The 529,439-nt window shown below is 30.2% G+C and overlaps 39 protein-coding genes and 2 non-coding genes across 72 annotated transcripts; 22 read left to right on the top strand and 19 right to left on the bottom strand.

Annotated features, from left to right (window-relative positions):
* Nucleotides 1–23,364: 23,364 nt before the first annotated feature.
* On the top strand, nucleotides 23,365–29,059 carry LOC126833757 (inner nuclear membrane protein Man1). Its single transcript, XM_050565271.1, has 11 exons — nucleotides 23,365–23,537; nucleotides 23,676–24,179; nucleotides 24,403–24,597; nucleotides 24,986–25,061; nucleotides 25,129–25,280; nucleotides 25,391–25,774; nucleotides 25,844–26,041; nucleotides 26,102–26,237; nucleotides 26,946–27,056; nucleotides 27,871–28,052; nucleotides 28,482–29,059. The coding sequence occupies exons 2-11, from the start codon at nucleotides 23,681–23,683 to the stop codon at nucleotides 28,598–28,600; spliced, it is 2,052 nt and encodes a 683-aa protein (XP_050421228.1). The 5' UTR covers nucleotides 23,365–23,537; nucleotides 23,676–23,680; the 3' UTR covers nucleotides 28,601–29,059.
* An 8,466-nt stretch (nucleotides 29,060–37,525) lies between these two features.
* On the top strand, nucleotides 37,526–49,422 carry LOC126833448 (failed axon connections). The gene is made up of 6 exons (XM_050564795.1): nucleotides 37,526–38,068; nucleotides 47,969–48,171; nucleotides 48,241–48,376; nucleotides 48,454–48,591; nucleotides 48,661–48,954; nucleotides 49,031–49,422. The coding sequence occupies exons 1-6, from the start codon at nucleotides 37,754–37,756 to the stop codon at nucleotides 49,073–49,075; spliced, it is 1,131 nt and encodes a 376-aa protein (XP_050420752.1). The 5' UTR covers nucleotides 37,526–37,753; the 3' UTR covers nucleotides 49,076–49,422.
* Nucleotides 49,423–51,214: 1,792 nt separating this feature from the next.
* LOC126833551 (zinc finger protein on ecdysone puffs-like) lies at nucleotides 51,215–58,836 on the bottom strand. Its single transcript, XM_050564966.1, has 9 exons — nucleotides 58,647–58,836; nucleotides 57,441–57,755; nucleotides 57,019–57,087; nucleotides 56,494–56,597; nucleotides 54,814–54,856; nucleotides 53,983–54,060; nucleotides 53,632–53,883; nucleotides 52,625–53,194; nucleotides 51,215–52,165 (listed from the first exon to the last, which is right to left on the bottom strand). Exons 2-9 carry the CDS (start codon nucleotides 57,750–57,752, stop codon nucleotides 51,734–51,736), a joined length of 1,860 nt encoding a protein of 619 aa, XP_050420923.1. The 5' UTR covers nucleotides 57,753–57,755; nucleotides 58,647–58,836; the 3' UTR covers nucleotides 51,215–51,733.
* Nucleotides 58,837–62,119: 3,283 nt separating this feature from the next.
* On the bottom strand, nucleotides 62,120–76,826 carry LOC126833880 (TATA-binding protein-associated factor 172). 3 transcript variants are annotated; one of them, XM_050565446.1, is made up of 33 exons: nucleotides 76,639–76,826; nucleotides 74,335–74,408; nucleotides 73,850–74,094; nucleotides 73,644–73,787; nucleotides 73,332–73,468; nucleotides 72,831–73,016; nucleotides 72,331–72,489; nucleotides 72,126–72,261; nucleotides 71,917–72,053; nucleotides 71,592–71,857; nucleotides 71,281–71,509; nucleotides 71,038–71,193; nucleotides 70,616–70,742; nucleotides 70,206–70,549; nucleotides 69,024–69,187; nucleotides 68,849–68,966; nucleotides 68,654–68,782; nucleotides 67,957–68,013; nucleotides 67,015–67,119; nucleotides 66,778–66,937; nucleotides 65,344–65,450; nucleotides 64,975–65,242; nucleotides 64,541–64,914; nucleotides 64,315–64,460; nucleotides 63,896–64,245; nucleotides 63,733–63,833; nucleotides 63,496–63,627; nucleotides 63,267–63,415; nucleotides 63,079–63,204; nucleotides 62,837–62,999; nucleotides 62,635–62,771; nucleotides 62,491–62,572; nucleotides 62,120–62,396 (listed from the first exon to the last, which is right to left on the bottom strand). In XM_050565446.1, the coding sequence occupies exons 2-33, from the start codon at nucleotides 74,343–74,345 to the stop codon at nucleotides 62,226–62,228; spliced, it is 5,316 nt and encodes a 1,771-aa protein (XP_050421403.1). In that variant the 5' UTR covers nucleotides 74,346–74,408; nucleotides 76,639–76,826; the 3' UTR covers nucleotides 62,120–62,225. The 3 variants fall into 3 exon arrangements, with proteins under 3 accessions (XP_050421403.1, XP_050421404.1, XP_050421405.1); XM_050565447.1 differs by having other exon boundaries at nucleotides 76,757–76,775; XM_050565448.1 differs by lacking the exon at nucleotides 76,639–76,826 and adding an exon at nucleotides 76,376–76,394.
* An 838-nt stretch (nucleotides 76,827–77,664) lies between these two features.
* Nucleotides 77,665–90,193, top strand: LOC126833881 (uncharacterized). Of its 4 annotated transcripts, none has more exons than XM_050565453.1 (13): nucleotides 77,665–77,749; nucleotides 79,260–79,421; nucleotides 81,097–81,726; nucleotides 81,835–82,067; nucleotides 82,139–82,421; nucleotides 82,824–82,880; nucleotides 83,069–83,146; nucleotides 84,045–84,315; nucleotides 86,021–86,362; nucleotides 86,673–86,821; nucleotides 86,963–87,124; nucleotides 87,234–87,373; nucleotides 87,513–90,193. In XM_050565453.1, exons 2-13 carry the CDS (start codon nucleotides 79,266–79,268, stop codon nucleotides 89,992–89,994), a joined length of 4,983 nt encoding a protein of 1,660 aa, XP_050421410.1. In that variant the 5' UTR covers nucleotides 77,665–77,749; nucleotides 79,260–79,265; the 3' UTR covers nucleotides 89,995–90,193. The 4 variants fall into 4 exon arrangements, with proteins under 4 accessions (XP_050421410.1, XP_050421409.1, XP_050421406.1 ...); XM_050565452.1 differs by lacking the exon at nucleotides 77,665–77,749 and adding an exon at nucleotides 77,774–78,363; XM_050565449.1 differs by lacking the exon at nucleotides 77,665–77,749 and adding an exon at nucleotides 77,774–78,501.
* A 1,141-nt stretch (nucleotides 90,194–91,334) lies between these two features.
* On the bottom strand, nucleotides 91,335–91,406 carry Trnap-ugg (transfer RNA proline (anticodon UGG)). The gene has a single exon. It is a non-coding gene; the product is annotated as a tRNA-Pro (tRNA).
* Nucleotides 91,407–93,783: 2,377 nt separating this feature from the next.
* Nucleotides 93,784–97,964, bottom strand: LOC126833882 (uncharacterized). The gene is made up of 3 exons (XM_050565454.1): nucleotides 97,559–97,964; nucleotides 95,772–96,160; nucleotides 93,784–94,686 (listed from the first exon to the last, which is right to left on the bottom strand). Exons 1-3 carry the CDS (start codon nucleotides 97,745–97,747, stop codon nucleotides 94,590–94,592), a joined length of 675 nt encoding a protein of 224 aa, XP_050421411.1. The 5' UTR covers nucleotides 97,748–97,964; the 3' UTR covers nucleotides 93,784–94,589.
* Nucleotides 97,965–106,174: 8,210 nt separating this feature from the next.
* Nucleotides 106,175–108,246, top strand: LOC126833777 (enolase-phosphatase E1-like). The gene has a single exon (XM_050565305.1). The coding sequence runs from the start codon at nucleotides 106,254–106,256 to the stop codon at nucleotides 108,057–108,059; it is 1,806 nt and encodes a 601-aa protein (XP_050421262.1). The 5' UTR covers nucleotides 106,175–106,253; the 3' UTR covers nucleotides 108,060–108,246.
* A 6,392-nt stretch (nucleotides 108,247–114,638) lies between these two features.
* Nucleotides 114,639–117,420, top strand: LOC126833599 (short-chain dehydrogenase/reductase family 16C member 6-like). Its single transcript, XM_050565024.1, has 6 exons — nucleotides 114,639–114,884; nucleotides 115,193–115,525; nucleotides 115,974–116,103; nucleotides 116,172–116,289; nucleotides 116,360–116,473; nucleotides 117,144–117,420. Exons 1-6 carry the CDS (start codon nucleotides 114,720–114,722, stop codon nucleotides 117,262–117,264), a joined length of 981 nt encoding a protein of 326 aa, XP_050420981.1. The 5' UTR covers nucleotides 114,639–114,719; the 3' UTR covers nucleotides 117,265–117,420.
* A 1,217-nt stretch (nucleotides 117,421–118,637) lies between these two features.
* Nucleotides 118,638–120,423, top strand: LOC126833502 (uncharacterized). The gene is made up of 5 exons (XM_050564886.1): nucleotides 118,638–118,777; nucleotides 119,352–119,491; nucleotides 119,559–119,708; nucleotides 119,764–119,944; nucleotides 120,022–120,423. Coding segments are annotated over exons 1-5 (801 nt in total). The 5' UTR covers nucleotides 118,638–118,776; the 3' UTR covers nucleotides 120,351–120,423.
* LOC126833503 (39S ribosomal protein L34, mitochondrial) lies at nucleotides 118,709–119,290 on the top strand. The gene is made up of 2 exons (XM_050564887.1): nucleotides 118,709–118,873; nucleotides 118,948–119,290. Exons 1-2 carry the CDS (start codon nucleotides 118,839–118,841, stop codon nucleotides 119,180–119,182), a joined length of 270 nt encoding a protein of 89 aa, XP_050420844.1. The 5' UTR covers nucleotides 118,709–118,838; the 3' UTR covers nucleotides 119,183–119,290.
* A 153-nt stretch (nucleotides 120,424–120,576) lies between the features above and the next one.
* On the bottom strand, nucleotides 120,577–124,423 carry LOC126833576 (zinc finger protein 431-like). The gene is made up of 8 exons (XM_050564998.1): nucleotides 124,271–124,423; nucleotides 122,826–122,954; nucleotides 122,615–122,755; nucleotides 122,399–122,530; nucleotides 122,097–122,261; nucleotides 121,857–121,916; nucleotides 121,375–121,525; nucleotides 120,577–121,302 (listed from the first exon to the last, which is right to left on the bottom strand). Exons 2-8 carry the CDS (start codon nucleotides 122,952–122,954, stop codon nucleotides 120,608–120,610), a joined length of 1,473 nt encoding a protein of 490 aa, XP_050420955.1. The 5' UTR covers nucleotides 124,271–124,423; the 3' UTR covers nucleotides 120,577–120,607.
* A 1,674-nt stretch (nucleotides 124,424–126,097) lies between these two features.
* On the bottom strand, nucleotides 126,098–136,674 carry LOC126833461 (zinc finger protein 570). 3 transcript variants are annotated; one of them, XM_050564814.1, is made up of 6 exons: nucleotides 136,243–136,674; nucleotides 132,407–132,514; nucleotides 130,277–130,498; nucleotides 129,587–130,204; nucleotides 127,700–127,852; nucleotides 126,098–127,634 (listed from the first exon to the last, which is right to left on the bottom strand). In XM_050564814.1, exons 2-6 carry the CDS (start codon nucleotides 132,492–132,494, stop codon nucleotides 126,805–126,807), a joined length of 1,911 nt encoding a protein of 636 aa, XP_050420771.1. In that variant the 5' UTR covers nucleotides 132,495–132,514; nucleotides 136,243–136,674; the 3' UTR covers nucleotides 126,098–126,804. The 3 variants fall into 3 exon arrangements, with proteins under 3 accessions (XP_050420771.1, XP_050420773.1, XP_050420772.1); XM_050564816.1 differs by having other exon boundaries at nucleotides 126,099–127,634; nucleotides 129,671–130,204; XM_050564815.1 differs by lacking the exons at nucleotides 132,407–132,514; nucleotides 136,243–136,674 and adding an exon at nucleotides 130,612–130,815 and having other exon boundaries at nucleotides 126,099–127,634.
* On the bottom strand, nucleotides 133,622–136,194 carry LOC126833462 (wee1-like protein kinase). Its single transcript, XM_050564817.1, has one exon. It carries the CDS (start codon nucleotides 135,723–135,725, stop codon nucleotides 134,172–134,174), a length of 1,554 nt encoding a protein of 517 aa, XP_050420774.1. The 5' UTR covers nucleotides 135,726–136,194; the 3' UTR covers nucleotides 133,622–134,171.
* Nucleotides 136,675–151,636: 14,962 nt separating the features above from the next.
* On the top strand, nucleotides 151,637–163,944 carry LOC126833225 (activating transcription factor of chaperone). The gene is made up of 3 exons (XM_050564423.1): nucleotides 151,637–151,936; nucleotides 154,344–154,643; nucleotides 162,604–163,944. Exons 2-3 carry the CDS (start codon nucleotides 154,370–154,372, stop codon nucleotides 163,281–163,283), a joined length of 954 nt encoding a protein of 317 aa, XP_050420380.1. The 5' UTR covers nucleotides 151,637–151,936; nucleotides 154,344–154,369; the 3' UTR covers nucleotides 163,284–163,944.
* Nucleotides 163,945–166,242: 2,298 nt separating this feature from the next.
* LOC126833851 (barrier-to-autointegration factor-like) lies at nucleotides 166,243–167,561 on the top strand. The gene is made up of 3 exons (XM_050565411.1): nucleotides 166,243–166,697; nucleotides 167,059–167,235; nucleotides 167,299–167,561. The coding sequence occupies exons 1-3, from the start codon at nucleotides 166,575–166,577 to the stop codon at nucleotides 167,416–167,418; spliced, it is 420 nt and encodes a 139-aa protein (XP_050421368.1). The 5' UTR covers nucleotides 166,243–166,574; the 3' UTR covers nucleotides 167,419–167,561.
* A 593-nt stretch (nucleotides 167,562–168,154) lies between these two features.
* Nucleotides 168,155–182,375, top strand: LOC126833445 (protein N-terminal asparagine amidohydrolase). Of its 4 annotated transcripts, none has more exons than XM_050564789.1 (10): nucleotides 168,155–168,282; nucleotides 168,435–168,532; nucleotides 169,594–169,677; nucleotides 180,599–180,786; nucleotides 180,871–180,936; nucleotides 181,010–181,192; nucleotides 181,261–181,368; nucleotides 181,443–181,543; nucleotides 181,611–181,772; nucleotides 181,852–182,375. In XM_050564789.1, the coding sequence occupies exons 4-10, from the start codon at nucleotides 180,600–180,602 to the stop codon at nucleotides 181,975–181,977; spliced, it is 933 nt and encodes a 310-aa protein (XP_050420746.1). In that variant the 5' UTR covers nucleotides 168,155–168,282; nucleotides 168,435–168,532; nucleotides 169,594–169,677; nucleotide 180,599; the 3' UTR covers nucleotides 181,978–182,375. The 4 variants fall into 4 exon arrangements, with proteins under 4 accessions (XP_050420746.1, XP_050420745.1, XP_050420748.1 ...); XM_050564788.1 differs by having other exon boundaries at nucleotides 168,435–168,528; nucleotides 181,852–182,374; XM_050564791.1 differs by lacking the exons at nucleotides 168,155–168,282; nucleotides 168,435–168,532; nucleotides 169,594–169,677 and adding an exon at nucleotides 175,755–175,887.
* A 14,260-nt stretch (nucleotides 182,376–196,635) lies between these two features.
* LOC126833752 (lutropin-choriogonadotropic hormone receptor-like) lies at nucleotides 196,636–279,534 on the top strand. The gene is made up of 15 exons (XM_050565263.1): nucleotides 196,636–196,899; nucleotides 242,996–243,229; nucleotides 243,297–243,371; nucleotides 245,813–245,887; nucleotides 250,658–250,735; nucleotides 260,651–260,725; nucleotides 261,023–261,088; nucleotides 271,763–271,831; nucleotides 272,126–272,200; nucleotides 272,393–272,510; nucleotides 273,764–273,856; nucleotides 274,916–275,036; nucleotides 275,124–275,471; nucleotides 277,192–277,420; nucleotides 278,239–279,534. Exons 2-15 carry the CDS (start codon nucleotides 243,012–243,014, stop codon nucleotides 278,933–278,935), a joined length of 2,337 nt encoding a protein of 778 aa, XP_050421220.1. The 5' UTR covers nucleotides 196,636–196,899; nucleotides 242,996–243,011; the 3' UTR covers nucleotides 278,936–279,534.
* Nucleotides 279,535–285,449: 5,915 nt separating this feature from the next.
* On the top strand, nucleotides 285,450–303,661 carry LOC126833212 (BTB/POZ domain-containing protein 6-B). Of its 3 annotated transcripts, none has more exons than XM_050564398.1 (5): nucleotides 285,450–285,749; nucleotides 300,700–300,972; nucleotides 301,037–301,184; nucleotides 301,250–301,466; nucleotides 301,534–303,661. In XM_050564398.1, exons 1-5 carry the CDS (start codon nucleotides 285,713–285,715, stop codon nucleotides 302,380–302,382), a joined length of 1,524 nt encoding a protein of 507 aa, XP_050420355.1. In that variant the 5' UTR covers nucleotides 285,450–285,712; the 3' UTR covers nucleotides 302,383–303,661. The 3 variants fall into 3 exon arrangements, with proteins under 3 accessions (XP_050420355.1, XP_050420353.1, XP_050420354.1); XM_050564396.1 differs by lacking the exon at nucleotides 285,450–285,749 and adding an exon at nucleotides 291,609–292,033; XM_050564397.1 differs by lacking the exon at nucleotides 285,450–285,749 and adding an exon at nucleotides 300,118–300,543.
* LOC126834019 (U6 spliceosomal RNA) lies at nucleotides 289,036–289,147 on the top strand. Its single transcript, XR_007685027.1, has one exon. It is a non-coding gene; the product is annotated as a U6 spliceosomal RNA (small nuclear RNA).
* A 1,827-nt stretch (nucleotides 303,662–305,488) lies between the features above and the next one.
* Nucleotides 305,489–307,297, bottom strand: LOC126833213 (V-type proton ATPase subunit e 2). Of its 2 annotated transcripts, none has more exons than XM_050564399.1 (5): nucleotides 307,151–307,297; nucleotides 306,861–306,985; nucleotides 306,433–306,480; nucleotides 305,933–306,020; nucleotides 305,489–305,848 (listed from the first exon to the last, which is right to left on the bottom strand). In XM_050564399.1, the coding sequence occupies exons 2-5, from the start codon at nucleotides 306,956–306,958 to the stop codon at nucleotides 305,828–305,830; spliced, it is 255 nt and encodes an 84-aa protein (XP_050420356.1). In that variant the 5' UTR covers nucleotides 306,959–306,985; nucleotides 307,151–307,297; the 3' UTR covers nucleotides 305,489–305,827. The 2 variants fall into 2 exon arrangements, with proteins under 2 accessions (XP_050420356.1, XP_050420358.1); XM_050564401.1 differs by having other exon boundaries at nucleotides 306,861–306,971; nucleotides 307,151–307,271.
* A 2,454-nt stretch (nucleotides 307,298–309,751) lies between these two features.
* Nucleotides 309,752–338,729, bottom strand: LOC126833635 (fatty acid 2-hydroxylase). The gene is made up of 6 exons (XM_050565077.1): nucleotides 337,711–338,729; nucleotides 328,442–328,700; nucleotides 320,039–320,205; nucleotides 312,146–312,278; nucleotides 310,858–310,977; nucleotides 309,752–310,191 (listed from the first exon to the last, which is right to left on the bottom strand). The coding sequence occupies exons 1-6, from the start codon at nucleotides 337,939–337,941 to the stop codon at nucleotides 310,103–310,105; spliced, it is 999 nt and encodes a 332-aa protein (XP_050421034.1). The 5' UTR covers nucleotides 337,942–338,729; the 3' UTR covers nucleotides 309,752–310,102.
* Nucleotides 338,730–349,901: 11,172 nt separating this feature from the next.
* LOC126833849 (protein asteroid homolog 1-like) lies at nucleotides 349,902–351,804 on the bottom strand. Its single transcript, XM_050565410.1, has 2 exons — nucleotides 350,008–351,804; nucleotides 349,902–349,925 (listed from the first exon to the last, which is right to left on the bottom strand). The coding sequence occupies exons 1-2, from the start codon at nucleotides 351,802–351,804 to the stop codon at nucleotides 349,902–349,904; spliced, it is 1,821 nt and encodes a 606-aa protein (XP_050421367.1).
* A 5,019-nt stretch (nucleotides 351,805–356,823) lies between these two features.
* On the top strand, nucleotides 356,824–358,867 carry LOC126833545 (small nuclear ribonucleoprotein Sm D2). Its single transcript, XM_050564958.1, has 3 exons — nucleotides 356,824–356,966; nucleotides 358,114–358,372; nucleotides 358,622–358,867. Coding segments are annotated over exons 1-3 (375 nt in total). The 5' UTR covers nucleotides 356,824–356,964; the 3' UTR covers nucleotides 358,736–358,867.
* A 1,207-nt stretch (nucleotides 358,868–360,074) lies between these two features.
* Nucleotides 360,075–366,503, top strand: LOC126833788 (centrosomal protein of 89 kDa-like). The gene is made up of 11 exons (XM_050565331.1): nucleotides 360,075–360,263; nucleotides 360,359–360,442; nucleotides 360,515–360,629; nucleotides 360,703–360,892; nucleotides 360,957–361,042; nucleotides 361,110–361,309; nucleotides 361,472–361,610; nucleotides 365,160–365,340; nucleotides 365,465–365,632; nucleotides 365,719–365,950; nucleotides 366,056–366,503. The coding sequence occupies exons 2-11, from the start codon at nucleotides 360,368–360,370 to the stop codon at nucleotides 366,197–366,199; spliced, it is 1,530 nt and encodes a 509-aa protein (XP_050421288.1). The 5' UTR covers nucleotides 360,075–360,263; nucleotides 360,359–360,367; the 3' UTR covers nucleotides 366,200–366,503.
* Nucleotides 362,151–364,720, bottom strand: LOC126833786 (protein asteroid homolog 1-like). 2 transcript variants are annotated; one of them, XM_050565329.1, is made up of 2 exons: nucleotides 364,523–364,720; nucleotides 362,151–364,345 (listed from the first exon to the last, which is right to left on the bottom strand). In XM_050565329.1, coding segments are annotated over exons 1-2 (1,962 nt in total). In that variant the 5' UTR covers nucleotides 364,525–364,720; the 3' UTR covers nucleotides 362,151–362,385. The 2 variants fall into 2 exon arrangements, with proteins under 2 accessions (XP_050421286.1, XP_050421287.1); XM_050565330.1 differs by having other exon boundaries at nucleotides 364,527–364,720.
* LOC126833785 (uncharacterized) lies at nucleotides 366,478–397,317 on the bottom strand. The gene is made up of 7 exons (XM_050565328.1): nucleotides 397,016–397,317; nucleotides 379,551–379,667; nucleotides 376,121–376,384; nucleotides 374,395–375,623; nucleotides 368,886–368,981; nucleotides 368,529–368,793; nucleotides 366,478–367,732 (listed from the first exon to the last, which is right to left on the bottom strand). The coding sequence occupies exons 1-7, from the start codon at nucleotides 397,032–397,034 to the stop codon at nucleotides 367,269–367,271; spliced, it is 2,454 nt and encodes an 817-aa protein (XP_050421285.1). The 5' UTR covers nucleotides 397,035–397,317; the 3' UTR covers nucleotides 366,478–367,268.
* Nucleotides 383,730–423,199, top strand: LOC126833784 (protein EFR3 homolog cmp44E). Of its 5 annotated transcripts, XM_050565323.1 has the most exons (17): nucleotides 383,730–383,842; nucleotides 387,012–387,130; nucleotides 387,202–387,315; nucleotides 412,290–412,344; nucleotides 418,728–418,795; nucleotides 418,868–418,995; nucleotides 419,061–419,211; nucleotides 419,275–419,427; nucleotides 419,505–419,611; nucleotides 420,185–420,334; nucleotides 420,410–420,902; nucleotides 421,124–421,296; nucleotides 421,640–422,000; nucleotides 422,067–422,223; nucleotides 422,295–422,425; nucleotides 422,636–422,797; nucleotides 422,889–423,199. In XM_050565323.1, the coding sequence occupies exons 2-17, from the start codon at nucleotides 387,092–387,094 to the stop codon at nucleotides 423,021–423,023; spliced, it is 2,577 nt and encodes an 858-aa protein (XP_050421280.1). In that variant the 5' UTR covers nucleotides 383,730–383,842; nucleotides 387,012–387,091; the 3' UTR covers nucleotides 423,024–423,199. The 5 variants fall into 5 exon arrangements, with proteins under 5 accessions (XP_050421280.1, XP_050421281.1, XP_050421282.1 ...); XM_050565324.1 differs by lacking the exons at nucleotides 383,730–383,842; nucleotides 387,012–387,130; nucleotides 387,202–387,315 and adding an exon at nucleotides 409,440–409,487 and having other exon boundaries at nucleotides 422,889–423,198; XM_050565325.1 differs by lacking the exons at nucleotides 383,730–383,842; nucleotides 387,012–387,130; nucleotides 387,202–387,315 and adding an exon at nucleotides 410,545–410,596 and having other exon boundaries at nucleotides 422,889–423,198.
* An 829-nt stretch (nucleotides 423,200–424,028) lies between these two features.
* LOC126833789 (cytochrome c oxidase subunit 4 isoform 2, mitochondrial-like) lies at nucleotides 424,029–425,145 on the bottom strand. The gene is made up of 4 exons (XM_050565332.1): nucleotides 425,003–425,145; nucleotides 424,682–424,939; nucleotides 424,403–424,595; nucleotides 424,029–424,327 (listed from the first exon to the last, which is right to left on the bottom strand). The coding sequence occupies exons 2-4, from the start codon at nucleotides 424,937–424,939 to the stop codon at nucleotides 424,188–424,190; spliced, it is 591 nt and encodes a 196-aa protein (XP_050421289.1). The 5' UTR covers nucleotides 425,003–425,145; the 3' UTR covers nucleotides 424,029–424,187.
* Nucleotides 425,146–426,800: 1,655 nt separating this feature from the next.
* LOC126833465 (uncharacterized) lies at nucleotides 426,801–469,858 on the bottom strand. Of its 5 annotated transcripts, XM_050564820.1 has the most exons (10): nucleotides 469,650–469,858; nucleotides 458,139–458,200; nucleotides 447,567–447,622; nucleotides 435,958–436,144; nucleotides 434,616–434,801; nucleotides 434,378–434,535; nucleotides 433,372–433,631; nucleotides 432,132–432,258; nucleotides 429,812–430,221; nucleotides 426,801–427,964 (listed from the first exon to the last, which is right to left on the bottom strand). In XM_050564820.1, exons 4-10 carry the CDS (start codon nucleotides 436,091–436,093, stop codon nucleotides 427,703–427,705), a joined length of 1,539 nt encoding a protein of 512 aa, XP_050420777.1. In that variant the 5' UTR covers nucleotides 436,094–436,144; nucleotides 447,567–447,622; nucleotides 458,139–458,200; nucleotides 469,650–469,858; the 3' UTR covers nucleotides 426,801–427,702. The 5 variants fall into 5 exon arrangements, with proteins under 5 accessions (XP_050420777.1, XP_050420779.1, XP_050420778.1 ...); XM_050564822.1 differs by lacking the exons at nucleotides 458,139–458,200; nucleotides 469,650–469,858 and adding an exon at nucleotides 447,833–448,145; XM_050564819.1 differs by lacking the exon at nucleotides 447,567–447,622 and having other exon boundaries at nucleotides 426,802–427,964.
* Nucleotides 469,859–470,065: 207 nt separating this feature from the next.
* On the top strand, nucleotides 470,066–471,879 carry LOC126833466 (AN1-type zinc finger protein 2A-like). 3 transcript variants are annotated; one of them, XM_050564826.1, is made up of 6 exons: nucleotides 470,066–470,283; nucleotides 470,500–470,577; nucleotides 470,871–470,913; nucleotides 470,994–471,168; nucleotides 471,230–471,457; nucleotides 471,529–471,877. In XM_050564826.1, exons 4-6 carry the CDS (start codon nucleotides 471,004–471,006, stop codon nucleotides 471,622–471,624), a joined length of 489 nt encoding a protein of 162 aa, XP_050420783.1. In that variant the 5' UTR covers nucleotides 470,066–470,283; nucleotides 470,500–470,577; nucleotides 470,871–470,913; nucleotides 470,994–471,003; the 3' UTR covers nucleotides 471,625–471,877. The 3 variants fall into 3 exon arrangements, with proteins under 3 accessions (XP_050420783.1, XP_050420782.1, XP_050420784.1); XM_050564825.1 differs by lacking the exon at nucleotides 470,500–470,577 and having other exon boundaries at nucleotides 471,529–471,876; XM_050564827.1 differs by lacking the exons at nucleotides 470,500–470,577; nucleotides 470,871–470,913 and having other exon boundaries at nucleotides 471,529–471,879.
* A 2,925-nt stretch (nucleotides 471,880–474,804) lies between these two features.
* Nucleotides 474,805–477,578, bottom strand: LOC126833406 (longitudinals lacking protein-like). The gene is made up of 4 exons (XM_050564726.1): nucleotides 477,200–477,578; nucleotides 476,878–477,070; nucleotides 475,819–475,965; nucleotides 474,805–475,358 (listed from the first exon to the last, which is right to left on the bottom strand). Exons 2-4 carry the CDS (start codon nucleotides 477,061–477,063, stop codon nucleotides 475,314–475,316), a joined length of 378 nt encoding a protein of 125 aa, XP_050420683.1. The 5' UTR covers nucleotides 477,064–477,070; nucleotides 477,200–477,578; the 3' UTR covers nucleotides 474,805–475,313.
* A 2,598-nt stretch (nucleotides 477,579–480,176) lies between these two features.
* On the top strand, nucleotides 480,177–482,412 carry LOC126833195 (replication protein A 70 kDa DNA-binding subunit). The gene is made up of 2 exons (XM_050564356.1): nucleotides 480,177–480,398; nucleotides 480,467–482,412. The coding sequence occupies exon 2, from the start codon at nucleotides 480,483–480,485 to the stop codon at nucleotides 482,328–482,330; it is 1,848 nt and encodes a 615-aa protein (XP_050420313.1). The 5' UTR covers nucleotides 480,177–480,398; nucleotides 480,467–480,482; the 3' UTR covers nucleotides 482,331–482,412.
* LOC126833198 (programmed cell death protein 6-like) lies at nucleotides 482,403–485,082 on the bottom strand. The gene is made up of 4 exons (XM_050564365.1): nucleotides 484,825–485,082; nucleotides 484,030–484,136; nucleotides 483,215–483,483; nucleotides 482,403–482,691 (listed from the first exon to the last, which is right to left on the bottom strand). The coding sequence occupies exons 1-4, from the start codon at nucleotides 484,890–484,892 to the stop codon at nucleotides 482,590–482,592; spliced, it is 546 nt and encodes a 181-aa protein (XP_050420322.1). The 5' UTR covers nucleotides 484,893–485,082; the 3' UTR covers nucleotides 482,403–482,589.
* Nucleotides 485,083–485,435: 353 nt separating this feature from the next.
* On the top strand, nucleotides 485,436–491,037 carry LOC126833196 (serine/threonine-protein kinase Sgk2-like). 7 transcript variants are annotated; one of them, XM_050564362.1, is made up of 10 exons: nucleotides 485,436–485,579; nucleotides 485,811–485,970; nucleotides 486,040–486,135; nucleotides 486,199–486,335; nucleotides 487,096–487,206; nucleotides 487,328–487,601; nucleotides 487,667–487,933; nucleotides 489,378–489,551; nucleotides 489,643–489,783; nucleotides 489,855–491,037. In XM_050564362.1, exons 2-10 carry the CDS (start codon nucleotides 485,827–485,829, stop codon nucleotides 490,014–490,016), a joined length of 1,506 nt encoding a protein of 501 aa, XP_050420319.1. In that variant the 5' UTR covers nucleotides 485,436–485,579; nucleotides 485,811–485,826; the 3' UTR covers nucleotides 490,017–491,037. The 7 variants fall into 7 exon arrangements, with proteins under 7 accessions (XP_050420319.1, XP_050420320.1, XP_050420315.1 ...); XM_050564363.1 differs by having other exon boundaries at nucleotides 485,436–485,584; XM_050564358.1 differs by having other exon boundaries at nucleotides 485,437–485,579; nucleotides 485,771–485,970.
* A 4,320-nt stretch (nucleotides 491,038–495,357) lies between these two features.
* On the bottom strand, nucleotides 495,358–500,470 carry LOC126833219 (ADP-ribosylation factor-like protein 4A). The gene is made up of 3 exons (XM_050564413.1): nucleotides 500,007–500,470; nucleotides 498,011–498,313; nucleotides 495,358–497,179 (listed from the first exon to the last, which is right to left on the bottom strand). Exons 2-3 carry the CDS (start codon nucleotides 498,286–498,288, stop codon nucleotides 496,852–496,854), a joined length of 606 nt encoding a protein of 201 aa, XP_050420370.1. The 5' UTR covers nucleotides 498,289–498,313; nucleotides 500,007–500,470; the 3' UTR covers nucleotides 495,358–496,851.
* Nucleotides 500,471–500,746: 276 nt separating this feature from the next.
* LOC126833218 (28S ribosomal protein S5, mitochondrial) lies at nucleotides 500,747–503,573 on the top strand. Its single transcript, XM_050564412.1, has 7 exons — nucleotides 500,747–501,016; nucleotides 501,097–501,219; nucleotides 501,461–501,586; nucleotides 502,270–502,497; nucleotides 502,570–503,000; nucleotides 503,070–503,327; nucleotides 503,392–503,573. The coding sequence occupies exons 1-7, from the start codon at nucleotides 500,923–500,925 to the stop codon at nucleotides 503,512–503,514; spliced, it is 1,383 nt and encodes a 460-aa protein (XP_050420369.1). The 5' UTR covers nucleotides 500,747–500,922; the 3' UTR covers nucleotides 503,515–503,573.
* LOC126833217 (peroxidase-like) lies at nucleotides 503,501–511,751 on the bottom strand. Its single transcript, XM_050564411.1, has 12 exons — nucleotides 511,122–511,751; nucleotides 508,580–508,865; nucleotides 508,169–508,377; nucleotides 507,720–508,087; nucleotides 507,278–507,464; nucleotides 505,559–505,756; nucleotides 505,317–505,464; nucleotides 504,556–504,712; nucleotides 504,272–504,442; nucleotides 504,012–504,210; nucleotides 503,796–503,901; nucleotides 503,501–503,727 (listed from the first exon to the last, which is right to left on the bottom strand). The coding sequence occupies exons 1-12, from the start codon at nucleotides 511,726–511,728 to the stop codon at nucleotides 503,643–503,645; spliced, it is 2,721 nt and encodes a 906-aa protein (XP_050420368.1). The 5' UTR covers nucleotides 511,729–511,751; the 3' UTR covers nucleotides 503,501–503,642.
* Nucleotides 511,752–518,322: 6,571 nt separating this feature from the next.
* Nucleotides 518,323–519,741, top strand: LOC126833555 (uncharacterized). The gene has a single exon (XM_050564972.1). The coding sequence runs from the start codon at nucleotides 518,465–518,467 to the stop codon at nucleotides 519,620–519,622; it is 1,158 nt and encodes a 385-aa protein (XP_050420929.1). The 5' UTR covers nucleotides 518,323–518,464; the 3' UTR covers nucleotides 519,623–519,741.
* A 426-nt stretch (nucleotides 519,742–520,167) lies between these two features.
* LOC126833528 (lanC-like protein 3 homolog) lies at nucleotides 520,168–522,581 on the bottom strand. The gene is made up of 4 exons (XM_050564928.1): nucleotides 521,540–522,581; nucleotides 521,259–521,477; nucleotides 520,955–521,071; nucleotides 520,168–520,865 (listed from the first exon to the last, which is right to left on the bottom strand). Exons 1-4 carry the CDS (start codon nucleotides 522,174–522,176, stop codon nucleotides 520,618–520,620), a joined length of 1,221 nt encoding a protein of 406 aa, XP_050420885.1. The 5' UTR covers nucleotides 522,177–522,581; the 3' UTR covers nucleotides 520,168–520,617.
* Nucleotides 522,478–528,984, top strand: LOC126833524 (regulator of telomere elongation helicase 1 homolog). Of its 2 annotated transcripts, none has more exons than XM_050564920.1 (16): nucleotides 522,478–522,761; nucleotides 522,962–523,102; nucleotides 523,166–523,355; nucleotides 523,862–524,292; nucleotides 524,368–524,481; nucleotides 524,549–524,761; nucleotides 524,836–525,027; nucleotides 525,529–525,641; nucleotides 525,765–525,906; nucleotides 526,020–526,084; nucleotides 526,142–526,304; nucleotides 526,552–526,803; nucleotides 526,865–527,104; nucleotides 527,199–527,576; nucleotides 527,694–527,844; nucleotides 528,714–528,984. In XM_050564920.1, exons 2-16 carry the CDS (start codon nucleotides 523,001–523,003, stop codon nucleotides 528,788–528,790), a joined length of 2,823 nt encoding a protein of 940 aa, XP_050420877.1. In that variant the 5' UTR covers nucleotides 522,478–522,761; nucleotides 522,962–523,000; the 3' UTR covers nucleotides 528,791–528,984. The 2 variants fall into 2 exon arrangements, with proteins under 2 accessions (XP_050420877.1, XP_050420876.1); XM_050564919.1 differs by lacking the exon at nucleotides 528,714–528,984 and adding an exon at nucleotides 528,448–528,631.
* The last annotated feature ends 455 nt before the right edge of the window (nucleotides 528,985–529,439 follow it).

Here is a 529,439-nt window from a genome sequence, read left to right as displayed (position 1 = left end):
TAACTACCAAAAAAGAGTCCTAACTACTGAACTAATAATTACACATAACACATCACAGTTTAACCTTTGAGTTAAGATTTTGCAAAAATTTTGCCTATACTTTACTCCGTAAAAATGGGCGGTGAGGCGTCCTCGTAACACCCTACAGTAGTTCTGAAAAAACATCTTACTTACAATTATTTTTAGAAAGAAAACTACAAAATATAATTTATATTTAGAGAAAACAGGTGTATGGCTCTAAAAGAACTTGTATAATTCGATACTTATACGAATAAAATATCTAATAAATAATTATTACCTGATGGATAATAAATAATATACCAATTAATATAATTATAAATCTCGCCACATGAAACAAATCCTGAAATTAAATTCAATATATTATAAACCAGATCCAAATACTGGAGAAATTAATGAATAGTATTTGCACAATCTCAAATTGACTTTCGCGGTTTACCAAACATGTATCGAAAATAAACACTGAATTACTTTTTAAAAGAAAATGACTTAAAACATCAACAAAAATATATATACATTAATACTTGGTTAGAAAAATTGCTAATTCATGACAAAATACAAATTAAGAACATTAGTAGCAATCGCTACCTACCAAAAAGAAAAGATTTCATGCAAAATACAAATTAACAATTATACAAGTTTTGAAATCCATCTTGAATTATACCAACATACTAAATGTTTAAGCCGTTTTTAAAAACAGCATTATGGATAAAACATTAATATAATATAGTAAAAAATGATAAGGGAAATAATGCACAAGTCAGTGTTACAATCGCAGCTACACCAAATATAATTTGTAACTTCATTTTTTATACGTGTTTTAATCGTAATTTTTTTTGTATTTAATTTTTGAAAAACAGAAAAGTAATCTGAAGTTGATAAATTGGCATAACTAGGATAGAATAATAAAATCTAAAATTTCTAAAAAACATAGATAATTAATATTATTTACAAGCAATGTGTTTGGTATGATTAGGTTGGGATTCTCCTCTATGGATACAACGAACAATCGGCTAAAACAAGGAAATTATAAAATGTTGAAACCAACATAATAATATAATAACTATTTTGTAATCCTTGGTTACTAATTGACTGTTTGTTGCTATACAAAATACATACTTTTTATAAACAATTATTTATGTTTTATAAATAATACAGTTTTTATTTTATTTTTTTAAGTACCAAATATTTAATATTTCAATTAAAAAGAATTACGAAAATGTCTTACTATAGAAATTAAGTTCAAGCTATAATCGTGACCACTATCAATTTGTTACAGGTGATTGATTTTGCAATTATTTTATTATTAAGTACACATAATAAAATATTTAGTCTATGATTATAACTTTTATGTATCCACTACAGAATGATCAGCTAGCGTAATGTATGAAAACTGTACTAACTTAAAAAAAATGTCAAATTTGTAGTTATTTTTTGTGAACAAATTTTAGTTTATGTTACTTTAGATTAATAGTTTGATTAAGAATTAGTAGCGAAGTTCAAGCAGTGCTCGGTTTAAAAATTACGTTTCAATATATAATAGTAATATTTCACCAGTACAAAATATAAAGCATGATAAACTCAAACACAAACATATAAATATCATAAAAATTAAAATTTTAAATAAACGAACAAATAGTTCTGTTTTAAACTATATTACAAAAATTACAAGATTGCAACTAATGTCCAATAGTTACTCGTTATATAGATGATTTTATAAATATATTGCCAAATACATAAATTACTATAATATTAGAAATATAGTTAACTAACTTATGAATTAGGTCAATCACTAAAATAGCGTGCTAACTAAGTATTCTTAAACTGTATAATTTTTTATAAATTTATAAAATATCGGGATATAAGTTAAAAAACTTAAATATGAAAAAAATAAGTTTTTCTAAATTTTTAACATTAATGATTGCCGAATTTTTCTATTTAGCTAGAAAATATACTGGCAAAGAAAAATTATTACAATTTTAATGCTGATATTAAAAAAACTATGTCTTTTCTAATATAAAACAAATATAAAGAAGGAAAATTTATATTTGGACCTATTTAAAAATAAGGTAATCTCGTTGGAGCAAAATTTAATAATACATTTTAAGTATGTTATAAAATAAGTTTTGCAAACTTTTTAACATTAATGATTGCCGAATTTTTCTATATAGCTAGAAAATATACTGTCAAAGAAAAATTATTACAATCTTCATGCTGATGTATAAAGAACTATGACTTTTCTAATAAAAAACTTATTTGGTGAAGAAAATATGTATATTTGGACCAATTTAAAAATAAGGTAATCTCGTTGCAGCAATATTCAGTTTTATTGTATGTAGAAGACTAGTGTGCCAGTTCCACTGATTCACGGATTAACGTCAGGATATTTGAAAAAATGCGGCAACAATATAGTTTAAGTATGTTATAAAATAAGTTTTGCTAACTTTTTAACATTAATGATTGCCGAATTTTTTATATAGCTAGAAAATATACTGTCAAAAAAAATTATTACAATTTTAATGCTGATATTAACAGAACTATGTCTTTTCTAATATAAAACTTATTTGGTGATGAAAAAAATATATATGGACCAATTTAAAAATAAGGTAATCTCGTTGCAGCAATATTCAGTTTTATTGTATGTAGAAGACTAGTGTGCCAGTTCCACTGATTCACGGATTAACGTCAGGATATTTGAAAAAATGCGGCAACAATATAGTTTAAGTATGTTATAAAATAAGTTTTGCTAACTTTTTAACATAAATGATTGCCGAATTTTTCTATATAGCTAGAAAATCAACTGTCAAAGAAAAATTATTGCAATCTTCATGCTGATGTATAAAGAACTATGACTTTTCTAATATAAAACTTATTTGGTGATAAAAATATGTATATTTGGACCTATTTAAAAATAAGGTAATCTCGTTGGAGCAAAATTTAACTTTATTGTATGTAGAAGACTAGTGTGCCAGTTCCACTGATTCACGGATTAACGTCAGGATATTTGAAAAAATGCGGCAAAATACATTTTAAGTATGTATAAAATAAGTTTTTGCTACATTTTTTAACATTAATGATTGCCGAATCTTTCATTTAGCTAGAAAATATACTGTCAAAGAAAATTATTACAACCTTCAAGCTAATATTAAAGAACTATAACTTTTCTAATATAAGAATTATGTGGTGAAAAAAAAATTTATATTTGGACCAATTAAAAATAAGGTAATCTCGTTTTAGCGAAATTCAACTTTATTGTATGTAGAAGACTAGTGTGCCAGTTCCACTGATTCACGGATTAACGTCAGGATATTTGAAAAAATGCGGCAACAATACATTTTAAGTATGTTATAAAATAAGTTTTGCTAATTTTTTTAACATTAATGATTGCCAAATCTTTCTTATAGCTAGAAAATATACTGTCAAAGAAGAATTATTACAATTTGAATGCTAATATATAAAGAACTTTGTCTTTTCTAATATAAAACTAATATGGTGATGAAAAATATATATTTGGACCAATTTAAAAATAAGGTAATCTCGTTGGAGCAAAATTTAACTTTATTGTATGTAGAAGACTAGTGTGCCAGTTCCACTGATTCACGGATTAACGTCAGGATATTTGAAAAAATGCGGCAACAATACATTTTAAGTATGTTATAAAATAAGTTTTGCTAATTTTTTTAACATTAATGATTGCCAAATCTTTCTATATAGCTAGAAAATATACTGTCAAAGAAGAATTATTACAATCTTCATGCTGATGTATAAAGAACTATGACTTTTCTAATATAAAACTTATTTGGTGATGAAAATATGTATATTTGGACCTATTTAAAAATAAGGTAATCTCGTTGGAGCAAAATTTAACTTTATTGTATGTAGAAGACTAGTGTGCCAGTTCCACTGATTCACGGATTAACGTCAGGATATTTGAAAAAATGCGGCAACAATACATTTTAAGTATGTTATAAAATAAGTTTTGCTAATTTTTTTAACATTAATGATTGCCGAATTTTTTATATAGCTAGAAAATATACTGTCAAAAAAAATTATTACAATTTAATGCTGATATTAACAGAACTATGTCTTTTCTAATATAAAACTAATATGGTGATGAAAAATTTATATATGGACCAATTTAAAAATAAGGTAATCTCGTTGCAGCAAAATTCAACTTTATTGCATGTAGAAGACTAGTGTGCCAGTTCCACTGATTCACGGATTAACGTCAGGATATTTGAAAAAATGCGGCAATAATACTGTTTAAGTATGAAAAAAGGGTATTTTACTACATTTTTAACATTAATGATTACCGATATTTTCAGTTTAGCCTAAAAAAATACTGACCAAGGAAAATTATTACAACCTTCAAGCTGATATATAAAGAACTATAACTTTTCTAATATAAGAATTATGTAGTAAAAACAAAATTTATATTTGGACCAATTAAAAATAAGGTAATCTCGTTTTTAGCGAAATTCAACTTTATTGTATGTAGAAGACTAGTGTGCCAGTTCCACTGATTCACGGATTAACGTCAGGGTATTTGAAAAAATGCGGCAATAATACATTTTAAGTATGTTATAAAATAAGTTTTGCTAATTTTTTTAACATTAATGATTGCCAAATCTTTCTTATAGCTAGAAAATATACTGTCAAAGAAGAATTATTACAATTTGAATGCTAATATTAAACGAACTTTGTCTTTTCTAATATAAAACTAATATGGTGATGAAAAAAATATATATGGACCAATTTAAAAATAAGGTAATCTCGTTGGAGCAAAATTCAGTTTTATTGTATGTAGAAGACTAGTGTGCCAGTTCCACTGATTCACGGATTAACGTCAGGATATTTGAAAAAATGCGGCAACAATATAGTTTAAGTATGTTATAAAATAAGTTTTGCTAACTTTTTAACATAAATGATTGCCGAATTTTTCTATATAGCTAGAAAATATACTGTCAAAGAAAAATTATTGCAATCTTCATGCTGATGTATAAAGAACAATGTCTTTTCTAATATAAAACTTATTTGGTGATAAAAATATGTATATTTGGACCTATTTAAAAATAAGGTAATCTCGTTGGAGCAAAATTTAACTTTATTGTATGTAGAAGACTAGTGTGCCAGTTCCACTGATTCACGGATTAACGTCAGGATATTTGAAAAAATGCGGCAAAAGTACTGTTAAAGTATGAAAAAAAGGGTATTTTACTACATTTTTAACATTAATGATTACCGATATTTTCAGTTTAGCCTAAAAAAATACTGACCAAGGAAAATTATTACAACCTTCAAGCTGATATATAAAGAACTATAACTTTTCTAATATAAGAATTATGTAGTAAAAACAAAATTTATATTTGGACCAATTAAAAATAAGGTAATCTCGTTTTTAGCGAAATTCAACTTTATTGTATGTAGAAGACTAGTGTGCCAGTTCCACTGATTCACGGATTAACGTCAGGGTATTTGAAAAAATGCGGCAATAATACATTTTAAGTATGTTATAAAATAAGTTTTGCTAATTTTTTTAACATTAATGATTGCCAAATCTTTCTTATAGCTAGAAAATATACTGTCAAAGAAGAATTATTACAATTTGAATGCTAATATTAAACAAACTTTGTCTTTTCTAATATAAAACTAATATGGTGATGAAAAAAATATATATGGACCAATTTAAAAATAAGGTAATCTCGTTGGAGCAAAATTCAACTTTATTGTATGTAGAAGACTAGTGTGCCAGTTCCACTGATTCACGGATTAACGTCAGGATATTTGAAAAAATGCGGCAACAATACATTTTAAGTATGTTATAAAATAAGTTTTGCTAATTTTTTAACATTAATGATTGCCAAATCTTTCTATATAGCTAGAAAATATACTGTCAAAGAAAATTATTACAATTTCAATGCTGATATATAAAGAACTATGTCTTTTCTAATATAAAACTTATATGGTGATGAAAAATTTATATTTGGACCAATTTAAAAATAAGGTAATCTCGTTGGAGCAAAATTTAACTTTATTGTATGTAGAAGACTAGTGTGCCAGTTCCACTGATTCACGGATTAACGTCAGGATATTTAAAAAAATGCGGCAACAATACATTTTAAGTATGTTATAAAATAAGTTTTGCTAATTTTTTTAACATTAATGATTGCCAAATCTTTCTTATAGCTAGAAAATATACTGTCAAAGAAGAATTATTACAATTTGAATGCTAATATTAAACGAACTTTGTCTTTTCTAATATAAAACTAATATGGTGATGAAAAATTTATATATGGACCAATTTAAAAATAAGGTAATCTCGTTGGAGCAAAATTCAACTTTATTGTATGTAGAAGACTAGTGTGCCAGTTCCACTGATTCACGGATTAACGTCAGGATATTTGAAAAAATGCGGCAAAAATACTGTTTAAGTATGTAAAAAAGGGTATTTTACTACATTTTTAACATTAATGATTACCGATATTTTCAGTTTAGCTAAAAAAATACTGACCAAGGAAAATTATTACAACCTTCAAGCTGATATATAAAGAACTATAACTTTTCTAATATAAGAATTATGTAGTAAAAACAAAATTTATATTTGGACCAATTAAAAATAAGGTAATCTCGTTTTTAGCGAAATTCAACTTTATTGTATGTAGAAGACTAGTGTGCCAGTTCCACTGATTCACGGATTAACGTCAGGATATTTGAAAAAATGCGGCAACAATACATTTTAAGTATGTTATAAAATAAGTTTTGCTAATTTTTTTAACATTAATGATTGCCAAATCTTTCTATATAGCTAGAAAATATACTGTCAAAGAAGAATTATTACAATTTCAATGCTGATATTAAAGAACTATGTCTTTTCTAATATAAAACTAATATGGTGATGAAAAAAATATATATGGACCAATTTAAAAATAAGGTAATCTCGTTGGAGCAAAATTCAACTTTATTGTATGTAGAAGACTAGTGTGCCAGTTCCACTGATTCACGGATTAACGTCAGGATATTTGAAAAATGCGGCAACAATATAGTTTAAGTATGTTATAAAATAAGTTTTGCTAACTTTTTAACATTAATGATTGCCGAATTTTTCTATATAGCTAGAAAATATACTGTCAAAGAAAAATTATTACAATTTAATGCTGATATTAAAGAACAATGTCTTTTCTAATATAAAACTTATTGGTGAAGAAAATATGTATATTTGGACCAATTTAAAAATAAGGTAATCTCGTTGCAGCAATATTCAGTTTTATTGTATGTAGAAGACTAGTGTGCCAGTTCCACTGATTCACGGATTAACGTCAGGATATTTGAAAAAATGCGGCAACAATACTGTTTAAGTATGTTAAAAATAAGTTTTGCTAACTTTTTAACATTAATGATTGCCGATATTTTCATTTAGCTAGAAAATATACTGTCAAAGAAAATTATTACAATCTTCAAGCTGATATATAAAGAACTATGACTTTTCTAATATAAAATTATGTAGTGAAAAAAAATTTATATTTGGACCAATTTAAAAATAAGGTAATCTCGTTTGGAGCGAAGATTCAACTTTATTGTATGTAGAAGACTAGTGTGCCAGTTCCACTGATTCACGGATTAACGTCAGGATATTTGAAAAAATGCGGCAACAATACATTTTAAGTATGTTATAAAATAAGTTTTGCTAATTTTTTTAACATTAATGATTGCCAAATCTTTCTTATAGCTAGAAAATATACTGTCAAAGAAGAATTATTACAATTTGAATGCTAATATTAAACGAACTTTGTCTTTTCTAATATAAAACTAATATGGTGATGAAAAATTTATATATGGACCAATTTAAAAATAAGGTAATCTCGTTGGAGCAAAATTTAACTTTATTGTATGTAGAAGACTAGTGTGCCAGTTCCACTGATTCACGGATTAACGTCAGGATATTTGAAAAAATGCGGCAAAAATACTGTTTAAGTATGTAAAAAAGGTATTTTACTACATTTTTAACATTAATGATTACCGATATTTTCAGTTTAGCCTAAAAAAATACTGACCAAGGAAAATTATTACAACCTTCAAGCTGATATATAAAGAACTATAACTTTTCTAATATAAGAATTATGTAGTAAAAACAAAATTTATATTTGGACTAATTAAAAATAAGGTAATCTCGTTTTTAGCGAAATTCAACTTTATTGTATGTAGAAGACTAGTGTGCCAGTTCCACTGATTCACGGATTAACGTCAGGGTATTTGAAAAAATGCGGCAATAATACATTTTAAGTATGTTATAAAATAAGTTTTGCTAATTTTTTTAACATTAATGATTGCCAAATCTTTCTTATAGCTAGAAAATATACTGTCAAAGAAGAATTATTACAATTTCAATGCTAATATTAAACGAACTTTGTCTTTTCTAATATAAAACTAATATGGTGATGAAAAAAATATATATGGACCAATTTAAAAATAAGGTAATCTCGTTGCAGCAAAATTCAGTTTTATTGTATGTAGAAGACTAGTGTGCCAGTTCCACTGATTCACGGATTAACGTCAGGATATATGAAAAAATGCGGCAACAATATAGTTTAAGTATGTTATAAAATAAGTTTTGCTAACTTTTTAACATTAATGATTGCCGAATTTTTTATATAGCTAGAAAATATACTGTCAATGAAAAAATATTACAATCTTCATGCTGATGTATAAAGAACTATGACTTTTCTAATATAAAACTTATTCGGTGAAGAAAATATGTATATTTGGACCAATTTAAAAATAAGGTAATCTCGTTGCAGCAATATTCAGTTTTATTGTATGTAGAAGACTAGTGTGCCAGTTCCACTGATTCACGGATTAACGTCAGGATATTTGAAAAAATGCGGCAATAATACTGTTTAAGTATGTAAAAAAGGGTATTTTACTACATTTTTAACATTAATGATTACCGATATTTTCAGTTTAGCCTAAAAAAATACTGACCAAGGAAAATTATTACAACCTTCAAGCTGATATATAAAGAACTATAACTTTTCTAATATAAGAATTATGTAGTGAAAACAAAATTTATATTTGGACCAATTAAAAATAAGGTAATCTCGTTTTTAGCGAAATTCAACTTTATTGTATGTAGAAGACTAGTGTGCCAGTTCCACTGATTCACGGATTAACGTCAGGATATTTGAAAAAATGCGGCAACAATACATTTTAAGTATGTTATAAAATAAGTTTTGCTAATTTTTTAACATTAATGATTGCCGAATCTTTCTATATAGCTAGAAAATATACTGTCAAAGAAAAATTATTACAATTTTAATGCTGATATTAAAGAACTATGTCTTTTCTAATATAAAACTAATATGGTGATGAAAAAATTATATATGGACCAATTTAAAAATAAGGTAATCTCGTTGGAGCAAAATTCAACTTTATTGTATGTAGAAGACTAGTGTGCCAGTTCCACTGATTCACGGATTAACGTCAGGATATTTGAAAAAATGCGGCAACAATACAGTTTAAGTATGTTATAAAATAAGTTTTGCTATTTTTTAACATTAATGATTGCCAAATTTTTCTATATAGCTAGAAAATATACTGTCAAAGAAAAATTATTACAATTTAATGCTGATATTAAAAGAACTATGTCTTTTCTAATATAAAACTAATATGGTGAAGAAAATATTATACTTGGACCTATTTAAAAATAAGGTAATCTCGTTGGAGCAAAATTTAACTTTATTGTATGTAGAAGACTAGTGTGCCAGTTCCACTGATTCACGGATTAACGTCAGGATATTTGAAAAAATGCGGCAACAATACATTTTAAGTATGTTATAAAATAAGTTTTGCTAGTTTTTTTAACATTAATGATTGCCAAATCTTTCTTATAGCTAGAAAATATACTGTCAAAGAAGAATTATTACAATTTCAATGCTAATATTAAACGAACTTTGTCTTTTCTAATATAAAACTAATATGGTAATGAAAAAAATATATATGCACCAATTAAAAAATAAGGTAATCTCGTTGGAGCAAAATTCAGTTTTATTGTATGTAGAAGACTAGTGTGCCAGTTCCACTGATTCACGGATTAACGTCAGGATATTTGAAAAAATGCGGCAACAATACATTTTAAGTATGTTATAAAATAAGTTTTGCTAACTTTTTAACATTAATGATTGCCAAATCTTTCTATATAGCTAGAAAATATACTGTCAAAGAAAAATTATTACAATTTTAATGCTGATATTAAAGAACTATGTCTTTTCTAATATAAAACTAATATGGTGATGAAAAAAATATATATGGACCAATTTAAAAATAAGGTAATCTCGTTGGAGCAAAATTCAACTTTATTGTATGTAGAAGACTAGTGTGCCAGTTCCACTGATTCACGGATTAACGTCAGGATATTTGAAAAAATGCGGCAACAATATAGTTTAAGTATGTTATAAAATAAGTTTTGCTAATTTTTTAACATTAATGATTGCCGAATTTTTCTATATAGCTAGAAAATATACTGCCAAAGAAAAATTATTACAATTTTAATGCTGATATTAAAAGAACAATGTCTTTTCTAATATAAAACTAATATGGTGATGAAAAATTTATATATGGACCAATTTAAAAATAAGGTAATCTCGTTGGAGCAAAATTCAACTTTATTGTATGTAGAAGACTAGTGTGCCAGTTCCACTGATTCACGGATTAACGTCAGGATATTTGAAAAAATGCGGCAAAAATACTGTTTAAGTATGTAAAAAAGGGTATTTTACTACATTTTTAACATTAATGATTACCGATATTTTCAGTTTAGCCTAAAAAAATACTGACCAAGGAAAATTATTACAACCTTCAAGCTGATATATAAAGAACTATAACTTTTCTAATATAAGAATTATGTAGTGAAAACAAAATTTATATTTGGACCAATTAAAAATAAGGTAATCTCGTTTTTAGCGAAATTCAACTTTATTGTATGTAGAAGACTAGTGTGCCAGTTCCACTGATTCACGGATTAACGTCAGGGTATTTGAAAAAATGCGGCAATAATACATTTTAAGTATGTTATAAAATAAGTTTTGCTAATTTTTTTAACATTAATGATTGCCAAATCTTTCTTATAGCTAGAAAATATACTGTCAAAGAAGAATTATTACAATTTCAATGCTAATATTAAACGAACTTTGTCTTTTCTAATATAAAACTAATATGGTGATGAAAAAAATATATATGGACCAATTTAAAAATAAGGTAATCTCGTTGGAGCAAAATTCAGTTTTATTGTATGTAGAAGACTAGTGTGCCAGTTCCACTGATTCACGGATTAACGTCAGGATATATGAAAAAATGCGGCAACAATATAGTTGTAGTATGTTATAAAATAAGTTTTGCTAACTTTTTAACATTAATGATTGCCGAATTTTTTAATATAGCTAGAAAATATACTGTCAAAGAAAAATTATTACAATCTTCATGCTGATGTATAAAGAACTATGTCTTTTCTAATATAAAACTTATATGGTGATGAAAAAATGTATATTTGGACCAATTTAAAAATAAGGTAATCTCGTTGCAGCAATATTCAGTTTTATTGTATGTAGAAGACTAGTGTGCCAGTTCCACTGATTCACGGATTAACGTCAGGATATTTGAAAAAATGCGGCAACAATACATTTTAAGTATGTTATAAAATAAGTTTTGCTAATTTTTTTAACATTAATGATTGCCAAATCTTTCTTATAGCTAGAAAATATACTGTCAAAGAAGAATTATTACAATTTGAATGCTAATATTAAACGAACTTTGTCTTTTCTAATATAAAACTAATATGGTGATGAAAAATTTATATATGGACCAATTTAAAAATAAGGTAATCTCGTTGGAGCAAAATTTAACTTTATTGTATGTAGAAGACTAGTGTGCCAGTTCCACTGATTCACGGATTAACGTCAGGATATTTGAAAAAATGCGGCAAAAATACTGTTTAAGTATGTAAAAAAAGGGTATTTTACTACATTTTTAACATTAATGATTACCGATATTTTCAGTTTAGCCTAAAAAAATACTGACCAAGGAAAATTATTACAACCTTCAAGCTGATATATAAAGAACTATAACTTTTCTAATATAAGAATTATGTAGTGAAAACAAAATTTATATTTGGACCAATTAAAAATAAGGTAATCTCGTTTTTAGCGAAATTCAACTTTATTGTATGTAGAAGACTAGTGTGCCAGTTCCACTGATTCACGGATTAACGTCAGGATATTTGAAAAAATGCGGCAACAATACATTTTAAGTATGTTATAAAATAAGTTTTGCTAATTTTTTTAACATTAATGATTGCCAAATCTTTCTTATAGCTAGAAAATATACTGTCAAAGAAGAATTATTACAATTTCAATGCTAATATTAAACGAACTTTGTCTTTTCTAATATAAAACTAATATGGTGATGAAAAAAATATATATGGACCAATTTAAAAATAAGGTAATCTCGTTGCAGCAAAATTCAGTTTTATTGTATGTAGAAGACTAGTGTGCCAGTTCCACTGATTCACGGATTAACGTCAGGATATATGAAAAAATGCGGCAACAATATAGTTGTAGTATGTTATAAAATAAGTTTTGCTAACTTTTTAACATTAATGATTGCCGAATTTTTTAATATAGCTAGAAAATATACTGTCAAAGAAAAAATATTGCAATCTTCATGCTGATGTATAAAGAACTATGACTTTTCTAATATAAAACTTATTCGGTGAAGAAAATATGTATATTTGGACCAATTTAAAAATAAGGTAATCTCGTTGGAGCAAATTCAACTTTATTGTATGTAGAAGACTAGTGTGCCAGTTCCACTGATTCACGGATTAACGTCAGGATATTTGAAAAAATGCGGCAATAATACTGTTTAAGTATGAAAAAAAGGTATTTTACTACATTTTTAACATTAATGATTGCCGATATTTTCAGTTTAGCTAGAAAAAATACTGACCGAAGAAAATTATTACAACTTCAATGCTGATATTAAAGAACTATGTCTTTTCTAATATAAAACTAATGTAGTGAAAACAAAATTATATTTGGACCAATTTAAAAATAAGGTAATCTCGTTTTAGCGAAATTCAACTTTATTGTATGTAGAAGACTAGTGTGCCAGTTCCACTGATTCACGGATTAACGTCAGGATATATGAAAAAATGCGGCAACAATATAGTTTAAGTATGTTATAAAATAAGTTTTGCTAACTTTTTAACATTAATGATTGCCGAATTTTTCTATATAGCTAGAAAATATACTGTCAAAGAAAAATTATTACAATTTTAATGCTGATATTAAAAGAACAATGTCTTTTCTAATATAAAACTAATATGGTGATGAAAATTTATATATGGACCAATTTAAAAATAAGGTAATCTCGTTGGAGCAAAATTAACTTTATTGTATGTAGAAGACTAGTGTGCCAGTTCCACTGATTCACGGATTAACGTCAGGATATTTGAAAAAATGCGGCAATAATACTGTTTAAGTATGTAAAAAAAGGGTATTTTACTACATTTTTAACATTAATGATTACCGATATTTTCAGTTTAGCCTAAAAAAATACTGACCAAGGAAAATTATTACAACCTTCAAGCTGATATATAAAGAACTATAACTTTTCTAATATAAGAATTATGTAGTGAAAACAAAATTTATATTTGGACCAATTAAAAATAAGGTAATCTCGTTTTTAGCGAAATTCAACTTTATTGTATGTAGAAGACTAGTGTGCCAGTTCCACTGATTCACGGATTAACGTCAGGGTATTTGAAAAAATGCGGCAATAATACATTTTAAGTATGTTATAAAATAAGTTTTGCTAGTTTTTTTAACATTAATGATTGCCAAATCTTTCTTATAGCTAGAAAATATACTGTCAAAGAAGAATTATTACAATTTCAATGCTAATATTAAACGAACTTTGTCTTTTCTAATATAAAACTAATATGGTAATGAAAAAAATATATATGCACCAATTAAAAAATAAGGTAATCTCGTTGGAGCAAAATTCAGTTTTATTGTATGTAGAAGACTAGTGTGCCAGTTCCACTGATTCACGGATTAACGTCAGGATATATGAAAAAATGCGGCAACAATATAGTTGTAAGTATGTTATAAAATAAGTTTTGCTAACTTTTTAACATTAATGATTGCCGAATTTTTCTAATATAGCTAGAAAATATACTGTCAAAAAAAATTATTACAATTTTAATGCTGATATTAACAGAACAATGTCTTTTCTAATATAAAACTAATATGGTGATGAAAAAATATATATATGGACCAATTTAAAAATAAGGTAATCTCGTTGCAGCAATATTCAGTTTTATTGTATGTAGAAGACTAGTGTGCCAGTTCCACTGATTCACGGATTAACGTCAGGATATTTGAAAAAATGCGGCAATAATACTGTTTAAGTATGAAAAAAAGGGTATTTTACTACATTTTTAACATTAATGATTACCGATATTTTCAGTTTAGCCTAAAAAAATACTGACCGAAGAAAATTATTACAACCTTCAAGCTGATATATAAAGAACTATAACTTTTCTAATATAAGAATTATGTAGTGAAAACAAAATTTATATTTGGACCAATTAAAAATAAAGTAATCTCGTTTTTAGCGAAGTTCAACTTTATTGTATGTAGAAGACTAGTGTGCCAGTTCCACTGATTCACGGATTAACGTCAGGATATTTGAAAAAATGCGGCAACAATATAGTTTAAGTATGTTATAAAATAAGTTTTGCTATTTTTTAACATTAATGATTGCCGAATTTTTCTATATAGCTAGAAAATATACTGCCAAAGAAAAATTATTACAATTTTAATGCTGATATTAAAAGAACAATGTCTTTTCTAATATAAAACTAATATGAAGAAGGAAATATTATACTTGAACCTATTTAAAAATAAGGTAATCTCGTTGGAGCAAAATTTAACTTTATTGTATGTAGAAGACTAGTGTGCCAGTTCCACTGATTCACGGATTAACGTCAGGATATATGAAAAAATGCGGCAACAATATAGTTTAAGTATGTTATAAAATAAGTTTTGCTAACTTTTTAACATTAATGATTGCCGAATTTTTCTATATAGCTAGAAAATATACTGTCAAAGAAAATTATTACAATCTTCATGCTGATGTATAAAGAACTATGACTTTTCTAATATAAAACTTATTTGGTGATGAAAATATGTATATTTGGACCTATTTAAAAATAAGGTAATCTCGTTGGAGCAATATTTAACTTTATTGTATGTAGAAGACTAGTGTGCCAGTTCCACTGATTCACGGATTAACGTCAGGATATTTGAAAAAATGCGGCAACAATACATTTTAAGTATGTTATAAAATAAGTTTTGCTAGTTTTTTTAACATTAATGATTGCCAAATCTTTCTTATAGCTAGAAAATATACTGTCAAAGAAGAATTATTACAATTTGAATGCTAATATTAAACGAACTTTGTCTTTTCTAATATAAAACTAATATGGTGATGAAAAAAATATATATGCACCAATTTAAAAATAAGGTAATCTCGTTGGAGCAAAATTCAGTTTTATTGTATGTAGAAGACTAGTGTGCCAGTTCCACTGATTCACGGATTAACGTCAGGATATTTGAAAAAATGCGGCAACAATATAGTTTAAGTATGTTATAAAATAAGTTTTGCTAACTTTTTAACATTAATGATTGCCGAATTTTTTAATATAGCTAGAAAATATACTGTCAAAAAAAATTATTACAATTTTAATGCTGATATTAACAGAACAATGTCTTTTCTAATATAAAACAAATATGAAGAAGGAAATATTATACTTGGACCTATTTAAAAATAAGGTAATCTCGTTGGAGCAAAATTCAACTTTATTGTATGTAGAAGACTAGTGTGCCAGTTCCACTGATTCACGGATTAACGTCAGGATATTTGAAAAAATGCGGCAACAATACATTTTAAGTATGTTATAAAATAAGTTTTGCTAGTTTTTTTAACATTAATGATTGCCAAATCTTTCTTATAGCTAGAAAATATACTGTCAAAGAAGAATTATTACAATTTCAATGCTAATATTAAACGAACTTTGTCTTTTCTAATATAAAACTAATATGGTGATGAAAAAAATATATATGGACCAATTTAAAAATAAGGTAATCTCGTTGGAGCAAAATTCAGCTTTATTGTATGTAGAAGACTAGTGTGCCAGTTCCACTGATTCACGGATTAACGTCAGGATATTTGAAAAAATGCGGCAACAATATAGTTTAAGTATGTTATAAAATAAGTTTTGCTAACTTTTTAACATTAATGATTGCCGAATTTTTTATATAGCTAGAAAATATACTGTCAAAAAAAATTATTACAATTTTAATGCTGATATTAACAGAACAATGTCTTTTCTAATATAAAACTAATATGGTGATGAAAAAAATATATATGGACCAATTTAAAAATAAGGTAATCTCGTTTTAGCGAAATTCAACTTTATTGTATGTAGAAGACTAGTGTGCCAGTTCCACTGATTCACGGATTAACGTCAGGATATTTGAAAAAATGCGGCAACAATATAGTTTAAGTATGTTATAAAATAAGTTTTGCTATTTTTTAACATTAATGATTGCCGAATTTTTCTATATAGCTAGAAAATATACTGCCAAAGAAAAATTATTACAATTTTAATGCTGATATTAAAGAACAATGTCTTTTCTAATATAAAACAAATATGAAGAAGGAAATATTATACTTGAACCTATTTAAAAATAAGGTAATCTCGTTGGAGCAAAATTTAACTTTATTGTATGTAGAAGACTAGTGTGCCAGTTCCACTGATTCACGGATTAACGTCAGGATATATGAAAAAATGCGGCAACAATATAGTTTAAGTATGTTATAAAATAAGTTTTGCTAACTTTTTAACATTAATGATTGCCGAATTTTTCTATATAGCTAGAAAATATACTGTCAAAGAAAAATTATTACAATCTTCATGCTGATGTATAAAGAACTATGACTTTTCTAATATAAAACTTATTTGGTGATGAAAATATGTATATTTGGACCTATTTAAAAATAAGGTAATCTCGTTGGAGCAATATTTAACTTTATTGTATGTAGAAGACTAGTGTGCCAGTTCCACTGATTCACGGATTAACGTCAGGATATTTGAAAAAATGCGGCAACAATACATTTTAAGTATGTTATAAAATAAGTTTTGCTAGTTTTTTTAACATTAATGATTGCCAAATCTTTCTTATAGCTAGAAAATATACTGTCAAAGAAGAATTATTACAATTTGAATGCTAATATTAAACGAACTTTGTCTTTTCTAATATAAAACTAATATGGTGATGAAAAAATTATATATGGACCAATTTAAAAATAAGGTAATCTCGTTGGAGCAAAATTCAACTTTATTGTATGTAGAAGACTAGTGTGCCAGTTCCACTGATTCACGGATTAACGTCAGGATATTTGAAAAAATGCGGCAACAATATAGTTTAAGTATGTTATAAAATAAGTTTTGCTAACTTTTTAACATTAATGATTGCCGAATTTTTTAATATAGCTAGAAAATATACTGTCAAAGAAAAATTATTACAATTTTAATGCTGATATATAACAGAACAATGTCTTTTCTAATATAAAACAAATATGAAGAAGGAAATATTATACTTGGACCTATTTAAAAATAAGGTAATCTCGTTGGAGCAAAATTTAACTTTATTGTATGTAGAAGACTAGTGTGCCAGTTCCACTGATTCACGGATTAACGTCAGGGTATTTGAAAAAATGCGGCAATAATACATTTTAAGTATGTTATAAAATAAGTTTTGCTAGTTTTTTTAACATTAATGATTGCCAAATCTTTCTTATAGCTAGAAAATATACTGTCAAAGAAGAATTATTACAATTTCAATGCTAATATTAAACGAACTTTGTCTTTTCTAATATAAAACTAATATGGTGATGAAAAAAATATATATGGACCAATTTAAAAATAAGGTAATCTCGTTGGAGCAAAATTCAGTTTTATTGTATGTAGAAGACTAGTGTGCCAGTTCCACTGATTCACGGATTAACGTCAGGATATATGAAAAAATGCGGCAACAATATAGTTTAAGTATGTTATAAAATAAGTTTTGCTAACTTTTTAACATTAATGATTGCCGAATTTTTCTATATAGCTAGAAAATATACTGTCAAAGAAAAATTATTACAATTTCAATGCTGATATTAAAGAACTATGTCTTTTCTAATATAAAACTAATATGGTGATGAAAAAAATATATATGGACCAATTTAAAAATAAGGTAATCTCGTTGAGCAAAATTCAGTTTTATTGTATGTAGAAGACTAGTGTGCCAGTTCCACTGATTCACGGATTAACGTCAGGATATTTGAAAAAATGCGGCAATAATATAGTTTAAGTATGTTATAAAATAAGTTTTGCTATTTTTTAACATTAATGATTGCCGAATTTTTCTATATAGCTAGAAAATATACTGTCAAAGAAAAATTATTACAATTTTAATGCTGATATTAAAAGAACAATGTCTTTTCTAATATAAAACTAATATGGTGATGAAAAATTTATATATGGACCAATTTAAAAATAAGGTAATCTCGTTGGAGCAAAATTTAACTTTATTGTATGTAGAAGACTAGTGTGCCAGTTCCACTGATTCACGGATTAACGTCAGGATATTTGAAAAAATGCGGCAATAATACTGTTTAAGTATGTAAAAAAGGGTATTTTACTACATTTTTAACATTAATGATTACCGATATTTTCAGTTTAGCCTAAAAAAATACTGACCAAGGAAAATTATTACAACCTTCAAGCTGATATATAAAGAACTATAACTTTTCTAATATAAGAATTATGTAGTGAAAACAAAATTTATATTTGGACCAATTAAAAATAAGGTAATCTCGTTTTTAGCGAAGTTAAACTTTATTGTATGTAGAAGACTAGTGTGCCAGTTCCACTGATTCACGGATTAACGTCAGGGTATTTGAAAAAATGCGGCAATAATACATTTTAAGTATGTTATAAAATAAGTTTTGCTAGTTTTTTTAACATTAATGATTGCCAAATCTTTCTTATAGCTAGAAAATATACTGTCAAAGAAGAATTATTACAATTTCAATGCTAATATTAAACGAACTTTGTCTTTTCTAATATAAAACTAATATGGTAATGAAAAAAATATATATGCACCAATTTAAAAATAAGGTAATCTCGTTGGAGCAAAATTCAGTTTTATTGTATGTAGAAGACTAGTGTGCCAGTTCCACTGATTCACGGATTAACGTCAGGATATATGAAAAAATGCGGCAACAATACATTTTAAGTATGTTATAAAATAAGTTTTGCTAGTTTTTTAACATTAATGATTGCCAAATTTTTCTATATAGCTAGAAAATATACTGTCAAAGAAAAATTATTACAATTTCAATGCTAATATTAAACGAACTTTGTCTTTTCTAATATAAAACTAATATGGTAATGAAAAAATATATATATGCACCAATTTAAAAATAAGGTAATCTCGTTGGAGCAAAATTCAGTTTTATTGTATGTAGAAGACTAGTGTGCCAGTTCCACTGATTCACGGATTAACGTCAGGATATTTGAAAAAATGCGGCAACAATATAGTTTAAGTATGTTATAAAATAAGTTTTGCTAACTTTTTAACATTAATGATTGCCGAATTTTCTATATAGCTAGAAAATATACTGTCAAAGAAAAATTATTACAATTTTAATGCTGATATTAACAGAACAATGTCTTTTCTAATATAAAACTAATATGGTGATGAAAAAAATATATATGGACCAATTTAAAAATAAGGTAATCTCGTTGGAGCAATATTTAACTTTATTGTATGTAGAAGACTAGTGTGCCAGTTCCACTGATTCACGGATTAACGTCAGGATATTTGAAAAAATGCGGCAACAATACTGTTTAAGTATGTTATAAAATAAGTTTTGCTACATTTTTAACATTAATGATTGCCGATATTTTCATATAGCTAGAAAATATACTGTCAAAGAAAATTATTACAATTTCAATGCTGATATTAAAGAACTATGTCTTTTCTAATATAAGAATTATGTAGTGAAAACAAAATTTATATTTGGACCAATTAAAAATAAGGTAATCTCGTTTGAGCGAAATTAAACTTTATTGTATGTAGAAGACTAGTGTGCCAGTTCCACTGATTCACGGATTAACGTCAGGGTATTTGAAAAAATGCGGCAATAATACATTTTAAGTATGTTATAAAATAAGTTTTGCTAGTTTTTTTAACATTAATGATTGCCAAATCTTTCTTATAGCTAGAAAATATACTGTCAAAGAAGAATTATTACAATTTCAATGCTAATATTAAACGAACTTTGTCTTTTCTAATATAAAACAAATATGAAGAAGGAAAAATTATATTTGAACCTATTTAAAAATAAGGTAATCTCGTTGGAGCAAAATTCAACTTTATTGTATGTAGAAGACTAGTGTGCCAGTTCCACTGATTCACGGATTAACGTCAGGATATTTGAAAAAATGCGGCAACAATATAGTTTAAGTATGTTATAAAATAAGTTTTGCTAACTTTTTAACATTAATGATTGCCGAATTTTTTAATATAGCTAGAAAATATACTGTCAAAAAAAATTATTACAATTTTAATGCTGATATTAACAGAACAATGTCTTTTCTAATATAAAACTAATATGGTGATGAAAAAAATATATATGGACCAATTTAAAAATAAGGTAATCTCGTTTTTAGCGAAATTCAACTTTATTGTATGTAGAAGACTAGTGTGCCAGTTCCACTGATTCACGGATTAACGTCAGGATATTTGAAAAAATGCGGCAACAATATAGTTTAAGTATGTTATAAAATAAGTTTTGCTATTTTTTAACATTAATGATTGCCGAATTTTTCTATATAGCTAGAAAATATACTGCCAAAGAAAAATTATTACAATTTTAATGCTGATATTAAAAGAACAATGTCTTTTCTAATATAAAACAAATATGAAGAAGAAAATATTATATTTGAACCTATTTAAAAATAAGGTAATCTCGTTGGAGCAAAATTTAACTTTATTGTATGTAGAAGACTAGTGTGCCAGTTCCACTGATTCACGGATTAACGTCAGGATATATGAAAAAATGCGGCAACAATATAGTTTAAGTATGTTATAAAATAAGTTTTGCTAACTTTTTAACATTAATGATTGCCGAAATTTTCTATATAGCTAGAAAATATACTGTCAAAGAAAATTATTACAATTTCAATGCTGATATTAAAAGAACTATGACTTTTCTAATATAAAACTTATTTGGTGATGAAAAAATGTATATTTGGACCTTTTTAAAAATAAGGTAATCTCGTTGGAGCAAAATTTAACTTTATTGTATGTAGAAGACTAGTGTGCCAGTTCCACTGATTCACGGATTAACGTCAGGATATATGAAAAAATGCGGCAACAATATAGTTTAAGTATGTTATAAAATAAGTTTTGCTAACTTTTTAACATTAATGATTGCCGAATTTTTTAATATAGCTAGAAAATATACTGTCAAAAAAAATTATTACAATTTTAATGCTGATATTAACAGAACAATGTCTTTTCTAATATAAAACTAATATGGTGATGAAAAAAATATATATGGACCAATTTAAAAATAAGGTAATCTCGTTTGTAGCGAAATTCAACTTTATTGTATGTAGAAGACTAGTGTGCCAGTTCCACTGATTCACGGATTAACGTCAGGATATTTGAAAAAATGCGGCAACAATACATTTTAAGTATGTTATAAAATAAGTTTTGCTAGTTTTTTTAACATTAATGATTGCCGAATCTTTCTTATAGCTAGAAAATATACTGTCAAAGAAGAATTATTACAATTTCAATGCTAATATTAAACGAACTTTGTCTTTTCTAATATAAAACTAATATGGTGATGAAAAAAATATATATGCACCAATTAAAAAATAAGGTAATCTCGTTGGAGCAAAATTCAGTTTTATTGTATGTAGAAGACTAGTGTGCCAGTTCCACTGATTCACGGATTAACGTCAGGATATATGAAAAAATGCGGCAACAATATAGTTGTAGTATGTTATAAAATAAGTTTTGCTAACTTTTTAACATTAATGATTGCCGAATTTTTTATATAGCTAGAAAATATACTGTCAAAAAAAATTATTACAATTTTAATGCTGATATTAACAGAACAATGTCTTTTCTAATATAAAACAAATATGAAGAAGGAAAATATTATATTTGAACCTATTTAAAAATAAGGTAATCTCGTTGCAGCAAAATTCAACTTTATTGTATGTAGAAGACTAGTGTGCCAGTTCCACTGATTCACGGATTAACGTCAGGATATTTGAAAAAATGCGGCAACAATATAATTTAAGTATGTTATTAAATAAGTTTTGCTAACTTTTTAACATTAATGATTGCCGAATTTTTTAATATAGCTAGAAAATATACTGTCAAAAAAAAATTATTACAATTTTAATGCTGATATTAACAGAACAATGTCTTTTCTATTATAAAACTAATATGGTGATGAAAAAAATATATATGCACCAATTTAAAAATAAGGTAATCTCGTTGGAGCAAAATTCAGTTTTATTGTATGTAGAAGACTAGTGTGCCAGTTCCACTGATTCACGGATTAACGTCAGGATATATGAAAAAATGCGGCAACAATATAGTTTATGTATGTTATAAAATAAGTTTTGCTAATTTTTTTAACATTAATGATTGGCAAATCTTTCTATATAGCTAGAAAATATACTGTCAAAGAAAAAATATTACAATTTGAATGCTAATATTAAAAGAACTTTGTCTTTTCTAATATAAAACAAATATGGTGATGATAAGTTTATATATGGACCAATTTAAAAATAAGGTAATCTCGTTGCAGCAACATTCAACTTTATTGTATGTAGAAGACTAGTGTGCCAGTTCCACTGATTCACGGATTAACGTCAGGATATTTGAAAAAATGCGGCAATAATACTGTTTAAGTTTGAAAAAAAATTTTCTTTGCTAGTTTTTTAACTTTTATGATTGCTGAAAGTAGTAATAAAATCATTCCATTTCAAATAGTATTAAAAGATGATTAACATTTAATTCAAATTATTGAAGGACTGCCTACACTGTGAATCGGCTTTTCTCCGCCGACCGTCCAGTAACCGCGGTTAGGCATACTTTCTATCAAAGACCACGGTTGGTTGTATAAATAACGGAATTTTCACCAAAAATTAATCTTGTAGGTTAAACAAAATGACAAATTATTATGTTTGCTAGTTTTGATTGGAATTCTAACTATAGGTTTGTTATGGTTACGTTATTTACGATAAATAATATCTGCGGCTGCAATCCTAGAAAATTGATTACATTTTCATCTTATAACCCATAATTATTGCTATCACAATTCACGTAAGTATGCGGTGCATATTAATTTAAACATTATTGATAATGTAACAACGATTTTCAAATTTATAATTTGTTTTGACATTACTATTTTTAATCTTAATTTTTTTTAAGTTTCTGTACCTTTTGCCTTTTGGGTCACAGATATCATGGCGGATTCAATATCGGATCAGGAGTTGCGACGACGTTTATCATCGTTCAATGCTGTAGTTCCACCAGTAACAAATTCAACTAGAAAATTATTGCTAAAAAAACTCTCCGATCTTGAAAGTAGCATAACTAGTAACACTGCTGAAACAAGAAGCATGCCACCTCCTAAACAAAAGGCCAAAACAACAAATGGCACTAATGATTCTATAATAATATCATCTTCTGGAGTTGCTGGTCGACCATCACAGTATACTACATTTGATAACACCGACAGTCCAAAGAAAAGTCCTCGACGTCGTCGTCAATACCGTGCTCCAGATCCTTTTGATACAGGCTCGGATTCTGATATTGATAATGGCTCCCTTGGACGTTCAACTCTATCAGCTAGTCCAAATTTAGCAAGTTCTTCACCTAAATCACATGAAGCCTCACTGATGAATGTTTCTAACTGGGATGCTGTTAGTAGAGATGAAGATCAGACTTTATATTCATCACCAGGTATTATAAAATAACCATTAATTATTACTCTTATATATTCTATCTATAAATTATACAGACACGCTTATAAATAACTTGTGCGAAGTAATAAGGATTACCTCTATAGAGCGATAGACATTATACATATAATATGATCACTCAAGGTCTAGAACTGAGAAAATTATAAATTAATCAATTTTATCACATAATTTTGATCATAAATCATTGTTTTTAATTTTTTCAGATGTTAAAAAAGTTGTCAGTCGACCTAACGAAATAAAAACGGACAAAAAAATCAGTGGAATTTTTGATACTGGTGTGAATATAACTCCAAGAGAACCGGTAATAAGAAGACCACGTTCAGGTCCTGTTACTGAAACACCACATGCTGATCAAGCAATACAACGATGGAAAGAAAAGATGATGAATCAGTCTTACAGTATGTTTTGTTATATTATAAATATCTTGATTTCTAGTTTCTTATTTTAGATTAACTTAAATCAAGCAATAAAAATTAAGACTGTATTATCTATACCCTGTCTGCTGAGAGAACATGCCGGGTTTGCGCATTTAGACTGAAGACCGAGGACAGGCAGGGCGGTCTGATGGGGAGAACGCTAGACACTGGGTGCTACGTGGGAATACGCAGAACAGCTAATTTTCGTCGGGTCGTGGCATGTTTTCTCAGCGGACAGGGTATATATAATATTTGACACGACTTAATTTTGATTTAAGTTATCAGGCTATCAGTACCATTATCAAATAAATCCAATATTCTATTGTTTCTGTGAGCTTTATTATTTTATAATGAAAAAATGATTTTACAGATAGAACTGACGTATCTAGTACTTCTCAATTTGATTTGCCATCTCCAGTCTCACCAATTTATTCTCAAAATTCAAGGTTTGTATTCTTATTGTCATTTTATTTAATTTAATAATTAAACTTGTGTTGTTTTTTTTTCTTATAGGAGGTATATTCAGCCAACTCATCAGAGGCCTCAAGGAAATGGTTATACAAGGAATACACAATATATTATTTTACTGTTTGTAGCATTCTTTGTAGTTATTTTTGGACTTTATTTTACTTCAATACAATCTAGTACAATCGTATTACCTTCAGGTAAGCAAAATAGACATCTCAAAAGCTGTTACATTATAATATAATTTATTTATTATGCTTAAGTTATTTGTTTTAATATTTTGTAATTATTAATCTAAAATAATTTTTAGGTATTCTAAATTCATATTGTGCCAAGAAAAATCTACAAGGTTATGAATGTGATGCAGAACAAGAGAGAATCAGATCTTTGTATGGTTCATTAGTGTCTCAAGTTACAGATAAATATATAAAGAACAAATGTGAAAATTCAGATATAGAACCAACTGTGGACACACAGTCCGCCTATGAACATATCTTGACTTATGAAAATATACCATCGCGAGAAGTCGAAGAATTAGTAGAACTTTTTAAGAGCATTGCAAAAACCTATTCTGATTCCCCAATTGGATTTGACACTAAATTTAAAATAAATGTTCAACCAAACGTTCCAGTTGTCTGTGCTATCAAAAACATATTTGCTAATATGTTTTATCTTATTGTTTGGTTAGGAATAGGTATAATTTTATTTTATTTTATTATATATTTTTTTAACTATTTAAACTATCTTAATTAACTGATTTCAGTGGGAATTTCTATACTTGGCATTTACTTTGGTGTATGTTACATATCTGCAAAAAGTGAAAAACACAAACAAGAAGTTCACAATTTAATTGAAAATGTCATTAATCAATTAAAACTAAGAGCTCAACACTATCCTAATGAACCTTTTTTGGCTATTATTCATATTCGAGACCAATTAATTTCAATAAATGAGAGACAAGGTAAATGAATACATCAAAATAATTTTGTAACAGATATTTATTCTATGACATCTATTTTAGCTAAATCAAAAATTTGGGCTGACGTTGAACAGTATTTTACTGAATCCGAATCAAGAGTAAGGACCGAAATTCAACAAATCAATGGTGAAGACTTTAAAATTTGGAGATGGGTTCAACCTGTGTCACCTGGCACAGCGTAAGTATTAAAGACTAATACTCAGCATTAATTTAAAGTAACATTTTATTCAATTTATGTATTATATATATTTACATATATGTATGGTTAACAATACAAATAATTTGTTGCAATAACAATTTACATGGTAAGTTTTTTTCGTTTTATATAACTTATGTAAGGCAATTCAATTTTTTTTTATTTCAAATTAGTATACACAGTAGTTTTTTAAAAGACAAAATGTTAAAATTTTAAGCTAAAAATATATTCATTATTATAATTTTAAACTAACATAAGACATTTCAATTGTATAATAAAATTAATTTTTCATTTGTTGTATTATTAATCTCTTGTACATTATGTTGTAAGTTTTATAATACGATAGTTTTGTGTTGTAACATTAATAATTTCTTTAAAATATAAAATTTATAACCAATTATTAATTTATTAATTTTGTTGAGACTAGAATGAATTGTGAAAATACTCAACCTAGCTATTTAACTAAAAATTAAATGTACAGTTAATATAAAAAAATATTGATGAAGAAAATTATTGGTTTTATGTGTGTGTATATATATATATATATATATATATATATATATATATATATATATATATGTATAATAACTAAATATCCCTTTATTGATACATTTTTTTTAATGATATTATATGAAAACTCAACTTATCATCTTACAGCTGTTGAGATTTATATTTATTTTATGTTAATAGGAAAAAAGTTTGGCAGGGTCAAGCATTTGAAACTAACGAGGGTAGCATGAATTCTCCTCAACCGAGTCCTACATCATGTTTAAAGATACGTCATATGTTTGGACCAGATTCGTAAGCTCGACTATATTTTATTATAATAATGTAAATTTAATTCTTATTAGTGTGACAAAAATACACCTTCTAAACCTCGACACCATAATTGAGCGAATTGATTTGTATTGGTTTAAAAGTTAAGGGGCATTAGTATAGCTATTTATCAAGGAATAAAAATAGGTAATAATTGAAAATTTTCTTAAGGGTATTTGGATATTTGTTTGCACGTTTTAGTTTTTCCTTTAGCTATAGCAAAATTTCAATAAAATATGACCACAGGAAAAACTGTCACAGTTTTAATATTACATTTTTTTATATGTAAAGTGTTATAAGGATTCTACAATCTCTTATTTTTTTTAATTATATAAATAAATAAAAAACATTTATCATTAAAATATCATATTTTAGTACGATATTACAGATAACCTGGCAAATAAATTTAATTTTTAGAGATTGTAATGCTCTTTAGAAACAACATTTATAATATAGAAATAAAGTGATTAGGTATAATTGTATGGCATACTCATAATCCTTTAAAACTCTTGTAAAAAATCAAAAGCAGTACATTTTGGTGAAAAGGACATACTTTTAGTATAGTTGATTAAAAAAAGTAAAAACTTACTTTTTAGTTATTTCTGTATCAAATATTATATCATGCACTATCTCGGGAGACGGGGTATAATATTGATTGTAAACAAGATTTATAAACTAATTTCAGTTTAGGTAGTTATGTTTTAAAATGAGCTTGTAGTGAATAGTGTAAGTAATTCACGTAAGCTCGTCAAAGACAATTTTTATAGATTTATAATAATTATTTTTAAACAATTTACAGTATGACTGGTGATGATTGTGAGACACGTGTTAAAGATGCTATTTTAGAAAAATGTGAAGGTGTTGAATTGTTACATCTTTCTGTTGATCGCAGTAGCCAAGAAGGATGTGTTTACGTTAAATGTGTTTCGCCAACAGAAGCTGGAAAAGCTTATAGACAACTACATGGTTTTTGGTATGATGGTAAGTAGGAAAACAATTTTTAACCAAATTTTAGTAGTATTTTGAATGGGTTTTAAATATATAATAGCCATTCCCTCCAACTTAAAGCTTAATTCTAAATAAGTCATTGGATATTGTGAGGTATAACCCTTTTTTAATGTAGTTTTTCATGGCCAACCTAAAAAGTGTGATTATTTTAATATTGTTCTTTGTATTTAACCTTCGAGCTGTGTACTATAATCTGCCATATACTAAATAACAGGTAATAAATTGTAGATAACCAGATGGTGGAATGCCCTTTTGATGGGGGTAAAATTGAATTAAATTAGTCGATGTATGCATAGCACTGCTTATCTGTAGTTTATACATTTAAAAATCAATGCTTCCATTAATTTAACATATAAATTAATTTTTAAAAGTCAAAAATGTTATAAAGTTCTTTTTTTTTAGGAAAATTGGTGACTGTTAAATTTTTGCGTTTGGAACGTTATCATCAAAGATTTCCTGATGCTAACAACAAAACTGTACCGTTGAGACCATCTAATAATGAAATGCGTTCTTTACAATAAATTGTTTAATTATTTTACAACTGCTTCATACCACTAACACGGTTGTTCAAATTATTACAAATACCATAAAAAAAAGGTTTAATTATGAATAGTAAATACTGCTAGTACTCCAATTTGTTTTATTATTATTATTTTTTTTTTTTTTAATTTCTACAAATAACACTATCTTATGACTTGCTATTATGTAATGTTATTTTTTAACTTTTTTTATTATTTTAATTTCATATTATTATTTATTAATTTTTTTTTTATTCTTGCAACTCTTATCCAATAGTGTTAAGTTAGTAAGGAACGTTTTGTATCTATAATGATGTATTAAGTTTGATATAAAAAGTGAAGAATGTTAAAATATTAATTGAATTAGCTAAAAAATTTTCCTTGTAAATTATTAGTTATTAAATATATTAATTATGAATACTACATGCTAGTATGTTACTTAAAGTGGAATTTGTCTGTGTACTATGAGGGTTATAAACAACTTTTATAACTAATAGTATAATAGTTAACTTATATACTGTTTTATTTTAACTCTATGATACTATGTATATTATTAATATCATATTGGACAATAAAAATAAACGTTTTAAACACAAAATCTTTTGGTTAAGAATTAGTATCATATTTAGTAGTTATATCATAAGTCGTATTCGTTATCTAATCCTTTCATTTTTATAAATATAATATATACTGTTATAGTTCTATTTTAAACACTTTAAACTGTATTTGTTTTGATTTTAGTTAAGTAACGAGGAGTACTGTTTAAGTATGCCGGCAGTGCATTAGCACTGTTGCTGGTGTGCTGGGCAGAAAATTAGCCGCCATCCCTCTTTACAGTGATTGACTAACCACTTTTGGGACGAACTTATCCCAAAAGCAAATTTATCGAGAAACCGACTTATTGGTAGCTTTAGGCCTTCGCCTGTTAAGCTACATGATGATATTATTTTCTTAAAATCGGTAGCAACTTCTAACCCATTTATTATTTAAATTTCATAGGTGTAAAACGTCAATTTAGTTTTCATTAAAATATTCATAAAACATTTGGGTTTGATGCTAACCATAATCTAACATCATAATATAAAATTTACATTATTAAATTAAATAATAATATATTTTAATTTTGCTGAACAATGACCAATTAGCAATTACCAATTAATAGTATTTAAGAACATAATAATGGTTCTTGTTCCTAAAAATAATTTTTCTATTTTCCAAATATTTTATTTCAAAAACCACATAAATTTTTTTTAATTTTACCAATTGAAATTTTACAGTAATCAATAGCTCAAAGTTGAGTTGTTTGGAAAATTATGAAATTATTAACTATTCTTATAAAAGTTAATACATATTTTTTATTAGATATTATGAAAACAAATATATAAAATATAAATACAATATAGATCCAATTTTTTAGTTTTTAATTACATAATATTGAACAAAGAAATTACACAGCGGAATATTTAAAAGTTAGGCAATGAACAATAGTCTGAAAATAGATGAAAAAAACTTACAAAAGAGTGTTGAAGGCAATCCCCCCTCATCACGAGCATGCATGAAAGTTATGACGTATAGCCTCCTCACATATTTTTTTCTAACTTCACAACATCTGGAATTTAGAATTCCATATCGACTGTCTAGAATCTAGATCAAAACTATCTCGAAACACTTTTTCAGGAATCTCGAGAAATGTATAGTCATGAGCGTTATGAGTTTTTTATAATGTTGAATATTTCCGATTTCTGATAGTTGTTATTGTGAATAGGTAGTTATTTATAATTTATTGTGTATAAAGGCATAGAGCTAGAACTTGGGAGTACTGTAACTAGGTTAATGCTTGATATACTTGATTATAAATTATACATATTATTTTTTTCTTACCTACATAGTTGACATTTGGCAACATATAAGAAACGTATTGGTTAGGTTAGGTTAACGGTAAAGTATTTTTCAAAATATTTACTGTGCAAAATTTTTAATTTACAACAATTTTTTCGAGACACATTGGTTTTGATTCGTACAAAACTAGGTATTTTGATATAAAAAAAAAATTGTAATTTTTTCTATATAAATGACTGTGATAGCCTGAAAAAAAATAACCAGTAAAGAACCCTCATTTCTGGATTAATAGGTATACACTATATTTTAAACTTTAAGCTCTAAATTAAGATTTTTCGAAACTGCCTATACTTAATAAATGTGTGGGTGGGTCTTTAGTTATGTAAGTTATGCTTAACATTTCCGGCGTTTCCGACCATACTGGTAATTTTCGTTGTTTTTGAACACACCCAATAACCCTTGGAACATTTAATTTTTATTTATGTCACCCCTACCCGAAATCCAATCCCAAAATTAAGAAGGTATAGATAAACATCTAATCTTTCTGTTGTAGTAGGTGAAGTCACTTTGCCCTGTCTGTTACTCGCAATCCTTAATCTTGGCTCCAGTTTTGTGTTTACATAGCGTACAGCGCACTTGTTCTTTGCCCTTGGTTGGCCATGCCCTTTTGACCAGCCTGCTAACCAAATATTTAATAACCCTTGATTAAATTGTCTTTATACACCATAAATCTACATACTATGTCCAAAATCCAAATAAAAATAGGAGTTGGAAACATTCTAGAATGTTAACGGATTTAGAAAAAAAATTTCCAATTTGTAAAAAAATGTCACCTTAGGCAACATACCAATGTTGCCTAAACCTTGTACCGGCTCTATATAGATTAAGTAAAATATGAAACTGCAAATTATGGTTGAGTACCTACACACAATTTATCATCGCGTCTACATTAAAATACTTTTTTAAATACTTACTACTTTAATAAGTACTTAACAACTCATAATATATTGCGTAACAAACAATTCAGATTAATGGAAGTAAACTGTTTGTCGCAATTAAATAAAAATAATAAAAATATACTATTGATTCGAAAAATTATTGTTGTAATGTAAAATGTATATTTAGATGTCTTTTCGTTTTTATAATAAAATAGATACCCGTATCCATACTGTCGCCAATGCTGACTTTGTAATAATTAAAATAATTAAATTTAAGTTAATATTGATTAATTTAAACTACATGATTTTGTAATTAACTCGTATACAGTTAAGATTTGAGGAATGCAACGAATCTTTTATATTTTTAAATATGATATGGTAACTGGTGATATTTATTCATTCAACCCTTGATGGATATAATAAGGCATTTGAAAGCGAGGTAGATAATATTATATTAAGATAGGTATTATTTTAAATGATTTTTCAAATCTAAACAACAACAGTGTTAATTAAAAAAATATCATTAATATCAATACATGGCGCATTGTATTATTATTATAATTTATAACGAAGTACATATACTCGTAAGTACACTTATGACTTGTAGAGCCAAGAATGCACTTATTTGCATTGGAATTTTGTTTCGAAAACAGCACGTGGCTTATTTATTAATCGTCGTATTATTTCAAGCGTTTTCAGCGCACTTATTAAAAATTTTCAAGGTTGTAGAATTGACCAATATTTAATTATGTCCGTATAATATATATTATTTAGCAAGGAAGTTGTGTGCTTCCCAATATTATTAATTAAAACATAGTTAACCCATTAAGAACTTAATTACTAACATGGGTTATTTTTTATTTTACCTATACACTTGAGTAAACACACTTTGTTGTCTTAAAAGTTTACTTTATTTTTTACTGATACGGAGGCTCTAACTTAAGAAATGACACATACATAGGATGTATAGGATAACATAAAACTAAATTATACTATCTTGTCTAATTGCACTATTAATATAATACTTATATTATTGAATTTTTTAAAGTAAGTTAATAAATGTATTAAAAAAATATATTTACAATATAAGAAGATATATTGTAACTAAAACTATCTAACTCTCTTGGAAATGGCTATATTTCTATGCATACTAAAAGTGTTACCACAAAGAAGTTACGTGATATTTTATTATAAAGAGGAAAATACATCATGAACGAAATACTTTATAACCCCTATAAAATATTTTCCCGTATATTTTGGAATACGATGTCTAACTATAGGAGTAGACCTAAAGTAAATAACAAATATAAAAAAATGTACCCATAACTCATTTGTAAATATTTGAAAACGTCTGGATTAAAACATTGCATATAATTCGTTTACTATAATAAAGTTAGGTTTTGTTTTTGGATATCAATTTTTAGACTATTTTGATAGAATTCGTGGACGTATGTCGTATAATATATTTATTTATTAATTGTAAAAAGGAAGTACGCTATTTACGGTATAAATATATTATAATTTCATTATTGATAAAACAATTACAATATGGAAGGAAACCGGGAAAGAGTTATCAGTAATCGTTAGGGTAGATGTCATTGGGTATTAGATTCACATTAAATGTTATTTCTCTTTTATTTACATACATTAAGCAAAACATCAAACAAAATATGGTTTTATTTATATGATTAAGATTTTTTACTGTTTACTACTACATGTTACTACTAGTGAGGTTACGCCCGGTTATATTATTATAATTTATACAATTTTTAATCAGATATAAATAGATTATAGAACGATTTATTGCGTATTGTATAATAACAGTATCAAAACGATTAACGGGAAATGAATGTTCTTTTAAAACGCGACTGAACCGACAATTATTGTTTAACAATTGACAACACGATGACACATCGAGTGCCCAGTGTGTTCCCATAGTAACAATTCTTTCAAAACACCTGTTCTTTTTCACCGCCCAAATTTAAAATGCAACCCAATACGCACGTTTAAATAATTATTAAAGTGTTAAATACTGAACATTTTTTTGGCGCATTTTCATCCAAGTCAACTAACATACTTATTTGCCTATTTCACTGGTCGTTAAAAAAAACTAAGTTACTATAAATTATTTTTAGTTAATTTAAAATTTAACAAACTGGTTGTCAATTAAAAATATCGTTAACAGTGTTTTTTTAAGTATTTACATAACAACAATATATTAATTTAACTACAGAAAATTAATGAAAAATACAAATAAAAAGAGTATTCTACATTTTAAGTTTTTAATAATTTACCCCCTTCCCTTCCTAACATCCCTCAGATAACTGGATACCTTACTAATACAATGGTACTGCCTACATTATATATTTAACCATGAAAACAAAATTTAAATTGTTTGTACAACGCATTATAATAATAACGTATATTATGTTCAGGTAATCGTATTACATATAATGATCATAATGCGTATTATTGTCAACCGTAAAAATATTCTTTACAGACAAAAGTTTACAAAAAAATAATATAATTCTTGTTTTGAGCGTACATTGTACAATCTTGTACCAAAATAGTGTAGTCAGTAATACAATGTTATTATGCATTCATATCTCAATTTTTTTCCTCATAGCACGTTTTATATGTTATTTTGTTTTTATAACGTTTCACGTAGAAAAAGATAGCTTAGCGTAAACAATTTTTTTGCGAAATCACATATTGATAACGACATTCCAAAAATGCCGTCAATTAATAATCATATTGCTCTTTACTGCGCATGTTGATCGGATAGCCCGAGATGATAATAAAATATTAATGTTCGAGTACTATTATAGTATAATATAATATTATAATATCACTTCATAGATAATAGGCATCTACATCTGCCTATTTTTTTTTATCGAAAAACAACTCAATTCTAGTTTTAGCCGTTCTCTGAAACGCGTAATACGACAATAATTTTGAAAACACTATCAAAAGCGCTCAACAATCTTCGCTATAATACTGTTAATACCAATCAAATTGATTCGGACATGACCATTTTCTGTGAAAACCTTACCTTTTCTTTTTCCGTAAAAAAAAAGTTACAACTCAAATTAGTCGACGAATTGCCTAATAAATAGATATCACATCAGTAGAACAAGATTTGAATGAGTCATATAGTCTATAGAAGTTATTAATATTCAGGCCAAATAAAGAAACAAACAAAATAGAAAAGACAAATTTGATCAGCTACATTTTAGCTGCCTAAATAAACGTCATGTAAATCATATTACATCTCAGTCACACGCATCAATTGATAATTTTATAATTCGAGAAAAATTAGTCGAAATAAAATGCAAAAAGCTTAGATTCGCGGCCGGGGATTGAACCGTAAAACCGTCGCACTAAACATACCAGACACGATCATTGTACGTCGTAACATTGTACACAAAAAAGAATTGTGCATCTAGCCTAAAAAACATATCCCTATAAAATTGGTGATCTGGCTTTTCATCTATTGTTAATGACTTTTATCATAAGATAATTGGATATGGTTTATACTTCATTAAAAAAAAAGTGTCTGGCTTAAGTACATAATAAAGTCCATATATGATCTAGGTTCAAACCTATACCACTGAATTTGTATATTTTATTGTTTAAACTTTTATATTCTTTTATCAAATAAATATTATTAAATTCTATACATATTATTACATTCTATCATCTATGTATAAAAATATAAATTTCACCTTTTAAACTAATTGGAAAAACATTTCGTACCTACACGAGTTTATTTAATTTGTCTAAAAATTAAGTCCTGTATGATTCATTTAAATCTTGAATCTACTAATGTGACATTTTATTAATTTGAATTGTAATTTTTTTTTTTTTTCCAAAAAAGGATCTCACCTTATTGATTTAGTTACGTCATTGGTAATAGAATTTGTTGGCTTTTATAAAAAAAATAATAACATTTAATTAGACCAAAATCTAATGTTTAATTACTTAAACGTTATAATTTTAAAAAATGTCAAATGTTATATGCTACGTACTTAATGGTCTTGATAAAAAAAATAATAATGTGATAAGAACTGAAAAAAAAGAATTCTGTGTGTCCTATATACACTACGGTCTACACTAATTTATTTATTTATTTAATTGTAATAATTAGTTTTTAAACGTCATTACTTCAAATATGTAGTTAAAAAAAGATTTATACAAAAAAAGTTGTACAAAAAGATTATTAATAGTATATTTATACAAATCAAGGCTCTGGGGGTGAATATCGCCCTGATCATCCCCTGTAAATACGCCACTGCTCATTAAACGCTTTAAACTCTTAGTATGTTTTAAACTTGGCTTGTTGATTATAGTTTTCGCAAGTTATAATTTTCATTAAGTGAATAGTAGTATTCTGCATTAATTCATTGAATCAAAAACAAATATCATGTTCCTGACTTTTGGCATGTTAGCGTACTAATATAAAATTTAAAAACCTTTAAATTTTAAATGTTTAAATTAGTTCTTACAATCGACTGACACTCCCCCAAACACTGTTTATGATTTCACAGGTCTAACTTTTTACCATGCTTGTTTGTTGTGTGATTTATTATGCCGGGTTAACACAATGATATTTTTTTGTTATAGGTACACCGTACATCGCGAAAGGTGCTTTCTTGAGAGTTTAATTGCTTATATTTCTATTATTATTTATTAATGGCTTTATAAAAACAAATATAAATTATTTCAACAACAAGACTGCCTACTTTAAAATGATTTACTGACTGTTGCAGTTGCCTACCAGCCTACATGTAGTGTATGTCAAATCAAATTATTTATTACTTATTCAATATGCATCCTTATAACTCCAGCGCCCGTATATTAGAATTCAGAAACGTCTAGCGATGATTAGTCTTGTATAAGGGTCAATCACCTACGGCTATTAAGTACGACAGCAGGACACATCAATTTGCTAGATTTAGCACATAAGGATTTTCAATTTCCGACTTCTCGTATTTTATTTTATATTAAACTAATCATGTAACTACCATGTACGTTAGTCGATCAAACGTAATCCATACTAATGCATTTAGAAGTCGGACGTGTTAAATACTAAATCGATCTGTGTACCTACAATGGTTAATAATCATTAGGAGGACAGGACATTGTACCCTTTGGCCTTTATTTTTGGCAACATTTGTACATTTATGAAATTCTCAACGTAGGTACCGTTTGCGATCCTACACAATTTAAGGAACTAAATTATAGGTAGTACATATTTCTCTACTTGTCATAATTAAAATGATACATATAATTATTACGCAACTTCTTTTAAAATTAATAATTCCCAATGCCCCAAATTATATAGATGATTAGATGAAAAATTGTTCACATATATTATTACAAATTTATGATAATAAATTATTATTCACTACGAACAGAAATTAATATTTTATGTTTTTAGTCTTTCTTCAAATTATAATGAATGTACGATAGAGGATCAGGATCAATTATTCTTTTTATAATGATTTTATTTGTTCGTGTCTGCGTTAACTATAAATTTTGAACCGCGCGGTCATCTGAGTTCTGGCGTAATAATATTAAATTATATTATAATTTAAAGTAATATTAATTAAATATCCAGAGGATAATAAATATAAGATAATTTTTGTGTGCTCGGCATAGATGTAGTTTAAAATATATATATCAATAGATTATATTTCATAGTGAAAAAGGAATATACTAAAAAAAAAAAAAATAAAATAAACAAAAATAAGGGCGTGAGAAAACATATGTTAGCAGAATGGAGAAAAATCACGTCCGTTCATACACGTTGAGTGTGTGTGACCGCGATGCTGTCGATATTTGAATTATTATCATTTATCTTATATCACCCTAAAAATATAATTTATACGTTTGGCATGTATGTATGTGTATATAATAATAATAATGATAACAACGACAACGTGATACGTAATAAGTAATAAAAAAAAAAACATAATAATTCTACGTAATAATCCCTGTGGCGGAACCACACTGTATGCACGCCGCACAGTGTACCGGGCGTGGCTGCACATGACGCGTTGGTCAAAAGGCACGAGTTGTACGCATGCGCGCAGTTAGCGTCACTTTTGACCAACACGATACCCGGCTGCATCGACGCTTCCCGTGCTCCGACCGCTTGTCATTCGTGCATTTGAAGTCGCGTTCTTTCTATCGGTACTTGGTGGATTTTTTTTTAAATTTAAATATTTAAAACGATTGTGTACAGGAGTTTTATTTATTATTTTTTTATTCGTTTATATTAATTTAAGAACTCATTAATTGTATCGACTTGTGTTCGTTTTCATATTTTTTTACCGTATTTTGGTATCTACACACGCCCACTTAGTATTTATTAACAATGACCACAGCGACGGAAGAGACTAAGAACGTCCCACAAGACGCCAAAGAGCCGGTAAAGGAGGCGGCTGACGGTGCCGTGACGGAGACTAACAACAAACAAGAAGCCAACGACAAGAAGCCGGCTGACAAAGATGAAGCGGCCCCGGCCGCTCCGGCGGAACCGCCTCAACCGAAGTTCTCGGTGAAAAAACAGAATTTCGAAAAAGACGTCGTCTATTTGTATCAGTTCTCTCGCACACCAGTCATTCCGTCCATGTCCCCTTACTGCCTTAAGGTGGAAACATGGCTCAGGCTAGCTGGACTCAAATACGAGGCAAGTATTTCAAGATTGTTGTTGTTTTAACTCTTGCAAAGACAATCTCCAAACTGTTCGATCTTGTTGCTTTAGGACAATCGTGTAATCTTTGCATATAATTTTAATATTTGACTCCTTTTTAATGCTAAATAATTATTTACAAATTTTTTGTTAGGTTGTATTGTTAAATGTTAATGATACATTTCAATGACTCATTCTACATTGTTATTTGTTGGTTGAAAAATTTTAAATATTGACCCTTAGATACTTCCATTGGTATTGTGGTATACCTAACTATAGATTAAATATTTAGATATTTATTTTATTTTAATATTTAATGTCCATGAGTAGAAAGAGGTACATATTTGCTATATCTCCTAAGCGTATTATTTATCTTAACCATTGGCTGACTTAAATTACTTTCTGCTCTAGTAAAATAATATTTGCTGCCTTTTCACCATCATTAATTTTTTTATCTAAAGGTTGTCAAAGAAAAAAAAAAATTCACTGTTCTAGGTAGTTTTCTATGTTGCCTACCCATAAATTTGCCGCTGCTAAATTTGAGTAAAAAACATATATTTTACTTATTGGCACATAAGCTGTAAATGTTATATACTTAATATATATTACTCTTTAAGCGGCCATCCCTTAAATTATTCAGCAGAGGAGTAGTTTGATAAACTGCCTAAAATAACTGTCATTTACTTTGTTATGTTACTTAGCGTTGTTGAGACATTATTCATATATTAGATATCTATTTCTGTTTAAATCTTATCTATTTACTACCAACTTCTATATTACTGCTTACAAGTATTTCTCCTAGACTTGCAAAACTTATAATTGATCTTCTCTTTAATACTTGTAATAAAAGTTCTTAATTTTACATTTTATTGAACTTTCTAAGTATTCATTTTAATGAATAACGATAAATTATTTGAGTAGTAAAAATGTTTATTATTAGTGCTAAATGTATTGTTGCTCTCAATTAAGGTAACTGATTATACATGATCAGTTTGTAATTATATGTATTGTTCTTATATGTTATATGCACATTTTATATATTGTGAGACCATTTAATTTTATACTTAAAAAATTATTATAATTGTGTTTGCGCTGTTATCTGAAAAATATTCATCAAAATATTCAGGAAAACGCTATAAGAAGTTAGATTTACTAAATTAGGTATTCAAAGTGTAAGATTGGTGACATTTTAGGACTTAATATTATATTGATAATGAATAGCCTTTTGATGAAATCTATTTATACTTAATATATATCATCTTTGAAGTGGTCTTTAAAACAAGAAATTAATAAATCATTAAATTATTAAATCAATTGAATTATAGGGCATAATGTAAAATTAACATAAACAAGATTAATACATTATGTTAAACATGACAAATTTTAACAAACATGTATATCTAATGCATCATTTAAATCAGTTTAAATATTATTTTAATTTTAAAGAATTTCTTCATTATTAATCGAGTTATTTGTTTTTATTCTTATTATATTTTATATCTTCTATAATGATGTTATTATTATACAATTATTATCAATCATTTACTCAAGTCACAAATTAATTATAACATTCATTATTTGAAATTATGATAGGTACACTGTTTAAACTTTACAGAAATTTATATATAAAACCTTTAATCATAAATATAATACAGTGTGCAGAGAGTGTATTATTTTTATGGTTATGGGTTTTAAATATTAATTTATTTTTTATTACCATAAGTTGCTAATTTTTTTCTATTTTAAAGAAATGGTTAACATTGCTTACAGGTTTTTGAAATTAGAATAAAATGGTTACATTTTTTGTGCTGGCATTTATTTATACTTGTGAGTTATAGTCTAGTAAATTCTTATTGAGACTTCCCGCTGTTACTTTGGATTTCATACCAATTTAAGGTTATTTGGACAACAGTTATTGAGTGAATACAGTTTCTGTTTTGCCGTCTAACAGAACGTATTACTTTTTATACAATTATTTTTCATTTTACTTGATTTTGGTAATCTCTATCACTACGATATTAAATATTTTACTTATAACTATCATAATTTGAATTATTTAGATAAACAATTTGTATACAAGTTGTTGAGTGGTAAATGGAGGAATATGCAAAATGTTTTTATTTGATGAGATTTTTAATCCAGAAATTACTCTTAGATTATTTTTAATATAGTGTCAGCAATTAAATATACTTACATTTAAATGACAGATGTAATTACTTTTTAATTGCTCTGTAACAATTTATCAAATATCCAAAGAGAAATAACTACCCTAGCGCACACCCACACGTGTTATTTCATTGTAGCGTGTTATTATTAAGTTGTCATATGGCCTATGAGTCATGACTTTGGTCGTTATCTCTTACTTTTCTATACATCATATTGTAACGCTATGAAATAAGTGGGTTATCTCTGAAATGGGGACTGTTAGGTAGTATCCTAAATTAATCGATGATGGTGCGTGCCATATTTAAATTGTTGAGCAAACACTATAACACAGATAAGGTTTTATGGACTCGGGGTTATTAAATTGTGTCAATACAAGTTCTTTTGTTTTTTTTTTTCACTATTCCATTTTGTAACGACCTTTTTTTCGGGTGTGTACCACACTGACCATCGCATGTATTGATTTTTTTGTCAAAATTAAACCTATTATATACTACATACTTGGTAATGGATGATAAGTGCAGATAACAAATTCTAAAAATGTATCATTAAATGTCAATTTTCACTGACCCCCATCAACCCGTTACGTTCGAAAGATGTTCGCTTTGCTCGTAAACTTCCTTGGCGTTAATATTTTATTATTTATAATATTTTTGAAATGTGCGTCTACTATGGATAATTTGGTAGTGCGTTATCGTACGCATTCTATTATTAGCGACTATTATTTATGTTATGTAAAATCGTTAAAACGTTAAGCAACTTTGAGTGCTTGGTTTTCTGCTGTATTATTATATTATTATTGCCAGTTTCTAATAGACCGAATTCCTGAGTAAGGTCGCGTCTGCCATAAGATTGTTGGAGAATAATAAAATTATGTTAACCGCATATAACGGCTTTGATGTACTTATTTGTCGACTAGTTTCACGTAGTGTGTAGAGCAATAATCATACCGAACGCTGAAAAATATTATTACTAGTATATAATTTTCAACCCTGTCTCGTTTAAAGTTAATCATAGTCAACCGATCAACCGGTACGTAATATTGTAAGAGTCAATTTTTATCTTCTATTCTGTATAATTTCCTCAAGCTAGTCGACAAACTCATTTGTGCAAAACACGACATTTGTGCAATGTAATCGACGACGGGTTTTCCTAGTCTAAAAAAAAATTCTATGTAATGTATTATTATACTCGGGTCGTTGGCGGTGGTAGCAGGCAGTGTATATTAAGTATATTAGTATTACACGCTTTCACTTATTGCCCCGAACTCTAGGAAATGTATTTATTTTTTTTATAATTTTTTTAACTAGTAGAAATCCGGTGAAACCGTCTCCGTTGCATTGGACGTTTTCCGCGAAGAATGCACGAATAAAAATCTTTGTTGGCGGCGTCTGTGGAAAATTGCTGAGTCGTTAAGAAAACAAAAAAAACTGCTTGTAGAAAAATTGAGTGAAATCCTGCTGTTTCTTAATTATTATTATTATTTCATTTACCGACCATTAATCCCGTTTCCCGTGTCCGTCGTGTGCTAGTTCTAATACAGTTCATATCATATGATGATTTTTATAATATTCTCTGGACCGCCGTCGTACATATTATATTAACGCATTCCTTTGGTCGTAAACATTCTTGCATCGCTCATAATATAAAAAAAAATATTTTAACACGCGTACGGCGTACTATTTTATTTTAAATAATTAAGATTTTTATTGCATTGCTCTTCTTATTTTGTCATTTTTTCCGTGTCCTCGGTACCCTCTTGTTGTCATCTCTTGGCGCAATCATCATCAACACTTATCAGCATATCGTTTGTACGACATCACCGACTGGCTGTATTGTAATAATATTATTATTCTCATACTAGAATGCATTTATAAATATTCTAAAAAAATATCCTGTCCGTTAATTTGCACGCTTAACAGCCCGCCACGTCGCGCGTCGGCCTTGTGACACTATATAGGACCCCAATGATACCTATTACCGGCCGTGCATTCTTCAACGGCCAAGTATACGTGTTGATAATAATATATTATGGGTGCATGTGCAACGACAAACGCATAATATAATATGCAATCGGATACAGAGTATGTATGATATTTAAATCCATCGCACGCGACGGACAACGACGATTTAAAAAATGACTATGATACGTAAATTGACGAGTTATGCTCATGGGCATTGTGCACATAGTGAATTGTAATTCAGACGACGGTAGTACAACATAATATTTATGTGATAGTGAAACTAAGGATTTGTACAGTAGTAGCGATGATGATAAAACGCTTTTTCCATGCACTAAAGAGAGAGGGAGAAAGTTACATTAATATAAAAGCTATCTCCACGTATATAATAATATTTTATAGATATCGTTAATGTGTTATTTCGGCAGTCGTTTGTATTCGTACAACAAATGTTTGGTACTGCTATGAAGAAAATTCAAGCGTTTCCCCATTATAACAACGGCATAGTAACTGCCGTTCGAAAGCTTATTATTGTTATTTTTTTTTTACCATCGTGGGAATCACGTTGTGATCTCCGACGTAGCATTCGTGTAATAGTGACGCCTCGCTATTATAAAATAATAATCACTTTCGACGGACTCATAAAATAGGGGCCGTTATTTCACTGGATACACTAAATCGAATCTCTTTTTAGCAGAAATTGAAGTTTTCCATTGTACAGTATCGTTTTCAATAGTACAATTAATGCGTAGTACTACACTAACTAATTTAGCCTCTTGAAAATTGGGAACAATTCAGCAAAATGTCTTTCGTTTAAACATGTGTATTTGTCAAAAATTAAAAGTAATATTTTGTCTGATGGTTGTTATTATGTTTGTAAATTACTTATTAGTTTTGGTTAATGATGCGTGATCATTAGGGAAATACACATTGATAATAAAAGGTTTTTACCTTTATAATAGAAAACATACTTCGTTAAAATCTTAATCATAATAGTATTAGTGATTGAAAATAATAAACAGTTGGGCACATGTTTTGTTTTCTTATAACGCAGTAGTAAAAATGTATTTATACTAATTTTAAGTTAATCTACTTTGAACTTGATAATTTTATAATAACTTTATAATTTTACAGCGATGTGCACGCATAAAAAGTTTTTTTCAGGTCTACATTAAACATTTTCTCTATCCACCTTTTACGTAAGAATTATAGAACTCTACGCTTGCTCAGTATATAGTAGATATTTGTAGCCCATCGGATGAGGTAGCATTGTTAGGCCACAGTCTGTAATCTTTTGGAACAAGTCGCAATCCAACCATTGAAGGGGGCCGTTTATTTAGGTCAGCTTTAAGTTCTAACCCGCCAATTCCAAACACTCCGCTAAAGCTTGTCCAGTAAATAAATATACACTAAAAGTGAAGAGGAGTTTATATTCTACTCTCAAATATTGTATAAACGGATTACCTACTCACGAGTAGTACTTTAAATAATCGGATTATAGGAATAGTCAGCTTTGCTAAAATATAATCCATCGGTTTTATTAATTTTAAAACATACTAACTTCTTGGATTCCTCAAAAATAAAATTCTATATACAGAAAAGCATGACGTGCCTAATTCTGGAGTAGTCTGAGAAGTTTTATAATTCGAAATACATTTGAACTCGTAAAAGATTATTATTTAGCTTCTATGCAAAGCCGAGAAGGTATTTTCGAAAACAACTTGTATGGCTAATTGTGAGCGTGTATCCTTCTAGCGGGTAATCGTCGCGTGTATGCGTTTTCCGAGTTTAAAAAAAATGTTTCAATTGACGTCAATTGTGTGCGGAGTTTGTCGGATGGAGACTCTTATCGTACAGTGAAAGAGAGTAAGACGACACAATTTGTGTCGATTAATTCATTTATATGATAATAACGCGGTTAATACGAGTTAATAGTCGTGACGATTGTCTGGGACGGATGACTTGAATCTCGCGCGCGTTTTGTATGGAACGATACCGTCTACACACACACGACACAACACAGTTATAAGAGATGATGATAATAATAATATTAGTCGTGGGTAATAATAGCAATATAATACTACACACAGCTCTGCGCCTTAGATGAGACTTCCTCCGGCGGTTATCCGTTCGCCGCAAGCCTCGCATTCATCGGTCAATTAACCAATTTCTAAGAATGTTTTACAACACACACATTCCTGGGTCGTTGATATAATATATTTGTTATGTAATTTTTGTATATTCATACCCGACATGTGATCGGCGTTGATGACAAAAGGCCAAAAAGGAGGGAGGGTTCGTCTCAAAATCCGTGTAAACGCGCGCCACTCGGATGTATGTGTGTAACAGTAATAATAATCAATACACCGCGTCTCAAACAATAGCCAACTACCGCCACAATATCCACCGTCCTCGCCTCCTTTCTTGGCCAAAGAGCAGTTAACGTTGTACCGATAAAAGAATATAGTAGTAATTATATGACCGCCGATAGAAAAAAGACCTACGACCTTTGCTTTAAAATTTTGATTCTTGAAGTGTTAATTTAGTAACACCCTTTTTATAGTATGCTCGCAAAACAATCTCAGAAAAAAAAAATGAAAAATTTGCTTCTTAAATGTAAAAATTGTTTGGAATTTACCCTAAAAAATAAGTTTTATTGGGTTTATGTATACCTCAAAAAACTTATTTCAGTCAGAAATAAAAAAAAACCCGGGTTTTTTTTCTGTTCTCGCGTATTTCTATTTATTAAGAACAATGAATAGAACGCATATTTTTTAGGTGATGTGGCTTCTAAATCCGGGCCCTATTTATGAATATTGACTACGAAATGTCGTTGCTATGTACACTATTATTATTTTCATCGAGCTAGGATACATTCACCCGTTCATTTTTTTATTGTCTATGTATCGGTATAAGAGTCATTTGTTTTGTCATGGTAAAGTTTTCATTAGTTACTGTTAACCATCATTGGCCAGAATAAAACGAAATTGGGCGGATGATTGAAACAAAGAAAAAGTTTTTCTCGTCTCGGTATTGATGGTTTTTTTATCCACGTATATTAATTACTACAGTAGTAAAATATATATTGCAATTTATAATATTGTATAATAACCCTACCCTGGTATGTCTTATACCGAAAGGCGGCGTAGCAGCTAGCTGAAAAAAGCATGGCAAGAGCGAAGCGCGCAACAAAGAAGGAAGCTTTTACAATAATTTATTGTTATTTTTATTATTATTATTATCAGCAGTGGCTGATGAAAACGATGTATGCATTAAAAGAATGCGACCGCTTATACCATCGCATCACCACATTCTTCTATATATTATTATAATAATTAACACGCAGAACCGGTTCGGAAAAATATTACTCCATGCTATCCTACCAGAATTAACCAAACACCCAAACCAAATAAAAATCGGCAGGGTTTAAGCAAATTTTCGGTATTTACCCAAAAATATGGTTTATTGGGTTAATGAATACTTAAAAAAACTTCTGGGATCGGGTTTTTTGTGATTGCCATCTGTCTCTTATAGTCTATTTATCTTAGAAAACACTCAAGTGGCGTGGTCAATTAGTGTGGCCGCTGTCTGTGTTTCTTATCCTGGGTATGTACACATATCGTTTACTAGAATCGGAGTTAAAAAGAAATTTCAAAAGCTCGAACAAGATACATATGATTTTTAGGTGCGAGTACTCGGTATTTTGGTTTAAAAAAAACCGGCCGGTTTTTGTTGATGGGTGTGGTTAACTATTACATACGCACACGGGTAAAAAACCGATTTTATTCGGATGTTGTATTTTTTTTTTGGTTCAAAATAAGGCTCTCAGTTTCACCGTATTATTGTCTTTTCCGGCAAATGATGGGCATTGATTTACTGTATGATCAACTGTAAAGTTTTATTCACATTTTCACTTAACATATAAATTATAATTTAATATTATGTGATACTATTTCAGTTCAGAAAACACTAAACGCAACGCACTGCATTGATATTTTAGATAGTTGATAATTTATTCTATAACGACTTGACTGGTAACCTGGGGTTTTTTTTTTTGTTATTTTTAAACAAATGTTTGTTATATACCCCAAAAGTATGGGTTTTATTGAGATTATGAATATCAAAAAAAAACCCTGGCCGGAGACTAAATAAAGTTTTCTCTGTTCGTTGCTGTTGCCACCGCTGTTAGCCTCGCCTGTTGGGTTAAAAAGCCATTTTAATGTAACGACATTGTCTCGTGTGTGCGCGCCGAAAATAGTATACATGTTTTTTTTTGTGTGAGGGAAGGGAGAAAAACTACTATCGTGTCGACCCTGTGCACAGTTCGGCTGCGTGGGGTTCTACTTTCTAGTTGAATTTTCTGCATGCACACGGGGTGTGGTGTGTGTGTTAATGGTGAAGATCAATAACACAGTTGTCGCCGTCTGTACGATAAACTGCTCCTGCCCGACGCGGACCCTACCCTCATGTTCGGTGGTCCCCATAGCAACCGACTGTGGTATCTATCCAGGGGTTCAATAAACCCACCGGGCACATTGGGAGTTTTCTCTCCCCGGTGTTGTTTGAATGACAAAAATAGGGTTTGAACCGCGGTAAAGTACGAAAATGTGTAGTACTTGGCGACCGACATGAATTTTAGTCGCCTCCTTTTCCGCCAGCCTTTACTCGCTCGCTCGTGTATTATGCAACAGGGCGCTTATGTATGCTGTTCTAACCGAGACGTCACCATTTGGAACTACAAAATGTTTAAATGTCCCCAAAAAAAAAAAAAAAAATACTTCCATATACTGGAATAATGTAATGTGTACACTCGAATTGCGCTCAGACTACTACATAAATTGCTGCACCTCATTCGTATAAGGCTTATCTACCTATATCTGCTTGTACTATGAGCAGATCAAAATTCAGTGGCTCAAAAATATACACAATTTAATGTGTTCAATGTAGTTGTGTTTTAAATCTATTACCCATTTCTCATATTATACTAGTCATTTCCTTTATTTTTTTCTGACTTTTTTTGTTATTCAATATAAAATTATGACGGAATACGAGGATTCCTAGACAAAACAATTTAAACAATAATACCCGATTCTAATATTTGTTGAATCATTATTGTATTATATTTTGTAATTTTTCAAATTTTAATTAGGCATCTTTTTGTTGTGGAAGTTACATTTTGGATTCTGCTGTTTCTCTCTTATTATTATTATAATAAATAATAATTTGTAAATATTTCTAATTATATATTTTTACCCCTTCTTTATAATTAATTATTCAGGTTTAAAACTATATGTAATCTAAATCGGAATAACACAAAATAAAATAATTAGTTTTACCAAGTCGCGATAAAAGCATTCATATAATTTGTTTGTATATCTAATTCACAAAAATAAAAAAAACTTTAACCTGGGATGACGAGTAATAGTAATAATTAATAACACGACCCTAAGTTTATTTTGTTTTTAAGAAAAACGTATGCTATTTTTAGTCTAACATCGATTTCTTGTCTTGTGATGATGTATAATCGTCGCATTATTCTTGACACCCGTTGTTGTTACCCTAGGGTTGAATTTTGATGGATAACAGGACTCTAAAATCATTTTGCTTACCCTTATTGTAGTGCAGTTGGTAGTCTAGTTATTATTTATGTGTTTCCCGTGAGGAAGAACATCGTACAGAAAAATTAATTATAGCTACTTATTTTTCTGTTAAATACAGTTAGTCTGGGATTCTAATACAATTGTGTACTTATTTTCAATGTTTGGTGTTTTAGAATGTGGACCATAAGATAAAACATCGTTCCAAAAAAGGACAGTTGCCATTTGTCGAATTGAATGGCGAAGAAATTGCTGACAGCACGCTAATTATTAAAGAACTAAGCCAGAAATTTGGTAAAGACATAGATGCAGCTCTGAGCCAAGATCAACGAAACATATCACATGCCATGATCTCAATGATCGAGAACAAACTTGTTTGGTTAGTAGTCTGTATATTCGATATGATTTACATAACAAAATTTTAATTCTGTTTTGTTGTGGAAAATAGGGTGGTGACATGGTGGAAAACAAAAACCCCTGAAAATGTAATCAAGGGGTACAAAGTGAATTTGCAACATGCTCTTGGCACATGGGTGCCTAATGGCGTTCTCAACTTCTTTTTCAAATACAGCTATAGCCGAAGAGTAATTTAAAAATAATTTTTATACATTAACATACATAATAATATGTTCTTTGTGAAACATTAATTTTTATTTTACAGGGCTTGAAAAAAGTAAAAGCTCAAGGTATTGGAGTTCATAAGCCAGACGAAATTTTGGAATTTGGACAAAATGATTTGAAAGTCTTGTCTGACGTGCTCGGTGACAAATTGTACTTCTTTGGAAACGAACCCACCACTGTAATAATCCAATGCAATGTGTTTTACTTTATATTTTATAGTTTTAAAAATTGAATATTTGTTTTACAGCTTGATGTAGTAGCTTTCGCCAACTTGGCACAACTGTACTTTGTAGACAAAGAAGTTGAATGTCCATTACGCGACTACATGGTAGATAATTTCGAAAATTTAGTGGCTCACACAAATCGCATTAAGGAACGGTGTTTCCCCGACTGGGATGATATGTGCAAGAATCTGGACTTGAATAGTCATCTTCCAAAACCTCCCCCGGTAGAAGAAAAGCCTAAAGAAGACGGAGACAAGAAAAGCGCTGAAAATAAAACCGAAGCTAAGGATAAGGACGCTAAGGAGCCCGAGGAGAAAGTATGTCTATGCAACCGCAAATTTTCATGTATTTGGAATTTTGTATATTTTATATTTAATTTGTGTGTTATTACAGGGCGATGGTAAGAAAGAAGGCGAGAAAGAACCAGAAGATAAATGAGCAGTATTTGCGCTGGTTGTAACGAAGAAACAGACTCATCACCATCATTTTATATTAAGCGATTTCACCAACATTTTTGACCCACCATTATACTATTAACTAAAAAAAAAATCATACATGATATATTTGTAAGTTACGTAAATATTATGTATAAAAAATCGTAATAACTATGAATCCAACTTTTAAATTTATATTTATATACTTATGATTTTTGTACTTGCGAGGAAAAATTATTATATATACTTGCATGTCAAACGTGTGTTTGATCAAATCAACTCCATTAAAAAAAAAAACCTAAAAATGTAATTTACTGAGCGACCGACAATTGAAGCTCAGGTATTAAACGCATAACTCTTAAATATAATTATTCATTTTTATTATGTGTTACGAACGTGTTTGTTTGGGCCTATGCATTAATTGAACTGGGGACCAGACGAATTGGACCTCGATAATTCCGCTTAGCTATTACATTTCATTTTTTTTTTTAATTAATGAATATACCCATATTTCCTATTTTGGTGACAATATCCTCTCTGTACGATGTAAATTTTTCTACCATTTATATAATTTTATACATATTATTATAAATATTTTATGTTTTTAAGTGTATAAATTAATTTTATTATTTAAGTGGAAACATGTTCAACTACAACTTTCACTCTATGCCTATACTACTTGATTTTTGTTTCAAGAACAAATTATATACTATGACTGGCTATCCAATATAGAACACTACCTATTAGTAACTATTTTACTAGCATTTTCATGTTCTCTCAAAATATTAGCTATTCTCATATAATAATAATAACTATATTATTAATATTGATTTTTTTTTTATATTTATTTTATACTTTTACTATCAATTGTAATGAAAAGAATCTCGTTTGTATGATTTTTTTTTTATATATAATTTTATTAAGCCTTTAAAATAAAGTAAAATGCAAAATATATATTGTGTGTTCTGTTATAATTGAATTTTGTATAGCAGGAGTCCAAGTCTCAATTTTCATAACTTCAGGAGAGCCAGGAAACTAAAAACTCATATATATTTTTTTGTATGTATAGTATTACATAAAAGAACATATAAAGAATTCTATATTTTTAATTTACTAAAACATTACATTAGTCACGTATATGTTACGTTATTAATAATTAATATAATATTAATTATGATAGTCTGGACTTGGATCCTTCCGCTCTAGAAGAATTTTGGACTTGATGTTAATCATTTTGTTCATAAATATTGACAAATGGTCCAAGTCCTAGATTTGATAATATTTCATTGCAATGATGACAATTTCAGACCTTGTTTAAAATAGATCTGTATAAAATCTTAAAATTAGAGCATTTAGACCCTAGAGGTGTTGAGAACGGAATAAAAAGTTAAATAGGCCTAACTCATAACAATTACCATAATAATTTTGATGAAAATGGACTTGGACTGGACCCTTTTGCTGTTCGGGTTGAGAATTATACACTTTTTTTTTTTTAATTAAGTAAGTACATGAAACTTAAGCGAGAATGCATAGTTTCAGTGTGAGAATATAGTTTGATTTACAACAGCCAAGGAATAAGGATAAGCTTTGCCAACAGTTTATAATTATAGCATAACGTTCCTCAACATAATACACAACTAGCATTTATAGTTTTCACTAACTTAACATTTTAGAAATCAGCCATTCTTCCTGGTACAAAAAATAATTAAAAAACCAATCCAAAAAGTTGTATACACATAAGTGTGTAGATACTAGATAAAGAAGTTAAAATTGGCATGTGTCTCTTTATTAGAACAATAGATTTCATTAGGTTAAAAAAGGGAAAGTAGTCATAAACATTTTACTGTTTACTACTTGGTTTATTAAAATAAAAATTATAAAAAAAAAAAATGAATTTGGGTAGTTTTAAAAATGATAAAAATGTATAAAATAAAACTAATTTTTGAGTAACAGAATAGCTACATATACACAATGCAATAATGCATTATTGATTTGCTGTAAGCAATTAAATATACACAATTTGTAAAGTGAAAGAATACAAATATTGTATAATTCTTAAGTTAAATTAAACATTGTTATTTAAATATATTAAGTAATACTATTTTATCTTTGAATATATATAAATATATTAGTATAAAAATTATTTGTTTCTATGATGCTATAATACTAAGTATTTGTTATATAACTATTATGAACTAATATATACTGTAACCGTAGTTATTAATTTACCTAATACACTACACACAAAGTATATTTCTTACAAAAAAAAAAAAACCAAAATAACGCCAATTAAGATAAATAAAACATAAATGTTTAGTTATGAAATATTAAAAATATAACTACAATACACAAATAAAAAAAAATATTCTAATCGTCAACTAGAATTGTATAATTAGTTGGCTAACAATAAGTTTAAGACAAAATCTTACATTTTATTTATACAAAATGAAAGCTTCTTGTAAACACTGTTAGCATTTTTTTTTTTTTAATGAAGTTAATGTAAATAAGTCAAAAATAATGTTAAATATGATGGTCAACTTAAACAGTATTTTAAATACAAATATTTATGAATGAATAAAATAGAGGGAAAGTCAGTTGAGGTAATATAATTAGTATATTATTTGAGACTTATTTATTCATTCATAACTACTAAGTAGATTATTCAGCGGCTGGAACGTCCTCGCCTGGCAACACCACGCCCACGTCCTCCTCGTCCACCACGCGTTGGTGTTGTCTTAACCGGTGAAGGGGCTGGTTCGGCTTCTTTTACTGGCTCGGGTTCAGTTTCAGGCTGTGCTTCTGGTTCTGTAGCTGCCTGTTCAACAGCAGTATTATCATTATTGGTAACATCATTATTGGTATCATCATCTAGAACTTCAACCACAGGCACCGAACTTTTAATCTCCACAACATCATCGTCTACTTCATCAGTGCCATTCTGTTCAGTGATAGTTTTGTCATCTCCATTTTCCTCTAAACGTGGTCGTTTATCAACGTGTTCATTTTCAATTTCAGCTTCAGCTTGTGCATCTCCATTTTCAGTTTCCTTTTTGTTGTCATCTTTCATTTTGCGTTTTCGGTTATTAATTTTAGCCTATAACAAACAATAAAGTACCCTTTCTATAAACAAATTTTGCAATTTTAAAAAATTATAATTCGTGCTAATAATTAAATTAACGTAAATAAACTTTTTTTTAATAGTAAAAACTCAAAGCTAACAAATGTGCCTTTGGAAAACAAATATAATTTGTATATATAAATGTTGCTGATTTTTTCGAATTAAAATTGTTTAATATTATCTGGAAAATGATAAAAAATATACATTTACAGTTTTTAAATCCAAAACAGATATAATTGTAATGTAGGTAAAGTTAATATTACTTAATAAAATTTAAAACTATAAGGGGGGGGTTTACTATATGTTATATTAATATCTGAAATTTAATTTTAAAAAAAATTAAGCAATAGGGTATAAGGCTAGCTCATAAGTTTTGTTTTAACACTATTATCAAGTTTAAATACTTAAAATACAACTAATATTAGTAAAACTTACATGCAGTTTTGTAATTGTAGTAAAGTTAATATAATGTGATGCTGTTTGACAATGTAAATTGGCTTCTTCATCGTCTTTCATAAATACAGAACAAATACGGCAAACAAATCCTCCGGTTTTCACCACTAGTTCGCGACCAACAACATTTGCTGGATTATATTTTTCATCTTTTTCTTTTTTATTTTCCAATTCATCATCCTTAGCATTTTCATTAGTGTCATCTTCTTTTTCCTTATCATTCTCGCCATCAACAGCTTCAGCTTCAACATTATCAGTGGACATGTTATTTTTTTCACTTGGTTCATCATCATTTTCTTCTTTTATTTCTTGATCATCAATCATATCGGTTTTAGAGGCTACTGGAATTTCTTCAGCCTGCTCATCATCTTCAATTTGAATTACGTCAAGTAATTCAAATTCATCGTCTTTCAGATCGGGATTGTGTTGGCGTCGTTGTTCACCTACCTTACGCAAATGGTCAGCAGATAATTTATGGTCATCCCATTCCAAACGCGTATGGAATAATGTATCACACATTTTACATTCTGGATGTAAGAATTGTTTTAATTTCTAAAAAATAAAAATAATAATATCAATATTTGCCTACCCCTGATAAAACAACAATACTTTTTAAATTAGTTAACTTCCCACGCTTAATAATTTATACCAGATTTTACCAACAATTTTATTCACGGTTATCCGTAACCCCCTAAATTGGCTGGTTATATATGCTGTATCGGGCCTGAATAATATTATTATTATTAATTCAATAACCTACAGTAGGATGTCATAACTCATAAATTGGTAAATTGGGGTTCTTTATGACAATTTGGTTACAGATATTTACAGTAGGTATTCCAAAAAGCGGTAAAATGTTGTACGGCAGGGAGTTTTCATCAAGCTATAATTGCTTATATGAAAATTAATAGTTAAGAATGCATTTTGCATGAAAAGTGTGATTATATTTTATTATTTTGGATTTTTTTTAAAACCATGATTGTACTTACACGATGCCGGTCACTTTTACGATGGCCAGTCAAAGGACCATAGAAATTTATATTGCACATAGGGCAGTAATTGCGGAACAAAGGCTTTGCTTTGCCTTTGTTCTGAGCTTGCATTCGTTCCAAATCAATTTCTCGCTGATTTTCAGCCGCCTTAATTTGATGGCGCATGAGTTCAACTTGCATTTTGTAGCCTTCATCCAAATAAGTCATCATTAACTCATGAGGACGACCACGAACATGTTTTTCAAAAGACTAAAATAAAAATAGTATTACGTTTACTTAATTATTTATAATTTTGACTAATTCAATTATGTGTAGACATTTACAATTCAAACATTTTATCATACTTACAGCACCATCCCACATATGCTTTTGACAAACATGACAAAACAAAACAGCAGTCGGTATACCATCATAATCAACATGTTCCTAAAAAATGTTAAACAAAATTATAAAAGGTTGACAATGGTACAAACAAAAATACTTATAATATAGTATTTAAAAAGGTATTTATTGTTAATTATTGTGATTTACCCCACAAATAAATTATTTTCCAACGTTGACTGATAAAAAAACCTAATTTTTTTTATTATATAATAATAAAATCATCAAATGGAATACATTAAGAACAATATCATTGATAGCAAGAATTCAAAACATAAAGAAATTAAAAGTGTATGGATATTAACTACAACTCTTTACATTTATGTACGTTTTAACATTGATTATGAATAATACAGATAGCCCACTGGCATGTATTTTTTGCTGAGCATAAATTGTTGCTGTTGTAGAGCGCTTTATACTGTTTTTAGTTATGGCAATTAGTACAGTGAGCGCTGACGATACTAACCGCCATAACTAAAAACAGTATTAAGCGCTCTACAACGGCAACAATTTACGCGCATCAAAAATACATGCCAGTGGGCTATCTATATTATTTATAATCAATGGTTTTAAGTAAATTTACGATAAAGAGTATCTTAAATATTGTAGTAAAAACTAAGAATGTTGTATTTCTTACAATTTAATCATTAATAAAGCTATGTTCTCAGTATTTAATTAAATTAAATAGTTCTTATAATACTTATGAAAAAACGAATTATATATCATAACTAAATATATATTTTTAGATATCATAACTGTACATACATACATCATAACAATATAACAAAAATTATATACCTTTTCAGTCGAATCTTTTTTGGTTCCTTCAACATTTTCACCACTAAAATTAAAAATAAATAAATTAACACTTAATTATTACAATTAAAAAAAAAAAAAATATACTGTTAAAAGGAATTTTAAAGAAAATGTTTTTAGTTGGAAAGCTAATTTTACAACTAAATTTCAATTTTCTGGATAAAAGGAAACTGAAAAATGGGACAAAAATTGTTGTTATTAATTTTATTATAACATATTTTGACCATTAAATCATTTATGATGGCTGTAGTGATTGTCCGTTGTAAAATGTGACCAATATTATAATAACACCACATCGATATAAGTTTTGAACACAACAATCAAAAGACATAATAACTATTGATTATTTAGTGAATTTAAAATCACAAATGTCTCTTAGTACCTAATTAAAAATCAAAAAAAAAATAATACATGGATTCAACTGAATATTAATATATGATTTAATTGAAAATTATGTATCCGACACTAATAATAAATTTGTTGTTTATAATAAATATGTCAATAAATATAAGTATTAAGTATTTCAAGTCTGTTTAAATTTCAATATAAACAAATGTTCGCAAAAGTAATTGATAAGCCAATGAAGCTAAAATAATAATTTGTTGTGAAATAAATGTTTTGTAAGTGAATAAAAAATGATTTGTATGTATCTCCAATAAAATACTTAAAATTAATAAATAAATAAATGTACTGTATAGAGATGGTAAAATGCAAATTATTAAAATTTTAATATAAAACTGTATTATTATATGTCTTATGAATAGAGCTCGTAAGTTAATGCATTAAAGTTATGTTTACAACTTAACTTAAACTACTAAAAATTGTATAAAATAAAATCAGAAATTTTGCTTTATAACGTAAAAATAGGAAATTAATAATATATTCAATTGTATCAATAAAACAAATTTGCATCATTAGAATAAAAACACATTAATTGCCTTATGATACAATTCTGATAAGAATTTATAAGATTCCAATTTTCTGCAACTAGAATTGTGTAAGACGTATATTTTTAAAAATAATTTTAGTACAAACATCTACTAGGCTCATTCACCTTATCAAGTCTGTATGAGAATAACAAGGCATACGACTCAAAGAAACAAACAGTCAGCATTTTTATGTAAAGCATGTCATTTTTCTGTGAAAATATTCTTTTATTAGTTTTCCCATAAAATGTATTAGTTAAAAAGAGTACCTAATCAAATATCTGTAATAATATTTTGAAAAATGGAGAACTAAACAAATTTCAGTGAATACATCACAAATAAAACACAGCTGCATGAACTTACGAACCTAACTTATGATTAATGCATTAAATAGAAGCTTAAAAACTAAATACTTACTTGATTTAGTATTATCTAATAGTGTGCTTAATAAACTTGTACTCATAAAAATATCATAATTTTAGAACATATGTAGTTATATAAAATTAGGAAGAAAAATAAAACACAAGGGTATAAGTAATTAGAACTTATAGTTTAGTCTAGTAAAGATTCTAAAACTTCAAAAAATAATAATATATATAAATAATATATGGAATGGAATGTTTGGGCAGATAACTGAAAAAATTGCCAATGCCTTTATTAAGAGCAGCGAAGAAATATATAAATATGTGTTTATATATAATTCCGGAATAATAGATTTTATGAAATGGTTCCTTACCTCTTATCATTTTTATCCGCTTCAGGTTTAGAATCCTTTTTCTTATCGTCCTTTTTTGGAGGAGGTCTACGATTGCGATTATCAGGCCTGCGCCGGTTTTGGTTCTGGCAGTTATCAAACAATCGATCAATTATTGTGCCAGGAACATAGAGATTCGATAGAGCACAACAAATGAAAAAATAAACTCGATGAGAATATGAAATTTGTTCGATAATTCGATTGCCAGCGAAACAAATCAGCCAGCTCCAGAATTCAAATTGCCAACGGCAACAGGCCAAATTCAAATTAGCTAAAACGCTCATCAAAATATAATTGGCAAATCGAAATTATAATTACAGAAAGTGTAGATATACTAAAAATAGGTTTACACGCTAAACAAAAACCTATTGAAGCAATTCCCTAATAGGTAGTATTAGGATTTTGTTCTTTCTAAAAACCTATCTCTTTTATTTGATTTAATTTATTTTACAATATTTGTGATACCTTAATACTTAATGATTTTCATTAGCAAAAACAAAATTGTACCTTATAAGAATCTTGTCTTCTCATCATTCCTGGACTTTGATTCCAACTTTGACTATTTCCATATCCACTCTAAACAATTAATTGATACTGAATTATACAATTTTTTAACTAAAAACACGTTGTATTAAAAAATAAAAATTACAATTAACACCTTGGTTGTATAACTGATAATTAATTGTTTAATTTATCATATTTATTCTACTAGTTATGATAATAATTTAAATCCTATAAGTGTGTACATTTTACACTATTTATAAGAATATAAATTGTATATTTCTAAACGCTGGACTGAAATTTAGTATCAGATAAAGTTTTGTACAGGCGTTTCATCATTTATGTTTTTGTAACAAATTTTAATGCAACATGCTCTTACAAGTAGAACGGTAAATTAAAGTAAAGTATTTACTAATAGTAATTAGTACCTGATGATCATTAGCAAAAATTTTCGATAACAAATCACTAGCTATTGCCATTTGAGTAGGATGAACATTAGGCATCATATTTCCACCAGGAGAAACTCCCGATTCCCATGGGCTCATTTTAGGATTTCTATTGTAGGTATTATAGTTGCTGTATCGACCACTGGCTCCTCCTCCTCCTCCTCCTCCATTGTAGTTATTGTTTCCACCATAATTATTGCTGCCTCCATAACTATTATTGCCTTGACCATAGCCACTACCGAAGTTACCACTGTTTCCTCCATAGCCACCACCACTTCTACGATTGTACGACATTTCCTGTAAACATTTATTTTATTTAAACAACTATGACAATGACAACTATGGATTGGGCTACTTATTAACTTATAAGTTTTAATGTAGAATCAAGTAGTTATTAAGTTTGCGGTTTTTTTCAAATGAACTTTTAAACGCTACAAAATAAATGAATTTATCATAAAAGAATAAAAGATCTGTACAGAAACCAAAATACGTTACTCCTAGCTGCACAGGCGCATTCAACAGTAACATGTTTTGATTTTTGCATGGATGCAATCTCTCCATAGTACCAAATTTATTGGCATAAGATTAAAATATATTTAAAATGTATGACCATTGAAATAAGGAACTAGGTACTCTTAATAGTTTTAGTACAAGTAGTTCAGTAAAAAAAAAAATAACAAAAAGTAATGTTTACGAAATACAAAACCTCTAAATTTATTACTACTACTCCCTAAAAACCCATGATTAAGTAGTTAAATTGTACTTCTGCTTAATTAATCCAATACCTATAATATTTTTTTTGTTGTATTATATTTTTGATAAGAGACTCTTGTTTTGAACAATAATTATCTTGTGTAAATTAGTATGAATTCTGTACAATTATTAACCGTGGAAAAATAGATGTCAACACTTTACAAATATCTATTATAAATTTATTTTTATTCAAATAGTGTCGCCTGAATAAATAAGTGTTCTGTGGAGACAAGCCACAGTAACCAAGTACCTTGTTATTACTTTTAACCAATACATTTTATGACAATTAAGTAGTAGAATGTAAGGCGACATTGAACAAGTGTAACCTTTTTTAATATTCAAAAGTAGCTAACAATATATTGTGATGACCTATAATATTTACAAATATGGAGCACACTATGTGGTAGAATTAGAACACAGTAGCCGTACACTTACTATTTTAAAGATGACAACAATTACTCTGGATTCGTTGATGGAATATGACGGCTAACTTGATATGTGTTTAGCAAACGATTGCGAATATTTGAACACAGAAAACACCGATGACAATACGACACATAGACACACACGACACAAGATACGCTAAAAGCATTCAATAGATTTAATGTGCGAACGCCGCAACTAAAATGGCGGAAACAGACGCTGAAATTCGTAAGAGGCAAGGGATTACAGTGTCGCCAATATAAGTCATGGATTCATAAATTATTAACGCCAGTCCTCATTATTATTTAACCGGGTAATTTGAATCAATGAACATTAATATCATTAATCCAAAACTAACACGACTTATATGGGAATAGTTGAACAAAGTATTACTAAATAATAATAAAAGTATATTTAATTTGTTATATAGCATAACAGTTTTTGGTTTTTTGTTTTGAACTTTTGCGTAGTAGCTAAACTAATAACAATTATGAATAAACTACTAAATATGTATTCATCCAACTAAACCATAACACTATTCATTCTTGGATACTTGGTAGTCACATGAATAACAATATGTACATAAGATTCTGATTAGTGATTACGATTTATGGACAACGAATGCTTTGTATTCACACGACTTGCTTACAATCGGTGGTGGTGGGACACTACTCAAACCTTTCAACTAAGGTAAAAAACCCCGTGTCAGCCAGCGTAACTATAGTTATAGGGACTAAAGCGCTAATGGGCAAGGCTTCGCCACTGATGTCAACAGACTTCATTTGACTCGACCGTGGCTAACGCTGATTTCTGATGTAGGTACTCATTTAATCAGTAAATTATAACACATTAAAAAAAACAATCATATTTTCGAGACGATAATACGATATCAGATATATATATTTCTGCAAAACTTGCCTTCTGTAGTCTCATTTTTCAGCGTACCCATGTACTTTATGGTTCATACGCACTGGCCATGCTAATATTCACTAAATCATTACAATTTTAATAAAATATGTACTGTCGTCTGTCAAAGTAAGTATACTTTTTGTATTTTAAATACGTATAGAGATCAGTATTAAAAATGTGCTATTATATAATTCTGCCAATTTGGGTTCGATTTATTAAAGTGCAACCTACAGGCAAATTTTGTCAAAACATAATATTAAATATATTTATAAATTATAAACTCGGCTTAAATGACTAACCGCAGTGGACGACAATGAATCCGTATTCTGTTTGCCAGGCGAGCATTGAGCAATCGTCTGGTGAAAAGGAACCGCAATTCCCTCTCCGGCAACAGACTGACGACCCATCCCAGACAGCTAATCTGTCTAGAATCCACATCACCTCATGATAGCAGCGTTGTTCTATTTTTCTACTATAAAATCAATGTTAATAACTAAAAAAAAATGTATCACACTTTCCCGGACGTTTCCCAAGATAGCGAAATAGTATAAAATAACATTCAATAAGTTTAAAAAGAAACTTGCTAATTAGTGAATACTGCCGTCTTAATAACTTTAAAATTGACCATTTAACAATGCTAATTAGTCACATTTAATCAGTTGCTTACATGCTTATTTATCTTTTTGACCGGAGAGGTCTACCGGTCTTTCGGAGAGGTCTGCCTGCACAGTTTTTTTGGAGCGTGTGTGTGTACGCACAGGTACACAGTACGTCGTCACTCGAAACAATTGATTTTCGATCTTGCACCGGTCGCTGGTGCAAATTAAAAAAACTGCACAAGTCTATTCCCACACACGCTCCGGCTTATCTGTGCAGGCAAACCGGAACGTGTATGGCCGGCTTTACAGTACAGGTTCATACTATGACAGTTTTTACTGTAGTTAATTTCATCTGTGACGGATTAAGTATAACATTTATAAAGCAGTATATTTTATTTTAATGTTATATTTGTAGGTGAATAAAACAATAATTGGGGTCACATTTTAATTTTATATAAAATTAAAAATTATTTTTCGCAAGTGGAAATACAGGGATCTTAGAAGTTTTTTTTTTATTTAACACATTACTAGTATCATAAAGTCCAAGAATACGCACAAAAAATGATTTTTCGGTGATACAATTTATCATTTAGATTCTAAATATTGTGTCTCGACTCTCGCAATAGTATACACTAAAGTGACCAGATCAAAATTCTATAAAAGCGGGACAAGTATTCAATAGGAACTAGAGGAAGTGGGGTATCCCTCCTCATAAAATAGTACTCGTAGGATTTAATCTCCCTTAATAATTGGTTTTGGGTACACCTTTATTTCTTCATGCTAAAATTAGACAGTGCAAAAAAAAATCATAATCAAAATAGGATAAAAATCAAAATTTAAATCAATTTTTCATTGAACATAAAATATTTATTTTATTAATACCTTAATAAAATTAAGTATATTATATACTTAACAAAAAAATTATAAAAACAAAATGTAACTTTAAAAAACAAGTATTAAATATTATAACAAGTAAACTTATAATTATAATCAAAGTAGGATAAAAACCAAATTTAAATATACTTAATACAAATTTATAAAATATTTAATACAGATAAAAAAATTATTAATACTTAGTATTTATCATTTGATGCAATAGATTTGAGCAATAAAGGAGATTTTTTATCAGTTGTAACCATAGATATATATAGAAATTTTTATAGGTCTATGGTTGTAACCACTTGGGTTTCATTTCTAAAACCGTGGTTACCTATAGCCGATTGAGAGTCCAGATCATAACGTCCAATGTCTAGGTATCTATGACAATAAGTGATATCACAGTATAGATTATAGAAACTGTACAAAATAAACTGATGTGATCTGATGGAACACAAAATATACACACCATAAGTGAAAATAAGAAAAAAATAATTATTGTTTGAAATCGGGACGTCGATTAAAAGTCGGTACATTTTACTGTCCCGATTTGATCACCATATTTAGCGGGACACCTGCTTGAATATCGGTACTGTCCCGCCAAAATCGGGACGTCTGGTCACACTAGTATACACTGAAAATTTGTATTATCTTTGTTAACATTCATGTCTCTGTCTGGGTCCGGGGATAGAATAGACCCATAGTATTCCCTGCTAGTCGTAGAAGGCGACAAAAAGGGACTGAGGAAGGGCAGCAGCTTTCTCAGTACTGGATGCAAGTAGAGACCTAGATGGTCGGTATAGTTTCATACCAGAAAGCCGTAGGCGGGAATGACAGTCATTTTGACGACTACGGTACTGCGATGTGGAAGGAAACGGGAAACCACCACATAATATATTCCCTAGTATCCGCAGCATGAATTGCCTCAATGTAAAAGGATATGTAGACGGTAAAACTGGAAGAGGATGACCAAGAATGGAATACTTTCACAGATTATGAAGGACATGGAAATTGGTAGTTATCGAGATCTAAAGGAGCTGAGTTTTAACAGAGAAGCTTGGAGAGCTGCGGCCAACCAATTGAGAGATTGAAGACCGAAAAAAAAAACATTCATAATACATATATTTTATGTTTGTGAATACAATTTAATGACTTCATGATACCACATATTATGTATAAAAAAAAAGTTAGGGGTTGAAAAATTCTTTCAGTTATTCAATGTTTGGACAAAACTATTAATATCATATTCTTCTTCATAAATTTTAGTATCCCATAATTCTGGTAAATTTTCAAGTACAGATTTGATTGAGTTACTCGACAAACTGGTAGGTTTATTCTTATCCTTGGGCGATCTATCCAATGAAAACAAATCTAGTAGCTGTAAAAAATGGCATAAATGTGCATATTATACACCATGATTAAATAGGTCATTTTAGGAGGACTCCGCAGGTACTCTAGTTTTTTTAAATTACTTTGTCTGTTCCCATTGTTTGTAGACTAGAATTTTCAGAAGTTATTACTGTATTGGCAGTTTTCAATTTAAATTTTTGAAAGCTAAAACATTATAACATAATATAGAATATAATAAACATTGTAATTATTATTATTTTAGTTACTTCATAATTTTTTCTTCCAACGTTGATCTGGTTATTAAACGGTATACATTGACTACTTTCTTTTGACCTATTCTATGAGCACGATCCATTGCTTGAAGATCTCTCATAGGACTCCAGTCATGTTCAACAAATATAACCTGATTACATCATAAATAGTAGTAATACTTTACAAATAATAAAATGATAATGTTGTAGTAATTACTGTATCTGCTCCAGTTAAATTAAGTCCTAAGCCACCAACTTGGGTAGTCATAATAAGTAAGTCTATAGATGGATCAGTATTAAAGCGATTGACAAGCGAGTATCTTTGAGAAACGGGTACACTGCCATCCAAACGAAGGTAACAAACACTTGGCAAATGGACTCTAAAATAGTACATTCTATAACTGTCTAAATACTCATCAACATATATATATATATAAAAACACAGATATGTATCCTTACTTAAAGAGATCATTTTCAATAATATCTAACATGGCTTTAAGTTGACAAAATATTAATGCTCTATGTTGATTTATTACAGGTTCATCACTACTAGCTAATCCAATGCCACAATCCAATAAAAGTTGCCTATATTTGAATAAAACAAAAACAATCATACAAATTGAGTTTTAAATAAATATGGTACATACTTTAAAGCAGGTAATTTTGCAGCGTGTTGAATGTCTGTTAAAGTAGAGTTTGCTTTTTTAATTTGTTCAATTATTACAGAATACTGTGGATGTTGTGGAGTAAGCACTAATTTTGGATGATTACATACATTTTGTAAATAACGTAAAGCCTGTAATAATTTAGTTTAATAATTATTAAATAATCCAAACATTGAGTTACACTCATAAGTAAATGATTAACTAATGTTACCTGTAACATGTTATTTTTGTTAGTAGAATGAGAAGCATCATCTGTTGTTTCTGATACTTGTTTATGAATATGTGTTTTTGAAAAATCTTCATAAAGCTGTTGTTGGACAGAACTTAGATCACAATAATAATCCTGTAATTACAACATAGAAATTAAATTATATTTTACATAAATAATATAATAAAGCTACGTTATTCGAATTGTCCAAAATTAAAGGATTTAAATCCTTTATATTACCTGAGTAATTTTTGGAGGTAGATCACTCAAAACATCTTCTTTCATTCTACGCAAAACAAATGGTAACACTTGACGATGTAATGCTTCCATTGCTAAAACTCCTACAAAATAAGTTTAATAGTTTTATTATAAATTAAAATTAAAAGTTTGCATTATAAATTACCAGCTTCTTGTTCTTTAGAAGAACATTTTGCATCTCTACTAGCTAAAATTGGTTTACTGTACTTCGCAGCAAATTGTTTTTCAGTGCCCAAAAATCCAGGCATTAAAAAATCAAATAATGACCATAATTCCAAAACGCTATTTTGTATTGGTGTACCAGATAAAACAAGACGGTGATTTGCTTTTACTTGTTTAATGGCCAGACTAGCTTTTGTCTTTCCATTTTTTATAACATGACATTCATCTAATATACAGTAATTGAACTGTATTTTACTAAAGAACTCTATATCCTTACGTACAATATCATAAGATACAACAAATAAATTGTATTCATCTGCAAGCACTTGTAATCTATTTAATTTAAAAAAATCAAGATTTATTACATTTAATTATTTGATAAAAATAACATTATCATTTTACTTCTGTCTTTCTAAAGGCAATCCAGAGTATTGCAATGGTTTTAAAATGTCACTGGGTATAAATTTTTCTATTTCGTAAATCCAATGACCAAGCAGTGTAGGAGGACATACTACTATTGATGGTAAAAGAACTGGGGAGAGGGTTTTCTAAACAATATATATAATATATATTTTTTACAAACACAAATTTTAAATCAGCAATATAAATTATAAATAATTGTTCTTACCGTATATTTTTGTTTCTTGATATAATGGTCGCTTGCTAATATACACAATGACTGTATTGTTTTTCCCAAACCCATGTCATCACATAAAATTCCATGTAATTTATACTTATTCAAAAAAGCCAGCCAGTTTACTCCAGTCTGTTGATAAGACCTTAATTTTGCATTTATGACAATTGGAACTTGAAAATCTTCAATTTGATTAGGATTAAAAAGTTGATCCAAAAATTGACGTTGCGACTGTATTAATTTATTCATACTGTCACTCAAATTTGGTGGGATAGGTACAGCACCATCTAGTGGCATCAATTGAATAAGAGTGGCAAAACATTGGGATGCTAATTTACGCACACATTCAACTTGATCACTTAAACGACCTATAATAAAATATAAGATGATACATAAATTACATAATATAATATTAATCTTACAATTACCTAATATTGGTATCATTAATAATACAATATATGGAACAATATCAAATTGCAATTTGTCAACAACACAAGCAACTGCTTCAATAGCTCCTTTTCTTAAAACATCATTATCAGCCGCATCAAGAAGAGGTAAAATATCTTTAATAACAGCTGTCATGGTAAATACAGCATCCAAATCAAGAGATGAAGCTATACAACGAGCAGCCATGTGCCTGATAGCTGAGTATGGATTCATAAGAAGTTTTGTAAAAAAAGGTAACAATTCCAAGAGCTAGACAATTTTTTTTAATTTTAATAAGTAAGTCGTTATTTACATATCAATAATTAATTTCTAATAATATTAAGTTTGTACACTATACAGTACAAATTTACCTTTTGAGTATAACATTTGTGCATTTTTGAACATGATACTTCATACACTTGTAAGTTTCTAACAAGTTCTTGTGCTGCATCATCATTATTTTTTAATACACTTGTATCTAAAATTATGTAAAAAATTAAGTATCAAAGATACAAACAATTTGGTAGTTTAGACAAGTCTTATTTTATAACTACTACTCATTGATGGGCAAAAATCTATGTATAAAGTTTTTAAGAATAAAACGTCTAACCTAAAATGTATAAAATAATTTATAAGCATACTCGTCAACTTTGTATACCTTAAGTTTAAGAAAATGTAATTTTAAACTAACAGAATTAAAATTTATCTATAAAAAATAAAAAAATAAAGAGAAAATGTTGGTTCTTAGAATACATAATACATTTGTAGTTAAATAATAAATAATTTTTATTAAAAATTAGGATTTTTAAAGTTTTGAATCCTATCAACATACATATATTACTATACATAAATCATAATGCATATTCTAACGTTAGATTAATTACAATGTCAACAAATATATGAAAAGCTTTAAAAAGGAAGTACACGACCATTCATTGAACCGAACCAATCGCATCGTAGGAGGCATTTGTTGGGAGATTTCCCCTTACCATATGATTGCCACCCAGTATTGCTCAATATTATTTTATATATATATTTTTCAAAATGGTACATTTTAGAAAAATACCAATTAGAGAATGCTAAAATTAATACTTCAGTAATTAATAATAATTAAGATGATACAATTTCTTCTTTAAGAAGATATTTACATTGAAGTGTGAAACATATTTAACTCAATAATAAAAAATATCCTCCTTGTACTTCCTTGCACAATTACCTTCATATGGATACCATCTCACAGCAAAATACCAGGTAACGAATACGTCGACAGAATAGCAAAAGATGCATCACGAAACAGGCCCCTATCAATCAAAGACATGCAATTATCAATTGACATTGCATTGACAAGGCAAGAGACTTTCAACAAGCTGTACCAGATTAATCCAACAATAACAAACACTAAAATATACTATAACATGTAGAGAAAAGATTAAACAACTCTAAGAAGAATACACATTGGACGCTCTTAAATTACCATCTCCAGCTCATCACCAAAGAACTACAACCTAAATTTAAAGCATGCTACTCAGATCTCACAATCAAAACATATCATTCTTGAATGTCATCACTGGTCAAAAGAAAGGAACATTTTTGGTGACACCACATTATCAACCAAAATTAAACCAAAATTATACCTAAATTATTTTATTATTTAAAAAAGATAAACATGTACAACAATTTTTAAATGTAAAATTAGTTTAAAATGTATTCCAAATAATTCATATTGTAAATAACTAACTTATGTCTGACTAATAGTCTAGATACTGAAGTCATAATAAAAAAAAAAAAATAATATATAAGCTTACTTGAATCATTAACAGAAAAATTCAAATCATGTATGCTGTCATACACTATTTCAGTAAGCCGAGGCAGTTTAGTTTCCAAATCCTTCCCAAAATGTAAACAAATAGTTTGCAAAGTATAAAATGCCCCTCTCCTTTGAATCCCATTCAACATTTTAGTATCCTATAAAAATATTAAAAAATACATGTTATATATATATATATTATATATAATGTTACTAAATTTAGCCATTAGTATACCTGACTTTCTTCACTAGGTAATATTTCAATTCTTATATCACATTGTGTTGGAGGTCTACCGGGACCTCTACTTCCGTTTCGCTTCATAAGTAACTTTTCAGCATTCTACATTTAAGTAACAATTAAACAGGGTTCCGTAACGTAACGAAATATAACGTTATAAACTCAATTATTTTGTTCACCAAAATTAAGTTCACAGAACATAACATAATATTAGGATATGTTCGGTGAACGTTATATATTTTTTGGTCTAAGAACGTTATAACTTTTTTTACTCCGAGAACGTTATACCGAAAAACGTTTTAAATTTATTTGTTCCGAGAACGTTATAACCAAGAACGTTATAACTTTTTTTACCCTGAGAACGCTATAACGAATAACGTTTTAAATTTTTTTGCTCCGAGAACGTTGTAACAATAACCGTTATGACTTTTTTTACCCCAAAACGTTATACCGAAAAACGTTTTAAATTGTTTTGGTCCGAGAACGTTACAACAAAAACCGTTATAACTTTTTTTACCCCGAGAACGTTATACTGAATTTTGCTATACAAATATAAGTTATTCGGTTAAATGTTCTCAGGGTGTATAACTATATAACAATATTTATAATGACGTTCTTGGAACAAATACATGACGTATAGGTAAAGATATAAATTTTCAATTTATATTTTATAATGTTCTCAGACCAAAACAATTTAAAACGTTTTTCGGTATAACGTTCTCGTAGTAAAAAAAATTATAAGGTTTTTTGTTAAAACGTTCTCGGAGCAAATAAATTTAGAACGTTATTCGGTATAACGTTCTCGGGGTAAAAAAAGTTATAACGTTATTCCTAGTTAACGTTCATGAACATAATTTTGAACTGAACGAATAAATAACGGTTAACGGAACCCTGCAATTAAATAACAATTTTTACTTATTAGAGAATTGTTATTTTTACCTGTTGTAGTTTTTGATGTGTAAGAATCAAATTATACTTTGTATTGTCATCAACACCCTACAAAAAAAAATTTTTTTTTACTATAGTATTTTTTAAATAATCCATACCTATTAATGATAATTAACATACCTAAAATGTACATGTACTGTGTAAATATCTAACAACTTTATTGTAAAAGTAATTATTGAGAATAAAGAAAGAAATGTCTTTATTTTCATAATAAATGCATATTCTTATCTAGACATATTTTGTCAAAAAGCGAAGGGAAAAAATGTAACTATTATTTTATAATTAAATCCTTCACATTTTTTTTTTCGACATAATAATTTTATATTAAATATATTATAGACAATAGATATCTAACGCTAATGTTATAATCAACAAGACTAATATACCATTATTTCTGGATATCATAGAAGTAAAATCTAGTTTAAAATACAAAAAAAGGAAAAATTGTCTTCTAGAAACCTAAGTAAAATTTTTTGATGAAAATTTAAAAAAAAAGCTTAACTTTGACTGTTAATTGATTTTGGATTTTAACATATCAGAAATCCAAAAACAGTGTATCTTTTTGGTGTTGTATTATATTTTTACATTTTTACAGCTTTATACTGTAAAAATTCAGACCTCCGAATTCCAATCATTAATGGGCACACACAATTCATACACAAAACCAATGTAAATAATTTTTACTTACTATTTTTGGCGTGAAGTCTGTGTCAACACACAGAAAAGAACATAAATTATTGGCTATCGTCGAGTTTGGACATAATGGCCGATTTACACAAAAATCCATAAGTATTGCCAAATGATCCGCAGATCTTTTCTAAATATAAAGTTCAAAGATTAACAGATAGCATAGATATAATAAAATATTCGTAATATTTTTAACCTGTATTATTTCATTTTGTTCTTTTTTTATGGACTCCATCAAAGGTTTGACAACAGGTCGTATTTTTTCAGGTAGACACTGAAGCATTGTTAATGCACCTGCTAGAGATGCTTTTGTTCTAAACAATTTATAAAAATTGAATTTAAAACATAAATACAGATTTGAAATTACATACGATAAAGTTAATGCAGCAAGATCTGCATTTATTTGCTTCTGTGTATAATACAATGAGAGTCTTCTTTCTTCCAGCTGTTGCATAATTTTTGGTCTATTTTTAAGTGAAGTTAATAAAACTGAATCTGGTGCAGTAAGCTGTTCAATTTGTTCCAAGGTTACAACCTTAAGAATATGTAAGATGTTAGTTAACATAATATATGTTCAATAGAAATCACTTATAACAACTATCAATTGTGCATTATTTAAAAAAAATGGTTTGATTTTTGTGTATTCAGGGGTGTTCTAAATACTCCCACTGCTGAATATTGACAAATTAAAGGAAGACAAGTAATTTTTGCTATTTTTTCTACAATAAATAAAAAATTATCTTTAATTAATTCATTTATTATTCAATTATTTATTTACAAAATTATGTTATTCATCATTTGTTTATCTATAAAACAATTCATAAATTAATAGAATGTTTATTCTGATTCCACAAAACATTATGCTCATTGTGTAAATATAAAACTGGGTTGAAATTAAACCCAAGATCACTCGACTTGATTTACATTTTTTATAAAAAATTATTTAATATAAATTAATAGATTTAAATTTTGACAAACATAGTTAACACATTTTTTATACCCCATAGTCAGTACTCATTATAAATATACAGATACCAAACAACCGTAAGGCCCAAAATAAAAACATTCGAGGTTTTCATTCATGAATTATAACTTTATGAAGAACTAAGCAGATATTACTAAATTTGTAGTAAAATAATTATGAATCATTTTCTAATAACATCCTGTAAACAATTTACTATTAATTGCTGCAATTTACTTTATAGGTAGAACAATACTTTACAACTGTTATAAATATTATTATCTATCACACTGTTATTGTTATATTTTGAGGAATTCTGGTTTATATAACTATAGTAGTAATGTTTACATGCAGCTGATAGATACTTAATGTTATAACAATATATCACAAATATTTTGTATAAAAATAATATTTTTTAGAGCTGGTCTGGACCAATTAACTTTGGTTTATAATAGAATGCATTAATGTTTAGACCATAAAAGTCAATTTGTAATATTCAGTATAATGTAACAAGCTATGTTGTTATAAGTTATTTTTATTATTTAAATAAAACAATTTTTTTTAAAAGTAAAAATGTTTTACTAATATTTACTTGGTTTAACTGAAGAGGTATAGGTAGCTTGTAATGTTTTAAAGATGAATGATAGTCGTTAGCATCTTGAATAAGCTTAGTCATGGAGTAGGACATTTCATCGTAATAAATCACTCGATTCATACATTCTGTAATTTTTTCTGTTAAAATTTTTGAAGCTGAGCTATCAATTTTTTGTTGTTTACTCCATTCTGATATAACTATAGATGCCATTCTTTGCTGCATAGCTACATTAGAATCTAAATGACCAATTAAAAGCTTTGTATAACACGCTACTGGAGATTCACTTTCATTTACGTAGCAAACATTGGGAGCCGGTTGAACTATGTAGCTAGATAACAAACCTATAATGATTAAAAATATATAAATATAAATAAATAATATATAAATAAAACGAAAATAATTCATACCTAACATTTCTGCCCCTAACTGTCTAGCTCTATTAGCATTTTTCTCCCGTTGTTCTACAGGAATTGCTTCACTCCCTCCTATGTAGTACTTAATATCTATACTTGATTCATTTATTTGATTCTCTACCTAGATTAAATAGAAGAAAAATAAATAAAGAAGTCTTGTCTAGAGGCTACGATTACATGGGTATTAAAAACCATGAGTACCAGTGTAAATAAGAAACCCTGGTTTTAACCCATGTAATTAAAAATACCCAGGCACCTAGGCATTAACTTATAATACCTGGGTAACAAACACTGGTACCAGAGTATTTGTTTTACTTGTTCAAAACCGTTACCCCTAGTTTTGTCAGAATGATTTCTCATTTCAAGAATTAATATTGATTGAGAAGCAATATTAAGTTAAAAAAAAAATGTATTACTTTCATAGGAGCTTCTGTAATATTTTGAATAATATTTGTTACATCATATGGTATTTTTTCAGATTGCATGGTCATTGCTAACCACAATCCAACAAATGGACAAACAGCATTTAAAACAGCTGTTAAAGTGCTATGAGTCAACAAATTAATCCAAACCTGCAAAAATATATATATATATTTTAATCAAAAATGTCTAATGCCAAACAAACATAATAAAAATATATAAATATTTTGTATGTATACCTCTTTTACTATATTTTGTATTTCCTCATCTGGCTCAATCATAGCTCTAAAAAAAATTAATCTCATAGCATCTTGAAGTAATTTTATATTCTCTGTGCTATCGGAATAAACTAGTTGTGGAGCTGACGTCAATGTTAATAAAGATTTCATTGTAGCTAAACGCACTTGAGTAGCATTGTGTGACAAAAATGACCAAAGACGAGGTAAAATGTGAAGAACCGGTTCGTTACTACAAAATTAATAATAATAATAAATAAATTATTCATTATTTAATTTTTTTAGTAATTTAATAAATCTTATAATTAACTTACATCAATAATTTTCCAGAAGGGTGGCTAAATAATGCAGCTAATAATGTCATAAAATTATTACAAGATGTTGTTAAATCATCTTGTACAGCTAACATTTTCCATATAATAGTGATTATTTCAGATGCCCACATCTGATTGTATTTAATTAAATTATCTACAATTGGTAATAAAGATGCTGCAGCCACAGCACTTACATCATCTACAGGGTCCATTAATGCTTTGGATATATAGGGGAATAATATGTGTAACATTTTTTCAATAAGATCCTAAGAGAACACATTATTTATAATATGTTTACATCAATTAAGAACAGGATGAAACTTACTTTTCTTACGACTAATATGTATTTTAATCCTAACAGACCACCGTGTCTAGTTGTCCAGTTAGCATGTTCTATGAGCTGTATAAGAACATTTATGACATTCATAATATTATCTTCAGACATCAGTTTAGCGATGAATCCTATAAATAATTACAAATTATACAGTTACATGTAGAAAAAATTATGCATACCTATATTAAAATAGTAAATACCTAATGCTTGAGCACAAGTCTCTCTCACGGGTGCTACTACTTGATCACCCAAAAAATCTCCAAAAGGATCCAAAGCCAAAACACATAATAATCTTAAACTCACGTCTTCTAACCATACTTGGTGATGAATTTCCATCTAAACAAAAATATTCACACATGAATAAGTATAAAACAAAATAATAATTGTATTTTTAGTAATTTATACTTGGTCTGAAGGTAAGTTTGCAGCTTTTCCAGCACCACGACCATGGTGTTTAATAATTTCACGAATAGCAGTAGCAGCTCCGTGTCGTATTTCCCATTTAGTATCAGCCAAATCATTAAGTAGCGGTTGAATAAATTCTTCAAAAGGCCAATCATTATTCTTTGACAAAAAAAAAAAACAATTTTATAGACACATTTACTAATAAACTGATATTTTTGAAAAATAAAAAAATAAACTTATAATTTCAATATTTAAGACCATAATTTTTATTTTCAAATATATTGAAAAAAATCTTTTTAAACACTATTTTTATAGTTCTTTGTATAAATGTAATACTGTTAAAACTAAAATAATGCATTGACAAATAAGAAAATAAAATTGTCATTAATAGTATAAGTCTTTTGTACACTTTTTTAATTTTTCTGTACTGTAAAGAAGAAGTAAGTATTTAATTTATATATTATTGACACAATTCTTGTTCAAGTTATGACGTCATTTACCTCATCATTAGATGCAGTCATTTTAATTTTTTTACATGTATCTGAGATTCCACTGTGACTACTATCTAAAGATATTGATCGGGTTAATTTATTATTGAGTTCACCGTGTCGAGTTTTTCTTCGTTCTCGATTTTCTTCTCTAGAACTTTTATTAAAGTCAGTATTTATAACATCACTCAATTGTCTCTGAAAAAAGTAAATACAAATAATGATATTTCATTTAATTAATCTATTGGAAACAATGTGTGTTCCATACGCAAGGAGACGTAATGTGCAGGAACGTAGTGAAGAAAAATGTCATAAATAATAACCTATCAAATCCAGTAATAATGTATATTGTGGAGTATTTATCCTTAGATAAGAAAAATTTGATGAAAATTAAATTAGTAGAAATGAGGAAGTTATTATGGGTTTAACAAGTTACCATAAAAAAATAGATATGGTAGATTAAAGAAATTAGAGGCCAAATAAACAATACAATTAATATCTAATGATACTTACTTTTAAATTGGTTGTACCAATTTTAGGGACAGGTGTTATCATGATATCCTCAGAGGTTATAATACTAGATCCTAAAATTTCTAGTCCTAGAGTTTTATTAATAATTTTTTGCTGGCTTTGAATTACTTTTTCTATATCTAAATAATTAAGAAAAACGTTAAAAATACTTATTACATATTACTAATGTTGAAGTCACCAACTAAATTTTTACAAGTAGAATTAATTTTCATATATTCAAAATATATTGTTACAAAGGCTAATTAAACGAAAATAAAATATACTTAAAATTCAAATTTGTATACATTAACTTACCATTATCATAAGTATTAGGTATTTGTTGTTCAGGATCGAGAGAATTTGTTAATGTAGAACTATTCATTATATTAGCTAAATCAAATGTATTGAACGATAGTTTGTTATTACTCCTTTTTTCATCTACTTCCAAATCATTGTATTCTGAAAATAAACAAATATTAATACACATCTTTAAATTGTGATTACTTCTAAAGGATACAAACCATATTTAGTTGATGGCAATCCACAAGGACACCATTGAGGAATTTGTAAAATAACAGCTTCGATAGCTTGCGATGCAGCTATTCGTGTATCCCATGATGAACTATACAAGTAAGTGGAGATACGTTCTAATAAAGGTTTTAGTTCATGAGGATGAAATCTTATAACTTGTCCTAGTTGATTTGCAGCTGTTTTTCTGGTGACTGAACTACTTGCCGATTCCAATAAAACAAAGAGTCTATCCAGCCTAAATAAAAATGTAATCGTCAAACTTAAAATAATAATTGGTAGAAAATATAGCAAAATAATTAACACTAGTATGTTATTAAGATGCCATTGTAACTGCCAACAAAGCATTATAGCAGACCATTTTATTTTGTCTTTATTTAGTAATTAACAAAACTAACAAAATTAACTATTTCAGGCATAACTTTACTATATTTATACAAAAAGCAGTCAAGATATATTCAATAAACATAAAAATTACCTTGATGCCATATTATATATTTAACATAAGTTTCCAAGGCTTGTATAAATATTTAAGTCTGTCTGAATTGGTATCTGCAATAAATTTAAAAATATAATATATTATTTATATTTTAATATCGTATATTTGTACATTTATAAATATGTATTTATAAATTATAAATTAGAACTTTATATTTAAAAAGCAATATCCATATTTATAAAAGTTTGAGATTTTAAAAGTAAATTAAACATGGAGTTTGCAAGTTTTCATGAATATTTGTGGTTTTATAAACATATATTATTTGTTACACGAATACACAAATTCATGTAACTGCTCTAGTATAAATTATATAATTTCTTTATACGTTTTTATAACATTATAACAATAGAATAATTAAGTATTATTTGAATATTTTTAATTAATTTTTATTAAAATCTGTATAATTATAGCTATAATTACAATTTTTGCTGTATTATAATTATAATTATAACAAGATTATTGCGGAACCGAGTCACTATTTCAAGGAGGGGCTTAACATTAAGACACAGGAGCCATGGGAAGCAAAATTACCTTGAGAGGTAGGCATTCTCATTTGCAAATAATACAAATAAAGGAATTTTAATATTTTTTACCCTGTCTTTTTTTTTTTTTTTTATAAAAAGCAGTTAACAATTATACAACAATTATATGCCGCCTGCATAAAGTTAGCATTTTCGTAATACCTCTGTTGTTATAATTGCGAATTGTATAATAAATACATTTATTTTTTTACCTAAGGTTACAAGCATTAATAAAATTAAATAATATTTTATTTTTTCTTTACTAGTTGAGTGACATAAGTAGAGAAAATATATTCATAAATTTTATTCTGACTTACTCAAATATTTGTTATTTTACTCTATTTCCTATTTAGTTCGCGATACATAATGTCTGGGAGAATGCGAGCAAATAAGTAGAAAATTTAAGTATATGTATAATACTTTGTAATTTATTGTGGAATTATACTAGTTAGGGAAATAGTAATAATTTTAAGGTTGTTATTAAGGGGCTTTGAAATACATACCATGGAGAATTATTTAGAAATCTAAGTGATATTAATTAAAATGGTAGTTCCCTTTCAGTTTTCTACGTCTCTGATTACATGCAGATATTGTGAGTAAAAGAGATTTTTGTAATATTTCCCTCTCTCCCCCCCCCCCCCCCGTAATATAAGCTTTAATTTTTATAGGTGTTTCAGTTATTCTAGCTTCAGATAGTCGAAATTTATAAAAAAAAACCTTTCTTATTGCCTTTAATGTATTTTGTTTTTACGAGGGTTGTTGTCTATCTTAGAGTATTCTAAGTAGTAGTGTACATTCAAATGAACTGTATCACTTCATTTAGTATATTAATTTACTTATTTCGGTAAATAAGCCATGTTTGAAAAAATATTAAAGATAAAAGTAAATAATAATAAAAAACCTTTATTAAACTTAGATAACTTGGTAATAATTTCAATACATATACATTTTGATAAAATACTTAATTGATAAATCATTTTTAGGTTGGCACATTTTATCATAATAGGACATAGTTAATTAATGTTAAACACAACGAAATATAACAAAAGCATCACACTATGTCAAATTCTAATTTAAAAATTTAACTACCTTCACAATATCATCTCATTTTCAATAATAATTTATATTATTAATCACAGTAAAATATGTTCACAAGTGAAATAATGATTTAGTTAAATGAATTTGATCACAAAGATTTTTCAAGATATACAGAACAAATTATATAATCAAACTAAGATATATCCATATATTAAGAATTTATTAAGCATTTTTTACAGCCTACAATTACAGCTTGTAGGTTAAAAATTTAGTAATAATAAAAACACAGTTTTAATATTATAAAGTTTACGAAACACTAATGTACATTAGTTATATGAAAAATAATTAACGAAACGTGTATAATATTTAAATTCAGTGATAAATGGGTCAAACCTGTTGTTATAAAATATTTTCTTTACTAAATATAAATTGACTGTTAACATAATGTGCTACCTACTTACTTTTGTAACTAAAAGGCAAGAATACATTAAAAAAAACAACATCAGTGCATTAATGTTGGTTTGAAATAACTATATATTATAATGTAAAATCTATAAATTAATTTAAGTTGGTAATTTATTACTGTGTTTAAACAATTATTAAGCACACCACTCAAAAGGTAATTAATTCACTCTAAATCAGTAAAAAAATAGTTATAGCAATAATTACATTCGGCTACCTACACATAAGGGTAGTTATTAAAACGAGTACGGGATTAAATTACCATAAGGATGTTAAAGAGTAAAACTGCGCATCCAGTCTACGTGTGCTCCAATATCACGTCCTTTAAAAACACAAGAATACCGATTAACTGCAAATTCATCACAGAAACGTATACACACGTTTGCAGAGACAAGAGCCATGTTGCAAGGATGGAAGTCACATTTATACTGGCGGCCATTTCGGTAGGGAACGCCGCTTTAACGACCGAATAATCACAGATTGACGCGTTTGGCAAATGACGAATCAGCTGTCTGCTGATAAACATGTGTTTTGTCTAGGTGGCTATACTAATTTAAGTATAATAATATATTCCACTCTTTATATTATTTTAAATCATTTTGACATGTTTTTTTTTAAAAAGGCATAGCAATATTATCTATATTTGTGATAAAAATATCCGGTAAACGATATTGTTAAGTACAAATGTGGAGCGTTTAATTGGTATTACGCATTAATTATTATTGTATACTTAATAAATCATTGATACCTTATGTCCTTATACCAAATACTTAAAAGTTTTAACATAATGTAAATTAAACATATTATATTATTTGCCAATACTATATTGCACGATTTAATTAACGAGCCGACTAAGGACTACCGACTTCATAATAATAATAATAATAATAATTATATAATATAATGATAATTCGTAGTCGACATGTTAGTTGTTACTTTGTAATTTTTGTCATAGTGCATAGACTTTTTGCTATAAGGTACACCCATAGACCAACTCCGTTGAATAGATAACCGTGGGTTTGACTGATAAATAATAACTGATAATAATTTTTTTTGAAACAGAAATGCCGCCAATGCAATTACAGGTGTAACTCTGCACTTTTTAATGTTATTTGGTAAATATACCACTAGAGTGCTGTATCGTCGATAAAAGTATTATATCAGCACTGATAACCCAGCCGTTATCATAAATGCGACATATAAACAACTTTATTTTAAAAAAATAATAGATATAAAGTGAGCTGCATATTTATTATGACCACGGTTGTCAACAGTAGACAACCGTGATTATGACATATTATTTTGTGTTGCCGGTCGACACAGCATACTAATCAATCGCGTTATTAGCATAATTCATAAACACATACAATTAAGTACTTCATTTAAAATTATTAAAACATTATAAATTATTGTTAAACTATTGTTCCATGATTTGCCCATGAGGAGCGTTTAATATTTAATACATTATCACAGAATAACCAAATGACATTATATTTTATAAGCACAAGTATTATATAATAATCCACTCTTGTTTGAAGCAATGATAACATAATAGTTATCTAAATCAATGGTTATATCCTTTTATCTATTCTGCGGTTATATATAGTTATAGTTAAGGGTTGTTATATTCTCCTATTTGTTTTAAAATAAAATATTAAAATATAACCAAGTCGACTGTTGGGTGACATGTGGACCATACTTTGTTCGTTTGTTGACACTTTTTAAAGAAAGAACAGGGTGTCATTGTTAGTATTTTTGTGCTGCCGGCTGCGGTTGTTACTATTTTGTAAAATATTTGTTAGATCTATGTTGGTTTTGTCGTTACTTTCTTTTATAAAGACGTATTGGTTCAATGTTATATTACTTTTTTAATTTTATAATGGATAATGTTTTACTTTTTTTTTTTGTCATATTCTAGTACGGTATTAACATTTTTTATAACGTTGATCGACGTATCTAGTTTAAATTTGAAATAACTACGAACAAAGTATGTAAGATAAATATTTCTTTAAGATTTATGAATTGCCGCATTAATTAAATTTACATAAACTTAACTATATTACCACGAGGTAAATGTGAAGAACAAGATGTTTTAATTTCTCCAATATTTAATTCTATTAACATCGTAAGTGCTTATGGAATATTCAATTGTAATGTTGCATTTTTGTTGTATTACTTATATTTTTTTTACCTAGGTAAAATCCTGGTACCTATTCATTTTTTTAACATATCACATGAGTTGATAATTAATTATTTACGTAATTAATGACTAAAAACTAAGCCAGTATTTTATTTAGAAACACCATTAAACATTATTAAAAAATTTAAAAATAAACATGTGTTTAACATAATGTCCAAAATGTTATAATAAACTCCAAATATTTAAAATAAACAATAGTATAGCTTTTACTATACACTATTCCATTGTTTAAATTGGAAATAGTAATTAATTGTATGTGCATACAATTTACATTTTAAAATAAAATAAATAGAATACTTAAATCAAAATAAAGGTGGCAGTTTTAGATCTAATATTCAACATATCCTATAAGGATCTTATGTAAGGCTATAATTTAACTATATGTATATAAGCTTACTTGAAGAATCAATGTTTATATTTATTACATTTTTGTTTACATTAAAAAATAAATAAAAATGTGATTTTTTTTTTAAACCACAGCTTATATTATTACTACTATTTTTTTTTTATTTAGTAGCTAGGATAATTACCAAAATACTTTACCAAAACTGCTATGTGTGTTATTCTTTAATAAGTTTTCTTTGTAAAAAAAAAATTAACAGTTTTATTACATTAAATTATTATTTTTTTAATCTAAAGTATATTTAATTATTATTTTCATTTTATTTGATATTTATTATTAGATCAAAATGACGGAAAACTCAATAGTACCATTAACTGATAAAGAGATATATGTCACTAATGCACAGTATGAAGGATGTTTCATTAAGTTATGGGGTCGTTATCTATCTCATAAAAAATCAAACATGGAAAAATCATTACAGAATTATGAATCCTTTACTAAGGTACTATATTCTAATTATACTTAATTATGTGTCACAATCAAGTTAGTTTTATTATAGATTTGCATTGAGGCATTATCTTGGAAATAATTTTGTCATATGTCATGATATTCCTGTATGTCTCTGACCAACAAACGACTCCCACAGTAGTTAAAAATCTCATAATCTGGACAAAAATAATTCTTTAAAGCATCAAAATCATACTTCACAACTCATTTTTCTAACTTAAAAAATGTTATACCTACTCGTACTAATATATTATTTGTTCCCAACTATTTCTATGGCTTCCAAAAGAGCACAGTCGGTTTCTAAGTTACAAATGCTCCCAAACGAAATAAATTTCTTACCAACTATTCAAAACCACATAATCTAAAAAAAATGTTTGTCAAATATTTTACTTGATAATTTAAATGCGAAAACAACAATTGAGGGTTTTCCATTATTCCGATCTTACTTATGCATTGACACATATTTAAAGCATTTTATTTTGTTTGTAGGTACAAATGATTTTGAAACAACTGCAATTAACGAGATTCATTTATTTTTTCTTCACAAAGATAGACACAAATGAAAGAAAAAAATGTAAAATATTTTTAATTCACTTTAATTGAACAATACATAGTAGGCTCATTCTTTCGGATTTTCAGATGATCAGTTTCGCTAAAAAATGCAAAAACCAAAATTGCAAAATCCGCAATTACTTACTACTTACAACTACTTACTTGATAGCCGCCCAATATGGCGGCTATCAAGTTGAAAATTTGCCAAAATCATTCTTATGCCATGCGCTTTTGAATAGTTAATAAATTTAATTTTGTTTGTGAGCATATTTTACATAAAAACCTGGCTTTACCCTTTGCAAAGTTTTTATGTAACCTGTAAAGTTTTCTTATTATTTTTTTGAAAGGCTTTTAAACTACAATGATTATTCTCTTCTTAAGTCCATCTTCCAAAAGCGGAAGTTTGGTGACCCATCAGTTGACGTTGGCAACAATCTCTTGATTTGACTGCAGACAATATCATGATGGGTTTTCTTGGGAAGGGGTTAATCAGGGTAGTTTCCCGTTGCTTTCCCTGATCGCAGTAGCATACCTTATTTCTAAGGGATACTACTCAAGCATAAATAAATTATTTACGCTTGATACTAGTAGCGCTGCTGCCCACTACTAGATCCATTTTAGTCGGTTCTTATGACAGGCATGGACTACCGAGGGGGTATTCTAATCCCCACCCACAATGATTATTAGCCCAATATTAATTTGACAATCTAAGTTTAAGTTTTGCAAAATGTTATGTAGAGTAATATATTAGGTTTGTTAAAGCAATTATTCAGAAAGTAAATCATAATTATTAAAGGTTAATTTTGAAGTGTAAAAATACTATTTTTGTACAGTTCAATAGAATTTCAAAGCACTTTACTTTCCCTGACACTGTTCTAATTGTTGAAAATATATCATTTAAACATTTAATGAAACTAAAATTGAAGTAGAAGTGTTTAAAGTTAACTAATTTTTTTATTCTTAATTTATCTAAGCTATTGTAGTAGGTAAATCCTCATGGTAAAACTACACAGTGTTTCAATAACTGATTATACTCATTCATATTATAAATCAATGTACCTAGATATTAAAAAAAATAATGTCTATTTGTTACAATACTTTTGACATTTTGTTATAAGGAAATGAAGACATTAGATCTGTTTGGAAACACAGCATATTTTTATATTTGGAAATCAGATACTGAAAGAGTTTATAGATGCAACATATTGAGTTCAGATTTACAAGCAAGAACTCATACAATAATTCTTATTGACTATGGCCAAACAATGACTGTTTCTTTTTTGGATGTTCGAGAGATATCAATGGATATAAGCAATCCTACTTACAATTTACTAACTCAAAGTGTATCATTATTCACATTTCTTCTCAGTGGCTTTATAAGAAAACCAAAATCTAATGTTGAGTTAAATACTTTGTTGTCTAATCGTTTTTACAAATTTCGTAATGATTTTGATATAGGCGGTGTGAAATTCATAACACTGCTAAATTTAGACAAACAAATACTGGTTGACAGTGGTTTTGCAGAACCTATAGATATAACATCAACATTAACAATTGCTAATAATTTGTCTTCAATTTTATCATTAAATAAGAAAAATGGAATAGAAAATTATTGTCCCGTTCCTGCTAAACAATCTATGTTAAGCTTTTTAAGATCTCAAAAATTAGATCCTGTTTCAGTAACAAATGTTGTAGTTACAAGAGTGTCTGTTGGTGAAAATGTTATCCTTTTGACAGTTAGAACAATTGTAAGTACCTCTAAAATTATTTTTAAACATTATAAAAGCAAATGTAATTTGATTGATTACTATTATATTATATACCTTAATGTTACAATTCTAAATATACTTTTTTAGGACTATGAGTCTAATTATTTACAAACAAATTTAAATGCTATTGATAGAGAACAATTAGTGTTAGCACCTGTCCTTGAAGTACATACACCTTGTTTAATTCTTGTGCGTAACACTAATAAGCTTGCTCGAGCAATTATATTAGAAGTAAAAATAAACAGTTTATTAGTTGATTTGATTGATTATGGACTCCGTGAGTATGTACCTAGAACAACAGTCTTTAAGATTCCTTCAAAGTAAATATTTATTCAATATTCATTTTAATGGTAATAAATACAAAGTCAATTATTATTCGTTTATTTTTTAGTTTCAATGTAATTGAAATGCGTGCAATGAGTGTTGTACTAGACAAACCCAATAGCCAAATGACGGCTGAAACGGCTAAAGAATTGCTTCTTGATAAACATTTTGGAATGATAGCTAGTAAAATTGATCCTAGTTATGGCTTGTATAATGTAAAGCTGTTGGCTAAAAAAAATAATCAGCTTTCTGATATTTTTGATACATTGAATAATGGAAATACGTGTTCTTCTATACTAAGTACATCACCACCTAAGTCTCCTGAGATCTGTTCAATAATAGAATTACACGTAAGTTACTTAAGTCTAATATTTTTATATTTCAAATTTCAAAAATTAGTAAGGGTATGCTACAAAAATCTGAACCCCCCCCCCTCCCAATTTGAGCACTGTTGATTTTTTATAAACAACTAATGCCAGTGTAGATAATGTTAGAATTTTAAAAAAAGGTATTAAATTTTGTTTAAGCATTTCAAGACGCTGGAGCTCATGAAAGGTTTGTCCTACCTACAGTTTTTTAAGTTAAAAAAAATGTTAAATGTCGTTTTTCTCAAAATGTAAATAGGATGTTTCTAATGAGCACTACAGACTATTTTTGTAAAAAGTAATAGTAGAATATAGTATATAGATGTAAACATTACAATCCCTTATAACCATTATATAATTTTATAATAAATAATAAATTGTTTTTAGGATGAAGATAAGATAGATAAGAGATCCAGTTATTCTCCAGAACTATCCCAATCTCATGTTGGTTTACTAATTTTATTATTATATAATATGTGACACAATTTTTAATTTAATTTGATTTCATTATTCAATAAAGTTTGTAAATATTTGTATAATCAATAAAAAAATTGTCTTGCATATTAAAATATCTATATTATACTAAATTAAACATTATTATTCATCGACTACTAATAAATTGTATTTTTTAGAATGACAAAACCAGAAAATCATCTGAATCAGAAAATTATCAAGAAGTAAACCAAAAAACATGTAAGATGGCTAGAATTGTAAGTAAAACTAATTTATAAATTGCTTTAATAACACTTGTTTAGTCCTTAACTAGTAACGTGTCTTTTGTAACATAACTGGTGATGTGCTTATATGGGATACTTCTAAATTTTTAACTCTTGACAGCTTCAGTAATTTTTCATTAAACCTAATTGTTTTTTAGAACGGATCACACTGACTTATAGTTAAAAGCATCTCAAATAAAATACATGTGTGTTATGGGGATACCAAATGCTATTTTAATGTGATAGTTTAAACTAGAAATTATGTTTTTCAAATGAATATTACATACACATATTTCTCATAAGAGTGTACCGTGTTAAGCCAGACATAATTTCGACTACTTAAGGTGGTCCGATTTTATTTCTGTAAAGATATACATGTTCTTTGGCCACTTTACTAGGTTATATTGGAAACAGATTTTTGATATTTTTCTTTTTTTATTAAAAAAAATTGTGTTTTAATATTGAAAAAATTGCAAATTTACTTTATTTAATTACATAAAACTGAACTTTTTAAATGAAAATTGGCTTCCTAAGTAACTTAGTAAAGTAGCCAAAGAACTCTAATCTCTTTACAGAATTGAAACTGGCCTATCCTATGTAGTCGAAATTTTGTCTGGCTTTTTGATCTTAAATAAACCAAAATGGCTTTTACTCATAAAAAAAATTATTTACATTAAAAATAATACCTCGAAGCTTATACAAATTAAGCGGTAAATTAATTTACATAGTCGAAATTTATTAAAATCTCTTTTTTCCTCTTAAATATTGCCTACAATACTCCATAAAAAAACTGCATTTAGTCTCCTTAAAGCTTAAATCTAAAAATGGATTTTAAATTTTAAAGAATTTATCAATTATTTAATTTATATGTATAATGTAATAATGTCTTTAGATTATTCCTATAATGAGTTTGCAAAAAGAACAATTACTAAGTGAAAATGAAATAAAGTGTAAACTACTATACTACAAATCGCCATTATATTTCCATATGAGACAGTATAATTCTAACTTTCAAACTTATCTTGAACAAATTAATTCCACTTTGGAAAGTCGGTGTATTTTGAAGAAAAATGACATTGTCAAAAATATGTATGTCATATATCAAAATGATTCAAAGTCTATTTACCGAGCTCAAGTAATTAGTATGGACTCGGATATTGAAAGTTAGTATTTTTATCATAAAATATTATAAATCGTTTATATATTATATAACATAATAAAACTCTTTCATAGTCCTACATGGTCTAGAAACTAAACTTTGGAGTCCTTAAATATTGATGTAAAAACCGGGCAGCTAGATTCACTCTCAGTGTTGCTGTTATCACAAGTGTTGCAGTTCAGTTACTTTCCCTAAAGAAAGAATTGAAATGTATAACATTTAAGGTCTAAAAACAGAAGGGTTTTTTGAGCAAAACTCCTCCCAAAATTAAATATATTATAATTATTATAACACTTTTTTTTATTTCATAAAATATATTTTAATCTGCCAATATACATTTTTAAGTATGACTGTATAATAGGGTGATTAAAAAAAAAAATATATATATTTTTTTCTTGGAACCAGGCTTAAAAGTTTCTTTTTGGTGTAAAAAGACACCAGTTAAAATTTGAGCCCTTAATATTAATATTAAGATTGTCCGCGTTGCACTTTTCTACTTCCCAAAAGAATAACATGGGAAAAGTTGTTTTTACACATTCTGATTTTTATTACTGGCCCATTGAGGGTTATATAAATAATATCTTCACTTACTTTTGTAGAAAATTGAACGCTCTACAAAAAAGGTCTCTTATGATTTTTCATGAAACTTAATAGTTCAAAAGTTATTCGAGGTCAAAATTCAATTCATTCTCAATTGAGCAGTTTTCTTCATAATTCTCGAAAGTTTATGAATTTAAAGGTCTCAAAACAATCTGAAAGTTTATTTCTAAGCTCTCAGAGTTTAAAAAAAACATAACAATCATCTTTTGCCCTCAGGTATGGCTAAATTTTTATTTGAATTTAGAGTTAACTGTCATAAGTAAATTATTTTAAGTTGTCCGTTTATCTTCAATACAACGAAAAATATTGGTTAACAGTCCTCGGAAGTTTTATTTACATTTTTTACAATATTTTGGGTACATTTTTTAAAAGGTACATAACATTTCTACCAAGTTATTCAGAAAAACGAATGAATTAAAAATGAATTGAACTTTGACCTTGAAAAACTTTTGAACTATTGAGTTTCATGAAAAATCATAAGAGATCTTTTTTGTAGAGCGTTCAATTTTCTACAAAAATAAGTGAAGATATTATTTATATAACCCTTAATGGGCCAGCAATAAAAATCAGAATGTGTAAAAACAACTTTTCCCATGTTATTCTTTTGGGAAGTAGAAAAGTGCAACGCGGACAATCTTAATATTAATATTAAGGGCTCAAATTTTAACTGGTGTCTTTTTACACCAAAAAGAAACTTTTAAGCCTGGTTCCAAGAAAAAAAAAATTTTTTTTTTTTTTTTAATCACTTTACTGTATAATTAACATGTTTTCAATTGAATACTGTTCCTTTTTTAACCGATCCAAATTTTGATGTACAATATTTAGATAAAACGCTATTTTCATTCCAATTTAGCGGTTTTTATAAATAGAATTCCTTTATTACAAGTTTGCACTAGTCCTATTAAATGTACATACGTTGAACAGTATGCACACTGTTTATTGGCTGGCTTTCCGTTCTTTATTGTCATAGGACAAGATGACCATCATAATAATAGCATAAAGCAGTGTGGATCAAAATAATTTAACATGTATTTTATATTTAAAAAAAAACCTTTAAAAACATTCCCTACTAATCCCATTAATTTATGCTGTTCGATTTATATTTTTAGAAATTGAATTAAAACTAGTTGATCAAGGCGACGAAATTGTTAATGAAGAATTCAATAAAGTAACATTGTATAATTTTATGGAAAATGACTGCAACATGCCAGCACAATTAGTTTTGGAATGCTCATTAAGTAACATGTGGTTTCCACTTCTCAATACTGATATAGCTTCAATTATAAAACCACATTTTCATGACGAATCATTATATACATGTTTTATAACTGGACAAGACGAAAATGGACGAAAATTGGTTCAATTGATTGAAAACGATACTAATATTAATGTTTCTGATTCTTTACTAAAATCTGGAATTGGACAATACTTGTCATCTGCAATGAAAACTGGTACAATATAATATTTTGTTCATTAATATTAATAAAATCATATTTTTATAATGACAACATTTGGTTAAAATGTCTTCTAATATTTCGTTCTTAACAAAAAATAATTCTAATTTTTCTTCATTACATAATACATATTATCTGTATTGTTATATATCATTATATATCAAATGTATTAATTTATCCTTAAAACAATAACAGTTACTACCAAAAAATTACTGTTTAAAAATTATGTATTCTTTTTAAATAACTATTATTTACACTATATAAAGTAAATATGTTTCTAAAAAAATATCTTGCATATTTTTTGCAGAAGAAAGCCCATATGAAGAAAATATATTAAAAGGTCAAAGTTTTTTATCTTATATTTTGTATTCTCATTTTAAATTATGTATACAACCAGAACCTAGTTCTATCGACGAACTAGAAGAAGAAATTGAAAGACACATTAATGATAATCCAGTAAGTTTTTTAATAATTCACAATGTACTCACTTGTAAATAGTTTTTTTAAACATCTAATGATTTTAGTCATTAGTGATCATAACTAAAACTTGTATAGTATAAAATGTATTATAAATTGGTTATAATTTATATATATTAGGTCTACGAGCCAATGAATTTGAATAACCTGCAAGGAACTTTTTGCTTAGCGACTTTAAGCAATGACCAATGGTATAGAGCTTATATAACCAACATTTCAGACGAATCAATAATTGTTAAATTATTTGATATTGGATTGTTAACTGACGTCAGCCTTACACAGGTATAACTATTTCCAGTTTTGTTAAAATTCATGAAAATATTTGCTTGTACTGTTGAATACATTTAATTTTTATAATAATTGATTTATATTATTATTATTTATAATATAGATACGACCTATAACTAGTAGTCTAATGAAAAAACCCCAGCTTTGTTTAACTTGTGAATTAGAAACAAAGAATTTAAACTTCAAAGTAACTGAGAAGACCTTATATAATGTGACTGTAATTGCTATTAAATCAAATGGAATGTAAGTACCTTACTGATGTTCGTTTAATTTTCACTATGTTACTATGTCACTATAATGTCCCATAATTAGTGTATAGTTTTACTATTTAGTGAAGTACAATAATAGTTCACAATTATTTTATAATTAACAATTATTTTAGTTTGAGTGTCATTGTGAATGAACATAATTCTGTACCTCTACCTACTCCAGTCGTACGAGGCATAGAAAAAATATCTGTTGTGCACGTTGATGGTGATGTGACTTATTTGCAAAGAGTTGAAGACCGTGATAAACTTTTAAAAATGTCTGTAACTTTATCAAAGATAAATAGTAAAGTTTCGTTCAAACAGACAATGGATCCAGGTGACATGTACGTATTTGAAAGTCATGGTCTATATTATCGAAGTGTTATAAAATCTATCAGTTCTAAAATGGTCGTGGTCCACTGCATCGACTACGGTTTTGAAAAACAAGTAGAAAAAAAAAAATTACAATATATTGGTCACACCAAAGTTGCGTATTTACCAGCACTGGCTATATCGGTTAAAACTTTCCCAAAGGCATTTAATATGATAAATGTGTTCTTAGCTAATTTACATATAAACAGCGATGGAACAATTAATACAATACCTTACAAAACCAACTCTGTACTTCCTCGAGGAGATTTAATTGAAATGCTTCGAGACAAATGTTTGATAAAATTAACATGCGTTTATTCTACTCAAGATTGTTGGATTGTTCCTGATATGTACTTTGAAAAACTAAATACTATCTCTGAAGCGTTGGAAAACATACAATCAAAAGTTGTACCATCAGTAGCTGAAGCTGGTGCTTTATGTGCTGCACTACACCCACAAACAAAAAAATGGAATAGAGCCCTAGTGTTAGATACTAATAAAGAATCTGATAACATATTATTTATAGATTCTGGTGAGCGTTTTAAAGAAGTAAAAACAACAAAATTGGCTAGTGAATTGCAAAATATTCCGAATCTGGCTATAAATTGTAGAATAAAAACAAATGTTGATTTAGAACAATATATAAACAAGACAGTTCCATGTAAACTATTATCAATTGATCAACCTTTAATAGAATTTGAATTGTTGCTTGATGATAAATCGACCAAAGTTGAGACTGCATCTACAGCAGTTAGTTGGACTGTAAAGATTATTAAATTTCATTCGTTAAATCATTTTTATGTTTCCAAAGTAATAGATTGTAATTCATCTCAAGTTAGACCTAATGATTTACTCGTTGAAAAATTAACGTATCACTGTTGCGTAGAAGAAATTGATGACTGCAAAATAAATGATCCAAAAAATTCAAATGTAATTTCAGATATTTTGACTTCTCGTAGTTGGACAATGAAAATCATGAATAATCAACAACCCTTTTTGGTAACATTAGAAAATAATGGACAAAATTGTAGAGATGTTATTTATGCAAAAATAAGCAATAAAACATTGTATGATGAGTCAACAAATAGATCATCAAATCTCGAATGTCATGTTAATTCAAATGTTAAAAACATTAAACTAAATGTAGAAAAGCAAGTGGAATATGATAACCCAAGTGCATTTAAACAAGAGCAAAGCACTTATACTGTCAATACTCTTGAATCACAAATTGTTTTACCAGAATCTGAATGTGTTATTGTTAAACAAGTTGACACTCTTAATTGGTTTTATGTCCATTCTATAAGTTTATCAGAACTATATAAGCAGCGTATTACTAATGAACTAGATATGTGCATAATTGAATTGCAAGTTAATCAAAGTTCAGTTGGCAAAGTTGTAGTTACGTTCAGTGAAATGTTAGGTCAATGGTGTAGAGCTGTAGTGGAAGAAATCAAGTCGAAAGAATCAGTGTATTGTTATTTGTTAGACTTTGGATTGTATGAGGACTGTTCACAATTTTATAGGCCAACTGAATTTCTTCATCTATGCCCATACCTAGTGAGACGTTGTGCATTGTTCGCCCCAAAGCTGGATGGTAAAGAAAAAGAAATATGGTATTCTGATGTTACTGAAATGTTTAAAGATATAACAGGCATCAATGGGCTCAAATTAGATATGACTGTTAAAAATGATGGCTCCCCCTGTTTGATTACACTTCACTTAGAACAAATTGAAATAAGTGAAATGCTACTTCCTATGCTTGTTGTAGTTACACAAATAGAATCTTTTTGTGACTTTAAAGTTCAAACTGTGTCTGCCGATCTTAATACCATGATAAAAATATTGAACAATGAAACTATAGCTTTAGTGCCAGAAAATGATCCAAAATCTGGTCAAATATATTTAGCACATATTGAATCAAAACTCAAACGGGTAACAATGGACACATTGGGCGGAATTAAATATGTTGTTATAGATATTGATGATACATTGGATGCTGTTTCAGTTGACTGTTTGTATGCACTTCCTCAGGAATTAAAAGAATTTCCTCCTTTTACTTTGCCATGCGCATTGATTTTAGAAGACGATCATAAAAAATATTCATTAAATACATTTAAGAAAATAGCTATGGATAAAAGAGAACCATTTACAATGTGCATCTTAACAGAGACTGATGGAAAATCTCCAAATTTAGTTAAACTTTATTTTGAAAACAGGAACATACAAGATTATATTAATACATGAATAGCTCTACTTATTATACTTACAAGACATTTCTGTTGTTCATTAGTTTATTACTATTGATAATTAAAAAAAGTACCTGTTTATTTTTATGGTGGATGTTATAATATAATATTATATTATTTTTTATCTTGTGTTATTTAAAAAAAATATGTACGTGTATAAATTAAAAATTAAAAAACAGTTGTTAATTTCTTACCTAAAATATATTGTAAATTTGTCATTACTATACCATTTAATTTTATGTTTTAGTTGAAGTTGTTTTATACTATAAAATGTTCACAGTGTTTAAAAAGTTTGTTAAACAATTATGTTTTGTTGAATATTTTATTTGCTTATATATTACAGAAAAAAGCCACATCGTTATAATACAATTTATATACCACAGTATCGTGTAAAAGTTTTATTGACAAACATATTTGTAATTGTATTCTATCTGTATATATAAAAATGAATGTTTGTTTGTCCTTTATGCATTTGTGCACCATTTATCTGATTGCCATGAAACTTTGGGAAGTTGTTGAGTACACTCCCGCGAACCAAACTGGCATAGTACTTTTTGAAAATTCCACCCCTAAGGATGACCTCAAACACGAACTTTGTACTTTAAAGACGAAATGTAAATAAATTAAATGTTTGTAACCATGGTAACCCAAAATAAACACTTGGTTTGTAACAATAGTAACCACGGTACTCGAGTAAATGGTATAATAAGGCACATACCCGTTATTTTCTTCAAAAAACCCGCTTTGCATGGATTAATTTTACAAAGGCTGTAATCAAAACTAAGAAACTAAATTTTCACATAATATAGACAACAACATCGCCTGTGTTCTATCATCGCCCTTTTTTAATTATTCAGTTAATGAATAATTAATTAATTAAGAAAGGACTTTTGACTTTTTTAAAAATGATTTAGCGTTGGTTGTATTAGGTATATCGAAAAAATACGAATGATGGAACACAGATAATTTTGTCATAAAAAATATGTATGAATTTCTTTCCTTAACTATGTATGAAGCCTGAGAAAAATTAATCCGCGTAAAACTCAACTCAACAGAATTTTTTTTTAAATCGCTGTCAAGGATGCTGTGATCGTCTGAAAAATAATTTAACTACTAAAAAAGAGTCCTAACTACTGAACTCGTAGTTACACATCACAGTTAAGATTTTGTAAAAATTTGCCTATACTTTACTCCTTTAAAATGGGCGGTGTGGCGTCCTCTTAAGAAAAAAATAACCGTTATTACTTTAGTTTCAATATTATATTTTTAGATCAATAATAAAATGTACATTCTATCCGATTTTTATGTTCGGGTCCTTGGACTTTTCAAAAAAATGCTGGGCCTGTCCGGGATTTGAACCCGGGACCTCCTGCACCCAAAGCAGGAATCATACCCCTAGACCAACAGGCCACGTGTTATGTTTTGCTCAAAACAGTCACATATAAGCTTATCATAAACTTGTCACTACAAAATTACATATTTTTTCATCTGTATAATTTTAGTACATGGCAAAATTACAGAAGTTTTTAGCAAATATAAAATTATGTATTGTTAAACTCGATTATAAAAATATATAAATACAAGTAGGCAATTTTAATTCACGAATGTATATTAATCAGTACGAGTATTATATTTAACGGCGCCTGTCGACAAATTATAATTTGTGAATATTAATATGACTCAACGATATGTTTTTTTAAGGAGTAAATTATGAGGACTTTTTTATGTAACTTGTTATATATTAACACGCCATAGAGAAATCCATAGTAGTATTTTTTAAATTTGCATCCAACTTTTACAACGTAGTGTTGCTTTCAGGGGCGGATTTACGGGGGGGGGTCCATGGGGTCTGGACCCCCCCCCCCCAACGCTGATATAATGTTTTATTTGAAATGAAGTATATATTTAATGTATTAAAATAACATGTTGAAGTATAATTTTTTGATATTTTAAAATTTTTTCAATTATCTTATCTATTCTTGTGTAGGCAAACGGAAGAGTACCTACTATCTGCCCCTATCGAAAGCTTGTATGTGTATTAGCCATTCGCATTAAATTGCTGATATTATGTTAAATTATTGACGATTATTATAGCTACAATATCTGTATTTCCAGTAATCGATTATGTTGCGATAGTGAACTTATACGTATTTTTCCTTTTAACAGTTCTTTTAGAAGGGACGATTATATTACTATTTTATACTGAAATACTAGTATTGACATTTGACTGACGCGAACATACGGTAACGCAATACGAGTAGTCGACTACTCGGGAAATTACAAATTGTCTAAGCTTAATTAGTGAAATTCGAGATTTCTTCATATTTCCCAAACGAAAAAACGTTTTATCACAGAAAATCCTAGATTCTTCTTATGACACTACAAAAAAAAAACACTGAAACGTAGTTGTGAAACGAGGTGGATTGAACGATACCACGCAGTCCATGATTTTTTAGAGGTTTTCGAATTTGTTGAAGAGTCTTTCGGTGAAATATCGGAATGGAATGATAGTGATATTAGTGGAAAGGCACAACGATTGCGAAAATCCATGTTAGATGGAGAATTCATTATTGCATTATTAATTTAAAAAAAGGATTTGGATTTGGGTTACCTCTATCAAAACAATTGCAAAAAGTAAACATTGATTTGAGATTAGCAACTAAATTAGCTGCTGAAACTCTAGAAGAAATGAAGATATTTAGAAATACTGCCCAAAAAACATTTCAACAAATATATACAGCTGCACTTGATTTAGCTGGAAAATTTCAAGTAGATATAACAATGTCTAGAATTACAGGAAGACAAGTATAGAACGAACATTCAAACAAAATCCACCGAAGAATACTACCGCATATCTATATTTATTCCATACATGTTTATTCTTACATTAATGAACTTGAACAAAGATTTGTCCATCATAAAAGTACACTTTATAATTTTCAGTCATTATTTGAATCCGAAGAAAATGAAGATAACTTCATAAAATTAGCCGATTATTACAAAGATGATTTGGAGTCCATAAACCATTCGTTATTATCAACGGAGTACAAGTTATGGCAAAGAAGATTAAAAAATATGACGGAAAACCGGAAAACGCACTCCAAGCTATGACTGTTTGTAACAAAGAAATATACCCAAGTGTCTTGAAATTATTCCAGATCCTTGCTACTTTACCAGTCTCCACTGCATCAAATGAGCGCACCTTTTCAAATTTGAAGCGAATCAAAACATATCTAAGAAATACCATGACTGAAATAAGGATAAATTATTATGTCAAATTTAAAAAAAAATTATTTGTAAAATTAATTAATAAAAATATTATTTTTAATTAAATTTCAGGCTCGATTGAACGGCTTGGCAATGATGTCGATTCACAGGGATGAAAGCTGTTTAACAGTTGATTCAGTATTAACCGAACTTAGTAAAAAAAAAAAAAGAAGAGTCGATTTTGTTTTGTAAAATAAATATAATATAATATTTAACATTAAACTCTATGTGTGAATGACGATATATTTTATAATATATAAATAAAAATACAGGCAACACTTTTTTAATAGAAATAATGCCTTTGAAATATATATCATTTTTCAGGACCCCCCCCCCCTCCAAGAAAATGTTGAAAATCCGCCACTGGTTGCTTTTAAATTTTTTTTTACAAAAACAGATTTAGCGTATAAAAATATCTACAAAAAATTAGAATAAGGCTTATAATTTAGCTTAGACATTATCCTATCGAAAATCTACAACGAAATAAAGAAACATTTTGTCTACTAATTATACAATAATATAAAATATAGATATAATTATTTATTATCATATAAAATGAATTATCTTTTAACAATTTCAAAAAGAATTATTTATAACTAATCAGTAGAAATTAAATTTTAATTACAAATTCAGCTACATTATTATTGTTAACTAAAATACAAGCAATTTAACTTTTAATAGGTGATACCTAAACCGTACACAAGTGGCAACAATTTAGAATGTATACTATTATAAATTGGCAAAAACAATTTGTAATTTAAACTCTAAAATCATAATAAGTAAGTAATTTAAGTTTGATCCAATACAAATCCTATAATATTCACAATATTGATGAGCTATCCACGAACACAAGTCGAGAATATTAAATATAACATATTATTATTATTGTATTCTATAAATACATAAACCGGAATAATTTAAGACAGTTAATCTATTTATAGATATTTATTCTAATTATATTAGACAGGTAAATTAATTGAATGATGTCAGGAAGAGGAGGCATCGAATAATTATTGAAAAACATCATTGCATATTTGAAACCTAATTTTTTTATCAATAAGTAAATAAAATATTAATTGTCGCTCCACTGAGGACTACAATAATGATTGTATTTCAGACATCAGGTATTTAAAAAAAAATAATAATATAATTCGATAGCTTTGCATAATTCCTCATTTTTCTTAATTTATTTTAACTTAAAAATAGCGATATTGAGTCTATTAAACGAAAGGTATACAAAAAAGATAGGAATAAATAACATAAATTAATAAATAAAAATTGTGTCCTTTTTTAGTCTAAAATCCTTTATTTAACGCGTACAATGAATTAATTTTTCTGTTCAGTGACAGTAGAATCGTCAGATTGTCTTTGCTGAGGCTGGAATGATTTGATTACACCTGGCGTATGCACCATTTGTAAAAACCTAAAACAAAAAATATTTAATATAAAACATACTGCGATAAAAAATTGAAATATGATTTTCGATTATGTTAGGTAAAATAACAATTTTAAGAGGTGATTTTTAAAGGATCACCACTATCAAAGGCGTGCCCATAGGGTGTTTTTCAGGAAGAGGGGGCATCTGAGACCCACTGATAAAATACAAAACTTGTCAAAAAAAAAATTAATTTGTTTTTTTTTGTCAACAATATTTTATTATTGCAATACAAAAAAATTTAACTTTTACATTTGAAGGTACCCCATGCAAAATTTCTGACCACGCGTTTGCGCGTGGTCTAATTTTTAAAAATATTTTTTATGACTTAACTTTTAAAATGTTATTTTTAATTTGATTGAAGCTATTCAGAATCGTGGTCATGATACTTCAGTAAACTACAGTTAGATATCAAAAAAAAATGTACGATACTACCTATTATTTCTCATCCTCCATTCAAAACGGTCCTCATATTATTATCACCAACTACCAAACATCCGAGAATTTTCTCTACCCTTTTTTATTTATCACCATCGTGTCTACCAGTACCACCCTTCCGACTTTTTTCTCGTGACATGCCAAAGTCATCTGAAATATATTATAGCAGCTATTGATGTTCTTTATCTTGTCTTTTTTAGTCACCCTTCTCCATGGTGTAGTGTTTCGTCCTTTACTCATCTCCACTGACTCATCCTCTGTCTCTCAACTTAATACGCTTCATAAAATATGTTATGAAATATTTTTTAACAAAGAAAACGGTTTAAAAATATTCTGGATAACTCGCAGTTTTTGATATTTTTTTTTACAAACGGAGATAAGTCTGTTATCTTAGCGCAATCATTAACCAGGATTAATTTTTAAGAGTCAACAACAAAGCATTCCATGTACCTCCGGAGTAATTCATAGTTTATTCGCTAAAACAAAAAATGAGCTGTCTTGGTTCAAAACCATTCGGGAAGAAAATTATGAGCTTTTCACTCTCTGGTTACGCGTATATGCTCAACATATTACTCCGTCGAGTTGAAAATTATATCCTATAGGAAGTGATCGAAGCTCATAAAAATAATCCTTACGGTAAATGAGGCTTTCGGATTCGTCGACACCGTCCCATGGGGTCTCTGAAGTATCCGGGTCCACACTTGCGGTTGGCCGTGCTCGCAGACGTCGGGGCCGCGGCGGAGTTGGTGGCGATCGCGGCCGTCGTTGTGGTGGTCGCGATGGCCGCCGACGGATCGGTGGGCATGTCGGGCGTATTACCGTTGCTGGCGATTAACGCTTCGACCATCTGTACGATTTTTTCGCTGTTGGACGGCCCGAACAGGTCCGGCACTCCCGTAGTAGTAGTGGACGGAACCACGGCAGACACGGGCGCCGAGGCCGGCGGTGGCGCCTTCGTAGTAGACGAAGCGATCGGCTTAGACGTGTTCTCGGTTAGGTCCGAGTAATCCGGTAAGTCGCTGTACTGTAATCAAAAAATATAAAACGGTTGTAAAAGTTGTCAAGCCAGCTCAAAATTCAAAACAATTTAATTTAAAAAAAAAAATGATAGAGCTATAGCATAGTTCTAGCTATGTAATATTTGATTCACTGTTAATAATATTTTCTCGTTGGATTACTGTTAGAACTGAATACACTCGACTCATTTAAATAACCACTATACAGTCACTAATCTCCAATAGAAACGGATGGCTATTAACTGAATTATTTTACCATTCATAATAACGACCTCATAGTTTATTACAAAATAATCATACGAGAGTATGTTATAAGCTGACATCAGTGGTCAATGTATATCATATGTTTAAGCGGCTTTCGTCAATCAAACTTTTTGAGTTCAAAATTCAAATCGTTAAAAAATTATAAGACGTAGAAAATTATAAGAATGTGACTCCAGAAATTACAGTTTGGATATTATAATCCCGTTCAATCGAAACTTGATTATCCACATTAACGAGATCTTTGATGCTTGACGTCTAAAGACGGAAATATATTAACGGTTATACTTTATATACCGATCATTAATGCAAATGAATACGACCGAGAGCAATCCTTAAAATATACATTTGGACACTTAACAAACAATTTCGAAACGGAAATAGTTGTACATTATTTTCCCCTTTTAAGAGTTTAAATTTAAGGATTATATTTATTGTATATTTAATGTTAATTACTAAGATTTGAAATAATTAACCAAATTATGTCGTATACGATTTATTCAAAATCTTACAGTTTTATTGTGATAAGTTTATTCGATGTAATCATACAAAACATCCTTAGCCGGTATTTAAATGCTTAAATGGGGATACATTTTTGTTTGTTCAGGCAAAGGTTAGATTTTAAAACTCATTCCCACTTATTGCCATTTTTCGTCTACTTTTTAAAAAGTGTATTAGATCTAAAAGTTTCTACACTTCACTGAGTTCTATCTTGCCAACATAGCGTGGACGCACTTTTAGGACAAGTGGTGCATTAAAAAATTCACAGTTCAAGCCCTCTCTTTGTCATCAATCACGAGGGTCAACATTTATAATTGTATTATTTATTCATTAGTTGTCTACAGGGTGATTGCTTAACTATGACCCAGTCAATATTTCATAAAATACTACTCTTAAAAGATTTTTTTTTTTTATACTTTTGAAGTTTGTAGTTCGATGAAATGAGTTTGGGGGTCAATACTAAAAGGGCCGCTATAGTGCACAGGCACAAAAGCAAAGTCTGCAGTCGCACATCAATAACTAATACGGCGAGCCTTATCCACAAGCAGGGTTGGACAATTGTATCTATAGGGTTTTTCAAGATACAAAATGAAATTTTTTTATTATTTTTATTATTCACAATAACATTGTTTTGTTGCACTCACGTCGTCGTCGCTTGTCGATGAATCGTCGAACACGGCGTACAGCTCTATGTTTTTCAGGTGTATCTGCAGGTTGTAATCGCCGGTCTGGCTCTGGTCGAACTTGATCGTGGCGCCTTGAGCCGACCGCATCGCCACCTCGGCGAGTGCCGCCAAGAAGAGGACGCACCACCTCCGCCGCGTGTACGACATAGTTGTGTTCGAATCGAACTGGATTCAACACGATATGATGTGAGCGAATTTCGTTGGGTCGACCGCGTCCGTCGGATTGTCGACGATTGATGTGTTGTGACTTATTTGTGAATAACAAAAAAAATACAAAACGACCAACCGACCGAGTGAGTGAGTGAATCTGACGGCTACTAGTCTGCACGGCGTCAAAGAGGCGACTGTGAGCGGACCGTTGGCCGCATTCGTTCTCGCCGACAGCAGCTCTAGAGGACCAGTTCGCGTGGCGGATAAGGCGGCAGCGACGGTGTATTTTGTTAGTTTAGCGGAGGAACACAGGGTGAACGCATTGATTGGCCACAAACTGCACGCTTCTTTTAGTGGATACAATATATTATCATGTATTAAGAGTATACAAATATTACTATATTAAAAACCCGAGTTAAAAAAAAACTGTTAACGAAGAGGCTATAATCAAAAAAAGGTACAAGTGACATTTTGTCATTTTCAAGAAAAACTAAACATTAACTTCCAAATCAATAAATAGAACTAAAATAATTAACGTACAATAATGTAGCCGAACACAATTGTGGTTCCTTAAAAAAGTCAAAAGATCAATAATAAATAATAATAATTTAAACATTTTTAGAAGCAAAATACCCCATTAAAATTCAAACGTAGAACTTGTATCATACCAGTAGGACACAAATGCACTTATTTCATAAATTAATTTCTGATCAAATAAAAACTAATGTTGTTTTAACCTAAGTCCTAATTTTCGAATTTAGAAAGAAAAAATGTTGTCAATTGTATTCTTTTGGTTCTCACGACTTCAAATGTAATTGGTTAATATTTAATAATAAGTGAGGTATTTCAATAATTAGTTACTCATAGTTAGATCCGGGCTGGCTAAGACAAACTTCACATTTTTTAATTGAAATAATGCCATACTTTATAATGATTATTAAATAAATTACGCTTATTGAAAATCTCAACATATACCTTAAGCTAAAAGTTTAACTTTAAAGCATTTATAAATGGGGTTTTCAAAATTCTGAAGAAAATCCGAATGTGCTGTAAAGCAACAATATGGTGGCTTAGTCCGCTCGTGTTCATAAGTTAGAGAGGCGTAAAACGTTTCCAAAGGATTGACATGTGAATAGTGACACGTGTTAGTACTTAAGATGAAATACCGAAAAGATAGGCAGGATAAATTTATCTGGTACTAAGAGTTAAGACAAAAGAAACGGGTGGGAAATAGAAACATTTTGGATAGACACATCACTTCTCTTGAGTTCTGTCACAATGTCGTAGGTTACGTATTATTATTATATTAAATAGGCAGTAATTCCTTAAGTAGTGTGCCTGGAGAAAGGCAAATATAAAACTTTTAATATTGCCCTAAAGACACGTTGAGCGTTGCGGGCTTATTCTTGAAATTTAGTACAGTTCTATAGTCCTTTGTATATTCGTATATATTTTTTTTTCTTAAATAAGTACTTTTACCGCGCCGTCAATGGCGGTTGAATCATAATTTTCAGACGGTTTTGAAATGAATTCAAACCCGCTTGTTACATCCGTGTGGAAACCACCGATGCGCATTCAAACTGTGTTGTGTTCGTTAAACAAATATGCGAATTTTTTTTTTTATAATACGAATGAGATATTTTCTCTTTTAAGATTACTCCGGGCGACGATTGAATGGTGTAAATGAATAAAGATGAATGAAATGTTTTACATTGATGTATAGTCAATACACACACATATATTAGTATCCGGTGCCAATGTGCATGGTAAACGCGGAACCAATATTACTTTTTCTCGCCGAGCCCCCCATCGACAAGTAACTCCATTGTATTGAAAAATTGATCTTTTACGCGAGACTGCCAGTGGCGGGCCAGACGTCCTAGACTGTCTGAATCAGTTTAAATTACGACATAGTCACCACTTCGGTTTTTATACCTACAGCATGTAAATCGATTTGATTTTGTCCGGAAGTTGTAACTAGTATTTGTTCATAATATATCGTTGACTGTAAACGCGAAAAGAGCATACTTGTATTAATACCTCTACACCTACCTTAATAACGGAATGTACCAGATATGTACATCGTTTTCTGAATCTGAATGACTTTAAAGATGTTAACGCAGTGACGTACTTATGTGTTTAAACACTAACTTTAAGCTGCTACTAGATAGAATTTTAGATTGTAAAAACACAAATTGTTTTTTTTTCTATTTCTAATACAGATTTTTTACTATCCAAGTTATTTCTTTTAACAACATTCAAAACTAAAAATTACTCTTGAATATGTACCAACTGGCTATCGCGATAAAATGTTGAGATGAGTGATGAATTTACAATTCTCTGAATCAGCCAATACATAATTTAAAATATAAATGCTCAAATGCTTTTAGTGAAAACCGTTTGAGTTAAGTATGAAATACAATTATGAAGAACACTGGTTCACATCAAATAGGCACCAGTAAAATACGGTAAAATCTGGTTCACCAGTGATTGGCATTATAACAATGAATTTTATATAACAAATTTATCTCAACGGTATAAAATATGATATTCATGTATGAGATATTTAAAATATCTGTTATAAAATATGATTCTATATTCTATCTGATATAAAAAAAATACTATATTGCCAATAATTGGGGTAGTGCCATTCACTGGTGCTGTTACCCTACTTTATGCAAGTCTACATTTTCTATTTTTTTTAATTATTTATTCGTTTAAGGGTTTAAATTATTATGTTTTTTTAACTATATACTCTACTGTATTGTAGTATGTATATAGTAGTATTCGTAATAGTATACGAAGGGCACAGGGGAAAAACGGTAGTTGTCACATTATGAAAATTTTAGAGTATAGCAAAAACAAAGTTCGTGAATTCCTCTACCTCTTACATAAGAACAAAAAAATCACATTAAATGCTACTCTAATAATAAATGTATTTATTTAAACAATCTATTGATATAAATAAAAAAAATTATTGGCATAAATTGAAAAAACTATTTGAAAAAAAAAAATGTTCATAAGACACGATTAGGATTTGACAATACGATAAAATAAAAATTGGATCACGGGAACCCATTAAAATCGTGTTGGCATATTCAAGACACAAAACGAAACACATCATTGTACATAACAGTCTTAGGTGTAATATAATATAAACGTCGCCAATACATTTCGCTTGATGCAGATACATTATTAATCTTTTGACGGTATGAATCGTGACCGACTATACATTTGTTCGGGTATAGACTACATTATACATCATGTTCACAGAGAAACAACAAAAAAAAGTAAATCGGCACACGAATGCACCGTGTACGTGCTGCCAGTGTTATTGACGAAAATCTATTATATATATATATATTATTTTGCCATTTGCCATGTAGGTACATCTGATAAACAATTGTCAAATAACTAACGTCGGTCCGCAAGCACTCTTCGCGCAGAATAACCGTAAGTCGATTATATTATTTATAGCAGTAAGTCTGTTCAGACAATGGACTCGGGTAGAATTTCTTTTTTTTTTTGACAGTCAAACGCGTTACCCGGAACAACGTAAGTCGTCTCACGGATTTTTTTGATTTTCGTCCTGACCGGTTTCCGGTTGCTTTTCTTCGGATTGACAAACAAAATTGCCGTTAAAACGCGTATTAATTTTTTTTTTTTGAACATTCGCCGCCGTTTTTGAAGCCCTATCGCTCTGGTGTGATTGTGACGATATTGCCGGATAGATTTTTTCAAAGTTCTAGAAACACCCGTTGGCAGTTACGGAGGAATAAAAAGCGATATTACGATGATCCGCAATAATTCCGAATAATAACATATGGTAACCGTTTGAATGAGGTGTACAACGTTTTGAAATGTAATCACCCGAATAACTGCTTAGGTTTTATTCGGTACCAGTGAACTCACGGTGATTTCATTCAAAACAGAATGACAGTGCACAAAACGTCAGTCCTACACAATGGACGATGGGGTAACTGCAGCGCACCGTCTTATTACAAAACGTTAACGAGTCGACGAGTTCACGTTTGAACAATACACGGAAAGAAAAAATTGCTTCAAGAGTCAAGACTCCAGCTAGAAATTCTAGATTGGTATCAAAATGACAGATTCCTATTAAGTTTCACCAGAAAAGGTACGGTATACCAATTAGTAATAGGGACCACCGCCTAGCTTCGAGAATCGAACACATTTATAGTTAAATTTAATATTTATGATATAATCCGAAACATTTGAGATCAAGTCACAGTCAATGAATGGGGCAAATGTACAGCTGTGTTATTTTTGTTTAGAAAAAAACAAACAATTATTATATTTTTAATACATACATTACAAATATTATTGTAATAAATACACTAATATAATGATGTAGTACAATAAATTTACGTTTTATATTTTCAATAAATAAAATGTACGTACTACTTTAACTTGACCCTTTGGTCCCATCTGATGTGGTTCACACCTACAAAATTAATTTTATCGATCCGAGGAGAAAACTATACACAGGTCACAGAGTATAGTACCTACTCGTCTGTTACTCTTCTATCATAACAATATTGGCCGAAATAACTTTATTTGCCATTAAGTATAATAATATAATAATGTGTGTGTTTCGTGTACGTGACTTGGCCACCCCCGTGACGAGGAATGCCTTTCAATTCAAAGCCGCTTGTACCACTGAACCAATTTATCTGTATCTATCTATATCTAAATACACCATAGAGGAAATAAATAGATTCTATTCTATTAGGTTCTTTTTCAAAGTAAGCCAATGAGTAATCGAATGTAGTTGAGTATCTTCAGACAGACAATCGCTGTAGTGTTGACCAAAAGGATACGACGTGAAAAGTAATTTAACACCTACATAGTAATGGTTAATGGGTTATATCAATGTATTGAATTTTATTCAATTAAAATACAGGCTGTAGTGAACGGCATTCAGATATCGAGTACTCACATAAAAAATAATTCATGGAATAACGTTTTCAGTAAACACATAGTACCTACCTATATTGTAGTTTGAAAACATATTATTAATTTAGGGAACTCAATCTGAAAGAAAAAAAAAGTGTATCGACTGTATTTTTTTACTATAGCCTATAGATAGTAAACGTGAATTAGGTTCGGATCGTAAAAGTCAAGTAATAGCAATTTGATTAAGCAAAAGATAGTCGGTATGCAACGACTATCAGTAACAATTAGGAAAGGGATAAAGACAGGGGTGTTTTTTTTCACCATATCTTTGCAGTTTATTTATAATGGAAAAATTAAATAGTAGATAAAGTGTTTAAGTCGAGAACACTTTATATACAATTAGACTTTTAATATATCATTTCTGGATTCGTATGCGAAATTAGGTCAACATTTTCTCCCAAAACCCGAGACATATGCTTTCTAAAACTTATGAAATAATGTAATTTAACTGTCTAAAGTAAATTATCTTAATAAACTGCAAAGTATCGCTGTTTAAAAAAAATGTCTGTGCAATAAAAGGATTTAACAAGGTTTTTTTGTCGTCGGTTGTTAGAGGAAAATCATATATTTTTAATGATTAACATACAATGTTGGTTAGATTTTGTAAACTTCAGGATACCATTCGAATTGAGTTCATAATTAGACTTAAATTTTGGTAGATAGCATAACATCACACTAAAAAAAATACACTTTTACAAAAAAGTAAAGACATAGATTTTGTAGTTTAATATAAACTGAATAAATATTATTTTTGATTCAAATTTAGTTAGGTAAGCCAACTTAAAGTTAATTTAATATTATACTCGGTAAGGTACCTTATACAATGATTTTTTATAGATACAACTATATTTTCCTCCTTGTAAGGTCTTTTGAAAGTAACCCACCTTTTACAGAAAGAGACGCAATCTAATAACTTTGTAGAGAAGCTAAAATTTTAAGCCTTCCTAGTTATACTTACTGTTTGGTATAATTTGATGTTTTATAATTTTCAGCAACAGTTAATTAAAAAGGTATAATCCACGTCATAATTTATTTTATATTACTACCAAAAGCATACTTTTAGATTTTATAATCTAAAAAGTAAACATTTTTTACCTGTACACCTTGCATGACTAGTTTATTTTTTCAAATTTCCATAACTATTCCAAAATAAATCTTGAATTACTACTAACATTGATTAAATACAAATTGTAGTTAATCAATGCTAATACTAACACACGTTACATTGTATACTGAACAAACTTTCAAAGTGAACGTTAGACAAAGCGGACATTGAGCCAGGGACTTTTATGGACCCGAGTCGATGCCAACTGGAGATATCACCGCTGGTGCAAATAGTATAATAATATGTATAAATATTATTAAATTATTGATGTTATCGGTGCGCCTTGAGTCACCGTGACTGTACAAATTTCCCTTACGAGGAAGACTTTTATCAAGCTCTTAATATTTTTTTCCTCCCCAAAAAGGAACCGACGACGATGACGACGATGATGTACGCGTTAAGAACACATCATGAATGTATACATTATAATGTATACATTCATGTTATTATTATATTATACGATAAACAATAGGCACACAACGATTCAGTTTAGGGGACCGATTTGGTCGGTCGAAACGCGGTTTGTGTCACACGCATGCGAGATAATAATAATATTTTTTTTTTTATTATTATTATTGTGCTTACAGTCTAGGGCGACACGCCGGGACTCCAACGACTTCGTTATCTACAATGTGAACACTTACATATTTGTATATGTATATATAATATATATATATATATATCTCGGTTGTATATGTATGTATGTGTGTTTTTTCTTCTATTCAGTGGGACACTTTGCTTTGTCTAGACGCCTCGGTGTTTTCTGGCGATCATTCGACACAGAGAGTGATGAACTTCCTGGCCGCCATCGAAATCGCACGCGTGACCTCTCCTCCTCCTCAATTTCTTAGAGCCTGAATGACAATAATTACGGTTTAGTGTATTTTATTTTCAATTTTATAGGACCGACAAGTAATGCTAGAACTTTTTTCTTTTTCTTTAAAGTCACCTCATAATGTTTATTGACGAGACCCGGAGCTAATGACGCGTGTAGGGTAACCGGCTATTATCGGGTAACCGGTATAGTCTTAGCCCTTAGGACATTCATCGACGATTCGCCGTTAACCGAGTAGAACGTCCGAGTTAATCCGGAATAGGTGCACACGCAGAGTTTTTTTTTTTTGCATTCCAACAGCAGACCGTGCAAATATAATTACATGTTAATGTTATGCTGGAATTACCGGGGTAACTGTTCCGTGTAAAATCCACGTCGTTTTTGCGGGCGTCTTATCCAATCCGGTGACGCGTAACTCATAATTTATTATTAGGCATCTTTATTAGATCAACAATAGCACTTATTGAACCATTTTCTGTATTAGTGTTATAGCACTTAGGCCTTAGCACGAAATACAACCGTATGCAGAAAAAATCAGGGGAAGTGGGTACAGACTACATGGGAGATTTCGCCTGACAAAAACCAACACGTGTCTGTAGTTAAGTTACATTTGGGGGGGAGGGATATAACTGATTGAAAATATCAATTTTAAACTAATAAGAAAGATTAAGTTCTAAACATATTTTTAAAACTTCCACCTTTATGTGGGGGAAGAGTTTTAATGAATTTTGGATTTTAGATTGTTACCGGTTACAGTATACATTTGATTGAAATTTTGATAAAACACAATTGGCTCAAATGAGGTTTCTAAGTGGATATAGTCAAAAAATTATTTATTAAATACATAATGACATGCATTTAATGAATATTATTTGATAATCACGATTATCTTTTTGGCGAAACAATAAAATATGCCATGAAACCTGGAAAAATTACTAGGAGTCCACCCTTGGTCAGGCCTTTGCTCTTTGTCGCAGTTGCATTTTGATTTGGCTGGTTGACAGGGTTGTGGTTGATAACTAAACGTTGACCGACCACAAGGTTAGTGAATTTATGCCGAGTTCATAAAAATTTACAAAGTTTGTTTCCCAAGTAATTATTTCAGATACGAGAACTCATTTAATTATTTAAACACATCGAATAAAATCGTAAACAAAGTCAATGACTCGAGACGAAAAACTAGTTTACCCCTTAATTGTCACCTTCCTCCGTTGCGTGTACGATTATAGTTGCTGTGGTGTAGAGTGTTACGGTCAAGATCGTGATGATGCTAGTTCGTTGACCGAAGGAGGAGGAGGAGTGGATCAAGAAAGAGTGGTACACTTATATGTATATTTATAAAACTCATTTACTCAAACGCTGACGGAGCGACGGACGGTATATCCATAATGCTTGTTAACTATAAACATACGCACACGCACGCTTGTTCTAACGGTATGGACGGGTCGAATAAAAATGTCGATTAAACCATACGAGTTGTTTTTCCAGTCGACATAGGCTACTACCGGTTATGAACGGCGGTCAGCAACGAGGCGGACGACTAACACACAACACATCAAACTGCAGTGCGATTGCTGAACGGTACGATGACGGTCGATTTGCGAACAATTTGTCGTCTGATCGCGGCGGCCGCCGTGTTCTGCACGCTAACCTTAGCGGCGCCGGTGTCCCGCAAGACTGTCACGTACGACCAACGGCAGAATGGTGAGTTCAATCTGCAAGTGGACCTAGAAGACGTGGCTTTACTGTTTTTGCCAAGCGACGAGTTCCTGTCACGGAGGTCTGGCCTGCTGGGCGATAAGACGCTCCAAATGTACGAACGCCGGCACAACGGAAATTCGAGAAAAAAGCAAAAGAACTGTGCGACCACCACCGAGAAAAACATACCCGAAAAGGTAACCACCGAGAAGAACAAACCAGAAAAGGTAACCACCGAGAAGAATACACCAGAGAATAACAATTACGGCACCGGCGGAAGCGGACCGAACACACCAAACGGCGCTAATACAGACATTGAAAACAATATACCTGAAACGCAAGCCGGACCGGAAGAACAGTCTGACCCGTCGGCAATGGATAAGTTGTCGGCTCAGCTATCGAACGCTGTCGAGTCTACCGCCGATATGAAATTCGGTAACGAAGAAAATTTAATCACTAAACCCAATGGCGTCGCATCCTACCCGAGTGAAATTCTATCGCAATCAACAATCGGTAATACCGAAGTAAAACCCGCAGAAGACAATACTATGGTAGCCGTAAAGACTTTGAGCAGACCCACGCCAGTATCCGAAATAGTCGACAGTATCACTGTCGCTGCTGAAAACGACGGAAAACCTGAAGCATTGGTAGCCGTCAACACGGTAACCAAGTCTCCCTCGGAAATGGTGATCGTCAAGACCGTGGAGAAACCGGTCGAAGTCTCGGTCGCCGAATCTATCGTTAAGTCTCAAAACACAGACGCAGTCGTGACTGCAGACGTTCAGTCGGTCATCGCGGACAAACCCGCCGAAATGGTCGTCGTCAAAACGTTGGATAAACCCGTCGAGCCGACACTCGAGGGCGCACTAGCTTTGGTCGCCGACTCAACTGTGAAGTCTCCAAACTCGATTGTGGCCGCGGCGCTCGACGTTAAGCCGGAATCAGTCGAAAAGCACGCCTTTGCGGACAACCCCGTCGAAACGTTAGCCGTCAAGACTGTGAAACAACCAAATGAAAAGGAGAACCCGGCGACTATCAAGGTGAACGATAAGGCAGTCGAGCTCCAAGGAAACGCGGTCAGCCCTAAGATCTCTGCCGGGCCCGTTGACACTTCGAGACAACCGGACAGGCCGTCAGAAAGCGTCGGCAAGTCTGAAGAAACGGTTGTCAAGAAGACGGCGGAGAAAGACTCGGTTCCGGTTAAGTCTTCAGAAATTCAAGTGAGCGCCAAAAAATCAGTGAGACCCGTCGAATCGGTCGGAGCGAAGACTGAAACGGACAACAATTCGAAAAAATCGACAGAAAACGTCAAACCCGAAATGGTCGCCATGAAGACTGTGGAAAATCCATCTGCGGCAGCACCGACTAAGGTTGTCGCTGAAAAACTAGTAGCGACCACTGTAAAAGCGACGGAGACTCATTCCGTTGCGGACGACAAGCACGGTCTAGCGAAGTCCAGTAACAACGCCGCCGACATGGTGGTCGTCAAGACGGTGGACAACCCAGCCACCCCCGCAGTGATAACCGTCAAGACTACGGTGTCCATGAAGGCCGTAGTAAAGCCATCGGCGGCCAACTCAAAGACTTCATCGGTTACGACTGGTGGCACGTCGACGTCGCGCAAGGTAGGAGATCGTAAACCGTTACCAGCAGTATCCTTACAAGTTGCACCTTCGACCTTGGTTACTGCGTGACCGCGAAAAATTACTTTTATTTTCAATTAACTTCCCAAAAAAACGCGTCATGTTTGTGATTCGGCATTTGCCATTGTACTTATTTTTAAGATATTTATTGCCCGTTTTCTAATGTAGAAAATGTATTTTAAGTGATGATTTAATTGTGTTGTTAAAAAAAAAAATTTTTAAAATTGTATTCAACAAATGATTCGTTGTTTATTATTTTTTAATTAATTATTATTATAACTAGAGCTTCGCTCTAGCTGGGGGCTCCGCTCCCAGGCCCCCGAGTCGGGCGGGTAGGTCACAGATTCCCGGTACTGTACCCGGCTACGCCGGGCACGCTCACGTCCCCTCGCTGCAAAGTATTTTCGGGGAGGTCACAGATTCCGAGGGGGGTGCCCGGCTGCGCCGGCCACGGTGTCGAGCCATCGCAATACGTCTTAAAGGAATGCCGTTATAATTCATGGTACCTATAGGCTGTATCTAGTAATCAGAATTCATACCTAGTTATGGACAAATATTTTGCAAGCTAGGTACTGATTAAGTGTAGAGTAAGTCTAGCTATGTATCTGTAATTTTTTTTAATTTTAAATTGAAAAGAATAGTCTAGAAGTTAGACGGTTAATAAATATCAAGTGTCCGGTGTTGCTTACTTGGGTTGCTACCACTTTTACCAATTTGTATGAACTACCAATGTCCAGTTCCTTATCAGCGGGCGGAATTCGTATAGATAACTGATAAGGACGGCAGGTCTCCGAGTGTTTTGGCATTCGCTCGCTCGGAGCCGTCGCTTCGCTCCGCCAACTAAAAATATCCTAGGTTTGTAGGCTACAGTCTATGAGGAGGTAGCAGGTTTAAAATTAAGTTTAAATTAAAATTTTAAAAAGTTAAAGAGACTTGATAAGAAGCTGGCCATTGGGAAAAGTGTACAATGGAAATTGTCTTTGGTAAAAGTTGTTATATTATAGACCACGTCATCAATATAGGCCGGTGTAATCCCGCTTAATTTTATAAGTTGAAAACAGATAAAAATGTCTAGAGGGCAGTCAGCTAAATGTCTGTTAAGGTTTACCTTTGTGAAATAAAATTTGTTTAAACGTAGTATGTTATATGTCTGTACACAGCAGTTCCGAGGGGGGGTGCCCGGCCACGGTGTCGAGTCAGCTCACTACGTTTTAAAGTACACCGTTATAATTCATCGTACCTTTATCTAGTAATCATAGTTCATACTTAGTTTCAAAAAAGTGTTTTGCAAGCTAAGTACCGGTTAACTGTAGTGCAAGTCTAGCTATCTGTCAGATCAGAAACGTCCTACTACTAAAGCGAGTGTGCTACTTGCTTAAAGAACAATTTTTTTTTTTTTAATTTGAATTGTTTGAGGTGTTGTTTACTTCACGGGCTTGGTAATAGCTATGGTTAAAAATAGAAAGAAATGTTTGGAAGACAGTCGGCTATATGTCTGATATGGTGTTCCTATGTGCAACAAAACTTTTTCAAACGTATACGTTATATGTCTAGATATTGGTTGAATTAAAATCCTTATTTGTTCAGAAATCACCGTCTATGCCATTGTTCGGTAATGACGTACTGTACTTTTAGAATGTAACCAACAGCATAATGCATTAAATATGTATATTAAAGGTCTGGTGGTTTAACAGAAGTTCATAAGTGTTTAAGAATTCAAGAGTAAATCACATGAATGAAATGTCTAGAGGCCAATCAGTACATACTATATATTAAATAGGAAAATAATTGAAGACTAATAAGTAAAAATAATTTGTAGCAAATATTTTTGATTATTTGGAGTGTCCGGCGGTGATTATAAAAACGGTCAGAGTACAAAATGATAATAATAATAATAATATTCAGTGCATAAAATACCTATATTATTTTATACTTATCCAGACATATTTTATACATAATAGACAAATTGATATATACATTAATACTTTTTTAAGTAAACCATGAAAGGTATAAATCCATATGTTGATATATTTTTAGATGGCTAACCAACAATTCATCCTACTAAATGATAATAATCAAAAATTTAAAAATAATTTGATTTTTCATTATGTAGTATCAATTTAAAAAAATATAGCAAAATCTATAGATTTACTATACTTTTTAGGGTGGAGCGAATACTTATATTATACTTTTATAAATAATAAAATAGTAAATTAAATGTTGATTTTCAATATAAATTTTAACCCTTTGAAGCACAGCATTTTTTTCTCTGATTTTCTCTGAACATGATTATGAAGGTGGTAATAAATATATACCACTGTGCGAGAGTAGGCTATTTTTTGAAAAAGTGGTATATTACTTATACCACCATGCTTCAAAATGTTAAAATGCAATAAAATGATTTGAAATTAATATTTTATTTTTATGTTTTAATAATGCCCTATGTCTGAAATCACACCACAAAAAAACCAAAATAGTCAATATTAATAAGTATCTAATTTAGTTCAAGCTATATCAACAGCAGCTCAAAAAAAAAAAATATATATATACATACATATAATATAAAAAATTAAATAGTTAGTAAAAATAAATGTTCAGACAATTTTTTTGATTTTTGATTACTACTCATAAAAACGGTCTAAGAACACAGAATGTTGAACGCTAAAATAATCTAAAGACAACTGTTTTAAGAATTAAAAAGATGATATAGGGACTTTTGCTGATGCTTTTAAAAAACATACCTATAATTTTTTATTATAAGACTGTGTAAAAATGCATTTATTCGTTGGTTAAATAAGTATTATAAAGCCAGGGAGTAAAAACTGGAATGATTACAATAGCATAAGATGTTGCTATGTATAATGTGATTAAAATAAATTAGATCATATAATATAGTTATTTCTTATTAGAGCGGAATGAACACAGATATTTTATGTCAATAATGTATATAAATTTTAAGCACACAAAAGTAGCCCCAGGTGTATAAAACTAAAAATCTATTGTTTTTAGATCTGAACAATTTTTATTCAGTGCATCGAATATACTATTATTATTATTTAAAAAAATATTTTTCATTTTTCATTATATATATATATATATATATATATATTATTATTTTAACAACAATAAACTTTTTTTTTAATTAATCCATGTATTATGTTATTTTTAGATAGGTCAATAAATGTTTTTCTACTAAATAATTTACAATAATACTTCCTAAAAAAAAAATTATCTGGAAAGTGAAATCAGATACATGATTTAAAAAAGTAAAGTTATATGTTTGTCAATTTCAAAGAATTCAAACTATATTTTCAACTTTAATGACAATTATTAGATTTTTTTTAGCTTGAATTGTTGATTTCCACATAGCTTACCTACAATGTCAGAATTTTCCAAAGTTAAAATATTAAAACCACAAATTAAGTCAAAAAACAATTTTAAGAACCCCAAACGGTTAGTGATAGTATTTGATAGTGATCATACATATTTATATAGGTAAATCATCCTACTAAATGAAATAATTAAAATATATTCAAATAATGCCAATTTAACGTGAAATAATATATCATTAAAAAAATATATAAAAAAACTAAAATAATTTTTATTCTATGTAGTGATCATAATTGTACAGCTTTAACAAAAAAATGTGAAATAATTAATGTTTTAATTATTTGTACATCAGTATTGTACGTGTGTGCATGTTTAGAAACTAAAGCGTTAAGAGAAGTCGGTTAAGACACTGTATAATGAAAAAAAAAACTGTCAATTTAAATTAGGGTTGAGTGTAGAGATTAGATAGGCACTAATTATTAAAAAATACTTCATAAATAACAAAAAATGAACTTCTACAGTGTAAGTTTTCTGTTGGCCGCAGGCAAATTAATCGGTGACGGCATAGGATAACAGTCTGTAACCAATGGTAACAATAATAACTACTTATTGTATTAACTAAAGACAGAGTAGATAGAAGTAGCAATCAATCTTCTAAACGGACACGCATCAGTTATGATTTCACTATAGTATTGGCCTAAAACAAATAATTTACATATATATAAAATAAGTCAGTAAGTTCTTTAATTGAAAATAAATAGTAGATATATATGTCAACAAATTTTTCAACAAAAAATATGAAATGTATCGTTATCACCACACACAGCGGTTTGAAAAAGATAAGAATTTTGTACATCTAATTAATTTGATAATTTGGTTTAAGCAAAATGTAATATACTACTATACTATATATAATTATATGTATTCTAAATCTAAAAAACGTACCAATATCCAACGACGCATATTAATAGGTAATGTTTGCACACCGGGAAACGGAAACACGACAAAAGATCGCCCGACAAAACGCCGCCGGACAAAAAATCGACAAAACGTCGCCGGACAAAAAATCGACAAAACGCCGCCGGACAAATCGCCGCCCCTAAAAAAACCGCCTCTCAGTAATGCTAACACTAACAATACTTGTATACAATATACGATTATTAATGGTGTTAGTTGTGCTGCCAGCATGACATATTATTAAGGAGTAATTATTTCACATTTTATTCATTAATGAGCTAATGACTCAAACGAGGCTGTTTTTAAAAAATATTTCCAGATGGCATTTTGAAAGTCGGATAAGAAGTCCGAATGTTTTATAATATTTTTTATAATATTTTTCTATAATATTTTTCACCACAAAAAAAAACGATATTTTATTATCTCTAGAAAACTGTTTACCTATTATTGAACTGTTATCTTTGTTTTTTTTATAAATGCATGTAGGTATTACCTATATATTTTTAGTACTTATTGCAAAGTGTATAGGTGTAAAATGGTGTTATTGTTTTAAAGGAAGGCAAAAAAATTATACACAATAATTATTCGTGTACCAAACAACACATACTAGTACATTCCATTCGATGGAAATGTTCACAAAAAAGTTTAAAAAAATAACATCCATCAATAAACGTAAAAAATCAAAAAAACTTGTACATAAATATATGTATAAATAAAGTTAAATTTTTACTTTTATTAATAACAGTTAACTGGTTATTCATTGACTTCAAAATATAGATGATAAAACACAGGGCAAAACCGCACACTTTTTAACATTGCTGTATTCAAAAACCGCACATTTTATAATGACGTATAAACTATTATTTATATATATATTCTAAAAACATTTTTTTGGTACAATTTATATGTTGAAAAATTTAAGATAAAAAATTAAAAAAAAAAATTTTAATTTTATTTGCTGAAATCATTTCTAACGTTTTAAAGAAATTTCAAACGATCCCCGTCCCTAAAAAGTTCTTCCCAACATTTAAACAAGTGTTCCTAAAAATGAACCCAATATCATTCAAAATGATGTATTAAAAATATTAAAATGTGCCTATTAACTAACTTGTTTTTCAATTGGACAGACAATATTTTGAATACTCTTATTAAGCTTACGTCATTACTTCCTATTATCGTATTATTTTCTATGGATGACATCTCTCAGCGTATTATTTTTTGCGGTGTCTCTTGAATGTCATTAGAAGCCTTGCGTTTACAATTCATTTATTACGTACCTCTTGTACCTCTTTTTACCCAATATAAGTGTGCGGTATTCACCTGGAACCGGTACTTACCTGGAAACCGATGAAATGTGCGGTTTTTGGCTGTAACCAGTTCATTCAACCCCTGTTATATTGTATCTATTTTATCTTATTATTCAGGTTTACCATGTTATATTTCTCATTGTTAATTAGATATTTGTCCGTATTGTTTAAAAAAATTAAAATAAAAAAAGACTATAATGGCAGGTAGGAAAAATAACAGTCGAGTTGCCGCGCCAAAAGTTGCCGAAAATAGCATTATCCATACAAATTTTAATAACTTTATAATGTATTATAACACAATTTTAGTTTTGTCCAATTTTTTAAAATAAAACTAAAATATGTATACATACACGATACTTATATGAAAAAACGTTTTAATAATATTCGTTTTTCCGCTATTGTTACCTACTTATTTAAAAATAGAAAAAGTTATAAATGTATCTTGAGACATTTTGAAGGCAGAAGTGCTAGCTTTCAGATAATTTTTTCAAATATAAAAAATTAGTTTTAGTTGATAACTTTTTTATTCAAAGTGATTTTTCAAATGTAAATGAAATGGAGAAAATATGCTAATTAGTGTTGACTAGAAGGCTGAAATTTTGTATATTTCCTCTTTTTGAAGAATAACAACAATCTAGGGGTAGAGCAATAAATTGTGTTTGAGTCAGAAAATTGTGCTTGTATAACTACGTACAATTAATTAAGTAATATTAAATAATTAAAAATCAAAATTTACTGTGAATAAATTTACGTATACATTTTTTGTTAATTATTATATCATTGTGTTTTATTATTATTATTGTTGCAATTTATTTTATTATTACATACTTATATCAACCATAAACAACAATTACTAATTTTAATAATGGTCTTCACATTACTAATAAAAATGTTTTAATTAATAGCGTTTATTTTACAATAGGTAAAATAACCGTGTATATTGATAATTACACAGTATTATACTTTATTAACAATATTAGTTTTTATTATCAATTATATTGTTTTTAACGTCGTAACACTTATCAACCTAAGCGTTTTACTTTCTTAAACTGTTTTGCTGTGGTACGCAAACGAGTCTCTAAACTTTTTGCCTATAAGTTCATATCATACTTCCAACATGGCAAACACGAACAACAGCTACGCACTGTTACCGGCTGATCCGATCAAATTACTTTTTCAGATAGCTTTATGTATTTTACTTATAATACCGACAGTTCTATTGGCAATGGTCAAACAAATTATCGGATCTCAGAAAAAAATAATCAGAGGTCAAATAGTCGTGGTAAGTGATTTAAATATATTAAAATGTTCATATGAAAATCGATATGAGGTCTTTACTAACTATACAGAATGTTGGATAGTGGACAAGTAATTTAAATAAAAAATTAGTTTTTCGGAAATGGGATAATGTAGAGGTGGAATGTGATGTAACTAGAATAGAAAAATAAAAAATGTATTTGTAAGAGAACTTTAGGTTTGATTGGAAACATTTGTTTTAAGACTGATCGTTTATCATTGCAGCTATTCGTCCTTTATGATTGGTATTTCAATGGTATTGTAATAATGAACTCTATAATATTGCCTAATTAGATTACCGGAGCCGGCCAGGGTTTGGGGCGTGAGCTTTCCATGAGATTCTACAGGTTGGGCGCCAAAGTGGCTTGTGTGGACGTGAACGGCGATAGTGCCATCCAAACGGCTCAAGCGATCAAAGATGCCGGTGGTGTGGCCAGAGCTTACGCAGTAGATGTAACCAAGAGGGATCAGATCAAATCAATGCACGAGGCGATCAAAAAAGAGTGGGGTCAGGTGGACATAGTGGTGAATAACGCGGCGATAGTTAAAGGTCACTTGTATGTCACCCCCAACTCCGACAAGATCATCGAAGACATTGTGGACGTCAACTTACTAGGACAATATTGGGTAAGTTTGCCTAGAGATTGTTTTAACTTTCAGTAATCCGAGGTCTATGACAGTATATAACAAAACATATTATGGCTCTTATTTTCCAAATCCTTCTAATTGGCAACACGTTTCATCCATCAGTACAATATTATCTCACCCTCGCCTCGGTTCTTGATATACATTTTGATACCTTAGACACTAGCGTATATCGTCGTACCTAATGAGACACCGGTTAACACTGAGTGTACCCATAGTTAAAGCTATGTTGATTTAGTATAAATTACCTAAGTGCCAAGAGGTATCGCGTGACCTCCACGAGCGTCTCAGCTGATGTCATCGCTAATCAGATCAGATACCCTTAACAAAAGCTCCCTACTCCTGTGGCTTGGATTTAAAAATTAAAATCGAAATTAACACTTGACACGAACGCGACTATTGATGTGTGTGGTGCGTTTTGTTTTCTCAGGTAAACAGAGAAATACTTCCGTCAATGCTAGAAAGGAATAGCGGACAAATCGTCGCTATATCGTCCATGTCGTCGATGAGCGGACTGGCTAGCGCGTCCTCGTATGCGGCCACCAAGTGGGCGACAAACGGTAAACACGGCCCCTAATATCATTATAATAGAATTTGAATTTCTTAAGTACTTTAACGAGGTGTGCAGGTATGATGGAATGTTTGCACAACGAATTGAAATCTCTCAACTCGAACGTAGTGTCCACGACGGTGTGTCCGTACTTCATAGATACCACCCCGGACATTTCCACCTCCTGGGAACTTAGGTAACTGCCTCAAATGACCAACGGACAATCGGACTGAACATTGTAGTTGATCAAATTGTTTTATTTTTAGACTACCCGCAATGCCAACCTCGTATGCCGCTGAAATAATAATGAATGGAATACTTGAAAACCGGAGGATATTTTCAGTGCCCAACCACTTAATGTGTTTAGTGGCGTTTGGCAGGTATTCCACTACTATACTTACAAGCTAGCCTGACTTGAAATCGTTTAATTTTCTTATTTGTTTTGTGATACCTAATGCTCAATTAATTATACCATTTAATCTGTGACCTCCCCGACCCCAATATGCTTACTATATCCCAATATGACCCAACCCCACTGTGCATGTTTTTTTTATAAATCAACAATTTAGTCTTTTAGTTTTAAGTTAGTTTCTCTAGTAAGTTAATTTCTTATTGAGATGGCCTAGAAGAAAAATTATTGTTTTGTATTATTATCAAATTTACCCTGATATTAAATGGTAGAAATATAAAGTACAAAACAAATATATTGTCCATTTCTAAGTTCTAACCAACATTATAATGATCTCAAGCTAAGAGGTATTATTAATCTTATTAGGAAACGAGGTTTTGTTTATACTTTCAAATAGTTTATAGTTTTACTTTTTAGTAGGTCTATGTATACTGAATAGGTACCAGTACCATATACAGAAAGTTTTTTTTTTTTGGATGGGGAAGGCGCTTGTTATTTAAGCTTAAGGAATACATTTTAGAACAGTTGACTGTTACATACCTACTCTTTTACTGTTACATACCTACTACTCTTTTATACTATTATATACAAGCCCCATGGTCTTCGGCACTGTTGATACAACATGTTTTGTTATTTTTCAGGTTATTACCAGACAATTGGCAAGAGTATGCAAGTAAAATATTCAGTGTGAAAATCTTACCAACGCTTGATGATAAGGAAGTTGAAAAAAATTATCGAATTAAGAGTTCGGCTGAAGTATAGCATAATGATATTATATTATAAGTTATAACAATGTTGAAGACACTAAAATTAAATTTAAACTAAATATTTTGTACACTGCGACTTCATTAGCTAATGGCAAAAAGTAACAATTGTATGTTATGAATAACTGCAATAAATATGCTTATAATTCGTTTATTAGGTTTTTTATTTTATATCCTACGCACAAGTTTTACCAACAGTCCAGCTTTAAGATCCTAAGTTCTATAACTACTCTTAAAAACATTAAAACAATTATTTGGTAATTATTGGTTTGTGTTTACTTATACGACTGTTACCGTACTGTACTTTTAAAAATTTCTACATTTTTAATTTTTTTAAAAAAGGGTAAACTCTTGGTCCAAAAAAGTACGTGTACGTTTTACAGAAGTTTGCTTAAATAATAATAGCCCAACAGTGGATATTTATTGTGGGGATACCATACCCAAATATATAAAATAAAAACATATAATGCAGAACCAATACCAATACAATAGATACCTTTTCTACTGCACATAGGAACAGTAGATAAGTAGTCGATTAATCAAAGAGTCGTTGAATTCAGGTGGGCTATAAAATACCAGAAAAATGAAAATGGGCTTTTTAAGAAGACGTCATATCTCTATTTATTAAGGAGTTAGGTATAGACAATTTTTTGAAAAATCTTAATTTAAAGGTTAAAGTTTAAACTGTGATGTGTAATAAATGATGAGTCCATTAATTATGACTTTTTGGTAGTGGATTTGATTTTCGGACTATCACAGCATCCTTGATAACGATAAAAAAATGTCATCTAAACACAGCTACGCATATTCTCTATTATTGACTAAAATCTAAATAATAATCGTAAATTTATTTTTTACATAATATATAATAATGAGAACTTTATCTAGGTTCTCTCGTCGTTTTTTTTTATATTATTAGTAACCTAACATTCACAATTTACATATTTTTTAAATCTGACATTTTTTTTTCTTTTATTAGCCTTAATTCTGACCTTTTTTACTTTTTTGAAGTGCGTGTATTTCCTAAGGTAAAATGTAAGTTTTCTAAAAAAAATCGACAAGAGACAAGATAACCTTAGTTAAAGTTTTTCTCTCTTTTTAACATTTTTTTACTATGTTCTATGGCCATTTCGCTTTGACTTGCACGTTTTTACGATTATTTCTAAAGGGTATGACGTATTCTTAATATTGCCTTTGTAATTACATACCACTCAAATAAAATTACTGATTTCCAAATTCCAATTTTCATTAACATATGCCGAGGAATCATGTCTTATCTGGCAAAATGATAATAAAAAATAAGGTATGTCGGCAACTTTTGACAACCGTAAAATGGCTGCCGCGTGCAACTTGCTGGAATACCTATTAATGTTGCCATGTTGTCAGATAAGAAACACATGCGTTCAGTCATCAGTGTAAATCTGAATGCACGTTGATAATAGTCGACTAAAGTATAAAAGCATGAAAAGTTAGTGGGTCTTTATTATGTATAATTAGATGAGAAACTACAAGTAAGTGCGATTAGTATATTATATATTTTCTATATTTATAACTTAAGAGGTTGGTTTTAAAATGTCCCTCGGCAGTATTCTACGCAATTCTTTTCAGTAAGTAACTATTTGTTGTTTTTGAAACATAAAACAGTCTAATACAATGTTTTATAATCAATATTATATTTTAGACATATTATTGGACTTCCGTCTATTGGTGTGAAACCCGTGAGCTTTTTAAAACCAGAACTTCTAAACCCGTGGTCAGTTGATTTGATTCGTACGAAAACTCGAAATCATTTTCCAAGACCGAATGAAGCGAAACGTATTAGGAAACATGGCTGGTGGACTAAAATGGCAACGCTAAATGGACGTAGAACGTTGCAAAGAAGGATACTTAAAGGCCGTTATGTTTTAAGCCATTAACATTCGTGTTATATTAAATAATACAATATGATATCATGTAGTTTTTCTGTAATACCAAAACCTGTAACATTCTATAGTATGTAATAAAAAAAAATGTGAATGCTCAAAGTTTGTTATTAATTTTGTATGAAACCTTATTATTTGCTAATACTTATCGTTTTTATACTAGTGATAATGAAACTTCTCGGATGTCGTTCAATTCGCTTTATAAGGTATTTTAGTGATGTTCAGAAAGTTACCAAATTTAAGCCGAAAGCTAGTAGAAAAATCAATTACTGTACACCAATACTTTCAGAAGAGAGAAAAAAGGTAAAACCAACAAGTTATATAATTTTTTTTATGGATATACAACTAATTAGGGTGAAACAATTTTTAGTCAATTAATAAAATTGTTGCCTTACAAATATCTGGACGGTATCTAACTTGCACTTCATTTTTACGAGATGGAAATATGTTGGTCGATTGGAAAATGCTTTGCTTTCCAGAAAACATGTATAAATTTAACCTGAACGACATTTATAACTCTGTAAGTAATTAGCTATCATTGTTTGGCTCTTGATATAGAATTTGGATTTGCATAGGTCGTCGACATAATGAAAGATTTACCACAAGGCGATGCATACTTAATAGAAAACTATATGAAAATGCCTAGCAACGTGAATGTTGCCGGAGCCAATCTTTTTTATATAAAACTACAAACACTTGCTATGCTCATTGCACTTATCAATAGTAGTCAAATGAAGGATCTATCCACAAATACCAGTAACTTTTTTTATAGAAATTAACAATACATATATATATTTATTTGTTTAATACGTAGTGATATTTAAATTTTGTAGATGAGAAAGATAGTAAAGTAGTACTCATGAAAGCACGTTTGCACGCTAGGCTGTTTAGAATAATTGTTGGGACAGAAATAATTTCATCGCAAACGATAACCGAATCGATGTTGAAAGGTAATTTTCCTGAACATATTACGCCTATCACACCGGGAATTGATGCAGTCCTGACTTACAACTCGGTCCAAGATCCCGCAATTAAAGAGCTTATGTCTAATGGACTCATGATGGCATTAACCTTTGTTAATTTGGTACTAAACTGCAATCCAAACAGTTTACAGGCACTTAGTACAAGTTATAGCAAGAAATTGAAATCAAATAAAAAATAATTTAAACATTTGTACATTTTTAAAAATGTATCAATTTTATTATAAATATATAACATATATTTAAAACATTAAAAAAAGATGTAACTATTTGAAAATCTAAAGTTAAACAATTTCATATTTGTTCAAACATATCTAAATAATATCACAGATATTAATTATGTTTAAATTAAATTTTACTATTTAAAATATCGAAAATAAATTAATGATCAATAATTTTACAGTTAATATTCATATGCTTGATGGGCATTAAACCCATTTTATCTAAGGTTACTTGCATTGTAAGTTGTAAGGGGGTGTTTCTTTTTTGCGTGTCTGTTCAGATCATTTTTTTGTTGGTATTTCTTATTGCACTTTATGCATTTATACGGTTTTTCACCTGTGTGAACTCTCATGTGTATACGAACCTTCTCCGGACGACTAAATGCACGTGTACACACTTCACAGCTGTATTTCTTTTCGGTGTGTATGGCTTCATGCTGACGTAAGGTCGACGAACACTTGAATGACGAATTGCAGTTTACGCATTGATACGGCCTTTCCCCGGTGTGTTGCCGTAGGTGCACGACCAATTGAGACTTGTTCGGCAACTGTTTGCCACACATTTCACACATGTAAGACATGTAGTGTGTACGTTCATGGTACAGTTTCGACATCTCTGACATGAATGTTTTGTCGCAATAATAACATTTAAACTCATAGGTGTTGTTTGTAAGACCGTAAGCTTGTGCCCAACCTTTAATGCTAGGTACGTTGTGTGCTTTGATGTGATGGACTAAATTCTGGAGACTGTCGAAGGAGAACATACACAAATCACATGGAAAATATCGTTCAGGGTAGTGCAACTTTACATGACTTTCAAACTCCAACACATTTGAACAACGTCGAAAACAATGAAGGCAATCCAGTTTTTTCAAGTTATGACTCATGAGTATGTGGTATCTTAGGTTTTTACCTTGAAATAAACAATTATACTTATGTTATTCTGAAGAATAATAATCAATTTACATGTCTTTGACTATTTTACCATTAGTAAAGGTAAGTGTGCAGCGTAGACATTGTGTTTTATTTGTTTTTTCAAAAAACTCCCGGGTCACACAAATGAAATTTTTACTCTTGTGTGGTTTTTTTTTCCCTACAATATCAGCAGCTTCAAAGTTATAATTTTCTTTGTTTTCCTATAAAATGTAAGAACCAAGATACATTTTTTTCCAAATTATTAATGAATTTATTTATTCATTGTTCTTGAATAGGTATAATCATTTCATGAATAAAACAAAAATAATGTGTTAATATTACTTATCCTATACATAAATCCAAATTATATTAATGAATACAATTATTCGTAAATACAACAAATATTCAATGAATATTTTTTATTTAATTTGATTAATCAGTTATTAATTTTTATTTTTACACAACTCTGTATGCGTGTAATATTATTGAAATTGATTTGAATAATTATAAAAGTATTAACTTATAACATAATTACATAATGCCCGTTTTTACCTGTTCAATGTCATCCAATTCAAGTAGATTGGTTCTCTTAAAGTTGTTTATAGCTGTGACCTACATAAATCAAACAATTATTTATTGCTTATAAAAGGAAATGTAGAAGTACTTTTAGTGTCACTTTATAAACTATAAACATTACAGTTTATTGATAAAAGAATTAATAATTTTTAAAATATAATGTTTTAAGTTTTAAGTTATAATTGAAAAATACATAATGTAGTTATATGAAATTACTTTTGTAACAAAAACTTTTTTATGCGGTGCATTCCCCAGATTGCCAACAATAGCTGACATGAGCTTTGTGGTGTTATGGCAAAATTCAAACACAGGGTATACATCTTCTATTTGACTAACACACTTCTGACAAATTTTCAAAGAAAGCTGGTCTTCAGGGGACACCTGAAAAATATGCGACAATTCATAGATTTCTTTTAGTTTTAATGAACACAGTTTCTTTTTAATTAATAAAGAGCCAAAATTTACTTATTTAGTTTAACTCAACACTTGTTTGAAAATTATTATCACACTATACATACATGAAGCAACAAGAAGGCATTTATTTTATCAGCTAGCAAATTCGACGGTTGTCCTACGTTATAATCAAAAATATCTATCGATCCTGGATTTCCACAGATACGGCACAATAGTAACATTCTTTCCCGAAATGTCTAAAATCACAAAAGTAATAATAATTATAGAGGTATTTTTTGAACCTAAACGGACACTGTTTTCTATGTTGAATCTCTAAATGCCTTATCAAAATTGTTCGATTCTGAAAACTTCGCCATAAGTTCGTTTGTCTGAATACCAGTTTTAACTATACGGCTTATGGTTGTGACTTGGTTAACGCAACTTTCACATGCCATTGAAGAATAACGATCATTGAGGGTAACCTGTAAATAAACACAAAGTTATTTACTTATTTTATTTGTTATTTTGAACAAATATATTATATTAATATACATTAATAGGTAGTAAACTGTTGATCTTATCGGCAAGGTCCAACGATTGTCCGAGGGATCCATATATATTCATAGTACCAATATTGCCGCAAATACGACACAATTTTCGAATTCTCTCGCAGTACGACATCTTAAAACAAAAATGTATTCAAATAATTAAAAATATACTTAACAAAAATTACTTATTTAAAATATCACATAACTGTTGTACATAGGTATTTCAGTTGGACGAAATGTTTTGAATGTAATTATTATTTATAGTTTTCGTTATACCGATCCATATAATTCAAAATCAAAAGCCAATGGCTATTAACACTTTAGATTTAACTCCTCATTTGTCTAAAAAAAAAATTGGTGGAGCTTTACGTCCCTCTTCTTATTTAATGTACTTAAATATGATAACGTCATTTAAACAGAGTTGTGCACGAGACGAATTTAAATACAGTGGCGTATTTAAGGAAGGGGCTGAGAAGCTGCAACCCTCCCCGAAATTTCAGAAAATATAAATTATTAATAACAGTATGGCACTTTTTCAGTAAGTCAAAGGTTAGCCCTCCCCGAAAAAAAACCTGCCTACGTCACTGTTTAAATAAAATTTATGACCAAGTTTTACTATAGAATAAACTATCAACAAATTTAAACTATTTAAAAATCATAATCTGTCCCGGAATTCGAGTAGTCAATTATAATGTTTTTGTATGTTTTTAGTTCAAGTACGTTACCTAACTGAGCTAAAAATAGAATAGACAAAACAAACCCTATACTCGACGGCACAGATGTATTTAACAATTAATAATTATAAGTAGGAACTAAATAAACCGAATTTAGAAACGTATTCGAAGTAGGCCTGTAAGTTATACTTATGCACATAACCAAATGTGTCAGTAAATCAGAAACATAGTAACAGACATTTTTGTTTTTTTCTAGAAGTTTAGACTTCTTAGCAAAAAAAAAACCTAAAATTTTGCCTTTTTTAAATGTGCGAAAACAGTATTTGTGATGCATACAACTTTATTGAACCCAAAACAGTGTATAAACGAATTACAATATGACTATTTGGCATTTGATGTGTGGCAGAGTAGGAAAATTAGGCTTAATTATTCCTTTTTGACCTGCCAACGGTTCTTAATTATTTAATTATAATATAATGCATGATATTACAGTTGTGTTAAATACGGCAAATTTAAACAAAACAATTTTTTTTAAAAGGTGTCAGCAGTTCATATTTTAAGACTTATACTTGTTCTTAGTTCTATGGTTTACATAGATGTGTCAAAAAATGGTAATCATTTGAGAATTTAGGTAAAAATAATATCAAGTAAGTACATATAATTATAACATAAAATATTCGTAATTTTTTCTTTTGTTCAATGATTATTAGGGCGTAGACAAAGTCGTTTTAGTTTCTATGTAAAATTATGACAAAAAATAGAAGTAGGTACTTACGGTCAGTTTTTCGTGAATTGCTTACTTTAAATGTGAAACTATAAATACATTTTTAGCAATGCGAAATGTTGTCTAAAATATGTTGAGACTAAAAAAAAATCGATCGTAAAAAATAATTGATCGTTGTTTCACTAATTATCAGAAAAGCTATTGGTTATTCTTCGAAAAGACAGAAAGAAATGATACGTCATAACTCAGATGGTCGATGACTGGACCATAAGATGCAGTGTGTCCAATTTTTGCAAAAATAATATTGTACCTAATAATATAATGCCACGGCACACAGGAACATGTTTTACTGGTAAAACTGTAAGAGTAATCCAGATTTGTTTATGTTGGAAAGAGAAAGACTTGCTATAGGTGCGTTTGATTTAGATTTTCTGTGTAATTTTTTATAAACTCTATAATAAGAATCTGAATAAAACCAATTTTCATACGTTTTATTAAAATTTTTTTTAGATGTTTAGTACGTATTCAAAAGAGTAGGTAAGTCTTTTTTTACCACCAAAATGACTAAAATCAAAGAAAAAATTGCATACGATAAAAATAAACCCCTGAAGCGTATTCAAATTAGCCTAATAATAAATTATTATTAATTCAATTTATTATTAAGTTAATTCGATACAACTTTTTGGGTATTATTTTTAACGTATGCAATTTCTTCTTTGATTTTAGCCATTTTTGTGGTAAAAAAATACTTACTCTTTTGAAAAAAAACCATTTTTTCTCTAATATTGCCTATACTAAATAAAAAGTCGCGAGCAGATATGGTAAATTATAGTTGCATACTTGCATAATTTTGTGAATCGTACAAACATACAATAAAATATGTATGTATATTATTTATCAATATTATTATTTGTAGTTTACAAAATATACATTACACGTTCAGTTAAAATAATAAAAATATATTTTAAAATGTCAAATAATAACAAGCACTACTGTCGCCAGGGGCTTAAAATATATAAGTTGTTTGTATTTAAATATTTTATCGACATCCTCCAAGGAGTAAATAAAATGTACTGCTCCTGAATAATACAATTTTATTTCTTCCGTTAGGGAAAAGTTAGTGTTTCATAATTATTATTCTGTTTTAAGTATTATATTTTATGTTAAAAAACAAAATATGTACATTTATGGCCCAAGTTGCTCAGACACCCTGAGCTGAATATTTATTGTTTTTTTATCAATTCCTATGTCCCATATCCTTAGTTAGGAAACATAGGTTTAAATTAATAACTTTAATTTTATGGAAAATATATTGATGTTATTTAAATAACTTGTAACTTAAAGTTAATGCTCTTAAATTTTTAAGTAATTTTCATAGTATTTATACTATAATATTGTTAAACAATATGAAATAAAATGTTACATAGGTAATTTACAATATTTAAGTTTGTTTAAAGCACATTGTTTATTTTACTTAAAATATGCATTTACACAGAAAAAACATATTGTAAGTATGTAAATATATATGTACGTAGTTTAACAAATTTGGTAGGTAAAAAAAATAAATACATTTATATACTTTTTATTTTAGGTTTTCTATTCGTGATAAATATTAAATAATTTAATAAAAAAACTTATTTCATAAAATAGTTATAACATCTTATGCGTATACATTAATAATATATACAAATTTCAGTATTTATTTTTTAAATCTATTTTTAATATAATATTATGTACAATTTTTTTTTTAAATAAGATATAATATAGATGCACAGTTAAGGTATATATACTTTTGTACATCACACTCATAGTTTGGAAGTTAATAAAATTTGACTTATTTCCTACAATTCTAAAAAAAAATGTGTACAATTAATGAGCAAAATGGTACAAATTTAGTTGGGTTACAAGTGAAAACTGAAAAAAATTAAGTAAAATCATTTAAACTTTGAACGGTTTAACTAAAAGATTAACATTATATTTTAGACATATTTCATAATGTATTAAAGAAGAAAAATAAAAAATTATATTTAGACCTTATACATTTGAATGGATAATTAATTCATAGAATAAAAGACATTAAAAAATAATTATAGGATGGCTGTCTAATATAAATAACTATTTATACTTATTATACACTTACAACTAGTAGTTTTTTTTATTTAAAGATGCAATACTTTTCTCAAGACACAAACAATATTTTTGAAAATGTGATACAAACATAAAATGTAAAGATAAATAACAAGGAATTTTGTAACAAAATAATTTATAAAAAAAAAAATGCACTTTGTTGGCAATTAAATCATGGGGTGAATATATTATTTACATTATACTTTAGTATTATATTTTTGTTTTAATTTTATTGGTAACAAAATATATATTTTTTTTTACAATCAGTTTAAAGAAGATAATATGGTAACCCGGATTTATGTCTTTATAGACATTTTATATTTTCATAATATATTATATGTATTTTTTCATAATCAGCAAAATCAATCATTTTTTCCATTTTAGATATTAATATTATATCACATGTAAAATTTATCTGAGTTTTCAACAAAATTTAAAAAAAATTATGCTAGACATAATCATTGCACAACCGCAATAGGTGCTGCAGCGGTTGCAAGATTTGTATTCGCTGACTTAACACTGAACTCGGTCGTGTTGTTGACCGCCGATTGAGGCCCTTTGTTAAACTCGGCTGTCGACGGTGGAGGAACATGATTGACAGGTGAAGACGACACAAAACTCTGTTGATGATGATGATGATGGTTGGCGAATGGTGAAGACATTGCATAACATTGTGGGAAGTATAATTCTGGCCTTACGATTCCAGATGGTTGATTGAGTATTGTGTTCAAGTGTGGAGGACGTCCAGGTTTACTGATTTCTGGTCGTCGTTTGTTAGCGTGAGGATTCACATGGTTGTCTATATGACGTTTTACTTCTTGTTCAGTACCAAATCGTCGACGACAGTTGGGCATCGGACAGCAGAACGGTCGTTCTCCTTGATGGGTTCTAGTGTGCTGATCAAGAATAGCTTTTTGCCTAAAATCTTTACCGCATTGCAGACATTTATACGGTTTTTCACCAGTATGGATACGTAAATGTTGATTCAGTATGGTGCGTTGACGGAAGTTTCGTCCACAGTAAATACACGTAAAAGGTTTTTCGTTGGTGTGAATGCGTAAATGCTGAGTGAGGTGAGACTGCTGTCGGAACCTTTTACCGCATTCAACACAAGGATACGGTCGGGACTCTATGTGAATACATCCATGTTGAAGTAACGTCGATTTCTGTTTAAATTCTTTGTTGCAAATTGGACAGCGAACGTACAGAGGCATTCCAGCACTACGGCCGTGTTGAATCACATCCGGCAAACTTTTTCCAGTTTGGCCAAATATTTCATGTACCACACCTGAGAACATTAAAATGTTTAATTATAATTACAAAAACAAACAAACCAGTATTATGCGGTAGTACCTTTAGCGTCTTTAAAGTAAGCCGGGAACTGAGGAGCATTTTCTGGAGAAAAACAAGAGTCGTTTGAATCATACTGTCCATTTTTAGATTGCGGTAAAGGCACATCTTGGGGCCATAGTTGTCCGTTCTTATATACTAAATGAGGTCCTATGTCTGAAAAATAATTTGAAGTGTTCATTTAAAATTACACAAAATATAATATTTCTTTAACTAAAACTAAATATTCTAATTTCAAGTATGTGTCTTGGGGTTGTAAATTTAATCAAAAATCATTGAATTAGTTATAATAACTTCAAGGAAAAATATTCACAACCATTAGAAACAAATAACCTAAATCCATTTTCAATAAAAAAATAATTAATCTTCAAATACATTTAAATGATATGTATTACACAGTTGCACCTTTTAATCTTCATTATAATTTTTAAATTACTTGATCTCATTCATTGTATACTTTTCTATTTGTATAACAAATAGAAATTAGCATAAATGGTACTTGTACTATTTATGTATTAGTTATTACTATAAAGAACATTTTGTAGACATAAAAAGTTTATTGGCGAATGGAGCCACATTTTAAACTTCAGCGACATTTTCTGTTCAAATTTCATTCAATCATTTATGCGAAATAGAAATAATTTACTCTATACTAGATAACAGTGACCAAACGAATAACACAACATTCAATAATTTCTTATTAACTCATCTTTCTAATGTTACCAAGAATTTACAAAATATACTTTGTTTATTTAAAATTTTATTTTAAATTGTTGCATTTGATAAATTAATGAACAGTTATTTTTGTTCTTAATTTTTAGGAATCTTATAAAAGGAAAAAATAGGGGAGAAATAATCTTTTTTTTTTTATTAGTATCATCCATAAATTGTTTTTAAAACAATTTAAAAGGAAAATATTTTAATTATAGTAGAACCTAAATAATAATAATAAAATATTACCCCTATTGCTATTATTTTAATCTTCAATATATTAATTTTATATCAATTGTTTTTTTTTTATATAATAGGTACAAAAATCAAAATAATTAAATCTCAATAGACAATTTCTAATTAATACTTGATATTAATTACTGTAAAAATAATTAATATCTTTATTGTATTTACAAGATAAATGTACTTTACATGTTGTGTTAAAAAATAATTGTAATAATAATTAGAAAGTGTTTAAAGGATATTTGATCATATTTATTTAACATATTTGTTAAAAAAAAAAGATCAGGCGTGGTTAATAATATCACTTTATAACTAAATACATATAATATGTAATTTAACAATAAACAGTTAATACGTTTTTATATATAGTGACAACAGGCAGTAAAACATGTATTAGTATGTAGCAGTTAAGGGAGCATAAATAATGTTTTTATCATACGGATGTAGAGAAACATTTTAGCAAGCCATCCTGAAAGCAGACAAAGTATGGATATTTATCATAATATACCCCGCCTGACCTCACACTGAAGAGTTAAGTTTTTTTGTCACTTTCTATCACGACTCTCATTGGAAGACTTTCTTCTGATCTTAATTCGACCGCTTGTATCCTAATGTCAGTTTTAGGAAACGGTCTCGCTGGTATGTCCATGAGATGTAAAGGAGGTTTATTATTGCTGGAGCAGGAGGTAATAGTTGAGGAATTTTGGTATTTGGCTGCTTTAAGATTACTTTGCAGTAATCTTGAAGTGGCATTTCTAATATCTAAGTCAGTTATATGTTGTTCGTCTGGTGTTCTATCGCTTAGATTGGAATATAGTTTCATTCTGAAAGCATCAGCTGAGGACTTGAGAAAAGCATTCAGGTTAGTATGAAGTTGAGGGGGCGGAGGTGAACTTGAGGAATCGCTACTATTTAACAAGGAATGAGAGTGCTCGCCTTGGTGAGTGCGGACGTGCTGGTTCAGGATGGCTTTCTGCCGGAACGCCTTGCCGCAGTCACCACACCCGTACGGTTTCTCACCCGAATGGATCCGCAGATGTTGATTGAGTATGGCTCTTTGTCGGAAAGTTCGCTCGCAGTAGACGCACACAAATGGCTTTTCGTTAGCGTGTATCCGCACATGCTGTGTTAAATGGGATTGCTGACGGAAACGTTTACCACAATCGCTACATACAAATGGTCTGGAATCGGTGTGTATGCGTTCGTGTTGCATGAGCGTAGCTTTCTGTTTGAAATCTTTGCCGCATGAAAGGCACTTGAACATTCGTAAGTCGGAACCTTTTTTCCCAGACACTTCTTGTTGTTGGTGTATTAGATCGGGCATATTAGGAAAATCACCAGACGCTTCAGCAGGATTTAGGGGAGTCAACATGACTCCTGGTTGTTTTAAATAAGACATAAAACTTGACGGACTGAGCATGTGCGGAGGCCCGCCTCTAACACCGGAGTAGTAATTTGAGGGGTCTCCAGAACTGTACTGCCCAGGTTGAGTACGGTCTGAGTCAACAGCACTCTCTTCTTGAGGTGCCTCATCTTCGCCATTATTTCCAGAACCTTATTAACAAAATATATACATTTTTATGTAAAAACCAAAAATTTAGTATGTACTAGGTTGCAAAATCATACCTTGTACTGAATGATTAGCCGTTGGATATGGTGATGGTAAAGGCGAAGTAATCGTTGGTTGAGGTGCCTGTTCAGTCGACTGTTCTGTAGATTCGTGTTGGGACGATATGAGAGCAGGGTATCCATTTTGAGAACTGCCTGGGCCCCATTGACTACTGCTGCCATTTGGACCCGATTGATGGTGACCATCTTTGTTGTATATAACATATGGAGCACCGTTCTCTATAAATTTTGATAAAAACAAGTTTAATAATGGTTTTTAAACGTTATATGTTAGGTGTATCAGATTCGAGTAAGCGAATATAAATAATTTCAATGCGATTGTTTCACAATACCTTCGTCAGGTTTGGGTGTTTCCTGTGAATTAATGATCATTGGGAGTCCACATTAAATCGCAATATTTACAAAGAAATTGTGAGTGTACTACCAAGTAACTAGTAAGTATCTCAAAATAAAATCATAATCATAATAACAAAAAAAACGGAATTAAACCGATAGCGGAAAAATATTGAATAACTGATAAAAAGCACATTTTTTTATCACAAAATATTGGATTTTTTTTTTTATTCCTTCCTACGTAGTTCAAGAATCAAGACACCACGTTGCCATTTTAACATATGATTGCCGCTGAACGCCTTAGATGGCACCACGGGTAAAGCCGGCAACAGACAAAAAAATCGAACTTCAAACGCTTACAGTAATAGCTTAGTTTTTAAATTTAATACTTGTTCCACTTAATAATATGTTAAACGCAAAGGGAAATGTAAACAAACATAATAATAATTTTAAAACGAAATTAGTGAAATAGTGGTAATAGTTATCAAATTAGGGAGATTTACGACGGTATTAGATATTATTATTATAAGTATTTTCAAATGAAGTTAACAATAAATAAACAGTTAAATATAATGCAGATTAAACTAATAAATTTATAATGGTACATTAAGGCATTAATTTAAAGTTAAACAATGGGGTTTAAGGTTTCGTTGTTTATTTAAATTAAAAAAAAGATTTGTGACTTGAAATTCTATAAATTTGAAACAAGTAATCTAACAAATGTTTTTTTCGTTTCACCTGTTATGCACGATAGCATCAAAATTGTTCGTATTATCGCTGAGTGCACAAAAGGTATGACGATTTTACAGTATCAACACTGCAGCATTATAAAAAAAATACCTATCTAAGTATAAACTATATTGAAATCAGATTACTCAGATCTCAGTGTGTGGCAATTTTCCGCATTAAAACAAAAACCAAATGACAAAATACAATGATACTTATTTAGTATTATATTTTAAGAATATTATGTAGGTACTTAGGTTGAAGTTTCAACGAAACGTACACAATAAACGATTTATTTTAGTCAAACTAAAGTGGGCAAGTGGCGACATACTTGGTATCTCCAAACAAAAGCAATAGTATTTTTAATATAATACAAGTCCTACGGAAATAAATACTTATTACAGCCAAAAGCGGAAAAATATCAATAGGTCTTTTAAATCGAAAATGTTTTGTTAAACTAGAACAGAACGGTTTTTAATTGAAAAAAATATAACTCAGATTTCTTTACCATTAAAGAATGTAAAAAACAATCAGTGGCGTAAATTTTGAATTTTTTTTTGGATGGTGTCTCATATTATTTTAATTGCCTATTTTAGGGATATCGTTAATTTAGGTGACTTAAATATCTATTTTTTTTATTTTTAATGAAAAACGTTTAACAGTTTACAATCATATCATTTTCGCAAAGGGATGAAAATATTTCACACAATTTTTTTTTTATGCCAATAAATTCTATTAATTTGTATAATACTCGCTGATGATTATTTAATATGTTTTTTTCTAAAGCAGTTTTACCCGATTTAAAATAGGGCGAGTTTGATGACACAACAAATATCAAATATGTGGGTATTATATAATCACCCCAAAATCCTACAAGTTTGATATCAGGTTAATAAATGTGTTATAAATTATACTATATAACTTGCCTTTGGTAACAAAGAAAATACTTGCACATTAGGAAAACGAAACATTAAGTAACTATATCATTTTGAGATCTACATCATCAATCTTAAAAAATCTACAAAAAAAAAAAACTATCTAGTTTCCGTTTTTAAATTGCAACCTTACCTTGGGCAATACAATACATAAAATTCCGAGGAACTTTGAGGCCTGCTGCCAGACATGCTGCAAATGATGCTGAGAAATTGATTGCCATAATATTCCCTTCATCACTTCCTGCAATTGAAACAAAAACGACCAATTAGAAAATGTTAATGAATCAATATTAATTTAAACGCACTCGGATGTTGATTTATTATTTATGAATTCTTTTATATTACATTGTAACATTTTTATAAATATTATGAATATTTAATCATATTAAATAAGACGGGTGGTACACACATAAGTTGATAGTCCATGCAGTTTACTTTCGGATACCTGAATTTATTGCATCCACTCTATATCATGGCTGCATTATAGTCCAAGATGTGGATTAGCTATGTATATGTATTTAACCTATGTTGTTTTAACGTTTGAGAGTACAAAGTAATATTGGTCAAAACTTTTAAATGACATTCATTTTTTGATTTAATGTGGAACTGTCAACTAAATATTTAAAAATGTAATAACCTAATTCTCTAACGAACATAATTCAACTGTGCCATAGCAAGGGAGAGGGCACATGCCCCCCTTAGAAGTTAGAAATATACATTTTTGTATAACAATATAGTTGGGTTAGCATGTAAGGAGTTGACTATTGTAAAATACATACTATTCCTTAAGTAATAACATATAGGACTCACCACTCTGAAAATAAAGTGCTGGCATCGGTATTGCAATTTAATATTAGAGAATTTTTGCATAGCGTAAAAGAATCTACGGTATCGATTAGTGGAAAACTCTAAGGTCATTTAACCAATTTTCGTGTACATTATTTTTTACTTTGTTATAGTATAATGACTGAATTTCGACTTCTTAAAATTAATTCAACGTTGTTATCATCATACAAGGACGATTCATTTTGCACACTTGACAAACACAGGGTTAATTTTTCGGTAGATAAAAATAATTGAAAGACAACATTTTTTTTATTTAGACTTGATTGGTTTTGAGCGAATAAAAAATGTTAGAAACAAAGGCAAGTAAGTATAGCTAACATTTAGTTTTATTTTTCAATGAATGAATATATAAATAAATACATTTTACAGGTACATCAGTTTAGTATTTTAATTTTAAACTTACATTTCCAATATTCTAAAAATTTCAAATGGTAAGATTAAAAATAAATTATAATTATATATATATATATATATAAACAACATTCAGTCATTAAAAATATGTTAATAAAGCTGATTTGCTTAAAAAAGTACATCATAAATAAATATATATTTACACACACATCTTAGGCAAAAACATTTTTTAACAAATATAATTATGTAAAAATAATTACCATACTTAACCAACTGTAATTTAAAATAGTCGACCTTAACGTTATTCTAAGTGTGCAAATAATAATAATAATAATAAATAGGAATAATGTAATAATAATTAATTTATAAAAGATACAACCTTACAAAAAATAATGTTAGGTTTTAAAATCCTTTTGGTTTCTGGATTTCTAATAACGTTAAGAAAGTACTTAATTCATTTGAAAATAATTGTTCGCGTCTTATCACAGTTATAAAATACAATAATGCTATGTAACAATGTAAAAATAATTTAAATAAAAAATAAAGTGTAAGGTAGCAATACTAGGAATTGAGGTTTCTTAATTTTCCTTAAATAATGTTTACTCACTATTAATTAACATTTTCTTCCGTGTGAAGAGATAGAAAAAAAGAAATACAAATTCTAACATAATCAGTTAAAACAACATAATGACAACTCTTATTCAGACATTGGGTGAACTACATGATCTAATCATTTTATTACCAACTAATCTTTTAATTCGGTCTTTTCTAGTTCGTTTAGAATTGTCATATTTTCTCATACCCACCATTTTTGTTGTCTGTGTTTCAACAGAATAGCACGGTGTAAGAAATTTAGAACTAAGTTTCCATACTTCCATTTCGTCTTGTTGTTGCTTTACAGCTGCCATTCCTCTGTCAAGTAAAAGGTTAACTATACTAGTAGCTGTTGGACGGATGGTAGGATCCAAGTCAACCATTTTCTTTAACATTTTTTCAAGTCCTGTACTAAAAACAGGAGTTTGAGGAAGTGAAAATCCTCCATCTCGTAAACTATGCCATTCTGGTCCATTTTTAGGTAATTGCTTTTTAGTAGCTGCCTCGTATGCGGTAAGCGCAGTTGAAAATACATCAGCCTTTTGTAAATGTGAATAATCATCTCTTAAAAGTTCTTTAGGTAAATAACGGCAATCGCCATCTTCAATTGTCCGTACATCTTCAATACATATTGTATGTCCAAAATCACCAATTTTATAAACAATATCTTTATCAACAGTTTCGTCATCGTCAAGATCTTCAACATACAATAATGCCCCATTAGTACGACATATCAATATATTAGCTGCTTTAATGTCCAAATGTGCAAGTTTTTTAGAATGTATATGAGCAAGACCTTTACATACGTGACATAATAATCGTCTCAAGGCACTATCACAAAAAACATGATCAGATTCGTGAATCATTCGTTCTAATGTGCCACCGTTGCAAAATTCTGTTTGAATATAAATATGGCCTCTCTCGTGCCATGCAGTAAAATAGGAGACTATGTTTGGATGGCGCCCGATAACTGAATGGGCGTACACTTCTTTGCGTATAAAATATTCTTGACTTTTATACACAGTTTTTTTAGTTTTTTTTATGGCGTACGCAATGCCATCCATCAAATTGGTACATTTGTATACTTCACCGAAACCGCCTGTAGCAATGAAGTCGTCCATTCTGAATTCTTCGTTGAAACGAGATGTCTGCAAATCGTATATACTCACGTTGGTGACTTCGCCATCATTCATAAGATCTCTTATAGAAGGGTGGATCGACATTGAAGTCTTACTATCGGGCGTTAACAAGCTACTATCATGGCTGGTGTTATGTTTTTGATCGTCACTACTGTTATAACTCACATTGTTAATAGTTTGACAGAGTTTCTTGCGCTGCTTGTTCTTCAAAATCTCAATGCCGGTCGGCGTGAACGGGTTGACCGACAATCGGGGCTTGTTATTACGAGTGAAGTCTCCACTGGTGTCACATGGTGGCGAAGGGCCTCTATGACGTACCTTGTGCAGTGCTCGAGGCTTTAGGAAAGGCGTTGACGAGTCCACTCCGATCTCTGGCGAAAACGAACGGCCGACATCGGAAGGAGATGGCGGACAAGCCGTTATGATCGGAGCCGCCTTATCACCATCAAAACTGAGCCGTCGCATTTTCTGGACGAAAAACGACTCGTCGTCGCATACCATTTTGTCGTCATTGCCGTCCATGGCAGCTCGCCGATGTCTGCCGTAACGTTCGTAGAGCTTAATGAAAACTTTATACACAATGAATAAGAAAAAAAAAAAGTAATAATAATAATAACGTTTTAAAAGAAATCAAATCGAACATCAATAAATAGAAAAAACCAGATACGTATAAAATAAATAACTCGTGATAAAAGTAAAATACCGCGAGATCTTAACGAATTACGTTTCCGCTCGGCGACTGTTCACTGATGTCAAATGTCAATTCGCAGCTGCGACTTGCGAGGGAAAAAACGGCGCGCTCTACAGTGTTACCCGCGTAGTGAAGACTAAAGGCGCGCGCGACAACACTGTAAATTGAAGTTTTAAAAAAATTACCTTCCTAAATTTCTATAATACAAATTTTGTATTATTATTTATTATTTAGTTGTTATTTAAACAACACAAATACACTCTATTATTTCGCTACAAGGCGTAAAATATGAATAAAAAAAAAACACAATGTGAATTAAAATAAAATCGGATAAAACGCCAAATTTACCAAAGAGTAACTGTGCGTCTGGTAATCCAGTGGAAGTCGATAATAGCCCTCATGATTGGCGGCGGGCGGTATGTGTACAGGAAGAAAATCGAAATTTTTTTTTTTAAAAAGATTTGCCGCGGTAGTTTAAACTTAAAATGTACAAATGTGTGATAACAAATTCGTTCCACCACCACCGCGTACTGCTACGATAGCAACACCACAATATTTTAATACAGACATACAGTGATAAAAATAATGATATGATTGTGTCGTATAATAATAATATATGATTATTAATTAATTAATTATTTTTTTGTAATTATTATCAAATGCGTCCGGAACGATTTAGTTAAACGAGAGCGGCGGCACCGGCTTCTCGCCTTCGGCTGTGATAGGTAAGTACACACGGGGAAGACGGCGGTGCGTGTTCGACTGCCTGGCGGACGCCGTACATGACAAACGCCGCCGCGCTAGAGGAAGAGAGGGCATCGGCGGCAGAAAAAAAAACCCGGCGAGCGCGCGCGCGTATATAACCGGAATGAGGCATGAGCGGTGGCGGGCGGCAAAGACGGGACAGCATAAAAAAAATACCAGCGCGAGACGAGACGAACGCGCTAGAGGGAGCACCGCCGAACAACCCGGCGGTGTTGCCAAGTGTATCTACGTCCCAGACGAACCCTGTTTGTGTGTGTGTGTACATTCTATAATATATATATCGTATTATATTTTTTATAAGCATATATATATATATATATATATATACGCGCGCGTGTGTAGGAGAGCGTTGCTTAAAAAAGTGCGTCCTACACTCTACTCTCTCCTGCTGCCGCCACCACCGCACACGGTTCTCAGGCACGGCCAAAGAGAGAGAGAACGAGAGAGTTATCTGACAATCAATATTTTAGCAACCCGAACCGAGGGCCGAGTGGAACGGAGAGGAAAAAAAAAGGACCAACAAAAAATTATAATTTTATTTGTATTATACTGCCGACGTTTAGGCGAACATTTTTCTTTTTATTATAATAATTATCGTCGCGATTACCCGGGCACGGCCGGAAGGGACCGCCGCTGCGCTTACTCTCACCCAAAATTACCACTAATTTTTTTAGTAGTACAGAAAAAAATTAATTTTATATGAACGATAATCATTACAACGAATACTATAAGTAATCATACATCGATAAAAACGAAATCGGTCCTTTCACGGGCAACGTGTGCGCCGATTATTGTGTAGGAATATTTTGTGTATGAAAAATTTGGCTTTGTTATTTTATTGGAAATATCCAAACAGGCTAACCCTGTTTTTTTAGTTTATAATTAATTTATTGGACAACAGTTTGAACCATAACGTAATTTTTTTATTATTTTTTTTGTTAAGAGAGAGAAAGAAAAACAACTTTTTATTAATATTAAATAGGGTTTTCCGACATTCCAGAATCCAGGATTCCCATGTGACAGCATACTTGTCAGTGTTTAAACACATAAGATCGATGACAATTTCAATTAAACACGTATAACGTTAACTTAACTAAAAAATATAATATAATATTACATACAATAATTCATAATTGTCGTAAGTTGTTAGTATTAACTAAATTTACAAGTTTAAGGTAATGGGTGTTTTATGTCCATTATATTAATTTGATTATTTTTTGTTTTGAATACAAATAGTCATAATTTAAAAATTTTATTTTTATGGAATTAATATTTTTAGAGTAAATTTACTTTATATTTGATAGGTATCAAATAAAAAAATAAAACTGTTTTGAGAGTTTTATTAAGCGAAAATGGGCACCCCTTTTACACTTGCCTTTAATTATGACATAACAAATATAAAAGTTCTGGTAATCCCTGGCCGATCAAGTTTTTTAGTGCTTCCAAATCCATTAAAGTTTAAACACTAACTAATTGCAGATTAGATGCTAACATCTTAGGGCACATTATTGGTACCAGAACCGGGATGTCCAGTCTGTTGTCCTGGTCCTTGTTGGAATGTGTGTTTTGATCGGACTTCTGAGTATTATAACTGATATGATTATCTCACGGGTACTCTTCATACTATGATTTATTTTTGTTATTTTAAAAAATGTGGAGAACAAGAACAAATAAAACAGACGAGAAGTCAACTAAAATTTTGAAAAATATATATTTTGGAGACTTAATACAAATAATACATGAATGTAAAACACAGACCGGGCTTAGAATATACATTTTAAGTACAAATGTGTTAAAAATGATTATATCATAAAATTGTGACCAAAAGGTCCAGTAACAGAATTTTATACGACCAGCAACCGGTTTGTCATGTCGACTTGCTCATAGAATTGATTAAAATGGACTATAAAAGATGTTGAAAAATTACACCTACAACGAATTAACACCATCTCTGTATAATGATACCGACTAATTTTATTTAAACACGTTTTACACGCTCTAACGAACCTGTCGAAAATAAAATTAGCGACTATTAATATAAGATATGGTGTGCTTGGTTGTTGTAAAACTAATAAAATCATTCGTATCCGAAGGTGTACAAATTACCATTTCTTTTTCAAATACTCATTAAATATAATATAGGTGACTACCGGACAGTTATACCTCACGCCATAAAATGTTAGGTCAGGTTAGGTATCTAAAAAACATAATTTGTAATCATGCAAGACTCGTTATTTATTTGTCGAACTTTTTTCAAAATATTTTTATGGAAATAATTTTCTTTGTGTTTTTTTTTTATTTAGTACTTTTCAAAAATTTTTTTTATATAATTTGTTAATATCCTAAACAATAATGCAGAGAATATATTTCGATATTTCATATAAAATATAGTTTTTACAGGGTTTTTGGGTTTAAGAATATCCAAAAAACTTAACTGGGTCGTGCTTTATTTAAAAAAACCGTGTTATTGCTAACCCTGGTAATACTTTTTACTTATCATATTTAAGGTGTATTCGAGGTAAGGGCTGATGTGACATTTTTCCTTGGTCGAGGTTTTTTTATTTTTACGCAACTGCATTATTTTTTATTTATTAAAAAAAAGGTTGAAATTATGTTTTACTTGAACAGAATATGTCTCGATGACTGAACCATATTCTTAAATAATTATTTTATCCTTTTCGAGTCCCTTATTGAAGTTTTGAAATTTCGATCACTCCCCCTCCCCTTTGAATGACATCTGGGCTCTGGTTTCTAGGTACTAAAACCATTAATTTATTTGTCCATCATTACTTGATCATTTTTTAAGTAATTTTTAGGATTTAATCTAACTCGTATTGATTAACACATTAACATAATTAACTAGGCCCCTTCTATCTAGCGTATTCAGGTCAATTGTATGTAAAGTTATTACGATTTACAGAGAAAAAAAGAGTGAACAAAAGACATCACTTTATCACTTCGCAAACAGTACGTTCTTATGTTATTTTTTAACTAGTCAGCAATTGTAATTCATATTTTTTATATTGTAAACCTATTGTAATTTGTACTATTGCGCTCAAAGCAAATGTATCTTTCTTTACAGGGTGTTTATAGTTAATTGTAAAATAATAAGAAAACGATTTAGCAATCATGACATTCGGTAACCTAACGATTAACCTAACTAAATCAGGTTCGAGCCAAAGTCGTTAATATGTTATAAAATATTAATGCATATGTTGTTATTTTTTTTTTAATTACAAAAAAAACTAAACTGTAATGCACATTTTCACGGGAAGAAAAGATTATATATTTTTGACGGTGAGTGCAGTGTTTACAAATCAATTATTACCACTCGGTAATATATTTTTTATTATATTATTCATGCGTAGATGGAATAAATTGTGTGTCTAATTATGAGTTAGCCGATAAATATGTTTTAATTGTATTTTTTTGTTTTTACAGAACCAATGAAGAGGAACTGTTAATCACATGACTTTCCCTAAATTATATTTTATTTGTATTTAATTGTTTTCGTTAGATAACACAACTTTGGTTAGCTTTAGTCACTCATATTATACAAATGTCAACAACCATTCTGAAAAGGTCGCCCAGCTATTATTTAGTATTCAGTCTGGACAGTGGATTAAATACTGGTTTTATGGTATCAAGTTGGTGTTTCGGTCTAAATATGCAAATAAAAAATATCTGGTCGTCTCAATTTATTGCGTCTACAACAGGGCTACGACAACTTAATGTGCTCTTTGTAAATTTGATTCACATAAGTTTGTCCAATCAAAATAAACTATAACCAATTTGCATGGACGCTCATGTGGAAAACAAATACAATACGTACAAATATGTAAAAACTGATTCTGAATAAACTCTTTTAAATATGCATTTTCTAAAGCTTCTCAATGCAGGTTTGTGATGAAACAATATATTCAAGTTTGAGAAGCCCTCGTCTACGTCCTTGAGCGAGTGTTGGACAGACGATTGAAAAAGAGTCATACACACACCAGGCTGTTGCTGGTCCAGAGAATAAAATGTATACATTCGGCACTTATCATTAGCTATAGTGATCACTCCGTGATATATCACTATTTTTATGTTCTATATTAGGACAAGTAGTAAGCACGGAACAGTGGACACGACTAGGAATAATAATTTTAATCTGATCTTCTATTTACACAGACGTTTAGTTTTTAATTGAATTTGTGTGTCGTGATTTCTATAATCACTATTATTGAAAATAATTCAACACGTTTATCTGGTTTTTGATCGATCAAATTATCGATAACTATAACTGTACATTAAACATTATACATAATTATGCGAGAAACGTTTATTTGTAAGTGGGAAGAGGGTGTAGAAGACGATTAACCCCCTGTACCTTATCTCCCCGGACACCAGTATGATGCTTATTACTTCACCGGGTTAAGACCATAAAACACTAAATTATTTTCAATATTTGGTATATTATTTTTGTCTGATCGTACAAAATGATGAATGAATGCCGTTATGTAAAAACTATTTAACAAATAATTATTGATCTTATACACTTGCAATATGAATTTATCAGTAATTACTTTATCAAAACATTATTTTCCATATTATTATTTTTTCAGTTTTAGTTTTTGTTTATGTTATCTATACTGTAAACACATGTTTAGTTCAAATGGTATCATTTTTTTTGTACGATTTGTGCCTATTCTAAGTCTGTTTGAATGGTTCAAGTTATTTGTAGCTTACTCTTGATTGAAATAGAATAACTAAGAATTCTTGACACCATGGGGTCAACTGTAGTCGATGGGGGCCGATTTATTATTAGTTCAGTGTTAAATTATAACCACAAAATTAGTCCAACTAAGCTTGTTGCAGTGAGATTTCGACACAGATGCCGGACCTCATTTAAAGAAATGATTAATTAGGGCAAATTTTACGACTTTATTTGGAGCTCTATAGTAAGTTACAGAAAATATAATTTTTAGGGGGTGGAAGAAGGGAGAGTCAGTTTTGCATTAAAAATGTTGTTTGTCTTACAAATAAAAATAATGAACACATATTTATTTTAAAATAGTAAAAAACAATACATTTTTAAACATAGGTGCACACTTGCAATCAAATCAGATCAAACAGTTTTATACAAAAACAAAATATGATTAGACAATTTTTTTTTACTACATTAGTTCATTTAAATACTGACATATAGGTTGTTCTTTATTTATCATAAATACATTTTTTTTAGGTTAAAATACAAGTATTGCATGGACTCGAGAAGGCCTTTTTGACTTTAGGAGAGGAGGTTAATCTAGGCCTGGCTAATGAAATATGTGCTGAATGTTTATTAAGTAGATGCCAATGGTTGTACTAATTTCCCCATAAAACTATTTTTTTTTCAAGTTGCTATCCAGCTGTTTTTAATTATCTCGACAGTATAATTAATTTTCTTTTTAAATTATTTTAACTATTTAATTTTGCCATTTATCACTAGGTTAATATTTAGTGTTGTCGTAGAGTATCGTACTACAAGAATTATAAAATTGGAAATCTAATAAAATACAATTGCAATAGTAAATATATTATATCTTAATTTATTATGATACTTACACTTTGTTTCAATAAAATAAAAAAAAATACTACAAGTTATAGCCGAGTTGTATTTTTTGCGCAATAGCATTACATTTATTAAAACTGTCTATAACTTAGTAATTTATTTTACTTTAATATGTGTTGTCTAATTGATATATATATAAATATAACTAAAAAATATGTACATTATCGTTCCTCAAATGACCTATAGATTTAATAATTCTGTAATTTTCTGAATGTTAAACATTAATTGAGTATGATATTTTGTCTTAGAGTTAAGTGTAGTGTATAGAGTTACACTTAACTGTGAGTTAAGTGTACCCTAACCAAACATATGAATATTGTTTGGAGAAAATCAGGTTCGAAAAGTCTTAATAACTGGTGGGGTTTTTTTTTACGTTCATCGGAAAATGGTTTTTATAAAATGGATAGATCCATTGGTTACGCATGTTAAATCGTATCATACCATTATAGCATGCGCATCAGGTATGTTTCTCAATTCTCAAAGTCTTCACTCTTCAGTAAGAAAACTCGATTACACAGCCTTGAAACATTTGTTAGGTAAAATAATATACCTAAATTTCATTTAAATATATCAAACATCAAGAAGGTCTATTAAAAAAAAACTGCGAATCCGGTAGGTATATATAATTATTAAACATGATTACTGTTAATGTTTTTCTAAACAGCCACTAGTATTGACTTCAGTCTTTAAGTCGTTTGAGTGTTAACAAACTATACCAAAATGAAGCCATTTACATTTCCAAGTTAATATTACCAATATCACAAACAAACTTAAAGTTTAACCTTTAATATAAATCAACTATTCACTTTTGGTAAGATCAACTTGTGAACGTCCTAATGAGATAAAAATTATATTATGTAGATACAAGATACCTCAATACTCTTCAAAAAATATATTCCAAGACTACTTAGTGGAAAATATTGAATGTTATATTAGCCTTCATATCGATTTTTTCAACGTCCTTGTTCCATTCCAGTTTCAACTAGTTTTCCAACAGAGCATAACATCCTTTTCAAGCCCTAATACATTTTTTTTATGTATCTGTATTTTTATGATTGTAACCCGTTTTACATTTTAATACGCGTTACAATTAAAAAATGTCTTAAAAATGCATGTATTTTTTTTATCCATCTGTTATTTGTATAAATGTCCTTTATCCTTTTCATATTGAGTATGCTCATTTTAAATGAAAGACACAACTATACGTCATTGAACCCATAACGAGCAAGTTATTTTAAAGTTAAGTTTATTTTAAATTATAAAACCATTAATAATTTTATACCATCCCATTCGAGTTATGAATACTTTCTCCTACTATTAAGTTTGGAATCATTAAAAAGAGATGACAGTATTCATATACCACGTTTCTTGATAAATTATTAATGAATGATTTTGATGATTTCTTTCTACTATTATCTCTTTTCCTTTATAATAAATGATCACAATAGTCAATATGCAAAACAAAGATTTTTTACGTTACTAAAAATTATTTAGCATGTCCCTCTAAAAATATTTTACAATCGGCTGGTAACCCTTTATGTAATAAAAATCGATTTCATAACGTCTGTTTTTCTTCTTCTAATTTTATATTTTATATTATTATCCATATAAATAATCATTATACTATCATTATAGTATTTATAATCAGTGTTGTTAGATTCCTTTGTACTTATAACTGTACATGTAATTCTACCATTGTTTTAAATATATTGTAATTTAGACTAACGTCTGTTACTATTAAATTAAATAAAACAAATACATGTATTCATTGCCTTACCAATGGTTATAAAAATGATGAAATATTATAATTTATACTACTCTAAAACATAAGATGAATACTAAAGAAATGATTGTGATAGAAATTAAAATAACTCGACTAAAGACTATTAGTTCAATGACAAAAAGTATCACTAATATATTATGATTTATTAATATTTAATTATTTTTAACGCGGCATTGAAGTCGCCAAGAGCGCCGTAAAATAAATTGTTGGCAATAAACATTCAACAGTGAATAATAATAATCATAACAACCAAGCAAGGCCGGAATGGACAGGCGTGTTACCGGAAAAATCCCGGTTGGTTGGTGACCGGTGATATTATCAATGATTATCACTATTGTCTAAACCTATGATTTACATATCGGACCTCACTTTGGTAATTTCTTACTGTGCTGGTTTGGACTGTTTGGTTCGGGCTGTGCTTGTTTTAGACTGAATTTTATAACCATATCCGTTTTAAATTTGTTGATAACTTTATATAACTGTTTTAGCCTGATTTAAGTATTTATGGACTTACACGTAGTTATGTAAAGTAAGATTACAGTAAAGTAACATTACACCAAAATAATACAAGAAAAAAAAGTGACATCAATTTTTTAAAAAAGTGTTCATTATTAACTAAAAAGTTATTATTCAACGTAAAAACGATAATAATAAAACAAAATATATATAAAAAAAACAGAAATTCTCGAGCGCCTGAAAAAAGTTATTACCTAATCTATCAAAAAAAAATAAAATTTAATAATTAGGGGGAATAATACCTACAATAAGACAATAGTCGTAATTCACTCAACTAGATGTTGCTTTTGACTAACAAATGAAATTGTATCAATAATAATAAAGAAAAGTTAATTATTTTAATAGTAATTAACAGAAACAACACAATATTCTAATCGAACAACTATTCAAAACGTCGGGTTATTATCGCACTTATATATCTATTTATATCTTATTTATCAAAACGGCAATAAATAGTTAAAATTAACATCTATTGAATGTCTTGTGTAAAATGGATCAACATGTATGCGATACATCGTTTCGAGAACTGTGTTATTTATGCATTGTTCCGTTTGTTTTTTGCCGCTATTTTTACATTGACGTTAAACAACGCCTCCAGCAGGGTTCGTATGACCTGGGATTATTCGTCTTTTTCTCATCTTCACGCCTGCCAGTTGGCATTTGATCGCATACACAGATGTGCCCAAAAATTCTGCCAGGCACAACCTGGCGTTCGTGGGGTCCATCGAAGTGGTAATACCCAAATCTACTACTAGATTTACAAAACCAGTCGGTTTCACGGCCATTACCAGGGCCCGTCTCCACAAGCATTTGTAAAAAAACGCTTACTCCAGGTATATCTGTACTCCGTACATCGACACCATTGTTTGTTCGATGCCAAAACCGAGTCGATTCCGCAGTTATTGTGCTCGATGATAACGCTGCTGTGTTTGGTGTTCGCCAGCTCTTCTTTAATAATCGACAAGACAATGCTTTTTGCTTGGAGCTGTACATAGAAGTTAGTTGGTGAGTTCACCTCCGACAATCACGTTTTGCTTTCTGCTTTGGCACCTTTGGTATAGCAGTAGACTTGAATACTTGAATAGAAGTACACTTGGCACCTTGCTGGGGTACCTTTGAAGCAGTAGTACAATTGAAGGCCTAGTTCGACACCTTTGAAAATGCAGGTGTGAATGCCTCCCTCAGAATTCGTGGGGCCGACCTCCGCAGAGGATGAATTTACCGACCGAGCTTATCACCTGGGGTACAAGATATAGTTAAGTTTTCGTCCACCATTAGTACATAGCTTGATAATATACGGGTCGCCGCTTCGCACATAGAAAAAGGTGTCTTGGCGGGGGTTTCCAAGCCCCTTGTTGCGTATAAATCGTGTACATAATAACTCTCCTGATCGCCAGGTCGCCTGTCTGTTGATCAATCACCCAGAGGTTTGTTTGGCCGATGTCCCGGGCCACCCAGCTAAGAGCATCCCATTTCATCGGGGTGGTGTGTCAACCACGGTTTTCCTTTCCTTAGGCGATTGTCTCGCCGGACTAACGGCTTGTCTGTCTAGAGTGTGTGTTTTTTAGTCTGATCCCTCTCCTTTGGCCTGCTGACTTTAGGTGATTCGCTGTCAGCAGCCCTCCGGGTTGTGCTGAGATACGCAAGCCCTTCCATCACGGCAAGGTGTACACTCCTGGAAGGGAACTCAACCTAACCTAACCAATTTTGTGTTTTTTTAAGGGGGGGGGGAAGGTATTACAATTTTTTTTTGTTAACTGAATGCATAATATCTCAAGAACATTGTGTCAACATTTCAAGTCGATCGGAACAAAATTGACGACGTTATGAGTTGTCGGAATTTTATAGCTGCCCGGCCCAAGCGCACTATCGTTAACTTTAAAGCGTTTTTCCCACAACTCACGTTTTCAAAGTCGGTGACCCTCATAACTTCAAAACTACTACACCGATCCTTTTGAAATTTTGAACACTATTTCTGTACATAACTTACAAGGTAACGCTGGAGATTTTTTTTCAAATTTGTTAATATTTTTTATTTTACAATAACAAATTAGCCGATTTTTTTCGCAAAAATCGCGTTTTTCCCTTCAAAGTGTTCCCAAAAAGTCAAAAATTGAAATTTCAAAAAACCCTCCCGGCGTTACTTGGGGAAAGCAATTATCTAACGAAAGAACTTGATTTTTTTAATTTCGGATGATCCAACATCGAGTTATGAGGGACACCGCAATTCTACTTTTTTCCGAGACGCTTCCGAATAATTGCTGCCATTGCCGTATTTTGTAATATTTCTACACGGAAATATTACACAATATTCTTCGAATGTTATACTTTAATATACCATTAGTTTTAATAAATAGATTTTAACTGTGTCGTCAAAAAAAATTCACAAAAATTTTCCGTTTTTTGCATGAATTAACTTTACCCCCCCTTAATACGGATATGTTTTTGAGCTAGAGGTCTAAATGGAATTGTACGCCACTCCGCGCTTTTTTAAGGAGTAATTATAGGCAATTTTTTATAAAATCTTAACTTAAAGCTTAAACTGTGATGTGTAATAATTAGTTCAGTAGTTACTAATTAGGACTCTATTTTAGTAGTTAAATTATTTTTCGGACTATCCCAAGCCCCAGCACCCATGACAGCAATTTAAAACAATTTGTTAATCTAAACATGGCTACGCATTTTCTCTATTATTGACTAAATAATAATCGTAGGAATTATTATTTTACATGTTTAAAATAATCACAACTTTATCTGGATTCTCTAGTCGACTTTTTTTATAGTATTAATCAAACTAAGTTCTAGGTGTATTTAAGGTAAAATTAATTATTTTTTCAAAACTTAAATCGAAGTGTTCTTAGGAACAGCACGTTTGAAGTAGAATGAGTTGTTTTTCACCAAAAATACGAAGGTGTAGAGGCCCGTGTTTAAAATGAATATCATAGTATAGTTTTCATGTTTTGGTAGAGGTGCTACTTATGACTTATGTAGGAAAACCCAAAATAACCTACTCTTTCTGTTAAAACGATTCAACGCGGGTATGTATATCAACTAACACATATATGAGTGTACTCCTTAAAAAACAAAACATTTTTGCAAAGTGGTTTTAAAAATTGATTGGTTTTAACAATGTAATTGCGAAAAAAATGATAACCTCACCGACGCGACGTCGCGATTATTTAAAATCATCAGTAATTTGTCCATAAAAATTATGGGACTGTTGACTGCGCAATTTTAAAATTATATTAAATATATGCTTCGATTTTTTTTATTGCAGTAAAAATAAATAATTAGTTAATTGATAATTAATTTCATTATATATCACACGATAATAAATAATTATTCAAAATAAAACCGAATTGCCAATGTAAAAGACATAATTTTCTATGTATTCATTCAATTCATTCGGTATTAGACGTTTATTGTTAAGTTTTTTTTCTTGTTGTAAAATCTACTCACAAAACTTTAATGTTTTGAAGACTTAAAATTTAAATTAATTATAAAGTGCCATAATCCAATAATTATTTTTTCTTATATTTTCGTTATTACAAAAGCATTTCTTTGAAAGTACAAATTGTATAACTTTTAAGTTAATCCTTTAAAAAGTTGGAAAATCGCCTGCTCATACGATTAACTTAATATTAGAGATATTTGCTTATAGACAACGAATAAATTAGTTTAAAAAAAGGTCGTTATCGACGAAATTGATGATGATGTAGGAAATTCGTAGGTGAATTTAAGATCGGTACAATACATCCTATCCTATTTATTTTTATTATCTTATATCATAATCAGGAAATTGTAATATCAATAACTTTTTACAATGACTATTTTGGAGTCATGACATTAAATTGCAATGTTTAAAATTTGTTTTAAACGGAATATATAAATTTAGAATTATATAACACTGATTAACAATAAGATAACGAGGCTTAGGGGGGTTTGGGACCACACACTACAGCAAATTAAAAACAATTTTTCCATCCAATTAAAATTAAAAAATACGAACTTTAGGGATCGGTGCTATAGAATAGATAATACCTTAGACCAACCAGAGATACTTCAGACTTGAAAATGATTATAAAAATAGTAACCAAGGAGTGGAGAGAGAGGCGTGCCGCATGCGTATGAATTAGTAGCCAAATACTTTAAATGTATTGCCTTATCTTTCTTATTTAAGCTAGGTGTCTGTATTGGTTTTAATTATACATCGTTAATATTTTACGATTCTAAATAAAAAAAGGCTGAGTTTAAGCTTATCAAAAACATGTCAGATTAAATGTACTTAACGGCACGTGTCCAATACACGCAATATAATTTCTGTATAATATTTTAGTAACGTTTCAAGAGAAAAAAAATTTGGTATAAAGGTATAATTGTGTTCAATTTATTCATTTGGAAGATATAATTACTGCTTTGGTTATACAAGCTAATGAATGTATTGAAAAAGATGGGACTAGCTAATGTTTATTCGGACAAGACAGTGACGCGGCTTCGGTGTACAAAGTCCATCGGTCGGGCGAAGACCGGCAGGCGGCAACCGACCGCCGTCGTTTTCCTTGTCTGCTGCAGCAACAAATACTAATTTTTTTTTTATAACACATAATGACAAATATGATATAAATTCTAATATATTTTACATTCTAACCTACTCCTCACCGTCTAAACGTGAGCGAGCTACCAGATTAGTGCCGCGACAAAGGAAAGAGGCTAAAGGGCGGTCTGTGACAGAAATGAAGGGCTGCGGGGATAAAAGATCAATGTCAATTCTTTTTGAAAATGAGATTTTGGTATCAAATTATTTGTATTAATGTATTGTATCTTTTATGCGCTCTAACCAGGGAAAAAATAGATTAGTCGAGAGTAATGACCGTCGGAATTTTAGGCATACAGGCAAAATGTATTACGTTTTGAAATTAAAAACATGATTTTCTCAGAATGTTAAAAAATTGACATTGATCTTTTTTCCCCGCAGCCCTTCAAATGTGCCGTAATAATACTCGCATTTATCATACAAGAAATTATATTGCAAGCGAGTATTGGGCATTGAATAGAAGGGCGTTTCCGTTTTCCGCCAAAACGACCCGCGACCGTATCGCCATAGCCGATTTCCGCCAAAATAAATACAAATTTGTTACCTTATATTTTTAAAGAACCCCTGAAACTAAATCCATAACATAATTTACTGCTTTTCGATTACAGGCTGAATTAATAATTTGTCTATCTATGATACGTTTATCGACAGCACAATGTTCTGCTATATGATTACCCTATATTCTGACGAGTTCATAATTATTAATTTATGTGAACATTTTAGCCGTATACTCTTTGTTGTAGCACCTCCATCATGTAGTTCAATTTTTAGCTGTATATGCGTAGTCAAATTTAAAATTGCTATAAATTAGCATAATATGCTCACAGTTATTTGTAATTACTTAAATTTTTTCCGACATAATAAACAAAAATGGCACTTTGTATATGAATAATTAATTTACAGATACAATAAACAATCGCGTAATTTTTATACTGACGAAATGATATTACTATCAGTTCAGTATATTATATAGATATCCTATGACATGTTTATTAGGTTAACAAAATAAATATTAATTAGGGATATTTTCAAAAAATTCATTTTATAAGACTAAAAGAAAATGCTATAAATAAGGTTCAGGGGTTCTTAAAGCATTTTAGGTTACAAATTTGTATTTATTTTGACGGAAATCGGAATATAATCTTTGGCGGAAAACGGCTATGGTGATAACGGTCGAGGGTCATTTTGACGGAAAACGGTGACACCCGAATAGAATATAAATAAAAAATGTAGGTGAAGCCTAAAAAAGATAATGTTGAAATGGATGTGTAGATTGGCCGCTCACATTAGTTTGGTTTTATATTTTGAGTATAGTTCTAGTCTAATGAAGAAAATAATGTAAGTCAAAAATACTCTGAAGCTTAAACGAATTAACTTGAAAATAAATTGATACGATCGAATTTTATTAATACCTCTTCTTTATAAATAATTGTCTACAATTCGCCCTTTAATAAATAGGCATGAACAGATCCCTTCAATTCTGGAATTTTGGTTTTGAATCTGATATTTCACGTGCGGTACATTAAAATACTTATACAATTATATACATTATATTAAATATTATAATATACTTATAAATATAAATACTACTACAGTACTACGGAGTACTGAGTCAACAGTCACATTGCAATCCTCGACATCTCTAATCAAATAACGTGACAGTTTATTCAAAGTTCAATAAACCTTTGAAATCACATGTATGGTGTTACAACATAGAAATTACCATTTGTATCCATTGGCTAATAATAATAATAACATAAACACCAAGATTAATGTTGTTATTCTGAAAATAATTATTGATCCAATTGAGTAGCGAAGACCTATAAAAAATCAACTATTGTCTATTAACGATTTGTGTTCATCGCATCCAGCTGCTAGCATTCGTATAGTATAATATAGAATAAAGATTACTGTTTCTCGGTATTCGTTTGGTGTGATGATAACGTAACTCGTGATTTTCTGTTTAAGCCAATGGACAAAATACAAATATGGCAGAATAAACAATAGACGAAACGAACATGTGCTCTATGGTGACCGGCTGTGATAATAATTCACCTGTGTATTGTGTATAGTGTATTGTGTAATTATTTATAACAATTCTACAAGTATGCGTACTTATTACAACGAACGGTGTGAGAGGCCACTATCTGTAAACTATAAGTAAAAAACGTCTGTTAAGTGGCACGCTGTACGCAGAAGTTTAAACAGAGAGAGAACTGTATAACAGGCGTTATCCGTAAAGTATAGCAAAAAAAAATAAAAAATAGAAGTAATTGTAGTAGCAACACCGGTGGATATAAATAATCGTAACCATACTCCAATCTCCATAGACACGAATACATCGAAACTATCGATTGTATACGTTTGATGGTTAACATCGATTGGACTCGTTGTGAAAATTATGTCGATCGTTAGGATAAACACTTATTTCGACTAATTTTTATAATGCATACATTTGCTGCGGTTGGTCGTTTTTATTATTTTTTATAATTCCGTTGGCGGTCAAATGTCAAATATCGATAGTGAGTAGTGACGGTATCGACGGAAATCGGTATATTTAGGGTCTCTCTTGCACGCTTTCCCTGTTGACCTGTACCGCTTATCGATGCCTATGTTTGCAGCTCTCTGCCGTTGCCCGTTCATTCAGTAACCATAGTTGTAACCATACATGTAGCACATCGTTTTTCCTGTATATTTCAACGTGATCCCAAGATGAACTGATCCCGTTCACCATCCAACCCGCGCACGGCGTGTGCCAAAAGTCAAGAAAAATGTTTAACGTTAAAATGAGGTGAGTTTTGCACACGGAGTGTAATTAGTAAATATTGTGAATTAGTCCTAGGTATTCGTTTGTCCATAGTTGTCGTCCATTTTTGATTTGGCTCCGTGTAATTTTGTAATAATGTTAGTAGGTTATCGCTATTAAAACGATAATAGTATTCTTCTCTTAGAGATGACAATTATAACTGTCTCGTTTTTTTTAATACTGCTTTCTCGCACAGTATTATAATGAATCGCAAACCAAATACGCCCATCTTATCTGAACACCGATAACACTCATAAGATAATATTGCTTGTATATTATTATATTTATTAGTTATTACTATGATATTGAATATTGATAGTTCATACCCGTTGACCAAATTCATTAACGTCGCCAATACTTGGCATGTCATTGATGACCACTTCCTTTTCTAAAACCCTTTCTTAGTATCAAATCCAAGTACCTATTTCCTATATAAAATTAATTTAATGATTTATTTTAAGTAGCTAGTCATAGGCTATTAAATTAATACTGAAATCAGTTTCATGCAAGCGTAATCATAACAGATAATGTACAAAAAAGTGTGCTTTTACAGGTTGAATGTGTGCAATTTTAACGGGAGTAGTCTAGAGTACACGAGTTATACAAGGATTTTTTATACTAAGCGATACATTTGAAATAACCAATGTTTTTATACAGTTTTTGTGTATCAAAAATCTTGATAAATTAAAAGAAAATTCACTGTGTATAATTTTTTAACTTTTAAATATATAAACCAGGATGGTTCTTAAATTTGACATGGCGTTGGATGACCATCATTCAGCTTCAAATATTGAAAAAATATTATTCTTATTTTAAGTTTTTTATTTCATTCCCTTAGGCTTCCTGTTTGCACATCAAATGTATACTGTCACTCTGCCCAGCCTGGCGGAGTGCACGGCCATGGCGCCCAAAGGCGACGCGGTCCCGGCAGTCTGTGCCAAGTGTATTCATTTGAGTGCAAACAAGGGAAACTAAGAAAGTGAAATAAAAATTAGAAAGATATTTTTTCAATATTTGAAGCTGAATGACGGTCATCCAACGCCATGTTAAATTTCAGAACCACTCTAGTACACACGCATTCCCCATACTTACTTAACTACTATTTATCTATACATTTTTTAGATTTAATTCCTAACTTATAAAGGGTCCCCTCCTCCCCTCAACTGAGCAGATCTTTTGAGCACTGTCTGTTTGTCTGTTTCACAGCACTGCGGAGATCTAACCAGTAGTGTAACTAGAAACTAAAGTGCACAGGAGCAAGATATTTTTTTGCATTCCATATTACGTGTTAATTTGTATAGTATAGCATACAAAAATGCCTTAAATAAGAATGCACCCTGGAACAGCTGCCCCCCCCCCCTTACGCCCATGGTAGCTATGCCACTGAATCGAAACTGATACCTCTAGTTTCGTGGTTATATGCCACTGCGCCAAATATGTTGACATATTGGAAACCTAATTAATAGTCAGCTCAACGTTTTTTTAATGAATAAAGTTTTCTGTTTTTAGCGAAAGTACATTTCTACCATATGAAATGTACCAATATACTTAAGGTATTAAAAAAAAAATATTTATGTGTACAAGTTTAAAATGTAATAATTATTACTTTTTATAAGTCTTCTAGGTTATATTGGTTATTATCATAAAATATTATTAATTATCAACACGGTAAACTATTTTGCGATTATATTTGAAGTAGGCTATTAAAATGTCATTTGTATATTAAACATAATGATTGTGATGTCAAGCTAGTTTTTAATATGTTTTTGAATTTTTTTATTTTTAATCGCATTTCAAAACTGATATTTGTTGAAACCCTTGTTTGTAGTGGAGTAAACTAAAAGTTACAGTTTAGCACAAATTAATGTGTTTAAATTACAAATACTTATTTTATCAAATCAAATATTGTCTTTTTCTTGTTAATTACCTAGACGGTGCCATCACAAGCTCCCTTCACTTCTCCCTTAAACAATTTGCCATTTTAAAAGAATCTTTTCAAATATCTGGCAACCAATTAGCAAATACCTATTATAGTCACCTTTAAAGCAATTTTTGAAATTTAAATAATTTTAATCGATATATTTTTATTATACATAACTAAACACTTATTAAACACTAAATTTTTTTTTAACTGTCACAAAAAACCATAAAAAATCAAGGTCATAAATAAATCATTCAAATCTCATTTTTGAAAAAAAATCAGTTCACCGGTACCTCTTAACATTGAGGTAGAGCTTTAGATCTTTCAGGATCATTTTGTTTTGGATATGAACTATATATTTTACAAGTGGGAGCAAACCTTTTTTTTTTACGGCCAGTCAAATATACATGCATACATAATAAACTTACAAGTATGAGTTCATATTATTAATGTTTTGATTTTTTTTTTCAGTGCCATTATGGCAAACCTATACAAAGATGGTGCCACCATCAACAATATCGATACGTTGCAACAAATCTATTCCAGCATTTATTTCAATCCATACAATAGCATATCAAAGACGTTACAAAATGTCAGTTATCCCGCAAGTAGCTCAACAGAGTTGCTTGTTGCCCAAGGGCAACGAAGCAACTAGTCCATTGTCCTCTCAAGAAATATGTAAATTAAACGATACAGAATGGGATAAGTTAACAAGGAGTGACATGGCTGGAAATTTATTGGAATATTTGGATAAACTTTATAAAGATGATGGTATGTGTATTTGCCTTGTTATAACTTGTAATAAATATATATAGAGTTTGCAGAAAGATTTTTTAACATACAGAAATAGAGGTTTTTCTAGATGTTGGATTTTTAGAAAACTAAAATGCCATTAATGCTCTAAAATGTGACACTGTAAAACACTGTCATAAGAAAATTTGAATTATGTTATCTGTTTATTAAAGAAAAATAACATGTTTGTAAAAATATTCGTATCAAATTATAGATTTCCCAGCTACAAATTATACATTGTGGCTATTACTTAATGAATATTTTGTAATACAAACAAAAGTTTTAACTTATAAAAGCCAAATCACATTTTTTTACTTTTTTCACAATAAATACATTTATTATCATCGTTTTGCCACAATTTGTGGGTGTTGTATCCAAAGTAAATTTATTTATAGTTAAAAAGCGTTACATATTTTCATATAACAAAAAAGGGTTAACAGTATATCTTTTGAAAATTTAAATGTGGATATACAAACGTTAAATTATTATATTGGGAATGTGCATATAGTTATTAGGTTATTTTCAAAATTACATTTATTTCTGGAAACTAGTATCCTTAATATTCGCGCTTAAAGTTTTCCTGTTTTAACATGTTTAAAGCAAAATACAACATTAGCACAAATAGTTGTTGATTTAAATTGTGAAGCACGTCATTATTATCAACTATGCAAAGATTAGCTTGTACTAATCTAAAGAAAGCTGCTCAGGTGTCTGAAAAAAGATAGATAACAGGCGTGATTTTATGGTTTCGATCAAAAATATTCCCTGGGCTACACTCCACAGCAGCTTTGAAGTATTTTAAATACTAATCTAATTCTATATAACTGGCCAAAGACTGATGCAATTATTGTGGAGTGTTTAGTCACTTTTGTATTGTCAAAGTAATAAGAATTGACAAACTTGTACATTAATTTAATTTATTTAACCACAACGAGCAGGTATCTTCTTTTTTATTTAAAAATTTGTACTTGTAACAACTAATAATGTACGATACACTGTATCCAAATGCTGCCATATCGGATATGGTTTCAGGTAACTTATATTTTGTTATACTTTATAATATAATTATAAATAATAAGTATAAGTAATATTTTAACATTTTAAAAATAATGATCAAAATAGCAATTTAATAGTGTATTTATGTTAATATTTTTAAACTTTTGTTACTTGGTTAATTTTTTAGCAAAACATTATGAAGATTTATTTATGTATACATATATAAAGTTTGTCTCCTTATATAGTTAACAAGTTCAATGTACTTGAGGTTAAATTTACATTAAATCGTACATTCATATTTAGTAACATATAATTAAAATTGAATTTGCAATAAAATAATTTCACTACATTTATAATATAAAATTAATATATTGACAATGGGTATAATAGGTTAAAATATTAGTGAATACCATGGACTATTTTTCATAATTATGTGTAACATATTTTAAAGATTTGATATAAATCTAAGTATTTATTTAGCGTGATGCATTATTTATTGATATTTAGTATTATTATTTAGATTTCGTTGTAAGATATTTTAGGTTCGTTATCATGAAAAAACGCCTTTATTAACAATATTATGGTAGGCTTAAAGATTTTTAAAGTAAAGCATTTTATTTTCTTCACAGCTTTTTTTCTTTGAATTCTATAAACAATAAATAATATAGCTAGTCTACATTTATTTAGCAAAAAAAAAAACATATTTTCATCATATGTACCTATATAGTTAAGAAACAATTGTGGAGTCTATAGTTGTATTATGTTTAGTCAGTAATGGTCACTATAGCTAAAGGTAAAACTAAAATTATAATAATATTTATTACTAAAAAAGGATTAATCAAGATCATCACATGATCATCGTATGAGTCATGATTTATATTTTTTAAATATTGCCACTTGGGCATTTTTCGAAACGACTAATTCAGTTAAAATAAACAAATAAAATAAAATTGAATGTTTATCTAATAAGGTTTGGTATTAAAACCTAGGTTTAATTTAAAAGTTGTATATTTGAGTACAATTAATGCTATAGGAATTGAATAACATTCTTATAGTAGGTATTGTTTTGTTTATGACGTAGTTATTTTTTTATTTGTCCATCAATGGACTATAACAAAGTATGTGTGGTTATATAAGAATAGTGAAGGACGTTTTACTTGTTTTTGAGTTGTGGATGGCGTTAATAATAATATTAATATTTAATAAATAATAATATATTGAATATCGGTTTATTTCTATGTTATCTTACGACCATCTATTTCGTTATTTCGTTTTGTTTATTTGACACACATTTTAATGGCTCGTTAAGAAATAATCGTCGTATCCCTACAAAAAAAAAATTATCCCTACTCTCGACAACAGCTACTGGTGTAATTTCTTACTGATTGTGTGATATTTTTATTTATTTAATCTAACGACAATTAGGAATATGCACCGGCGTGGTGCCTGCATGCCTACATATTTTCATTATAATAAATATGTATATATATATATATATATATAATAATTATTATTATTATAATTAAAAAAAAGAAGGAGCGGTTCACCTTGCCCCCTGCGCCGTATCAGTGCGCGGTATGTTTTACTACATTATGTATAGAACGGTCGTGTGTGTGTGTATATGTATGTTATCTGTGCTTTTTTTATAAATGTTCGCATTATCAATAATAATAACATGGAAGTGTATATATGCGAATCGAAGAAGTCACGCATATTTAGGGCATTGTCGGGGAGTATATACTATACATGATAAATACCTATTATCGGCGTTACAATCTGAGTAGTAAAGAGAAGGGAGTGTTTATTGGCAAAGGAAAAATAAAATAATATACTTTGCCGACACAAGGCAGTTTTCGACCATCACGCGGACCCGACGGCGCGCCAACCAGTTGTTCGTTTGAAAGTTCACCAAACGGTCGTGTAATAACTGATAGATGTATTTTCGTTCACATGGTAGCTCGCGTCTCATCACATAGTTGTGTGATTATGAAGTTCAACTATCATTACACCTGGAGCAGGCAGATTATATTCAATTCGCAAAAATTGGTGAAAAGAAGGTGAACGATAACACACCAAGCACCGTCGTTGACGAAGAAAACGTCTATTCCTTTGTAATTACAAAACCAAAAGAAAGAAATAAAAAAACTGTAAAACCAAACATTTTGGGGGCATTACATTAAAAAAAAAAAAAAATACATTTCATTTTTTGTTTTTACTATTTCTCATTGCTATAGATAAATATATTTTTTTTATTCTAATTGTTATAAAGTATATTTTTGGTTTCGTGTCATAAGTTACACGAGTGTGGGTACTTTGTCTTACTATTGCACATGGCAGCCGGAATGATTTCAGCTCATTGGTGTTCGGGTACGTTTAAAACAAAACATTATGTATCATTTTACTTAAAATATAATATTGTACTCATTTGGTTGTAGTATATAAATATAACTATTCAATCGTTAGCTGTATAGACTGAATAGCCTTGGGAACATGTTATACGCGTTAATAGTTGTGTGTGTATATGGAATTGAGGTACAAAGTATTTGTATATTATAGTTGTCAGTGAATAATATTATGAACATTGGAAATATATTGTTTATCATAATAAATGCAAGGATATACAAATTCGTATTGCCTACTGTCTGCTAAATGTAAGATAAACGACGTTTTCTGGTTATAATTTTAATAAAATCAGCATTGTTCGGGTAGTTTTAGATTTTAAATATTTCTATTCGTGACAGATAAAAAGAGACCCTTTTCCGGGTAAAATTGACAAATACATTTTTTTCGAAATTAATGTGTATTCTTAAGTAGTGTTCACTGCTTTAAAATGATGTTTAATTACCTACTACTGTGGCAGATATCCGGTTTTTATGTGTTTTCCAGTGAATGAAAGACCACATATTTTCCTATTGGAATTTCGGTTAATTTATTTCAGTCTGTTTAAAACTAGTTATCTCGTTAAAATCTTCATTTTTATAAATATGGTACAATGCGTGACTGCTTCAACGGTGATACTATATACATCTGACCAGCTATAGTAGCAAGGCCATAGTGAACATGAAAAGCCTTTTACATGATTTTATGAGAGTTCCTAAACTGCTTTCTGCCCCCGTTTATTAAAAATTATCCACCGACTTGGACGCCCTTGTTTGCTTTGTTGATTTTTGTTAACGACGTATTCGCAATCATAACCTTCAAACTTATAATATCTGATTGTGTGATGTATATAGTAAGTACTTGTAGTTTTTATCAATAGAATTGTACAAGTCCGGTCATGAAAGAGGAGGTTGACCGTCGATTGCGACCAAGTCAACATCACGTGTTATGATTTAAAAAAAAAAATTTCACGGGTCGTGATATTTGATAACTAAGAGATAAAATATAATACATTATGACTATATATTACCCCGTGGTCCTCCCCTAAAAAAAGCGAGGTAACTCGGTCATTGATAACTGCCCAAATGTAATTAATGTGTGCTACTAACGTTTGAACCGAGAGTTAACCTATTTTCAATTAACGTTATTATTTATCTAGTCGTTCAATGTTTATGCGTAAAATATATCTTTGTTATTTGCTTAACTAAGCATGTGGTAACTTTTGTAACAAATACTTACTGTTCAACTTGTCTGCGTGTTAGAAAAAATTTGCTAGGCTTATACATTAATAAGCTAGGTTTTTTTGGGTTTAGCATTTCTTTTTGCAAACTGATTTCGATTACGGTGTTTACTTTTATGGCACAAAACGCACACTTAGTGTATAAAAAAAATATTAATGTAAAAGTAAAACCATTATATGATATTTCTTAGTATGTAATGTAATACACGTAACACGACACTCCAGATTAATTTTTTAAAATTCTCTTATACTCATAAGTCATAACGTAAACACAGAATTATGTAATAGGAGTGGGAATTTATAAGATACTATGTGAAAACCAAGATTTTGAAGTAACAAAAAAATCTTGACTTATTGACTACGATGGGATATGACCTCTTACAGTGTATATTTTTATTTTTTTTACGCATGCATCCTTTGCGTTCCGGGTGGAGGGGGGGGGGGTACTTGCCTGGGGGCATTACTTCCCCCCGGATCGTCGATGCTCTTTATTGTACAAAATTAATTTACAACTTTCTTGAGAGGTTGTTCCACGCACCCCCTCTACATACAACTAAAAACTATACACGTCAACCTTACTCTAACACCCCCTCTCCGGGTGGGGGCCCAATAACAATATTAACATTGGAACCCGGAAGAATTCATATACCTACAATTTTTCTCAATACTACTTAATACAATTAATATAATAACTTAAATACATATGGTCGGCAGCCGGTTCGCAGGCCGGTGTCGCGCGCACTTACAGTGTATATTATAACCTCATAATAATTATATATATATGTATAAAATATTGTAAATAATTAAATTGTAACTGATGGCCATAGATGCCAGGTTTTATTTTAAGTTCAATAAAAAAAAAAAAATTATATATAAAGGGCACAGGAGAAAAACGGTAGTTGTCACATTATGAACATTTTTTTTTCAATTTATGTCAATAGATTTTTTAAATAAATACATTTATTATTAGAGTAGCATTTAATGTATTTTTTTTTTTGTTCTTATGTAAGAGGATCTAGATTAGAAAGCTTTAAAAAATGGATGCATTTTTAAGTTTAATTAATATACTTATACCTAATATGCCTCACCAGTAGGTTTAAATTGTAACACTGTGATTCTAAAAACACACTGTACTTGTAAAAATAAAAATAATACGTATGGCAATAAAACTACATGCAAATTACATGTGTAAATATGGTAAAAATTACCGTTAAAAAAATGTATTCATAATATTTTAATTAATACATTAATTTAATACACCAAACACGTGTTAAATTTTCATAACAATAAATATTATACTTGTTAAAAAAATGTTATATGTTCACTTCTCTTAGGTTTTTGTTTAAATACTTTTTTGTTAACTAGTTCGTTTGGAGCTCAGAATATTTTAAATAATCATTGAGTAAGATACCAATCGTCCGATGTTCTTTGTTAGTATTGCTTGGATTATTTTGATTTCGATTGACATTTAGCTTTATCTTTTTTATTCTATCAATAATTAATAGGCTTACGAATTAAACTATAAAGGTCCAGTGTTTAGACTGTTTTTTAATCAACTATTTGACTTCATTATTATACATATTAATAACGACTATAAATCATATATTTTTTTTCAAGTAATATTGTTCTCTTGTGGACTTTTCCCCGAACGTTTTCGATAAATTGGAGAGGCTTTGGAGATTACCTATTTAGAATTAATTGTATTAGAATATTTTATTTTATTAAAATAAAGAGTGTTTTAAAACAAAATATTGCTTAATTAGTTAGGAGTGGGAGGGGGTTTAGCGACAAAACGATCTCTTTGTGCGTCAATTACAGTGTTGGTAACTGAAAAGAAGTATGTAACTCGTATTAACTGAGTTATTTCAAAGATTCCGTGAATCAGTATTTTAGTGTCCCTTGGACTGTTATTGAGACAATGCTGTCTTCTATTTTTTAATGGATCTGTTACATACGGTTAATGCGCACTATTTATATTAATAGTTTACATATTATGTCTATTGGCCGTCTATATGATAATTGAGACTGACCGAGTGTACCCCTGTTGACCCGTGCGGCAAATATAAAAGTAAAAAAAAAATGTTAGAGATTGGGTGTGGAAGCTTTATAAAATTGTTTCCCCGGGGAACTAAATATTTGAATATCACTTTTTTTGTCGGTTGATCCGTTATTATTATACTTTGTGTTGAATAATATTTTGAAACCTATGATAAATATTTTGTCGATTCGAACATGAAAATATATCGAGCGGTTCAAATGATAACCTTACATGAGTTGAACAACAAAATCTTTCTACATAATCCTAGTCGCCTTGCACGTACAGTGACAATTTAAAACAATTAACTCGTTATCTTCCGGGACCTTTTCAATTAATGCGCGAGGTTGATACTGCGAGGACATCTTTTTCTATCCCCCTTTCTCTCTCTCTAATTATGAAGCTACCATTTAGATAAGAGACATAACGGTTGGCTCAACGGCCGATGATCTTGTACGAGTGATATTTAGGTCACTTTTGTAGTAGAAGGTCAAAACGGCTTATCGTTATTCTTTGGTATAAAAATTTAGCTTGGCCACGTCGTGACTACTATGAATTTATCAATCTCACGCCGTTTTGTTCTAGGCGAAGTGCTCTTTGTAGTCGTCAAAAGAATATTGCAAATGAAAAATAAAAGAGCAAACGGTGCATTGGTGGACATATTTAATTGGAAATTTAAACGCTTTTTCAATCTTGTCATTTAAACAGCCAATCAAGGTGAAACTTAGTCCAACAGTTATAAACCTATTTCATTTCACGTGTACTCAGCGTGCAGTATCTTATCATTTTGTTATTATACTCTTTAGTATAAAAAAAAAACACCTTACTCTTTTACTTAAACAACAATAATAAAGTAACATGCAATTATGTTTCCCATAAACGGCCCTTCTTGTAAGATTAATAAAAGGACTTTTGGGGGACATCACAAAAGTCGGGTAATTTTATAGTCATAATTGTTAACACATATATGTATCGCAAAACCGTTGTTATATTATCTAAATTTTTTTTCAATTACAATTTAATTGAAACATAATTACTTTCGATAATACATCAAAGATTATATGTGTAAATAGTTCAGTAGAATTCGAATATGTAAAAACACACTGATTACCCAATGTTATATGTGTTTGGAAAAACGATAATATTATAATTTTTAAGTATGGGTCAATGGGAAGATCAAATAACAAGTCGTAACGACAATAATATTATTTGTACTAGACAATGTACTATGAATAAAATGTATCATTTGTTATTGTATACTAATTTTAATGTTTAATGCTTTCTTGCAGAATCGGAATCTATTTCAGACTGGTTGAACGAAGAAAAATTCATCGACTTACCCATATTTGATGATTTTATGACCAACACTTCGCCAAACCACGTTGAAATGAAGCCAATAGAGTACCACAAATTCGTTCCGTCTAATAAGGCTATCCAATACCAACCGTATACCCCTCAACAATTTACCCCTATGTACTGTCAGCAGACCAACATCCAGCAAAAGTTCAACTACATATCAGCCGAATCCATGACACCTCCTGCCTCTTTGACACCGCCCGAAAGTCCTAAAGACACTGACGTTCTTATGTCAATGCTAGACGACATGCAACCCGAAGAACTTACACAATTGGTGGTCGATGATAATTCTCTTTCGGATTTCATGTCATCAGATGCGAGCAGTCACACTGATTCTTACAGCGATGTCGTGCCTGCTAAAAGAGCAAAACCGTATTCTGCGAGAACGCCCACCGAGGAAAAACGTTTACGTAAAAAAGAGCAAAACAAGAATGCAGCTACCAGGTACAGAATGAAGAAGAAGGCCGAAATCAAAGAGACGGTGATGGAAGAGAAAGAATTGATGCAGAAAAACGATAAACTCAAGGACGAAGCTAAAGAACTTGCCAGAGAAATAAAATACTTAAAATCTTTGTTACGGGACGTTTACAAGGCCAAGGGGCTATTAAATTAAGCGAACAACTTTGCAAGCTATACGATCTGATATTTATATATTTATAGTTTTTTGTTTTTATCAATTGCCTCTTAGGCGATAGCCCTTATTGATCAACGCAGCAGGTATAAGATAATGAACTTGGTTGTTTTTAGTGCAGTATTAGGGTTTGGATATGCTTTAAATCAGTTTGCAGCCATTATCTCCTTGTAAATATATCTTATTCTATTTTTTACTTTTTAAACATTATTTTTTTTATGAACTTATAAAGAATTAACAGGTGTCTAATAGTTGTTAAGCGTACTTTACTGTATTTTTATGATGAATTCATTAAATTTGCTTAAGTTGTTTATTTTAATTTTTTTTGTGTTTGTTATATGTAACAATATTTATTTGTAACAAAGATACATGTAGAATATACTTTGTTGATTTCGTTTTGTCCATTTAATTAGCTTAATTAAGTACAATTCAGATTTAATGTGAAAGTTTAGAACTTTTGAGTACGCTATTTATTTTACACTTGTTTGTCTTGCATGTAAAAAGTAATATAATTATCATTTATATTATGAATTTCTACTTTTATTTACTTACCAACAATTAAAAATGCCAAATGGAAACTATGAACAACTTAAGCATACAGATTAAAATTATTGATTATTCACCACCTAATATTTAGCTACAAATACAAATTGTTGATTCTAATTAGAATTTTATCACTATATATATTCTTTTGGATTCTAATATGTATATTATTATATATATTTTTTTATAGTGAATAAAAAAATGTTCATTATTTTCTTATTATTTAGATAATGGAGACAATTAATCATACAGATTTTTAAGAATGTACTTAAACCCATAACTAAAATATATTCCTTTGCAATATTTTATTTTATTTGTAAAAAATGTATTCTTTTAATAAGATTTCATGATAAATACTATATTATTGTATTCACTATATTCCATACTTATTGTATGTGACACGAAACTAAAATATACTATTTAAATGTATAAAAAAAAATGCTTGTTGATTTTATTGTTTTTTTTTTATAGACTATTAATTATAACTAAGTTACGATTTAATGTAGAAGTCAGAACTATAATCATGTTTCTAAGGTAGGTTTATTATTCAATTTCACAATAAATGATAAAAAAACACTTAATGAAATGTAGGTTTTAAAAGTTACAATTATGGAATTGGATGCAGTTTTACTGTCATGTAACTAATGCATTTGTTTTATATCCGATTTATATGTTATGTTAATTAGTACCTAACAAAGTGTAATATGATCAAATTGTGTGTTAAATTTCTATAAAGGCAAGTATTTAGTCATAGATCTGAAATTTCACCTTAACCACACATAACTTAATTACTCGAGAAATAAAAATTATTTCGCTATTTATATTTAGGTTCAGTAATATTCATAATTTATAGTTTCAGATGGTCTACCTTTTACCATATTTCAATAAAACATTGTAGTTTGATTTATGTTCTGTTTGAGAGGTAACTATTTTTGTATAAAAAATAAAAACTAAGTAAAAAAAATCTTTACTGATTACAGAAGTTCTTAAATTTAATTTTCTTAATGTAATTAAGCAGACAACCAATGGCTCATCTGTAGGAGTTGGAGTAAATTGAGGTAATTACAAACAAATGTAGAAAGGGCAAGTACAAAATGTTCTATAAAAAATAATAATAAAAAAAAAAAAAATTGTTAATATTTGTCTTTGACAGTTATACTCTATTTTGGTATGCAAACATAGACAATATAAAAATAGTTACGTTGAATACCTACTTAGTACGTCTGAAGTTGACTGAGTGTGAGTGTTTTAAATTAACTAGGTACATGTTATTAATTTAATCGAAAAATAAAAATCATATTAAATTGTATTAATGTATATTTTTAACCATCACCTAATCACACAATATATAAACATAGTTGTCATCATCAGTCATCAGATGCTCTAAATTTGTATTCAGAAGGAATTTCTTCGAAATATTTCTTAATCAGTTATCATTATACGGAATATAGGTCACAATGATGTTTTATAAATTATTTTTGATGATGAAAATATTGGATGAAATGAAACTTGTATAACATAAATTATTGAATACCTACATATGTATGTATAGGATTATAATTTATAACTATTATATTATAATGCATATTAAAAATATAATAATAAATAATAATATGTATGTATACTTACTCATGATGATAATAAACAATGATGAAACGAAAACAATAATGTTGCAAATAACGATATGGAATAGTTGAGTGGTTTTTAAGATAATCTTATTATAATACAACAAAAAAAATAATAATTACTTTATATTATATAAAAATCACGAATAGTGTTATAAATTGATGAGGACGTCTCCTTGACTCATTAAACATATTTTCTGATACCTAATCCAATCCATCCAGGTATTTATTTCAAATTATAATCTAAAACATAAGTTATATTCCTTTTAATCCGTCCGATTTTTTTCTAATTAAAAAAAACCAAATATACCTACATTAAAATATGACAAAGTAAATTATGCAATACAATTATTTTTTATTGCCAGGACGGTGTAGACCAATCCAGTCTCTTTCCGACTTCTAAACATCACATTCTACTCCAAATTTCGCCATTTTTTACCTGCCTTCCCACATAATTTACCAACAGTTCTTATTCTCTCCAACCCAGGTCTAAAGTGAGCCACCCAGTAGGAACATCAAACGAACATGACAACTACAATCCAGCAGGGAGGAGCAGCCACGATCAGGTCAGGCAAAATTCGTCGGCGGGGTAGTGTGAAAAATAATTTATAAAAAATAATTATACATGAAAAAAGAAATCAATAATTCAAAAATTGTTTAAAAAGTGCAAAATGTTTTAAAAAAATCATATTAAAAAAAAGTTAGTATGAGAGACAAAACAAGTTTTAAGAGAATTTTGCAGGAAATAGCATGGATAAAATAATATTTTATAATTCAAATCGAAAAAACCTAAATTATCGGAGTAGGAACAAAATGCCAAATATCGGGTTTTTATCACCTTCTATGTAGAATATGACTACTTGGAGTGCGACAATTAATTTCGGAACACCCTTGTTGGCCATTTTAGATGACGTTTCGCCAATTCCAACAACGACTTTGTTTTTGTTTGTATTTGATTTTAAATTATGCTGATCACAGAACCGGAGTCGCACCGTGAATTTTAATCTGAAGGACAATTAGCTTGAAATAAGGATAGATCACGTACAATAATAAACTTAATTGATTAAAGCGATATTAGTACTTTATGTAGTCTTAACTTGAAATCATGTCGACCAGCCAGAAGCACCGTGAGTACGCTGGAGAACCAATGCGTGAGAAGGATGACGATGAACTTGCGGGTATTGGACCAGTACTGTCTTCCAGACTTAAGCAACAAGGATTTACTAAAGTATGAATTTTTTCAATTAGAAAAAATACGAAAAGTGTTAGGTATTGAATAACTAATGTTGCACAACATTTTATCAGTTTCGTAAACCGTGTTTGGAGTAAGGAAAGCACAGTGTTCTAAAAAGGTTTTTATGGAACTAATAGTTTTGTGATTCCAAAATCTATTTTGTAAAGTATCATTTTGTCAAAATTTGTATTCCAATAAATAAGTATACAAAGTTATGAGAACTATTTAAATAAATAATAATAATTTTGTAATTTTCACTTTAATTCCAAGAACAATCGCAAAAGGAAATTCAGAGGTCAAGTAGAATCACAACGCATAATTAATTATATCGAAGAAAAGAAAATAATACGTATTATTAACGCGATATATTTTATATTATGATTCAAACATTAAACACATTACTTATTATTGGCGATTGGTGTGTAATATTATATTATTTTGGAATCAATTTTGTGTGCAGTGTTCTAAAATCATTCATAGTCTGTCTACACAACATAGTTTAGTTTTCAGCATAAGAGAAATAACTCTGAAGGTCCTAGAATATAGATATTTTTATTTAAATATTAGTTTTATTTTTGTACGATAATTATTACAGGCTTATAAAGTTTTGGACCAATTTCTGTTTCTCGGGAAGAATCAAGAAATGTTTTCTACTTGGTTGAAGGGCACTACTAAGTCAAATGCTAAACAAGCGAAAGTGTTATGTATGCCTTGAAGCGTGGTGTGAGCAATTTCTTTGAAAATGCAGTGGCCAGTGGGTACATAGTAATTATTATGTTGTTATTATTGCTGTTCAATTATTATAAAAATTGTCTTAAATAATAATGTTTACAAAAATACTTAAATTGCGGTTTGTAATCAGTAATGTGTTTTAAGAAAAATGTATTTAATTTTTGTGTTTTTTAATGAAAAATAAACATTATATTACATGGTTGTTATTATTGATATTGAAGGACATTTTAAAATGATTTATAATAATATTATGAGGCAGACATAGCCTGTATTATATTGAGTATTGAATATGTTAGCCCTGTCACAGATTAGATAAAACTATTTTAACTAATCTGTGGTCCTATGGTTTACCACTGTGGAAAAAAACAACAATTTTTAAATGTAATTGTCATCTTTTAGGTACCTACTATTGATACCTAAGTTACTAGGTAGGTAGTAGGTACTAATTAATGAAAATGTTAAGTCACGAATAGTGTTTTTAAATGTACTACCTATATTTTATCTTGTTTTATTATTGAATAATAAATCAAACATCTAATATGATTACGGTAATTTGCCAATTATAATAATAGTGGTACCAGGTACTAATAAAAATATATTATTCATATTGTAATAGTGTAAAGGGAATGGGAATTCCTCGCGTGACCCTCGTGTTGGCAACACTGTGGTGGCAATCTCTAGCAGCTCGGTGTATTTACAAAATTAAGCATTGAGCATTATCAGACTGTTAGATATAGTGAGGTGGAGTTGACGTCGATTCGCCTTCGTCAAATGTAAAATAAAATATTGTTCCTGTTTAGTAATTTTAATTAAAAAACAAACAAGTATTTTCAATACAAATAGCAGGGTAAGTAATTAATTAAAAATTGTTTCATGTCTGTCTAGCTTTATATACACCTCGGCTTTCCATTTCTGTTTGTATTTCAAATTTAATTTGGCAAATCCGACTGATTGTATATATATTTTTTTAATATTATCTTTTTGTTATTGTTTTAATAGGTACATTTAAATATTATAATTTAAGGGAAATACTGAACGTAACTGATATGGATAATTGACTATTGGAGTCATTTAATAAATGCTTATTTTATTCGTAAGTACGTTTATAAAATAAATAACATTTTTATTGGTTTTAATACATTGACTTCAATAACATAATTAACCACGTTACTTGTACTCTATAAACTTGAACAACAATAAATAACAATATTGTTCACTGTACTGCGAGGGTTAAGTATTGTTATAATGTATTAATTTTATTTAGGTATCAATATAGAGATAACATTTGTTATATTATAATTCAATGTACATGAACAGGTGTCCAATAATGAAAACACCTGCTAGTCTGATCACGATCGGCTTAATTAATAATTTATTTTGCTACTTAATAATCCAATTCCCAGCTACCTTATCATGTCTCTATTCTATACGTATATTTTTTATTACGTATTGTATTGAAATATAAGCACTATGTGTTCTTTAAATATAGTGGTTTTACAGTAACAGACATAGATAACTAAATAAGTTATTATAATATTTTAGTATGCATTAAATTCACATATGTTTGTCATATTATTGTGTAATTTTTAGGGAGCTACTTTTAATATTTTATTTAATTATATTCATATAATCAAATTCATGTGTTACATATGTTTTAATTAAATTAAATTACCATTATGGTTAAGAGGGTATGCTAAAAAAATGTATTGTATGCTAAACATACTGTTGAATATTATCAATTTTAACTATGTAAAGAACAATGCATTTGTTTTAAGTTAAAACATATTTTTTTCTTATTCTATATAGTCATTAGTAAACAGTTTTGAAATTTATCATTTTCTTTAATAAAATAGTTGAATCGGGATATTGTATTCTTGTAAATGTTAAATAGGTAAATGAAAACTGTAAAGTTTTATGATAATAACCTATACTATAGTTTTCTAATGTCTATTAATTGTGTAAAAATATTATTTACCGTAGAAGAATATAAATTAAATAGATGTTAGTTATCAGAGCTGTGTTGGGTTAACTTTTTATCATTGAGAAAGACCTGCATTTCATTTTTTAACAAATTTTTTATTGTCTTTTTTTGGTACATAAAATAAACATTATTTTTATACTGTTGTAATTTAAATGTTCTTTCCTTTTTTTTTTTTAGAATGGAGCTAAGAGGGTTCCTACAAATTATTCAGTTACCAAACTGTATCCAGAAAATAGACATCTTTTTGTTATAAGAGTTCAGGTAAGAGTAAAATATTTTTTTATTTTTGTCAAAAGTTCATAATAATATTTTCTTGTTTCTAGTGATAAACTTTTATAAATAATTAAATTATATATAATTATGTATAGAACATATATAATTATTTTATTTATATACTAATAATCTAAATTATTAAAATAATTTAGTAATGGACATTAACCGCAATATACTATCATTATTTTTGTTATGTACTGTGAATAAGGCATATTACACATGTTTATAGTTAAATAAACAACACTAATACCTTGTTTATCGATATAGCAAGGTGATCTTTAATGTTAATTTTTTATTAGGTAGCTATTAAGTCAACAATGATGAAATGTTTTTAAGTTGTTTCAATTGATTACTTTTACATATTATAGCTGGATAATCTGAGTGGTCGTATTTTAGTTTGAAATTACGTCAATTCTTCTTTGTCAGGTACTAAAATTATTTTTTTTGGGCATCTTAATAAAATTTTACCTAGTATTATTTAGTTTTACATTTTAAACTAGACAATTAGAACTAAAGCAAATCTCAAGTTTCTCTCATAAATTATATAAATGCAAAACAATAAAAGTTATGAAAGTAACACAATTTTACCATTATTACTTTTTTAAAAAGTAGAAAGTTGGTAATGTTTTTAAAATTGGAAACCTTGAATGCAATAAAGCGCAGCGTAGATTGTGGTAGCATTATGAGAAGACGATAAATAATGAGAATAACATAATAATAACACAAATATTATAGTGCTGTTTATTATTTGTTTCAATAATTATCAATTGCAGGTTCGTCTTGTAGAATGTAAATACACATTAAACACACTAGTTTATCTATATCACGTAGGATGAATATTATCTACTCGCTATATATAATGTTTTCAACATACTATATTTCATTAATAAGTACATTTTATACTAATAATTGCTTTTATTAAAAAAAAAAAATCATTTTATTTGTTTTTCTTTATCTGTGTTTTCTTTACCTTGTCAACACGATTTTGGATGTGAATCAAAATACTTACTAAAGACTTGCTATATTGGATGATTGTTTTTGTCTCAAAAACTGAATGCATTAACTAAAATTACATGTTTGCTGGAATGTAGAATTCCTAAAAAGTTAAATACACGTTTTCTACAATGTCTTTAATTTTTTAGACTTTTCTTGTTATCTGCACTATCGTACCAGACAGGATTTTCGATTTAGCCGAGTCAGAAGTACAGTTGGTTGTAAGTTTTGAGACTCGTGGATAAAGTTGAGTTTCTATTTGATTGTGTGAGAGAAAGAACCGCCAAAGGCAAAATTAGAACTTTTGATAGCAATGTCAATGCTACAACTAGCTACTAGACTTAACTAGGCAAATTTGAATGTGTTTTGTATCACATTCACGATAGAATAGATATTATGGAGGTTTGTCAGGGAGTCGGGAATATATATTTCTCTGGGTGGATACAAAATTATAAGAAAATGGACTAGTTAGTCGGATGTTATTTTGGGTCAAACACTGTGGAGAAACAACTTAGGAATTACATAAATTTGCGAAAAAGAGGTAGATTATAATTTATGTCCTTACATACTCCTTATACAAATTTTGTGGCCTATAATGTTTGTGCGGTTCTTCGGATATATGGGTTATGGTTCAACTAAAATCAATTGAATTTAAAATTAACGAAATGCCTCATTTATAGTCGACACTTAGCTATTTACATTCTACACGAAAAAAATATATATAAGTACGTGGTAGCCAAGTTACCCACAGGTTTTTTTGTGCTTCTTATTTCCAACTCTGATTGAAGAGTGGTGGAATTTAAAAATTTGGAAATCCGCGACATTAGGTACTCTAGGAGTCTTATCTTTCTAACGTTGTCGGTCTACTTACGGTTATAATAACAACTCGAGTATACAATTAAGACTATTATGCACTCGACGGTTTGGACTTAAGCAAACGACAAACGGTCTTGTCTGATCTGATCGTTTTTGGTATTCCGTCGGTCGTCTCGTCGCTTTGTGTACCGTTCGAAAACGACCGGCCGTGGATGACAGACACGTAGTGATAAATGGTCGACTGTTTAGCATGTGTATGGATATGTGCTGGTGTTAGTTATAGTCTTGGCGAGGCGGCCAGTTGATTGATTAACCGAACCGGTGTGGTGTGCTCGCCGTTGTTTATCTTCGCCGAGAACGGCGTGTGATAACCCCGGACACGGCCACGAACGATTACTGAACCGCGGGAGGTCTTATCTGTTGGCCCGTAATCCCATAAGGACTTGTGCTGGTTAAAGGAGATGATGGCGGTGTAATGGAAATCGCTTTGGAATTCTCTCTTCGCGTCGTATTATGATCCCTCGAAAAATTGTTACCAACGGATTTGATAATTTGAGTCAGCTCGAAAAGTTATGGCGCGTTTTGAAAAAAAAGATGTTTTATTCAACTTGGATCCATCTGTCTGACCGCCCCTCCCCTAAGATCAGGAAAGTTGTCATGGTCTAACAGGACGAGCCGGGTTAGGTTAAATGGCCAACGCTTAGAGTTAAGTGTGTCTATTATTCAGTGTTTGGAATAGGGTAAATAAATAATTTGTTGGTGCTCACGACGTCCATCTTATAAAAACTAAGTTCAGCTCTTGTTTTAAGTTTGAAGTAAGTTCCTATACTAAGAAACACATTTATTTTCTCAATTTTAGTTTATATAAAATATGTTTTTAACACAATTAAGAAGTGTTTTGAATCACTTAAAAACTAAGAAGAAAAAAACCAAAAGCTAGTTTTTTTCACAATAATTTTGAATTTAAATCTTAAAAATACACTTATAAACGAAGTATGTAATGTCTATATTTTCTGGGGTGAGAAGTCAAAGAATTGAGTAGACGGTTGTCGTTTACACAAATCTGGGTTGACGTCAACAAGCGGTATGTCGACATTTTTATTTATAATATTCATATTTGTTATGCACATAGACCCATATATTTGTTCTTCGAACTCGCATGTTTCTGCCAAAATGTGTAAAGCCTTTGGAAGTTTGATTTTTTTCAAACCGTAAACAAATTCATTAAGGTCGCATTTCTATGATTGAACGGTTATTATTAGTAATATTGTAAATTGCCTGTTCAGTCTAGGTATAACGTTTGGGTCAAGCCAACTTATTTTTTTTTTAGTAAAATCTAATAAATACATTTCTTGGCCACGTGTATAATTTAATGTTGAGTAGCGTATAAGACTATAAAAAAATCTAAAATGAAGTCAAGTAATTTGATATTTGTTAGTATTCTGTATACGGGCGTTAAAAAAAATAAAAAAATAGCCTCATACAGGTCCGGACACAGGATACGTTTCTAACATTTCTTCTTTAAATAATAACGTCATCGTTTAACGGATTCTGTTATGATAGATAGCACAAGAGACAGAGGCGGACACAGCAATACACTTTGACTTACTAATATCACGGCGGCGATGATGATTGCATTGCACCCGTTGCCTCGTGTAGTGTTAGTACTTATAATTATGCTGGTAGGGCGGCAAGGGGAAACGCTATATCTATTATAGTTGGGGTTAACGTCCAGTTTTTTGTTTTTTCTCTTTCTTCTTCGCTACTATTGGATGGCCGTCTGTACGTGTTGTGTTACATAATACACAAAAGTATTAAAAAAATATATATCAATTAATATCTGAGAAATATCACGTTTCAACGGTAGTGCCGTTATTATCGCGTGTACCCGCGATAACTCACACCAAAGGGATTTCGATATTTCTAATTCAAATCTAGATAAGGAGAACAGGGTCTAGACTCTAGAACGTTAGATTACGGTGCATAATAGTTTTATAGAAATATTATCCAGGATTAAATTTTTTTTTTTATTGCAACCCAAGAACCCGCATGTCCAAGTCGTCGACCATACAGACGTATACGAGTTTTTTTTTTAAATATTCTACTTAAACCACTGTAATGGGCTCAGGTATAATAGTAGCACAAGTAGGCACGTTACACCAGTAAAATACATTTTGTCGGCATTCCTCGGCATCGTCCGAAGTAAGGTGTAAAGAGAGCACGACCATCAGCTTTAGGTTGCAATCCCGTTCCAAGTTCCGCATTACATTTCTCGCGTGTACGCTTTACCACAGGAGGTATTCTGTTAATAAAATATGCATACATTAAACGATATATTTCTTTATCTATATTATTGGCACAAAGGATTTTACCATTTAGTTGCGCGTGCGTATGTATGTACGCTTTTGTTGGGCTTGTGTTGTATTGTACCAATGACCGGTCGTCGGCGGTTGAATGTAAATTGTGAAATTCCAGTTTTTGTAAAACCTAACATAAAAAACGTATGTATGTAGATGCAGGTGCGAGTGCACGATACTGATCTGCTTGTCAATAAATTACACTTTCAAATTCCAAGTCTGCTAGATATAAGACACCGAGCAGACGTGGAAAATAGTATAATAATATAAAATGAACCCTCTTGGCGTTTATTTAAATAAAAATATTGAACGATTATGATTTTTTGGTATCGGTAATCCGCATACAGACAGCACATTAACGCACGGTCCTAATAGTACACTGTTTCAGTACAAGTGTACGACTCTATGAGCAAGAGATACGTGAATTACCCGTTTAAGAAAACTGTACTGTAGCAGTGCTTTTTATAAGTAATAAAGTGTTATATTATATTCTACAAATTTCATTAAAAATATGAACTATAATACCGGATGAAAGCAAGTAAATTATAATAATACATTGATTTAAATCTCAGTAGACCATAAAAACGGGCACTAAAAATACTTTTTTCTGGTGTTAAGTATCATTAATGTTTTAAATATTTTTTTTAATGGAGTTTTAAATTGGTTTCCCATGTACCTTATATTCCATTATTACGCGTAATTACTAATTTATATTATCATTTTATTCAACACTGTTCGTGTACCGAAACCGTTATCTTTTCATCTCTTTCATTCGGTCTTGCGGTTGAACGTTCGTAAAAAAAATATTAATATTAAAACCTAAACGATACACACAACGCTTTGGGATGCCAATTAAACGATGCCTATATAAGTAATTATTATATTTCTGCAAAATTCCGACCAGTTTCGATTTAGACTCGCTTGAAACGCCTTAAAAGTATCTTAACGGTTTTAGCTTCACCATATTTGTTAATTAATTAATTTTGGGAAAAGTTTTGGATATTCAATATTTTAATGTAGGTATCACCTGAGATGATTTAGGCGATGTAAATGTTTTATTCACTAAAATATCTACCTTTAAGCTCTCACCCCACTACACTGGCTGCGCGCTGAAAGATAAAAACGCCTGTCTATGTTTTTACTTTTTAGTATAGTGTAACTTCTGAGCGTTTATGTGATCGCTTTGCAACAAGGGCTCATCAAATGTTTAATAAATAAGGTGTATAGAAAACAGGTTAGTGCATACATTTTTAATTTAATCTTATAATCAATATTACACTATACTGTTATATGATTTGAATATTTATATGATGACCTAACTTTAAAAAGACGTCGACGAAAGATATTATATTATGTGTTGTAGAGCAAACTGAGAGTTGCCAAAAAAAAACGAGCTAGTTTTTTTATTTAAGCCCAGCTAATGTTTGATTTACCAAACAATAGATTTTATTGGGGTTATGCACATAATTAAAAACTCAACCGAGTAGGGCTTTTTTTAAGGAAATCCCGAGTTATATTCAACATTGGTTTAATATGATTGTGAGTTGTCCTATGGGTGCGTTTTAATTCGTTTTTCTACGACGGTCCGACGACGTTCTTTAAGTACTACATTTTCTCGGCCGCAGTTTATCTCTATTTCCATATGTACCTTATTCTGTCCTCTTTCAGGTCTGTGTCGTATACTACCAACAGGTTATCGTCATGTACACACACTCACCATAGACTTCTCGAGCTCGGGAGAAAAGATTATAGGGAAAAAAATATACACAGAACACAACGGTACTTTCTAATAATAATAAAATAAAGATCCGTGTGTGCGGGTGGATAGAGGTCGGCGATGGTAAGCCACACACAACCGGTTTGTGTGCAGTATACAAAGACGGCTCTTAAGACATTCTCCTCGTGTCGTTGCACGCGAATCCTAGACGGTGTTCTGTGCCCAGCTCGTGTGCTAGGGAGAAAATATGTTGATTGTTTACGGTTGTGCTTGGTGACCATAAGTGGGTGGAGGAGGAGAAGATCGTACTTAAAGGTATTTGTAAGTATCGTCGAGAACGTGCGAGACTCGCAAAACGAAGAAAAACGTCACCCTCAATAATAATTTTACATAGTTTAACTTAAAACAGCTATCGAAGAACAATAATAAATTAAAAAATTATTAAAAAACGACGGCAAGCGAGTAGTTTTTTAAAATTTATTTTTTCCTGAACTTTTAAAATTTCATTGTACAAGCATAACCCTTCAATATATTTAACGTTCCTTCCTTTGAATATATAAACACCTTTTTTTTAGTTTTTTCTTGCTTTCAAATCTATGACCGCTGTCAAATCGAATTTTATATCTAAACGGGTTTTGTCACCTAATACCAACCAATCATTCTTATTTTGTTATCTGCACGCGGTGACTTTTAAAGTTAAGACTACGCGCTGTGTTTATTTCAGATAAGTTTACACCGTGATTTATTTAACGGATTTGGAATAAGTGACCAAGACGAGCAGCGATTGTAATTTTTTTTTAGTTTTATCGGGTTTTAAAGTTTGGTTTAGATGTTTTTTTTAGAACCACTTTTCAACGCGTAGACCATATAAGTTGTGTAGATAAAAATACATAGGTAAATACTACTTTATTTAATAGTACCTTTATATCAGTAATTGATCAAAGAGTACGAGTTTTAAAAGAAACATACATAGGTAGCAGGGTTAATTATTTTAATATGAAATGCAGTGTAATTGTCGATTATGGCCGTACTTACGACTTAAAAATGAAGTATATTTTAGTCTATAATTTTAATGTTGTTAAACAAAACCTAAATGTTTAGCCAAAATGGTGAGAACAGTATTTATAATTTAGACGTATAAAATGAGGTAACTGGTTAGGTGGATTGATTGTATGGTCAATTGAACGATAGGTTAATTGACTGCGAACCATTAAAAATCAAGTATAGATGCATGAACTAACAAAAAAATGAAGCAATAAAACAAAACAACAAGTACTTATATAGTTCCATACGGTTTGATAAAGCAATTACAATTCGGTAATTTGTTTATGGAATTTTGAAATTACAACGGATATATTTCAATTTAGTTTATAGGCAGTCATTTTCCAAAGGATATTTCAGAATAAATTAAAAACAACATCCTTTCCTACGGCTAAATTAATAATGAGTAGGGTATTTTTAAAAGGTTCGAATGTTGACGGTCTTACTTTTAAAACCCGTACCCTTTGATCAATTACTGATATAAAGGTACTATTAAACACAAATACGAGTACATAGGAGTTACCTATGTATTTTTATCTACACAACTTATATGGTTTACGCGTTGAAAAGTGGTTCTAGAAAAAACATCTAAACCAAACTTTAAAACCCGATAAAACTAAAAAAAAATTACAATCGCTGCTCGTCTTGGTCACTTATTCTAAATCCGTTAAATAAATCACGGTGTAAACTTATCTGAAATAAATACAGCGCGTAGTCTTAACTTTATTTGTGTACCCCTTTTTAAACCGTATCTTACAGTTAATAAATTACCTATGGGTTTGTCCTTATTAAATTAAAAACAAATAATTTTGTTGTTTTAATTGTACGCATGCTTAAGTTAATGATTATTATTGTTATGCTATGAAAGAAACACAATCAAACTGCTACATTAATTCCTTACTCCACGCATACCGGAAATACCAATAAAACAACTTTAACGATTTTTGAAATTAAATTTTATTTTAATTATTATGTTACAATAGTTGAGCTTCACGTGAATATAGCCACATGAACTTATCATAGTAACAAATGCCTCATTGTGACAGTAACATTTTCTAGCAATTGGATAAATTATTTTGCCAAATGGTTTTAAACGTTTGCTTCGAATAAAATATTTAAATTGTAGCTTATTATTCGTATCAGCAGTCATAAAAAACTGCATATTTTTATTCGTTTTCTTCGTCAAGGAAAATATCTATGGCAAAAATAGGTGTTAATAAATTCATGAGGAATAACGGTCAATGAATAATTATTATGTCTGTTATAAAAAATTACAGTCTTAACTGCCGAGCTGTGTAAAATGTCATTGCGTTGTCTTTCAATCGGAAAAAAAAATAATACCAGTGTGTCTGCCACCTCCTTTATCGTTTTGAATTTTATCAATTAACATATGTATTATTTTATATCTTAAGACTTAAGTTATACAATAACGCTGTTTTTTTAATTAACGCATTTTCTCATACTACCGTATTAGTTAAACATAAGACGTTTGTAATAGGTACAAGTAATACCTACAGGTATCATTATTACTTATATATGTAGACTGGTGTTGTTTATTGGTCGGTTTTAACTTATGTATCTAAGCTTGCACAATTTAATTTCAACGTCAGCTGACATTAAAATATTAAATAGGTAAACAATTATTCGAGTTACTTAACCATTTTTAAAAAGTATTATTACATCATGTTCGATAAGAATAAGGTTAAACTCAAGACAAACAGATAAACTTCATTATTAAAAAATCTAAATAATTTTTATTTGTAAGAAATAATCGATTTAACAAGTCTTACAGCGGCGCCGACATTTTGATGTATTATTCAGGCGGTTTAACTAAACGAACAGTCATTAAGTAGAAAATAGAATAATTGTCGATATGTTTAAAAATGTAGTCGGGCAATGGCTTAATCTCATCATAGGAATTGACCCATTAAATAGGTAACTTCATTTTTATTGAATTAGTTTACCGTCCGACCTTTTATGGATTTCGAGCCATTGTTGAAACGGTGTACAAAATTTGATCATTTCATAGCCAACAAAAAAGTCTTTGGAATTCGTTATCGGTGATCGATCCGGCCTTGTCTGGTTTTGTTTATTTATTTATTATTATAATTATTATTTGTTATGGATGCATTACTGACGATCCATTATCCAACAGTTCTTCTTAGAACGAATATCGTTTTTAATACTGTAGTATTGATTTATGTGTATACCAGAAGACATTATAAAGAAGTATATAGTTATTTTATGTTATCAAAAAAAAGAAGAATTTAAATTAATACGTTGTAGGCCGGGGGAAATAGGTATTTTTATTACAGTAAATTAAAACCGTATGCTAGTGTCACGTATATTATGATTAAAAAATGATTTTAGCGATGGACTGGGGTTATCACAATTACACGTCATAGACGACCGTCAATGTGCGATTAGCTGTCCTCGATTTAGAAAAAAAAATGAAGTTTAAACGAGTGGCGGTGCCAAATTCGGTAGAAGCATTTTTATAGTCGTTATGATGTTATACACTGCAATTTATGTTGCAATGTCGCTATCATCGTTATTTATCATATTATTTCATTGAACTTAATTTTTTAGTCGGCTGTATTATTACTTTAATTGCCTTATATTTTGTATAGTATTATTATTTTTAAAATCGCATTTTTATTTGTTTACCGCTCAGACACTGATTATGATGAGCTCCGACATTACACGTCCCTTCGCCGCTATAGGTTTTGTCGATAATAGCACATAATAAATGAAATCAGACTGGAAACATTGATAATTTAACCTCAAATATAGGATGACCTTCCGATATTTCCTCAGTGGTTGTTCTTTTATTATTATATCTATATCTAGTATATAATTATATATAATTTATTTATTTTGGACCACGCAGAAAATGGCTGCCGTTTTTGTTTAGCTTCCCATTCTTTGATAGCTTCCCATTCTGATTAAATTTATTCTGTGATAATAGTTTCTACGAGCAACAGTAAAATTAATAGGTACACGAGCACGCACATGCCAATTGTATATGTACATTTTTTTATTGCTTTCGTTATGAGTCATTATAATAGGTTTAGAGACCTACATCAGGCCTACTTATGACTTTTATTTTAAATAGACGAGTTGTTAAACTTTTTCGTCAATTACTTAAGTTCAGTGACATCTTCGAGTTTCCATTTACTGATTAACCAATGTTTTAGTCAAGGACCTCAGGACCCGAGGGGTATGTGTGAAATTTATGTTATCACTTATCATCGAATTAAACGCACCTGAAATTTGACATCTATTATGTAGGGTCACCAATAGTGATACATTAAGAAGGGAGATGTAATAATTGAGTTGTAATATAGCATTATGCCCTGTGATTTCAGGGGACTAAATATACATAGTTCTAAAAATAGGACATCGTACTACTAAAATTCGAATGTAATAACTTGACAAGAATAAATTGTACTGTAAAATAGAATTCGCGACTTCACAGATATATAATAATAAAAAAAAAACTAATGATAACGTATGTTATTGTCCAGCTGGAGAATAGTTTCTGATTGTATTGATTCTTGATATACTGTTTTGTGATTAGGATCTAATAACAGTGACACCTGTTTGGTATTTTGTAAGGTCTGTAAAGTAATACCTATAATTATAAAAGTCAAAATGTAGTACGTGTTATTTTTTATGAAAAAATAAGTTTTTGATCTCATAATGTTTACCAATTAGATCTTTTCCTATCGGCTATCAGTGTTTTGTTTTATAATTTTTTATACAATTTGGATGGTATATTGAAGACAACTAATAAATAACATCCATCCGTTAAGAACACTGAAAATATAATTTTCATTTTGCTCTCCTGTAAAATTTTTTTGAAGACCACATTACTCTTTTGAATATTATCACTTCATTTTAAATTATTCTTATTCATTTTTTTCACTTATTAGTTTTAACAATTAGTGTTAATTAGTTGTATTGGGTTTGTACTTGTTGACAGGATGGTGTTGGTTGTGCAAGGAGTCGTCCAGGATGAACCGCCACCAGACACGAGGACGCTTTACCTAAATCATCCGGTATTTCGCGATTCTGCCTCGCAGTTACTCAACATACCTACAAAAGTCATTGGGCCTATCGGCCTGCTGTACGTATGTCAGAGAGAAATGGCCGTAACCGTACCCCATGATAGTGAGTATTAGCTCAATTTTAGACTAAAAGATTTACTAGTGTTGAATTGATAACTAAACTAACCTCTCTTTTTTTGCTTTGCAGAAAATGTATCTATAATAGGTTCGGACGATGTTACCACTTGTATCATCCTTGTAATCCGACATACTGGTGAGTCCATTAGAATAGTCTTAACTATTATAAAAGAATAATAATTATTACAATTTTTTTTTCTACTCATAAGGTTCTGGTGCCGTGGGCTTTGCTCATTTGGATGGTTCATGCACTGAAGAGTGTGTTGTCAATATGGTGCACAGGATCCAAGAGCTGTCTATTGGTTTTCCGGATGGTCGGTTAGAAATGTCCCTCATTGGTGGATTCACGCACCAGCTGCGGTATAGTGAACAAGTGTTCTACAGTCTGATGGGTAAAACAAAAAAAAAATAATCAATGACAAAAACAAAAGTAAATTTTTTTCTTTCTCTCACACAACAGTTGCTGTTCACAAACAACAAGCCGAGATCGAACTAGTGCTCGCTTGTGTTGGCGAACTGAACACCATAATGCGAAATAACGTACACTGGCCTCTGCTTTATGGCGCTGGTAATACATTTTAAAAAAATATGCTAAAACGTCATTGTAAACCGAATATTTTATTTGATTTTTTCTTTGTGCAGGCGTTATGGTTAAAAGCGGTGAAGTTTTCCCTGCTAATTTTCCGGATAAAGGTCCAGAACAACCGTTAAGACTTGCTAGACTTTTCACGGGCCTCCAACCTGTAAGTGATTGTGTAAGTGATTTTTATAGTGTCTTACATTGTTCTTTAAAATTGAACTTTTATTTAGGTTTTGGATGTATACGACTGCAGTTTGGGTCTTTTGAGGATCGGACCGTTCAACTATGAGCCCATGCGCAGCGTCGACTTGTGGCTTCAACAGTCTGATGAATTTATTTTACAAGCGCTCTCTACCACTCCTGACGTGGAACCCCCCCATACGGTCATGGCAGTTAGTATAGTTTTAGTGTTTATTTTAACCCTAATACTAGGTTGTGGTGATGTGTCACTTAACTGTGGTTTGCGTTTAGATACGAGCTTCCTTGAAGTATGTACAGGATCATCCGTTCCCAGCCGTCACCGTGTTCAGAGATAATCGTCCATTGTACTATAGACGAGATGAGCATTCTGGTACATGGACACCATTTCGCTATTGACACTCGAAAGTTGTCAAGTCCAAATTGACAAAAATCTCTACATGAACATTAATTATAGTGATGTTCATCAGATACAATCAAAACACAAACAAATTGACTGCAAATTTTGTATAGATGTTTCATTATTTGTAAATGATTATTATTTTACAAATTTATAACTTGATTTTTTTTTTTTACACAGAACATTCCATTTGGTTCTCCTAATATTATTTTTAACAATTAGGCGTTCTAGGTATTTTTTTTGTTGTTATTTAAGTGCCTTTGTAGTTAAATTTGAGTTCTGTTTTTTTAAAAAAAATTGTTTCTAAAAATGTAGAAACTATTAAAAATAGATAAAATATAAATTATGATAAGATATTAAGTTATAATTGAACAAAACATTACACACATATATATATATATTTATTCTGTTTTATGGTAAAGTTATCGATAAAACGTTGTTGAATGTTTTTGATAAATTATTTCGTATATGTGAATTATAATCAAAAGCAATGTTATTTGTATGATAATTATATTTTTATATTGATACATATTGTGCAATTTATTATTTATAACTTTTTATTAAGTTTTGTAGATAACTCAAAATAATATCCTTATCATCAAATACATGCATAGTTTTGAAAAACTCTTAGAGAAATAAAAATGTCATCATTTATTGAGAAGATAATATAATTGTATCTATACTCGCTGTGCGTTAAGAGTGTAACTAGTTTACAGGTACCACCCCAAAACCTCGCCATAGTCGTACCCTATCGTTTAGTGGCAATATGTTTTATAAACCAATAAGCAGCCAGTTTACAAATGTTGGTTGCTTTGCTGGTCGCGCTTTTAACATGCGGTGAGTATACTACTGTTACGACAGTTTTTAGTTTGGGTTGTAACATTTTGGTTTAAAAAATTCTGTAGTTATTTTTTATTAAATATTATTTAATAGAAGTTTTTTGTAATCATCCTGAGAGTTCAGACCCTGAAAATATTTTTACTAAAATGTTTCAGATATTTTTTTTTTCATCAATTAATGTTATATTATCTAGATTAATGATTTCTGACAGTTCATTTATTCACCTTAACATGCATAATTTTTAATCATGTGATTGTTTTTTTATTTTTTGATTGTGATCTTATTTCTAGATAGATTTCTAGGTTATTGTGTTTATGAATATGGATAAACAGTTTTTTCTAGTGATCTTGTATTTTGTAACTGACAGTTAAATACCAATTACCACTGATTGAACCGGGCACTTGTTTTAAACTTGGTTGGGGTTTTAATTTGATTTCTTACTTTGGAAATTAACGTATTACAATCTACAAATGTTTAAAGTAGTAGTTCAAACATACGCCATACAAATTATATACAATAATAGTGGTCGTAAAAATTAAAAAATATAATTTAGAAAAATGCTATTTTATTCCGAGGAAAATATTTTTGTATTTTTTTTTTTAGCATATTTCTATAAAAATGAGAAAAATTATGTTTGTGGTTAATCAATGAGAACAAGAAATAATGCAGAACAATAAGCGAAGTCTACAAAGTTGTACAAGGTTAGAATTTTCTAATAATAGAGTATAAGAAGTACATAATATATTGCCATTGAGTTTCTTTTTTCATGGTTTAAATGTAAAAAATGAATTAATAAAAACCTGCATCACAATGACACCTATTTTTTAATACGAAAAACCGAAATACGTTTTACAATGAAAGGTTTAACTTGGATTTTGAGCTGAAAAATGTATTGTTTTACAATGTAGGTATTTAAAAATTTGTTTTTGTGCAGGACTTACCTTTGAACGACTGAAACTATTTCTTCATACAACCTGTTCAGTAAAGATGACAAACCATTAACATTATAGGTACAGGGTACTTAATAGGGCAAGGGGTGTTGAATTTAAAATGGAGATGCATATCAGACGCCGCTAATAAATAAATGACCACCGATGCGATGGAGAAATCGATTGAAAACGACCAAATATTTATCATTGAACATTATAATAGTGGCTATTAAAGATGGATTATACGTGCTCGTACTTAGACTAGAGTGACGGTATAACCTATCATGGGTCGAGAAAAATGTACGCCTTATCCATGACTCATGAGTGATGATTTTATGTCGAATCTTATTTATATTTATTAGCAGTTCACGCAAGACTCTATTTATATACATACATACATATTTATAAATATGTAGCTCATAAGTCATAAACTCATAACGCATACCATACATTTCATTTTGGTTTTACCTCTGTAAAAGTAAAAAAAAAATGATACAAGCAAAAGAAAAACGATTCTTTTTTAAAGCACATAATATAATGTACGTTATAATAAATAATGTAATAGTACATTATAGAAGTGGGTATATGACTGCCGCGTAACTGTAAAATTACCAATTTATTTAAAACGTCTTTACGACATTGCGGTGTTTTAAATCCATATTACAAAATAACAAGTCTCGTTTTTAAAGTTTATATACTCGTATATATAACCATGATAAGCATTAATAGGTCCCTATTCGCCTGAGTAGTTTTCTTTGTCAGCCCGCATTAGACAATTGAATGTCTTATGTCCGTAACCAGAGATGAGCAAAATGGATTACAGTCCGTAATCGATTACAGACGGATTACGGATTACTCGTAATCCACGATTAATAAAAAAACTGGATTACATTTATTTCAGTAATCCTACATTTTTGGATTAAGGATTAAATTTAATCCAGTAATCCTTAGTTAACGGATTACGGATTACATTATTAATCAAATAATCCCTAGTATACGGATTACGGATTACATTATTAATCCAGAATTAAAAAAGTTTGGATTATTTTATTTCAGTAACCCCGAGTTTCGGATTACGGATTTCTTTATTAATCCAGTAATCCCTAGTATACGGATTACGGATTACATTATTAATTTAGGATTTTTGTTTTATTCCAATAACCCAAACTTAAAGATTACTGTTTTTTTTTCATTCCAGTAATCCTAAACATTGTACTTAAATAATATTTTTTTAAAGTTAAAATGTATTTAAATCATTTTTTTCTTTTATGCGGAGCTGGGAGGTATTGTTTTTACAATAATGTGTTTTATTTTTACTAGGAGTAAAACTAAACCGCTGAGCCGTTTTCTTCTGCATACAGAAGTCTAAAGATTTCAAAATTTTAAATGTAAAATGTTAACTTGATTATGGTATGATATCATATTTTTCAGATTATAAAATTAAACAATAATAACAAAATCGTTTATTTAAAACATTTAACAAATTGACAAAAAAGTGTTGTTATATAAAATGTGTTTAAGCTAGATAAACTTGAGCTTTGTTAAAGTACCTACTAGGGCAGAGTATACTAATTAATTATTATTTGTAATCCATAAATCTGCAATTTGAATAACGGATTAATTAAATAATAATCCAGTAATCCGGGATTACTGGATTACTTGTAATCCATGATGGAATAATTGTAATCCGTATTGGATTATTTGTAATCCATAATTTTAATGTATTGGAATAACGGATTATTTTTAATCCAAGTAATCTGGGATTACTGGATTACTTGTAATCCATGATGGAATAATTGTAATCCGTATTGGATTATTTGTAATCCTAAATTTCGATGTATTGGAACAACGGATTAATTGAAAAATAATCCAGTAATCCGGGATTAATAATTTTGCCCATCTCTGTCTGTAACTATAATAACTAGATTTCTTGGTAGAAACCATAAAAAATCGAAAAGCTCTTAAACTTATATATATATATATATATATATATATATTCTAGTAATACATTTATGGTTCTAGGAGTAGATTAGAAAAGAAATCATAACACCACAGTGATCTAGTTAAAAATTAATTAAATATAAAAAAATTAAGTGAAATTAAATAAAAATCTGGAAGTAATAAATACTTAGTACTGTCAGTTTACCGTGAAGACAAATGAAAATTAGATTGGATAAAATGTATTTATTATAATATTAATTTTATCCCAATCTATTATTTGCCTGAAAAATTATTAAATTTTTTCGGCAACCTACTTTACGATTGATTTCATAGTCAATTAAACTGTTCATGTTATTAGCTTCAAGCGTAAGTAAAAACATTTGTCAACTTAAGAGTTAAGGGGAACGGAAATAGCTATTAGTCTAGAAGCAAAAGATACTGTCCTAGTATAATTACTCCTACTACGTGGTTAATATTTCTACAAGAACTTGAATCTTTTTTGTGTTTTTTTTCATAATTAGTTCGTTAATCATCGTTTCTTCCATTGTTCCTATTTCCTTACATGTTTTGTAAGTCTTCTTCTTTTTCAGCTACTATTGTCATATGATCAGCAAACTGTAGCATATCAAATTTTCGTTCATTTATCATTACCCTAAAATGAGTTTTTTTTTTATTATGTGTATGGCTTCTTGAACGTATACATTAAACATATGATGTATGATATAGCGCACCCCTATATTTTTTATGCATGCTTCTCTTCGATTTCGTCTATTCTTATGATAGCTCTAAAGAAAGTATATAGATTTTTTATGACTAGTTACTTATATGTATGAAAGTGTTATAATTGATTAGAAATTGACATAAATAAATATACAACTGGGATTGTCCACAATACGCTGATGACTATACCAGCACAACAATTATTCGTGTACTTTAGGTTTCACATAAAACTTAAGTGAATCAATTTTACATTATACATATTTAATTGTGATTTACCTTTTTACCTAAGTCCAACAGTAAGCATTAAATGATCGTCGTTTATGCCATTAATGCCAAATGGTTATAAATGTACCTACGTACAAAATGAATTCTCAAATTACTTTGAACAACATGAAACATTTAAATTTCAGATAATTTGTTAAAACTTATACCGCAAAAGCAATATAAGGCATAAAAACAAAACGTAAATCAAGTTTTAGAGTAGAAAATCCAATTTGAGAGTATTAAATTAGTGGCGACTTCGTTCAATTCGCTGTCCAGGCGTAAGCAGTGAATAATAGTTTTTTTTTCTTTTAAAATTGAACCACTACAGGTAAAAAACGGGTCACGAGTAAATTACATTCGACCGGTATATTATTTTATTTTTTTTTACTTCTCGACGACGTACTTAGGTCATACGAGTTCGGTTTTAGCCATTTTCGTGGATCGTAACATTAAAATATTATGTAATTTTATAACGCCAACACATGTCGCTAGCTAGATACAATTAGAACAAAAATTGTTACAGTCGCCTGCGAGCAAGTCAATTACAACTTTAAGAGAAAAAACGAAAACATTAAAGTTGATTGTTATTGTGTTGATATATGTATATCATTACAACTACATACTTGCTATAGTATTTTTCGGTATTATATTGGGGATTTTTTTCCCCAACTACCTTAACACCAAAACAGTTTCAGAGAGATCGACTATTTCGAACATAGTGGATGTAATAAGAAATATATGACTCGAAATGCTAATAAAATGCTCATATTATATATGTGACACTGTATAAGATAAATATAACCTATTTAGAGCCCTGTTCGTACCTACTTATATCATAGCTTGAAGATTATTTTTTTTTCTAAGTAACGCTGTATAAAAAAAAATTAAAAATTGTTCGTTTATGTAATTTTTTTTATAGATTTATGCAAAGGTTCACATTTTGCGAATCTCAGAAAACAACCTCGTTAAAGAACAATTTATATTTTTTACGCTAGGAAGAGTTATTTTTTTTCCAGGACAAAGTATAACCTAGTCCATATTGTTAATATTTTTTTTATCAATTCCAACTTTTTTCTACAAATCAAATTTGCATAACATTATACACGTAAGCCAATAATAAAATTGGGTCAGTGCTTATTTACATTTTCAGAAAAGTTGGGAATTCATTGATGTGTAAAACTAATATGAGTATTAGCGTGTCATGAGTGCTATATTGTGTGGTTGGAAATCTATAAAATTCTTTTGACATCATTCCAGTTTCATTTTATTTTTTAAGTTGTGACGTTTAACTTTTTTATAGTACACCTACTGCTAACCAAAATTTGCATTATAGCTGTTGTCAATATTTTTCACACTTATTTGGTTTTTTTTATTTAACATATATTATCAACACAGAACACTATACACAACGATGTAACGACGGACCAAATAAATGTTTTATTTACATTAGGATGATTTGTATTTTTTAACACTTAAAACAATTTTATTAGTAATTTATTTTACTAGTAAATTACTTTATGATAATAGTTATACAGCACATTAAATAAAACGATAAAAATTAAAATGTCATCGATAAAATTATTTTATGTTAAATAATTTTTTTTAATTATTAGTATGCATACTATGAGAAAATATTAGAGAATATATTTGACAAAAACAACAAATTTTCATAAAACAAATTAATGTAATGTACAAAACGTAACACTTATATTTTTGACAATTAAACTACGTAGAATAGTACTTCTTAAAACTTTTTTTTTTTAAATTTATTTAATTTTTTTATTTAGAAAATACACAATCTGTACAGTTTAGCACAATAAGTATAATATGTGATGATAATATTACTGACACTTAAATTTGATAAACTTATTGAAACTAAGAATCTATTCAGAACTCCTCCGCTCTTGAAAAATATTTTATTTGTAACTTCGAGAGTAATAAATTATTAAAAACACACAAAGTCCTGTACAATTTTAAATGTAATACATTTTAAAACAAACTCTAAAACTGTGCATTTCTAATATTAATTTATGTGCATTTTTTTCCCAATTGCCTTTTAATCGACCATAAAATCAATCGTAAAGTAGGTTACCGAAAAAGTTAAAATTTAAAAGACAAAAATGTTTTATTTAAAAAACAAACTAACAGTTTTCAGACAAATGTTAGAATAGATTGGAATAAAATTAAAATTTAGAAGGAAAAAAAATGTTAACCAATCTAACTTTTATTTGTTTTCATGGCAACCGGCCGACTAACCGACTGACGTTTTACTTTCGCTTTAAAGCTTGACGAGCCTTGCATTACAGTTTGCTTTTAATTTAGGTTATCGGTACTTGTCGATAGTAAACAGAGTTATGAGTTCTTACAAATAAAACGAATACATAAACGGATAGAAAACCGTTCGATGGAAGTAAATTTCATCATGACGCTAGTCATGAATATTGTATTCTGATTGATTACAAGTGTTGCACAACAGACGTCCTATAGGGAAAAATACATTGCTTGGGAACTCTGAACAGATGCCGGACCATCCGAGGGGACATACGGTGCTAATGCATAATATTTTGTCGAAATGAGTGGCTCGGTAGAATATTATAATAGGTACCACAAGGGAAATACCGCAGCCGAGTAGTGTTGTTGGTTTTTCAAAAAGCACTTAAGTAGTACAAATAATGTTTGATTGTTTTTGTAATATTATTACTACCAGTTTTGTGACTCATACAATACTCATTGTAACTGGTATAGCCGATTTATTGTAAAAAATATAATGCAATACCAAATAATAATTATAATAATAATAATATATAATTATTGTTAATATTGGTGGAACTAAAGGGGGAATAGGGATATGGGAAACGATAGGGAATCGAAGTATGTCCAGTGTAATTATGAAACAAAGGACAACACATTAGTGATTAGGTCAACTACCCAATAGTACCATATACTGCAGTTTAATTTATTTTATTACATTATCTGTGTGTATTAGAGAAAAATGGTTCTGACTTCTGTCGTTTTAGCCTCCCCTCCCCACTAGTATCTATAGAAGTCAGGAGGGGTTTTTAAACATACAGAGCGTGGTATGGTGAGGGCTTGTCACAATTCATTTAAAGATCAAACGATAGAACGAATCGGATATAAAAATTGTATCCACTTTCCGTTTGTACTACGTGTACTACATGATATGTATATATTTATATATACCGACTCACGTATCTCCGCACTCCACATCTAAACACTATGAATCTTATCAATTTTTTTCACACACGCTCCTCTCTCTCTCATCTCGAATATATACGGTATCGAGTATAAACGTGAACGCCCCGTTTAATGTTCATCTGTGCAACAGTATAACAATTGAATTAAAAAAAAAACGATTGATGGAAAAAAGTAATAATATTTCCAATTTATTTCCATTCGACTAGTGAAGTCAAACGACCTCCTACCACCGCGACAGCTAAATATTTCGAACAATATAATAAATATCTATAAAATCAGAATGTTTTTTTAAAATTTTATATTCACACTATACAGCACAGTAATTAATTTGTGATTAGATATTTTATAAATATTAATAGATTTTTGTATCATTTTGTTTGGAATATCAGTAATAGTGTATACAACTGTCAGCTTGGGCATTTGTATCAGTATAATGGTTCAGTGACACTATGTTATGAAACAAATAGATTAGACAACTTGACTTTTTATATGTGTTCGAACATTAAATGCTTAGCTAACCCCCATATAGTATATAAAAATGTATGGCCTATACATTTATACTGCTTGTAATTGCTTTGAAAAACTTACTATAAAGGCTAAAATATTTCTGATTTTGGTGAGGCAAGAGTTTTCATTTTTTCACATAAATTGTAATTTCATGTGTTAATCGTTAAGCCATTCTGTTAGACTTACACCTTAAGTACGTTTTACTTGAGTTGTTTGAAAGACTGAAAATCCGTTTTCACTACAGTGTGTTTAAACTACAGTCATAAGTAAAACTACTAGAGAAAACATGAATTCTCTAGATTTGTTTGTTTTGCTACTATTTAAATTAGAATTGTTTTTTTTATCACGTTCCATTTTAATGCTACAAACGAATATATATTAATTTGCATAATGAATATTTAGAAAAATAAATATTTTAGTCATATATTTAATAGGATTCAACGTTTTGGGGTTAAGCAGCTTTCTTCTGGGTTTCTCTCTAGTTAACGGCGAAGAGTTTAAAAACTTGTATATAGTACTTAACTAATAATATTATTCTGAAAGTTTAGAGTTTTTCGTTATTTTAAGACGGTTTTTTTTTTTTTACAAATAATGGATTAAAAAAAACGTATGACTTTAAAACGCCACTACGATACATAGTTAAGAGCAGAAAAATGTCCTATTAAAACAACAAATTATTGAATGGATGTAATGTATGTATATATATTGCGTAATGGTGCATAACATGTTCTTTCTGTTTAAACATCATGGTTGTAAAATAATGTATGGAAGTTTTCATTTGCCAAAACCGAATGTTGTTGTTGTCATTTAATCAAATAAGGATTCAAGGGGAAACCAATATATGTGAATATATTGGATATGTGAAGTGTTGAAATCGCAATAAAATGGAAATGGTTTCTCTGTGAGAAAAAAATAGTATGAGGGTAAAGTTTTTTTTAAAAGTATTTAATTTTTTTTAATACCATATAAGTGTGCCATAAAAATGTACATAAAATAGTTATAACAATAAGTTCGCTTCTATTTACGTTATATTATTAGACCGTAAAAGTAAGGCACATTCAATCTTTAAGTTTTCGTGGAGCTTTCTTGACTACTCTACATTTTCGTGGTTACATGTGCAGATTAAGTACACGCCAAACAAATGTTTTGTAGAATTAATTGTGGATCCTAAATTTTGCGCGTTAAAATAAAAATGTTAATAACCTTCTATGAAACTAAAGTGGGGTCGTTAGATCTTTTCATCTATCATGTTTTCATGTTAATTAAAAATGTATAGTATCCAATTTGTTTATTGTATTTTTTGTATACAGAATGTAAATATAGTTTAGAAGAAAAACAACTTTATGTGCATATTCAAGCCAGCAGTGGTACTTTTAGTGTTGACAGAATTTGGATGTGTAAGCTATTTTTCAACATTTCAGTTGAGTTTTCTCGTCTGCAGTTGTCTATGTAGAAACGGTAAGGTCATAAGGGCTAGAGAGGGTAAGTTAATTTAAGGTTAGGTTAGGTTAACTTGTGTGATGTTGAGTCTCGATTATACAAGATTATTATTTATAAAATATAAAATCGTAGATAACCGTGACTAAAATTAAACATTATATGGACCAGCTTAGAGTAAATGGTATCCATATTATAATTTTATATCAAAGTATGAATAATACCGTAGTTTTTTGGAAAAATCATTGTTCTAAATTAAAAATATCTTTAACATTTTCGGGTGTCGAATTTGATTAATTTCAGTATATTTTGTCGCCATACCCTTTCAGCTTGCCGTACCCGTCACCAGGTAAAACCAGCTTGAAATTTACATAATATTAATGTACGTATAATGTGTAACTATAGCTACGGTAAGGATAATGTACGTATAATGTGTATTGGCAGTATTTTGTTTTGCCAAGAGGCAAGACGCATTATGACGGCGTACGCTAAAATATGATTATACCTACACACCTTAATACGACCATGCGAATATGGAAATCACGCGATTTGTCGTATTATGAATGGAAAATGTACTTAGAACCTGCACCTAGAAATTATTTTTATGATTATTTAATGTTGAGATGATTTAACAATACACGGAAAAAATATAAAGACATCTACAGCGCCATATTTTGGAGAGTAATCAAGATAAAATAAAATTTGTTTTGTTTGTTCATGCAACTTTGTTTGTAGAATCCGAATACAAAAATAACTAAAAATACCCACTTGTTGAGTTGTTACAGTTTTGATCTAGGTGTGCGATATATTTCGTCAAATTCCATTGAAATCGTAAGGAGAAGCTGAAAAAATTCTTTAGATTATATGTTTAAAAAAAAACACGAATTTAATGCTTAGTAGTATTAGGACAAAAATCCAAATCGAGTATTTGTTCAAGTACGTGTAAACATATTAAAACATGACCAAAAGGAGAATCGGATTTTAACACAAAGGACTTGTCCTCTGGCAAGCACGTCTATGCTATATCGACGTGATAATCGTTTCGCTTGGCATTAACAGGATTTTATCAACAGAAGGAAATTGAATTTACTCTACTTTTTTTGCCAACTAATTCAATTTAGTTTTGATTGACTTAATAAAAAGCCGTTAAAAATAAAATATTTTACACAAGAGTCTACATTTTGTTTATTAGCTGTAATATACACAATACGTAAAAGAAGAGACACACTATTAAAATGAGTTGTTGGTTTAACGTATTTTTAAGGCATACACGAAAACTCAGAAAACCAAGTAAGACCAAGTGGAGTAGTTGTAACAAAAGGGAATAGATGGAATACAAAATGGTTTACAAACGTAAATGTCTTTCATTTCAGAAAAATGATGATTGTTAAAACTGTTTCCCGGGAAAAATAAGTACCATTTAAATAATACAAATATTATTTCAAACCCCTGATTAAATATAGTCAAACTATATTATCGTCTTCATTCTTAGGACTTAGCCCATTAGAAAAATATGATAAATCCACAAAGGAGATAATATTATTACACTAGCACCGTTTTGCTCTGCTAATGTGAAATCGAGTGTTGGAAAGGTCCGGCTGTGCCAAAAATATGGATACCACTAATTCATGTTCGACCATATTATTATAAAAATAAATATTACCTTCATCCCTGTGCCAAAAGCATAGTAATAATCGTCAGTCTGGCACGCGTGCACGACATGGATCTTTATGTATAATCGTGGTTACAATAACGAGGAACCGAGTTTTTCCAACCGTACGACAAATATCGTTACCATAGATAATGTTAATATTAGTTCTAACTAGCTTATTAAAAACTCATTACCGTAATAATTACTACATGAAAATTTATCACCAACTGCTGAGTCCGGGCAACCGTGTTGACATTACTTGAGTTTTGTAAACGACCATCGCTGCTATTAAGACGAGTGAACTTTTTGACTTAAATAGATGGCCAGACTCGTTGTGTGTACTGAAAGAACACCTAACAAGTACCGTTGTTAGTTATTACAAAAACAAAATTGGACACAAACACTACTAATATGAATAAGTGGATAAAAAATAGCAAGGCATTTTTTTTGAGAAAAAATTATATTTGATAGTTTTATTACTCGTCGACAAATAATTGTTTCGCCACAATCCATGAAATATTAATTTTAAACCAGATTAAGGTCTTTTTACTATAATATCACTAACCTGGGCCTAGATTTTTATAAGTTATAAATATTTAAAAACAAATTGCAATTAAAACTTCAAAGTCCATATTTATTTTTCGTGTAAAAACCACTTAAGTGTTTTATAAAATACAAAGTCTAAGCTTATAAAATTTAATATTCACCATAATGTTCTATTCATTAAAAAATTATCATTATCATTAAATATAATTTACATTAAAAACAAGGATTTCTTACCAGAATTAACAGCCAATAAACTTTTTTTGCACCTACTCACCAATATAGTTACATAAATTTGCAAAAAAAAAACCAATTATTTAGTATAAAAAAAAGCTAGTTCTTATATAGATATGTCGTATTAAAATTATTTCTTTTTGTATGTGTACAATACACCATTGTTAAAAAAATATATGGTGTCTTGTACACATGCAAAAAGAAATAATTTTAATACGACATATCTATAACTTATAAGTCTTATAAGTTATACATAACCTGAAAAAGAATAGGTATCCGGTGAGTTTAAATAATATTGTTTGTTTACTTATTTTATAAATAAATAATATTATGATTTAAAGGTGTTTTAATGTAGTACGTTTGAACACAATATCGTTTACTCAAAGTGTGTATAGATATTTATTTACAACACTAAATTGATCGAAATTGATAATTAAAAGAAGAACATTAATGGAAGTTTTCGAATTTAAAGTATAGTGGTATAGGATTACGTTTATGATGGATTTACATGAAAGCCGTTTGAGAGGAATTTGTGCAGTGCAGATAATGCAGTAACATAACATTTAAAGAAAAAAGTTAACAACCGAACACCGCAGTTATTCATAATAATGGTGCAAGGAGTGAAGTCAGACTTTGTCTCAGGAAGTAAATGTACTTTGGTATGGTGAAGTCCAAACATTGCATAAATTTATTTTCCCGTGCGCGTTGTCAAACAGTTTTTAATGATTAAATTTCGATGATCATTAATTTTATCTACATTTACATTGTAATGCAATATGTTTAGATATATTATGTGTACGTACAGTGATTAATTCTGTTTGCGGTTTGTGTATGTATTCTATAATATGTGTTTGTATAATACATTTCATGTCACACAACAAGTTATCGATTGGCACGATGCAAGATTTTTATTCTCTCCGCAAGCGTGTGCAATTTTTCAGCTCGCAGCATCTTTCGCAGATATTTGAAAAGGGAAAATAATATATGTAGCATAACATTTATTAACTTAAAAATTGCAATGGCAATGAAGAAAAAACCATTCCCATAGTTCTTTATGATGGACCGGGTGAGTATTTGAAAATGGAGTCCAGGCTAGTCTACGCTCGTCAATTTCTGTAAAAAATAATTTGTAGCACTATTTCAGAAATTTTATTTAAAAATAATATTTAATTCCCTCCAATTTTATCACGGGAGTGCAAAATTATAATTTCCCTTATATGTATGTCCCACGGCGTGTTAGAAAACATAAAAACTTTTTTTGTGTATAATTACCTATAGTGAAAGAATAAGCATTATTTTTTATTATAACTTCTTAGTATGTTGATGTTTCTATTTCGTTAAAAAGCGTCCAATTTACTGGTAAACAAACATTGATCCATCGATCACGATTTATCCATTCGCTGTAGATATATTACAAGAAGAAATAGCTGTCAAGCTAGCTCAAAAAAGTCTATTGTGGTTAAACAGTTCAAACGTAAAAAATAATAATATTAATAGACACATTGTTGTAAAAACCATTACCAACTACAGCTGTTCGCACAAATTCAAATAACACTTCTTTAAACAATCTATACAGGTAATCTGTTAGATGAAAATGGTTTTGATTAAAAAAATAATACTCTTTCGGATAACGCATTTCAGATTTTGGTGTAGAATTAATAACCGATCTAAAACGATTCGTGTCGAAAAAGTTGCATTTAAGGGGATAACGACCGGAAACGGAGTGGAGATAACGGCTTTTGTAATGGTTCCTAGTAATTGTAAACGTTTTTCGTTTTAGTTAAATTTTCCGTTTTCCAGATCACTGATGAGCCATAGAGCATAAATCTAGGAGTTTTTCGCAGTTACACAGTCCGCAGTCGTTTAATTTTCTATTTTTATTAATTTATGAACTAAAATGTGTATAAATAAAAAAAAAACACTTTGTTTACATTCAATGACGTTTTTTTTTAAAAACATTATTTATGATTTATTAACATAAAATCGTAAAAAGGGGGAGGTAAAATAAAACAGTTTTATCCTCTCCGCGAAAACGGCACTTTACTGCCAAACCATTATATTTCAATAGGAAACTTTTTATCAAACATACATTTCGCTTTCATAATAACCGTAACCGTGTAGTGAAAACAAAACCCTTTTGGTAACTCTGCGGCCGAGCCATTCGCGACACATACGGTACTATAACAGTGTCTCTGTGTATGCACATGACTGCATCGGTTTTTTACCTATATAATAAGTAGTTGGACATGGTTGTGGGCGGATGAATTTTATCGCCGTTGTTGGTTTTTCGTACGCGCCGAGGGCAAAGCTCGAGGCTTACCGCGGCGTTGGACCTGGGCCGTGCCCGTGAAAATTCGCCGCAGTCGTGCCACGCGTTCAGGACGACTAACACGTTTGGCCTCCACGACGTCGGCCGGTCCCAACAGTATCGACTTGCGTGTCTTGCCGGACGTGCTATTTTGGCATTTACAGTGTAGATTGTATTGCAACAGAAGTGCACCGTGAAGTCTTAAAGGGGCGAAAATTACAACCGCGACATGACGGCAAAACCAAAAAGGACTCCATTCGGTTTGTGCGCGTTAACACCTATCATCTGATTAGTCCACCCGACAGTAAACATATAAACACTCCCGCGACAGGTATGTTTTTTTGAAATACGAATGACTTGCTCAGAAATTTGTTTATTTTCGTTTTCCAAAAAAATAAATATAACGAGCCCCGGCTGTACAGGTTGTTTGTGAGGAGAACTCTGTATAGGAAAAATCAAAAACTGATCAACTAATCTTCTAAGAGGATGCCATACCCCTTAAGTATTTATTAAGGGCACTGATGTAAGTAATTTTTGCCAAAATTCCTTTTTTAAAAAAAACCGGCTACTTTTATTACTCGTAATACTGTAACTCGAAACTTTTAACTAATATTATAAACAAAAAAATGAACTGTTTTTAAAACGCAGTAACACCATGTTAAGTATTTTTAGACTCACTGTCATGCAAAAAAAATAAATATAAATAAATATACGACTGTGTTAATTGTCGCTACTTGAATATTTTAATATCTGTCTAATATTTGGAAAAAAAAAATATTTTACAGTATACGAATTGAATGGTACAACCGTACAGAAGAATTATTTTTATAATAAAATACTCGAAAGGGTTCGATGCGATACACTTAGGCATCCGATCAGCAAAAAAAAGTAGCAATAATCATTGTAGCGACCTGTGCTTATAAACAGGGATTAATAGAAGTTGAAAATACAATTGAATTTTGACTCGGAGGATAAAACTCCAAAGGTATTTTATTATTTAGTGACTTTCTTTTCCTGGTAGAAATGTCAAATTAACTTAAAAATTAAAAAAATATTCAGTATTTTTAATTTACCGTATAGATTTGAAAGTAAATTAATTTAATAATTTTAGTAGATCATCGTTGTAGTTGTGAACCATCAGAATTTGAAAATACTTTGAGCATATTAAATTAAGTTATAATCATTCATAAGTTATTATGATCGATATATCATAGGACGAGAAGTGCTGTTAATTTTTTTTACAAACTATTATATTTACTTTTTAATATTTTTAATAGGTATATTTGTATTATAAATATAGACCGATTTAGTCGCGAAAATATTTTTTTATCACAATACAGCTTTTTTTCTTGTTTGAATGGGATGTAGTGTATCAGTAAACTTAGGCAATAATTTAAAATTATGGACTATTAGAAATAATGATACTTAACGGCTCAGTTCAGTAGTTTTTCACATAAATACAAGTTAAGGTACAAATTCGCGACTCTGTTAAATATAATATTGCTACACAAAGTTTAATACATTTTTTTATGTATCTAAAAATATTTAAGACAGCACATGGCTTTAAACGTTCAATTTTTATTGGTTTTCATCGATGTAATTGACTTTTAAACTATTATGTTATTATACTAGTTGTAGAGTGCATTTATGTATATTATACATTCATAATATACACAAAGTACTACACAAAATAACATTTCGTCTCTTGATTTTATCATCTTTTTGAATAAGTTAACTCTAATCTGAAACATCACTGGGGAGCTGTACAAAAATAACACGGGTCAAAATTAAAATATTTATTTGTTTTTTCAATATTAAGAACAGTTAGCACAGGTGTCACCTATGTAGTACATACAATATTTTTATGACTTCCACTACATAAAAAATTAAATTGTCAACATTATAGCTTGTAAGTTTTATTTTATCTTACATTTATAAACACTTCTACGTATATGTTGAAAGTTTAAAGAAATACAAATTTGTAGGTTGTATGAAATATAGATAGCTAAAAAAGTTTATATATTACCCGTATTACACCAATGTATAAATTGTGTATACTATATTTTGAAATTCTTAAAATCTTTACTGAGAAATGTCTAAAAGTAACAAGTTTTTTAGTTAGATTTTTTAGCCTTACCATAATAATTTGTTTCAAAAATAAAACAATTTCTATTTATGATATTAAAATGAACAGTTTTTTGGTAATTTAACTTTCGAATACTTAATCAGTACGATAAACTATAATATTATGTATGTACATATTATATATGTGTTAAACATATGTCTTTCAGCGTTTTCATTCATCCATAAAATATTTGTTATGTTAATTTTTTTTACTGAATGAAAACAAAATTTAAAACGATAATTCATTTTTTGTAGGTTATATTATCATCACGTACGCACTGAAATCAATTGTTATTATTGTACTCATTAACATTTTATTAAGGTTTTCTACGATACTGAAGGGTATGACACGTGTAAAATACAAAATTATGTATCCGGTGTTGGTCGTAATAATTATTTACAGTACAAAGTATACAAAAATCAATACGTATATACAAATTACCAATAAATAAAACTAGCTTTTTAATGTGAGTTATTTTAAAATAAAGAACATATTTTGCTGTTAGTATCATTTAGTGATAACATAGAAATATATTATGTTTGTAATGTTGGAAGTCTAAATGTATTGTGAAAATCTCTGGATGTTAATAATCATTGCATATATATATATATACATAAACATGCATAATATATATATGTTTTGTTTGGAAACAATTATTATTTACTCTTCAAGTATATTTTTAGTTGGTTGCTTGTCAACGAATTATAAGTATATGTTTTCCCCCTACAAAATTAGTTTTATTATAATTAAGTATTATTAACTATTACTAACTATTTATTACACCGTTTTCGCATATCAATATCTGTATTGTTCATACACCTGTTCTAAATTACTTTAGCCAACTACTAGTGCTGTATTCCAATTATTAATATAATCAATTATTTATGGATAACACGGGTAACTGTATCTGTCTATTCGATATGTGATGATTTATCACTATTGGTGAAGGATAATACAAGCTTGACCACTGTTAGCACATATACGTTAATATATGTACATATATATATGTACGTTAATAGGTTTTACAATATTTAGATTAAATAAGAATACTAAATTAAGTATGATATCAGTGAAAATACTACTAAAATCCATAATATGAAATATGAGGTCAATAGTCGGGGCTCGGATTTTGAAATTAATCAATAAAAACAATAAAACAACCTAAAATTTGAAAGAGGTGTAACTGAATGGCGTTATGCAGAAAGCAGTCATCCCACAAATTGGTGTTTGGAAACAATTTGATGTTTTACAAATATGGTTTTTAACTCGTCACTGGTCGCGTGGGGTATGAACGTACCCTAGTCACATTTAGTCACACTGTGATTCCGGTAAGAAATGTACGCCGGTCACACTTTATTTAAGTACGACTAGTAACGGGCTAATGAAATTCATATAGTTCTATTAGTTTTTGAAACATTGATAAATAGCGCCACAATTAAAATGTTTTAATTGCATTTTGCAAAAAAACATCTTGTATCAAGTATAGTAGCACAATATTTTTGTGGGATGAATGCTTTCTGCATAACGCCTTCAACTGTAGTTGTTATTTGGATTCTTTTTAATATTGTGTAGATGGTTGTATATTATGTGTGTATCAGAGTTGTAAATAAAGGGAGAGTTATGAGGGAACAACACCATTCACTACATAGGCCATTTTTATTACTCAAAATACCATATAGGGATGCACTTAAAGCCTCCAACGGGTATTTTCGTAATAATGCCACAACGTTTTTATTTTGACCTTTCCGGGGCAAACGTTGATATTGTAGACCAAATTTTCAGTTTTAATCAAACGTTGACTGTGCGTGAAATCCAGTGAACATAATCCGATTTCAACGGAAAATCTCCTTCGTGGGAAATTATATGGCTGGTTGATTGTAGTCGTTATACCGATTAGGGTATTATTGCAAGCCACCAAGGACGTATTTCGGACTACACTGGAACAGACACGATCATTAGAATATTATACCGATTACCGTTTAGAAGGGTTAAACTAAAAATATTATTATTATTATTATACAAATCGGCGAGATACTCTTTAAATTATTAATGCCGTCAGCGTTATTCCATTCACGTTTTTTTTTTTATTAACTATGAAAGTACAGCAATATTGTATTAAATGACGAGTAAAGGCTTGACATTATTGGAAAATATATATATATATATATATATATATATTTTTTACACCTCCGTCGAAAGAGAACCCAAACGATGCATCGTATCCGTTTGATTTGTAATTTAAATATATTATTGAAGTTGTTAATAATATTGTATCTTGTTTACTTACAACCCTTTTGGCAATAATAACACCCAGTGCACAATCGTTTAAGGGCCGTAGGTGAGTTGCGGCCCGAAGTGTTGTTTACGATGACGGAGACCGATAAATTACGTTTACGGTGATTTATTTACCCTTTAAAGTGATCCATTCAACACCTAGGGTTAATTAATTTTTTAATTTTTATTTTTTGTAGTGATTTAATATATTGTGTTTTTGGAGTTCAAAAGTTGGGACGGGAAAAGAAGTGCAGTTAAGTCACGCGCGCAGATTAAAATAATACTCCACTCCATCCTTCCTCTCGTTTTTAACTTTAATTCTTTAACAACATCAAAAATAATGATTCAAAACTGGTTATTGTTTTAGTAAATTATTCTTAATTTAAAAAGTTAATAAGATATGATGATACCATTTAAGTTTTAAATGTTTATTTAAAAATAATTAATTTGAGAGAGGGCTCAAAGCATAAAAATTTGTAAAAAATTAAAATCACGTTGTACCTTGGTGTCTCATGGGTAATGTTAATAGGCTGATATGAAGTGGTAATTAATATGTAGCCGAAGCTCTTACGTCTCTCTCATAAACTCGGGCTGTCACTCGTACTCGATTGTTGTTTAAGATACAACTTTGTTACGTTAATATAATTTGTGATCGGAATGAACATTTTTTTTAAAATTTAATTTATAATAAAATATTGAAATCGACGCTACACCAAAGCGCGGTTATTTTTTAACTAGAATACTACCATGACAGTAAGATAAAATCTGGACTTGATAATAATAAGCACGTATAATATTACTATTCTAAATGTGTGTGTGTGTGTGTATGGGTGATATGGAAATAACCATTAAAGTATTTAATTTTGATATATGCGTTGTGCAGGAAATTAAAATGAAATAAGTAACGTTTGAATTGCATACATGTGGTACATTACCCTTGTGTATAATGGGTTATATAACTGGAAAGTAAAATCTTATAAAATCTTCAGTAATATTGTAACAACCAACCTCATAAAGCATTTAAACAAAATAATAGTTTTAAATGTTTCGTTGCGAGGTATGGTGGAAAATAATATAAACTTACACGTGTATAATATTTATTTGATGTTTTAAAAACTATTCATGTATGTATAATTACTGAATTATAATAAGTAATAACACATATATAGAAAATATTAAAAAGCGGTATTATTTTTAAATAAAATATCATTAATTTTTTTTTTAAATGTAGGTTTGCTGTGTAAGAAAAGCGTATAAGTTAAACGTAATAATAAAAACCTATAGGCCATTAAAACCGTTTTCATGTTAAATATTTTCATATAATATTTTTTAACTCAAATCAATGTAACATAATGCAATAAAATGTACACTGTGTTTATTACTCGGCTATTTCAATCGATAGACCAGAGACGATAACAAACAAGTACAGTATAATAATATGTATTTCATCATTTTGTCATGTTTGCATGTAACAAAATATATATTTAACCATTTCATTCGATCATAAAACTTGAGGAACATCAACATCATCAATCATAGTTGTTCAATGTTCATAACTAGCTAAAAATTACAAATCTTCGACAGTAGAACAACCCAACAAAAACGTTGTTTAATGGTCTTTACAGTAAAATAATAAATTCTGCTGGAAACAAAGACTGCTGAGAAAATATACAATATAAAATGTATTATGCCTAATAAAAAACCAAAAGATTGGCTTGTTGATGACATACCTTCATCAATTTGTAATTTTTAGGTCTATACCAGATCAGTGCTTGTCAGATAATTTTAGATTTAACTAAAATATCACTCGTACCATAAAATTCATAAACAAATATAATTTAATTAAACAAAGTACAAACGTGTTGTTGTAAATCATTAATATTTATTTTCAGTCTGCCGCTGTTATGTTACTTCCTATTATTTTCTTCTGACCTGAATTGAGTGATTTTCTTAAGATCATTGTTTTCATAAAATAACGGAAACGCAAATTACAATAATAGTTGGAATTTCTTAAAAAATAACTTTAAAAATAAATTTTAACTTTATAATTAATGTGCAGCTTTTTTAATTTTTTCTTTTTTAATGTGGCTAAAAATAATCGCGTACGAAAACTTTTGTAATTTTCTGCACCCTAAACTTTAATCATATCATGCGGAAAAAAACTTCTTTAATATATTTTAAAATACGCATTCATATTACATTATGTATTGAGTATATAATACTGTAAATAAGGTTGTTCATTGAATAACTAATAATACAATATATTTATGGCAAATATAATGTTTATGCTAATTAAGTGCGTATCCATTTACTGAGAACTAAATTACAGTGTAACACAAATCCATCATATTTTTCTTTTATAAATAAATTGTGAAAACTCTTATAACTCTGGTAGAGACTAAAGCGTCTCTTATAATTCCAAACAAGTTTTTTCTTAAAGACCCCTTCATCGATTGTAATAATGTAACGAATTTTAGTTTTAATAATTTATTTTATGTTTATACTTACCAATTAAAATTGAAAAATATACATAATAAGATACCCTTTCGTGTTATTTTTAAAATAAAATAAATTCCGAATTATTGAAACTTACAAATTTCAAGGACATAAAAAAATCTTTTCATTCGTTTCAGAATTTAATAAATGAAACCTTAACGCCTGATAATATTATTATTGTTTGATAATAAAATTTAATCGATGTGTGTTATACGTAATATAAATTTTTGTTTTCTTGTTTAGCGCCCTACTTAATGGTATTAATTGATATTATTTTGTTTGTCTTTGAACACTTGCGCTTGTCATTCATTTTGATTCCACTAACAAATGTGTCAATAGTTCATGATAACATGTATTATTTAATACAAATTTGATTACTAAATCTGAACATTCGACAGTGATGGACGTCAAACACAGATTTATGCGTGTTGGTCCAATATGTGACCTACCGATGAGATTTCGGATTCAGCGTGTGACTTATCGATAATTTTGGATAGCATAGGTGTAACCGTATGTTCGTACAGCTATGGCGTGTATATGCATAACCTTTTACCACAGTACAATGAAACAAATATTCGTCATAAGTGTCACCGTGATACCTAAATGTTTAGACGGAATAAAAGATTTTCCTCCTGTGAAATCCGAAAATATAATTCCATAATATAACAAAGGGCTGTCAAACACATAAATCGATACGATCCACAAATGCGTTTTTACATAATATACTGATTTAAATTCACATTGGCTTAGGTCAATTATTAGAACTTGTGTTGTACTCTTGGTCTCAAAATTTACCTACACCGACTTAGCTTAGTCGGCTATGATAAATCCACTATTACCGATTGGTGTAGTTTATGTAGACATGCATGCTGTTTTTTATTTAAAAAAAAACCCGTAAAATGATAGGACAAAGCAACAAATCGAGGAAGACTTCTCTTAAGCGATCAATGCAGTGCACTATTATAGGACAGTTCCGAGTCCAATTCCTTTAGTGATAACAAATAAAATAAAATATCAAAAATAATTTACAGTCGTTTTATTCGTTCTTTTCAATTGTTTAAAATAAAATATTAATAAATTAATCAAATAATAATAATGTTCTTATTTATGGTCGTGTTATATAAATTTTGCAAACAAAGTATGCTAGTACTTAAATTAAATAACGTCACTAACTTTTCATATTTTACTACTGTTATCATACCTGCTTTTAAAAGCGAACTCAAGCAAGTTGAAAAAAGTCTCTAAGAATCCAAGAACACGAAAAAAATAAAAACTTTTTATGCAGTGTTAATAACGTAACAAGTCTCTTGACATAATATTTACAACTTTTCCGGATCTACTTTTTTATTTCTGTGTGCACACTTTGGCTCAACCCTTTGCTTGTCCTTCAGACTAATTCTGATTATTCCACCGGGAACAACGTCGTGTTATTATTTTATGTTAACCGTTAAATTATAATTTGGCACTTTTTTCCGTATATGTTGTATTGTAAATGTACATAAATTAGTACTGTCGAGTGAGAGATTTTTAAATATTTATCATAACCGTAACACATTAAATCATTTATATTAGATTTGTGTGCTCACTATAAACTATAGTATATGCAATTAGTAATACTATATATAGTGTATATGTTATACTATAGTATATTACTATATGAAATAGCGTCATGGCACAAGTGTAAAACGCGCCTGTAAAACGTCGCCGTGGAAAAGCAAGTTTGTTTATTTTTAAGTGTTATAAAAGGGTTTTATTAATTAGCGTGGGTCACAACTTACACTAATAAATTGCACGTTTAACTGCGAAAAACTAGTGTACCGTCGCACAGCTCTTTGTGGCGGCCATTTGTCTTCGCCGTCGGGATCCTAACTGCGTAACTTGTTTTTGTTTTCATTTATTATAATACAATCAGATACGTTAACGATAGCATCTTACATTAAACTTTTATCCGACGGAAACTTAATAATTGTAATAACATTTTATATTTGTGTGTGTATGCAGCATACAAATACTTAAATTACCCCCGATCTTTATACAATTAATTCCAATATTGTGCAATCATTTTAGCTAATTAAGAGTTGAAGATAATAAATACATTATTATAAATACATAATTTTTCTTTTAATTATTCGATGGCGACAAATGATGTTGTTCCTATGATTGATGACCTAGTTGTTCTATTTGTGTGTTTTTTTTCTTTATCTTTTGCCTATATCGGTGGAGTTAACATGGTAACAATTTTCAGTATGAGAACCCGCCCAGGAAATATATTTTTATTACATTTTGTAATACAAAAACTGAGCTAGGTGTATCATTACTAATCTAAAAAAGAGACGTGGTGGAAAAATTGTCCGTTAGCAAAGAATGACCCGTATGGATTTTGGCACTCTCGTACGGCACGAAAAGGAAATTCGACACTCGCGTGCGTGTCACACTCAAATAAGAATGCAGTTTTTTACAAGTGAATAATAAGGAGGAAAACATTTTTAAACAAAAAGCTGAACGCGTGGTTTACTTAAGATAGACACTGACCCGTATAATACGATGAGGCCGTTGACAGGTTCTAAGTCGACGGTACAGTCGACTTAGGGGGGGCAGGGGGGCTTGGGCCCCGGGCGGTAAATTTTGGAAAGCATTTTGATATAATACGGTAGGTCATTTGGGTGATAAAAAAAAGTAATGATAGTAATGATACTTTATTATTGTGGTTTTCATTTGTCACGAAACATGCATTGAAAATACCAGGACATAGAAAAATATATTGTAGTTGAGAATTAAGATACACAGAATATGGCCGCCCAAAAATATTTCGTAGACATGTTTGAACGGTCGTGCCAACTGCCAGTATTCTAAGAAAATAATAGTAAAAAGTGAACTAAAAAGTAAAAATAATTTTATTACAAGAACAATTTACCAATGAATTGTAGCATGTTTTATTTTAAATGTCAATTACTTTGAAAACAACCGAAAATTAATTTTTGACTAAAAAGAAAAGCGTGGGCCCTATTTAATAAAGTCCCTAATAAATGTATCAGATAATGTTTTATATTGTAAGTTTTTTTTGTATTTTAAATTTGGTTTAATATTAGTGTGTGACACATACATTTATTAATACTTAACTCAATAAATTTGGACTTTGTTGAATAAGGCCCACGCTTTTCTTTTGTTTTCAAAGTAATTGACATTTTAAATAAAATATGCTACAATTGATTGGTAAATTGTTCTTGTAGTAAAATTATTTCTACTTTTTACTATTTTTTTTTTTTAGAAAAACATGTTTTTAAAAACGTTTTTTTTTATGTATACCTAGTATACCTTTCAGATTATGAGTGTAGCGAAGAATGCATTGGTTCACTATCATGTGTTTTTTTTTACAAATACACCCATTGATGAAGAAATATAGGTTGGGAAGGGGGTGTTTATTTTTGTTACCCGGGGCGCAAAATTCCTAAATACGTCTCTGGGTACAGTAAAACCGAAATATCGTTCCATGCCTACATATTATAATTTTAATGGGACTTTTGTAACGTTTGGGTCGTTTAGCTTTTTTACGCCACTGTAATTACATTGCTAAATTTGTGCACACCATTGGAACCTTCTTGATTAGCTTGCAGCTGTCTTGCGATCGCCGTGAACCGTGTCTTAGCGTTGAAAACAATCGAGCCGATGATATGTACACGAGTTCACATATGTTTCGTTTTTTTTTTTTTTTGTAAGTGCATATACCTGCTTGTGTAAACTGTTTATTTTTTTAGTAATAATTGGGTATCCGGTTGTAATTGGAAGCATAATAGATTGTAATTGTATTGTTAAAGTTAAGTTAGAAAAGTTTAAATTAATTTAACTTAACTCATTGACGCCCAACAATTGGTATTAAATGGGCGGCATTCAGCGGTACAACTCGTGGCCGTGATTGTACACGTATAACTGCAATATTTATTAATGGAACCGCAAATTGAATACTGTCACATTATGTGGAATTCAATTATTTATTCGACGTTTACGTTTCAGTCGGATATAATATTCTACGCACGTCCGGAATAACATTCTTTCCGGATATATTTCACTTCTTTCGTGATCTTGGGCTAGGACAGTCCATAATATTCTTATACTGCACAGTCTTTACAATATAATATAAAAAATTAATAATATATATATATAAATATTTCTCTAATATTTTCAGATTTTTATTTCAATTCCTTAGTCTCTCTGTTTGCACATCAAATGTACATTAATTGTCGTGCTGAGTGACAGTATACATTTGGTGTGACAGGGAGACCAAGAGATTGAAATAAGAAATCTGAAAAAATTAGAGAAATATTTTTTTAGTATTTGGAGCCGAATGACGGCCATCCAACGCCATGTCAAATTTAAAGACCACAATAATATATATATATATATTATACATTATATATAATTTATATATATGATATATGGAAAGAGAAATATTAAAATCACATAATAAACGCTCAGTTCGACTTTAAACGATTATTATATTTTAATGACTTACCCTAACGAAGCGTAACCCAGAGGGTCGCCGCGCTTAATGACAAATGCCCATCACATTTCGCAGGTTAAATTATGTAAAACATAATAGTATAATAACTATTAATTACATTGATATAGTTATTTTTACTTTTTAGACGTTCCTAAAATTGCTCATTTCAAATGTTCTCTTTTCATGCTTTCAATGTCTATAATTTACCTGTGTTATCATATATACTTATTGTACTAAAGTTGTATAGATCGTATATGTAAAATAAAGGAGAAAAAAAAAGATTTTCTTGTCGAATTACATAGAAAATGTTTGCGCACTTTGAATGACCAATGGGTTTGACACTTGTAATCAAGAACTAACTAAACGGAAACTTTGACAGTATCGAAACAATTTCTTTTGGTGACATTCTAGGTAATGTCTACTCAGTGTTGATAATCAAATTACGTCTCACTTGGGAGCCATACATCTTGAAAGTTTGGACCGTCCACTCAGATTTACAGTGCCATTGCCGTCGTGAGCATGTTTCAATTTTTACCTTGACAACGTATATATTTGTTTTCTAACAAAGATTTCTCCCGTGTAAGCTAATTCTATTAGCCATTAAATAAATGGTAACTATTTATTTCATCGTTGCTCAGCAGTTACTTTAAAATATTTATTACATACTTTAGCTGTGTATAGGGATCCGATATAAGACTAAAAGAACTCGGTATAGGCAACCAGCACAGCACAAACAATTTAGTGAGAATGTTGTTTAAATGGTTTGAACTGTTGTTTTTAGCCAAAAATATTTTTTACGATATTTTTGAAATATTATTCTTATACTTTTTTGTTATTTACAAAATCTAAAATATAGTGTAATTTATTTTATTATAGTTGGGACTTGTAGTTTCATGAAAAAATGTATAAAAGTCGGAAACACATTAGAGTTTTTACTAATTCTCTCTGTCTAATAATATATAATTACTATTATACTCGAAACATCTTGGAACTGTATAATAATTAATTCACGAGTTCCCTTTCGTACTCAGGTTAATAAATAATTACAACGGTCATGTTCTTGGCATAACGTCAAATTAATTAATTGAAAGTTAAAACAAGCTAATAGATACGTTATAATATTACAAGACTAACAATATTATAAGCACTGGAATAATTACTAATGACGCCAAGATCTGTTTTTAATAATTATTATACGTTTGAAATATGAATATAATTTTTAATTTGCAAAGGCAAAACGTTGGAAACCCCTAGTATTTTTTTATGAATTATAAATAATTTCGAAACGTAAGCTTGGAGGTCTCGAGCTACATGTGTTGGTTTCCGAGCTCATGCTATACAATATTTATCTTTAGGCGGTCGTTCCATTTAGGGTCTACTGATATTGCGTGGGCTGTGTTGAGTGCTTAGCCGGTTATGTTGCATGGTATCGTCCATTTTAACGAAAGCCAACTCCTAAAATTGATACAACGGTCTATAGTCCGAAACGTCAAGTCCATGTTAAAGCTATTCAGATTTCGATTATTCACTTAGTAAAGTTTATAGGTAACCGGGTTTGTTTAGTGCAATTCATATTAATATTCAAGTAGTATAATTTCAATATAAATAGGGTGATTCTTTTATCATGCGCCACTCAATATCTTACTGGATATTATTAATAATTTATTTTTTTTTTTTTTTAGAGTCTTTATATAATGTTAACTCAATTTTCCACAAATTATTATGTTTATACCCCCTTTCAAACTAATTTTTTCATTGCAACTTTTGAAAATTAAATAGTAACGTAAATATTTTTTAAACTTTTTAAATTAAGATTATTTTACTAAAACTGTTCACTGGTCAATTACCAGTTTTGGATAACTATTTTTAAAGTTATTGGAGTTTCAAAATTTTGGCAGGGGGAAAGATGGAGTGAAGTATTATTTTTATCTACGCGAATTTCTCAATCGCACTTCCCCTCCCGTCCTAACTTTTAAACTCTTATAACTTTAAAAATAGTTATCCAAAACTGGTTATCGATCAGTCAACATATTTTTTAGAAAAATATTTTTAATTGAAAAAGTTAAAAAAATATATTACCGTTTAAATTTGAAAAGTTGATATCAAAATAATTGGTTTGGGAGGGACATAATAATTTGTGGAAAATTGTGATCACGTTATATAAAAACAATATAAAAAAAAAATTATTTATAAAATCCAGTGAGATATTGAGTGGGCCATTATAAAAGAATCACCCTGTATTATACCATGCCGAACGCAGTTGACTTATCTGAGCTGAGTTGGTTTTGTTACAGTCGAGATGATATTAATTAGTTAATTAAATGATTAAACATACCTATCACACACACAAGCTGTTAAGTTAATATTTTTTTTTTATATTTACCTGACTAATAAAACGCACATAATTATTTATCAAATTTGTGATTCCGTGGGTTCACCTTTACTTATGAAAATACAAGCAATACAAATAAATGTATCTACATTCACTAACATAGTCTGGAAACCATGTTAATAAGTATTTTGTTTTATTCGCCTAACTGAGATAAGATTGTATTGATTATTGAAACTCAGTTATAGAAATTATATTAATTTTTTTTTTAAGAAAACTAAGCCAAAAATTAAGCAGTTGTACATCCACTGGGTGGGAATGAACAGTTATACAAGTTTTTCTATAAAGTTTGTATTTTTTTTTTTTATATAGTTTATAATGAATATATTATAATTGTATTTATCTGGATATTTTTAAAAACTTTATAGTTCTTTCAAATATATTAACTACTATGATGATTTCTGATATTGAGAAAAGGATAAATACGATTCTTCTTTTCTGTAAATAGGTGCCACTGAACAAATAATAACTGACTACTGCGTAATCCTCGGACAATTCTATTGAATTTTAAAATCGACAAAAGTTTAACTAATTGCACGAATCATATAATAGTTATATTATTATAAAACAGCAATAATAATAAAATGGATTAAATTGTCTTCATTGTTAATAAGCTGTTGTGTTGTTGTTCGTTTAGACAACAGCTGTCCATTACGTTTACATTTGAATTACACACTTAACTTCTTCTGCTTACTTAGTCCGAGCACAAAAAATCGACAAAATACACTTTGATTGACTCAAAAAGTCAACAAAAACAACTTTCCTATTTTGATAGCAGTCCAATCAGACAGGAAACTGGTGAACTGAGAATAGTGATGATAATAACAACAATAACCCTAATAATATTAATAATAATACTAATAATAATAATGAATAAGTCTAGGATCATGTGGGTTTTCATTTTTAGAGTAATAAAATCGAATTACATTTTTCAATTACACGTTTATTTGACGGTACTTGTAGGAAGCGATAAACGTAGTGTTTGATATTAGGTGTTGGTACAAAACTCGTATATTCACGGTCGTTTTTATTGCTTATAACATCTGTTATGTGGACCCAGTGTTGATCTTGGCTACGTATATAGTAGTAATTACAAAGCTTCGTTTTAGTTTTCGATAAAATCTAGGTACACTTTCGTGTTCTTATAAGTATAATATCATATCGAGTAGTTTGTTAGGTAACGGCTGTATTTTAGCTAAGACATTATACGTGTAGTAGTAGTAACAAAAAAGTGGGACGGGGTTTTACTGTTAGTTTGATAATTCTTTATTAGAATAATTCCTAGAAATGTGTACCAATGAATAATCAAAATAATTAGACGCATATAAATTCTCTAACATAAGTAGAATTTTGAAAAACCTTATTTCGATTGATCTTATAGGTTACCGGCCAATAGTTATAATAATTAAAATCAATAGATTGTTGTGTGTGAATTATTTGGTGGAGCGTTTTTTTTTCCATTTTTGAGAATGCATCCCTTTCACACAAATAACGAAAAATATCATTGTACAACCAAAAAGTACTTTTGTAGTTACGTATCGGGCCAGTAGACAGGTTTAAAATAGCAACAAGACAGGCACTTTCCCCCTTGGCCCGAGTTTTATTTTGTTAATTTTGAATGAAGTAATATGATTAAAAAAACATTATTTCACTAATTTTAATTATGTAATTGATGTTTTTTAAAATTCAATCTTCCCATTGTTTTAACTAAGATAAAATGCGTCGTATGGAGTCAATAAGGGTTGGTAAAATGACGGTTAACAAAAATTAATTTAAGTATTAAATTCTGAGTCTTATGTAATTGCTCTAATGGGACTCATAATTAAGCATTTTGATGGGGGCGGATGCCTATAATAATAGCGAGGCGACATTATCTACCCTTCGGTTGTTTTTCATTACTAAAAAATAATCATTTGTAAAATAATTACACTCCTAAAGATGACAAATAGATCCGTCATCTATTTATTACAAGCAAATTATTCAATAAATATTAAGAAAGCTATAGAAATGTTAAAAAAATATAATTGTTTTGTTAAATCGGGACTTAAGTCTGTTACAGAATTGTTTACTGAATGTTGTAAAAAATAACATGTTAACCATGTTATCGTTACTAAATGTATGTAAGGAAGTTGTATTGCCGTTGTGTCCTCGGTTTGCCGTTAGCGCTGAAGATGACAGCATTGTCACCGGACTACGTATTCGCATCAAAATGAATATTTTTATGAATCGGGTTTGTATTTTGTAATAAATTACTCAATACACACTGACGTGCAAAACTTGGACTTGGTAGAGTATACAAATATATTGTGTGCCTTTTTAACCGTTTCGGTTAGGATTCGTGGAAGACGACCAACAGATATTTTGATCTACGTACGGAGTATGTACTCAAGTGACTTGACGAAAATCCTTTGTATACTATATCAACTGATCAGCGCCAAGAGTCTATTATAATAATCTACTGTAGTATAAGAATTATTATATACCTAGTCGTCCTAGTCGTTTTTAGGGATCATTTTCCCTAAGCCGTCGGATTAAACATTATCTGAAGGTAAACGGACTATTTGAGGTGTAAAATTCAGTTACGTTTTCCGAGATCTTTTAAGAGCAACGTGACGACGGTAGCTTGAGTTCTTTCCTATACTTACTCACGCCAAAAGGACAATAGAGCAAATTTTCAAATGATATCAAACTTCGCCAGGTAATTTTTTGTTTTATCTTCTGCATTCCATTCGACTTACGGCCGGATGGTGTTTTTTTATAAGAGCGGACAAAAACGTATCCGATTACTCCTACTTTAGACGTTTTCACTTTGAATATTGCCTTTCCCTAGTTTAGATTTACAGTTTACACAACGTCGCCCCGGAATCTTGAGCTGGCAGCTCCATTTTATTGCAGGTCGTCCAAGCGTCGCCACTGCGAACATTTCAAACACACTTATGACCCGGAAAATGAATAATAATAGTTAATCGTCTTCTGCAAAGACAGAGTCCACGTTGAACAGTTCTAGTCTGTTTTCGATAACCGACAAAAACGTGCAATTTTACCGGCGTAAAGGGGCAGATTAAAAACTATAAAAAAAGGTAGAAAATTTAGAACAACGTGAAAAAAAAACAACAGGTCAACCGTGTTCGGTTACTTGCACAGAATCGAGGTTAAACATTTACGTTAATGTCATATTTGTAATTAAAATAATTATCATGGGACATGCATATGAAATTCAAATTATATTTTTTCCGACGTTCACTAAGTTCTGTCATTAGCATGTTTTTTTGCCGCTTGCGTCTGCTACATTTATAATTATATTCATTTTTATTAAAACCAATTTTTCCAACACAAAGACCACTGAACGGTTTTTTTAATCATGATTGTAATTTTGAAACAACACCTTTTTTGTCGTTTTACAAAACACCAGATACACCAGTTGTAGTTCCCACCGACTCTGCGTAATTTTAGGGTAGATGAGAACGGTGTTCAGATAAGGTAAAACATACAACAGATGCTCATACCCATGCAGTATATTTACAATAATACTTCAATATCTCTTCTCCTTCTTCTCAACGTATACAATGTATATTGTACAAAAATGGGGTGGGCAAGCCAAATCCTCTACTCGGCATAATTCACTCCACACGTTTACATATCTTTATATTTTATAACATCAACTCACGTATTTTTCTTTGGTCTCCAATCACTTTATCTGTATTACTATTTAATTTGTCTCCCTTGATACGCTCAAAAAATCCCAATCTCTAACCTTGTCACTCTCAAAATGTAAGTAAATAAATTTAGCTACTTCCATTATTCATTCGTCCTTCGTATTCAATAGCCAACGCTCACTTCTATACAACACTGCTATTTTCACGAAAGTTGTAAAATATTATTTTTTATTTTGACGAGATAATTGCTGAGCGATAGAAAATAAAAACAAAATAAGGAAATGGGCCTTGGGACTTGAAGGTTTTTGTTGGGATAAAACATAAATCAAAATGTAGTCGGATACGGTAAGAATATCGGCAGAGTAGATAGATCACGAATGGTTAGACGCGAAAAGCTTGTAACACGCATAAGTAAACACACAGAATCAAAAAGAAATAAATATCAATCGCCGAATCGGATTTTGAAGGATTTGTAAAAGAAAACGTGTTCTCAAAACTTTTTTTTCCCTTTCTTGAAACCACAATAAAGTTTTCTGAATATTTACTTTTCTACTTGTGCTGACACGTGTTTGCTGTTGACCATATTGTAATTTGAATATTATGCTTAAACAATAAACATGAATGCAAGTGCAAGCAGCAGCTGTGTCAACAGTGTCTTCTTTCCGTGTATTTTCGCCAAGGTTGTAACGGGACGACCAACTGACAGGGGAGAAAACCCTCTTCTATTTGTCATTTTAACAAGTACAACGTCGACCCCTTATTAAAAAACGACTCAATGATTTAATGGGTTCTACTTTTTTTTATAAAATGACCAACACGGATAATATTGATCTTTAACGTTTGAAAACGATCCAAGAACACAAATACACATATTATTGAACAAAATAGACAAACGAAAATGTTCAGTTTAAGAAACTGAACGCTTAAAAAGTATCAAAGTTATTTGAATAACTTAAGCTTACAGCTTCGACGCAAAGCCAAGAAGGGTTTTTTTTTAAAACTAATTTCTTTTACATTTTTCATGAAGGTGAAAATGTTTGGTGATAATTAGATTCAAACATAATATCATTGAAATAGGGGTAGTGCACAGCTGTATGTTCACCTTAATTCTTCGCTTAGGGACTCGTTAAAATTACTTATGAAACTTTTATACTTTTTCGAATATTTAACTATATATATTTAATTTTAGAGAAAATAATCAGTTTTCATTTTTAATAGCTCCAACGAAAAAATATTAAATTATATGGTTCGTTAAATTGTTTCAATTAAAAAAAAAAGTGACTTAATAATACTATTATATTATGAGATGACGAGCTCGTATCATGCCACTATTATATACAGGTGTTATTAGGTTAGGCAAAAAATTTTTAAAAATACATTTAAAACATGTAAAAATAAAAAAATTGCTCTAGTTATAAAAACATATATATGCTATAATATTATTTATATCTCTAGCATTATGATTGGCTTCGTAACATTTGGAATACAAAAGTACTATTTTGCTTTGAAAATTGTTTAAAGTGGCGTCCTCAATAATTGTACAATTTTACAAGTTAAGTTGTTCAATAACAATAAAATGTATAAGCGTATTGCTTGAATTCGAATTGGTCAAGTTTTGCCGTTTAATCTGGGATTGCCGTCCCGTGACTATTTATTTACACGTTACAACAAATAAACGTTATTGACTAAAATATTATTACTAGCGACCATCACATTCCTATAAATTAATTTTTCTCTCTTTTTTTCTGGACACCATTTTCGATGACTCGCAAACTGTTTTCTAGTATTCATAATATGAACACAATAGTACAGTGTGTATTATAGTGTAATAATATGTTGTTATTCGTCGTGGCTATTTGTTATTAGATGTTGTGTTGTTGTTTTTTTTTTGTGATAAATCTGACGGTTTTGACGTCGGCGACACTTCGTATGGGACATTAAACACGCAAACGACTCGTCAGACTTGGCACCTCCCAGACCCTCCCGCGTGTTGCCTGAGCAACTTGGAAGGGTTAACGGTACAGCGAGACGGATATCAATCATTTCCGGTGAACGAAAGCCCCGCAAATAACGTCAAAACCGCCGGAAATATATATAAACGGCATGTTGAGCACCTGGCAAAGGAGTGGGTCTAATTTTTTCGGTTTTCAAAACAAAGGGGCAAGTCGATTTGGAAAAGCGGTCATTACGACTACCAGTTAAACCCGTTGCTATTCCTAGAATCAATTCCACTTTATCTATCCCATCATAATACTGTGTATATGGGACGTCCGACCTCAATTGTCCGGAAGAACTGTACCCCGGAGAAAAGTATAATTCGCGCATGGCCCGCCTGATCCAATTTAATCTTATCGTCGTTTTAATAATATTCGAAAAGCTTAGGTCGTCCTGGATTGGTCCAGTCGCAACTTTACCGAGCTGACAAAATGAAAGTAACGCGCCACGCCATTCAGAGAAAAGGTCGCCGGGATCGACATCGCTCTTCTCGTGAAATCCTTTAAGTTATCTCGACCTACTTGATTAATGTAACTGTTTCAAGCCGGCACCGTTTGTTTAGAATTGTATTATTAGAAGTGCCATTCACTTCTTAACCCATTTGGATTCGGTGTGTACTTTATACTTAATCTCACGATGCGTCGGGTTTCAACCCAACACTGTCCGTATCATAGCTATACGCACACCGTGGTTGATCGTAGTCGATTTTATTGTAATATTTCATAGGAAATGCATAAAAAAAAAGTTTTTCCTCTTGCGCATTTCCTGGTAGAATTGTGCTGACTGAATTCGCTTTTTAGTCCATGCGGTGGTATTGCCTCTAAAGGAAAGACAAATTAAATTAACCCAAATGGAAACGCTCCGTGATGTTCTGATAAACGATGTACTTTCTAAGAAACATTTTGAAATATTACTGAAAATGTACTACCCGAAAATTGAATAAATATTTTATTATATTTCATGTATATCTGGAGAATATCTACGTGGAAAATAGCAGCGACTTCTACTGTTTAACAATTTATCTGTATATTGTTTAAAATTAATACACATTCAGTTTAAATATATTTTAATTTTTTAATTGTATTTAGGAATTCGGATGTATATTTATTTATTTTCAGCACAGCAAATAAATTAAATTTTATTACTATAATTCAAATTATCTGAAATAAAAAAAAATCGAAACTAAAATATACTTAGTTCAACTTGAGATTTTGTATGGCCTTTAGATTTTAGACTGCATTTATAGATTTTGTATTAACATACCCGTTTTTGAAATATTACAAATAATACTTATATAATTTTTAGCCATAAACGAAATAAATTATAAAAACAAATCCGGTTATGCATTTTATCGATATCCTGTTTTAGACATCTAGATACTACAGATACTCAGATTTCAGTCCTATTCCTAAAATTTGAAAAACACAATTTTCCCCTATTCGTTTTATTTTAAATAAATGTAGGCCTACACAATTTCTCCATTAATTTTTTAACGAATCTTCTTTCATCTACTACTAACCTAATAGGTAGTTACTTTGATTCCCAATCATATTCCTATGTTGTTCCTATTATATATAAATATAACCAAATTTTATGCAAGTGTTTTCGCATGTTCTCAAATATTATCTACGATTAGCAATTCAGCAATAATTGATGCTAAAACAAAATCATTTAAAAAAAAACATACAAATAAAAGCAAAAAACGTGTATTTATGTTAACATATTTTTTTTAAACAATTATTTACGGAAAAGGCTTTTGAACACAAAGAAAATGTTATATGCATATCAGACTTAAAGTAACAATATTAACAATTATAATAAAAACTGCAGTATAAATAATTACATATATTAAACAGATAGTATATACAATTTACAATGTATTTTTAAAAAGATAGCTAACATATCAAAAAAAAGTGGGGGTCTGCATTGGCAATAGACGCTAAGCGCCGTATAATTCATTTATCATTTAATTATTTATTATCTATTAGATCTATTAAATAATTATTATATTATATATATATATATATTTATTGAAAATTATTGTCTATAATAATTTTAATATTTTACTCTTAAATTTTAGCACATTTTGTTTTAAGAAAAATAATATTGCAAACTAAAGGCTTTTAATTTTATTGCATTTTAATATTAATAAAAGAAATTATAAAATCAATTTTACTTTTGTTGACAGTTTAACATCATGTTGTAAATATTTTAAAATACACAAAATAAAAGTCCAGAAGTTAGAAAACGGAGCAAAGTGAGGTCGGGCGTTCGCCGATTTATACAATTTATTTTAATCCAATGCGATTAAAGTCACTAAAACACAACCGCTTTAGAGACAATTTATAGAAGATAAAAAACATTAAAAAACTTTATAAAGGCTAAATGAAAATTATAATTTGTTGGTAATAATATTTAATACTTTGTAAGTGTACTTTTAGACTTAACTGAAACACAATTTAAAATTTACAAGCTGTTAAGGTCGATGTTTGTAGTTTATTTTTAGGGGAAGAAATTAATCTTTACAAATTAATAATTTTGATTGTGTCTAAGTTATCGAAAAACTAAAAACGCTACGGCATAGATTAATTTATTTTCTGTACATAATACAAATTGGATAAATTAAGGATGTGTAGCGTCCTTTTAATTAAGCCTTTTGGTACTAATTTTCAAATAACTTTTGTATTTCTGAAAAATTTGCCAAACACGTATTGCGAGTCAAATAAAGCTGAATTGTACTATTGTTATTATGATAAAAAAGTTAATAAATTGTTTTTCAAACAATTTTTTCAACAATTTATTCACACGTGCATTTATTGTTATACGATTAATTTGAAACAATACGTATAATTTTTTTGGCGATGATGGTCATGAAAGATTATATAGGATATATATTATATTGCAATACAATAAGACTGGTAAAACAATAAAATGAGAAAAATATATTAAATACATTAATCACAATCGCTACATAACGGTTGAACTTGTTCGTTGTGTTATATCATGTCATACTTGTTTAGGCTGATAAATGTATATTCTGCCCAATTTCAACCTTTTTTTTTAATTTGTTAGAATTCGAGACAACATAATTTATAGATTTTCTTCTGAGGAAATTTATAATTGGAATAATATTTACATTTTCACATTGATCACTACAGATTTTATTTAATTAAAATTAAAATGTATTGTTTTAATAACCATATAATATGTTATGACGGAGTTTTATTGATTTATTCTCTTTACTATTTAAAAACTATACGATGATGTTCTTTTTCAATTACCTTTCCTGAATGCCTATGCCACAGTAAAAAAACTGTTTGGCTTTAAACAGAAAACTTCAATATAAATTTTCCCATCACATGAACACAACATTATTATGTACGGATTCCGTTACATTTGGCCTATAGTTCAACCTAAACAAATTATACGTTATACTGGTTTAATAGGATATAATTTTTAAGAAAATAGTTTAGTTCTAAATGCTACTCGTGATATATACAAGTGTCAGATATGTATCATATATAATATATTTTGTTTTGACAAGAATCTATTTGAAAGTGATATTTTTGAGTACATTTAAAGTAAATCCATGGACAAATAAATGGATGAAACAAAAAATTCTCAATTTTAAGAAATTTCTACAAAAACTTAAGCTGTTTAAGCTGATTTAGCTGACAGTCTTAAGACTATTAACATATTTTCATACAGTATGTTAAATGATAACATTTGCAATGTTCAATTCTTATATTCAAAATTGTTCCACTTTAATAAAAAGAATTATAGGTAAACAGATTATGTTGAGCTGTCTCTTTTACAGAAAATATGTGATAATTCCACAATTAATGACTATGTAATAACTGTGTTATATTCTTAAACGAATGAAAATCATTTAACAGAAATTACATTTTTATACTAAACAAAATTATAAAACAATAATTAATTTTATGTTAATTTGACTCATTCATCTTAGCCAAAATGTTGACATGCCACTGGTTGAACTTTATTTACCACGTATTATGGACTTCACCCCTTGTTGATATAATTATATTATTATGTAGGTAATTATTTTCGCTAATTATGTAAAGTTTAATGACTATAATAAACTTCTAAAGTTTCCAAAAGCTTTATTTTAGCAGGGGTAAAATATAAATCGTTTTCCGCGATAAGCCAATGGTTAATTTTTACTTTTCTTTATAAATGCTTTCTCTGTTTCGCATCAAATTTAAAATGATATAAATTCTAAGAAATTAGAATTGATATAACTGATATCAGAAATAAGAATCAGTCAATCAAATAAGACTTCATGCGACCATTACCTTAATTTTACTATTATATAATAGAATATAGGAAGCAGAGTAATAATAAATTACTAACGTTTAGGCTGCCAAAAACAAAAATCCTCTACTTCTTTTTGGCATCGAACCAAACATTTTTATAATATTCAAGATCATAGTTTGTATGAATAGAGAATATATCCTTAAATATGCATTCGGGACCTATATTCAGCGATAAAGGTCTCGATCCGGGGAAACCTGGATAAGCTGGGTTAGGTTTCCAAAGCATTAGACATCGAGTGAACAATAACTAAACTATAGATCATTTGAAAATGTATATTACATTGATTTTATTTCATTCAAACCCGAACCAAACAACACTATTTATGCATTGTGGGTCTTTCGAACTCAGTTTTAGAAATCAGAGTAACATAAACTTGTCTATATTGGCATAACAGCGAGACCGGTCGTTTGATGTGATGCCAACAACGTGTTTTACGAGTATTCTCAAGTACTACTATATACTTTAGTTTGTCGTCTAAAGGTTATATTGTGTTAATTATATTTAAATTTTCTCTCTGAAAACTGCCTATTATTTTCCCTATTCAACTTACAGATAATCCTAAAAGTTTTATGGTTAACTATGAAAAATTGAAATGTAAAATATAAGGGCTGGAAGCCACATAACGGAATATACTTGGAAATGATTATTTGAAATATTGGATTATATCTTTGAGCAGATTAGAATAATTTTAACTAACAAAAAATGCAATGAGAATAAGAGAAACTTGTTATTATCATAAAAATTGAGTGAAATAGGTTTAGACTCTACAATAGGGTGCAACGGTTTATACCAAACATTTTTCATTCGCTTGTCCAAAAATATTGGGCAATGATACATAATATATTCCTTCAAGCTTAAACTCTAATGTACATACCTATATGGATTAGCTATTGTGTGTTTTAAAAGTTGAACTTGAAAGGTCATTTGCTTATGTATCGTGATTCTTTTTGTGTTATGGTTTAAGTGTAGTTGATGTTATTGCGTAGGTAGAACGGAAGCTACCAACTAGATGCAGATTTTCTTTGAACTGCGATTCACATAAAGAAAAGCAAACAAATAACTGCATAAATATGTAATATATGGATGTATAATATATAATAGATCTATGTAAACTAGTCGCGACGCTGTTTAAGCGTTAGCCGTAAGTTTATAATCTCATATTTTAACGCAGACGACCCATTAACAAAGTGATCCAAAAACGCATGTTTGTTTTGTATAATAAGATAATATAATAATGTTTTTATTATACAAATCCATAACTGTAATGGCATAGCTGCCATTTTCCTGCAGGCGTATTTGACTTTGGAAAATTATTGTGATAGGTAAATGTAGAGACAATAATACATTTATTCTACCCACATTAACTAGGAACTAGTTCTAGAATCTAGATACTAGAAAGAAAATTCTTCTTTTAGAATCAATTATTAGTCGGGCTAGACGGTAAATAATTGCCGACGTTTCATCACTGAACGAAAAATAACTAGATATATTCAACAAAATTGTGGACCAATTTCATAAATACTTTATTGCTACTGACTATGAGCCCATAAACGTTTTATCAGCATAATAATGCTTTGTTGTTATAACAAAGATTTTATCGCGGCATTTGCAAAATACATTGTATCAATAATACATTTATGTTTGTTTGCTTATAAATTTATATCAAAGTTATAATTGCTTTTATCGTACTGATAGTATTTTTTTTCATCTGAATAAAGTGGTTTTTATTAATTGTTGATAAATAATATTTATTTAAATGGATTATTATTTTTCGTTGAGTGAATCACTATTAATGAGGTAAGACTTGTAAAAAATGAGTTCCATAGAATTTGATGTCAATGGCGTAATAGGATAGTTTTATCGAGATGTCGTACGAGTTGTTACGTATGTCGTTGGCCGCCAAAATAGTATCATCTTTACCTGGTGGCATTAACAATAAAAGTCCGTCGGGTTAATGTAGTGTTAATGCCTTATGGAAGAAAAATGTAATTAATTATATATATATATATATATATATATGATTTCATTTTTCACGGTTAAGTTTCCGTGCCGCACACATGGTAAAGACGAATTCGATTACCGATTTCGGGCGTTTGTAAATACTGGAGTGCTCGTAATTAGATAAACGACATGTTATTATATTGATTAACGCTAAAGGCTTTCTTATTAAGTTCAGAAAATCACTAGTAGACGGCGATGGACGAGCGCGACGCCTGAATGACGCGTTCGGTTTCTCTCAGTAAATATGTCAAAAACACAAAAGAGAACTGAAAAGTTTACGTTTGATTTCAGCTAACCCGTTTGTGATCTTATAAATACGTTTTAGACGATGGATTAAGGCAGCAGGGAACATTATCGGGCGTTACCTTTTTTTTTTGTCTTCAACCCAATCGATGTGCAATGCCGTTCGCATAAATTATCACAAAAATCTATTTTTAATAAAAAAAAATTACTGAAAATTGTTTTGCTCGCTAGGATGTGGACACAGTCGAAAGCGGTCGTGGTATATTTGCTCAGCTTTTAAATGTACAAGCGAACTTTTGATTTTTCCAAATCATTAAATACAATAAACCTTACTGACGTTTGTGCGTGATCTCAAATAGTATATGCTTACGGTCCGATGAATGCACATCACACATCATGTGCACGGTTTATTTAAAAGCTCTTGTGTTTATTTATCATAATCTGACAGTATCGCAAATGTGCATTCACTATGTATGTAGAACAAAACGCTTTTATAACCGTATTTTGAAGTCATGATTGTCATATTTTCTTTTCTAATGATGTGTCGTCTGCAAGTGACTATTGGATTACAACTAAGAATGATGAAAGCAATTATTGGTAATACTAAATAGAATAGAGAGATAAAAGTACTTTGGATAGGTTATGCAAGAGAAAGAAGGAAATGTCGATGAAGCGAGTAGTAGAAAATGTGACTGAATAATGTATGTAGAAACAAGCAACAGGGCAACATATTTCCATTTTAAGAAAATTTTATTATCTAATATGAGAGTGTTGAGATTAATGTGCGAACTACAGTCTGCAGAGTGGCTAAGTTGGATAAAAATAAGTATTTTTAAAGATTTTTTCTTGTTACCTACTGCGTTAAAAAAGTGAGAGGGTATTTTCTGGGTTTACATTGTTAAACTTTAGTTATGTTTCTATTTACATCGATCAGAAGTTTTGTACAAAAGGTACTTTACAGGGTCAATAGTCGAAACTATCTATTCCTAAGTCTTTATATCTAAAATAAACCCAAAAAATGTCTAGATATTTATTTGGGTTCAGCCTTGACATGCTTTAACTGTTCGAAAAATCGTTGAGTCGATTTTTTTTTATATGTACTTGTTATAGATGTATTTATCTATTTCGAACAAAGGTCTACAATGTAAATAATTTCTCCCTGAACCTTGGGAGCTTCACTAAGTGTGATTTGTAAAACTACTTTCTAGTTTTTTTTTTTAAATTTATGATAAGTTATAAGATAAGAGCTGAAAGTTAACTACATTAACTTAGTGTATATAAATAGTTCAGTATATTTTTAAGTTATAACATATTTAAACAACCCGGTATAAATTAATTTTTATGTAGAAGTACGTCATTACTTAAATATTTTTGTAAGTGAATTAAAAACTATCAAAATGCTTTCAACTAGTAGTTAAGTTTTCATTAGGAGAGTAATTAATGAAAAAACTAGTTCACCTGTATCCATTATAAAAAATCAAAAGAAGGTTTTTTTTTTAGAATATCATTATAAAGTAATAAAAAAAAAAAAATCTGCCTTATACGGAATAAAGGAAAGTGTATCCTTTTTTTTTTATTACGTAAAAATTCTAGTGTGTCCTAAACAAATGATTGTCGAGAACTATGTAGAGAAATCGGACACTTAAAACAATAGACTAAAAAAAACATATATTAAGTATAAGGCCTTAATTTTATAGATATACCTAATACCAACAAATCAGTAATTTGTATGATACACTTTTTATCAATTTACCGTCATTATATTCATTGTCAATACTCTATCCTACGTAATAAGAGCGGTAATGCGAAAAACCCTAAACGCATTACTCTTACGTGCGTCTGCGCAGCTAGGACTGACGCGCTTTGGTTTTTGCGCAGTACCGTTCTTAAATGAGATAGAGTATCTATTCACACAAATTAAAAAAAAAATATACGCTAACAATTTTTTTTAGTACAACAATATATCATTAAAAAAAAACCCATTAACAATGTCGAATATCATTAAAGTTTATGTGTCAATATAAATGATTTAATTTATCGATTGGAATTTTTCTTTCTTATCTGAAAATACTATATCATTTGTTGCATGTTTGTTTACATCCAATATATTTTATAAACCAATTACTTTTTAGCGTTATAACGGAGTGGAAAACTAACTATGATCTATTATAATTCATTTTTTGTCTAAAATATTTTGAGGTACAATATATGATAAGCGTTAACGGTTTTCTTTTTTAGACGAGTTAACAATGATAAAGCCGCAAAAACACCAACTATATTATTTATTATTTAACGTCCGTGCGTTATCTAGGATTCGGAAAATAATTAACTTTAATGCGAGTGAACTACATTTTTAATTTGATCAGCTCGAAATGTCATAGTGTCATTTTAATGAATTACATAAACTGATTATCACAAAATAAAGATATAGCAAATTACTGCTGTATAAAACTATATATATTTAATTTTGCAACTGTTTGTAGTTGTTCTTGGAGGGATCCAAGTTATGTTCAGATTTCATCTTCGTCTTTTATTGATTTTCCTTGTATAATACAGAATGACATAATCACTAATCAGTACAACCATTTTTATATGTAATAATGTACAAATAGGTGGGCGTATTTGCAATAGGAGTTAATACACCATGTCTTATTATTTCGACCGAGGATCTAGTTTCTTGTGCATTGGACAACACATTTGTTTGAATTCTGTCAAAATAACCAAGGTAAGAACGACAGTTGCATATGAGGTTAACGTACGTGCGAGACATCAGGTAACACAGCAGAAAAAAGAAGTAAGCAAGAAACCTAGAAGTGACTTTCTTCGGATTGGCAAATGTTTGGAGAAACGAATAGATAATCGCTACTACTTTGGATGCTAAACTTGTTTAGTCAAGGTTAGGTTAGCAATTTTAACCCAAATAATAAAACCGTCTATAAGGAATACACTTTTAACAGTTTAAAAGTATTTATAAAACTTGTAACCTTTACTTGATATTATTTTTTACTTAACAAACTCTATGCGATGCGTAAATGCTATGTATGTGAATACACCTTCCTTTATATTGACCATTAAATATATATCAGTCCTTGTCATTTTTAACACCATAGATGACTTTTTTCTTAATTTGCACATCTGTATATTATAGAACCCTTTTCAGATTGTTTTAACAGCGTGAAATTAAAAAATGCATAAAATGTTTTATGTGTCATGCATCTTATTGTTTTAGTTAATAAAATATAAGCATATATGACAAGGATTTTAAATTTTGGTTAATATTGCAAAACGGCTTAAAATTCCTCCCAAAAATTATGAAATTAATTGTGTCACTGAGTGCCCAAGTTTAATAGTAATAGAATAAGCTTCATTAAAATTCAATAATCACTATTGTGAGTATAATTTTCAAGTTATATAGGTTTATATATACCATGATAAGTTAAATGTGTTATTTAAGTACAGATATTTTTTTAAAGTTTTCTTTTATTGCATTGCGTGCTTGCCATAATATACAAAAGTCAAAACTTTGCATATGCTTTATTTGTTCAAAAAGCACACTCGAATATAAAACTGTTAATTTGAAATTATATACTTAAAATGTTACTTGAACTCATGGTCTTCGTGCACAGTTACCGTTTTGGAATTTCACTAACATTTATGTAATTTATGTGTTTTTGACTTTGTAAGCTCATGCGATGTGCGGATATTTCCACATAAATTAATTCAAGTATCGGTTTTTTGACATTTACTTGTAAAGTATTAGCAGCTTTAATTTAAGCGGACGTGATACCACTTATTTATTTAGGAGTTCGGTATACCTAGGCTATATTTTACAAAATTTTAATTTTAAGCCTAAACTGTAATGTGTAATAGTTTGTTAGTTTGGTAATAATTACATAGAACTCTCTTTTGGTAGTTAATTTATTTTTCGGACTATCATTGCCAACGATTAAAATTTTTTTTTCAACTAAACATAGTTACGCACATAGTTACATAGTATTCGTATTTTTCCTTATCTGCGTTACTTTTATTATTGAATACAAAAAGGACGGCTTTCCGCGTTATTATTATACGATCTCATAGGGAATTTCCACTTTGCTGCACGCATATTTGTCTACACAATCACTTCGACGGTGATGACTTCCATTTGTCACAGTTAAACTGAGCGCATTCAAGTACAAGAACGGAGAACAGAAGAAGTGTGCTTACCCCACAAATGAGTTTATCCTACCCCGACGGCTGTGCGCTGAATGATGCCAGAAATTGTTTATTTGTTTCATGGAAGTTACTTTAGCGTAATATTTATTTCCCCGGGCGATTTTATGGGGGAGATGAGTTTGTTTTAGGTCGGGTTAGAAAAAAAACATCGTGATAAAATATTTTAAGCCGCAGAAACTAGTTTAATGGTCAGGACCAAAGTCTTGAATTCAAAGTCAATACAATTACGATTGATCGTATAAACGATGCGGCGGCCCTTAAGTATTACTCAAAGGCCTTAATTTAGGGCAACCTTAATGATTAGTCCTTAGAGACAACGATCGGTAGTTGTGAAAGGCCTTAATTCAAATGTATGCCTTCATTTCACAATTCTAATTTTTATTAATTATATTTTATCTTGATATGAAACAATTCTTATTAGTCCTTGTAAAGTATATAACAGTAAAGTGTTTAAAAACCATTATGGTATTATTTGATTGGGAGGGATCCCGTGGAGAGATATTTGATGTGTTTTTTCGAAATGAAGAAAATAATATTTTATAATAAAACTTTATTACCAATAAGTGTACATAGTGTATACTTCCATTGCACTTAGTCGTACACACTGCTATGTAAGTGTTATACGTTTATGTCGACAAATTATTAGATTATCCAATAAAAGTAAACAACTTGCGCACATGGCATGGACACTCAGAATATGTTATACCTAATGCTTGACCCTAGATTCGTTGTACAGTTCATACACTGTGTCGAAGAAAAGGTCACCATTGACGTCTTTCATCACATATAGTTTCCAGTCGTTTTCGAAATGAATAATACAATTGAAAGACGTCGTTAAGGTTGAGACCACGTGCATGGTATAAGGCACGGTCAAATTTATATTATATTGCACATAAAAAAAACAATAAAGAAGATGCACCGGCTTAGAGTAAATTAATTTCATAGAAGTAAAATATTATATAATACAATTTAATATTTTTTTCTCTACTTTAGTCATAAATTAATGATATCAAATATTCGTCGTCAATCATAGTAACTGTTAATAATAATAATAATTGACATCACCATACCAATATAGCGAGTCTGTGAAAATTCTCTCAAAGGCCAAAAACCGAGTAGTGACTCTTTTCACACATCGTACCAACGTTTGGCAAAGCATTATAAATTGTGTATAACTGACAAGTTGTTATCAGCGAACGCGGGTAACTCAAAAAGATTAACCTGGCTATTGTGTCAAAGGCGAGCATTTCGCATCCCGCATTGCGGTTCAATATACTCTTGAGTTTGATAAGCGCGTTACATCCCATTTTGTTATCTTGTCACTCTAACATATCCAACACGGCAAGACTATTGACGGGTTATCAATTTTTTCTGTAGCTAATTAATTTTATCTTAGAATTGTAAAAATATATAGTGTAGATTTTATATATTATAAAAACAAATATGTACATTGTGTTTTATAAAATTGGTTTTAATTTTTTCGAAATTAAATATCAGAAGGGGTGAGTGTGAAGAGCGAGGCTCTCATTAGTTTCAGGACTGGTTTTTGACCATCCCTGTATCGATACCTCGGTTGTATTGATAATTTTGCGGACTATTAATAATTATATATATTTATATTACTTAACCCCTTAATGTTATTATTTTTTTTATGAATACTAAGTATGAAACATTTTTTTTTTAAAACTAGTGTACACTTAGGATAATAATAATACAATCAATAATTGATTCTATTTGTGTATGCCGTATGGGCTAGTGTTGGTCTAAAGTGGAACACGTACATGTACCAGAATTGCCTACTCACGACGCCGTTTTTAAGATCCAACTCGGTTAGTTCTTATCTATTATTTCTTAACAGTTATTTATTATTTTTTATGACTGCTTAAACTTAAGTACATATTTTTAATTTAATAACAATTATAAGATATACGTTATTCGTTCGGGGAAATGTTTTTCGATTTTTCTCTCTACTTAAACTTGATATTGAAGAACGATTATATATATTGTTTTGGGATAGGGAAGAGGGGCGGGGTATTTTGTTTACATTGTTAGACGAACCTTAATGTTATTTGCTTGTAATTACTATGGAAGTTTCTTAAAAGCCATGAGAAGAGACATTTCAGACAAATATTACACAGCTAAGCACTTAATCCAAAACGTTGATGGCGACCACTCTGGAATATTTACGTGTTATGTGACCCGTTATTCGTTGGGTTTAAAAGCTAAAGTTTCCGGCACGGTCACCTGTCTTGTATAGATTGAGTTAGGGTTTAAAAAAAATAAAAGAAAGCAGAGTCTCGTATTCTGTAAATTAAAAAGTATGTATTAGTATATGTTTAGTACACTAAAAAAGATTTTATTTATTATCGTATGTATGAACAGTGTATAAGTTCAGTAAATCATTTGAGTAGAATAACTCTATGTACGTATGATAGGTTCCTGTTTTACGGTTTATATTCTAGTGTTTTCGAGTGAGCTTAACTGAAAAATTGTGTTGTTAAACGCCAAACTGTTGCATGTATATATGTATAATCGTAGCGTAAAACGCTAGAAATATTTAACATTTTATAATCTGATTATAATCTGACTAGAGCTTCGCTCTAGCTGGGGGCTCCGCCCCCAGGCCCCCGAGTCGGGCGGGTAGGTAACAGATTCCCGGTACTGTACCCGGCCACGCTCACGTCCCCTCGCTGCAAAGTATTTTCGGGGAGGTCACAGATTCCGAGGGGGGTGCCCGGCTGCGCCGGCCACGGTGTCGAGCCATCGCAATACGTCTTAAAGGAATGCCGTTATAATTCATGGTACCTATAGGCTGTATCTAGTAATCAGAATTCATACCTAGTTATGGACAAATATTTTGCATGCTAAGTACTGATTAAGTGTAGAGTAAGTCTAGCTATGTATCTGTAATTTTTTTAAATTTTAAATTGAAAAGAATAGTCTAGAAGTTAGACGGTTAATAAATATCAAGTGTCCGGTGTTGCTTACTTGGGTTGCTACCACTTTTACCAATTTGTATGAACTACCAATGTCCAGTTCCTTATCAGCGGGCGGAATTCGTATTGATAACTGATAAGGACGGCAGGTCTCCGTATGTTTTAGCATTGAGCATTCGCTCGCTCGGCGCCGTCGCTTCGCTCCGCTAACTAAAAATATCCTAGATTTGTAGGCTACAGTCTATGAGGAGGTAACAGGTTTAAAATTAAGTTTAAATTAAAATTTTAAAAAGTTAAAGAGACTTGATAAGAAGCTGGCCATTGGGCAAAAGTGTATAATGGAAATTGTCTTTGGTAAAAGTTGTTATATTATAGACCACGTCATCAATATAGGCCGGTGTCATCCCGCTTAACTTTATGAGTTGGAAACAGATAAAAATGTCTAGAGGACAGTCAGCTAAATGTCTGTTAAGGTTTACCTTTGTGAAACAAAATTTATTTAAACGTAGTATGTTATATGTCTGTACACAGCAGTTCCGAGGGGGGTGCCCGGCCACGGAGTCGAGTCAGCTCACTACGTTTTAAAGTATACCGTTATAATTCATCGTACCTTTATCTAGTAATCATAGTTCATACTTAGTTTCGAAAAAGTGTTTTGCAAGCTAAGTACCGGTTAACTGTAGTGCAAGTCTAGCTATCTGTCAGATCAGAAACGTCCTACTACTAAAGCGAGTGTGCTACTTGCTTAAAGGACAATTTTTTAAATTTTTTATTTGAATTGTTTGAGGTGTTGTTTACTTCACGGGCTTGGTAATAGCTATGGTTAAAAATAGAAAGACATGTTTAGAGGTCAGTCTGTATATGTCTGATATGGTGTTCCTATGTGCAACAAAACTTTTTCAAACGTATACGTTATATGTCTAGATATTGGTTGAATTAAAATCCTTATTTGTTCAGAAATCACCGTCTATGCCATTATTCGGTAATGACGTACTGTACGTTCAGAATGTAACCAACAGCATAATGCATTAAATATGTATATTAAAGGTCTGGTGGTTTAACAGAAGTTCATAAGTGTTTAAGAATTCAAGAGTAAATCACATGAATGAAATGTCTAGTTTATATTAAAACTTAAAAGGGAAAGAAGTGAAGAGTGATAAATACATTATTTTGATTTTTGATCGACTATTTAGCAGAGCTTATAAAAACGTCCAAAGAGAGGTTAAATGAAATGTCTCGATGCAAATCTTTTAGATTTTGGATCTGGACCTTTAATGCTAAAGGTACTTTGATACTTAAGGTCTGACGTTTGTTGGTTATTATAAGTTTAAAAGTGTGGAAGAATGATATGTTTGTGTGACGGTTACTTAGGAACTCAAGAGTACAAAACATGAATGAAATGTCTGAAATAATTTGTAGCAAATATTTTTGATTATTCGAGTGTCCGGCGGTGATTATAAAAACGGTCAGAGTACAAAATGATAATAATAATAATAATATTCAGTGCATAAAATACCTAAATTATTTGATACTTATCCAGACATATTTTATACATAATAGATAAATTGATATATACATTAATACTTTTTTAAGTAAACCATGAAAGGTATAAATCCATATGTTGATATATTTTTAGATGGCTAACCAACAATTCATCCTACTAAATGATAATAATCAAAAATTTTAAAATAATTTTATTTTTCATTATGTAGTATCAATTTAAAAAAATATAGCAAAATCTATAGATTTACTATACTTTTTTAGGGTGGAGCGAATACTTATATTATACTTCTATAAATAATAAAATAGTAAATTAAATGTTGATTTTCAATATAAATTTTAACCCTTTGAAGCACAGCATTTTTTTCTCCGATTTTCTCTGAACATGATTATGAAGGTGGTAATAAATATATACCACTGTGCGAGAGTAGGCTATTTTTTGAAAAAGTGGTAAATTACTTATACCACCATGCTTCAAAATGTTAAAATGCAATAAAATGATTTGAAATTAATATTTTATTTTTATGTTTTAATTACGCCCTATGTCTGAAATCACACCACAAAATAAACCAAAATAGTCAATATTAATAAGTATCTAATTTAGTTCAAGCTATATCAACAGCAGCTCAAAAAAAAAAAAATATATACATACATATAATATAAAAAATTAACATTAAATAGTTAGTATAAATAAATGTTCAGACAATTTTTTTGATTTTTGATTACTACTCATAAAAACGGTCTAAGAACACAAAATGTTGAACGCTAAAATAATCTAAAGACAACTGTTTTAAGAATTTAAAAAGATGATATAGGGACTTTTGCTGATGCTTTTAAAAAACATACCTATAATTTTTTATGATAAGACTGTGTAAAAATGCATTTATTCGTTGGTTAAATAAGTATTATAAAGCCAGGGAGTAAAAACTGGAATGATTACAATAGTATAGATGTTGCTATGTATAATGTGATTAAAATAAATTAGATCATGTAATATAGTTATTTTTTATTAGAGCGGAATGAACACATAGATATTTTATGTCAATAATGTATATAAATTTTAAGCACACAAAAGTAGCCCCAGGTGTATAAAACTAAAAATCGATTGCTTTTAGATCTGAACAATTTTTATTCAGTGCATCAAATATACTATTATTATTATTTAAACAAATATTTTTCATTATATATATATTATTATTTTAACAACAATAAACTTTTTTTTAATTAATCCATGTATTATGTTATTTTTAGATAGGTAAATAAATGTTTTTCTACTAAATAATTTACAATAATACTTCCAAAAAAAAATTATCTGGAAAGTGAAATCAGATACATGATTTAAAAAAATAAAGTTATATGTTTGTCAATTTCAAAGAATTTACTTAGCTTGAATTGTTGATTTCCACATAGCTTACCTACAATGTCTGAATTTTCCAAAGTTAAAATATTAAAACCACAAATTAAGTCAAAACACAAATTTTAAAAACCCCAAAGGGTTAGTGATAGTACTCGATAGTGATCATACATATTTATATAGGTAAATCATCCTACTAAATGAAATAATTAAAATATATTCAAATAATGCCAATTTAACGTGAAATAATGTATCATTAAAAAAAAAATATATAAAAAAACTAAAATAATTTTTATTCTATGTAGTGATCAGAATTGTACAGCTTTAACAAAAAAATTTGAAATAATTCATGTCTTAATTATTTGTACATCAGTATCGTATGTGTGTGCACGTTAAGAAACTAAAGCGTTAAGAGAAGTCGGTTAAAACACTGTATAATGAAAAAAAAAACTGTCAATTTAAATTAGGGTTGGGTATAGAGATTAGATAGGCACTAATTATTAAAAAATACTTCATAAATAACAAAAAATGAACTTCTACGGTGTAAGTTTTCTGTTGGCCGCAGGCAAATTAATCGGTGACGGCATAGGATAACAGTCTGTAACCAATGGTAACAATAATAACTACTTATTGTATTAATTAAAGACAGAGTAGATAGAAGTAGCAATCAATCTTCTAAACGGACACGCGTCGGTTATGATTTCACTATAGTATTGGCCTAAAACAAATAATTTACATATATATAAAATAAGTCAGTAAGTTATTTAATTGAAAATAAATAGTAGATATATATGTCAACATATTTTTCAACAAAAAATATGAAATGTATCGTTATCACCACACACAGCGGTTTGAAAAAGATAAGAATTTTGTACATCTAATTAATTTGATAATTTGGTTTAAGCAAAATGTAATATACTACTATACTATATATTATTATATGTATTCTAAATCTAAAAAACGTACCGACATCCAACGACGCATATTGTCGTATTACCTATTATTTGACCTATTATATTACCTATTAATATAGGTAATGTTTGCACACCGGGAAACACGTCGATTTCTCTTGAACGAAAACCGTGAGCGAATTACGGACAAATATGTAATTAATAATAACTATTATACGTTTAATATATAATTATACGTATGTAATATAACAAACTACAAAGACAAAAATTCACCAAAAAAAAACAAAACACGCCGTTCGCCGTTTTTAATTTTTATTATAATAATATATGATAACGTTTGACACACCGGGAAACACTATTGAATAAAAAACCACGTATGACAATGAACAACAGTGTAATTAATAATAATAATAATAATAATTTTACGTTTAATTTAATTTAAGGAAAGTACAAACTCGGCAAAAAAAACAACACACGCCGTCACCGTTATTATTTGATACGATAACGTTGTGACATGATAAAAACGCGCGCCAACGCCACGCGCTGCCCAAGCCGCCTCAGATGCTTGTCTATGAGCGAGATGTATTATAGGAATCCCATGGAAGAGACGATTAGGCGACTGGCGGGACGTCGGCTATTTGAATTGACATTTTATATATTAGATTATTAAATTTGATTGAAAAATCGTATAATTTTGAATTATGATAATGAATTTACATGCACGTCGTTTGGATTGCAAACGTTTTTTCTCCTTTTTTAGCTATCATACCAGATATGCTGATTAATATTGATTTGGGAAATTTATTGATAGACTTCTCTAGCAGTTTAAGCTTCAAACGACTTAAAAATATGCTAATTAAAGTGCGATTTTAAAATTAATAATTAAGTAAATTCCATGTATATTACTAAGAATTAAAAAGAAATTCTGTGAAATAATTATAAGAAAATACCGTAACTCTGTATTATACTGTTTGCTTCTACCAAATATATTTCTCAAGATATGAAAAACTTTTGTAATATCATTAATGAAAGGTGTCTGGTAGTTCGTTATAATTGTTTATGAACTAACTAATAACATCAAGTACCAATTAAATACATATTTTTCAGTCTTGTTTTATAACAAAGCATAAACTGATGAGAAAGTATATGAAATGAGTTTTAATTAAATTCAGTTATTATAGTATGTTTTGTAATAAATAATATGTTTTTTGTCATAGTAATACAATATCATATTAATAGTTATATAGAAATTATTGAGGTATAGCACTTTATTTAACATCCTGTGTCATTTAGAAAATCTCATAGATGTTTTGAAAGCATCTTAAGAGTATTGGATAGGTACCGATATTCCTGTCTTCTATCTCGTGCGTTACATGAATAGATTTCAATATTTTTAGAAAGTTTGGAGAGTGTTAAAATTAAAAAATTAAAAAACCGATCTCCACTAAACTTTATGACAAATTCCAATCTATTTTCAGGTGCCTTATCGTACCAGTTGGTAGATGGGTACGATGGAAAACAAATACGTCTGAATTCCTATGTTGTGCGTGAGATAATCGGAGTCAGAAATAATCGGTATCCAATTACCTTAAACACACATTGTCAATCAATGACAAAAATGATCGGTATAGTTTTTTATGAATTCTCCAAATAACAAAATTATTATTCTTTGTTTAATTTAAATCTATTGCTGGTGTCAATCAAGATGCTACCCGGATCGGTGAAGTTATATTTATAAAAACAATTTCAAAACAATATTTTCGTTATGGGTAATACATTTTTTTCTTTTCCGGCACTAACACTCTAGTTACTGTCTTATTTTTATTCTAACAAGTTAGTATGTCTCCCCCACGAAAATAAATCACCGATATGAGTTTTTTAAAGGGTGTTAGAGCTAGAGGTTTGGTCTAACCAACTTATCTTGATGGTGTATTACACTTACAATGAATCGAGAGACAAAAGATGTATAGTGCAAAATAATATGCGATATGTCGCGTTGCCAAAAAAGAACGCGAGATATCGCATGATATTTGTATAATTCAAAACGCTTTTTGAAGTAAGATTTATTGTCAACCACACCGCTAGCGTGCACATTATTTTTGTGATTTATCTTAATCTCATTACTGTTATTATTATATTGTGTTTAACGATAAAATTATTACGGAATGCTTTTTAGCATTTGTCCGATAAAAAATAATTTGCATGTTTTGTTTAATTTTAGTCGGTCATGCATGACTAAGTTTCGTGTCATAAATAATATTATTTAAGCTATACATATTTTAATCCGATTAAAAGGTTAGAATAAATTTAATATTTGGGACAGTACTATACTTATATGTTACTATACTGTTATATTGTAAACATATAAACCGTTTGTAACCATCTACACTAGTTCTTCATTTTATGTTTGCCTTTGGAGCATTAACTCCTAAGCTAGTAACTATTTTCTAATTAAATTCGTTTAAATTTGAATTACTACACATATCCATATCAACAGTTAAATTTCTGCTACTTCCATTTTACTTTAATCTCTATTACTCAATGCCTAATACTCGCTATCCTGTATGATTGCTGCGGCCTCACCGACGTTTTATAAACTATTTTATTTTATTTCTAAATGACATTATTCTCTGTTACGCAACACTTCTAATGCTTTTTTCTCACCTCATCCAATCACACTTTATTCAACACCTTCTTTTGGGACTTAAACGAAAATCATTGGTAGACTATGACTCTAAGCATTCTGTTTCAGACTTATTTGTAAAACATGTTTAATGTTTACTGTTAAAAAGAATTCTTGTTAGTACAATGTCAATGTCTTGTAAAGTTTTTAAACGGGCAACAGTGAATTCTACTATTTCTTTTTGTTGTGTACAGAATTAAAGTATAACATTCAGCTAACCGTTCATAAAAAACTAACGTTGTTATCTTCTTAAGTCGGCCAAGTGTATGTAATTTTGTTAGCAAAATATTAAACTTTATATAAAGCGGTAAACGAGGCAACTGGAGTAATAGTCTTCCATGCACATAAAAAATAGTGGGTATAATCATGAACATACTATTCACCTAAGGATTTTCTTCTTTTATGATCATTTTAGTATATATTTTTCACTTATTTTTAATGTGTTTACTTGGAAATTAAAACCGAAAGTTGGCTTAATACTCCAAAAAGTGCAGACTAAGTGCAAGCTTATCCAACTAAAAAAAAAAAAACTAAAAATTGCCAATGAACATTTTGCTTCTATACCTATGTTAAGTCAGCTATAAATATATATTGTAATCGTTTCTATAGGTAGCCGTTGTTTGCTCTTAGTAAAACACTTAACTTTCAGATTTGTAATGACAGCTTTAAAAAAAGCTTCTAAAAATAGCCCAAAACTGTATTGTTGTACTCTGAACCACACAATTCAAAGTTCAAGATAGCCATCAACAAACATCTTTATAAGAAAACCGCGATATTGTCATTGTTAATAAAACTCTGCAAGAACTTTGAGCGGGACCAGTTAAGCCCACGCATATGTCCATCCACTGGAGCTGCTAAGTTCTATAATATGTATGTGCCCGGGTTGTCTATGCAAATCCTTCTAAAACATTAATGTAATTTTAAATGAGCCGACTAAACTTATACGACTACCGCATTATGTGATAACGTCTTGGAATATTTGTAGGAAAATTACTATTAAAGTATAAAACTTTTAATTGCAAGTACTACTAATTGCACGGCACTGTAAGTAGAAACCATTTAATAGCAAAATACGTGAACGAGCAACGGTAAAGATCAAAGAAATTGAACGAAAACATTTAAAGAGGTTACCATATAACTTCTTTTCTTAAGGTAACACTTTACCCCGGGTGATACACTTTTCTGAGAAATTAAGCGGTTTTAGCGTAAAAGTACATTTCTATATGATCAAAATTAAAAACTATGATTTTTTAAAAATGTCCATATTGATTGTTTTTGGCAAAATTATTAAAAATTGAACTATACTTTGGACATTTTACTATTTTTTAAAGACTTATTTTTGTCCTTAATAATGTTTATCAAAAATCTTAACGTAGGCGAGTGCATGTAATTCTCGGTTTTCAATTTTGTGCATATTTCTGTCATTTACTGTATGAATTTTAATTATTAAAATAAGACTGCGTTATATGAGTCAAACACAAATATTAAATATCATAATTGGCATTTTTTATTCATGATTTCATGGCAGGTCATATCAAAAAATTGCTTATACCTACTTTACTTATAAATAAGCTGTGTGTGTTGCTTTTAAGTCTTCATGTTGTTTGAACAAGACAGTAAAAAAATATATTAATAATTATAATGCTATTGATGTCAATGTATATTATAATATAGTGTACTTTAAGCTATTTTATATTATGCCATGTTACATTTTAATTTTTTTTTGTCCGTCGTACAGTATATGTACGTATTAAATACCTCGAAATAACCAAAAAAAAAGGGAACCAGCGAAAGTGTCACATTTTATGGTTTTTTAACTTTATGTTTATTGTATGATACCGAAGATTAATTGCTTTGTTAATTTTGAACGTTACTTATATTATTATATATTATGTTATTCCTCGAGTCAAGTGTTTTTTTTAATAGCTAGTCAACGCGACCACCCGACAGCGGTCCCTAATAATTAGCATATTTTCAACTTAAGACGCTTAAAATAACATTATACAACGTTTTTTACGAAAACTCTACAGTGTCCTGACATATTATATGCATAGGTACAGGTTATATGTACATTATAATATAGGGTGTATAATACAAATCAAGTATTGCGGAGACAGCCTATGTTTTACTGTTGTAGCGTAGGTGTTTATATTAACACAGTTACTAAATGTTGATCAAAACATTGGCGCATTAATTGTAGGGTATATTCATAGTGGACCTACATACATAGTAGGGCTCAATTTAAGATTTTGCAGCCCATACAGGCAATGCATTTTCTTACCACCCTTCCCTGTACCACCTTAATTCTTTTGAGCACAAATAATATTTAGCTAACTCTTAATTCCGACGATAATACAAAAAGCCCATACAGCACGTACTCAATGCGAGTAGGTTTAATTTAATGGAAAACGTTTAGAAACGCGTTACTTATTATTCTTCATAATGACATTTCGTTTACAACATTAGGTTAAGTGTAACAATAAAAACTGAGATTATAATAGATTAAGATTGTTAAGTTAGGATGGCAACAATAAATAATAAGCTTTTTTATATTGAAAAATTCGTATTCTAGTAAATTTTAAATGGGTTTTCTTATAATTTTTTTTTCCAATTGCAATTGTTTCCGCTTGAACTAAACCGTCGTCTGCTATTAAATAGATATAGCTACTATTATTGATGTATCGTCTGTAGTTTCCGTTTTTAAGCTTACCAATGAAATGAAAAATGAGAAGGACGAGAGTGATTTACATTGGGTTACTAATAATGCTAATATAATTTTCAAATATATCTGATACACTCGTTGCTTTTGAATGTTACTGATCGTTGGTCAATAATCTGAACGGCTTATGTCCTATCAATCTTCGACGGGGGAAAGAATAAATGCATACTAAAGAAATTCGATGTCCGAAAAACAAATGACTTAGGTATAGTTTCATTTTGGTTTTACCTGCCGTGTATTATCTATTTAAACCATATCATTTATAAAGAACACATTTATTAGTTTCGTTTTGGAGCTGAGAGGCGAAAAGGGTTACTGGTTTTACAATTTTAATATAATTAAGTTTTATACTTTATGTGTGTCCCACTTCACGGTAAATTTTGTATATAAAAAGTATATTAATTAGTAACACGGATTAAAATAAAAATAATTTACCCTGTTCTGGAAGTACAAATTTAGTATTATCATTGATTATAAATAGTACTATTTACAATCAATGGTATTATGAACTCAAAATGGTAATTTTTATTTTATGCTAGCGCCCGAATTTGTAGAAATTTAATTTGAATTATTTAACTGATACATAACGACAATTGTATAAGTTACTATATTTAAATTGACTATTATGATATTGGGTAAGTATAAATAAAATAATTATTAATTATTGCTGTATAGCAAACTTAGATACAAGACAATAATTAATAAATAAATAGATCAACATTAAGAACTAGACATGCATACATAGTAAATGTCTCGGATCGGCTATTTATAAATTTATAACACTTCGTCAGTATTTTACAAAACTACAATAATATATTTTATACCTACATTTTGTAAAAGCTTAACGTTGTTTTAACAAAATAAATCACCAAGTACACCACTATACACGAGAAAATCGTTTTGTGTCTGATGTAATAAAAAATATAATTTACTGGGTTGCTCTATAATAAACTATTGTTCATCTTATGTTAAACTATATTAAATCTAGATTTTAATTATAGACTAAAAACTCTTTTACTTAAAAAATTATAATTAGCGATTATGGATCAGGATCAACTTATAAGCTATATTTCCACACTCTCCATCATAACGATTACATACGTTTTCTGTTTTACCTTTTCCGTTAGTCGAATCCTCTGTATTCATCACCATTTCCTTACTCTTATTTTCTTATTTCTTATTGATTTTACATATTTTAACATGATTATTCATCCCTATATATATATATTCATCCCTTTTTTAACAGACCTAAACTATTTTGATCAGTAACTACTCAGTAAAAATACAAATTGGATACAAATACATACTGTTTTTTTCTAATCATTCCAATTCAACCAAATCATAGATTCTGAAACAAAAAAATAAGGGTATTGTTTTTTTAGGTGAAAAGGTTTTTAAATATTTTATAATACGTATATATAATTATAACTCATAAGTGTTGCTCAGGTTTTTTCTAGATACATTTATGACACTGTCATTAAAAATTGGATGGGCCAGAACTCCCCTATGAATAAATGCTACATGATTAGCGTAATGTTGTATATTTAAATGAGATTTGATGAGTTTTCGACACCTCACTTTAAAAAATGTTTTGCCTTCTTCGCCTACTTTTTAATGACGGTTTAGGTGTTAAGTTTTTACGTTAGTTAGACAATTCTACATTTACATGAAAAGGTGTGTCTAGCAACTAAATAATTAAATTATAATAGTATGAAAAAGCCTTGAAAATTTCTAGATTTAGCGATAACCGCTTTTCTTAAGTATTTTCCACCATCTAACAATTTATCTAAGTTTTATATACTGCTGTCTGTATTGTGGACCGTAAAAGTTTTGCACTGTTGTCCGTTGTTCGCGAAACGAAGCACGCGTTTGATTAACGACTTAGCCGAAGTAAAAGTAAAAGTAAAAGCGTGTACTTACTCACGATTAAAATCCCATGAAAATATTAGTTCACACGCTAATGTTTAAAATTAGACTTTCGGTTAATTGGGCATACAGGGATGGGGGTCATAACCTAAATTGTTGATACACTACTCCAGCACTACACGCATAATTGGACTATGTTTTTCTACAGTTGCATATTTAGGTTTACTGAGAAAATTCTAAAAAAATAAAGCCATAAAACGACTTTTATTATTTTTAGATAGCTTGATCAGTATGATGTTAAATATAAAAAAAAATAACACGGAACATAAATATTTACAATATTATTGTAATAATGTACACATAATTCACAATAAAACCTACGTTGAAAAAGAGTATGTTTGGGTATAGAGTATGGACATGGTACAAAAAACGAGGCAAAAATTCGAAAGAAAAGTATTTTCTTCTCGCAACCGTAATCTATCTACTCGTTTTCCTTCTTTTTTGTTATCATTTCATTAGTCCTTATCGTCTGACCCACTTCGGCAAACGTATTTCGTTTTTCAGAAAGAAATATAATATAAAGTATATTAAGTACTTATATACAATAAAAAAAAAATACACTGAGGGTATAGTACAGTAAAAAAACATCTTAATAAGAAAAGTTTAGAGTTTTTACGCATTAGTAACGAGAGCGAGACAGTAGACACATATTAATACTTCACAGTGGCTTCTGTACGGGCCGCTATATAAATGTTTCTTGAATAATAATGTAATAATTCGAGTGAAAAAAGTTTAAATATGTACTAAAGCTTTAACGTGTCAGCCAACAAATGTATAATAATAATATTTATTATAATTTATATGAAATAGTCATAACGCACAAAATTACTCACAATAAATTGATCTTTAATTACAAAAAATTATACTAGAACTTAGTTTTTAAATGTATCATATCAAATTTAGTACAGTATTATTATGTTTTATGATATTTTATTAGTTTGGATAATAGTTTTTGGGTCACGTTATTGTAATAAAAAATATGGTAACTATTCGAACTTGTTTTTAAACAGAACCTTTTTGCTGTACTATTTACTATTAGAGTTAAGTGCTAATATTAGCTAGAAAACTTTGGATATTTAAACAGAAACAAAAGAAACGCTATAAGTGCATAATGACGAATACAATATATGTTATTCCGGTTCAATCTGTTCGTTTTGTGTTTGTCAAGTATCGTATTTGCGGTAACTGTTCAAATACTATTATTAGTACGGCCAACGGTGGAAATAAAAATTGAACAATCTGCAGATTTCATTGTTATGATTTTAATTAATAATGTTTAAAATCGTTATTGTATGTATACGTATCGATACATTGTGTTTTTATGTAACGAAAGTTATGCATTTTTTCATAAGGAAAACAAATGGTCGACAATGCGTTGTCTTACCTCAAATAAACTTGAGGTAAAACCCTCAAGTCTTAATCGTTTAACTTATCTGGACAGTTTTTATGCACAAAAACATTACAGTTTACTGGAAGGAGATATTTTTTAACATCATTATTGAAGAATTCACTTTAAAAGTACTGACTCCCTTTTTTGTAATTATTCGTTTCAATTAACAATAAATCATGGAAAAACGTTTGTAATTATACACATAATATTTGTTCCTCGGCTTTTATTTATTTTATCTTTTAACGGTGTGAGACCCGACTTTCATTTCTCATAAACAATAGGATAAATCCTATCCGAAGATATAGTCACTGTATAATAAAAGCAGCAAACCATCGGAACCTAACCTGTTATGTGTAGCTGATACTACAATTAGGAGTCTTGAATTATAGTTGCTTTAGACAATTCAGATAATTAAGAATACTATTGTGCGAGGTAAATATTTATTGGGGAGCAAATCATTATACAAGGTGATTTATTTTTTCCCGTACAATCTTTGAGAATGATCGTTAGAATAATAACTAAAGGAACTATCGTAATAAATCATTTTTAAAAAATACTATGACATTATTATTAGTATTGAACTCATTCTAATTAAATTAGAACTGAGTATTTATATACTAGTATCTTATAACGATTAATCTGTAAATGTAGTCTAAAAATCCGATTATATATATATATCTATATTCGGACAAGAAATATCGACTAAACATAAAACTTACATCGTTCAACAAGAGAGTATAATAGCGGTGCGGTGGTGTAATAACAGTTGGTAACTTAGCTTGTTTCAGACAACGATGAGAAAACACAACACTGCGATGGTTTCCGTGGCATTCACGGTCACAATAGCCGGCTTATTTTGCGGGGCTGTGGAAAATTCGGAAATTATGTTCAACGCCGGTAAATACTGTACTTGCTCCGAAGTGCCAACAGACAACAGAGAGTTACAATGCACGTGTACCGATAGCGAATTGAGAGAAATCCCGACAAACCTTCCAACAAATTTACATCATCTGTAAGAGCATCGCGTCGAGTGCAACAATCAAAAATTAAAGAAACAAAATTGTTTTTTTTTATTTCAGGACAATCATTGACGCGTCAATAGAAACTTTAAAGAAGGACTCGTTCGCCAAATACAAACAAAACCTTAGAGACATGTGAGTTATTATTTTGCCAAGACGTAAACTAACCTATTTGAATTGTTTACAATTCCAAAATGTATCGAAACCATTACGACCAACAGACAAACCCATCAACCCTTACAGTACCACTAACGCATGCTCAAGCATATAAAAAGTTATTGTTATTAAACTTGTATAATTAAATGATGAATTATTAATTTTGTTTAAGTCCTTTTCGCCATTTTATTGCATCACCACTGATCTCTAACTTACGGTCTATGGTATAATTTTGTTTTTTAATTTAAAACGATTTTTTCTCTAATCAAATAAGGGTGGAAATGGAGTTAGGAGTGAGAATGGGGGCGGGGATAGGGATGTTAAATTTTTTTAACTATGTGTTGTATTCACAACGATCAAACTATAACAGAAAAATAAATTCAAAAATTTAACAGGTCATATTCCCTATGAATTTGTTTAGGCCAGATATTATGAAAACACAAATATTAGCCAGAAAATTGATATGTTTTAATATACTAGCCACCTTAGATACTAGCTTGTTACTGCTTGTTAATAAACGATTTCATTATCTATAATTCCACCACTACTCTTAATTTATTCGGCACTTCAACGAGACATGAAAATGCTCTTTCGTGGTTGCAGACTCGGCTGAAAAATGTTTTTTGAATGATTCTTTAAACGCTCATAAATTACTGAACGGTTATATTGACATAATGAATGGTTTCAATAACTCTTATTTGTAGTCAATCAATAACGATGCATTCAATTTATTTTAAATAAAAATATATTAACTTAATATTACAAAAAAAGGCGAACTACGCACATTTAGTATCTAATAAAATAAATGATGTAGAGATAAAATTTAGAATACAGGAAAAAAACCAGAAAAGTTAGGTTTTAAAAATAGCAATTTTAGTATCATAAAATTCGTTTTGATTATTTGTTAACATTTTTGAATAATTTTCAACTTTTTTTGGTGGGTTTTTTCTCTTGAACTATGCAAATGTACCCATTTATTGTCTTAAATGCAACTGAAGTACCTAAATGTAAATTAAAAGAATTCGAATTTGTAACGTTAATTATAAATAGCTAATACTAAAATATAGGCATATCAGTGTGATTGTACTCAAAGATGTTTTATTCAAGTTGAAATCACTGTGCCCAACATGCAATTTGGAAATCTTATAAGACACACCTTAAATTGTTTTTTTTATATTTTTAAAAGTAACATTTTTTCATATTATAATAAATAAAATTGTTTTTATTTTCCAACAACATTCCAGACTGAGTTGATTTAATTAAACGTGGGTACGTCTAAAACGAAAAACTTACTTTGACATTGAAAAGTGACATTTGTTGCCAAATGTTGCCGTCTTATAGTGTGTCACTTTTATATATGTTAAAATATCCCAAATTTTTTAATTTTAGATTCTAAAATTATCAGCGCAAACAACAGACTGTTGTTAGCGCTGAAGATGACAACATCGTTGTCGTAACACGTGTACGCAAGAAGTGTATAATTTTTATGGTTTAGGGCTCAAGTAGATTTTATATCTTTACTATATATTTAACCATAAGTTAGCTTAACAGTTTTTTCTGGATTAATATATATGTATATTATTAGTACAATTTCTCTATAAGATAACTTTAATTAATTAATTTTTGATTTCATTTATTTCCCTTATTAAAATCAGTCCAAGCCATCTTAATGCATTCCTTCATAAATACTATTCACAACATTATCTTTTCAACTACCCAAATACTTAAATTTATCTACTCTTTTATCTACTTCAAGCGTAACAGATTCTTTACTTCATACCAAACATCTTCATTCTTCATGATTAAACTATTTATACAAATATTTATGAACTTTTTATTATGATACTAAGTACGGGAATAATGTAAATGCCGAAAAAATATTTACAGAAACTATGATATTATTATAAATTATTTGTAAGTAGTTTTATAACTATGCTCGTTTTTACATGTCGGATTAATATAGCAGCAGGTATACATTTAGGTGCAATTCTATTCGATCGGCGTGTTACTTCTTAACAAATGTATTTAATAAAATAGAATAAATAACAATGTACTAAGTCTACTTAGTATATTATGTGAACTGAATGAAACATAGAGTTAGCTTAAAACAATCAATACTCCCGGCAAAATTTGGCGCGAACACAAAAGCTGTAGTTGGTATACTTTTAATATGAAAATTTGAGGGTTCATAATTTGTTCCAATTGAATGGATACGCACAAAAAAATAATATTTATAACGCTTTTGCTGTAAAAGATCCTAGTAATTTCATTTATCACCGTTCCAAAGAGATAAGAGAGAAGAGCTGCTATATGTACGTTATTATTGATGTCGCTTTTGAAGGGTATAATAAATTATAACATCCCATGTGATGACACAATATATTATTATTATTACTTTTAAACGTTATCATTGCTTTTAGAACATTGATGAAATGTAAGAATTTGAAGAACATTGAAAGTAACATTTTCGACGACATGTATCAATTGCGTACCATGTGAGTATTATAAGACAAAATAATAAATATACATATAAATAAAATACAATGAATATATCTTAAAAATTATGTAGATTTAGTTTTTAAATATTTTTCAAAGGTTGTTGTATAGGAGTTATAGCTACTATAATCATGAACTTTGTTTACCGTACTAGGTAAACTCTAATGAAATTCTACAACACTAGAACTAGGAAAATGTATTTTTAAGGTCAGTCAGATACTAAAAGTACTATATAAAAGTACTACGTATTATTTGCACATTCATTTGTATTTACATGTATGATACTATCTTGCCTAATAATGATGAACGGACAATGTACATTGAATAATTTTTTAATTTATAAATTACAAAAACATTAACTGATAGATTTTAAAATAAACTTATTTAGAGTAAAAGAACATTTTTGAAACCAGTATACGAAACTTTGGAGGTGAAGTTCCCAACTGGTTGCACACATATCGTTTATAACACGATCACCGAGTTTATTTAATGTCGTTATATTTGCTTATTAAAAGTCTATAATATTACGATTGCCGTAACAGATCCAAATTGTTAGATGAATCTATGTGTGTGAAAACACAAGTCCGGACAAAGAAAAAGTTTCGAACTGGAGACGGTAAAAGTAATAAAACATTTTTTCTCGCATTGTTCGGTCAATACGATTGACATATTATGATCAACGTTCATCGATATCTTTAGCTAGTCAAAAGCACGTACGGCGACGCCGCCGCAAGTACTAACTTCTTGTTGGATAGATTTTTACCAAACGAATTTTGGGCACGTGCAAGCCCAATCCCTCGGGGGGCGCTGTAAGCAAAGAAGTAATTTTGAAAGGTATAGTACTTTTTGTAATCTAAACGGTTGTAGTTTTTCTATCGTATATCATATTGATTGCGTAAAATGAAAGAAAAAACAAATATCTATGTATACCTACACAAAATTTCATCTCTTTCGGCTAGACGCGGCCAATACATGTTTTCCACACACAGCATTTCTCACCAATAAAAATTGACGGGTTTTAGCTTTCATAGTTTGCGCTTTTATCAGCCAATGAAGAAAACTCGGGAACTGAAAACCTTGTACTCGTTTTTATGAAGATCCGACGATAAACAACTCATATGGACTTTACGTTGACTCGTGTGAATTTGTCTGGAAACAGATACCTATTGCCGCTTGTTTGCAGACAATGAAACATGCTATTGTAAATGTATACCCACACAATACGTATAGGTTTTCATATTTTTTTTATATGTCAATCTTATAACGACATACTTTCATTTTTTTGACAGTCGAATGCCCGAGAAGTCTCCGGGCGGCCTCCGACAGTATAATAATTTGAAAAGTGTCCATACCCTTTTTGCTATTATCATTATATATTATAAAACATTATGTATATTGTTATACACGTTGTTATTTTTAAAAATGATGGAATAAATATCCTTTGGCGACCATAACATAAAATATAAGTTGTAAAGGGGCCCCGTTAGATACCACAAATACAATTAATTACAAAAATCAACTAAAGCTAGTAATTTTACGAGTATAAGATCCCACCATTTTAAAGTGTTGTAAATTATAGTTCACTACGCTACATCTTTCTCTGCATTGCCTGCTCTTTGTTCTATGTTAAGTTTGCGTATGAAGATACTAATCATTTTTAAAATGTATAAATTATCATTTTTATCTTTTTTCAGGACCTAATCTTGATTTCGAGGCGATATTTCTATTAAAACTTAATCATATCTTAGTTTGTAAATATTTATCATTTGTATAATATGGAGCATTTTGAGTCAAACCACGCGGTCATCGATTTGACCTCCTCAAATTTTTTTTTAAACTTCTTTTGGTCTAATATAAGATTTTTATTTTTTTGAAAATTTTAACACTAATTTTTGCCCTAAAAATAGAGATTTTTTTAAGTTATTTGAAAAAAAAATCGATTTCGACCAGTTTTAAATTTTTATCATAAAATCAGAGACTTAAATCAAATCTTTTCGTCTAATAGCGGGAGTGGGCCGAGATTTATTTCTATTTTTTTTTTTTAAAAATCTGAAATTTGTTTTTTTAATTTTAGTTTTCTTATTAAAAAAATAAAAATGCCACGCGGCATCTAAGGTTAAGCTGTGTCCGTTATTGCTTAATCCAGGATGGGTGACCCGGGAAAATTTCCATTATTAAAAAAAAATTAGAAATAAATCTCGGGCACTCCTGTTATTAGACGAAAAGATTTGATTTAAGTCTCTGATTTTAACAATTTCAGAAATTTAAAACTGGTCGAAATCGATTTTTTTTTTTAAATAACTTTAAAAACCTCTATTTTTGGGGCAAAAATTAGTGATAATAATTTCCAAAAAAAGTCTTTTATTAGACTAAAAGAAGGTTTAAAAAAATTTGATGAGGTCAGGCCCATAGTTCCCCGCCACTGCTTTATGTTTTCTTGTTTTTCTCTACCATAGTTACGAGTTTTCAATAAACCTGAAAAATAATAAAATAAACGTAACTTTTAATCATCATAGGTCTTAGATATTATATAATTTAGAACTATAGACAAATTATAAATATTATATTAAAGTGATCAAATTATTAGAGTTTCAAAAATCCAGATAACTTCGATTTATTAGATCCAAATTTGATAGATTATCCGGATTTGTGGATTTTTATTTTATTTTTATCCAAGTTAAATGATAGAAATATTATTTTTAACGTAGGTATGTACAGGTTTTGTAAGTGGTTTTCTTATGTAACCTGAATTTAAAAAACTTCTGGAAAGTTGCTTTTCAAAAGTGACAGCTGCAGTTTTGGCAAGTGTTTTAGCAGAATATCGTAGATTAACCCCGTCTATGATGATATATATCGTGTCTTTGCGAACACAATGATTACTATTATGATAATAGAAACTATAAATCATAACAAATTCTTAAACGCGTAACGCAACAGCCAACAGTATCTACTTATACTAGGTCTTGGTAGTTCAAATCATGTCGAACAATACGTGTAATCCCTACAAACATCTCGAATTTTAGCGCTCATAAGACTTATACGTTATTGTTCACAAATATCTTGATTATAACATCCAATTGGGTTTTATACAGCAGCCACAACTGTATATGAAAAGTATACAACTTAAAGTATCTTGTAACAGACATTAACTGTAATAGATGAGCTTACATTGTGTATTTAAGTCTTAAAGAAAAATACTTCTCGATCAAGTTTGACTTTTGTAGTGTTTTTGACACATACCATTAATGGTAAATAGTATGTATAATAACTAAGGAGAATTCATGTGACCAACAGTTCCCCTTCATTAGTTCGATACATACAAAATATATAAATAATTTCGTTGTACTCTTTATATATCTTAAACATCACCTCTCTCGTGGTCCCTTAATCTTAATATATATTAAAAAGTTTAAAGAGAAAGTGTTTTTTTTTAAGAACAGGAACAGTCTCAGATAATGCATTTCTACTAAAGAGACATTAGTACAAAGTAGCTTTCTTGGAAAAATTCAAATATCTTATTTATCATAATATGAACAAAAGCTTTGTGACTGAGGCCACTTTAACGCTAAACATATCAATTTTAATTTGTGGTGGTTCAAATATTTGAAATTTTGATTTCACTATTCAGTACAATTGTAAAATAAATAGCTGTATAGTTGATTTAAATTTAAAATTGTACGAGCACAAATGTTCATAGAAGTCTCCTGTTATAATAATATATAATAAAAGCTGTATACAGTGACGAAAAAAAGGATTAAAGCTTAGTCAAGTAACTTAAAAACTAAATATCACAAACGGAAGTTTAAGTCTGATTACTTACTATAGTTTCCTACTTCCGGCCTATTAAAATAAAAGTCGATTTTTCCACAAATGTTATATACAAACAATGCTATAGAAGTATTTTGTTGGGCTTAGTAGACAATATACATCTCGAAACCAAACCCTTCTTTTGACATTAAACAATATTATAAACAATTATCGTTATATCAACGAATTATTTAGTATTACTTATCATTAGTAATATTTAGTAAAACTTGACTTAGAATCGCTCAAATTTTATAATTGGGTTTCCATTTATTATACCTTTAAAAATAATAATGTTACAGGAAAGAGATGTGTTTTTTAATAGATATTGAGGAATTCACATACCATTTATTAGGTATCACAACATTGTGTACATTAATATATTTATCTAAACACTGAATATAAACTTCATATACTTCATGTATAAAATACCCTATTTAATAAGTGTTTATTCAATATGACGTGATATGTTTTTGGGATTTATTCAAATGAAATCGAAATCGAATAAACACAATTCGTAGGTAGTCTTTCCCATAACAGCAACATGGTTAAATTTACCAAAACAAAAAAAAAAGGAAGAGCATTAATACCAGTTTGTTAAATGACAATAAATTCCTGTTTTTCGTATTGAACATTTTATCTAGAGAGCCACATGGGGATAAACTGTTAAAGCGGTAAGTTTAATACATGTACATCGTGTTACAATTGAAAAAAATCAACTGCAGCTGTATATTTTGCACGATTATGAGTATGTGAATTATAAAGACAGTGTTTATGTAGATTATAGTAATAATAACCTCGATCTCAATTTGCTAGCCCTTTGTCTTATTCTGTGCTACTTCATTAATATACATCAGTATAGGATACAATTTTAATATAGTTCTAAAAATACAATTAAACAAATTAAAAATGTCTACAAATTGCTGTTAACATAATTATTGTTAATATATTATTATGTTTTTCAGTTATATCAGTCACGCGCCCAATCTCAAGGTTATTGCACCGTCCGTGTTCGACGTATACTTGCCCAGATTGAAAATCCTGTAAGTACAACAGTATTTTACACAAAAATAAGTCGTTGTAGACACTATATAAATGTATATATATATATATATATATATAGCTAATTCGGACCCTGGGCAAATATGTCGAGGTGTGTTTTACAGGTCTATAAAACATCGGTGTTAGGGACGCAGTAAAATATTGCTGTCTTGTTTACATTACTTTATGTCTAGTACAGCCGACAGTATTTGGCTGGTAGGGTCCCAAAATGAACAAATGAAAATTTTACGTTTAACTGATACATAAAAAATAAAATAAATAAAGTGTAATGGCTGCGCATTTTTACTTCATCGCGCCGTGACGACAGTAAGCTTTCGGAAGTTTAGAATTGTTAAGGCACTTGCTTATTGTAGGCAAAAACTGCAGTTATCGGACAATGAATTTATAATATGACCCCCGTCATTAAACCAACATTTTAGCTTTGAATACTATTAAGAATAATCATAAAAAACTTAAAACGAGGACTGCTTATTATTTACATTATTATTTAAAATTTATATTGTCTATAAAAATATATATTATTACCTATGTAAATATTATATAAATAACATGTAAGACGGCGCTCAGGCTATGCAATTTTGATACATGTGTTGCCCTTTGACAGGCAACAAAAACACGTCAACTACAAACATATCTTTACTGACTTTATGCCAGTTTCAAATTTGACTACAACATTCAAATGGGACTAAACAATTATTGTCGATAGGCTTAATTCGTTGACTTCAAAACTGCTTTAATTTTATCATGTAGAGTGATTAAGAGTGTAGAGTATTTAATGATGAAGCTTCTTTTTTATGGTTTTGCAAGTCCTAATATTAATGACGCTTTACTTTTGAATACACAATAAATATACTGTGCATTTCCAATGGAGTATACTTAGATTCAGCCGATTTTTCATTAGATACCTTCTAAGTTCACGATTTTACAGTCAGATATATACAAATATCGTGAAAAAGAGAAAAGCTGAGACACACGCGTATCTCAACAGCTTAGACGAATTTTTACCGAGACCAAATTTGAATAAGAAAAACAAGTATTAGAATAACATTATCGCATCGGGTTTTACAAGTCTAGTGTCCATAAATTAAATTGGTATAATTTGACCACACCATTTTTATGTATAGATTTCGAGAAAAACAATAGAAATGATACCAAATGTATTAATTGATCAACGATAGACCATACGAACATTGTAATTAGGTTTATTTTCTTTACAATATCCAATGATATGAAATGTATCTTTAAAGTGTACTATTCGACTGAAATAAATCTGGTTCACTAGTGCAACAATGTCGAGTCGAGTGGAAACTAATCGCGTCTCATTAACCGTCGGCGGTCTGCCAGTGACAATAAAATATAACTTTTTTTTGCCAGTGTCGTTAAGATGCTAAGGCCATACCGAAATTTTAATTCGTCAAAGTGTTATTAATCGTTAACGATCGCCACCGAACGTCCGATAGCCGTTTTTACATCTAAGTAAATTATCTATTTTTATGGTTCACCTTATAGGTAGGTCAAAGGTCGAATAATTTCAATATTTTTTATAATTAAAACGCCACACGGACAAATTTAAATAGGCATCAAGGACAATAATGGAGAGCACCGTATGGTAATGTGTCACATAGTAAAGGACATCCAAAGATTTATCAACTTAATTGGAATTACTATTCAACTACTCGGCCAAAAAAAGAGCTATTCATATTAATATTATTTATATTATCGCTTTGAACGGGTATACATATTTATATGAATAATTTCCGAAAATCATTTCATCGAGTTGCTCTAGAGGGACATTACTTTAAGACAAGTCCGAAAAAAAGTAAGAACAACCGAAAACGATGATCATTACGGTAGCGTGCCGAGTGTTTTTTTAGGACAAACCAGCAGCCCCTTCCATCTATTAGGATTGACCAATATATCATAAAAATTATTTATATATTCATAATATAATAATACTCGTAATAATAATAAGCACATAAAAAGAAATATATTGCCAAATAATAAAAGTCTAAACCAGATTTGTACTCCTACAAGGATGACCTCTGCGAGATAGTAAGAAACGCAAATCGAACGAGTTGACCGCATAGCCAAGATATCGAAACGTTCAGTTTCAGTTAAGTTCAACAACTATCACCGTTTAAGTATAATATTATACTCTTGTATTCGACTCGCACTTTTCAATCGGTATTGAAAAGACAAACAATTTAAACGTTTCTTCTATTAACAAAACGATGACCGTTCGTCATCGAGCGTGTTGTCCTATAAAGACTTTTTAGTACTTAAAACATTGTTATAGGTTAGGTTTTTTAATTTTTTATGTACATACAGACCACCACATGACGTGACGCTGATGACCGTGACGACGCCTCAACTGGTTTGATCGGATAACCGTTACGCACTGCACTTGTGTGGAGAATACATAACTATTATACACACACTTGCACTGGGTCAATGTCGTAGAATCATTATCAGTAAAAGTAGACCGGTGATGTCATGCCCACACGAAGCCGGCCAGGAGAAATCTCGTTTATTTCTCTATATTAATTGTAAACGGCTATGGCTATTGGATATTATGATGGCTTATTCGTGTATTAGAAACATTATTATTAATTGTATTTAAGCACTACCCTGCCTCATTTCCTTCATTTTCAGCTTATAAATTTCCCACTATCTTGATTTCTGGTACAATCCAATCGTTAATTCTTTGAATTGTTATTTGTATTATTATATACTTTAGATAAGTAAGTAGCGAACATTTCTCAATAATCTGTAATAGAAATCCGCCCCCCCCTCTCGGATTTTCTCTCATAAACTTTTGATTTTAAAAAGACAACCCACAGTTTTATTAGTAGAAGAATGTTCAAATAAAAACAAAGACCGGCTAATAACACAAGTTCAGTAATTATATTTTGAGTTAAAATAATGATAAAAAATGTAGCGCAAGCTAAGTGATGTGGTTAAGTAATAATAATAGTACACCTTAAAACATTATTCAGGTGAAACAATTAAAAATCTCTTTTGTGATTTATCCTTAGTATGAAAAACGTTAAAACTATCTTTCTATGACACTTATGTCATCTAGGGTGAAGGAAGGTATTTTCGTGGCATAAGCAATTTCGTGATATAGTTTGTTGATGGTATCGCATAATTCCCTATTCGAGAATTGTCTTGAAAATCACACTGATTCTTAAAACACAATTATTTTAACAATCAGTGTGATTTTCAAGACAATTTTCTAATAGGGAATTACGCGATACCATCAACAAACTATATCACGAAATTGCTTATGCCACGAAAATACCTTCCTTCACCCTATAGCACAATAATCGTTTTAGGAATTTGATAATTCCATAACGTGACAAATTTGCAATATGTTTAATTTTTTTTTTTATATTTTCCAATTTTACCAGACTAATTGGTATTGTCTTCACTTTCTGTCATACCTAATTACCACATGCAATATTTCTTATAGCTTAAAAAGTTCACAATATTTACAGATGAAAACATCCACTGGGAGAGATAAAAAAGATATTACCCTAAGACCAATACTTTTCCCCTGACAGTTTCGAATTGAAGCTGAAATTAGTTTTAAGTATAACAGAATGAGGTTAAACATAAAACTAATTTCGTACTCAATCGTACACGTTGAACAGCTGTCAACTATATAAAGTGTACTGCTATCTAAATGACTTTGTATAATATCAAATATATTTACCTAAAACTAAAATCATAGCATGAATACTTAGGGAAACGTACGACGTTTTTTTCTAGCGTGAATTACATATTATATAATTTTAAGCAATTGAAATCATTTTTATAATTAAATAAAACTTTTAAAGTATTGTTTTTTTTAACTGTATATAACTTTTATTTAACTGTTATAATAAACCCATTTAACTTTACGTCGTTTTGCGACCCTTCGCAATAAACTAACCGCGACCAAACAGGATAAATTCATTTTAGACTATAATATCCTTATAAATTATATACACAATAATAGCACCGATTAATCAAACAGCTCCCAAGTATTTATTTAATGATTTTTTTTATCATTTTTATCAACATAGTCTTCGCTACTATGACAATTGTATTTAATTAAATAGTATAAAAACTTGACTTGATTATATTGGGCTGTTCATAAAATTATACTGAAGTATAATTACAAGTATTACAATGATAATATATTTGTTAATAATTATTATCAAACTGTTTTAAAAAATATATTCGAAATGAAAAAGTCAAGATTTTGAGCTAAATTTAGAAATGAGAATAATGATAATGTTTTTTAGACTTTGTTTTGTATAAACTGAATGGGTGCTGATGATGTTTATGATATTGCGAAATTTACACAATTTTGGAATGACTCTCCGAACTTTGAGAAGTGATAATTAGTTGATGATGTATTCTTTAGTATCATTGTGTTATTTATAATAAAATACATGTTAAAAAACAACTGTTTGTAACTATTTGGTATTATTGAAACATTTATCATGACACAATAAAATTTCAGGTATTTTTTTGGTCGACCTTTTTAAAAATCTAAACATATTCCGAGCAAATGGAACTTTGGCAAATCACAAAAGGCTTTGTTAATTTGATTCCTCGAGTTAACAGAGCACAAAAATGCGTGTAAAGTTTCTCGTTAACTCGACAGATAAACTTAACAGATATCTTATAATGCACATTAATAAACATAATTAGTTAAAAATATTAAAATGGACTCCAGCGGCATTTTAAGTATATAAGTATAATTAAAACGGATCAACGAAAAGCTGAACTGATGTCACCAATTATTGCTACTCGAATTATTGGTTTTCTAAATGAATGACTTTAGCATAAATATAGACTATTATAAAAATATGAAAATGGATATTGAATTTGTTTGAACACAATACATCGAAAACCTTTTACTATGTATTGAATTTACAACTAGTATGTATTATTATTGTACATGAGCGGACAGGGAAATATAACTAAAGTTTTAAAATTAAAAATTCTGAGGGAAAAATTGTATACTTGGTTAACAACGTGCGCTTAACTATGGAAAACATTTATTAAATACTTTTGCACTTAAAAGTTTACTTATTTTGCTAATGTAATGAATCAAAGAGTTTGAAGATTTTATGCCGTGAAAATAGTCCTATTTCAATAGCTAATGGAGATAATTTGTTCTTCGATTGAACTCGTTCAAAATGTTTTCAGTAGTAGCTCATTTAAAAAGTTTTTTGTTTGAAGTTTTAAAAACAAAACTTTTCTAATTTACTGTTAGGTATAATAATATTAAGCCCAACGGCTTAATATTATTCCAAATGAAATATTTTAAATTCAAGGAGGGTTTTGTGGAAATGAAGTAGTATTATTTAAATTGCTAATATTTTGTTGTGCCGAGTTTTAAGAAGTCTCTGCTTGGAACTGATTTATTTTCTATGTCAAAATATATGATTGCAATATACATGATGCTTTAAAATTCTCACTTTGATCTGAATAAGGCAAAACTATAGTTAAAAGAGAAAACACTAATAAAGCTATGCCGACATACCGTTGCTGCAAATCACGCGGATAATTTAAGAACTTTTCCAAAAACTGGGTCTGTTTTGAAATTTTTTGCACAATAACAAAATAAAAAATAAAACAACACACACTACTGACAATTAAAAAAAGTTTAGATGATAAATGAAAACCAAAACTCCTGATTTAAATATGCCATGCCAAATTTACTATATACCGAAGACCAATACAAATAAGAATATTTTACAGCAAATTATTTTTAAAAAAAAATTATGAAAAGCGAGAATTTGAATAACAAGAATAATAAACACGAATAAATAATAATTTTAACAGATAAACAGTTTAACTTAGTAACGATACATTTTATTTAATATAAATCTATTTTTAATATTTATACATTTATATTTTATAAAAAAAAGTATGATGTTGTTTTTGAATGGGTAAGTTAAACGGTTTAAGCCAAACCTTAAGTTCGACCCTACAAACAAAGAAGGTAGTTTCCCAGGGCACATTATCAAGAGGACGAAACGGTTGTATATAAATTATAATTGTAAATCAAAAGAGATGTATATTATAATTTAGGCTGTTAAACCAAATTCGTATCTCTGGATGGTATCTCGTCAATTTATTTAAACATAGGTACAGTACGATTTTAATGTTTGAATAATTTAAAAGTATAAAGAGAAAATACTTCGAATAACAATTTTTATACATTTAGTACATAAATATAATTTACTTGTCTTGTATATAATCCATTTTTTTTTTTTTAGTTTAAATTTAAATGTTTATATAAAAATTATATTTTGTTTTGTTATAATATTCACAAGATAGTATTCGGGAAAAAATGAATTTTCTTAAAATATGCAGTGTAATATATATTATTTCTGTTCAAGAATTCGCCTTATTATTCTATTGCCGCAAAAATAAAACGAAACATGCACCAAACGTTTTAAGAATATAAAGTTAAAGACATTTTAGTAGATATAGAATAACAACATTGACAAAAAATTGTATATAATATTTTTGGAATGTTGTCAAAAATATTTGATGTCAAGACCACCAAACTCACGTTTTGTCAATAACCCTACGTGTAGTTCATATTATTATTATTATTATAAAATTAATTATGAAGCCATCGTTACAGTGACATCGTTATTGTTGTTATTATCATTATTTTAGGTTTTCAGTTTAGCGCTATGGCTGGTTACAATTGTTTAAATTACACAGAAAATTAATTAAATGATATTGTACAAATTAATATATTTTGTCATTGCCCATTAAGAATCGAGTAAATGTCGAAAACAATTTTATTTTATAAAAAAAGGAGAAAAAAATAACTATATTTAAAAAAATATAGTTTGTCTTAAAATCTGATTTAGAAGCTCATTTCTCCAAACTCTAAAATACATATAAGACCATACATGTATGTTTTTTCATGATATCCTCTTCAACATCTATCGAGTATGATTATAGTTCTATACTTGTATAAAGCAAATAAATATTTTAGATACTTACTAAATAAAAATACATAAAGTACACAAAAATTCAGAATCTATTTTCTATGGTAAAATCTTTACTTACGAACTTTAATCCGTTTCTTTAAGTTACACGTAAAGTTATCTAAATTTCACTCCACTCTGGAACACAATCTGCAATTCAATAAATAAATCAGCAGCCACTGATCGTTTGTGTTACACAGTTTACAGCAAAACACATAAACGTGTCACCTTGATGCCGTATACAAAATATGATAATAAAAAACTATTCATTTCCCTTTTTCTTTATGTCGTTGTGCCAAATAAAACAGCATTTGGTGATAGCAGTTTTTTTTATTTTTGGTTATCACATACTTTTGTAACATTTTACGTTATAACTATAATTTATAATACCGAGCACTGTGTTCGCTTATTTTGTCAATAGAGTTTGAGACAATTTTGTTTTTTTATATGAGTTTACCGAACAAATGTTATTAATTTTTTTAATGTATTATGAATTGGTTTCATATACGAAGTGTGTAATTTCATTTTTTTTTTGTTCAAAAAAATGTTTCTTTGTATGCTAATAAAATGTATTTTTAAGCATTCTATGAAGATGGTGGATGGTTTTCATAGTAGGTTACAAATTTTAAATTGTGCCTCCCCTCCTCATAAAGTTGTTTAGAGGTTTCTGATACAGCTGAGTTAGTTTTATCATTAGAAATATATTATACTTACTAGTGTGAGATGGTATCCACGGTATAGTAGTATACTTGATTACACAGAGCATGACTTCCTTGATATTGAAGGTCAGTTCATACTTTGTAAATTCGTTTTTGATAGATTTAGTAGTGATAGTGATTATAATGATAGTGTTAGTAGTGTTTTGATAGTGCTTTAATCACTTAAGATTAACTGTACACAGATTCCAAATTCTCACCTTGCCAACAAATACTAATTAGTACATTTTCAATTCTGTTGTGAATATTCTGCACAAAAAAACTCATGATTTAAACATCCTTGCAAAAAAAAAATTGTTTCCCTAACCCGAAATATCGTGTATAAGTAGAGAATAAGGAAGATGAGAACTCGAGGTCACGAGTAAATATGCAGGCTTTAGAAGCTAGAAAGGGTTATAATATTGGCCTGCCTTATTAAAATATATACTTGTTGGCATAACAGAAAATTTAATTAAAACAACCCTATGTTCTCTGTAAAATAAATTAGTGCTTTTATGCACTGTATAGCTTTTCGATAAATTATTTTAACTTAAAATTCAGGTTTTTAAATTAATTTGAGTGAAATGTTGTATTCAAAGGTAAAAAAAATTATCATTAATTTGCATCTTTTCTTCTAAAAATTAAGAATTGTTTTGTGTATGATGGATTTGTCAAGAGCTGCTACTACACATGAAGTACAATCACAATTATTATAATAATTGCTATGGAAAACCGGTAAACCTCAAGCGCGTGCGCCACGTTACTACTAGTATTAAATTATACAGCAACAGGTTTGTGAGCAATAATTATTTGTAATAATTATTTGAACATGTTTTTTAATAATATTTTAATAGCGTCAAATTAAAGTAACCCAAACTTGTATGACTTTTTTTTAGTTTAACCACCATGATTGCGCCAATAATATAATAATGAAATTATAAAATATATTATCAAGTTGGATCTAAAAATCATCATAAGACCTGATTATACAACTAACTTCGCTTAGGTTTTTAGTGCGAAAAAAACCGAATTATACATTTATTATTTATTATTAAAGAAATAGGATTAAAGAGGTTAAAATTAGGCATATTATAATGTATGAACAGTTAATGTTTAGAACTTTCAAATTTACAATTTATATTTTATTTATTATATGCTTCATTATTGCTCTGTATCCTTAGACTTTCCCACACCTCTTGATAAATTTATTGTTACGTTTCTGGATGTAATGATTTTTCTATAGGACCCAGTCTAGACGTTGTGCTCTTAAACATAAAAATCAAATATAAGTCAGATATAATGGTGATAAATAATTTTGTTATAGTTGTCTGGTACTGCAATAAAATAATTAATTTCATCCTCTTGCTATACCCGACAAATGCCCAAAACACTTCATACATTTTATAACACCGCAAAGAAAAATGTTGGATAAATTTCGTGTTTTAGCCTCCTCGTCTTAATTTAATTGTTGTATAATATATTCACTTCTTATAAGGTGAAATAAATAATGATTTGATATAAATTGCATTTATGTAAAAAATAAATAGGACCAGAATAGTTTTTTATGCTTTAATTAATTGTCGAAGGCTACAATAGTTATAATATTCATTCGCAAAGTTATATAAAAAACATAAGACTAAAAGTGTCTCTATCCAAAAGTGAATCTATCTTTCTACATTATAATATTATTTATTCAAAACTATCAGTCACTACCTTCGCACACACGCCGTTTCTTAATAACTTAAGTCACTGACTTTTTGGAACCTTTTTCCTTTTTTATCCTTTCACACAGTTCTGATCAAAACCTCTTGGATCGATTCGGTACTTTAGTCTATAGCATAGTAGGTGATGTTTTATAAAATTTTACATACCGGTTTCTATTTTAAAATGTCAAATGATATCTATTTGAATAAAGAAAACCTACATTTTCTTAAGGCGTACTTACAACTTTCGAAACAGATATATGAATTACAATCTATATTCCATATTTTATGAAGTTTTTTTGTTTTTTGAATTTTCAATAAACGAGTCAAATAAGCACCGAACAGTGATTACAAGCGTACTTGAAAGAACTTTGGTGGGGGTCTAGTTTTGATATATGACCGATTAACTTATATATATATATCATACGGTGACACCGCTATCATTTTTAATAGACAACATAGTTTGAGCTTCACTTATATCGCTGTTGCAGGAGAATCGTACAATCCGGCCTGGAAGTATGTCCCAGCCTCGGACTGCTGAAGACAAATAATCCTCTCCACATGGTGTGAGTATCGGCAATCGTGCAGTTGTAACAGGTGGCAAGTCCATTGAGTTATAACCTATTATAACCACCAAATACAAAACTGCGGTGGCGATGGACATCAGGTGGCAAAACGATTTCAACTTGAAATGATTTATCGCACCTTGTCACCGCCGCCGCTGCTGTGTTACTATCGGGACATTTATCCCCGGCCCTTTAAAATTTCCCACATATTATACACGTCTAATACGAAAAACAATGGGTTTACCATCAACTAGAAAATTCTTCAGGTGTGATAAATAACACATTGGGCTTTTGCAGGGATCTCGAGAACAATCACATACAACGGGTGACTCGAGGACAAATGCCGGTCAGCGCCGAAATCCTGTAAGTATAATATATACAATGTTTTATCAACTTTTTTTCACTTAAACACATAGCTACTCGGATGCACCAAACGCCCCATTAAAGCTATGTTGGCCGTCTTGATTTTTTATTAAGTAATTTTGTCCTAACATTAATATATGGTTATCGGATTTTAGGACAAAGATGTGGCGCATTGTTTTTCAAGTTTGAAGCGCGATATATAGGTATAGTATCGACTAGGTCGAATATAGTTACTCAACATCGACAATTAACATTGATTAAAGTCAAAACGTTAATTTATGACTCGGCGGTTACCATTGAGTTTTCCGCGACCGTTATAAAAAGAAACAAAAGTAATTGTTTTTAAATTACGTTTTTAACGACAGGAATGATTTGAAAATAATTGAGTTTGTATAACATTTAAAAGTACTGAAAAGAAATGAGATAATAATTGTTGAGAAAAATACTCAAATACTTCCACTCGTGAACCAACTCAAAAATAAAAAATATATATACTTAATAATTTTGTTTCACTGGCGTTGTCGGAATTAGAAAGTGGTAATCGCATTGTTCAGTTTTAAATTGAAATACAACAAATAAAGTTATGTACTTAATAAATGGTCGACGAATCAAAAATATCAGATATAGTTTCCTGTAAAATAGTGTACAAAAACCTAGCCTGATAAATAACCCTTACGATAACATTGCGGTTTTATACCTTGTAGCATGATACTAGCGACCTTAAAAACCATTTAATCTACTATAATAATTGTACTTCAAAAGCGATAGACTAATTTGTAGCAGCTACATTTTATAGTCACTATAATATAATCGTCGCCTTCTTTTGGATTTGCATATGCCGTCGTCGGCTTTGCTTCGACCGAAGTTGAGTGAGATACTCATCGCTTTTTATTGGTTTATTACGACTTGCAGTGTGCAAATACTCGTTGAGATATGCATAGGCTAATTGATGTTATCCGCAAAGGGCAAATGGCCAGGGCACAGGGCATGTTAATTTTTAACGGCTCGAATGCTGAAGTACGTACAGTATAAAAAGTTGAATAATTAAATAAAATGAAACGACTTTTCTACGACATACTTAACCATTACGATGTGCGATTACTTGGACGAGAAATACTTAAGAGCTTATGAGTGCCTTAAAAATAGTATTGGTAAATCTGCGAAAAATCACGGTTTGGTTTATTATATGTACCATTTTTAAGCGCTGTTAAAAAACAATGCAAGCAAACTTTATTTTAAGTGGTAAACGCGAGCTGTTGCGTTTTTATATATTAGTTATTAAAATAAAATGTGAATAACATTATAGACCTTTAATAGTTTAATACAAGAAAAAAAGCAAAGCATATTATATGGAAATGTAAATAGTAAATCAAATCCCGAAATACAAGTTTGTTTTATGTATTTATTCGATTTTACATATTAAATAATATAGGAGTACACTTTTTCTATATAGTAATCAAATGTCGATTTAACAGCGTCATTCATGTAAAATATGTCACAGTAAGTACACACTTTATAAAAAGAAACGAAGGTTTTGAAAACAACTCAAATCGTACTTGAAGCGTGTTTCCTGTTAGTGAATCTAAAAAATAATAAGTCATTATCGATATAGGTCAAACAAAGTTTTGTAAACAATAATGATTTTCAAGAAAACTTCAAATCTACATATTTCCTTAACAAATACAAAAATATATTTTTAAAACGATTTTATAGCAATAGGTAATTTGTATTCTTGTTCTTCACATTATCCTGAGCAAATGGTGTAGTTCGGCCAATACCTTTTTGTATACACAAATCTCTGCCCATAAGCATTTTTTATTCGTGCCACACATCTCTAAGTATTTATTTATTTACTAATTATGTATACAATACAATGATCTCTATAATAAACTAGAAACATTAATATAAGCAGTTATGGTGCAATGGGTTTGCAAACCTGATGGTCCGAGTGACGTGAGTAGGTGTTTTTTTCGTTTTTGTTATTTATTTGACTCTGTCATATCAAAACTCAGAGATCTGATGAGAAGTTGGGTTTCGGAACTAATGTTAATATTATTAGAAAAAACATTTAAAACGCATTAGCCGCCGGGCAATTAAATTGAAATACAAAACAAGAGACCTAAAATATCGTTTTATATTTACTCGGTAACGCATATAGTGTGCACATATATTTTAATCATAGAAATTAATTTTTATATTTGTTCTGCTTGACTATGTCATCTGTAGAGAGCGATATTTGCTTCATGCGTATTAGGTCGACGTTGTACTTTATAGTACAAAATTTCCAAACGGAAATCGTTTAAGTAACTACTGGCCTATGAAATGTTGAATTCACTGTACGAGTATAATGCGTGGCTTTATACAAATAAAAACAACTCGAAATAAATTATTGTACTTACGCTTACTGTCATCAAAGTCTTGTCCATATATTATACATAGAATTCGTCACTCTTTATTTGGATAGCCGAAAGTTTTCCATGACGATTTCCAGTTTAAAATGTTGCTATTACTCAGACAAATACAAAATGTTTTTTATACAAATAAAAAGTCAAAACGCGTTTTGTATATTAATCATACATCTGATGTACTCGTATATATATATTAAAATATTCGAATGAAAAATTATCCCATGGGTCAGACTAGCCAATTTTGGTAGTATCGTCCTGCAAGTAATAAAATACGGAGTTGGTGAATTTTATATTATTAAAACTAACTAAGCAACGCATTTATTCATATCTTTTGTTATACGACAGAAATAAAACTACAACTGTATACTTGCCGAATAACAATAAAATCTAAAATAATAACAATTTATTTAATTCTTCGGCATACGGGACACTCATATAGCTTCAACGTAAGCCCACAGATAAAGCTCTATTATTATAGCTTATAAGCCAAACGCATACAGGTAAATTAGGTAGTTTCATTAAAATATAAAATGAGGGATTTTTTTTTAGAATCATTTAAAGTTAAAGTTTGTTAACCACGAAACTGCGGTTAGGTTTTATACTTGTACCAATATAGTATACGAAAATTTAAGTTTATATTGATAAATCGCTTAAAATATTGAATTAAGTGAAATTTAAGTTAGAGGTTATTGTTGGGCAGTGCGTTTTGTATGGCCAGTTAACATTTTTTATAGGAACTGCATTAAAAAAAATATATATATCTTAATTAAAACAGGTGACAAAAAATCATGTTTTTTATTAGACTTACAAAGTGATAACAATTGTTTAAGCTAGAACATCCCCTAATCTGCCGAACCTGGATAGCTGGATAACTCGTCTATAAATATAGAACAAGGGTGGAGAGTTAGCGATGAATGTAAGGGTGAGGGATGAAGAAACCCGGCCCAGCGTGTAAAGGTGAACGGTGAAAAGGAGTAAAAGGAAGGGACTAGTAGAAAATACGACCTGAAGGGTTGTAGCGTTGTAAAGAATATTTGATGATATTCAGTGACTAAAATGTTTCTTTGTGACAAGTGCAACAAAGTATTTGTTTTCAAACACGATTTGACGCGACACCAAAAAACCCTTACTTATGTTCATGTCCACTTACGGAAAAATTCGGCGGTCTATAGAAAGAATGTAAACCAGATAAGAGGATGTCAGGTATTTTTTAATAACAATTGTATTACTAACAGGCTAAAAGCCCAAGAGTTAGCAAACAATATAATTAACAAAACTAGTTTAGATTCAGAAAACAATAGTTATATAAACTTTTCCGTGGACACTTTTCAGAAATTGTTATATTAAGTTTTTATTTTTGTTATAGCGTTCATATTATTTTTGGCAATTCTGATTAATGCAGCTCATGCCAATTCTATTTGTCAACTTAATATTATGTGTTAAGTTTTAACCTGTCATAGTTTAAGAAGGGCTATACTCGAATTTTTTCTGACATTGGTTCCCAGAAAATTCTGATCAGAACTACTAATTATTTAGTTTTTCTGTTTCTTGGTGTTAATCGCTGGTCGTTTACTTGCATTTTTTTTTCTTGTAAAATCCAACTAACATACGGAAAAGGAAACGGCTGTTATCATAATTAGTTAGTAATTACCAAAATTAATATATTTAAATGTGTACATTTTATGTATATAAATTATTGGAATCTATCTAGGAAAACAAAACAAAATATAAGTAAGGCTTTTTAATCGCACTAAATAGAAGTTGTTAATTGACACCGTTTCAAATTTTGTGTAACTTCTTTGCACTTATCTGCAAAGATATATTTAGATGTCAAGACAAAAAATAATTAAAATTGGGAGAAGGTTATAATAATATGACATAAGATAGTATGTTTTAGAATATTTGGTATATTTAACTTTTCTTTCTAGGTTCTTAGTTCCAGTACTCACAAATGATACTTCTTTTAGACATAACTATTTATTAAGTCCTCGCCTTGTTTAACATTTTAGGTCATGCATTCGATAACGATTATTCTATCAAATGAGAATAATGTAACTATAAGAATCTATCATGCATGCACGCTATATTAATTTGTTAGGTACCATAGAAGAGTACACAGTATTTATAATAATTTATATATTTTACATTTATATTATTTAAGTAACTGGCTATCCAGTTATATTTGTAACAATATTTTGAACTAAGCCAAAATGATCAGAATCACTGCTACGTATACTTGTTTTTTGAGCAAGACCAATCGAGTTTGAACCGAAAGCACTTTAAATGGTAAATTTACTACCACTTGTCTCTTCCATTGATGTGACGGTCGACTTAACAGTCGTATAAAGGTCATCACCAGACTGTTTTATTATCATCTGTAAAATTGGTTGACAATAATAATTAATATAAAGCATTCCGTTTTATTTATCAGCAAATTGTTTTATGTTTACGAATTTCATATATAGTTTAATATCCAATAGGAAAATATCCGGATATTATTAATATATATATATATGGACAGTTATTATTAAAAGACTCTGGTTAGAATTAATAATTGATCACGTTGAAACTGAGTTAACAGGTACTCTATGATGGTTTTCATAATTTTTCAATCTCACTGAACTACCATCTAGACTCTAGGTACATTTTCGTTTGAAGACGTTCCCTGGAATCATAATATATTGTGGAAATGCTGGCAAAAGGTTAGCCGACTGGTGCCCAGTAGATGGAGGTCGGTAGTTGTTATCAAGGTATTTATATGTAAGACGAGCGTCTTGAGGCGACTGCAACAACTAGATGGTGCGAGCTTTGCCATATGTTGCCATAGTTTGTTATTTATCAATACAATCTATTACTTTTATATGGATTTTTTTTTTGTTTGTCGATATTTTGAGAAATAAATGTTACAAATATTCAATGCGAAGTCAACTTACTTTCAGCGGGGACTTCGGCTTCGCGATAGGCTTTTGCGGGGACTGTAGCTGCACCTTTGCTACTGTTTTCGGCTTGTGGGCCTTTAAGTATGACCTACCCGGTTGAACGCGGTTGCCGCCATTTGTGGACGACTTAGTGGGTCGTTTCACGTTTGGGACATTTCGCTTGTTATCAACCGCCGACTGTCTTGGCTGGATCAAACGTCGACGGATCGGGTAATCGTCATCCGGAAATATCGGTGTATGAGCGATACGACGTTTCCGGTTGTAGGACGTGGACGGCTTGGACATGTCGGATTCTGAAACACCATTGGGTCTCGGCAGTATCTACAATAATAAGCCGAATAAATGTTTGTAAAAAAGATATAGAACAATGCTTATTTTAATGTATTTGTAGTAAATACAATGGCTAATTTTTAATTCGTATTTTTTTTGCTTTTAACCAAACTGATCCTTTAAAGAACGGATTTAAAAAAGCTTATATTTTAACTAGAAAAGTATAATTTATTATGTAAAGTGTTTAATTGTATAATTTAATGAAAAAATACATATGTATGTATGTATTTTGTGTCAGATGGAATAGAAAATAGAATATATCGGATGCCACTAATGTTATGTCATTAAACACATAACCAATGTTAATAGGTATAGTACTGAACTCACGGATGGTACTTTTGAATTGAGCGGTCGGTTCAATTTAACGATACCTGCAAATTGACCCATTTCGAATTATTTAAGCATATACTAAGATAAACGTATTGTTCAATGTATATTACTTATGCTATATTTGTCATTCAAAGACATTGTTCTTGCAGATGATTACAAAAATATCGGCGAATCTTGTTTAGCTGATAAATATAATGAAGCAAAAATAATTTGCAACAGCGTATGCTTTGAGTCAAACAATATGTCAAAATTATAAAAAAAGACCGTATGTATAACTGTAGAGTAAACTTTTATGAAAAATATAATGGTTAACGACAGTTGATTATAAAACATAGACACTTGTATATATTTATAAATCATTACTTTAATTTGGCCAATTATTAAAAATAATAGCGTACTACATTTAGTTGTAGGTACACTATTATTGGATAATTAATAGGAAATTCATATTTTGCGCGTTACGTTTTGATTTTTACGATGAACTATAGGTATTATACTTAGTAAATGATTATATAAATATAATGCAGTCGGATAGGAAAAACGAGACGTTAGACGTTTTTTTATAGACTACAGTAATACTAAGACAATTAGGGGGCTCCTCAAACAAACAATTTGTGTGATAAAGCCATTATAGTTTGTAAGACTATAGTTTATAAATCTGTATTTTTAGATTATTTTTTAAATGAAAATCAATAAATTAGTTTATGCGCTACGCTGTCCATATAGTGCTCGGTATATGCTTACCGATAAAATCAAACCAGTTAAAAGTGAAAAATAAAAAAAATAAAAATAAATACTACAAGTATATAAATCAAAAATCTATTAACTTTTGTTGAAAATGCATACATATCATATGCGATTACTAATTTACATAAATTGATATGATCGAAGCTTCACTTCGGTTATTTGATTTATTTCTGTTTTTAATTTATAGCTTACTTGAAATAATTAATAAACATTATTCCAGCTTCGATGTAAATATCGGAAGCTGAAAAAAAGTTTTGGAAATAAAACGTGGCTTAACAAATTAAAACATTAATTAATAATTGATTGATTTCAACATTTAACGTTAAGCTGACCTAATTGGTCCACTTCAGTATCGTATTTCAGAAATGTTTGGCGCTGAGCAAGTGAGAGGTGAGATGTAACTTACGACCTTCTTTAAAACAATCCATTTCCATGTAGAAAATATTATACTGCCATTCGGGAAGCTATATTTTAACTAAGGTCTAAGACATAAATGAAATTTTTTGTCAAAATATTTACCTGTATTAACAGTGCCCGAATTGACATTACAGATGTATAAAGTAGGATTTTTATTAGGTTTTCAACGACGGTGGGAATTTATGGTGATGTCGCGTTATAAGTTCATTCCAACTCTACCTTAGATTTCCACTACAAACGCATTTTTTATACACATTCATTATTCATGTTCAGTTACTCGGCGCAAAACCAATAATCACCCTCGACGTGCGCCAAAAAACAAAACGTTGCCAGAAATATTTCCTTTGATCATACAGAGTTCAACTGCAAGCAAAACCGAGAAAGTCCTAAATAAAATATTTTTGTTTGAACCTGCATTGCATTCGAATCAACGTAACTGACTTTGATTGCAGTTATTATGTAGTTGAATTGCGAAGAAGGGTGAAGGAGAGAATAAAATATAGTTATGCGAAAGGAACCATCGCAGCATGTGTGATGTATTTATTTGTGCGATTTTTGACGAAACGTTAGTAATATAGTAGTCTACAGTGAAACATTAAACACTCAATGTGAGAAGAAAACGGGATTGTTAAGTACTTCACAGATCTAAATTAGAGATATGTATGTATTTTATACAGTAAATGAAAGATGATAATTTAAACTTTAAGAGTTGTCGATAGGAGAAAAAATATTAGGTACTAGATATTGACATGGATATAGAAACGTGCTTTGAAAGAAGATAGAAAAATCAAGTCAGATCAATTAAATCCTGCACAGTGGAGTCGAGGCATAGTGATGAGAACGGAGTATATTGTAGTAGGAAAGATTACATATCTACAGTAACTATTTTACAACTAAGATTTTGTACTTTGAAAGTATATAAGCAAATAGTATTAAATTTGAATCACGTTTTCATATTAGTTTATTAAAATTGTTGTAATTAATGAAAAAACGTCTTTGTAAAACAACAATTATTTACAGCAATAAATTATTATAAACTGGGTCTTTAAAATCTAAACTTGACAATATTCGTAAATCGTAGTCGTTTCAATAATAAACGGTATTTCCTTAGTTTATATAATTTATACATTTTTAAGAGCAACGCGATTGGACTATCGATAACCGTACATTATTTATTGGTTAACAGTTGCTTTAAATTTATTCTGCACGCAAAGTGTATTGTACAAATATAACACATTATACACGGATGGTAATTAAAAGTAGTGGATGGGCGTGTGGCAGGGGGGTTGAATACAATTAAATATCTACTCTGCTATAATGTATAATAACGGGTCACGAAAAATTGAAATTAATATTTAAAAAATAGACGAAATATGTTAATCGTAGTGTATGATTTTTCGGGTGTTCACGTAGATATTTCTTCAAGTTTTGAGATGATTTATTAAAAAAAAATTCACCTTTTGTGTTTTTTTAAAACTCACCATAAATCTTCGGGTTTAATTTATATGTATTTTACAGGTTAGCGTCCGCCTAATAATATTAGGCCTAATGGAAAGTATATGAAAAAAAAACAAAAAACTATCAAAGCTTCGAAAACACATAGTAGATGTAATTTATAGGATCTAGAACCAATAATATTTTAGAGTAACATAAGAACTTTCGCAGTATTGAGTTTGTAAGAGCGCTTTATTATAAGCGCGCACGTGTAAACTTACAGTATAATATTTTAGATAAATTACATATTTAGGTAAAGTAAATCACATCGTTTGTTTTTTAAATAAATCAAATTTATTACTTTAAGAGGTTTTAAATTATAAACTGGCACGCCATGTACACGTACTGTAAAGCTGTTTGTAGATTATTCAAAATATTAACTTTCCATAAATTTGCTTTAAAGCGATTTTAATCAGTGATCGCCTTGACTCCACTGTAATGACGTTTGACTACCGAGTACCTCCCAGGAAGTATTTCTATCATTCTATTTTAATTTAAAATGTTTAACCAGGCACCCAAATAAACACGAAAAATCATAGTTTTCAATTTGTAATTTAAGCTAATTTTATTTGAAAGCACCAGCGCCAAGTATAGCGACAAAAAAATTTTAAAATAATCACCAACTAATTTAATGAACTAAATGATGAACCTACGAGTTGAAATATATGATTGGGGAGCAATAAAAGTGCCAGTTCGGGAATTGTCCATTAGCAAGAACTGCTAAGTTGTTAAATCGATTAGCCAAACATGTTATGTTTCGTGCAAACGCATTGGACGTATTAGGGTATTAATATGTGTCGCGTAACAACGCCATGCCGATGTTAATTTTTATGTTAATTACTTGTCATGTGAAGACATCACGTCTGACTTTCAAAGACAGTGAACTTGAACGTCGTTTATTTTCGTCACTTGACATTGCAAAATGTATATAAGAGATATACCGAAGTCGCATGTCATGTCGTACAGGATATCTGATTAAATTCGTTTAAGTTCTATTGGGATGTAAAAGTCAAAGTTGTCCAAACTCTTATATGTGTAGTGCGCGCCCAGAAACTTTTAAAGGATCATCTTAAGTTTTATCATAGCCTTCGAATATAGTTGACGTTTTAGTTTATTATTTATTTTTCAAAAAAAACCCTTATTCTACAATATTCAATTAGCCTCCGTATTATTATTTAGTAAAAATGAGAAAATATTGTGGCAATAGAATAGTATTTTTATATAGCTTCAAACGAACGGGCTTTGGAAATCTTTCCTTAGAAATGTGTATGAGTCAAAGGTACATAAATCGTCTGATGTGGAATAAACGAATCGTATTACCACAAATATAAGGTACTTTATCGTCGAGAGAGAATTTTTTTTAGGTATGTTTTATTCTAGAGGATAAACTGAGACGGCTGCTTCTCTCAAACTAAAACGACACATATTATCGTTAACCTAACCACGTGCTATCCGGTTAAAATGACATTTCCCTCGGGTATTTCTTATTGCACGTATCCATTAGAATGGATATTATTATTTTTTCATTGTAATCGATATAAGTAAAAATGCATGCCATTCGTGCGTTTTCTGTTGATCAAATGGGACGTTTTATTGAAACTGTAGTAAAGATGGCAGGTTGAATTTCAACACAATAATAGTAAGTTCCAATTTTCCAAAGATTTTATTAAACGCTTTTAAACTTTTTACATACAACTCAGCATTCATTTTTGAATCTTCCGAGTTCATTCGGGTCAGGATACCAAACAAATGTAAATTGAGCGTTCAACGATTGTTTAGATGATTATAGTGGCAATTTAAATAATAAATGAATAGGCCATAACCTATGTTGTTTGAATAATTGTATTAATGTGATAATGGGCCACTGAAACTGGTGTACTGCTCATATATTTCACGTTAAATTAAATAAAAATCTAATATATTTCATGTTATATGTATATTGTAATAAAACACAAAATCAATTTGGCTAATGGTATGTTTTAACTAAACGATATTTTATCTGTTTGCAGCCTGTTGAATTACAATTCCATCACCGAAGTCGGACCGTCGTCGTTTCACGACACTCAAATTGCCAAAATGCAAGTATCTATTAGATTGTTATTGGGTCCCGACCCAGAGAGGGTGTGTTAGTTATAAGTCCCGTGTATGTACTATTTATTGTGTGTGATTAATCCAATAAAATATGGTATCGGAAAACCGGGGGAAAGTAACGCCTTATCAGGCTGGTTCCCCCCGGCATTCTCTGGATGAAAAAAAGTATCTATTAGCTATTTTGAATTCTGAGTTTTTTTGATACTTGTGACATCATCATTATCATCGTCACGGGACCTGAGTTAATATGTTTACTAATAAGTAATATATAACGTTTCTAGAAGTCTGAGAGGCAATCGCAGGCTACAAAAGCTGGACGTCGACGCGTTCGTGGGCATCAAAAGTCTCCGCACTTTGTGAGTATCGAAAAAGCTTATCAGTGCGCAAGAAGTTTTAATTGTACAATCGGGTCGTGCCCGAAATACTTTCAAATGTCGTTTTCTGCGCGCTTAACGAGTTTGACACCGTGATATTATTACAAAACTTCTTGCCGAGAAGCTTCTTTTGACTAATATTACTTATCCCAACAATGTTTTCTCCGTCTGCAGGGACTTATCCGAAACGTCGATCCGACACCTGCCCACAAGCGGCCTGGAAGAGTTGGACATATTGAAAATCGAACACACGCACACCTTGAAAGTTTTCCCGTCAATTTACAACTTTAAGGTAACAATGGCGATTTGTAAACGCAATAAAAACTTGTGCTTTCGATGTCAAATATTTTCAAACCCCGGCACATTATGGCATTGTACGAAATCAATAATAATAAAGCTAATATTCGCCATTTAGTTATCATTGATCCAAGAATATCTAGTATCTGGTCCCAAATTTGTCAGGCCCATAGTCAAAATTATTACCTTATATGCTAATACACTTTAAGGTTTATACATGTTTTAAAAGTTTTAATTTGTTTCAATAAATATCTACAATAAAAATTATTTAGTCCTATCACAATGGTCACGATACGAAGAATAATGTAAAAATACATTAAAAATCCGACTACATTGCTGATACAGACTTCACGTTATGACATTCAACACGGATAAACTATAACACTGACGAGCAAGGCTATTATTTACGGAATATATATCACAGTGCCCATATTCCACTAATTTTTTAATAATAATCGTTAACAAATCAAATTTTCCATGTTATTACGTCTAATGTTTTTTTCTGTTACATACAACTAAAAAAATAATACTTTGTCAAAAGAACCTATCGATATACGATTCTATGAAGCTCTAATTGGAAATTAAGAGTCTAGTCTCAATTTTATGCCCTGTCACCAACAATTGAACTAGTTGCATCCAGTAGGTGGTACAAACTAGTTCATAACCTTCATTTGTGTCGTCATTGCAATTTAAACGTGATATTAGCTCGTTAATACTGTTACACAAGTTTACTAATACATTTTTTTATTTTTAAAAATGAATTTCATGCAATAACGGCTAGTCGTTAATTGAGTGATTTTCACACTTTAAATGAACGGGTTAATTAAAGTATTTTATCAAAGTCAATTCTACACAAGAAATGCCACAGCAATCGCTTATCGGACTTCTCCAATTACACAGCTGTTGAACGTTTTAACACTGTTTTATTAGGTCTGACTTAAGTAATACAAATCTTAATATCATATTATTATTGTTCGAATCAAAACACTATGAAAACTGTTCTATGTTGCTAAAGCGTACCACAACAACATGACTATACATGTTACTGACAACTCTAAAATAGCTTTACAGATTAATAATCCGTTATTAAATGGAATGAAGAGGATATTTTTGGCTCAATGATAATCACAAGAATAAAACTATAGGTATTTTTTAAAGAAATGTGTGTATTATATTTATTTTGTAATTTTGTATGTGTTTCAAGTTATATAAATATAAATGTACATTTTGTTTTTGAATAATGTTTAGAACATCCAAGAAGCATGGCTGACGTATCCGTATCATTGCTGTGCTTTTCATTTTCCACAAACACACAACCCCAAAGAATATGCGGATCACGAGGCGAGTAACTATTCTGTGTTCTTATTTGACTTTTCCGGTTTTATTTTTAATAGCTTCGATTCGGAGCTGAAAATGTATTATACAATGATGTGTTTTTGGGTTTCTATTTCTTTTCAATTTTTTTTTTGTCTAGTCATCCGATACATCCTAATTCGCTGAACTTATTTATTCGTGTAGCTAGTCTATATATCAAAAATCGTACTTTATTTGACCAAAAATTAAAAAATATCACCCCTTCCCGTATAAATCTAAAAAAGCACTCGAAAATATTACTAATTTTTCATCTTAAAATTACGGCGTGATATAACTTTTTTTAAATAGTTTAATTACTTCCAAACTGGCGTGAGATGATTTTTAGGTATAGTACTACCGATATACAGTGCAACCCTAAGAATATATCATTAACCTCTTCCCCCAGAAAGGTGGAATTTTCCATTTATTTTGCTTATTTAGATGTAGTTTAAGGATTCAAGGTCTGTAAATTAGACTAAAGGTTTACATAGTCAAGATATATGATCAAACCTTTAAATAAAAGGGACAATCACACTCGAGCAAATGATAAACCATAAAAAAAAAATGAAACTAATAATATGTAATATAATATAATTCTATCTATTTTTTATTTATATATTTAATATTTCTATATAAGACCTCTTCGAAAGTATAATAGGTTTTGTTCTTGCTATGTCCCAATCCCACTGTGCTGGTTTTTAACATTTGTATATGTACAACAGAAAACACGCCATAACATAAATAATATTACATAATCTTTAGTTAGATACCTTAGTTAAATCTTACCTTTTCGTGTTAGCCACACTCCACTCACGTAATAATTACCTTCTTCTACGGGAATTTCGGCGGGACCAATTTTATATAGGGTTTATTCGTTCGCGTCTTATTATGATATACTGACATTTCGTTGTACTCTTATACTATCCTAACAGAGATAGAGCTGGCTTGAGAGCTCTTACATTTTACAAATAATTGATAGGCACCTATACAGTCCTTTACAGTCATTATATATTATTATTTTTGTTCTGATATTTGCTTTGACAATAGATGTTTGTGCAAAAAATGAGTCTTCAATGCAGGACTATGACTTCGGAAATGTCACAGGTCATTTCCAACTCATCGACCACAGACAATTTTTTTTCGGAGGAAGAAACATTTCACGCCAATGGCAAGTAGTATATTGATTCCGTAAAGCTGCCGTAGAAGTTGTTAGTTTAAAATATGAATTGTTTGTTTTGTTTATTACTGTCTTTAGGAGTGACAGTAGGTACTCAGTTCGTAGCCGTTTGCGGTAACATTTCCAAAAACTACCAGGCGGTAAAATGCTACCCCGAGCCGGACGCGTTCAACCCTTGCGAAGACCTAATGGGCAACTGGACCCTTCGAGTGGCCGTTTGGATAGTAGCAGTTGCCGCACTGTTGGGCAACATGGCCGTGCTGTTCGTGTTGCTCAGCAGTCGGTTCAGACTGACCGTACCCAAGTTTCTTATGTGCAACTTAGCCATCGCCGACTTTTGCATGGGCCTCTATCTGTTGCTCATAGCCGTCATGGATGCCCGATCGATTGGACACTACTTCAATCACGCCATTTTCTGGCAGAGGGGTAAGCGTTTGTCCCATACTATTTACGCATAGTGTTCCCCGTCTCGGCATGACGTTAGAAAAATGGCTTAGGCTTAAAGCAATCTAGTTAAAAAGTAATAACTAACCGAAAAACGCGAACAAGGTTCGATACCTTCACTTTGGACACCTTTTCCGATGAGATGACGCGATGATATATTACTATTGTCAAATAATAGTAATATTACTTCAAGTGTAAGACAGGCTATAAGGATAAATATAATTTTCAATTTTGTACATCAATCACCCGTCAGTAAGAAATATAAACAGCGTACGGGTGCGTACATCGTTTAAAAGTTATCTATTAAAAGCTCACGAGTCAGGAGCAAAATCAATCCAAGCGTATGAGTTTACACTAGATCGCTTATATTGGACGGAGTCTTTGAAAATGTCGTAAAGCTCATAATATGGTATAAATATAGACTTAACGGCTAACTTAATGAAATAACCCATTTTTTTAAATGTTACTCGTAGTCGCGCATACACACAGGTTATCTTGAAACTGTTTAGTCATGATCGGATATTTTTGTTTTTAATCCGATCCGTCGGTCCGCCACTCAAAGCCGTTGTATAAAATGTACGGTCTTTTTGTGTATATTTGTTCGTGTTATTGTATTTTGTATCGCTCATATTCGTTACCATAGGTCGGTTGTGCATTTCCGCAAACACCCTCTCCCCCTTTATATAATATAGCATAAGAGAGTTATTAGATTATGTTTAACGTCCACGATACACAATAACAGTTTCCTCGTATTAACTTATATATATTTTACGTGATGTGTTAAATATTATAACGGTTATAAGTCTGAAATGACAAATAAAACGCTAACTATGCAAAGTTTTCACTATGTGATTTATTATATGACGCGAGCTCTAAAAAAATAGTTTTAAGTCAACATTTAGAGTTCACATAAAGTTCATTCCTCATCCCTACCTTTTATTATGAATATACATTAAAAATATACTAGAGGTTTGCTACCACAAACGAGACATTTTGTAATATACCTAATTGTTAGCACCTTGCCGTTGACCTACACGATCAAAGAGTGTATTATTTGGCAGACATTAAAATTCAATCATACAAAATCAATTCTTATTATTTAATGAGCGCTGCGGTTGAATTACCAACATGTCCACTAGTAGGTTAGATTAGGATTTTTTTCATTTACTATTTTGTACTCGTTTAACAAGATGAACAGCTGTCTGCTTTTGAGCAACGTTTAAATGTTTACTACAACAACGTATTATAATGAACGTCGGTACTTGTGTGCCCATAAAACAATATGCGTTATAAACTTAATACTATACTATGGCTGTTACTTTTTCATACAGTGCCAATATAATGAAATTATTTAAAAATAACCAGGTAATATAAAAAATACTGTTATCAAATACTATTCTACTGGGAAAAACTTTATTATTGTCATACGCGTTAGTTATGTAAACTCCTGTGCATTGTACACCATAAAATATTCACATAAAGTCCTGTTGAATAAAATAGCGGATATTATGCAGAAAAATAATAAATGAAGCCTGTGCCTACCGCAAAAATTTCTAATTAAAACAACCAGTTCCGTTTTCTTAAAAAAATAAATAATTAAGAGCTTCAAAAATAAAATTATAAATCCTTTTTTTTAGATTAAATTTTAAACAAGTTCTTAATGATTTTAATTTTAACAATATTTCATATTATATTCCTGCAGGTGTTGGTTGCCAAGTGGCTGGATTCCTGACAGTATTCTCTTGCATGTTGTCCGTGTTTACTCTGACCATTATCACGGGAGAACGTTGGTACACCATCACATACGCTATTCACCTAAACCGACGACTCAAATTGGGTGCTTCAGTAAACATAATGGCTGTTGGTTGGCTGTTCTCAATTTTAATGGGTGCCCTGCCACTGTTGGGCACTAGCGGTTACTCGAAAACCAGGTGAGTTGCAGCAAAACGAAATAATGGAAAACATCGTTTCTTGGTATTCGATCAGTTTTCTTTAGCTAGTTTCGATAATTTGATAAATCTCTTTTTGAATATTAATGGCTGCCAGAGTAAAAGCAATATTCGAGAAGATTTATTTTAATGGGTATTCGATCATTGCAACGCATTTCCGGATAAATTAATACCACCGTTCAATTACCGTTCTTGCATTAGTTTACCTATAAAAAACGCCAAAAATTATCATAGGCTTTATAATCGAATGTTTTCAATTCTGTTTAATAAAAAAAAGAAGGATTCAAAGCTACAGGGCGCATCAATTACAATATCCCGTTTACCATATATTTATTATAGCCGTAAAACATAATTGAAATTTGTAATTACCCAAAAATACCATTATTTCTGAATTATTTCGGATTATTATTATTTAATATTTCGGTAATTTATAGTTGTGGTGGAATTAAATCGATAAACCATAAACACTGTATATCATCTCTTTTTGTGAGAAACCCTTAACCTTAGTGTAGAGCTAGCATTAACGTTTTCACACTCGTTTTATTTCATGTCCAGTTCATATTGGCCCTTTGACGACTGTTAAGTTATTCAAATTTGTATTGTTGAGTAAAACTGTTAGGTCAGACTTGGCCGTTTCACAACAAATTTAACATTAAGACGGGCACATTAACATTAATGGTCGGACTATATTTCTAGTGTAATATAAAATGCTAGTCCAAATGAATTTGCTCGTTTTCCATATAGACTTATATTCATCGTTCTATAACGACATAAACTTGGACCGTTCGGTATGGTTTCAGCATATGTCTACCGATGGAAAATTCTACTTCCATGGACAAGCTTTACCTGTTCTCGTTGCTCATGTTCAACGGGTTGGCGTTCGTTGTGATTTGCGCTTGTTACGCCAAAATGTACATATCCATCCGAGGAGGCCGGGAAGCGGTGGCGTCGGTGGCACGGTCCGACATGACCGTGGCCAAGCGCATGGCTTTACTCGTGTTCACCGACTTTGCTTGCTGGGCGCCGGTGGCGTTCTTCGGACTGACTGCGCTGGCCGGTTACCCGCTGATCGACGTGCCCAAGACGAAAATCCTACTCGTCTTCTTCTATCCACTCAATTCGTGCGCCAACCCTTATCTGTATGCGCTACTCACGCAACAGTACCGCCGGGACCTATTTGCCTTGCTCAGCCGTTTCGGAGTGTGCAGCGATCGGGTCAACGAATACAAGGGAGGTCCTGGTGGCGGCGGTGGTGTGGGTGGAGGTGGTGGAGTGACAGCTTGTGGCGGCCGCCGAAAGACTTGCCACGACGCGCGGTACGACAGACGGGCAACCGGCGACCAGGGTCAGATCAATCATCGAGGCTCGCTCATGACCACCGTCACGTCTGTCGATTCCGTGGTGGCCACAACCAGGCCGGGATCCTTGACGCCCCTGCAGGAGAACGCGGCCATCAGTCAGCTGGAACTTTTGCCCCTTCAGCCGAACAAGACCTGACACATATCCGAACAGGACGACGAATCCACTTTAGTCGCCGTCATTTGTATTCCTATGGGGCAGCAATGAATACTAAAATGAACACATCAAGTTAACATTTTTCGTTCAAATGATAAATAACCGTCCGGCGGTTGTCCGCATTTTCTCTTTTACCCAATTTACAATACAACCGACCTATGGTACTTTTTGTAGTATGACGACTTTCCATTATCGTTTATAAAATGGTTGTTAATTATTATTGTATAATGTACGCTGAAGTATTTCACTTTTTATTGCTGTAAATAACTTAACCTCATGGAGGAAAAAGGTTTGTAAACGATCTTTGCAGTAAAAAAACCTAAAGAGATTCCAAACGGTACAATGTGTTATATTTTATAATTTGTAGAGATTAACGCAAGTCTTTCCATAAAATAAATCACATTCTAAGTAGACTTAAATAAATTATAATTTGTTCATTAGATATTAATCATGTATAGAAGCTAAAAATCGATTGGTGGTGATTTTAAAAATCACCACCACATTTGAAGAAGTATTATTTTTTCTTTGCACTTTTCAAACGAAAACCGGTCAATACGATTATTTTTAATCGACTAAAAATTGTTTAAAATTGTAAGAAAATATAAAATGTATCGTAATTTATTGTGTAAATCATTTTGTAAATAATGGCTAATGACCTAGTTATCAAAGCTTACTTAGTATATGATTAAAACATTTTTTGAAAATATTATTTAGATTTATGTAGATTACTGTAGATGAATATTATAAAAAATATAAATAGTATAAACCACATCATATTATAGTCATTGTATAAGTATAAGTATAGGTAAATCGAATAACATTAACTTATGTCAATATTTTTTAATGTGTTTTATCAATCGAAAAGCAATATTAGAAATACATTGTAAACAAATATAAGTTGTGAATGCATACGAGTAAGGCACGATTCGATATCTAAAATTGTATTAAAAAAAATGTAGTCGAGTAAATTATCAATATTTATTAGTACTATAAATTGACTATAAGCGTTGTGCTTAGTATTTATCTATACAAAAATCTTTAAATATCTGTAATCTTGTATTTGAACTTTGTTGTAATTGTAAGTATATTGTAATATATTATTATATTATACGACGTATACCATTGAATGAACTTTCGTGATAAATGTTTTGGTCGTTAAAGAGTTAATGCAATAGAAAGAAAGAGTTCATGTGATTAATATTATTGTTAGGTAAATTAAATTTGTTCTATAGGTAAATAAATGTATGTTAAACATATAATATGGTTAAGTGCAAATAACATGTCAGCAGATATGTTGAGTTTACCCTAATGTTTTATACATGTTTTATACATGTATAGATGAAAATAATTTATTATTTTCAACTATACCCACTCTTAAATTATCAATTAAAAATTTCTATTATACATTACAATTAGTCGCTTAAAAGGTAAGTCCTAAATGGAACCATACTGACTGCGAGTTACTAAAATAAAATAACGCTTCTATAAGTCATTGTGGGCATATCAATATGGATTGTGATAATAATTCATTACTCAAGAAAGCTATAAATAACAGACGGAGCATTTCTAGAGGTCAGAGGTTTCAAAAATTTTAGTCAGCAAAATAATGGTGGTTCGTTTTGGGTCGTTCGATTTTACAGTATATTTTATAGTTGCTGTTGTTAGTGCAGTAACACGTGTCGCTAACCGATTAAAGTTCCTTTAAAAACGAAGAAAATTGGTGGTAAATGTAGGGCAAACTTTTTCCTCATTTTGTTAAGAATGACAAAGGTCAAAAGGCCTGATGCCGGAGGATTAACGTTTCACGCCAAGCACATTCCGCATTCGCATCACGTTTCTTCCTTCCCTCGCAATAGAAACACATATTCTGTCAATAGGAGAAATATTAACTTGCATTTTGTATGCCAAACCCGCTTTTAAACGATACCAAATCGATTTTAAAAATTAAAATTAATGTGTTCAATTTTTCAATTTTTCAATGAAAATTATATTACTAAAAACAAACTAATACAAAAACAAAATGCTTATTAAAAAGTCAAATATTGTTGTTGTTTTTTTATTAAATTATTATATTTTGTGTCAATTTCGTCATATTTCTTCAGCAAATAGAATACAAAAACAAACGTTATGAATGCCTAATGATTGGTGTTACCATTGCAAATTGTTTTATAAATATATTATACATGTTAGACTATAATATGTGTATACATGTACATAATAATAAGTGTGGTTAACGACCACTGTAGGTACCTACCTAACAACAAGGCTACCACAGTGGTTGTTGGTCTTTACATGCACATAATAAACACTGACCACAAAACAAAACAAAAAGCATAACGAACCGACCAAGACGTATTTGCGCGTTGATTAATACAAAATGTTTCACATGTTTGTTTTTGTGATTTATTTGAGTTACAGAAGTATTAAAATGTATTACTGTTTATAAATTAAATACCAACAAGGGTACGCGTTCCATCATAATACAAGCTTTAAGGGGACCTATACATATTTCATCTTCACTATATAACCTATGCGACATGCGTACATGACGTATCATACATAATAAAAGCTACAAACTCTAATTGTTTAAGAAAAAAGACGGTTTAAATCTTTAAGATTATATATTTATTATAATCTAATATATATATATATATATTGATACAAAAACGAGTTTTTAAATTGGTAAACAATTTCTGATCTATAAAGATTGTTTTTTTTTTTAATGGGTCGAGCGATTTAACAAGTATCATCACACAGTTTAAAATTAATTTAATTTAAGTTTAAAACAAATTGCATTATGTGATGAGCTGACAGCTAACAAGTCAGCCTAAAACAATATGTTTAAATCAATACTATCTCCGCTCTGCGCTGCAGCTAAAACTATGGTAATGACAATTTAATTTAAATAGAAATAAAAAAATTAGCATTGGTACGAATAGCAGACAGTATTATTACTTATTTTAATTTGCATGCTTAGCTAACCGAGTATAACTACCAAAATATTTGAGCCAACACCCATCATTTTATTAGTTTGACATAAAGCATATTTAATTACTACCTATATCATAAAAAAAATTAGTAATTTATTCTATACAAACGGCTGGAATATACTTTAATTCAAGCTCTAAATTACGATTTTGCGAAAAGTCACCCTTTAATAAATTAACTCAAAGAACTTAAATTTCTATTAAACATTGATACAATATAAAAATTGATGCCTGCCATTTTTTAAGTGCTATGAATAAAGAAGGCACTCATGCAATATATATTATAATAGCCACGCCATGTTGAACTGTCACACAAACAAATATTTAGTACCATTTTTAAATGTAGCGGTATATTACTTTTCGAATCAAAACTGTTTCACAAGAAAATAAAAGGTAATCCGAATAGGAACTACTATCACTTACGCCTGTCGAAAATTAAATCTTAAAAGTTAGTGATAGTGAACACAAATAAATAATAACTAAGTCTTAAGTAGGGCAAAATAATATTATACAATATAATATGTACGTTAATCTTGGTTGTAATTGTAAACTAATTTGTACAATCTGTACATTTAAATGTTAATGACGTGGTTCATCAAAAAGTAATTTACACCTGACATTGTGCGGAAGGATGGGAAATGAGAATATAATAAGAAATTCACTGTACCATAACACCCATAGCCCGTTCTTGTCTAATGGTTTATATATTCTACATTGATGTATGATGATCGAGGACTAGCTGATAAAATATTTTTTGAAATTGTCAACGCCGTGCTATACATAGATATGAGGAGGGCCATGCTTGTCATTATTAACAATCAATCAAAAACCATGTTTGGAAAATAAAATATGCTTCCCCCGGCAAAAACAAAAAAACCTTAACGAATGAATGATAATTGAGTGGATAGTTAAATCATATTTGCCTGTTGTTAATTATTTATACATAATGCCGGGTATAAGCGAGCAAGGTCGAAGTCTATACCATGGCCTTACATAATCCACGAGTATACCTAAACAATTAAATGATTGATGAAAGGTACATCGTGTATATTGTTCTACCGTTCGTCGTTGAACCTGTCATTTTAGCATGTACATGTCATAGTATAATATTATATTGTGCTCAATTGTAACTAAGGAAATGCATTTATAATATTATTGTACATAAGTGCATTCGGCAGTGAACTGGATAGATACAACTACACAACATTATTTACAGTATTTCGAATACATTATTGATGTGTACCGCCTCACCAGAGCTTATTCCATAAAGTGCGTCCTATAAAACATTGAAAAAAAAAATACAGAAATACTATTATTCACAGAATGTTAATAAAAAATAACCTATACAAATATAAGGAAGGATAGGAAACAATAAACATACAAATAAGACTTGATAACGACCGTTGATTTTGCGTAGTGACTAATAAAACTAACATTAATTATTTGTTGGTTTAGATGTTTTTATTATGAACCCGTCAATTAATTGTATAAAGTTAAAAAAAAAAAAACGATTTTAATATTTAATGAAATTTACAGTAAGAAGCGATTTAGAATTTTAGTTCCCAGAAAATAAAAATAAAAAAGTTTAGTTTATCTATTCCAAAAAAATCACTAAGTCATTATACATTTTTAACTCCTTCATGCATGACTTTTTATTTTTTTCCCAAAAAAATTGTACTGAATCTAAAATATATCAGGATTATGGGGAAAATATTAAAAAAATGATTTCGGCACAACTTCCCCTTATTTCTCCTCAAAGTTTAATTCGTGCCTAATATGGCACAACGCACACCAAATGTATGTTTGTGCCACTTATGGCCATCATGCATTAAAAAACACAATTTTTGTTTGTGCCATATCTGGAACAATATGCACTCAAAACAAATGTTGTCATAATTGGTATTCATTTTTTGGCATTTTTTTTTATTACTGACATTTATTTGTGATATATATTATATAAGATAACTAAAAAACATGATTTGTGTAATTATCATATTTTTTTTTTAATAATGTAAGTAACGAATTATAATAACTTTTTATGCATGTTGTCTCATATTGGGCACACAATAAGTTTTTGTTGTATTTCAAAAACTATTATACTTAAAAAACTGTTCTTACTTTTAAAATATTTTCCACAAAATTCCCTACAAGGTAGTAATTTTTTTTTTTAAATTCGGTAGTTTCAATTTTTTGTTATGATAGCATGAAAGAAATAGTTTTTACCCGACGCGGTGATAATATTTTCAGTTGTTTATTGTTCATCTATAATTCACAATTTTAACGCTAGATGAAGGTACTTTACATCAAAATGGGTCAGTTTTTTGTGCCGAATTCGGCCGTCTATGTAGTTATGTCATAAATTAATTTCCAAAGCAACAAATAACAAAAAACTTATTTGTGCCATATACGACACAACATGCACGAAGGGGTTAAATCATTGGTAACATTCATGACGAACCCATACGCTCTGACGGAAAATCAAAACTTTCATGGCCATTTGTCAAAGTTATAAGATATTTTATTATGTTACCTTTTGTATAGACCCGTGGCACATAATACACATTCATAAAAAATCGTGAGATTGATCCCTTGATATCAATGTCATAGTACAAAAATGAATTATTAAAGAAGAGAAATGCAACTGTTCAGTGTATTTCTCCTTGTGAAATTGTAAGTATATATTATAATTTATATTATTGTTTATATCTTATTATTAGACGCACGTCCATGGCCATCTGTGTATAACCTAGTTATAAAATACTAATCAAAACGCATTACAACAAGTAATAATATCGCCACCATCAATATATTGGTACATAAGTCTCTACAATCAAATCGTTTTTTTTTATTTTATGTATATAATATTATTGTGTTATTTCTATTTTACTAGCGTTAGGTAGAATACGAAATAACTAACGGAGTACAGTTTTGAAAGTCTAAAACCATTGTGATCGACTGAGGGCAGTGTAAAGGAATTTTTTGCGTACAAATCAATCGACAGTAATTATAAGTCACGGCAAAATAAATTTCCCGGTATGTACAGAGTGATACGCTGATCGTTGAGTTGTTTAAATGTTTAAGGAGCCGACAAGGAATAGACACGCCGTGAGTATAATTAGTTTGGATAAATCTTGTTGGTCAATTATTATTATTATTATTTTATTGGAGTCATAGACGAATGACATGTGTCCTGGTTCTTTGGCGTGTGTACACAAGAACGTATTACAAATGTATCGGTATTGAATTGCAGCTGTGCCATTTAGACTTCATAGCAATTATTATTTAATTAAAACGTACAACGGAGTTGTTTGCTATCGAAAGGCTAATGGCCGAGAAAAGCTACCGCGTAGTATGTTTAACAAATCGCCCTGTACACTGGTCGGTTACTCGAAAAGTGTCATAATGGTAATTTCTGAACAATCAACACGACTGACGACTTTGACCGCACACGTTTGGGGTCACTGTAAAAACGACTCGGCAAAAAACTGCATAGGTACACTGACAGTGGTGTCGGCCGACTGACTCGAAACCGCATCAAGATCGGTTTCAAAGTACTTAAGCTTAATTTTGAAGACCGACGATTGCACGTTTATCCGATTTGTTATAATACTCGTAATTACAATCACCTATCAAAAAATGTCGTCATGTCGCCTAAATAGTTCACGGATATCAACGGAAATAAAAAATAAAAAATAATATAAAAATAATAATAAATAATTAATTAAAACATATATTATGTCCGTAAAATATATTTAGCTCCACGACAGCGAAAATGCGAAAATCCACTTCACCTTGCCACAGCCGTTCGAGTAAGTAAACTCACCGATTATAATTTATATTTATACAATATAATATAACCATTACATACAAGTATACAACCGAATCAGGTTGACAATGTATGTGTTGTACCTACTTATGTCGTATGGTTGTTAGTGGAAGTCCGTTGAAAATTTAAGACGGCTGAAAAAATTCTGCTCGTCATAAGTTACAGAATACGTATTTTAATTATAAATTTCGTTATATGGCACAGCTATTGTATGATCCACATAGCAACTACGAAACGTTAATATTTTTTTTACAATGTTTTGAAGTTTGATGTAGGCATAATCAATGCGTTTTTCTACCACCAATGGAATAAAAGAAAAATGTAGAAACACCTAAACAAAATTAAAGACCTAACACGTGCCTGTGTGTGGTTAACCCTGTTCCTTAAAAGTCAAATCGATATAGATAAGTGTTGTGGTGTGTCCGAGGACGTCACAATAAAGGTGTCAGATTAATATGTATACGAACTGTTTGTTATCATTATGTCCGCAGTCCGTACAATAACCATTGCCAGCATTATTGAACATTAATTTCCACCGATATATAGGAAAATAATAGGCACAGAAGTACATTAATAAATAAAAACAGTTTTTGGTCAAAAACAAAAATTAATGATTTAAAATAAAAACTTAGTCAAATAATTGCGTGTTCTAGCAATGCAATTCAAAGATTAAAACTGTAAAGTAAAGTATGGAATTTTTAATTGCAAGAAATCTACGTGCTTTTATGCAGTTTTAAAGTTAATGGCTGAGCGCTTATATATAAACTTTGCAACTGTTAAATAGATTAATTATGGATTTGTTCAGACCCAAAACACAAACCTGCTCAATGCCTTAATGGTTATAATTTATAATGAAGAGAAATAATTTTCAAATTATTTCTATAAAGTATATTAGATAAATATATTAGTTGTCGTTAGTTAAAATTTCTTTTGTTTTGTTTTCTAAAGATTTAACGCGTTTTATGCTAAGCTAAATGACACAAAAAAAGAACCTAAACATTATTTTAAGATTAAATTGACGCATAATTTAAGCTTACCAACCCACTGTGTTTTTGATTATTTTTTAAACACTACTACCACCTCATTAGGTAGAACAACAATTGTAATAACCTAGTGGCGAATTTGTCGATCGTTAACAAACTATTTATTACCAATAAAAATCACTTTACATATAAAACGATTGTTAAACTCTTTAAAAAGTTATCATGTGTCTGGATACAAAAAAAAACAAATGACAAAATAATGCCATCTCAGCTTTGCATCGTAGTTAAAAAAAAGTACAAAAACATTATTGTAAAACCAGTACGTTCTCGGCTCTACACCAAATTTGAAATACAACATTTAACTTGTGTTAAACAATAAAAAAACGGGATAATAGAACAAATAAAAGTCTCTTGGGATAATCCTTCGATTATTTTATTACAAGTCACAATACCACAAAAACGATAGTAATATTGAAACAAGCGTTTCAAATTCGCGGACTTGTACATCCTTGGGGAAAACAATTTATTATAACTTTTATTTTTAAACTACGTTTAATTCATTTTGGTAAAACAAATGGTTTTTTCTACTTAACCCTTCACTGCACAATGTTCCATATATGGAACGATTGTATTTATTGTTTATATCTGCTCATGCTATACATTTTTGTATGCACAATGTTCTATAATGTTCCAAATTCTTTATACAGCGTTTTCCATGAAACCAAAACTCAAAAAAAAATTTTTTTTTTTTTGAAGTAGTATTAAGTACATTTATAGCTAAATTTATGGCTAAAAAAAAATTCATGCAGAGAAGGGTTAAGGGTTGTTTGAGATGAGTGAATTTTTTTTTTTGATACGTTTTATACGTTTTTAATATACTTTTAAGAGTTGAGAAGTTGTCATTAGTAGATAATTAATTGTTTTGTATGCGAGATTTGACAATATTGTATATGTACTCAATAATTCAAAAAATTTTAATTTTTTAAATAATCATTTAACCAGTCTGGATAGGTTGGCTTGGATTTCCCCAGAATTAATTTTATATTTGTTTTTTGATAGTATAATAATATTACAATTCTTATATATCATACCTATTATATTATTGAAAGTATAAAGTAATATTTATTAACCTATAAACATAGTAAACCTAGTAAAAATATTTGCAACTGGAACCGGATTTTTACAAGGTCATAAATCGAGAATATTAATTAAATTGTTCAGAACATATTGGTAATTATTATGAAAACTATTATAGCACTATGAACAACTTTTAACTAATAAAATTAATATCTGAAAAATTATAACTAAAATAATTTAAAAATTGAATTGTTGCGAAACTTAATACAATTCAAGTTTTATCTTTAATCTTTTAAATTTTAATAGATATTTTTTAATAATACTCATTTAATGAATACTCTTATTAAGAAAAACAATCTACATATAGATTTATAATATCAAATGTAATATTAAACATTAACAAGACATAATATTATTATTGATTATTGAATCTCATTTTTTGTGAATTTTTTCTTTTTTTTAGTATACATTATACGTGCATTATTCGTCTAATTCCTAATAAATTAAACAAATCGAACTGGTCACTTTTACCAAAGAAGTAGTTATTGTATCATAGTTATATATTTTTCGTTTTCTATTCTTAATTCGATTTACTGGTTCACGGTAACAAATGCACCGTTAAAATCAATGTTATTTTTAAAATTGGTCATTTCCCATTGCATTATTCTTTCTCAATCCATTTGTTGGTGTAATACACAAAAAATAACGGATACCATATATATATATATATATATATACTTTTTTTATTAATTTTGATCTAACAAGTAAATATTATAGTAGCATAACTAATAATATTATTACAACTACTACTTGATTAAGTCATTGTCATACACTAGTAAATAATATAAACCTCACTAGCACTGAAGAATCGGAGATAAGAGTCAAAAAAAATTGTACTCAGTTAAATATTTAATAATAATAATTAATAATAGTTAATAATATTATTATATAATTGTTTTTTTCTTTTTCCCCAGTCATTGGTATGCCAATAATTTGTGTTTTACCAAAAAACGAATCTCACTCTCACATCAAAATATTACCTATTAAAATAACCGAATTTTTAGTAGTACTTATTTACTATAATTTTATAGAACATTATAGGATTTTAAATTTAATATTTTCATAGGTAGGTATTATGTAAATAAATTTGATAAAAAAAATTAAGTGTCGTTTAAATTGTAAACATGCATAGTATTATTATGTACTTACTGGCTTTTGGCAGTTGATATAATAAAAGTGAAACGATACAAAGAATAATGAAGATTAACATGACCCTTGCGTAAGGATGACAAACAAAATCGTTAAAAACCACTATAGTCGTATTATAATACTTAATGGGGTTCTTTTAACTCTACGGGTACTTTGTATAAAAATTTCAAGAACGTTGTATCAACAAAGAAAGAACAGTGTAACTAAACAAAGATAAACCTACTAGCTGATTGTCACTACTGTCATATCGATCGCACTAAAACCTAAACAAATTATTTTTATAAAATCATTCAACATAAGAAAATATATTTGAAAAATCTTAAATCCTAGCTCTAAAAGATAAAGCCTAGTAGTTAAAATCTCAATTTTGCTAAAATAGTAATGACTGTCCACCGAAGATTTTACTTGTGAATTTTGGCAAAGGTTAGGTTAAAAATCAATTATAAATATGGTTTGGAGACGTATTTGAAATTCGGGCTTGTATTATAATATTATAGTACCTACTTAGCCTACTGAGTAGGCTAAAAGGCACACATTGCAGTGAAAGTTTCACTACATGACTTTTGGCTCACGCTTCACTCATTGTCAGTACATATATTTTGTTATTCTTAATTTTTTCTACGCCACCAATATTGAAATCTCAAAACCACAATATCTATAAATATAATGGTTAAATTTGACAGTAAGCCTAGACAGTAGTACCTAGAAATGGAAAATAGGTCAATCGGATGACTTGGGTCATTAAGTCAGGATCGTTCAAAAGACCCAATTCTTAAATTGTTTGTATCATTCCCTTCGACCGTGACAAAATATTTCTATCTAGACCTATTATTATACGAGTACCTAATGTTAGTTACCTGGTTAGGTTCGGTTATCATACAAATTAGAGCTGGGACTTCAAATGTCCTACATACTGTAGAACACAACATGTTTCAAAATTTGATGGTTTAACCTCCTAGGCATAATAACTTAGGTTAATAATTATGTAGAGCATTTTGTCCTTATTAAGAATTAACATTTAACAATTAACAATTTCTAAAGATTTGAGGCGAGTATTCTTTTTATCTAATTTAGTTTAAATTTAGCAATATTGGCCTAACTTATTTTGTATTAAAAGGTTAGGTATTGCATTTAATAGAATACTTATGTAGAATAAACTTCGACAACATTTGTGGTTATATATTATAAAATAATAAAATATTTAAATAAACCCTTAACCACAAAAATAATACTGTATAGCGTATATTATGTATTTCGGCACCATGTTACCATCTTCAGCTCATACAACAGACTAATGGTAAAAAAAAGTATAATATCGTGGATTACTTTAATAATTAATCAACTTCTTAATCATAATATAATACTAGATTGATATAAAAATTATTTATAATTCTTGAAACAACGTGGCCGAAACAAATATGATATAAACTAACGAACGACTTTTTTTTATCACATATGATCCGGATCGACTCGTTCACTATAGTGTGACCCGTTCAAAAAGAAGTTTTTGCACCACTGACAATCCATACCTCTTTTGATTTAACCTCTGAGTGAATTTAGATCAAAACACTTCGCTTATTCATCATATTTTTGCGATAGTCTTGCGTAGTTGAATTTTAACAATCCAACGGCATAGTTTGGCGTTACTTATGCAATTTGGAAAAATCATTAATTCTGTTATATAATATCTTTATTAAGCAACTTAAACAACTGACAAATTGGTAAAATATTTTTTTTGAAAAGCATATTTTTACTTTTGACTTTAAACTTTTGTGAGATCAATTTTATGTTTATTTTTTCTCTTGTTCATATTTGTATGGACAATTAAAAATGACTTTATGGTTTAACAACTACGAGTATGTTTTATACACTTTGTATACAGGCTACAAGGGGTAAAGACTACAGTGGTATATTTCCCATTAGATACAATAGACGTGTCTAAGGTTTTTAATTTTTTAATTTATACCGAATGCCTTATCTACCTATAATTATAGTGATTCGAATCAAGTCACACTAACTATGATATCGAGTAAAAAATAAAATTACAGCTTACAATGACCACGGGCTAAGATGTTTTAGGACACAAAATATCATCATCAAGTTCACCAATCGACTACCTACGTAACCGTAGAATCCTAAGACCAGCGATTACTGGGGAAGAGGGGATGGTGTTGAATTTTTTGAATTGTTCCAGTTAGAAAGTGGTTCGTGATATAATATCATGTCAACAACAACAAACCGAAGGCGTTAATGGATAGGAAAAAATAACTAAAACAATACAACAACAAGCAATTGTTATTGGTGAGTCGAGGTCTTTTAGTGTTTTGGGCTTTGGCGACCGCATAGCGGATAAAGACCGTTGTCCGGTTTGGCGCGCGCGAATCCACATGGTCATCCAGCCACCACCGCCGGACAACGGCCCGCGGCGGCTTACATAAGATTGGCCATTGGTGCGCAGCGGCCGACCGGGTGGGGGGGCGCACGCCGTGACCGGTCCACCTTGAGAAATCGGCGGCGTAGGCGAAGGAGGCGGCCGACAGGCGACAGCGGCCGCGTCAATCGCGTTGTGATGCGTGCCCGGGTGACATGCAGCCGGCCAAACGAACATCGGCGGTACTGAAATTGGGCCGGTACATAGTGCGGTGTCTGACCGCTCAGCCGGACATCTGGTTTCTTTTGTACAAGTGCGGTCAGCTAATTGCGGTCAACGTGCACGAACCGGTGGCCCGGAGCGTGGGCCTATTGGACGAGCTGTTCGAGGGCCAGGGACTGCTGCAGACCGATCACTGTCCGGCCGTGGGCACCAGCAGATCCGAGACGCCGGCCACCGGCACCGCCGACGACGTGCCGCCGGACAACGATCAGCACCGGGGTATGGAAGAAGAGGACGACGACGAATACGAAGTGATTGGAGAAGAACAAGAAGAACAGGGCTACGACCCTTTGGCCATGTTCGTCGGCCGACCGTACCATTGCACTGGCACCGACAACATCAGAGGTATGTACCGCCGACGCGTTCGGTCTACATTTGGGAATATGCAGCTAGGAATAATTCGTCATTGTTGTTGGTGTTTTTGTAGTCGGCGGTAATGTGACAATCGATTCGCTATCGCCGCCAACAATTAGTTAAGGCACAAGAGACCGGCTCCTGTTATTGTTATTATAACAGTGGTCACTATTATAAACCCAGTCCGTTTTTATAAACTTTTATGTAACCGTATCGTGGCCAGCAAAATAATTCTCGTAGGCATTGTATGCACACACATTAGAAGGCCTAGATATATGTCTATGCATCTAGGCGCTTTATAAGTATACGCACACAATATTAATATGATATGTATTTACAATAATACAATCGACATTACTCAATAAAAACCGTGCAATACAAATAGACGGTGTGGTGTAAGAAGATTGTCAAATCAAAAATAGCAGTTTTTCAGAATACAAGAAAACTTGCCATTTTCAAAAACAAATATTGATTCCTGTAAAAAGTTACAATTTTGCCTTGACAACCTTCTCATAAACGTCGCGTCGTTCGAATTTGGAGATTTTAATATCTACAAAATTTAGAGACACATATTCGTATTTCGTCTGTAAGGCATTTGGATATGATATTAAGCCTAGTATATTAACACGTTGTCTTTATCCTTGTCACTTGTGATTTAATTATTTCGAAATCCAGACAAATCAGAGTCCGGAAAATATGAAACATACTCGGAAATTGTATAATTTAGCCTTTGATGTATTTAATATTATATATAATATTGCCATTAGTTGAATAACTAATTACGTTAATGGTTGTTGATATTAAGGAAATAACTAACTTAATTTTCAAAAAAAACCAATATGGAATTATCTCAAAAAAAAAGTGGCACCGACATATGACAAGTTACACAATTCAATATTTTATTCTGCAATATAATTTTCATTACAACACTAGCTAAAAAAGATGCATAAAACATTATCTTTTATTTGATTAAATATTACTTTTAACAGAAGAGTGTAAAAATTAGTATGACATGCATCAGTAAACAATTGTTTACTGTAGTCCGGCCAATGTAAAAATAAATTATAATAATGGGTTTTCATTCTTTCAAACACGTGTGATAAACAACAATTAACTTATAAGCCGTGTAAACATTGCGTATGACGCATATTCTATATTATTCGGTGAAGTAATATCGACTTGAGTGTTTACTTTGTTTAACAAACAAACATTTTGAGTGAACATTTAACCTATAATTTAAATTCTCATACCTATAATTGAGCGATTATTTCTCAACATCGCAATTATTGCAATATTTCTAGAATTCTAAAGCTTTTGTTTTTGGATGATCGTCAAAATTAGGCAAAGAGATATTCGAGGAATATTTAATTGCCAACCTAATACCTGTTTTGTTCAGAACCGTGATTTAATCAGTCTGGATACAAGAAACAAGTAAAACATATTCCACAGGACACAAGGTTAATCCACCGCGATTCGTCCAGTAGTACAAAATAACAAATCTTAAAATTAATATTATACTAGCAAAAATCACTTCGTTAGGAAAAACTGGATATTTTAGTTTAATTGAATTTGTGTTATTGACAGTTCAAATAGCGTTATTATATAGATATACAGAGTTTTTAACATCATTTTTTCTAATATCTTTCAACACGCTCAAATGCAACTATTTCAATTTACTCGTTCCCTTTAACTGCTTTTGGTGACATTCCTAATCATCCACAAATTTCTTTAGTCTAAATGGTAATAACATATTATTCTGTTTCATCCATGTCAATGCAACATTATTGTTATCTATTACTGGACTATCATAGTTAGGTTTAGAAGACCAGGCGAATATAATTGGCAAATATATTGTAATAATATATTATCTTGCAATCGTAAATGGCTCTCGAATTTGCATTTTTTTTTTCAAGTGTATTTAAGCATGCACACACTTCGTATTCGCCGACGGCTTCACTGCAATTGTGTTAAGCAAATAAACCGTATCGCTTGTGTTTTCCTTAACCAAATTTCGCTTCTCCGTACCATAAAATAAATAAAAGACTGACCTACTATTCGCTGTTTACCAATAATCATTTTCTCTAGATAGCTCTAATACAAAATAATTTTCACAGCCACACAGTTCATTGTTATAAACGCATTTATATAAGACAAATGCGTTTATTATAAAAACATCTGTATAAGATAAAGGCATATAGAAATATAATAGCCTACCGTGAAATGGTCAATTCTCAAGGCTCAAATAGAATCGAGCGCATAAGGATAGTTCCAGCGACGCGATGAGCTCAATTTTTTAGTAATTTACATGCATCTGGACATTTAGGTCAACTATAAAACCTGACCGCCGAAACTTGCATTCGATCGGTTTGTAAGGTTAACATTTTACTAGCTCTTTAACGACTGTTGTAAAGCTAACCTAACAGCTAGGTTGAAACTAGCTATCTAGCTGCTAACGATTGACATAATATATTAACCTAAATTGTCTACAAAACACCTTATTATACACAATCGAGTCTATTATTTCTTCATTAAGTGGTATATTTGATAGGTAACGAATGCGTTTCGTTTTTCAAATTTCTACACTGAACAACAATACACAATATTCAACCCGAGATCGTTGCACAATATTACCTGCGCTGGAGAATAAAATATTTTCAATTACAATACGATCAACGGCAGCATACGAAAAAAAATTGGCGTCGATACAATAATATGTAAATAATAAGTTCAAGGACACGGGCATCGAGACACACATACGAATTTCTATACATATCAGTCGACAAATTATTTTAGTAGATTATATTTATTTTTATTTCAACATAAAACGTAGGCAACGTAAGAGGTCTTTTAACCTCTTAGATTTGAGTACAAACAAATGTTTAAAACAAGAGCATATTTAACCGATTAAAATTGTGGTTATGATTAAGAAAACAGTAGGTTGTAATGGTCTAAGCATGCACGGATGAGTCAAAATAATATTCTGTGGGTCCTATTGAAATAACCATTAAAACGATTAATAACAACGAGAGGGTAATAGATAATTTAAAAAAAAAATCTGGTTTCACATATTATTATGCACTTAACGAAAAATAACTATCAATTTGAATAAACATTATATTTATCAGTCCTTTATAAAACCACTTTACTCATATGCTAAAAATACAGTCAAAACGATAAAAGCAATTATTACTTTGATATACATTTTATTATTAATTGAAATACAAACAAATTTTTGATAAATTAATTATTGATGCAATGTATTTTTCGATTGCCGCGAGAAAATATTTGCTAAAACAGTACATTATTAGGCTGATTAAATATTTTTAGGGTCAATAGCAATAAAGTATTTATCAAATTAGTCTATATTTTTATTGAATATAACATAATTTCTTGTTCAGTGTAACTTTCTTGAGCTTAGTGATTGAAACCTAACAAATTAAAAATTATATTTACATATAAAAGTATATTATATATTATTATTATACTTAATGTATAATCATAATGTATGTCATTATTTTAAACATTTCAGGACAAAAAAATATAAGAAATCTCTATTTTTTAGACCACGCTAAATGGTGCATATAGAACTTCAATAGTTTGTTATGTTTAACTATTTTAAATTGTTTTACAAATTTTCCCGTGACCAGATATACGCGAACACACGATGAACACCGTAATTTGATGTTGAAAGGTTACAAATTATAATAATATTATTTTGACTGTTACTTTTGTCCCACGATTAATTATTTTATTGAGAACGAAGCGTGAGAACAAAAACGGCATGACTAATAATATTACAAGTGAAATAATAATTAAAATAATATACCGATTCTGATATTACGGAACTGTGCTTCGCAAAACAGAATAGCGAATACGAATGTGAATCGATAAATAATAATAATTATTATTATTATTTATTGCTAAAAATAATTGCATTAGTCGAACTGGTGGTATGTCGTACGCTGTATGCGATTACAATAGGTTTTTTTTTGGACAAAACAACGTAATCAGATTTATATTCGTTTATTAATCGAGTACTTAATTTTCACGGCCAGTGCTAGAGCGATCAGCATGAAAGTTAATTTCCCTTGAATCCCGTGCAAAATCGCTAAGTGGAGGCTAGATGGCCATTAGACCCGACCACGATCTGCACTAAGGCAATAGGTTAGGTGCATGTTTTACTTTTTTTGCTGATGAGCAAAATGAGGACTGTTGCTTGAAGGTGTTGAAGGTTGCTCAGAAGGTGTTGAAGTTTCCGTACATAAAATACAAAACTTATCTTATGTTTGTTGACACAGACCTCAGTGAAATGTTATTCATAAACAAACCGGGGTCTAGGTATTCTGTCGATCCATTAGTAGATATATCATTGGCGTTTATGTTAGTCAGATAAAAAGTATCAAACCAACACTAGTACGAATTATTGATGGGCAAATTTCTTAGTTTTATCACGTGCATGGTGTTGCATGGAAGTCAATTATAAATGACAAAGACTTTAGTTGTATTTTGAAATTTCTTTTGATCGGTGTTCCAATAACAATGACCATTGAATAGTGAATATCGCGATGAATGCGTCCAAATATAAGGTACTTTGTACTTTCTTCGAGTCTACTCGATACTGTTGTCCGAGTCAGGTCGTCAATGGGTACTTCGAAAATTGTAAGCAAAGTTGGGATACATCGGGAGACATGTATACGCGTGGTCCGTCCAAATGAGGTATGGTAATCTAATCAGACAGTGGACCGGTTAGCCAGCTAAGTGAAAACAACAACCTTCAATGCTGAAAAGCCGTTACACGTCGTTTTTCGCCCGCTTTCCCTGGTTCTATTTTTTGTTGGCTGTTGCCCTGTCATTTTCACGTGTTATATAATTTTACGCATGAGCGACATACGTGTGTGTGTACAGCGTATTATTATAATATCATATTGTATATTATTATCACAGTTGCCATTACGATTACACGTGTCCATAATTGATTTGGCCGTAATCAGGTTAGACCGTTGACTTTAAACCTGTTGACATGCAAACGCGCGCTGGTTTCATGGTCACATAAGTCAACCGGTGGTGAGATTATAATACGAGCGGTGAGGATAACTCCTTTCTTCTAGAGTAAATGTCTGTGAATAAAAAACACATTATATTTAGACGCGCGTGAAGCAATAGTGTATCTGTGTAATTACACAGCTTTTTGTTAAACTGCGTACAAACACCAGGACAAATCGTACGTACATTTTTTCGGTTTATTTATTATTCTTATCTATAAAAAGAAACAAAACAATTTCCACTAAAAAATTATTACATGAAGATATTTCCACCGATGTAGTAAGCGTATCCCGACTATTTGAGAGCCTAAATTTAATTTTAATGAAGGATTCATTTTGTCAAAAAAAAAATGTACGAGTTAACCCGCTCCGATCAAGTTAATGTAGAAAAACAGCCGAATAACTGATTCAAGAATTGTCTATATAAATGATTTAATAGTCGCATAGTTAATACTCATCTATACTTAACTGTAAATATCCACAAACTTAACGGGAAACTATTTTTTCAATAATAATAATTAATAATTTAGCAAAATTATATACTTAAATAATACATTTTTATTTTCATAATTATTACAATAATTATTATAATCGTGGAAAATATTTAAATGAATTACACTACGTTGATTTTTTTTATTAAAATTAATTTCTACTGGTATAATACAAAAACGGCAAAAAGTGAAAAAAAAATCAAGCAACAGTACAAACCAGTAAAGCAAGAAGTTACTCGTAATAAAGTGGTGTCAAGGCCGTTATTAAAAATTAAAATAAAAGTGATTAAATCACAATAAAACGCTTCAATGCGAACTTCGGGATAGTGAAAGAATCCAGCACAGAAAGGAGAATTATCCAGTGTCAGAAAATTCATATCTAACGGATTTCTTAAAACTGCGGTCAAATCCAAAAATGCTAAAAAAAAAAATTAGACCTCCTTACTTATTCGAAGCATGATGTATAAATGAAGAAATGATATTATACTGTTATGTTAATTTATTATTGAACTATTATGACATAACAGCCTATTGCTGAGCATGTATTTCTTATAATATTTTACTATTTTAGTGTCCATACGGGTAAAATGTTGTTAGGAAAATGTGGTCAGACAACGTGTTACAAACAAAATAAAGAGAATCCAGTAAAATTGCCTAAACGCATTTCATCAAAAAAAGTAAATAGATACCTACATAATATGTATAATAAATAATAATATGAAAAATATATTAACGGTGGGAAATTCTACTTGTTCCCGTGTCTTCTCGATACAATAATCTTCAGAATCATTTTTGGATCCACTACAAATCGCTAGTTATAATAATTAATTATCTCAATGGTACCTAATAATAGCACTATAGAGTACAGATAGATGTTTGTATGCAACCGAGTTCCAACAAGCATAATATTACAACACTGATCGCTCCGTGTCTCAAATCCCAAATCAGTTAGGATTAACAAACAACGCGTGTGATTTCTACTGGTCAAGGTTCTAATTGACATTTTACATGACGAACGCCGCATTGAAAATGAATAACGATAATGTCATCTTGTTTAATCAATAATTTTTTTTTTTTAAAGCCACTATAATATAGGAGCCAATAAGATTTTACGTCACAAATGCGTGCAGTTCTATACACAATAGACTTAAAATCAAAAGTTAGGACCGATTAGCTTGATCCATGAAAGTCTTAGCACATTTATAGAACTACATTTGTAGGTATTCGTTTTAGCACTCATGTTTTTTTTTTTAACCGTTAATATTAGGTATTCTTATTTTATTGGAGCGTGACAAAATCGTTATTGAAAGCTTAAACGACGTCCCTGTTGTATAGTTCCGAGTTCGACTTAAAAGGTTTAGTTGATGACATTAATATATTATGTTGCGCGGTAAGAATAAAAAAGACGAACAATGAAAGGAAATGGGAAAAAATAACAGAATAGGGTCAATGACTTTGCCCGAGTAGAATGAGGCGAAGAATACAAAAAATTCGATTAATCTGGCTGGCCTTTAGTAGGATAGTTGTAAAAGTTGGTACAGAATAAAACTTAAAGTGCTTACCACAGAATTTTCTTGTTGTGTTTAAACATTTTTCAGTGTCAGACTTATTTTAACGGACACAATCTGAATTTTTCGATCTGGTCATTACGTTACTAAAAACCAATCTATAAATATAGCCTGTGAAATTATTAAAAAATGAATATTAATTGTACTAATTTTATAATAAAAAGTAATAATACGTACCTACATCAATTTCGTCCGTTTAAATCTAATTAGTAAATAATGAACATTGGCAAATTTTCCACTGGACTAAATAGGTACTACTTATTCAGTTCGCCTACGAAATTTGACAAAAAAATGTAAATTGTTATTCATAAAAAAAATCTAGACATCTAAATGATAAAAATGTAAAACCAGATACAATTAAAAACTACTTTTTTCAATCGGGTAGATAATTATGTTAAGGCCGAATCAGTAATACGTCAGCTACTAGGTACAGGTTATATAATATAATTAATTATTATGCCTGCAGCGCAAATAAAATTTTGAAATTTTCGAACGACTTTTCTATCAAACCGTGGAGAGAATCGTTTTGAAAAAGAAGGTAAATACAACAGTATTATGATAATTTATATAAAAGATAATTCTCCATGTGGGGGGAACCTTGATTCCGTAGACCGTATATTGTATTTTGCCATTATTCGCCTCATCTCGTTTACCCGTCCCATTAACCGAAAACATTACAACTTCTCCTACAATAATATCATACTGCGCGTACACTGTAATAAAACGTTATAACCGAAAACTGTTTTTAAGGTCAAATTCAAACTCCAGTCATTATGGTATTGGAAAACTAGGGTAAAGCATTAATTAAACGTAGACAGGCGTATGGTTAGGGCGGTCAGACTGTGGCGCATAATCGTAACGATAGCGACGTCACAAATCCATCTGCGTGACGTCAACGCCTTATGAAAAATACAGTGCGGTTGCAGATACCCAATGGTTTACTCCATGACTCTTCTGGCTATCACAGAAATCGGCCTGCTCAATCGTACCTATAGTTGTTATGGTCGCGGTGTGGTAGGGACGGTGTGTGTAGTGCGCTGCCTGTTTTGATTTCAGAATTATAGAGATTTCTGTGCCGAGCTGATATTATCAATTAATATTTTATGCACTATTGTCTCGTCCAAGGATTTGCCAATAATTGTGATTTCAAAACGGGGTTTCTGTGTCAAGTGTCCAGAAATGTGAATCGGCCCACAAAAATGCATTTTTCCGATTAAAACTTAAAATTATTACATTACGTATATATATATATATTCATTTATAAAACGCCGTGTTAAGTCTCCCAAAAAAACCACCCGTTATGTCGAATTTCTACACTAAAGTGAGCTCATCCTATACTAAACCGATGAACAAACGAATGACTCTCCAAGAAATTACGCAGTCGAATCAATGGATTAACGGTAAGAATGGTAGTGACTCTTTGTGATCCGCATACGCAATATTGTGATAATATTGGTTAATTGAAACGGCCTGGTTTTATATTGAAATCAACGTTCATTAAGTAAATTACCATTGACCTAGTTATTAATTAAGATCGTTGTTGTTTTGTGTTACAGATACATTGAGCACAAATATCTATGGAATGCCTCAGTCTGGTTCAACCGTTTCCCAAAGAGAAAATTCTTCCTTCTTGCCCGTCACACAGCCAGCTAGTGCGCCCGTATCGCCCGTAGGATCTCCGGTCACAACACAATTGCTGTGTGCCGCTACTTCTAATATTACATTAGATCCCAATTGGCAAGCGATCAAATCTACCGTTCGCGAACGTAATGCTGCCATGTTCAACAATGATCTTATGGCTGACATCTACTTCATTGTTGGCAATCCCGGTTAGTTATATTCAGTTATTTATCATTAAAGCACATGTGTTGAATTACTATTATATTTCTGTAGGAAATACTCAGCGAATTCCATCACACAAGTACATTTTAGCCACTGGAAGTTCAGTGTTTTACGCAATGTTCTATGGTGGACTAGCGGATACTAAAGAAGAAATTGAAGTTCCCGATGTAGAACCTACTGCTTTTCTTACATTACTAAGGTAAGGTCAATACTTATCATTAACATTTACTTTAATATTAAAAGAAATCTTTATCTAATTAATAGGTATTTATACTGTGATGAAATTCAACTGGAAGCCGATACTGTTTTAGCTACGTTATATGTGGCGAAAAAATATATAGTACCTCATTTAGCTAGAGCGTGTGTTAACTATTTGGAAACTAGTTTGACGGCAAAAAACGCATGTTTGCTCCTCAGTCAGTCGAGGTTATTTGAGGAGCCAGAATTAATGCAGAGATGTTGGGAAGTGATTGATGCACAGGTTAAAAATTGTTAACTTCAGTGTATTTTTATATTTATATATTAATTATTATAAATCATATTTATAGGCGGAAATTGCATTGCATTCTGATGGATTTGTCGACATAGATACTGATACTCTTCAGAGTGTTTTGGGTCGGGAAACGATTAACTGTAAAGAAACTATTCTGTGGGAGGCAGCCATGAACTGGGCTACGTCCGAGTGTCACAGACGTGAAATAGAACCCACCCCGTCGAATAAACGCCAAGTACTAGATTCCGCATTGTACCTACTCCGATTACCTGCTATGTCTCTTGAAGAATTTGCCAACGGACCAGCTCAAATGGGACTATTAACTTTGGATGAGACAGTCGATTTATTTTTACACTTTACTGCATCTAATAAACCTCGGTTGACTTACCCCACTAAACCTAGAATAGGATTGAAACCTCAAATGTGTCATAGATTTCAGTCATGCGCCTATCGCAGTAATCAATGGCGATATCGAGGTCGTTGTGATAGTATTCAGTTCAGTGTAGACCGGCGTGTATTTATTGTTGGTTTTGGTCTGTATGGATCATCAACAGGAGCAGCCGATTACAATGTCAAAATAGAACTCAAACGCCTTGGAAGGATATTAGCCGAAAACAACACAAAATTTTTCTCCGATGGTTCGAGTAATACTTTCCACGTGCATTTTACACATCCTGTCCAAGTAGATCCAGAATTATTTTACACAGCTTCAGCTATACTGGATGGTGCCGAATTGAGTTATTTTGGTCAAGAAGGGCTTAGTGAAATAAATTCAGGCAGTGTGACGTTTCAATTCCAATGTTCTTCCGAAAGTACTAACGGCACCGGAGTGCAAGGAGGTCAAATCCCCGAACTAATATTTTATGGACCAGCAGCGGGAGTAGTAAGTAGTGAAGATCATTAAATAAATATTCTCAAATGTTTTCCGATCCGAATTAAATACCAATATTAACAATTTTTTGTATCATGTGAACATCACAAAGCATTTTCTCGGTAAATTTTAGACTATATTTAAACAAAAATAATTTACCTCACAACAATTTTCAATTTCAATTTAAAACAAACTCATTAATTCTTTTTTTGTTTTATTTTATTCAAAAAAAGAACAATTAATATTGGAAGATTAAAAACAAATTTATGACTTAAAACTACAAAAAACTTATTTATTTTTTGTAAAAATACTAAAAATTATGTCTTTAAAAAGAAAAGTTAATTTGCTGAATTGTATTTTATTATTATATTTTAAATAATTGCAAATAGTACTGAATATATTATACATTATAAATAGTATTTTAGCAGTTAGGTGATGAATATATATTGGATGAGTAGTGATTGAACCCGATACCGCAGTTTAGTCAAAAAGGGTTCTCTCGATAGCTCGATAGTCAAGTGTGTTCTCATGTTGTTTATTATTTGTCTGTAATCATGAATTTTATTATATTGTCCTAACTACGCTCAATTGTGCATAATATATTATTTAATTTATTATAGTATTTATAAATATTTTTTTCTCGGCATTAAATAAAAAATGTTTAGTAGGATTATAGTTAATATGCTTCACTCACTCAACATTATATATTATACTGTATTATGGTACAACTGTATAAATTATAACCTTGTGTATTTTCAAAACTTATAAAGTTCATAAAAAAAAAATACTAAAATTGGAAAATAATATATATTTTTAATTATTACTATTATATAAATTAAGTTGAAAATTATGTATATGTAGGTTACCTTACATTATGGACTGTGTTTTGAGCTTTAGGTACAATATAATAAGTTGATTAATAATAATAATGATAATTGTATTGTAATATTTAAGTTAGTTGTTTATTCTTATATTTTATTATTTGTAATTCTTTATTCAGTTAATTTTTAAATATACCTATTTATATTTATGTATAATATATCTTTCCTCCCGGCTCACTGATAGCCGACTTGACACTATGTTGCTATCTAGTAGATTTGAATTATAACTATTTCATTGTGTAATTCTATTTTTCTTTCGCACAATAAGTGAATAATATTTTTGTTGATTTTTTTATTATTTTTGTAGACAAACCATGCAGTAGATGTTTGTAAAGCGATAAACTTTTATTTATTATTTTACTCGGTAGACTGTGATAGGGGATTATTTATTATGTATTTCATATTTTTAAAATAAATCCGCATTTTATAAACCTGTTAGTTATTTTTGTTACATCTTGTTCGACTTGCTAAAAGTAAAAAAGCTAATTATTTTTTTTTAATACAAAACTTTTGGTTGCTAACATTTTAATACATATTAAAATTATGCTGTCATTAATGCTCATAAGAGTTTATCTAATTCTCAGATTCACTAACTAAGAACAAATGCAAAAAAAAGTGGCTATTGAATACAATTTTTACATTGATATATTCGTCAGTACTTGTATTATACTTAAATCTTATCTAATTAATGAAGTATGTAAAGTGTATAGTTGTTTTAATCTTTTAACAATATTTCATGTAAGTGTAAAGTCTATAGGCTGGTATAATGGGCAACAAAAACCAGAAATACATTATTTTTATAGAATTTTTCTCATTAAATCCAATTAGGTTCTAAAGTTATAACTTATACCCTTGAACTATATTATATTGTACAATAATATATACTCGCTGTTATACCTACGCATTAGGAATTGGGTATCTGTAACATTCTGTATAGGTATAGTGTATAGTAGTATATAGTGTATATTCCTATGAAATTTAAACGTAAAATTTAATGAATTTCTGATTAATACATATTAGGTTTATGTTAGTGTAAACTGGCAACAACAAAATATGTGTATAAACACATCTACATTTGTATACTACACTTGGTTTTTTTTAAGTAGCATGATATATTGTATTTCTTATATCTAATTAATAAAATTAAACTCTTACCCGAAATCTTCATTATGGTTTGATACATATTATACCCAGAGATCGAATTGAAAAAATGAAAAGTAATAGTCACTTTTACTATAAAAAAAGAACATACCCGACATTTTTTTTACCCTAAAGAAACCACCATTAATAAAAAGTAGTAAGGGTACGCTTCAATTTCTGAGAAAGTAGTTGGGTACTCAGCTTCCCCCCCTCAAATTTAGGCATATTAAAGAAATGTATACAAAGTACAAGTATATATGACTCATTGTATAAGTTTTGCTTGTTACAAACTGCATAGAATTTAAAAAGCAGAAAGAAAATTGACTAATGAAAAATTAAAATGGTGATTTCTGCCATTATTTCCCAACTAATGTTAATATTTTGGTAACTAACCAAATTACTTAAAATTGTATTTTATATTTTTTTTAGACAATATTTACACTAAGGATGTACCTTAACAGAATTTTAGTTTTTTTTTTGTAAATTGCTACTACAATTGTAAAAATACTATATTAACATATTTATGTATACTGTAAAAATTGATACCATTTGTAATAAATGTGGAGTTATAAAGAGGTGATTTTGCTAAATTCAAACTAGAATTAAAATTTAAATACAATTTTTAGTTAATTTTTAAAATGAAAAAACCCTATTAAATAAGATTTAACAGAAAAACCACTAAGACATTTTTATGGTAAAAACATTGAACAAATATAATAAAATATAGTAAAAATTACTATTCTAATGGAATATTAATTTGAAAAAAATGATTTTTTTTTTTTTAAACAGATAAAGCACAAATGTGATAACTATGCTATCTTTTTTTCATTTCTAAAACTAATTATACAATTTAATATGTAAGATATCACCTCACATAATTTTTCTTAAATATTTTATTTTATACTTGAGAAACTCAGTTAAAATTATGTAATACAGATTTAGACAAAAGTTTGGTATTCAGACAAAATAAATTTACTCCAAATTATGGAGAAGCATCAAGTGAATGGTTCATAGACCATAAAATTAGATTTGAACTGTACATTTTTAATGGTTTCCGGTAAAGTTAAAAAATAATTCTACATGACCTAACTTGCAATGTTACATTATATAATACAAAATACTTATACTAAAACTTTTATTGTTTGATAAAATTATTTCTAAAAATCATTACAACAACATTTTACATTTTGTTATAATTTTTTAATTTTATATTAGAAATAAATTGTGTACAGTAAACACATTAAAAATTTGATGACATTATAAAAGTATTTCTAAAAGTTATTTCATAGAGTATAGCTCAATAAAAAGTTTCAAGTATGCACAAGATTTCAACAGATTGACAGCTAAGAGTTTATATTATTAACATACTTAACCAAAGGGAGGAAAATGGAATGATTAGATTTTAAAAATGAGTAACAACACATAAAACAATACATTTAAATTAATCATAATGATAATTATTCTGTAATTGGTACTCCCTGAAAAAAATAAAAAATAATTATAGAACTAAACACGTATAGAATATTAATTGAAATGGTTATAAATTATTTGAAATCACATACCCATTCACGTGCCATTATTAAAATTATTTTTTGTTGTAGTTTTGGCCCAACCAACGGGTTCATTTGTGCCATATAACAACACAACCAACTAAAAAATATTAAGTAGTTTTATATAATAATACAGTGATACACAAACACGACAACAATTATTAATGTGTTAAAACCACTTTTAATAAACTAAAAAAACAAATTTATGATTTATGAACATTATTATTAAATACATTTATTTAAGCTTTAGCTAACTTCTACCAGTTTTATTATAAGTTATGAACATTATGAACATTTTAAACATGACCATCTAAAGAGCATCTCAACTTTAGCGAGATATCCGCTTTGAAAATCGGAAACGTCTGGCTAATATCTGGTCATAAAATTTAGCAAGATATTAAAATAATTTTAAAAATGTTTATAAGTACTCTTCTTCTAATAAACTTGTAGGATAAATTATTAAGAAAAATTGAATAATAAGTTAGTATATACAGTTAAAAAATAATACTTACAATAGATAACAAGTTGCCGCTGTTAACATCAAAATGAGTTGTTGAATACTAAAAAAAGAAGACAGTTTAGCTGATTTTAAATTAATTCTATGTTAATATGGCAATAGTTGATATACAGAATAGATGAAATTTGATGTGTCACTTACAGAAAATGTTTAGATTATTGAAATTTGTGTATGTAAGTTTTTAAAATGCATTAAATTATTTAACATGAAAAATAAACAAGTATGAGGACAACTTTGTGATATCATAACCCATCACCACCAAGTTTGTCGTTAACTACAACACAACATAATTGAGTTAATTGCCCTCATACCAACCTATTAACTTTTAGTCGCCATATTGAGTGTTTAAACGTTACAATAACACATCAATTTCACTTAGGTTTTATACATTTATTTTAAGGAAAAAAATAAAAACAGCTTTACCCTCGGTCTGGTCCTTTGGGAAGGATAAATGGGAAAACAATGCCGACCACGCCCCACACTGCTGTGAAAAATATGATTGGAAAAGCTGCTGCTCCCATTTTTTTGATATTTCTGGAAATATAAACCTTAAATCATTACATTTACACAATACAGTAACAAATTATAACGTTCAACAGAAATTAAATAAACAAAATTATATATCAAATTGTACCAACACAAAAGACATTTTAATAAGGGATTAGTTATGTTTTATAAGAATAAACAATCATAATTACATAGTATTGTCTTACCTTTGGTACAAATAATTTCGCTAAAATTAAACTCGAGTAACTGACGTAAAATAGAATTACAGCAAAAGCAATGGACGAACTCGAGTAACCCTTGGATCCTTTGAACGCCTTGAAACTTGCCTTATCAAAATAATTTTTTGGTAATGATTGAATCAGCTGATAAACGATAGCGTTAATAACATTCAGATATATACTTTTTTTTTTAATTGAAAAATTGGTGTCAGCCAACATGTTGTATTAGTTTATACGTTATTTTTATAATTAATAATTATTTTCAATAGAATTATTCATGTGAACAGAATTCTTTTTAACATAATAATAGGTCCGAGCTGATCGGACGAAGGGTGGTGTCAAATTTTTCCGCTAGATGGCTCCCTTGTATTATTTAAAAACTTTAAATGCGAAACTATTTTACATTGTACCTAGTGTCAACTCCAGCCTCCAATCTCGACAATGGTTTGAGGCGTGAGCGACAAAATTGCATCCGTTACCGGTTACACTAAGTCTAAATGTATTCTAGTTTTATTTATACTCATTTCCAAACCACCCACGAGGTAGAGTATTTGGCTCGTTTTTTTAACGTGGTATCTCCATGTATGATAATGTTTCTAATTATTTCAACAAATCCAATTATTTATTTATAATATTTCCGATAGGTCGTTAAGGTCTTGTATTATATCACAGACAATATTAAAACGGTTATTATTTTTTTTACACTATTTAGTTTTAATAAGGTTATTATTTTTTTTTTTTTGGCTCTGGTTAAGTTAGGTAACCTAATTAGGTATTAACTTTCAATGCGTGCAATATTACGAAAAGTGTCATTAGTTTGTGACTGCTCTTTGATCTTAAATATAAATTTAATTCAAGTTATGCGACAAATATATTATATTTTATTAGTATTACTACACTGTACAAAAATACTTTTGAATTTATTATATTCATTCTAGCCAGTTAGTTTAATTTACGATTAAAGATCTTCTTTAATCGTGGTTTAAATACATAGAAATTAAACGCTACACTTAATTGGAAAGTTAACTGCTGTAAAACACTTCTAATCAAATATTTACACGTATTGCACAAAAAAACAAACGACGTATGTCCTTTAAGGGGAAACGGAAAGAGTAAAACTATTTACTAATATATTATACTTATACATAGTCTAGATTGTCTTTTTTGTAACCTCAAAATCTACTCTATAAGGTCAAAAAGGGCCGATTAATTATTTTGTTTTTAAAATTGAATTTCAAAAATTTTTACTTTTTTATTTTTCAATAACTTATTTTTCTGAATAAAAATTAAAAGAAACTTACCTTTCAGCTCACATAGAGAAATTTAATTTGTATGCTTTACAACAAAACAATTTTCATCCGTTTAACAAAAGCGTCGAAAATGTTGTTTTTACAAAAAATGTTTATACTAATTTGCCACAACAGACTAATGAATTCAAAAATTATGTAAAAGTAATGATTTATAGTAGTTTACACTTTACCCTTAAAAAAAGTTGGCGCGTTTAAGTAGTTCTATAAACAACAAAATAATCCACAAATATTTGATACACATTAAAGCTGTAAAAAAAAATCTTCAACTTATTTCTTTTTATTTGTATAGATTACTAGTTGATCATGCTACGTTGAACTTAATTTTTTCTTACCTGTACGTACGCTGGGGTAGTTAGATAGATTTTTTTACAAGGAATTATTTTAGAAAGGCTACTAAAATGGAAAAAAAATTGATCATTACTTGTCACTAGTTGTAGTATGGGAATATAACGAAAAATAACATTAATAATAATTTATAATTTTAGTAATACCTACATAGTAAATTTATTTTGATATAAAAAAAATGAGTCTCTTGATAAAAAATAACTCCTTCTTTCCTTGTGGGTCTATCCCCCTGTCTGTTCAAAACACACACCATTGTAAAGCCAACTCAGCTCAGTTCTGCATCAAAGCAAAACAAATTTATAAATTCTCTATGGAGCTCATAGCAGTTTGCTATCAAATTATTTCTTATGATTCCAATTTTTCTAAAGCGATCTTTTATATTCATCTCTAACCTTGGCGTCTACTCAACTAAACCTATTACTTTTGTAACTATATTATGTTTAAATTGTGCAATATTAAAAGTTCATCTTAAACAACATTTAGTGTCGGGACTTAATCACGGAGATTTTGTTTTAAATAAAAATCATGCACTTAAACAAGACAGAATAGCAGTTGACAAATAAAAACGCCAACTGTTAAGGGTATTTTAATTTGTTTATGTTGGTCAAACCCAAAAATAACTTACATTTAAGACAAACGTTGAGAAGGAAAAGTTATTAATTTAAGACCACTTCATATTATTCTGTTCAGTTTGCCCGCGTCTTATTATCATATTGACTTTTCAAAACGAATGACCGACGTCGGCCTAAGTCATTTTTCATCCGAACAAATACCAATGTATTTATTACATTGAGTTAATTATTAAAGGAAACAGGAACCGATGACGAATTTATCTGACATAACGGTGTTTTGTTGCGGTCATACAGTAGTATTAGTAGTGCTTAGTTACAAAGGGACAAAAAAAAATTATAACGTACAGTGTAACAACTAAACATATTTTTAGATTTTTTATTTGTTTTTTGTAATGCCGTTTTATTAAAACAAAAATAGCAATAAAAAGCGACCTTGTATAAATATTTATAGTAATAATATTATAACAAAACATTTCAATAATTATATACTGAGTTATACCGTTTACTTCGGGTGTGGCTTTAAAGTTTTAAATTAATCATTTAAAAAATAAAAATAATAAATATTTGCTTGGTGGTAGGAGAGCGACTCCACGCTTGAGAGTTAAAAAAAAATGAATTAAACAATTATTTAATATATAAAACCTATATATATATATATATAAATTAAAATTTGTAATACATAATATAAGGCACGTGTTTTATTAGTACTCGCTTTAGTACCATTTCAAACATCGGCTAAGGTTTTTCAGTGCAATTGCTGTGCCGAATATGTGGTCCCAAAATTGGCTGCTGATACCGAAACCTGAAAACAGAAAGAAAAATTTAATATTAAACAAAAACTGGTCAGGGGGATGAGGGTTGACACGCCGGTCACCGATTGCTGTACTGAAATACTAGAAAATCGCTTTTGGACATTTAACGACAACACACCACATCCACACACACACACACCAGATTGATAAAGAAAAATTGATCTTAGTTTATTTGTTGTCAACTCTAATTGTAGTTATATTAATTTTGCCTTGATTTATTTGCAACAATAACTATTTATGAGATCGGAAACATTTCTTATATATTTTTTTAAAAGTTTTATTTTTCATTCAAAATGTATAAGCTTTTCTAGTATGAGCACTTTTGTTTCATTGAGCCATTTGATATAAATTCGTTGGCTTTCGAGAAAATGTTGCTGAAAAATGCACAGACAACTTCCTCCTTGGTGTCCCCTTAAGGATTAAACAAAATTATCCATTATTCTTTGACGAATACATTTTTTGTTTATAGATTTTTTGACAATTTGCATACTATATTTTATTATCTTATTTTAAGTTTTCCGAAAATCATTAGTATAAGAAGTAAAAAAGATATGTCGTTTCTAACTTATATTTAAAATACACTTCTGCACTGGAGTCGGCCAATAAATTCGACTTAAATTTTTAGCAGGATATTTTACATATTTTTTTATACAAACCGCTTTCGTGGTGCGCAAAATGATGTTGATTGTGGTATCTTTTCATGGTGTACAAATATGAGCCTTGGCTGGGACACCCGTAGTGTAAATAAAAATGTATTAAATCATATGTTACATAGCCTGCAAACGAAAAAATTATGTTAAAATATAATGCACAAAATAATAAATACATTTTAAACAGCCCTATCCATAACACATGTTCAAGTCAAAACAAAATAAGTAACTTTTATTAAATTTTTCTGCTGTTGCTAATGACAACAGATAAACACTTCTCGATTTGCTCGGAAAAAAGTAAAACTTTTAGGTTTTACTAAAAAAATTGGAAGAAATAACAATGAAACATGGAATGAACCTAACAAGAAAACCAGAGCAATGGTTTGTAGAAAAAATGATACAGTAACCGCTGACATTTACATAGACAGAGTACCAATTGAACAAGTTCGAAACTTTATCTACCTTGAAAGTAGTAACAGAAGAATATCGTTGTAAGTAAGTAGAATACCTAGAGCAGAGGAAATGGCCTTTACACAAAAAAAAAATTATTCGCAACAAATAGCGTTGGATTAAATACTAGAAAAAAAAATCATGAAAGTGTATGTATTGACTATTGAGTGTAGAGAATAAGAAGCTATAGCATTTGAGATGTATTGTTATCGATGAATGCTAAGAATTCCTAGGGCCGAAACAGTGACCAATGAAGAAGTACTAAATAAAATAAAAAAATGGTAAGCATGGCAAATAATTAAGTCTAGAAGGTGTAACATGATAAGATGGCCGAACACCATAAAAATGAAAATAGGTTTGTACGTACGAAAAGTTGTAAACCAAGAATAGAAAACATACCATAGATCCTTTAATACGTGGAGAAAAATAAATACCAAGAATTAAAGGGACGCAATTATGATAGAGACGTAAAGGAATGCAGCTAACCAATCAAAATATTGGTAACTAGAAGAAGAAGAATTGATCGGTTATTATCATGGTAAGTTTAATAATGTGTTCATGCTTTCATGGATTTAAATATTATGTGGATAATTTTCGGATGTATCCATGTTTTCAGTTTTATGCTCACCGCAGAATCTATTTTTGGCGCGAAAATGTATGTAGAAAATAATTATTTATTTAAATCGCTAATTTTTATTTTAAATTAACTTAATGCCAAAGCTAATGAGCTAAGTATATTTTTATAAATAGTATATGGGTTTTTTTTTTTTTTTTTTGAGATGCATCATTATTTCTGTAAGTAGCTAGAATATTATGTATTATATTTAAAGTATGTGTTACTTACCAGCTATCATACCGGCCAATACCAGTGGTGCCATCCAATAAGGAAATAACGCAAGGTAAATGGCATAAGCAGCGGATATGAGTATGGCCGCGGGTACCGGGGGAAATAATAACCGTCGGTCGTCAAATGGCACCTGTTGACAAATAAAAAAATGCTGTTAAGTCTTGGCTCGTTTCTCTTTATTCAGATGATGGTATTAAACTACGACAAGTTTTTTCCTACAAATTCAACATATTCTTCCTACGATTTTACCTATTTTTTTGGAATATGGTATTAAGTTTAAGGAGTATAACTATATTTCTCATGTACCATAAAAATAATGTAATGTAAAAAATATAAAATTAGTTAAATTAATTTTATAGTTTTAAAAATTTAATTTAAAAATAAATTAATTTTGTGCTTTAATTTATGATTACGAAATTGTATGCTTAAATTAAAATTTATAACTGATTTCTAATCACAAATATTGAACTTTTCATAAGAAAATCGTTTTATATCGCGCCAACATAGTACCAAGAAGACATTTTTTACATGTAAATGAGAATATCTCCTTTAACATTTAAAGAAATATTTGTTTTTACCGCAAACGACCTTTTCCACAATGCGTAAAACCACAACGTTCAGGGGAGCCCATTTTGAACGGTTAATGTTAGAAAAAAAATCTCTACGCTGATTAATTGTGTGGATAAAATATTTTGGCTGTCCTCGTCAGTTTAGCTTAAGTATAGCACATTAATGTATAGTTTTGACATTCAAGTATAGTTCAGACTTAGATTATAATTTTAGTAATGCAAACTTTTAAGGTAAGCTAGTGAGAACGACCATAAAGTAAATAGAATATAAACTATTCTAATTAAAACAGTTAAAACTTAAAACATAAGAAAAATATAATAAATTCGTTTTTTAATACAATTTTCTTTTTAAGATTTTAGATTTACTATGTATATTTGGTGTTTGTGTATGTGTAATAATACATATATTACTGTTGAGTATATAAATTATGCATATTCGAATGCAAATCGAATAAAGAGAAAACTCTTTATGGTCTTTGCTCAAGTGTTAGACATTATATATACTATTAAAAGCCCCTAGCTTTTTGTACAAGTGTTTTTTTAATTGTTTACGAAGCAAATGTTGAGTATACAATAACACAAAAATACCTTTTCTTCTATTTTTTTAGAATGGTAATTTTTTTTTATAAATTAAATTCATTTGTTACGTGCAAAGTTATTGTACACATATGTAATGTTACATTTGTAACTATATAATTATACTATTTTCTGACATTGTTGATTGCGGTTGTTGCTATAGCAATAATGCGCGTTAGTTGTGTGTTATCTATACGTCAATCGTACCATCAATAAACTGAACCTGTCAGTTATGCATACTTATATTAATTATAATGCATATACGTCTAAGACCTATGCTCATTGAGCATTTTTAAAAATTATTTTTCATGATTCTTAAAAAAATGTATAACAAAAATATCCTTCGAGTAAAAAACAATGCTAAAAATATTTACCACAATAGTGTTGCATTCAAATATCCAGCTCAAAAATTATCCTTTTGTATGACATTTAGAAAAATCTGAACTGTTAAAAATTCCCACTTTTATATTATATTTTTTACAGACATGCGACCAAAAAGTTGTATAATAATATGCTGGAAACACTAGAAAGTATTTAAAATACAGGAATGGTTATATCATGACTTTTCAGTTATGTAAAAAGGTTTTGTAATGACAACATTCCACTTAAGTCTTAAACCAGTACGGCGGCTTTTATGATTGAGAAAGTTCTCAGATTATTTTAAAAATGTATTACTTTCAATAATAGAAGTACAATATTTGATTTCAATAGCAACTATTAAAACTAAAAATTATTTAATGGCAACACTTTGTGAATAGTAAAAATAAAGCTAAAAACCAAGTCTTTAAAACTAGGAATACAATTTTAAAAATGAAAAAAAAAACTTGTTTTTTAAAAAGTTGTTGAAACAAATAACTATTGGAGAATTAAAAAAACTAATTGAATCACACTGAATGTGATTGGAAACTGATGTATTTGGTGTCTTGTTAAGTCATAATATATTTTGGTTGAGCTAGTTAGTAGGAATGAATGAACATTTACAATGTCCACATACTTTTTCTATTTTCAAACACACTAGTTTTTAAATATTTTTGATACATTTTCCTCGAGTTTTATGAAAAATATGAGGTTTTTAAGTCATCTTTCGAAAAAATACTTTTTTAATAGCTATTTTATACTAAATACGGGTCCGAAATAATATTATGCTGAATTATTAGTAACATTTTAACCACTAATAATATCACTTCTGATTATATATGAAAACCGCCAGTCCTTAATATTAAATAATATAGTAGGACTAACAAAAAATAACCGAAAAAAAATCAATTCACTTTGTTATTAAGTATGAGGAACTTTTGTAAATTATAAACGAACGTTTCACGTTTGAAAGGCAAATAACAAAAAACAAATACATTTTAAGTATTAGGGACTACTGTATATCTATCATAGATATACAGGACGTCTGTGGGTCTTTTAAATCAAACAATTTTACAAGCGACTGACACACGAACGTAATATATTAAATGATACATGAAGTATTAATAGTACATCAAAACGAGTTGTATTCTGATTTGAATAGCGACGGACGAAAGCACTGAACTAAAAGGTTTTTGCAACAAGCACCAAATTACTTAATTAGATTATAATTTATATGTTTTTCATTTTGATGAAATATTATTTGATTTTTAGGGCGCAATGTGTTATACGTGCACGTGAAGATCAAAGTGAACAAAGTTTAATACAATATCAAACGAAAAACAACTGCACTAATATTGTTAATCTGTTTAACGCCAAATTAATTTAAAATTCAAAGCAAACTAATTGAAGATTCTGCGTTTTAAATGTCTACTGTCTCAGATGTCTTAAATCATCGGCAATAAGATTATACAGCAAATTACTAATTATATTTATCACCAGACGATTAATTCTATTGTAAATAAAGTCGAGAGTAAAACTAACTCAATTTACGTTTTATTTGAAAATTATATTTTTGGAAATTTATATTAAACTAAACAGAAAATATATAACAGAATGACCTTACAATGTCTGATGGAAAACTTATCTATAAACGATCGAACAATCAAATAGTCAGACGACTCATCGTTTTTAAAAATAACAGTGATGTTTACTCAAATAATTCCAATTAATCAAAAGTTGTTAGGGCAGCGAATCGCATCATCATCTATAACCGTACATATAAAAATATATTGCATGCAAAATTAAATTAGTTTCTTTAATCTTGACTGATTAATAATATGATATTTGAATTTTAGCACTATTCAATTAGAACCAATAACTACCAATTAAAACGTGCCTATACGTCTACTTTTTAAGTATACTTTGTCTACGAAACGATCATTTTTAAACCATCAGCCATGCTTTGCATATGTTTTGTTTAACGAAGAGTATATTTTAACAGTCTATCTCTTTATTTAAAAATCTATTTTTGTAAAAAAAATTAGCAACAACAATATAATTCTGAGTATGAGAACGAGGGCGGGGAATTTCTCTTCAGGTACAATTTAGAGGGGAAAGTGACGAAGATCTCACCGACGAGCGTTTAATAATCGTATTATTTTATTGAGTAAACATTTAAAAATATTTTTTCTTATTACAATTTTTTATTCCTATAAATGATAATCGAAAAAGAAATATTTACATGATTTCCTGATATATTTCCCAAAAATTATCATGTTTCGGCAAACACAAATACTAGTAATACAAGTAGGTACTGGCGAATGTGAGTGCACACAAGAGTGGAGTTCACGGTTTATTTATAATCGTGATGATTCAGTTATTCAGTATTTCATCGATTACGTAACGATGAATAGAGGAGGATTTTTGAGGGACACACGTACATCATTTAACACGTGCAAGTGTAATTAGCTTCACATTTAGAAGTCGAACTATGTCTATGATAAAGCGTGTTTAACATCATAAAATATTAACGCCGGAACGACCGAATAAGTTCAGTTAATTGTATAGATATGGGCGGTATATGTTTGCTGAAGTATTGTTTTACAATTATCATGTATTGATATTCATGATGCATTAAAAATGATCTCCTTGAAAGATATCTTTAACATTGAATACTTCCGATCAACGGAAAAATTAAGAGAAGGTGCTAATGTAATTTCGAAAAATTCAGTATACCTCCGTGCATAAACCAATGATGATGAATCGTCAAAATATGCTTTTCAGATAAGGTAAACCAGCTATACTTTGTATACTCCACAAAAAACGGTTTATACTTTATAGCTACAAGATCGTTAGTTTATCATTAAACTTCATGAATCTTTATAATTACTATAGTTAATAAAATAGTGAATCTAGGTTCTAGAGCAAGATTGCTGGACGGTCGTGGCGACTTCTTTATTGGTTCTCCAATCTGTAAACGTGTTATTCAATAATGAAATCTACCAGAGAAAATGATGAGAGGGATTTTCGAAGAGGACTCGATTGTTCGTATTCAAAACTCGGAAGAAACGCCAAGGCCAATCGTGGATGGAATATTAGCAGCACAGCAAATTGTAGTTTTCCCGTTCTGCGACCAAGCCCATGTCACCGCACCCGTCCTTGCCAATAACAATATATAAATACTACACACGAACTATCGATTAACTTTGAACTATACATTTCTTGTAAACCATCAATGCGCCTCAATCACTTGCTAGTTCCATGTCATTATCTTTATTGGATCGCTTATATCGTTTATGAGGATACGTTTTAAGACTTGAGTAGGGAATACAAAATTATAATTATAATACACCAATTAAATATATTATAATATATCAATTATTACAATAGATTTGATTGAAATCGTTATTGCCAACCGGGTGCTTAGTTTCATTATTTCATGATGAAAAAATTCCTGCAACAAACAATAACATGGTGACTTTCCAGGATTTTCTAACACGGTAGTTGGACGACTTTATTGTAGAATACAATTAATTATCAAGTTCTCTTTTTCAAAATGCACTGTCTGCATTAATATGATTTTTTTACTATCGTGAATAAAAAAAAATCAACGATATCATGGTAATCCTACTAATAAACGGTCTCATACAAAACGGGTGAAAAACAATGTATTAGCCAAAGCATGAAACAAATTGCTTCTACAGGAATTTTCATAAAAATGGCGTGAACAGTTAAATGCATGAGTACTGGCATACGGAACAAACTTAATTGTTTTTTGTCGTCAGCGGCCAGGAGTGTTGCTGCATATAGAAATATGATTATCCTGATATGTGTTTAGACTATATTGTGTATATGCGCCACAATTATCGGAGTAACTTTATATTTTTTATTCATATTTAGCGATTACAGCAAACCAAACAGACGCACAGAATACGACCAAAGACGATGGGGTAAAGAAAGCGAACAAGCTGAATTCGGGAAAATCACGACTACCGCTTTAATTTAACGAATGGCAATATGTTGAGCATACGCCGCAGTTGAATCGCATTTTGTAATAGGATATATTATAATCTTTGTCTGTAGTACCGTTCTAACAATGTTTTTCTTTTTAACTTGTTGGAAAATTAATTTTTCCTAGAAAACTATAAATACTTTTAAAAGTACCTTTTTAATGTCAATGGCCGTCGTTGACTTTCGGCGAACACTTCTTATTTTAAGGGGCTCGCCACGAAGGTTACAAATCGATCGAGAACTTGTAAGCGCACTAACATATTTCTACAGCAACTACTTCTGAAAAGTTATTTTCACCTACCAATGACTCGTTGACTTTAAGGGGTTTTGATATTTCTTTTTAGTGCAACTTAGTGTAAACAAGTTTTTTATTTTGTTATTCCTACGGCTTACCATTTTAATCAATAGTAGCTTACTCAAACAAGAAGTTCCAAAAATATCAGATGTATAGCTTCACTCTAAGTATTTCCTCGTGATTTTTTTTTACGTTTTATTATTAAACATGGAAAACTTTAGTTTTTCATTAAAAAAAACTTGATAATAACTATTCAACATTTTTAAAATTTTAAAAAAGATCCTTTAAGCTGGAATATGACACTTCAAGTTAACTCTCTTGATATTTAAGATAAAATTATTTTATCAAGTTACAGCCCATTGAAATGATAAAACTGATATTTTCTAATATTGTGACCTCTAATTATGAATCTTTAAAGTTTATTATACCGGCAATGGTAGTTTTATATAATTTCATCAATTATATCGCGTCCAAGTGATTTTGAATTTATTTTCTAAGTGTGTATTTCTGGTAAAAAACCAAAGGAACAAGCGATATCCTTTGATGTCTATTATGCATATCGTATTCACTTGAGACCGTTAACCCAGATAAATAAAATATTTGGTTGTATTTTATTAACAAAATACTTACGATGGATAACAGTTCTAGATTTTCCCCATTCCGATTTTAATGATATCATCCACTGAGATAAAATTATACATATTTTGTAAAACCAAACTCTTCAATGGGTAATAATTAATTAAATACACTTCCGTTACTCACAATAAACTAACAGGGAAATACTTGCAATTCGAATGAGCTCAGTGATGCATTTAACCAACTCACTGATCAAAGTTTATAACACTCAAGAGAGTAGACCGGATAAAGAACTGGAGCGGAAAACCATTGCAGATACACTATTTTACCGCATTTCGTTCCTCGTTAAGATACGAGTATTTATGGTTGGAAACAAATTCTTTTCGAAGTAAAAACTTTACCGAAGGTATTTGCCGCTGGGCAATTCAAATCTGTTCTAGTCGGATAAACGAGTGCTTGTACTTAACCATACTATTATACTTTTTCTATTGCACAAAAATTAGTACACAATACTGTTGTCCAAATACAACATCATCGGTTTTAATGGGTCTTTTATAAGTTAAACAGATAATAATAATAATAACAACGCGGACACAATCATTAGTCGTCGAAAGTGACAAGCCGTTACCGACTACTGTTGGAATCACTCGCCAGGAGAAATCACTATGGCAAACTAAAAAAAATATATCATTTAAGTTTGTTGACAAATTTTTTTTAGACAACACTGAGTGGCTTTTTTGACCCGACCAACGATTATGTCGACCAGTTCATAGCTTTGTTTTTTGTAACTAATAGAAAGTTGTAAGAATGTCATGCACGCAAATAGATAACGTTCACCATCTAGAGTAATATAATATCATATTATGACAGCTGAAATACATACGTTTATTGGTTATCGATACAGCACACTGCAATTCTGTACATATATGTACGCCTTTTTATAAGGCTTCATTTGGAAAGCGGTAAATATGGCAATACATATTGTATGTGCACACTTATATTATAATCCTAATGAGTAATTTCAACGATTCAAATTATTGTAAGCTCAAAAGTCAGCTTCCAAAAAAACTCATAGCTGTGTAAATGCAAACGACGCATATAGCGTTTTATGGTTTGCGTAATATTTGCTACAACCGAAAACAGGAGTAGAAACGTTAACCCTGAAAACTGACGTAATTAAAAAAAAAAAAATATATATATATATATATATGTTTTAAACTGATAACCGGCAAATAAGTCTTTATCTTGAATAGACCAGAGGTTCTGAATAACACAATTGAGTTACTACCTTTTTCGTCGGTAATACAAAAAACACGTGTTATCGTTTAAAAAAAAATGTTTTTTAAAAGTAAGTTACGTCAACAATTTGTTGGGGATATCGACGCCTTCACATTGATATCGCAATAACTTTAGAATACTTCTTAAAAAACGCAGAAGTTTATTCGATTATATATTTTAATTATAAATTATATGTCATATAAAAACGATTAAACATTTTTTTTTTACCTTGTGATGCAGTCCGTGAATGCCAAAATGTAACGTGATGAGTAGCGGTGAATTGTCCGGCGGCTGTAGGTGGAACAACCATCGATGGATTGTATACTCTATAAGAGGCCACAACAATAGGCCAAGTACGGTGGACCATATAACCCACGTTCCTAACGATAAGTAATCTGAACAAAAAGAAAAAATACAGTGTAAACAATTATTTTCATTACCACAACATAATATTAAATTATCAAGCTCAACAAGTGTGTCACAAACTAGACGCAGTAAGGCAAACTTGATCAGAAAAATATGTTCTAGAATATTAAACACAATTACATTCTGCAAATTTGAAGTTATCCACGCTCCCATTTTATCACAACTTATTATTATTAATTAATAGTGTCGATAATAAAGACAATTAAAAAAAGAAATAAGAAATAATAACAATAAGAAAAATCAAAAGCCACAAAATAAAAATACCTCAATAATTTCAGTTAATAATTTTTTTGAGAACTCAAAACAACATTTTTTTAATAAATTAGCTTAGGAACTCCTATGATTTTAAACTTCAATTCCGTCTAAATTGCCAAACAAATTTTTCACAGATTCAATAGTTGAAATCACCTAACAAAATTAACACAGTAAAAATAAAAGAGTAATACATATAAACTCAGTACAATGGGAGACAATCTGAGAGAGTTATTATTGATCAAGTGTAACTTACAATTAGTTTGGTTAAAATGTTGACTACTTGTGTTGGGTTACTCTACGGACAACTTATAGAAGAACAGAAAGAGAACATTTCCTACGTGTATAAAATAAAACGCGAAGCCACTTTCTAGGATGTTCACTTAACATTTCTTCTGTGTGGCCAAGAAATATTGATTTTCTATTTTTTGTTTTTAATATCGAGCTATAAACATTGATTTTTTTTTTTTAATTTGTGATAACATAATATACAGCTAATTATTTAGTAACAAAAAAAAACTACTATTGTCTCTTACACGTATAATAATAATGACATATTTTTTGTCATTAAATGCACGTTTAGGCGCGTTGCAACTTTGGTAAGCGATTATTTTAATGACGCTGACGAGACGTTTCGAAGATGTTGATAAAGTCTACATACATTACAATATACACAAATATGCATCGTATGGTTTAGCGCTATGATAATTAATTTTAAATGTCTACATTATTCAACAGCGAACTTTCGGTCCATTTAACGGGATATATGTTTAAGCGTGGACGATCAAAATCTATCCGACTGCGTGATTGATTTTGCGCTATATTGCATGAATAGCGACAATAATTTAACCTATAGGTATAGACTAAAGTGCATATATAGTTTACTGATTTGAAGTAATAATTATCATTGGTTAAACCGAAAATCGCACTTAACGATCGATTAGGCAGCTGAGTAGGAACATTATCGAGTCAGGTAATTAAAGACCCGAATGCTTAGGTTACGGTACTTGTTATTCCAAATATAATAGCGCGTTAGGTATTTTATTTTTACATGTAATCATTGAACACCTATCAATTATTAGTTTAGACCGACCGTAGTTGTCGACCGTCGGGAAAAAATCACCTTTAAACACTATCATATGTATTATAGTGTAGAAAGATACATAGAACGTTACAAATAAAATAACAACAACAGAGTAAACTCAAGTACAATATTTTTCACAATATGTATGCAGGCAAACATTTGTACTATTTAGAACTGATTCTACTAAATATTAACTTAGTTTCCTTTTTGGAAATTATATATAAACAAATTTATACCCTATTTTCTATTCCCCATGACTTGATTATAATAATTTCTTTTTTTTATATTAACAACAGAAAAATGATTTTGATATTGATGTAAATATAAGTTTGAATGATAGAACGCGAAGCATAATATTAAATATATAATAATTAGAACATTATACATTTTACAGTAAAAAAGAGTCGTTTTATAATATGAATAAACGGAATTATTGGCAATTTTCATTGGCATAGCATATGTTGTTATATTTATTTAAGATATATTTTTTTACATTGAAACAATAAATAAATGGTTTTACACTTTAATACTAACGTACTGATTTATTTTATTAATAAAAAACTATTATTATAATTAAAAATATATTTGTTAAATCAATTTTTTACGTTTAATAACTTGGCTTATATGTACTGTTGTGTTAAAACGGCTATCATTAATATGATTATTTTTTTTAGACAGGTTTGCATTTCCTATTCAAGTACTGGCAAGACAATTTAAAATTACGTATCAATCGTTGTTCAATCCAAGTGTCAAGATTCAAGTATACAATTGTTTAGAAGAGGTATAATATAGAATCTGTATTTTAGGCTATAGCTGAGTAAAAATGTTTTGCTACATTTTTTCCCTTAAAAAAAACTAACTGCTGACAGTGAAAAAAACGACAACCGTTTAAATTTCAAATTGATCCTTCGTCTGAGTAGTTGACGAGCATAAAGAAAACATCCCCTCCTGAGCCCGTTTTTTTAATGAAGATGTACACACAATTAAAGAAAACCTAGGGGAGCAGCGGAGATGGTACCTTAATACGTGTATTATAAATTATAATGATAATAACGACAGTAGCGTCTGCCGGGTGGTTGCAGTATGCACGCACGACTCTGTCGCGCGTGCGGCGGGATCGATATTGCCGCCGTGGTGCGTACGAGCGGTGGGCGAAAAGTGCGGCGCGGCGGCTGCTTAGCGGCATAGTCTCGGCGACTAGGCGTCTGCCGCCTGAACGACAACAGGCGCCACGGCGAGACACAGCCGACCAGCATTCGCCTCTACTACCCGTCGTCTTTCCAGCCCCGCCGGACGGATCGGCGGGTTAGAGAGGCGTTGAGTATGGCGCCGCCCCGGAAAAATTACTATATTATACTACACTATATTATACAGTCGCCGCCGGGGGTCGGCAATAACGTATGCGGCGATGTGGACAACGGTACAACAGCGGTCAGCCACCGCCAGTTTCGACGAGCGAAAGTACAACGACTTTTCCGTATTGACGTGCTATATCCTGCCCCGCCGACGTCCTCCGGAGTTCTTTTTTAGTTTACCAACTTTCGCGGTACTTTTGTTTTTATAATCAACGGGAGGAGCGGAAGGAGAAGATAAACGACTAGAGTTTTGAACCTGTTGAATCCCCTCACGAATCCGCCGCCGGCACGACGGCGGATGGTACCAGACCCCAATGCCTAGCTTTATAAGTTGTTATTCCGTTGCACTTAATTAAAACAAACAATGGTCAACCTTAACTAACACGTTTATGGAAGCAGTCATATGGTATTGTTTTATACGCGGTTTAAATGATTAAGTCAATAAAAAATCAAAACAATAATCTCAGTTAAAACGAGAAATTTTCAAAAAAATATAAATAAAATCCGGACTGCTATTAGTATAACTTTAAATTTATTAATGTTCTCTAATTTAAATATATTTTATAAATACATCTTAGAAGTGTACTTTAAATGTTCAAAATACGATGAATAATACAAATTACAGTATGATTTGAAGGCAATATGATAATGTAGTTTTAAGAATCACTGGTTATAGTTGTTAATTATTATTATCGCGAATGCTGACATAACATAGCATTGTAGTAATAATAAATTTAATTACTTCTTATTACAAAATGCTGATATTTCGGTATATAAATTAATAATTGTTTACCGGGATAGCGGTACAACGTTCACAACATCGTCATCCCTCAAAAATACAATTAAAAATAAAAATATATATATATATATTAAATAAAATACGTATCATTAATGTTAGATATAAAATAAATTACTATTTTACTCGCCATTTTTGTGAAACTCGTATTAAAACGAATAAGCTATTTCTAAAAACCAGTTAGGTATATAATGTTCCACATAAAACAAATTTTAAATAATGATTGTCAGTTACGCATTAGGCTGATTTAAACGTATCTGGTTTTATTGTGCAGACAATTTCAAAGCGCCAGTTTTCTTTCTAAAATTAAATTTTTACGCTCCGTTTAAAAATAACACGGGACGTGCAAAAAAGGATTATGATATGGAATAACGTAAAATGGTTCTAACTAAATGTGTACCCAATTTTCGATCAAAATTAAGTTCAATTAATCAAAAAGAAGGTTAAGTACGTGCGGTGGGAAATAAATCGTATTTACATAAATTGACCACAAGCATATTTCCACCTAATCATTTGTAATGAAAATTATTTTAACGTTTTTAAAATTGTTTTGGAATGGGTGTTCCAACATTGTTTTAGGTTAATAATTTATCACGTTATTCGATCAATCGTGTGAATAAAGGTTTGTTAAAAATCGTAACTCAGCATTGCCATTATATTCCTCCTCGCCGTCAATTATAATTAATATAATATAGATCCATTATTATGCATCATGGAAGGCCGTTATTAATATTCACTGTAATATAATATATTAGTATCGTAGGTAAATATAAAAAATTCATACCAGTTATTTCATTGTTCCAGAAAGTTTATTCGCGGTTGAACCCGCATGTGCGGCAATAATTATGTAACTATATAATATAATAGAAACAACGAATACAAACGCCGTGCCATTGGACCCGAGACGGGTTATATTGTGTTAAATTATAGTCTTATAAACCGACTTAAACCGTTTGCGGTTAATTAGGCAAATTTTTGATTACTTAAATAAGTTGTGATCGCATAAAATCCAAAAGGTAATCCGTTAAGCCGTCAAAACTTAATTGATTAAATAATAAATTGTTAAAAATAAAAGGTTTATACATCAGCCATAAAACGTTCAACGTCATCATTGTCGGTGACGCTTAATAACACATGAAACATGTGATAAAATGTTATGATACCTAGTCAATGACTAAAAAAAAACTGAAAAAACTATCGAATGTTAATTATTACATTTTAAAAAATCCATGAAAAAAATTGAAACATTTTTAAAAAGGAACTGATGGTGACAGTATTAATTTATTATTACTAAAGAATAATAATTTCTGTAAAAACTCATCCCTAACATAAACCTAATTCAAACTAATTATTACGATTTTGAGATCATATTTAAAGAAAATATTAATTCTATCCAGATGTGAATTAATCAACAGTTATCTTAGGCACAACAGGTCATCTGCAAAGATCTCAGCTTGGTTCTTGGCTTAATCAAGTATTAAATTAAATACTAATATTATCTTACTAAGTTAACACGGCTCAATTGAATTTTATCCATTTGAATTGCGTTTTTACTAATTTACTGCAATACAATTAATTCTTTTTATTCTAGGGATAACTTAACAATTAACCAAACTTAGATCTTAAACATTATTTGTCTGTAACAAAAATAAAAATTGATGGACGTAAATAAGTTTTTTTTAATTAACTTGAGTTTATCTTGTAGTCTTCGTAGCAGGAAAGTAAGAGCCAAAAACACTATCAAAATAAAACATCTCTGCTGTATTTATATATTTTTAAATTGTATTTAGAGTTGGAAAAACCTGCGTGTTTGCTAAAATGCCTGACCCAATTTGGTTATATAATTTTTCTAAACTTAATACAACTTACATTTTAAACTTATCTAATTTATTAAAAGAAAAAATTATAATAACTGTAGTGAGATTACTTTTCCAGTTTAGTTATTATTATAAATAAAGAGTTTTTATAGAGATTTTACTTTTGTTTTAATTTACCCTCAAAATAATCAAAAACTTTGTTCAAAAATGTTTTAAGCAACATAATCAATAACCTAACTAATGTTAGAGAAATCTTAGGTCCCGCTACAAAATAAAAAATCATAATAAATAAAAACCATAACAGTTTAAATAATAGAAATGAAAAAATGAGATTTGATATTTTATTTAGAATATGAATAAAGATAACTTGTTGTACCTATCATTAGTAGCAACTACGCACATAGATGAGTTTTAATGAGATACTTGACAATGAATATGATTTGATATGAATGATATAAATAAAAAACTTAGACGGCCATGAAAAATGTTAGAGTACAATTTTTTACAAAAAAACAAATTACCAACATGCATACCGAACATATAGCGATAGCGGTTTATATATTTTAACTGTGCCCAAGGATGAAACGGTAGAATATAATAGCAAGGACTCGATGAGTAGTTTACAACGATTGTTACGACAGTAATGGACAACATTTATTATACTGGGAGAATAGAAGAATAATAACATATATTATTTTAGTAACTAATCAAAATAATAAGTTTACACAAGCTTTTTCCTGTACAGTTGTTCCAACTCATTTTTTTCAATCTGAGATTTCTTATAGTGTCCGTTCCACGTTTTTCTTATCATTTTTAGCGTATTCCATCCACAGCTGTCCTAACTCATAGGGTTACATAAAACTCAAAAGAGTTTTGAGGGTTTAAGGTAGTGTGTCCCTATATATTTTTATAGTTGGTTTTTATTTTTATTTTTTTCATTTTTAGTCGGTTAGCTGTGCATGTTGTAATCGAATGAAGATTGGCTGTTATGTATTTATTAGTGTATACTTGTATTTTTAATTGTATGCTAGTATCGTTTTAATTTAAAGTTTAAGTTGAATGCCGGGTTATTTTTATTTTACAAATTTTTAGGCATCGTTAAGTTACATTAAGTAGTAAACGGGAGGGAATGAGGGGTTAGTTTTTGAAACTACAAGTAAATGAGTTGGGTTCGACTCAAATATTAATAGTTAACATATTCGATACAGACGCGTATCTAAATTATAATTAATTTAGGATTTATTTTAGGGACCGGTTAATTATGTTATACGGTTCAATAGTGTTAGCATTAGGACTATATAATTTCAGAATATTGTAGAGCAACTGCCGATGGCGTAAAAATCGCGTTTTCATAAATTGACCGTGTACTAAAACACATAATATTATATTTTGGCTTGCAGTTCTCATTTTACAACATGCTATCTCGTTTACCCGAAGAGTTTTGACGTCATGACCTAAAAATCGTCTGGCCGACTTCCCGTTCGGCCAACTGAACGTTTTTTGGCAAACCCACATGCAAAGCACAGTAGATCACAGTGGGTGATTTTGTTAAAAAATATATATAAATACAAACAAATTAAATTTTTTTAGGGAACTTTTTTTGGAAGTTTTTTTTCTGAAGCATAATACAATTTAACCGAACCTAAGGCGCTCAAGTTTTTAGTATGTTAGTATACATTTGTGTTTGACGAGAAAAGGTCGCATCGCATTTATAACAGTACAATAACCTCGAAGCTATAACAGAAAAAGCTTTTCATTCGCGAGTATTGATGAATAACTGTATATTTTTTTGGCAAGTAGGTTGGGAAAATGTACAGGTTGTGCGCGTTTCACATTCAACTAGATACACATTAAAGCGATACAAATTATGAACGAAGTTCATTTTTGACGGTTTAAATTTTAAAAGATGTCGTTAACGCATTATGCATGTACTCACTCGAAGGTTAATTCGTCGACTAAAATTAAAACTAGGATATGACTTATAAATTAACCGTCAACATCAATGACGTAACTTGGACTTTGAAGTAAAGTCTCGAAAGGCAAATTGGAGTAAGTAAATACGATGATTGATGAAACATAAAAGCCGTCCAAAATATATATACTCATTTATGGTCTTTAGTTTTTTTTAACGGAAAATAGAATATGAAAATTCCAATTTCGTTTATGACAGACCGTACAGAACATACTATATTATTGTAGTAATGCTAAAATATAAAAACATTTACATATACATATTTTTCCATATGTGCTGGTGTCAAACAATTCAATATATTAAATTTATAAGTATTGAATATATATGTATTATAATATATTCTATAAACAAATTGACCATTGATAAAATAATTACTTTCAAAAATTTTTGCACTAAACATTATATATGGTTCACATGTATATTTACAACTAGAAATTGCACTTAAATTTGTATTTTATTATTGGATTTCAATCATACGTATGTAGACCGTCACAAAAATATAGAAAATATACATTGCTTGTACGCGAACATATTTAACACATGTTTGTATTATTTATAATTTGTTTAAATGCTTAAATAATAATAATAGATATTATTTTTAAACTATCAAAGATATAACTAATAATTTAAAATAATTGTGTAATTATAAAAAATGAATAAACGATTAAGTAATTATCTTTTATTTGTTGAGTTTCAAATAATGATTTACACGAATTAAAAAATCCTCTATTATTCGTCAAATTTCATATTGTTCATTATCTTATTTTTTAATTTTGCCCAATTCTGATAAAAGTGGACAAATTTACTACATCTGTATGATGATTGTTATTCGAATTCATTATACCCAAAGTTATTAGATTTACACAAATTACAAATCAATCAGGCCGTGGCCTGTATATTATCTTATTTTAGATGTATGGTTTACTCACCGTACGTAGACGACTGATATATTGAACTAGTGGCTAACATGTGACTCTTTAGTCTCTGGTAACCAGTATATACCAAACATAACATCACAGGTATCCAAATCGACGGCACCATGTACCATGAGGTAATAGTGAGCGACTCGATTAAATCTGAACCGAATAACCTCAGCTTTCTGTCGACGGGAGCCAACACCCATTCTTTATACCGCGGACCCAGCGAACCTACTTGCCAGAACATGGGCCGGTTCCAGTCTACAAGACTCTACAACAAAACACAAACATATTTTATCATTAATTTATATACAAACAATTTGTTCAAGTGGATTATCCACATGGTTAACACTTGTACAAGACGCAACCAAAACTTTAAACCAAGGCTTTAAATTTTTTTTATAAAACCGAGCCAATTGGCTAGACCGTCATATTAACTACCACGAATGAAAGTGTTTTATTTTTATGAACACATTTAATTAGTTAATTAAATAGCCTAACACACACAAGATCTTTTTGGTGATTTAAAGTGTAATTATTACGTTATATAATATTATGTGTGGCCATTTTATCAAATTTTAAAGACATGTTTATTTAGATATCGCACTAGTGAAACGTTGTAACAACACAAATTAGATGTTATAGGTATAGATAGAATAATAAATCAAAAAATTATTTTATTTTAACCGCTAAACAAACAATATGTCAAATATCTGTCAACGCCGTTTTGATGGGTAACATCAAAACGGTATTGTCTATAAAAGTAATAAAATTAAAATATAATTATCACAAAAAAAAAATATACTAGTTGAGCGAAGGAAGCAACGGTTTTCGATGTTTAGATAAATGTTTACACTTACGGATTTAAATATAAAAAATGTTGATAAACTATATGAATTATTGTTATTAATAAAGGAAACGTCGATCAGTTTTTTTTTCTTTTTATAGTATAAAATTGGCCAATTTTTGCCAAAAATGAATTAGACGACTAAACATGTAAATGAATACTTATTTTTTTACACTTTTTATATTGTGTAGAGAAATGTCTCTCCCGAGACAAGAGTTAAAACATTTATGTTTTTTTAAACAACTAAAACATATTATAAAAAGTAAAATCAATGTAGCCCATTTTCCACAACTTACAAAAATATTCAAGTCGTTACAAGTTGAGTTTTAAAAAAACAAGGTTGAATTTATTTTCTCATCAGAAATTAATTCAATTGGTTGTTGAATAATGTAACTAACATTAATTCAGTAGGGTTGGGTTAAAAGTTATCATAATTCATGATATGCACAACTCAAGTTTTAGTAAAAATTGTAAATATGACTTTTTGTTATTAAACTAAGATTTTGTATGATCTTTCAAACTTCTAAACAAAACTTTAAAACTAATGCGTATATCACGGCTGAACTATTTTTCTGTTTTCAAGAGGCGAGTGTAAATGACGACTTTGTATTATTGATGAATTTCACCGTGTATAAAGGGTAGACATTGCATAAGTTAATACCAGTCAAAGTCAATTAGCAGTAATGCTTCGTGTTAAAGCCAAATGCAAACCGTCATAAATAATCTGTCGCGACAGGTGTTAGTGTAGTTAAAAAAAGGGGATCGGGCTTTAAGGGGTTAATTTGTCGGAGCACATATTAATTCTAGGCTGATGCACCAATAGGATACGCGACACGAAATTAATGACATCGTAGTTTGCTTGTATCACCAATTGCAAACAACGCGTCAATAACCAAGAATTTGGCCTCGCTTAAAAAGTTGTAGTTTAGCATGCTACATTGGCTCGAAACAAAACTATTAAAAACATGATCGTTCTTAAGTAAACACACTAAACCGATTAACTATCTTTTTAGTAAAGTTTATAAATATATATATCCATTAAAAATACGTGTTATGGGTTAAAAAGATTTTAAAATAAATGTAAAATCTCTTATGAAATCGATGGTGACAATACATTTTTATTTTATTAAGGTGGCATATAAACCAGGTAGACCTAACTAAAACATTTGGAAATTAATTATGTTAAGCAGCAATTTAGTTATGGTAACGTAAATTAATACTGACTATGTTGAATTGTACATGTAAACCGATGGCATACGCATAGTGCATAAAAATTAAATCATGATTGGACAAAAATTCATTTATTAGGATACTTGCGAGAAAATGTTTACCTTTGCATCACAGCTAACTTTATAATATTTATAGTATTCCTTTTTTCTAAATATATATAATCATTGATTAGTCATACAACCAAATAATCAAATGTATAACCCTCTAAATCAGTATTGCTATTTGCTAAAGGATTATATTATATCTATAGGAGTTAGTGGCACGTCGGAAATTGCTATTTTAAAATTCTATAGAATCGTATTTAACTTAAGGTATAAAAGTATGTACAAATCCGATTAATGTGCGTGGGCAAATCGTAAATCCAACGAGGAATATTTTTCGACCAATATAAGAATTCACTTTTGGCGTTTTACTTTTGAAATCTTTACTCGTTTTACCGGAGAAAATATCTATTCAAAACTTATTTTATAATACACAATATGTATTTTTACGGAAATACTTGTGGGCATGATATAAGTTTATTATTTATTATTAATCTCAGAAACAACTAAAAATCCAACATCTTCCAAACGTTTAGTGACACGATTAATTTTATTTTTTTACTTATTTTCAAAGAGAACAACCCAAGGCGAAGAGTGCACATTATAATTATTACAATTATTTGGTTCATACTTAAATGTTTCTATCTTACCATTTATTTCAAACACATGATGACAATGTGGATATACCTACTACACAGCCAGAAAAATACAAAACAATAGTTTAGTTATAGTATTTCTCGGTTAAGAAAACTTACTTGTAAATGGATACAAATATTGTTTAAAGAGAATGTTAAGATAGAACTGCAAGAAAAACGTACCGGGTCGGAATAATTGTGTTGGTTCCAAAAAGAAAATTTTATACGTATTTCACAGACCGGGGGGTTCGATTTTATAACATAAGTGTGAGTTATGACGCGTTAGCGTAAATCAACTCTCTAGTTTACTGAAGTGCTTTGGAAAAAGATACACATAATAATATACGATTTGAAATCGTTGCCAAGTCTTATACCAGTGCGATGGGTAACGATTTTACATACAAGCAACGACTTAATACTTTTAGGCGATATTACTAGACAATAAGTTGATGTCGCTCGAAAAAAAGACACTTTATTACGAATTACACGGCTAAACCAGATTGGGTTGATCAGAAATATCCAATAATAATGCCATTGACCAAATTGTTATCCGTGTAAGTTTTAAATGTAGTTTTGAAGGCGTGATATCGAAAGCGCATTATCGGTGTTACTCACTGTATATACTTAACTATCAACATTCGTCATCTAACTAAGTGACAATTTGTTTTATGTAAATGTTAGCTATAGAAGTGTGATTGGAAATCTAACTAAAAATAATTCAAGTGACTTATAAATGACACTATGCGAATTACACAGACATAATGTGAGTCTGTGAAGTGGAAATGTCAAGCACGTAAAACTTAAAAGCGAAGTACAGATAATTCGCAAAAAGATAATAATAACAGTACATTATAAACTATACTTTACATACAATCGGCTTACAGAGTGTGAATAGAATATTAAAGGCAATACTGTAAAATTCTCGATTTTCCTTGTAAAACGTATTACTAGGATTGGCCAAAAGGGCATATACAGCTAACGTGACGACAATTATGACAGGCATATTAGTATGTATAAATATAACAACTTCCATTCTACGTTTTATGATATACGTTTTACTCTAAAGTAGAATATTTATTCAGTTTGAGCGTCGAATATTTATATATGTATATATTAAGTCTTACATTTTTTTGTATGTGTGCTCTTCTAATATTTAATGTTTACTTTACCTAAAGTGAAAACGCGTAAAAAAAGTGTTTGCATTACAAAAATAATATTTAAACGGTTCCTAGAGACGACATGGACAAAAACGGGTAGTAAATTTTGTAATATTATAAGTTCACAAAAAAAAAGGCATTATGCAGACCGTATGTATTAGCGACAACTTGTATTAGAAAAAAATTAATTTTTGATTTGTGGTTACATTTATCTTTGATTGAAACATATTTTCTCCATTTTATTATGTTCTTAAAAACAATTTTAATAACTAAAACAAGTCCCATTACTATTTAAAATACTTGAAATAAAATAAGGTAAAATGTAATATTGTATATTTTTGATATTTTCAGCTTTATTTGTTTTTTAATTCTTCGTGTTGTTTTATATAGTAAAAGTAAAAAAATTAATGATTATTTAAAAAAAAAATTTAGTGTAAGACCTTATTATTTGAAATACGTGACTCATTTTGTTTTTTAACTAAAATACAACTACATGGAAAAAAATCTGACACCACTGTCTTGCAAAAAAAAAATATGTTAACATAACAGTTTTATATAAAAATTAAAGCAAGACAAGCCAAATACATTTTTAAATATATATTTGTGGCATGGGTTGAAGTAAATTTAGGAAACATCGAGTGGTCATTTTATGTAAAAAATGTATAGTAGGTAATTTCAATTTTTATCAAATCAAGTTACTAATTGTTTATATATAATAAGAATTAAAATTATTATCCTTTTAAGTTTTCAAAATAGCCTGAAAATACCACTAAACCAAAGTCCCAAATTGTATTTTCACAAAAAAAATTTGTATTGATAATTTAAGCCGTTTTATTACCACACGAATTTCAGTACTATAAACTATTATGTCATTTTAAGAAGAGTAAAAAAAGTTCTTACATTCATTACGTAAAGTTCCACGTCAACATAATTTATACAATATAATGTCGATTATCTGACATTAACAGTTTCCTTTCTATGACCATAAGTCCTTGACTGTCGTTAACAACAAACAGCCTATCATAGTATTTTCAAATTTGAATTGCATCAGCCAGAAACCTACCTATTTCCATAGAATCGATTATCTATCGAACATTAACTATAGATATTTAATATTTTTTTCCAAAATCTTTATTCCTGTAGTCGTTTTTTTTTATTCGTATATTATAAAAGTATAAATACAAATATTAATATATACCTCGAACCAGTGGAATAAGCAGTAGAATTATTAATGATTTAGTGAATATTCGAGTGGAAATGTAATAAAAAACATTTTATACTTCACTACCGGCATATTGCTAATAATAATTTTCAAAGAACCGCAATTTGCATTAATAAATAATCAAATTTAAACATATAATTATTTCACTACAGTGGAATGAGACTTCTTTTTGTTTTTTTTTTTAATTAAAACCTGTAACACGTTCAACCAAATCAACAAATATGATTTGATTAATTTATAAATTAATCAAAGCTAAGTACGAAATACCGTTTATACTAATGACACTGTGCAAGTAACGTTTACTTAGTTTGTTGAAAACAAAAATAAATTTCAAAAAAATAAACAGCCGGTATTTTATACACTATAGAGTAGATAGATTAGCTATTATTTACGTTTAATTTTCAAATATATTTGTATTGCCCGAAACTGGTTGTTTGTAAAACACATTATGATTATTTCATTATTGGCAAATGATTATGACACATGATCCAGTAAGATGATCTAATAAAATACTTTTTAGTGACTTTTAACAAATTCATAACTAAAAAGTAAACACAAGACTAGGAAGTTGTAGGTTAAGAGACCGTGCTTAACTCGATGATAAATAAAAGAATAGAATTTTCTACAAAGACAATTTTAAACATTCCAAGTATTCACAAAGAGTTATGATCACTTAAACCTTAAAATAATGTCTCGTACTATGAGGTGCAGTTAACATTTCAAAGTTTAAACGAGCTTTTTTTCTAAAGCTTATTTTCTGAGTTGAAAACCACCACAGTATCCAATACCAACCAAACAACTGAATCCTAATGTTTTGCTTAAACGAATGATTTTATCGATTTAATTTTTTTTAAATATTTTTGTAGCCACTATATAAAAATATTAGCCTTTTACCCAACTACGTGCACTTGAAATTCGTTCACTAGATATGCCAAATAGTCTTCTGCCATTCAATAAATATTTTTTTCGGTTACCTCGGTTCAACATCGTTTTGGGTATCTCGTGTGCTCGTAGAACGTCACGTTACCATTTTAGTACAAATGAAAAAACGTCTATTTAGCCGTTTAGTCTTTTAAGGCCAATGTTAATTAAAGTGTATTGAATGAGATTAATAAAAAAATAAAAGGGAGCATCGCACGCCCCATCAACTGTGTTTACACAGGACAAAAGGGAAATGGGATCAATATGTTGGACGAGTGACCTAAACAAACAAAAAAAAAGTAACACTCATAGAGGATGACAAGGCATGAGGAGAAGGATGCCAAGTAAGCACGAGGCAAAATTGGACACACGCGAACACCCCAACAATGTTCACAGAACGGCGGTGGCCATTTCGTGCAATGCCCAGTAGGAAATAGTATCAATATATGTTGTATACAGTATATTATGTAGATATCGTTAAAAAGCCTTAGTAATTTTATTAATAATTGTTACATACAAAAAAAAATCAGAACAATGTTTGAAGAACGTTACCTCGGTAAAATAAAATAATTTTTTTAAAAATTTGAGTTATTAGTGTTCATTTTATTTATTTTTACACTGTTAGTACATTCCATGAGTCCATAAAGCGTTTTTTACGAGATAATAGTAATATTAACATCATCATTCATCATTTGTCATAGACGCCGTTAAAAAACATTTAGTGACCTGCGTTTATTAAAGATTTGGCAAAAAATTTTTAAAAAAACGTCGACCCAGAAAGGTTCATTAATTCGATAAAACCCAAATTTTCGGATACAGTACGGAGAGTATACAAAACCTTTCAACTATTTGCTAGGTATAAATAATAAAAAAAACGGCTGGATTTTTTTTTAAAAAATTCATGGTTTGTTAAAACCATAAATATGGTACAATATTGATAAAAATTGCCTATACGAAACCCCTTAATAAAATACAAATGAGACGTCGATTAATTAATTTCCAAAGGTACTATTCAAGGAAGTGAATTTTTAGTACTAGGAATTTTTTTTGGAAGTTCACATTTGTTTTCTTAATTTATAGAACGGTGTTAACGTATGGATAAATAAAAAATCATACGCATGCTCATATTAATACTTATAAAAATAAAAAAAAGGTACATTGAATTTCAAGCCAATGCATAATAAAAAACGAGTTATCCCTCGTCCTACACACATAAGTTGCATTTCTCTCACAAGTGGCGGTCATTAGCATTGCACTCCAGATTACATAATGCCAATGCTTGATTACTTGGAAACATTCCAAAATAAACAATGACTAAAATATGTATGTGTATATATATAATATATATACACACTTACATACATATATATATAATGTACATATATTATTTTAATAATATATGAGAGAGGAGAACGTGTGGCCGAGTCGGTAAGGTGTGTTTGTGCTCACTGTCATCGGGTCAACACTCGGTCAGGGGCGTTCTGTTTGCCGGACAAGAACTGTCCGGTGATAAGAAGCCGGCTTTTCCCTCTCTGGTGATGGACTGACGACCCGTGCTGGATAGCGAATTCGTCTAGAAACCATCTTATGATGGTTTCCGCAGCAGTGGGCCTTGAAAGCCTGTTAAGCTTACACGATGATAATTATTTTATATTATAGATAATAATATATTAAATATCATAGGGTAATGCATTTTCTTCATTTATGGTTCAAAGCATAAGTTAAAAAACATAATATTGAACAAATTATATAATTTAACTACTACTTTATATACCTACTATTAGACTGTGTTTACCTCTTAGTCTATCTAATGTTATACCTATCATAATTTCATCACATTGCATAATGGGACATGAAGGCCCAACGCTGCCATCATGAGATGATTTCTTGGCGAATTCGCTATCCGGGACAGGTCGTCAATCTGACGCCGGAGAGGGTGATGGCGGTTCCTTTTTAAACGGAGCGAACTTTATACCTATATGATAAGTTAAAGGTAAAAATCTTTGACCTATTAACAGTTAATAGTAAACTCATGGACGACTAGAAAAGAAAGAAAACGAAAGTGAACATTGAATAAGAGACAACGCGAAAATAATATAATAATAATAATAATATCCAAATTACAGAGGATCTTTATTTATTTCATGATAATCCTCATTTTGCTGCTGTCTACCCTCCTATCATATTATGTCCGATTGATATAGCTTGACAAAGTGTGAGAAAAGCGCTATCAATAAGTTATTAGATCTATGGAAAAAACATATTGATACATCTAAGGCCACAGGTTAAATAATGATACCTAAAAATTTAAGTATCTTTTGCTAAGACTCATCAATGTTCTTATTCTTGTTTTTAAAAAATACAAATTTCAAACTTGTAGGTAACTAGAAAGACTTAGTTTTAGCATTATTTTATCTGAAATCCACATTACCACTTAAGTAGATAGCTATCAATTAATATTTTAAATAGGTATGTCTGTCACACATAGATAATAAAGTTTATTTTTACAACTATATTTATAAATATTATTATTTGCTTACACTTTTGATTGTCTTGAAAGGTAATTATTATTTTGGTTACAATAATTTATAAGTAAAAAATGATAACTAGAAAATACATTCAATAAATATAAAGTTCAAATTACTTTTGTTATACCAATTATAAGTTTTTTTTTACCTGTAGCTTCATCATTACATTTTTTATGCAATTTTAACATTTCAATGTTATACAAGTCATGAACTAGGTGTAGTAAATATTCAACTAAAATAATAAAAATAATTTTTAATAAGAAAAAAATGACAATTGTCAGATAGCAATTGATTGAATATTGACATTAGAAATTTATCAACCAATATTCTTAGAAACAGATTAGCTGTTAAATATCCATAATTTAGTAGATAGTCAAATGAAATTTTTGAGAGAAATCTAAGTGAATAGAGTAGCTCGAGGACTTAAATCAATAACTTCCTGTCCAAAAAAATAAAAATTTGAGTATTTTCAGCCAGGAGTATTATACTAAAACCGAGCCCAAGAATATGTAAAATGTGCAATCTGCCTTGAACAGTTGTGACAGTTGAAAAAATTTGGATAAATAATGTGTGCAGTATCAACCATGGCTTTTAGTTTTTATGAAAATGTGAATGCAAAATCAACTATTGATTTCAAATCCTGAACTATGTTATCATCGATTAGAATGTTAACCTATAGATTTGTATAAAAAATACTTACCTCCAAGTCACCGTTTTCTCTGATGTGCTTACGTTCATCTTGTTCATCGACCTGATAGTCCTTGAGCAGTTCATAAGCAGCAGCAGAATGATGGGTAGCAACAAGTCGATCAGTAACGTCAATATTTCTTAACGCAGCCAACGTATTAGTGCCACCCGGATGAAAGCGTAAGAAGTGCTCGATGTTGTGCTTCTTGCCATCGTGCTTGACTACAAACGGAGCTGTTGACATCGTTGAGTATGGGTTGACGGCTGTGGTGACAACGTCAAAGGGACTCGTAACTCACGCAAACATTGTTGACAAAAATCGTTTAAAAATTGTTTGGGTAGATTTTTTTTAGGACTCAAAAAAAAATCCTATTATGGACACACGCGGATCAACCAATTTCACGGCCGTAACCGGTTTTTACAGTTGGCTGTGGCGTAACAAAAACGAAAAAAAAACTACCGTGTGCGAACATCCGTTTTGGTAGTCTTTAAACACACTCGATTACGACGGAAAAACGTTTTCCTGCGCGGTTGCTACTAACGTTGAGTACGAAGAACAATTGTTGATTCATAATTAAATTTTGTACTCTATTAGTCTTTTTACCTTTTTTCGTGCATATAGCTGTTATGTAACGACCGGCCGCGATCGTGGCTCGTACCACTTTATCACTCTTATCACAGCGACGGTGCGCTCTCGGACCCGCCCGAAAATATCCGTGTACGAATTAATAGTTATTCCCCTTTTATGTTTTATACATGTAGCTATATAATATATATATTGACTTTTATCACTTTTATTTGGGCGGGCGTGTTTAATCCACCGCACGGAATGTTGATAACCCGACAAAATATTTAATACAATATTATAATATTTTATTGTATAGATGAATATTTTTTAAATTAAATAATATTCAACGTTCACGGTTGTAGGTATATTGTATAGGTTTTAGCCGTAAACAAACGCACTACACACCGATTGTCGGCAAGGAACACCAACACGACGGAAACGCGTCTGTCGTGACCAACAGGACGGTCCGTGAATCGTGATTATAATTATATTCTTTACCCGGTCCGTTTCGGTCTTTTTGTATTATTATCATTATGGCACAGCGCCGCCAGAGAGTTAACGCCTACCAGCTACCGGTCGCCGGTAGTAGCGTTGCGATCGTATTGCAATACTTGCCGCCATCTAACGGTCTAAACCGGAACTGATGTACTCGGCGGTGGCACCGGGCACGTTTTCAATTTTCAACGACATGACTGATAACAATATTCGTGGTATTCCAAGGTGGGTTATAAAAAATATGACTAATATATTAATTATTACTAAACTATGTCTATTTTTTTGTCACTAGGTAAACAATAGATAATAAAGATAACGATTTCATTAAATCTACCTACATATTCATCATTACTAAACTATGGCTTTATTTTTAGTCACTAGATAAATCATTGATAATAGAGGTAACAATTTAATTAAATTTAAATTATAAAACTGTAAAATTAATAAAGAAAAGGTAGACGGGACGTTTATGAATTGCATCTTCAGGTCCGAGTTTAAAAACATTTTTGAAGAAAAAGTAAATTTAAAAATTAAAAGCTTTTGGCTTATTCTCTCAATTTATGTAGATTATGTAAAAATCCCTATATTGAAGTACCTTATTATATGAAGGACGAAGTCTGAGGCTTATCACATATTTTAACGGTTAAATATAAAAAGCCTTAGACAGGTTAAATTTTAACCCTTACTATAACATCCGTTAACCTTTAACAAACCACTATTAATTGTTCCTTCTATTAAATATTGGTTGATTTAACAGACAAAGTCGCTTGTAAGTCTATGCCGGTTTGAATGAGTTCTCTCATAAAGAATATATAATGTGTATAAAATCAATAGGCATTAGTGGCCCGTATATATATTTCTATATGTTATGGTGAAAATTTGTTGAAATATGACTTCTAGTGAACGATTTAAAGTTTTGCAGATATTTCAAAATATAGATTTAATATTCATAATATTATATTGATTTTAGATAAATTAATTAAGCTTACTATTTTTTTAACTTTCTCATTAAAAATCAGATTCTCCCTTTAAAATGGAAAGTAGGCAAACAAACATACAAGAGTGAAATATTTCTTATGTAAATTATTTTTTGTCAAATTTATTATTTATTTTATTTTTTAATTATTAATTAGTAATTACTCATCATTGAATTACTAACTTGAGATTATAATTAGGATAATTTAAAGTCAATGAGAGTTAACGTTAAATCTAAAACACCTTAAAGTATTAATGTCATCCTCACTTTAGTATCGCCGATGATTCATTGTTTCGTATATCTAATTAATATTAGTCAAGTGTTATTATTGTCACTGACTAGATTGCTATTAGATTGGTTTCTATGTTATTCTTATTTATTTAAAACAAATTAAACATATTTATTGAACTATTCTTCCATTGGATACATTGGATTTATTTATTATACCCATACCTAATTAAATACATTTAAGTGTTCTTGCACGTTCTTTTATGTAATTGTACTCAACCAAGTGTCATTTTTACTTCTTCACAACACAAAGTTTTTCCATTTTAAATTGAACACTTATATGCAGCGTTTTCATTATTTTGTTGCTCAATTTTAATTTATATATACCTACATGGATCGACCAATCTAGTTACATTAAACTCTCTAGTTAATTCTCAGACATAAAGTTATCCCATTTGAAGTTAAAACAAGTAAGATAATTAGTGAAGCCGGCTCAGTCGTTTCTTGGCTGAACATTGTGTCTCGACAAGTACCATGATATTTTAATCCACTCCTTTGGTCGACATCTTTGCTGGGTGTGCACCGACTTGACCACGACCAGAGGTTTCCGTTGTTTGGCCTGCGTCTCTTATGGTCACATAGGCCGTCGTGCTTGTTTTCATTATTTACTGCTGTTGCTATTGATTTACATTTTACCCTGTTCAATGACTTTCTGTACCGCTGCAATAATAGTTAATACCTTGCCGATGTCGACGAAGCCAACGACCGGACCATTGTCCAGTGAACTCATTGTGTAATACTTTGATAATTTACTGAATACTTCACTTATTGATCGCGGGCTGTTGTTGAGGAAACCGTAATATTTGTCAACAAACGTTTGACTCACGGCCGCCGTCTCCAGAAATTACCTCGAACACTTAGAACAAGACCGCCACAACTCAAAATTTATAGTTTTGAGAAAATTAGTTTTGAAATTTAAAACTAAGATATTATAAACGGTTCTTTATCAACGCGTTGAAAACTAAAAAAATTGAATACTTTTTTTTTTTTTTACTTTTAATTTTTGACAAAATATTTACAACACACCTCAATTTACACACTAAGTAAATTAGTTATTTAGAAAAAAAAGAAAACAGTCAGTGAATAACATGAATAGGGTACCTCACAGTTGAGACACCTAATAAGATTAAAAAAACATTTATTTTAGTAATTCACTGAGAAGATATCTAGGCCAGATTTTTTTAAGTCGTCTTACAGGATTCGTAGGGAGAGTTTTTAACGGAATTTGGGAGGCCAATTTATTTTCATGTGATTCTGATCTGGAATGGAAACGTTGGTAGTAGATTGCTGCAGTTTCGGCGATTGTGGTTATCTAAATATTTGATTTGAAAGGATTGGGGGATGAGAGTTTCATTTAATGACACAGGAGGGCAGTCCAGAGAACATAGTGTAAATATGACGTGAGTGGTCTTTGCTAGTTAGTAGTTACTGTAAGAGTGTGCAGTGTCATAATCTTACAAACGTGCTTTACAATATAAAATTTTTAAATATTGTGAAATACTCCCTAAAACTCAAATAGTAAAAACTTATGTAAATGTAAGACTACTTTATTTTAAAACTTGGCTATTTTTGGTACTGCATACAAATTTTGTTTTTAAGAAAGTCAAGTACTGAAATAAATATATAATAATACTGGTTGAGTTATTAACAAATAATTGAGGCGTACAGTTTCAAAACCAGCCATAATCACATTTTTAAATTGTTTAGGAACAACAAAAAACGAAAAAGACCTTAACATTTTACTCTATGATTTTGTAATAAATATGAAATCATAGGTTTAGAATGTATACACATTATTATCATTGTTTTTTGCCGCGAAAAAAAAACGTGTTTGGTTATGCCTGGTTTTAATAAAAACTTCGTTTGATGGGTGATTTTGAGACCAACCACAATTTTCCATGGTCAGTTTAAACCAGTTATAGCTCTATTTGGTGTTCAATATTTTTACAGGACTTGTAATACAGTGTGACCATTTACAAAAAACAAAAACCCAATTTTCAAAAAATGTGCTTTTGGCTGGTTTTGAAACTATACGCCTCAATTATGAAATGCAATACCGCCAAAGTTCTAAATGTTGCTGTTTTTCGCTAAATAAATTACACGAAAACTAGTTTTTCATTTTTATTCAACATCAGAATGCCACTAATCCAAATTAGACGGTCTTGTTTTTTGACTTCAGTATTAATTCGAAAAATAAAAAAAACTAATACTACCATAAATTAAATATTATGTCTCTGTTGCTTTGTTAATTAGATAAAAATAGTATGAGTCAAGATTTTTAAGATATTTATTAATACCAATTCTGTAGGGCCTTACCCTACAGTCTAATTTTCAGACCTTAAATCCAATTATCCAAAAATTACTCAAAAAGGCGTAATATCGGTAATATTTTATTTAATTAAAGGATAGAGGGTGGACCTATGGTCGCACACTTGTCGCGCAGCAGCATCTATCAACCACTACCGTCATAATAATATTATATATATATTATGTGCACGACAATATCATCTTCCTGCACCTTGTGTGTGCAGCTTATGCGATATTATGTCGACTTGCACTAGCGTGTATGTCATCTTTAGCTTAGCTCGTCTACCCTACATAAGCCTTCCGCTATTCGCAGGTCAGTTTTCGCCAGTGCCCGTGTCGTTTCTTGCAAGAGGTTACCACAAGCGGTGCCCATATACCAGGTTATACCGGGTTACAGCGCAACTGGTCCTACATTTTAGAGGGCTGCTAAAATTATGTGTGTATACCTGACTAAAAAATAGTTCTTGTCTTCAAACCGTTAGATTTAAAATAACATATAGTTGAAATTGAATAGAGTATATGTACATTATTACAATTTTGCGCTAATTTTTAGTCTGGGGGTGCTAAAATCCCCTTAGCTAGTTGCGCCTATGCTTACCGAACGCCGAAGACTGATCAATTATCAATTCGAATACATAATTAATGATGATTATTTTTATATTTTTTTTAGAAATTAGCAAAAATGCCGCTGCATTTAATTACCGCACGAATTATCTTCTGTATCTGCCACCCCCTCTCTCTGCACTCTTTCACACACCCCCACCCTTTCTTACCCCTCGTCATCATTGCTGACATTTTTTCTCTCACTGTATTGTATAAAAGTGAATTTAAATGTGTAATATATGTTATTGCAGTTTTTTAGATCTTCACAGTTTTTGTGTGCGTTCAATTGTCACAAAATGTTTAACGTGCTTTGGATCGTCGCCCTTCTCGGCCTGGCATGTACAGCGTGTTATGTCTACTATGATCATAACCGTCGGGAGAAGGAGGCGTTCAAGGAGGAACAGCGGAGGAAAGAGGAGGCGGTCATGATATGCAAATCGGTCCGGGTGGAGATGCTTGTCCAGCAAAAGCAGTGTTTCGAAAGCTGTCGCATATTGGCGTAACAAATGGCCAACGACCCTAGTAAGTACGTTAAGTTCGTTGAAATTCTGTCCGCAATTTTAGCGTTCCCGGACAACGACATTGCCGTTGCGGCGCGAAAAATGTTTGGACGAATATTACACCGCATGGGACCGGACGGCTTACGAAGATTCAACGAAAAGGTCGCGAAAAGAGAACCGTCATGAAGAATACCATGTACAACGGGACCAACCTGTACGGTTTCCTCGAAGGTTCCATTGAGTAACTCTTGGTTGTCTCAGACGCCGTCGGGCTCTTGGTATTATTTTTCCAGCATCTTGTAGACCAGGTTCTCGGGGAACAGCTCATCTAACGCCAACTACACCACATCCCCCAGGCATCACAGGCGAACACTGTGTGTTCTGCGTGCGCTACTTACTTCACCATCATCCACCGTAGCAGCCATTCCTCGATTATCCTGGTCTCCAAGAGCTGTCGAACCTCCGCTGGGTCCACTTGCCTCACGCCGCTTCCCTTGACACCGTCCTGTATGCCCTGGTTACTCTCAGAGCAATCGACCTGTGCGGCCTCAGCAGCACACGACGATAGGACTCGTGCTCAAAACACTGAACGCCCTCACTTCCTCACTTCCTGAACTATCCATGCACTTGTATCCCTGTGGACAGGGGAGAAAGAATACTTCCAAAGTTCTCGCGTCTGTCGTAAAAGGCGACTAATGCGACGTCGAGCCCAACGACAAGTGGCCTTCTGACAGGTCACTTCTTCTTGAGACACACCTTCTCCGGCCCGCAATTAGCACCCAGTGCTATAGTCGATCCGCAGTCGTAGGAGATCCCTTCGGGGCGAACCACTAAAGCCAAGGAACACCTGTCCATGCACTTTTTATGATATTTGCTATGACGTTAACAATTGTGTTTAATCTATTGTGAAGGTTTTCAGCGACCACTTGGTGACAAACCGCTTCAGGCGGATCTGATGAGTTAAAGGCAAGCATCGGCGATGGATCTTCTCCTGGCCCTCTGAAATCACCTACGAGCCGAGAGAGAAGATTTCCTCAACTCGGCGATCCTCGCCAGCTTGTACACGGAAAAAAATAAATAGTTAATCCAACTAAAATTACAAATATGCTTAAAATAGGGACACAATAAATTTCTAGTTTGAATAACTAAATAAATAGTTAGGCCCAACTAAATTTTTAATTGAAGCAACTATACATTTATGTCCCTATATTAACTAATATAATTTTAGTTGGATCAACGGAATTTTTTTCCGTGTACCAAGTAGGCGTTGGTTGAACTTTTTATTGTATGTAAAACTATGTAAAAAAAATTAGTATTGTTTTTTGATGTTTCAATGTTGTTATTATAATAAACCATGTCTTGTAAAAATATTGTTATTATAATAAACTATGTCTTGTAAAAATATTATTATTAAAATAAACTAGGTATTGTAAAAATATTGTTGTTGTAATAAACTATATGTCTTGTAAAAATATTCTGTTCTCTTTTAACCAATTTTTATTTGTGCGTTCACAAGACATGACATGTCGCGTTACACCATTAAAAAGATTGGCTTAGCTGCCTACTATAAAGTTTTTTGTATTTTGACTGATGTTCCTTGGCTTTAGTGGTTCGCCCCCAAGGGATCCCCTACGACTGCGGACCGACTAGTAGCACTGTGCTAATTGCGGGCCGGAGAAGGTGTGTCACAAGAAGAAGTGACCAGTCAGAAGGCCACTTGTCGGAGGGCTCTACGTCACTTTAGTCGCCTTTTACGACAGGTGTGAAGCCCTTGGTAGAATTCTTTCTCCCCTAACCACAGGGATAGTGTGTATTTTGACTATTGCGATTGTTCGCATTTTGGGAATGAATTATACATTCTTTCGCCAATTTTTGGTAGCATTAGATAACAATATAAACATGCGGGACGGGACGTGAATGGTGGCGTCTAAACAATTATAATATAATGGTTGTAGGCATAATCTACATAAAGGTATAGAAACAAGAGGAACCGCTTTCGCCACTGACTAGGATAGAATAATTAACGATGGGTAAATAATGGACGCACCACGACTATTTTGTCACCTCGGCTGCCATCGGTCCCCCATCGACATGTAAACTATACCTAAAAAAAAAAAGTGACCAAAAAAAAATGCACTCATAATTAACATATTTTTACAAGTACACACTATTAAACACTTGACAAGAAAAAACTTCATAAAAAAACGCCGTCCAAGTATTATAGTCTTATTGGTTTCAAGTAGTAGTTATGGCGGACATAATTGCAATTAGATCAAACCAAACGAGCGAGACGTTTAACCGGGCAAATCGTTTGTAACGCAATCGCGTAGAACACAATCGGTTAATAACGTCGTCAGATATTATAACATTAAGAAATCTGGTTGATAAGCCGTTTAATTCTCTTCCTCTACACTGTTTATTTAAGTGGCGCTTAACCGATTGAGTGTTGATAGGAGTACTATAGGACCATCTTAAAGGCGGTACTCGTGTGTCGTGCAAGACTGAATTAATACTCAAATTTATGTGTAATTAATCCTGTGAGCATGATGGGCTTGGGAATCTATAATCCGGTGTTTATTTCAGCTAAAATTAGTATAATAATTAGAATACCATATATTTAAGTTGGTTATGTTTGAGAACGTACTTAAAACTTTTGTTGAATCAAAAAATTCATAACAAAAAAAGTAATTTAGTTTCTTCAAAAACCAATATGAAGTGGCAACACTGTGGAATTCGATTCCGACGATAAAATATTGATAAATGAGACCCGTTTTTGGCTATTACCTTTTAAAAACATATATATTGTGAGACCTAATTTTGGGTCTCACTGCATACTTTTTTGTATTTTGGTGAGACTCAATTTTGGGTATCATGGCAAATTTAAGTCACTATGTAGAAAAACCCTTGGCGCTCAACGTGTTAAAATTAAATACCGCAACCAACCGCCATCCGACCACCACCAACCGCCACTCGACCACCACCAACTGCCGCCCGACCGCAAACGTTATATAATACTCATATAATAGTCCTTGTATAAAATTTTAAGTTCCTAAACCCAAAATAGCTTTTAAAATCCAAAATTTAAGGTTTATTTGTATTTTCCCCTTAATAAGAATAATGTCGACCAATCGACCATCGACCGCAACCAACCGCGGAAACGAGTAATTTTCGAGAATACAAAAGGAATTTAATTACAATAGATCTTCCATATTTTTTTATGAGATAATATTCAACTATTTTGGGTAAAAATAACAACTATAGTTACTATCTATATAGTTTTGTTGCTTAGATAACTAATAAATAAGACAAATATTTTATTAAAAAATTTTCATGAGCAGAAGGAAAAGGAACAATCTACTAAAACACTGGTTTAAGGAAGTAGCGGGATTCAATCGATCAAGAAAAGAAAAGTGCCCGTTTTGTAAAAATAAAATAGTTGCAGGTGTTTCGTATTACAGGTGAGTTATTTGCTTGGTTCAATTTCTAATCTAACTAGACCGCATTCCTTTTCGTTTATAAGATATTTTGTCTTATTTTTTTACAACATCAACATATTTTGCTTTTAAAGTTTTCTTGGGAAATATGTAGATTATTTATGACGTTATACCGTCTACTAAACATATGAATAATCGACAAAAATGGATCCCCGTACATAACACCTCTGTCTGCACTAAACTTACTTGAAACTCGTGACGATTCGCGTCCGTTTATAAACATAAAAAGTAAAAATATATTTTGTCATATGTAGACACGTAGAACGGTGTTCGGAAATTGCTGAATTACGGGCCAGAACTTACAACGAGGACGTGATTGTCCAAGACGACGGCAAAGAGTGCATTATATGTCTTGATAACATGTACCCCGGTCAGACGGTTGCTCGACTTCAGTGTTTATGCGTGTACCACAAAACATGTATAGATCTATGGCTGGACAAGAAAACTTATTGTCCGGCTCATCCGACTTGACCATATAATTAGTGTTATTCCTTAAACATGCAGCCTGAACGAATGTTTGCAATAAATTATTTCTTAAAGTATAAGGATAACCTTACACTAGAATAAGAGTCTGTACTATGACTATTATTTCATACCTTTGTGTAGTTGTATTTTTATGGTGATAATCATAGACCGACTGTTTGTATACATGCATACTTCATGGAACATGTATACAGCAAATATATACGTATATAATATATACATACATAATAATTTACGTGAAGTCAAATAATGTATACAAGAATAATTATGATGTGTAATTCATATCGCTAATATACACCCAAGGGATAGATTCAGTACGTACAACCTACAGGTTCTCATTAGTTTAGGTATATCTTAATTGCATGCGTGTTAAGGTTAACTGTTGTGAGTTAAGGATGTGTATCAGTGTATGTGATTTCTGTTGCACCACAGTGATCAGAGCTCAAGCTTATATCAAATTTGAGAGATTTGTCAAAGGTATTATGATACAACGTTAGCTTACTGCTAAAAATACGTGGTTTTGTTACATTTTAGTACCTTTTACTACCATTTAATAAAAACAATTGTCATGCTACGCAAAATTTATAACATCTAACGCATTTTACGAGAAAACCTTTTTTAAATAAATGTTAGTACTGTGTTGCTATGAAGGGCTATAGAAGAACGGAGTACTCTTTTGCCCCAAAAATGTAGGTACAGCCGACTACTCGAAAGGAGAAAACTCAAGTATTAAATATTAATAATATTCATAGTACTATACTCACCACTACCGTACTGGAAGAAAACACAATGAAAACGATATAGTGCTCCGAAGTTGGAAGGGGGTAAAAACAAAAAAAATTGCGAAAAATTGAGATCACATTATATAAAAACAACATGAAAAAAAAAATTTTTATTTCTTATATTAAACCCTATGAGGTATTGAGGGGTTCATGATAAACAAATTATCCTGTATACTACCGTGATTTTTTCCATTATCATTCAATTACACTTAAATCGTAAAAATATACGATCATGGTATCGAATCCACCAGGAAATAATATTTTCTTTATTGACTCACATAAGCCCTATAATTTGTAATTTCTTGATAAAATTCTGATTATTAAGTTTAAAAAAAATCTTGTTGTTGAGCGGGGGAACACTCTGTATATTCACAACAGGCAGACAGCATCCTTTGCACCTGCAAACCGTCACTATGACTTTCAAAGGGCTGATTGTATACCCTTCAAAATATCCGGAACCTATTATAATATACGAGCTGGTGGGTGGAGGATTCGACGGTGTAATATTGATTTATTCTGTGCCGTTTTGAAAATAATTGTGGTGTGCATCCGAGCTCACCGGTATAATCTAGGTCACCTGCTATCCAAACGGATACCAACGGATCCGCTTCTGATTGAAGTGCCTGTAAGATTCGAGATTAAGATACCGGAAACCTGATGATTACCAAACTTAACATATTTTTTTGAGAAGTTATTAGTGTATATGCATATTAGTGTATTGTCTATCGAAGAGGTTTTTAGGTACTAATAGGCGGTTTTTATTTTATTTTTACTACAAATTATTATTTGTCTATCAAAAGGACTAATGTTATCATAAAACTTTAGTCGCTAGAAAGTTGACCAGCGCTCTCCAGTCTCTTCCATGACTAAATAAACAGACTTGATCGCTAGATAATACTGCAGGATAATTGACCCAGACTTAAAAAATATTTTTTTACCGTGTTCATTTCTCATCATAAGTTATAACATCTTTCAAGACTGGGGAAAAATGCGTGCAAATGCGCAACGATAGGAAAGTATGAAAAATATGTCTCCATTACCAAACTTTTACCAGATATTCTATAATATAGAATCTATATACATATAAGTTAGTGCTGTACAAATTTTAGAATTTTAGTACAAGCCCTAAAAAGTTATAGGCTCTTAAATATAGCACTTTTTATTAAAATACCAAACTTTGAAGTTACTTATACACCATAAAAAAACAATTGGCCAAAAAAATTATGAATCATAAAAGTATAGTTAGATATGTCAGAATAACAAAAAAAAATGAAATAGTGACCTTGAGTCAGCATAAAATTTTAATGAAATTTATAAAATTTTGAACGTATTTTAGCTCTACCAGTTTTTTTCTATGCTCGAGATTAAAACTGTTGCAAATCATAATGCGAAGGCGCTGTATTATAGCGATCTAATGACTATTTCTAGGTAATAGAATCGAACAGCTTGCTACTCGAGTCGTAAATACATATACAAATATATATATTATTATAACTACCATTTTTATCATTCCAAAAAATAATTTTACCGTTCAAAAAAAGTTGATTGTTATGGTGTACTTACATGTCAAGTTTAATCAATGTTTTAAGTATAAATGTATTTATACATTAAAATTTAAATATCTATTTAGGTAGTACAATTTAAAATATTATTATAATTTGTATTTTATTAAAAAGGTAGTTTGAAGTCATAAATAATCTCTTATTGTTTACTGTTCAATGAGTTTGGGCCTCTGATACCAAATAGTTAGTTAACATATTGTACAATTTAGAAAATGTTTTTGAGTTATTAAATAGTTTTTCCAAAACAAACACTTTAGGATTGTCATATTTGTTCATTTCTTTACACAAATTGTACAACAATGTTCCTTTGAAGAAATTTTCAATTCGACATTGAACGAATGGAAAATCTAAAATGGAATTTAGTATCATTATAAAATCAATGCATCCTTGAAACTGCGAAAATGGATACATTATTTTGCAATAAGTGTCTTGGTCATTTAGTTTACTACAACTCTCGTATTTAGCAATCTTAGCTTTAACTCTGCTGCACTCTTCCCCTTTTAAACTTAATAAATAGTTTACAATTGTGTTTTCTGTGTTTACAACATCAAACGGCAATTCAACTGAGTTATCATGACATCTTCTAAGAGTATTCAATATAATCGCACAAACAATCAAAGCGTGTAGATGATTTGACTTGCAGCTGTTATACTTTGCCCAATATATTAAACCCAAAATATAAACTTCCCAATCCTTTGGAATTCCGTTTAGTGATTTTAAATCGACTAAGTTAAACATTATTACTTTGCGCTGTTGCAAATTAATTTTGTTCAGTTGCGACAGTGGTACACAAGGTTGGGATACAAATGGTTTTATGTAGTATGTTACTAAATCGTTATTGACTCCTCTACCTACGGCTGGTAATGGGTCACTATCGCCAAACAGCAATCCGACTAATGTCTCCAAAATACGCCAAGAAAACAAAAAATAAGGTTCTTGTTTGTAGTCGTCAATTTGAAAAATAAAGTTCATTTCTCTCTTCGTTACTATTGTCATGATAATGGAGCTTACTGTTCCTTTGCGGTAGTGATTTTCTAGCCAACGCGGAAGTAAAGTATCTTGTTTGACAATTTTTGATTTGTTTTTAAAATCGTTTTGAAATCTACTCATACTCTTGTAGTTCAGAACAAACGGTAAATACTCGCTATTTGTATTCCTGTATTCCTGTACCAGAGTTTCTATTATTTTGATTGTATTATCTTTGACAGAAGTCGGCAGATGATATGTCATATTTAAAATTGCACTGTTCACATCTTTTTGCCAGCGTAGCCAACGAAAAATCATCATGAGTTTATTATCCCAGGTCACAGTGCCGAGTCTCAAACTCAAGGGCGCATTTAGCGTACCTGGTTTTATGTAATCGTTGCCCAGGAATGCTTCGATTAATGGTACAAAATCTTGGTTTAACCCACCGAAGTAATTCAAAAAATAGTCTATCTCGTACAGCTTGCATTCAATAAAATTGCACATTGAACCATCTATGTCCATGTACTTTAGCGGTATAAACGGAGCTTCTTGGAAATAAAAATCTGAGTCGTCGCTAAGCACTGGGCAGTTGAACGTCTTAGCTAAAATGGCCACTTCGGAATCGGCTTCATAGTCGCAATGGACTTGCGGTATATCCATGTCGCTGAGGATGTCGAAAATGACGTCACCGGCAAAATATGGGAAAAGAGTCGGTATTGGTCGGTTGACTTTGCGACTAGACCGATCACATTGTTTGGCAAATGCCTCGACCGTATCATACATCTTAAGGCGTTGCTTCATAGTTTTCATTCTTTTTTCATCTTTGCGTTTTTCGTGCATACCGTCAAAAACGAACACTGGTGTGACGTTACATTTAAAAAGTAGGTCGATAAAATCCCTGTAAGCTTTCGCAATCACGTCATAATCGCCACCGAAAACGCTAGTTCCATTTTCACAACGATTATAGATGAAATGGGTCAGTGAAAATCCGTCAACCACAACTACGGTGTTCTGGAGCCGATGGTTTTTCAAAAATATGTTGGAATTCAACTGAAAGTATGTAGTGATGCCTACAACCCCCATATCTATTGATTCCGGAACGGCGTCTTCAAAGCTGGCAAATATTACCTAAAAAGAATTTTAAACATAAAATTAAAAAACAGCTGTTACAATATCTATATTAAAGCACTGTCATCCTATTAATATAATATCTAGCATATTTTCTTAAAATCTATGCGCAGCTGAAAATTGAACATTAAAACGTACACTCCTTTTCTGTAATTTTCTAAGAAACCGTTCCACAGAATGTTTATTCAAAAAACCTGGCCAAAAGTAAAAAAATATATTTTTTTAAAACCATCACAATAATAATTTTTTAAAAGTTTTATGCGTTTAAGGAGACGTAACAAAAAATTTAAGAGCATTTTCCTTGTCACCTCCCTAAATAATATGTTTAAAGTTTGGTATTCCCTATAATGGGAATACCAATGGGAGTACCTTATTTTATGGTTATTATGGTTTATTATCTATTATGTATGTGTAAATCTATATGTGTCGAGTGTTGTGAATTAATAATTTTTATTCTAAAATATAGTATAGATATTAGATACTAATAATAAGGTCTGTAAAAAAAAAAATTCACCAACTCACGCCATTTAAATTCCTATGACATTTACTTTCGGCGGAAATCGATGTGTATCCACTAACAGAAAAGACAAGCGAAGAAGACGATGCAATGAGGATTCAGATTAATGCTAATTTAATTACATTCTGAATTAATGTCTGATCGTGTATGAATGTGTATTAAAATTACCCAATGAATATTGTAAAATGTATTAAAAATAATTAAAAAGTAAAATTTGTTATAAAAATGATAAATATATTTTACTAAAATTAATTGAAAGTATAAAAATATAACCAACAATTGTTTTTCAATTCATTCGAACTCCATAAAATATTATTTTTGCCCAGGTTTTTTTGTATAAATACTACACTGTGCGCTCTTAAATTTACAGATTTGTTTTCAAGTTTAAAATTTATCATTTTAAATATTTGTAAAAACTTTCTTAAGTCAAAATAGTTTTAAGTTTTATTTGGATACTATCAGGCGCTCACTTATTTAATCAATACACTGTCGAATGCAACAAAAAAAGTGTCATCCCTAAATAATCGTAAATGCATTTTTAAGCGGATTTGTAATTTCTTTATTAAGGGTGCGTACGGTCTTTTTTTTAAGTTTTAGACCAAAAAGCTAGACTAAATGTCGACTACTTTGGATGGTCAATTTTTAATTCTGTTTTTCAATGCGAGTTCTTTGGTCCCTTTACTAGATTATGTAGGAAACGAATTTTTTATTTTTTTCTGTAAAAAAAATGGGATTAAATATTGAAAAAAATTATTTAATTACAAGAAATTGAAATTTTTAAATTAAAATCAGCTTTTTACATAACATAGTAAAGTAACCAAAGAACTCGAATCTCTTTATAGAATTGAAGTTCGGACATACTTAAGAAGTCGAAATTTTGACTAGCTTTTTGATCTAAAATAAACCAAAATTACTTTTAGTCATAGAAAAAATTAAATAAATTAAAAATAATTCTTTAAAGCTTATACAAATTAATTAATATGTTCGAAATTTTTTAAAACCTCTTTTTTTCTTAAATAATGCCTATACAAAACTCCTTAAAAACAGACTACATGCAATCCCATTAAGAGGACGCCGCCCATTTTTAAGGAGTAAAGTAAAGGCAATTTTTCGAAACATCTCAATTTAGAGTTTGAACTATAATGTATACAGTATACTTATTAATACAGTAATGAGGATACTTTGTTGATTGCCATTTTTTTTGTCAGACTTCAAAACATTTTTTATAGGATAAATTACAATTTTTTTCCATCAAAACAGTTTTACGCGGATTAATTGTTCTCAGACTTCATATATAGTTAAGGAAAGAATTCATACATATTATATACGACAAAATTATCTGTGCTCCAGCATCCATATTTTTTCGATATACCTAATCAACCGACGGTATATCATTTTTAAAAAACTCCTTTCTTAATTAATTAATTATTCATTAACTGGTTGAAATATTAAAAAAGTGCCATATAGAGCACAGAAAATGTTGTTGTCTATATTATGTGAACATTTGATTACTTATTTTTGATAAAAACCTTTGTAAAATGAATACACGCAAGGCGGGTTTTTTGAAGAAAATAACGGGTATGTGACGTCCTCTTAATATATATTTTGTAGAACACAATATCCAAAGACTAGATATTAGATCATGTATTAAAATAATAATTAATAAGTACTATACATAATTAATTCTTTGACTAAGAAATAATTTTTATAACTTATAATCAAGGGTACGGATAGTCTGGGAAAATTTCACATTTTACTCTACTACAAGAAAAACAATAATTTTTTAAAAACTTATAAGTTACCAGTAAACCAGTAAATGTTACCTGTTGTATATTATACAATTAACATGTAAGGTAATACCCAGCGCCCGTCGCAACGGGCGGCATTAGCCTATTATAAATACATTGTACTGCATAATTTTTATCATCCGTAATAAATTAATCTAGGACTAGCCGATATTATAATCGTGTATGTTTGATCAACCCGCTTACCCCGCCAAAACACGGCACACAACATTACCCATTTACAATAAAATAGACTTGAACATTTCTTTTACTGTTATTCTCTTCGTAACAAATCCGGGCCAAATCGATGTTATTTATTCTGGATTTGGTGTCCTATTCTGGTAAAGTGTTGTTTTAGTTACAGTAAATGTTTTATTTTACTGGGAATTTCAGCCGGACCCTCGCTGTAATTATTATTATATTTGTATCTGGACTGACGACTTTACTATTAGATGATCAACACTTTTAGATCATTAGATAAGGGGTACGATCATTTGATATATTTACAATATAATGTCCCAAATAATGTTTAACCACCAAGTAATTGACAATTTTTTTCAAAATTATGTAAGAATTTTGTTTGGCTCATTTTAGGGGCGAACATCCGTCATCCTCTCAAAACTCACATAAAAACTTAAAAACAATCTGCTATATATAATTCAGTATAGGTCCATGTAATATAACTCAAAATAAGTTATTTAGTCTAAATAATATTATATTGAATTTTTAAAAATATTTTTGTGAGTTTTAATTTGTATATTATATTATAATTTATATAGTAGTTACTAAATTTAATGCTAACTGATAGAAAATATCTTGCTTACCTTTTGTTTTTTCGACGGTTGATGAGGCACACTACAGAAAAATAATAATTAATAATCCCGACAAAAGGTGTCGAACTTGATTCAATATACCTAATTCAACAATTTATGTTTTAAATACAGAATAATAAATTTTAAGACACAATTTCAAGAAATATTTTGTGACTATATACTATACTTACTAATATTGCTCTACACGATTATATATTATATTATGTGTGTGACAGATGTTTATTATTGCGTTGTCTGAAAAATGACAAACTGTTGTTAAAATAGTAGGTGAACGCGGCTATAAAGCAAGTCGTAATTACAATGTTATAATCAGATTTAACTAAAGTTGTTTACTGCTTTGATGTCCAATAAATGACCCCATTAGTGAACGCTCTGACTCAGGTCGCCTTTAAACCGACTTCCTGACCATAATAAACTATTATCACCAAACATAAATAATACTGAAGTTGGGATTGACAATACGGTTTGAAGGTGACATTTATTTAAGTACTTAATTGTAATTCTGATATTAATATTATTATACTTCCGCGAAACGACCTAAGTAAAAATAGAAAACCTAATTAGTAATTTTTCATTATACCTAACTTATACTTATGTATACTTACTCTTACTACTTTCTATGTAATAAAAATTGTAATTATATCTAAAAATAATAAAATATGATATATCATATTGTATCAACTATCATATTAATTCAGAACTATTACGTTCGGCGTCAAACTAGCTCAACAATTTATGTGTGACTTATTGTTAGTTAAAAAGACCAACTAAAAAAAAAAGGTTTTTGAAAAATTAAAAGATAATTTCAAAAAAATGTTTATAAATACAGATAAAGATAACCAAACCAACCGGTTAGGATAATTTTACAAAATTTATCTAAGTAATTCCCAACAAAGTCCCACCATAAAATTAGCCCTTTCGTTCCTGGGATTTTTTTTTTCAAAAAAAAATTCAACAATTGTTTTTACGTATTTGTATAGGACTAAAAAATATATTTACGAAGTTTCAGAAGTAAATTTAGAATTCCCGCTTAGTTATACACTACAAAATTAAAAATCATTCTACAAGTATGTCGGGAAGTAACGAAGTCAATATAAATATATCATTGAAATGATTACTTTTATTTCACCTAAAATTACATAAATGACCAAAAAAGTTTTTTACTGGTTATAAAAAAATATATAACTAAATTAAAACATTTTCGAAAACATAGACGTTGTAAATTAGTGAAAATTAGGGAAACCTATAATGCTAAACAAACCATAATATCGGACTGATATTGATTATTAATATAGCTGTGTCAACTTTTTTTATCATCAATCTATATATGAATTAGTATTTAAAAACAATTTTGATAATGATAGTACGTTGTTAATATTTTATTCGATTTTTTAAAGTTAAATCCTCGTACGAGGATGTCAGGAACGAAAGGGTTAAGAAAAACATTTATATTTATATATAGAACTATAAACTTAGTTGAAACTTTAATAATTTTATTTAAATTAGTTTTGATAATAATAATGAGGTTTGAAACACTTAACTCAATAAGCGTGTACGCGTTTAGAAAAATAATTTGATATATTATATCAAATTATTTTTGAAGAGACCAAAGTCACATACAATAGTTCGATAATAAATATACACACAAGAATAACAAACCATCAGTACAAATAAAGTCGAAAGTTGAAAAATTCAAATTATTAAGTGTTACAAATTGTACACATCTTATATTATTTTCGTTTAAGTTAAAATACGCGCCAAAAGTTGATCAAGTTACAGCGTCTTTGACAAAAATGATAACAAATAGTCTTTGACTTTTTATATTTAAGGTTATTGCTTATACGAACAAAAACGTACGAAACGATATCGCCTTAATACTTATTACCTATTCGTTTGTCGGTTTGTTTACAAATTTATAAAATCTTTACACATTACTGTAACTTTGTCAAGCTAATTACATTCCCGTTCACCAACATTTATTATGTAAGTAATAACTATGAAGTATAAAATATTTATGGCGGTGCTATTGACAATAATTATAATTTGATTACTTGGCCGCGGTAAGCCAAGCGTTCGTCTGTAATAAACATCAGCACAAATAATGTAATTAATAAATGTAGCTTAAATGAGCGACTCAGGTGACGGCTCCAGATTAAGCAGAATTCAGAGAGCCGTATTAAATTTGTGACATGTGGTTTGGAAGTTTAGCCATGATCAGACGCACCTTTATCATTACTTTTATCATTATCCTATTCTAAGTCAAAAAAATTCTCTTAAAACTGATTATCCTGAATCAGATTTGGGCAAAATTAAATAACATAGTAAATATCTAATAGAACATTTGACAAAAATGTATATATTAAAGAATAGTAGATAATTTTTTTGATTCTGAATTCCATTAGCGGGAACTCAATAAATAAAAGATAACTTGTTTTTTAATAATTTATAGATATAGAAAATAAATCACGATCTTAAATGCATTTTGATATTTTTAATAACATGAGTAGTCGCGCGTTGTACATCTGATTATTTTGTATAAAATATTAAGGCATTTACTGTACCTTAAATCTAAATTTAATAATAGGTTATAATACGAGGTTATAATATTCGTACCACAAAATTAATTTTAAAAAATGTATACACAAAAATCATATGCAAAGATAACAAACTAAGTAAAAAAATTGACGAGTACAAAGCTGTTGTATTATTTACAACAGCGCATCCGCAGGAAATTAGTTTTTTATTCTTAAATAAAAAATTGTATCTATTATTTTTTAGATATTGAAAAAAATTATTTTTAAATTTTAAATGTAATGAAAGAATAAAGAAAAATCTTTGTTAAATATAAATAAATTGTGTAGGCAAATAATAAATAACTATTAATTTTTAACAAAAATTAAATAATCTTGTCATAAACAACCAGACAGTTCTTTTTTAAATTATGTTTAAAAGATGCTCTGCGGTTTACTTTATAGGTTGAGAAAACCTACATGATGATTGGATAAGTGGATCCAAAGCCAACCTGTAGCAAAGATTCTCATTTCACATTTATATTATATATATATATATATTTTTTTTTTATATTTTGTAATCTGTTATACTGTATTTTGAATTTATTTTGTGATTTTAGGGCTGCCGTAGCTAATAAGCCAAAGTCTGAGATGACGCCAGAAGAGTTAGCGAAACGCGAAGAAGAAGAGTTTACTACAGGTCCGATGTCCGTGTTGACTCAATCTGTTCGTAACAATACTCAAGTTTTAATCAACTGTCGCAACAACCGAAAACTTTTAGGTAGAATAAAGGCTTTTGACCGACATTGTAATATGGTGTTAGAGAATGTTCGGGAATTATGGACTGAATTACCCAAGACTGGCAAAGGCAAAAAAAAGGTAAACACATTGTTAGTTGTAAACATGTATAAGTAACATCTGGTGATGTAAATTAAAAAAATCATTTACCTATTTCTTTTTTTTTTTTTATTTTACAATCTAATTTAAATATGTACAATTACTTTGAATTACTACTCATATTAAAAAATCAAAAATATATTATGCAATACCTAAACCATTAATACTACAAAAATGTTAGTATTATGTTACAAACTATAAATACATATTTATTTTTTAATTTAATTGCAGGCAAAAGCAGTCAGTCGTGATAAATATATCTCAAAAATGTTTCTTCGTGGAGATTCAGTCATATTGGTAGTAAAAAATCCAAAAGAGTCTGTTCGTCCTCAACCACCTGCTTAATTTAATTATAAGTTTGTCAAATTTAATATACATATATATATATATATATATACACATAAATATTAACGATATAATTGACAGGACAAAATTGTCAAATAATCTCTAAAATAAAACTTCATACATATATAAGTTTTTAATGTAAACAAATTGTACACATTTTATTACCAAACTATCCAATCTACCTGTTGATAATCATCCTGATCAATGTTTGACATTGTAGTGATTTGTTAGAAGAAATAAAACTAATATTGATTTCAAATAAAGTTTTATAGCAAAGGTTTATCAAGGACAAGAAGTATTTGATGAAAATTAGTTTAGACTAAATTTTATTGATGTTGACTCTTTTAAGTAAATAAATATTGATTTACATAGGTACATTTAAATTTAATCTAGTTCACTTGAGACTATTTAAAGTTATAATGTGCTCCTGATAAAAATTTGAAGATACAGTAGTCGTGACCATAGAAATACAGTTAAAAAATAATGACTGGTCTGCAGCTCAAATATATTTACTGCGGTATTTACATTAAATTTATAAAAGTAAAAAGTAACTTTTAAAACATTACAAAGTCTGTAATTAATTTAGAAACATAAATAACTTTCTATTACATTTGGACAGAATTGTATAATGCTTAAACTGCTGTTTCTCAGAATAACGCATCTTTTGAGTACATATGTAAATACAGTAATTCAAAATCTAGATTTTAGGAATAATAATCAAATATTTAAAATTATACTATTTAGCAAAATATCTGGGGGGGGGGGCGAGAGAAGGGCAAGAATTTGTTATGAGGGGGCGACCGCCCCCCCCCCCCTGTATCTACATAATAAGTGAGTTTCAAGATTCCGTCGGAAGTACAAGTTGGAAACTAGCTAACAAATTAAATTAATTTTTAAATTATAATTTATTATTATTGTGCTTTTGATAAATATTCTTGCAATACTATATTTTAAGCGTATATTAATATTGTGTAAAAATACAATGCATAGTAAAGATTTATTAATTTGACCATAGTAACCACGATTGTTTTAGACACAAACAAATGAGTCGCCAAAAACGTTATAAAGTTTAATCTTTTTTGTAAGGTAGCAAACTATCGTCTTTGAGTCGAAAAAAAGTTGTTAATTGTGTTTATTTTTATTCTTAATAGTTTAAGTAAAAAGTAATTACATTAACAGAATTAGATTAATAACATTCAATTTTCAAAGCATTAGATTTTCTAAACGTTTTTGTTATTATCCAATCTGACATCTGTTCCTCTGCGCAACGTTATCACAAAAACGGTTGTTAAAAAAATAAGGTGTCAATATTTTCTTGAGAGCAAACTTCTGATAAGATTAAAGATTTTTGTGTTGTTATGGTATTATCAAGCTTTGCTTTGGAATGTCGCGTCTGTGTCGATCGTCATGAATCTTATTTCTCGATTTTCCACAGTCCTCAAAATTTGTTGCGAAGATTTATCTGAAGTGACTTTACCAAGTACAAAAAATGCCAAATTGATAATATTTTCTAGCCAAATATTGTTCAGTATGTATACATAACAATTACTAGTGAACCCAAAAGTATTGTCCTGGTACTCTGAACTTATTAAAAAAGACTGCTTGCCATTTTATTTGGTGTAGTTAACAGCCATGGCCAGTAACTACAATCCAGACGACTATATTCCAATTCCTCCTCGTAGATCTCGCACCAACACTTCAGATAAAGTAATTGAATAGTTTGCTATATTAATGTATTTTTTGAAATTTTGGTGTTTACTGAACTGAATTTTTATAAAGGTACCTTACACTGTGGATGTAATAGTTGAACCATGTATGGTTCCGTCTATGGAAAGAATGACTCGACCTGAATCTAGTAGAGTAAATATCTCGCCTTTAGACCGTTTAAGAAATAGTAAGACAGCCGACAACTGACAAGGGTAATACAGTCTATGAGAATTTTATTGATATTTTCCTCCCCTTTTTAGATGTCGATATGTCTGAAAATGTTGCTAGAATGGCTTCACATTTAAAACAGTTAGAGAAGAAAAGAGACGAACTACAGCGACAGTGTACAGCTATTGAAACCATGAATAGGCAATGTGAAGTGAACAGACTGTTAGAGAAAAACAAAGAATTAAAACAAGATGTCTTTGTATTGAAAAATCTTACGTATAGGTAATATATTATTCAGAATTATAAAACTCAATCTTTATATTTCTTATTTGTTTTTCTCCTTTAGATTAAATCGAGAATTGGAAAAGTGCCAAGATAAACTAATTTACAGAGACCAGCATCCAGAATCTGAGGGATACGCACGTCCACAAAGTAAATTTTTAAGTCTTGTTACTCTATTATGAGTTATATAAACATTTCATGATTTTTTAATATTTAGATCCTAAAAATGTTGATTGGCGTCGAGAAGATATCATTGCAGTTTCTCCATTATTAGAAGCCTATCAGACTTCTTTAGAAGAAAAAGATATGACTATTGAAAGTTACAAGAATGAACTTGCTCGTTTTTCTTCTAGAAGTAGAGAAATTGTTGCCGAAAATGAGAATCTTTATCAACAGCTCGAAGAAGCAAACGATAAAGTAATATAACTAGTGGTGTAGTTTATTAGGTTGAGTTTAGACTTTGTGTGCCATTATGAATATACCACTAAGTATATTATGAAATTTATACTATTTCTGACAGTTAAATGTTCATTTTGATAGTTAAAGTGTTATTTTTTAATTATAAAACATTATTGTCAGGTTGAAGTTACATATACTGAATGGAAAACATTGGAATCTGAAGTGGCTATGTTGAAAGAACATAACGAGTTATTAGTTAGACAAGCAAAACTGCACCAGGCAAAGTTGCAAGATTTATTGAGATCCTACCAATCTCGAGGTAATCATATACTGTCCTTTTGTAATGTTTTTAGATATATATTTAGTTTTTTTTTTTTTTTTAAGTGGAATCAGATATATTTTAAGCACTCTGGCCGCTATTATTTTAGCAACTCTCCATAAACAAAACCAAACTACAATCCTAGAATATGCTTAGGGCATACATTTAAACTTTGTAAATTACCTATAAATTGTTAAAGAATTGTAGATATTAAACCATCAGACTTATAGTGCTATGCAATAACAAATAAGATTGAGCAAGATAAATGCTATTAATGTATTTTTGTTCTTGTCACAATAATCTAGTATATTAGACATTTTTAATAACTGCTTTCATTTTCTGTTTAAACTATCTTTGGGTTACCTACTTAAAGTATTATAAATGGTGGACATTTCCAAAATTTGAAAACAAGCTTTTTATTAATAGTTTCAATTTCTCATTTTTTAACATAAATAGGAATGAAATAAAATAACATTAAAAGTTTGAGTTTTGTAAAAATAATTCATAATTTTTTTACATACATAATTTAATGTTGTCTAAGTACTATTACTTTTATATACTGTTGTTGCATAGTTTCCACAAAACTAAATAAAACATTTCTATTTACATTCTAATAATAATATATGGTATATTTAACAGGTATAACTTCTAATGAAATATAATCACTCCATTAGTTGTTTGATACATTCAAGTTGTCGTATAGATACAATCTTTGTATATTTACAAATAATATATAAATAATAACTTTTAAATTCGCAATAACAAAATTATATATTTATTTTTTTCTATTTTTGTTGAAAATTTTGGTTTTGTTTGGTGTCTGCGATTTGCTTCCACTGGCACTTGACATTTTCCTCTTTACTAGAGGCGTTGCAAATAAAACTTCTAAAATTTCTATTATAGAACTATACAGGGTAGCTAATGATTCTGAATTACAAAATATTTTCTCCAACACAAATAATTTAGAATCACATTTATCCATCTCGACACATAAGTTATAGAGTAATGTTCCTTTGAAAAAATTCTCTACCCGACATTGTCCAAAGGGAAAATCCAAAATTGAATTAAGGATCATCATAAAGTATATACTGCCTTGGAGTTGAGCAAACGAGTGGATAGTTTTGTTATAGAATTTTTTATCGTTATATTCACTAACAGTTTCGTACTTGGATAGTACAACTCTCGTTCGAATGCAATCTTCATTTTTCAAATTGCATATACTTTCTTCCATCTTATTCTCGGGCACTTCAATTTTAAATGGTTGATTTTCTGATCCATTATTAGTTTTATTAACAAAGTTCAATGTTATTGCACAAACAACAAACGCTGGAATGCAGTTTGATTTCTGGTTGTTAGTGTGTGTTGCCCAATACGTCAAAGCTAAAATAAAAACTTCCCATTCTTTTGGAATGTTACTCAATTTTGGAAGTCGAACTAGCTTTAAAATAATATTTTTACGGTACTCTAAATCGGTCTTGTTTAAGTCCATTAGGGGAACATAAGGATTAGGTAGGAGAGGTTTTAATTTGTAAGTACCTTGATTGAACCCATTTTTCCTGCCAAAACTCAGAAACGTATCGCTTTTACCAAAAAGCAGACCAGCTATTGTTTCGACGACTCGCATGCAAATTAAATAGTAGGGCGGTTTCTCGTAGTTGTCAATTTGTATTTTAAAAAACATTTTTCTCATTGTTATCAAAGTCATAATAGTGGCATTAACAGTTCCTTTACGATAGTTATTTTCAAGCCACCCGGGAAGTATACATTTGTATTTTTCCTTTATGTCACTTATTGAATTAGCTCGAAACTTATTCATACATTTGTATTGTAAAATAAACGGTAAATACTTGCTTTCCGTGTTCTCGTACTCTTGTATGATATTTTGTATTTGCTTTTTTATATAGTCTTTACTGTGGGTCAAATGATGCGTCATGTTGTATATCGCACTGTTGACATCCTTTTGTCTTCGTAACCATTCAGAAATTTTTTTCAGTTTTAAACCGCTATTAAAAGTACCAGGACTCAATCTCAAAGGAAGGGCAAACGTATCAGTCCTTATGTAATCATTTCCCATTAACGCCGCAACTAATGGTAAATAGTTTAAACTTATTCCGCCAAATTCTTGTAACAACTTTTCCACTCTGTACAAACGACAGTTAATAAACAGTTCTTGGGATTTCAAGTCTAACAATATCATGTCCAAAGGTATGTATGGAACTCTATCGAGATAAAAATCTGAATCTCGACTGAGAACAGGACATTTCAATAATTTGGCCAAAGCTACTATCTCAGCGTCTGCTTCAAAGTCACAACTTACATGTGGTACGTCCATATCGTTTAGAATATCAAATATTATGTCGCTAGCAAAATAAGGCATACAATCGCAGGTTTTTATTGCTTGACCATAAGTTTGAATTCGACCACTCATACGGCTCATTATAGTTTCAATTTTGCGTTGCTCGTATGCACCGTCAAAAACAAATATTGGAGTGACGTTGCATCTTAACAGCAAATTTATAAAATCTCTGTAAACATTTGCAACAGTATCGTAATCTCCGCCAAATGCACTTGTTTGGTTTTCATAAAGTTTGTACAGAAAGTTGGTAAGAGCAAAGCCGTCTATTATTATTAATGTGTCTTTCAATTGATAATTCTCAAAGAACTGTGTTGAATTTCGATTGATAAATGAGGTTAAACCGGGAATGCCCATAGTGATGAATTCAAATTGATTTGCCCTATTAAGTTAAACAAATAACATTATTAAGTAACAGTTTTCTTTTGTGGAAATTCATATAAATTATAATAAATAAGCGCTAGAATACAATGAAATCTTTGTTATCAACAGTAAAAACCCTAGATTGTAATCGTCAATTACATTGTTTTCTTTAAATATACTTATTAGTAATACATACATACTTTTAAATATTAATATAGTTTGTACTTAGATATACTTTTCAAGAACAAAAAATCTTCTATTGACTAAACATAGTTTATTTTATAGTTGTCATTATGTAAAATTACTAAAAATGTCGATACTTTCAACTCAGACATAATAAATTAAGACAATACTAATATTTGCTAAATTAACTATTTTACTATTCTCAATAATTCAAAATGTAAAGATGAATTAATAATTATTACTATTAAGACCGTTAGTGTTTACATCCCAGAGATAAAAATGATAAGTGATAATAGAAATGTTTTTTAAAAAATTGTGTTGATAATAATTCAATGGCCAGTGTTGCCTTTACATGAACGATTATATCGATATAATACTTAACCAAGCATTAATTTCTCATAAATTAATATCTTATTTACTTCCGAGTTCTGGTAATAATTCAAGCAATTTCCATCTAAAGTTAATTTTATTTGTCTATAATTATTGGCTTTTTAAAAACCGTAAGTGGAATTTCTTAGCTGTTTAAAATAAAATAATATTATTTTGAAATAATAGTTCTAAAACTTTAAAATTGCAACAATGAAAACTTAAAAATATTGACTATGATATTATGACTTGTGTTGTAATGGTTTTTGTTATTATTTTTTCAGTTACCGAATTAAATGGGGAAAGAGACCATTTGGCTGACAAGTATGAAAATGCACGTGCCGAACTCTTACATTTGCAGAGCCGTGTATCTACTTTGGCCGAAGACTTAAACCGAATAAAAACAGAAGACAGTAACAAAATTCCTCTAGCAGTCCACAAATCAGCTGTCAATGAATGTCGCAGGTATATTAATAATTTGTTCAAATGTAATAATAACTGGAAGAATACTTATCAATTTGTATTTTAAAGAAAAAAAAGTTTAAAAATTAACAAAACGTTTACTGTTTTACTTTTATTTTTGTTGTAGACTTTTCGAAGAACTCAAAAATCGGTATGATGATGAACGTGATACTCTTATGCGTCGTCTTATCACGTTTGAAGAAGAACGGCCAACGCTCGATATAAGAATTGTTTCTCTGACCACAGAACTAAATCAACAGCGATCAATAAACAAAGCATTAGACCTTCAATGCTCGTATGCGTTCTTTAAACTATTATCACTAACTATTAGACCTAATTTTTATTGTCATTACAAATTTTAAGACATATACTTACTTACAGGCAGTTGAAAGCTAAGTGTGATTCTTTGGAAAAACACTTATTCGATTGTGAATCCGAAAAGAACACTAATAAAAGACAACTTGCCGATGCTATGGTATTTTTGCGTGAGACTATCAACGAGCATGAAGCACTGCTACATCGTGCTGCTGGCGATAGCCGTAACAATGCTTCCGCTGCACTTCTGAGTGCTTCAATAAGTGCTAGAGTAAACACTTTTACTGAGCATTTGAAGGTATTTTAAATATTGCATTTATGTACAAAAACATTTTTAACCGCTACGTAGTTTCAATACAATTAATTTTAATAAATATTTGTTTTGTTTTTATGTTTTCTTAAGAGTGTTGAACAAGGATTGTATGAGAAATCTGCTGAATTGGACAGGATGAAGAAAACATATGAGAACGAAATCAACGCTCTGAAAAATGCCCTATTGCAAAAGCAAAGTATCATAGACTCTCTGGATGCACATCAAGAGAGATAGCGATGGTGTCCTTGCACCAATTGGTCATGGTGTCGTTTTAGTCAGTACATAAGAGAAAAATAAGGTTGTGTTATAATATTACTGCCAAAAAAAAAAAAAAAAAAAAACAATTGCTTATAAAAAGACTTTTAATCAAAAGCTTAATAACTTGAAAATGTGTTCGTATGGTATATTTATACTAATAATTATAAGTATGTTATGTAATAATTAAATTTTTGTTATGTAGTTATAAGAGTTTTCCAAAAATATGTCACAAGAAGATAATAACATTTTGGTTATATAATTGGTATTTATTATTTACAACATATCTATGATTATTAAAAAGTAAAAACATATATATATATATTATATATACATTAATAAAAAGTATTTAAAAAATAACAATAAAAATCACTTATTAATATTGTATCATGTCTGTAATAATTATTATTTTTGTTTAAAGGTTATTTGACTAGGAAGAACAAAAAGCCAGTTGTACGGGAAACATTATAATTAAGAAAAACACGAAATGGCAATTGCACAATAAGAGTCCTGTGAATCTTAAAATTAATGTATTACACTGATTTTTAACATCATGGTAACAATATCGGTTGGTTACTCTGTTTGGATTGAGTTGAATCCAACAACCAAGTGTTCACACTTAACACAATATTTGTTTGTTTGTGAACAGTCATCAAATCAACAATCAAATTAGAAAAAAAAAACCCCTGTTTGATAAAAATTAAGTTAAAAATCTATCAAATAGAGATTAATAATTGTTGTATATGTCGGGACGACGTCTATCGCACTCCAGTACCACCTATCAGCATTGACTCTAAATATTATTATTTTATTACTATATATTAAATACTGTATAATTAATGCGGTTTTTCGATAAATTATTGGTATATGTAACCATCGACAGCCCAATTGATGGTTACGTATACCCATAATTTATAGTGCTCCCGACTGCTTTCATCAGTGTTAATTATTATCAACAGTTGAACAAACATTTTTGGAGAAGCCATCGCATCGTCTCTTTTCCATATTTATATTAATAATTAAATATATTTATCTTATGTTCGGAAAATTACGACTTCGTCTTAGACCGGTATGAGTTTGGTGTATACTTGTTGGCCGAAGAAGTGGACCGGCCCAGACCTCGGCCCGATCGACCGTCCTTGACTAGCTCTCCGCTTCGGCTAGTGGTCCTTATGATCACCTCGTCCATCAACGATGACTCCTCGCCAGAACTCTTGGACGGTCGACTCTGCCTGGTCGGTCTCGCCACTTCTTCGGGGTCGCTCTTGGTGACTTTAACGTACTTCTTGGGCGCCCTGGGTGGTCTGCCGTACTCGTCGTAGTCGATGTGCTGACCCTCGTGGTGTCTTGGCGTCCACGGCGCCAATACAGAGACCGAACGCGAAAGTGTGCGTTTTTGAGTGCCTCCGAACGCGTCGTTTTTCGAAGATAGTTCTTCCCGACTGGCCGCCCGCTTGCTCTTCGTGCCGAATACGGATTGATGGAGTTGCCTGGATTCCGGAATTTCTCCAACTAAAATACATTGAAAAAAACTATTGGGCAAACAGTAAACGTAGGACTCTAGCTAAATAAAAGTAGAGAAAATATGATCTATTGTAAATGGTTGTGTGGTAAGCCGGATACAGTGCAGTTTAGCTCAAGGGACGGTGGCGTATTTACGGAGGGTTTGGGGATTAGATTCCCCCTTGAAATATTGTCATTATATAATTGCTAGCTGTATTTCTCAATATAATATTACTTTTATGTCTACCTTTATGCTAAATTCGGACATTTTATAATGGTCGAAAACAAAAACTAACGCTAATTGAGGTACGGTTTAATTATTAGGGGGGGGGAGGTAAAACTCAATGAAATTTTTGTACTCTTCTATTCCATAACGGATCTTAAGTATTTCATTAGATTCCAATGGACAATTCGGACTCTAATGGAGAGGTACTCAATTCGGACACGAGTCACGAGAATGAAAAAAAAAGGTTAAGAAATAACTGGTTTAAAAATATATAAGAACCGTCCAATGAGAGGTATCCTCTCATCTTTTGTAGAATAAGCGTGCGCGTGTTATTAAGTATTAGGATTGACATAGCTTTGAATATACTATCGGTAGCCTTTTGGTGCCGCCGAAAGTCCTGCAAGCTCCTTTAAAGTATACCAATAAAATTTAACATTGTATTACAATGATTTTGAACTAGCTTTTGACAGCTCTTTATATTAATACCGAACCTCGCACTTTTGCTTAAGGTGTGGCCTACAGCCCCCCTTCTAAATACTAGGGGATAATAAGACAAGGTTTTTTGGAGGTGTACCGTACCTGTTGTCGCGTGGAGATACACGGTGGACTTATGCGATTTTTGACTACTATCTCCTTCGGTAGTGCTGCCGGCTGAGCTGTCTATAAGCGAATGCCTTTTCTCAGTCATCCTCCTGGGAGGCGAATGGTCCATGTCCAGTGAATTGAGATTACCCACGCTGTGATAGGACCTGGCTGTCGACCTCGTTGTGTTGTTTCTATCGTTTATTCGGTGAACTCTGACCTCGTCGTCGTTTTCGCTGCCAGACGTGAACGTCTTTGACCTCTAAAACACGATCAAAAAGTTTATAAAACAAAAATCAATTTTGAAGACCCTGTAATTCTCAAAATTGTTTGTAATAACAGTGTTAGGTCTACCTTGTTGTTTTTCTTGCCGAACCTGTCCAAAGACTTGAACCACGGGTTGTTCGCAGACTTCTCTGAGTGTTTATTTGGCGAATGCTTCCTCTGACCCTGTAATATAAATCGAAAGGCTATGACCAACAGTATAGATGTTGTTTTTATAGTTATTACTCTAAATTCCTGACAGATACTAGAGGGTTTATCTGAGCAATTTGGAATAGAATGCAGATTAAAATAGTACTTCCAAAAAAATTGTAGTCACCTAACATAAAAACCCGATCGTAAAACAACTGTATTGCCTTTATAATTTCTTTTTAGAAATCTCTCTCTAGCTTACAAATTACAGCGACCGAAGACTGCAACATTCGATTTCGATAGTCTATCATATTTAAAAAAAATGTAAGTGTTTTAAACAATTTTAGCTTCGATGCGGAGGAGCTGAGAAGGTACTTTTTTTTGATTACCTAAACGTTGCTGACTCTGGGTAATAAATGCTGGGTGAGAAAGGGTAAAGGAAAAAACCGTAGTAAAATAATATTAACATAAAAGCGCTCAGAGTTTTGAAATTGTTTATTTTTACTCTCCAAAAAAGGCAAGATTCGAATGGTACATATTGGACGTCACGGCGCGGCGGCACGATTTGGATATTGCCAGGCTTAAAAAAATACATTTTTCAATTTACACTATGAACACGACCAAATGCATCTCACGAAAGAATACGAGTTAAAAATAATTAGTACTACTTCTGTTAATCGTCATGACTCATGAGCAATTAAACTATGGTTATCTTTATTTCTCTACTATAATATTTAATTTGTTTATTGTACTCGATAGGGTATAACAATACAAATGCGGCACCAGTATCTTCGGTATGTCAACTGATTTGTTAATTGGTAACTGTTATTAAAAATTAAATATTATTGAAAAAATATACGCTGAATTTTATTTTTTTAAGAATATGCCAATTTCGGTGTTTAAACATTTGATTTGTAATATAATTTCATAAATTTAGCAACAATTATAGGTAACAGATTATTTTACAAAATATTAATGTAGCTAATCTTAATTAACAAATTGGTTTTTGTTAAAAATATGTTTAAAAAAACCTGTGATGTTAGTTTACAATATGGTTGTAAACATAGCTTACCTGATAATTCAGATTTGATCAGATATGTGGTTTCTATTAGAAAAATAACTATTAAATATAATAATATATTTCAATCCATGAATGCTTTAACACATTCAAATTTGAATAATAATAAGATAATACGATAATCTATAGAAATAATAATTAAATATAATGAATAATAACAGACATTTTATAGTAGTATTTTTAAATGGAAGTCGAATTTACATGATGATTCTGATTATTATTATTCTAACTCAGAATTTAATATGAAGCAATAGTTTTATAATTCTATTCTAAAATATCCATAAGACCCGATATTATCCATTTTATTTCAGAGTTTCTTAAGTTTTAAAGTTAAAATCTTTATAGTTGTTTACCTTAAATTTCGGTAGGAGGAATGGGTTTTATATATAATATTATCAGCACTTAAGTAATCTTTTAATTTTTTTATAGATTAGATTTCCCAAAACTACAACTTGATTATGAAAAAAATTCGCTCAAATCAATACACGGGCATTGCCCGTATATATTTGAATGAACCTTATCTACGACCCGAGCAACAGTTAAGTAAAAACATAAGTTTTAACTTTTTTTACAATACATTGTATATCCGACTTAAGACACACACACCGCCCAACTGAGTATTTTAAGTAGTGCAATTGAATGCGTATAGTGGCGTGGCGTAATATTTATCTTTGAACATGGTGTGTTCAGTGTCACCGATACTGTTAATTGTTTTTGTAGTTTTAGAATCGTACATTATACCTACATACTAAAGGATTGGTGTACCTACTTATTATGTTTTAACGGCGACCAGCTGCGATCTGATGTCTTCACTTTAATATATCGATACCATTCCAATATATGCGTGTGCGAGAGCTAACGAAAATCATTCTACAAATCTCTTTTTATTTTTTAAATGTTATGAGTTTTTTTAATTTGATTTGCGGCCGGTGAGGTCGTCGCCAAGGATGGACGAGGACAAACAACGATCACAGGTGGAGCACCGGATGGCCGTCGTGCGTGCATATATGGACATCCAGGTTAGACCGCGGTTACTTATATATGTGCACAACGTTCACACGAGAATATGTTATAACATTTATACAGATGTATATAATAATACTATGTACTGTTCGTGCAGAGAAAGCATTAATTAACAATTATCAACTACCTCTATACTTTGCTATATTATATAATTGTATTGTAAAGAAAATACCGTAGCAGCCTGACTTTTTGTACACATATATAATATAATATATTTTTTGAATTTGGCAAACTAGCCCATAGGTATACGCCTAACGCCTTGTTAAAAGGTGTTGGTACGACCGAAATGCATTTTCTTACTGGACACTAACGCGAGGAGAAAGGGCGACGTTTGCTGCAGTTATGGCGAATATTATTATTATTATAAATTATTATATATTATTATTATGAATTGTACGTTAGCGTGATAAACCTGTTTTCGGGTGTTTTGACCATTACCGGTGGTATCGGTCCAAATAAAGGTACACCACAATATTGCCTATTATATTAGTATATGCACAGTACCTAATGTGTGGGTATTGCATAATGATAGTCGGCGATTCGTGTGTAGAAATTATCCGGTCATCGGTTCTATACCGTTAAAAACGGTATTGTCATCACACCGAGATCAAGGAAGACTCACGCAGCAACAATATATTTCAACCGTGGTACATAAGTATTAAAATCAATCAGTACAAATCTGAATGTGATTTCGTCACAATCAAACGCTTCGATGCGAATTTGCAAATAGTGAAAATGCAGCACAGTCTGAACCAACCGGCAACCACTGTTTAAACGAGGACAGTAAGAAATTACCAAAGTGGATTCTAGTATGCAAAAATTCGCATCGAAGCGTTTTCTTTAATGTGAATTTAAAACAACTTTGCGCCTACTGACTTTTTTACTACCTTTGATTTGACCCAACTTTGTTAACTTCTTTTTTTGTTGATTTATATCTGAAGTATGTATATTTGGTTCGGACTTTGTTGTTTTACTATGTACTGGTTTAGACGGTGTTACAGTACCTGGTTGTACTTTAATTATTATTTACTTAACTATTATTATTATTATTTTTTTTTTTTATGTAATGTTAGTTAAGTAAGATTATTCGCTTTTAAACATTATAATTTGTAATAACAAAATATCATTAACAAAATAAGCATTCATAATATTTGCATACTTTAGGGAAAAACTTATAAAAACCTGCACTGATTCGCGTGAAAAACAAATCCTAGTATCTAAAAGACTAAAAAAATGTCTGTGTGGAGTACAATACTCTTCGACACCACAACAAATCTCGGTGATAAAATTAGGTGTAAAAAATTCAGGAATAGTTATGGGAACTGTTTAGAAGCCAATTTATAATGTTAGAAGGGTAGGAATTAGAACACTATATTAATTCTTTAAACAATAATTACATAATAAGCCAGGCGAGTATTACTTAGGAATATCAGAACTAACTAGAAGAAATAACTTATCGGGTCTCAACTTATTGGAATAATACTTTATGTTCCTTTAGATCTGTCTACTCTTAGCACGTTATATTTACTCTTAGTTTGTTTATGGTGTGATAGAAAATGGCTTTTTTGATTGTTAACGATCGAATCATGGAAGAAAACGTGTTGATCTTTCTTTTTCCAAAAGGTGTGAAATTATTTGTTTAACTATATAATTTCTCCCTATTTCTTAAAAATTTTTAACCCCATCATAATCTACTCTTGTTTTTTTTATTGGCTTGTATACTCATTCTTAAATCTATCTAACCTCCACTCCACACATCTATCTCAACATTATCATTTCAACTATTTGCATTTTCTTTCATCTTTCTCAATAAAAACCCAACACTCACCTTTATAAATTATTTTACAGTTTTGTAAAGTGTTTCTCTCACTCTAAATGTCTTTTTTTGGTGATAGCAACACCCCTGTTGCCTTTTTCCACCTAATCCAATCTTAAATTATTCTGCTCGTCACATCTGATTCTAAGTACTTTTCTAATTTTTCTATTTATTTACCACTTGCTCTTTAAGCAAAACAAGTTATCTGCCTTTTTCTAAAATCTCTTCTCTCTCTTTATAGCGGCTGAACATTGGCTATTCAAGGACGACTATTTGTCATTTAAAATGCACATTTACAAATAATTTAATTTTCCATTTCAAGCTTATTATCTGTTATTAAAAACTCTGCCGCCTTTTTAATATTGTTTCATGTACTTGTGTGTGGGATCCAACGTTGGGTTTCCTTATTTTGGATTCATCGACGGGTTACTCAATGTGATTTCACCTTGAACGTTTGTATAAATTAATCTCGCTGCCTAGAATGGGATCGTTTCCTAGGCCCTCCTATCCCGGTGAGATGTGTGTCAACAGATGACCGCAGTACACACACGCACATTAAATTCATTGTAATACTACACTACTTTTAGACTTAAGCATAACTAAGAGAACAATAGAAACAATGCTCGGATTACACACTCGACTAATACGTTCATACCTACCTTAACATCAGTAGCTCCGCACTTCTAAACTTATAATTTGTTTACCTATGATCCTAAGTGGCATTGTTAGCTACAGTCTCTTTTCTCTACTCTCGGTCAGTGAAATTTAATAATTGAACTATTTAATATAGGTAAAATAAATAACCCAAAGAATAATAGATAATTGTTGTTGGTGACTTGGTATGATGGATTTAGTACTTACTTAAAAGGACTTGATTTCGTTAAAAATGAACTGGCGGCAAGAGCTAAGGCTTATACATCAGAATAAATTTGAATAATATTAAATACATAGTGTCTTGAGGTAAACCAAAAGTGACCTACCCGTTGACCTATTCACAGGTGTATACTATGATTAAAGTTATTAAATATATATTATTCCCCAACAAACAAAGTATGTATTAAGTATAGGCTGTCTCTGATGTACATTTTGAGAGAACAACTCCTTATTGATAGATGTCAGTAAGCGTATTTTAGGACGAGTGGTAACGGGGTGTCAAGTGTCCCCGTTACACAGTTAATAATGGAAGAATCGTTTGTTTATAAAAATAAATGATGTGTGAAATTTCTATTCACATCTGTCATTTCTTAACTGCAGAATTGAATTTTCAGAATTTTAAAAATACCCAACTCAAAACTATTTAGTTCATGGTTATGTTAAAAAAAATAGTTGAACATTTCAGTATCCTATTTTTTTTAAATTTAATTTAAATCTTAAAAATCCGAAATTTGCCCGACTTTGTCTACCGGATACACCAGCTAACAATATTGTACGTTAGTTTCACTGTCTGATTAGCTACTAGCTCGTATTATAATAACTCTTCTATTGTCTTTTAAAATCTCTTATGTGTTAACTTTGTATTGAGCAGTACTCACGTTGTCTCCCGTGTATACGTTGTAACGTTTGCGAACGGTCGATGAGGTGTATGACTCTGGATCCGAGTTGGACACCTTGGACGACGGCGGTCGTTTGTTTTCCTTTGACGACCCAGTGAAGAGCATCTTAAACTTGTCCAATCGGGACCGTTTCTTGGCGGGTTTTCCAGTCGACCGGTGGCCCCCGTCGCCGCCGAGTGAGGACGGACCGTTGACGACGGATACGTTGTTTCGGGACACCACCGTAGGTCTGCCGCCGACCGCCGTCCGGGACGGCCTGTCTACCGTGTCGCCATCCTCACCGGACAGTCTGGGTGTACGCCGGGCGAACCGGTGCTCGGTGACGATCTTGCGCTCAAAGTACCGGTCGCCGCCGCCGAGCGTCTCGTTCTTTTTGTACAACGTAGCGTACGTGTCCGGCGTGGCGGGTACCACCGTTGGCCGGATGGTCGACGTAGACGCCGCCCGTTTCTGGAGTCTGGACTCGAGAGCGTCCCTCCGGTGGCTCAGATCTTCATACGATAGCCACGTGTCGTCCATGGTGTTGGCCGTGCGGTACTGATGACCGTCGTCCTGCGTCGCATCCGGTAGGTGGACGATGGTGGGCGACGCCGCCGCCGCCGTAGCCGTGTACGAAAACGGCTCGTTGCCGTTGTGCTGCACGTGGGCGACGGCGTCTGGCCGATTCAGCTTTGGCGGCGGCCGCGGAGGCTCACCGGATAGCTGCCGGACAATCCGGTCGACCTTCTGGCCGCGACGAACAGGACGGGACGGTGACGGCATGCCGTCGAATGGATCGTTGGAGTATTTGAAATACTCGTCCCTGGGCGACGACTCGATGATAGGCGACAGCTGCTTTTTGCCGCGAATTGGCGGCGGCGGTGGCGGAGGTTCCGTCATTCTTGGGGTCCTGTCCGGCGTATAGCTACTCGTCGAGCTAGTTTTGTTATTGACGTTGTTGTTGTTGTTGTTGAGCTTCTTCTTGATCCGCTCGATAGTACCGAACAGCGATATTGATCGTTTGTCCTGATCCTTGCCCTGACCGTTGATCAACGGTTTAGTACGGTCACTCACATCGCTCACACTCCTCTTCAATTTGCTGCCCGACGATTTTCTCGGCCACGTCATGTCGGCCGTTGATGACGAGTCGTTGTTATCTTCCCACGTGTGTTCCCGTTTTTTAATCCTGTTCTTGGGCCTGTCTAGAGAACTATACGATGCCAGTTTACCTGTTCCATACAAACGAAAAAGTACATTATACTTCGTTTATATTGTGTTTATGAATCAAACCGATGTGTAATACAAAAAGTCAATATACTTTGCAGAATCACTTTAAAAGCGATTTAAAATAATATCTCATACACTACACAACATTTTTCAGATTCAACAAATATATTATAAGTAGAAAACATCATACCTCTAATTAAATGGAAATCTGAAAATGCTTAAAACGAGGCTTTCAGTAAATTGGGCCAATAATGTGTGTTTGGCAAGCAACAAAAGTAAAATCTATTTTTAAATCGATCGTTCTTATAATTAATGCTAAACGGTATACTGCCGTAAAAGTTCATAACATTTCTTATAGCCTATACATAAAGTGTGGGAAATTGTTTTAAAAAAGCATGATGCGCTAGGCAATACCTATAAAATAGGGTTATTAATTAGGGCTACGATTTTCTAAGATGTATTTTAGGCTATTGTTAATGATGTTGTCTATACTGCATACCTTCAGAATTCCATTTTTTCGAATCCGTCCCTCCAAAGCTGGATTTCCGCTGCAGCCCATCCGGTTTGTGTCTCTGCTGTCTCCTCGGCGGCTCAGCCGAGTGCAGCGAGGCTACGCTGTCCGCTTGCTTGAGTACTCGGTCAGCCTCCAACGCCAGTTCTCGCTTGGATGCCTTGATCTTCTCCCGGCGAACCGGCGTGGGCACCAAATGGCCCTCACCATCTCCGGCCAACGCTTCCACGATGCTCGCCGCGTCCGAATTGCCTTCGCACATGCAACAAAACCAAACGGATATCGTCAAATTATATTACACGTCATTAATTATTATATTGCAAGTGCACGCACATGTTGCAACACACATAATTATAAATAATAATAATAATAACTGTTTGCACTTTGGATTCTGCAATAATTCACTAGACATATTATACTGATAAATTACAAAAAACTAAATTAACTACACCTCTTGAAAACCAAATACCTCCACCTCCCCCAATTTTTGATACTATTAAATGTAATACTAAAAATATAAAAAATTGATATTACATTATATTAACAAATAACTGTACATTAGAAGAACCTAACACTTTATTTAGTTAATTATAGTTTTGCATGTAAAAACTGATTTTGCACCAAGCCATGCCAACGGAATTCCGTTAAAAATTCTGATTTTGTAATTTACTTTGATTATAAAAACGTAAATCCTAACCAATTTATGATCCTTTTTACAGGCTTACGTTCTGAAGTACAGATATTAGTCTTACTAAATAATTACTAAGATATTGGATCTAACCTTGAGTCTAAAAGGACCATGTCAGTATTTGGTAGGTAAAAAAAAAATTAATTCTACTGAAATTGTACTACTATACATGTAACATGTAAATCTTTATATTGTGTAAAAAAAATCACATCTACGACAAGAATGTAAAATAAGTTTGAAGAGTTTTCTAAGAAAAATTATGAATAATAAGAACTTAAAAGTCCATTTGCTAAAAGTTACAAAATGTGAGTTTTGCTTTTTTTTATAATCAAGGTACCTAATTTTTTTTTAATTTCGATGTTTCTCTGATGGATTTTTTTCGTTAATTAATGTCAATAAGTATTTTTTTTAAAGTTACTTAAACTGTATTTCAAGTACACTATTAAATAATGCTTTATGTATCACGGGCCGTATCAATAACTTGATTCAAATTTTAACAAACAAGGCGAAGAGTAAAAAAAACAGCTGCATCCAAAAAGGGAAAATCAAATTGTGATTTATTTTGCATAGAATATTTTTTATAATATATTAAATGAATTCCCGTATAGCAAAAATGGACATGATTTCAATTAATTCAAATATTTCAAGAAAAAATACAATATTTTAATCAACTGCTTAAAAATAGTATTTTAAATGGAATGAAAAAAATAACATTACATATTTTTAAACTAATGTTCCTATTCAAGGACAAGACTCTTTTCCGTAGTAAACAATATCCCAATTAAATAATAAAAACTGTATTTTTTTTTGTGGTATCTTGTTTATTTTAAGTAGGTAAGTAGTAAGTTTTTAATAGGTAACATAATATATAGTTATAACTTATAACTTATAATACATTTTATAACTCATACATCGTATGTCAAATTTGAATATTTTGTTAATGAAACATTCTATTTATTATTTTTTTAATTACACTGTTAGGCTATCAAATTACTTAAATATATTTTTATCGCTTTTATTTATATAAAAATAATTATTACAAGTCGATTTACGGTAAAAAAGGAGCATATCGTCCAAGACTATGCTGCTTTACTGCAACAAAAATTAAAAACTGACATGTGTCGCTTTCAGCCGTTTAAACGTTGGATTTATCCTTTTTATATAGTCAACTTGGTAGTACAAAATAATTTATGAACAAAATTGATAAAAATGGAGTTCCTTATTCGTTGCAGTTTAACGATTTATATATAACTACATATATATATATATGTGTGTGTGTGTTTAAGTTTGTGTGTGTGTATTATATTAAAATAGTCGGGCGATTAACGTTAGGAAAATAAAGTAAATAGGTTGACATATTGTGCCATGTGGCCGTAAACACACCAGTGACATTGGACGCCGCCTCTTCCTCGGCCTTCTGACTTATAATGGATCTACAGCATATCCTAATAGGTCGGGCGCTTCTGACACTTTTTTTATATGTATATCGCCTATTAAATTATTTTACACAAACACCGGTTACTTGTATTATTTGCGTTTTATCTTACGAAGCAAACCTGTAGTACAATGTTCACGTTGATATTTAGTCTTCCGGATATTGTGCCTATGCGCAAAGTGACAAATCCCAAAGTAAATTTTTAAAACGAAAACCGACAGGACCAATGACAGTTTTTGTCAAAAGAAATTTCATTCAATAGACATTTAACTTAACCTTGAATGAATTCGGGGACTGAACAATTTAATACTTGGTTGATTCAGATCCCCCTCCCCTTCCAATTACTTCCGTCGATCATAATATAATATGAAAGAGTCATAGTGTTATTTATTTATTTCAATTTCAACATGGATGAAATCAAACTATTTCAACTTCTATTCCTTGAGGTTGTTTCGTTTTGAGGAGGTTCCGCGAAATGATGTTTTTACTTATTTGATTTTTTTTTTTTTGGACCATCATCAATCAATGTCCAACGTAGAGTCTTATTCGCCAAACCTACACCGTATCTCTACGTTCATTCTATAATCTGTAATGGATTTCTACCGGCATATAAGACAGTATATCGTAGGTTGTACTGAACGTTTTTTATCGGAGGGTTTTTAAGGTTTAACGTCATAGTATATAGAGCTAAAGTTTATAATGTTATTTACACAGATAATGAAGACATGCCGGGGAAATATGCGGTATTCCGAATAAATATAATATAGTACAGAGTGTCCTGATATGTTTGGAATACTTTTATTACTTCAACGTCGTTCGTGAATGGGCGCTCTGAAGTCTGAAAACGATAGGTAACAAATTTTCATAGACTATAATAATAAAAATGTTTATCATTTGTCTTTTTCAGTTTGCAATTAACAATGATTGATTCGCTGATCGTGGCCTAACCACTGTAATACCTTTCCTAACCTCTCTTCACAATAACATTACCATTAAGGTTCTGTAGGCTTAGGAATATATGTAGCCTATAGGTACCATATTGGGCATTTCTTTATCAAATTCAAACGTGAATATTCTGCCCCCTTCCTTTCTTCTTCAACAATAATATAATTATTAAAATTGCATTTCACTTTAGCGCGAAAACGACAGACACGTTTTACTTTGTCGTTACACCGCCGAATGCCGAATACCGCGTAAGACTTTCTAGGACAGTCTTGTCTGTATATTATTATGTTTTACATTAATTTATGCGTGTGCACGGTATAAATCTATCCTATGTGTAAATGCTTACTTACCGATTTTTTTGATGCGCACATCCCGGTTAAACGACACCCGAGGTCTGGTCGACGAGTCGGACCTCTGCGAATCGGATCGGCTCACGTCCAGCATGGCTGCGGAGTTTATACCAAGATCTGTTCGGGGGAAAAAATACAATTATTATATTATTAAAAATACAAAAAACAACAATGTATTTTATCGTCGATTGCAGTAGCAAGCGCAGGATTCTACAATCCAAATGTTGTACAGGAAATCAGCTAGGTTCTTATGCAACTCCGAAGCTATGCGTAAGTAGGGGGAGTTATAAAAATGTAAAATATCTACCGACGGGCGGCAATACCGATTAGCCAATGAAGTAACTACAATTGATTTGTTCAATGTGTCCTAGAAGGGTCATCGTAGATTTCGCAGCTGAGTAACGTTTTAATACTTTCTGGTAATTAAAAAATTCTCAAATACTTATAAATGAATAGTAAAATATCGACACAGTTAGCTGTTTTTAAACTTTTCAAAGTATAATTAAAAAAGGGGTCAATAAAAAAGGTCAACGCTTCCGTCACATCTTTCCGTGTAAGCCAATTTTGTGTGTAATTAAATCGATTATAATAGTTATTGAGTCATGTATCTACAACACAGTTAAATACACAGTTTGCTGCTTTACAACTTGACTCATTCTTGAACACATTCAACATATACATTAGTTTTCAAAAATAGAACCATTTGTTTCGGCCAGATCTAGTTTTGGAGATACCTATAAGTTAAGGTTCTATTTTTTATCAAAGGTTGACTTTATTATGTTCTATAATATATATAATGATAAATACAGCTGTATTCCGGATTTAAAAGGACCAATCTAGTACATGTTCACTTATTATTAACACAATTGTCGGATAACTAGAAAAAACATTTTTTTATTTTTTCCTAAGGGCCCAATTTTTTTTTAAAATTATTTTTACAAACTAATCTTTTATGATAGGGTATAATACGAGTTATTTAAACTCATTTTACTAAAAAACTCAGTTATACTACTCGACTTTCTTATTAAATTTTACATTTTGCTTTACGTTATATAAAACAAGGAATTATACGTACATTGGATTAATACAGTTTGTTTTAAGAACAACAATAGTTATTTTACATGCATGTATGTATATGGTCGTTGCTAAGTAATGGATGTACTGCAAAATATTTTTAAAAATCAGGTTCTGTGTTATAGAAATTATTTATATTAGCGGTTTGAATTGGTCTGATTACATTATTTTAACGATCAAAAAATATGATTGAAGTAAATGTTGACCCGCGTTATCTCTGTAGTAATAAGTTTTTAAATGTTTATCTGGCGTGTGGGTCGTCGGGGAATGCAAGAATGAAAGAAAAATAAATAAAAAAGTGCGACGGGTCATAATTATTCGCCGTGTAGATTTCACGGGTTATAAAACAAAACGGAGATAGCGTTCAGCATATAAGTAAGGGACTTCGAGTTATTCTACTTGTTTCGTATGTGCTACGACTGCTACGATTTGGTATTATAGTAGGCAAGTTGAGGTAGGAGTCAGGTGGACTATTGCGTCATTGCCGGTACTGTCCATGTAGGGTAACCCGGGTATCGGAGCCCGAGGACCGCCGGTGTGGCCCACACGAAATTCGCGGCGGTGTCGCCCACGCTTAACCGCACCTCCCCCTCCGCCTATTACCCCAAATGCGCTATCATCGTCATAAGTTTTGAATCATTTTTAAACAATTTTTTTCAGAAATTATTACCATGACCGACGAGACTGGATACTCTGACGTGTAATAATGCGGTCAACGATGTGTATTGGTGAAGCAAACGATAATTGTCCATACTCCCTCACCCTTGCAATAGAACTTTTGTTTTTTTTTTTACAAAATCATCATATGCCTTTTTTTACAATAATTATAGTTCTGATATAATATTGTAAACTATCCGAGTCAAAATCCTTTATCTATAAGTATTATTTATTCGTATAGTGCCGTCTTTTCAATGTAATATTTATTTATGTCGACTGTAAAATGTGTAAGTGTCAAACTAAAAATAACACTATAAAAGAAAGTCTATAATAATAAATCATTTTGACGACAGAATATTATAAAAAAAAAAATATATGTGTTGAACACATTTTTTTCTCTTTGCTCTTCTGTCAAATATTCGTTATGACAAAAATCACGTTTAAATTTCAGCTCTCTCGACCTAGCTTTTGATACATTTTATCGAAACTAGCTTTTGCACCAATTACAACTTTTAAATATATATTCAACTAAAACAGCTTAGGTAATCAACACGTTTTCTAAAATAGTGTTTTATTAAAAAAATACATTTTTACATTGTAAATAGTAGGACAAACCAATCATAAACTCACAAAAATGTTGTTGTCTATAGATATAGGTTTTCTATAACTCTATAGAGTATAAGCTGAACTACAAGTTTTAATTTTGAAAAATATCGTTAAACCAATTTTTTCAAGTCAAAGTTGTCCAACACGTTTGTGGGTTTAGCTGTTCTGGGGGTACGTTTTGAACGTCTTAGAACGTTGATTTAGACAAATTTATAATCTAAATTTGTCATTTTTGTTATTTTGTTAAATATAGGTTAAAATGGGCCCAAAACTTTTGACGCGCTTAAGTTGCTAACATATAGATAAAATATAAATATATATTATTTTTTCAGTATATTTGTTTATCATTAACCGTTGTACCTGATGACGAAGGCCGTTCTATGTGCCTGTATTTTATAATACATGTGTTACGCTATATCAGCCGTCAAATCAGAGAGTTTTCTTACTGTGTTGCTAATAAGTAATAACATTCATTCGATCGAATCCGTCAAGGTCAATTAGAGTGCTCGTGCGGTTCAAGAAAGAGATGGAAGAGTTTCGCCCACGCTTGATCGCTACCACGCACACACACACACCTATCTCCAGATATACTTCATAACATCGATTAATTTCATTATTGATGTGCTTTGAGTTTGAACACGAATTTTTTTTTGTACTAGCACATGAGTTTTAAAGGAAGACAAGAAGATATTAGTCTGTATGGTTTTTTGCATTGTTGTTATATTCAAAATAACATTATCGATATGTATTAGACTGATAATATAAATAAAATATGTAATTGTTTGTACGCATATTACCGTATTATAATATACTCAATAATATTTTTAGTGTATACAAACGGTGCGTAACGGCGACTAGTGCCGAAGTGATTGATCGACTCGGATGGGCGTACGCCATAGCCATTTTGTATTGTTATACATCCATGTACTTTTCGCGTTTTTAGCTAATCGTACATACTTATATAAATGATGTTTTATTAACAGCAAGTATGATAGGCGCCTAATAACGGTCGGTATCGCGTTCCGTCCGCCGTCTTGGTACACGTTACTACAAAAGTAGCCGATAGATCCACAGACAGATCTGCTTCTGGTCTGCACGTCACAGCATACTATCACAGAGTAAGTCCGTATGGAAAAACTTAACTCATTTCTTTTCTGCCGCCGGCGAATATAGTTTAATAATATGTGTTAAGAGGCCACGAAGTTTTGACGGTTTTATATTATACAAAATGTTTATTTATAAATCCGTAAAATCCTAGTGACCCACATTATACCAGTAGGCTTGCACTACAATAAGTATACACAGATAACATAGTAAAATAACGAACAGCAGTTAGCAGAGCAGAGCTCTTCTGTCGAAAACTCTCCACAGACCATACAGCCGAGGAAATGTCTAAAAAGGGTTAGGCAAAATTCTGAAAATTATTAATACGGTGTCCGGCCCACGCTTGTTGTAAGACCGTTGCGCCATCCGTGGTTTGTATAGCTGTTAGTCGCACACAATGTTTTTTTTAATCATATTTTGCTCATTAAAAATCAGATATTATCAGATTATTATTGATCAGATAAATTGCTTCTGCGTTGGCTTGTACTTGAAAAAAACTCACCGTGCACGGTTGGCGCAAGTGTGGTTTGTAATTGTTCAAACACACGTGCGCCACATTGATGCATTCGACGAGTTTGTCAAAAGGTGTTACGAGTAAACAAAAACGGCGCCATAGGTAGATAATAATATGTTTCACAGTATTTCGTACTGTAAATCTGGTATATTTTTAATCTGTGAGCGGCAATTTTTGATTTGTATCACTCACTGCTGTTATATTGTATTAGTGCAGAATGTCGGTGGACTGCTGTCGTTGGCGGACGGACGCCGTACGTGGCTGAACAGCACCGGATCGTGGAATCACTATTGCAGCAAACAGTGGACGTTGAAACCGATACGGAGGAAATGTACCAGTAAGTGTGTGTAATGCACGTGTATTCCTATTACCTATACCTATGTCCTATACTATCCAGTCGTTTTTTGTTATATCGTGTTATGCTACTTTCGTGACCAAAACGGTCAAACAGAAGAACGCGAACAACCGCTCAAGGTCCGCGTTCCCAATTTGGGGACCGTTCCTACTAGTTATGCCAGTTCTTTACATGTTTTTGTTTCACATCCGAGACGAAGGCCCCGCAGATTTCAGGGACGGAGTTAAAACAGAAATGTCCATTTTCGACTTAAAACAGGGTCGACTTCAGACAATAGACGACAATATACTTCGAAAATTGCTTAGGAGCATTTGGAATTATTGGAGTTATTTATCCATTAGTTTGTTCTGTTCATATTACAAATAAAACAGACATATTACAACGCAAAAACGTCTGTAGGCGTAGACGCAATTCCGCAGTAAGGTAGAGATGGTGTAGAGTTCTAAGTTCTTAAAAGTTACCACTTAAAAAAAACAGAACCCATAAGTTAATACAAATATCGATAGACACATTATTTGAAAACTATGCCAAAATTGTACTCTTGAAATAAAACTGATTGTGAATTAAATATACCTTGTTTATTACTAATATCATGAAGCGTACTTACATATCTAGTTAATACTATATATGGCCTGAAATGTAAGCAATGTTTTAAAATGTGTAGCTCTATTAAAGAACGCTGTTAGATCCTTTGTCGCTTTTACCATTTTTGATAAGATTACATATGATCTTACCCCTATCCCAAGATTCAAAAAACAAATGTTTTATGGACCATAGCTTCTTTTTTGAGGAAGCAAAATACTAAAAGTAATTTTTTAACAAAAAATATTGGCAATTTTATCAGCTAAAACTCAAAATGTAGTTTTGTGTAGTCGGTGTTCCTGATTTTAAAATTAATTCAAATTTGAAAATATTGCGTTTTAATTACAATGTACAAACAAAGTCAAATAAGTGATTCATAACATTTTTCATAGCCTTACAGTGTTAGGTTCTTCGTTCCTTTAGTTATACAAATGTACACCAAAGCTCTACAATCGCCAATAACTAAAATAATTTTTCGTTGACCATTGCTGTCACCCAATCTTTCTTCTACATGAGTATTGTTGTTGTTATTATTGCTAACGACTTCATTGTCGAGTTTATTATACCTAATAATATTCTTACTGTCATTGTCTATGCCCGTGGCTGTGTCGTCCTTGGAGTGTACAAAAAGGTTTATTATTTTTATTTTCAACGCATTAACTTCTGCAGGTCGAACGAAGAGAAGAAAATATCTCAACCAAACCCAACAGCGTTGCGGCGGACGACGGAAGCCGTTGATTGTTATGTGTATGGGATGGGCGTTTTTATGCGAATGTCATCTCCAAGTGTGTGTGTGCACTTGGTTCGATGCATATTGCGCGTTAAGTGCACGCAACTCGTCCCTGAACGGCACTGCAATAATTATTCTATACTGTCCCACATACCTAATGTACTTTGTGGTAGTGCAACATAAATGCACACGACACATGACGTAGGTTCGGATTTTATAGTTTTAACGATCGACAGCTCAGCTGATCTTAATAATAATAATAATAAGAACGCGGAAACTCGTTTACCACACACAAACACATGTGTAACGAGAATTTCGACTTGCGCAATCTGATATTATCTGGAAAACATATAATATACCAGATACCTTTATAAGTGTGTGTGTGTGTGTGTGTGTGAATGACGAGTTTGAGTACATGATAGTATGTTATACTAGTATAACGCCAACTTAAAAAAATCTTTTAAGCATTAGGCGTCAACATACAACACCAATCATCCTTATAGAGAGGGCGCAGATATTATCAATAAACGGTTTTCACTTTTTTATTTTTAGTATGGTAGATATATTATGTTCAATGACGTCTGTACATTAGTGACTTTACAAGTTGGCGCTTATTGCAATTGTAAACACTATTCTTGGTCGTCATGTATGATACTTTGTTTTTTTTTTGTCGAACCCGCGATGCTATAGGACAGACATACTTCAGCGATACCGTTCTCTGTTTATCATTGGTATAATTTTTTAGTCTCGGAACTCACCGAGATGAAAGCAGTGACTGTTTTATAGGATAAGGCGAATCACGTTGAGTTAAAACGGCAGCTTGGGGGAATTTGTTGTTTGATGGCGTTATAATATACAAAAGACTTATCCTGCAATTGAATCGACAACAGCTCTTACATCGTAATATGGACACAAGAAGGGAAAATGTACGAAGAAAGTGTTTTATAATAATCCCTTTTTAATACCACTGTAAACCGCTGACAATTAATAGAACGGCTGGTGTCAAATCAATAGTATCATTCAAATTTGCGCATTGCGAATTTATTTTTAACAATTATCTACAGAGTCGGGTTGGTTTAGCTGTGCCATCTAAAGTTATGCAAACCGCATCTTGACCTAACCCAATGACACGCTATTGTCCGTTGTGATAATAACAATAATAACACCAGCGTTCTAACGTGACACGTACCGTGTAAATGTCACATCAAGGGAAACAATGCACGTAAGCCGACGCCTGTACATACAAATAGCTAATACCGCTGCTAGGTAGGTCTCCTGTGACATTCAGCTTGCAAAGTTCCAGCACCTCTATAAAGCGTCACTGATACGTATTGTTGAACTCGGTCGCTTTCCGATTTATTATATTCTAATAAACTTACAGCCTCTAAAGCTTCGACTTGCAGTACATTGCCCAAACAACTATACGGTGTAATTTCTATTATCCGAGGTCGAGTCAGGCGGTAACGATGCGAACCATCGATCGGCACGTACACGCATGTACAACATCCCAACCATACATTCAGGCCCATCGAAAACAGATTAACGACTGTCCTGTACATCATAAACTCTTCGGTAAAATGCACGGAGGTAGCATACACAATGAGTCTGGGATCTTTTGTTCTCGAGGCTTTCGTTAATACCACCTCGTATCTTATAGGGATTTTCGTATTCTTAAATCTCCTTCGTTGCTGATGCTGCACACATTTATAGTTGTATCTTAAATAAAGCGCGTTCTTCGAACAACCGAGCAATTCGAATATAAATTGTGCACACATATATAAAACGTTGCGAATAAAAAATAATTATTATGTTTAACGGCGTTTACTGTATTGATTTCAGCAAATTGCAGCTAAATGAACCGCGCGAGAAACTTTTTACGAAGCTTTGATTAAAGAAAATAAAAATAAAAACTCGTAGAAATGACAAAGAAAACTTGGTATCCGAACTCAGACCAAAAGGTATATTATATCCGCCCATGCGTTGTTTTCTTAGTAAAAAATAACAAATTGAAATTTCCATGCAATCAAAGAGTTCAAAATGCGTTAAGCGATCAGTTAATATGCCGAATGGGCATAAGGCACCTGTTGGCCATGGTTTGACAGCCCACAGGAACAGGCGATCGTCGTTTGGCAGATTATCTAAGGTAAAAGTGTTGATTAAATTGCTTTTGCTAGGTGAAAATTGCTTAAGAACTATTTATCAGAGTTTTCGAATTGTATTGCTTATTATTTAAGTTGGGATATTTTCTTTGTGATACAACCATAATATTCATTAGCCCTCCTAAAAAATGTAACTGCACGTCGTGTAAAGTCATCGTAAAGGTAACTGGATTCGAAATGTTGAGTTTTTTTCGTTCGATACGTATGCACCTGATTATTGTCGCAAGTACAGCAGATTATTTGGGGCCTGGAAGTAAAGTTTAGCAACTTGACTATAAGAAAATGTCAGCAACTAAACTGACATAAAGCTTAAGGCTTTTTTATCCAAATTTTGTGGGAACCCGGAGGAATTTGAAGAGTCTTAATTTCACAAGCGACCCCCCCCCCCCTCTCCACATATTAATGTCAGGAATTTTTGTACTTTTTACGTATCAGATAAGCAGCTATCTATATGATCGACTTTTGTGATTTTTTCGTGGCCATTAATATAGTTTACTGGGTCGGCATATACTAATAACTATTAAGAGATGACGCCAGTACCAGTGCTGCTGTTAACGTCGGACCGCACGCTTATGTTACCAATGTGTGTGTGTGACTGTTAGTCGATCTAGCGCGAGCTGTGGGCGTGACAGGTGTAGGTAGACGATCCGGCATGTTATAGTAATAACTAATACATAATAGTAATAATAATAATAATGACATTATAATATAGCAGTAATGTTTGTTAGGCTTACGATAGATCTCAGAAGTAATGGGTGGGGCGGGTAGACCAACATCAGCTGTGAACGATACGACTGAGAAGATGGGACGCCTACTAGCAACCGTGGCAAGGGCATGCGAATCGATAATATTATTAATATGATTATCACCACTGCAGTAGTTGCTTCAATACTTCCGAAAAACGCAGTTACCGTACATTGACAGCCGACTACAAAATAAACTTTTAAAACAATCTTGCTGAAAGATTTTTATTTTTTTACGAGATATGTTAAAATATTACAATAAAAACCGTTTGTTAATGTAATGCTAAGCTAAAAGTGCTCCTAAAAATGTTTTAATGTAAGCCACTTAAGTGCATGCAATCCATTGCGTGATGGCAAAATGATAAATGATTGGTGTATTTCTTGTTGTATTTTGCTACTATAAAGTTACTTCTCAAATTCTGCAGTTAGGTCTATAAATCATGAATATTTTTACTTATATTATTATTATAGACAGAAGAGGAAAGCTAAAACATTGTACAGCTTTAGAAATTTGTAATCTTCTTTTGTAGTCATTAGCCATGTCTATGTTTATGATCTAAATCACTTTTTTATTACTAAATGTTTAGTGCTGATGTGGAATTCAGAAATGTTTTACCTATTGTCGTTTTATTTGTGCTTAGATAATATTTAACATTTAGACGGATTATAACGAAAATAACATTTATCCTACTCTACCAACATTTATTTGTACACTTAGTGTTATATGTGTTACTTTTTTTCATGAATTTAAGTATATGTATATGTATAGTATATATTCATCCCTTGACCCCTGATAGACTTACGCATATTTTTTCTTGACTTTTATTTTGCTTACAATTTTCTATAGTGCTACTAGGCTGACACAAATTTTTATTTTTTAAACAAACTTATTTGTATAGTCACCAACAATTTGTTAGTAGTGGAGATGACTGAGCAAATGCCAAGGACACATCGACTGTAAATTATTATTAGTATTTATTACTTTTCACCTGATCAAAGAGTAGGTTACATGTTCATGATTATTATTCGCACGTGTTAGCAAAAGGCGTTCACCGTTATTAGGCACCCATAAAATTACTTATAGCTAAATATTTACGTCAACGGAACCGATTTTCGTCTTTCTCTCAAGACAAAAATAAATACATATTATATTCTTTTCGCGTCGCCATCGATGACGTTAATGAATGGTAAATCTAATTAGAAAAAACCTACGACATCGTTGTTTTAGCAATTATATTTCTATCGAACACCCTGTGCGGTTTGTGTGAGCGAACCGATTCTCCAATTCTTACTGTTAAACCCGTCATCATAATATAGAGGCGGTCCTCATTATTGGCTATTTCTTTGATGACAAAAAATACAGTTAATTTTTACAATATTGTATGTGCATATTATCCTGTTATGAAGAAAAAAAAACCTCGCCTCGCCTATTGTGTATTACATTGGGAGGAATGCATTACCGCTAATCCGACGTAACGCGTTATCGTAGTGACACGCTCGCTCGGTGAATATTGTCTTCGTTAATAGTCGTTCCTATACCGTTATCATCGTGTAGGATTGGCACGTGTAGATTTACATAAAACGCTAAAAGACACCTCAAAACCAGATCCTATGAAAAACGCCCACCTCCTTGTAATTAACATGCACCAGTGCAACAAAACGGTCTGTGGCAATACAGTTTTGGTGCTACCTAGGGTCAACTTTTTTTGAGGAGTCTGCGTAGCCTTCGTAATACTGATACCATAGGTGATAATATAGCCTTCGAGATCGAATAACGTTTACCGTCAGTAAACTTTCTTAAAGAATCTAATGATTAGATATTTCAGATCATCTATTACAGAATCAACTGTGGGCATTTCCCAACAATTCCGTCAACAATCGTGAGGCGAAAAGGGAAGAGAGACCTGATGTTACAAAGTGTTAATGACCGGATCAAGTTATGATAATATAACCCAATTGAGTGCAGTTATTTTCTATAGATTTCTGTTGCTACATTTATAATATAAAAGATGTAGTTTTTTATTGATTGAAATATGTACGTGGAAGATGAGACAAATCGTACCTATTGAGTAAAGGTTGCGACCTATATTTCCGACCCTAAACAACTGCAATAAATGACAAAGTGGAAAAAGAAACTTGTAATTTCATGTTTTTTGGGGGACCAAAAATACTACTACACTTAAGCCCTCTGCGCCTAGTTGCGTTTATGTCGGTGTGGCACCATAACGAGTCAATCGCGATTGCTTAAGATTACACGCGACGGATAGTTAACCGATAAGGACACTACCAGTAGTCCAAGCTCGACTATACGACAATTATAATACCTACATAACTATATATTATATATCAATATAATGGCGAAGATGATATATTGCAAGTTACCCAGATATGTATCCAGAAACGATAGAAATGCATCTGTTGTGCATATAGAGTTGTTGTTCCCCTTTATGAGTTTCTCGTGAGTATACATAGTTCTTACCTTATACAGCTATTTTGTCATTAAAAAGTAAAACCATAAGAAAAAAATTAATTATTGATGCAATCATAAATCGATCAGCTAATTGTACTCTTTGGGTTCAATTGCGCAACGGTGTGTTCAAAGAACATAATATTATAGTACGCCAAATACAATAGTTTTCATATTATGTTATCAAAAATTGGTCAATGCCACAAACAATGTCACATTTATCATTTTGATATTTGCACTCAATACTTAAAAGTTGTAGTCTAAAGTGTATCTGTACTTGGGGTCTAAAAGCGCATACGCCTGGTAAACAACTCTTACAACTGCTTACTTTGATAGGTCAAAAGTTAACAGTTTATTCCTTTTCTCTCAAAATCAGGAAACCAGAAATACAATTTGGTGTTTTTTTTTTTTAAATTTCAACGTTTACTTGGTATAAATTCCCAAGAAAAAAGGTCAGGTTGAATCCGCCTTAAAACCAAATTGTGTTCAATCCCTTTCTCTACCAAAAAACAGTGGTTTTATCAGTAAAAAAAAAAAATTGGCACAATACTTTTAGGAGCTAAAAATTCTACTAAAAGGCAGAAGGTGTATTATACGAAAATATATCTTTATAATTTAAAAAAAAAACTATTTTCAAATTAGTCATGTGAAATTTCGGCAGTTATTGTTTTTCAGTTTTTTCTACTTTAAACTATATTTGCATGAAGCGTGATTGAGACGACGCTGGTCATGCGTCGACTGAAGGTCGTTGACGGACAATAAAACACAACCTCTCCTCCTAACTCCTATTGCACATACATACATACATATCATTATTCTTATTTGATTTGTATTTATTAACGATTGTCCGTCTTTGGATTTTTGCTAATACGACGTGCATCACTATGAATAAAAAACTATTCAAACAAAAAAACAATAGGTCGTCTGCCGCAATAATATCCGCATCGTATCCATTTTTGATAGAAACAAACAATATAAACAAAAGGTATAATAATATATTATTTTAAAATCGATCGTGATCCGCGTTTTTTATGTATAATTATTTTCCAAACAATCGTAATTGACTAATTAGTTATTACGGCTCGTATATTGCAAAATGTTCAAGAATCTGCAGACCTTGATGAATCGCGATTTACCCATTATGATTACTTTTGTTTTTTTTTTTATAATAAAAAAATACTTCTTGTATTACCCAGACCAGTAGCTGCTACTCGGTAATTGAACGTTTGAAATTACCGCATACTCAGTTCATATAGACGCAAGTACCCTAAGGTCTATATGGCGACTGGCGTGATCAGATTTTTGATTGGAGAGATTATGTACAAGGAAAAAGAATATACTTATCGGTTATTACGTCTGACAATAAACTTAGTGAGACTCATAAACACTGTATTTTTAAAAGAACATAAAATATAAACGACTCTTTCTAAAAGAATGCCGTAAAAAACGATAAAAAACAAGTATAGTATACTTTGAAACATTTTTTTCTAGTTCTCTGTCTCCTGGCGTTTTAAATTTTGCAATATGTTATCATTTTTTAATACTTATGTGGCAATGCGTTTAGTTTCCTATAAGGCTGACTTCTGTCAGATTACAGTAAAACATTTACCGATCGAATCTTATCAGTAGCTAATTTTGACTTTTTTTATTTTATTATTGTTTTCCTAATAAAGTAATTTTTAAAAATGCTCTTATAAGTAGGTAATAGGTATAGATTGAGTATAGGCAAGCCAGGGCAAGATACTAATTTATATTGTACGGTTTATTAACAGTAAATTGTAATCAGTAACCTTTTTGTAAAATGAAAGCTTTAATGCTAGTTTAAGCAAAGTTACTTAATGTGAAATTGGATTTTTGAATCGAAAGTACAGATTTATTCTAAGATATGAATTGGTAAATTAGATAAGTTGTATTTATTAAAAATATATTATAATAAAACATGATGGAATAGAAAATAATGGGATAAGGTTTTATGAAATGGTGTGTTTGTTGACAAAATAATAACTCGAAATCAGATATCATGGAGGTAATATCAATTTTATTCGGAAGATATAACAGTATGTTCAACAACATCTTTATGCTCAAATTTTCGTACTGAATTTAATACGGATTATTTTAATATTACTGAAAAAAATGTAAAAATATATGTTGTAAAATGCTAATGTGATTTTAAAAAAAAACTGGACACAAAAAACATTTTTAAATATATACAAGCGATTTCAAGATAATGAAGTCGAAAAACACTTTATCAGATCAAGTTATTATACTCGTAATAACACTAAAGATCATTATTTTTTTTTATTATTTATAATTACTATCAAATGTCAAACGGAACGAATAGGATGAAATTCAATTTTCCAGTTAACCTTATTTATTATATTATTCTGATAGCTGGAGACACGTTTAGACGACATGTGCGTTAACGTTGAGAAATCATTTATGGCACTTTGTTACGAATGTGTAATAAACTTTCATTTTTTTCTTTCATACCCAAATATGCATTAGGCACTGTGGTTTGTTGCCGCAACACGATCACAGCACAAAATTTTCGTATAAAATGATCGCAACATCAACAACCGTAATTTACCAAGTACCAATAATATATATAGACACGAAATAATATATGTGTTGTCTGCATCGTTATATAATTATTATTATACATACAAATAGTATAAATAATTTGCTTACAGCGTAATTACGTCCCTGCCATATATAGTCATATGTATGTATCTATTTAGTAATGTGTGCGTTGATGTGCGGGGGCCATTTCATTTGCAAGTCCACTATCATGATATTAATAGTTATATTATTAATTAATATTATTATCAGAAGCCGCGCTAACAGCATAAACTCTAATATTAGTTCTGTTCGTTATTAATGCCATAAAGAAGTGATGACTAAACAAGGGTAAAAACAAATAATCCACCAAATTTGTTTTAAAACTTTTTTTTTCTTTGGCCAAATGTTTTGTATACAGTTCGTCGACGGTACTTGTCAGCTGGCTTAAAATATGTATTGTGAATTGTTTATAATTTGTAATCGTCAACTAGTTACATATCGTCTTACCGATCGATTATTTAGGTGCATAGTATTGCATTGTATGCGTGTGTGGTTTTGTTTGCTGGCCAAAGGTGACGCAGAGGCGTCAAACACAAAAAAAACCGTTGGTCCAACAGTGACACGGAAGGGGACGCTGGACGAGTAGATTGCCGACGGACTAGCTCCTACGCTCCGCGTTCGGGTGTCTTTTTTTAATTTTTCATAACTAACGGATTTTTTAATTTTATTTTATTGTTACCCATTACAATTTATTATTGTTATTGAAGAAAATACAAATAAGTCATTGTATTATATTATTTGACAACCAATTAATGTAAAATACGGCTCGTGCGACGAATTATATGTTTCTTTTAATCTCTAAGGCCCACTACGTCCGGAATGAACGAACCGGCGGGACACGACAGACTTACGACCGTTAAAATATTTCAATATTTATTGCCATTATATTTTTTTGTTGTCTTGATAAGATCGGCTATTAAGCTATAGGTCGCACGAGGCCAATGTTATGATCTTAGTCTAATGGACCATTCGCAAAGATCAGTGGTCATCTCTCTCTCTCTCTCTCTGATCAGAACAGACAGTAATTATTATTGTCTATGGAATTTGCTGTACCGTGTACAACCTATTGTCATAATGAACTCAACAAGCTGTCGAACGTCACTAGTAAATGCGTTTCGGATTTGCCCTCGATTAGGGTGATCTGTACTTGGTGTCGAAGGCGAATACAAAAAAAGCGGACGGTAAACTTTAATAATCGACGCAACGTAGTTTATCTGTATAGACGGTGACACTGCACTACATATTATTATTATATTATATACCTACTCGAATAGGTCGTTCAACTTGTCACTCACCGCGGGTATAATATTATATACTTGCGAGGATATCAAAAAATAAAAATAAGAAACACGACGTGGGTATAAGCCACACATACCACTGTGGCTGCCGCATCCATTGTATTGTACCAAAAATATGTATCTTTGTAACGGCGCATAAAATATGCTAACCAAATCAAACGAGATTTCCGAATTGGCCAAACAGTAAACAGGGACACTCCTACGCGCATAACAGAGTTTCTTTATTAATAATAAGAAGAATAATTTTACGGATTTGACGTCGACATAGTTTCTTTATACCCATCGTACACGTTAACCTTACAATTAATTGGCACACTATCTTACGGTCCACGGTCCGGAGCTGAAAAGGTATTGTTTTCACAAAGACGCTATTATATTTTTATGTCTCAACTCACAATATTTCCTAAACCGTTGAACTGATTACTTACTTTTTTAATAAATCTAAAAATCAAAAATCGTATCTGAAAATTATTTTATAAAGCCATAAATGAAAAAAATCCACCTCTTCCCATTTAAAATCGAGAAAACATCCCAGTAGTTTATGTATTTTTCAACTTAAAATAACGGCATATTAAAACTTTTCTAAAATTTGTTAAAATATGCTTATGAAATATTCTTTATACGTTTGAGTATTATTGCAGCAACTCTTTTACCCAAAAGTGGTAGAAACTTTTTAGTTTCCCATTTGTAGGTGTAGTTTTAATGTTTAAGGTCTGACTGAAGGATAGACGACAGATGTAAGTGGGAGCTATAATAAAAACATTTTCTCGAAAATCTGTAGTCGAACTTTGCTTGTATTGATATTAAATATCTGTTTAGAAATGATTTAAGTCTTAATTTTAGTCATAATAATTCTTGAAAACCTAATACCTCCCCAAACCCACAATGCTCCGTCACTACTACCTATGCGGTATGCCCTGACCCAACTATGCTGACTTTTTTTAAAAATACAGTATTTTGAGGTGTAAGTATACTTGACAAAGTAATCAAGCTGAACGTTAAAAAATACATCTACTTATTTCACGTGTACACAAAAATACACGTATCCGATGTTCCTGTTTAAGTTAGTCAATTTTCAAGATACACAAATAACTGCGATGTACGTAATTAATCGAAAGTTCCAGTAAAAACATCTACAGAACTGATGAAATGCCAAAAAATCGTTTGGTATCAATTTTGTATTGTATTTTGCAATACAATCTAACTTTGTTAAGTACAAAATAATTCAGATTTCTGATTGTGTTGTATTCTAAGCTTGTTTGTGATTTCTTCATCATTAGTTCCCATTACCGTTAACTCCACCTTGATCATTTTTTATTGAGACCTAATTGATTGTATCGTCTTAGAAGCCGAAATTTCGCTAAAAACACTATTCACGGTTAAAACCAGACCCTTTGGCCAAGTAGTGTGCAAGAAAAAGAAACAATCGTTTACTTTAAAATCTCGGCGGACTGCCACAACTTTCATCAGATTACCTGCCTTACGATGCAGATTTATCATTCGTGTTTGGTACATATAATTGTTTTTGGTAGTAATAACAGGAATTATAATGGTATAAAAGTTTAATTTGTCATTCAGAATTTGAGTACTCCAAGCTTGTTACCAACCTAAAGCGCTATATCACAATATTGTATTAAATAGTCACTGCCTAGAGCAATTGGTTAATTTTTATTTTTGAGTAGGTAATATAACTGGAAGGTTTGGAATAATCTTCCTTGTACATCTTCCAGCTTTAGGTTCGTCAAATTTCTTTCTTTTTTTTTTTTAAGAGAGGAAGAAAATTACCCTTGTTTACTTTTAATGTATTATAATTTTTTATTATACTGTAAAAAAGTACTAAGTACTAGGTATGTATTGGAATTGTCATAAATATGTAAAAAAAATATGGCTAAAAATGAAACATCGGAGCTAAAAAAATAATTTAGAGCGTACGTTCACCGTGGAAATTGGTCAAGGGCAAAGGTCATAATTTTACACACGCCGATGCACGTGAGTCGAAACGATTAAAATTATAATCCTAAAACGCTTAGAACCGTTTGTTTTTTTTAATTCAGAAAAATGCATTTAGTAATACGGCTATCGTCGCACTATTGTACTATTTTGAATACGGAGTACCTACATAAATTCTGCATAACATTATACCGCATTATTATCTTGTGACCGATATGTTGAATTGCCTAACCGTAGACGATTTTGTGTTCAAGATGTGATTGCGACAATGACTAACAATGAAATTATATTTTGGTCTTATGAAAATAATTAAATCCTATTGTAGTATGCGTTTTTTCAATTGACATTGTCTGGATATCGGCTAGGTTTTTGGTGAAGTTAGAACGCACGCTTAACGAGACTTAATATACAATTACAATCGTTAAACAATACCTGTCTTGATATTTTTGACTGGGAGTATTTTAACCTGACTGTGCAAGAAGAAGATTAAGCATCTAGTTATGTTTTTTTTTACTTTGCTCTTGTGAGTCCGAAGACTTTCGATTGTCAATGTCGATATTGTATTGAATGTCTTTCTTTAAGAAAATATTATCGGGTTTGTACTCACCATGATCCTTTAGAAACATTTAAAAGTCCACCGAGAAAAGTCGGCCGGGGTTCATGATCCGTAATAAGTACACTGGGAAAATATTACTCAAACAAAATATGCAGCACCATAGAGAAAAACTAATTTTATTATTGGCAAATAAAAATAAATTTCTTCGAATTCCGTTTGTGATGTTTTTTGAAAAAGTGTTGGCGAGCACGTTTTTCGCGCCGTGCCGTCGTCTCGGTCGAGCACCGGATCAGTTGGCTGACTTGCACCTGCACCACCGGACCGCGGACCGGCCGTTTTGAAACTAGTTCGTACTTAGCCGATGATCAATGATCGCGCCGCAGATCGACGGACCTCCGCACAAAATCCGCGGGCGCCCTACTCCCGGACGTCCCAACGCAACAGCCGGTCCGACCATGGTTGAATCGCGCACATGTGGTATAGACGTTGTTGTGCTGATCAGTGTATAATCCGGTAAACCGACCGTCAACCTTTTGGCACCATCAACCAACTTCTTGAGCTTAATAATAAAAAAACGTATAATCCGTACCGTTAACAAGGTTTTATCATAATTTTGAAGACAAGCCAGGTGTGTCTGGTTATTAAAGTCGAAAATATTTTCCATAGCCCAACAGTACCTTTAAGTGTACATCACTGGCACTTAACTTAATTTTCAAGTTGTTATAAAATCACAATACAAACCGCCAATAAACCAACTTGAAGTAAAAAACAAATAAAAGAAAATAAATTTGATCGATATATTAATAATATTAATATTAAAAACTATTTTCGAAAGGGAGAAACGGATTTATAAAATAAAAATAGCGTTTGAATACGTTAAATTAAAATCAGTTACAGAATACAATTATTTATAAATTATATTTTTAACACAGGCTCTCATTTCCCTAAATCTAGTAATGATGAGAATACCTGGATTTGACAAATTATACGAATTTTCCGTTTTCAATTTTTTTTTTCATCGAAATTATACCCAATTTTGTACAATTGTTTTGTGTTTTTAACAGACATTTTTTCTAGGCAAAAGTTTTTTTCCGAGATTAAAAATGTAGTCCAAAAAAAACTATGATGTCCCTTAAAGTTAATCAAATCAAAATTTTAGTCCTATATCCTTAATTGTAAGGGAACTTGCAGTATAGTTACTTATTGTTTTACTTTTGGGTGATACGTTTAAAGGAGTAACTTAACACAGGTCAATACACATTGCTAAAACTTAAATAATAAATAAATAGTGTGTTTATGGGAATTAATTAAAAGTTTTTATATAACTTTTTAAAGGTCTTACCGTTTATTGTGCTCTAGATTTCATAGGAGAGCATTAAATTGGCTAGTCACAGTTTATTCAAATATAATAGTTAAACTCTTCCGGTAAATAGTTATATGTTTGGACATGGAACCGGACTTGAAAATGTCACTATTTCACAACAGCCTTATTTTATTTCCTAAAATGAGCTAAGATGAGCTTCGCCTAATAAACAGCACTTAAGCTATGGTTTCGGCCTATAGCTAATAGAATGTATAATAAATCTAGAAAGGAGATGGGAAATAGAAATATGATCGGTTATATGGTTGGAGTATGGACATAGTATTACTGTAGATAGGAAAGTTGTCGTGTCACTTTAATGTAAACAGACACATGAAAATAAACGAGAGAAATATTTAAAAATATTCAGTATTTTTTAGGGTTAAGCAAAACTGAGAAGCCTGAGAAGTTCGAGTAAATGGATAGAGAAACGGGGAGGGCGAAAGTGTATAAAGTAATAACAATCCACCTGTGTGGGATAGGGGCGTCAAGGAATTATGTTTTGTAAAACTATGTAAATACATACAATTTAACGTTAATCAACGCCCACGCCGTTACTATTTATTTCAATTTGCGCTTTTTCAACGACAAAAGCTAGTACAAAAGCAATAATAATAATACATTATACATATATACATGCATGTGCGTTTCATTATTCTTGTTTACAATACCTACGACTTTTTTTTTATTACTTTGATAAATTATTATGTTTATTTTATTCATGTGCAGATTAAGTATGCGTCGAACTTACCAATCTATCTATGAGTATGTGTCCATTAGATACTGGGTTTTTTTTCTATTATTATTATTATTCAAAATTGATATATATATATATATATATATATATATTAAGTATTAAACTGTTTATCGGCGGCAGTGTTTGTCTGGTCCTATGTTAAAAGTGCGATGGTGTCTTTAGTGCGATAGTATGATCCGCCGGGATTACTATCAAGATAATTTTAATTTTAGCAATGATGACTGCAGTTTGCAACGTCCAAATATGGAAATAACCGCCATGTTTATCCAACAAAATATAATAATAATTATAATCGGTGAACTTGCGAATTTCCGTTGCCCGAAGCTACAAAAACGGTCGCTCAGGTATGAAAGCCAATCAGGTATGATAGCCAATCAGGTATGAAAAAAGAACCGTTGGCAGCCGAGGTTGTCTTTTGCGATAATAAATAATATTATGTATACTGTTACCTACAATATATAATGTATTTGGCACACGTGATCGGTTAGACACGCCAAAAACAAATATCTAATTATAAACTATGCAGATGCACTAGTGGTAATGAACCTTGCGGTAAGTATAGCAACATTAATGTCAAAGTCGCTACCTAAACTTGTTACCATAACATCTGAACAAACACATAATGGCCACTATTTGAATGAACTTCCGTTAACCGCATATTATAATACTTCAAGTTTAGAAATTCAATATATAAAATACTTGCAGTATGATAACATCCCACACAATAATAAAAACGTACATGTTTTTTAGATGTATTATTTCTTGTTAGGTTATGTTTTGAAAATAATTAATGTGTTATTTTGTTAAATTTATAATACATAAGAAGAGAAGATATTTAAACATTTTTTATTATAACAATATTTTAATTTACTGTCAAAATCATTATGTAAACATATTTTGAGATTTGAAAAAAAATATTGTAACAATCATTATGAAATACTATCATAGTTTTAGTTTACTATCATATTTAAAATTTTTAAAATAAATTATTACCGTGTAAAATTAAATGACCACTTTACCGACAAATAGTTTGTGTGTTATAATGTTTAATTTAGCTTTGATATGGAGCTGAAAAGTATTGCTTTTATAATGATGTGTTTTTTTCTATATTTTTCTGGACCACGATTTTAGCCACTGCGCCGATTAAATTACTTTATGTAGCCAGATAGAGTACCTATCTAAAAACCTGTGACCTATCGGAGTTTTTGTGTATCTAATCAAATTAATTTTGCTTAAAAAAAAAAATCAAATTTCTTTTTTTATTATGACAAATAATTAAAATATTTTCTGAACTACCGCTCGTTAATCAATATACCTGGGATTTATCATCTATGAACAACTAAATATTTTAAAAAACAAAAACCCATAATCAGAATTCTTTATTTGGGTTCAAACTATAAGTTAGGTTACAAGTTAAGTTTGTACTTAGCCTTGTAATGTACCCGTAAATTGATTCGCTACGATGGCGAAGCGACTGCACCTAAATTTATGTAAAACACACAAGTATGTATAATATTAATAATTGTTAGGCGAGAACAATCCCCGTTAGTCGTTCATTAAAATTATTGTAATAATAATAAAATATATCGTGTAAAAATAATTATAAGTAAATATTGTAGGTAAGTGTGGAGTATAGAACATTATGTACAAGAAGGGATTACGTCAGAATATATTATAATAATGAGCAATGGCGTTGGCGCAATTTGGCAGGTGTTTCAAGTCGATGTGGAAAGCACAATTAACATGTACCTATTATTGGGTATACCTTTGGAGAGTTTATATTATTTTTTAATGGGATGCATTTAAGTCGCGAGGCGCGTGTTGCAACGCGGTAATAATACATTTTTATTATTATCAATTATTATCATCGAAAAGCAATAATTGAACTTTAGTAAATGTGAATTTTGTGTGCAAAACGCGTGGGGTTCGCCAGCTGTTTGTTGTCGAATGACGTCCGTTCAAACGATAATCCGCGTTATTTTGCATTATAAATTATAATTATTATTACAACTCGCACGCGTTCTCCATAATATGTATATACCTATTTACAACAATATTTATGTATTGTTATCCTTGTAACATCATTAACAACGACGCTGTCGAAGATCAGTTCTACAATAATAATAATATATTCTGCTAAACCTTCCGAAAGAGAAACACCGACGGCGTGCGTGGGCCGGCGTTAAGTGTTTGCTGTTATTGTTTTGCAGCCAAACTACATTCCGGTTTAGTATATGTCATATTGTGGTCTATTGAAGTTGAGTGAATAACTGATGTCGAATGACTCCGGAGTAAAATCTAAATTATTAGTCGTTTACCGGACAAGAAAGAAAAATGGTTACGAGTTAAGTAATTAAGCGAAGAATCGATATTAATGGAGACAGTTATCTTTCGATGTTTGGTCTAAAAAGCCGTAACCAAAAAAAAAAAAACAATAATTTAATACACAAAACACAGAAGTCGAAAAAGAACCATTGTTCTAGACGTCCTAACAGCAGCGTAATAATCTCGAGAAACAACCTATATATTATATACCTTATAGGTACTATAGTATGTAATCCAAGTACCTCCAGGTTTTTTGTTACCTATAGGCATAGGAGCTAGTATAGGTATTATCCTATTATTATTTCTGTGTTAGTTTTGTTTACTAACTATAGGTTTCACTGGGAGATCGTTGCTGCTGAATAACCATCAATTATTATGTTAAAAAATACTTTTTGCACTCAAGGCTGTAGAGAGGCACGCGACGTTTCGTCCAAACATAACCTAACTTAGCGGTCACGGCTTAACGAAACAAACATTTTTTTAAAGTACCAATGCGATGGTTGTAGGAATAATGATAATAATTAATATTAAACAAAAAATCTTATTGAATATTTAAATGTTTAACCCTAGACTACTTATAACCACAGCCGATTAAAATAGTAGGTACATTAAAGTGAACAAAATGCATGTCCTAATAAAAATGTATCAATGAAATTTGAAAACTCTTTAATGATTACAGGCATATTTGAAAGAAGAGGGCTGTAGACTGTAGTTAATTAGCGCCCTTAATTTTTTAAGTAAAATTGTGCCCTTGCAGTGACAAACTAACGGTGTGCTTTTTTTGTTGGGCGGTAGTCAATGCCCAATGGCACAATGACGCGATAGAAAGTCTGTGCATATTTATCTTAGATTATGCCTTTTATTACTTCTAGGGACAAGATTTATATTAGACCGACCCACGTACAAATAGATAGGGATGACATTAAATACTTGAATATAATTTTGATCACAATATTTATTGTAAATTAAATTCAGAAATTTCAAAAAGTCGATCAGTCGTGGGGTTGACCAGTTTCTCCACTATCTTCTTCCCAAAATCCAGACATGTGTCACAATAGTAGACGAATGAAAACTGTACATTTTAATTTTTATAAGATTATACAAAATATATATACACTTCGGACAAAAGGGTGCGGACCTTATATTTATCTACCACGCTGCGATTCTTACTCACGTCTTCTTGCAATAAATTCGAGTGGACCCGATGAGATTGCAACGAGAGAGAAATTACATATTAGTGAAACGAACAAACACGTTTCCATCTTCGGTAGACGAACGATTAAGTCTATTTCGTAACGTTCCACGGCCTCAGGCTAATTTGCTCCTTTTCTTTGCCTATTATTATTATTAACGTTACAGTGTTACGCGTGCAAACAGATGTTCTCTGCAGCAAAAAAAAAACATATATTCCAGTAAAATCGAATAAATCCTGTAGGTTTTCCATTGAAAAATAACTGTAAATCTGGGGGAAAGGCGATTATTATTATTATTATTATGATTTAGGTACTGTTTACAAATATTCACAGCGACCGTTGTCGCCGTCGCTGCGCTTATGAATTATTCAACGATTACATTTTAGTTGTTCATAACGCCTCAATTAAATGTACGATGTCTCCGATCCGTTAGCAGCACATATGCGTTAATAATCCAAAAAAGGTATAGGACATATTATTATCATTAAAACATGTAAACGCAAGCAAATCATTCATCTTGTTGCCTGCCTTCGGAATCGCCCTCGTGCAAACATATAGACTAACGGGAATCATCCGATAATAGGTAAAATAATAGCTTAATATAAATAAAAAACTAATATTATAAATGTTTATGTGTCGGTTATGAATAAACTAACAAACAAACTATTACAGTTTTTGTCGATCCGTAATAGCTGTAAAAAAAAAATAAATTCTAAGATGCCTAAGAGTCAAATCTACTAAAAATAATCGTATTTCTAAGCCACCTAGTTGAAAATCGAATTCGACAAGTCTAAATACTATTTTTGAGACGCGTTTAGGATTTTTCCGGTCCAGGAGATGACGGCTAATATTATGCTGCGTTCTGGTGATACTCGTCAGCTCCTGCCGTGTCTTTTCTGGACACGGCCGGGAATGCATAGGAGTCGTACAACGGTGCACCAGTACATTGTAGGCGCCCTGGTTGTGAGGTGTTTTCATTTTTCCAACTTAAATTTTACGGCCGCCGCCGTAGCCGCGTGGGCCCATTAACGGTGAAAAGCCTAAATAGGTTACGGTGTCGATGTTTGGGGTCGCTAAAGGTCATCCCGACCCCCCGTAACCGGATCACTAGGTCGCAGACAGCTATGACCGGGATCTTGGCGTAGGGAGCCCGGTTTCATGTACGCGGTCACGGCGGTGGTGGTGCGCGCACACCACACTACCCGGGTCTCTACGCGGCAGCGGACAGTTCAACTATATCGATCCCCGTGTAAGTACTACACGAAATTTGTCCTGGTTGCCGCCATCATAAAAGTTATCTCGGCGAGCGGCCCTAGCAATGGTTGTACTCGTACCTACCCGGTTCAGTTTTTGCTTAAGCACGTTATATAACAGGAAGTCTTGACCGCAGGTTCTTAATAGCTTACACAGAAAACAAATTTAAGACATAAGTATCAGCCACATCTGGCCATATCTTTGATCATTATTATCAAATACATACCTATTAAAATGCTGTTAATCTCTACTACTATATAATTATTCGCCGATATTTAAAATTTCCTTGCAATAAATATATATATATATATATATATATTTGTATAGGTTGTCAAACGTTTTATTTGTTAGCATCGAAGGAGATATAACTTATTTCTTTGTGTCAATAAATGTATTTCATAAATTCAAAAAAAAATATATCTCTTGTCAAATTTGTTGAAATTTAGTATACTTATATAACAAGTCTAAATATCAATATAATTATATAGTATACTATAATATGCATAGTATATAATATATTCTAAATTTCAAGCTTTTATACCAGAAATCACCTTTAAAATTACATTCTAGTAGTTTATAGTGATTTTTTCATAATAAAAACAAATTTTGACTACAGAATGTTTTTTGAATGTAGATGAACAATTTAGACGAGACCCACTTTCAGTCTAATTTACTGCTTTTAAGTCCTAAAGTTTTTCCTTAAAAAATTATCATACAGCATACTTTAATATTTTAAGCTTCAGATAAAAATTAGTTGACGACGATAGATGTTTGGGAATTAATTTTACTGCGTCAAATGATTAGATGTAGATGGGATAGAATTAAGCCTGGGAAACAATTCGTGAAAATCAAGATGAACGAGTTAAAACGAGGGTATAGTTGCAGCAACCTGTGGAACCATTGAACACTGTGGCACGCTGGTTAGGAGGAGTTGTTAGTTTGAAGTACTGATCAATATTTTTAAATTTTATAAGTAGAGGTTGTATATAACTAAAATTGTAAACAAACTTTGTTACTTTTTAGTTTCGATATTTTTTATTTATTGATATAACCAAACGTTCGGTGCCATTATGTAAATGATAAAATGACAAAAATCGATAAATGCATTGTAAAAGCTATGATGTACTTAAAATTATATTTTGTATTTTGCGATTAGGTACGGTTGATTGATTGATTGTCTATGATTTTTTGTGGACGTTGGGACTCATATATCGTAATTAATAATATAATAAAAATATTCTCCATACGCAAAAAAAAAATTACGTTATCGTAAAAAACAATAATTTCTCACCTACGCATCGAAGTTAAAATTAATAACTAATTTTCACTTACATATAGTTCGTATTTTGACATTTTCATGTCTTAGCTCTGGCACATAACCAAAAAAAGTGTTACCAAAAAAGCGTTACGCTGTTATTTTAAAGTATGTGTTGTATTCACAACGATCAAATTATAACTGAAAAATAAATTCAATAATTTAACAAGTCATATTCCCTGTGAATTGTTTTAGACCAGATATTGTGAAAACACTAAAATATTAGCCAGAAATTTGATATGTTTACTAGCTACCTTAGATACTAGCTTGTTACTGCTTGTTATTATACTTTTTTATTATCTGTAATTCCACCACTACTCTAAATTTATTCGGTACTTCAACGAGACATGAATATGCTCTTTCCTGGTTAAAAACTCGACTGAAAAATGCTTTTTTTATATGCAAAGTATTTGCTAAGTTATGAAATATTTCGGTTAAAACATGAGAAATCTTTATATTTTTTTTTAACCCACAATACAATTCACCGCATTTAAATTAATAAATAAATACATTTTATTAATCATACTTATGTAAAATATTGTATGGAAAAAAACTGCACGATTGTATTCTACAATCTATAGCATTTACATTGGCCACAGACCACGTCATGTTGACTCATAATTTAATTGAACGTTTTATATGACAGAATTAATACCTCTGAAATATTTAATTTATACTCGAGTAGAATTTCATTAAAAATATATTCACGATAGGAATTGTAGCACAATCGTCTAAGGAAGACATTTAAAATATTATTACTAGCAATGTAATAATTAAAATAATAAATTCATAAATGTACCTATATTAATTATTTACTGAGCTGTTCTTATAACTGAATGTGTATTAAAAGCCTTCTTAGAAATATTATTCTGAAATTATGTTAAAGCGTCTTTCATACAACTAAACACGCTTAGATTATAATTCATTTGATGATTGTTTGAATTCAATTATATTATTCCTTTTGGTAATATTTACAATTTTAAACTACCAAATATAGAAAGTAACTAATAATTTTAAAATATAATGAATTATTAAGTCATATGTATTTAAATTATAAATTTTAACTTAAAAATTATTCATTTTGACATATTTTTAAAATTATAAATGAGTTTTCTAAATATTTAAGTCTGATTAATAATTCTGTTGAAACAAATAACAATAATATCCCAAAAAAAATATGTTATGACTTATGGCGGTTATAGATTATGTATAATATAACGTTTATTAAGTTGGGTATTATTCTATATCAAATAAAGCTACACGGTTAAATGGGTATAGTAACATCAAACATGACAACGGCCATTTGCGGTTTTATCTTTGTAATTTATAATTTATATGGTGTCCCCGAGGAAAATAATATTACGACAATATTAAACAGGCCGCGTGTGTACCTTTTTTTTAAACTTATTTATGCTATGACATTTTTCGGCATTATAATTAAGAATAGTTTTTAAACTATAAAGCAAATAGTATTATATAAAAAATAATGCATTAATTGTTTTGCTAAAATTAAATTTTACACGGATGCTACTTATTACTATTCGGATAGACATATTATAATAAATGAATTGTTAAAATTAAAGTATTTGAATGAAATTAAAAAAAAAACAAGAACATTTATCAATACTCTAGAGGAGTAGATTCTATATGCAGTAGGTACATTCATATTATTAGGTAATACTCAAAAAACTATGTATAATTCGTGATCTTTGTACTAAAATCACTAATTGACTAATGCATAAAATTATATTTTTTGGTAATTATTTATGACATTTTTCGCGTGAAAAATATTTTTGCAAAACCGCAATATTTGATCATGTTATTCATCGTGGTTTAATACAAGGGTCAAGCATACGCATGTGCTAAGTGCAGTTTTCATAACAATTGTAATTTTTGCAAAATATGAACTAGATTATTTAGTTTAAGTATAGTAGTTTTTTATGTTGATAATTATGCTACTCGAATAATCATAGCCAGAAGAATTGTATCGTCAAAAGAGTCATAAATAATATGTATTTGTTCAACATTATACTACAGTGCGCTGTGCGGGGTATTTCTTATCGGACTACCTAAAGATAATATTTGATTAACAACTTATTTTGTGTATTAGTAACAAAACCAGTTAGAAAAATATTGTAGAATCTATCACAGACTTAACAATGGAGGTCGGCTCAATTTAATTATAATTTGATAAACGCATTAAATAATTGTTTTGCTTTTACAATTTTCATTTTTAAATCAAAACTTTTGTTAATTTAATTAATTATCAAATAAATTCGACAAATTGATTTTATTGGCTTGATGCGTGTACAATTTTATTTTATTTGGCTTGTATAAATAAATTCCTATTTATGATAGACGCCTAAGGAGTCTTTTGTGTATGGACATTTTTTTAAATCTATCTTTAGCAGACACTTTTATTATAATTTCTAGTCGCTAATAAACTTCGATAGTGTGTGAGTAATTAATTTACCCACACAATTATAAGTGGATAATACATATCATAGTTTTTTTTTAATTCAAATTTGATTTATGGAAACTTAATTTAACAATTAAATTAATAATTATCCGGTCAACGACCAACAACATCGTTGGTAGATTAGGTTGCGTGGGATAATATCTGTGACTCATATGAAAATTTCGTCCACTCTTCTCGCAATGAACCGTTATAACTTTTATTCCTATATAACGTTATCTTGGTAATACTCAATTGGTTGTCATTTTTTTTTTTTTTCTGTCTTGAGATAAATTATAAAAGTGAGGATTATAACTTTTAAGAATTATGAGTTAGAATATATTTTCTTACGAATGCACTTATTGAATTAGCTGTCACATTAATTTTCGATATTATTAGATATTATGTTGCTTGAATAATCTTAAACATTAAAAAATGTACAACAAATGTGGTCTAAAACGAGTCCAAATATTTTTTGATAATAGCTCAATAATAAAAATAAAAATTCAATTTATCAAGGCAATTAGTGTTTGAAAATAATTTGTCGAGTCTGGTTTTTATATGGTGACAATGTCTTAATATTGCATGAATAGACAATGTAATACAATACAAATAACATTAAGCTGTATTTTTAACTACAAAATATTATCGTTTTAAAATCATAAGTTGTTTGTATAGTTATTAGTTAAGACTACGGTAAGTGATGTGCTTGAGCTTTTATTTATTCCATCTAACTTCTAAGTAATTTAAGAATCCCACGGCATGGATTAGCTTACAGTGCAGAGGAATAAATAGTGCTACCTACCTATTTATCAGTGTTTTTGTCACAATGTCTAAAATAAACTTTTGGTAACATTGTTTCCCTTAGCCTCTTTATGCGTTTATTCGTATATGAAGAGCCTATACATTTTTACTCCATCTCTTGCTATATCCATGCTGGCTATCCTATATATCGACATAGATGTTATTACGTTCATTTTAATGAATTAATAATGTTCTGTATATGATCCTTAATCAGTTAGACAACTCTTTGTTTAACAAGAGTTGTATCCTTGGAATGTGGATGAATATATATATCAATACACTAATAAAATAATACAATTATTTTAGTCTAGCGTCTTACTTTGCTACCGTGTAAGACTTTAAATAATAATAATTAAAACTTATTATATTTTTTGCTAACGAAAACAGTATTATAAAACAGAAAGAGGAAAAACGCCAGCCAATTTTAACGTGCTCTTGAAAGTTTAGCGATTTTGTATCAAGTTTTTATATTTTAATTGGAGCATCCACTTTCATGAAATTTTGTAATGTTACTTTTAAAATTATAATTAAATAAAAAAAACTATACCAGAACTTCTACTATCGGTGGGCCAAACTTGTTGAGTCTCACCGGTAGGATTATTTTTATATTGTATAAATTGTTTTATTTCCAACTCAAGGAAAAAAGAATGGGTTGACATAGTTTTCGTTTAACTCGGGCGACTAAGGGTAATAATAACGATAAGGATAATTATTAGATTAAACAACGTCTGTAGCGGGAAACACTACTGTAATATTAATTGTTGGGCCATCCGTTGGTTGTAAACCTAAACGATAAAACGTTTTCTGAGTCCTTAATTATTCATCATACCTATAGCTATCCAGCCAATTTTACCCAGGACATTTAAATATTTATCGAGGTCATGGCGACGTTTTCGGAGTTATTATATTTATTAATAGCTCTAGGCTCATATGGTCGTTTCCTAGGTTGGCTACTAGTCTGCATTGGTCAGTCGTGAACAATATTTCACAACAAATAGAATACATTACAATTGTTTAAAACGTTAAAATGTCTACAGGTTTTGAAAATGTTCGTGATCAGGTAAAGGGCTTATTTTTTTTGTATTCACAATAAAACCTATTGAGCAGAAACTTCACAAAGACATATTGTGCACTTGTCATTAGAATAAAGTATATGACTAACCAGAGTAGCTGTTTTAAAAAAAAGTATTTTTGAGTAGTGACAAGTTGTTAAGATAGTCACATAAATAAATAAACAGCATTACACTATTGAAATGATGTAGGTTATACATTATCAATAATATACATTAATCATTATGAACTAAAATAAATTTAGTTTCTACATGACTTAAAAAACATAGAAACCCCGAAACAAATTGTACTCTCCCTTTATTCGAATTTTATAGACTGGTAAGATTTATGTTATTATATTTGTTAAAGGATTAACTTGTTACAATTTTATAGCAATGTAGAAACTTGCTTTACGGCCCATAACGACTTATACTATATTGTACCTGCTTTATCTCGTGCGTAAGCTAACTGAGCCTTTTTGGTCTACAGCTTAAACTAGCCTTTTAGTGTAGAAACTAAAGAAAATGTATTTTATTTACATCCTATGCGTAGATTTAACACGTTGACCGCCACGGGGTTTTTCACTATGTTACTTTAACGGCCATGAGATATAATTCGAAATCTCAACTTTTTCCCAAAAATGTGTCGTGAGATTTATTAAGAGATCTCATTCCAATTATTTTCAATTGGTGATATTTCGTTTCTGGTCTCAATTATCAGCATTTTAACATTTTATTTGAAAAGTACAGTGTTGCCACTTTCATTGGGTCTTTTTAGCAAGCGTCTAGCGTTATCAGTTTTTTTTCTATGATTTTTTGAAATGTATGTATTCTATGATAATCTTATCATTGATACCATGTGCATATTTTTTTTAAACGTACTGTGTTTCAACATAATATTATATATTATATAATATTATTAATATAATATTAAGTTTTTGATAATTAATAATGGACACTGACCGTATTAATGACATGTTAAATTCATCCTTTGATTACTCATCGTACGATGATTATATACCTACTACTATAGTATTTAAATAGTTTATGTTTTTCAAATTTCAAAAAGATAGTAAAGACTTTTTTAGTATAATATATGTTTTACTACAATGATAAAGAGGTTAGTTTTTAAAACAAAAATGTTTTGATATTTAATCTGAGATCTCATAAAATGGTAATAATTGGTATGATATTTATTTGAAGATCTCGCGGTAAGGGTAATATTAATAATTTTTCAGTGAATTACATCCTACGGCCACAAGATCGAATTCGAAATCTCAGCTCTAATTGACTTGAAACTATAAAAAACGTATTAGAAACAACTTTTTATTAATGTTTACAAATTTTGAATAAAATCTGAGAAAAAAAATGTTCAAAAATGTTTTGAGTAAACTTCGAAAAAAAACCCTTGGCGGCCAGGACAAAGTTTTGTGATATCTCATATTAGATCTCATGGCGGTCAACGTGTTAAAAACAAAAACTCAAGTTTACTCTGTATTATGTTTATGATAAGTGATAACAATGTTTTACTATAAAGTCAAATATTGTATTTTAAAATTAAGATATACACTATCGAAAATAAATTGTTAACAGTCATAGTAGTCACATATTTTACCATAACTTTATGGTAAAATATGTGGCACAAAAGGAAGCTTGATTTAATCCGAAAGCATTAATGACATGATTTAGACTTCGTATGAAAATGTATTGTGTAAAAAACTAATATATATATATATATATATATATATATAATATTATAATATCTAATTCGATTCACCTCTCATATTAAAAAAAAATATACCTATTATACCCGTGACTTATTATGCTATTAAGTTATGTTACATATATATATATCACAACTGAAAGTTACTATTTCTTATAGAAACTTGGCGATTTTGTAAAATAAGTAATAACATCATATTTTTAAAAAGTAAAGACTGAAAATTACTTTAGTCTTTCAAGTTTTATAACCAGAAATACATATTATGAAAAAATTATAATTTTTTGACTCTCATTAATTAATTAATTTTTTTGTGTTTGGAGATAAAGCATGAGCAGACGGTAGACCCTTTAGTTCTAAACGCCAGCATGTATAATTGAACATTAAATGCTCGAAAATGTTTTTTCAGAACAACTCTTGACTCACATACGTATGATATTTAATTCATACAAGTACTCAGACTTTTTGTAGGTTCGTTTTCCTTTAAAAAAAACCAAGCGACCGCAAGTGCTAAGTACTAAATGTCAGCGTCCAAATAAATAATGTTTATTAATGCCTCTCTTAAGTTTCTTAAGTCCTCTTTGACCAATTATATATATATACATATGCATGCAATAACTATAATATACTGTATAAGTACACCATTGACTGTTGACTGTACAAGGTATATAGTATAATCTGGTGGATGAAATGAGTGAGTGTGTGTAAATGAAAAGAGGGTGCGCTGAATATAGCCAAAGGGGCGGGGAGCTTGGGGGTTTGATATTTTGCGAATGAGCTTTTTATATGTAACAAACAGCGGCGTCGACCGACTTAGCGTCTGACGCTCTCAGTGCTCTATCGGCTCTGCCGGTGTAAGCATCGCAGTGGCTCGAGTATCACGGTGAACGTTTACAATTGGATTTTTAAAAAATTGCGCTTATACTTCTTTTTTTTTTTCAAAATCATAACTATGATTTGCCACGTGTTATGTACTATTATTAATTTGATAACGATTTTTTACCGCACTGAATTATAACAATAATAAATTTGTTGAATTTATAATCTATATTGAAAAATGGCCAACGTGAGTTTTTGCTGTTGTTACAAACAGGCGGACGTGATGAAGTGCGTGGACACCATTGTCGACAAGTGTACAGATCCGGGATGTGAGTATAAACCTACATAAGTAAAACCCTTATAACAATGTTAAAAAAAAAATTTTAACAACATATAGACTAAAAACGGTTTTCTCATAGTATTCGCTCGGACGACAAAATACTCTACAGAGCACAATAAGTAGTTCCAGCTTATACAGTTCTCAAGCAAATAGTACTTGAAAAATAAAATAAATTAACAAACTGGTTTATATAGTGTTAAAAAATACTAAATATTAGGTACTGAACTAGTATATAAATAAGAAATTAAGTAACACAGTTTACATTAAGCCACCCCGGAGGTAACTGTAAACGACTGGCACTAAAACACAATTTTGTGAAATGGAAGGGGCTAAATTTGATACAATTTAAGACTTTCTCAAGAATCTTTTGATTTCTCAAAAAAAAATATTTGTTGTAACTTAACTCAGCTGTATGATGTTATAACATAAGGTTTAACACTCCCTATATGGAATTAAAAAAATCTGATTTTAAGTTTGTATTAAAAGTTTTCTTCTTTTACTTTTTTATGGTTTTCCTAATACATCTAATCTTCTAATTACTTGATCAAAAATCGTTCTATTAGCCTCCATAAAACATGTCATAAGTTTTCCATATACAAAATAAAGACGGAGCATATTAGAATAGGTTAGGTGACAGGTCAGAAGTTATTATAAGTAGTTGTATAAATAGAATCCCTTTTCGAGGAAGTGATGTGCCAACAATTTGGTAGCGGTTTTATAGCTTCCTAAATAAAAAAAATTGACCAAAGATATTTGAAAAAATCGTATATGTGTTAGGGCCACTGTTAGAGCCTTTTGTTCTAGGACAGAGGTTTTCATTGGACTTAAATCATATTTCATATTTTTTATGGTTACATAATAGTTAAAACTTTTATTTTATATAATTTTTTACTAATAAACATATCACGCTAAATTATACATAGTATTTTTTTTACTAGTATACTGTACTATTCCTACTGCAATGTAGAATAATTATATATAGTTATGTAATTTACAAATTGTTGTGCTAGTATATTATGACGTATATTGTAAACTCAAATAATTTGGAAGTCTATTTTTATATTGTTAAAATGAATACACTTTCCAAAATTATTATCACCTTTTATGTAAAAATATTGCATTGCGTTGAAATAATAAAATATTTTAAGGTGTACTAAAGCTTTGGTTTTGGAGGTACAAAATTAAATTCGATGACCCGTGTTTATTTTACGGTCAAGTCGGTAAAGGTACGATAATCTAAAAAAAATAAAAATGGCAGATACACTCCACCTTTTTCACCCTCAGACCCTCCTCTCAATATAGTAATATTATAACACTGAATGTAGGTATAATGTTTTAATCTATCATGATTATAAAATATCAATTAATCGTCACGTTTGTACGACTAATTTACAGTTGAACTTTTAAAATCACTGTCGAACACTGAATACATTACTACAATGGTATCATCGCTCTATACAAAAACGTGACATGTTAAATTAGATTGAATACAGCCATTACGGTCATTATACATTTTTTTTTAGTCAACTTCACTTGAACATTGTCAATTGTCTCGTTTTAGTGAAAATGATTTTTAAGTTACGAAACTAAATATCTCTGCAGTTAATGGGTTGTTAAATATCGAAACATACTTATAACGTTTTACTGAATAAAATAACTTTTTTTAAAGATTTAAAATCAAGCAAAACTAAATGTGTTTGAATGATATTTTTTCAAAAATCTAGTTCTAACCAACAAAATTATTACGTTTGGCCAATAAGACCTAGTTTAACCATGAGTTTTTATTGGGGTTGAAAGTTTAAAACTGCAGAAATACAACATTCACCAACATACGCTATTTTAAATTTATGAGCGATTTATTGATAAATTTAGGGAATTGGTATAGGTACAATATTATGAAAAAAAACATATTTTGTAAAATAAATACCCTCTCAGCTCTGAACCGAAGCTAAAATCCTTGAATTTTAATTAGGTAAATAGGTAAATAAAATAGTTAAAATAACTTTTAATAATGTTTTGAGAAAACAAAAGGTGATTCCACTCAAATAGTATATTTTGTTTGTGACTGCTATTAAGACACTGATGTATTTTAAAACAATAAACATCCCTTCGGCCTTTCAGAAATTATATGTTAATAATACTTATCGGGCGCCGTTAGTTATTTATGTAGGTGTAGTAATACACGAATGACATTTAAATTGTTTGTGTAACAAACCTAACCGTAATAAATACCTAGTCAGTGTGTACTGTAAAAGCAGGCGGAAAGACAGGAACGGAGTGTAAAGATAAAACGGGAGGCAACATATGTCATGTATATAAAAATAAACGTGATACGAAGTCCCCTATTTAAGCTATTTGTGTATGTAAATACACAACGATAGGGTTGAAACCTTAATAAATGCTTGAAGGCAAAAAAAATACCGCATTATAGACCTTGCAAACTGTACATACATGACGTTTCGTTTTAAAACTAACTCATATTGAGACGAAACATTTCATTTACATGATAACTTATGCCATTTTAGAAGTCTTATTACAATTTCTAAATAAAAAATTATCGGTTGCGTAAAGGAATAACTAAATCGGCCATTGGATTTTTACCAATTAGTGTTAACAAATGATTATCAAATTTCGTGTAAAGAGCTTTTGCAATTATTTTTATCGTTGTTTGTTAATTGTATATTATAAAATATAAATGTATTGTCTTTTTCCACAATATTTTGTATAGTTCATACAAATTCAATCATAATTTATGATACATTAATTTTTCAACGAAATATTGGTTAAAGACAGTCCAATTTTCAAATTGTAATATTTATTACATTAAATAAAAAAAAAATCCTATCATAAGTTTAAATGCTACTAACACAAAACTATTTGTACTCAAAACTTTAATTTACTTATTAGTTATTAAAAATATAGTAACATTTTTTGGGGCGATTAATAAAAAGAGTAGGAATTACAACTATGAGGTTTCATTAAATTTATTGGGCCAAAAATGGTCGATCCAATTCGGGACAATTCGCTAGCTAAGTACGTCCCTATTAAATTGTCAGTATGGAACGCACTTAAGCCTATAGATAAAGGGTGCCCCCTTAAACCTCGAGAGCTCATCGTAGGTTTCTTGCAATTATGCGTTTCCCGAATTTCTAAAAATATTATAATAATTGAAAAATAATCAAATAATGTAGGGAAAGCAAAAATTGCTTTTCTTTTAAATACCATATTTTAATTTTGAACTTTCTGGTCTCATTTTTTATAAAAGCTGGCCATCCATTAGCGTTAATGTTACAGGTACTTAATACGTTAAGCCGGAAATTATACCACGTACCGCCTACATAACCCCTGTGATGAATACTACTATTAACTTGAATCACGAAATTAATTTCAAGAAGTTATTGTGCTAACGAATTCAACCGTTAAAGTACGTTGTATTTTGTGTTTCATGCCAGTCTGTATAAAATAAATTCAGAAAATGACAAGCGCATATTATACATAAAAAAAACCAAAAATTACCACATATCGCTTGGTTAAATAATATAACTAATGCTAATAATAATATAACAGATTTATACATTTTTTTAATGTAATCAGCAATCCAGAACAAGCAAATTCCTTCCTCTGATATGACTATGGCTATAAGTTGGAAATAATATTAAAGTGTAATTGTACTTGTTTTTAGAAAATAAACATTTTATACGTATACCAAAAAATTACATGTTTTGTAGGAAGTTATCACTATTTAGTATTTGACCTGTGGCCACAAACATGTTCTAGCGTTACCTAGGTATTGATTTAATGGCTTAAAAATATCTATTGATTTTGTGGAGGACATACATTTTTATCGTACATCTAGACTATTTAAATCACAGTTATTGTTTCCCATTTATCTTTTATTTACCTATTTATTTTCATTTAAAACAAATAATTCGAATGATTCGTTTTGTTCAGTGGCCAATATTTGGAGTATACTACATGATGATAAATTATACTATATATTTTATACAACATTATAGAAGGTTTTTGTTGTTTTTTGTGAAGGTTGGTATCTTTAAGGCGGGTATGGTTCAACCCGTGAATATTATACTGCTATACCTCTAAAAAGTTCATTGTTAATAATGGAAACTTTTGTCTGAACTCGTTTTTATGTTAATTTTCACTCATTATGTTTTTTACCTAAGAGTTTCAAAAAAGTCTGTAAAAAGTTTTTTAATACACTTTACTCTTTTTAAACAGAGTTCTTATTACCGCGTTTCGTCGAAATCGTTATTACTAAAATAAATCCGTTCCTTTTGTATTTTAAAATTAACAGGGGTTTATGGCTCGTTGCCAGCCCGTTTTCTATGAATTTCCACTACTACATACACTTAAAATTAATTTTCTTCTCAACTGTGAGTCGATATATCCTCTAAGAAATGCTTTGACACAGTTAGCGGGAAACCTAGTAATAGGGTCTTTGCTTAGCTTATCACTGAATGAGAACTTTATGAAATAAACAGGAATATTAACTCTGTTCTCGTGTAATTTGTAAACGATAATGTTTTTGATCATGTTCTTGTTTGAATCACATAATGAAGCAGTCAACACTCAACAAATTTAGACTTGACATAAAATTACAGTAACCTAATTTAACCTAATTGGTTTCATTAATAATCGATTGGGTTTTTTTTCTGTTTTGTACGCCTTATAAGTGACTATAACAATGTTTAACATCCTAGTTTCCTAAATAAAAAAAGGGTCTGGTATTGATGGAAACCTTCGGGATGCTAATGTTTTGAACCCAGTTTATTTGAGTGGAAGGAAAACAGGGGCGCAAATTCAGTTTTCTTTAAAGAGGATGGTCTAATCTAAACGTACACCAGTTTTAATTTTTACTACAACAAAGCCTTTTTTCTACCACTATTACCATTACTAATGTTACATTGTGACCTATTAAGAATAGATCATTCCTATAATATTAGGTACGTATGTCACCTAGAAAAAACTTAAGCAACCCTTGTGGATATAATATAGCAAAGACAAATTGTATTTTGTTATTTCACTTAAACTACAAATTTAATACTTACGCCAAATATTGAATTTAACTATTGAAATTTATTTGTAAAAAAATATCCGTCGCACTTTTTTCTTAAGTACATGCCTAATTAAGAATCCGTCATGTTATATTGTTCAATTATTTAGTACGCCACTCATTTTTTGATTAATTTTGAGTAGGCATTCTTTTTCGAAATTTGAACTCCATTTTAAACCATGTTCACTTAAACGTTGTTTCGTAAACATTATTTAAATCTACAATTTTCTAGTGGACAATATTTAACTTAGACATATTTTATAGCCATTTCAAAATAAAAATGTAAATTTTATAGGTACGAGGTAATGTCTAGGTATGATAATTTTGCGCAAAAAAATGTTTACACTAATAATTTTACAACCTCCCTTTGCTGTTAAGTATGATCTTAAAATAAATAGCTATTATTTTAGTAGTTTGATTTTTTTTTAAGGTGGTTTTGAGTGTACAAGTTTAAAATATTAATATTGTTTTCTATAGCGCGGCAGTTTATCTCATGGAATAAAAAATAGTTATAAAATATTGACAACATCAATGATTTTTTTATCACATCGCCAATTTTCGTTATCATTGTTTTATCAGGAATTTCAAAATGATAAGAAGTAAGAACTAGAAACTACAACTATGAATAATTTATAATAAAAATATGATGTGATCGCCTTGAGGCTTGGATTTCCGGGCTTTGACATTCATAATTACCCTTTATTATAAGTCATTAATGTTTTAGTTTTAATTACTGTGTAGTACAAAAATAAATAAAATAATTATCTTTAATTAATCCAGCGCAGCAAATTAAAGTGTATTTTCACCCGAACGCCTTATTTTGTTCGCTTTAAATATCTAATAAATCGTATTAATTAGGTATTCCCTTTAAGTACCTAATATATTTTTCAAAAAGTAATTGTTATTACTCATCAATTTAGTTTTTCGTTTTATTTTTAACTTCACTGACGAATTTTCTCGAGTCCATTTTAAAAGAAGTACAGTCATGTGTGTTGGTGAGTGCAACATAATAGTATTTTAATATTTTTTATACATGATATATGTGGTACAATAGCAAATAATGACTCAAGACAATTTTCGAGTTACAGAATCAAACTGTGACGTTTAAATAATTGAATTAAGTAACCAAAGAACGGTTTCCTAGGTTGCAAGTATATATTTAAATAACTTTTTTATTGTATACTTAATCAAAATGTATTTAAAACTAGTTCAAAATTTTTTGTTAAACCTTTAATCTCTTAAATCAAATTATAACTTACATTTTTAATATTATATGCCACCATGTTGTTTTATTTATACAGGTTGCTTGTCTCGAATGCGCCCTCGCTATAAGCGTCTCGTCGACAACATATTTCCATCTGTACCTCAGGTATTTTTTTCTATTTTATTGCTATTGAAAAAAGTTTTTTGTAAATTTTATTGCTTAATAACTTATTTTTAGGATGGCCTAGTAAAAAACAATATGGAAAAGTTGACATTCTACGCTTTATCGTCACCTGAAAAATTAGACCGTATTGGCGAATATTTGTTTCAAAAAGCAAGCAGAGATATATCACGCAAAAGAAACGAGTAAAAATTTATATTTATTTACTTTACTGCAAATTATGTTTTTATATTACTTATACCTTTTTTAGATTTGTAATGATAGCTATGGAAGCCATGGACCAGTTATTAGTGGCGTGCCATGCTCAAACATTAAACTTATTCGTAGAAAGCTACTTACGTATTGTGCAAAAATTACTAGAGTCATCTGAGCCTAATTTACAAATACTCGCAACCCAATCGGTAAGATTAATACATATTTTTATCGCTATGTCTTTTGTATTGTGACATAATCATTGTTTACAGTTTGTACGATTTTCCAATATTGAAGAGGACACTCCTTCATACCATAGGAGATACGACTTTTTTGTTTCAAAGTTTTCGTCCATGTGTCATAACAACAATCCAAACTTAGCCACTATGGAAATGATTCGAATGGCTGGTATAAAAGGAATCCAGGTATCTAGTAATATTAGTTAATTTATAACAATTGTTAAGCAATATACCTTAACTAATATGTTTATTCGTTGATTTAGGGAGTCATAAGGAAAACTGTATCAGACGATTTAGTCGAGAATATTTGGGAACCCGTTCACATGGATAAAATTGTTCCGTCGCTATTGTTCAACATGCATACAATGAAGTAATAGTTTTTCATTAATTTTTCTTTTTACATAATTTCTAGGTTTCTTATGAAAGAAAAAAGCTATTTAATATCTACAATACCATATATATTTAACGAAAATACTTAAAGGACGCTACACGTACGTTATCTTAGATGTAAAACTAGCCACATATTTTTGTCCTTTTTTGTTTGTAGTTAACAAACAACTAAAAATTTCATATAAAGAAAAATATATTTTACATTATATGTGGTCGGTTTTATTTGATATTTCTATTAGCTTAATTTTTACTAAACGTTGAAGATTCAATTTTGTTTTTTAATTACATTAATGAAAAATTATTTATTAAAATATCAAAAAACATAGATGATGTACATATGTCGTAAATAGTGAAAACCTTGGAAATCAACACTAATAGTATAGTAAAATAAATAATTACTCACAATGACTTCTTATTTCTGTATTAACAAAAGGACACAAATGTTTTATATCTAGTGAAAATGTTGACAAAATTTGCCCCTCAATAAATAGAAAAATTTGGCAGCTGTGGAATCTTTATTAATGCAGTTGTTAATAATATATTTTGATTTCAGCATCAAGTCAGATATAATGTCAGAAAGTGCAATATCCGAAGAAGTCAACGAAAAGAATGATTCTTTTTCATTGGCTGAATCATGTTTACGAGAACTTATAGGAAGAGCCTCGTTCGGTCATGTTAAGAGTGTTATTCGTCCCGTACTGAAGTATGTATTTTATTTTTTATTTTGTAATTTTAACTTATAAGTAAGAAAGTAAGAAATTACTCTGTGAAATTTCAGACACTTAGATGCTCATCATATGTGGGTGCCGAATGTGTTCGCTACTCAGTGCTTCCGAATTTTAATGTTTTCCATTCAATCACAATATTCATACGCAGTTGTGGAAACGTTGATGACGCACTTGGATGAAAATACCAATGCATCGCCTAAAATTCGAACAAGTATTGCCGATGTCTTGTCTAAGATTATTGCTATTGCAGCCAACGAGAGTGTCGGGCCCACAGTATTAGAAATTATAAATTCCTTACTGACAAATCTCCGTACATCGGTCACTAGAAGACCACAGTCCAATACGGGTGTTGCCGAATCTGATGGAGAAAACGAATACCGGGAAGCGCTTATTCATGCTTTAGGAGAATTCGCTGCACACTTGCCAGATTATCAAAAAATTGAAATTATGATGTTTATCATGTCTAAAGTACCTCAATTTAAGTCTTCAAACAATCCCAACGATCTCCATGTACAGAAAATGTGCTTGAAGTCCCTCTTAATGGTACCATATTTCTCTCATAACTAATTACTAATAATCAGTGGTGTAATCGTTTAAGTATATGCTTGTGCACTAACTCTCCTTTTTTTATGTATGCATGTACTAATAATAAGGAAAATGTTAAGGGCACATGCTGTACACACAGTTTATATTTACCTTACAACTATAAACACCACTGCTAATTATTGTTTGTATAGTAGTATAGAATTAGGTTTTTTTTTTAGGTCAGCACCAAGTATAGTTCTGTGCAAATGAATGCTACATTCCCTCAATCGTTCTTGGATTTATTATTGAAGACGCTGACGGCTTCTGAAGATGAGATTCGTTTTATTGTGTTACGTATATTACACACACTATTAGATAGACATAATAATGCTGCAAAATTAGCTAAAGCTGTGTAAGTTAATTAAAATTAAAGGGATTTATTAACAATTTTTAAGTTTTTCTTAAAAATCAAGCAAATAAAATAATTAAAAATACTTTATATGAATGCGTTAAAGCTTTCGTGGATTGAAATTCCATTTTGCTGATTTTCGGATATATCCACGTTAGTTACTAACATCGATATATCTGAAAATCAGCAAAATAAAAATACTTTATTTTCAATATTACATGAAAAGCAATGTTGAAGGTTGTTAGGATTTTTATCAAAAAAATATTATCATATTCTCTGTTTCATTAAATATATTTCCATCAAAAGCCTAAATAAATTAACGAAATTGATGTAATCTTGTTTTCAGTGTTAATATTTCAAAATCAGATTTAAATCTTGAGAAGTGTTCTCGAAGTGACACAATATTCATCCGAAAGCATGCTCAAGACATTTACGTGTCGATTTACGAGAGTTTGGAAATGACAAATAATTCAATTGATAATGTTGAAGCTGTTTATACAACATTGGCTCTGATTTGTGTTGAATTACTGTCTGAAGAGACCATTTTGGACTATATTAGACTGATTTTGAGTATTCAAGAATTGGCCATAACCAATGCAGTGCTTTCGACTCAACAAAAATTCCATTTACACGCACTAGTCATTAGCGTAATGCATCTAGTCTCAGTGGTGTTAGATTTACAACCACTAAAAGATTATATAAATAAAGTATTTATAAAGATCATATTTTAAAAAAAAAACTTGGTTTTAATGTAACAGTGTTTTTTTATTTAGGTAATTGGACAAAGAAAAGAATTGAATGCTACACATTTGTTACCTGATTTTTGTTTACATAACGAAGTTAAATCTAACAGTCTGTTACCGGCTGGTGTTTTAATTGAAGAACCTGAATTAACAGAAGCATTAAAAGCCTCAGGAATTGAAATCACTAGTAATTTATTTTTATTATTTTATTTGAATCATTTTAAGTTACATATCAATTATAAAAATGATTAATTATAGATGAAACCGGTCCGGTGTTGGCACATAGACGTAGTTGGGTTGAAAACACTAGTATCTCTATGAAGGGGAGTTTCACAGATTTGAGTAACCTAGATTTGGACAGTGTCAATTCTACCCCAGCAATGCAGAGAGTAAGTAGAACATAACATGTTTGTTTAATCCATATTCTGAACATAATAGTTTATATGATGAAACATGATTTAAACTCCATAATAACTCTTAAGTTATTTGTTTTGCTCTGTTCATTAAGTATTATTCAACTATTGATAATTCTTAATAAAATAAATATTAGCTTGTTTAAGATATCAATTTAATCATTTTTAATTTAATATAATTAACAGAAATTTTCGCCAAAAGAAGATTTATCATTTGAAGCCATGAAGCGTACACTTTTGGACAACCCAAACGCTAAAGCAGAAGAACACACCAGACAGACTCAACTGTGTGATTTGTTCAGAAAAACATCGTTCCAGGATTTAGTGGCAATATCTACTGCATCGAAGGTACCAATATTATTAAAATATATGCAATAATTGAGACTAATTTTCCAGACTACATCTTTATTATTTAATGTTAACTGGTTTTATTTTTCAGGATGAAGAATCATTGCATACCAGGATAAATGAAGTTTTTAACAATGTTGAGATTACGAACAAAATATCTGCCGCTGAGTCTGAACAGTCAAAACCTATCTATGAGACTTTGTTTCCAGAATTATTTGCATTTTAATTGAATTTAATTACATTTAATGACAAAATATATAGGAGCGGTGAACGGTGTTTATATAAAATTACAACTTTTAAGTATAATATTGCTACTATAATTATTACTTGCCTAAATTGTTACTTTTTGTTTCTTTAAATAATAACTATTGTTACCAAGGTGTATGTTTTATCTAGTGAAATATAAAATTTTATGTTTTTTTTTAAATTTAATTATAATAAATGTTATTATTTAATGATTTCCAGCAGAAGTGAAATCCATTCAAGTTTTTTTTTATGAAATTATGTTAAAACATAAAGGGTCATTGGAATACTTATTTAGGGTGTTAACAATTTTTTCAAGAATTGCTTACGATTTACAAAAAAACGTTTACTTGATGATCCAGAGCAGGGTTTGAACATTGAACATTGTAGAAAATTAAGACTGACTGAATTAGCTCATCCATGTAATATTAATCAAAATCACTTTCCACTGTACATCAGGTGTATGTAAACAAACAAAAATAATTGTTATAACTCGTAAATAATAATATAGCAAATTAGAATAGAAAATGACAAATTCTTTCCAGACTTGATGGCGAAGTCATTAAATCCATTAGAAAATAATATTTAGTTTTCTAAAAGCTTAGTGTTAAGTATACATTATTTTATATTATATATCGATGGCTAACGGGCATACGGCCGTATCAGCCATCAACGCAATTATTTAGGAAAGCCCAAAAAACACGTTTTCCTATTTAATATTATTTTCAATAGTTAAACTTAAGCTACACTGGTTAAATTTATGAGGTCAGTTAAACAAAATCACTGTCGCATTCATGAATGTAAAAAAAACAATCAGTTAAATAGCATTTTTTTTATTACTTGGATTATTTTGAAGTATTTTTATATTGTGCCTTTGTATATAATAATTCTTAACTGTAAAATTATCTGGTATGCACTTTAAAAGTGATATATTCATTTTAACCATACTCAATTTCTATATTTATTAAAAATTAACATTTTTCGGTAATACTATATCAAAACTTGTACATTTTTATTTCTATGAGAAAATTATATTGACTGATAACACTGCATATGTAGGATGTTATTATATTATTACTCTCACAATTACCTAACATCATGGCTTAAATGTTTATAAAACAAAATTATAATACAAAACATAAAACAACTACTTCTTCCATGTGTTCTTTTCATAGTCCCAATTGGACGATAAACCGTCAATCGGGTCGACACGTAATTGTATCATACGTTTCAGTTGGGCTTGACGAGATTCAAGTGACAGTGAAGGATCGTCAGCACTGTTGGTCACTATAAAAACAAAAATAGAAATGTTAAAAAGAACTAATGATTTTGTTAGGTACATTTTGAGCTCGTTATACTTACGGAATTTCCGAACTCCAACAAATGAAAAAAGAGCCACCGAAGTCCAGATCATAAGCCAGCCGAATACGGCTTTCCATTCTCCAGTAGGTGCCTCAAATTCTACCAAAGTCTGACAAAAGCTAGCTCTGTAAAGGTTTTTCTTTTCTTCCAAAGTTAACTTTTTCCAATCGCCTTTTTCTTTTTCACGCAAAGCCTGATGAGTAGATAAAAATTATTTTTAATATAACCTATGTAGCTACGTTAAATATTTTAATTGACAGTAACAGTAATCAATATTACCAAAATTTCTGGTGTATTTTTCTTGAATCTCACACTGGGGAACGGCCAGGTGATGTTGTCGAAGTACATTGGATCACCGTTGATACCATAACCGACGATATCACGACCTACGATCCTGTCCTCACGTACTTGCATAACTCCCTGTACTGGAGGTTTGGGTTCAGCTTGGAATACAGCCGCAGTTGAGCTGTTTGCAGCCAGTCTCTTGAGCACGGCCGGGCGTGCCAGAAACGACCTAACCATCGAATGTGACAACATCTAAAACAAAGCAATAACATAAAATTGATTATCCATAAGTAGTTTCGATAGTTGAATATATACATTTATAATAAACCGTAGAACAGGCCGCCTAGTAAATTTCGCCCTCAGTAATTGCGAGGTTAACAGTATATTGCTAAATGCTATTTGGTGTAGCGAAAAATACTTCGTTTTAACTTTCAAGGGCTAAAAAATATAAAACATATGGAAATGATAACGCGTTAATTCACGAATCTACTTATCTGCATCACTGACAACATTTTACCGTTGGTGCCACTGTATACTCCCGCAATTATTTTCAAATTTACCAATCCAAAGACCAAACATCACAAGTCATAATATTATAATATCTACTCAAGGTAGATCCATATAAATCCACCATGGTGGTAAGTAATGGTGATTTTTTATTAGTTTATTACATGCAATTTATGGACTATAGTTTATTGTGTTATTTATGTTAGTAGATAGAATTGGCATTCATCATGTTTATTCAGCGAACTGCATATTGAGTTTAATGCGTTCGTTACTAAACAAATAGTACATAATATTACACAAAGTAATAAGTAAAAAAATATATTTTCACGTACATTTTTCCTCGGAGTTACGTTATCAAAAAATCACATGGTTTTCAATTGTAATTTTAAAAGCGTTTTTTACTATTTCGGCGTACTTGCACAGCTCAATATGATCGAATTCGTAGACGGTTTTTGCGTTCTTCAGTTCGTGCCGACCAAAAAAGTCTTGGAGCTACATTACAGAATGTCGCGATCCTTAATCGGATCACAAATTACTCTGTGCGATTTCCTATCCACTATACTCGACACTTCAATCCAAGAAAACATAAAACATTACTACAAAAACCTCGCTTTCAAGTACGACGATACCACGAACATGACATCTGGGCTTACCATAACTTCACAATTGTTGTTACAATATAACCCCTAGAATTATTAAAGTTGTTATTGAAAATAAAAACATTCACTGCTATCACTTTTGAACACTGGATTCTCCAGAAACTACATTATAAGTTTCAAAATGCATATAAATATGTATTTCTATCCTTTGTAATTGATTTATATAGTCAGGTAAAATTGTATTAGTTTTCATGATTTTTGTCTTTTTTGTTCCATTAATATGTTAACACTTTTTCTTTGGCATTCGTATATTATTATTAACCCTTGTATCATTTATATATATTTTGGGGCAGCCACCCTAACTCATAGCCTGCACTCAACACATATTCATACACTTAATCGCTCTCCTCATACCAAATCATATCTTTTTTAGCCTTCTATTGTCTTTTACATTAATTTCGATTCCTTACTTTATGGCCAATAACACCCTTAATTAGATTCACGGCCTGGCCGTACATTTTGTAGGCATTGCTTGCTCTCCTTCCTTTTACATTTGATTTGAATTGACGACATCTAGAGCTCCTCTATTCATCTCTCCATATAACATGTCCAGCCTACTCTCAATCTATTCGCTCACATCTTTCCTACATAAGACAATGTATAATTTCTCTTAGGTATTTATTGATTGATTTACTGCTAAAAATAAAAGAAGCAAAATATATCTTTTTGAATTTCATGAATATATAGATATTTATATATTTTATAAATAAAAATGAATAAAATACAGTTTTTTCTAAGATAAAACAATACAAACAATTGAATGCAGTTTTTAACCAAAAATACAGTATTGCATTAAAAATAGAAAATGATGACATAATATATAAAAAGGAAATGTCCATCAAACAAATAAATTAATTAGCAATTTAACACACGGTAATATTTTGTATACTCGATTTACAATACAGTAAATATTACAAAAAAAATCGTTAACGTACATTTAATTATAACTACAACAATAATACATCTGATTTGTAAGACTAGAATAATATTTTGGTTTTAATAATAATATTAATATAATATATGTTAAGTACTTGGAAAAAACAGTACTACAAAGTGTTAAGTATAATGATACATGTTACCTTGTGCACCGGTAAAGCACATTATATGTTATATAGAGTAAAAAAAATGATTACAATAATCAAACATATTATAATAAAATAATATACTAAAGCAACCATGTATCGTAGTACATTTTTTTAATAAAATATGATTTTTTAGTTTCTTCGAGAATACCTACTATTCGATTTTATTGTTTATAATAATATTGTCAAATACATTTATGAAGGCCAGTATCAGAGAACCCTAAAAAAATTACCTTGTCCGGAATAATTATAACAATATATTATTTAGTACACTGCATAAAGATCCGCAGCGTATCCAATCTAATTATAATTTAAAACACCAAATTCCTAAAGGTAACTTTATAATATTTATAATCAATGGTAGTATGTATGTATTAAGACATTTGTAAAATATAGAATTTTAAAATGAGTAAAACTAGTTTTTTATAACATGTATTTATCGCAAAAACGAATTCATATCGAGTATTTTCTTGATTCGAACGCCGTGATATTTTATTTTAGCCTACAAACATAAATTTAAGTATACTATCATAACAGATTTGATTACCGACTATATAACTGTAAAATCACCGACTCTTTAGATGAAGATAAACGAGTCTTGTCTTGACACACACTATTCGACTGGTTAGGGTTGGCGTTGACTGGACAACAACCGAACGAATCGAGTTTAAAATGTATTAAGTGTCTGTAATAAACCAATTTTCTTCGGTCAAAACTACCGTGAAGCGTCGCTATAGACAACATCAATGCAATTATTTCACGCCGATTTAGATGCTGACCATTGCCGGTTGCTGTTGGTTGACTTTGCGACAGTTGCACAACCACTTGATGATCCTGGCATTTCGCTCCACTATGGAGGGGGATTCGCTGTGGGGTGAACCGGTACCCCCGTGAGTCTTGTCGTTTGGCAAACAGCCATGAGGGTTGTTGTTGTTGTTGCTGCCTCCGCTCACGGAACCCAAGGAGGAACTGCCGTTGGAAAGGCACGTCTCCGAGCCGGCATCACATTCCACGCGTTTCATTATGGAACTGGAAAATATAATAATACACACATGAGCGATACGGTTCATAGAGGGCACATGGTTCCATAAACAAAACAGTATCGATATAGGCAAGTTTGAATGCACACGTAAACGCATAGAGCCTAAAAATGGAGCATTGGAACAGAGACAGAAAAAACGATTGATGGATGAAGTGAGGCAAGATCGCGAGAAGTTAGGAGTGTTATATTGATATGAAAAGGTACAAAATCGGTATGAGTGGGAAGGCAATGACGGTAGAAAAAAATCTCGAAGAGTTGTGAGGTCGAAAATTAATATTAAGGCTTTAAATGCGAATCTAAGGTCTAAATGAATGAATTTTCCTTTCTCTGCAATTAACTGTTCAGTTATAGAGAAGACCATTTGAAACAAAAATTAAACTTCAACGGGTTCATTGGAGTAGACTGTATATTTTGTAAGGGACTTAAGACGTGCATAAAATAACATTGGTGTTAGAGGAAGACTAAACTTAGAGGACGCTATTGTAATACTACGAGGAACCCTGCAAAAATGACATATAACACCACAGAGTTCTTCACTGTACTATCAACAGTCACCAGTACCAGCAGCAGCATGGAGCGAGTAGCTATTTTGCTACAAAATACCAATCGAATAAATACTATTTTTGGGTACTGAACGAATAGATTTTGCAGTAGCATAAATGTGATATAATAATATTACGGATTTAAATATTTAAAAAGCACTGGTTTTGAAGGTGACCATTGGTAGCATTAATGACTGCCGATGGAGCTAGAAATTCCCGGGAAAACCAAAAGACAAGCGGAAAGAGTAAAAAGCACTTACACGACCGGAACCAATTACTTTAACCGACGGCTAACGACGTCACATAAATCACTCGACTGCTGGACGAACGGAAAAACGGGCAAGCCTCGATACGAACTCCGTTAATAAAAGTTTGGCTACAATATTATTATAATAATGTACGTCAGTCGTTATTTAAACGGGATAATCAATACAACGCGGGCCGCCGCTCTAAGTCAAAGATATTAGTAAAATATTAAATCCCTACAAACATTTTTCGATAAAATCCATATTAGGTACAGGTAGATTGAAGTAAAATGCATTTCTACTAAATCTAGATTTTATTTGATTATCAATTCTTAACATACAATAATAATTTATCCGAGCCAAGACAAAGTATTATTCAACTATAACACTGTAAAGCCATTGCGACCTTCAAATTATACATAAACTGTACGTACGTGTTAAAATATATAAAGTATATTACGTATAGAGATCATGTTTGTGTTCATTTAATTGCCGTTTGTTATTATACAATTCATAAATATAAAACTAAAAATTAATAATTGTTGTGTTCATGAACTCCCATTAAAATGTTTCCAATTAGTTTACCCCACACGATCCTATAGATAAAAATATATAAAGACATTTAGGTATTGAATAGTTTTTGAGAGTAAGGTCGCCTTAAACACAAAATTAAAAATCTATACCAAAAAAAATGGTTCCTTTTTTTCTAAAGCTGTTTGAGGACTTCAGATCTAAATATTTTATTACGTATGAACGTATATTAATTCAGTATAAAAAATTCTGCAATCATAATTTTAATAAAACTAGTGGCTGTTTTTACCAAATTTATGTTTACATAATTTTATTTATAACGATAATAAAACAACAGTGCATACGCTTAATAAATTCAGTTAAAAACGGAGCGAATTTTTAGAATATGTGTAATACATATTACGTAAGTATCAAGAGTAAAATCTAAGTGTTTGATATTGAAACATACAGAAATTATTATTTAAGATAATCCAAGTTTTGCACTTTGAATGAAGAAAGAATAGCCGTTATCATTACTTGTATTCCTCGGGGTCGAGCCCTAGGTGCCCGAAAAAGTTCTCCAGCTGTTCCGCGTCATATGGCTGTTGCGGCCCTGGGGCGTTGGCCGGTACTAGGCTCAGCAGGTTCGGCGCCCTGTAACCGACGTCCGACTTGCTTCTGAGGATAGGCCGTGTCGTCCTGCTGTATTCGTCATGAGGCGGCGGCGGCAACGGCGGCTGCCGCTGTTGCCTCTCGGTGCTCCATCCGCATCCGTCGTCCACCGGTGGCAAAGGAGGAGGCGGCAAAAGCGGAACTGTAGGCACAGCGCCCGCCGACCGCGGACGTCGATTTGGCGTGGACAGCGCAGACATTGTCGGCGACGCCATCGAATGGGCTGACGACACGTTCTCACCCTCCATGGAACTGTTTGTCTCGCCACCGTGTGTCTAAAACAACAATGATTTAATTTTGCATTGTACACAAATTGCATAAATTACTACTAAACCTGCAATTTATCTTCCTTTCACACAGACATATACTATACATTTTAATGCCGATTCAGTGTAATAATATGCTATGTTAGATATTAGGCTACACGATTTTAGGCACTAAAAACAAAAAACTTTAAATAACACGAACGGAAAGACATTGTTTTTGAAGAAGATCGTCGAATTATATTAAAACTAGAGATAGAAAGTTCAGTGTTGCTATCGTTGCGATTGAAAATAGGGTAGATTGGAGAACCGACGGGTTGGTTACAGCTATTATTTTAAAAAATATAACGTTATAAAAATAAAAAAGGCCAACCCCATTAGGGTACCTAAATGATTTGGGCGATCTAAAATCTCCTCTCTCAGGCTACGATAATTTTTGCCATTCTAGCTGTAGGTAAAATATGACGAGTTCGAAAATATAAATTAATATTTTTTTGGGATCTAGATTAAGTGTGAAATCCGTTCACTCGTTTATTCGAAAAAAAGTTGTATTATTTACGCGTGTCAGTATTGGGATACCTAAAATTAAACACTACGGATAAAACTACATTTTATACGTCTACGTTAAAAGATAAATATACTCCAAAGAAAGTAGAAATGGAGTGGGCAGATGTTATTCGAATTTCCGTACTGTTACCCGCGACTAAAGCGAAATCTGCGAATCCAGTTAGGTAGGCCTTGAACCCATACCCGATTTCACGGTAATCGATTATATCTAATTTTGTTCGTTTATTTATCGGTATCCGGTACACGATACCGTTTATTTACATTTATTTAGTAATGATAAAAAACAACTCTGCGTCAAATCTATAAACTTGTACAAGTGATTTCACTCGTTCATAAAACAAAAACGACTGCTGCAGAGACAACAGAACGTCGTACGTATCAATTTAGTTTAAACTTTTCCTAATCGAATGAGCAACTTTTATAAAAACATAGGAATTAAATAATTAATTTTGTTGAGCCGAATGTTTTTTGTTAATAAAGGCTATTAAAAAAAAAAAAAATAATAAAATAATTAATAATGATTTATTTAAAAGAAGATTGTTAATAAAAACTTGCTGGAGCCCTTAAATTAGTTTTCAATTAACAGTTAATACATTAAATTCTGAAAGGTATAGAAAATACATTTTATACGGAATATATTGATTTTCACACGACCGAAAATTTAAACGTCGAGGATCTAAATAGTTAGAATGAAGTGTGTTGTTAATATTTAAGAGATTTTAAGCTTACTGGAAGCCAGCGAAATATCTCGAAGGTCATTATGTCATAAAAGTTGACAAAACCCCACCAACAGTAATAATAATATTGATTTGACAAGTGTTATAAATGCTTTACACCCTGCGGCATATGCGGAATGCGCTAGTTAAAAATCATACAATAGAGCAAATAAGTTTTTGTACGTTTACGACGAAGAGGTTGTCCGAACTTTAATAAAATCTGAAACTTTGACGAAAACGAATCACCAACGTAGATCTTTACGAATTGTTCGAAGTCCAGCTGTGTCGCAGAATGTAATAAAAGTTGTCATATTTTATGCAAACAATCCCGTTTCCCACGAGATGACGTAAGTCAATTAACGATTTAAACAATAAAGTTACTACTCTCGGCACCGTTTCGTTCGTTCTACAGATGTGACGGTATATCACTTATTATTTTGTCTGTAATCGAAATTCAAATGGAAGTAAACGGAAGATGAAAAAAATAAAGAGAACCGTAAGTAGACGATCACGTGCACCAGCGTGTGATCCGTTGGCGATTCCCAGTACTGGTACGGGTTGTGCGAATGAAAAACTATTATTTTATCATATCGTGAATGGATGAAGCTAATCGTATGTGCTTGTGTCTAAGTGACTTACAGATTGTTGCCATCTGGCGTCCGTTTTGTAACTGGTTAGGCTCAGCGAATCCGGGAACGAGGTTACATTTGTGGCGGCGTCTATTTCGTCCAGCAGCTGTATCCTCGTCGACTTGACGTTTCCGAATCTGTAAAACGCACATCCACGTTGTCGTTATATAAATACTAATCGTTAACAGTAATTATACACTTGGCTACACTCGGATACAGTTAACCCATAAATTTACCCAACAAACAATATACTATTATAACGAAAACAAACACGCATACAATGTGAATTGTGATGGGTTATTGTTATGATTTATGGTACACCGGTGCCCGGGGGCATGGACTAAAGCTAATATGAATTTTATGCTAACGTTCGAATACTATTTAAATGGTGGACAATAGCCAAAGGGGGATTTTAAGATTTTTAGCCCATTGGCAAATCATATTTGTCACCCTGCCACCATAAATTATTTTTAATAATTAAAAAAAATCAACAAAATTGCCTGCACCTCCCTTAATATTGCCACTAGACAACTACCAATCATGTCTGCTCAAAAATCCGCAAGAGTAACACAGCACAACACAGTAGCAAAGCACATAATAGTATACACATACGAGTACATAGTACTATCGGCGGAAATAAGCAGAGTAAGGGAGACTTTGAACCTCTAAAAAACCAAACACTTTAGTAAACTCACAGTAGACACTTAAGTAACTAATATATAAGAATATAAACTTCACATTTCTATGTAAATGCGAAGCATTCACGAGTCAGTTGAATACTAAAGATTTAAACTCATATTGTGTTTAATAGTGCATTACGAAATTACGCATGTTTCGTTTGCCTAATCCGGTCTCAAGAGTACAAAGGGTAGCAAACTACATTTGCATTATTCGTTTCAAAAGTAATAAACAAATAAATAATTTTGTTTATATTTATATCAAATGTATGGGAATACTCATATTCAAAGGACGCACACTGTCCACTGTTGCATAATTATTTTACTGGTCAAACTGCACCCTTACTGTATGCTATAGTGAAGGGACTCACCCTAAAAAATACGAAATCTTTTTAAAACTTATCCTCTATAAGGGGCGACGAACAGTTAAAATTTGAATAGATCCCCATTAATCGCTAATCATAGTCAGTTTATTATTGTTCATTTTTTTTTTCTTCCAAGAATAATTGTTTGGTGTTTTAAGTAAATGAAATAACTGAATGATTGAATGGTTTAATGTAAATAACTAGTTACCCCTGAGGTGATAGGCTGGACGTATACGTTTCAAATATGTCATCCTCTGCATCGTCTTGGTCGTCGACAGAATCGGATGAAGCAGACCTCATGTGATGGCGGCGATGACTCGTCGGGTTTGCAACGCCCGTGAGATCTGGTAAAGACTTGTGGCACATGGCCACGGATTCGAACGAGCCGCATGACTGATGGTGTTGACCATGCGACGCCGACCTCCGGTACTGGGCTGGAGGAGGAACGATAACGTCGTCCAAAAACACCTAAACATAGATCAAGTTATAAATTAAATATAGCTATTGAGGCTTTGGAGTAAACGGGTTCATAAGGTTGTTGCGAAGAAACTCAATGAAAGTTCAATCAGCTATCTACACATTTCGACAAATATTTTCATTATCACAAATATAAACGAAGGATGCTTGCTAGCACACCTTGCGGAAATTATTGAGGCTAAATGCAATGAACTTCTACAAAGTTTTTCTGGCATGTAAATTAGTTGAAAGAGCAATAATCTTGAAAAAAAGGTTTTTTTTTTTAATTTGAACACATTTTAATAAATTAATATGATATAAAAAATACGTAACTCGTGTAATAACCATTCAATTTTAGCTTAATTAGAAGCTGTTAAAAGCGTTGATGATTTCAAGTTGTTTCTAACCACTAACATTTAATATACAATTTGTCTAAAATATTAATTTTGCCAGTCAAGTAGCACTATAATTTAATTAATTATATTAATTTTGTCAGTCAAGTAATCCCCTGATTCATGCATTATCTTTTACTGACTAAATTAAAATGGTTTTCACATAATTCCGACTTATTTTACTATATTAACATATGTTAATCGAAGGAACTTTGGGCACGAGGCTCTATGCAAGCCCCTGTATCCCTTTTTCCCCGTTTCAAGATGCACACAACTTTCAAGTCTACCCTGCTACACACATAAATATAAATATAATTGGTTAGTGAGGACTAGAAAGAAATTTAAGAGATGCATTATAAAACTCACTGAAGTAGCTTCAAACAGGTTCTCCTTGGAGTCAGCATTCAACAGACGCCTGAGATCATTTTGCAGTTGTTGCGAGTCTGCCGTAGACTTCCTGTTGCATGCTGACACTAGCCTGGGACTTTTCGGCGGCGGCAGGCATATCAGACTGCAGCAGTTACCTATGACACAAAAAATGATAATAAATATAAGAACCAGTATTTTAGATAGCGAAGGTTAAACGGATGCAAACGACTTTTACCTTTGAAATGGTAACACCCGGCAGAAGGACCTACAGCGACGGCTTCTTGCGACGATGAACCTTTGTCCGAAGATCCACTGCTCCGGAGGCTTCGCCTCAGTTCTTGTTTTCTGTCCAAAACGGTTTCCGATTTGACGTAGAGCGATTTGGTTTCTTGTAAAAGTTCTACGGCGCTCTTCCGTTTGGCTAAAAAAAAAAAAAAAAAAATACTTCACAATTACTACTCGGTTAATTGACCCTTCACCCTCCAAGCCACTATTTGAGTATACAATAACACCGGACAGTGTACTGGATTATGTCCACGTAATCGCACACGTTTTTTCCAGTCGTTAACGATGTATGTGTATGTACAGGAAAACATCAGTAGAAGCAACTTCCTGTTTTGCACGGGTCATTGTTTCCAGAAATTATTAATTTTTTACTTCAGCCAGTGTGTTAAAAATGATCATATGATCATATGCGGTACATAATATGAAAATATATTATAAAAGGCTGATTGCTGTATTGATTTCATAGCTGCAGCATCAGTGCATGACGAACTAGACGGACCTTGTATTTTTTAAGTATACAGCCAGAGAATTTGCGGTCAAGTGGAAAACATTTTTAAAAAAAAATATCCAATACCCTATGGCCCTTCCTATGAAACTCGGTACGGTCAACTGACAACTATCATGTATCATCTCAATACCCTAACAAACTGCAGTCAACAAACCTTATCCTGTTTACTGACGGCTACGTTTAGTGAAATCGTCGTTGGGAAAATCGCAAAAGCTGTTTAGATCGTAAAAAATCGTTTCGCTAAACAACGGTTTATGAAAACTAAGTGTATCATAGTGACAAGCATGGTAGGAATGATGAACTCAAAACTACACAGTTATCGGTCGTAGTTTTCTAGTTTTATTTTGTATTTTATCGGTTCATTAGATGTGCTACGGAAAGCATTTACATGAGTACACGAATAGCTGTTATTGGCTGCTTTTCTAGAAAAAAATTTACACTAACACAGCTGCTTAGCAGCTTTGTTCAACCGAAAGTCTTTTAAGGAAATGATTTAAACTACCGTTTAGTAACGGCTCTACAGGTGGCAAGTAGCCAAATTTTCAATTAAAACACTATCTTTTATTGGTAGGGTACTAATATGGTGTACCGTCACTAGCGTTATACTGAAAAGTCAAAGAAAAAGTTCATATAAATGTATAACTTATTATTACGTGATCCCTCTTATTGTTGTCAGTAAAAATAAAAAATAAAAAATATAAATTTATGAGTTAATAAATAATAAAAATGTAATTTTAACGAGAAAATTATTTTAGATGTAAAACAAGGTATAAATAATAGTTACCTGTACATTGTGGTATATATGACGGTAGTCTATCAGTTCGGAGAATGGCCGCGTTCGTCTCGTTGAGCGTTTTCAAAGGTTGCGACTGTTGCTGGCGGACGTAGTAACTGGCTGTAGACGCAGACACGGTGGCCATAATCACTGCTTAGGCCGGAAAACCGGACGCATCTTAAGTAGGTCAACGTCCCTGTGGACAAAAATGTATTATTTAATAAGTTAAAATACTAAAACGATGAACAATAATTACAATAAGGTAAATATGTAGGATATATTTACATATATTCTATCAAGTAGGTAGTAGTAGTTATTTATCATTTTTATTATTTCTACTTTTTTTTTTAAATATAAGTACAATGTTTTTATTAAAATTTGATAGCTATCACATTTTTAAATTTGAGATCAACTTACTCTTTAAATAATATACTGAATAGAAACATATGTAAAATTAAATAAATCTATACTATACAAATAAACAACAACCAAGCCGTTGTACAAGAACAGTTGATAACAGTAGGTCCAACACATTACCTATATTAAAATATTACACATAAAACTAATTTTGAATTTTTTTTCATTTTCATTATATAAATATTATATATATTTATGTACGCTATTACGTATTGCTCTCGAATAAGTGGTAATATTGTAAATCCATGTTTGTGTAAGCAAACATATATATAAAAATATTTGATAAAAATTGATAAAAAGAAAATGAAGAACTTTGTATTTTATATGTATGTAATTTGACAAATAAATAATATTACATATTATATTCGTTTTGTTTGTGTTATATTTATACATATTATTATATAACATGCTACAATAGTCAATCATACAACATGTACAGAGTTTAGTGCAAGCGATTATCTACGCGTGATCGCTCATCCGACAACTTACACAGACCCCTTGTATCGCTACAATGTTTACTTTTTGTATTGTAGTATATTTTATAGCTGAATCAGCTGTATTTACTACGGACAGGATGTGATTTATTTGACTTGAAACAGAACGTAATTGATGTCCACGAATCCGACTCGATTTGATGCCCTCTGTGGCATCAACCATAACGGTAATCTATGATGTTTAAAATATAATTCCGGAATAGTAAAACACTTATCATTTTTATCAAGTCAATGTAGATGTGAGTGTACTATTATAAATATTATATACATTTGTTTTCAAAGATAATCAAGTGGATTATAATTTAGAAATTTGTTATCGCTTAGTGTTTATCAATAAGAATCAACAAGTGTGTCGATTGTCAATGCATGGCAATCGACACATATAATCTATTGTAGTAAATGGCTTTCAACAAAATTTTAACCAACACCTTAACAAAATATACATTTTTCCAGCAAAAAATGTAAAATTGTGATTTTTATATTATGAAGTGCCGCCAGTAAGGTGAAAGGCTCGTCGGTGCAACGCGTGACCCAAACACACTAAAATCCGTGACCTATCGCACGTCCGTATCTTCATCTCTGCCTGACAGGAAATATTCTGTTATGTTCACTGTCAGGTGATAGTGAAGACAGTATACCGTCAGGAGTTTGAAGAAACTTTTTCTTATAGCATTATTATACATCAATTACAATAGAATACACGACTCTTCAATTGTATAATTAAAATATAGTAAACAAGTTATTTACTATATTTAAAATAACCAATATTCAGTATATAATATACATTTGATTTTACAAATATTGAGTATTCTATTAAGTAGAATTAAAAAAAAAAAATGTTTAATTATTATGATTCTAAAAATAATAATTAATGTTGACAAAAATGCAAATTGCTTTTATGATAATGTAAATAGATATGTAAATCTTTAAAAATTAAAATTAAAATTGATTTTATTCGTTTTTATATTATAAGTTATAAATAAATATTTTTGTAAACATAGTGAGAAACTAATAAAGATATTTGCTGAAGTGCATACAATTTTCGTAGTTTTCAATTTTAATGTTAGTATTGAAAATATTCAGTACAAAAGAAAGACTGTAATTATTGACATTATTGGTAAAAAAAACAATAAAAATATTAGAAATCCAATACGTGAAAGAAATTTTTGAGTAGCCTTATTTTATGATTTATAAAACTTAATTAACAATAATATCAAAATATTTCTACTTATTATACTATTCTAGACTCTAGACTAAAATGGAAATGCTTTTATGCGTATTGAATATTACAATATTTTCGTTAAATTTCGTACTACAGTCTGTAAAACAGTCAACTGTTCTATTGCATATTAATTTTAACACTTTTTCCTTTTCTTAAGTTTCCTCTTAATCCTTTTAAAATTTTACCACCAATGATAACAATACTATGCGAAATTTTCCTATTTAAATATTCCAATAATTATATAGTATTAGCAAATCTTCTACATCTCGTTCAATCACGATATGTAGAAGATCGAGCTCTTTGGTGGTGTAGGACTAGGATGGCCAACCCCGTGTAGTTAGGAGTGTACGGCGAAGATGAAGAAGGAAAAAAAAGATTAAAAAGCAGTTATGTGCACTCTCAAAGCGTAAGGTTATAATTTACATAATGATCTGCCATAACACAAGTTGTCTTTTTCACTTGACGCTATTAAAATTGAATTGACTATTTAATTCAGCTAATTTTATGTTATGAAAATAGCTCGTAATAATTTATCGGTTATCTTCAAACTTCATGAAAAAAAATTCTTGAAGAAACGACGTTGATTTCTCGGAAATTCAAAATCAGAAATTTAGACAAAACAACGGTTTATTCTCTATTAGTTGCACTTATCTTAGTACAGTGTCTGGGGTGCGTTTAATTATATTCGGCTAATTGTTTAAACGATTTTGTGGATGCTCGTGAACATACCATAATACTTCGGATTACCTTTTTAAACGAAGAAAGATAATAGTATTATGAAACACCGTCGTGCACACACTTTAGCTGCCTGTCTGTCGAGGAAAATAACCATTAGATCAGCAAAGAATTACTGAATAGCCCATGAGAAATGGGGTCGAACGTGCTCTAACGAACGCTAGCGGCGAAGGATTTTTTCTTCTAATAAGGCGCCTGCAGTTGCATTTGCAAACCGTCGCCATCGTTTTATTAACAAAATATAATAATATAAATAATTATATGAAATTTTTTAGACTTTGGTTTTATTATCCATATTTTTATTTTGCATTATAATTGCACGGCGGTGGCCAGTGGGTGTAACCGAGACAGACAAAATCAGTGTACTCGTGATCGGATGAGTCTCATGCGAAAAATGAGAGACGCGATCAAGATTAATTAAATTTCCCAATAGACTTATAAAAGTTCGAAAGTATAACGTTGACAATTAATTATGTTTGTCTCCCTGCCCTCTAAAAAATGGTTACCTTATTGGTACAAATATAAATTGTTTAAAACTAATTGATATTTCTAAATCAATTTGAGCAGATACATACATTGCACATTTATCTAAAACCTTGTAAGAAAGAAGACATCATGATGTTTATACTTCATTTGTACTTAAGAGTGTCCTCTTGGAGAGAAGACTTAATACGATCATCAATGATATAAAAAAACAAAATTATACTAATAAGTAATGACAGTAGAATAACCATTTAGATTAATGTAATTTTTAACAATTTATCTTTGCATATATAATATAAATACTACGATAACATATATAGTCAATGCGATCGTTTCAGGCATAAGAATCATAATACTTATTAAAACGATCGAGCAATTAACGAGAAACGATCAGTACTTTAAAATGACTAAATCTAAACTACAAATTATATTATCTCGTTAATTTATATTTTGGTAACGTCCTCAAAGATAAAAAAAACACATTCGAATAGTATTCAACGACTTTTAGGAATTGATAAAATAATGCACAATCTCATTAGTACTTTTTGTGGTGAATTGGCCACAAATGGCTAATTGACTCATCACAGTTGACCATTATTGGATGTTAAGCTACGTTACCCATTTCTAGTACTCATATAGATAACCACCAGAGTAATTAAGCTAACATAAACTTTTCGAGATAAAATCACATAAAAGGAAAAAATAATCTAAAATTTCGATCCTCAATAAACTCGCAATAATTTTTATCTAACTAAATGAGCAAATGGTACTTTAAGTGCATCGGTAATATTAATATTTCAATAGTTTCTATTTATTTGTTTTACATGTAATAATATGTTATACGATATTCTTATATATCTTTTTCATTTTTTAATGAAGGAATCAAATGAAATATGATACTACTGCGATTTATAAAGTCATCTCACGATACGGTATTTGAGTGAGCAATAATAATGAGAGGAATATATCATTAGCCATTAAGGATATACTTATGAGTAATGCCTATGCAATATGTTTAAAAAAATAACATCAAGTGTACACTTTCCATACTTGCTATACAGCCAAGAACACTTGAACTCGGCGATTATGAAATATATATATACACTTGTCAGCGAAAAATAAGTTTTTAATATATCATTTTGATGAAAAATAAAAAAAAAATTTAAGTAAAAACTGACTGATTTTCAACAAAGCGTATGTATTACATAAAAAAAATTAAACGGTCAACAGTATTCCGGCTGTTATATCACGTTATTTTTACTCGAGATTTGTTTTTTCGTCGACACAATTAATTAGCGATTACGATCTGATACATCCAATAACGTAACGATTCGGTCGTGTCTCATAAACAACTCGAGAGTAAAAGTTAGTCCTCCGAATAGATTCGGCTATACATAATGCTGTTGTAATATAATAATTTCCCATAAAAAAAACTATGATTAACATAATTGATTCGAATATTCATCGGATAATATTGGATTACATCAAGAATTCATCTAAATACAAAAATACGACTATTGGCGATCATTGTTTTTTCTGTAAATTAATAAAAATCATTCACGGAGAGAGTGTATCTAATCATTCGTCGTTGGTTTCTACTTATCGTCCTATATTGAACACTATACTTCCGCCAATAATACAAATTCCGTGAACCGCTTCCTCCCCTACGCAATGCGTTTTTATTTTACCAAAAATAATAGGGGAAACCTAAATTATTATAATAACACACCCCAAAGTATCTTTTCCAAATGTATATTGCCTGTCAAGTGGTGATTTATATAATGCAATACGTGCGCTTCAAGATTAAATGTGGTTTTCAGAACCCCGCCGGAGCCGACATTATTCGTTTCTCGGTGTATTTGTTAGCGGGTTTTCAGAAATCTTTTAAGTACCAAAAAAAGGAGAAGTTTAATCCCAAATAACCATGACGCTTCTAAAGTAATAAACATAAAATATTGTAAATAAAATTACAGTTTTTTGACCGAGTTCTTTTTACATTAGTTAAATTTATTTCGAGCTTCCTAAAATTAGTCTTATACAAAAACACTGCAAAATACATTTGCTTTAGAGTAGTTAGTTTTACTAATAAACGTAATCAACAAAAAAACACTAACAATTTCGACACAATTTTCATTTTCAAACAAACATCAGTTTGGCTAAAAACTTATCGATATTAGTTTAAATCATTTTGTATTTAAGCTATTTTGTGAAGTAATATCTTGCAGCCATCGTTAGTAAGAGAACAATTTAGAACGCGAATACCGTCACTGAATTTTGTTCAAAATGAGTAGAATCGCTCTGTCTTCTTAAATCTTCTGTCTTGGTAGTATTCAGTTTCTTTAACATCGTTAGTTAGGACAACAGTAATCGTAATAGACAATAGCGTTGTAAACTTAAAGCTTTTGTTTGTCGTGATGAAATTAAGTTTTTCAGTACACACAGCTGTCAACTGTAATGGATAAAATAGATAATGGTGCGCGAATTACTATGTCCGTTGTGTGTATGCAATACCTACTTGAGTTTTGAAATCACGAAAAAAAAATATTCACAGCTTCAAAATAATTTTGATATACTACCATAGCGTAATTTTTATAAAGGATTTAATGACAACTATAGCAAAATTCTCAAGAATACTTGTGTTTTATTTTGAATTAAATAAACTCTTAATTTAGACTTATATGAAAAAATAGTTATTAATAAACATTTCTAAATGAAAATAATGCATTATAATGTAGATTTTTGGTATATATATTTTTTATTTTGTATTTATATGCGTGGATACGGTAGAACTTATCACGTAGGTACACCTAAATTTGCCATTATAGGGTCTGTATAATAATCAATATCGAAGAGGTCATATTGTGTCTGATTGTGTAACAAATGCCCGGGGCCATTGCCTCCCGTGATTGTTGGCCGTTTGATCTTCATCGGAATATAAACGTATGTAAATCCTTAAGAATAAAGCTACTAGAATAATGAATTTAATGTTGTATTCGAAATTAATGTTTTTTTCAACAGAAAAAATCTAAAACATGCGTGATCAACGCCTTCGAGAGAGAAATATTACCAGTCAATAGCCGAATACAACGATATCATGTGACAAAAATAGACTTATATAGAATATAATATGTAGATATTAGCATACGAAATACGTTTAAAAGAACGCACACGTTGAAGATAACAAACTGTTGTGAACAACACACAAGGCCGGAACCAGTTTATAGAAACATGTTTTTTAAACATATTTTTCCACCATTTTTTTGTGTATTTACGAGTTTTAATTTTGAGATATTTAAGACAATTTTAAAGTTTTACCGCATTCAATTATTGATGTAAAATGACTAATTAGCTAAAAAAAAAGCAACTAAAATCAGGAAAATATTAATGTATTAATGTAGACTCGGAACTGATGTAACCAACATTGAGCTAAAACACTGTATAATTATACTCATTATAACACAAAATAACTTATTTTTTAGACACCAGCAAAAATCAATCATTAAAGTATAACCTTGGAATAACACATACGAATTAAGTATTTTTCACTTAGTCTTGATGAGAAAATTCTAGCCAAATTTTTCCTGAAGGATTTGAGTTATAATAGATTTGTTATGCTTCGGTGCAAAGGAGAGAATGTATTTTTAAATTAACTTTAAAGTTCTCTTTTCTAGAATCTAGAATTATATTTTATATTTCCTCTTTATTAAATTAATTATATACGTCTGTTCTTTTATTTTTACTAGATCATAGAGAAACCACTATTTCCTTCCGTAGGTCAGTGTGGTTGTTCTCTTCTACAAATTATAAACGCTCAGAGAAACTCATGCCTTTATTGTTCTATCATCCGTGCCGATGTTCATTTTCTTAAATTGTGTTAATATTGATTGCTAGAAACATCCGTAAACAGTTCACCGTATTTGGTACAACGTGTTTTAATGGTACTAGAAATTTGATGGGGTAAAATCTATATAGGAGTACATTAGTCGTACTCGCTGTTTAGGTTAGGTTACGATGTGGCGAATTAAATTACTTTTAAGTGTTTGGCATGACTGTAAAACTTGGCATTCTTAAAACCCCGAGCAGCTAAGAATTAACAATAACACAACATGCTCACTACAAATTATATTGTTCGCAAGAAATATTTTCTCGTCAGAAAGTAGTAATGATTGTGTTGACGATGCAGTTGCTTTACTAATTACCTATAATTCAATTTACATTAGTAGATCAATTTTTATTAGCATTACGACAATCAATATTCTTAATAACATCATGTATTTTTATTTTTCGAAAATGAAACTACAATAGAAAGTATCGTCAATTTTTTAATACAAAACAAGTAATCTTTGGGACAAATTACATTAGGTACGTTATTACTTTGATATGTAAATGACACAATTCATAATGGTGTTCGCTAAGTCCAAATCATTTATCGTCTCGACTGTATTGTGCATTTACATTTTGTTTATTAACGTTCTCTAATCTATGTTGGGTTACACTTATGAAAGTCAAAACTCTTAAACTAATTTATCATTTTTGTTAAATCGATTAACGCATTGGCGGCACTAGGGAACAGACGGGTTGGTATGAGAAGAGTAAAGTCAACGACTAAAATCATCCAACTCATAAAAACCGTCCAAATACACTCACAAGAAACGCAGTTCTGTACACTGCCGCCTATTCGTTGTCATCAATTACCTGCAGTAGAATAGTGATGAACGTTATCAGTGACAAAAACCTATTGTGAAAAAAGGATTGGATGCTTGAGCTGGTTGTAACCTTTTGGGAGTTTCTCAAATTACCTTTCTTTCCATTTTTTTTTTACCAACCGATTACTCCCGTTTGAAGGAAGGTAGGTAGGTACCAAATTGTTTCCTCACTGGGCCGAGATAATTTTGCCGTGTTGTCTTTTTTCACATCACACATAATATTATTAATTTCCTGGATGACCGAACCCATGTTGTTATTATTTTTAGGTAGGCTCTTACAACTCGTTTCCGTCGACGTAGTTACGCACACGATATGATTTTTTTTTGCTTCTATAACACACTATATTTATAAATAAACTTCCGACTTCGTTATTTAAATCGAGGTTTTTTACGTACCTGTAACGTTATAGCTAATATTTTTTTAAGATTTTGCAAATTGGCATTACAACGACGGCGACTACGATGAATTTCCGGTGACAACGAACTCTAATAATAAATTGAATACATAATAATATACTCATATGTGTATTATCATTTATTATAGGTGCTACTGTCACGCCGTTGTCGTCCCTAAGCACATAACCGTGTCGTTTCGACAATTTTTCATCGCCCATTCACTGTCACTATTAAATCCTCCATTCATTAATTTAATTTTCCATTCCGTTCCTTTGTCAACTAAAAAAATCATTTTAAAAACCTAACTATTTTATTTTAATTTCTCGCCATTTTTCCCCCGTAATAATAAAGTAAGTGTATAATTAAAAAAATGTATAACAGTGAAATATTACTGAGTTTATACTTGTTCTAAATAGTAAATACTATAGGTATTAATAATGATTTATATTAACTTAGATGACTTATTACTATTAAATTCCAGTTTGAAAAATTAATAACTATTTGGTAACCACCGTTAAATTACCAACTATTATTAACTTGACTTAAGCCCAAAAACACAATCATGTTAAAAAAGTTCTGCTCTATTTTAAGGTTAATTGTACACAAATAAATTAAATATTAATAAGATTAATACAAACGGTACAACTAAAAATAATTTTTTAACGATAATTAATTAAAACGACTCAAATTATTTTTATTTACTTTTGCCCTGTTAGTTTATCATAATTATAATTAATACAACATTATGTTATAAAAAAAAAACCTATAGTTACATTGCAAATAATTTGTTTTATACTTATTTACATGTGCGTATTTTTAAGAACTTAATAATTCAAAATGCACTATATTGTATTTTGTACTTTCATTTTCTATAAAATTCAAAATAAATAAATTACCTTCTATAATATACAATAAATTAAATCGAAAACAAATAATTTTATATTTTGACTTTTGAGTTAGCATATGAGAGTGTAATTAATTTCATGTTTTGCATTAAAAACTGACAATTAAAACGAGATTCAAAAAAGTTTTGTATTAAAAATTTTTTTGGAAATGTATGCACGCCTAGTCGAAACTATTCTTATCGCGATTTACTATCAAATCGAGAGTAACCACAAAATGTAATGGCATGTGTCAAAAGAAAACCGTTAATATGAACGTAGTAGGTAGTTGAACTTTTAATGTTCTTATAATTATAGCCTACCAAACTACTATAACAAAAAAATTCATAAAACGAATATTTTTTAACCTTTTTTGGTAATATGTACACATCGTTTTCTTTATTTTTACTTATAATACATTTTAAAATCAATGCCTAAAATAAACTAAAAAACATTAGTTTTTCACAATGTTAAATAGCAAAAATCATTCTTAGAATTTTCCTTTAAACGAAAGAAATAAGATGAAACAGAAAAATTCGTTGTGTCATTCGCGGTAATAATATAATACAATAACGATGAACCTACTGCATAGACAGTGGTTGGAGTACAAAATACATACTGTGTGAGCAAAATACTACGATACCCGCCTTCGGCTAATGAAAGTCGACGACACCGCGATGTGTCAATTTGTCTTTGGCCGCATAAAGTTTCATTCAATAAAGTCCACCAAAGCTATGGACCGGTAAGATCGAAACCGTTATGCAGACCGTTTATTGATGAAAATGGCCAAAGGCAGTGAACAATAACAATACAAAATAATAATAAAATATGTTATCGTTACCTGTAAGTTGATAGCACGCGCAAAACTAGTCATCTCCGCCTCTTTGTTATTAACATAATAATATTTTTAAAAAAACTTAGCGCGGACCGTGTGTATTCGAGAGGCAATTGTTAATGATCAGCCACGGACGATATTATAATGATGCAGTTGACATAGACACTAGGTTACTACAAAAGGAGAATCGCCTAACTTAAATGACTCCCTCGATCGAATAAATCTGAAACACATAAGGTGTTGTTCATGAGCTATTGCGATATCCTTACACGGAAATATAAAATCAATTATGGAATTATGAGCATACCCAAAGAGAAATCGTTTTACTCATTGAAAAAACGAAATTAAAATAATTTCTAAAAGGTATTTTAAATCGACCGTAAAGGTCGTTGGTGCCTAGTTAATTTCAGGCCCTCAGTAAATCAAAGATTATGACCATTATTATAAGAGCGAAATAAGAAATAATATCGCATCGAAGCTAAAATTGCTATTCCGTTGAATTATTCTCAAATGCATTAAAACTACGTTATAAGTACTAACCTGAACATTTTGAAAATATACTTCGAACTTTTTTTTCCTAAACACCAAATATATAATAAATAAAATACAAAATATTTATTGAAGACTAATGACTATACGAGTATATACTCACTAAATTAACAAAGATTGAATATGAATATTATAAAAGACAATAATAAATACTAGTCTAAATATTTTAAATGAAACAAAATATTGCTTTGACAAAAGTTCCGACTTTTAAAAAAAAAAGTTATTTAAAGGGACAAACAGTAACTTCTCCGTCGTATAGATAATATATAGATTATTATACACTAAGACTTAACATAAGGCAGGATGACTAACATCCTGTGTGACATCCATTCATATCTTCAATAAAAAAATAAAAATCTAGTGAGCACGTCTGTAAACTTAAAATTTAAAAAAACATGTCATTGTCAAGCAACGTCACAATAATCCTCCGACACTTTAACCCAATAAACTTAAGTCTAACTTTAAAAAAAAAAAAAAAATAGTTATAATATAAAGTACTGTTCATTGATGAATTGGCATTAGTGAATTTTTCGATATGATCGACGCTCGTTTAAAAAACTTAATTCATTCGAATATATTATTAATAACAGTTATATGACGGCGTTAAAATTAGGCAATTATCTTACGTCTAAGAGTCTAACTTTACTTTTAAAATTAGAAATACGTGTTTTTACTTTTAAGAAAAGCTGATAAAGCTAATTAAAATGATATCCATTAAATTAATTAACATTAATAATATATCTATGTATGTATAATGTTTGAAGATTTCATAAATAACTAGATCATTTGTTTTCATTTATCTAAAATTACTATTGTTTAGTGACACACGTCAATCGTCACTTTGTTAAAAACTATATTACTAAACAAAATTAAAGTTATTAAATTGAAGAAAACAATTACCTTGATGTGTCGATCTGACAGTTTTACTCAAGCTTAAAACGACAGCAACTGTAACACTGCACAATTAAAAGAAACGATAAAATTGTTCTTGTAATTTACAATTAAAATTAATGATTAGTTAGAACACTTAAACTTGATTTTAACTCAATTTTATCCAGGCCACTACAAAATACATAATGATATTATATTATAATGTAATACATATAGGTATTAATATATTATGGTTTGTAAACATTGAATTGCGTACATTTTTTACAATTACTTACTTGGATACACTAAAGTACGCGAAGAAACCTGGAGCCGTAAGATATTATTTATTATAGTTTACATTGTCCTGTAGCTTTGAAAACAATAATAATTACCGTGAAACCAGGTTTTTAATAACGCCCATAGATAAATCAGCAAGACCGCAGCATTATAATAAATATTACGTTTGTACTGAAGTACCATAATGAAAGGAACGAAAAACAAAAGAAATTTTGAGTTTTTTTTTAAATAAGACACACTCATTGTCTATGATTATTGGTTGTATAATAGTATCATGATGATTGCTGAAAAATGGTATCGAAAGCTAGTAGGTGTAGTGTTTTTCGCATACTGTACTTCATACCCACTGGGAACACTAATATCATAATACCAATTGATATTCAATATTCACATTCAACTGTACCTACGGGGTTATGGTTCAAAAATATAACAGCTAATATCGGGTCAAAAAACTAACTGTTCGTAGTTCTTAATTAACGTGCTACAGTAATACTGTACAAAACATTATAAGACAATTAGTCGAAAATCAATGTCACACAAAATCTTCTGTGAACTCCAGTAATATAATATACTACTAACTCCTATTTAAAACCCGGATTTACTTGGGGGGCTATTTTTTCTTTGGTATTTATTTAACCTTCATCTACATAGACCATTGTGATCTAGCAGTTCAATTATAATACAGTATGATTTTACAACGAGTGTAAGAACAATTAACATTTAGGTCTTAATATATGTATTATTTTACATACAGTATTTTAATACAGTATTTTTAACACTATTAGGCATTTCACACACGGAGGACATTTTTGCGATTTGTTCTCGTTTATATTAAGGGGATGCTATACTTAAACCTTAAATTACAAATTAAGCTGTTTTTTTCTATTTAGCAAAAAATAATTTTAGTCCAAAGAGATATTTAATGAATTTTCATTTTAAAAATGTGTTTTAATGGATATTATAATAAAAAAATTAATCTATATTATTGTATGTTCCGAAGTTATTCACTTATTGTATATAATATACATGTTTAGCATAAAGAAGTCATAAATAGTATTAAAAAAAAAAAAATAATCTACATTCGAAAGTTACCGACATTAATATTATTTACATAAATCTTTTTAATAACAATTGAAGCTCTTGTTAATGCATGGAATTTCTAAATTCTATTTGTTTTTATATTGTTGCCGAAATAAAAACAACGGTTGCGCATAGTGACAATAGTCTATTTACCCAGTTAGTGTGGTGGATAATAAAATCTGTTTTCGCTTTACAAACTATCGACCATCTACGTTTGGAACAAAACATCTCGATTTACATTTTATTTACATTTTATACTCTATAGTGTGTATAAAATATGTTTTTTTATAATAATGAATTTATTTAGTATTATGTCCGTGCATGCCGTTATTTTTGTTGCTTACTTGCGCACATTTGTCTTGACAAAACTTGAATTAATGTTTGCCGATGTACAAAACAGGTGAAAACAATTATAGTATACAATGATGAGTTACGTCTAACAAACGGCGTGACCAATATTTATAATCCTGTTACTCGACATGGAAACATAACCTAACCAATTTTAAGTTACACAAAAATACATGTATTCTTAAATAAGTATATAAATTTAAATGTGTTAATGCTTCCATGGATTAAATATATTTGATTTGATAATATTCGGATGTATCCATGTCTGATTTGTTGCTGACATTTCGGACTCATTGCAGAGTCAATCTACAGAGCGATAGTCACCATGCCATTGCCGCGACTATTATACTCAATATGATATAGTTAGTATATAATTTCCATAGTCTTAATTTTTCTCTTGATCGCGCAAATTAAAGGGTAATTTGACTGACAGCCGGAAACAAGCCCGCATCGCGTGTGAAATATTTATAATTGAAAAACGGTACTTAGATCAAACTGATAAAGCACAATTTCAATTTGTAATGAAATTTAAGGCAAGTGGCACGGAAATCCATTAAATTTAATTTCCGATAAAAAGTCATACTATCACTTTCTGATCCGTTCGGTTAGAGAGACAGCATTATGAGAGACAACTTAAGCACTAGCATGAAAACTTAGGTTTTAATATCTAAGTAGAAAGATGCGCCCCACGTTTTTCTAGTTCATCTGTCCTATTTGGTTATCAAGACCCCCGGAGGGTTATTTTATACTTTTTAAGGCGCATAAAAACGTTATTTTTTTAGATTAATTTTTTACTATTAACTTCTGAACTTGAATCAAATTCGCACAATGGGAAACCAACATCATTTTTTATTTTTACGAACTCTATGACGTTTGAGTACACTTTATTATTATTTATTAGTATTGTTATTATTATTATACTATAATTACACTCACCAGATGGTGACCGTAGCCACATAGTGAATCGAACGATTAAACGTTAAATGTTCAGTGTTCTTCGAACTCAATACAAGCGCATTGTTATCGCTTTAGATGATTCTTCCTTCTTGTGTTGGAAGAAAGAAGAAATGTATTTCTATTCAAGCGGGGAGGGTTGCTATGGCATTTTAGGGGTGGTGGGGAGAAGACAAGGTGACGACATAGTATTTTAATTCAGTTTTGAATTCCCAGACGGATTTTGTTGTGTCTTTATAATGAGAAGTATTGCTGCTGTTGTAATGTGGGTACTGGTAGAGGTAGATAAAAACAGTTTTCTTTTGAAAGAGTTACGTATGCGTCTGTGTGGACCACACGTGAGTTTATTTTCCTTCCTGCTGGGACGTCAAGTTCTACCGCCGAAACACAACAACAATACAATACAGAGTAATCAATTTGAATTAGATATATATTTCCTTTTATCTTAAAGGTTAAAATTGTTTTATATTTTTTCTTTTATAATTATATAGGTTAAAAATTTAAACATCAATAATAATTTTGGATGATCTTCTATAATTTTATAATAACACACAAATCAATAACATAGTAAAGTTAATGATGAAAATAATACAAAATAATATCTTCTCAGCTCCTGTTTTTAATTATAAATGAGGGTGATAAAAGTAGATTAAAAAATTAATCTAAAAATAACGTTTTTATGCGCCTTCAAAAGTATAAAATAACCCTCCGGGGGTCTTGATAACCAAATAGGACAGATGAACTAGAAAAACGTGGGGCGCATCTTTCTACTTAGATATTAAAACCTAAGCTTTCATGTTAATGCATTAAGTTGTCTCTCATAATGCTGTCTCTCTAACCGAACGGATCAGAAAGTGATAGTATGACTTTTTTTTGGGAATGAAATTTAATGGATTTCCGTGCCACTTGCCTTAAATTTTATTGCAAATTGAAAAGACTTAATTGCTGTTCTCTCCAAAGTTTGTTTTATGTAGGTTGCTTCATTTTTTTTGTTAACTACCTACTTGCTTAACATTTAAAGTAATGTGGTGCTCAATTTTACATGACATGTCATTAAGTATTATTTTATTTAGAAGAGAAAAGATGATTGTGCATGAGTTATGAGTTATTAATGAGAAGAGAATGTTATTATATACTCAGACGTGTGAAGTAGTAAAGATGCGCCCCACGTTTTTCTAGTTCATCTGTCCTATTTGGTTATCAAGACCCCCGGAGGGTTATTTTATACTTTTGAAGGCGCATAAAAACGTTATTTTTAGATTAATTTTTTAATCTACTTTAGTTTTTTTGTTCTTTTTCGTTTTCGTATGTACGTATCTATACATTTAAATGTACAATGTTATTGTAATCTAAAAAACTAGAATATTGCGTAAAACAAATCACTTAGTAATTATACTAATATACATAAACAATTAACGTCATACAAGAATTAATTCAAAAAATAACTTTCAGTAAATAGAAGTAATTTTCATTCGGTTGCATTATAATTGATCTGACTTAGTTCCCAAAAATTAATCATTTGAAATCGTTTAATTTATCGTCACATTAATTATTAATAATATATTATTTATAATAGGTAATATATTAAATATATGTTTTTAAAATAATAACAGTGTTCATAATTATTCTAAAACTGTGTGGGTTTAATGTATTAATACAATTAACATAGTCATCAAGTAAAGGCGACCAAGGATAAACGGCATAACAACAAAACGGATTTCTCACGCGAGTTGAGTTCGCGACAAACTGACGCCTAAGTCTAGCTTCTGACAATAAAACAAATCAATACATAGGGGTACGGGAAAACGTTTTTATTTTTTTGGAAATCATGCACGAAATGCTTGTAAACACTAATAAAAACTTAGGAAAGTCAATACAAAGTATATATTTACCTAACGCTACGTAGTAAGTATTTTCCTAATATATATATATATATATTTATACTTATATGTATATATAAGTAAATAATAAATGCACTAAGTTAATATTTATATGTGTTACCTATACACATAGGTAAGCTGGTAAGCACTAAACACACAAAACCCGCAAGTAAACCTATAGGAGACGCCAACTGTGCAAAATATAAGCCGACACACGTTTAGGTCTTTGACCTTACACAGGCTGAGTCACAGTAAAACAGTGCAGTACCATTCTCTCAAGAAAGTAATTTTCCCCGACCAAATATTTTCTTGACCTTTCCAACGTTAGACACAAATGCGAGTATACACCGAAAATCCGTGACTGTAATGGTTGGCTTGGATAGATTTATTTTGCTTTGAAAGCATTTTTAAAATTATAATTTGCAACGTATGTAAATGGTCTTTTTCTAGAACAATACGTGTAACAACATTTACAATATTTTTAACGATGATGAAGTGATAATTGGCAAAAAAATATATATACTATAAAACAAGCTATACAATATTATTAAGGCATATAAACATCGTTTATTATTATTTTTTTTTTTATTAGCATTTATTATTGAAATATTATAAATTATCAATATCATCATCATCATGTAGCTTAACGGGCCATCAAGGCCCAAACGCTGCCATCATGAGATGGTTTCTTGACGAATTCGCTTCCGGGACGGGTCGTCAATCCGTCGCCGGAGAGGGGGATGGCGGTTCCTTTTTACCGGACGATTGCTCGCCCAGCAAACGGAGCGCCTGTGACCGAGAGTCGAACCGGCGACAGTGAGCGCTAACACACTGCCGCCTTACCCACTCGGCCACTCCTCCTCCTAAATTATCAATATACATATTTTATATATGGATACTTTAGAGCACACATGTCTATTTTTTTTCAAAATCGTGATTTTGGTATCTCTGAATTCGTGATAAAAATCACAATAATAATTGAATGAACCCAAAATCACGACATTGAAAAAAAATGGACCTAGCACTTGTGTGCTCTAAGGTATCGATATCAGAATATTCTGATATTATCAAAACATCAGTCGGCTCTTCGGGCTGGTTTTAAAAGCTTAACTGGCCCGCGTATCTTAGGTCAGCGCTAAACTATTAATGTAGAAAGAATAAGTGTATGTTATGGGACAAAACACTACTTAATTTTTAAACGATTTTAATCTAAGACGGCAACCTCAATAAAATTAATTTCTAAGTATTAGTACAATAATTAACTAATAATAATATTAAAATAGGAAACTCGACTATTTTAAATAATGTCTATGTAATATTATTATCGTGTCGCATTTAGATAACGATTGTAGTTTGTACGTAATTAATTTCCTCTGCTGTCTTGTTATCCTAATTAACAGTACTTTACAGACCGAATCTCCATTTAGTGCACTTCAACTGAAAGTGAAATTTCATTTCTATTATGCAATTAAGAGAAAAACGAAATCATAATGTTTAGCCTACAATCACATAATTTAAATCAGATTGAGACGGAAAACTTTAAAAAGTTTTTCTAACTAAGTTATTCTATTGGTTATCTTTTTAGCTAATATATAATGCGTTAATTTTTTTGTAATTTATGTGTTATTAATAGAGTAATACTATTAGTTTATGCATTGTGTAACAATAAAGCTATCAAAAAACTTTACAACCGTTATATGAAAATTACCTACAATCCCTACACGGTGTAATTATGAATAGTTAACTATCTTATAATTCACAGAACTTTCAATACAATTAGATTACACTAATCTATTGTACTATGTAGTATATAAAATATCAATTTTTATTTTAATCAATCACAATAATGCATTGTTCTTAAGCTCTTGAGGCTATTTTCTCCCAAAAACAAAAAAAAGAGAAAATTCAACTAACCAATTTCTTAAAGCTGATTATGCCTAACACAAAGTTAAACTACATAGTACATTTGTTTTATAAACTTTGGCCTATATTTAAAAATGTCTTCACTCAAAAGTATTGCACATTCGTATTACGTTAATAGATAAGACATACAATAGATATACAAGACATACACACGTGACACAGTGTACAGTTATAATTTTTAAGCATTTCCGTAAGAGTAGACAATGTAAAACTAAGATTCATATTTTATTCTTATCAACTAGTTTTTAATTTAGACGTTGAGTCATATTTTAAAGTCATCAAATAGAAATGATCACAGCAAGATTCTTACGATATGATATAATGAGCAATTTTAAAAGAATAATAAATCCTTAGAGAACTCAATAACATAATAAAATATGAAAGACTTTCTAAGATACTGATATCATCATAAATTTTATTTTTCCAGAGAAACTCGATAAAATAAAGTAGCTTTACAATGTATGTTGTTAAACCATTTTTCGACAATATACACAAATGGCAAATCCATTTAATTCAATATACCATTAAGTTGAAAAATAAACATAAGCCATACATTTTTCTTAAAAATATAATATTATAATAGAGAAATAATTTCTGAAATATATATAAATTGGCAATAATATTAGTTACTCTTAAGAGCATAAACCTTTTTTTTTTGCTATAATAAAATATGCTGAGGTATAAAATCGAGAGATTCGTACAATGAAATTATTATTACTTTTTCGTGTGACAGACACTAACATACCTATTTAAATGTATTATGAATTATAATTCTTTGTAGTAATAAAAATACAAATTAAATGGATTATAAACTATTTTTATATGTGAATTATGGTAATTTCTATGATCGATGATAAATATATATATTAAACTCAAACTCGCATTCACCATTGTAGAACTAGCCGGAGGAATACCGTTCCTCTTTTGAAAACGTGCTTAAGCAACGGTCACAGTAATCCTGTATATGTTAATGTAATAGCCACCGAAATAAAAATAGCCTATCCTTTTCATCTTGAAGACATTAACCCGCTAGACTCCGAATAGGGTGATGGTAGTTATATTTCCACTCGTTGGAGCTAAACATATTAGTAACAACACCGAGAAAGTCCAATTCGTTTTGTAACAATAAATTATATTTTCTTATAACTGTTTACGATTACTATCAATGAGACAAATACATATATATAAGATTTTGGAATTTTACAACATTGTACCAACTTCAGCATCCTACGCCGAACTGTCTTCATGTCTTTGTAGGTATATAAGATGCGTTGGATCCAATGAAAATAAGAATACACAATTTATATTAGCTGCATTTTTTAGTTAAAATAATTTATTTTCACGATCATCGGTTTTACATCTTCCCATTGTTATTATCCTCTACTATTCTGGTGGGTACGACATAAGAATTTTTCGTAGTAGAAATATACGCGAATCGTGTCACGGACGTATTATCGTGTGTTACAATATTTTGTGACCAACTCGGGCGGTCAAAATAAAATAGCGTTACCAGACAATACGCATAGTGTTTCGACATGGGCGACGATTGTAGTGCTAAGGATAAAATGCAGCAACACGGGCTGACGGTGTAGAGTGCAGGTAATTAGTTTTGGTCGAGTTCGTCGGCGCGAAAGAAAAACCGTTGGCGCGCACTAGAGGACCTATAATTCCGGTGTGGCGTTATACTGCGCAGTATTCCTACCTGTGTAGTATATTATGTATGGTAGGTATATGATTTCTGTGTGTAAACTATACACGTAAGACCGACTAATACTGGCCACGAGCAGTTAAAACTATGATTTGTGTTTTCGCGGTTGAAAAATAATTATTATTGTTACGCTGCGCATCATAATATTACAATAACAGCAACAAAAACAACTCAACTTCATAATAAAGAGTAATGAGTGACCCAGTATAAATGTAATTTCAACCGAATGAATACGAATGGAAAACTAGATTATATTTTTATTTTAAAAAATTGAAAAAAAATAATGATAACGACTCTACCATAACAATACACTATGGGTGATACCGAAAGGGAAATGCTGCTAAATAAGCTGTAGCGCGGCACGATGTACATAGGACGGACCGGAATGAATATAGCAGTGTTCTAGGATATGATATGGACCGATGGACGTTATCGCGGGCAATGATTCCTAGTGCACTACGGATATCCGGACTGTCACACGACAGGTAGGTATAGCTTAGAGCACAGTCGTTAATACAGTACATCGTCATTATTGTAATGTACTGGAACAACGTGCTTAGAATTAAAATTTGAAAAAAAATAATTAACAATTCGGAATGTAAAACACAATATTATGCAAATCATGTAGTATAATGAATAACATCCAGAAAATGGTAGTATTTTAGAGTAAACAACGCAGAAACGTACAAATCGATATACCTGATTATTGAATATATATATTATTACTGGAATACTTATAAATAGTTCAGTAACATGAGATCCGATAAAAATATGTGTGATGTACAATAAATTCCATGTAATTCTATTTGTATAAAAAAATGTAAAGAACTCTCACCTTTTTTATTTGTAATAAATTATTAATCGTTAGGATCATCGTTAAATCATCGTTTTTCGTGGAACAAAATTAATCCATTTTAACACGGTTTTTACTCTTTTCCTCGATTATACCTTTCAAAGGTATACCGTACAATGTACATACGGTCAAACTTCTTACCAATACCGATTTATCATTTACAACATCACAAGATACTAATACAAAAATAAGCCAAATCAAAAAAATCGAACTAAAGTGCATATTATTTCCAAATATATTGAACGCCTAACTTTTTTTAATAAAATTATTTTTTAAAAGCACAAGACTTTTCATACCACAAAGTAGATTGTAAAATTGTCAACCAGATTATTTGATATTTAATAGACAAAATTATCTCAAATTTTTAAACATTTAATCCGTAAGCACATTCATAATATACGAATAAAATATATTATTTAAAATATATATATATATATATTTTTTTTTTTGTGTCCATTTCTTTACAATTTGTACTCGTGTAGAAATAAGAGCGCTCATCGCACATTATCGTTTTTCAACGAACACTCCTACACACTCACATAGCCATACCGCCATTACGTAATGTAAGTCATTCATGACGTTTCTTTATTCTTTATTATACAGCCATATAGTATAATAAATATTACATTATAACAAAATACCTAAGTAAAACACATGTGATACGTTAATCTTGGTCATCCAGTAGATGCATGCAAGTTGAATACAAGTATAATACTGGTAACATCGTTATTTATTTATTTATTTATTTAAATTAGTTATAAATCCATTAGAACCATACGGCTGAATAGAAAACTAAAAAGTCCTTTCTTTCATCATGCATTGATAATAATATACTTTTAATATAATGGTAGGGTATCATGTATTTAATTATCTATTTGAAGCAATACAATAAAAATACTATATTGTTCATTGTAAAAAAATTTGTGGCTTGGGTCTAAAAAAATGACATTTTTGAGGACAATTAAATAATTTATGAAGAGTTTGGTAAGAGTTAACATAGAGCACAATGAAAAATGAAAACTTGAAAGTCCATTTGCCAATGTTACAAAAAGTGAGATAAGCCCTTTTAGACCCAAGTCACAGAGCTAATAAACATAGGTACAACGAATTTCGCCCTTTAAACAAAACATTTTAATTGGAACTAGGAAAGTATTGTTAGCACACTGATAATTATAATGAAATTAGGCATCAATAGAATCAGACGCATCTAACGCTCGTTAACACTAATCAACTTAAAAACTAAAGTAAACTTTTTTTTATGACGACCTTAAATACCTATACTTAGGTAAAAAAACAAGTTTTAAAGTTAGAATTTATATTTTGCATCAATTGTAGTTCTAAGACAACTGTTTTATTATTAAAAAGAAAGTCAAAGGCGTATTCTCCTTAGGATGTAACATTATCACCTCGAGGCGGAAATTAGATGAACGCAGACACGTACTTACTTATTTTCATTAAATCAGCAAGAGCACAAATTTAAATTACGAACTTTGTACGGCGACAGTAGTAATTAGTTATTAGATTTTACCTTAAAAAAAAATTATAACATTTTTACTTACAGATTTAATGTCACATTCGCAGCGGTAGATTTTCGTTTGTGTTTCAAAATGATCTTCAAAAACTGTAAATTAAAATGTTAAATATGAAAATAAAAAACGTCTTACTTTTATATTTTAATATATTAAATAAACTTTACTAAGTTATCCTAAATATATATTTATCATGAAAATAAACTAACAATACATAATATTTTTTTTTCATAATATTTATTCATTCATAATAAACAATTCGTGGTACACCATTCATCTTCAGTCAACATGTTAACGATTGGGTACTAAACATACACGCAAAAAGCTTAAGTTAATTCAGCTAATTATTTAACACTAGTCACAAGCCGTTTATTGTAAAGTGTTTAAAAATCAATCCACAAACAAACCTCCCACTTAAACAGATTGTCTTGTCTGCCAATTAGTAATAATTTTACTATACTAGGTTTTCCTAAAATATTAGTGTTTAAAGGTTATTGGACCACTCTCTAGTCAAGATTTCAAAGAATTAATTATAAGTGCATAAAAGTAAAAACACATTTTTTTGTATAACACTTTTTGGTCGCTATCAATGTAAAATAATGACTAATATATAAATAGTAATGATACTGTCGTAAAAGAAAATGTTTTTAAACAAAACAAAACAGACATTAAAGACTCAAACAGATCAAAGAAGCTAAATAAGGATATTAGATATAGAAGTTTTAATAATTCCGTTTGTATAATGTTGTGTAAGGTCATTAAACCAAACAATTTTTTTTTAAAGTTAAAAAATAAATAAATACGTGCAATTTAATAACCACAAAAGATTGACTACATGGTGGCTGACATCACTTATATACACTTTACATAAGATATGGTACCATTATCACGAAAAGTTCCTATTTATTAAATATATCAACAGTGAAACGTTGATGGCGGCGCAGCTTTCATTGGACTCTTAACGACAAAATCAATAAAGCTCTAGGGCGCGGCAAGGTCACTGTTTACGTATGCCTCCTCCGCTCACGCCAAAACCGTTTCCCCTTTACCACCCCTTTAATTGCTTCCTCGTGGTTCTTTGTCATCAAATGATTAATGACAATTTTGTGGGGATCGCGCGACATTTTTTTTTAAGTCAAGCGAATTTCAAAAATAAAAATTAAAGAAAAGCTTTTTTCGTTTTACATTAGAAATATTTTGCCATTTGTAATTTTATGTTGAATAGTAAAACGATAAGATATTTAAAAAACAAATTTTTTTCTATTTTTCGTTAATAGAGTTTGCGACTGTGATAAAATTGAGCGTAAATAGACACTTGGTACTTCCAACATCTTGTATTCCCATGAAGTTTGATTTCCATTATAAAAATATTTTTGAATCCCTTATCATCTCTTCTGAGGTTTGTAGTATCGGCGTTAAGCTGTTATTATTTTACAATATTTTAGAAAAGTTTTAAACACATTTCTTACAGAAACTATTTTAAAATGAAAAAATAATGATAAGAAAACATAGTCAATCAACAATTACAGAAGAGATGATAAAGAATGCAAATATTTTTTCAGAATGGAAATCGGACTTCATGGAAACACAGGATGATGGAAATGCCAAGGGTCTATTTTGTTCAATAACAGAGCCTCTATGGGTTATATTATAATTGAAAAATTATAGAAGAAAACAAATTTATATAAAAATAGACCTATCTTTCCCGTGTTAATAGGTATGTTTACAAACTTAAGCATAAATGTTAAGTTTTAGTGAAAAGTCGCCTATACAATGGTCCTTAATAAATCACAGTCGCAAGGGCCATTAAATGAAATTAGATACCTACTATAGTAATAACAGATTTAAATCGTAAGTGAAACGCATTCATTAAATGACAAAAGTTCGAATGATTTCTATGCCCCCTGGATAATATTTTATTATATTTAGAATATAATCAGTATTGTCAAATATATTGTCAAAATTAAAATTACAAGTTTAGTACACTTTGCCAAACATTTTATGACTTTTTGAAACTGCCTAATTAAGTAAATTCAAAATTATGTATGAAAAAAATATAAAATATAAAAAATAGTATTTTTGCCGAGGATTTACATTAACCTCGTTACAAAAGATTACCAAGTCCGTCACTCACGTTGTACGTGAACCACAAAAACTTAGTTGTTGCTTAGAATAGTACCATCAAAGATTGAGAAAAATTTAGGTCACCAATGTTTTATACAATTTTTCCTGAATTACATTGGTAAATCACTCAATTAATTATCAACCTAGGGGTAAAATCGATAATAATTACATTAAAAAATAAATTAAAAAGTATAAATAATTAAATAATTGTAGGCGTCGATATATCATATAAGTAACGGATGCTCGAAACTATTTGGTAACTCTCGACTGATACTTGATATTATGTTAAAAGCAGTTTCGCCAAAAAAAATAGGATAATTATTTTTAAAAAGGCCACCACGCAATTGCAGTTATCCGTAAAAACATAGAATAGTAGATATTTTGTAATCATCACTTTACAATAGTAACATATAAACAAGCTTTTGACACAAATAGAAAGATTACACTAATAATAACTTAAAAATGTGTTCGTAAAGCGTCTCTTAATGACTGCTCTACTAAGTTTAGGCAAAATGGCGCCACTGTATGAGATAATTTTTGAGCTTGAATTTGTATTGTTTTATTGGTTTTCGTAGTGTGTTGCTTTGACATAATTTATGAAATATCGGATTAAGTCTTGTCCATTGTAATCAAGTTAACTTGATTATTAAAACCATAATAATTGTACGGCTCGTTTGTCAGCCCAAAGATAATCAGTAGATTAATTTTAACGACAGCGCATTTACCGGCAATGCACTTGCAATTTTGGAATTACGTTTGTGCAAAAATAGTAAAACCGGAGACGACCAGAAGAACAAGTAGGCGGAAGCCGGAGTAATCGTCGTGAGAAACCGACTGGAGGCGAATGCAATCATGTGTAAAAGAACTCTTGACCTGTTATTCCAAAACAATCATCGACCATCGTGATCCACAAGCGATAAAAACAAACATGGCAGCTGCAAACCAAGACAAGGAGACGATAGTCAAGTGTAAAGTGTGTATATAGTGTATAGCTTTAGCCTTTACCTATAATATTATAGTGTGTTTCCGTTGATAAGGAATTTTAACACGAGCGTGAAAATATTCATGGTACAAAAACTGGTAAAGCGACCAAATGGCTGTTAACCAAAAATATATAATAAGACGAAGTGGGGTCAATTAGCATATTGATCGATGTGCTTGATCGGCTATAGATGTAACCAGCATTATTGTTATTTTTAAAAAAATACTAACGTCGCTTCTCACGGTGTTTAATTATGTACACTTAATGCACAATAAAAAAAACTGCATAATATTTTTTTAACTGACTTCCAGAGAAACCTTATATTACGGTCCTCCGACCCCCCCCCCCCCCCCGACTAACTAAATATATTTTTTACATAGTTTATTACTCATTTTCTGTTACAAAATCTATTTGTCATGGCCGATTTTCTCAATTTTCTTTATTAATGCTGAATTTTTACTTTATGGACGAGACTACTAAACCGAATTTTTCAGAGCTCATATCGCAACATTAGCTGTTGTAACTAGTTCTTACTCTCACAAAGGGCATACTTATTCGATTTATTTATTGAATTGTTAGGCATAATTTGATTAATTGAAAGCTAAAAATTGAACTTAACTTGCTTTATTATGTGTCTGTAATATTTTAAGTATTTTTTTTTTTACGCTGAATAGAGATTAAGTATATTTTATACTATTATTACTACTATATTATTGTTATTGCTGAATTTATTGACTCTTTTAACTATAACATAATTATTTCTTTTATAAATAAATTTTATCCACTAAAATAATTGTTGTTTAATGTATCATATAAACTATTAAAATACGCATTTATTCAAATTTGACATTAGTTAATCGCTGAGTAACTCAAAAATGATTATTTGCAAACACGAACGTTTTTTATACAATGATGGCATAATAATAGGGTCAACAGTTTTTTTTATAAAAAAAAACACAAATATGTTATGTAATAACTAGTAATACATAAATAAGATACAACCTCCCTGTACACACTGCATTTAATACTTATGTGTTTAGTATTGATGACACTCGCTGTAACCTTTCCCAAGTGCCAACACTGACCGAATTTAATTGAAGGGTGTAAAGTCAGCGTATCCACCTACCTAATATGATTAACATTTGAAATAACTACCTACTGGTGAGACATTTTTATAAAACATAACGTTGCAAACCCATTTCATAGTAATGTATTTTTGTTCCCTAATAATATACTGTATTTACATACCTAAGAACTACATAACATATGTGTATATTATCATTTAAGCCATATTATAATTAAGAAGTATACGTCTCATAATCATCATAATAAATAAATTATATTATATTAAAATAATACAATTATTTTGGAGCTTAAATGCTAAGGGGTAGTCACATGAAAGTCTCATTAAAATACAATGCATTGTTTGCAATAGTATATTATGGCATGCAATGTCATTGTAAATTAATACCTACATTCGTAATTTATACAATGTTTCCATTTATTTTCTACTAACCAATATCAAAAATTGAGATAGGGTAATTTAGTAACATTGAATTGAATACCCGTTAATATAAATTAGTATTGGGTATTCATTCATTCCCTTAAACATCCTAATCGCTATTTTAGCCATTTAAAAATCATATAAATGCTGTACATAATTAAATATATAAACACGTTTTCAAGTAAAATGTAAAAAAAATACAAAACCAATAATGAATGGATTTAAAATCCGAAGGTAATTGATCAAGTCGAAGCATTTTTTAGAAAATGTTTTTCAAAAAAATTTTACTTAGATACAGAGTCTTATATTGTATTAGTATATAATATTTATAAGATGGCTATTTTAGCCATTTAATAATAAAGTCAAAAATAGTATTTTATAATGATATTCTAATACTATAGGTACTGATATAATATAATATGTTTTATTAGTATTATGTATTATTGCACTACTATGCATATCTGAGCTATGCCCGTAAATTATTAAATAAATAATACAATAAGGTAGTCTACATTTTTAATTTGTATTATTTATTATAATTAATTTAAACCCACGACATAAAAAAAGTGTAAAGTAAAAACAAATTAGGTAGGTATTGTTAGTTTTTAGTAGGGTAGAATTTTAGTGTAATAAACCATCTACGCATATATTTTTCTTAAAGCATAATGGTATGTATGATAATTATTTGGAAAATGTACTATATAGTTTGTCGATCAGAAGTTTTTATTAATAACATGTTTAAATTATCTGCCTATACAGTGTAGTCACTGTTTATAATTAAATAATAAGCAATCAGTGGTACTTTTATATTACCCTTATTAATTATAGCACGGTTTTATTAACTTCTATTTTAATCAGAACTCAAATAAAAAAAACAAATTTAGGCATTACTTCATAATCATTAAAAACAAACGTATGATAATTTGTTTTACTTTTTTGTTTTGACAAACATTTCAACCTTAAAAAAATAAAAGGGAAAAATCTTCTAGTCAAATAGCAAAATTTACAGATTATCCTTCGAAAAATACTAACAAAATTATTTAGTTAATTCATTATTTTAACTGCCTTATTCTCACTTCGAATGATTAACTGGCTAGTAGGAAATGTGTAAAATATAAAACAAAAACAACTATCGTGTGTCAATAAAAAAAGTACGAATACTAGACTCGTCTTCAGAATCCTCGCATACGTGTTTTTATATACTGTCTAGACAAAATGTAGGGTACATCAAGTACATTAAGCCCCTTCGTTAAAATAACATCTGGACATTACACTTTGCTACCGTTTCCATGGTGAAGTCCGATAACCATCGAATTTAAAATAGGGACAGTGACTGTATACATACATACATACAATTATATTGTAAAATATTAATTATTACTAGGCATTATTCAATAATAATTTTACTATTATGTAAATTATACTATACACTAAACATATTATTGAATTATTAATTTTTGTTAGTTAAAAATAAATAATTAATTATTAAAAATCAAGCGCCTAAAAGAAACTTATTATCTAAACACCAAGATAAAATATGGAATTTGTTTAATATTTTATTAGTTTATTCTTTTGATTAGACTAAAATATTATGTTTCACGTTACATATTGGTATAATTTATAATTTTGTATTATTTCCCACAAAACGTTTTTTTAATTATTTTATACGTTTTATTGTACTTTACTTTATCGTTTCTGATTTCACTTCCGAAACATTCGGGAAACATTTCACATCAAATTCTGTCATAATTTTTAAACACATAATGGTTTTTTTGTTCTATGGTAGAATGTACCGACTACCGAAAATATATAAATTCAGTATAAAAATTAAAATACAAGAAAACAGTATAGTAACTTGAAGTATTTAGGTAAAACAATCTATTCTATAATAGGAGCTGTCAATTGGGCTATATTTCGGTGTAACTAAAAGTAAAACAATACTTCCTATTAAATAATTAGTCTAGATATTTTAAGGTCTGTTCCTAAATAAATAAGTATATCTCGACTGAAAACAACGAGCGTGCGTACTGTGGATTGTTTTCGGCAAGTCCATGGTCGCCTCCGCTGCATTTCTCTCACGTCAAAATAATAAAAAACGCATTTCGCCTAATGTATTTACACGGCGAGATAACCTGTTTGTCTGCCGCCTACCCATCGTCTGTCCGCACGGGAACCAAGCACATAAACTATTATTGTAGTATACATGAGCAAGCACCTCAGATTTCGGATGAGAACAAAATAATACAGTTTGTTAAGAGCTAACGTTTTTAACATTTAGAGATGACCTAAAAAAAATTCGATAGAAGGAAGAAAAAATTGTTTTAACGACTCATATGGGGTCAGACATTACAGACTTGCCGCTTGGACATCGAATAATTTGTTTTTAATGCGTTCAAGAGTTATAGCATAAAGGATGAATCGGGTCAAGGAAGCCTTTTACATAAATTCCTGACCAATAATAACTAAAACGGTGTTAATGAAACGCGTGCAGTCCAAACAAAATGTAAACCGACTAAATTATTATCTTATCGGTCGACATCACGGAAACAATCCAGTTCGTTCGAACAAAAACATATGCATAAATCAATACACCGGTCGTTGTTTTATACGGTTTTAGCCAATAATACCATCAAACAGTACATAACATTCACTAACCATGACAATTCTCCGGATACAAAAGCATGTATATCAAACAATACTCCAAACACGCATAAAAACAATTGGTTAGGATTTATGCATATTAGACTAAAAATTATTGTTAAAAAAATTTAACGAAATTATTTTGAAGTAAAATTGATTGGAATATAAATTTAACATAAAAACAGACAATATTTATACCTATTAGCTTTTATATTATACAACATTATACGTAGTGTTATTGTTTTAACTCAAAACAATTATAATTAATTATACTTAAAAAATAAACTATTAAGTCGTCACACCTTATTCTTGAAGTTAATGTTTAATTACATAATGTGTGTATAACATTATACCAATAATACGGGCCCGTTTTTACCATATTAGGTATTATATCATGTAAAAACGATATTAACGCTGTCGGCTGATGGTTGCATGTTTAAAATGTAAACTCATATTTTTTTTTAATACTAGGCACTAACCCCATCAGTAAAATGAGAATTAGACAAAAAATGAAACATTGTTTTTTGGTTGATTTGTAATTGTGTCATTTACAAAAGTATAACAAAAATGTTTAATAGTATACAACGTAAATATATAAATACACTCTAGTTTAATAATGTATTCATTATATCGAACTCATTAAATTACCATTTTGTCTATAAAATCAATCATATGTAACTTTTAACTATGAAAATGTGTACATTTCTATAAATCGAAGTTAACAACAGTATCATTAATATAAAAATACCACAACAAAAAATAATGTGGTCACTAACTGACCGACATTTTAGTGTGATATCCGTAATATGGCAAATAACACATTGCTAATAAGTATACTAAAACGACAACCACGTTGTCAAAATGCAATATATGTGTCGAAAATCCATTCATCTTCATATAATGGCACAACTTCAAAAATCTACTTATAAGTTATTACTTATTACCAAGAAGTTGTAATAAAAAAAATCTTTCTCGTTTCATTTGACAAAGCAACGTAGCATCTCAAACGATCAACACTTTCGATAAACGTTTTAACATATCTGCACATTTTTTTATTGTCATTAATTGTAATTGTATTATTTTTTTGCATTATTATTGTATTTGAATTTAAATTATACTCCTTATTATTGTCGATCCAACATGTTTTAATATTTAAACAAATTTGCTTAAGCCCCTTAACTCGATTAATACCTTAAATGTATTTCTCTCCTTTCTGTCATTGGCTCATTACGTATACAACAATTTTACCTTTACTACTCTACCTCATCATTTTTAATGATTACAATTTAACTACATTTTTTCTTCATAAGTTTATCAATTATATGTAATATTCGAACCACAATTATTGAAAACAAATGTACTATAAAGCAATATCAGTTTTTCCCGATTATTGTAAGGACCGGAAAAATCGACGATATCTCTATAAATCCGGTACATCGTATCGTCTTGCCCGCTTTATAATTTTTAGTCAAATGATACACAAATATAATAATATTATTACCTGTTATAAATTTGACCAAGGTAATTGGACAATTTCCTAGCGAACTATGACACGATCGTGAATAATTGATTTATACGGATTGAACATTAAAATAAAATAAAAAAAGGAACGTTTGTTTCTGCATCGAACCGTTAGTTTCACCGTTTGCACGGGACCATAACTTCTACGTTTGGAATATAAAATTAACCTGAAAAACTTCATCAGCATAACCACTCTGGAAAGAACATCTATGAAATTGATTAATTTTTCATGTTGTCCTAAAAGAGAGTACAGTGTACACACAAAAAAAATTGCAGCAGAGTGCAATTATTAATACTATAATGGTAACAAATAAAAATATGATGTCCGGATAGAAACATTGGTATTTGTAGTAAATATCAAAACGCTACCCTTACGTTAGAATGTGGGACCGACTATAAACCATTTAAAAGGTTTAACTTTAAAAGGGTCGGAGATAACATGACCGTATCGTTACATTTAAATAGCCACAAGACTATTAGAAGCAATAGCGTTCCGTGTTTGTATTTTCATAACATACAAAGTAGACATTGTCACAAGTATACACATATATAAGTAAAATAACGGGTTGATATTGTCAGTTGGGTGTAAACGGGACGGAAGGACTTCCTCCAATCGTGGTCCATCAATTTTAGAACGTGTTCTATTTTATTGTAAAATTGACAAAATGGCTTTGTGGTACATTTTTTTTTAAACGCAGTTTGCATACATTAATCTCGGTGGGAACTTAAAACACCCTTCATCGCGTGACCGCCATCTGTACATATTATATACTATGTACTATCAATGAAGCCGATTAACGAGCAAAGGGTTAAAAGTCCTGTATTGAAAGAATGACAATGAGTATCACAATACCCGTGAATTCGATTTACATATTATTATAATTAATATTCAAACAATTTTCAGACTTAAACAGCTGGAACTAAACGTAATCCTCATGAATAAAACTTTTAGACGTAACACTACTCACAATTCTACATTGAATTCGAGAAAAATTGAACAATTAAAAACATTTCTTTTTTCGTATTCTTATCGCGAAAATATAAACTTTTAAACTTACTTCTCGTTGATAACGTATAACAAAACATATATACAAATAACTGTAAAATAAGCACAGTGTCAACTTTTGATTCATAAATCATAAGTCACAAATAATTTATGCTCGTTGGTTTATTTGTTCTCGACATAAACACCACAGCGATTTAGTAAAAAATATTCAAAAACGTAACGCTAATAAGTTATAAGCTTAAAAAGCCATCATTGTTTTTTACGAAAGCGTACATAATTAAAGTAATAAACATTGTGACATTGCTAATAAATAACTGATAAGCAGATCCTTCTAAAGCGCCTCCATTCAAAACATCAAGTTGTTTATATCAAATAACAAGAGTCTATTTTATCATTCATAGTTATTTATTGTTCTTGAACATTAGATTAGTTGATTAACTCGTATTTTAATTTAAAAATATACATTAAAAAAGAACATTTTATTAGATAAAATGTAGGCCTGAGTTTTGCATATGTAATAGTCAATAGATGATGTCAAAAATAGGATGTCCAATTTTTAAACAAAACAATGTGTATTACGTAGGCAATGTATAAATGCTATTGTAGTTTTTTTCTATTGATCGAGTTTTTTTAAATAAATATTTTTTGATCGTGATTTTTGAATAACTAACCGCATTTTAAACTTGAGTACAATTAAAAAATTGTTTTATTATAACAGTTAAAAACCCTAGTGGTAACCTTAAAACTGACACCAAAGTATACCACCTGGCACCTGCCTATATTTAAAATAGTAAAAGATATTAACCAGCGGACTAAAAAAAATGCCTAGGTACATCATATAAAATACAATTTACAAATGAAGCGTAAGTACATTAAAAATGAAAATTGTTCTATTAGACAATAAAACAATTTATTATCACTCAACATAAAAGTCCTTCTTTTTAGTATAGCATATAAATAACTATTCAAATTAGTCAAATTATAATAAAGGGAAATTTTAATGCAAGTGGTTCTAAAGAGCTTTTCCCAGAACTCATATTTTTTAACTATTGGGATCTTGATAGTTCAATAAATTGTATGTTCTCTATTATTTAATATACCGGATTTATAGCTTGCTGAATAAAAATATCTAATGTAAAACTATATATTTTATGTAATTATTATATTATTGTCATATGGTGCCTACAATTTTTTAAGATACATACCTATTACAATAATAAAATATTAAATATCATAGGTACTACCTATCTCTAACTAATTGGACTAAATAAAACATTTTCTGATTTATATAATAATTAATGTAAAATAATAATTAATCTTGAAGGCAACTAATTCTGTTATTGAATGCATAATAATTACCTCGAAAGTCGAACACAAAATAATAAAAGCTTTGGTTTTCTAGAGTCAAAACTATAAGCACAGTTTAAGGGCTAGGGTTACTTAACATGCTTAATACATGCCCAATACCTTACATTGTATAATGTGAAGAAACTTAAAATTGTTTATTGTCAATGTCCACCTTACTTTTTCAAAACTAAATTGCTCCCCTGGGTCAAGACATTCCAAAAATTACATTTAAGGTAGGTATTTCCATTAAATGTAAAAATAAAGTTTTTTGTTTCAATAATACAATTTTATATTACTCCAAATCGTATCAATGGTTTTTTATTTCCTCAGAAAATTAGGAAAGTGTTAATAGTACCTATATATTATATCTAATATTGTTAAAGTATTACACATTTGGCTAATGATAAACGAACTCACTTTTTTTCGAGTTTGGACGTCTAGTCAAATATTATTTCGATAATAATTTAATTTGATGGGAAAAACTTATGTTCAGCAAAAATTAAATAAAAATTCGATTTAACGAACACGTTTGCGATTGGATGTTCGGTCGCGAAACTACACGCACACCAGCAACCGGTAAAGACGTTGAGAAACGACTGGTATGGAAGGCCTGCCGCCTGGAAGCAAAACATTGTGAGCTTCGAGAGATCGAGCCTTAATTATTGTCGTTACCGAAATCCGGACCAGCAAGCCGGCGCAGTGGTGCCAACTGACGAGCGACGATCGTCGGCCACTGATGACGCATGGCCGTGACGTTCGACGACGTCATAATAGAGTTAGAGGAAACTAGCGAGCTACGAGACACAACGATAAAGGATCAGCTGCTGCTGATATCGTGATTCAGCACTATTATGATAACTGGTCGTACACAAATAACAGGATAATACGAATAAAGCAAAAAGCGAATTTTATTTTATTTCTTCTACAGACCCGGAAGTAGTAAGTTGACTACCACGTCAAAGTTGTTAAAGAGAACGTAAATAATTCTAGAAAACGATGGAATTTCCAAATTTGGGACAACACTGCTCAAAGGAGTCTTGCAAACGTTTAGGTAAGTCAGTTTTGAGTACTTAGTAGTGTTTTGAACGATTTAGTTTTTCCTTTGTTGTATCATGTATGTATTCTGACAAAGAATAATATTATGTTAGTAAGCTGACAATTCATGTTCACATTCATTCTTAATGCAAACGTTTAGACTTTAATAATTGTTATGTGTGCATTGTCTATATTTTATTGATTTTTTTAGTCTAAACATATTGAATTTTAGGATGGGGTTGAGATGGGTGCTCAAATTCTATGAACAGGAGAACAATAACTGACACATTATCACTTATTTAAAAAACAAGTTAAGATTGAAATATTTTACTACCTATAATATTTTCTGAAAACTATTTTTAGTATCTTATATATACTATCTTTTATGATGTGTAATCAAATTTGCCAACTCATACTTTTTTGGCATCACTTTATCTATCATGACTATGTAAAAAAAACCTGTTATAACCGGTTATAATTTTATTAAGTATTTTAGAAAATCAATTAAGTTAGGTTTATAATATTTTAAATATAATAAGTAATAAAAATTGAGTTAAAACCATTAAATTATTTATATGCTTAAATGTTTGTATTTTTCCCCAGATTTCCTACCTGTAAAATGTGATGCGTGCACAAATATTTTTTGGTAACTAATATTTGAATATCCCACCAAGAAAATATTTTTACTATCAAATTATTACATTTATTTCCAAAATTATTGTTTAGTTCTGATCATATGAGCTATAGTAGCCACCAATGTGAGTCAGCTTACAAGAAAAATGTCCAAGTGCCTGTATGTCCTTTATGCAGCAAGCCAGTACCAACACCTCGAGGACAGGAACCTGATTACACAGTAGGCCAACATATCGACAACGATTGTCGAGTGGCTGAGGGTAAAAAGGTACTTAGACCTGAAAATTGAAATTTGAGACGTATATTAATTTTATGTAATTATCTTATAGGTATTTACCAACCATTGTACTGTTGCAAAATGTCGTGGTAAGGAAGCAGTGCCTGTAGTATGCAGCGAATGCCGCCAAAATTATTGTTTTAAACATCGTCACCCTTCGGATCACAGTTGTAATGGGAATGCTAGAACAACTCAAAGAAGAGCAGAATCGAAAAATCGTTTTGGTTCTAACGGTATTGTAAAAAAACCATTTACAGCAACTTCTATACAGGGAACTATGGTAAATAGTAAATTATTTAATTATAATACTCTTGATTGTTAAAATTAACCATATTGTATGGTGATTTTCAGAGTGAAGATGAAGCGTTAGCTAGAGCACTTGCTGAATCTGAACGGTTAACTCCAAGGAATGTTACTAACCCAGAACAAAGATGTTCAGTTTCATGATTATAAACTATGCTGTTATTAAACGATCTATGCTCAATAGTGATAACATTTAGAGTTAAGCTCAATATACATTTATTTTATCTTGTTATTGAATTTTTAAATATTTAAACGTACATTCCAATCAGTCTTATTAGGTTATATTTGTATAATTGATTTAAATGCCTAATTGTTTTGTAAGAAAACTTATCTAAAATAATAAAAATAATTAAAAACAACAAATTTTATAATTAAAATAAATTTATTTAATAAAATATGTAATGCCCGTTCTTTGAAAAAACAATTTTTTTCTGTTTAATTATTTTATAAGATTTGTTTTGTATTTTTTTCCATAAAAATGTATTATGTCTAACATAATATTGTTTTATAGAAAACCTTTTTATTTATTTTATCAGTTACAATAGTAATATGTTTACTCAAATAATTACCACTGAGCATACTTTTATAAATAGCTTATTAAATTTAAATATTGGTACTTTTTGGTTAACAGGAGTACTATTGCTATGCACATCTCTCAGTAGTTAGTGTTACAAATTATCCGATTACAAAATATTTAAATACTCTTGTTGTTTTAAAATACTTCTATTATCAAGTATTTTAAATAACAATTTTTGGTGCTGAATACATATTGTAACAAATATTAAAAAAATATATGTTATCAATTTTTTTTTCTTCTGTTCTAAGGTTTTATATGAAGAAACTATTATTAACGTTTTGTTAGGTTTTTGGGTTTTTTTAAATTACAAAATTGGCAACCCCTAGTTTTTTAAGTTTTATTACAAAATCTAGAACACACTTCTAATGTATATACTTTGCTAAAAATTAAAAATATGTATATTTTTATTATAACGTTTTTATGACTCACAATCTTGTTAGTCCGTTCCGGGTGGAATCTTGCAACTCAAATTTCGAGCACTTCTCGATTAGCTATCCGACTGAAACTTTCAGGGTAGCTCACAATTCGATGACAATGCATTATTTATCCACTAGAGGTTGAAAATTCCACCTCTAAGGTGGTTAAAATGGGGTCGATTTCTTGTCCGTCGTTCCGGGTGGAATCTTGCAATTCAAAAAGACTTATTTCTCACCCGCCAGCAAAAATTATGCGTGGTGCGTTTGGGCGTGAACGGTGCTCAAATATGAGCGGTACCAGGTTCAACCCCGTTCCCATCATTACACTTTTTTGCATTTTCTTACAACTTTTAATCAACTTTTATGATAATTTATATAGTAATTACAACTTAATTTCAACTCTTATGATAATTTATACAGTAATCTAAAATTATAAGATTTTAAATTGATTACTAATTCTTATGATAATCCTTCTGACCATGCAGTCTTTTCTAATGTATGCCCAAAAACGTAGTAAATCAGTCCAGTCTGATTCCAAGGATGGATTTTATTATATAATATTGTAATAAGAAAACGAAAAAGAACAAAATAACTAAAGTAGATTAAAAAATTAATCTAAAAATAACGTTTTTATGCGTCTTCAAAAATATAAAATAACCCTCCGGGGGTCTTGATAACCAAATAGGACAGATGAACTAGAAAAACGAGGGGCGCATCTTTACTACTTCACACGTCTGAATATATAATAACATATTATCTTCTCATTAATAACTACCTTAACTCATAATTCATGCACAATCATCTTTTCTCTTCTAAATAAAATAATACTTAATGACATGTCATGTAAAATCGAGCACCACATTACTTTAAATGTTAAGCAAGTAGGTAGTTAACAAAAAAATTTAAGCAACCTACCTAGAACAAACTTTGGAGAGAATAGCAATTAAGTCTTTTCAAGTTTGCAATAAAATTTAAGGCAAGTGGCACGGAAATCCATTAAATTTTATTTCCGATAAAAAGTCATACTATCACTTTCTGATCCGTTCGGTTAGAGAGACTGCATTACGAGAGACAAATTAATGCATTAGCATTAAAGCTTAGGTTTTAATATCTAAGTAAAAAGATGCGCCTCACGTTTTTCTAGTTCATCTGTCCTATTTGGTTATCAAGACCCCCGGAGGGTTATTTTATATTTTTGAAGGCGCATAAAAACGTTATTTTTAGATTAATTTTTTGATCTACTTTAGTTTTTCTAAAATACATTTTAAAAATAGTGTTCACACACTGAATTATTGACTATTAAGTTGACTGTAAAAAGTCTATCCATCACATTAAAAATTTTGAGAAACAATTATGTATTATAAAGTGTAATAATAAATGTATTAACTATAAGAATACATACTTTTTTTAATTTCGGTATCAAATAATTGTGGAAATTAATGAATTGAAATTTTTATTTTATTAATAATGGCTTAATAACATTTTAAAATATATTTCTGGTTCATGAATTTGGCAAAGTATTTCTGAATGTCAAATGATGATTGTCTGAATCACAATATTTCTTAATATGCCATAAGGGTTGCTCAATATTTTGTGTATAAACAAACATCTGATTGTACGTCAACAAAATTGTAAAAAATAATTCATTCATTAATTAACCAATCTAATATCTATTCAATAACCTTATATCACCTATTAATATACTGGTAAGAGATCTAGATCCAGGAAGAGTGATCTGCCCTAAAACTATAATGTATTAGAGAAGTTAATTTTTCAACTTTCAATCAATTTTTATTACTCATAAATTCTCATAAAATTAATTTATACTTTTTTTTTAAGCCGTGTCAAAAATTCAATAGTAGGAAAGACCTTGCTAATATTTAACACTAATATATTTAAACATAAAGTCTTCAGGTTGATCAAATTTTAAAACATAAAAATTCTTTTGAATAAAATCTACTTTTAGATAGGAAATTTGTTCAAAATAACAAAATTCATCAAGAAAATTGTTTTATTAAATACCTCAAATGGATACCATTGACTGATATTTTATTAGCTATAACTGTAGCAACTTAAAATATAACTTTAAACCATGTAAAATAAACATTATCTTATGCTGAGATAATGTACAGTGTATACTATTTTTTTTTCAAGATTTGGCTATTATGGCCATTAGCTGCATATACCATTTAGATAACAGTTAATATTCATACTATTTAGCCCAGAATTATATAAAATCAACAATGTCTTAAAACAACAATAACCAATTGTATATTTCTCCTATAGGTATATGTATATGTGTGTGTGTGTGTGTATGTGTATGTGTATATATAGTGTTCTAAAAAAAAAAAAAAAAATGAACAAATCATTTTAAATTTGTTTCTTTTTTAACTCAAGTCATTTAACATACTATACTAACATAATCTAATAACTATAATAATTGTAAATTATGATAAATATACAAGACGAGTATAGTATATACATTATTTGTAGTTTTTTCAATATAAAAAAAATAATAAAAATTACATTTTGCAATTACAAAATCATACATAATAAAAACGCCTACACTTTTAATTTATATAATATAATGTTGATTAAAAAAACGTATTTAAATTGATTATTATAGTTGTTAATTTTTTTTTACCTAATATAAATATATGTTAACAAATTTTTTTAATTTTTTTGGCTTCGTGTTGTACTATTGTAAAAGTATTAATGACATGTTTATAGATTAAAAACAAATAAAAATAAATCACTGAAAAATAATTTAAAATTATTTTTTTGGTTCATCATTAACACTAATTAAAAATTAAAAAATATATAAATCGTTTTGTGTCATACTAATCTTTTTTAATAGTTTGTGGTGCTTCAGCTAGACCTTTGACCTAGAAACATAAAACATGGTTAAGTGTCAAAATAAGGTAAATTTTTTTTTTTTTTTTGCTTAAATAAGTTAACCAGAAAAAAATCAAAACAAATTTACAATAATCAATACAATTTGTAACCATGCAATGAATAAGCATAAAATTTTATAGCAATGAATAAAAATTGGATACCTGAAACCTAACCTGACTTCTCGATACTTCAAAACAGATAAAAGCCGCACCTACCCATACATAATCCTATGTTACTTGCAGAGGGAGGGGGCAAATTAAAAATTCTTTCGTTATTTTTAATAACGTAACATAAATATTTAATTATAAATTTACCTAAAAATCCACATAAAATGGTCTAGGCATATAAACCTAATGGATATTCTAAGTTGTAATTGAATTATTTCAATTTAACCACTCATTAGTAAACGCCTGATTAGTCTGTACATCTAGTATAACAATAAATTCTTACTTTCAAACGATCAGCTGTTTTCAAGAAAGCTGGCAATTGTTCTTGACTAATATTGACTTCACCAGCATACATAAATTCCAGTATCGATTGTAGGTGACTGAATGGTACATCTTTCAATATTATAATTGGATGTTTGGATGGGTTTTCCTTAAAAAATAATAATAATTACAGCGTAAATAAAAATTAATTCATCTTTAAGTTAAAAATTTGAGGTATCCCAGTTTTCATAGAAATATAGAAAATACAATAAATATAATACTTGTATCCTTAAACTATGTACCTAGTGCAAGTGTCATTAAAAATGGTTATACATCTTAAAAACTATTTAGAACCGTTAATAAATTATATAGAAATAAACAGTTTTAGCGCCTTCCTTTAAATAAAGTGATAAATACAAGTACTAAGTACTAACATAATAATAAGCTTAATACCATCTATTTATTTACTAAATTATAATTTATTTTTCTATTTAATAGCGTTTATTTTTTAAATCCCTCCTCAATTCTTAATCTTTACTAAGACAATTTTAAGTACTAAGTCTTGAGTTTCAACATTTTTTTAAAAAAAGTGTTTAAAACAATTTGTATTTGATAATTTTTAAATACTTACTATAGAAACCTGTATAATAAAGCGTTAGAATAAGCACTATAACTTTGATTTTTATATTAATTAAAAACCTTAATCACAATTAAATACACTTTATTCATCTGAACAATACACTTGTAATTAAGAATATTATCACAAGGAATGTTGTAATATCAGTGATATTAGTTTAACACTTATGAACCAATTGTTCTAACTATACCTGTACCTACATAACAATAATTTTACACCAATAGCCTAAAATCAACATTTTTTTTCATCTTTTATAAAAAAAATTCTTTTATTATTATAAGAAAAAAATAATTAGGTATTAAACAAATATCAATGTTAAACATTTCAAAATTGTATTCCTTTATAAATTATATCTTCTAATATGAATTCAAAAATGTATATTGAAAAACTCAATTATTTTAAATCATGAAAAATGATGATGATATAAGCTAATCATTGATTTACCTCTAGTAATGCCTTAAAGTAAGGACTGCAAGCGGACAAAACCATTTTGTGAGCCTTACAAGTTTGACCCTCGCACGCTAACGTCACGTCGGTAAAGCTTTTTTCATTCCTAAGATGTTTGAATGATGATACCATATTGCTCTGGTAATCGTTCCATTTTAAGAAGTATTGCTGTTGATCGGCCATTTTTTATCTAATAAAATTTTAAATCGTTATCAAAACATTATCTAAACAATACAAGTACTAGGTACTAGGTAAATAAAATAATACACAATATTAAGAAAATAAACGCGTAATGGAAAAAATGTACAGATATCGTTACCTTTAGTCGAATGTATCCTTTACTGGTAGTCACTGACTGCTGACGACGTCTAGCTATGTAATCCTTAATTTCGGAATTTTACTTTTGACGATCAAGCGACTACAGAAGATTCGCTAGTAATATTTTTGGTTGAACGCGGCATGAACGCAATACGTATTCGACCGCTTCGAATTGATGCGACAAATAAATGTACTGAGAAAAGGCTTAATCCTGGAGTCGTCTTATTTTGAACGTAAAAGCATAATAAAAAACATTACTATAATGTAATAATAATAATCACTGAGATAAACAAAATGCGAAAAACGTCGACCCGTGTATATTTGTGCGTGTATGCGTGTGTGTTAGTTTTCCTTTACGGGTGGGCGGTGAAGTGATGGTCGGCGGACGACTGTGAAGTGTGGAGGGATGGTACCTATGGAAAATGACGGCAACAACAGCGCTACCAAAGCCGGCAATGAACGAAAATTAGTTTCTAATTTTTGTGACTAAATGAGAATTTCTATATTTTGCGTATTCGATATTCTACAGACTTATTTAACACTAATGCTTTGATTTTTTCTCGGCCAAAGCTAAATAATACGCTTAATTGTACGATTTTTATTTGGCTATGTTGGCTACACTAACCCGGGACATTAAGAGTTACTGCCACCGCGGTTTTTCAAAAGCAGAGTGAAAGCGAGATGAAAAGCAATTTATATTTTCCTCGAAAACGTCATTATATACCTGCATAGTTAATGTATTGTACTTATTGCACGATAATATTGACACTAACTACTAAAGACACACGTCTTGGGGTATGGTGTTCACATTTTCGACAGCCATCAGGCAACATTGCAGTATACAGTATACTTATTTTCGTCGCAATCAATATAATAAGTATTGGGTACTATATTCATTTTGCCTTTAGCATTTTATGAACGTCAAATTTCTCCTAATGTATGTTTTTAAATTTGTAATTATACACTTATTATTATTATCGTGTGTTAAGTGTATAGAAAATATGAAACATCATAATCTATCTACCGAATTTACGGCATATATAATATTATTAATATAAACAACATCGACTCGCATAGAATGTTAATTTTTAATTGAATGTTCTTGTATAGTTTTACCAATAACACATAACTAAACTAAATAACTTAATAGTCCACAATTGGTATTTTAGCTTTGTAAATACATTTTTAAAAAGTAAAAAAAAATGTACGAAGGTTATAAGTTAAAGTTTAATTATATATTAAATACCTACTACCCAAGTTTTAGAAAAAAATAACGAAATAATTTCAACATCTTGAAGTATGCTTAAGTTTACATATTTACTTAATAACATTTTTATGACTACAAATTTTAAAAATATATGAAAAGGTTGTATTGACTTAAAACTAAAACAAATGCACCTTATAAGTTTGGTAGGTACATTTTCTTATGAACTATCGAAAAACATAATTATTTAACATGCATACATATATAACGCTTAACGCGAATCTTTTATCATTTTTTTTCATTGGGTGAAATAATTATTTTTTATTTTTACTTCATTAAATTATTATTAGCTGATGTAGTTGATTAGTTGATTATCAGTTTAGAGACGAGAACTTAGTAATAAAAATAAAATCAAAAATATATTATTTACCTATTGGGTAAAAATTACGAAATTCAAAAAAATCTCTTACCGTGGTTTTCAATTTATATTATAACCTCTTTGACAGTGGTTCTCCTCATCCTCATACCAACCATGGTTGTAGATAAACAGGTTACTCGACGGTGTATGTTTTCGACTGGCTTTAAGCGGTCACGCCGCGTTACGCTGTCTATAGAGCGCGCCACCGAGATGCAAGCCATCAAAAGTTATATTTCCTATCTAACGTGTACTAAAAAGCTGTTTTTTAAATCAATAAAGATAGTATTATACAAGTCTACAAGAACAATATAATACATGAATTTGATGTATTTGTTTGTCCTTAAAACGATGGTGTAGTCATAATACTACTGTTACGCATAGTTATTTCATTATAATGGTTAAGAAAATACCGATAAAAATATATGTAAATGGCTAAAACCGTGGTAATAAATACCACATTATTCATAAACAGTATTAAACAAGTCTATAAGAACAATATAATGCATGCATTTTTTTGTCCTAAAAACGATATTATGATTATAATATTTATAAAATGAAAAAAAAATATAAGATATAATGGTTTAAATACTCAGGTTAACCCCTTTACAGCTTTTGGTAACCAATACATTTTTTTATATTTTCAAGTAAACTTCGGTTTTTCTATAATTACGATTATTGATAAACTACCTATCTAGTTAAATGTTTTTCAACATTATTTTATTTCTAAATATTAATTATTTATAGTTAATACTTAATTTTGTGTTCTTAGTATCTGTCCTTTCCATGTGAAGACCACAAAAATGAAATCATAATTCGAATTGTAACCGACTATATTGTAATGAGAATGAGGCATTACGTGTAATTTCATGAAATACATTTTATTTTAATTAATCCGAATTTTTTTTTCAGATGGGATATTTACAACAATTATTTTTAAAAAATACGTAATATTTTATGAAAGATTTATGAATAATGTGGTATTTATTACCATGGTTTTAGCCATTTACATATATTTTTATCGGTATTTTCTTAACCGTTATAATGAAATAACTATGCGTAACAGTAGTATTATGACTACACCATCGTTTTAAGGACAAACAAATACATCAAATTCATGTATTATATTGTTCTTGTAGACTTGTATAATAGTTAATACTATCTTTATTGGTTTTAAAAACAGCTTTTTAGTACACGTTAGATAGGAAATATAACTTTTGATGGCCTGCATCTCGGTGGCGCGCTCTATAGACAGCGTAACGCGGCGTGACCGCGATTGTCGGCTGCGATGCGTTACCTGTTTATCTATAACCGTGATACCAACACATTTCCCGCTCATATTCTTTGTAACCTATTTATCTTTGGGTTATTCGACAAAAAAATTTGGGAGATTCAAGATTGTTTAGTGTTGTCGTTTACAGTTTACTGCATATTATAAAGGATTTACTGTTTGTTAAATGTGAATCATGAAACCAACATTCATTGTTGTTTAATAAACGTTTTTCAATGTGATTTGTTTGTCATTTTTATATTATACTAAGTAATTTTAATATCACATTATTTCTATTTTGTAATTGTCAAGTAAGCATCTTTTGTTTTATTTAATAATGCACTAAGTTAACCCATTATCATTTATAACGTTTTTCCAGACAACATCAGTCAACTATGGGAATGAATTACGAAAGAATGTTGACTAGGGGCGCTCTAAAGAAAATTATGAATGGTGAAGAAATCAAAGACCCAGTCATGCAAATTTTGGGCACTAGGAAGATTGCAGGGTCAGGTGCTAATGATAGATACCGTTTACTTATTTCTGATGGACAAAATCTTAATTCATTTGCTATGTTGGCCTCTCAGCTGAACGAAATGGTACCATCTGGGGAACTTACAGAATTTGCTATTATTCAGATTAAACGTCACATAATCAGTAATGTTACCGATCGTGGCAAAGGTAGTAAACAAGTTATGATACTTTTAGACGTAGCAGTTATGGTTCGAGGTGACGTTGTTGGTGTGAAAATTGGTGATCCTAAACCAATTTCTGAAAGTTCTGGACAAGACTCAGTACCAAATGGTAGTTCAGCTGTGTCTGATGCTTCAGTAGCCAATAAAAAAGTTTCGCCTATTAAACCCCCTCAAGCAGTACATTCTAGCGGAATGAATAATGGACTCCAAAAAGATATCGATACGAGCAATATTCATCCTATAAATTCCTTAAGTCCTTACCAAAATAAGTGGACCATTAGGGCAAGAGTTATGAGTAAATCCGCTATTCGTACTTGGACCAATCAAAGAGGCGATGGAAAGCTTTTCAGTATGGACTTGGTTGATGAACAAGGGGAAATACGTGCTACTGCTTTTAATAATGAATGTGATAAATTCTATGATATGGTTGAAGTAAACAAAGTGTACTTTATAACGAGGGGTGTTGTTAAAACAGCTAATAAAAAATATACCAACTTAAATAATGATTATGAACTGACATTATCAGGAGAAACCCAAATTTATCCTTGTCATGATTTTGATGATTCTCAAATGCCTGCTATGAAATTCAATTTTGTTCCATTAAATTTAGTTAAAGATTATGATGTTGATAGTATGGTAGATATTGTAGGAGTCTGCCAACATTCTACCGATATGGTTAATTTAGTATCTAAAACTACAAAAAAGGAATTGAAAAAAAGAGATATAACTTTGGTTGATCAGTCTTTGAGCTCTGTGACTGTTACACTTTGGGACAATCTGGCTGAAGATTTTGATGGTTCACTACAGCCCGTTATTGCAATAAAAGGAAGCAAGATTCGCGAGTTCATGGGAAGTAAGTCGCTATCTCTTATGGGATCAACAATCATGCAGGTTAACCCAGATATTGAAGATGCCCATCGCTTAAGAGGTTGGTTTGATGCACTTCCGTCAACAGTAGAATTTAATAGCATTTCTGCTCGTTCAGAAAGTGGATCTAATTCTCAATTCCATACTATTAAAAGTTCTCAATTGGCTCAACTTGGTGGTGGGGACAAAGCTGATTATTTCAGTATGTATGCTTATTTGGTCTTTGTTAAAAGTGATTCGGCTCTTTACAAAGCTTGCCCAAAACCAGATTGTCAGAAAAAAGTTATAGATAAAAATGATGGAACATACAGATGTGAAAAATGTAATGATGAATCTGAAAACTTCAAATATAGACTTCTTCTTTCTGCACAGCTTTGTGATACAACTGGGAGTCAATGGGTCACTATGTTCCAAGAAGCAGGTGAAGGTCTTCTAGGTGTTACTACTTCAGAAATAGGAAAACTATATGAAGATAGTAAGGAAGATTACAGTGATATTTTCCAAAAACAGATGTTCAAAATGTTTGAAACTAGGGTTCGAGCAAAAATGGAAACATACAACAATGAAACTCGACTGAAAGTATCAGTGATGAATATGAAACCTGTAGATTATAAAGTGGCTTCATCAAAATTAATTGCAGATATCAAGAGATTGAGTGGAATTGGTTCTTCTGTTATGTAATCAGTTTATTGTATTTTTTTTACACTGTATTTTTTATTTTAAATTAAAATTATAAAAAGAATAAAACTCACATTTATTTATATACCTATGCTTTATTTGAATAAAAAAATAGAAAAAGCACAAATTGATTGTTGATTTAATAACAAGCCTATCTGGAACGTAATACATTTTTTGACCATAAAGTTTACATATAAAGTATAAATTTATATTTATTATAATATTTTGTGTAAAATGACAATTTTCCATATAGTCAATGATGTTAAAGTTTAATACTAAACACCATACTGACAAATTGTTCGTAGTGCAGAGTAACAACTCCAGCTTGAGCTGTGTCAAATTGTCGAAAAGCTGTAGTTAAATTCTGGAAAAAAAATTAATTTTATAACTATTAGGTTACTGCTATTACTATCCTCACTTAATTTAGAAGGCTGGAAAATAAATTGATTACTACATCTTGAGTTTCGGTGAGTATTTTATAAGAAAACAATTGAAGTTAGAAAAATATTTTTTAAGCATTGTTGCTAGTTTTTATATAATTTAAAGGCGGTAAATGAATTGGCTCCAAGTGAAAATTTAAATAGCCAATGATTCTTAAGAATGTAATCAAGCGATCATCTGTGCTTAATATAGATATTTACCCTGTTGATTTTATGTAACTTATAACTACATTGAATTTAGCACATTAGGTAAAATAGCATTGATTTATTATAAGACTGCTGTCGAGGGTCAAGATGTTCAATCCAAATTATACCATATATATTATGTTATATATATATATATATGAAATTTAAATAGAAATGGGTACGCTCTCTAAGCTGGTTCCAAATTAATATAAATTAAACCAAAAATATCAAGTATATGGTGTTATTATATGTCGTCCTTACATTAAGCATTATGCAACATTGAATAAAGTCGTCAAATAATATAGTTCCATGACCTATTCTGTCAAACTTTTGTACCATAGTAGTGACAGTAACTTCAGATAAGCTGTACCCAAATGATTGTAATGCAGCTCGTAGTTCATTCTTGTCAATGTGACCAGAACTATCTTTGTCAAAGGAACGAAAACAATTTTGCCAATCTGTCACATATTTCCACAGGGCTCCAAAATCATCAAATGTTATAGTACCTTTATTTGTTTTATCAAACATATCTAAAAAAAATAGTTTGAATAATATTTTATAAATATTTAATAAAACAATTATATAGAAGAAAATAACTCAAAAAATGTTTTGAGAAATTACACACAAAATTCTCTCTTCCTTAAATACAATTGTTTTAACAATCAACCTGACTAGCTGTGATGCGTTTTTGAAAAAAAATAATGAATTAATATATTTTCAATTTAAAAAACATCCTGTTCAAATTGAGATACTAAAGGACTCAAATAAAAACATAAAATAAGTTTAGGGACCATTTTAAAAATCTAGCATAAATCCCACATCCTTATCTAATTCTTATCCTAGAATATATATTAAAAATTATAAATTATATAAAGGAATTTTCAAATATATATAGATTATTATACTTATAGAAAAAATCAGTAAATCATACCTATCACTAATATAATAAGTTTTAGTCCTATTTCAGTGGAAATTCATTATCTTTTCATTAGTAAGTATTAATAATTTATTTTTAATTTATCTTTAACCATCTTATTCTAATAAGGTAAATAATGATATAAATTATTTTAACTTACTTATCATTAACCTAACAGTTTCTGGATTGAAAGGATTCCATGTACCGTTTGACAAAGCTACTTGTAGCTCACCTATTGTTATTGTACCACTCTTATCTTTGTCTAATCTGCAGAAAAGTGAAAAGAAAAAATTGGATGTATAAAAGTAATACAAAACAATTTTCATCAGACCTAATAAAAAGAAAATTATTCTTAAATGAAAATAAGCTTGGGTGTATTTTTGAAAAATAAACACTACACTAAAAAATAATTTAGATATAGTCTGGATTTTCAATTTAGAAAAAATAACTACTGAAAAATGTAATTATAGAGTATAATAAAATAGAAGATTGAGTGGTTAATTGTGTTATGTGCTAACTGTTGCCAATTTAACACTTGGTCATTGGCAGCTCCATATGTGGCGAGAAATCTTGTAAAAGAGCTTTTATCCCCATCTCCGATGATGAAATAATAACCTGCTCTAAAAGCTAATTTGTCAAAATACCATCTCATAATGGCAGCATTGAGACTTAAGACTTGTCAAGCTCTGTTAATAACCATAATACAATATGTCTGTTGAATATGGTGTGTAGAATACATATGAAAAGTTAAGAGCCAGCTGATATATACAAATACAACCATAATAACCAATACCACAATGAAAATACTGTATTTGAGTAAATTCCTAGGGAAGGGATAGCAAAAGATAAAAAAAAGTCGCACATAAGAGTGTAGTGAGTGTAAGTCCAAAGTCCTGGGATAAGAAGAAATGCTCATTTAAAGCAATATATTTTACTTTCTGGAGTAAAAACATACTTCTGGAACATGTCCCATAAGAATTCTCTTGGAGGCATCTGTCCTTGTTGTCCTTGAAACTGGGCCATTTTTAATATGGAAAAATAAACAATAGATTCAAGTTAAACGGCTATGTTTGTTTTTGGGGCAATGTTTTGTGTATGAAATTAAAAAAAGAACAAGATAAATTTAAATTGTATAAAATGTATTCAATATTATAGTAACCTTACGCGCCTAACGATACACCTATTATAGAATTTAAGAAGATATCTCAATCTCTTATCATTTTTATTCAGTATACTTTATTCATTACCATTGGGCTTTGGGTTTTGACTTATCGAATTCAAAATACTACGTCATATTATGCGATAAGACGATGGAAGAAATCACATGGATCGTTATCCTATGATAACAAAAATGTAATATAATATATTGAATAAAAAACGAAGAGGTATGCCAGCAACTTGCAATAACCCTGAAATGACTACTTCTGGATATTTAATCCCAAGAGAATATAGCGGCAGTCATGTGATGAAAGTTGATAACATGAGTTGGTGACATACCTATTTATTTTATCATGGTGTATTATGTAATCTATTATATTTCATAATATTGCGCATGCGTAATCACTGATAAGATATATCACCGATCTAAAAAAGTTTGGTCCACTGTTCAAGAATTTCTAATTTGTTTGTTCGGACGGCAGCAGAGGGAAGACGACAATCAACAAGTATGTGACAGTAGTGGGAAAATCGAGTGGAATTGACGTTGCCTAGGTGAGGTAACGTTTTCTTTAGAGATTAATGATATTATTGCCATAACGTTATTGTTCGTCTGTGACAAAATTCGACTCCAATGTCTATTAGTAGGTCACTGGGTCAGTGGTCTACAAACGCTTAGTATTTAGAGAAGTAGAGTTGTAATAATATGTGTTTACATTGGTTGTGTTTTTGTGTGTACAAGAAAGACTGGAGCGGAGAATATTCACCCATTGGCACCAATTCCAGATTTTGGAGCAGCATCATGACCAACAAATCAAATTCCCTAGTTGAATACGGTTCTTGCGGATATTGTCCTACACCACTGTCAGCTACTAACCGGAATGTTGAAAACACCACAGCCATGGTGTCGCAGGCAGAAATATGGCAGGAAGACAAAAAATTTACAGTAATTTTATTTCAAACTACTTATTAATACCTATTGGATGTATCAAACTCTGACTTTGTTTTAAAATAGGTATATAAAGTTGTGATTTGGTCACAGAATGATTGTTGGCATGTTTTTCGTCGTTATAATGAATTTTACAAACTAAGCGAAGTGCTGAAAAAACAAGTAAAACTAATTAACATTTTATTTGCTATTGTATTTTATTGTACCTTGCTTTGTATTTTATAGGTTCCAAACTTTAATTTAAAAATACCAGGAAAAAAGTTGTTTTGTAATAATTTGGACCCTTCATTTATTGCAACCCGTCGACAAGGGCTCGATCAATTTGTTCATCACTTAATGCATCAAACCAATTTACTTAACATGTAAGTTTCACTAGGAATATTTTTAAACACTAGTTAAAAAGGCTAATTATTAATAACTAATTATTAGTTCATAAACTCAATGTATACTATGATTCAAGAGGCTTGATTACTTTAGGGGAGACTGGGACAGGTTAGGTACCAGACATAGTCTTAAAAAAGACAATATTTTAATGTTAGTTTCTAAGTTACATATTTCTTAAGCAATATAAATCTGTTAGACATGATGTATACTAATATAAAAAGTGAGCCAACTAAGCCTGGTCTCCCCTGTGTAATTTCAGAATAATGACATAATTGTTTATTTTTTACTAGAATGTTATGAAAGTGTGTTATTATTGTAAATTAAAAGTTTTTTAAACTATTTATAATTTTTATTAACATAATTTAATATAAATATAATTTGTATTTTATGTGTTTTCATTGTATAACTTTTTAAGATTTAAAATTAAAATTTTGTTTTACTTCTTAAATAAGTTGGAAATATTTTTCTTGATAATTAATGTACAATAGCTATAGCAGATTTCTGTAATATCTTGTTTTTTATTATATTTTTACATACTACAAAAAAAGTAGACGTATTTTTTTATGATAATTAAATTAAACGCGATCTAGTGAAATCTATATTTATAAATGTTTAATTAACATGATGTGTTAATTAAACATTATATTAATGAACTATTAGTAGTTTGTTATCTAGTAATAACATGTATTTTTATGTACATTTTTACAATTCATTGAAATATATATTTTTTTGTTTTAGTACTGAAGTCCGTAAGTTTTTTAACTTGGACACTAAAATAAAGGAACCAGATAGACCAAATCTTTTCAAGTGTATGGGTACCATCAATTTGGGACCATCAGAAAGGACATCGTAAGTTCTTTAGTAAAAACTTAAAAACTAAAAGATTAGTATAATAAAGATACATTTATTGAAATATTCTTAAATTTAATATTAAAATAAATTAAGTAATTATATTTTTACATTATTTTAGCGCAAATCCATCAGATTTTGTATTCCTTCGCATCATTGGTAAAGGTAGCTTTGGTAAAGTATATCTAGCTGAACACAAAAGTGAATCTACTCATTACGCTGTCAAAGTATTGGATAAAAAACATATTCTTGCCCGCAATGAAGTAAAGCACATAATGTGTGAACGAAATGTGCTCTTGAAAAATATAAATCATCCATTCCTTGTTGGCTTGCATTATAGCTTTCAAACAAAAGATAAACTTTATTTTGTTTTAGATTTTATAAATGGTGGAGAGGTAAAACACAATCATTGCCCTATTATTAAACCATAATATTTTGATGTATATTTTTTTATGTTTAGTTATTCTATCATTTACAAAAAGAAGTTAGATTTTCGGAATCAAGAGCTAAATTTTATGCTGCCGAAATAGCATCTGCCCTTGGGTATCTCCATTCAAATGGTGTCATATACAGAGATCTCAAACCAGAAAACCTTTTGCTTGACCAAGAAGGCCATTTGGTACTTACTGATTTTGGATTTTGTAAAGAAGGACTAATTGGTACTGAAACTACCAACACGTTTTGTGGCACTCCTGAGTATTTGGCTCCAGAAATTATCAAGAAAGAAGTAAGCTCAGTCACTGTTTTGCTAAATTTTAATAGGTCTAGGCTATAATAGTAAAAAAAAGTTTTTCAGCCGAGTCTGCAACCACGAAAGAGCATTTTCATGTCTCGTTGAAGTACCGAATAAATTTAGATTAGGTGTGGAATTATAATTTAAAAAAAAATATATGGAGCTTCCAGTTACAGCATAAGGCCAAGGAGATTAAAAAATTATGTACAATCAAGTTTCTGGTTAAAATTGTAGTGTTTATTATCTGGCCAAAAGTAACTTAACATAGAGAATTAAACTATTTTGAATTTATTATTTAGTTCTAATTTGATCGTACAACATATCTCTTATCTACTATATCTTACCCCTCTCCCCTACCCACTATCTCCCGTCCCTATCACTCACCCCTATTCCCTACCCCTATCTGATATCTCATATCAGATAACAGCGTAACACTTTTTTTGTTACGCTTTTTTTCGGTTAATTGCCACAGCTAATTCCACCCCATTTCCATTCCCACCCCCAACTTCATCTTCATCCCCATTTATTTTTTCGTTACGCCTTTTTGGCAACGCTTTTTAGGTAACACTTTTTTCGGTTATGTGCCAGAGCTAAGACATGAAAATGTCAAAAAAAGTTACAGTCTACTTAAAGCCTAATGGCTAAAATTATAAACATGGAACATGCTTTAGCCTGCTGGCTCCTGAATAGTGATTTTTTCTGATCTATAATCTCCTTACGATTTATGATGTTAGTATAGTCTTAATTATATGTTCTGGCTAAAACATTTGCATCACAATGACGACTTGTTGTTATTTTGATGGCATCTTATATGTTATATGTTACACAGTCTATATGAGCGCCGCATCAGAGACGTAATGCGGAGATAGGGGTGAGAGATATGTTGTATTCATAACGATCAAAATATAACTGTAAAATAAATTCAATGTAATTTAACAGGTCATATTTCCTCTGAATTGTTTAAGGCCAGATATTATGAAATCACTAAAATATAAGCCAGAAACTTGATATGTTTACTAGCCACCTTAGATACTAGCTTGTTAATATACTATTTCATTATCTATAATTTCACCACTACTTTAAATTTATTCAGTACTTCAACGAGACATGAATATGCTCTTTTGTGGTTGCAGACTCGGCTGAAAAACTTTTTTTTTAATTTAATTTTTATTTATGAATTGTTAAGTAACATTTTGCCTTTAACCCCAAAAACTAGTTTTGCTGCGGTTTGAGTTTCGAAAAACTACAACATTATTTTGAAAATAATTGCATTAGAACTTGTACATGTCCACACCCAACAATATTTATTTATATTTAAAAGTTTTACCATTTTTAATATTCGCTTTTTTAAATTTTCGCAGTTTTTGTTTACTATTTTTACATTTTTTATTTTTGCCAAATCCTGTCTTAACGTTTAGAAATAATTTGTGTTTTATAGGCTTATGGGAGATCGGTAGACTGGTGGTGTCTTGGTGCAGTGTTGTACGAGATGTTATTTGGTCTGCCACCATTCTATAGTTTAAACGTGCAAGAGATGTATAACTTAGTTCTCTACAGTAGATTGAAAGTTAAAGGACCTGTGTCATCGCAGTGCAAGCATTTATTGCACAAGGTTAGTAATTTATATTTTTTATAAAAAAAGGCAAAAGAAACATTTGTTAAATATCATACATGTGTTTATAACATACAAACAATTTGTTTAGTTGTTGGAGAAACAAAGTAATAAAAGACTTGGTAGTAGTGTTCAAGATTTTAGTGAGGTAAAAAAACATCCATTTTTCAAAACAATAAACTGGGACGATTTATTAAATAAACGTATTACTCCACCATTTCAACCACAACTAGTAAATATACTAATTTTGTTTAAATTTAATGGAATTTTATTACAAGATTATTATTACTTATCTTGTAACAGAATGGAAAATGTGACCTGCAGTACATTGATTCTCAGTTTACCAAAGAATCTGTCAGTTCATCAATGTTGTCTTTCCGTGCAGAAACTATCGAATCTAGTGTACAAGATATAGATAATGCGTTTGCCGGTTTCTCGTATACACCTCCTTCTAGTTTAGAATAAAAGTAATTAAATGATATATTATGTACCTATAACTGGTGTTCCTATTGAAAGCGAAGTATTTTTTATTCTTATTTTTCTTTTAAACTGTTTTTTTCTTTTTAATGCTTATTATTATTTATATTCTAGTACAATTATAGCTGTGATCTTGATGCTATATAAGAATATCATTTTTAATTAAAACTTATGAGGCAATAGACAAAAGTACTTATCATTCCGATTTTACCTACTGTGTTCATGTGCAATGGTTTTTGCAATTTCTTATAAGCTAGGGTTGACATTTTTTAGGTCAACATTATTCACTGCCAATTTTTAAGAACTACTCGGTACACCAATTCTGAAAACTAAACTAAGTTTGATTTATTGGCAGTTTACTTAGTGTGTCTAACAAGAATAAAGACTTGAGTTTTAATGTTGGCTAAAAGCCATACTGAAAGTTACTAATTCATTTTTATCTCTGACCATCATGTTTTATGTATTTTCAAATAATATAAGCAATTTTATATACTCTGTTGCTTAGCTGTACTATTTTATTCTTATACTATTTATAATATATGTAAGGGTATATATATAGAATATATTTAATTTGTCTGTTGCCTCTTACACATCACTGAGGTAGGTAGTACCTAGTGAATTACTAATATTAATGTTACTTATATCTTAATAGTTAAAGTATATTACTATTATATTGAATTATATTGACAATGAGTATATTATATTTATGTATAATATTATTAACTATATGTAATTTACACTGCCGTATTCTATTATATGTATACTTGTTTCTATGTGCTGACACTATTACTTGTGTATTATTGATACTATGAATTATTGTTATAAGATTAATGCTTAGCCAAAATGAAATAAAACTGTCTTTGTGCCATGTATGACAACTTAACTAGACAAATAATGATATTAATTGTCAAATTATATATAGTTTAGATCAAACATCAACACTTAATCAATTCATGGCTTTACCTACTGTGGTGTGATAACTTGTTGTAATTAATGTATGTTTATCCTATATTGTTTAATGTTATTTTTAAACCTAAAAATTAAAAATACTATTCAAAATTAGATATTAAGTTTGTTTTTTGTATGTTTTTTTTAAAAGTTTTAACAACATGTTTTATTATTAATCAAATATATAATATGTACTATCTATTTTTATCTTTTTTTTGATACTTAGTGATCCTAAACTATATTGCTTAGGCTTACCTAATTTAGCACATCAACTGCTATACTCTGGTTTGGGGAGAAAAAATTAGGAGTTTGTATTAAGAAACGCACCACCCCCCTCCCTAGCGTTCCGGTGCGCTGCTACATAATACTTGTTACAACCTAATCTCGTACAAGCTCTGCTTTTCTAGGCGTTAAAAACTAAAATACACAGGTATCCAAAAGTAGAGTCTCAACAAAACGTGTACATATAATTAAATGGTTTGGTTATTTTATTTTATAAAAAAAGAATCCTGTCCATCTACGACGTATGTAAATTCTTCGTGGCCTTTATACACCATGTTGCCAAACGTCATAGTCGAGCATCGAACATCGTATAATTACAATATTGGTATGAGGGTATGTCATATTTTTGGACACATAAATAGAATAAATACAGTTTCGTAGACCGTAGGGCAAGAATACAAATGCTTGTATTTATATACATATATTATACTCGTATAATATATACAGGTATATATAATATATTTTTAGCTTTGATGTGTTTTTTCTTCAAACTATCAAACGATTGTCAACCAAAATAAAAAAAAAGGTAAATATAATAAAACAATGATAAATCTATCACAATTTAACCCTTTAAATATTAACACGAATCATAATTCGTGTTAAATATTAATAATATGCCATACAAAAAAGCCAATACAGTGAGTACTGAGGTCGGGGCATCACCATGGGAAAAAGGGCATTCCGCATTAGGGTCAGGGAGATCACAGGTCCTCCTTTAAAATTTGTAGTAACACTTTTCTTAATAATTGGGAAAACCCCCAAAAAGATCAATTTTATATAAGCTTTATAAACTATAGTAGGGTATAATAGAACCATGGAAAAGAACGACAGAAAATATAAAAAAAACTAAAAATATTTTTCAAATAATTTACTTTACTTTTTGAATAATTTTAACATTATTTCGTTGAATGATTCATTTCCTATAATATTTTTTTAAAAATTCCTTAAGAACAAATCTAATTTTCAATCGATTTTAATATTATTTTGTCGGTTTTATTTTTTAATAAAATTGTTTTCTTTATTTGTAAATAATGTAATGTTTACAAATAAAAAAACTTAAGTCTCCATTGATTTTTAAAAATTGTAAGCGGTTAGGCAAAATTCGTACACTTATTCTAAACAAAAAAAGTATAAATAGATATGTAAATAAATGAAAATCATGAAATTAAATTGACTGTTAAGGATCGGTCAAACAGAAAGCGGACAGGTCGCCGATCCGCCGCGGATCATGTACTCTATTTAAATGCATCATTCTGGTTAAACAGACAGCGGCCAAACTGATGGTTGTATTTTTCCACAAAGTTCGCGGCGGACTGGAATAATTTTGTAAAATAAAAAAAATATAATATATATTTAATATAGACAATACACTGGATTTTCCACACGTATCAGCACTTCTAAAATATTACTATTATTAATATATAATTGTCGAACATAAAATATACAAACAATATTGATGACAACATATTGTACTTAATTTAAACATTTTTTTCATTTTAAAATTGTGCACTGAAAATGACCGATGAAACGGAACGATTGATTGATCTAGTTCGAGAATGCGTTTATTTGTATGATACGTGGCATCCAGATTATAAAAAAAACAGAAAAATGGACAGATTTGACAAAAGACTGGTATCAACACTCCACAAAAATGTAAAATTTAATACAATTTTTCAGCCGAGTCTGCAACCACGAATGAGCATTTTCATGTCTCGTTGAAGTACCAAATAAATTTAAAGTAGTGGTGGAATTATAGATAATGGTAGATAATGATATAGTATATTAACAAGCAGTAACAAGCTCGTATCTAAGGTGGCTAGTATATTAAAACATCAAGTTTCTGGCTAATATTTTAGTGTTTAATATCTGGCTTAAAACCATTCATAAAAATATGACCTCTTAAATTATTGAATTAAATTTAGTTCAGTTCTAGTTTGAACGTTGAGAACACAGCATAGTCGGTGAAACTATCCAAATTCTATTTTTTTTTTTTTTTAGTTCATGTACCCATTTTCTTTTTTTTCGTCTTGCTTAACTCAAGGCAAGTAGAAGAATCTAGACATTTTGTAAAAGAAAATGAAAACAGAAAACGTTAGATAAAAAAGTAAAAAAAAAAAAACAACCAGCAGTACACTCTTGGTTGTGGCAATTTTCACACTGGTTCGCTCAAACTTGTCCGCATTCTGTTTGACTATCCCAGTCCGCAGCGGACTAGCGGACTAGTTGGACGGACACTGTCCGCGCGGACAGTCCGCTTTCTGTTTGACCGATCCTTTAATGTCCTGGGGGGATCAGGAACGAGGGTAATGCGGTTATTGCCTGAAGCGGATTATAGAGGAACCTAAAATACAGATTACTCGCATAGACATTTTAGTAATATGTACCTAATATTAGTAAAACTATTTTACTAATAATAAAATATTCGTAAATCGTAATAATTAATTAAAAATAAACATATTTATCAATGCTTTTGGATATACCGTTTAAAACGTTCGAAACAAGAATACATTATAATATATACATATATATATTTTTATTATTTAATTACAAAAATGACATATATATATTTTAAGATTAATCTTAGTGGTTTAGTAAAAAAATAAAATTACTGTACTATGACCTAATAAAAAATTAAGTGGTACAAAAAAGCTGGATAGGTACTAACTAGTCTTTAAACATACAGTTATTATAACTGGAATTTAAACACGAATTGCGAACTAAAATCAAACACTATAAACTGTATAACTTATAGATTTACGCTACACGGCTGGTAATAATGTGAATATTAATTTTACCATAAAAAACGTATTCATGATACAATTTTTAATTAGAACGTATTAATTAATAATTGTATACCAAAAGACCGCTACTACGTAGTACAACCAGGCAATATAGAGGACAGCTCAATATGCCACGAGATTTATAAATTTAAACAAATTGAGATATTAAAAAATACATTTATCTAAACGCCATATAAAATCTCAATTTTCAGTATTTATTATTTTAAGATTTCAAGACACCTACGCGCTTTTGCATATTATGAGTCACAGAGTAGGTATATATTATTTAAGTAGGAAGGTACGGTACCTTACCCATTTAGCGGCAGCAAGTATTGCCTTTGTGATGAACTTAAGTGTTTAGCAGTAATATACGAAACTTACTACCAATAAGACTAAATTAACATTTTATAATATTGGTCAATGATAATAATGACATTGATTTCATTGAATATTTTAGTTAAATATTTATCCCTTGTAGTTCTGGCCTGCATTATTATTGTACTAACACATCGGTGAGATAGTACAATATACATGTAATACATAGTGAGACGTATTGTTGCGATTTCTTAAGATTTTCCGGCAACGTGACATACCCTTGAAAACTCTTCAATGACCGTCAAGTGTTAACAAATGATGATGATTTTCAAATTTAGCTGCGGACAAGAGAACGTTTTTTATTTATTGTTTACACCAACACCACGACGATCATTGATGTCTAGGTTGAATAGTACTCTTATAAAGATTCGACCGTTTGAAACATCAAACAATAGACTTGCACAAAAAAACCTAAGAAAATAATAAGCATAGAACCCCTTTGGTCAAATAACACAATTGTTCGTTAGTAACTGAAAATGTATACGATACCTCGGCCAATAATACTAATATGAGCAAGGTCTACTATCAAGTACACGGCCCTTAAGAAACAAATAAAATTAATATTTATTGAAGAAAACGTACAAAATTAGATTGTTAAAAAATAAAAATAATACAATTGTTTCCGCATAAAAATAATAGTTATTCAAGATTGTCAGTGTATTTTTCTCAAGTATAAGTAATTTATATTTCATTAAATTGTGTTTAGCAAAAATGTATCCGTAAAATTTGAATGAATAAAATAAACAGACCAATCAGAGAATAGGTTCGACTAATCATTTATAAACTGTTACCCTAAAACACCAAACTTGTAAACTATAACAAAACATTTTAACTCTAATCAAGGTCGATGCTAAATAATTTATTGCAGCATAAATATAAATTGCAATGTAAATTTTATTTCTCTTCCAACATAAACTGTACAAATTGATAAAAATAATAGAAAAATGCATAATTAATAAAATTAGTTTGTATACATTATGTCATAAATAAATGTTCATAATACTTACTAACCATTGTCAACTCGTATTTTTAAGTATATAAATGAAGGTTAATTTAATAAAACATAGAAACAGTCTCGTTTGTTAATTATACATTCATTACAGAATCATTCACACTATAACATAAAACAAAAATGCACAATATACATAAATAGTAACATTATTACAACAGAATAGAATAACAAGAAAATATCGGAATTCTTCAAAAATAAAAGTAAGGTTAGTTATATAAATATATAAATGATAATAATTTAACTACTTTAAGTAGATTATAAGTATAATTGTAAAAAAACATAATATGCAATAACAAAGCAAACAAAAAGTATAATATGCTAAAACAGTACAATATATTATAATAATCATCATAGAACTAACAGAAATTATTTTTATTTGTTATAATAACATAACACATAAAAGAGGATTTGAGATTATGGACATAAAATAAAAATGTTAATTTATACATATTTCTACAAAATTATGTATCCAAAGTAAAAAACAAAAATTGATGACGTTCAATCACATGCAAACAATACATACAAAAATCTGTTTTCATAAAAAAACAACTAAAAGGTCTTATTAAATGTGAACAAACATTTTTTTTACACAAATTACAATTATATTTATAATAAATTAAATGATTTTTTTTTTTTTTACTAATTTATCACACTATTTAATGTCATGAACAATCGAAAAAACATTTGCTGAACACATTCTATTTCAACAGTGCAGTTAAATTATAGACAAGTGATATAATATTGCACTTACAAAGAAATAATAGTAATATATATAAATTTTTTAAAAATTAAAAATTATATTAAGCACCATGGTGTGGTGACAACAAATAGAACAAATAATTATGCCTTGGTTGCATCGCTAAATATAAAGTAAAAAAAAACTAGTGAACAATTTGTGTCAAAATTTAAGATGCCGTACTGAAATTATGGCCACCAGTTTTGTGATATCATACAATACATTATTTACATTCGGTGGGAACAATGATCCAAAAAACATTGGTTCAAATTGTTGGAAATTCAACCTACATAGATGAGCACTGTATGTATGAAAATATTCATAGCAAATAAATAATCAATAATTATAAAAATTATAACTGATGCAACTTTATGAATACAGATATGCTTTTTTTTATGTTAGCATCAAAGCCATTGTCATTAGTAAAAATGTATAATAATAAGTAGTTAAATCGATGATAAAATAATATAAATTAAAATCTTATTTTAGAAATAATCAAACACTGAAAAATTCATTTTTAGTTTTGAAATCTTTAATTGTAAGGATATTTTTGACAATAACGAACACAGGGTGGAGTTTGCAAAGTAAACTAAGTATTTTATAAATTCATTTCATCTAATTGTATTATTATTATTACCTATAACATTTTGCTACTTATAAAATAAAATAAATCATGATAATATGAGTAATTTATCGACTTTTCTTTTTTACTTGTTTAGCCAATTTTCTGCGTTTTATTATCATATCATATAATGCATCTAAGCCTTCTTGAAGGCCATCTCCAGTGATGGCACAAGCGGCTTGAATATGCCAAAGGTGATTAAGCTCATTAAGCCCTAATAATCGTTCTAGTTCAGCTGAATCACGCGCTGCTGGTAAATCCTGTTTGTTAGCCAATACTAATATCGGTACACCTGTATTTTCAGGAGCTCTAGCAGTACGCGCAAGTTCCATTTTGGCTTCTTCCATACGTTCTACATCGACACTGTCCACAACAAACAATATGCCGTCAGTACACCTATGTAACAAATTCAAAGTAATTATTAATAATTTTTATAAAACAAATATATTTATATAATAGGGTGATCCTTATTTTGGGTTTGGTGGAATTTATGGAAATTAATGGAGAGGCCACCACAAATGGTGTAATATGGATAGTAAAAATACTACTAAAAATTTCAGATCTTAATTATGATGTTAATACACAGTACATATTTTTTAGGTGAGTGTAAAGGCATCAAAATAAAGATAAATCGAAACTTATATTGTAAAATTGGTTCATAATATAAACAACATATATTCAACAAAGTCCAAATTCATTGAGTTAAGTATTATGAAATGTATATGTCACACACAAATATTTAATGAAATTTGAATTACAAAAAACTTACAATATAAACCATTATCTGAAATTGTATGTAATATATTTATGAGGGACTTTGTAAAATAGGGCCCACGCTTTTCTTTTTATTAAAAAATTAATGATGTTTAATATTATTTAAAATTTTAGTTAATTTTCGGTTGTTTTCTAAGTAGGTAATTGACAATTTAAAAAAAATGTGTTACGATTGATTGGTAAATTTTTCTTGTAGTAAAATAATTTTTAACCTTTTAGTTCCCTTTTTTTATTATTTTTTTAGAAAATCATGTTTTATTTTATATGAATCATTTAATTTCATAACTTTAACATAGGTAGTACAAAGACAAATAGTAAGTAATATAGAAATATCAATCAATATTAATATGATATAAACTTTAAAAGACCATTTCTCCAGGGGACTAACAAATTTATCGATTCTAACTCTAGTTTGTTACTATTATATCACTATTATTATAAATTGTAACTTACCGCGTGTAGCTTTTCCACAGTGGTCTAAGTTTCTCTTGGCCACCTACATCCCACACCAAAAATGTTTGACCTCTGGCTCTACCAACAGTTCCTTTAACTTTTTCACAATTAAAACCAATTGTAGGAACTGTGTTTAAATATTGGTTGAATTTGAGTCGATAGAGAGCAGTAGTTTTACCAGCACTGTCTAAGCCCAACATGACAACATGTAAGTGACTTTGTGGTGTGGGAAATGCGTCCAGCAGAGATGCTGAACTTTTTCCCATGTTGGCCCCCATGGTTAATGCTCAAACGCATAACAGTCTGAAAATATATTAGTATTATTAAAAAAAGCTTCAAATTAACAAAAAAAACTAACATATAATTCAATAATGTAGTAAGACAATAATTAACTAGAGGATTTGTTATCTTTATATTTTTTAGTTTCTGGTACTTCTAAATGTGCAGTTAAGTAAATCCAATTACTAATTTTATCTACTTTTAACCACTAAACTAAATATTAAAAAAATATCTACTTTTTAACATTTACTCTTATTTAAAACTCTTCGTGTTTTGTATGTTTTAGTTTAATATTTATTCAAAAACACAATAAAAAAACTGTTTTGTTTTATCATAATACTCCTTTGTTAAATTGCAATAAAATTCTTAAAACAAATAATATAAACCTATAATATAATCTTTCTGAATAACAAATAGCATGTTAAACATTGCAAAAAACAATAAGTACAAACAACATTTTATTTTTTTTTAATATATATTAGATATTATGATGTCCATAAAGATAACTATAAGGTTAAATACAATGCCACTTGTTAAAACGTACCAAGCTGGTAAATCAATACACCTATATATTTCCCTCAATTATATGGAAAAATTACAAAAATAATTATAAAACCATTAAAAATATGAAAATTAGTAACGACAGATTACAATAAAAATTGATTATAATTATTTATAATTAAATATTTTTAATGCATAAGAATTATTAACACAATTTTTATTTTATTTATTTTTAGATATGTAAACATAAAAAATGTATTGTATTTTTTCGTTACATAGAATGTGCTATAGTGTGTAAGCAAAGCAATTTAATAAAAAAAAAATATTTTTAGATATTTACATAAATAAACAATATAAACTCAGTGTATTATTTACAACAAATAGTTTTCAATATTAGAACCTATTTAAATTTTTACTTTACACAATTTTTAAGTTTTACGGTTAACATTTATAAGAAAATTACTTTTTTTTAACAAAATATGCCCAAGCCAATTTCAATACTTATAAAACATTGATTTAGCAATGTAAACACTGAGCACATAATAATAATCAAGTATGTACTTGATTATTATTAGTAGATATTCCTAGTTACTGATTTACTTACTAGAATGTTAAATCCTACTAGCTATGTTTGATATACAAATTTTCGACTAACATTTTTAAATTCCATATGGACATGTTTTTTTTACAAATTAGTTAGTTTTATAAGTTGTATACATATATATTTTGTTTTCAGTTAAAACTGTGAATGTAAGATAAAAAGATCTTAAGTAGGCAGGAAACTCTCGTGCAGTGTACTAATAAATAATGAACACACTAAAAACAAACACCAAGGAACTAATTTGTTATCATGAAAAACTGATTGCAAAATTGTTCACATCTAAGAGCGAGTGAATTTAAATATCGAGTTATTTAACACTTGACTATTAATAATTGCTCATCAACATTGGCTAGGCTATTAATCAATTTTCGAACATTAAGCGATCTTATGGGATATCCGTAAACTGTCGTGTACGTGATAACATCAATTTAAACTTTCTATCTATTAACAACTCTTGCAAAAACAACCCTTGTTCTTGTGTGATTAGTTTAGATATTAGAGAATAGGGATTATTGACGCGGGAGAAAAACAACGACAATACAAATAATCGAATTATTAAAAATATAAGATACTTTACAATCCGTTATAGGGGACCCAACATGGATCGGTATTTACCTGAATCGAGTGGGTGCCTGTCCTACGACCACGGACAGACGACATCGTCGGCGGCCACGGCCGCTGTCGAATCACACGACATCAACGACGACGACAAACGGTATCCGTCGGAAACGAGCATAGACACCGACGGCCACTAAGTAGCTCAACTTACGACGGCGGATAGTTCATCAGCTGCGCGCGCTCGACGGCACAGTAAAACGCAAAATCTACTTCAGACAGACGAAAACAAATAGCGAATACTAATGATAGTAATTAGACACGGCGATACTACAACAGCACACCACACGAACGCGATTAACGGCGGGTGAGATCCGAAATAATTGATTTCCCAATTAAATTAAAATACGCCTCGTATCGTCGTCATCAAAAGCGATTGTGCTGCATACAACATTCACGTCCCGCAGGCATCTCGGTCGAAAAATGTTGTTTTTTTTATTGCTCCAGAGTCCAGTGTAGATAATTTATATGTATGTTATACATATATGATACTTGCCAGCTGATTTCCATAATACAACCTATACAACGGTTGTTATCAGGATTTAATCGACCTACCTACAACATCATAATCATCAACTATAGTCTATACCATTCATACACGACTGAGGTGATGCCAATTAACAGTGTTACCACAACGTATATTAACAAAATATACCTTTTATATTGTATTGTATTTAATATAACACGAACACAAGATCTAAACCTCTGTGTACCTCCGTATCAACCAATTGTGCCACATGTGATAAGCAATAGGGCCGTTCAAGGATGCTGCTCACGTTTTTATCAATAATTTCAATTCCCACGCGAATAAATAATTACTTTTATTCTAAATACTAAAAAAATATTTTATAATTTTTTTTAATTATGTGTTTAAAATAAATTAAGTGTTTTCTCTGTTTGATAAACGCTCGTGAAGATGATCGCTATGATGTCGTCATTGCTGAAGCGAGCAGTGTCGCTACCATATAACTCAACACTTGCCGTTGTTCAAACATCAATTCTGAACAATCGTAGGAACTAAAACAAGAAAATGTTTTTTTTTTCATTTCTTAACTTTACATTATTTTGTAATTTATAAATTTCCTTATAGGTCCTACATTTTTGAAAGAATGTGCTAAATGTTATAGTAGCTCACTAACGCCGTCCTCAAAGTTACTACAGTATCAACCAGTTTGTATACAACAAATCCGTCAAGAGAGTTTTTTCAAGAAACGTTAGTATATTTTTTAATTTATAAGAAAAATTTGAAAATGAATAATTAATATTTAATTACATTGCCATTGTTTTCTGTTCTAAAATTGTATAGTTGTACATTCTTATGGTCCTGGATTTTATTTTTTATTTTTTACAAATAGGTGTAGTTATTAAAAATATATGTTAATATGTCTATTTTATAAGTATATAATATTTATGCAATACAATTGAAACATTATAAGAACTATTTATGTATTCAGATACTGCTGAACACATTTGGAAAAGTGTAACTAGCGTTAGTAATGCTGGTAAAAAACGAGGTCGTGGAAAAGGTGCTGGTAAAAGAAGAGCGAAAAATCTAAACAGGGGACAAATTATTGGTGTTGGTTAGTAAAAATAAATCAGTATATTATAGTATTATTTTATTTAGTTTTAAAGCTATACCTCAAACTAAAAATAGTGCAATACATTTAATTAAATTTTAAATATATTTAATATAATTTCTTAACAACTAATTTATAAATTACAAGGAGAAATCTTACCGTTACTAATAACTAATTTCTGACTTACATCTTGTATCGTATACTTATTGTCTTAAATCTATAAGAATACTAAAATACCAATACTCTATAGGTTATATTATAACCAATCAAATTGTAATTCAAAAAGTATAGAGTGGTTAAATACAGGCATTATAAATGCTAAATAATATTAACTTTTTAGAAACAATTTATATTAAAAGTTCATAATAGATTCTTGAATATTCTAAGGGATTAAAAAAAATCAAAAGTTCTGGAATTTTACATTTTTTAAACATTTTGGCCTTACTTTTTACAGTAATAACGTTTTTAGGCAATAAAATATTATTGACCCCTAATCTAAGATTTAAATTGATTTGATGTTCCTAACTTTTAATGTTTAACTTTTAATTACTAAGCTACGTAACTTTTTACTGAATTGGTTCTATATTGAGGTTAGTTATGTGTACTGTGTTATCATCAAAATGTTTAATAAGTAGTGGTTTTATCATTTTAAATTTAATAATATTTGATTTTTTAAATTTAATTAGGCGTTGATAATATTATTTGGCCGGGTCTCAATGCTCCAATCATAAAAGGACGAGATTTGTTGAAAAGAACTCAATTGCCTCCAGATCCTGATAGAGAAGCTCGTCTTATTAAGCTTAGAGATGCAATGGGTAAATTCAAACCACTTAGACTTTTGCCAACTGAACGAGGTTGGTCTGGCAGTAAGATGCCTGGTCGTAGTATTGGTGCACCTGATCCTATAAATGAATGTAAGTATTGCTGTATACTTAATTAATTTTAAAATTATTTGAATTTTAATAGGTATTTTTTTTTTTTTACAGATCAATTTGAGGGTTTTGATACAAAAGTATTAGAATTTAAAACTGTTTTCTGTATGAAAGCAAACGCTGGCCGTTATAGAAGAATAAGTGTAGTTGCTGTTACTGGAAATGGAAATGGTCTTGCTGGTTTTGCAATGGGTAAAGCAGCTGATAGTAGAGCTGCTCTAAAACGTGCTAAAAACAGAGCAGGACAAAAGCTTATGTACATTGAACGCTACAACAACCACACTGTATATCATGATTTTTTCACTCAATTTTGCAACACACGAATTTTTGTTGAAAAAAGACCTGAAGGTTATGGTTTGGTGTGCCATCGTGCTATAAAAACAATTTGTGAAATGATTGGCATTAAAGACTTGTATGCTAAAGTAGAAGGCTCTACTAACATACAAAATTTAATGAAGGCTTTCTTTTTAGGATTGCTTCGTCAAGTAAGTCGTTTATTGTTATCATTAAGTCACCACTAGAATAAACATTTATATATTTATATTTAATTTTAGAAAACTCATCAACAATTGGCAGATGAAACAAAATATCATCTTGTTGAATTTAGAGAAGAAAACGATTTTCTCCCGGTTGTTGTGGCTTCTCCCAGAGGAGAAGTGAAAGAAGACTCAAGAGAAGCCCCTGATTTTTTACAATATGTTATGGATAACAAAGTGAAATTAAGAAGAAAGAAATTTCCACCGTTCTATACCAAAAAAAGTCATTGGTATATTAAGTTAAAGAAAATGGAAACGATCAGGAATATGGACAAGGTACCAATCATTATTTAAATGTTCTATTAAATAAAGTCAGACCTTTTATTATTATTATTTTTAGGCAAAAATGAACTTGATAGCCGAATATGGTGAAATTAAGAGCTTTTTAACTGATAAATATCCCGAGTGTAAGCCAATGCAAAAAGGTGAGTTTAAAAAGAAATCGGAAGAGTCTGATAATTAATATAATTTTTAGATGTATAAATATTAAAATAATTGATTAAAGATTTGTTTTGTTATATATTTACATGTTATTTTTTACATAAATCGTTAATGATCGAATTTCCATAATTTAATATGAATTTCAATTGACTAAGGGACTGCAGTGTTTTCTCCGGCCCATGCCCTTAAATCTATTTTGGGTATAGACGAACTTGCACAAGCTACTCTTTGATTTCTGGAATAAAAAATTAACAAAACGGTTAAGCTGACAACTTAATTTTATAAAGAGGTAATAAATCTTACAGTAGCGATGGTTTCAAGAAAGGCAACGGTTGTATAAGAGCCATGTCGTCCGAATTATCACAAATCACTCTCGCCAAACTACTCTTTCTGAGCTCCATTAATTGAACTAAAACAGAATTTAAGACATTTTCTATTTTGTAAAAGTTTTAGGTTGAAAAAATTAAGCTGGATTGATAGTTCTTAGTATTTAAGCATATGTAATAACAATAACAGTACCTTGATCAAAAGCTGAAGGTTGACCTCCTTCTTCATAAAAGAATCTGTCACCACGACGCAGCCTCGAAAATTGATCGCCTATAATGCACACAAATACTGGTCCAACCAAAGCGTCCGTTATCGGTTTCTCTGACACCCCCCCAATGTATAAGTCTATTTCGTCCACCGACCCATATAATCTAGCCAATCTCGTTATTGTCTTAAAAAGATAAATGCTATTTTACAAGTCATTACATATGTCTAATATTATAAGAAAGTACTTGTGGTTCCATGAATTCCTCTAAATCTTTCCAACTCTTAGCCTTTTCGTAACCGCATACTTCACGCCATTCATTGTATGGAGGCAATCCATGGTCTCGGCCTCTCTGCACGTTCAATGCCACCAAATCTAATCCGAAGTTCAAATTTCCTTGGAACAAATGGTCAGTGACCTATAATTCAAAAAGAAAAATTATTTAAATTGTCAGTTATGTTGTACAAAAAAACTTGAATCAAACAGTAATTGATAGACGCGTCCAGATGGTGAGAAAATGTCGCCACTTACTTCTTTAGTGAAAAACCTATCGAATTTCTGTGAACTCTGGAACGATAGTCCCCGAATAAAGTCATCCAAAGCACCGTCTTTGTACAAACTAAACGGCGCAAAGTGTTGTTTGCTGAGTACTAGGTTCTCTCGAATATTACCAAACTTTCCATAACCACTATTTTAACATTAAACAAATATTAGTGAGTACTGAGTAATCGCATTTAAATAGAATAATGTCTACAAATGGAAGATTCGGGTGCCTGATTCCTGATAAATAATTCGAACAAATTGATGATTTATTTATTGGCTAATTTGTTTTATACATTTTTTATTTTTCTAGTATTAATTGTAAATTACTGAATGAACTCCGTTTTTTTAAAACTCGTGTTATTATTATGTTTAGTCATATTAATTTAATATTCTGTATTGGACATTATCAGACGATGACCATTGGCTATGACAGTAGCAATTTATTCTGCGCGGTTAATGACCAGTATAATTATTTGCGTCGAAACAGGTCTCGCATTGTTAATGAAGTTTTTTTTTAAAATTAAATAAACGTGTTTCCGTAGGTCGTTAATCTAAAAAAATCAACATTATCCGCTTACGTCTAAAGTTTTAGTCTATCTTCAATTAAAAATCTCGTGTACAGATTTTGATCTTTATCGAATGGTTTTATTGCAATGGTGTCACGTATATTATGGGTTATATATATATATATATATATCATCTCTGGGTTGTCACGGAGATGCCTACTTAAAATAATATACTTAACTTACTGGATATTTCCTTGTATGAGTGTATGTCCAAATCGATAAGCTGCTCCCGCAAATGAGTTGGTAATCCCTGCGTTTAACTCCGGATCGTATTTCCTGGTCCATCCCGTCTCTTCTGGCGTCAAACCGAACTTGGTCATATAAGTCCTCCCTGCAACGACATTGACCGTCAGATATGCAAATGTTACGTCTTCCACACGCCCCCCCCCCCCACCACTAGTTTCTCATAATTCTACGACACTAACCCAATACGATAGGCAGGAATTCATTGTACGTGATGTGCTGTATTTCTGCAATCACTATCCTTCGAGTTTCCTGGAACACAGCCTCATCGCTCCACCTCGGGTTCAACCTGGACAGTTCGAAAGCCACCCTATTATGTTCTCTTAACCAAATCGTGTGAATTAAGGCCAAGTCCAGTTGTTCGTTCACTCGTCCGTCACCTGCAAGTCATAAAAAAGCATATTCTTACAATAGCTGATATCTACAGTTATCGAAGCCCTTCACTCTAGGCAGTGACGGCTGTTTACAAATTGTTAAATCTTTTGAACTACCGTAATTACGAAAACGAACCACTGCCCTCATATGGAACTCCAAAAATTGAAACGGAGGCCTAAGCACCTTTTTATGTGTTTGATAGCCGCTAATGTCTAACGTTTACACCATGCGTTTAAGCTACGTTTCTGGGTTTACGCCGTGAGGCCAAGACACCTCGGGGCTCACAGTCAGTTATCAAATAGTAAAAAAAAATTCTACCTATACCACCAGAAATGTACATTGATACAGATTTAAAAAAATACAGTTTATATGAATTAACTTAGCTACATATTTAAGATCGCATAGGCAATTAGGCACTTTGTAAAATAGCGTTACTCTTCACAATACGATTGGTTCTGTCACTAATTTAGTTAATACACATAACATGATATCCAACGCAGTTATTGTTGTATTTATAGAACCTATTAGATACATTTATATGTCCTTAACAGTTTTACTTTTATTTCAGTGTATTATTTAATTTCAAACAAGTACATCCATTGAATCGCAAAGGTCTATCTTCTGAATTTCCTTATGAAACCTTATGTTCCAATTTTTTTTTCAATAGTTGTTTTTTAATTTTTCTTCGTCATGAGTAATTTAGATCTTACTTGCTATAATTCCAATGAACTCAAAACGCCAGCACTTGACTAAAACATTTGGATGTATTCACAAAAATATCAAATAAAACTAAAAAGAAAAAATACTACTTTTATCATATTGATAAGTACTCACTAAGTTAGTGGTTGCAAAAAAAAAATATTAAATTTAACAGTTTCTTCAAATTTAATATATCACAAATCACGATGTATGCTTAAATAAATCTTCAAATGCTTAACGAACGTTCATGAAAGCTGCCATAGTTTAATAGAACCTTTATTAATTAAAATTATTGATAATAATTATTACTTATTAGTAACGTCCAATTATATGCAACATAACGGAGGTTATAAATGGTGATAATCGCACTATGCAGCTTAAGTTGTAAACAATTATATAATAAATAAAACATAAACTACGATGTATTCAGTATTTATATTTATGATACTTAAATAACGAATACGGATTGACCACGGACTGACAACCCGTCCCGGTTAGCGAATTCGCGATGAAACAATCCATTTAATGGTGGCAGCGTTTGGCCTTCAAGATCCGTTAAGCTATATAACGATGATGATTTCCCTATATAACTACATTATTATTTTAATTTTCATATTTGGTAATCTATCTTCTCAATTTTTATCATTATCGTAGAAGGTTGTGTTTAATTTTATTTTTACATTTAATTTATATAGTTGTGGCTGTAGATAGCATCATGGGGTGGAGTATTACTCGTATGATGTTTTTAGGATATTAATTACTAAGTTCATTGATAATGAGTTGATTATTGCGGTGATTATTAGAACAATTAAAATAAGTGATCTGACCTGCTCTGAAGCAAGCTGCTCTGCCCGTATCATCTGAACACTCCGAAGGATTAGCCGGCAATAATTGTTTGCCTCTGATCTTCTGAGACTGCAACATACCACCCCGGAATGTTCTCAAAGCCTGTTGGGCGGTCAGTGACGATCCGTAAATATTCGAACAGTCCAAATAAGCCGTAAGCTGGTTCATCTAAAATGTACAGGCAAATTATCATTTAACATTACCAACTCGGCGTTACAACAGCTTATAATTACAGCGCCGAGTGGATACATCGAGTACGCAAGGGGTTCTATGCCCTTCGATATTGTATAATGCTCAGAACCCCTAAATTATTGCTACTAGTTTGAACTTAAGTTACAATATATTTTTCGTATTTAGGCCTCCAGGTGTGAGAATCCGGCACTGTTATTATACATACATTTGTTTAATACGTATTTTCGTTACTTGTTCTCTGGGTCCGAAATTACACTCCGGACGGGGCGCGGGAAGCGATCGCACGAACTCCATGCACATCTCACCGAACGGACTGAACATCTGGTCGTTGCGAGGGATTTCTATTGGAAAACAGTCTGGATGACGGAGTGAGGAGTCTATCTCACGGCCGTTCCTGCAACACGATATGCCGCTACCCATCTGACCGCGACTAATTGGCGTCTGTGTCATGTCGTGGTCGAGGAACTGTCCCCATTGCATCAACAGCATAGTGAAGTTATCGGATGGCGCGTCTACATCCTGGGTGAACGTCACGCTCACCAATCTGGCGCTTGGTAGCGGGGAACCGTCCGCGGCAGTGGACCTAGGCGAGTTCACCCCTAGATGGTTCAACGACAAGTACAAACGGTAGAGATACGATTGGACGGGAAAGTGTTAAAACTGTGAGAACTATGACGTACCGTCGCCGTACTTGGGCGGAAGTATCCGCTGCAGAGCAGTGCTAGCGCGTCCCCACATCTCGTGTTGGATGTTATTACACGATCCATCGGTGGACCTGTACTTGTGCGGTTGGCAGAACGACGTCCTGGGACAAGTGTCGCCCAGAACCGTGTCGAGAATGCTAAAGCTGGGCAGCGCGAACGTGCCTTGGTCTCTTGTTAGATTAAAACTATAGAAAACAAAATTACAATTTATTTACATAAATAAATTTACTACTAATTCGTTGAATAATCTATACCATACAAGAGTCGCAATGACTTACTAGTTGTGAGTATTATAATTAGGGAGAAGTTCAGTTTTAAGACATCTTATAATACTAATTGGGGAGCTAATATTTCGCGTATTTGCGTTAATGTCTATTAACAACTCACTCGTTGACTAGTCCCAAACTAGCGTCGACCGATTTCTGGGCTTGTTCTCCCTGCGATAGGGTTTCGTTGGTGGTCTGGAAGAGTTCCTGATGCCAGGCGGCCGCGCTGCCGGTGGGCACTAAAATTCTTTTGGTGAATAATGACGTGACCAGCACTTGGCGCTCGTTGAGTCTCTGCAACGCGTTAGCCGCGGCCAAATTCAGTTGTTCTGGTGTAAAATCTGGAATTGCAACTGGAGGCGGAGGTGGTGCTTTTATCACGCCGGTGGTAGTGGCCTGCTGGTTCGCTGGAATTACAATACAGTAATAAAAATATTAACAACATCGATATTTGAATACCAGCCGCGTTGGAACAAAACGTTCATAATACAACACGCCCGATATATTAGCTATTTAGCATGCAAGAAACTCGTTTCAGACCAGTTTGTTTTTTCCATGATAGATTATAGATAATGTGGTTTAATCGATGGCGATCGGCATCGCTAAGATCAATGACTTCTATACGTTGTGTCTGTATTAATACATATTATATTTGTATGTATTTTATGTTGCATATGTACGCGGATATATTAGTGTGTACTGTGTACAAGTAACTAGTGCAGTAATTTTGTTTCGTCAGTTCAAATAATATGTTTTTTATACTGCTGAATAACACCCAAAATGTTTTAGCGGAGAGCTGTATACGAACCACAAGTGCCCACATGTATTCAGGTCTCCTACTGCAACTCTTTGAAAGTAAATATTAATAAGGAGTTTTAAATTTTCTGAACCAATAAAAGAACAGAACTCTTAGAGCGGTTAGTTCCGGAATATGGATCTGTTTTTTGAATTTTGACATTAGTTCCGGAATTATTTCCGAAACTGTTTACAAGTCGCCAGTTTGACTTATTGTAAATTAAATTTGTTCATATCTTCAAATATTTTGTTTTATACAATTATATAATATACAAAACTAAGTATGAATCTATTCCTGAAGTGTACAAAAATATATTTTGTCTGTGAATTGTGTGTTAACGATTTGTCACCCCCGTCAAGATGCACATACTCGTCATCGATATGTATGAAAAAAAAACTGAAAATCCGGACCATAATTATTTTAGGCTATAATAATCCGTGGCCTTACTTATACATGGACGCCCGTTAACAGTTTTTAAGCGTTATGAGATTAATTAATAAGCGCTCACTCATCATTCGGGACGAAACCTTGGTTAAACAACAATACAATATCATATCAAATACCTTTGAGTGCTAAATTTGCATATTTAACTATGTTATTATTATGTGTGCGGATCAAAGTTAAACAGGCATTGCCATTGTTAATGAACTGTATGGTTTCCGGATCATAAGCATCTGCCGTGTGAGTCGACGGAATTTAAGTGTATCCATCCATTATTATGATGGTGTTTTTTTTTTTGTGATAAGTTTTTTTGTTCTGAGTAAACTTAATCACCGGAGGCGAGAAATGAACACTCGTCTGCGTGTGTGTGCGTAAGGACAAATTAATTATATTCCTCTTTTGACCTCAAAGACGTCTTCCCGCGAAAAGTGTCATGCTAACATTTGTTTGCACCTTAATATAATAATTATTAAGCGGTAAACGAATTCAAAATATAAACGAGTAAATTAAAATAAAATATATGCCACTTTCGATAAAAACTGGAATAAATACTAACTACTATGCCCATGTCGAGCCCTCTGCGTAAACGATTTTTATTATTTGTAATAATATATTTGGATTATAAATAAGCAAGTACTTAGTTTTGCCATATACACTATATTTATAAAAACCAGTTAATTTTATTGATGTTGTAAATTGGAACAAGCATATTTCAAACTGCATTGTTTTTTTCACGGTCATCTAACTATTAATAGAACGAGAATAAGGTGGGGACGAATTATGAGAACTTTCAAGAAAACACATAGATCAAATAAATCAACGAAAACAAATTTATAAAAATCTATAGTTGCGTTTTCTCAATAAATCATGAGTATAGATTTGAGAAGTTATTTGAATCTATACCTTCAATCTAAATTTCAAACCTAAAACTGCATCCAGACATGGAAAATAATGAGATTAAAATATACTTTGTGAAGCAGAAAGGATTAGGTAATGTTTTTTCTGACTATTATGCAGGATTATAAAGATAATTAGAAAACAAATAACAATCTAGTAATAGTCGATCTCTCTAAATTTCAAATAGCTTACACTATAAATAGACAACGTACTATTATCAATACAAAAATGTACATAGGATAAAGTTTAAAATAATTTACAAAAATCAAGTTTTAGAATATAATAGCTGATACAAACGAAAATGAAAAAATATTCCACCGAGTGATCCATTTAACGTAAGACTCACTTTCTCGAAAAATAAAAATATGTTTAAAAAAAATATTATTAGGTAGGCCTATAGCGATTTAATATTCACCTGCGATTTGACAAATAAACGAGATAATTTGAAATGTTGTTCGCATATTCGAAAAGTTCTAATTTCTTATTTACTGTCTGAAAACGTTATGACAAAGTAATTAAATGTGTATACCTGGATTTTGATTTTTACTCGGGCAGCATACGCCGAATTCGTTGGCGGCCAACTTGCACGGTTGTTTTTTTAGTTCTGATAGCTCAGCGTAAAATGACAAGCAGCTTACTAGCGGTCTGCACATTCCCAGTTCTCCGCTGGCAGTGTTACAAGATCCCGGAGTAGTCTGAGGCTTTTTGGAAGGAACGGGTAGTTTTTGTTGTTGTTGTTGAACGGGGACCGGCACTAGCGGCTGTTGTTGCTGTTGTTGGAACTGTGGTACCTGGACAAGTGGAACGGGTTGAAAACGGACGCCGCCTGTCAGCCTGTCTTGGATGCGTTGCTGCAAGACGAGAAACTGCTGTTGGATCTCCTGGAATGCTCGCATAAACTGGTCTTGTTGCTCCAACAGAGACTGTCGGAGTCCGGGGTCTTGCGGTTGCGCTTCGAGCGCCTGTTGAACTTGTTGCAGCTGCACCTGGATGTCGTTAAGTCGGAACTGAAGCTGCTGTTGTTGCAGCTGTTCTGGGAAGAGTTCCGTAAGAAACGGCTGTTGGGGTTGCGCCCAGACTGCGACCAAGAATAACTTGGAGACGAGGAGTATAGCCGCAATTAGTATTTGCGCCATGTTGTGTTCTGAACGTGCGGAGGTCTACTGAACGACGGCGGCCACCGGCCGATCAGGTGCACGGGCATGTCAGTGCGGCGAGACGACCGCTTCGGTTCACGTGGGAAGAGTTCTCCACGTTCAAGGTTGCACGCACACGCATTCGGTTTGCTGTGTCCGTTTTTCTCTGTGATTACCTCACGATTTTGGCTATAGCGCCGGTATACCCACCTAGGGTGGACCACTGGTAATCTCGGGAAAACCCCGAATCCGAATTAACCGTTTTACTAAACATTCCATGGTGCAGGCGGACTTGGCTCCATAGGGGTCATGTTGTGTGCCAACAATATGTATTCAGTATTATCCAATAATACACGTGTTCATTATTTATTATGTTTAATGTTACTGTATACCTATACAATATATTCGGTAGTATATATGTACTTATAAGTTATAAGATTTAATTTACACCTAAAACGTACGACCGAATCGAATTTAGACAAACAACTTAAACAGTGAACCTTTATCGCTAATTTGTAACCCTTCTATAATTAATAATATACTCAGTTAACATAAGCCTAAATATTCCTAGAATTTTCACAGTACTTTAAATAATTTGTATTTTGATTAGTATAATTACCTACATTGGGGGTGGTCTGTAAGTATATTTTTGAAAATTATATCTCTTCAGTTTTCCCCTTAATAAATCAAAGGTATGTTCAATACAATATTTTTTATTAGTTAAAGTAAGTTTCATTCTTAAATACTTTTAGTGCACAGTATTGGGGAGTATTTTAACCTTAGTTACTACTACGAGATTACTTTTTAAGTAAGTTTATGGCAATAAAATAAAATAAAATTTTATTGTAGTTTAGTAATTTTGTCGTACTAGTTTAAAACAGTCGTTTAAAATAGTCGTTGCTTTTTTCCAATAAAAGTATTAAAAAACAAATGACACATTATGTAAATAAATGTATAAACTTACCGGCTGAAAAACTTGGAATACCTATTTAACAAAACTTACTATTTTTTGTAATTTCACTTAGGTAATGTATTGAGTATCATAATAATTAAGCTCTATAGTGGTACTTTGAAAAAAAAGTAACTTCTATTGTAACGAAAATAAGTTTTTACTTAATAGTCATGTAACACATGTATGTCACATACCTACTACTTTTGGGACATACCGTATATTTAATACAAGCATACTCGTGTAATTTATGAAATTGAAAATTAAAGATATAATGAATGAAGAGATTGAGAAAATATTAACTATAATTGTTTTTAAAAATTAAGCCATAAGGCTCATACGCCTTAAAAAATTACAATGAAAAAAAGTTCTTAGTACAATAGAAAACAATAAACAACGATTCTATCGAATTATCCGCTTTAACTTAACTTGTAGAAAAATACGGACAAGGCAATTATTAAACAAATAAACACATATTGTACACGGGACTTAGGAGTTGTGTGGATCTTAAGTTAATTTACGTATTGACTATTGAACCTAGTTTATTGGTAAATATAAGTCGGTACAGAAGTTAAAAAAATGGGAGTACAACACAAAACGTGTACCGAACGAAACCATTAATCAGTATCACTACAATTACTCATTAGTGATTTCATTTGATTTACAAATAAATTGGTAAATATTACTGCTAGTCACTAATTACTTATTCAGGTTCTAGTAATTGTAGAAATAAATAGTTACTTTTAAGCTAATGTTTCAATAATAATAAAAAAAATACTAATTCAGAATAAAGTAACCATGTAATGATTACAATGCATTGCGCACAACTCGTGTAATGTGTATATAAGTTGCTCTGTTAAAATTTCGCTGTACAAATATGTTTTTTCCATCACTTCAAAGTAACTATATAATTATAGTGTACTATTATATCTATCAGTCGTTGTCTGAAAGATAACGTTATTATGCATACATAGCTGTGTTAACTGATCATGGTAGTTACATATTTTATATTTTGAAGTTCTGAGGACAACATATACCTTAGTACTTATACTAATAATACTATTAACTTTTTTTACATAGGTATAGAAAATTAACTTACTTTAATATGTTTTGCTGCAATAGAACTGCAACTGAAGTAGTGAGTAATTATCTATATGTTCAAATTTCCTTAACTACTACAATAATTAGATATTTATGCCATTCTTTGAATACAGCGGGATACCCAACCCCATATAATTAAAAACACTAGTCTAAAACTATAAACCAGATTTACATATTCTGTACTAATATTCGACATTAATGTGTAATATCATTTTTAACGTTGAAAACTTGGAAATGTTTTTATCTACATAACGTAATTTCGTTGTTTAATAAATTTTAAATATAATCTATATAATCAGTGAAGCAAAATCAGTGAACTAATAAAAAAATATCAGGTATTCAGGGTAGGTAAGGGTCTGAAGTCTTTGAGCATCAGTATGTTCCAATAGTCCTTTGATAATGTGTTTGAAACTTAATATAACTGAAATAAGTTTTATTTTCTGAATTTTTGGCTGAAGAACAATTTAAAAATGTCAATAATCATTCATAAAAAAAATTGATCATATAACCTATAAAAACCAATAATATTATTATTGTATAAGACGTACAAATCTTGAAAGCCAACGGTTCAGATGTTTAAAGGCCAATTAAATTTGTTCAACTACATGGAATGTTATAGCGCTCGTAGGGACCAGAGTGTTTTACGGGGATTTTTTACCTATAGTCTTCTGGATCCGCCCCTGTCTCGAGACAAAGCTATTGTAACCACCAGTCCTTATTTTATTACATTTTACTTTTTGTAAGTAAATTTTCCTTTTTTTGGCTAAAACAAATATTTAGTCGGAAATATTATTGTAACGCAGATTCATGAATGACCGTGTAAATTAGGTATGACAATATTATAAAGCTCGACGTGCGACAAGGTTTAGATATCACAATCATTGCGTTAACATCATACAATATAAATATATATAGTAGTGGTGAGGACACCCGGCACATTATAATCACTGTCAGTCGCCAGATGTACTATTATATCGGGGCACATATTGTAATTAACGTTCACGGTTATAATACCTATGCGAAAGAATTTTTTTTCTGTTGTTCTTTTAATACCTCGGGTGCATAACATTGAGACTCTAAAATAACATACACCTTTGTATATTGCAATGTTACAAAAACAAACAAAAGATTCACGATAACCGAATTCAAGAATTCGATCGTAAATCCTGAACAATATAATAAGTTCTACCAACTCTCGGGGCTACACGGAACACATCAAACATTAATCTGACATTGTTTTTGGGGGGACACAATGCGATGAGTGTATATGCATAATGATTATGTAAATAATCTAATATTAAAAATGTATTAATACAACAATAGTATGCGTGTTTTGTGTATTTATACAATATACATATAAATTATGATTACCGCAGTTACTATATGGTAAGTTTGACCTTATAAATATACTAATATATTACATTAACACAGTCAACAGAATGTACAAAGATGATTTGACGGACCTGCATATTTCTTACGCGATATTTTTTATAAGTTACTCTTTAATTTGGTAACAAATTGAAGTACTTAGATAAATGACTTGGAGAACTTCATTATTATAAAAGTGCCAGTACCTTAAATATGTCACTTTAGGGTACTTCCTCCATTTTCCCCCCTCTTAGGACAGTCAAGGATATATAAATTTGTTCAAGACTTAATAGGGTAGACACTCTTATTCGTACAAGATACCGATCAAATGTATATATTGTACCTCTTTGACTTATTAAATGGTTATAATTAATAAAGGATATCTGGATTTCTTGATTCAAATATGTTTGCGCGTTCCGTCTTATTCTTTAGAAACAAAACAAATAATTAGTTTCCCATTGTAAAACAACGATTTAGTGGCGTATATAGGGGAGGGTTTTGGGGGTTCAAACCCCCCCCCCTCCCCGAAATTATATCCTATGTACGCCACTGCAACGGTTGGTGCTGATTCACTTATTCCATAAATGACTACTAAGCTTTCTAAAACTTAAGATATTTAAATATGTATACTATTTATGACCGTTTGCAAGAAACTATACAATTTAAAAGCAGATGAAATAATGATGGAAGTCAGGAACTCTACTCAAATTAAAATTCATGCGGTGTTCCATAAAAAAAAAATTGTTAAATTTACGTTTTTTATTTTAAAACTATTGTGCATTCAAACAGGTTTTTTATTATGATTTATTTTGTTAGGTCTAGATTCACTATGTATCTGTATAGATTGATTGATTATTAGATAATGTAAAATTCGACCGGGTCGTTATGATACATTATGTATATTAAATATACGCCACGATTTTTCCATTTTAAGTAATGCAAATTAAAATACCGTTTTGGTGTTGAGAGCCAAAATCACCAATCGGTCATCCAATGTCACAACACAACATAACTGGTGACACACGTTGCTAGAATAAGGAGTCTGGATCATTGGCGTGGGCAGTTGTGGGCCATAAGATGAGGTTTGTGATGTATATTAATGTTATTACATATTATTATACAACGTCATATTCAGTACTCGATTTGCATTGCGTCAAATCAATATTTAGCGTTTTCCTGGTTCACTCGTGTGTGATTATGTCTTTTTGTTTTCCAAGACCTTGACAATTGGCATTATGTATATATATATATATATATATATATATATAATATATATGCATATAATATATGATACATTAGGACCCCAGTACGCCTTTTACCTTGACAAAATAATATGCAACTAATTGATTCCCTGTAACTTAAGATCCGTACTGTAACCCGCAGTCATAAATGACAAAACACATAGTTAAAACAATATAATTATGTATTGCATTCTGTACACAATCACCTTCTATGATACTAATATGGAAATTAACTCGTGATCTATTCTTTATAGCAATGAAATTGTGACACATTCAAACCCGTGAAAAAATGTATTTCTCTAGAAGTAAATAAGTATTATGCGAGGTAAAAAAAATACAAATGGTACTACAATTACGAACAATTGTAGCAATAGCTGTTGTTTGTAATTGAAATAACATATTTAAATTTTAATTAAAAAAAGCTGGTTTTAACTTTAGTTGAATATGGATATAAAATACTAAATAATTAGAACGTAAAATATTTTATTTTAATTAAAAAAACCTTTAACCACAAAAAATAATAGACAGTCTAGATTTTCTGGAAAATCCACGGAAACCCATTTTCATAAATAATCGATTCAAATGTTGCTTCTAGATAAGAATGCTTGTTCATACAGTGACCTGTACGTAGGACGATAAGATGTTCAAAGAAGTTCATTAACCATATATTTTATACTACTCAGTAGTCAGCACTCTAATGTTTTACAAATTATTTTACTGTACAATTAAAAAAAGACAAAATAAAGTATATGTCAGTGGAATTTTTGAAAACATTCTCGTTAAGGGTTCACTTCTAAATTTACCTATTATTTCTACTAAATAAGTCACTAGTAAATGTATGTAACAATAGTCAAAAGTCTTTACACATGAAATTCACAATACAAGCGTCAAGGCCAGCTTTGAAGGCTACGCAAGTCCTTAATTTGTACAATCAAAAAGAAAATGATAATATCCATATTATAGATTAGAATTGTGTACAATTCAAGTGTAATCCATTAAAAAAAAAACCAGAAAGAAAGAGGACTGGATAGCAATTTATTATTAATATGATTCATTTCGAATAACAAATTTCATATTGTTAGTACTTAACAGCCTGCGGTCGTCGGGGCCGCGTGAGTTAGTTAGGAAAATCGGAAATTTTAGGGGTTACCAATTTAAATAGGCTACTATCGATTAGAAGAGTAAGTAAAAACAAATTTTGTTTTTTACAAAGTCTAGCATGTATATTAATTTTATGTATTTGTATATTTAATATTTATCTATATGTACCCTATCTATGTTTGCAGTTATTACCTTACAACTTGGCGGCTAGTTTTCTATTCTCAAAAAATATTTACCGATGACTTATAAACATTTTGGTGATGCAAAATGACTTTACGGGAAAAACTCTCGTTGAGTGGTCAGATTTAGATTCTTTTTTTATTTGAGAGAGAAAGATGTAAAAAACTACAGGACACATTGGACTATAATTTGAAATACTCAATTTCTAAACACTATAATAAGACTTAAAAATTCAACTAATTTTTGCAAATAGTTTTCTTCGTTTTTGGTAATATAATTGAACTCCTAAGTTCGATGCGATCTTTAGGAATTCTTCAATCTTTTAATTCTTTTTCAAACTAAAGTTTATAAAAATCGGATCACTCCACGAGCCGTAAGTTTTTCTCGTTAGTAATTTTTCATCACTAAAATGGCTAAAATGTATTTTTTTTAAATGTATATATTCAAATTATATCTTAAAGCTATAGTATAAATTAAGCTGAAAATTATTAGACATAATCGAAAATACAAATTTAAACATTTTTAAAATATATATTGCCTATATTTTGCCCCTTAAGAGAAAGCCCAGTTCAGGCGGTTCACAAATGTTCTTATCACATTCAAATATAGAATACAGATCAGAAAAACTGTTATCAACCAATGAATGAATAATAAATAATAATATCTATAATATTTATAATAGTATCTTATAACATTACAATTTATGACAAAATTATTGCATTCCGTTATTGAATAAACCATACATTTTCGTGCAAATAACACAGCATTTTTTAACTTGTCTCACTGTTGATGTTAAATGGATTTATGTTCAAGTGATGTTTCACTAAAACAAAACAAAAATAATTCATCTCATCGGAGTAAAACTTCACCATCAAATCCAAAGGCCAGTACTATTATTGCAAAAGCAGTTACTGTTTACAAACTAGAAATTAGTTCTCCTTCACTTGTTGGTAAATATGGTTTGGCGCTGGCAGGAGACAAAAAATTAAATTATTATCAAATTTTAATATATGGGAAAAATGTATGTCTCGTCAATCAAGTATTAAGTAAAGATTTTGTATTTAAAGTATGTGAAAACAATCATGTGGAATTTCAATCTTCTGAGAAATGGCGTTTAGAGTTTGCTAACACCAATGATGCCATAGAATTTAACTCACATATAGCACTTGTTTTATGGAAACTTTATGATTCTAAAGCATTATTTTGGTTTGACCTTTATTATCCCATTCGCACAGATATCACAGCTAAGCTTAGTAGTGTTGTAGAAATCATATATACAGCTAATACGATTCAAGGTAAAATCCTTGGCCCTGAGGTATCTAATAATATTAAAGATGATAAAAACTTAAAAGTCAGTATTGGTAAGAATGGTTGGGAGAGATCTTTGATGGGTGTTAATATTGGTACTCGGAGGATTATATATATACCAGTATCAGAAATGGGGGCCTGGAAAATTCTCACAGATGGTCATCAAAGTTTATGTTTGACTATAACTGTAAGAAATGTATATGAAATAAAAGAAAACAATAAAGTTGAAGGTCCTTTAACTGACACACATCAAGATGTAGCAGCAAATGAACCTAGAAATATTGAGAATGAAATACTACCTAAAAAAGAGAACGATAATCAGAATTGTGCAGATACTGTGACCATATCTAAAAAATTATCCATAGAAATACTTTCTGATGAATTGAATAGACTTAAAATTGAACATTCCAAAACAAATGAGAGATTAGAAAAATTAGAATCGTTAGTAAATAAAACTAATTCTAATACAACTATAGATAGTGCTAAAAATATAGATATAGAACTAAAAAAATCATTGAAGTTCGTGTATAAAAGTTTAGTACAGAAATTTCCAGCTGAGCAAACATTTTCCGGAAAGGAAATTCAATCAATAATTAAAGACATTTTTTGTAATGTCATAAATTGTCCAACTCCATCATCTATTTAGTTTAAAAGACTTTGGAAAATGATTGATTAAAATAAGTTAAATATTTCAAATTATATTAATAATTATTATTGTCAAGACTTGTGTTATACAGTTGAGCCTATACTTATGTAAACATATTTATATTATATTGTTATATTTTTGTACAATAAAATTAATTAAATAAGTGCTATAGAGTATATTATCTGAATGTTGTATAATATAATATAAAATATATTAATGTTAATATGAAAAAAGTGAGTATTCAACTTTTTTAACCCATTAATACTTCTTAATAGTTTTTTTTAATACCTATTAATAACTTAATATTAAAAAATATCTTGTTGTTTCCTAATTGAAATATATACACACGTCACAAAATACCCATAATTAAGCATTGACAACTTATGTGTCAAGTAAGCAGCTATTTCATCTACTACACAGGTATAAGAAATATTGTGATTGTATACTTAATTTGTTTAATTCCAACACAATTAAAACAGTGTAACAGAATATTCACTATAATTATATTCACTTCAATTATAATGTAAATTATTTTTGATTAATAAAGGTAAAAATATAATAAATTTAACTAAAATGTACAATCTAGTAATATGTATACAATATACCTATACTCGTACCAATACTTCGTTCGATAAGGCAAGATATCTACTGCTCACATATTTTGGATGGTAGGAGTGCAATGAGTTATGACTGATTTTGGTTACTTCTATTGCCAAATGGAATATACATCTACATTTAGTTTAAAAATTTTCTATTTTGAATTTTGAGTAAAATAAAACAATTATAAAATGTAGACAAATTATCTCAGATAATTTATTGTATTACAATATTAACAGGCAACAACAAAAATGTCAGACATGGTCTTGAGATGAAGTGTCCATAACACTTGATTTTTGTTTAAGTAAAATTAATTTAAGTAAGAATATAACATTAAAGATTAATAAAAAAAGTAATTCAGGTTTTCAAGAGTATAAATATATAAATTATGGACAATTTTAAAACACATCAAGAAATGGGAATGTAGCTTTTTGTGGTTGAGTCAAATCAATTAAAAAACATACTGTTCCAGCTAAACCTTCATACAAACTGTACAAACTGTCTGGTATTCTAGATCCTTTTTTACATTCATCAGTAAACATGAATTCGCCAAACATTAACGCTCTATTTAAATGTTTTGTATCTCCAGTTAATCGATATAGTAGTAAAAAAACATAACCATTTCCAGCTATTCCATGACAAATACCTAAAAAAAATCATATTTGTTTAATAATTTAACTTAAAAATATTTTCACTGTTAATTTGTATTAGTAAAAATATACTTAATAATTTTACCAGGGCCTTTTTTTAGTAAACCTTTTTCCCACACTAAATCACCACATTTCAGACAAGATTCTAAATAAGTTGGTTCTTTAAAAACTAAATATGCTTTAGCGAGTAGATACACAACACCTATAACAATATTTTTAATTAAAACTATAAATATCTTAATATAATCACTTTATATAATACACTATAGTTTAAGATATTAAAACTATTATTTAGTTATCAATTTAAGCATTATTATTTAAAAAATCAATGTACCACACATTATCATTTACCAACAGAAGTAAAACTTAACAAATAAAACAATTTTTACCTGGAGCACCATGGCACCAATGAACAAGTTCATCCCTTTCAGGTCTTTGACGAGGACCTAGTTCATCTACAGCACAGGCAAAATTACCATTAGCAGATTGTAAAGATATTAGTAAGTCTATACTCTTCTTTATATCATGTCTTGCCGACTGATTGTTATTAATGAATTGTGGAAATGAAATTAACATTTGTAAAATTGTACATAACCCATGGGCTGCACCTATAAATATTAAATAAACAGTTAAAACTTAAGTTTAATTAAATACTTATATGACTGGTCACCTAAGTATTCTGTATTGTAATAAGAATACATTAATGGAAACATGCTTCTTGTTCTTCTTGAATATTTACGCCCCGATTCTACTATTGCTGAACACAACTCTATTACATCTTCATTAGCTAATATCTGTTTCCCAAATATTTTTTCTAACCATAAAACTCCACTGAGATAACCAGCACGTCCAACAAATAACTCATCACCGCCAGGTTTGAAAAAATCTATAGGTTTACATATACTTGCTCCTTTTTTATAACTTTCTAAATATTGAGTTGCCAAAACCTCATCACCAAAATGATGATAAACTGCTGCGGACACTGCATTTACACCGGCTTCTCCGCAAATGAACTGACATGCACTTTTTGAACTGGAATGTGTAGCAGCTCTTAGGTTTAGTATTTCAATTGCTTTGTTGAGGAACCTTGCAGAATCGTTTTTGAACCCATCAGATTTAGCCAAGTTTAAAAACATGTACGCAACTCCAGTAGAGCCAGTGTAGAGATCATTGTCATTACATTCTGCAGAATTTTGACCAACATATTCAATTAAACTATGCAACCTTTCGCGCCAATAATCCAACGATGTGTTTAGTACAGCTGGTGTAGTGTTTGAAAATGTATTTTTAAAGTAACGTTTTGACATTGTTAAGTTGACAACAAATATTTGAAAAGATAAAAGAACAAGAGACTATTGTACTACCTATACAATGTACAAGTATATAAAGGTATATTCATAATTTAAGTTCGTAAACAATAAACTTATTGCTTTTAAAAAAAAAGACTAAATATTAAAATGATTACTTATTTTCAATTATTAAATACTAATCATTTGTCAGTTGACTCAACTCTTATCACTTGTCAGTAATCAGAACATAGAATAGCCCGGTGAGAGCATAGACCTATTAAAGATCTTTCTTTATAGGTCAATGGGTGAGAGTAGCCGGAAAGCTGCCATAGGTTCCCAGAGTCATAGGTTCCCAAGCCATCTTATAGTATATTTTTTCTTATCAATAGCCCTATTATAGTTATTATAGTCTTTGGGCTATAATATATGTATGACGTCATACCGTTACGGCATATTAAATTATGGCGCAACTCACTGTTAGTCAAGATTTCCCGGTCTTTTTAATCACAATAAAACTCATCACAATTCACAGATGTTAAAAACTTTTGAATTTTGTTCCAACTTCAAATAGTTTTTTTAATACTTAAGAGTGAAGACTGATTGGTAAATAGTAACCATGGCTAACTAACAGTTATTGAGCCATGATATTAAGCATAATTTAGGTTTTTTTAATTTTTAACTAGATACTTTTTTGAATAAAATGTACTCAAAATTATAATCTTAATTATTTATATTTTATGTTTGTTATTTGCTAAATGTTTAGTAAATTACTATTTTTTTTGTTGTTATTTTATAAATTCTAGGCGTTGTAGACAATTTTGATTTTACTTATACGTATTAGAATGACTTTATTTGAATGCAAAGGAGTGTTAGTTGACTTTCCTTATGAACCATATGAAGTACAGAAGCATTACATAGAGAAAGTACTTGAATGTCTCCAAAATGTAAGCTTATCTTAATATGTAAAAACATAAGTTTCTACAGTGTTTCTCTATTATTTTCTATAGGGCAGTAATGGAGTTTTAGAATCACCTACAGGAACTGGCAAAACTTTATCATTATTATGCTCATCTTTAGGATGGTTAATGGCCAAAAAAGCAGCGATACAAGCCAATCGAATGGGTATTTCAGAGAAAAATATATCTATGACAGTTAATATGGCAGCAGGCATAGAAAAGAATCCCAATAGTGCTTGGAGTAAGTTGTAAAAATTTTAACTTTGATGCGAAGCTAAGAAGGTATTATTTTTACAATACTGTGTTTTTATCATGTCTGTAAATAAGATAATATTTTCTTTACTTGATTAATTTTGACAAGAGCAGTTTTTATCAAAACTGAGTTATACATAATTGAATTTTTAGTAATTTGAGTGATACTGATAAAGAACTTTCAAGAAAATGCTTTAAAGTGTATCTGGAGTGTGCTGTGTGGCTTCTGTGATGGTTTTATACAAAAAAAACTATTCCTTAAATTTGTATTTGGGGTGTAATTTTTGGATATAATAGGGTTTAACATTTTGGATTGATAGATTAAGTGTCAACTTATAACAGTTTTTAAAAATTTTAACCTGTCTTTTAAAAAATGGATGAACCAAACTATTTTCAAAATGTTTATAAACACATTTATTGTCTATAATCACCATTTTCCATCTATAGATTCTCATTTATTTATTTAATTATTTCATAATTTGTTTTTCTAACTAGATGGTGTTATGCGACCACCACGCATTATTTATGGTTCTCGAACTCACACACAATTAAACCAAGTAATGAAAGAACTTCGACGAACTAATTATAAACATATGAAAGTTGGAATAATTGGATCCCGTGACCAATTGTGTATTCATCCTGAAGTTGTTAAGGAATCAAACTCATCTGTAAAAATAGCCTTGTGTCGTGCAAAAGTAAGTGCACGAACATGCCATTTTTACAATAATGTCGAAGCAAAATCTAAGGAAGCATTTATTGAAGATGGGATATGTGATATAGAAGATTTAATTAATAAGGGGAAAAAGTTCAATTGTTGTCCATATTATGGGTCACGGGAGTTGCAAAAAGATGTAGATATACTATTTACACCTTACAATTATATTATTGACCCTAAGACGAGGAAAGCTCAAGATATTCAGCTTAGTGTATGTACTAAAATCGATTTTTAAATAAAAAAGGTAAATTTGTAATTACTAACTATTTGTAATTTTTGTAAATAGGAAGATGTAATTATACTTGATGAGGGGCATAATGTAGAAAAGATGTGTGAAGAATCATGTTCAGTAGAAATAACCAGCACTGATATAGCGCTTTGTATTGATACAGTTACTGATGTAAGAATATTAAAAAAAGCTAAAAATAAAAACTTAATTTAACTCTTTTAAAAATTTGGATGTATAGATTATGAAACTCTTATATAATGAGAAAAATACTGAATTTTCGGAAGAACCAATTCAATTGCGTCCAAGAGAATTCTCTGATGATGACATATGTACACTAAAAGCTTTGTTTTTAGAAATAGAACAAGCTATTAATAATATTGAACTAAATAGTAGCACAAATGACAAGAAAATGGAAGGGTCATATATATTTAAGCTACTTCAGAGTGCAAATGTCAGTAAACCAAACATTCAATTTATTTATATTTTTCACATAATTTATTCATAGATATTTTTTGTTTTTTTTAGATAACACCTGAAAAAATGTCTACATTTATAACCTTTTTAAATGCCGTTATAGTTTATCTGTCGTCATCCAACTCCAACTCGCCTCAACAAGCTAAAGAAGCATGCTTGTACAAATTTCAAAATTTTTTGGAGTGTGTTTTACAAAGTTTAGGAACTAATAAAGATCCTAAAAATACTGATAAATACTTCAGGGTAAATAAATAAAAATAATTTTAGATTAAATAAAGAAATACACTTTATATTAAATACTCGGGGTTTACTTTATTAATTAGTTCATTACTATAAATAAGTTAAATTACCGTAAAACTAAGATACTTAGGACACTAGGTGATTTGGAAATCTTAAAAATATTTTTTAAAAAAATAAGTGCAATAAATTTGAAGTATAAGAATTTGAATCACATTTTATTTTACAGAGTACTACAAAATACAAGTTCCAAATTACTCAGTGTCACAATTAACTCAGTTTTAGGATAGTAGTAAGCTAATAACAATTATAAAATATATTCTAGAATTAACTTTTCTTAGCAAATCAAATTTTCATTCTCAATTTGTTGAGAATTTCTTAAATTTGTTAATAAACATATTTTAAATACATCTTTTCAAGTAACAGATTAATAAAAAAATAAATTTTGTTAATTGTAATTAAGTTAAAATGTTTCATTTTAACTTATATGAGTGTTACTGGTTTTAGACATATATACAATTAGAGCAAAACAAGTTCAAACCAAAGAATGATGCAAACAAATTTAAAGAACTAAAAAAAGGCAAATCGATAAGTTTTTGGTGTTTTAGTCCAGGATTTGGGTACTATAAATAGTGAATTCAATTTTAGTATTTTTATTGAATTTAACAATTACATTTTTTTAATTAACATAAAATCATAATAGTTTCTTTTAGATAGTTAATCTAAATGTACATGTTTTGCAGGATGAGAGATTTATTGGATCGTAATGTTCATTGTATAATATTAACTAGCGGTACATTATCTCCACTAGCCGCCACTATTACTGAAATTGGAATTCCTGTTGAGGTTCAGTTACAAAACTCCCATGTCATTAAAGATAGTCAAGTTAGTATACATTTGTAAATTAATTAATCATTGTACTTCAATTTATTTAACCAAGTCCTAATACAACCAGCGTAAAATATTAATTACTTTGGTAAACCATATTATTTTTCTAGGTTTGCGTATCAGTTGTTAAAACAGGACCAAATAACAAACCACTTATATGTAACTACAGTAGTAGGTAATTATATAAATTGGATTTAAAATTTTTTAGTTTAATTTATATCATTTTTTTTAGGAACAATAATGACTTTCTTATAAGCTTAGGTCAAACGTTAGTGAATTTTTCTCGAATTATACCAGGTGGAACTTTAGTGTTCTTTCCTTCATATCCATTTTTAGAACAATGTGTAAGTCATTGGCAAGGATGTAATATTTGGGCATCGATCACTAAACTTAAGGTAGACTTCTTAACAGATTCAGCGCCACAGCAGACACCAGTGTTTTTTATATTTTTTTTTTTTATGTTATACTCATCATTTTATAATACGATCAGGTTAGGTTTATATTACTTTCCAGGTGTCAGATGGACCCCAGTACTGCCGTGGCCTGAGAGAATTAAACGGACAATGGTGTCTGCTGGCATTAAACATGTTAATATTAAGATATTTTTTTAACATTTAAAATAGTAAACTTATAATTTTTCAGCCAATATATGTTGAACCAAAAAATAGAGATGTACTTAAAAATGTAATAGATGAATATTATAAAGCAATTCAAGAAAACAAGGGTGCAATGCTATTTGCAGTTTATAGAGGGAAAGTATCTGAAGGGTTGGATTTTTCCGATTGGAAAGCCAGAGCTGTAATTATCTTAGGTTTGCCTTATCCTCCATATCAAGATCCTAGAGTAGTAATGAAAAGAGAATACTTGGATGAGATTCGGAAAGAAAACAAGCAGGTAACATTGAAATAGAAAAATATTCATTATCTAGTTGGCTGTTAGTGAATGTTATTTATAGTGTCTATCTGGTCAAGAATGGTATAAACTAGAAGCCATAAAAGCTGTTAATCAAGCAATGGGTCGAGTAATAAGACATGTTGCTGATTGGGGTTCAATTATATTTTGTGATGAGCGTTATGCAAGTCAATACATAAAATCACAACTATCTGCTTGGCTTCAACCTCATATCAAAATACATGAGCAATTTTCTTCAGCTTACAGAGCAAATGTGCAGTTTTTCAAAAACACAGGATTGACGGTAAATTGTATTTTATTCAATTAAAATTATAAAAAACATTCACATAGGATTTAAATTTATATACTACAAAACTTTTTGTATGTATAATTTGTAGATGCCGTCATCTATTTTATTTTCAAAAGCAGCGTTTGATGAACCAGCTCAAGCTACTGTTATAAGGTCAATAGAATCTGTCAAACGTAAAGAGCTTGAAAATGACACTTTAAAACTCTATGAAAGTTACCATACTGAAAATGAAAACGTAATTAAAAAAGAATTAAAAACCAGCGGTAAAAGTCTATTAGAATCAGTTGATAATTATGTGGAACAAAAAATAATCAACACAGTAGCTGAAAGTCAATGCTTAAAAATGGACATAAATTGTGAGGCAAGACCTTTAGCGAAAAAAAGAAAATTAAAAATAATTCCTAACAAAATTGAAGTAGTTAAAAAAGAAGATGCAAAAAATAAAACTATCAATTTTATGAGTAAAGTAAATAACTATTTTTTTATTGCAATTATTAGATATGAATGAAAATGAGTTTTTTAAATGTTAACTAGATTTTCAGGAATATGATTGGTATTAATAATATTTTGCATTTAAAAATAGGTTCGATCAGTTCTAAAAGATAGCACTGTTTATTCAAGGTTTGTAAGCATTGTTAAAAAATATATGACAGAAAAGAATTGTGATGATTTTATCAAAAATTTAGAAGAATTATTTCCAAATAAGAATCCAGATGTTATTGGTATTTTGGATGGTAAGTACTATAAAATAGTTCCAGGTTAAAATGTCCAGCTTACAATAAGTCTAACAATAGTCTGGAACAAACATATCCAAATAAAATGATATTCAGTTGACAATAGTAAACGTCCCAAGAATAAAATGTATTTCAAAGTTTACCATAATAAGGCTGATGAGCTAGTTAATATAATTATTTTATCAGATCATATAATTACTTTATTTAAATTATATCATATCCGATAGATCCAAGGTATATATTAATATTTTACCTCTTTTCTATAAAATAATTGTATAAAACTTTTTTTTTTATTTACTGTGTAAAATTAATGTTCAATTCTGAAAAACATATTTTATTAAAGAATTTTTTCTTATGAATGTGTTAAAGCTTTCATGGATTGAACTATTATTTGGGTAAATTTCAGATATATTTTAGTCTTTAGTTTTACACTAGCTTTTCGGATTTGTTGCTGAGTCCATCCCCAGAGCGCTAGTCACTGTTCTGCTATTGGGATTATCCATAACTAGCACTCTGAGGATGGATTCTGCAATGAGTATGAAATGTCAGCAAAAACTGAAAATATGGATAAATCTGAAAATGATCATAATTTGATAATTTCAGCGTATAAAAAGTTATTTTGTCTTGGAAAAAGAAAATACCTCCTTGCCTCTGCATCAAAGCTAAAATGCACAAATAAAGTTCTAGTCAGCACAGTAATGATAAAGGGATTTACTTATTATTATTATTATAAAGTTTAATTTCAGAATCTATTTAGTTATTTAGTAATTTTTCCTCAGTATATTGGGTTTTTTTTTATTCAAATAATCACAGAAAATAATATTTGATTAATGTCTAACCTAATCATATGAATTTTTTTTAATATATAGATTTAAAGGATTTTTTGGGAAAAGATGTTCAAAATCAGTTTTATAATTATTGTACAGAGTTAAAAAAACAAAGGTAAACCGATTGTATTATATAGTAAGACTAGAATTTTACATTTGACTAAAAAACTTATCGTTAACTTGTAATTATTTGCTTTTGTATTTTATCATGATGTTTATTTATTTCAACCACCAGAATACATCTGTATTCTGGTTTTGGCATATTGTAAAATAAATTGTGTACTTAAAGAATTAATAAATGTTGAAACTATTACTTTTGTATCGTTCATTATTAAATAGTTCTGATGAGAGAGACAATGGTATTTATTAATTTTGTCTAAATATTTGGTATCAGATTTCTGCAAATTAAAAAATTAAAGATTGCAACAGAGTTATTTGAATGTGGGGGGTATCTGTAATGTAAAAGTTAATTATAATTATTGTAAATAGGGTTTTTAACTATATTAAATTATTCTGTCATTTTAGTCAATTATATATGGCGTGTAAAGTAACAAAAACGTGTTAGCATTTATAAAAACAAAACTTTAAATTTTGAAAACGTTTTCCATAATTAAAACACGAAAAGTTTGATGTTTGTTTGCATTTTTTAAATAAGAGACTAAATTTGCTAATTAACCTTCAGCTCTTTTTGCGTTTGCAATATTCCATGATATAATAATCCATACTAGAGATAACACTATAAACAAAATTAAATAATTATTTGTATTA

This window comes from Adelges cooleyi, unplaced genomic scaffold (genome assembly GCF_023614345.1).
Source record: "Adelges cooleyi isolate 19-005CV unplaced genomic scaffold, UGA_ACOO_1.1 ACOO_flye_CR_arks_rails_tigmint_CR_PRNA_2, whole genome shotgun sequence".
NCBI classification, from domain to species: Eukaryota; Metazoa; Arthropoda; class Insecta; order Hemiptera; family Adelgidae; genus Adelges; species Adelges cooleyi.
The sequence above is the reverse complement of the archived record's forward strand: the minus strand, read 5'-3'. Positions and strand labels throughout refer to the sequence as shown.

Bases quoted from the DNA above. Each gene is read 5' to 3' on its own strand.
- LOC126833757 (XM_050565271.1), top strand. From the start codon at position 23,681: ATGGCGGATTCAATATCGGATCAGGAGTTGCGACGACGTTTATCATCG. The intron at 25,062-25,128 runs GTTTGTATTCTT...TTTTTCTTATAG, and splicing joins ATTTATTCTCAAAATTCAAG to GAGGTATATTCAGCCAACTC. The intron at 27,057-27,870 runs GTAAGCTCGACT...AACAATTTACAG, and splicing joins CATATGTTTGGACCAGATTC to TATGACTGGTGATGATTGTG.
- LOC126833448 (XM_050564795.1), top strand. From the start codon at position 37,754: ATGACCACAGCGACGGAAGAGACTAAGAACGTCCCACAAGACGCCAAA. The intron at 38,069-47,968 runs GCAAGTATTTCA...TTGGTGTTTTAG, and splicing joins TAGCTGGACTCAAATACGAG to AATGTGGACCATAAGATAAA. The intron at 48,955-49,030 runs GTATGTCTATGC...GTGTTATTACAG, and splicing joins CTAAGGAGCCCGAGGAGAAA to GGCGATGGTAAGAAAGAAGG.
- LOC126833551 (XM_050564966.1), bottom strand. From the start codon at position 57,752: ATGTCGTACAATCGTAGAAGTGGTGGTGGCTATGGAGGAAACAGTGGT. The intron at 53,195-53,631 runs GTAAGTACAATC...TTTATTTTTTAG, and splicing joins GTAAAAGTGACCGGCATCGT to AAATTAAAACAATTCTTACA. The intron at 52,166-52,624 runs GTAAGTTTTACT...TGTTTGTTATAG, and splicing joins CTACAATTACAAAACTGCAT to GCTAAAATTAATAACCGAAA.
- LOC126833880 (XM_050565446.1), bottom strand. The intron at 72,262-72,330 runs GTATAAATTACT...ATTTTTGTTTAG, and splicing joins CAAACTTACCTTCAGACCAA to ATGGAAATTCATCACCAAGT. The intron at 64,915-64,974 runs GTAATTGTAAGA...ATTTTATTATAG, and splicing joins ATTAATGATACCAATATTAG to GTCGTTTAAGTGATCAAGTT.
- LOC126833881 (XM_050565453.1), top strand. From the start codon at position 79,266: ATGACGGAAAACTCAATAGTACCATTAACTGATAAAGAGATATATGTC. The intron at 79,422-81,096 runs GTACTATATTCT...TTTTGTTATAAG, and splicing joins ATTATGAATCCTTTACTAAG to GAAATGAAGACATTAGATCT. The intron at 86,822-86,962 runs GTAAGTTTTTTA...TATATATATTAG, and splicing joins GACACATTAATGATAATCCA to GTCTACGAGCCAATGAATTT.
- LOC126833882 (XM_050565454.1), bottom strand. From the start codon at position 97,747: ATGTCGTACACGCGGCGGAGGTGGTGCGTCCTCTTCTTGGCGGCACTC. The intron at 96,161-97,558 runs GTGAGTGCAACA...TTTTGATTACAG, and splicing joins CATCGACAAGCGACGACGAC to TACAGCGACTTACCGGATTA. The intron at 94,687-95,771 runs GTAAGGATTATT...TTTTTGTTTTAG, and splicing joins ATCCGAAAGCCTCATTTACC to GTTTTTACAAATGGTGCATA.
- LOC126833777 (XM_050565305.1), top strand. From the start codon at position 106,254: ATGACGGTCGATTTGCGAACAATTTGTCGTCTGATCGCGGCGGCCGCC.
- LOC126833599 (XM_050565024.1), top strand. From the start codon at position 114,720: ATGGCAAACACGAACAACAGCTACGCACTGTTACCGGCTGATCCGATC. The intron at 116,290-116,359 runs GTAACTGCCTCA...TTTTATTTTTAG, and splicing joins TCCACCTCCTGGGAACTTAG to ACTACCCGCAATGCCAACCT. The intron at 116,474-117,143 runs GTATTCCACTAC...GTTATTTTTCAG, and splicing joins TGTTTAGTGGCGTTTGGCAG to GTTATTACCAGACAATTGGC.
- LOC126833502 (XM_050564886.1), top strand. The intron at 119,492-119,558 runs GTAAAACCAACA...AACAATTTTTAG, and splicing joins TTTCAGAAGAGAGAAAAAAG to TCAATTAATAAAATTGTTGC. The intron at 119,709-119,763 runs GTAAGTAATTAG...GGATTTGCATAG, and splicing joins TGAACGACATTTATAACTCT to GTCGTCGACATAATGAAAGA.
- LOC126833503 (XM_050564887.1), top strand. From the start codon at position 118,839: ATGTCCCTCGGCAGTATTCTACGCAATTCTTTTCA. The intron at 118,874-118,947 runs GTAAGTAACTAT...ATTATATTTTAG, and splicing joins ATTCTACGCAATTCTTTTCA to ACATATTATTGGACTTCCGT.
- LOC126833576 (XM_050564998.1), bottom strand. From the start codon at position 122,954: ATGTCGTACTGCGAGAGAATTCGAAAATTGTGTCGTATTTGCGGCAAT. The intron at 122,756-122,825 runs GTATATTAATAT...GTTTATTTACAG, and splicing joins ACAGTTTACTACCTATTAAT to GTTACCCTCAATGATCGTTA. The intron at 121,526-121,856 runs GTAAAAACGGGC...TACATTTTATAG, and splicing joins AATTGGATGACATTGAACAG to GAAAACAAAGAAAATTATAA.
- LOC126833461 (XM_050564814.1), bottom strand. From the start codon at position 132,494: ATGGCAATCAATTTCTCAGCATCATTTGCAGCATGTCTGGCAGCAGGC. The intron at 127,853-129,586 runs GCGAGCACTCTC...ATTATTTTTCAG, and splicing joins GCACGTCCGCACTCACCAAG to ACATAGGACCTCATTTAGTA. The intron at 127,635-127,699 runs GTACTACCGCAT...TAATGTTCTCAG, and splicing joins TTACTTTAAAGACGCTAAAG to GTGTGGTACATGAAATATTT.
- LOC126833462 (XM_050564817.1), bottom strand. From the start codon at position 135,725: ATGGACGGCAATGACGACAAAATGGTATGCGACGACGAGTCGTTTTTC.
- LOC126833225 (XM_050564423.1), top strand. From the start codon at position 154,370: ATGGTGCCACCATCAACAATATCGATACGTTGCAACAAATCTATTCCA. The intron at 154,644-162,603 runs GTATGTGTATTT...GCTTTCTTGCAG, and splicing joins TAAACTTTATAAAGATGATG to AATCGGAATCTATTTCAGAC.
- LOC126833851 (XM_050565411.1), top strand. From the start codon at position 166,575: ATGTCGACCAGCCAGAAGCACCGTGAGTACGCTGGAGAACCAATGCGT. The intron at 166,698-167,058 runs GTATGAATTTTT...TAATACGTATTA, and splicing joins AGCAACAAGGATTTACTAAA to TTAACGCGATATATTTTATA. The intron at 167,236-167,298 runs GTCCTAGAATAT...TAATTATTACAG, and splicing joins TAAGAGAAATAACTCTGAAG to GCTTATAAAGTTTTGGACCA.
- LOC126833445 (XM_050564789.1), top strand. From the start codon at position 180,600: ATGGTGTTGGTTGTGCAAGGAGTCGTCCAGGATGAACCGCCACCAGAC. The intron at 181,193-181,260 runs GTAAAACAAAAA...CTCACACAACAG, and splicing joins AGTGTTCTACAGTCTGATGG to TTGCTGTTCACAAACAACAA. The intron at 181,544-181,610 runs GTAAGTGATTGT...ACTTTTATTTAG, and splicing joins TTTTCACGGGCCTCCAACCT to GTTTTGGATGTATACGACTG.
- LOC126833752 (XM_050565263.1), top strand. From the start codon at position 243,012: ATGAGAAAACACAACACTGCGATGGTTTCCGTGGCATTCACGGTCACA. The intron at 272,201-272,392 runs GTGAGTATCGAA...CTCCGTCTGCAG, and splicing joins ATCAAAAGTCTCCGCACTTT to GGACTTATCCGAAACGTCGA. The intron at 277,421-278,238 runs GTGAGTTGCAGC...GTATGGTTTCAG, and splicing joins AGCGGTTACTCGAAAACCAG to CATATGTCTACCGATGGAAA.
- LOC126833212 (XM_050564396.1), top strand. From the start codon at position 291,622: ATGCAGCCGGCCAAACGAACATCGGCGGTACTGAAATTGGGCCGGTAC. The intron at 292,034-300,699 runs GTATGTACCGCC...TTTGTGTTACAG, and splicing joins TGGCACCGACAACATCAGAG to ATACATTGAGCACAAATATC. The intron at 300,973-301,036 runs GTTAGTTATATT...ATATTTCTGTAG, and splicing joins CTTCATTGTTGGCAATCCCG to GAAATACTCAGCGAATTCCA.
- LOC126833213 (XM_050564399.1), bottom strand. From the start codon at position 306,958: ATGGGAGCAGCAGCTTTTCCAATCATATTTTTCACAGCAGTGTGGGGC. The intron at 306,021-306,432 runs GTAAGTATTATT...AATATTTTTTAG, and splicing joins GCGGCAACTTGTTATCTATT to TTGGTTGTGTTGTTATATGG. The intron at 305,849-305,932 runs GTATGTGATTTC...TATTTTTTTCAG, and splicing joins TAATAATGGCACGTGAATGG to GGAGTACCAATTACAGAATA.
- LOC126833635 (XM_050565077.1), bottom strand. From the start codon at position 337,941: ATGTCAACAGCTCCGTTTGTAGTCAAGCACGATGGCAAGAAGCACAAC. The intron at 328,701-337,710 runs GTAAGTATTTTT...GTTTTGTTGTAG, and splicing joins GAGAAAACGGTGACTTGGAG to AGTCTTGTAGACTGGAACCG. The intron at 310,978-312,145 runs GTAAGTAACACA...TTTCGTTTGCAG, and splicing joins ATTGGCCGGTATGATAGCTG to GCTATGTAACATATGATTTA.
- LOC126833849 (XM_050565410.1), bottom strand. From the start codon at position 351,804: ATGGGGGTTGTAGGCATCACTACATACTTTCAGTTGAATTCCAACATA. The intron at 349,926-350,007 runs GTGTTTGTTTTG...ATTTGGTATCAG, and splicing joins ACAAATATGACAATCCTAAA to AGGCCCAAACTCATTGAACA.
- LOC126833545 (XM_050564958.1), top strand. The intron at 358,373-358,621 runs GTAAACACATTG...ATTTAATTGCAG, and splicing joins CTGGCAAAGGCAAAAAAAAG to GCAAAAGCAGTCAGTCGTGA.
- LOC126833788 (XM_050565331.1), top strand. From the start codon at position 360,368: ATGGCCAGTAACTACAATCCAGACGACTATATTCCAATTCCTCCTCGT. The intron at 360,443-360,514 runs GTAATTGAATAG...ATTTTTATAAAG, and splicing joins GCACCAACACTTCAGATAAA to GTACCTTACACTGTGGATGT. The intron at 365,951-366,055 runs GTATTTTAAATA...TGTTTTCTTAAG, and splicing joins CTTTTACTGAGCATTTGAAG to AGTGTTGAACAAGGATTGTA.
- LOC126833784 (XM_050565323.1), top strand. From the start codon at position 387,092: ATGACAAAGAAAACTTGGTATCCGAACTCAGACCAAAAG. The intron at 420,903-421,123 runs GTACCATATTTC...TTTTTTTTTTAG, and splicing joins GCTTGAAGTCCCTCTTAATG to GTCAGCACCAAGTATAGTTC. The intron at 422,798-422,888 runs GTACCAATATTA...TTTATTTTTCAG, and splicing joins CAATATCTACTGCATCGAAG to GATGAAGAATCATTGCATAC.
- LOC126833785 (XM_050565328.1), bottom strand. The intron at 375,624-376,120 runs GTATGCAGTATA...TGTATGGAACAG, and splicing joins GAAAAAATGGAATTCTGAAG to GTAAACTGGCATCGTATAGT. The intron at 368,794-368,885 runs GTAGACCTAACA...ATCGTGTTTTAG, and splicing joins TCGGCAAGAAAAACAACAAG to AGGTCAAAGACGTTCACGTC.
- LOC126833789 (XM_050565332.1), bottom strand. From the start codon at position 424,939: ATGTTGTCACATTCGATGGTTAGGTCGTTTCTGGCACGCCCGGCCGTG. The intron at 424,596-424,681 runs GTAATATTGATT...TCTACTCATCAG, and splicing joins AAAATACACCAGAAATTTTG to GCTTTGCGTGAAAAAGAAAA. The intron at 424,328-424,402 runs GTAAGTATAACG...TTGTTTTTATAG, and splicing joins TGTTGGAGTTCGGAAATTCC to TGACCAACAGTGCTGACGAT.
- LOC126833465 (XM_050564820.1), bottom strand. From the start codon at position 436,093: ATGGCCACCGTGTCTGCGTCTACAGCCAGTTACTACGTCCGCCAGCAA. The intron at 434,536-434,615 runs GTAAAAGTCGTT...TTTGTGTCATAG, and splicing joins CGGGTGTTACCATTTCAAAG to GTAACTGCTGCAGTCTGATA. The intron at 427,965-429,811 runs GTAATGATAACG...TATATTTTCCAG, and splicing joins CTCGACCCCGAGGAATACAA to TTCCATAATGAAACGCGTGG.
- LOC126833466 (XM_050564825.1), top strand. From the start codon at position 470,229: ATGGAATTTCCAAATTTGGGACAACACTGCTCAAAGGAGTCTTGCAAA. The intron at 471,169-471,229 runs GTACTTAGACCT...ATTATCTTATAG, and splicing joins GAGTGGCTGAGGGTAAAAAG to GTATTTACCAACCATTGTAC. The intron at 471,458-471,528 runs GTAAATAGTAAA...GGTGATTTTCAG, and splicing joins CTTCTATACAGGGAACTATG to AGTGAAGATGAAGCGTTAGC.
- LOC126833406 (XM_050564726.1), bottom strand. From the start codon at position 477,063: ATGGCCGATCAACAGCAATACTTCTTAAAATGGAACGATTACCAGAGC. The intron at 475,966-476,877 runs GTAAATCAATGA...TTATTTTTTAAG, and splicing joins ACTTTAAGGCATTACTAGAG to GAAAACCCATCCAAACATCC. The intron at 475,359-475,818 runs GTAAGAATTTAT...TTATGTTTCTAG, and splicing joins AAACAGCTGATCGTTTGAAA to GTCAAAGGTCTAGCTGAAGC.
- LOC126833195 (XM_050564356.1), top strand. From the start codon at position 480,483: ATGGGAATGAATTACGAAAGAATGTTGACTAGGGGCGCTCTAAAGAAA.
- LOC126833198 (XM_050564365.1), bottom strand. From the start codon at position 484,892: ATGGCCCAGTTTCAAGGACAACAAGGACAGATGCCTCCAAGAGAATTC. The intron at 484,137-484,824 runs GTATGTTTTTAC...ACTTTTCTGCAG, and splicing joins TTATGGGACATGTTCCAGAA to ATTAGACAAAGATAAGAGTG. The intron at 482,692-483,214 runs GTAAGGACGACA...TTTTTTTTCCAG, and splicing joins AATGTTGCATAATGCTTAAT to AATTTAACTACAGCTTTTCG.
- LOC126833196 (XM_050564357.1), top strand. From the start codon at position 485,731: ATGTGTTTACATTGGTTGTGTTTTTGTGTGTACAAGAAAGACTGGAGC. The intron at 485,971-486,039 runs GTAATTTTATTT...GTTTTAAAATAG, and splicing joins AGGAAGACAAAAAATTTACA to GTATATAAAGTTGTGATTTG. The intron at 487,934-489,377 runs GTAAGCTCAGTC...TGTGTTTTATAG, and splicing joins CAGAAATTATCAAGAAAGAA to GCTTATGGGAGATCGGTAGA.
- LOC126833219 (XM_050564413.1), bottom strand. From the start codon at position 498,288: ATGGGGGCCAACATGGGAAAAAGTTCAGCATCTCTGCTGGACGCATTT. The intron at 497,180-498,010 runs GTAAGTTACAAT...TTTGTTACATAG, and splicing joins CTGTGGAAAAGCTACACGCG to GTGTACTGACGGCATATTGT.
- LOC126833218 (XM_050564412.1), top strand. From the start codon at position 500,923: ATGATCGCTATGATGTCGTCATTGCTGAAGCGAGCAGTGTCGCTACCA. The intron at 501,587-502,269 runs GTTAGTAAAAAT...AAATTTAATTAG, and splicing joins GGGACAAATTATTGGTGTTG to GCGTTGATAATATTATTTGG. The intron at 502,498-502,569 runs GTAAGTATTGCT...TTTTTTTTACAG, and splicing joins ACCTGATCCTATAAATGAAT to ATCAATTTGAGGGTTTTGAT.
- LOC126833217 (XM_050564411.1), bottom strand. From the start codon at position 511,728: ATGGCGCAAATACTAATTGCGGCTATACTCCTCGTCTCCAAGTTATTC. The intron at 508,866-511,121 runs GTATACACATTT...TTGTAATTCCAG, and splicing joins GAGTAAAAATCAAAATCCAG to CGAACCAGCAGGCCACTACC. The intron at 508,378-508,579 runs GTGAGTTGTTAA...TGTTTTCTATAG, and splicing joins AGTTTGGGACTAGTCAACGA to TTTTAATCTAACAAGAGACC.
- LOC126833555 (XM_050564972.1), top strand. From the start codon at position 518,465: ATGGATTTATGTTCAAGTGATGTTTCACTAAAACAAAACAAAAATAAT.
- LOC126833528 (XM_050564928.1), bottom strand. From the start codon at position 522,176: ATGTCAAAACGTTACTTTAAAAATACATTTTCAAACACTACACCAGCT. The intron at 521,478-521,539 runs GTGACCAGTCAT...TAATATTTATAG, and splicing joins TTACAATACAGAATACTTAG to GTGCAGCCCATGGGTTATGT. The intron at 521,072-521,258 runs GTAAAAATTGTT...ATATTGTTATAG, and splicing joins TTGGTGCCATGGTGCTCCAG to GTGTTGTGTATCTACTCGCT.
- LOC126833524 (XM_050564919.1), top strand. From the start codon at position 523,001: ATGACTTTATTTGAATGCAAAGGAGTGTTAGTTGACTTTCCTTATGAA. The intron at 524,293-524,367 runs GTATGTACTAAA...TTTTGTAAATAG, and splicing joins CTCAAGATATTCAGCTTAGT to GAAGATGTAATTATACTTGA. The intron at 527,845-528,447 runs GTAAGTACTATA...TGATAATTTCAG, and splicing joins TGTTATTGGTATTTTGGATG to CGTATAAAAAGTTATTTTGT.